Here is a 432,875-nt window from a genome sequence, read left to right on the forward strand (position 1 = left end):
GAGCAGCCGATGGGGCTCAGACCCAACATCTCCCTCCAGCCTCTCTCAGGTCACTGTGACCAGGTTCCTGAGGAGGTGACACCACCGGGGTCCTGAGGAGGTGACCACTGGATTCCCAAGGAGCTGACACCACTGGCTTCCCGAGGAGGTGACCACCAGGTTCCCAAGGAGGTGACACCACCAGGTTCCCAAGGAGATGACACCACTGGGTTCCCAAGGAGGTGAGCACTGGGTTCCCAAGGAGGTGACACCACCGGGTTCCCGAGGAGGTGACCCTGGGCTGGCTCAGGACGCTCATCAGGTGGCATCAGGTCCAGCTGCTTCTGCAGTGACACTGACTGGTTGGGGACAGCTTGAGCCTGGAACTTAATTACTTGGTCCGCTTGTTTTTATTAAGGCTCACATTAATGGAAAGAAAACACAATATACGTCTCTCCATCCAGGAATACCTGTGCCATAAAAGCCAGCCAAGTGCAGAAAGTCGATTTTTAACCTTTTTTCCCCGTTATTCTGTGGCCCAGTGATGCAGCTTTGGCTGCGCTGCGCGAATGCACGGGATGGGAGCTGCCCTGAGAATGAATCACTCACCAGAGACCAAGGTGCAGCCCCGCAAAGCTGCAAAAAACACTATCTGTGTTTAACTAAGGTTGATGAAGCTCAGCACGGGACGTGGGACTCCCATGTCACACGTGGTCACGGGGACCTGGGGTGGCCACAGCACAGTGAACACCACACAGTGGCCAAGGGGATATTTTTTTGCTCCTTTCTGGAAGAAAGAAAGTGAACCCAAGTACCTTTGCTGTTTTGTTCATTAAATCGCGCATCTCATCTTTGCCACCCGTCGTATTCCACCCTGGCCATTTGCAGCAATCCTGGGCTGCCCTGGTTACCTCTGCAGGGCCGACCCAGCCCCAAGAAATGCTGTTTATTTTTCTTCCTCTGCGCAGAATGAACAAGCACTTAGTTTTGCTAGTTTAATTAAGATTTTCTATTGAATAATCTCCCCCTAGTATGTTTGTTTTTTTCCAGCAGGCACAACCTTTCAGTTTATAAGAAATGAATCAGTTTTCAGATGCTGAACTGGAGCAGCGAGAAGTTCTCCTGCCCAAAAGGACAAGAAAAAAATGTAAAAACTTTTAAATTGATCTTTTTTTCCCCCAGGAGGGTGGGGAGCCATTGAAAAGCCATCAGCTACCAGATAACCTGATAAAATATCAGTGTGGCTGTTACTGGCAGGGGTCAGATCTTTGCAGCTCCAATTAGGATTTTAGTGTGAGAGCCCAATCGCATCAGTTGCCTTTCAGTAGTGAACCAAGCTCCGAAATAACAGTTGAGCTTAAGCACAGTTCTAATCCCATTAATCAGCACAGCAGCCCCCTCCCAGTTCCCAAATTGCCTTCAAACCACTGTGCTTTTAACATGAATTCTGCCGCAGCAGCTTTCAGCTGGAAGCCTCCAGGCAGCCTGAGAAGGAGGATGGTGTGATTTTTATTTCCCAGAAGGGGAAACTGAGGCACTAAGCCAGGACTGTGTCCGGAAGCAGCCAGGTAGGACTAGATGGGATTTCTCTGGTTCTGTCAAGTTGAGCAGAACGAAGAGATTTCCACAGGGGGCTGAGAGTAGTGTATTTATTTCTGCCAATTACACACTAATCATTCCTGTGGAGTGGCTGTTGTGGCCGATACAGGATGTCTCACTATCCCATATAAATATTTCCTTAATACCTTGAGCTCAGTAAAGTCTCTGGGTCTAACCTGGCTTTCCGTATGACAAGGATGAGAACATCGAGAGGTTATTGTCCCCTGACGTGCAAGGCTGGTTGGACTGCGCAACTTCAGCAAGGACAGCAAATCTGTCACCTTCCTGCCCTCACACACCTGCAGATTCGGAGAAACACAGAGCTCGATTAAATCTTTTACATCAATGAATCCGCAGCCCTGTTACTGCAGGGCTGTGTGTGACACAACCACAGAAATGTCATGGAGTCACAGGATGGTTTGGGTGGGAAGGGACCGTCAAAGCTCCCCCACTGCCCCCCCTGCCATGAGCAGGGACATCTGCACCAGCTCAGGTTGCTCAGAGCCCCGTCCAGCCTGGCCTGGGATGTCTCCAGGGATGGTTCAGCCACCACCTCTCTGGCCAACCTGGGCCAGGCTCTCACCACCCTCCTCATCCCCCACAAGCTCCACCGAGTCCTCCATGGCAGACACAGACCTAGATTTCTCAACAACCCCAGGACTGCCCAGGCTTGGCCAAGCACCAACGCACAGCTATGGGTCCGGCTTCTTAAAGCCACAAGTGAAGTCCCTTCTAACTATAAATGCAAATGAGTATATTCACAAAATGAAGGCTCTGGAGCACTGGGACTGGTGTAGGTAAGAAGGAGAAAGACACTGCCAAGGACTCATATTTTACACTCTTCTCTCTCCCTCTGCATCCTCAGCTCAGCTCCGTTTATCACACAACCTCCGTGTGTTAAGAGTAATCTTTTTGGAGATTTAATTACAAAGTGAAATATGTCCAATTCTTTTATTCCATTTTGGAGCGATGATAAAGAAGCTGAGCTACTGCAAATGTTGTAAACTCTTATGAGGATTAATGCTACCGCAACAGGTTTTTTATCACATTAATGATACCATTTCTCTCACGCCCATGACACAGACACAAAGCAAAGGGTATGGATGCTGGAGTCCGTACATCCAATCGAACAGGAATCCTTAATGCGCACGAAATGTGATGTGGAAACTGCAACAGCAAACAGTTTTTATTACAGAGCTGTTCCTCCACTGCCTTAATCTCCCCAAAGCTATAAACTGAAGGAGTAGTTATATTTTACAAATGTGTATATACACGCACAGGCGGATATGGAATAAGCATGCAGATGCTTTTATAAACCACAAAATGTGCTTCCTCCTTGGCAGGCTTGCTATGCTTTTTATTTTTAACACCAAATAAATACAAAACAACCCAATAAAAACCGAACAGCAGTAAATCTGAGAAACTGGTTGCTTTTAAAAGCAATTCTATTAACTAAGTGTAGGCCCCAAATATACGGTTTGGGGAGTGAAAATCCTGCCCAGGTCTCCAGTACAGATGGCTTTGTATAAATGGGTCAGTATTTCAATCAGGATTTGGGATAGTGGGAGGTGAGAAGGCAGGTTTTTGGAAGGTAGAAACAAGAGGCACTTAAATCCCAAAGGTTTTTCATGAGCACTAGGAGTTTACCTGCTTTATCCACTTTTGAAAGTACCTTCCTGAGATAATTCCTCCTCTGACTATGGAGGAACCCAGGAAAAAACAGTTAATTGTGTGTCTCAGTGAAGAGTCCAGAGCTGGGTGGACAAATCTGGTCATAACACGTGAGGGTGCAGCGTCAATAAACCCTTTGCATTGCTGAAGCGTATAAAATTCCTCTGCTTTTGCAAGGAATGGCCAGGCCCGTGCTGCTTCAAAGCCGTTCTGCATGTCCAGCATAGCCCTCTTCTTCTATTTTGATTTTTTATAATCTTTGCCTTACCAGCTTTCTCACTCCTCTTCGCGCCAGTGAAACACACACACATGTAAATGGAGGCCAGAGAGGAAATTTGGTCTAGTAACTGGGAAGAAAACCAATATCTTAATATCTGAGGCCATTGTTTCAATATTCTTGGAGTTTTCTCAGGGAAAGGATTGGGGGGTACAACACTGAGAGGGTCACGCAGAGAAACGTCTGCGTCTGCACACAGTTTCACCCTGACCTTGTAAATATACACTCTATTTATTTCCTCTGCAGTTCATATCTCCTCTAAGATTACAACTCCCAATTTTACAGAACGGGAATCCTCTCTAAAGTAGTCCAAAACCAGTTAAAACAAAAATTTAAAAATAGATACATATTAAAAATACTTCCTTGCTTCTCCATGAAGGGAAGGTGGTTTCTGGTCTCTTAGAATCAGGAAATTCTCTCTCCTTGGGGTGACTCTCTGGAAAACTTTTAGCTCTGGTGCTCTGGGGTGTCTCCTTGCAGAGTGGCACAATGTCCATGAGCTAAAATTTCTGCAGGAATTTGAGAACCAGGTCGCGCAGCTTCACCCTCAGGGGTTCGTCGTTGTCACAGATGATGTGTGTGGAGTCCTCCTCGATCTGAATGAGGGTTTCTGCTTCCTGGAGGAGGACGATGTGGCCCTTGGCTGTGTCCTCCACCTTCACGTCACTGAACCCATGCTAGAGGTAGAGTTGGGGAGGGAGTAAATGAGAGAGATGTTACTACAACTCAAGAAAATGGGTGGAGATGAGACCAGAAACACAGAATCATTTTGGTTGGAATAGACTCTGAAGATCATGGAGTCCAACTGTTCCCCCAGCCCTGGCACTGCCCCATGTCCCTGAGAACCTCATCTCCGTCTGTCCAACCCCTCCAGGGATGGTGACTCCACCACTGCCCTGGGCAGCCTGTTCCAATGCCCCACAGCCCTTTGGGGAAGAAATTGTTCTCCACATCCAACCTCAACCTCACCTGGCGCAACTTGAGGCCGTTTCCTCTGGTCCTGGCGCTTGTTCCTGGGGAGCAGAGCCCGACCCCCCCTGGCTCCAAGCTCCTTTCAGGCAGGTCAGAGATCAGAAGGTCTCCCCTCAGCTCCTGTTCTCCAGCTGAACCCCCAGCTCCCTCAGCCGTATAATTCGTCATTCGGTCACCTCATCTTCACAAAACTTGTAGGAACTCAAATACTTCCGAGACCTCCTCCCCACTGTTCAAATTCATTGGAAATCAGCTGATGAATCCAAAAGTTACGTGGGGGAAAGTCAACTACCCAGAGTGACCCCAAAATCTCTGCTTCCATTCCCACATTCCCCAAAGTGCTTTGCTAGCTCTTAGCCCCATTTCCAGCCACACTAAAATTATTTTCCCTCTCTCTGCTAGCAAAGCAGCGTGTTTCTGAGATGAGGAGAAATGGGCTTGAACCACCAAAGACTTATTACCTTCTCCAGCGTCTGCACAAACTGGTCCACAGGAATGGAGCCGCTCAGCAACGGCTTCAAGGGTTTGCACTCTGGCACATCATCACTCACTCGTTTTCTCTTCTTGCTGGCGGGAGGTTGTGGAGGTTTTGGAGGGAGCTAATGGATGAGAAGATGCACAGTAATGAAATGAATCACATCAGCTTATTGTAATTTAGTCGGAATAACAAGCACGTGAAATAGAAAAGCAATACTGATTTTGTTTTCAGTGACTAAAGGGAAATACTGCGATGTTGAAGGGGAGAGGAGAAACCCAGCCTTGTGCTCCATGGCACGTCTGCACGCACAGGCCACCACTTCTAGAAATAAATTAGTAGTTTTAGTTCAAATCTCCGTCATCCTAAAATTTCTGTAAATTCAGTTCTGTTCAAATTTGTCTGACTTAAGACCGAAGCTTTTTATTTTAGTATTCAAGTACTCTGCAATTTTTTCTATGAATCATGCTTTAAAGAAGTCGACGCCTTGGAAATCCTGCTCTAAAAGATGCAACAGGTTGGGAAACAGGCAAATTCAGGACAAGTAACTACTTGGGGAATGAAAAAAATGGGTAATTTATTCCTCACTGCCCTCAGAGAAGCGAGTCTTCAGGAAGAACCTGAATACAGACAATATGAGAGATGCTGCAGTGCCTGAAAAATCACCGGACTGTGATCTGGATATAATTTTGTGCTGCTTCAGAAAACTCTGTGCTTTAACTCGTCCCTGAGAGCAGCAGGGAGGGGGAGGCAGGGGCACCGCCAACCTGTGTGTTGCTGCACGTGCAGGCAAGGTCTGGGGATAACTGAGCGCTTCTGAAAGAGCATTTCATTTAATGGAGATGAAAATCAGATTCCTATAAAATAACAGTGAGGAAATTATCGTGTAAAACTAGTCCATGTGTCTTGTGCCAAGTTAATTAGGTTGGAGAAGCATCAGCACTCGTCTTTCCCAGTGAACAAGGAACTCAATCCCTGGGAAAAAGGCGTTGGAGGAAATTTCTCCAAACTTTTGGCAGGACCATTTGCCTTGGATGTGTCTGCACAACACACAGGGAATTCGCCTGGAGCAACCCCAGAGTCTTGTAGCACCCGTACCCAGCAGGTGACAGACTGGGCTCCTCTCTACTCTGTGTCTTTCCCACCATGTAGCATCACACCTGAACATGCTGCTGTGATGTCCCTGTGTTTTTTTCAACAGCAACAGGTGTTTTTGACACTTAGGAGAGAAATGCCGCCTGCTCAGGCTCCAGTTCCACAGCAGTGATGCACCTGAGTCACTTTACAAACCCCACAGTTTTCCCTGAAGTTGGTGGGCCTATGTGCATGTCTCACATTATTTGTGCATGAAAAACTGTCGTGGTGGGTCCCAGGCTCAGATAATTCTGACAGATACCAGCACACTGACTGAGCTCCACCCATTTGTGAGGGCTCTGGCATTTTAAGCCTAGGTCTGAGTTTATTTGGCATCAGGAATCAGAGGATAGAAGGCAGTAAATCAACAACACAGAGGAAAAAGCAGCCTCAGACCAACTGCATTTTAATATTTCGATTCGTTCAGTGTTGCCTAGTGTTCCTAGGGAATCGACTTGGAAAAAGTAAGACAGCGTGTCTGCTGTGCACTGATATAAATCCTTAATCAATCTTTATGTCCCTGCATTAAAGCCATTACCACACTAGGCCCTCTTCCCAAGTGCTACGCAGGTCCCCCAGACATCATCTCCCTCTGCAGAGCATTAATTGCAGTGTCAGCCTAAAGGAGGTACTAGGGAGAGAGCAGACACTGCCACTTTGCACAAGGATGTAGAATCTGCTTCTTGGGGGAAAGGACGAATTAAGGAGGACGGTCCCTTCACATGGCTAACATTGTAGGTCACCTCTCCCCTCTGACCCTCAGCTCCATAAGAGCCCGGTGGATGCTGATCCTGGTGTCTGGGTTATGGCAGAGAGCTGTGCGATTTGTAGCCTCTCTTCACGGATAATCTCACCTCCTCTTTTATCTTAGCCAGGCACACAGCCAACGACAAAAGGGGAGTGAGATTTATTTGCATCCCACTCTCTGCTCTAAGTGTAATTCCTCACTCCTACATTCCAGGACAAAGCATCTGACAAGGACTCTGCTCCGGTGGGGAAAGAGTGGTTGGAGAGGTTGCCTCATGAGAATAGCTGGGGTCCCAGATGGCAGGAGACGTGGTGTAAGGATATTTGTCTCCCTTTCCCATGATACCGTACCTGCAGCACATGCTTGTTGTCTTTAGTATGCAACATGGCAGAAACTGTTGCTAAGGAAATACCCGGCTTAATCTCCAAGGGCACAAGCGAATCTGCAAGCTAAAGCAAAAGAAGGATTTTGTTCAGCAAGAGATAATCTCAAAATTTGTATGAATCCAGCTGTGATTTAAATTGGCAGCGTGGTATTTTTAAGCATGGACTAATGAACTGTAAACTCAAACCCACTGATACAATGACAGAGCACTTCTCTTACCTGCTTAGCCCTCCTTCCGGCTCTTAGATACCGATTTTCACACCGCTATCAGAGCAGTGCAAGGTTTTCAGAAACTAAGACAAGTCACACAAAATATAACAACCTTGTTTAAAAAGACATCAACTACTTTGTTAATGTTTTGATTAGTAAAACTCATAAACTAATTCAGCTTTACTTATTATGTTTGTTATGTTGATGGACAATGAAAAATGCAAGCCAGTTTCAGTTCAGGCTGGAAGAAAAGGGTTTGTCCTTAAGAATCCAATGGCTCTGTTGACTGGTTTGAAATTTTTCCTTACAACACTGCGTAGAAAACCCGTACACTGCCTTTTATATCACTCTTTTCTGAAAGAAAATAACATTTAGACTTGGCTCCAGCTTTGAATTCAGTGGCAGCCTCCCAAGATGCTCAGCGTTGAGGGTGTTGGCAGTGAATGTGGGGTGGGCAGTGAGACTTGCAGAAGTTGGCCGGCCAGGAAGCAGCTCTTCCAGACGTGTTTCCAAGGGAATGCTGCAGAAAACATGGCTCGTGAGCACAGAAAATTATTCCTTTTTTACCTCCAAGGGAGTCCTAGATGATAATGCACTGGACACAGGGTGTTCTGGGGTCCTGTCTTGTCCTATCTCTTCCAACCAAAATGATTCTGTGATTCTATGAAGTCAAAGCATGCTCTGTGTCTGTGGGGAAACCCTGCAGGTATCTCACAAAATAAAAACAGGTAAGATTGCTCATGTGTTATACCACTGCATGGAAGAACTTTCCAGCTGTGAAGACCAGTAACACCTGATGGAACAGAATCTACTTGGCTGTTTTTCCCAACATTTGTACCATCCACCCACTCAGACCATCGCCCCATCTCATGTATTAATAGAAAAAGGCTCTACAAGAAGATCTTCATCTGAACTTCATTCCCTTTCATCCTCAAACACCTCCAGTCGGAGCCAGATATTAAGAAGAGCTTAACCTCCAGGTGAAGGAGCATTTTTGAAGGTTCAGCCATCACTGAAAGCAGCACTTCATGGAGCAGAGCTCTGGAGAACCAGCTATCATCATTGTCCCACCAGCAAGGCAACACCAGCTCTCTTTAGCTTCCCAGGTGCTCCCGTGGATGAGAAGTACAAAGAGAAATGGAACGGATTTCAGAAAAGCAGAATATATTTCTACTTTGGAGATAGTGCACCCGAGGCAAAAAAAGATGAAATTCCTCAGCAAAGGCCATTTAGTGAATTTTCAACAGGATCTAAACCAGGAGAGGGATGGAGCACAACTGGACCTTGTCACTTCTCCAGAAACATCAGGCACAAATACTTTACTGCCAAATACTCTGGTCTGCTGTAAATTAGGATTACAGAGGTGATCACTATTACTGGAAAGCTCTAATCCTCGTGAATACAGAAGCAACTGAAGTTGACTTCAGAAAGCAACTCACTACTGGCCTAATCCTTTTGCCATCAAAGCCCTGCGGTTTTTCTGTTGGTTTCAATGGCAGCAGAGTTCAGCTCCTTCTTCTGAAAACCTTACCTACCACTGTGAAAGTTGCAGGAACGTTTTGAGAGCACCTCCTTGAAATAAAACAGTTGGATAAATGATTGTGCTGCATTCGAATCCCCTAAATTTCGCACATATTCGGACTTGGTGAATCTTAGAAATCAAAATTTCATGAAGCAATCCACATTGCTCTCTCTCTCTGGGCCTCTGTTCAAGACCTTTAAAGCAGTCAATCTGAATACAGCCTTTACAGTTTGTTGTTGAAGGCTAAGAGAATGAAAATATAACGATAATCACTGCTTCAGATTTCCCCAGCACCTAAAAATCGTAACGCTGGCAGCACTTGGCAGTGGCCAAAACCACTTTCCATTCCCACCAACTTCCAGAGGAGGATCAACACAAAATGGGCTCTAATGAAGAATATACGGTGAAATGACAAACACTGGAAGGAGAAAGGTCCTTAAAAAACAGAGAGTCGCCTAGAATCAAAGTCCTCTTCTGCCACTGAAATACTTTGATATTAACATTTATGTGGGTTTTAACCACACAGTTGGTTAACAGCAACACTTTAATTACTAACGGTCAAAGAGACAGTAAGACAGATGTTCATTTTTATTTTTTCTAAGATCTTGCTTCATCTCACAGCCCTCTTCAAGTTGTGGCCAATGCTTTTATTATAGAAGTTCACTGACCCAAACCAAAAAGGTCATTTAATCACATCCAGTAATTCACCCACCAAGACCAGCCAGCACCGCTACATTCCTTTCCACTGACCTCCTGCACACACACATCACAGAACTCTTCCAAAATGTCGGATTAAAAAAACCCTTTTCAGAGAGATAGCAAATCTTGCCTGTACTCCAAGCAACGGCAACTCCAGCATTTCCCCTCAAAACTTTAATTTTCCTTGCAGCTAGGAAACCATGTCTTATTTCAAGGTTGAATTTGTCCAACTTTCAGCTGCTAGATCTCGTTATGGCTTTGTCTGCAAGACTGAAAAGCCCCCCACTATGCAAGAATAAATGTTTCTTCCTTCCAGTCATTATCACGAGTCTAATGCCACATGCTGGCACCAGGGAAGTCATGAAAGCAGAGCCGCACGGCACTGAGCACCAGCGTCGCATTAATCAGTCCCCATGAGCGCTTGGGCTGCCTTAAGACAAACCTGCATGTGTATGTGTTCTGTGTATCTCATTTTTTTTTTAATTCCTCCTGTTAAGAAAAGTTTAAAATAGAGACCACCAACAAAAGAAGTTATTTACTCTCAGTAGCCTGGGACTGCTGATGTGAACGTTGTCGTGGTTGAGGGAGAGGAGAGTCAGTGTTGCAGTTCTGCTCCCATGATCTGAGCTTCCACCTATGTTTTTAGGGAGTAAAGACAGTTTTATCACAAACTGCAGGTGAATCTGTCATGTAGGATTGCACTTCCCACAACAAAACGAGATTTGACACATACTATGTGAGCCCGAACGCTGTTGTTGGCCAAAGTATAGTTGTTTATAAAGAACAATGCACACAGGCTTGGTTATTCTGAAATCTCTACTAAGGCCTTCACCACAGACAACGCTCCTAGATTTAAGGTCAAGAGCAGTCACCAGCCAAAAATCCTCTTGTTGGCAATTTGAACAATGACTGAAGATGGGATCTGAAACTCCTATTATTAAAAGAAAAAAAAAACACCAAAACACTGAGGCTGAATGATCGGTGAATAAAATGGGGAAAGGACCAGAACTTTAGCACACATGGTCTTGGTCCTATGGGAGATTTTTCCAGTGAAAGAGATCGGGTCAGTAATTAAAATCCCCTTAACTTGTAAGATCTGAAATTCTCTGATGTGTACACTAGATTATAGCATGCATATCTAGAAAGGGAGACAGCTGGGCTTTTATATCAACATTAAGTGTCTTTTTTCCAGATTTGCAAACTGTGCATAAGGGGTAGGAGCCAGAGTTGCAACAATGGATCAAACCACAGAAATCAAAGATATGAAACAGAGCTGTGAAACCACTGGGAAGGACAGACCCATCATGAACTCAACACATTGCAAATCCTTGGAAAAAATAAAGAAATAACAAAGCTGTAATATGTTCCTTGGGGCAGGAGTCAGTTTTGTTCAGTGCTTGTGCAACACTCACAGCTCAGAAATCTTACTGAAGTGTCCATTACTCATGCTACCATACTGCAATAATAAAATAAACGGAAGGAAAATTAAAAAAAAAATCATCAGAAGTGGATCACCTGCAACTAACACAACAGCTTTCTCTGCTAAGCCAGCTGCTGAGGGAATTGGGGCAGCCACCGTCTGAGCCTCATGAAGGAAGCACGAGGAAGGTACCACATGGGAAATGACAAACTGTGGATTTCTACAGCAGTCCTGAGGTGGGGAAAAAGCTGGTTAAAGCAAAGATATCCTCAGACAACCACGGAGCTGGTGCTGCAACTCCTGAAGGGTCAGTCTTGAGCCTACACCCACGCGATTTTTATTAATGACCTCGGTGCAGAATGAAGAGTGTTCAGAAAGCCGCCCTGAAGTTTGTAGAGGCAGGTTTAATAGAAAGAAAACTCAGGTGAAGAACTAGATGACCTCCAGAACTGGAGGAAGAAAAACAAGATGAAATTCAACAGCATGAAATACAAGGCCAGGGACTGAGCTAATACTGAGAAATTCTGCTGTGAGCTGGCAGCCGCTGGAAATGACAGAGGTGAAGGGTTCAGGTTTATTAGTCCATCTCATGAGAACCGAGAGTCACGAATGTGACATGGCCATGAAAAAGCTAAATGCAACTCCAGGAAATATCAGGTAATTCTAGCAGAGCTATTGCTATTATATTTGCCCCAGCAAGATCTCATCTGAACTACTTGTAAACCACGGGTGACTTAAGTTCAACTAAGATATTGTGTGAGCTGACACAGGCAGGATGCAGGAACAACCACAAAACCATGGATGAAATGCGAAGAGTAAATGTATTTATTTGCTAGAGAGTCACCCAACCTGCTGCTTTCACCTGTATTTCAGAGATTTCAAAGATGCCCACAGACGTATCTTACCACCGTGCTTTGACCTTTCCCATTGCAGGGCTGGAATCTCAAGCATGTTCCATAGGATGCCTCTAAGTCCATCACAGACCTGTTATCGAGGCACAGATGTTCTACTTGTCCAACATACAAGGCTAAACAACAATTAGTATGACATATGTGTTTTTCTACACCTTAGCTGCAGGTCACTTGAGCATCTTTATAATTCTCCTTGCCAATATTCTGTTATTTTCCCACAGATACACTGATTAGGGCAGGAGAAGCTGTCTTGTAAGAGGAAGGTAAATAACTTGGCTTGTTTAGCCTGGCAAAAAGAAAGCTAAAAGGAGAATTCGATTATTCTACATCAACACCGCAGGGAAAATACCAACAAAAGGGAAAATCTATTTATGCTAAAACATGATGTTAAGAATAAGTATGTGCAGACCAGCCATGAAATGCATAGGCTAGAAATTAGGATTTTTCTCGCCATCAGAGACAGTGGGGGTTTGAACAGCATTCTAGTGGGAACAGCAGGGGCAAAAGGCTTCACAATGTGAAGCTAGTGCCTTACATTTTTTGAGGCACATTATAAACACTATTACTAACCGCAGCTGGGTTCTGGCCATGTAACCCATGAGGGCATTTCCATTTCTAGGTGGAAATGATCGCTTAGAGCCTTGGAGCTTGGCAGGTACGAAGAGATTCCCACCCAGATCCTATCCCCTAAAGAGGATGCAATTTGCATGTGACAGAAAAATATCCTCTCCCCATTATTAGAGAAACCCAAAGATTTTAAGATGCGTGTGCCTTCAGAGCTCCCTCATCAGGCCCCAGTGATCACCGTTTCACAGACGTTTTTACGATAACTAAAAGTCTGAACAGAGAACAACCTGCCTCATCCTCCCATCCCTCCACTCACCCTGCTCCTCACACACATCAAATCCAGTTTCCAGAAGCAGAAAAGCATCTTCCCAGTGCACCTTTAATAGGAAAAGAGCAGACACAGAAATGCATGAGAGATTATAGTGCAGGCAGAAGTCTCCAACAGACTCAGCCTTGGCTCGATACCATCTGCTAAAAGAGGCAGAGTCTGAGTGCAGGAAATCTGAAAGTACCAGATCCTGCAGAAGAAACAAAATACATGTGGTCAAACACATGTGCCGAAGGGGAAAGGTCTAAAGATGTAAATATGCCTGTGGAGAAAGCATTCATGACCAGCAAGCGTATGAAACGAGGCACAAGTGTGCTGCAGGTCACCGTGCAGTAGAATGGAAATTGGGGAACCTTTCCAATGAGACTTAAAGGAACCAAGTCATTTCTAACAGAGAAGAACAAACATCCTAGAACTAAGGGCATCTATGTAATCGTTAGTGGGTGATTTGAGTCATGTCTTGTTGGGGTTTCAGCCTCAGATTTTACAGAATCCAAGAGTTTTAAATGGGACGATGAAGTTGCTAAAGTAACCCTAACTTAACAGATCTTTCAGTCTCTGTGGGGCTGCTACAACTCTCTCTGGAGTGGATTTAAAGTCTCATTAACTGTAGTGGATGAAGAATCATAACTTAAGTATCTAAAGTTCTTTTTATTGCTTAAAAATGCCTCCATCTTAGCTTTACTCTTCCACAGAGCTAACCTCTAGTGGTGAAATAAAATAGGCTGAAGGTTTGGTCCTGCAGTTTGAAGCAATGAAACAAACCCCTTCTTCTCCACGTCCAACTAATGGACCAGGGCTCCAGATCAACATGATGAACCTTGTGTCCCCAAAGCCTGGAAATTGAACCAGAGAGACGTACTGACCAACCAACAGGAAATAATCCCGGCTGGGATTACAAACAGTAGTCTTAGTACAAAAGCTAACCACTGGCTTTTTGCCAGTCCTGTGCCAAGTTTTAAGGAGGTATTTAAGAAGAGTAATGAAGTGGATTTATGGCTGTTTAATGCAACTCTTCCCCAAGATGTTGCACAGACTGGGAGCAGGAAGGAAACAGTTGTTTGGGGAACTTAGAAGAAGACGGTGAAAGCCAAAGCCAGCAGAAGCAGAAACCAGCCTCAAACCTGAATGAAAAACACCACGTAGGGGAAAGATACGAAAATAAAAAAATCAAAATATTCAAAATATTCAAAATGTAGTAACCAGTTTGCGGGGCATAATGCCAAGTCAGAATGTGATGTTGTTGCAGCTGATTGGGAAAAAGAGAGGTGAGTGCCTGGCTAGAAAAGAGCGTTATCTTACAGCCAGCCATCGAAAATGATGGAGGGACAAACCACATATTAACGTGGGCAGGCAAAGGCAGGCTGGGGGCAGAAAAGCAGATCCAAGTATCATCAATCTAAATAGGACAACCTGTGGATGAGACCAACCAGAGAAAAGGTTCAGAAAAAAGATAAAATGTGAAGGGACTGAGGGATAACACATTCAAAGCCCAAAAAAGAGAGGAGGAGGAAGGAGAGTTCTCTGCAGAAGAATGGCCAGGAGAGAAACGGGAGTGAGGTGGGAGACACTTTTAAGAAGGAAAGAATGGCTGATGGCTTTGAATGCTAATGATGTAAATCAGGAAGACGGCAAGATGACAGTGGTTCTAGCTTTGTCTAAGAAAAGGTTGGTAAAAGCTGGGAGAAGAGTAGTTTTGGTGGAACGTCCAAAGGGTCAAGTCAAATTTGGAGGCCTGTGCTAGAACGAGGGAGGGACTCCAGGCAATTTTACAGCCAGTGGATTCAGTGAGCTTGGAGCTGATCGTAGCAGAAGCAAAGCAGGATGGTTTTATTTCATTTACTTTATGGTAAGTGAGGCTACGGCATCTTCATACAAGGGGGAACAGGCGGGAGAAAAAGGAATGGAGAGATCGGGAGATTGGATAATATGGGGTCAACAAAATAAATCAAGGGTTAGAAAAAAGACAGAAGTCAAACTGAAACATGGGAGGAAGTTGGAGAGGCAAGGTGAAAGCCATGGTTTTGCCTCCCTTTCTCTCAAAAAGGAGTTGGCAAGATCCTGTGTGGAAAGAGAAGTCAAGAAGGGGAGGGTGGATTGAAAGGTACAGAATTACAATGGGCCGCCACGTGGCTTTTTTCTTAATTCTTCTCTGCAAGACTTTCTTATAATTTCACCTCATGTCAGGCTGTGCATTGCACACTCACACTCTCCTATACTGGCCTGTGTCCTGAAGAACTTGCAGTCAGAGTATTTCAAAAACATGGAGCCCTCACTGAAGTCAGGCTGCTGCTGAAAGAAGTGAGCCGCACCATTGTTCAGCTGTAATTAAACTGGAGGCACATTATTTGCTCAAACACTAGTGTTTAATTTATCTGTTTGCTCCAGAAGGTGTTTTCCATTTTCCCGTTGTTCTCCTGTGAATAGACAATGCCTAACCAATTTCCAGGAAGCAGTCTTTCTCTTTATTACTTTTTAAAGCGAAAGGCAGATGCCGAGAAGAACAAATGAGTTAAAGTGTAAAGGTTTCCACAATACCTTGGAGAGTCATTCCAGCCTGGTGCTTTGGGACTGTTGAAATCTCTCTCTAAACAAAGGCTGCTCTGAGTGTAAATCTCATTAACATACAACAGTCCAGCTTGACCTGACTTTGCTCTTTGGTGAAGTGATTGAAATGTAGACAAGCTACAGCAGTATCACTAAATTTGCATTGGTCTGACAGGCCAGAATTTGAACCACCGAGACAGTTTTGGAAAGGAAATTTCACATTATCACATGGAAAGGAAATTTCACATTATCACACCGTCACTGCGTATTGACTGAAACCAGGCTCAGCCAACTGTTTGGTTTTCAAAAGCTTTAAGAATCCAGACAGAAGTTTGAGCATAGGGTCATTTCTGAGAAAGGGCTGTGGCTGTCAGGAGAAGGCCCTGATCAGGACTTCATTGAAGCAGATGCTCTTTTATGAAACTTTTAGCTACTTTAGACTCAAGTCTTAGCCCTGGAGCAGATCTAGCGATTACTTTTTCTTTTCCCAGGGTGGATTTCATCATTCCATTTTTGCCTAACAAGGTTTTGACAAATAACAAGCCTTTGCAAGGTTTGCTAGGACCTATAAAATACCCTTTCCAATTGCCTCTTGAGACTTAACCAAACCCCAGAGATGGTGGTAGCCCACATGCAATAAATGACCTTTCCTTGCAGTGCAGAAATTCCTATATATTCAGGCACCATTAAAGAGTCTTCCTGGATGAAACTACTGAAAAAGGGACATGAAGCAGCCAATACTCTCCACCAGGGAGCGTCCTCTGTTGTATTTGCGATCCTGTCTTGTACAACCCACCCAGCAGAAGGGGACGATCTTACTATTTTTTGCCACCACTGTGTAACCCCTGCGTGAAACCACCAGGTCGTCTGCAGCTGCCTCTCTGAACTGACATCCTGATGACCCCCCCGCACAACAGGACAATGATCCTTTGGGACTACCTGTTGTGAGCGGTTACACAGAGGAGGAGGGATCACATTTATCAGCTACGCTGCGAAGACTCAAAGACCAAAGTCAGAGAGGGTGGGAGACAACATACCATCCTTCCCGTGCCTTATCACCACTCTGCAGGTCAAGCTGGAAGCAAAAACCAGCCTCACACGGTGATGTGATGAACACACGTTTTTGCACCAAGTTGGTAAGTGCAGCTTTGGAAGCAGGGAGAACACCTGGACATGGAAAATCACAAGATGCTTCTACTCCCTGAGCACAGCTAGCTTTGAAATTAGGACTCCCATGTGAATATAATTTGATGTTATTTGTTAGAGGGAAAAAAAAAGGCTATTTCTGTCGGTATTCTTGTCTGTGCAGCTTTCTGCTCAAACTCTCCAAGTTAGAGTGAATGCAATAGAAACCATCCCTCCTTTTCCACATGCTTCTTTGATACTCATTCCCGGGTTGGTGAATAACACATTGTCTACAGCGCGTCCTCCCTCCAACACCTCAGCAGTTTTGGGAAGTGCTCTTATTTCTGTGCACTGTTTTTAGAAGTACAGGAAGAATCCATTCGCTTCAGTGACAGCACCTAAAAACCACTGGAGATGTGGGTTTGAGAAATAAAGAGCATTTTCACATTGGCGACAGACGATGAGGTTGAATCCACGTGGTTTCTTGAACAGGAACTTGGCAGGAACAAATGTATGAGGGCTGGTGAATATTCACCTGTAGCATCTGTGCTAATCTGCATTCTGTTTGCAGGGAAAGCTGGTATCCACCTTCTTCTCAGGCTGACACAAGGGACAGGGTCACTTACACCCTTTAGGGCAAAACCCAAAGCTTCAGTGGAATCTAAATAACAGGGAAGCCGTGTGCTGGTTCTCTGCACTCTGAACGCGAGATTTGTTTTAGTCATGCCGGTGAACAGAAGCCACATTTTACTAGTCTTAGGTTTAAAAGGATCCAATAAATATGCACATTTCCGAAACGATTAAATATACAGGCCATGATGGAGTTGTGTCCAAGTATATTTTCTAATTAAAAAACCCCTCCTTGTCTCTGGCAGTTCTCTAAGCAGTGGGCTGGGCAGGCTCCAAACAGAACCGACACACAAAGCGGACACACAAAAAATGGTAGGAATGGGTATTGCGGACTGGCTGAGGGATTTTGTTACATGGGTACCAGTTCTGTACTTCATGTTGGGCTTAACTAAGGGTAATTACTCCCTCTACCTTCTGATTAAACATACACTCACATATTCGATAGTTTCCAAAGTGCAGTAACACCTCCTTGTAAAAAGCCACTGTCACCTTTGATCCAAGGACACATTTGTGCTGATTGGATTGTCAAAAAAATATTTTAAGATCATGCCTGTAAGAATATTGGTCACGGTTCGTATTATGGGTACATTTATATTTGATTTATGGGGTTAATAAATTATTAATAGGTGTTGCAGGCATAAGTAGCCCACATTATAGATGGCTGGAAGCAACCCATTAACCTGTTGGACTTCAGCAGCCTGTATTAATTAGGAATTAACCATTTATTGAAACTGTTGTAGTACAAATGAGCCATTTCACTGCTATGCCTTTAACATATGACTGAATGCTGCTGCTCAGGGGAAAGGGTATTTTTGATAGCAGATACAGTTGGGGAAGGAGAGAGATGACTCCTGGCTACTAAATCCCAGATCCTCTGGATCCTTTTCGTGGCCCTGGGCCATTAATTCAAACTGCGGTGCCTCTACTTATATTTAAACTGGAGGTGACTGGCTTGTCTCACAGATGCCTAGCAGAGTTTGCCCTTTATTTTGTATTTTGAGATCCAGTTCAGGACATACTATGATTCTATGATCCGATATATCCCTGCAAAGGGCAATTATCTCTCTGGGTGAGAATTAAGGGGCAGGCTGGCAGGGGTGACACTGTTGTGGGAGTCTACTACAGGCCACCAGATCAGAGTGAGGATGTTGATGAGGCCTTCTATGGGCAGCTGAGCGTGGCCTCACAGTCACAGGCTCTGGTTGTTATGGGGGATTTTAACTACCCTGATGTTTGCTGGAAGGACTACTCAGCCAGCCAGCCTCAGTCTAGGAGGTTCCTCCAGTGCATTGACGATAACTTTCTGATGCAAATGGTGGAGGAGCCGACTAGGAGAGGTGCGCTGCTGGATCTCGTCCTCCCTAACAAGGAGGGTCTGGTTGAAGCAGTAAAGGTGGGGGGCTGCCTTGGTTGCAGTGACCATGAGATGGTGGAGTTCAGAATCTCCTGTGGTGGGAGCAGAATACCGAGCAGAATTGCAACCCTGGACTTCAGCAGGGCCGACTTTGGCCTTTTCAAACAATTGCTGGAGGAAATCCCGTGGGCAAGGCTGCTTGAAGGTAAAGGGGCCCAAGATAGTTGGTTAACATTCAGGGACTGCTTCTACCAAGCTCAAGATCAGAGCATCCCGACGCACAGGAAGTCAAGGAAGGGAGCCAGGAGACCTGCGTGGTTAAACAGGGAACTGCTGGGCAAACTCAAGTGGAAGAAGAGGGTTTACAAATCATGGAAGGAGGGGTTGGCCACTTGGGAAGAATATAAGGCTGTTGTCAGAGGATGTAGGGAGGCAACTAGGAAAGCTAAGGCCTCGTTAGAGTTAAACCTGGCAAGAGGGGTCAAGGACAACAGAAAGAGCTTCTTCAAATACATGGCAGATAAAACTAACACCAGAGGCAATGTAGGCCCACTGATGAATGGGGTGGGTGCCCTGGTGAAAGAAGATACAGAGAAGGCAGAATTACTGAATGCCTTCTTTATCTCTGTCTACTCTGCCGGAGGCTGTCCTGAGGAGCCCCGTACCCCTGAGGCCCCAGAGGAAGGCAGGGCAATGGAGGAGTTTGCCTCAGTTGATGAGGACTGGGTTAGGGACCAGTTAAGCAATCTGGACATCCATAAATCCATGGGTCCAGATGGGATGCACCCGCGGGTGCTGAGGGAGCTGGCTGAAGTCATTGCTGGACCACTCTCCATCATCTTTGCCAAGTCTTGGGAAACGGGAGAGGTGCCTGAGGACTGGAGGAAAGCAAATGTCACTCCAGTCTTCAAAAAGGGCAAGAAGGAGGACCTGGGCAACTGTAGACCGGTCAGCCTCACCTCCATCCCTGGGAAAGTGATGGAACACCTTATCCTTGGTGCCATCTTAAGACATATCAAGGATAAGAGGGTCATCAGGGACAGTCAACATGGCTTCACCAAGGGGAAGTCGTGTTTGACCAACCTCATAGCCTTTTATGAAGACGTAACAAGGTGGATTGACAATGGCAGAGCGGTGGATGTGGTCTACCTTGACTTCAGCAAAGCATCTGACACCATCTCCCACAGCATCCTCACGGCAAAACTGAGGAAGTGTGGACTGGATGATCGGGTAGTGAGGTGGACTGCAAACTGGCTGAAGGAGAGAAGCCAGAGAGTCGTGGTCAATGGGGCGGAGTCTGGTTGGAGGCCTGTATCTAGTGGAGTGCCTCAAGGGTCAGTTCTGGGACCAATACTATTCAATATATTCATCAATGACTTGGATGAGGGAATTGAGTGTACTATCAGCAAGTTTGCTGACGACACCAAGCTGGGAGGAGTGGCTGACATGCCAGAGGGCTGTGCTGCCATCCAGCGAGATCTGGACAGGCTGGAGAGTTGGGCGGGGAAAAATTTAATGAAATATAACAAGGGAAAATGTAGAGTGTTGCATCTGGGCAGGAACAACCCCAGGTTCCAGTACAGGTTGGGGAATGACCTATTAGAGAGCAGTGTAGGGGAAAGGGACCTGGGGGTCCTGGGGACAGCAGGATGACCATGAGCCAGCACTGGGCCCTTGTGGCCAAGAAGGCCAATGGCATCCTGGGGTGTATTAGAAGGGGAGTGGTTAGTAGGTCGAGAGAGGTTCTCCTTTCCCTCTACTCTGCCCTGGTGAGACCTCATCTGGAATATTGTGTCCAGTTCTGGGCCCCTCAGTTCAAGAAGGACAGGGAACTGCTGGAGAGAGTCCAGCGCAGCCACGAAGATGATTAAGGGAGTGGAGCATCTCCCGTGTGAGGAAAGGCTGAGGGAGCTGGGGCTCTTTAGCTTGGAGAAGAGGAGACTGAGGGGTGACCTCATCAATGTTTATAAATATATAAAGGGTGGGTGTCACGAGGATGGAGCCAGGCTCTTCTCGGTGACAACCAACAGTAAGACAAGGGGTAATGGGTTCAAGCTGGAACACAAGAGGTTCCACTTACATTTGAGAAGAAACTTCTTCTCAGTGAGGGTAACGGAACACTGGAACAGGCTGCCCAGGGAGGTTGTGGATTCTCCTTCTCTGGAGACACTCAAAGTCCGCCTGGACACCTTCCTGTGTAACCTCACCTAGGTGTTCCTGCCCTGGCAGGGGGATTGGACTAGATGATCTTTCGAGGTCCCTTCCAATCCCTAACATTCTGTGATTCTGTGATTCTGTGATTATCCTGACCATACTTTTTCCTTGCCCACAATTTTTTTTTTCAATTCCCATTAGTTTACACAGTGAAATTCTCTCTCAGAAATACTTCTTTCTTAACCCTCCATTTGATAGAAAGTGCTTTACATGATCATAGTCAACATTAAGTCACAGCCACAAGATATCTTCAGTCAAAGGGGCTACTAAGAGCAGTAGCTTGAATTTGGCTGCATGAACAAGAAGCCACCTCATTTTCCCCACTTTTTTTTACTCACTTCCGGCATGATTTCGATTTTCTCGTAGCGCCGCTTGTAGGGAAGCGTCAGGACCTCTGCTCGGCGGTAGGACATGGGCGGGGGCTGGCAGTCTATCATCAGGTCTGTGCGATGAGCCTGGGTGGGGGGTGGCTGCGTGTACTGCTCCGGGCAAACCACGTGGAGAGGCTGGAAAAGAAAATCGCGGTGACTTATAGAAACATCTGGCTGATTCTGTGCGTTGCCCTACAACAGTAGTCATTGCCGTAAGGAGGTTTGCAGATTGTTGTTGGCAAGTTCATTAATTTGCATGAAAACAACATCCCGAAGATGCAAAATCCAGAAGATCCAGTCGGTATTGGAACAAATTGTCCAAGGAGCAGGGATGCTCGGCTTTGTGTACAACAATGTCTAAATTTGTGGCTTTAATCACCATTTCGATATCAGCAGTCACGTTAGCTGCCATAAGGAGATGAAAAAAGAAAAATATTCAATAGCTTTTTCTTCCAAATCCTTGTTATTGGAGCAAGTAGTGGTGGAGACCATCACAAGATGGCACAGAGTGAGGCAGATATATCAACAGGCAAGGCTGCAAAAACATAAGCAAAACAAGCAACTCAGAGTTTTCACGGAGTTTTTAACATGGAAGAAAATGCTTGTCAGAAAAAACAGGCAATGGCAATTGCGATCAGGTGTGCAGTGACAAGCCAGGCCACAGAACAATGACATAAAATGATCCCATCATCGCTGAGAGGTTCGGAAGAACCTGTATTAAGATTTTTACATTCAACCAGCTGAAGACAGAGCAAAGGGAAAAGCTCAGCCAGGAAAAATACTGGGGATTATTTTAATTATGTCAGGAGTCAGAAAGCAAATTTCAGTAGAAACAAATTGGATGGATGAGGAGAGGCCACTAAAGCCAAAAAGAGTTGGGGGGGAAAGCAGAGACAATACGAATGCTCTGGTCTTCTTCCTAGACAGGAGAAGTCTGGATTTTTCAAATGGACTAAGGAAAGCAGTGGATTTGGAAGCGAGACGAGAGTGGAACTCCAGAACAGCAGAGCCAGGACCCAATCAATTATCAACTGCAGGTTAATGAGCAGAGGAGATGATTAAAGCTGAGGGTGCTGAGGATACTCAGCACTTGGTACCCTTTCCATTAAGACTGTGTTGGATACAGCCATGCTTACTCATACAAACCAGAAAAAGAATAAGAGAAAAAAGTGATTACGACTACATACACCTCAAAAGGAGGAAAGGAATGGACACAATGTTTGCTCAAAGCTTTTAGGGATCTTCCAGCCACCCTGTGCCGAGATCAGCGGTCGCTCCAGATTCATTTTGGAGCAAGAGAGCTCAAAGCTGTTGTCTTGGTTTGGCTATTGTTTAATGTAACTGTTGCTCACAATCGATCTATTTATTTTTGGTGTGTGAAGAAATGTAAGAAAAGGCAATAAAAATGCATTACCTGGACTTCTTTGAGTAATTTGGACACCTGAATGAAATTCAGTCTTGTGTCAATGGGACAGTAAACGCATTTCATCGCCAAAGGTTGGTAAGGAGCCAGGGCATCCAGATAACAGAAATCTGGTTCTGCAAAGAGAAATGTTGAAAACACTGAGTGCCCCTTAAGAACAAAGATGGTCCAATTCCTCTCTGATTCCACGTTCTAGTCTAGACATGCTGTTGTTCGGCAAAGTTAATTCTGTTACAAATTTCTCTTCCCTTCTTCCTTCCCCCACCTGTTATTTTCTGTTAATTTGATGAAAATTATGCCCACAATTAGTCTTACCTTAATCAAGCTACCGAGCAATACTATTTCATTTGAAGACATTCTTGCATGATTTTTATAACAAACTTAATCAAGACAAAAACATATCTCTTCTTTTTAATCAGATCCCGTAAAAGAAGGCGAGATGTGTGAATTTTCGCTATCATAAGGTAACCCAAATGTCAGCTTGTTTTTCACTGTGACAAAAATGCAGCAGCAAAGTTGTATCTTGATAAACCTGTACCCATGTCCTCTGCTGCAGACACATTACCTCCCAAATCCTCTTTTTTCCTTACAGTATGTATATATATATATATATCTGTACTCTTATTATCGACTTTTAAAAATCAGATTAGAGGTTTGCCAGAGAAAAGTCGTGCACTGAATGGGCTTTTGCTAACATAGAGAGTAATATAACATTGAGAATACGACAGAAAAATACAGCTTTTTTGGTGAATGAAGAATACAGGTCTCATAGGTGACACAGTGTAGGACACACGTGGCCACTTGATTCCGGGGGCCACCAGCTGTTGATGTCGAAAAGCTTATGCCATCGCTATCTACCCGATAATTGTGGCATAGATCACATAAAGGGGATGCTAGAAAAGGAAAAATCGGTATTAGTTTGGTAAGTACGAAGTGAGAAAAAGAGAAATAGATGCATAAAGACCTCAAAGCACAACCTGCAGAGTGAAGGGTAGTTGTGAAGCACCCAGCCTGGCTAGAAAATGGTATGAGGTATTTCCCTGGGATCTGCTCAGGCTGTGAAAAAAGATGAACTTAAAGGAAACTTAAATACAGAGAATTCAGCCGAGATTTCCACAGCCGTCCTCTATGTTCTTACAGCACCCTGAGGAGGGCACTAGCTGAATTTCTTGTGCAGACAGCAAGAAAAAAACGTTCTTCAAATTTACCACAGGATGCTCAGCACCCAGCACGGCATCCGACATTTAATATTAGGCCTCATTCTACTGATAAAGCCCAGTTAATTGCTGGCCTAAAAATCTGCTGCTGGCTAAGAATCGGCAATCACGATGTGGTTATATTTACCCTCTGAGAACAGAATGTGGCATCAGCCCATGATCCATATGTTTGGAATTGTCAAAGGGATAATTTTCCCAAGTTTAAAGCGATTGTCAGAATAACTGCCCGGGAACATCAAAGTGAGAAATATTAACAAAAAACGATGGTTGTACAAGAATATCTTACTAGATGCCCAAAAAGCCATGAATCCACAAACAAAATAAAAATGATACTGGGCAAAAAGCCATGCTAGTTAAAAGCAGATGTGTTAGTGGCAACGAAACAAAGACTAAAAATATCGATGTAAAAAATGGGAGTTAATGGCACTAAGTTTAATAGCAATGGATAGAAGTTTAAAAATAAGAATATCGAGAAGGCTGCCAGTTGAAGAATGATCAGCGGTCAATTAGAGTTAAATCAGAAGACATTTTAAAACTCATTGGGGAAAAATGGAAAACTTCAGTCAGGCACAGGCCCTCTGCTAGAGACGTACAATGAAATTGCAAATAGTAAGTTTAAAAATTACTAGAAGAGAGCTTTTCCATCCCATCTGGTGTTGCGGATGACATGAAGATTTGACTGCTTGTATCTGAGAATGCCATGACATGGCACCTATTCACATTATTTTTGACTCAGTAGGCTCAGATAATCTACAGACATGGATTTTTTTCCCTAAGAACCTAGAATAGCATCCAGTCTATGGTCTCTCTGAACAACGAAGAAGAACATAAGTAGCCTTGGAAATGTGAGAAATTCTAATGAAGGAATCCTAACAGAGGACTTTGAAGGTTTCAAACACGTGAAAAACATAACTTGAGCTGGTCTCATAGCAAACTCATGTGAAATAAAGGAATAACTGTTCTGAAACTACCAAAAACCCAGAAGTCACCTGCCTGATGGAAGACAGTGTCTGTCAAGGACACATACATTTTTTCTGACAGAATTACAGGTCTTGAGCTTTTCCCCCAAGACATCTGATTTACTACTGTGTGACACTGAGTTATAAAATCTTCCACTGCACAGCACTAATGTGGCACACATAAACTGCTTTTAAGATCTCTTAGGGAGCTGGTTTTTAAAGCATTATTGTTATCGGAGGGAGAGCAAGAAGCAGACTTTTTTCAGCCATGTTTTCTTCTACCGTTTCTTTGTGGCTTAGTGGTATTCAATATTTTTAATCAATAATCTATTCGATACTGCTTCAGTGGTAACATTTGCAGATGCCACAAGCAAGGAGAGCAGCGCCACAGCTCACTCACGGCGGGTGTCCTGTCTATGGGCTGCAGCCGCTGTTTTAGTCCATATTGCCTCGTAGTTGTTTTTTATGTTACAAATTGGGAAGGTGGAGACTACCTGGCTCCTGCGGGCTGAACAAGCAGTGTCATCATTAACAATACTGCATGGCCTGTAGTTTAAGGCCTTAATTGCTAGGAACTAGGACTCTGTAACGGGAAAAGCTAGAACATCATCTGCTATCACATACTGTTTCAATGGACCAAATTTATTTCATAACTACAGGAGATTTTAAACCTAAAACAGGAGGAGATAGATAATAGCCGGAGAACAGGAGACTGAGGGGAGACCTTCTTGCTCTCTGCAACTGCCTGAAAGGAGGTTGGAGCCAGAGGGGATCAACTCTCTTTCCCAAGTAACAAGCGATAGGATGAGAGGAAACTGCCTCAAGTTGGGCCAGGGGAGGTTTAGATTGGATATCAGGAAAGATTTCTTCCCAGAAAGGGCTGTGGGGCATTGGAACAGGCTGCCCAGGGCAGTGGTGGAGTCACCAGCACTGGAGGGGTTGAACAGATGGAGATGAGGTTCTCAGGGACATGGGGCAGTGCCAGGGGTGGGGGAATGGTTGGACTTGATGATCTTGAGGGTCTCTTCCAACCAAAATTATTCTATTATTCTAATTAAATAATAAAAATCCTGAGGATCAGTGGAGGTGCTTCAGATTTCCACTGGATTTATTAGGACCAGAAGAATTTAAACGGCTAGGAATTTCTGTAGACATAGATGTCTCTGTTCCAGCTGAGACGGTGAGAAGAAGTAGGAACATCCTGTCGAGCAACCTGCCTACAGAGTCCAAAAGCCACAGACAACCAGTTTAGGAAACAAACTAAATCTGGAATCACTGTGCTCTCCAAGGTCACCACAACCAAAGCAGATCTCAACTGGGAGTTTCATTTGAAGTATAAACTGCGAATGAATATCAAAGATGATGACCTAATGTATCCACAGGTTGTTATGACCATCATTCAGATGCCTTAACAACTTGCCAGGTCCGCGTTCCAATCGAAGTCTGCTCTATGTCCTCATTTCACGGAAGGATTACATTTTAATACAGAAAGGTCAATTACCTCTCCTTACAAGAAGGCACAGAAGAAAAGTTCTTGCCATTAAAGGCCAGCTCCTGACACCCTCACTGACAGTGGGTGGCACATTCTGAACATGATTAACGGCACTGATTTCCTAGGGATTAATGAAACACACACCCCAGTATGGAGCATACATGCTCATGCTCTGGTTTTAATTGAAGTCTCAACTGGAGGAGAATTCACTGTGTCCAAGACAATGCATACCTATATTGCAATTTTACCAATTACTGTAATTAGGGCATATCTCCTGAAACTACCTCAAAGGTCGAGAGTGACAGGTACGGCAGCAGTTATGACGTCTATGCTGTAGGACCAGATACCACCTCCCAGCACCATCACAATCTACGTTTAAGTGTCTCATCTGCTCAGCAGGAACCTCCATTAATCTTCCCTTCCCTTGCAGCAGGCCTAATTACACCCTTCTTTAAATCTTTCCAAATTGGTTTAACAGTATCATGATACTGTGACACTTTTTGGTACCAATATTGTGAAAGAGTCAAAGGGACTTGCTCATCAGTAGCCTCAAGTCTACAGTTAAGAAAACAAAGAAGGAAGGAAATAATAGTTTCTCAGTCCTCTTTGCTTTAGGAGGTTTTGTACTTTCCAGCAGAGCTATTCACTAAAAAGAAGAGGAAAACAAACCTTAACAGTGGGACTCCATCAGGCTCTTGCTGCCGGAGCAGGTTTGATCAGTTACCCGGTGTTCTCCTCCCCATTTCTAATTACTTTGTCCTAGTCCCAAATCCACATCTTCTGAATCTGGCTGAGTTTTATATAACACATCTCCCAATTATACCACAGCTCTTTATAGATAAAATCAGTAGCGATGGCCTAAAGGATTATTTCCCTTCTCAGATGCAAACAGTGCCCGCTGTAGGGTTCTGTTTGGATGACACGTTGAGTATAAAGAGGAGGAGGCGGTTTGAGGGAAGGCCTTGAAGTGTTTGGAAAGGAGATCAAACTCCGGAAGATACTCCCTTTGCTAGATTTCCCAAAAGCTTCATGTTCTCTCTTAAATCCTTTGTCTCACTGTTATTGATTGGCACGGTCCCAGGATGCAACTGCCCCGTGGATCGCAGACCAGAGCTTATTCTGAGGTAGACAGGGCTCGATTCATTAAATCCATTAAAAGTAGGGTCAGCACTAGAAGCAGACTGGGAGAAGCAGAGAAACTTCAAAAGACCTGTTGTGCTGCTGGCACAGCTCCCTGGGGGATGAGCTAGCGTTGAACCTTCAGCTTCAGATCCAAATGTGTCTGACAGCCAAAAAAAGTGTCTGAAAAAAGAAACCCCTCAGCCAAAAGGCACAGATCAGTACTGCCAGGTCTGTACGGGGCGCACGCCCCTGAAACAGCAGAGATGACAAAAACATCTTCAGAAACAGACCGGCCGGTTGCCTGAGGTTCCGATGAAAGGGCAGGAGAAGGGATGAGGAAAGAAAGGTTTGTGATTTCAATGGAACATGGAGAAATGTTTCTCCTTTCTGAACCACCAGCAATTAGGTCTTGCCTGGGTTCCACTTGCAGCCAGCTGCTTTTAATCCAAAAATTAATTTCCTGTAGGCGTTTTACTGCTGTGCGTAACAAAGATTTTGCTTCGAAATGGCAGGAATGGACTCTGCATGGCAAAGGTTGGCTCTGCAGGGCTAAAATGAATTGAATGGCACAATAATTACATTTGGCCCTACAGTCAATCCTGGTGTCTTAATTTAGGTTAGCTCCTACTGAAGTCAGAAACTTCTGCCCCAGAACAAACGAGTGAAGCCCCCAGGATGTGGCCACACTTAACCAGAGTGCAAAACCTATTGTTAATTTAGTAATGATATCTGCATTTTACTTACCTGTGAATATAACAGTGTTCAAGCTAGATTTTCCCCATAACTCCATGAAATGAACCACGTCCCCAAATCTAAGAGAGGGATGTCCAGTAAACACAACACACGGCTGCTTGAAGTCATTGCTGAAGTCTCCATGGATGCTGGGATAATGTTTCAATTTGTTTGTCTGTATGAGCTGAAATAAAAGCAAAAATCCAGATATTACAAACTTTTTGTGCCTCTGTGGTCTGTAGTTCAGTGTGCTTATTTACATGAGATTATAAATATTCTACACTTTATTTCTAATTCATCACAGAGCCCCTTCCTGCATATCCCTGAGATTTTCCAACAGATTTAGTCATGACTGTCCTAAATGTTACGAAAAGGCAGTCAGAATATGGGGCCAGGTGCCTCTGAGTCCTTGCTCCCATTTCTTTGGTACCAGCAGTACGGTCATTGAGAGGAAACTCTGCAAACAGCTGCCAAATTCAGAATTTTTCCTATTTGCTGTGTCTACAAAGAGTTTTGGGCACTGATGTTTAACCTGGTTTTCTTGCATCACAGTAGGACCAGGCAATTTTGCCCTCAGCAGTGTGTTGCTATGAGTTTCACTGGTATAATGGGTTTGCACAAAGTAGAGTCCTCTGAAAAAAACCATATGAAAGAACAGACTGACTTGCCCTTCCTTAACTATTGCTGAAACTAGTAGTAACAATGGAGTAGTAATAACAATAGCTAGTAATAATAAGAAAATTTAAAGAGTAAGAAAATTTAAAAATAAGAAAACAATACGAAGCCGTTGCCACTAGAGCTGGCAAACAGTGTAATCAACTATGTGGTAAACCAGATTTCTTTACTAAGATGAGGAGTTTTATTTCTCAAGGCGCTTTTTGAAAAAGTATTTTGCTTTATTTCTCCCGCCACTGTTTTCTAATTTGCAAAACAAGGTTCCCTTACAAAGCAATTTAATAGACTAGTCTACTAAACACTTCCATGCGATACTTTGCAAGTCTTTTCTTGGCAGGTATAAGCTTCCATCCTGAAAACAGCTGTAAATGCGGTTTTCTTTAAAAGTATGCAAATGAACACAATGGAATCACACACCAAACAAGTGAAAACATACATGGACATAAAAAGTATGAAAGAGGGGAATGGTACTTCCATTGGCAGACAGTTTTTAGAGGAGGTGGGACTGTTCAAAGGTCTCTCTGTACGTTGCTCTCTCCTGCCAGGCACTGCTCAAAATGCAGAATTCACATCTGCAGGGTTCAGCAACAGGTTTCTGCAGCTGCTGTGTCGAGGAACCCCAGACGATGCCACTAATTAGCAAACAGCATGTTCTTTGCTATATGTCATGACATGATGTGTGCATCGTGCCCTTCTAGCAGAAAACCCCCAAACGCTGGCTTTACTCTTCATCGTAACATATTTGATTTTCATAAGAGGAACTAAGAAAGACCATGATGATAAGCAGCTCTCTGGTCTCTCAAAGCTGTAATTCATCTTTCCAGATTCTCTTTTATTTGGTATATTTTACCACGGTAGATCTAACTCAAGATAGTGTGCCTACATGAAAAGAAAGTGGAGGATTCTGATGCTTCTTTAAGCCTCTTAGCAACTTATGCGCAACACAGCTCTTCTAAACGTAAAGTTATAACACAGTTAGGTTCTTAATTCAATTTAGCATCACTGACCAAAAGTATCAACCCTACTCAACTCGTAGCTGTCAACACTTAAAGATACACGTCGGTGCTCAAACAGGCCATGTACAAACTTATCCTCAATACCCTTTCAAGAACAGAAAGTTGGCTGCACGTAGGTACCAATATTTATCTTTCTCCTTTGCTTCCTTGAGTTTGGTCGCCTTTAAGTTCCCACCAGCAAATATTCTGCTGTGATTTGGCATTTGACTTCCCACCTGTCCTGTTTAAAACGGCTGTGCAACACCTGGATGGCTGGAATGGAACAGGATTGGGGTTTGATGTAAGATGGAAACTGTAGGTGGATGCAGTCCGGTATTTCCATGTGGATCCTTGGATCACGGAGGAAGGAGATGATACTTTCTGCAGCTTACTAGTAATATCAAATTCCTGTTCAATTTTCAAGAGGAAAAACTGAAAAAAAAATCCAGTAACGGCTCTGGCAGTTAATATGCACTGAATCTTGAAAACATTTTTGCAATTAAGACTAGTAAAGATTTCTGATTAACGCATCTGGAGTGCAATATTTAGAATCTAAACTTAGCTTCAGTAATAAAAACTGCAGTTTAGCAGACAATGCGCAAAACAAATTTGATCCCATATAATTCTGGCACTTAAAAGAATGGGTAGGAAATGGCCCTGCAAAGCTTTTTCCTTTTTTTTTTCTTTGAGGGAAGTCCAAAGCCTCAAAACTGAAGTTGCAAAAGCAATTTCAATTGGGTAAATTGGCAGAAGGGGCCAATTTCTGCTTCAAATATTAAATGGGATATGTGACGTTCCAGGGCAAAACTTTGTCAGGGACCAGCAGACACCGGAGCGAAAGACATTTCTAGAGCTCACAGTTCTGTAACACACTCCTAAGAATCACAAATTTCCTGCTTCACAGGATCCTTAGGATTAGATTTGTATTTGTCTACAGTAGCATTCAAACCTTTGCTAAGATGTGAGAGCAGTGCTCGATGAGCAAAATAATTCTCAACAGCCTCTTTCACTGCTCTACCTATACAAATGTTCATTGTTCATACACATAAAAGCCGTATTCTCTTCAAAACATCACGACAGTTTCAAATCCCTTCCTGTTACTTTGTAGAGAGACACAGGATCTCTCCTTCGGTTTCCAGGACCTTGGGTTTCGTGTGTGTCATTCCTTTTAGTTATTTTTATCATATTTTCAGCAACACAGCGTGACACGGGGGTGCACTGCTTGCAACTGGGGTGCTAACCCAGGAGGGAAAAGGGACACACGTTGAATCTTCAGAACCATGTCCTGAGGTGTGGTGATTTTTTTTTTTTCTTTTCTTTTTTAATCTTGGAAGATCTTTTATGATAAGTCTACTGAAGCTCCGTACCTTAGCTCACAATCTCTGATTCTCGGAGCTGGGGGAAGCAGGGGTGAAAGGCTACAAAAATACGTTTAGAGACATTCGACCAACTCCAGTGATAAAGCAGCTGGTAGATTTTAGCATCCAGAGCAAAGTCTTTTCTAATTACCCAGTCAAAAAGATACAGAGCTGAACTTGCAAAATAGGTCCAACAAAATTTCACAAATCATTAAGGGGATTAAATCTGTAATGATTTGGACAGGTCTTTTATATCTACAGATGAGAAGGGCTGTATAAGCACAACAGTGAATCTTGTACCAAAACCAACACCTGCCATTCAGCCAGACAATATTTTCAAAAGGGAACTGATTTCTGGAAACCAGAAACAACATTCAGTGTTTCTTTCTACAGAAAGAACCATTATTGACTGAAAGCTTAAGAGACAGAGGATGGTAAAGTACTGAACTGAGACTGAGGAGAGCTGTGGGTTTTTGAGCTCCCAAATGGTTATGCTTCCCTTTAAAGCGGTAAACTTGATTTACAGGGTCAGCAACTGCTGCTATAAACAGGATAAATCTCCAGAGCCTTTGTGTGCCCTCTGTTTTTGTGAGCCAAAATACACTGCTGTTTCCTCTGGGTGTTCTGGGTCCAGAATTTTGAACAGAAATGGTTCTTATCAATGAATAAGTGATGCATTTATTACTTCGCCTCACTCTCTTCACAAGACCAACGCTAACAGGGGCCTAATTCTATTTCATACTACAAGACAAAACATGATGCTATACAGTCACCTGGTTCCAGGTATTTATTACTTTGAATGTGTTACACAGGAACTGGTATATGGAGGAGGGAAGCAAAGATGAAGAAGACAAATGCCAGTATTTAAGACCACAGAATCAATATTACTCCCATCCCGGCGATTTTCAGTCAGATAGAGAAGCTTTTTGTAGCCATTTCTCTTAGATGTTCCTAACAGACGCCTTAATAAGAGGACAGTAAATCCAAATTCTTCCTCCATTAGCAAATACCCATCAGTGTAAATCACCTCCCAAATTTTTCCGTTGTGGACATTTAGCGAAGTATTGTCAACTCTGGATTCACGTATCTTAGAGTCTGAAATCAGCCAGGAAAGGGAGCAAAAGCTTCTCATTTTGCCTTGCTGGAGCAACTAAGCCACTCATTTATAAAGAACCTCAACAAAAGGGCAGACGCAGAGTGTACAATCCACGGTTCCTGGAGGAAAGGGCAGGGAGATGGTTAATTCCTCAGCAGTGGCTGCATTTAGGACGGGATGTTCCCACATGCTCAAGGAATTTGGTAAAACACCACGAGTTGGTTCTGGGATACCAGAATCATATTTCTAAACAAAAAAAAATTACTGATTTTTGCTCCACAGCATTTCAGCTAGGAATTGTGGAGCTTTAATCTAAGCCTATTTAGACAGTTGAGCCTAGAATAAAACTGCTACTGTGCCTTGGAAGTGAAAGCCACCACCTCCTGCTGCTGTATTCGCAAACCTTTGCAAACTCCAGTTTTTAACTTTGCAGAAGCTTCCAGCATTACTTCAGTTTGAGCTGCCTCTTCTCTTTTCCCCATCACAATAAGTGCTGGTGAAAAACTGAATTGCCGCTTTTGTCCATGCATAGGGGAAAGGCATCCACAGAGCCTTCCCTAACTGACTGTTTCTCCACTTCTCCAGTTTTCCTCCTGAAAAAGGACCGGTTGGAATGTTCATCAGTCTTGCTCCAGATCCTGACTCACTCCAGAGTCACAGCAACTCTTCCTCCAGCCACCACAGTGAAACAAACGCCTTTTCAAAGAAGCTCTTTTAGCCCGTGCACCAGCTAACAGGCTGCAGATGGAACTTCAAAAGCTTGTGTAAGAATCTGGACACCTCATTCATATTATCTTCAGTAGGAACTGATGTCCAAATCCATCCCCACGAGCCTGAAGCACTTTAGCCCACATTCTTTGCTCATAACAGAGGGAAAGAATATTCCCTATTTACTTGGACTGGATTTAGGAAACAAATTGCGACCCCAAGGCACGATAAATTGTACGGGAGGAGATATGATGAACATCTACTACTACATTAAAGTGGAAGCATCAAGGAGGGAGTAAAAATGTTCTGAGTTCTCTGCGGAGTTGAACAGTGTGTCTGGTTTTATTCAGCACGGCAGAACAAGGAATGAGTTCAGAACAGGTAATTATCATAAACCTGGAAAATTTTCGTCCAAAGAGAATGAAAAAGCTTCAAATGACTTAGTATAGAGAGAAGAGTAAGACTAAATAAAAGTAATAATTATAGAGATTATGAAGATACTTTTATTTATCCTCTTGTAACAATTATAAAGGGATAGTTAAGTGAAATGCAAAATACAATCCTAACTGATTAAAGGAAGTAAATGCTCTTTTATACTAGGCATCAGACCCCATTGGAACTCATTGCTGCATGAGACTGCATCAACAATTTGGGGCATTTTTGCCTTATTTGTTTTTAAACCCTGCTGTTTATACAGCTAACAGGAATGTCGAATTTCAGGACCAGACAGCATGCTGGGCTGGACTTGTTCTGCAGATAATTAGAAGCTTATTTCCTGGCCTGTCCCTTTCTGATGTATCATGCCAGGCATGTTATTAATGCTTGCAAATAACTAAGGGGCTTGTCTGAGTAATTCCCTATTTTCTTCCAACAACTGAGCAGCTAAGCACATCTTTTCACGACAGGCAATTTCCGTATAGTTTACACCGCACAAGCCTACCATTACTTTGAAAAAAAGTAAGGCAATTCTCCACTAACAACCTATCCAACAGAAATGATCATTCAGTGTCTGTTTCTGATACTCATTAAAAATTCCCTTAAGAGCCAGCAAGCAGAGCTCCTGATTGTGAGGCTGTGGAGTCACAGATTTAGAGAGAGAGTGTTTATTTAAGACATAAAGGCTGGCTGCTAAGGCTCTAACTCAGTAACTGGAAGTCTCAAGTTCAAGTCCTTGCTCTCTCCTAGACTGATGGTTTGGCCATGGACACGTTATTCAGGCCAGGTCTGTATTAAGACCATTTTGCTTGGTAAAATTACACCAAAATTTTATAGCATCTGAGCCTACTACGGCTACTCTTTGCAGAGGCATCACAGGGTTTCTGCAAGGGAATAATAATATATTTGTTAAAAATCATACTGAAAGAAGCTATATAGATGTTTCACATTATATGAGTTATAAATACAGTGTCAGCTGCAAGGTTTTGCCCCTTTCTGTTTACATGGGTTGTTCCAAGCCTGTATTTCGTAGAAGAAAAAGAAACCCCTCTCTTTAGAAACAGTATGACAGCATTAAACCATAACCAGCTGTAGGTACCACTAAAACTGGAATGCAGCCCAAGGCAGCTGAGATTTATAGGAATAAAAGGATGACGGTCGCTCTCCCTCAGAGGACAGAACAAGGAACCAAAGGCACGTGCTGAGCATGGGGTACGTGACATGGTCACCTTGGAGCTGTGTTGGTGAGTAGGGACCTTACGTGTCAGTCTTCTACATAAACCTCAATATTTTGGTTTGCTTAAAACCAAACTAATCCAAACCTGGCATCTTGCAGAACAGAAAGGAGCAGCCTGATCCCATGTTCTCAAGCACGTCTAAACTTCAGTGATTTATGATCTTCAGAAAAAGACTAAAAGAAATACTAGCCTCAGTCTTTCTTTGCCTGGCGATGACTTTGGTTTGGTTTTGCTGTTAAGCCAGGCTTTTGAGAGAGTCTTGCTACATGCCCAGGGCTTCTCCCTCTCACCACACCAACTCCTTTTGCAAAACAGCAAATAAGTGTCAGGAATTAGTGAGGAAGAGACCCATTTAGTCCATCAAGGGGTGGGCTAATACAGGTTACTCTACTTCCCAGTGTTTCCTCCACTTCCCAGTGTTGATCCAGGAGCTGTAAGTGAACATCCAGACACAATCTGAGTTTTGTTAGAGGACTTACCGTGAAACGTACAGAAATGCCTAAAGACTACGGCCATTTCATGGTTTGGGAGCCACAAGGATGTGGATGCATACTCTCTTGTGTCATTTAGCACATTTAAGGGAATCCTTAGGCAAAAATGTAAAAATGGCCTCCTAGCAATGATATCCATGGTTCTAGATAAAGCTGTTTGTGCATCTCATGATAAAACGTCCCCATCCTTGTGGGTCATAACCTGTAGGATCTGGCCTTGTCAACCAAAGCCTGTACCTGTAACAGGCGCATTATTCCCTCTATCCACTGCATTTTTTCATAAGGAAACCGATCTGTTATCCACCACTGGGAGCCCTTTCTTAAATAATTACCTTGATCTACACATGAAGCACAGAGGAATGTCTCAACAGCTAAACAATCATTTGGCAAAATTTCATTATCAGCAGGCCTCTGGCAAACAAAAAATGTCCTAAAAATCAGAGGACACGGTTATCACTCTATAAACACAATGACCCATCATATAAGACAGGTTAATTAATCCAGTCTTTGGCAACTGCATGGTTGGCTTCTCATTTTTGGAAGGGCTTTCACTTAAACCTGCCAGTTCCACTGTATATTGCACACTAAAATTTTGAAGGAATATCTTTTGTAGGATATAGGATGTCAGTGAAACAAAGACATTGTGGATCAAAAAGGAAAACAGAAATGCAGGGGAAATCAAAAAGTGTAGCCAGCAGCACAGGTACAAGAATTTCCTACTCGGAGATCAGGCTTTGGAATGGATCTGTGGGTGTGAACGAGTTTTTTGGAAAAAGAAGTGGTGAATAGGTGGCTTGGCCTGCAGTCTGCATTATTCTTGGTAACAGATTATACATCATTCACTGTGCATCCTGCTTGGAACGTATTCAAGAATCTGGAAAGAGTGAGGGCTTCTGGTCAGATCCTACTTCCAACAGCATCTTTGAAGCACCTACAGATGATACATATGATGGACAATGGCGATTTCCAGAACAAGTCCCTGGATGAGAAATTTCAAAGGAAGTAAAAAAGAAAACAAAGCCTGAAAAAGTATTTAATCTCTGGGCTCTTGAACCTGCAATGGCCACTCCGCACATCTCATCAAACAGTTTTGACCACAGGAACTAAAAGAACCAGTTTTTGGAGACTGCACGCCCCAATCGGCTCTCTGTCTCACAGAAGATTTAGCCAAAATCCTTTCCCAGTCCCATCTCTTCCTTTCCCAGACTACCTCTCATTTTTTTCAGTGGGAAATCTACCTGTTCCTAGTGGAGAAAGAGATTTCCTTTCTTGATATGTGAGATAACATTGAAGGGATGAGTTATAACACATTTATTTAACATCCAGTTGGCTAAAACTTCCCCTCAAATAATTATTTTGTTGCAGGGAAGATCCCATCAACATACGGTGCAGGGAGATCCCCCTCAAAGATAGGAACCTTATTCCTCTTTGCTTCACTAAGATGCTATCTCATGTAATTTCATTTAAAATCGCCAATGACAGCACTCAGTGCTGCAAGCTTTAACTTTTATATCAAATACCATTTCTCCTGCAGCAGACAATATGATGTCTGTTTCAGCTGGGGAGGTAAGAGCTGGAGTGACTAAGTTGTCTCTGATAACAAGCTCTTAGTTTTACAGACTTGGAAATAAACTGCTTGGACAAAGGGAATATTTGTGGTTGCAGCCTGATAAGAGCAAACATTTGATCATGTGTACGTCAGATAGCGGGGGAAGAAGTAACAGAGGTGAGCATATGTAAGTTCTATGCTGAAATAAACATCAGGATAATTTTTGAGTTGAAGGAACACCATCATTCATTCCTTCTCCACACTCCCAAATTAATCACAGGAAGCAAAGCAAAAAAAAAACCCACTAAACTTGTATGAACAATGACACAAAACTACTAAATAGCTGTAGAAGCGTTTATCAGAAAAAACAACAGCCACGCAGGACTGTGTTCCAGAAACCCACTTGCTCTCTGGTCTTGGCAAACAGCAAAACTATGGTTTACTTACCTCAGCATGGGGAAAAGGAGGTTCTGGAAGGTAAACCTTTGTTTGTTTGTTATGACACAACCTTTAAAAGAAAAGGAAAACAAGCCGGGTTAGAGAGCTGCAGGACATCCTGCGGTATCTGCTGCCACCTACTGTTCAACTTTTTCTGGAGAAAGTTTATTATCTGTGGCACCAGGTAGCAAAATCACCAATTTGTTGTGTTGCTTCCAATCTTTCTGTTCAGAGGACCAACACCTACAGGACACAACAACTCAGCCACAGGGAGATCACTTGGAGAAGGTGCAGGACAGCTGGAAGTCGTTTTGTACACACTTGCTGCTGAAGACAAATGTGTAAATCAACATCCCTGTCATTTCATAGTCCAGACCTCAGCAGTTTTTGCAAAGCCAAATCACCTGTCGACAGAAAAATTCCGCTTGGCTCATCCCGCTTCTCAGCAGTGATGTGGTCCTTTTGTTCATTATAATCTAACTCCCCCGTGTGTTTTATTATTGCAACTACAATGTTGGTAAACTGCCTCTCACTGTGGCATAACGCTCACTGTTACCTGCTATTTTACATCGATCATTTATTTTTAAAACATAAATATTGAAAGTTGTTGATTAGCTCTAGCCAGATTCTTGATTCATTCTACTACAGAAGTTAAATAAATAATGTTCTTGAGAGGCCTGTGTTATAATTGTCTGCAGTGACTCTGGCCTGGTGGCTTTTTCTGGGAAACACTACCTGTCTCACTCATATTTTCTTTATTATAAAGCAATAAGCCTCGGCCAAGCTAAATTTGATAAAAGTCTAAGAGATACTAAGAGCAGGACATTTCTTTAAACTGATTAAATAGTAAAATTGGAAGGCAGAAATCCCTGAATTTCAACTCCATTTCTGACCCCAAACCTCTGTTTCACAGATGTTCAACCTCTGCCTCCATCTCTACCCAAGTCAAACATTTACTTTACAGATAAATGTTTGGAGATTAGCTAATGTTGGTTTTGACTTTTTAATATAAGTCACTACAGCAAAGTAGAATTCAAAAATAGCGTGTATGCGTCTGAGTTGTGCCAGCCAGCCAGAGCAGCCAGAATCACACAACTGGCACATGTAACATTCCTGCTACTTTGCCAGCAATATCTAACCCAAAGGAATCTTATGAGAACTATGCAGCTCCCACTGCAGCTCCCACTGAAATGAAAACACAACGTAGCTACAAACCAGACAATTGTTTAACTATAAACCATATGAGTCAACACACCCTGGAGAGTACACCCAAGTTTGGCCAGGACACCAAGGCTTGATTTTCCTACTTTTGCTAAAAATAACGTGATTAAAATTAACCAGATTTAATTCCTCTTTCCAATTCTCCTGAAGGATCAATTCACCTAAGACTTCCAGGACCTCTCTTTTCTTTCCTGAACTCCAGACTTCAAAAATCGAGAAGAAAGGAAGCAAAAGCTAATTCAATCTTTTAGGCAGTGCTCTGCCTAATGCAGCCCAAGATACTGTTGGCCTTTTTTTTGTCACAAAAATACATCGCTGGCTCAGCAAAATTAAGCCTAAAAAAATCTCCTTAGTTATACAGGGAGATGATGGTTTAGTTTTGGGGGCACTGGGTAAGACATGCAAACAGGCACAGCTAAAATTCACTCAAGTCAGGTACATCATTTAATCATCAGATTATTTGAGTTTGTACGTTCTACAGGAAATGATGCTTCTCTAATTATAAAACATCTACTTACACACGCACGCACACCCTCGTGACTCCAGAAACGTGTTCACAATTCTAATCAAGTACATAACAGAATATGTCAGGTAGAGATAACCTGCGTATGTCTATTTACCATCTCCGGGTGTGTGAACTGAGCCCGATGAAGCAGCTGTTTAACACCTACCACTCAGCAAAGATCTGGGAGAACTCGAGGGAGCTGTTGGCAACAGGGGAGATGAAATAAAAAGGGACATTGGAGAGTCCGGCAGAGTCGATATACTGATACAGGCACTCCAGCAGGTCGTATATCACTCCAGAGGGATAACAGGGAACCAGCACATTTCCTCCATTCCGGACAGTCATAGCTAAGGGAGAGAGAGAGTAAAAATCAATTAACAGGGTTAATATTTAAGCTTTTTAGTAGAATTCCTTTAATCTAAACATTACATAAGGTATAAAAAGAAGCTATCGCATTAATTAGCAGAACACATTATGCGTATGAATTGGGAGGAACACTTCTGATCACGAAATATATTTATTTACTGCCTACTCCAGGCTTAGTGAACAATTATGCTCTACTAGCTGGGGGAGGGCACACAAAACTCTTGACACGAGAGGGCGATCTTGCACCAGCACATGAGGATAAATGAGGGACGCTAAACACCTTGCCATCAAACTAAACCAAATAAATCCTGCTCCATCTGTTAGCTCTCCACCAGAGAAGGACAGTTCACAGGTCTCAGCTGAAAGCACGACACATGGTAAACTGGTCTGGACTCAGTTTTCAGTACTCTGGATGAAAGGCTAAAGATGTGGTTATTTCAAACCTCCCTTGAAGCTAGAAGGGGTGGGGGAGTGTGTCTCCTTTTTAAAAGCTCTAAATATTTTGTCCTTTCAATATAATAGGAACAATTTAAAACCTCTGTGATTTGTAGACAGCATGGGACTAGAGAAAAATGAGAAAGAGAAGAATATGTTTACTCTGTAATCAACAGCAAAAGCAAGTACAGAGCAAGTATTTTGTTCTTTTGGCAGAACGAATTACAAAAATGTTATACCTTATGGGAAAGTGGAAACGCTTTGTCCAGCTCACCGAGCAATTGCGGCCTCACTAGGATTTCATCTGTGGTCGGAGGGTAAAACCATCTACTGATGTTAATTGCAGTGCAGCAGCACTAACATTATGCATGGAGGCATTACACAGAAAAACTGTGAAAGAGCCTGAAAATGCATATATTACATCCCGCCATAATCACTTCCTTGACTTCCATTTATTGACAAGCTTTGATGGGTACAGATTTAGCACATTACGCGTCCTTTTGCCCCACCTACATGTAGAAGGAAGATTTTTCTGGCTGAGTGTTTGAAGGTTTTACAGAGCCTAGGGAAATGCAGAGACCCTGTAGTAGGATTTTTCACATGCATTTAACTCCTTTTAGCAGTCAGTGCTTATTACATGCTGCTCACAATAACAACTGGTCAAAGACACCCTTTATATCAGAGAAGTGATATAACTTCAGTGTAGTGGATTTATTGCCAAGGTTTTCTCCAGGTCACATACAAACTACACCATGGAAATATTTGGGATATGAATAACAATACTTCATATTTGTCTAGAAGCTGAGATGTTACAAAACATCCCAGCAATGTGTTATATTATCCCTCTTAGATGGGTAAGTCTAAACTATCCCATCTGTAAACAGGATGCAAAGAGAGGAATGAGAAGATCAAGAGCGATATTTCCAAAACCATCTGGGGGGCTGAAAGTTAAGCCTCTGGCTCCAGGACCAGAATTTGCATTGCTTCGTTATGCACCCCAAAATTAGGAATTTGTCCAGGTCATGAAAAATGTGGGTTTCATTCCTAAGCCTTAGGGTTTGAATTCATAGCTCTCCCTTCCCTACAGCTGTAAGTTCACTATGCGAACCTCAAACCTCTTCTGTTGGAAACAGCCAGAAGATTCCCAGGGTCACGGAGAAAACAATGGAGGGTAAGGTCTTGGAGCAGACTACAACTGGAGTTTCTGCTCCTAGAAAAGCTACAGAGCTGGTTAGCAATAATTAATACAAAATTACAGTCCAGCGAGGGGAGCACTCTCCCAGCCAGCTGTCATACCTACTAAGCCATGGAGCCAGGGTTGCTGACCCTTATCTCACGTTCCTGGTGCCACAGTGATGCATCTTTGAAAGGACAGCAACATGGAATCACAGAGTCACAGCCTGGCTGGGGTTGAAGTGACCTCTGGAGATCCCCCAGTCCAACCCACCTGCTCACGCAGGGTCACCAGAGCAGATCACACAGGTCGGTCCAGGCGGGTTTGAATGTCTGCAGAGAAGGAGACTCCACAGCCGCTCTGGGCAGCCTGGGCCAGGCTCTGGCACCTCCCAGCAAAGAAGTTTCTCCTCATGTTCACATGGACCCTCCTGTGTTTCAGTCTGTGCCCGTTGCCCCTCACCCTGGCGTTGGGCACCACTGAACAGAGTCTGCTCCATCCTCTGACACCCACCCTGAGATATTGAGCCCATTGATCAGATCCCTCTCAGCTTCTCTTCTCCAGCTCAACAGCCCCAGCTCTCTCAGTGTCTCCTCATCACAAAGATGCTCCAGACCCCTCAGCATCTTTGTGTCCCTCCGCTGGACTCCCTCCAGTAATTCCTTGTCCTTCTTGAACTGGGGAGCCCAGAACTGGACACACAACTGCAGATGGGGCCTCCCCAGGGCAGAGCAGAGGGGGAGGAACAACCTCCCTCCACCTGCTGCTCACACTCTTCCTCATGCACCCCAGGTCCCATTGGCCTCTTGGCCACAGGGCACATTGCTGGCTCATGGTCACCCTGTTGTCCCCCAGAACTCCCAGGTCCTTCTCTGCAGAGCAGCTTTCCAGCAGCTCAGCCCCAACCTGTACTGGCGCCTGGGGTTGTTCCTCCCCAGCTGCAGGACCCTACACTTGCCTTTGTTGAATTTCATCAGGTTCTTCTCTGCCCAGCCTTCCAGCCTCTTGATATCCCACTGGACACGGCTATTCCACCACTGGCAAGGCTCTGTGTGATGACTTCTCCATTTAGAATATACTACCCAGTTCCTCGGTGCAAGTTTATTTGTATGTGCTGTGGTCAGCACAGCTGGGCACTACTTGCGGGTGCTCATAGAATCAATTTTAGTTGGAAAAGACCTTCAAGAGTCCAAGCGTTCCCCCAGCCCTGGCACTGCCCCACGTCCCTGAGAACCTCATCTCCATGTCTGTTCAACCCCTCCAGGGATGGTGACTCCACCACTGCCCTGGGCAGCCTGTTCCAATGCCTGACAGCCCTTTCCGGGAAGAAATCTTTCCTAACCACTCTTAAGTGGTTTGATAAAGGGATAAGAATCACCTCCCAGCTTCAGCAAAACAAGGGTGAAAACTTTTACCAGCTTTCCATGCAAGCACCAGGTCCAATCTGGCTCTCTGCACCACTACAGCAACTTTCTACAGTTGTCAGTAAGAGGACACGTATATTTGAAAGCTGTTTAAAGCCCAATTTATCTCTGTGACTGATGGATGCACTCTCTTGATTTAAGTTGTATAATAATCTTGGCATTTCAAATTTAGTCTCATTCAGTAGCTCCCTAACAAGTTGTTCAATTTACAGCTCACAATGAGATAACTTGCTTTTCGAGCAGCTGCCACACCAAGGTCAAGTTGGCATCTAAAAAGCAAACTGCGCTCTTTTCTGCTTTATATAAACACAGGCATGCACACACAGGGGCACGACCGCACACGAAATATCACAAACTGTCCCTACAGACAGCCTGGCGATTTTGCTGATGATGCCCAAGGCAATGTAAAAACATAACCGCTTTTCTGGAGCTGCAGAGCGCTGGTGCTGCAGCGCTGAGCACAGAAAAAAGGGGTTTGGGCTACGCCAAGAGGAACTTGGAGACGTGACAAAGCACGGATTCAGTGTTGCACACACAATGCGGAGAGGAAATCACGCGTGTGACTCGGTAATAATGGGAATCAGCATCTCCAACTCTACGCACAGGGATGAAAACGGAGAACAAGGTGAAATTTTCACACTTCCATTTCTGTGCTTTCACAGCACTTACAAACGTGCTGTTACCTCATGATACAGATTTTTGGTACATTTCCAGTGTCTGTTTTAGAGTTTTTACCTTGTGTATTCTGAGCACCTTGTGAAGTCCCCTGAACATTTGGAAATGGGAAAAACATGAAAACTGCTGTGCTTAGCTTGCCTACACTATTGCTTTTCACAGTAACCTGCTGCTTTTTGGACTTTTTTACACATTTGAAATTATACTGATTCGCTATTTTCTTCTCCTGATGTTGGTGTAGACACATAAATGCTGCTGGTGTCATGTAAAACACCACCCTACAGCTACATTATTCATAGAATTATTTAATTTCTTCAAGTCACTGTGGGTTTTTTTGGCAAGTAGCGCTCAAATTCCAGATTCTTACAATGGTATCATTTAAAGCATATATCTTCCTTTGGTCTTTAATAATTTTCTAATGAGTTTGTTCCATTCAAGATATAAGCTGCTTTTAAGACCTTCTGCAAAGCCCTCAGAATATTTCGGAATGTTTCTATAAACCAGAACAATCTGTGCAGACAAACCCCAATCTGTACCTATATATGTAACACATTTATTTATGCACATTCCTCTTTTGGATTTTGCTTTGGCTCAAGCTACATCTCAAAGACTTAGTTTAATTTTTAGAAGTGTTTTAATTAACATCAGGGGGATAGTAACCCCCCAAAAGGTCCAGAAAGGACAGAGAAAGGCAGCACATCTGGATCTAGCACAACAAGGTCACTAAATCTTATCTGCGACAGCTCGTAGGGTAATAAAATTAACAATGCTTAAAAACAATGAAAACATAGGCTGTAATATACACACACACACAAACAAACAGGCACCAGGTAGGAAAGGAAGTCACAGGTGTTAAGAATTAACACGGCTTCAACGGGGTTTGAACCATTTCCTGGAAGAGAAATCCACGGAACATTCCTAACTACACAAAAGACATGTCTGATTCAGGAAATTCCTGAAATCAAAATACTTGAAGGCTATGAGATTATAAGGGGAAAATATTCTATAGTCTCGTCCTGTTCTTCTACTGTCCTCTTGACATCTGCTCATGATCCCTGCTGGAGGCAGGATGCTGGGCAGAGAGGATCTTTGGTGTAATCCAATATTACGATTCTTATAAAATGCCCAAACATGCTCTATTAATAGGTATTTACACTACAAGGAATCATCTTGACCTTGTAACTTGTCTTTTCACATAAACAAAACCCACATAATTTTACCTTGTACATCCCACAACTCCTGTTTGAACTGAAAAGCTTCAGTCATAAACAGGAATATTTGATTTTGATTTAGAGATGGTGGTTGACAGAGGAATCTACTACATCCCTTGGATTCTTTGCCTTCCACTACCAGGACAATCTCATACTGGGACTGGGAGACAGTACGTAGATATCCAGTGTCTGTGAATATGCACAAGGATTTTAAAATGGGAAAAAACCCTAAAGTATTGTGGGTTTTTTCCTCTCCAAGGGTACATTGACTTGTAAAAAGACTAAGAATTGTTTGCACTTCAGTTCAGTTCAGTTCTCAGCCTTATTCTGCAGCCTTGGGTAAACCATGTAAATACTGCAGCTCAGATTTCTCTCCGGTGTGTAATGGGGACCAGAACACTTGCTTACAGTGAGGATTCCCCGATTTAGATTTCTAAAGTCTTTTGATAACCTTTGTATAACAACAATCCACCTATCATGAGCTTTTTTAAAAAGCTGTTTGTTTAAAATAAAGGGAAGATCTCTGATAAAAGAACAGGGAATATAGAGCAGGACAGACATGACAAAGTGGTTTGATGACAGAGGGTGAGAGCACAGACGAACTGGGGCAGGGGAAGGGGAGAAAAGGAGAGAACAGCCCTGGATGTGACATTCCAAACAGGCTGGAAAACGCTGCCATTCACACTGATATCACAGCTTTGCAATTATCAGCTTTTCCAGCTGTGAAAGCTTCTGATTAGGTTTTATATTTCTGGGGTCTCTAAATATATCTTGATATATTTTTTTTAAACAGAGATTGTGCTGTTTTGCTTTTGATATATTTAAAAATCAGGTGTGAGAAGGGAAGCAGATGTGCTTGTTTTCAAAACTGAAAGTCATAAAAAAGCATGTAACGATTTTACACTGGCTGATATACAGGAAGGAAATAGTAATATTTCAGTTGGGAACAATATCCAAAACCTCGGCAACACGTAGTCTGTTGGCAGCTAAGCGACGTACTTAGCAAACCAAGAGCAGCAGATGATTAAATCTCATTATACCTGTTCCATTCCAAAACATTTTAGGTACAACTTGTGTCTCTCCAAGCACTTACTGTATTAATGACATCAGGAGCACATCGTAAAATCTAAACAGCTAGTTTTATGCCAGAAGCTATAGCTGGACAACTTATTCAATTCCAGGAATCGCAGAATTATTTCCCATCCAAAGCAATGAATAAGATGATAAAATAGGCAAAAGACTCCTTTCAACGACCTACCCAAGTTGCTGCAGAACTCTCCTACCATGCCATCTGGGTTAGCGGTCGGGATTTGTGTCAGACCCGTCAGGATGAGAACATCGCTATTTTTAAGAGAAGCCTGGTCCATGGGCTGAAACAGAGCACAGCGAAATAAAAGGAGTGATACAAGAGTTATAGCACAGGGTTTTCCGTTTTGCACCAAGAGGACCGCAATACGTAATAGATACAGTGACCAAGGAGAACGCATGGAACACTTTAAACTCCACATCTGTGGAAACCTAACTGGATTTAATAAAAACACGTACAACTGTTTACCTGCATCCTACAGCCCAACGCAAGCAACGGAACTGTAATCGGATCCGTCTCCAAGTAGTCTCCATGGACTAATCATTTAATGGCCGTAGGAGCTGAACACTGAACAGACACTAATTTGCTGAGGATGTGGCAGGGCAGCCAGGAAAGGTTCAGCACTCGCGTTCCTCTCTCTGGCTGCACACGTTTCCAACTCTCTTCCCGTTGCAAATCGAGGTCATAGAATCATTCCAGTTGGAAGAGACCCTCAGGATCATCAAGTCCAACCATAACCTAACCAAGTCTAGCACTAAACCATGTCTCTAAGAACCTCATCTAAACATCTACTTGAAACATAATCTTCTTGTTTGCCCATCCTATTCATTAGGAGGCTTGCTTCCTACCTCCACCTGCGCCATGCGCAGCCCACAATAGACTTTCCTATCAGTTAGAGACTCTAAAAAGCACCTTTTTGCTTTTTCTCTTGTTCCTCCCTAACACAGGTAGGAATTCTCCCTTTAGTCTCTGCAAAACTACTTCACTGTTCTCAAATCTCTTCTGAAAACTCTACTTTGCTGTGATGCCTACAGGAAAAAATGGAAATGAGACTCCCCGTCTTGTCAGTACTCCCTCCTAAGGTTTGTTTCTTTGTGTTTCCAGTATATCTGCTCGTTACTATCATCTGGTTTTGCATAGCTTGGCTGCAGGGCACAAGACGTCTCTTTGTCCTTGGCCAAAGTCTCCCGATCCATATGTAGGATTTACTGTAATGCAAATATTAATACTAGTCTGGAGAGGTAGGTCTAATGCTAAATCCTGTGTGAAAATATGACACGTTCACTTGTGTGCTACAGTGAAATCCAACCACTTGTCTAGGAGACAGCAATTGCGGTAATCTTTCTCTTTCTTTCTTTCTCTCTCTTTCTCTCTCTTCCTTTCTTCCTTTCTCTTCCCTTCTTTCTTCCTTTCTCTTCCTTTCTTACTTCCTTTCTCTTCCTTTCTTCCTTCCTTTCCCTCCCTTCCTTTCTTTCCCTTCTTTCCTTCCTTTATTTCCCTTCCTTCCTTGCTTCCTTTCCCTTCCTTCCTTCCTTCCTTCCTTCCTTCCTTCCTTCCTTCCTTCCTTCCTTCCTTCCTTCCTTCCCCTTCTTTCCCTTCCTTTTCCATTTATTGTTCTACAGGCTATACTGTATTGTATACTTTGATACTTAGAATTTAACTTTTCAGGCAGAAAACTACCTATGAGGATTGCAACTTGTGAAAAATGTGGTCAGGGTTGTGGGTTTTTTTGTGATTCACGGGAATCCCATTTGATTTGTGTATCTTTTTTGGTGTATACATGTATCAGCTTTGATTTCCAGGGCTCACTGTCTACAGGGGGCAGGACCATTTTCTTCAACCACTCAGTGGATTCTCTTTGGAAGAGAGGAGACCAGCCAAAGACTTTGGGGTTGAAGCTCTCAACTTTGTGTATGAACCTGAATGCCACACACAGCATTCCCTGGAGCGTGAAATCCGCTCTTCTGCCCGCAGTATTACAACCACGACTTTCAAATACTCATTCCGGATTGTTTGGACAGGCTTTTTTAGAAGTCTCTTCTTGTGAAATGCTAAATGGCTACTGCTGGTAGAAAAGAGGAATCAGTTTAGATCCCTTAATATGTTTATTTATCTAAGAAATAATCACTTTATATATACATATATATACTCTTCTCCCAAGCAGCAAGTGACAGGACAAGAGGAAATGGCCTCAAGTTGCACCAGGGAAGGTTTAGGTTGGATATTAGGAAATATTTGTTCCCAGAAAGGGCTGTCAGGGATTGGAACAGGCTGCCCAGGGCAGTGGTGGAGTCACCAGCCCTGGAGGGGTTTAAAAGGCGTTTAGATGAGGTTCTTAGGGACATGGTTTACTGCTAGGGTTAGGTTAATGGTTGGACTCGATAATCTTAAGCGTCTCTTCCAACCAAAATGATTCTATGACACATTAATTTTTTAAATGTAGCTATAATACCAGGCCAAACAGACAAGTATTTCCTTAAAGGCCAATAGGTGAAAACAGGTGAAAAATCATACCTTCAACAGCACCAAAAAAAACCCCCAAACAAACAAACAAACCAACCAACGTACGAAAAGTAGTGCTCCTAATACAACACCAGAGCTAAAATAATAGAGAAAATATAATTTGGCTTATCAGTCTTCCCTAGTGAATCGGATTACTATTATGCCCTCCTCCAATACCTTTCTTTGAAGACAGTGCAAGAGGCTAAGCTATGCCAGGAAAATCGACGTTTTCACTGGGATATGACCTCTGATCTGCTGGCTCTGCAGTGTGTGTTGTACTGAGGACCTACAGGCACAGGTATAATCCTAGATGATGCAGTTTAAGTGCTGAAGGGAGCTGTCAAAAGCATCTGTCCATGCCACATCCACTTCCTGAGGGACTGATGATTAAATGGTCCAAGGATAAAGGCATAAAGGCTCCCACTTTTTTCACTGATGTCAATCACTTGGTATGTTTTATACTGGCATTTTATTACAGCAGAAGGAAAACGCACACCCGCATCTCTCCATGAGCAAACATAGAGTAGATATTCAGAAATTTTACTCAAGCGCGACCTGATATTAAATATCTATTCTTGATACTCAAAATTTAACATAATCCAATCTTGGAAAGGCAAAAGTCACTCCTCTCTCTGCAGATGCAGTAGAGCTGTGGTGAAAAATTAACTTTTAGCCTTGCTCTGGGCTGGGATGCACTTCCCACAGCTACTTTTCAAGCAAAGGTGGGCAAGTGCAGCCAGCTGTGTGGTATTTAATGTTATTTATTCTCAATAGACCCTCTGCAGTCTCACCAAGCAGGAAAGATTTCTACCAGAAGAGACCGATTAAGAGATTTCCTCTACTGAACCTAGAAGACCACTGTACGGTTAATTCCCTTGCTCACACTCAGTGCCATTTTAAAGTAGTTGAGAAAGACCTTGCTCTGTTAAATGTGCAGGGGAATTTCATATCGGCTTTGACAGAAGTTTACGCTGTGCACCACCTTGTAGGACCAGACCTGTTATGTGGGATTTATTGCAATCTTTGACTGTCTGTAGCATGTCTGTGAAAATGAAATGCCAATAATGCAATAAAAAATAATATCGAATCTGCCTGTGATAATGTACATAATGATTATTCCATATTAGATAAGCATAATTTCAGCTGCTATTGCACTGAGAGGGCTTGCATTGATTTTTGTGGGTTAATGTAAAGAATATGTCTGAAAAGGCTTTTAGTGACATGTTTGAACCTGTGCTGTCAACTCCTGTTCTCCACTTCAGTGGCAACAGTGTCAATTCTAAACTCAATAGAGGGTGAGGCCAAATTTTCAGTAGAAATCATCTGCCAGAAGGCAGAAGGAAAAGGAACAATTAATGGTGCCAGACCGAACTCTCAAACAAAACCTTGAAAGCTCTTCGGTGATTTTCAGTGGCAATGAATCCAGTCTCGCTGGACCCTCCACTTGCGTTTCTTGCTGAAGATTTCACAAGATGATTCCTGCTGCTGCACCCAGTCCCAGCTAATCTGTACATCCCAGGCCGTGTCTAAACTGCCAACTGTTCCACTTTCTATCTGTTATTAACAGAGAGGGACTGATAATTACAGACGTACCATAACTCTCTGCTGATTACAAATGTAACCTAGATGTAACTTAAAATGTCAAGAAAACTTTAAGCCATAATTTATACCAAAGGGCCTGAGATTAACCTTATCCTATTGGCACCCTGAGGGAAGGAAATGCTTTCAAGGCTATTACTGTGTGTATTAGACAAGACTGAAGAGAAAAAAGCATTTTTCATTTCTACACCCAAATAATCTGTGTCTTATCACTCTAAATAAGCAACTGGCTGATGAGAGCCTGGCCAAGTGATGCCCATTTTTAATAACAACAGAGGGAGCTCCAGAAGACTGGAAAAGTGCTAAGGTTTTACTATTACTCAGAAAGCTCTGGATATGTATTTACATAATCATATGTTGACTAACTGGATATAACTTTTAAAACAAAATGCAGTGACTGATTTCATACACTGTTTAAAGGCAGGAATTTCTTTATGACGGCTCATCATGATTCTATGGAGGAACAGGTCAGACAAAACATCTTTTCACTCCCCGATGAAAAAATGCTGATTTGTTGAGCACAATTTTGACTCCACGCCACTCAAAATATTGTTATCATTACATATTGTCTGTCAAACATCACACAGATGAAGAGCCGGCTGGCAGCTCACAAAAACCACTAGTCATTACAGAATCACTGTACTGCAGGAGCTCATCCTGGTGTTCACAGGGGTTAACACTAGGACAGAAACTATCCATTATTTTCAACAACCATCTGGAAGCCAATGTAAGATTATGATGATATCTGATGTGCAAATGATAGTTGGTAACATCAGTGGTAATTAACAAGGAAAGGGCAAACTGAACACGATTTCAACTATCTGGTGAGCTATTCCTTCAAACTATGTGTTAGTTTAAAATAACACAAAGTGCAATGGGCTGTACGCTGAAAAATGAGGCTCTCGGAGAGCATGTGGGCCAAGCTACGCTGTCAGCAGAGTGAACAGTCCCGGTTTCATTTCTTGTTAGCAAACAGAGTAGGTCCCTGGGGTTTCACTGAGGCTCATGGTATGTTTTCCTGCACTTGTTAAAGCTGTAACTGCCCTGTCTGCAGATCTGTGCTCTTGCCGGGCACTTCATACACACACCATTCCCTGCCACAGGGAGGTAATTTCCTTAAAATCAGGGACTTTACCAGAAGTTTCCAGAGAAATGTTCACCTTTGGAAAATGCTCAAGCGTGGTCAGTCTAACCTGATAAACTGAATCACTATTTAATGTAAATGAAAACACTCCCAGTTACCAAACTTCTTATAGCACAAAGTTTCTCCTCACAGAAATATACCATTCAAATATTGTCAAATACCGCTGCTGCTCCTTTGGTAGATGGTGACCAAAGGGCACAACCCAGGCCAGTATGAGGCTGATGAGAAAAAGGGATTTAGAAACTCCGATGCATCGCATGGGGCCAAGTACCGCCACGCTGTTAAGGATGGTTTATCTATTGTCGTTTTTCAGCTCCTGAGATCAAGCTTTTAAATGAAGGATGCTCAGAAGCAAAGCTCTTTAGAAGATACCCACCTTGGGGGAAATTACTTACTGATCATGAACCTGACACATTTTCTAAATTATTTTTAAATACCTCCTGCTAATATTGCTTTTAACTATTTTGACAACTTCTGAGGCACACAGTACTGCAAACTTCAAGCCATTCTTTGCACTAAGAATTTATGGATCTAGAGAGAATTAATTTACTGGAAATTACATCTACAGCACTATAAAGACTTTGCCCTTAGCAGAGCAGGGTGGAAAAGTTGGCAGCCAGTTAGCTATCATTTCTCCCAAGGAAGGATGTTTCAGAAGTGATATAGATGCCGTCTGTGAACTGTCTGTAAAGACTCTTCAGTGAAATATGGATTTAAAAAAAAAGTCACTAATGCTCTTTTGTTTAACTCTGTGAAAATTTCCCATTTAAGGTGAAAGAGAATTTCCCAGCTGGTAAGTTAACATCAAGTCATTGATAACAAAGAATTTTAGTTCTCTTTCCCTAGCAACTATTGATACCTGGGCACTTATCAGGGTAGTATCTCTTATCAATGCCAATTAAGTCAGCTAATTGCTAACTTAGTACAGCTTCTATACTATACTTGATCCCAGCTGGAATAAGCCCCTCTAGTTTTTTTGAGCAAAGACACTTCCCCCTATAGAAGACTCACAAAAGTCAGAAGCTGTACCTGAGGATGTGTTGTAAGTAGTGAAGATCCTGAAACATAGGAAACCTTTTCATAGTGCGACTGGATAATCCAATTGGAGCTTCCAAGAGCGTAGCCTGAGCTGAGAGGGGTGACCTGCACAGCACCAAACAGCTCCTGAAACACACAGCAAGAGGCATTCATTTGAGCAAGTCCCCAAGAAAAGTCAGAACAGGTCGTTTTATCATCAGTGATATCAATTTTAGAAGTAGTTCTGCTATACAAAAACTTTATGAAGCTAGTTTCCCAAGGTTTATGTCTGCTGCTTTTATTTACCCACATCTAACAAGACATGTGCTCTGAGAAAAGCTTTTCCTGAGGTAGGATCTTCATAAAGTCTCTCTTCCATGTGAGTTCTGCGGCATCTGAGTTCACACTGAACCATAACTCTAAATGGAGGAATCAACCGGGGTCTTCAGGCTGTACCTGCCTTGGCTGCACTGAAGAACTTTGTAGGCGTTTTGCATTTCTGAAGATTCTGTACTCCCTCCATCAAATTTTATTGATAATGGCAAGCAGGAGAGAAGGAAGGACAAGTATAAAACTCTGTTCGAGTTACACATTTTGCTGTGGAAAACATAAACTTAACTTCAGACTCACTCACTTTCTAACTTGATTTCTTTTTAAATGCTATCTACTGGTGATTTAGAAACAACACCCTGCAAACTCAACCCAAATTTCAGTTTCAGCTCTGAGCATAAGCAACCTGACAGTTGTCTCCTTTCCAGGTGTCATTAGAAAGTGTATTGCTTTATCTGTACACAGTAATGTGTTATACTTGTTCTCAGAAAGGAAAACAAGCCCCCATGTATACCTCGCTAATGTGATCTACTTTCTGGTTACTGAATAATAGAACAAGCATCTGATTCATGCAATACTGATGATTTCTCTAGTATCCCAACACATATTTGGATCCTTCACAGGACAAAACAGGGTCTCCATCCCTCAGAGTGCATAAATCAAAGCTCTAGATTCTGCTGATACACAGACGTGAAAAGTGGACAACAAACCATTCTTGATGCTGCCACGTTTTGGGTTAACTGATTATTTGCATCTGATTATTTTAAAAGTTTGCTTTGAGAAGAGATAAAATACGCTCTGGAAATGTCTCCTTTTCCCCAGTAACTACAAAACAATGATTTGCTCAGATGCACAGACCTAAAATTAGGTGAGATACATCCAAACTGTTCATATAGTCAAAAATTAACAGTAACCACCCATGGATACTGAGGAAGCCCAAATGCCTTCAACCTGCCTAGTTGCCAAAGCTGCAGCTGTTACTTGCACCAGCAACCATGTTACCGGTGGCTTGGTGTCTTTTTTCACCAGCTATAGTGCAGCGCCGCACGAACCCAAATCCACCAAATTTAGTACACAGCACCACTGTTTACTGTTTCAAACTGTTTTACTCATTAACAGTAGTCTCCAAACTTCAGCAGCCCATTGCTTAAGCAAAGGGAGCAAATAAGGAGCTTTGGGTACACAACTTTAATTCACCTTTTTATTTCTTACGGCCCTGAGCAACAACTGCAGGTCTCATGTCCCGCATGCTGCCTACAAGCCCTAAGGGAACAGTGTATCTGTAGACTAATGAATTCTTGGTTCTGTCCATTCTAGAATCTACACTGGATTATAATCAACGGCATTACAGATAAAAAATGTTAGCTGGGAACACTGGGAAAGGAGTGTTTGAAGCTCAGGTCGAACCATTAGGTTTTGTTTACAATTCCTAATTTGCTGTATAAAAAAAAAAGTAGAGGCTGAAGCACTCAAAAGATTCCCAGAAGTGAGATACGGTAACTCAGAAGGCGATGTGGCTTACGGACAGAGAGGATACACTCATTTGGTACATCCCCCCAGCTCTCAGCGGGCCAGCCATCAACTCCAAATTCGCAGGTACGCCGCCTTAAAATCGGCCTCCCCAAGGAAGAGGAGAAACAAATGGATACTCCCTGATCTCACCAAACAAGAACTTTCCCTGGGAGGTAGACTGAAGGACATTCCATATAATCTTATCTTGCTTTCCTAGGCCAGGGTAACTAGATCTTACACAGGATCTAGAGGGAAAATCGAAAAGGAAGGGCATTTCCAGAGAAAAGTTGGGAAACGACAAGTTATTACTGTTGACCTGAGGATAGTTTTACAGGTACTCACAATTTTCTGAGAATATCCCACCAGCTGGATCTTACTGAGCGCAGCGTTCACTTCTGGCATGGTGTAGCACTTCCTCCACATAGACACCTCCACCGCATCCTTGAGAGGGGCAGGCAGCAATCTGTAAAGATCACAGAATCCCAGCCTGGTTGGGGTTGAAGGGACCTCTGGAGATCCCCCAGTCCAACCCACCTGCTCACGCAGGGTCACCAGAGCAGATCACACAGGTCGGTCCAGGCGGGTTTGAATGTCTGCAGAGAAGGAGACTCAACAGCCGCTCTGGGCAGCCTGGGCCAGGCTCTGGCACCTCCCAGCAAAGAAGTTTCTCCTCATGTTCACATGGACCCTCCTGTGTTTCAGTCTGTGCCCCTCACCCTGGCGTTGGGCACCACTGAACAGTCTGGTCCATCCTCTGACACCCACCCTGAGATATTGAGCCCATTGATCAGATCCCTCTCAGCTTCTCTTCTCCAGCTCAACAGCCCCAGCTCTCTCAGTCTCTCCTCATCACAAAGATGCTCCAGACCTCTCAGCACCTTTGTGTCCCTCCGCTGGACTCCCTCCAGTAAATCCCTGTCCTTGTTAAACTGGGGAGCCCAGAACTGGACACACAACGGCAGATGGGGCCTCCCCAGGGCAGAGCAGAGGGGGAGGAACAACCTCCCTCCACCTGCTGCTCACACTCTTCCTCATGCACCCCAGGTCCCATTGGCCTCTTGGCCACAGGGCACATTGCTGGCTCATGGTCACCCTGTTGTCCCCCAGAACTCCCAGGTTCTTCTCTGCAGAGCTGCTTTCCAGCAGCTCAACCCCAACCTGCACTGGTGCCTGGGGTTGTTCCTCCAATGGGGTGTGGGCATTTTCAGAACCTCCTGATGGACCACCAGTTTTGATTCCCATTTATATTCTCCAGATCTTATATCTTCTCGTTTTTCTTTTTAATTCAAATATGCCTGGTGCTTCAAAATAAGGAGCAAGACTTTCTGGCTGTTGAGGAGCTGAAGAACACTGCCCACTTTGCCTCACCCCACAGACTGCTCTCCTTCAGCTCTTTGTTGTTGTTCGTGTTCAGCCCTTCCATCAAAGAAGCGGCTGTGATGAAGGTGTTATATAGCAACTCTTGTGGCATTTTGACCACTGATGGAAGACGTTGGCTGATCTGACACGTCAACACGAAATGCACCACTGGAATTGGTAAAGATGACTGCGATCTTGAATCAGTGTCTATTTTGCATATCCTAAGAATTTGAAAACAGAAGTAAGCCACAATCTTATGATTAAAATAAAGGTACCACGAACAAAGGCTGGCTCTGCTCTCGTTTTTGTCACCAGTGTCTTACAAGAGCACATGTCCCTGCAGCTCAGCTTCTTTGCTTTCAGCTCCAATACCCCACTCGCCTTCCGAGTGTGCTGGCACCGAGACATTAGCTGACACTGCAGAGCTCTCCGAAATCCCCTATGCGGAAGTATTTAAGATGTTTTACACCAAAGTAAAATCCATCCATTCTGCTCTTCACAGACACGGCAAGTTAACTGGACAGTGTTGTCAAGGGAGGAAGTGAAGTGTAATGTCACAGGCTGTAAGAGAGATTGCAAACTTCTGGGAAATAAATCTTCCTTAGCAACATGAACTGGAGCAGGAAGCAGCACAGCTGCCAAATGCATAAGAAGAATAGGATTTTTTTTTTTTTTTTGTATATTAAAACAACGCTAAATCAAAGGCTAATTCAAACTAGTTTCAAAAGATTTATGGAAATTGGTCGAGTTTCTTTGATCAATTTGTTTAAAGGAATTTAATTTATTGTTATATCTACTAGGTCTGTGAACTCCTCCATAATTTAAGATACTGAAGAAAGGATTAAGGGCAGCTATTGCCAAGACGGCTGTGCAGGTCTAGTGCGATAACTGTAATTCCAGCGCACGCTGGCTGAAAGCATGCTGCCCTTAAGGAAACAAACAAAGCGTTCAAGGTCTTTTTTGGGAAGTCATAAGCAACAAAAGGCCAAACAATGTGGATAGTTGTCCACCACTTCACTGAAGCAAATTGCCTGTAAAAGCCTTTAACCTACCAGAAGAAGCATTTAGAGTTGGATGCTTTCAGGAACTTCTCTTCTGGGAAGAAGAGAATATATCTCCAGGTAATGGAGAAAAGTGGGAAAATGTCCTTGGTGACTGAAGTAAGTTTCTATTAGCCTGGACTCTGTGGCTATGCTGTAAATATACTGTGATTCCTAACAGAGACCAGTGGCACCAGTTTCCAGCGGTTTCACTCTTTGCTGAGCGGCACACAGAAAATAAGGACTGCTGGTTCCTGAGATGTGCTCCTGCTGGCATTCAACCTGTCACCCACGCTTTGAAAATTTGTACAGAAAGATATTTTGAAGTCTGGAGAAGAGGAGACTAAGGGGAGAGCTCATCGTGGTCTACAGCTTCCTCACAAGGGGAAGAAGAGGGGTAGGAGCCGATCTCATCTCTTTGGCGACCAATGACAGAACCCGAGTGGCAGAAAGATGTCCCAGGGGAGGGTCATGTTGGACATGAGGAAAAGGTTCTTCACCCAGAGGTGCTGGACACTGGAACAGGCTCCCCAGGGACGTGTCACAGCCCCAAGCCTGACAGTGTTAAAGAAGAGGCTGGACAACATCCTCAGACACACGGTGTGAACTGTGGGGTTGTCCTGTGCAGGGACAGGAGCTGGACTCTGATCCTTGTGGGTCCCTTCCAGCTCAGGACATTCTGTGGTTCTATATTTTAAAGTCTGAAGTGAATCTACTAACACTACGGCAACATCCTATCATGGATCATGTCGTAACAACCAGATGTATGTGGGCAGATGCCTGGACACCCACAAACAGAAAGGTATCACGAAGCAGCAGGATCCAGTGGTTAGTAAACAAAATTTATGCTGAAGAAGCTCAGAGGGTTGTGTTCCTAACTGGACATCTGCACAGAGACAGTCCCTCCTGTTTAATGCAAAGGATAAAATTGAGTATATGACATAACAGGTTCTTGTTTGAAGGCAGTATCAAACTAGATCAGAGCGTTGGCCTCTCTTGTCCACTACTCCATCTCAGGAAACAGCCTGTTTCAGACACTTTACAGAAAGAGATGAGAAACCATCAAACAGGTAGTCAACAAAGTGTCTTTCATAAGGCAAACTTCTTTAGTCCCCTGAATCCTCACCAGTGTGAAAGACATCCTGGCTGAGCAGCTACTGAGCTTCCATGAGGCTGCACATTTAAAATAAAAACCAATGGTAATAAAACTTGCAAAGCAATTAGTTCAGACTAGATCTGATAATGGAAAAAAACGTAAACCACTATAATGAACTTATTATATTTTATGCAGTATTTGAATTTAAAATGCTTCAATGCTTTATCTAATGAAGATGATAATACTTTGTGTTTTATACTAACTATTCAGAGTAGAACTAGCTGAACTGTAAAGCAGTAATGGTGATTGATCAGCCTGAAAAATTAAAGCTAGACTCAGAAGTAATAAGTGTTCTTTTCTAGCAACAGCCAAGTATTAAAAAAAGCCCATCACTAAGGATCACATTTTCTTAAATAACGGATGTCAGTCCAACCCTGCATGTGCCATTAGCCAGGTGTTAATTTGCGGATCAGGAGATGTTTTTGCTCACATGCTATAATAATCAGTTCCATTCATGCTTGCATGACACTTGTCACTAGGAATCTCAAACCACTTCGCAAACATTAATTAAGTCCCCATATCCCCTCTGTGGTGGATAGAAGCTCCATTTTACAGAAGCAGAGGGAGCTGAAGGGGGAAACTCGGAGCACAGGTGGGGCACAGTTGGAAAGGGAATTCAGATTTGTCCCCCCGTTCCAGCTCGCACACAACACTGGTTTGTACCAGGCACAAGGCTGAGTTTATGACACGCAGACTTCTGTTACAAACAGCTGCAGGGCTGTGTCTGGCTGTCCCCACTAATACAGCATCACTTCGCTCTGCTTCTAGCTCAGATTTGGACAAGTTGTGCATTTCACGAAAGCCAGGGGACCTGCCATCTGATTGAGGTTCCCAACAACACATCACATTGTGGCAGTGCTTGGTGCTCTGCAGATTATCCTGTAAGGGGGACAGGACGCTGTCTGACCCCAAGGGGTGGTTCTTACATCTTCTCCTACCTCCCGGAACCCCATCACAACAGCTACTTGATGGTGCCAAGGAAGAACTGTTGATGTTTGGGTACCTCCCAAGCAATATGAGACAGGAAAATGTATCTTAAATACCACCGCAACAAAAAGACTACAGCCTTCTATAGCAGTTGAGAATGAACAAAGATACCTCTCTGTGTTCCCATCTGGAATAGTCAACAGCACACAAAGTGCTAGACAGCAGTTTTTCTATAAATACAACCAGGAAAGTGACATTAAATGAGCTCCAAGATATATGATCCTCCTTCAAACCATGCATACAAAACACATGCAGCGGTGTGATGAGAATAACGGGACCAGGTCCCTCTCTTCCCATCACTGTGAGCTTCAGGAGTGGTTCTGGTCAGGCCAGTGGACCCCAAAATTAAAAAAACAAAACCAAAACAAAATAAATTCTTCTGATCAGAATATGTATCATCCAGCACAAAATCCTGATCATCTTTATCGTCTTTAGTTTTGTTCTACATCTATATTTTACTGGCCTTCTTCAGAAGAGTGAGAGCTACGTGCTGAGATAAGCCTGCTCCTAAGCTCAGCGGGGGAGTACAATATATAGCTAAACATATTTTAATTTGGATTTTTGATTTTTTTTTTTGCATTGTGACATTGGAAAATATCAAAACTTCTTTTATAATGTATGTATGAAATAATTCAATTTTAGTAAACATAAATCAAGCCATGTTAAGAATTGGGAGTAGAAAACAGGAGATCAATTAAAAATGCACAAAGCAGCTTTTAAAAATAACTTTCTAATCAACCAGCCCCATCTTAAAAGGTGCAAAACTGAAACTGTCTCCTCCATAGAACATGTTGTGCACCTGAAGTTGTTTTTATTTCCAAGGAAAGCATTATCTGCAATTAGTAAACTGTATGGATAATTCTTGGATTACATAGGCTTTCAAAATTTTAGATGTAGCAGACTTCAATTTTGAGCACCTTGTTTTTACATACAGATGGAATAACGGACATGGAGTTTCCAACTAATCTTTTTTTATTGAGATTTCAATTTGCTTCTAAGCTTATAAAGCCAAAAAACCTGCCTCTGCTGTTCAAGCGTAAAAGAGGCTGCAGTCCTGGGAAGAGAGGCAGCCCTGCCCTGTGGTTGGCCACCAGCGTCTTAATTTTCTTAGCATTTCAGCAAACATGAATGTAAATATCATTTTAAATTAAAATTGTTCCAATACAATCTAATCAAATTTAAATATCTTGCTGATTTCAACAACTTTTTATGATGTTAATACAAAAATCTGCTGGTTTTATCTTCCATCCTGGAGCTTAACTATGTGAGGGGAGATCAGGGGAGACTTTCGTGTTACCAAGTCGCCCTCCAAGAATCAAACTTTATTTGGAAGATGAACAAGGTGCAAATCATTCAAGAAAGAACCAGCCCCAGGAGTGATAGCTGTAAACCTCCTAGGGTTTTTTTTTTTTTGCTTAATAGTTGTAGGAAATCTAATCTCAAATGGTGGTAGCTGACCCATGGTTACAGTAAATTCTAAACTTGGGTTAGTGTTTCAGGACAATCACCCTCTCCAGGTGGCTTTTCCTTACCTCTGTACCTCCTTGTTCTTCCACATGGAGGCAGACTGAGCCTTTGGCACGCGTTCAATGGAATTCACCAGCTCTTCCATGAGAAGCCTGAAAAGATATCATAACTAAATGAGCATTGCAGCCTTTCACACAGGAGAGAGCTTTGTCCCAAGTATTTCCAAAATATCACACCAACTGTAACACTATTAGGCAGTTTTAAAGAGGCATTGCTGCAATTACCCCTCCCCAAAACTATCCCTGTTTCTCCACTGAGTGTTTCAAACTCAAGCAAGTCCAATTCTGTCTGCCTGGTTGCGACAGCAGAGGATCTGGCCCACTGGGTTATGGGTTATTTGGGAAATGGCAAGAAAAGAGGAGCTCCCAAATCTCTCGCCTGCTGCACAAGATGATTTCTTCCTTACTGACTGTTTGTCATTTGGAATAAGACAAAACACACCAAGAAAACTCATTAGCTGATGCCTGTTTATCACTTAGAGAAGACAAGTACATTGTCAGAGTGAACTCTCCTCATCTACAAAGGCACAATACAGCATCTGAGACAGAAAAATATGTCAGGCATTAAAAATTGGCACTGCAGACTTCACTGTCCAAAACTAAACATCTGTAATTGTACGTATGCTCCCCCTCGAAGGTAGGAAGTCGCATTTAACTGCAGAAGAAGGGCATCTGGAATAACTTGGAGTGGGGAAAACCACACCAGTATATTCTCCAACACGACTACGCTTGTTATCTTCAGCCATGGGCCAGCACTACCCCACAGGTCTACTCCTAGTTCATATTTATACAATTCCTTTCGCCTACAAGGGCCTTTGGTTTCTGTTTGTTTTTACATAATGGGAGAATTACTTTGGAGAGGAAAGTTTGCATAGGACCTTTAACAGACAAGGATTCCTGTCCTAAAGTGCTTACAGAGTAATCCAGATACCATGGCCTAATCTGTTTTTTAATTATTGAACACGGCAGCTGCTCTGCACGGGAGATGCACACAGCACAAGCGCAGTTACACTTCATCGAGGGCCAAACCTGCAGCCTTTGATATTGACCCATCTAATCAACGGACAACTTTGTAAGAAAAGATTGCCAAATTTGATGACAGAGTATTATGTTTTTGACTGCACTGTCAGGTCTTACACTTTCTACTTCAGTGGAATTTCTGCTGTTTTTCTTAGCGATTCTCTTTGGAGTTCAGATCTTATGTATCTCAACTGTCATTCGAGATGAAGCCCGATTAAATTCCCTTCCATGTTGTAGAGGAAAGTATGATGATATGAATTTCGAACGCTGAAAAACTACAAGGCAATAATCCTAAAAGTCATTTATTGTTGAAAAGATTGGTGATTCCTCTTTTGCTTAAGGGGAGCAGCGAGGACTAGGTGAGATCTTTGATTCATGGTTTTTGAAGGTTTGAAGTTTGCTATACAGTAATTGCTGCTCAACGTGTCTCAGTCCACTCAGGATCTGCTACTCCACATCTATTGCTTGGACTCAACACAAAGCACCTGCTGTAAATGCTGAAGACAGAGGGTTCCAGAGGTTGGCAAACATGGAGTTAACACATTTGCAGCACTAAGGACTTGGCTGGCGTTCAGGTACTGCCTAAGAGCCTCTTCGGAACATTAGACACCACTCCTCTCCCCATATTGTCCTTTACACCTTTTTCTTAGCAGTGATGAAAGAGGAGAAGAGAATATTAAGGGGCTTTTTACCTGCCAATTTGGACAGTGGGCTCCGTGGCGTACACCGTTCCAGCAAACCCTGTGTACTCTGTGATATAGGGCAACGCCATCATGCAGTGATAGTTGGAGATCAAGATCACATCTACCGTGGAGAGGTCAAGCAGCTCAGTCTGAAAACAGAGGAAAGAGATAAGCAACATGTAACCCTTTCATGCAGTTTAAGCAATGGCAGAAAAACTTTCATTCTTTTTTAAAGTTTATATTGCGGGAATATTACTGGTTTATAAAAAAATTCAGGGGGTGAGGCATGTCTCAGCTGTGGCAAAGGTTAATGTTTCCTTTCAATTAACAAGATTGATTTTAAAAGCCCCCTAAAATTATTCCCTTCTCAGATCTGAAAAGGAAACCATGTCCTGGGTTTGTCTGTCTTTCATGTAATGAAATGGCTGCCATTAAGAGAGGCACGAGGATCACACTTTTATCAAAGAACTGATACGTGTGCTTCCTTAGGGAGAAACATTTCACCCATACTCCAAAACTTCTGCAGTAGTGATTTAGCGGGACATCTCATATTTTGATGTGGTACCTGGTACTGAACCCCAGGGGAGTGAGAGAGATGAATGTAGATTGCATTCATATGCCTAAAATAATGCTCATATTTTCCCAAACTAAATGCTTGGCACCTTTATCATTCACATTTTCTACAGCAGAAGATCAAGCTCATTCATAGGATACAACAAAACAGGCGGGTGGGTCCAATTTGTTTTGATGTGATGGTTAAGACAGCAGTTCAGAGAGTGAAAGAAGATTTCACACATTGTTAAAGGAATTTTAATTAGAAATATTTACTGGTAATGCTATAACACAAATGGTGTCAAGTCAGAAATTTACAAGATATATGACCTCTAACTCAGTTATTATAGAGCAGCTAATGGAATTCAACACTCATCAAGCACGTATTATCTGATTACAAGGCCTGGTCCAGCAATTTGAATAAAAAAGGCAAGAAAGTAGGTCACTCAGCTTTTCCGAGGGCTGACACAGTGCTCTGGTGACAGGCTGCTTAACTCATAGTGAAGCGTTCATGGTTTCAGTCCATGATCACAGCTAATGTTGGAGGCACGATCTCCAAGCTGAGCACAGGAGGTGAAATACCATCCTCAGATTCCTGACCGGGCACCCTTTTATCTTCCTAAGCTTTCGAGGCAGAAATATTCTCACTCCACGGTATCAAAGAGGCTGCTCACGCCTGCTCTGACCAAGCTGGCCCTTCGTGCCTTGGTTTTCAGCCATGTCCAGACCAGACAGAATCAAACTGAGCTGAATCCCAGCCCAACAAGCCATCGGGACAGAGACTCCCATTTTCAAAGCTTAAGCATCCTACGCCTCAGCATCCTAGAAGCATTTACTAATAGGATGCAAAGGGTGTCAAAACCAACACAAAGTAAAATCTTCCCTGGGACTTGCAGCAATCTCACTCTGAGTGCCTAAGAACTGAAGAGGTTTAAAAATGTTTCCTGAAGGTGAAGTGAGAGAGAGCAGAAGGTTGCCAAGCAAAGAGAGGGCTGCAGCCTGCACTCTGACACGTGGGAGCGCACTCTGCTGCTCAGACAGCCTTTTAGCACCTTGTGGCTTCTGGATCACATTCAGAACTTGGCTTTCTTTGGCAACGGTGTTCCTGGAAGTGATACTGTGATTCTCAAACTGTTTTTGCAGACGAGTTTCTTCAAAAGAAGTGGCGTGGAAGGAGACAAAGAAGACGACAAAGCCCCTTTCACACAAGTTCCTTTTTATACTGTGCTGCCAAACACCGGCAACATTTCTACTCTGCTGATGCACTCGGCTGGCAGTGACATCTGAACCATCCTCAACACAGGGAGCCTGTGAAGCTCAAGATGCAAGCTGTGTGTCACCAGCGAATCATAGAACCATTTTGGTTGGAAAAGTCCTTTAAGGTCATCAAGTCCAACTGTTCCCCCACCCCTGGCACTGCCCCATGTCCCTGAGAACTTCATCTCCGTCTGTTCAACCCCTCCAGGGATGGTGACTCCACCACTGCCCTGGGCAGCCTGTTCCAATGCCCCACAGACCTTTGGGGAAGAAATTGTTCCCCACATCCAACCTCAACCTCCCCTGGCGCAACCTGAGGCCGTTTCCTCTGGTCCTGGCGCTTGTTCCTGGGGAGCAGAGCCCGACCCCCCCTGGCTCCAAGCTCCTTTCAGGCAGGTCAGAGATCAGAAGGTCTCCCCTCAGCTCCTGTTCTCCAGCTGAACCCCCAGCTCCCTCAGCCGCTCCCATCACACTTGTGCTCCAGCCCCTTCCCAGCTCCGTTCCCTTCTCTCAACTCGCTCCAGCACCTCAAGGTATGTTCCAAGCCCTTGCAGAGAAGATTTGGCATCTGTTGGGAACTTTGGGAAACGAAACATTTGAAATGACTTTTGTAAAGTCCCTACCATGATGACACGTGCAGCTGGTTAGTGTCTTCTAGTTGTCACATGGACTGCTAGAAAACAGAGGTAGGTTCAGTGACAACACTAATATAATGAAGCAGCAACTCCTCATCATATTTAGAGCTACGCATGTGGGTGTTTGCAGCCCAACAGAGTAACCAGATAGCCCAGCTGAAGCATCCTGTACCCCAGCAGATCATCAACCCTGTACATGGCCTCAACTCCAAAGGGAATCCAGAAAGTTAACTCCATTCTTTCCAAGAGCTAGGACATAATGGTATTTTCTATGCATACAGGTGCTTCCCACATCCCTCTCTTCCACAGGACACTAAACAGAAAGCATCCAAGAACCCAGAATTATTAGGGTGTTGGTTGTGCGGGTTTTTTGTGATTGGATTATATCCATTCCTGTTGGGGAAAACAAGCAATTGCACACAGATATGTTGATATCACTTGCTGAAACTAGTACCAGAGCTGCCAACTTGCTTTGAAGAATCGAGATGACAAGAGGCAGAAGCTGCAAGTGGTGAGTTTCATGGGATCTACAGACAGAAACCCAGCAAGCTGACAACCACCTTTCAGAAGTGTTTTGTAATTCCTGTCAACAAGGTCAAGCAGAAAGGAAAAAAAACTTCCCTGCCCAGGAGCAACCATCTCGGTCTTTGAATGACAGAGAAAACATCCCCAAAATGAAACCAAAGGGCTGATGTTATCACAGTCCAAACACAGCTGAGGAATGTGGATACTGTTCCCTGACTATTCCTCATGGTTCACCTCCACCACTCTCTGCTCAGCTTTCTACTTCTTCAGCTCTCCTACATACATAGTTAATCTGATCAGTCAGGTGAGCCCAGTTAATTAAGACATTTTCAATAGTCCTTCTTTCTTTTTTATTTGTAAACACGGGTATTCTTGGAAAAAAACCAAAACAACTTCAGAAGCAGGTACTCGCAGTTAAGTCAGTGGATATGAGGGTACAATTCTTCCCTCAAAGAGGCAGCGATAAATAGCTAGGAAGGCGGCAAAACTTTTTCACCTCAATTTGCTGCCGGCAGAACAGCACGTCTGACTGCAGCCCAGCGGAATCCAATGGGGCTTAACCGCATGGTCAGATCCCCAGGGAGCTCCGCTGGACAAGTCAACATCTGTGCTTAGAGACAAGCAGCTTTCCCTGTCTTCATTCACCGCCCTTATCTAAATCAGCACATGTATCCTGTCATAACTGAGTCCAGCTCAGTCACATTGTCTTCGGAAAGCCCAGAAAAAGGGACAGTTAAACCTTATCTTTTGTGAGATATCGAGCTGGTCAAGGAGACCTTCCAGATCTCCCAAAACCATTGCTGAAAAGGGCCATTTCCATCTGTTTTCCAGTGTCATAGATACCAGAGGCACCTTAAAAACACACAAGTTTTAGTAGTATTATTTACTGAGTAGTAATAAATTAACATGAATCTGATAATAATTACTTAGCAAGTTTCTTCCACATGATTGGAGTCAGATTTTTCACTAATAATAATGAATAAACTCACCTCTGGTAAACAGAACTCAGGCACAGAGTCTACAAACACATGGCCAGAGCATTCCTTTAGTTCCTGTGAGAAAAGCACATCAACAGAGAAGACACAAAACCACAACACAATGTTACTCCAATATAGCAGATTTTGCACTTTCAAAACCTTTTCTCTATCACAGGTGATTTCCAGCCTGTTACTACATTATTTTTATGCCCTTTCTAGATACAATTTGCTGTAAGGAGATCTGCTGAAATTGCTTTTATATGAGATGAGGCTGCTTGATACTTCAAGGGATCAGATCCTTGTCTGGAGGTAGGAAAGGAAAGAGACCCTGGCTGGTTTTGCTGGGGCCATGAAGCAGATGTTGTCCTATGAAGCTGCTTTTTCTCTGCTTTTCCAAGTGCAGGTGTGTTGGCTGGGAAATCTGTAAGAATACAAGTTGACTTCGTCTATCAGAATCAGAAATATGAACTGAAAAGTGGGTCATGAAGACCACTCTTCTTGGAACTGCTGCTCCCCTGACCTGGAAGGCGTGCACAGCACCTTTATAGTGTCCTGGCTGTCTTACAAGTTTGGAATTTAGTTTTGATTCCAAATAACATCAAACCTTTTCTGTCTTATTAGAAGCAGAATACAATTTTTAGCTTTTGTCTCAGAGCATTTGATGAAACATCTTTTGGGGATCTAAGCTCCACGTGGTGCTTCTTGTTAGATTTATCTCTACTGGATCTCTAGTCCTCTATTTTCTTCTTTTTTTTGAGGCTGACATCAGAAACCTTTGTCACATGAAAAGTCACATTCTTAAGGATTATGTATGGAACAAAAATGTACCCAACTCTAGTCCTAACGCACCTCCCAGGTTACTGAACACCCACTCTGCCTTCTCTCGCAGATGCTTCTCTTGCTCGTCCCAAAGCAAGTGGTCTCAGCCAGCTTCAGACTGACAGAATTAAAGATTGAATCCAATTCTTAATAATTACAGTGCACCTGCCAACTAATAACGAATGAGCAATTACATCTAGTGGCAGAAGTCTCCTAACCTCATCTCAAGGGAGTTCAAAATGATTAAAACTAGATCGCAGCAAATTTCAATGCCTCTCCAGGACTTAAGTTTTATAACTGTCATCCAGAGAGTGCTGTAACAGGAATGTCCACGCGACATGATAAAACATCCCCCTTTGACTCCTTCCCTTGCCTTTTTCCAGCATGGGTCAAAGAATTTACCATTCCAAGCAGTTACAATGGTCAAGGTGAAGGTAAGAGATGCTGCCTTTGAATTTTTAACACATGATTTCCATTGATGCTGTGTGAGCTTGAAAAATTAATCCCGTACCTGCAGTACCACAGAAATGTAAATACATTAAGTATAAAAATATACTGACAGCCTGTCCATTTGCACCAAACAGAGCCCAAAGCTCTGAGACCAAAGCTGGCGTTCTGGAGAAACAAATTCCAGGGAATTCAAACTGGGTAGCACCATTCCTGCCACTGAGCTTCTGTAGCTCTGTGATTGCATGTGCTCTGAATAGAGCTGTTACTATTTTACTAACAGAAATGCTGCCTGTACAGTTTCTTTTGTCTCCAATGAGAAGAAAAACCAGGTCTTTAATCTGTGATCTTCAGCTCCCTCGTCTGTAAAAATCAGATCAATCCATTTTGTCCACCTCAAAGTCCCCTACAAAAGCAACTATTATTACAGTTTTCCTTTAATGTTCACATAGTCAGAGAACAGTCTATTAAAACAGTATTTTCTCTACCGATACCTATCACCGCTCACATTTGAAACCTATCTGCCTATTTTACTGACATCTGATATATTTTTGTGTTCATTGTTCCCCTATGGCAGATCAAGCTGGATGCTGCAGTGTATAGTTTTGGTTGAAGCCCCAGATAAATTCTGCCTACAAAACTAAGGTAATGAAAAGAGGGGAAAAAAAGAACAATTCTGTGTCTCTTATGTAGCTGAGTAAGTCCCGTGTCTTAGAATTAGGAAGCTGGAGATAATATCCTCCCTGCTATGTCCAGCAGCAGAACACAAGTTGATTTCAGAGGCCAAAGACACGCTTTTCCTCTGTACAAGACCTCCCATGGGCAAACCATTCACTTTCTCATAGTTCTCTTGCCTAAAAACCGGTATAATACCAACCTCATTTATAAGAATGTTATGAAGCCTTGGTGCCAGAAAAGTGAGACTGTTGGAAAAAAGGCACTTTAAGAAGGCAAAGCACTATTATTTATGGAGCTCCATGAAATAAGAAAATATTCATGCTGATGATTTCTGCATTTTAAGAGGATTTTTTAAAAAGCTAGGCTACCTCTCAAGACTGAAAGCCTCAGAGTTGCTTCTAGCATTTTGTTTCGAAACATTCTGCTCTACAAGGACATCATGGCTGGTAAGGGTACACACAGAAACCTTTGCGATGAGTCAGCAGTGAAGTCTCGTTCCTACAGCACAAGCTCCTAACCTGTCAGGTAGCTTTTTGCATGGCAAGAAAATTCTAACTATCAGCACAGTACCTTGTCCAGAAATGTGCTTCCATCTTTCAAAACCCAACCAGGAAGTTTGGACAGCCTGGGGCTGCAGAAAGAGAGAGAAAAATTATTGCAATATTAATTATATCATTATCAGTCGCTACACAAAGACCTCCTATTTGGTGTCACAAAGGAAGAGAACACCATTTCTGTCTCAGGGAACTAACAATCTCAATAAAACAGACAGACAGTTTCACTGTGTTTAAGTGTTCACTGAAATGACTTTTACAAATCATGATTATGACATTTATAAGTAAAAAGAATAAAAGGACGACGCATGCAGGGAGTTTGATTTTAGTCATTTACAGTGAGAATTTCAAACGGGCTCAGTGCTGCTTACGTTGCCCTGTGGTGAAACTGGCTGTGTAAAGAGAAGAAGGGTTAGGACAGCGACAAACTCTACGCCTGAAACAAAACAAAAGCACCGTAAAACTGTTCTGGGACAGAAGACGACAGACAAATATTCCCATTAGCAATGGCAGGGAAAGACGGATGCTCTGGACTAAGTCATTTATAGACACAGAGGTTGCAATTTTATATCCACATAAACCATGGTTTCATGCTGAGGTCTCACCCTGAAGACCCACACCAGCATTTACCTGTGCTGGAAGGACAAAGGGGCAAGGAGGTTTTGCTGTGAACTGCGTGTTTTAAGCTGGTACGTCTGGTACCAATCTCAGCAGGGTCCCTTTTTAAAAATTGTTTCAAATGGTAATAAAGAAATGCTAATAAAGGTAGACATTGTAATCCCGAGTTTATAGTAGTAATTGCCGCAGCATTTCTTGCTACCATAACTGAGAGACTTATCCATACTTCACAGTGATATCTGATTTTTGTGAGCCTACACCTTAGCTCTAAAACCACTGTCTGCCCAGATTCAAGCGTATCTACAGAAATCCAAAAAAGCTGAGGAAACAAGAACTGAATCCACCTGGAACCAAGCCCTGCAACAACCTGATTTGGAGACAGAACCTGAGAACCCAGTTGCAATGAAATCTGTAAGTGTGCACTAAGCTCTACAGCCAGGCATGCTTATATGCTCTAAGGGCTCTCAAATTTAAGATCTTGAAAGCAGGAGGTGATTCAAGAGCTCAGAGGAATGTTGTGTTCAGACTAACATCCGTAGAAAAGAACAAATCCTAACTGGCACTCAAGAAAGTCACAAGGAAGGAAAAAGGGGAAATCTAAGACTCAAGGAGTGAAGACAGAAGGTAAGAGAGCAGAAGGATCTGTCATCGAGAAGCTACGCCAGAGAAGTGCAGTCCCCTATTGAGGATAAAGAGCAAGTCTGAAGAAGTCTGATCACAGAAGAGACGAGGTGGTTACATGTACTCCCCACTGACACATTCAAAGGCACAATTTAAGAGCAGTATTATATTTTGGAGGCTGCAGGGGCTGAGTGGAATTGGTGCAGAGAGACTAGAAGAGCTATGGAAAAAGCAGGGAAAAAGCAAGAACAAACCACTCTGATATGCAACGACTTTGACAGCTAAGGGAGGAGAGGACAGAAACCTTGGCTGGAAGGGACATCTAGAGGTCTGTAGTCCAATGTCTCAAAGTCAGCACTAGACCATGTCACCCATGGCTTTGTCTACTTGTGTCTTGCAAACCCCTGGAATATGGGATTCTAGAGTTTCTCTGGGGATGGGTGAAAATGCTAAAAAAACTTCATCAATGAGAGACTAATGTCCCACCTGAGCCTCTCAAGAGATAATTTGTGGCCACTAGCCCCCTACAGTGCCTACTACCACCAAGAAAAGTTTGGCTCTGCTGCCTCTGTAACTTCCTTTCCAGCAGACGTAGGTGGCTGTTGCTCCCCGTCCAGCCTCTTCTCTGCCAGACTGAACAAGCCCAGCTCCCTCACCAAGCTGTGTCGTCGTGGGCTCTGGACCCTGACCATTGTTGGAATTGTTGGAGCCCCCTGGACACCCTCTCCATTTCCTCAGCATCCCTCTGCAACTGGGAATCCACACCTGGATCCATTTGTGGTTTCACCACCATGAGGCAGAGCAGAATAAACTTCCCTTGATACGCTTGCCCTACTCACCCTAATTTAGCCTAGTATGCAGTCTGCTTTGTTCATGATTAAAGAGCACTATTGACTTGTACTAAACCTGGCATCCAATGAAGAACATACAGTCTTGTCAAGAGAGGCAAAATTAGCAGATAGGTCTTCTGTGGGGATGAAAATGGAATAAGCAACACAGGACAGAAAGGACTCTTTACCTTGAAGAGAAGAAGTAACACAGTTCTTGCCGACATGGTTTTGACATTGTAATAGAGTGATTGATTAATCCAAAATAGCTAGAACTGTCCCATAAATAATGTGAACAAGCATGTCATGGCTAGACAGGAAAGGTTAAGAGCTTCCCACATGTTCGTTTTACCGTTTTGCATTTGACTTTGGTGCAGGGGAAAAAATTCCAGTTGACAAACCTCCTTTAAAGTACATGAACTGGCATAAAGTGTTTGGCAACTGCAAGTACTTTGCACCTGCTCCACGGGCTGGTGAGAACAAGGACTGTCATTTCCAGGACAAGGTGGAATCTAAATAAGTTTTGACAGGCGATTTTTTTTTTTTTTTTTTTTGAAGAGCAAAGAACTCAAAAAAAAAGTCCAGTCCTTTTAACGACACAAACACTACAGCACTTCCCTCTTCTACAGATTAAAGCAAAGGCTCTCAAAATGTTTGCTCAAGGAGGGTCCCATGCCAGGTACAACACAGGATTTAGCTGCATAGCAAAGCTCCTCTGTAACTTCACACATTTATGCTCCACACAGGTAAAAATTAGGGCACCTTTGCAGAGCACATACTGAGACTTGGAGAATGCAAGTAGTTCATGGACCATACTTTGGGGACCTCCAGTTTAAAAACAGCAGAGAGGAGCACAGCTCCTCGCTGGTTGACATTTCACATGGGTCAAGAAGAACATACAGCTGGTAATAACCTAAGATCTGACAGACCTACGTTCAAATTCTTGCACTGCTACATGCTTCATGCAAGACCTTAGTCCTTTGTGTAGTCTTTCACCTGCAAACTGATGATAATGTCAGCTCTCTGTCACCTGGTGGTGTTATGTTGATAGAACACATTTGAATTTCAGAGCTATTTAGACAACATGGTAAAGGAGATCTGATATATAACAGTAGAACTATGAAAACTATGGAGAGATAAGGACTTCTTAGTGGCAGCGACATTCCTCCTCAAGTTTCTAACTCATTTCCACAACTCCCTGCAGGACATCCGTTTTGTAGAGTGCTGAAGAGATCAATTACTTGCCCAAGTCCATGTGCTTAGGACAATCCTTGCTGCAGGGGGTGTTCAATCACCTTACCGACAAGATTGATTGGATTTAAATCCAACTGTTTGCTCCGATTCCACTGGGCCATCCGGGGTCAAATCCGACATCCTTTCTTATTGAGTTTGAGTCATTTCAGTGCAGACATTCTGGAGGTACTGGGGGAATTCCAGGTTGTGACCTGCAATTTGGCCGTTCACTCCCAGGGTCTGCTATCAGCAGACAAAGCTGCCGTATTCCCCTGGGAGCGCTGATGCCTGCAGTTCTAACGAACCTCTTAAGCCTTTGTTCAATCACCTAATTTTGCTTCTTGTTCCTCTCTCAATTTCCTTTTTCTTTGGGGGCTGGGAGAAAAGGAATGCGAGGCAATTCTGTCTGTACTTGGATTTCCCAGATTTTCTGGATCCTTTCAAAATCTACTACTGCCCCTAAATATTGTAGTTAGCAATTGCATTTTGGAATGGGACAAAATTCGAACATCACACCGATCCTTCTTAAGGCATCTGTTGCCTACTCTACAGCAGATCTTGAACTCCCTGTTCTTGCAGAACAATGCCTACATTGTCTATTCCTTTCCTCTCCAAAAAAATAACAAATCATAGGAAGTGCTGGACAAACAGCTTTAACCTCATCAGGTCCCTTAGGAAACTCCCTTTCCCAATTGTATTCTCCCCCTCTCAGTCAAGCCTCCTCAGAATCCAGAATGTTCCTCACTTGTTTCCTCGTGGATCAAAGTTACTAAATAGCTTTTGTGAAAACCTCTCCTGCTTCCCATCACCAAGAGTTACTTGTTCCCACCTTTCCAACCCTTCATTTTTGTAATTTGTTCCATTTATGCAAGACATAAGCCACCCTAACTGAATATCCAAATTCACCTAAAAACCTGGGAAAATGCAGCTGCATTTAGGGCTCAGAAGGGGCAGTCTTGCTCTCAGGATTCTCTTCTAGACTCTACTTTTGTTTCACTGCTGTTCCATTCCTGTGCTCAGCTGCGCTGCCCTTTTATTTATTTAATTTTTAAAAGGGAACAATTATGCCATCAAGTCAACTAACGAGGACTTTTAAGTGCTATTTTTCTTTGCATTAGTCCGTGCTCTGAAGAAAAGCCTGAGAAGACAGTGGTTAAACAGTACTTGCTGGGCTCCATGCGCTCCATCTCAGTTACCCATTTATCTCATCTTGCATGAAGAAGCCAGAAAGATGACAGATATGTGACCTCACTTGTGCTGAGCAGTTGCAGCAATACTTTACTGAAGCTTAGAATAAATTATCTAGAAAAACCAATCAATAAATCCATAAAATGTCTTCCGTCTACTGAGCCAAAGGACGTTATTTTGATAAAGAGAATTTTTAAGTGAACAAAGTCTATTTATGATATCAGATGATGCTGTTCATTTGTACTCAACCCCTTCCTCCTTCCAATACACCATTTCATGCAGAGCACGCCAACTGCAACCCAAGAAGACACAGACTAAGTGCTTACAGGCTGCAGAACATACCTCTGAACCAGCGGCAACGGGAGGAAATTGAGGGTAGATGTCATATCCAGCCCGCAATCCAACATGATGGTGGTGGATTTGAACTTGAGTACGTTGCATGGTAAGGTTGGATGTCCTGACAGGCAGTACTGAAAGAGAAAATGAGGGTGAGTTACTCATGACCTTGACCAACAGCGTGAAGTCCGCCTGAAAATTGCTTTTCGCCCGTATTTTTAAACACAGTTTCATACATACCAGAACAAAATCTGATTTCCTATGAATATCTGTTCTTTGAGGAGAAACTTCTTTACTTTGAGGGTGCCAGAGCCCTGGACCAGGCTGCCAAAAGATTGTGGAGTCTCCTTCTCTGGAGACATTCAAACCCGCCTGGACCGATCCTGTGTGATCTGCTCTGGTGACCCTGCGTTAGCAGGTGGGTTGGACTGGATGATCTCCAGAGGTCCCTTCAACCACAACCAGGCTGGGATTCTGTCTCACGTCCGTATGTGTTCATGGAGATTTCCCCATGTGAGGATAGCATAGCTCCTCTCTCTGATTTAGAACACATGCAGAATCTCTATTTTCTGACAACCACCCGTGTTCGCAAAAATCCCGGAAAAAGCAGTGTCTTCAAAACTCAGTCCTACCAGCAAAACTTGGCTGAAATTGGCTAGCAAATTTGAAAATTACTTGAGGTGGAAAGGGAAGGAGAGAATCTCTGCAGGAACACAAGTTTTATTTTCCTAAGAAACCTGCCTAAATGACCAAACAAGGCGCAGCCCACACGTTCTGTGGCTGCTTGGCACAGATGAGAGAGCTGTACATGTGCACTAGAGCAGCTCTGGGGCACATTCTCACCTGATTTTTGTCTTCTCACCTGCTTTTTGTCTCGCAAAACGCAAACAGGAAACACAAGGAAGGGACAACCACACCTGAATGGAATGGTTTGTGTACTGAGAAATCCCAAATGCTTTGCAAGCTTAATGAGGCAGTGAGCAGGTTATGTCCAGGGGCACTTCAGCATCATTGAGATGCAGCCACCTCTTGTATGGAGAGTAGGGAAACATTTAACAAGGCAGGGAGCAGCTGAAGCATTGAATAAGAAGAGAATAAAAATACCAGCTTTAAAATGTAGGATCAGAAACAGTAAATTTCTGAATAGAGCGTGGGCACCTCCACATGAGAGTTTCTCTGACGAGGGATTCAACGGTCCCTCAGGGATTGCAAGAATAGATTCTGCATCTCGAATACAAGTTTTGGCGTCTCCGAAGTCTGGGCATCTGGCAGCACAGCAACACTCAGGTGGTCAAACTTTAGCTTTTAAATGTGAGTTTGGGTCAATTAAGATGAAAAATATCAATTGGTTGGCCATGCACGGCACTAAACCCAACTCAGTCATTTTCTAAGTCATTTTCTTTATACCTTATGCTTGCTTTCTATACTTCACGCTAAGAAGTGGAAAAAAGGCAGATTAATAATTTCATTTCCTACCTCTGCTCACAATATGTTAACACAGGACTGCAACTGTCTGGATAAACAACTCCCAAGGAGACTGTTTACAACCATTCATCAAAAACACATTTAAAATTATATTTAAATATTAAAAAGTTGCTAAAAGCCTCAAATATTAAATAAAAAATATCACGAAGACTTTTGTTTCAAATTCACAAAGACTTCATTTTTAAGGAGCAACACTACATTTTGCCCGCTGTTAGCAAAGCCTAAAAAAAGGTGAAAACCCAAGCTGGTGAAGAAGTGAGTATACAAGTAAGGAATTAAGTTGTTTTATTTGCAAATATAAAATATACATGTGAAATTAAGTTCTCACCAGACCAGAACTTTGACAACTGGAGCTATAAATCTGAGTAAATAGAAAGAAATGAAGGGGAATAAAAAATTTAAACTATTTTTGTAGCTTTTAAACTATCTGTAATTAAAAAAGGCAATGACATATCACCACTTTTATCAGTAAAACACTTTCTTGTATTTTTAAAAAATCATGAATAGGATCATGACCCTGACATCTACGAGCTAACTGGAAAATCTTCTTTTTTTCTTCTTTAAAAGCATCAAAAATAATCTATATCTATGGCTGTCATGCTGTGGTAAATGGATTCCTGAGAGTCAATGGACTCTTTCTACCAGATTCAAGCAAAGTGACTGGGGAAAAAAAAAAAATAAATAAAAGGAAAAAAAAGGGGGGAAAAAGAGGGGAAAAAGGGGGGGGAAAGGGGGGGGAAAGGGGGGGAAAAGGGGGGGAAAGCAAAAGCAATTAATACATGCTATATAACTATTTGCACGGGTGACATTTCTGGGCCTGTACAATTTCAGATTAGGAATCCAGGAATCTGAATGTCTGCACTACATATATCTCTAGATACACTATAAAAGTGGTAATTTACACCCTGTTTATACTTGTTACTGTTTAAAACAGATCCAGAGATCCCAGTCACTAATATTCCTGAGCGGACGAAAATGCAAGTCCTTTTTGCTCCAAGATTTGTTTGCTTCCACTTTTTTTGTTTTCTTTATTTAGGGCTAAAGGCCGGTGCAGCTAACACACCAGGTGCCTCATCTCCCCATTAAAAAACAGCATGTGAAAAAAGTTAAAAATTTGACAAAAGGCACAAATATGCCTCAGCTCACAACTTTCTTGGCAGGCTTTGTAAATGGGATGAAAGTTTGACAGAGCGGGGCACAAAGCAATCAAGATGAGGGGGTAATTCTGGATCCAAGGACCTTTGCAGCGCCAGGTTCTCAGTAGATAACCTGGCTCGCATCGAGCGCTCGGCAGCTCCGAGTGTCTCAGGTGATCTCATGGATGGCAACGTGACAGAGAGAAGAGATGATGTCTCACGCTAGCGACTCCAAAACATTCCGAATTTCGCAGGTTAAAGCCAGTGCTTTGAATTCCAACTGAAGCCAACAAATACTGCAGTGCCTTCTTCTAGTATTAATATCACATGCTGCCTTAAAATCAAGGGGGAAAGTAGGAACTGGATTTGCCTGGACCAAAGCACGCTCACATTTGTGGAGTCTGACATTTTCACTGGATTCGGATTCAGGTCCGGAGGCTGTCACCTCTATCTTGTTCTTCCAAATTTGACCCAAATAAAAAAAGAGGATGAAATAGCATCCAACTCCTCCCCCTACAACCCCAAGATTCAGACAGACCTTCAGAAAAATATAAGATGAAGAATCTGGTTCTATGACGCCCAGTCCCCAAATTTATACACAGGTCTAAATGTGTCACAACACAGATTTCAGACAGCTTGTATCCCTCCCCCTTTCCCTTTCTCTACTCCTATAGAAGACTAGACATAAGAAAGAAATCTGCATTTCATCTACCGTTTGCATTCGAAGATTTCTCAGTTTGCTTTTCCCCCCCGCTGCATTTCATGAGCCTCTACAATCACATCCAGAAGTGCTGAGCTTTGCACAGTTTGTCCCGCTGGTTCTAGTCATCCACGCACAGAGATTTAATCGCATATATATGATTATGCAGGATTGAGCTCTTCGGGCACCTGCCTACCAACTGAATTTTACACAGTTACACCACGGATAGTGATTTATCAGAGGTCTCAAAACAAGGCCAGAATCTGAGTTCGCTTCTACGAAGCTTCCGGAAGACAAACTCAAAACTGAGAGACAATCTTATGTTTAACAACGCTGTAACTTCAGGTTAAACTAATCAAATGTTCTCCTCAGGTATTTTGAAAGGTTCTTTGGTTTTCATCTCCAGGCAAAGAATGTGAAACAGGGAAATTCTTCCTGGAAAATAAAGCAGCAGCTAAATTCAAGGTCTATGGGAAACTTAAAACAGTTGGAAACAGAGATCTAGAGAGGAGATCAATAATATGGGTAATGTATTTTCTCATAATCTTCCTTTTAGAAGACTGCAACATCAGAACCAAATTATTTGTCCAGAAGCAGAGCACACCCTCAGCAAAGCTATTCCAGGCTGATTTTCTTGTTAGTAATTATCTGCATTAACATCATCCTGCCGGTGGAAAACGATTTTATTACGAACCACGAGGATTTATTAACATTCTTACAGCAATCCGGGGGCAGCCACACGTGCGGGGGACTCGCTCCACGGAGATATTTCAAGGGTGGAAGGGTGTTTCAAGGGAGCAAGGCAGAAAAACACCCCCTCTCCTCCTCCCGAATCCCACCCCCGACCCCGGCAGCCCCCGGCCCGCCGGTGGGGTGGTGAGGAGGCCGGAGAACAGCCGCCTGCCCGGGCCTGAGGGCCCTCCCACCCCCCGGTGCTTAACCCGCCACCCGCCGCGGCCTCTCCCGCCTCCCTCCCCTCAGCTGCCGCTTCCCCGCCGACCGTTTAACGGCCGCTCGCGCGCCGGGCCGCTGAGGGGAGCGGAGTGCCGGGCCCGCCCCCCTCCCTCAGGGCCGCCCCCCTCGGTGCCTCAGTTTCCCCTCACGCCTGCGGGTGGGGCTGAAGCTGCCGCAGCCCAGGGATAATCACAAGAGAACCCCCCTCCCCGCGGCTTCCTCACAGCACCCCCGACCCCACACACTCACCAGCTTCATGCTTCACCCGGTTCTATTTACTGGGACAATCCTGCCCCCACCTTCCTGCCCGCCCGCCTCAGGGCATCATGGGACTTGCAGTCCCACCGTGCCCCCCCGCCCAGGAGGAAGTCATGGTTGAGCCCGCCCCTCCCTCCCGAGGCATGCCGGGAGTTGTAGTCCGCCCCGCGCTTCGCCCCGCGCTCCATTGGCGTGCGGCGCCGCTGAGGCATGCTGGGAGTTGTAGTCCCCGCGCGGCCGCTCGCCCCGTCGCCCTGGGGAGGGGGGAACTACAAGTCCCAGGGTCTCACAGCTGCAGCAGGTGGGAGCTTGGATGTTGATATCAACATGGCGCTTGTCAGACAGACAAAGACAGTCAGTCTGGTGTGATTGAGCCAAAAAAAAAAAAAAAAAAAAAAAAAAAAAGAGGGAGAGAGCGGGGAGGAGGGAGCGGCAGGAGGAGAGCGAGACGGGGAGGGGGGCTCGGCGGCCGAGGGATTTCCTTCCCCCCTATTGTTCTCCTCCCTCTGCGCCCCCGTTAATCTCCCCTCACGCTGGGGCGGGGGCAGGCGGGGGGACCCCCCCACTGCTGCCGTTCCATGGTGAGGTGGAGGCGCCGCCAGCACCCAGAGGTGAGTGGGGAGGAGCGGGGGGGGGGAGAGCGGCGCTTGTGAGGGGAGGGGGCGGGCGGGCGGGTGGGTGGGCTGGAGGGAGGAGGGGGGGGCCGGCGGGAAGGGGAGACCCCCCTGAGCCGGCACCGCGGCTGCCTGAGGGGAGTTGAGCCGCGGCGGAGAGCGGGTTTCCTCGCCTCGCAGCGCGGGATGTGCGTGAGGGGGGAAGCCGGGGCGGGGGGCGGCCGGGGGCGGGCAGGGGCAGCCCCTCAGCCCGGCCGGAGTTCGAGCCGCGGCTGCGGGTTATTCTGGGCGGCCCGGAGCGGGGGAGGAGGAAAAGTGTCCCCGGGTTGCTGCTGCGGGGGTCTGCGGGAGGGCAGGGCAGCCTTTGGGGTTTAAGGAAGAGCCTTCCATCGTTGTTCCTGCCGTTTATTTATTTAGCCTTTTTATTTTTTTCACCCTTCTCCCGGGTGCGGGGGTGACGGACTGGTGGTGGCGGAGTCCCCTCAACCTGGGTGGGTGCTTATTTTTCTTTATTTTCTTTTTTTTCTTTTTTTTTTTTTTTTTGTGGTGTTTCGGTTTTGTTCGCTGCAGAGTTTGAGGCTGGGCTGCTGCGGGGGCCGGCGGGTCCCCCCGTTCCGTGTCCCTGAGACCCCGTCGGGGGAGAAACTGCCCCGAGCCGGCGGTGGTTTGGCCGGGGGGGAGGCTCCGACCCCGCGGGGATGGAGCGCGGTGCTCTCTGAGGATCGAACCCCTTCCCCGGGGCTTTACCGGGGAGCTCTGCTCAGCCTGGGGGGCTGCGGGGCCGCCCTGGGTGTGCGACGGCTCCGGGGGCTCTTTTTTAGGGCAGCCCCGGTGCTTCGTGCCTGTGGAAGGGGGGGAAACGGGGTGAGCCCAACCCCGCTGGATCCCGGGGCTGGGAAGCGGCGCGATGAGGAGGGTGAGATCTGTTGCAGCTCCCGGGGCTTTGAGCGAGGGTTTTCGGGCAAGGGAAAGGCGTGAATGCGAAGGGTGTCTTGTTGCTGGAGAGTTTTAACATGGGAACGGGTGGGGGAGGAGGAGGACCCGGAGGGAAGTCATTCCCAAAATGTGCGAGGAGAGCTTGGGTGGGGTGTCAGAGGCTTGTTTATTTTGTACTTCTTGGGAAGAGATGGGGAGAGGGTGTAAATGTTTTTATACCCGTGCCGGGGATCATCTCTTTTTTTTTTTTTTTTTTTTTTTTTGAAGAACAGTGTGTTTGACCCCAGGACCGGTTGGAGGAAGTGGCAGGGAATGTCGCTGAACCGTTTTGCTTTGATTCGGGCTTAAAACGAAACAAGAAGCGACTGTTTTTAGGCGCAAAATACACATGCAAGACAGATCGAGCCGAGTTCTTCAACCTCAGTTTTGCACGATGGTTTGGTTTTTTTTTTTAGTTTTAAGAGTGTCTCTTGGTATGTTTGCACAGCACTTCTCCGGAAAGCATTTTTTTCTTTGCGATAGGTCTGAAAAAGCTTTGCTCATGTGTGCTGTTTTTCCCAGTCCTTTCGTGTTAGGGACGAAAAAATGCCTTTTTTGGGGGGGATGGGGAGGGAAGAAGGAAGAGGAAATGAAGATTGTAAGCATGTTTGCTGTTTTGTCTGTGGAGTCGGGTATATCTCAATTTATTCTCCTGCTGAAGTAACGCTAGGAGTACAGATAAGTGGCTTTTAAGTACAAAATGTACTGAAGCTGGGAAGATTTAAACTTTGTAGGGAGGAAAGCGTTAAAGCGATGGCCAGGACGCACGTTTGAGAGCAGTGTCGGAACAGATGTGACAGACGCCAGCTACGTGCCCCTGCTTCAAACTAACGGGGATGGGAGAAAAAAAGAAAAAAACCCCTACAATTTGCATGAATGGTACCGCGTACAATATATCGTATCGGAGAGAGAGATTGTGCTCTGCAGACGATTCGTGGGCTGGTGAAACTCCAAAGTGCCGGCTTGCGTCCCGTGATATGACTAGCTCATTTCTGCAGGGCTCATCAGGTACAGACTCTGCTTCCTTCCTGGGATGGTGCAGCTGGCATTTGATTTCCTCCATGGATGGGAGAGGAGGAGTCCTGTGCAGTTTTTTTCCCCGAGATGATTGCATTTTCTTTGGCCTTGCTGTACCCTGCCTCATTAGTAGGAACTGCATCTATATTTATTTACCATTATACCATGTCCCTTGGGATGTCGGGTGTAGTTTGGAGTAGGTATATATGGATTTATCACTCTTGACATTTTTTTTTTTTTCCCGTCATGCTAGGGCCAAATTTGTCAACAGCAGAGAACAAACTTAATTTATTTCTGTGTTTTGCATCTCCCTTTTTGCCATTTCTCTTCCAAATTGCAACGAAAACATCTCTGAGATGGGGATGGGGGAGGGAGGTAGGGGAGAAGTGAGAAAGGGATGGAATATGTTATCTGTGCAGGGATGCATTTGTTATCTGCACGTTCTAGGAGCATGGGGCTCTGTGAAAGAACAGCGTTTGATACTGCATCTGAAAACTGAGGTTTGGGAACGCTCTTTTTCCCTTATCTGAAGATTCTTTTTTAGCCCCGCGACAGCCACAACTTTTTCTGTACAGTTGACAGAATTGTCTGATGAGCCTGGGCATGAGACTGGGAACAAGGAACTCGTGTTTTACTCAGCAATGTCTTTTCTTCCTCCTCTGGTTCCTTTAGCACCAGCACAAGCACCAGAACAGGCATCAGCATTTTTACTCCTGTGTCATCCAGCTCTGTTCGGAGCAGGTCTAGACAACATTGTGGTATGCAGGCTGCCAGCTGGGTTACAGGAATGCTACCACAGGTGAAACTGCAGGATTTTTAGACAGTGGTAAGGAAATCTGCAAGAAAATCACGGGTGGATGAGGCCTGCTTATCTCGTATAACTACTTTACTGAGTGGTCTTGAGCAACTCCTTTCTGTTCGTTGACCTTTCTAGAAAATGTGCATCTCTTTAGCATTGCGATTCTGATAATTCCACAGAACTAGTAACCGATGTCGGGTGCAGAAAGCTTACCTGTAAGGCAGTTTCTGTGAGGGTCTTACTGGTCTCCTTCAGAAGGATATTAAAAGTTCACGGCTGGCCAGCCTTTTGAAAATTAAATTATTATGAAGTGCTTACTTTATAGTGATAATCCATACATTGATAGAAGGTTTGGTTTGTTTCTTCGTGAGTATCTGGAGGTGGGAAGACAGTGGGGTTCTGACATTTGTTTTTTAAACTGTTTTTTAAATTTTTAATAAGCATGAATGTCAATTGTTCTACTGTTAACTTTTGGGATGGTTCTTTTTTTGTTGGATGTTGGTGGGGGAGCGGTGAAATTTGGATCTTTAGGATATGATGTTTGGGTGGGGAGTTGGAAGAATTAATGAAATGGAAACATGAGAAAGGAAGAACGCTGTGCTGTCCCTTCCTTACAGGCATTTCCAAAGATGTTTGGTTGTGTATGTTAGAAAATAAACCAATTTGCATGAAATAACAGCATATTTTAATCTAAAGACAGCAACTTTACAGTGATTTCTGTGCAGAACTTTTAGGGACACTACAGAATGACACATTACAGCGTTGGAATCTGTGGAAAATGTTTTTCATATGCTGCAAAGTTTAGGATTTGAAATCAGACACTTTAAAGCATGCTGTCATCTTAAGAACCCTGCTGCAAAAAACCCCATGCCTTTGTTTCCTCTACCCATAGCTTTATGCAGCTTTGACACCACTTCTAAAGTCACTGAAGTTGATTTCACTTTTTACCCATTTTAATGGAGCAGGCACTGGGTCCGTATACACATCCTCATGGGATTGGGCTTGAACGATACTTATGCTGATAATATTACCTTGTGGGTTATCAATGAAGTAAGACCAGTGTCATGATTATAGTGGGATTTTTAGGACAGAATGAGGAGAATTCGAATTTTGGGGGGTCTGAGTTATATCCGTAAGGCTGGTTTTATATCTAAGATTATTAAGAAGTTGCATTTTGCATTCTAATATTCTGTACTGACTAAAAATCCCTTCTGACATGTATAAAATCAGGATGGCTGGGTAGTAAAGAATACGAAGAGTTCATATTTGAACACTCAGTCTTGCAAATGGGTGGTGTGTTAGCTATGGATGCAATTTTCAGTGTTAATGCTAAAGATAAGTGTTTTGACAAATGCTTTTCATTTGGGGAACGATACAAGCAAGAATAACAGGATATGAAAAGGAAGCGTTGTTTTTCATTTGGCAGGTGGCAAACCAAGGTGGAGAGGGATTAACTTGCCCAGGTTCATACACAAAGTCTGCACCAGAACTAGTGATGAGTTCGTGATCTCCAGGGTTTGTCAGGGCTTTAATCAGTTTTTCTCCCTCCCTCTTTAATTGCTTAACTTCCACATTTAACAAATAATGTAAAGAGTTTTTATTTTTCTTCCAGTTTCGAACTTTATAGCCCGAAGTTTGTTTTCTTTCATTTTTAGTCGAGCCTTGAAAACACAGGGTTGGAAAGCTGCGTCTGAGCAGCACCTCCCTGACATATGATACTATCTTGAAACAGCCTCTGACAAGTGAACCCTCTCATTGAAATCATGTGAGGAATTTTATTACTCAACTCTTGAAGATCTTCTGGGGGAAAGGAGGTTGCAAACTATTAACTATGTGGTCTTCATTTCAAGTTGGCACAGAAAATAGTCTTATGTATTGAGGCAGTCATGTGGTCCACAGAAAGAAGCAGAGAATTGGCTCTGTAGTCGCCAGCCAACTGAAAATTTCATCTTGTAACTGTGAGAAACACATTTATTTTTGTGTTGTGACTGCTAAAAAGAGGCACATTCGCTTGAAATCTGGTCTTTCTTTAAACATGGCATTGTTTGATTTCCTTCCCCTCTCCTCCTGCTCAACCGGGTGCTTATACAGGGTTAACCTGGGACCCTAAAAACATGTGGAGAAGCTTTTATGATAGATACCCTTAAGCAGCATCCCAAACACAATATACTTTTTTCTTTGCTGTTGCAGTCGGTTTTACCCAAAGCTCATCGTTTGAGCAGGTTTCCTGCATAATACGCGGCTGAGCAAAGTGCTCGTTTCACAGTTATGAAACCGCTGCTATCGCAATTATTGCATCGTAAAGCCCAACCTAATCAGAAGTGATCGATTTATGGCCATAGCTTCTGTGGGGTGCTAGTGGAGAATGGCTCTGATGTTTCACATTTGATTGGTTATGGCTGAGCCACTGTCTTCCTCCTGATAAAATAATACTTTGTACCTTTGTTGGTAAATCTTCAGGTGCTTTACAGAGGTATCAGTATTTTACAGATAGAGAAACTGAGGCGTAAGGGCCAAGTGACTCACTCAAGGTCACATGCTGAGTCAGTGGCACTTGAGTATGGCTTTGTTCTCCATCTATTACACTTTTATATCTGTGATATATTAATATATATTAACCATATAAGGAATTTATTGGCTGGTTGTCTAATGTGCTCAATAAGATTTTCTTACAGTGATGGGAGGATTTCCCATGTTCCATTGACTTCTGTGGTTTGACACTTGTCGTCCTTATTTGTTCAGTTAATTTTAATGCTTTTAAATCCGTTAGATTTTTTTCTGCAACCCTCTCTATCAGGCCAAAAGTGCTATGGGGTAAACTTTCTCACAAGACTGTAAGGGATGCCCCTTTTTCTTGCATAGCCTTTCTTCTGCTTCGTTTAATAGGAGTTTTTCAGTGTGGAACATCAAATCTTATCTCAGGAATGCACATGCATGTTTGTTATTGTTTTGATTCAGCACCATGTTAATGTAGACACCAAAAGGTTGAACAATTACTTGTTTGATGCACCTTTTTTTAAGAATTAAAAAAAGAATCCCTGACTGGTTACTCTACCCGCCTGTGTGCAGATTTCCTTTTCCCAGTTCTTGAGCAAAGCTCAAAGCAGAGTCTGAAGTTAAAGCCTACTCTTAAAACTGGGAGCTGCTGTAGTGCAGCGCTTCTGACCGAGTGTATTCTGCTTTATCTTTCCTGTGCAGCCAACCAGAAGGTATGGAAGGTCAGTTAACTCTTTCTCCTACAGAACTCCTCTGGGAATGGTTACTTCAGCATTTCTCGTGTGTTTCAGTGCAGCTACTCACCTGAAACTCATGACTAAGCATGGCCCTTGATCAGGTTATGTGTACACCAAAATTAATTGTGTTATGTGTTCGTTGTGTATATGCTCACGGCGTGTTGGCGAGTGCATCCTCCAGTCACTATTTGCCCAATGGGTGGAGTTTTGTTTCCAGATCTACTGAAGAGTTTCTTGCAGCCAGAGGAAACCATTTTTATTACCTGCTTCATGCATGGAGGTAGCATTCTTTTGTTCTTCATGCGTATAAGACATCTATCTAGGCTACATTAAATTTACATGAACCCTGTTCACTGCTGTGGTGGTAGATGAGGTCTTGATATTGGGCTGGGAAAGTCATTTACAAGCCAGGCATACAAAATATATTATGTTTGGCTCTACCTCCAGCTGAATCTCACTTGCCCTGTATTCCTGGCATCGGGTTTCTCCCTGCTTTTGAACTTAATATTTAGGAAGTCTTATTTTCTCTTCACTTTCTTAAAAAAAATATGTTGAATGTTAAGTTCAGCAGTAAAACAACTGTTACTGAAACAATACTGTAGGCTACTCTTGCAGGGAGCCTTGTGAACAGGCAGTTTGATTCTGATAAGCCCTATCAATCGGGAAGTGTAGCATATAGTCATTTCCTGCATTTCGAGCCGCCCGTTTCTTAGGAGCTCTGAAGCAAGCACTGAATCTGCTTTTTGTTCCTCCAGTGGTGCTGTAATACTAATGGAAGCAGAAAGCATTTAGTTAGTTCATAAAATACAAGCGCTGTTTCTGCTTGGATCTTTATTTTGACCTTTATTTTGGACAGTTTCTCTGCCATGAGCAGATTCTCCAATTACAATGTCAGCTTTCACTAGAAATCTCTTTGTGATTTAACTGGCAGGGTTTTGGAGTCGGAGCAACTGGGTTTGCAGCAGCTCTGGCGTGTAAGTCGTATTGAAATGTTGAAAAGGAAAGTTCTTCCTGGCAGTGAGGTTGTGTTGGGCTCTTGTGTGTAGGCTCTGCCGTAGATCTTACTTTATGACCCAGGGCAAACTTCTTGACTCGCCTGCGTTCCAGCGTGTAATATGAAAATAAGTCTTTCAGGGCTGTTGAGATGCTTTCACGTTCGTCAAGTATTTGAAGATTCTTGGCTGGGTGGAAGTGCATGCTGCTGCTCTCACTGGTACAAACATGAATGTCCTAAGTGTATTTACACAGAGTAAGAACCAGTTATTTAAGTTAATACCGATTTTTTTTCATGCTTCAGATGGGAGAGGTAAGCGGTTGATCACAGTTTTCTCAACTAAGTTGTATTACGCATGAGTTCCAGACATCATCATCGGTTGTTCTCTGTTTGCCTTTCACGGAGGCTCCATCTGTTTGGTGGGATGGTGCTGTTTAGTGAGCAGTACAGCAGTCTGAAAAAGATGGAACTTATTGAACTTGAAACTTGTCCCACCCTCTTTAATTTCCTCACCCATAAAAGTAGAATGATGTTAACATATTAGAGATTCATAAAATTTAAGGTGAGAACAGACAATTAAAATCTTGTCTGATACATTTTATGTGCTTTCTATCACAAGGCTTTAAATTTTAATCATTTACTCTGAAACTGATACCAATAACTGGTGTTTGGCTAAAAACTTTTTGAAAACTTTCCAGCCCTGAGAGTCCATCATTGGTAAGTTCAGACTCATCACTTCTCTTGGTAGTTGCTGCCATCTCACTGTTAAAAATAAGTGGCCGATTTCTCATTTGAATTTGTTTAAGTTCTGCCGCTGGTTCTTGTTATGACTTTCCTGACAAGATTAGAGCCCTTTAGTATCCAGGACTTTCTTGCCATGGAGGTACTTACACTCTGTAATCAAGTTACTCGATTGATAAGGAGACAGAGTTGAGCTTTTAAGTCTCACTCTGAGGCATTTTCTCCTGCACTCAGATCATCCGGTGATTCTTCGTAGTCTCAGGTTATTTTTAACATTGTGGAAACCAAAAATGGAGAATATTCCGGCCTGCATCTGATCCAGACTGAATACTGAGGTGCAACAGCATTTAAAAGGTTCACAGTAGCCCCTTTGCATTGGGAAATCCTGTTTGTGAGCCTTGCTGTGCTGGCACTGAGATTATTCTTAGTTAAGCCTGCCATTTAGTAGGTGCAGTCTGCATTTCTTAGATTATAAATTTGCCTTTGTATTCAGATGTGTTTTGCTTTCCTGAGCTACTTTAAGGTATTCAGACGTCTTTCTTTTTCTGTCCTTTCCTCATCATAATGTACTGTTCCTATAGTCTTGGTGTCAGTAACAGATGTTTATCTGCAGTGATAAAAATGTTGAACTGCATCAGACCTTAAATTTAGTGACAAAAAAATTAGCATGATGCAATCCCAGGAAGTAGATGAAGAACTGGCGAACTGACAGCCCTCAGAAAGCACCAGTCGATACGGAGCAGCTGATGTGCATTTCCACTAGAACCAACGTACGCCCAATGCGCATCTTTTCTGCTGTTCGACTACCTTTGTAATCTCAAAGAACAAATTTAGTTCTTTATCAAGATACTTGCTATTAAATCATGCTGACTGGCACTACTGAAGTCCCTGCTCTCTAATTCTTTACTGGGAATGTATACATATATTTTTCTCCTGTTGGTTTGCCTGGATTGATACCCAGCTGACTGCCTTAGAGCTCTCCAGACTTTCCCCTTTTGGAGTGTTAACACAATGTGAACATCTACCTGTCCTGGGGTCTTGCCCTTGTTTTCTAGAGAGTCCCTCATTTTAAAAAAAGAAACTAAACCAAACCACCCTGCAAGACTGCAAAAAGCCCTCTTCAGTGCATGTTTTGTAGGCTGATTTCAAATGTTTCACTCTTAATGGATCTGCTGAAAATATTCTTTTATTACTGATGAATTAGAAAGTACTTTGTGTGATGAAAGCATCTTGCCCCAGTGTAAGGGAGAAGTGTTCACTGTAATCCTGCTTCTCCCTTCCACTTGAAAGTTACTGTAAAAAAAAAAAAAAAAAAAAAAATTAGCTTTTTTTGTGCGTGTATGTTGAATCTTGCACTTTGGTTAGTTCAAGGAATGTCCCAAGACCTTTTTGTTCCTAAGTGGCTGCAAGTGTAAAACCGCGATGCTTTTGGGGTGGCCATGGTGCATGGGCTGGACGATTGCACGGCGTCCTGGAAGTGAACAAACACCTTTCTAACCTTTGCAAGTGGCTACTGAGGAAGACACTTTGGAATTGTACTTCAGTTTGTTTCACAGGCATAATTCTGATAAATATTGGTGTCATGCCTCTGTCACACTTAAGTAAATTCTGTTTTACTCACAGCAACGTACCTTTTTGTTACAAATGCAGCTGCCTTCACTTGCTGGCTGTTGCCCTGCGTTTCCCTTTTCCTGTCCCAAACCGATTTAGCTTTTACTCCTTCCATGTTACTGCTGTGATCAGCATTGCACAGGAATGTCTCTTTCTGGAGGACAGGCAGCATTTTTGTCCGTTGCTTTTTAGGATACAAGATAATACAGGATCTTGAAACCAAACCTCATTTAAATACTACTGCCGGGAAGAAGTGAATGAAGTGTGTTTATATTTTGGGTTTGGTGGTTTTTATGTGTGTTGGTTGGTTGTTTTGGTTGTATTTTTTTTTCTTTAGGTGTTTGAAAGGACTTGCTCCGTGAGGAAGTCCCTGTTTGGAAACCTGCAAATTCCAGGCAGATAAAATGCAAAGAGGTCGAGTGAGTATCTTGAAGTTTGGGACGTCTGTTTCCTTTCTGACTGTCGAGTGGGAAACCTGCTGTAGCGATAGGCTTTGGGGAAAGGCTTGGAAGGGGGAAGAAAAGGAACAGGGCTGAGGCCCAGGATCTGGGAAGGACACTGTAAAAGCAGGTACGGCATTTCTGCTGTTTGCAATCTGAGCTGTGGCACTGTGGAAGTCTAAGACAAGTAACAGAGACTCAAAAAAGTGTGCTGTTTTGTTGGATATGAATATTTCTTATAACACAAGCTTCTTAGCTTTTCCTGCCTCCTAGCTAACTCGGTATCTGATTTTTCTGTTCCTCTGCTGTCTTCTTGCAGGAGTTGTTTATTGACTGAAATTGTTTCCATATGGCTGCAATGTAGAGCTTGATTACATTAAATGTGGCGCTTTCCTGTGGCATTGCAGTGCTATGCAAAGCTCGTCCCTCTTTCTCTCCCTCCAACCTCCTCTTCCTCTGTAAAACTTTGTTTTTGAAATGTGTCGCTTGTTTAGGGATTATCATTGCCCTCTTGGAGGCTTGTAGAACTGAAAAACTGGGATCTAGATCTTTTTTGGGTCTTCGTATTTGATTGCTTTGGCAGGTTAAGTTTGCTTGTAAATTGCTGATAAAATCCTTATGAAGATTAGAGGGACATTGCTGGAGCTGGGGCCCCAATGTGTTAAACACTGAACAAGTATGCAGGCAAGAGATAGTCTGTACCTCCAAGGAGTTTACAGCCATCAAGACAGTCCATTTAGATTGTATTTGTTTACACTGATGATCAATTTAAATACTGCTCCAAGAAGGTGTTAAAATGGAAATTCCTCTACTTGGAGGCTTCAGGCCAGATTCACCACTTATCTGGAGCCTGGAAGCTATGTCTAGTTTGCAGAAAACAGATCTGTTTAATAGCAAATGGATGCATCTGTATCTTTGATAAGAATAAAAGCTGATTGTTGGCTAAGTTAGCTAATAAAAGCAGCAGTGGAGCATTTCCACCTGCTCTTTGCAGTTATGCTCTCTTTTATAAGCTTGAGTTTTATAACCTGGATTCAAAATTTAGGTTCTGTTAAAAATGTTTTCTGTTAACCAGGTTAAAATATATAAATACCTTTTTCTTAAGCCTAAGCCGTCTGATGTAATGCCTACATTTCTTGTACTTAAAGAGAACGTAGGCAGTGCATTTTTACTGCCGATATCTCAAATAAAGTCAAACCAGTGAACTGATGGTTGTCGCTCTTGGCCGAGCACATGGAACCAGAATCTGATGAAGCACTAAACCAGCTTTGGAGAAGTAGCCTCTTCTGCAAGTGCATAGAGAATATTTTCTTCATTTCTGTATATTCAGATAGTTCAGATCACAGAGTCTTTAATTCAAAACCGAGAAACCATTTGGGAGCTGTAAATGCAGAAATGCTTGTTTTCCTCACCTAACATAAGGTGGAAAAAAAAGAACAATGAGGAAAGAGATTCACAACACTGAAATCTTTCAGTGGAGGACACAGCAAGGTTCAATTCACTTAATAAAGATAATTCGTTTGTTTTCACTAAAGCATTTTAAAACGCGAACCATGTTTCTGTAACCCTCTTATGCGTCCAGCATGTATGATGTATCATTCGAGACTAATAAAACTGTAATAGATAAAAGCTGGCATTTAAAAATTGTTTTATAAACAGTCTGGCTAATAACCCAGGGTGGCAACTGAAGCGCAGGGATAATGTTCAGGCCTTTGCCTTGCTAGAGCCTGAAGCTCCCTCCAGTCTTTTTTAAAAAAATTCAATGTAAAATGAAAGCGTCAAGGGGAGAAATCCAGCTTTCCAAACCACAGGGGATCCAGCGCCGAGTGGGGTGGTGCGGGGCAATCGGAGGTGTTAGTTGTCTATGTGGCAGGTTCAAGCCGCAAGTTATTTAAATGTCCCTTGTAGTTTACAGGTGTTTTGAGTACTGAGCTGGCAGGTAAAAGACAGTGACCATGAAGCTGTCATAGCTGTCACCTCTGCTTGTCTTTTTCCTTCAAGGACTTGCTGCTGGTCTGAGCTCGGAGTAAAGGCTGTGGGCACCTTATCCCATTTGGGGCGTTGCAAGTCTTAGAATTGTGATCGGATGGAGCGGCCCACACCGAGGCACCTCGCTCCAACAGGAGGCTGGATTTAAAACCTTTCATTCTCCTTTCTGTTTCTGTCCAGCATGCAGGTCTTTGTGGATCCCTGGATAGACGGCTTGTGCACATTGTGAGGAGAGAACTTTTCAAGAAAGGCTGTGGGTCCTGCAGCGGGGTGCCTACAAATCCTGATTTAAGATCTTTCTACTCCCTATTTTACGAAATGCTGGGGGAAAGGCAGGCTGGGGAAGCCTTAGTTTTTTTCTGTGCCGCATGAAATGCTCTAACTATGTGGCAGCAGAAGCGAAGTTTAGAATAAATTTAGTTTTCAGTGTTGTCATCTTCACAGAAAAGGAGAAGAAGAGAGAAATTGTGACTATCTCAGACTTTGCCTGTTCTACTTCTTGCACGTCAGAGCTGCGTTCTGCTGCTTTCCCAGTGGATGACCAGCTAAAACAAATACTAAACTTCACCTCTTTAAACTCCTCCTTTTGTAACATTTGGTTAGTTTGCTGGGTACTTTTTTGTGATTTCCAGAACTATTGAAACAGTGTAAGTCGATGAAGACTCTCTTGTGTATTGTATGTGAGCTCAGATATTTGAATATGGAATAGAAATAGTACCGAATATCTGCAATTTCCATTGAATTTCAGTGCCTTTAAGGAATGAGTCCTTAAGATGTAACTAACTTAGAGGCAGTGGGAGTGCTCTCTGTTGGTTTTCACAAGAACTGAACTGGAACTATATTGAGGATATTTTCTTTTTTTTAATTAACAGGAGATCCCTGAGTCCTTTTATACTTAAGAATAATTAATTCTCTATTGTTTTTGCTTTTGACAGACTTCTACTGTCAATCTTTCAAAGGAAACATTGGCCCTTCCTCCAATTATTTGATGAAACAGTTTACTATGTGCAGCCTCTCCCCCACCCTTCATAGTAAAAATCTGCTTCTTGTGTCCTCCTGGGTGCTGCTTCCCAGCTCTGCTTTGCTCTTTCTGTCTCTTACAGATAAAAACCTGCACAGTGTTGGGACTGAAATGTTTTTATTCTCCTTGCACACTTTTCAAAAAGTCCATAGCACTGGCCTTCTAGGTAACAGCATGTGTTACATGTCCTGCAAATAAAGAGCATGATCTTTCAGTTTTCTTCTAATGGGAATTACTTTTGAGAAAAGACCGCAGGCTCAGGGCCGTCCTGCCTTTGCAGTATTATCAGTTTATTTTGGGTGCAAGTGTGATTCATTTTTTCTTAAATATTAAAGGGAGCGTTTATGCCTTTTTTGAGGTATAATTGTATGGAGACGTTACTTGGACAGACCTCCTAAAGTCTCCTGCATTAAATTGGATGTGCTGGGTATGAGCTCTGTGTGCTTACAGCTGCTGAGGAGAGTCCTGGACCGAACTGGTATTCCCAGAAACCAGAGAAATTGCAAATAATGTTTCTGCTTCTTACTGCATCTTGACTCTCCCTTACCTGTTTTCCTTGCTCCTGTTGATGGTTTTTTTCTTACCTCTTCATATGCTTTTTGCAGTCATAGTTTCCAATTATAAACTTAGCTTAAAACCTATTTTAACTGACTTTTCAGTTCTGGCCACATAGCAAAAGTGATTTAGTAATGTTCTCCCAGGTTACTGAAGCCACCGCGCAGAAAGGTGTAGGTGTCCGTCCCTTGCAGCTCTGAGATGGTTTGTGTTTGTAGGAGGAGGTGTCTGTAGTCCAGTCATTACCCCAGCACCAGCCTAAATCCAGGTGGATCATCGTGTGCCTGCACACTTATTTTTAGAGCAAGTTGCACAGGAAAATCCCATATGCAAGCTCGAGATGTGCTATCCAACCTCCACAATTCTGTGGTATGTGCAAATGGGGAAATTAAGAGTTTTCATATAGATACATCCTTGTGCTTTTCATCCTGTCTTCCAAACTTTCTCCTTATTTTTGAAAGGTGGACCTTTTAAAGCCTTTTATAATAGTTCTTAAAGACATCTCACTGGATTTAACACCGACTGGCTAAAGGGAGGGTTAGAAGCCAGCTGTTTAATTGGCGTTTTACATGGTAGACTTTCAAATTGTGAATTGGGTGAGGTTCCTGCTTTGCTGCTCTTTTTCTACAGAGCAGCAGTGGTACATGCACATGGTACTTCAAAAAATAAGGGCGTATGTTGTGACAATATTGCTTGAAGCTGGGCTCTGATCTGCAGGAACGCTACGCTGATTTGTACCTGTGAATATAGACAGCTATAAAATAAGATTTACTGAAGAGTTGCCAAACACAACATGGAGACTTATTTTAACTGAGCTTATTGAACTTACTGAACAAGTTCAGTTAAAATCAGGTTTAAAAAGTTGGCACAAGGCTCGATGAGTGGCAGCTGTGAATGCTGAGGGAAACCTATAAGGACAGGGCAAACATTTGATACCCCCCAGCATATACTTTCAAACACCCAGACTGTGTGCTTCAGGCATTCCCAATATCTTTTGTATCCCAGCTTTTCCACTTAAAGAGAGGTCTAGGCATGTTAAACCCTTAATGGCCCATTTGTCTAGACAAACTGCTGTCCTGAGCCGCGTCCATTGCACTTTTCCACCTGCTTAATGTCACATACCTGCAGGCTTGGTAGCCTTTGTGAAGTGAGATTGTTGTGTTTTGTTTTGTTTTGTTTTTAGTTCAGTTCCCGGTGAGCAAATGTCCTTATTTATCAATTAAGTCACCTTTTTGTTTATTTGTTTGATTTTTATTTTTTATTTTTTTAAATCTTTTTCTTTCTTTTCTTGGCATCCCTGGTCACTCCTGTTCTGTGCCACTTAATGCATGAGCAAATACCATCTTTTAAACTCAGTGTGCTGGATAGCAAACGATTATCCTTCCCCTCACAAGTTACCATCCTCACCGATCTGTTGACAGTGCCGCTTGTTTAATAACTCTTTTATTTGCTTCAGATGAAATTGGGTGGGATAATGTGCATTTCTGTGTAACTTCATGCTTGATCTAGCCCAATTAGTTTTGCCGAAAGAATTAATAATTTGGGGAGTGCTCCCAAAGGACTGTGCCAGCAGAACTCTGCAAGTGCTCACTCCAGGCAGGGAGGTCCAGAAAAACACATCTGTCTATGTCTGGAGTAGCATGGACATTGTAGAACGAGGGCAACGAATGATTTCTCTACGTTTTAGGTCATCCACAAACATCTATAGGACTCTCAGTTACTGTTTAACTCCAACTCTCTGTGCTCTTTATACAAAAGGATTAAGTCTGCTGTCATTTAGAAAATGAAGGTTTTTTTCTGACTTGTACCTTTTTGGTGTGCTGTGATTCCTATTTGACTGTCATTTCTCCAACTTGTAAAGCTGTCTCCAGTGTATGCAGTTCTATATCCCATCAGCTCGCTCTTTCCTGTGCTCATCATATTGCACTGCAATCATCTGTCCTCTTTTCTGCCCCCTAACACTGGTGGATCTCTCTTTTCATACTGCGTTTTCTAAAAACCGTCCTATAAAATGCCGCCGTGTGAGACTATTGTATTGGCTACAGTGATCTTTGTAAGTCTTGAACAAGGAAATTTTAATTTGAATATTTTTTTTCCCTAGATATGCATTTGATAGCCTCCTACTTTACCTTATTTGACTGCCTCCTAGTTTACCTAAAATGTTATTTTTTATAGGATACGTGGGAACATACTATTTCAAATGCTGTACAACAATGCTAATTCTTTAATCGAGGGGGGAAAGGAGCTGGAAACAGTGCTGCAAATGAAGTTCCCTCAAACCGCATCATCGCCAGCGCAAGGGTTAATATTTTTCTCCAGATGTTAATCTGTTTCCTGCTTTCATTTTAATGGGTGCGTATAGAAAGATTTTGGTTTCTTTGTCCCTTTGCACTTGAACTAGAAACTGTGTATTCTATTTGAGGTACACAGTAGAAAAGTATTTTTTTAGTGCTTTGGGTTTAACAGTTTTCTCTGTAGAGGAAGAAAAAATAACTCGAGACATCCGTCCAATGAAATGTAAAATGAGAGGACCGCAATATCTGAACTTGTGTTGTCTCCAGAATAAGATGACAAAATAGATTGAATAGTCCTTTACTCCTTCTGTTTTGGAAAGCAAGGGGGAGGGTTGGCTGAAGAGAATCATCTGCAAATAAATGACTGAGTGACATTTGCATTTCTCCTTGCAAGAATTTGGTAACAGTTCTAACAGCAATGGATTGGAAATGAGTTTTCTTAACCTGAAATGAAGCGTGTGCTTAAATTTCATCGCTGCCGCTGACTTCCATCCCAAGATTTCTGTTTTACAGCTGTTATTAAAAATTTATGGGGCAACTTCAGATCAAAGCAAATCTATATTCTCTTTATTATGTAAACTTGGGTTTTGTGGAACATATGCATTGCATCCATGCACTTTATGCAGGAATTTTTGTTCTAGCAAAGGCAGGTGTTGTGCAGTTAGACCTGAAACGTGCAAAGCCAGGGTTGTGCCAGTGATGAGTGGTGCTCTGGTTCTCTCTCTTCTTTCTTGATGTCCCAGGTAACTTCTTATGAAAAGGAAGATCTTTCCTGAAGTGCTTTACTTATCTGTTTCCTAGTTTAAATCTTCTGTACTGTGCTTCTTACTGAGGATTTGTCACACGACTTTGTGTTCCACATAACCCCGGTTTCCCACTGGTGTGCTGAATGACTACCTGCCACTACTTAGGGCCCAGACTTGAAAACATTTCTATAGATACTTAACCTCACAATTAGAGTTTTAGAGCAGTTCCCAGGAAGGCGATGACCTGTCCTTGGTGTGTTCATCACCGAGAACAAGGCAGCTCCTGCTCCAGGTAACAGGCTCCTGATAAACGTCTTCTGTTCATTCATATTCTCTGATCGGCTTCCTCTTGTCCTCCAGTCTCACCTTGCGGAATAAGTTGTCGATATTGGCATCTTTTATCCAATTTAAGGTGGTGGTTTTTTAACCTGTCAGCTTTGAGAATCTACATGTTATCTACCAATCTCAAGTTTTACCAGAACCTAAGATCCCACTTTTGCAGTGAAAAGCTTGCAGATGTGAACCCTGATGGTTTCAGTTTGAGAAGACAGCTTGAATAAACTATAATCGCGTGGTTTCTGAAGGACTGCGGTTGCTTGTGTTCGGCACCTCTTTGAGATTCATACGGGCCAGTTCTTTGGTTTTATTCCCCTTCTGACCTGTCCCGTGTCTCCAGGTAGCTGATGCCTTCTGAGCTCTTACCTGGGCTGTTGCTTTTGCATTTGATGGGATTTGTGTGCAATCCTGGGTACAACTTAATCCTTGCTCTGCTGTTGCTTTAAAGCACTGATAATAAGACTGGTAAAATGGTGGAAGGAAGGCAAAAATGGGAAAAGCTGCTAGATCTTAAAGATTAATCAGCCTGACTTAAATAGCAAGCAAAACTACAAGCATTCTTTTCTATACAACGTCTTTTCTTCCCTTCTGCTCTTGCAAAGCTGTTTCTCCAGGGGAAGATTTCAAGCTCCCTAAGACCGTGTTCTTATATTAGTGTGAGGACACAGACTAAGATTATTTGTGTGAATATGTATCAACAGTTACATTACCTGGGGTTACTTTCATGCTTTCTCACTTGGTGGAATTACGGCCTCGTATTGCACAGTTGCTTATGTATTGCTCTGTTTATACCTGTCTGTATTTACAAAGTCATAGCACGGAACTCTTGTGTCTGAGCTTCCATCCTAAGCGAAAGAGAAGTCAGTGTAAATGATGGGGACGTCCCTAGCCTGTGTAGATAATGAAACCGGTTCCGTTTATAAACATTATGAAGAATATACAGTAGTATTCTCACAAGAGGGGTACAGTCAAACCCAAGGTTGCTATAATTATTTAGTTGGTTAGCGGTTTGTTTGGTTTTTTTAATTTGAAGAGTATATTCCCTTATTCCTGTAAACAGCTTCCTGCACCCTTAGAACACAAAGGATTTTTTCAATTTTGCTGCAAGGAAAGAAGTGATATGAGCAACCTGAAAGGTGGAGGCACTTCCTAAGCCAGATCAACCCGTGACACTGTTTGTTCTTAGACCTGCGTTCTACCTGCGGCTGCTCAGCCCCTCTGCTGGGGGTTTTCACCTCCTCTGCTGCTTTACCTGCATAAATAAGCTCAAAGAAGGGTTGTAAAACTATAATGGAGGCAGGAGGAGCAAGGGAAATGGGTAGAAATGATAATTTATTCTTTTACATTTTCTCCTCTTTTCCAAATCGATTAGTCGTCGTGCTTATGAAGCACCTTTTACAACACAGATCAAAAACCGAGGAGGTCTTGTTTAAATGTGTATCAAACAGCACGTTTCCATATCAGTGTTAGTGACTTGCTGACTCTTGGTTGTCTATAAAGTATTAGAGGGGGGTCTTTGGAATAGCTGCAGCAAAATTAAATGTTCTGGACTCGAGTGCTGTTGGTGTTGCTGGTGTTGTCCCAGAAGTATAAGCTGAAGGGGTGCAGCTATTTTATCAATATCTTTAATTAAGAAAATGTTTTACTGACAAGGTTAGTGGGTTTATGACTCTGCCACTTCCACGTGTCTCAGTGTTGGTGGGATACAGGGTGGTCTGCGGTGTCGTTTCAAACAAGTTGGACTTGTTTAAGGTTAAGAAATGCTACGTTTGTAGCCTTAGGCGAAGGGAAGCAGTTGTGTCTAGCAGGCAGGTTGCACATCCTAGGTAGTTAACAGCCTCTTTGTGTGCATCCTACTGCATTGGCTATCTGTAAAATTGATGTGTTTTGCCACCATCTAGGGTTGTAATGAGAATTAATAGTTTTTCGGCGTACTCTGGTGATGGAAATATATGTGACTCCTAACTGAAAATGTGTATTCATGTGTTGAATAGCATTTGATACAAGATCAGAGTTTTCATTTCTGGGAACACCAGCAGCTTTTTTTATCTCACGCCATCACAAGCAGAGAGAGATGGGCAAGCGTGGATCGAGGAGAGCAGGTAGACACTGATCTGAGAAGGTGGAAACTGGACACTAACGTGAGTATACTGGGGGCACTGGTCATGGTCCGTCATCATCGTCGGCAGCGGGGCCCGGAGTAATAACGCTCCAGCTGCCTGAAACCACAGCAAAGTGAAACAGCAGAGGTGGTAAGCAGTGGATGGAGAGGTGTTTGGGGGTTTATTAGGCAGGATTTTGCCCCTGACAGTAGTTGAACTCCTGAGCTATCGAAGAGTGGTTATTAGATCCCCTGACAAACAAGAAAAAAATAAGGAAAAACAAGAAATCTTGTTTTCTAGCATCCACTGTCCTGGTGTTTCCCTAGTAATGATTTTTTGGGGACAATTTTGTTTCTTTTTGCTGAATAGTGGCCTCACAGATCCAGGCAGCTGAGGGAAAATAAGAATGTTGGTCTTATTTGGAACATCTTAGGAAGAAAACAGTCTTAACGGCAACAATAAATGTGCTGGTATAATGCAGACTAAACCATACTTAATACAAGTCTATATCCATCACTCTGATATACTGAAATCCCAGTCTGCTGATTTGATGTCAGGATGATGAATTATGACCTTTTTATTATTTATTTTAAGGTTTAGTTGCAGACTTTATAAAAACATAAAGTGTGTCTGGCTGTGCTTGTAAGGTTTATTGAATGGCTGGAAGAAGCTCTTAGATTTGGAACACAAATGGTGGTTTGTTTTCTTATATTTATATATACACAAATGCATTTGCAAGTACATACAATTTGTGTTTATTTCTGTATGTAATTTACAATGGGTAAAATTAGAGCCCGGTATAAATCACATTTAGTTACATGCATGGTCGTGGTTAGAAGTCAATTCATGGGTGTCGCCTTCCTGTGCTTTGGCGAGTTCCTACACGTGGAGAGACAAGTTTGAGCTGATAGGTAACCAATTTAACATGAAGCAGTATAAGCCACTCACGGAGGCACTTGGGTTGTGCAGATTTATTTAAATCACTCTGAGGTGTGGTTTAATCCTTCCAGTTTGCAAAGGCAAGGCCATGGGAGAACACCCCTGAAAACACCACGCACGGGCTCTTGCTGAGAAAAGTTGGATCGGATGATCCTTGTGGTCCCTTCCAACCTGGTATTCGATGATTTTATGATTCTGTGATATGGTTTCGTGTAGCAGACGCCGTGCTGCAGTGCTCATGGACCACCCTGAGCCCGATGCGATGACTTTATACAAACCCTGTTGACCGCATCATGTCCCAGCAAATGTGGCTCTTGCAACATGACGGTGCGATGTTTATCTGCGTAAGATTGTAGGATCTACTGCTTCATATTTAATCAAGTATGGGTGGAAAAGTTGCACATTACTAGTCCTTTGTTTTAAAATAAAATTCTGAAATGGCTGTTTGGCCAAAATTCAAGTTGTTTGTCCACTTTCTGTTCACCAGTGTGGTTGCTGGACAGATTTGGCACTCAGGGTGTCCATAGGCTTGTGATAGTGTTGACAGCTTATCTTGATGTCTTGAATAGATCTGATATGAAGTATCATCTTTCTCATTTGGACTAAAACCTTGTCTACTTCTTGTCAGTGAGTAAATCTTTCCCTAGAAGTTTTGACTTGGTGTTTGCTGCTTCCTAGCATGGGACTGACCAACTTCGCCTGCTCAAAGCAGTTTAGTAGTTCATAAACAATTTCTTATGCCTGTTTGAGCATTTTGTTTATATCTCTTGTGATACAAAACTGACAGCCCCAGTACCTCCAAGTTTGCATTTTTACAAGATGGAAGAAAAGGTGTTTTGTTTTTTCTTTCTATGCTTCTTCGTAAACAACGGGTGCATTTGTTTGCTTGAATGTTTAGCAGGTTTTCTGGTGCATTCGTACCATTGTAATGCGATTGTCAATCCAATACTGCTTTTTTTCCCCCGCCCGGTTAAGCCTAGAAATCTGACTGAAGAAAAGCTGAGACATACCCAGTGGTGCAGAATTGTTTCACTGGATGAGGCAGACAATGTCTTTAGGTCTGTGGAGAGTTAAATGTGGCTATACCTGTGCCATTGCCTGCGCCTCCAGATGTAAATATTCACAAGCTGTTGGTCTGAGACTTAAAATCCAGCCAGCTCAAACCACAGGCAGCACTGAATCACCTCTGAGCACAGGCAGGACCTTGCACTTGAGTGTTGCCCCTTGGCTTTTGCTCATCAAGTGCAAGGATGGTTGTGATTTCTAACTAGCTCGTCATAAAGTGTCCGTAAAGACGAGCTTTAGCCTCTTGGAGAGAAGGTGCTCCAGGGAGCAACTCACAGGATCTGCAATTAGGCTCCTGTTTTAAATCGTCTGTAGAACTTCTGTCTCCATTACCTGGAAGAGGAGCCTAAGGAAACTCTTCTCTTGTCGCTGCCCTTACTAACCCACCCAGAACCACCCAAACGCCTCTGGTATTCCCGTTGTCTTCTCCAGAATTTCCTTTGCTCCCCTTCCCTTAACTGCTTAGGGCAGAAATCAAACTCCCTCCTGGGTAGGAAAACGATCCATTAGATACATCCCATAAGTTCTCTTATCTCCAATAAATGCAGAATATAGATGCTGTATTAAGCTAACTACGGCTTTGGAGGGTGGGTGGTTTTATGTGTCGATCGTCAAAGTTAACGCTGCAGCATGTGGATCGATTTAAATCAAAGTGGTTTAATAGCAGGCAGGAAACTTTGGTTTGGATAATTGATCTTTAGTTTTGTTTTGCACATGTATTTCGTAAGTTCTGCTGATAACTTCATAGTTTTCTGGCAGGTGTCAAGATATAACCAAAGCAATTACATTACTTCCTATACATTTATTACATGCTGACTTACAAAATGGTTAATTCTCTGCATATTTCCCATATGATTCTTATTTACAAATCATGTCAAGCTACATTTGGATGGAAACTAGAATTCAATTGAAAGTGGAGTTTTAGTTATGTTAAGGCTGTGTTACCCTTATGTCAAAATACAGTTTTTCTTTTAAACTACACGTATTAAATACAGTGAGTCATGTCTGGATAAGGTAAATATCACGTAATTTCTGGTTACCTTGCCCTTCAAAAAACATAAAGCTGGCAGAGCTCATCAACCTACCTTATTTTTATTCCTCATTTAAAAGCGAGAAACTGTTTTTCCTGCCTTCTGAATTCCCACCTGATTTCTCGACTTTGAAAGCCGTAGTCATTGAACTGAGCTAAATAAGCAAAGTAAAAAGAAAATGTTTGTTCTTTTGTACTTGCAGACAAGGATACTGCTTGAAAGATGGGCTGGCACTTCATCAGACACTAGTTCCCAGTGCTTATTGAGTGACTTCCACTAGTTTGCTGCCTTGATATTCTTTTCCCCTTGGAAAATTTTTTTGCTAAATACGCATCTTCCTCATTTTGCTAATTTAAATTATTTTTAAATTGGAAAGTAATTTTAAAGCTTTTATTTTTAATCTGCATGACTCTGCAGTGATGCAGATGCACCTTTGCGTGCGAGTGTTGCAGCTGTGTTGGTGAAATCAAGGGCATGTGTGACGGCGGGCCTGGCCCTATCAAATATCCGTAGCTGAACACAAGATTGACAGGACGTGCTCCCACAGAATCACACAGAATCACAGAATGTCAGGGATCAGAAGGGACCTCGAAAGCTCATCCAGTGCAATCCCCCCGCCGGAGCAGGAACACCCAGATGAGGTTACACAGGAAGGTGTCCAGGCGGGTTGGAATGTCTGCAGAGGAGGAGACTCCACAACCTCCCTGGGCAGCCTGGGCCAGGCTCTGGCACCTCCCAGCAAAGAAGTTTCTCCTCATGTTCACATGGACCCTCCTGTGTTTCAGTCTGTGCCCGTTGCCCCTCACCCTGGCGTTGGGCACCACTGACCAGAGTCTGCTCCATCCTCTGACACCCACCCTGAGATATTGATCCCATTGATCAGATCCCTCTCAGCTTCTCTTCTCCAGCTGAACAGCCCCAGCTCTCTCAGACTCTCCTCATCACAAAGATGCTCCAGACCGCTCAGCATCTTTGTGTCCCTCCGCTGGACTCCCTCCAGTAATTCCTTGTCCTTCTTGAACTGGGGAGCCCAGAACTGGACACACAACTGCAGATGGGGCCTCCCCAGGGCAGAGCAGAGCGGGAGGAACAACCTCCCTCCACCTGCTGCTCACATTTTTCTTAATACACAAGGTATTGTCGAGCCTTGAGTCCAGTCTAGGAACATTTTTTGGGGGGAAAAACGGCTAAACCTGAGAGTGTGTGTTCACGACCTGCAAATCTAGACTCAGAAAGAAGTGACCACAAGTAACGTGCTTAAGAGTGAGCTCTTCTCCTGAGATAACGCCTACATGAAGTCCTTCAGCTGCTTAAGTGCTAGGCTTGGGTTTAGCTTTTTTGTTCATAGAGCAGAATCACAGAATGTCCTGAGTTGGAAGGGACCCACAAGGATAGTCGAGTCCAACTCCTGTCCCTGCACAGGGCAACCCCACAGTTCATACCGTGTGTCTGGGGACGTTGTCCAGTCTCTTCTTGGACACTGTCAGGTTTGTTGTTCCTGCTCCTGAGTTTTTAGGCTGAATCTCCAAAGAACATTGACAGGAACTACTTAAATTGCGTCTGTTGAAGGATATACCTTCACGGCAGGATGCTCCCTGTGTAACAGGGCTCTCCGCTGGCTATTTTGAGCTTGTTTATCTTTTTAGATAATGCTTGCCCTGGCATCTCTCATAGTACTCCTTTAACTTTTAAAAGCTTTAAATGCAAGTTAAACATAGACCGCCTGCTTCTACTAAATCCTCCTTGCAAGCTCATGTCAGATGTTAAAGACGGCAGCGGCACGGCCTTTTACTGACAAAGCGCTGGGTATTGGGCGGATGGCAGAGCCACAGACTAGAAATGCTCAAATTGGAATTAGCGCATAGAAAAATAAGGAATGGTTTGAACTCTGCAGAAGCCAAGAAAGGAAAATTACCCTGCAATTGCTAGAGCAGGAGCTCAGTGTGCAAAATGAGCGTTCTCAACAGACACAACTTCTGTGCAGTAGTTAAAAATAATTTGTGAGGTGGTAAAAAAAAAATAAAAGGAAAGTTGGGAAACAAATCTGGGCATCTGTTTGTGGCAATTCTTGTCTTCTGAGTGTATTGGGGAATGAATTTCTGAGATCTTGAGGCAGGAAATGTCTGTAGGCAGCCGTAATATAATAGTTTCTTTTGCTTTCCTTTTGGGATATTAGCTTTTTCTATTCCTTAGGTCTGGACTGTAAGCTCTCCTAAAATGAGCTGAACTCCATCTACTGATTAAAAATGAGAAAAATGGTGTTTTGCCACATACAGGGATTTGGGGTAGGATTTTTTGTTGATTTGTCTAGCTAGGGCATTTGAGGACTCAGCATAATAATTTCTTATTTATAAAGTTTGTCTTTTTTTATTCAGTCTTGGAACAAATAATGCCTTTAAGATCTGAGTTTTCTAATCTAAAAATGTCATCATCCTATTGCATATTTTATTTTATTTACTAATTAGTGTTAAATGCCTAGATTATAAATATATGGACTTAGAGAAAACTCTCTTTTAATAAAATATAGAGTATTTGTTTTCATTCCTTCCCTATTAGCACCAAGTCAAAAGCATAAAGCTACTTAGGATCCATAGACTCCTGATTTTTCTTAAGAACAGATTCCTTTTTCCTTCGCTTTTTTTTGTGTGTGTGTTGGAGATCCCATTTAAACTCTGATCCCGAAAATGCTAAAGGATGCTCGTAATCCTGCTAAATCCACTTTGAATCTCCCGAGTGGAAAAGCTCCCACAGCTGCGAGAACCGACAGCTTTTCAGAGCGGTATCTTTGTATGAGAAATTGTGGCGCTATTTAATTTTTAAAGTACTGTAATACTTTCAACTAAACTGTATTATAATTGGATCAACATGACCATGATACAGTTATTAGCTTTGTGCCACCACCTTAGAATCTTTGCATTTAACAAACCAAACCTACTCTGTACTCTTGCTTTTGTATATGCTGATAAAAAAGGTTAAAACACTCGTGTTTACTCTTTGTTTTTGAGGGTTGTAGTTTGTGTAAAATGTTGTCATGGAAAGCGTCGTCTGAATTCTTAGTAGGAGATTCCTGAGCTGTCCCAGTGTGCTTGAGAATTGTTTAATTTGTATGATCCCGACATCCTAAATTTCCTTAGTGCTCTTGCCTCCTTGCAGTTTCTCCATTCCTTTCCTCACTGTACCTGGAATTAGAGGCTGCGGGAATGCAAATAAAACCACGGAGAAGAGTTGGTATTCAAAGGGTGGCTTACAGAAGGAGTTGTAATCACCCAAAAGTTCAGGTGAAGGGTCTTGAGGCAAAAATTATGGTAAGTGGGAAAGATGTGAGCATATCACAAATAGTTTAGGTAGGAAACACAGAAGCAGGGCAGGGAGAACTGGAACAAAACTCCACATTTCACAACGATTGGTAGGGCCTAGCGAACATTTTTGTTGCCTTGAGAAAAGGCAGGTTTTCTTTAATGAAGGGAGAGCCCACCCGATGTTAATCCCTGCTTTGGGCCCATGATCAATGCAGGAAAACAGCACGCTGTGAAAATTTACCGCTGGAGATCAATAGCCCCTGGCTACCCAACTGTATTAAAGAGAATTGATGGGCTGAGGGGATCTTGTAAACACTGATTTGTCCCATCAGCATGTTTGCTGATTTGTTGATAGTAGGGAGATCTACAGAGCCGCTGTCAGCTGTAATATATTTCTGGTTTTTCGTGGGATTACTGCAGAACGTGCATTCGATTATCTTTTAAACCATTTCAGCGTCCCGAAGATGATTAGACATCAGTAATGGAAATGTATTAGGTGAGAGCGAATTGTATAAATTTTTAAATAAGAACACAAAAGCCTTATTTATGCTGGGTGAATTGAGATTTGCAGAAATATCCAACTAACTTTGGCCCCTAGATGACATTTTAAGGGATAAACGATCAAGGTTATGCAAATGAGTGAATTGATCAAAACCCGTGATTTAAATCACTTTGATTTACATCAGCAAGAGGGAAGCTTTGATTTAAATCATTGATTTTCATCTTGTTTTAGGATTGTACTTTCATTATTTTCCTAAAGACAAGCTGATTTTCATTGGCTGGTAACTATTTGAAGCATGTTTATTTGCAAGCAAGTACAGCTCTTAAGTTAATTTCTTAATTTCTTTGGGCAGGAGGATGAATGCTTAACTGGCAGGGTAAGCGGGGCAGGAATATGTCCTTAAGCAGGTACATAATTTAACAAATCCTCGTTTAAATTCTGTAACATTTACATTTTCTGGAAATGGCAAATGAGCTCTATATAGGTGGGGATTGAAATGGAATGTAAAACAACCTCACTGGTTCCAGATTTGTATTTAAATGTAGCTACTTTAAAAAGCTGGATTTAAAAAAAAAATAAAGATGACAAAACGTCTCATAAATGTTTTACATTTTAAAACTGATTCATTAAACAAAGAAAGCATTATCTGCAGTTAATGAGCTGAACTGTTTCTGGATACCGCGTCCTTCAAGGTTTGAGCACTGGCAGATCTTATTCTCTTACCTCTTATAATTCACAGATTAGAAGAGGAAAACAAGCTTTCCTGCCTTCTTTGGTTTTGTATTTTTCTGATTTTTAAACTCCCAATTGGTTATTCAGCTTTTGAATGAAGAAGTCATAGATTTGAATTAGATGAATAAACTAAAAACGAGCAAGATATTCCTTATAAGTGCAAAAGAGAGCAAAAGTGGTTTGGCACTTGAGACTCTCCAGGTGCTTGTGTTGTACCTTTCACCAGGTCAGGAATGGGATTTATTTCCCCTCCTTCCCAGCCTCCCCAAAACCCAGCAATAGATAATGCTGCTAAATAGTGTACATATAATTTTAAATAGTGTTACAGTAAGCTTATGCTTTGAAATAGGTGGTCAAAATTTTAACAGACCATTAAAAACGTAGTTCAAAAATCTCAGGTTTTAATCTTCCCTTATGAAATCCAATATGAATACAGATATTTTCCTGGCATATTTTAGATGGTGCATGCAATCTAGGTTTGGCAATCAAGGAGAAAGAAATAAATGTACTAAGCTAGTTTTCAGCATGGAATACATATTGATTTTTTTTTTTTCTCTCTGAAGGACTTTAAATTTTTTTTATTTTATTTTTAGCTTAGAGTGTGTCTGTCTCGCAGACAAGTTCAAGTGGTTTGGTCACTGTTTAAATTCACAAAGCTAACGAGGCAGGCAGGTGCAGTTCTGTTTTCCTGTGATTAAAACCAAAAGTCTTCAACAGTTTTACTTTTTTTGTTCCTGGACCACAAGACTTGTTGAAGCCGTAGAGCAGCTGTGATAAGAATAGACAAGACATACTGGTCTGGTCGGATTTTCTTATGACATTTATTTTATGAAAATCGTTGGGGTGATGACAGTTGAGTGTCAACTGTGAAGAGCACCTTAAATCATTTGGTAATTAACTATTTACTTATTGCTCTATGTTCTCAGGCACTGCGTAAATATTTACGGTTGGGAAAAAAGGCAACAGTTTGGGGTGAAGCTGCTGATATTTTCTCGTCTTCTTCAACAGTTTCAAACCCGCGATGCTTCTTATAGCTGAAAACGGTGTCTGTATTTGGTTAGAAGATGCTGCAGGGCCTCTCTTTTTCCCAGAAAATAAAAAATCAGAATGTACTCTTCTACTTTTGCACCACCTTAAAACAAATGTCTGCCCGTGTTGATTTACCAGAACTCTGTTGTTGAATGTGCTGTACTGTAAATCAGGGCAAAAAGTGAGGTCCCAACTTCTCGTCACTCTGTTTCACTTGAATTCTGTGTTAGCAGGTCGTTCATTTGCTGCTGGTTGTGTTCCTTGGTGATGCCGTGGTAAATAGATTTATCTTCCATCATTCAAGTGGCTGCTGCTGGAAATGACAAAGCGATCCCTTTACCAGGTTCTTTCCCATGTTAAGCTCTGTTTAATAAGTGAGAAAATACTTAATTTTTTCTCATGGGGGGGAAAAAGCCTTTCAATGAATGCAAAATACTGTTGCTGTAAAACTGAGATCTGTAAAACTGGAAGGAGGAAGTAGTGGAACAAATGACCTTACGATAAACTAGAAACATCTGTTGTTACATCCTTGGGTGCTTGTGTCCCACACACTCGATTAGATTTTTATTCTCTGTCTCAACCTCTGCACATACCTGAATACAAAGCATAAGTTGGTGACTGATGCAACCTACTGAGCCAGTTTATATGTATTGGGACGTACGTTTAGAAACAAAAACATTGTCAGACAGAATAGAAATATCAAATGGTAAAGAGAAATGAAGTGATAACCACTATTTACCCAGTCATAATACAGAGATGTAAAATGTAATGGAGAGAATATCCTTCAGGATATTGATAAAATACGAGGATTTCTTGCCCGTTGCTTTGAAACATATGATTCTTGATACTCTTATGTATCTGGTCCCTCAAAAATGTGGACTTGGGAGTAGGTGTACAGATTTGCAGCCTTTGATTACTGTTAATTAGTCAACATAGAGGCAATTCCTGACCGGGGTAGCACATACTTGCTCAGTTGGGCTGGCAAACAAAACTGGGATGGGGACATGGGGCAGGAACAGGACTGGAAACAAGATGTTGTGAAGTTAATGTAGAAGCTGAAAATAACGGCAGTAAAAGGTTGAAGAGGTGAGTTCCGAGAGGATTTCTGCAGTGGAAGGGCGTTTAAAGTGAAACCTTCAATGGTTCACTTGTCGAGTTGTTGAAACCCAACGTGAAGGTTTCTTGTAAGGAAATGAGGAATATGCTGTTTTCTGCCTCTGCTGTGGGGGGGTACGAGAAATGGTCGACCTAATTTTCAGCAAAAAGTGAATATTGGGAAAATAATTTCCATGTCAGACTTCTGGAATAGCTTGGAGAGTCTTAATATTCTGGTTGCTCTTCCCTGAGTTGCTGGACGTTTTTTCCTGCCAGTAACTTCATCTTGATGCAGCAACAGTTATCTGGGAAGTCGAAGCGATCCTGCAATAAAAGCGCCCTCTTAATCAAAGATGATCGAGTTGGAGACAGTCGGTGCTTTCAGTGCTGGCATCCTGTTCTGCTAAGGCCATCCCACGTAGGAGGAAGACGGACACAAAAAGTGATTTGGCTGTGATGCAGCAAAACAAATTCTGGCCAAATTGTGGCCCGGGAGTTAATGGGTACACGGTGTTACCGTGCGAGTCTCCATCACGCTGACTGGAAATCCTGGGGAGTTTTGTCGTCTGTTAACTGCTTCAGATGGTTTTGTTATTCCAAGTTTGGCTTCAACTGGTGAAAAATGGGGCACTTCTCGTGTCCTGTGTCTCAAAAATAAAAACATTTTAAGAATATTAAAGGTAAATCTTACTAGATTGCTTTAGAGCGACGGCGAGGCTGTGATCTAATCCATTTATATGCGTGTGTGTGTCATCCCCTTTTCTCCCCCAGCCAACTGGGTGTTGACTTATGGTGTCAGTTTTCTCCTTGTAGCCATAGAACGAGTCTTTTCTGATGTACTGTGGTTTACAATATATTCACGCGCTCTGGCTCGTGGAATGGCTGTACATAAATTGTCCCCAGGCTGTTTACAAACGTCATGTCCCTGCTGGGTCAGACTGACGGTCACACTCGCCCAGTAGCCAGGCTCTAATTGCAGTAAAAATACTACTTGTAGAAACTCGGCATTTCTCCTGCAGTTGAAGTGGCAGAAACACGCTCGGGACCTCAGCTTCATATCTGATGACTGATGAAGTTGGGGCCGTCAGACGTCCCTTCTCTGCCCCTGCCCAGATCTCTCGCTCTGTTACCAGTTTAAACCTACTTGACTCTATGCAGCTCTTCTCAACAAGGCCACTTGCTGGTTCTTGACTCATTAGTCCCAGTCACAGGTAAGACTGGATCCAAAGTCCCTTTTACAGGTTGAGTTTTTTAGGCCAGCCTTTTTTTTTTTTCTTTTGTTCCCCCACAAGAACTTTATATTCCCAAGTATTAGGCCTGAGCAGTCTTATAAAATTAACTGACGTTTGTTATTTACAGCATCAAATACACAAAAAAAATTATTACTAAATCAGAGTTTGGTAAGGTGAAGGGGTTGATTCTGTCTTAAGGGGTATAAGATGTATTTATTCACTTTACATTTTTCAGCTTTTGTTTTTCCACTTCTCTTTCTATCATTCGACACTGGGAGCTGGAGCTTAAAGAAGAGCAAATGTTTAACTGTGAATGTGAGGACAGTGGGAGAACAGCTGGGATGTTTTGCTTTCTGATTCAGATTCTAAAGAAAGTCCTAAAAAAAGAGACTGTCAAAGTTTTCCCACTTCTGTTTTTCTTTTTCAAATCCTTGAATGGTTCTGTTAGTGCAAATCCATGGTGAGAACTGCAGGGAATCGACCAGCACTCTCTAGTCATTAACCCTTTCCAATGATGCAGGTAGATTGCTGTTAATATATGCATCACGCTTTTGTTGTTGAGCTCTTTATGTCTATTCCAAGCACCTCAATGTCAGCAAGAGGGAACAAGGTAAAACCATCATCATCAGATCTTGGTGATCTGAAAGGTTCAGCTGTGTTGATGGAGGGGAAGGATGAAATAGTGATATCGCACAGAGGACAGTGTTGACATGGTGAGGGATTACTTACTGCAGTGTACTTGTTCCCCTCTTTCTCTAGGAGTAGCAATAAAAGCATCTCTGTGTTAAAGAGATGAGGGAGGAGATTATAGCACTTTAAGTAACATAATATTGTAATTTCCTAGAGCAGAGGTAATTAGGTACTACTGGGTCATAAGTTCTCCCACTCCATTTGCTTGCGAAGGCCCTGGAAGGGTTTTGGGAGCTTTCCGAATGAGCAGCATCGTATCGCTAGTCCTGCCCCAGCATGCACGGTCCGTCATGATATTGTCATGATATTCACCAAGCGCACCAAGATTTTACTGTTAAAATATCTATTTTAAGATCCCTTTCTGATTTGATAACTGGCATCTTCTTACAGGGACACGTTGTCCCTTCTACTGTCTCTAGCTAAAGAGAATCAGATTTCTTTTTTAATATAAAGTGAATCTAGGAAGATTTTGGCTTCTAGATGAGAGAGAACTCGTAAGTACAGTACAGTGAGCTTGCACTCATCCTGAAAAATAAAAATAGTTAGAGTAGTTGTTAAGAGAAGTGGGAATTGAGGGAGAGATGTAGTTCGTGGTCTCCATACGCCCTCAAACGCTGCTGTCCTGTTTTGTTCTCTAGAGGATATTGCAGCTGTCTTATTGCTGTAACTTTTGAATGTCTTCCAGGAGTTCTTTAAATTATATGACTAAGGTGAGTCATGGGAATTTAGCTGTGTTTTCAATGGTAAGTCAAATTTAAATAAGGGTTAAACTGGCTTAACAAATAGTATCCTTGTGTGGCTGGGGGCAGAGATTTGTGTAAGTGTGCCAATACCTTATCAACTGGATGTGAAGAATCATAAAGATCTAAGTAATAAATGAAGTTGAAGGTACGCCTTTATATAAGTCAGTATTTTGGATAATGTTCCAAGAACTAACTAAAGAAAAAAATTCATCCTCTGGTCTCCTGTGCTTGGCAGCAGAATTGTTAGTCAGCAAGAATGTGCAGAACTTTGTGAAAAATTGTTTTTTAGATAATTGCCTGTTGCAGACTGTCTAGAGAAACTCACTTTTTATTTTTGGCATATTGCATTAAACAGTAGCTTTTATGTTTTAGGACTGATATGTTGATTTATACATCCTCCAGTCCTCTGGTAGATGTCCAGTTTCCCAACTTGGATACTTGTGTTGAGTAACTAGAGTCAAAATTTTCAGTTCTCAGATGGGGAAATAAACTTTCTAAGATATTACCCATCCAGCTTAAAGGAAAGTGGTAAGATGATGAGCGTGACAGGTCTAAAAGTTCGGAGTCAAAGTGCAAATAATGTGTGAATTAAAAATACTTGTTTTTTCTTTCATTCCTCTTAGATTGGAAGCTTGTAGCATGGGCAATAGGGCTAAATTAAAACAACAGCTTCTCGCTGGCGTTGCCAGTCCTTAATGTCACTGCCACATAGGGAATATTTCACGGGTCTTTTTGAATTTTTATTGTCAGAAACCTGTGAGCGCTGTGTGTTGGAGCAGGAGGTACAGGGAAAGTGCAGGTCCCACCACAGAAACTCTTAGGACTTTTTATTTTTTTAATTGGCAACCTTCTTTAATTTATATCTGAATTGTTAAATAATTGCCAGGGTCCTGGGTTTTTCTCCAATAGCTCCTTCTCTTTTTTTGAGTGGTGGGGTTGAATGGGATGAGGTCCGTGGACTCTGATTATTTGGGCTTAAAATAAAGTGTGTGTGTGCATAAGAATATATAAAACCCCTTCTGGAAGTCTGTGGTTTTCAGAACTTTTTGTAGATAATATAGACTGAGGGAAAAAATGGGTTCAGACAAACTGTGGAGGTAGCACTGGTTTGTTTTGAGAACAAGGGAAAATAGCTCGACAGCCCATGGATGCTCTAGAAATCTCAGCGCTTTGGAAAATACGGACTGGCTGAATGTAAGGAATAAAAGCATGTTTTGCTAGCTGTCATTTTGGCCAATATCATTTTTGGCCCGCTGCTTCCCTTAGCACCACACTGGACCTTGTGTTAAACACAAATGTTCGCTTCAGAACCAGCTATAATAGATAATGCATTTTCTGCTTGTTTCTGGAGGTGCAAAAACTCCATGGTCAATCAGCTACGAGAATAAATCGATGGCAACTCTGCCTGTCTTCAGTACAGATGACGTGGTTTTAATTCTTCCCATCCTTTTGCCTCTGTGTCCCTCGCAAGTTTCCTGCAGAAATTGCCTGCGTTCAATTGCATTCTAGTTGAAAAAAAGAAAGTTTTCAGAGAAGGTAGCAAGTGCAAATGGAGAACGTAAGGGTAGCCATAACTGTAGCCTTTGCGGCCGGCGACGGCTGCAATTATATATGGGGCACGTACATTCTAGCAGATGTTTCCCATTTAAACCACACTGGTTTCAACATGGACCAAATTTAGGATCTAAGCATGGTGACCGTAGCACGCGCTCAATCTCTAATTCCATCTTCTGCCATTTACTGTCTTTCTCAAATGCTCAGTGAGACTTTTTTCCCCTAGTCGTTCTAGGGAACAGCTTTGATTTTTCTCACTTTGTGGTTATTTTAAGCTTCAGAAAACAATAAGAATGTACTTTTCTTTTTCCCCCACCCTTCTTTCCTCTGTGCTTTTATGAAAGCAGAATCTGTGTAGATAAAGCACAGTTGATCTGTTAGGGATTACTGTTTCTCGGTTATTCTTTTGCTCTTGCATATCATGCCTTTATGTAGAAGAATATTTAAAGGTGTCATGTAGAACAGCGAGATGAAAGATTCTTTGTGCATTGAAGAATTCTAGTGTCACAGGAGTCCACCTGTTCCCCTGTAACTTCTTTTTTTTTTTTTTAAACCAAAGTTTATTTAAAGTGATTTTTAGTGCTCATAAAAGCTGCTGGGTTTTGACAGCCTTAAAGATTGAAAGTCATCCCCACAGGTGGTGGCAGCGGCGCTGTGGCCTAGTATTCAGGGCACAGGAGCAGGAATCAGAAGATCCTCGTTCTGTTCTCATCTTTATCACAAGTGACCTTCAGCCAAGTAGCGTGTTGCTGAGGCTCAGTTCTCCGGGGAGGATTTTACCCCGACTCGTGAGGACGTCGTAAAGATTTGCTGCTCTCTTAAGGAAAGAAAAGACAAGGATGAAAACTTCTTGCGTCGTCATCAAGCAACAGACCTCGTTTCCAGTCTACCGGCGATGAGAATAATTGGCAGTTTTCGGGAGAGGACAAATTACCAACAGCCTGTTGAAAGTCTCAGGACAAGTGGACATACTTTTGTCTGTGCAACATAGTCTAAGAGGAGCCAACCAAACCAAACTGGTTTCCTGCAGGCCCAAAAAGACTGTTTCTGGTGGTGTGTCCTACATGAAATCTTAGTAATTTTGCTGGATCAATCTCGAGGTCCTTTGGATGGAGCTTTGTGTGTCAAGCCGTGGTCAGTACTGGCCAATTAATGCACCTCTCCAGCTTGCAAAGCTATTCCTCTGATGAAGTACAAGCGGAGTTTTCTTTTTGACCCTTTCAGGCTATCAGCTTAATTCCCAGAAGCTTCAGATTTAATTACCCATATCATTACCACAACATGCATAGCTGCAGATTTTATTAATGACCATAAAATTATCGAATCCTCTTTAAAATGAATGCTGCTTCCCAGCCAGAAGGTCCTTTCGCATGTCAGCTCTAGTTCAAGAGAATCCCCCAGGTTGGTGCAGCACCTTCCATGCCCTTTTGTCAAATGCCGAGCTTGGCTCATCCATCTTTCTGCACCTGATTTCTTGCTAATTTACCGATCACTAGTAATACTCTTGTGCAGGTCTGTCACCAAACTCGGGTATTCTTGCCTATAAAATAGCTGAGCTGAAGTTTTACCGTCCTCGGAGCCTGTTTTTATGCTTTTAGCAGCAGAGCGACCTTTGCACTGCTGTGTTTCAGCTCACTGCCCTGCTTTTGTTCCTATCCCTAAAATGTCCTTTAATCCGTTTCAATTCCTTTTCCCTGCGCGGTGTTTTATGACTTTGTAAATCAGTCTGAGTGGTACAAAATCAAATGCTTTCCTGAGATCTTGATAACTTATGTCCACTGCTTCACTCTTGTCTAACCTAACGATTTGGTCGTATAATAAAAAGGATTTCAGCAGATTTGTCAGGCATGACCTTCTTTTTATGAATCTGTACTGGATGTCCTCTACTAAATTATGCATTTCCAAATGTTCTGCAATTTTTGGCTTTTATCAACACTTCCAATACATTCCCACAGCTGAAGCTGGTTTTCCTCTCCTAAGAGAATTCAGCAGAACTCTGTCACAGCCCAACAAAATCCATCAGTTTTTCAGAATTCTCCGTAATAAAACTTACCTGTATTCTACTTTTTGTCCTCATCTTAGTGGATTCTTGACGTGGGCATTAGTATTGTGTTTTCTGTAGCTCTGAGAGGACTGTTCTCTCAGGAAATAACCCTCCCACCATTTGCAGTTCAGCAGGTTTTTGCGCCACATGTGAACTGAGTTGCTGAGTCTCGGTTTGGTCACTGGTGCGAGGATGGAGGTGGGGAGCTCAGTGTCTCCATTTGCTTCCTAAATAATTTCATTTGCGGCTGGAGCTCAGTTCACCTCTCAGTGCATCTGTTTATTTTTCTGGCCTGCTTCCTAAAGAATATTTTACATTGCAGCCTTACTTTGTGCTGTTGTCTCAATGTATATGTGTGACAGGGGGAAGGGAAACTCCAAATCCTTCAAGTGTTCTTGCTTAAAGCCCTGATGCTTGTGCTTATACCTACTTTGAACATACAGCTTGCCACTTGGGCTATGCTTCCAAATCTGGATTTCTCTTGGAGGTATGTTCTGACCCACCTACTTTGCATTGCGGATATATTTAGCAAAGTTTTGCCGTAATAATCCTACAGTGCTGTCCCAAAGCTTCCTGTGTCATCTGCTCTTCTGCCTCCCTCCTTCCCAGTTACCTTCTGTGTGTCAAAAACCACCTGCCAGAGTTCTGCATCTGTGCTCGACGTTTCCTGCACTGACATGGCTCTTTTTTCAGCGGTATGTAGAGCCCAGAGCCTTAACAGCTCTGTCCTCCCGGTGTGCTGCTGGCTGGACAACGCAGCTTGCCTAAGCTTGGCTTAATTCCTCCGTGTCTGCAGCAAAGATCATAGAATCACAGAACAGTTTGGGTGGGAATGGACCTTCCCAGCTCCCCCAGTGCCCCCCCTGCCATGAGCAGGGACATCTGCACCAGCTCAGGTTGCTCAGAGCCCCGTCCAGCCTGGCCTGGGATGTCTCCAGGGATGGTTCATCCACCACCTCTCTGGCCAACCTGGGCCAGGCTCTCACCACCCCCAGTGCAAACAATTCCTTCCTCACGTCTTGCCCGAATTTCCCCTCTTTTATCATGATCTTCAAGATGGTGAGTTCTGGGAGAAGCCCCCCAAGTTATGAATGAGACCAGCAGAACTGGAGACTTTAATAATTGAAGCTGCAAAATCCGGGGGATTGGGGATTTTTTTTAAGCAAAGTTAGTAAACAGGTACCTAGTCCTTGCCCCCAAGCCTGGCTTGGACAAGACAAAGGTGCCACTCAGCTTGGTGAGGTTGAGAGCAGCACAGGAGGCTCCTACAGTTGGATCCTGACTATGGGCTATGTCTTGAGACCATGGGAATGGCTCTTTTTTGGCCTGAATCCAACATAGAGCAAAAGTAGCACTAGAATACAGGTAGGGGATGTGTCTGCCCTGTGTCTGCTGTTTATTGCAGGAGGAAATTGCCGAGTTACAGAAGTACTTAAGTTGCAACCAAATGACGGAAGACGCTGCATTTAATGGGCTGGCTTTTCTTTTTCTTGTGCCTCCCTCCAGTCTTCCTGTTAGATGTCAGCCAACATGGATTCCAAGTGCAAAAAAAAAAGAAACAAACCTGCACTGAGTGAATCATTCCTACTAAATTTAAACCACTTATTGTGGGGTGGGGGGGGGGGTAAAAAAGAAAATAAAACTCGGATTACAGGTTTAGCAAGCATGGGCGCGTATTGCAGCATGTATTGCTGGCTTTGTAATTGCCAAACTACCGATTTCTTGGAACTCCACTATTAGCATTGTTAAGCAGTGTTCCAGACAGTCACTCCTATAAATCCCTGTTAATGTTAAGCAGGAGGAGTCCTTTGCAAGAATAATATTTAACCGGCGAGCGATCTCGTTTTGGGGCGTGCTGTCTGGGCTGAAGGGACAGGCGGGGACGTAACCACGCGGGCTGGGAGGATGTCCTGCTTGGGCATCCCGGTGATGTTTGTCTAATAGGTGCTTAGGAATATTTTATTTTTTAATGTATTTATTTGGACAGATGTGTAAGGGAGCTTATGGATTTCTGTACGGGGTTTAGCAGTAAAATTAATCTGGTTTTCTAATATCTTACTCTCCTTCATATGCTGTTCAGGCAAAAGCAACCACACAAAAACCACCTCAGACAAACAAAGAAATTACCTTTTCCTGGACAGATATTGTTGTGTTTTTTTTTTTTTTCCCAAGCATGCCATTCCAAATAAAGAGTTGCCTCAAACCCTGAAATCATGAAAGCATGTTGCTAAATGCCTCCTTTAAACAGTTTATTTTCATAACCGCGGTACAACCAGAACGTTTTCGTTACGGCGAGTCTGCTGACCAAAGTTATCTCTGCATCTTCTAAACTAGTCAGTGGGTAGAAATAACATGGAGTGTCTCGAGAATAAATCTGCCAGAGTATGGCTTAGTCTTGGACAAAAAAGATTGTCCTGTTTCACTTGCATCTGCTGAACTGGGTACCTCTGCAGGGATCAGAGAGCCCCACAGGCTTTCTGGAAAGCATGTGAAACAGAAAACTTGGGTTGGGCTGTTTGCTTGACATGGATAATATGTTCGGAGGTGGATCCATGGGAATTTGGGTCATCAGAGAGGAAGGAGAGGGGAAAACAGAAGAGAAGGGTCGAGCCACAGATCAGTATTTTAATCACAACCGGTTGACAAGGGCGTGGGATGGAGGGGACAGGGAGACGTGTGATCTGCTGCTGCTGTGAGGACACATCTGCAAGATCCCAGCCCCATTCCAGCATCACTGGTGGACGTGTGGATTCTCTGATAACTCGTGGCGTTCTGAAGGGAGCAACAGATGGGTGCCCTGTGACTGTCCATCAAACCAAGGGTGGGTGTCAGAGGATGGAGCAGACTCTGTTCAGTGGTGCCCAACGCCAGGGTGAGGGGCAACGGGCACAGACTGAAACACAGGAGGGTCCATCTGAACATGAGGAGAAACTTCTTTGCTGGGAGGTGCCAGAGCCTGGCCCAGGCTGCCCAGAGCGGCTGTGGAGTCTCCTTCTCTGGAGACATTCAAACCCGCCTGGACCGACCTGTGTGATCTGCTCTGGTGACCCCGCGTGAGCAGGGGGGTTGGACTGGGGGATCTCCAGAGGTCCCTTCAACCCCAGCCAGGCTGGGATTCTGTGACACCTGAAGGCACGGGGCAGACATTGGCGAGACTGCTGTGCTTATAGTCCCCTTTTATGGCACAATTTTATGCAAACTTGTTTGGGGATGGGAAAGGGTTGCATGCTTATTTTATTACAAGTCATTGAGGGCTCTCAGAGCTTTTCGGAACAACATTTAATGTTTTCAAAACACCATTTAATGTTTTGTAAAGTTCCTAGTTTATTGTTTGTATAGCCTGTTATCAGATTACTGTTTGGGAAAAGGGGATGATGATCTTAAATCCAAAACCTATTTTTAAAAAGATGATACTTCTCTTAATTTTTATGCAGTGTCTTTGCTATTGCCAAATGATACCACATTCCCCTTAATGCTTTTTTATACTATAGAGCAATGCAAAAATAAAGGATTGTAAGGCGTTAACTTATTTCTCTTCCGTGCTTGTTCTTGGTACTCGTGATGAAAAATACATTTCTGGTTTCTGTTCAGCAACTGGGTGTAGGTTCTTCAGCTGAATATGCGTCTTGCATTGTGCACCTGTGTATTCGCAGAGGATCATGTAGCAGCAGTTTTCTGTGCCTGCCAAGGGTTTGTGGCATCGCTGTCTCACAATTAATCTCTCTCTGTCAAGTGGCTTGATGGTAGGTACGACTTCTGGACTTCACTGAGTTTGGTGGCATCTGCTAAGGTGTGTAGGGGTCCCCTGGAGAGTCACAAAGGTCCGGTCACATGAACAGGCTGTTTTTTTGAGGTCTGTTGTCCGTTTTTGCAGTACGTCCCGTTTTCGTACTTTTAAACATGCCTGTCACTGGCCATGGTCTACGTGGCAACTGAGCGTTAGTTGTCATGGTTGACATGTGGAAGCTCTTGGGAAAGCTGCAGGTCTAAGTGGAACTGTCAGCAAAGAGGAAGGCCTGTCTTTACAAGACTATGCTTATTTTAACATCTAGGTTTTCTGGTCTTTGTATGTCCTGTTATAGTATGCCGAGGTTAGAGTATCAAAGCTTTATGTATGAGATGGATGTTCTGAAGGTACTGCTGGGTTCCTCTGGCCATGTGTGGTGTGCAGGGCAACCCTGGCAGGTTGCGCTCGCTCAAGGCCATGCTGGACGGGGCTCTGAGCAACCTGAGCTGGTGCAGATGTCCCTGCTCATGGCAGGGGGGGCACTGGGGGAGCTTTGAAGATCTCTTCAACCCAAACTGTTCTGTGATTCTATGAGAGGCAATGGGCACAGACTGAAACACACAGGAGGGTCCATGTGAACATGAGGAGAAACTTCTTTGCTGGGAGGTGCCAGAGCCTGGCCCAGGCTGCCCAGAGCGGCTGTGGAGTCTCCTTCTCTGGAGACATTCAAACCCGCCTGGACCGACCTGTGTGATCTGCTCTGGTGACCCTGCGTGAGCAGGTGGGTTGGACTGGATGATCTCTAGAGGTCCCTTCAATCCCAACCAAGCAGGGATTCTGCGATTCTGAGTGATCTCCCCGCTGGGACCTGGAAGCCACAATCGCAATAGCTTCTTTCTTGTTCCTGGTGTGCACTGTTGGGCATAGTGTGCTTGACCTGCATCACGTTGAACCCAAATTGCGGTCAAACAAGGTAATTGATTTCTCTGTGCCAACACTGATACTTGGTGCAGACTAGACTAAAGAGATGGCAAACTTATGGAACTTGAGGAGGTCAAGTTCTTCCCCAGCACACTGCGTAGAAATTCACTTGAGCAGTTCCAGCTGGTGAGAAGTTTAACTGCAGCATTATTACAGATATAACCACACAGGGAGGTTCAGGTTGGACATGAGGAAAAGGTTCTTCACCCAGAGGTGCTGGACACTGGAACAGGCTCCCCAGGGAGGTGTCCCGGCCCCAACCTGACAGTGTTCAAGCAGAGACTGGACAACGTCCTCAGACACATGGGGTGACCTGTGGGGTGTCCTGTGCTGGGACAGGAGTTGGACTCCATGATCCTGGTGGGTCCTTTACACCTCATGACACTATGATTTTGGGTATGGACGGTGCTGACGCTGCCTGGATACACTCCGCAAGCAGAGGTGCTCCCATCTAACAACATTCTGCAGTGGATTAATACCCGCAGTATGCAGACGTTACACTTGGCAATATAGAATCTCGTTTCACTTGGCATATCCAGCGCTACTATGTCACTATATTCCTAGCAGAAAAGGTAATTAGTGTTAATTGGGATATTTTTTGAATGAGCCTCACATTTATTGTATGTTTGGCCCAGATCTGGACTCCAGGACTTGGCGATCTCCCACCTGCAGTTTTGTCCAGATGAACGTATATGCTGTATGGTGTGCATATCCACACATTTCAAGGTATAATCCCTGCTCTTGGCATTTAAGTGTTTTAAATCTTCATTCTCCTTTAGGGAATGTCTTGCCCGTTGTGGCTCTGTAGGAATTAACTGGCGTGGGCCTGTTCCTTCAGCTCTCGGCTCTTGCCTGTTCTCTTCTGACATGCGGTTAGAATTTTGCAACAGTTTCTGCTCTCGTGCAGCATCAAACATTTTGAACCGAACCACTCAACTGAGTCACCATCTCCTTAAATTCTCTCTCACGTGCGAATGACCCTCTCGCTCTTCCTCATCCGTTCCAGTGCTCAGACTGATATAAGTGGGTTAAGATAGTGATCAAATACGTTAAGTGGTCTTTGTAGCAGCCGTTAGCTTTTGCTATTAGCCATGAGATTGTGTCCCTTGCTGTCAGTCGTCTGCTGTCGAGATTCACTTTGCTGTCAAGATTCACTTGTAATTTGAACCAGAAAAGCTAATTCATGTCTGGTCTTTGGTTCCAGGCGAGTTTTTAGACATGATTGGAGGGGACAATACACTGAAATACAGGAGATACAACAGTGTAGGTGCTTGGTATGTGAAGGCCTGAAGTTCACTGGTAAGCAATAATGAAAATATAACCTGGGGTTCTCTGCTGGAACGTGTCTGCAGATGTATCTCGACAGCATTTCATTTTCCAGCTGCCATTAAGGGCAAAGCAATACTAAATGATGTCCTTTTGCTGGGACTGCATTGCCTTTTATGTCTCTCTGGGACTTCTGGAGTAACGTGGGGTGGACCAGGCTGCCCAGAGCAGGTGTGGAGTCTCCTTCTCTGGAGACATTTAAACCCGCCTGGACCGACCTGTGTGATCTGCTCTGGTGACCCTGCGTGAGCAGGTGGGTTGGACTGGGGGATCTCCAGAGGTCCCTTTAACCCAACCAGCCTGGGATTCTGTCCTTTCCAGTGAAATACAGGTGAACGTCTCTGCCTTTCTGGAAGCCTGGGGTGAGTTTAGGAAACTCGGCGATTTTCTGACCTCAGTGTTTTTGTGCGGTGTATCAGTCACCGGTTTGCTTCAAAGTGGAGCCTGGTCTCCAGCTTGCGCTCGGGGCAGTTCCACTAAATTTGGCGAAGGAGATGTCTTTTGTGTGGGGTTGGAGGGGGACAAGGAAAGAGAAATGCTGCTGACCACAATCCTTCACTAATTGTTCTGCAGAGATCTACCGCAGGGCGTGTTGTAGAAACGAGAGTTTACTTGCTTGGTTTTTCAAGTGTACCAGCTGTGGCTTTATTGCAAGACTGAGGCAAGTGTTTTCTAAAGGGGAAAAGGCTTGTTTTGGTGGTTTCCATTCAGTTAGAAAGAGTTCTGAGGAGGAAGAGCATCCCATCAAAAGTTTTTGCTGTAAGCTTGCCAAGATGCTACTCTGTTCCCTCACCATAATCCCAAAATACGGCTTTGTCCTGGGTCATACTGTAAAGGGTTTGATAAACCAACACAGTCACGGTAAGGCTGAAAAACAGCTTCGGTTGAAAGCAACTTCTGAGCAGTTTCTTCAAGAATTTTTGTGTTTGTGAGAAGTACTCCCTTACTCCCTTTGGTCTCCTTTGAGTCGCTGGCACAAGTTTCCCAGAGAAGTGGTGGAGCCTCCAAGGTTGGAGATGCTCACAGGCCCTGTGGACATGGTCTAGTTCAACCGGCTCTGGGTGGCAGGAGGTTGGACAGAATGACCTCCAGAGGTCCCTTCCAACCTCAGACGTTCTTTGAATCTCTCATTAGAAGGTCACAACCTGTCCCTTAAGATAAGGTCTCTCTGCCATGACAATTCTTGTCACCTTGCAGCTGAGCCAACACGCTCCTTGCAAACAACAGTTCAAGGTAACCCAGAAGCTGCAGCAAATGCAGTGACTGTTTTGCTTGTTCAGCTTGACGAGATCTTGTTCTTCACCTTCTTGAGGCTCTGCACAAGGCCATGCTCAAGGTACAGATCTAACTAGTGATTACTTTTAGTGTTAATTAATTAACTTGGAGCCTGGAGACTTAAGAAACAACTCATCTCTTTGCATTGCGGTACAAAGACAGCGTGAAACTGGATACTTCAGGTCACCGAGCTGCACCGTGTGCTCAGGAGGTGGCAGCTCTCAGAGAAGGTTCTTAACCTTGCTTTTCAGGGCACAAATGTAACACATCCTCAAGTCATATGGCAGGAGTGTATTTTTATTTTTTTCTAATAGATCTATTTTGGGAAAATGGGCTAGAGAGTCCTAGATTAGTATTTTGGACGCTAGTCCTACTTTTGTGCATGCACCCAGATGAATTTATCTTTAAGTTTCGATACAAATACAGTAAGTGGAGTTTTAAAAGCACTGGGTAAACAGCCTGTCTGAACATCTCCCAAGAAGAAAGGATTTCAAGCTGGCAAAGGGAGGCTTAACAGGAGCTACTCGCTGGAATTGGAAGCCAGACACATTCAAAGTAGAAATCAAGTACAAATTTGTGATGGAGAAGAGTGATTGACCACTGGATTAACCACTTTATGCTGGTCTCATGTAGAGAAGGTGAAGCAGCTGAAATGTAAAAACCCACGTTTATAGACAGGTGCACACGCACAGTCCAGCCAGACGACCTGACAATTCCTGTAGACCTTAAGCTGTACATTAAGTGAAAGACTTAAAATTTGAAATTTTTCGTTACTTCTAGGCGAAGATTGATTTGTAATTATGCACAGGGTTGGGAATCTGCCTTTATTGTGAATTCAGCAGTGGCAGAACTTCATTCTCAGGGCAGAATTTGTTTGTTTTCTCCACCATCCAATGCACCAAGTTTCTCAGCAAGCTCAAATTTGGTTCTTCTGCGTTTCTGTAGCTGGTTTGGTAACAATCCTGTTGTAGTAGCAGGTCTGTGTCCTCAGGCAGGTACCATGTCCAGCCACTGATACTGTCCATGTGGCTTTAAGCCAAAAATCTGGCCCTTCTTTTTCATGTTTTACTTTTGACAAAATGGTGAAGTTTCTCTTCCAAAAGGACAAAAGCTTTTGATTTGTTATTTGTAAAGCCCTTTTTAAGGACTGACCAAGGAAGGTATTGGTGAAATACGAAGTGGTGGCATTATTTTTTACTATGCGACTCACTCAGGAATTAAAAGGGAAAAATGAATTTCTCTTCCAAATAAGTGATATCAGACTTATCTTTACCAAGTGACTTGCTCCTTGCCTCTGCAGGGTGTTTTGGATCAGGATGAACTATACTTCAAAACATTTAATTGCATACAGTGAGAAATGGAGAAAACTGAAGTGGATCCCAAGAATGTATTAAAAATCTGAACTAAAATGAGAATGATTTCATGTCAAGTGAGACAAATGCAGAGTTGATACTCCAGTGCTTCACTCTTCCACTTGTCCTTGGCACCGAGAAAATGAGATTTTTAATATCTGAAAAACAGATTGCCGTGAAGACTCATCCATTGTAAATTTAAGCTGCCTTTATAGCAACTTAAGCTGGGGACAGGATTGTTCATTCCATCTGATTCTACAACTGTGTCCATAATTTCCATATTAATACTGATTTTTTTTTTTTGTCTGTAACAGGAATAGGAAGGGGAGCTGGTAGTGTTTTCCCTGTGTTAGCAGATAATTTATTTAACTAATAAGGTGAAAAGGGCAAAGGTTTATGAGTTCTTGCTTGTGTATCAGCTGTAGATAGTGGTGACACCCGCCTGTGCTGCTGTGGTCAGGGCTGGTTTGGTCCTTGGGTTTGTGCTAAAAGGAGATTGAGGGCAAGAGGGAGATTGAGTGGTTTCAGAATCATGATTTGGTGGTGACGGAAGTTACGTCGTTTTGGGCCGAATTTTTTTTTGACTAAAATTGTAGGTTAGGGGTTGCTTGTCTCCCATCCGATGTGCCCTTAAATTACAAAACCACTTAAGCAACCTTTACATGTATGGTGGGCAGGGAAGGTGTTTCTGCGCCACTGAACTTTAGACCAGCGTGGACTCCAAGACTATTTGTGACCCTTTTCTATAGCAGCCGTTCTGTTCTGCCATCGGACGTAGGAATCGCTGGCTTCTCCTTCTGTGTGGACTTTCACAAGTCCAAGGCAGACCTGAGCATTCCCCCACCTGCCTGACCGCTCGGCTCTGTGCCAGTTTGCAGTCGCATTCAGGCCGTAAAACTGCCGCCTCAACCTTGAACGTAGCAAAAACGGGGAATTCCTCTTAGTTTCTCATGAACCCTCTTCTGTTTCTTTCTGCCGAAATGCCGTCGTTCTCCATCTGGAGTTTCTTGGAGAAGTTCCTTCTTCCTCTGTTCACATCCCACATTTGGTCTAGATCCTAATGGCTCTTCATTTATAACATCTGAGGTCTGTACCATTTTTTTTCTCTTCCATTAGTATCACTAATATCATTGTCCTGCCTTTGTCATCTCACACCTGAGTTATGCAGCCTTTTCTTTGGCTCTGTCTCATCTCCTCGTGTTCCAGTTCTAATACTGCGTTTCACGATGATGGAAGGTGATCTTGTCTTTCCTTTGTGGGTTTTGTTCTTTGCTTCTTCCACACTCCTCACCCTGGGAGCAAATCATCCTCTGAGGAACCCAGTTCTCTATCATGAGCCTGTCTGACCTTCAGAAAGTTTGTATATATTTAAGTCTAATTTGTTCCTCTTTGGAAAACAAAACAGCTCTCTGTATTAAACTCAAGATTTGGCAATAGGTCAACAGCATGATCTCATATTTTTTTGTGACTGCCTCGGGGAAAATGTTTTAAATGCAGTTGAGAGATTTAACAGAGAAGCGTTTGGGTGTAGAACTGTCTTTAAAAGGTTTGGGGTGGCCGACCACAAGGGACCTCTGTGTTTGCTCTTCCATCCGTCAGTCCGTCGGTGTCACAGTCCGTGACCTGTGACAATCCTCTGGCCCACTGGTCCTGTCGGTGACCTTGCTCTTGGCCACCTCCTTTCCTGGAGGGGAAGAAGGCAACTCGAGACTTAGATGTGGGCCAGAGGAATGGTTTGGAAATGGCAGCAGCCAGATGGCAGCAAGTCCCTTCTCCGAAAACACCCGGCGCTTTGCCACATGTGGGTGGGAGCAGCCGTGTGGGGACAGCCTTAAACCCGCTGGCCAGAAGCTGAGTCTTGCTGCTTTTGGAAAAGCTCATTCAGCCCATTTGCCCTGAGAGTTCCTAAGTTTTTTCACAAAGGAAATAAAAGAAAAAAGGAACATAAATGATGATGTAGTGGACTCCGTCTGGAAGAGGTGCAGTTGTTCCCAAAGCCCTGGGCAGGTGTGAATCCTGCTCTAGCGGCTGGACCACTCGGAGCCACCGAGAAGAGCCAAGATGCGTCTGTCCACAAGGCTTGGTTGGTAATATTACAGCTATCTCGTTACGGAGCAGAATAAATTATCCCTGTGCTGCTCTACCCACTTGTTTTCTATTCCAACTCGCATACACCCATAGCCTGAAGGAGAAAAATATCCTCTCTGGTTCTTTCTGTGTCTGCCTGGGTATAATATCCTGCCTTTCTCTTTCCTGTTGGTTAATAGTTTGACTTCTGAAGCGCTTTCAGTCCGTGCTAGTTTGTGGAGAAAGCCATCAGCAGTGATAGCTAAAGAAAATTCTATTAGGTCATTCCTTTTCAGAACGTAGCACCTGTCTTCTGAGCTCTTGGCTGATGTTAGCCAAATAATCCTTTTAATAGCTTTTCTGAGTTAAAAGGGTAGGTAACTGTCATAAGGCTAAATGATTGCATAGATTAATTTACTTGTGGCCAAAAGAAATCAATTGTAATTTAAATTTTTGCCTCTGGACTGATTACACTACCAGACATAACTTTCTCCTTAGGAACCCACCATGTGCATTGAAGTGTATGTCTGTGATTAGTTACAGATTATCCGGAATAATGCGAATTGAATATTTCCAGTTTTTAACCTGTGGCTGTACACGAGCTCAAAATACTCACTTGCTTGGCCTTGCTTAGTTCTGTGAAGTATCCATTAGTAACTTGAGTTGTTATAATTCATCGGGTGTTTGGATGCAAAAGAATATTTGCCAGGCTTTAAGAACATGGGTCTGTTGCAGACCATGTCAAAGCTCCCAAAGTGAAGAAAGAGGGTGAGGCTTTAATGGGCCATTGAAAAAAAGAATAAACTGAAAGATCATATAAGAAAATTCAGTGGTTCCAGGGAGCATTTTTCTTAACCATGGCTATATTTAGTGGTTGGTATATATATTCTTGTGCCTTTTAGCAGAGGGATGGATGGACCGGGTGATTGGGAAGGATCCTGAAGGTGCCTTTGTTTTTTTTAACACTACTGCCTGGTGAAACTGCCGTAAGGTTGCCCTGTGGCAGCCGGTTGTATAATTGTAAGTCAGATAACAAGAAATCAGAATGTATTTGCCTTTCGTAGAAATCTCTGACATTCTTATTTCTTTTCATCGTGTCTTACAGAATGGTGAATAACACTGAAGACCCTCAAGAGGCTTTATAACGTCCCATCCCCATGTAAAGTATGCTCAGAACTTTTCCAGTAGTGTAAGTACAAACTAAAAAAAAAACCCCACAGAAATCCATTGTTCAAGAGTTGGTTGGGGGGGGTTCCTGTTAATTTGTCTCAAAAGAGCAGGGAAATGGTTACTGTGATTATCAGCCATTTGCAGAGTTCTTTTGGTTTGGTATTTGCGAAGACGTTTAAACCAAGGAACAGTAGCATTTAATTCTTCACTTGGTCTGGCTGTTACGTTATTTCTGCTTTTCTGTTGGTGAAAGAGAAGGAAAATCATGCAGTTCTTGCTCAGAGAAAGGGTATTGTTAAAAGAGAGACCTCTGTACATCTACTGAACATACTAGGGCGATACTAGAGCTGTGCAAGAGAGTTTAGCACCACGACAGGCTTGGTGGAAGCGGATGAGTACACCACTGATAGAGTATTTTATAGCAAAAGGAGAGAACTAAGACACCTAATCTAACATTACAATTGGATATTTTGGTCCAAGCAACCACTGAATCCCAGTGCGAATTGAAGTTGTCTGAGTGTCATGCTTGGATTTGAGCCTGTTACTTTGTTCTTTTAAATGACATCTGTTGCGAATCTTAAATGTAATTGTTAAACATGCTGTTTCTTCACTAAATAAGCGAACTAATTCAAAGTTTTGAGCTTGTTGGGATGAAAGGAGAAGTTTGACCTGTCCTGGGCTGTCATCCATCTCCCTCACTGACCGGTCCTATGTCACTGTCCCCAGATCTCTTTTAGAGGCACGACCAAGTGCTTGTCCAGTGGCAATCAGATCCTTGAGGTACTTTGACCTCTTGACTTCTGATTGTACCTCCTGTCAGACTGAGCTGGAAAGAGAAATCCTGTCTACAGAGCAGGTAGCGAGAAACTGGGCTGCTGTGGATGCAGTCGGGTTTTCCCAGATGGATAATTTCAAGGATGAAGTTTTTTCATCGAGCACGCGGATGTTCGTAGTGCAAGTGACAGTGCAGTCACGTATTTCTATAGAGGGAGTCACAGCAAAAAGTGACAACTGCCAGGGGTTTTGTGTTGGAAATGAAACTACTGATGTATTTCAAAAAGGCTTCTTGATACAGCCATTAATTAGTTCCTTTCTGTTGCTGGTGGCTTAGTCTTCTATTCAAAACTAGTGATTTCCTACCTTGTTCCCGGTCCCCTGAGCCACCTCCTCTGCTGTCTTTTTAGCTGGAAATATGTTAGGTTGCAGTATTAAAATCATCCCCCGAAATTGTGAAGATCTAGTTCACAGCAGGAAAGAAGGCTGGAGGTAAAGCCACACTGCCCTGTGCCTCTTTATTTTACTGGTAATTCAGAGTTTGCAGTGTGATCGCAGACTCCTCTGTGCTTTCCATGAGCACAGGACACTCTGTCACCTTTAGCTTTGAATCAGACTTTTAACAGAAATTTCTGAGCTGTGCATTATGTAGTTTTAATTTCCTGTGCTTTAGCTGGATTTCAGTCGCGTTCTGCCCCTGTGCAGCTGGAGTTGGATATCGCGTCGTTCTGTTGCTTTCTGGAATATTTGTGGCACATCGATGTGCGTTGTTCATTGGCTGCCACCCTCCATCGGAGAAGTAGCAGCTTTTGGATTTATTCTAGTATATGGTCATCGAGAATGCAATATAAATATAGGTGAATAATTTTTGGCTGAGTGAAAGCTGAGTTGAACCTATTTGGAAGGGATTAGGGAGTATTAAATTAGAGGAAATGGGGTAAGATGACCCATTTAGGTATAAAGTTTCCAGATTCAACCAGAGATATCTTTTAAGAAGGATAAGTGGGCATCGTGGTTTCAGAAGGGGAAAGAAGAAAACAGAGTCATTTAAAAAAAAATAGCTTGAAGTACTGAACAAGATTATAATTGTACTGAACAAGATTAAAATTGAACAGTCTTAAAACTCCCATGGTTAGAGAGTAGTTTGGTTGTCCCTACCGTGCGGCAGTGTCCTCTGTCAGAAGAGCAAATTAAGCAGCTGGCTGCAATTTACATCTCACCTAATACCTAATTTTTATCTACAGTAGGATGAGAGTCAGTACTCGAGAGGAATTTGAGGCAGATTCTTGATTTTGGTCTCACAGATATTAGTTATTTGTCTGAAACTAAGTCCTTCTGTAGCCAGTGCAAGTGTCTCTCTTTTGGTTTCTCGATAAATATGATGGGAGTAATTGTACTTCCCAGGCTCACGGTAGTCTTGATTAATTAATACGTGTTAATAGTGAGATACGGCCAGCGGTATTTGTGTTGCATGTATGAAACCATCTCTCAGAATATGATTTCTGATAGAACTAGAGAGTTTCAACATAGTCACTTAAAGTTTACCTGAATTATCAGGCTGGTGCTTACGAACCTGCCAGCAGTGACAGAGCTGTTTTGGGAGTGAGTAAAAGCCTCCTGAGTGGAAAGAAAATCAGTGTGAGTAATACAGATGAAAAAGGACTAGATTGAAGCTTTGTCATCATTTAGGAAAAACGACAGAAAGAAAGGAGCAAGTGTGTGAACGATACTGAAGTCAGCACATGTTGAAGAACAGACAGTGGAGCTGCAGTGGCTTAGAAATCCACCGTCTGGCTGAGCGGCCTTAACCGTCCAGCTGCCTTGAAATGTGACACGAAACACGTTAATTAAATGTGAGTGAAAGAGGACTCAGCTAATTTGTTCCTTTTGTCTTCAGTGACAAGGTATCCTGTAAATAGTCAGTGGCTGTAGCAATGTTCAGTTGGCATTTTAAGCTTTTTTAACTGAAACAATGTCTTATCTGAGCCCTTAGTTTTACCTTAAGATAAACCAGATTAGTTAACTCAGGATTTCACAGGCAGCTCGGCCACTCTGAAAGGGACATAAAAGAAAGGACACAGAAAGATTCAAACTTGTCCTGAGAATACAGACTGGGTCTTCTCGATGTCACGCAAGAGGAAATTTCCCTACTTCAGTTCTGGGCTACACAAGAGATGCTGGTTGTATTAAGAGCATTAATCAGCATGTGTGTTTCCTTTTGAAATGGTTTTATATAAACCAAAACTCTAATATGGAAGCAACTGTTGCCAAAAGCCCGTGTTTTTGCCGTTATGATTTACATTCTTCGAGGAGCCACGGTTACCTGTTCCTGAGTTGTTCTCCAGGTATCACCTCTGTCTTCACTAAGACCGTGTGCCAGTAAAACTACACTTGCAAACTGTTTTCTAGTGGAAAAAAAAATTGCTTTGTAGTTAATCACAAAATTAGGGCTACGTAAGTTTCAGTTCTTTGCTGGGTTTGGATTTTAGTTTTCTGGACTAACAAATTTCTCTTTTAAGAAAGTGTGTTACTGCTGGCGATAGGTCCTGAGGCAGAAAGAAGGTGCCTGAAATACTTCAGAACGTCTCCTCTGTCTTTACGTGTGGAAGAGAGGTGGTGGGAATCCTGGTGATGGCATTCCTCGAAACTTGTCCTGCACCTTGTCACGTCTGATGCTATAGATGGACCCTGTAGGATGGCTGTATGTGTGGGGAGAAAAAGCCCAACGTTTGGGCAAGTTCTTGGTCTGCCTTCTTGCAGAATGCCTGCGTAACTTGGTCAAAGTCATTTTGACTTATCTGAAGGCCAGTCCCTTTCTGTGGGCTCTTGGTCTCAAAAGTTAATGTAGTTTTACTTTCCTGCCTCACAGGGATATTCAATAGAAAGATGCACTTCAAGTATTTAGATATTCCAACTAGCAGACCGAAAACAGAAAAATCCTGAGATTCTGTCTCATATTTTATAAAGAATTCGTCAAATTCTGGAGTGAACTGGAAGAGGCAGAAGGCAGGAATGTACCTACCCCTGGAGTCCTGACAGCTGAAAAGCCGGGACTTGCCAGTCTGGGATCTAGGTTAGGCCCATGTCTCAGTTTTATTGCCACGCTGACTCTGTTTCTTCCTGTGGGTTAAAGGCTTTTTTTCGGTGTTTTGGTGAGATTTGCGTAGCTGTGTAACTCAAGCCCACAAGTCCTGCCCTGATTCTGTTACAGAGCTTATATATCCAAAGTTTAGTCTTTGGCTCCCGAGTCCAATGGCTCCTCCTTTGCTCTTGGCACAGGTTTGGGCTTTGGGCCCCGGTTCAGCTCTCAGCTGCCACTACAGCTTTTCTCTCTGTTTGTTATTCCTCCTGGTCCCTCATTCTGCCCTTGAATCCAGCCTCAGAGTTTGAATTCCAGCCTCGTTGCTGTAGAATTGCAACAATAGTAGGAAACCCAGATTTTAGAAGAAGGGAAGGTTAGGGTTAGACAGATAAGGTGTCGGTGTGAATCAGTCTGTGCCTTGAGTAGAATTCAGAAGTATCTGGCTCCCAGCCCTGTGCTTAGTCAGAGGTCAGTCCCTTTTGTAAGACTTGGATTATGACAATAATTGGCATTTATATTATATTTTTGCCTTGTAAGATCGATCTCGAATTCTCTCTATCCCAAAGATGTAAAGCAGATACTATAAAGCAGAGTAAGTTACTCACCCAAGTGGAATCAGTGGCAGAACTGCCAGGATTTGCTCACTGCCAGTGTGCCAGCATCCAGTAAAAAATACCTGATCGGCAGTGAAGAATTTCAAAGACTGAGTGGAAGAACAGCTTGTGTAGAGGAAGAGATTCTGGGTTTGGGGCTCTTTAACTAGCTGAGAAACTTGAAGCCTCCTGAAGAAATGATGTGTTGATATTCTGCTCTCAGCTTGCCTTCCATAATTTGTGTAGCGGTGAGTATTTGATTACGTTGGATTTATTTTCAGAAGTTTCAGGCTGCTCTTATTAACTGTCACCATTTTGATCGAAAGCGTACGGCAGCGTTCTGCCTTCGTAAGGCAGCGTTTTGCATTCATAAACAGACCCGGTGACGCTTAACCTCGATAGATCAGCTTGTAGCCTGATTTCGCTCCCTGCTGCAAGGCGAGGCTCTCGTTTCCCCGGGATGAGAGCAGTCATTACCAGCCTTACATTCTGTTTGTGAATCAGGATGAATGGGAGTAGAGCCCTCTTTGAAAATCAGAACTGAGAGATGCAACTGCGGGAGATAATTATGCTAACGTATGGATGAGAGTGGCTCTGTGTTCCTTGACACGATGAGCACTTGAGGCCTGATTTTTTTCCTCTCTCTTGAAAACGGGTACAACTCTGCTGAAAATACTGGAGTTACAACTGATGAGCACAAGTGTTGGCTCAGATGAGTCAGATCCTTAATCCTCTGTTGCGCCCCAGAATTCACAGCATCAGCTACTGTTTTGAAAGCAGCTTTGCTTCATCGGCGAGGTGGATCGAGAACTGGCTGGATGGCAGAGCTCAGAGGGTTGTGATCAGTGTTGGAGGCCTGTGCTTAGTGGGGATCCCCAGGGGTCAGTACTGGGTCCAGTCCTGTTCAACCTGTTCATCAATGACCTGGATGGGGAGACCAGGTGCACCCTGAGCAAGTTTGCCGATGATCCCAAACTGGGAGGATGGGCTGACACACCGGAGGCCGTGCTGCCATCCAGAGACCTAGCCAGGCTGGAGGGCTGGGCAGAGAAGAACCTGATGAGGTTCAACGAGGGCAAGTGTAGGGTCCTGCAGCTGGGGAGGAACAACCCCAGGCACCAGTGCAGGTTGGGGCTGAGCTGCTGGAAAGCAGCTCTGCAGAGAAGGACCTGGGAGTTCTGGTGGACAACAGGGTGACCATGAGCCAGCAATGTGCCCTGTGGCCAAGAGGCCAATGGGACCTGGGGTGCATCAGGAAGAGTGTGAGCAGCAGGTGGAGGGAGGTTGTTCCTCCCCCTCTGCTCTGCCCTGGGGAGGCCCCATCTGCAGTTGTGTGTCCAGTTCTGGGCTCCCCAGTTGAAGAAGGACAAGGAATTACTGGAGGGAGTCCAGCGGAGGGACACAAAGATGCTGAGGGGTCTGGAGCATCTTTGTGATGAGGAGACACTGAGAGAGCTGGGGCTGTTGAGCTGGAGAAGAGAAGCTGAGAGGGATCTGATCAATGGGCTCAATATCTCAGGGTGGGTGTCAGAGGATGGAGCAGACTGTTCAGTGGTGCCCAACGGCAGGGTGAGGGGCAACGGGCACAGACTGAAACACAGGAGGGTCCATGTGAACATGGGGAGAAACTTCTTTGCTGGGAGGTGCCAGAGCCTGGCCCAGGCTGCCCAGAGCGGCTGTGGAGTCTCCTTCTCTGCAGACATTCAAACCCGCCTGGACCGACCTGTGTGATCTGCTCTGGTGACCCTGCGTGAGCAGGGGGGTTGGACTGGGGGATCTCCAGAGGTCCCTTCACCCGCAGTCCGTCCCTGAGTCTCTAATATGGTGCAAAGCTTTGGGCGTTTCCGAAACATCTAAATTGGCTTTGAGTAAAAGTTGATGCACTTGTTCAGTAAGAATGGAAAAGGCCAAATATGCCAGTTTTGCTCCAGCGGTGTCTTAGAGCTGCACTTGATGGGTCACAGTCTTTGCCTCTCACCACGTACATGTGTTTGCTCTGTGATACACATTAACTGCTCTGCTTGTGGAACAGCTGTAGCTCAGAATGAAAGTCCCTCTTTTGAGCGTCTTATAAGAACCAGCTGCATCCTTTGGGGTGGGTAGCCGTGGGTGAGATGTAGGAAAGGAAGGAGGAGTCAATGAAACTTTGGCTCTCGTCAAAATGTGTGGAGAGAGAAACAAGTTTGCATGATATAAAGCATGGTTTAAAAATTAACAGACTGGGCAACTGGAAGCGGAATTTCTTTGTAGTCACAGCTTCTGATAGAAAGCATCCAGAGCGATAGTTCACACGAATTAGGTTGTTGAATATCAGGTCGGTTGATAAGCAAATCCTATTGCCTTTGGAAAGAGCCGTGCCATCCTTAACATCCATTTTTGCTTGTTCTGTAAAACAAAGACCTCACGTAAGAAGGGAAACGTAACAGCCCGGTCGGACTGAACGAGGATCCTTGCACTGGTGCGTGCTCTGGGCATGCAAAGCCAACACAACCGCTCTCTCTGCTCTGTATTTTTAAGAGCTGGAAGACATCCATCTCCGCGGTCGTTCAGGTAGTTTCACTGGTAGCTAAATACAGGAGAAAACTGGCAGGCTGGGGAGTTCAAGCTGTGAGAAAGACTGTGATAGTTCAAACACTTGTTTAGGTAACTAGTTGTAGAAAGAAATAATTTTGCTAAATGCTTTGGGATAACCTTCTTCAGCTGAAAAGTAGGTTTACTTTGTGATTGTCTTCTTCTGTTTAAAGGGCAAGAATGTGTTCAATGACACCAAGAAAGTGCATGTTCAGTTGCAAAAAATGATGATGTTATAAAAAATAAGATACAACTTCTGGAGATACTGTTAAGAGGACAGTGTGTTGAAGTCCTGCCCTGGACCAGCACTATATGCTGTATGTCAACGATGGGCAGAACTTGGCATCTCTCCCCATCCTGTTCGCCATAGTTGATGCGACTTTATCAGAATCATTCTTAAACCAATTACCAGACCTAGGATCCTGTTCTGAACAGTTTGGCTCCAGCCCACATGCACATTATGCAGATTATATCAAATATGCATCTTATATCAAAAAGCACAACTGGTTTTGTAAAGTCTTGAGCTTTGCAGGGCTAATTAGATAAAGCAGTGAGTTTTAATGGAAATTTGGAGAAGCACCTCTGCAGAAGAGGATCTCTTCAGTGATGCTACAGTACTTCATACTCATATATTGTGAGTAGAAGAGTGGAAAAAATGATCTCTTGTGATCATGAAAGAGTCCAGAGCCATTTTCTCAAGTGTTAGAGGTGTTAAGGCTGGTGTCTGGCCTTATTCCCAAACGGGTAATTGAATTGCTTTGAACTTCTGCAAGTTCAATTGGACGTGGACTTAGCTGGTAGCTGTTTTTACGGGATTATTCCGCTGTGTTCCATCACCTAGAAAGTTGGTGTCGGGTAAATGATTCTTGCATCTGCCGTGGGCTTGGGCTAGGATAATAGGTGAGAAAACCTTTCTGCGTTTTTCCTTATATTCTCTATGAGATGCAGGAAGATAAGGGAAGAGCACACCTCTGTATCTGGCCACATACCCACATTCCAGGTCAGTACTTTCAAAATAAGGGTGAAATTCATACAAAAAAAAGAGGCTAAATAAGTCTTGGTGGTATAAGAAGGAAAAAAACAATGATATTGAGAGCAATTATGCCGCTAAAGAGCCTTCACTCCAGAAGGAGTTAGAACTGGAAACGAGTGATGCCACATCTGGCTGGTTGAGACCTGCTGGATATTTTATATCTGTGGATTTGGGAGTGAAAATAGTTCTTTTTTTTTTATTTAGCTCCTTATAGTTCCCCTTTCAATCTGATATTCAGATTCCTTTTGGATGAGCCAGGAAAGATAAGCCTGAAGTTTTAATGCTTTATAAAAACCAAGAGGCAGTAAGTGAAACTGGGCCGTCTTGGGGTGTGACTGCCAACTTAATGTAAGAAATGTAAATAAGTTTGATATTTTAAGCTACCCTTTTTTTCTGTCACGGTCCAGATAAACTCAATTCATTTTAAGGGCCAGATTCAGTTGTTAACAAATTGATTCATTTTAGCTTTGAGTTTAATTAGGACTTTGCAGAGGTCTCGCTTTCGAAATCTGGGGGAGAACAACACATGGCAGTTCCCTTGATTGGTGCTTTTTTTGAATATCACCCCCAGGAAATCTGACAGCCCATCCTAACTGGTGGGTTCGAAGATAACAGCCTGTGATTTTAAGCTCAGATCTGCTAGTCCTGAGGATATTTTGCTCCACCGGCAGCAGAGTTTGCCCAAGTTTGAGCACGGCAAAGCAGTCGGTCACAGGCTTCGTTCTCTGGAAAAGTATTTGCTATCTTTATTTTCTCCTGCACACCCCCAATCATTTTGCTGGTCTCTATTTTATTTTGCTTCTTGTAACTCTTGCAGTTGATTGTATTTCACAGGGAAAAAGAGGGGGGAAGCAAATTAAATTATAGCCAGGCAGAGGTGTTCGGGAGGATAAGAGGCTCTTACAGCAGTGTGGGAGACATGAAGTAGTAGAGAATATCCATTAATTAATGAGGTGAATGAAATTATCATGCTTCCAAAATGGCTGATTTACTTAACTTCTTGTAAATTGATCTTTAAACAGGGTAAGCTTATTAAAATATTTAAAAAAGGGAAAATAAGTGAAGCCCTGCTAGAGGAACAGTTCTAAATAACATTACTGTAGTTATTCATTAAAGAGCAGTAGATAGTTGGCAATGTTGGAACATGTTCAATAATGCCAAGTTTTGCAATATTTGGTTCGGGTTTTTAATAGAAAATTCCCAGTTTCCGCAGTTAGTTTCAATACATAAAACTCACTCAGAAACATTGTTTCTAGATCTCATGGTTGTGTAGAGAATCATTTGAAAATCTGAATAGGATTTTCAAAACAGACCCATAAGCAGTATGTCAGATGCAGTGTCTGCAGTGTATGTACATATAGGCAAGGCAGATTTTGCATCCATATGTGACATTAGTGAGACCAGCAATGAGATTCTGTATCTGATTTTGGTGTTCTGGATAATTTTTCGACGCTTAAAAGGATAAGAAGTTGTCTAAAAGGGTTGAGGGGATAGAATAATACTTTGTGTGGACAAGACATATAATTGATTTTGGTTTTAGAATTTTGTTGTTGTCGTGTTTTTGTTGTTTTGGTTTTTTTTTTCAAATGGCCAACATTTTTCCAGTGATCACGTTAAACAGAGTATAATGGATTTGACAGGTTTTCTACTCTTAGAATGCTTTCTCCAGGCCTTTTAGAAGCAGTCCACAGGTAAATGGGACTCTGTAGAACACACGTGGGAAATCGTTGAATATCTTATTTTTACGGCAGAGGGCGGCCTTGTCCAGCAGCCCTCGCATCCCTCTGCGACTGGAATCGCTGCACGTGCACAGCGGAAACCTCTGCGTCAAAGTGGGACGAAAGCTCAGGAAGCGCAGACCGGATGAATGGACGGTGAGATGGATCCAGAGCTGGCTGGATGGCAGAGCTCAGAGGGTTGTGATCAGTGTTGGAGGCCTGTGCTTAGTGGGGATCCCCAGGGGTCAGTACTGGGTCCAGTCCTGTTCAACCTGTTCATCAATGACCTGGATGGGGAGACCGGGTGCACCCTGAGCAAGTTTGCCGATGATCCCAAACTGGGAGGACGGGCTGACACACCGGAGGCCGTGCTGCCATCCAGAGACCTGGCCAGGCTGGAGGGCTGGGCAGAGAAGAACCTGATGAAGTTCAACAAGGGCAAGTGCAGGGTCCTGCAGCTGTGGAGGAACAACCCCAGGCACCAGTGCAGGTTGGGGCTGAGCTGCTGGAAAGCTGCTCTGCAGAGAAGGACCTGGGAGTTCTGGGGGACAACAGGGTGACCATGAGCCAACAATGTGCCCTGTGGCCAAGAGGCCAATGGGACCTGGGGTGCATGAGGAAGAGTGTGAGCAGCAGGTGGAGGGAGGTTGTTCCTCCCCCTCTGCTCTGCCCTGGGGAGGCCCCATCTGCAGTTGTGTGTCCAGTTCTGGGCTCCCCAGTTGAAGAAGGACAAGGAATTACTGGAGGGAGTCCAGCGGAGGGACACGAAGATGCTGAGGGGTCTGGAGCATCTTTGTGATGAGGAGAGACTGAGAGAGCTGGGGCTGTTGAGCTGGAGAAGAGAAGCTGAGAGGGATCTGATCAATGGGATCGATATCTCAGGGTGGGTGTCAGAGGATGGAGCAGACTCTGGTCAGTGGTGCCCAACGCCAGGGTGAGGGGCAACGGGCACAGACTGAAACACAGGAGGGTCCATGTGAACATGAGGAGAAACTTCTTTGCTGGGAGGTGCCAGAGCCTGGCCCAGGCTGCCCAGAGCGGCTGTGGAGTCTCCTTCTCTGGAGACATTCAAACCCGCCTGGACCGACCTGTGTGATCTGCTCTGGTGACCCTGCGTGAGCAGGGGGGTTGGACTGGGGGATCTCCAGAGGTCCCTTTAACCCCAACCAGGCTGGGATCCTGTGAAACTAAAGACCAGGTCCCTTTCCCTCGTACAGCTGCATAAGACAAAAGGTCAACCCTTTCTCTTGTATTTAAGAACACTGCAGTTCATTATGTGTAACTCACTAGTAATTCACTAAAGGATAATTAGAATTCACTAAAGGATAATTAGGATTCACTAAAGGATTCTGTGTTATTCACTAAAGGATATTAATTTGGCCTGAGAACCCACATCTAGAAGCTGAGCCCTGACCTATTAGACAAATTAGGGATAACGCCCAAATTTTAAAAGAGAAGGACTGACTGTGGCAACAAACTGGAGGGAATGGTAAGTTCTGTGTTGCTCAATGTTTTTGAAGCCATCTGGAAAGTTTTGTTTTTGTCAGATGTGAGTTTTTTGGGTCGCGGGGCTAGAAGGGCAAAACTTTTGGGTTTCTAGGTCTGTGACAAACTGGAGATTAAACTAGATAATCTAAAGTATGTTTTGGTATTAAGCATCAAAGAGTCAAGTAAGAATTTAGAGTAGAGGTAAGTCTGGTTGGAGGTTCTGGTTCATTAGATTTCTCCAGTTTGACAACATACTTGAGCACGTGAAACTTGGTGTTGACAGAAAAATAACCCAGGAAATGGTGACATTAGAAATACAGGTAAGAAATGACAGAAAAGGGTTTATCTCCAAGAAACGGCAAGCTCGCTTATCTGGTGAAAAGCATCTCAAGGCCAGGTGTTTAAGAAGAGATTTTCTCTTTCAAAACCAGCACTGATTTGGGGGGTTTCAGGCTGTGTGGGAGTCTGTGATATGAGTCAGTAAGTCAGTGTGACACTTTCTTCTCACAAAGCTCGGAGAAAAGGATCTGCCAGCCCCACCGCAGAGGCCAAACCTAGAACACGGCGTCTCCTTTCCAAATGCTCCTTGACAAGCTCGGAACGTCTCTGTCTGAGATGCGACTTCCAAATTTGAGTCGTTACAATTCCAGTCAGTTGCTCGTCTACTGTTGCCTTGGCTGCTGCGCCCTCCTTTTAGTAGAATAATCTAGGTGCTTGTCTTTTAAAATTTAAAATGCCTTGTACGTTTTCGGTAATCAATTGTCCCAAGGACAGCACATTCCTGTTGGACCGAAGCACTTGTATGGCTGTAGTTAGTCTGTCTTCTCATATAGTCATTTTCTTGGATGGGAATCATCCCCTTGCATTGTCCTCCTGCTTCCTTCTCCCACATACTAAAACAATGAAAGGGTCTCAATATTTGCCTGATAACGCCAGAGACAGGAGCTCCATCTCATTTCTGTATTTTCCAGGCTGCAAATGCCATTTTTGTAGGTTCATGCATCCTGGCTTTGTGGCACCACATCTGTATGGCTACTCTCTGGCTACAGCTCCACCAAGCAAACCCGTTCTCGGTACTGTTCTTCAGCCCCAGGGCCCCTCAGCCACATCCCCTACTGACACCTTTAGGCTTGAGACCAAGGGGCTGCATCCAAACAGAGCGTTTGTGGTTTCTGCTCCGTGTAAAATCTTGAAAAAAGCCTTTGAATCGGTCAGGAGTGCACTGGGTGACCAGAACTGTTACAGCTGGTTAATGATGCTGCAGATGACTGTGTGTAGATGCTACGGTGCCTCTTCTGGGCACGGTTTAATTTACCAATGCTGATGTGGCCGTACCTCTCTTCTCCCAAGTAACAAGTGATAGGACAGGCGGAATGGCCTCAAGTTGCACCAGGGAAGGTTCAGATTGGATATTATGAAAAAATTCTTCATGGAAGGGGTTGGGAAGCATTGGAACAGGCTGCCTAGGGCAGTGGTGGAGTCACCATCCCCGGAGGTGTTTAAAAGGCATATATGCAAGGTTCTTAGGGACGTGGTTTAGTGCTAGAGTTAGGTTGTGCTTGGACTCGATGATCTTGAGGGTCTCTTCCAACTGAAATGATTCTGTGATTCAAGGATACACCTGTTCCCATTGCCTAGTGAGGTCCGTGCTGGGACATGTCACTCACCTGAAGAGATTCCTTCGCTACACCCCCAGAACCTATGAGCTTGATTTACTTTACTGTGATTCATGTAGCTGAAAAAAAAAAGGCTAAAGTACAACAATTCAAAAAGTTCTGTGGCTCCTGTTGGGGACTTTGCTGTGCCAGGGCAGAAATGGAAATGAGGAGTGATCTTCAAAATTTGCAGAGAGAAATAAGCAGCCCTGTCCCTGGAAGGTCTGGCACAATCCTGGGAGCCACCGTCCCTCTTTGGGTTCTCACAAGGTCCTTGGAATTCTTCCTTGGCTTTCCCGAGGCTGCTCTTTGTCTGTTCTCACTTGCAGGGGTTGTATATGAGCTCTGTCATGTCTCCTGGAGTTTGAGTGATCTCTTCACCCTGCTCTCCTGCAGAAATTGTAATAAAACCTCGACTCGTAAGAGGATTCGCAGGAAGGATGGAAAATGCCTTGATCTCTTTGCCAAGTTCTGTCTGCCCTCCATCTGCCATCCCTTCTTCTCAAGATCTTGAGTTCTGAAGGAGGTGATCTTGTCGTTTTTATGCCATTTGCATCTGTAGTGAGGAGACTTAGGAAAGAAAAGAGATCAAGAGAGCATGTTGTGATTTTTTTCTATTTTTTTTTCCCGTTTCCATTTCTGGGCTTTGCAGTGAATACATAGGATGTTTGTTTTTCTGGTACCATGGGAAGTTTAGGAGTTAAGAATGCTTTTGATGAGCCACCATGATGAGTTACACGGGAAGCCTGTCTTTGGAGGGGAAAAGGCTGTAGACTTATTTCTTTAAATGAAAGCTCAGTAGTAATTGGATGTGCTGCACGTTCCTTGTTAGGGCAGGTGATCTGTGACAACATTTAGGTTCAAAAGTTACTGACTTCAGAAATGGAACTTCAGAAATGGGACTTCAGTCAAATCAACTTTGGTCCTACAGGCCACTAGAGTTTCCGCTCGGTGTGTTTTTATCTTCTTTTTTTTTTCAGGTAGCAACAAAAAGTTAGGGCGACGTGAACTCTTCATACTTCAGATTCGAAAGAGTTGCAATTCATAAATCTCGTGTCATAACTGCTTAAAACTTTTCCAGAAAAGCTCAGCACCTGGCCTTGACCTAACAGGTTTGGCATCTGGGATTTCTGTCTGCTGGGTACTTAGTGATGCGCAAAATTTTGTCTAAAATAAAGTTGTAGCCTTTGAGCAACCACTGTCTGCCTGTGGCAGCAGTTTATCAAAAGGGGAGTAACTGCAGGTTTGTTGTAGAAGGTGTAGGGAATGCTGGTAGAAGAGAGAAATGCTATTTGGGCATTTCAAAGAAAATAAGCTTTTTGGCGCATAATTAGACTGGCATTCATGGCAGGTTGTTTGGAGGTGGACTTTGGGCTGACATCTGTTGTGTGTGACTTCAAGTGTTGGAGCAGAATTGATCTTACCCGCCTGTGAGGTACTTTCCGTGTACCACAGAGAACTCTTGAACTGAACGATTTGCTTTTACATTTTACCTTGTTTTTAGCCTGCTGGAAACCATGTCTCACTACACAGACGAACCAAGATTTACCATCGAGCAGATAGACCTGCTTCAGCGCCTGAGACGGACGGGAATGACCAGACATGAGATCCTCCACGCGCTGGAAACCTTGGATCGTCTTGATCAAGAGCATAGTGACAAATTTGGAAGAAGGTCCAGCTACGGAGGTGGTTCCTACAGCAACAGCACCAACAACGTCCCAGCGTCATCTTCTACAGCCACAGCTTCAACACAGACCCAGCATTCTGGGATGTCCCCATCGCCGAGCAACAGTTACGACACCTCCCCACAGCCTTGCACTACTAATCAGAACGGGAGGGAGAGTAACGAGCGGTTGTCTGCGTTCAACGGGAAGATGTCACCCACCCGCTACCCACTTGCCAACAGCTTGGCTCAAAGGTCGTACAGTTTTGAAGCTTCTGAAGAGGACTTGGACATTGATGACAAAGTGGAGGAACTGATGAGGTTAGTAGAAGTCTTTGTAAAATGTTTGGAAAGTCAGAGTGAGAAGTCCCGCAGAAGAAATCTGCGTCCTGGAGGACTTCTGGAGTAGTGATAGGTGTTACTGAGAAGGTGGGAACCTGCCAGATCCTGAGTGGTCACGATCTCACCTGCCTCTCAGTCTTGTGTAGACAACCCTGGCCTCGCATGGCCATCCCACAGGCTGTGGTACTCTTGAAACATTTTTTTTCTTGTGCTGTACAAAAAAATTGATGTTAGCGCACTAAATTTCTGCCCTACTCTTATTCAAAAGACTTCTGGGTGTCAGTTAATGACTCCTCCTCCACTTCATACCAGTTGTATTTCATTCCATATACAGGGGGAGCAGGGAATCTACTCGGTTAATGCTTTCCTGTGGGATCTGCTCAGAGTTTGCGGCAGGGACAGACCCTCTGGGATGTGCACAGTCTGCCGGTTGGCATAGGAAAATACAAATAATAACGAAGCAGCGCAAATCTTCAGTGAGAGCCACTTGGGTTGGGTTTTTTTTTCCAGACTGACCTTCCTTTACTTGTAGCGGCTTCATTTTCAGCATTACGGCAAAGATGAAAGGAGGGGATTACGCCACGGAGGATGAAAGTCAGAGTCAGTGGGCTTGATAAGAAAAATAAGAAGAAAGGCCAAATGTCTCAAAACAATTTTGGTCATAATGTTGGAATGTCTCTTTTTCCCCCAAATCGCAACATTTATGAAATACCTGTGAGAGAACTAGAGTCCATAAGCTCTGGGGTGAAAATATGTTTGAAGTAGTTTGGAGATGTGGGGTAAAGGTGTGACTTTTGGGGGAGAGGATTAGAGATGAGTAACAAAAGCCGATAAAGCTCATTTACTGCCAGCTGCAGGATAATGGAATAATGCAGGGAGATGGTGAGTATAGCAGAGTGCAGGAGTTCCCATCGCTGAAGTTTAATCGTTCCTTTGAGTTTTGGGTTCCTGTGCAATAAGTCTCAGGTAACGCTTTTAGCGCTTATTTAAACTGAAACCACTTTGGTTTGCAGACATATGGAGGATGAGCGTTAGGTAGGGAAATAAAAACGAGCCCACAATGTAGCATTTATTTTACATTTACATTTGCAAGGTTGAATCTGCCTTGAGTGCTGCTGGGGCAGGAGGAGAGAAGGGGAGGGGAAATCACCAAATAATAAAGCCTAATAAAGTCTGATTTTAATTGTCTGCCCTTCTCTGGAAGGGAGGGAGGAAGAGCAGGGACAAGTATGCGGTTACTGCAACTAAAATTTGCTGCATATCACACAGTCCCTGTGCAACCTCCAAATCATTTACTTTTTAGCAGTTTTAGTCTCTTCTGAACTATCTTTGCACACCTTGTAAAAGTCATACAAAGGCTTCAAATAACTGGCACTTGTTCATTCCGCTCAAGCTGGGGACTCAGCAGGTAGGAGTGGGGGACAGGGGCTGCAAAATCCTTTCTCCTTTGGGTCTTTTCCTTGAGCGCTTGGAGGAGATTTGTGTGTGTATATTCATTTGTGTAGCTAACCATGCAGACCCTGCTATCCTTTATTTTTTATTTTTGCGCCTCGTTTTTATGACCGAGGTTTTTTATGCTGGTACGAGAGATTTATTCATCCCCATGTAATGAAACTTTGTACATTCCATATGGCAGCGCTGCACCTAATATGAATTATATAGGACATGAGTCATCCATTCTGCTGCTGGGGTACTTTGATCAAACGTGACACTTGTTAAAAGAAGTGTCCACTGCTGAGGCACTTGGACAATTTTAATGCCTGCCTTTCCCACTCCTCGTCCCCTAAATACAGGAAATAAAGCTATTCTGCATCTTCAAAGTGCACTTTGGTCTGTCCGTCTTTTTGTGTGTTCTTTTTTTTTTTGTTTTGGTAGGAGGGACAGCAGTGTGATCAAGGAGGAAATCAAAGCCTTCCTGGCCAATCGGAGAATTTCCCAAGCAGTCGTTGCACAGGTAACAGGTAAGAGCTTGGGGAGCCCTTTCTTCATCTGGGGAAAAACTGTGTCTAACTGTCAATGGGCGCGCGGTGCAGATGTTGGAATATTGCTTGGCTTTCTGCATTGCAGTGCAGATCTGTCAGCTTAGTCATGATAATGTATGCCTTTGATTTAAGACCCATTGTCCCGCACATCATGGAACTTCCCCAGTGAATCACTTTTTCTTTTTTCCTTTTTTTTTTTTCTTGTGGCTTGTGCTAGCAGATTTTATTTTACAGCATTATAATCAGCCCGAAGTTCTTATCTTAAAATGAAAATGCTTTTCCTTAATTCTTAGACCGTTTGTTGAGTGCAGCAAATAGATGTGTATCTGCACCTCTGTGTATGGAGAGATATGTAGTTATATTATAAAATGTATGTGAAGAGTCAGGAGACTCAGCTATAGCTGGTATTGTTACATCCAGGAGTCAGATTATGACATTTTGAAGTTTTTCAGTCACTTGCCTTTGAGTCACAATTAATGAAAATCAGATGTGAGGTTGAGGGTATCACCAGATTAGCTCAGATTTTACCTAGAAGGAGCAGTAGTTATTTTTTTGCCCTGTACCTTCTCTCTTTGACATTCAGGACAAGTGACCACATTGCAGAGATTTTATTCCTTGGGTGTGTTTCTAGAGCTCTCCACACACAGTAACAAAGTCTTTCTGCTCCTCCATAGAGTTGGGTGCTGTTATTTCTCCTTTCAGGCTCACACTGCTTGTCCGAACAGCATAACTGGTTGCAAATTTAGGATGAAGATTGATGATAATATACAGAGTGCTCAATCCCATGTTATACCTACAACATTTATTCATTTTTAAACCCAAGCTTGAATGAAGATCTTGAAATAGATTGTTTTTAAGGCTCCTTGATGACTAGGAATGCCGAAGCAGCAGGAGGGAAGTTGTTCTTTTATGATATTTTCAGTTTTTGAAATGTCATAAGAACCCATCTGGCTGGGAGATGCAGGTTTGCAGACACACGAGCAGTTGGGGTAGGCAGGAGTGGGTATCTGAGCCACAGAGCCGGGAATTACAGAATCACAGAATCCCAGCCTGGTTGGGGTTGAAGGGACCTCTGGAGATCCCCCAGTCCAACCCCCCTGCTCACGCAGGGTCACCAGAGCAGATCACACAGGTCGGTCCAGGCGGGTTTGAATGTCTGCAGAGAAGGAGACTCCACAGCCGCTCTGGGCAGCCTGGGCCAGGCTCTGGCACCTCCCAGCAAAGAAGTTTCTCCTCATGTTCACACGGACCCTCCTGTGTTTCAGTCTGTGCCCGTTGCCCCTCACCCTGGTGTTGGGCACCACTGACCAGAGTCTGCTCCATCCTCTGACACCCACCCTGAGATATCGATCCCATTGATCAGACCCCTCTCAGTCTTCCACGTCTCCAGCTCTTCTCTATGATCTTGGGCAAAATTAGTTGTCCTTCTCTGCTTTCACTTTCTTCTGTAAAATAATGAGACAAACATTTTGTATAACTCTAGGGATGTCATTATCCTTATCAGATTTTAGTATTAGTACTCAAAAAATTAAATGCTGTCCTCAGTTGCTAACCTCAGTTGCTTAAATTGTAACCGAACTGTGAAGTTTTGATAGTTAGTGGGAGATTCACCTATTTTGGTGTAATCCTTGCCCGAGTATAGTCCTGGAGTAGCCCACCTCTGAATTAACGTCTGTATAGCTTTTTATGAGGGCAAACAACAGAAAAGCTTCTGATTCTGAGACTGAGCCTGAAGGTTCCAGCACCCTTCACGTCTACCAGCAAGTCATACAAGCTTCCCTTCAGGAGGAGAGCGATGCAGACAGAAAAAATTGCAGGAGGAGAGCATTTCCAAAACAGGCCAGCATTTTGACTTTGGTCAGTGGGACCTACTGCATGCAGGGCTAGTGGATCAGAATCACCACCCCGAATCTAAGACAGAGTCTGTATTGGTAAAAGTAATTGATTTAATTAGCCAGGTGTCTCAGTGCACGTCTTGATACCCCATGCAGACTGTAGCAAGGGCAAGACCGGTCTTTTCACTCCTGATCATTCTTTTTCCTTCAATTTTCAATCTGCTCTCTTGGATTTCAGTTGTTGAAGTCATTAAGTCGGTGTTCAGGCTTTGGGAGCTTTCCCAGACTATTCTTCCTGGGAGTAAATGGCACCATCCACCTCGTATGTAGTAGATTGAAGTTTCACACCCATCCCACTCAAGCCTGCTGTGGAACATGGGGGGAAATCCAGAATGCACATGCACAGTGAGCAGAGAAAATACTGCTCGATGTCTCTTTCTAGCCTCTCGGTGAGGCAGACTGAAGACTAATGGTATTATTATTATCTTGTTTTTAAGCCAAATCAATGGGAAACAAGGGAGATCTAAAGGTTAAATGGCTGTGTCCTTTTGCAGCTGACCCAGTAGTGTTTCCATGGACCTTTCAAATAAGAAAAGAAAGTGGTATTTTGCACGAGGCAGCTTCTCAAGCAGAGAAGTGCTGCACCGATCTCTTCCTCCCACTGCCCTTTGCATCTGAACCATGTCATCCTCCATACGCTTGGTGGGAAGGTCTACAAGAGCTGATTCATTTAAAATATATAAATACATAAGTAAGCAGATGTGTAGTACTTTTGTACCACTAGTAAGTACATAGTTATGGCTTATCTGAAAGGATGTTTGAGGACCAGATTAAAGAGTGTGCTCAGCACTACCAGAGAGGAACATCCGCTCCCTTTCAAAAGCACGGGATGGTGAAGAGTGACTGAAAACAGCTGGCGACAGAGACCTGGAACAGAAAACGTGTCCCAGGTCTCTCACTTCCAGAGTTCTTAGGCCTGATGAGTGCTGCTTGACTTGTGTGTTCTTCAGATGTATCCAACATCCCCTTCAGCTGTGAGACACGCTCCCAAGGAAGGCCTGGAAACCACTTTTGGTTCATTAAGCAAGTGGTTTTTATAGATAGAGGTAATGCTTTGCAGAATACATGATCCCAAACAGTGTCATCTCGGTATTTACAGACTTAAGTCTTGTTGGTAAAGCTGTTTGGAAATCATTCAGTGAACAAGATGAAAAATAGATAAATAAAATTCAAAGAGGGGTCAGTAGCAGATGGTGTAGGGGAGGACCATAAGGTGAAATGATGCTTTTCCAGCCTCCAGTGATCCATATTCAGGATCCTCTTTATTATATTGCGCACGGAGCTGGGACCCTGTTCTTGCTGGGAAAGGGGACAATTCTGCAAGAACAGACCAGCACCCAGAGAGACTGGTGTGCTTGCGGCTTCCACCACTGTTTGCTGTGATACAAACATATAATAATAAATGAAGATAATAATAATAAATAAATATATATAATAGGTATTATATATAAAAATATATAATAATAAAAAAATGCAGAATAGAGTGGCCTCGGCTTTTAGCATTCATCTCTTCTGCCCTGGGAAGAGAGGCAAGAAAGAAATGAAATGAAATGAAAAAATTATGGCTGGCTCTGCCCAGAAGGAGAGTTGTTTGGCTTGGCTACCCATGCTGTGAACTTTCTCCTTTCAATCTCTACCGATTTCTTTACACACACACAATTTTTTAGAGTAGCGATGGGAGGGGAGAATGGCATGGAGAGGGGAAAGGACTGATAATGCATCTGAACAGAGGGTTATTAGACCTTTAGCAGGAACCGAAAACTTTGCTTCCTTACCTACAGCTGGGTTTGAAGTTGGCCACGCTAGACACCCAAGTGATGAACTTTACTATTTGCATGTCTTCAAATTGCAGGTCATGGATTAGCTCATCCAAGTGCAATGTTTCCCCAGCGCTTATAACTATTTGTCACCGTTCTGTGTCTTGTCACATTCTGTTCTTGGTGCAGAAAACCTCCATTGCAACTTCTGTGCCTCGAAACTTCTATTTTACCTTATTTCGCTAATTCTTCAAGCCGCTTAAGATTTCATTCGGAAATACCTTTCTCCTTTTTCTCATCTTAATTCTAATATTGCGATGCACTTATAAAATACACCTTCCTACATCAGCTTCAGCCCTACAGAGCACACTGAGCAGGCTCAAATTTACAAACAGCAACAATAAATGGCTTTTCCTTTTGGTTTTTTCCTGTGATGGAGAGGGATGGAACTGAAAGTCAAAACCAGCCGTTGCAGTAGAACAATTTTTGAGGGTCTTTTAGTCTTTATAAAATTACCAGAAACTTTACAGGTCATTTAGATAATGAATCTGACAGGGAAAATTAAACCTGGAAGACCTTCTATGGGGCTGCCTTGTGTACTGAGAGGAGGGGCAGGTTGGAAAATAGTGAGAGTATTAAATGGTGACTTGAAAACAGAGGAATGATTGATAAGGAGCAAAAACTACCACACCTATTAGTGCTGGTCCTAAATACGGGAGCTGCTTTTTATAGAAACTTTTTAAATGGTGTCTGTAATAAGATAAACAAGAAGCACTTGGGTTGGGCTCTGTATAAATAATCTCCCACTGATAAGAAAAATGACAGTATAAACAGGAGCTAATAATAGTTCCTGCTGAATTTCCTATCTTGTTATTTGAAGCTCCTTTTAACATAACTGCAGCCTGCTTGGGGGTAGGTATTTAGCCCTACATGTCGCAGGTGAGATGCCAAATTTTTATCCACAAGAATTTGAAGTCCTGTGCTGCGATTTGCTTGAATTGCCACCAGAATTGCGTCTGGATACCAAGTAAGTTCTGGTCAGAAGGCAAAGGATAAAGTGACAAATGTAAACTTATTAGGAGATGCTGTCTCTTAGCTTGCAAATCTAGATGGAGGGTGAGGGAAATGTTTTCAGAAATTACCATTTTTCTGAGCCCTTTGTCATGCTAAGTGCGTGGAGGGATGATGCCTCTGCGAGGTTGGGAAATCTTACCTTTTCCAGAGTGAAGGAACAGAAAAAATGTTACTTTCCAGAGGTCACAGTGGACACAGTCTGTGGCAGAGCAGTGTCGTGGTTTGATCGCGGGGTGACAATCAAACCGTGGCAGATGTATTGTTAACCTCCTCTCCTCCACCCTTTCCCCTTCAGCCCCTCCCTCTCCCCCCTTCCCACCAAGGACAGGCGATTGGGAGGGAAAGAAGGACAGAGAGAAGAGGGTTGGAAAAAAATTAAAAATGTTTTACTAATGCTACTAATAAAAATAGAGAAAATAATACAAAATATACAAAACCAATCTTGAAAGTCCCGGCAACTGCTCCGGCAGATGTGGGGCTGGCACCCGAAGTCCTGGACTGGACTCTGCAGCCAAGCGGAGCGGGATTCAGTCTGTCACTGGGCCTCAGTTCGCAGGGACAACTCGCAAGGTCCTCTCCCAATGTCGGCCATAAGGAAAAAGGGACGAGATCCTCGTGGTCCCCCACTTTTATATGAAGTATGACGTGAATGGGATGGAATACTTTAGTTGGTCAATTTTCAGTCCACCTCCTGCTTGCACAGCTCGCGGGATGCATCATTATCAATGACCTTGCATTCCATTGCTATGTCTACCAAAACATGTACCTAACTGAGGAAAACTGCAGTTAGTAAGAAGACTTTAGCTGACAGGGAAATTCATTAAAAGAGAAACTTGTTTTTAACAAAACCAGGACAGCAGGAATTTGAGTTCAGATTTTTTCAATTCTTAGACTAATACCATAAAAACCAAACCACCATTAAAAAAAAAAAGGCAGCAATAAAATGCAAAGGTCATTTTTGGTTTAAAAAAACACATTAAAAATAGAGCTTTGCAGTGTGCAGTTGTGCTACCATTCCCGATTATTCTACTTGTATAATTCAGCCCTGTCCTACTGTCTCTGTCTTAATGGATCTTCAGGACTTAGCTTTATATTATGCTAAACACACACAGTGTATAACATGGTGGAGGGCAGCCCTAAAGCACTGCCGGAGGTAACAGAAATCAAATTCCGTAAGGTTTCAAACCTACGCACAGGGATGCTGCCCACGTGCCAAATTAACTAGTTCCACTGTGATGAGAATTCAGAAAATTACTGAATTACAGATGATCTGAAATGGCAAGAACCCGGGGTTTGAAAATAATTTTCCTTCCTTTTTTTTTTTTTTTTTAGTACTCATGACAACGCAGGGAAAGATTTGTTTTTCTATGATTTTGATCTTCGCAGGTTGTCTGTAAACGAGCTTTGCTAATCTCCTCAATTGATAGCTGTCCTTTGCAAGCGTGTCGTATCTCAAACTAGGGCTTTGCTTACAAACTGAAGAATTAAAACCGTCAGTTACTTTCTTCTCCAAATCTGACGTATTCCAGGTGCTTCTAAAATCGCTCCTGAAGGAAACATTAAAGAAATGCAAAGTAGAGTCGCTGAACGAATCTGTGAAGGTGAAACCCAGTTACCAAAGACGTGATGAGCGGCAGTTTTGAGGGCTGTGAGCAGATTTGCGCTGCAGATAGCAGTTGCCTTCTCTCGATGCTGCATTTTGCTGTTTCCTTTTATGTATTTGAAAAGGAAACTTTTTCCCCAAATAATTTCTGTAGGAGAGAGTGGGGCTGGCCAGAAGAAGAACGTGCCGTCATCTCCGTTGTGTTTAGAATTACGAAGCGTAACCTGCTATGGGAAGGAGTGACGTGTGCCACAAGAAGTCAACGTTTGAATTGCCGTAATCCTTTGTGATCAGTTTTTCTTCACTATTTTCTGTGAGAAAACCACTTGTACTCGGTATGACGTGTTCGTGTCCCTGCTGATGTTGAGCCTTCCTTGAGGTCCGCGATTCGGTTTGAGAGTGAATTTCCTCAAGACAGCTGGATTTTTCAGTACCCCAGAGAACTTATTAATCTGCTTCTGGCAGCAGGATGATTTCTTTCCTTTTTTTTTTTCCTGCCAGTGCAATTTCCTAAAGTAGCGTGATTACCGACAATGTGACAGGATGGGACTGGTACTAGTCACTCTGACTCAATGATATAAAACCCACTGGAGATGCAAAAAATTCTGACGTGACAATTTGGGGGTTTTTTTGATTGAAGGGAGTGAAGTTTGTGATTTAAGACGCTGTACCGGGATTTGGGAGATCCTGGAGCAGTTCTTCTGCTGCTGTGACCTTGAATCGATACACAGTTTGGAACCTACAGTTTTGGGGGCTCTGGATGGAGTTGACACATAGATGAAAAATATTTTCTATCTTAAAAACAAAAAGAGGAGGAGAAGTACAGGTAGAGGAAACCTTTAAGAAGCTCGGCTCTTACCACAGATCTCTGAAATGAGGAGAGAAGATAAAAAAACCAGAAAAAGATGGTAGGAAATGGGATGTAAAGGGTCTTTTGTAAAGGAGCCTTTTGGCTCCTGCTCCTTTGCTTTGTCTCAAGCGCATTGTCTGGAGTGGGGAACATCTGCACCGCTGGGCACCACATCAGGCACCATTTGGTTTTTCCACTCTACCGATCTTATGGAAGATACTTTATCTCTATTTATAGTGTTTTATCTAATAATGCTTTGCGTTTATATCTTACGTTGTTATCCAAACACTCGAGAAACACTAATTCGCTGCAGCAAGTGGACAGGACTAAGTAAATTAATGATGCTGTTGCCCATTGATTAATAGGAGTGAGAAACAAACATTTGTGTTCCACAGAATCACAGAATGTTAGGGATTGGAAGGGACCTCGAAAGATCATCTAGTCCAATCCCCCCGCCGGAGCAGGAACACCCAGATGAGGTTACACAGGAAGGCGTCCAGGCGGGTTGGAATGTCTGCAGAGAAGGAGACTCCACAACCTCCCTGGGCAGCCTGGTCCAGTGTTCTGTCACCCTCACTGAGAAGAAGTTTCTTCTCATATTTAAGTGGAACCTCTTGTGTTCCAGCTTGAACCCATGGAGTGTTTTCCACAGGAGTGTAAAAAAAATTGGCTTTTATAAATAATAATAGTAGGTGAAGAGCTGCAAATTTTCGAAACTTGCTCATTTCACTGACAATCAGGCATCTAGATTGCATGATTTCAACAGACTGAAGCCATGTTTTGGGCTGGAGAGTTTTATCAACTTCGACTGACTTCTTTCAGTATCAACTTGTACGCTTCCACAGTTACTTGATGTAAACTTGGCAGGATCTAAGGTTTGTGTTTGGTTGAATAATTCCACTTCCCTAGTAGTATAAACTCAATTATGTTTCCCAATTTGAGCCCTGGGGATAGTCAAGTCTCGCCTGCCCCAGCTGTTCCTGAATTCTTGCAGCTGTGGGGCAAACCCAGTTACTGGGAATGGGTGTTAAGAAGATAATTAAATGTATGAGGAACAAAACCAAACCAGGATATATTTTGTGGGCAGAGCTCTGCTGAATAGCAGTAAACTTCTGTTCTCGAAACAAAACACACTTCTCACTTTTCTCCAGGACAATTAGAACTTCATAAGCTCTGGAATTCTGTATAAGGAAGAGCAGTTGAGAGCATGATCCATGTGATTTAGAAAAATCTTTTTGGGATAAACCCACCTGAATATGATGCCTGAGAGTCAAGTTTAATCATTCTCAAGTTAAGTACCTACAGTGTTCAATGTGCAAAAAAAAAGGCATAGTAAAACCTCTGTATTAGAAGTGGTAAAACTACAGGGAGTTGTTTTTCATGAGTCAATATGACCATGAGATCTTCCAGAACCTTGATGCATCTCAGGAGGGGAGAGGTAGTTGGGTTTTGGGGTGAAAACCAGCGTTTTAGCTGCCTGGGGCTGATCCCCAAGCAGGTGGTGGTACAGGTGGTGCTGAGCAGTATGTTGGGACTGCAGCACCTCCTAAAACTGGAGCTTCAATGTGGTTAACCCCTTCTGGTAGCTGAGGAACCTCGTGGAAAACACAGGGAGTCCTGCCCGCAGTACTGCTCCAGTTAGTCATCAAACGATGTATCTGTTGATCATTTCAAATGAACCTACAGTTCACCTCTTAATGCACTTTTAAACCTCTTGCTTCGTTTTTTCTCCTTCTAATCACTTTTTTTCCCTTTCTGCATTGATCCTTCTTTCAACGTCATGCTTTGGAAATAACTGGATTAACTTCTAGGGGGTTTTTCTCCCTTTTACTGTTTTCTTAGAAGTCTTGTTTTAAAAAATCCGGAACTCTTGTCCCTAATCTTGCCTGGATACCTAGAGCTTGAATCCTTCCTCGCTGACAGTTGCCTTTTCTGTTTCATTAATATTTCTGGCTGTTATAGCTGCCAATAGTTGACTTGCTCCGTTCCTGGGCCGATTTGATCTATATCACATAAACTATTTCTGTGTTTATCTCCCTCCTTATTCAAACATTGAATGATAATGATCTCCTAACTATCATTATTTATATATCATAGTGGGTAAGGGACTTGTTCCCTTTTCACAGGCGAAGAAATTTTACAACCAGGGAAGTTGTGGACAATTCAGGTCAGCAGCAGATTTATTTGGCTTCCCAGTTTGTGCCCAGTTTGCTTGTAGATTGATCACGCTGGTTCCAGGAGATACCTTGAATAAAGCTGAAAATAACAACAGGGAGAAATTAAAGAAGTTAATGATGGGGGGTGAGCTTGAACTCTCTGCTTTTTCTGTGATTGAAACAGTATGAGTTCCTAGGCTTTGCAAGTCAACACCTTTTATCACTATATAAACCACTTTAAAATGTTTTTAAAAGAGTGAATTTTCTCTTTTCCTCTTTCTCTCTCTTTATTTTATTTTTTTTTGCAGGTATCAGCCAGAGCCGGATCTCCCATTGGCTGTTGCAGCAGGGGTCGGACCTGAGCGAACAAAAGAAAAGGGCATTTTACAGATGGTACCAGCTTGAGAAGACAAATCCCGGTAAACAAATACAGCCTAAACATCTCCTGCTGTGTTATTTATGGAGAAGAAGCCTTTTGTCACTGTTTATTATCACTGGTTGTTCCGTTCTTGGGCTGATGTACTGAAGAGGTGTTCCCTCTGACCAGTTGACTTTTTAGGGAGGGTAGGAACAAATCTGCGCTTTGCTTTGCAGCAAATAATGCAGAGCTGAGTGATCCATCGCTGCCTGTCCAGCTCCATGGTCACGGTCACTTGTCCTTTCCTCTCCCCGCTTGACAACTCTGCGAATCAGAAACAGTCCGTAAAGTTGTAGCCAGCTGACATGAAATATATGCCGAAGCTCTTAAGAATGAACAGATAGAAATCATTAATAGTGGCTGCATGATATAAAGCAGTGGCAAAAAAATGCACATTTGGGCAGAGAGGAACTTTGGGATAACTTCAGGGGGTTTGGGGTTGGATCTTGAGCTCAGGGATGGGATGTCGATAGGTACAATGATAAGTTGGAGATGTGTCTCTCAAATCCCACCTGCTTCTCCAAATCTCAAAATAGATCTTAAATATAAAAAGAGAAGTAAAGCTCCTCATTATCTTTAACTAACCAGCAATCTTCAAAATCACAGTTGAATTAATTTCCTTGCATTATGCTTCTCCGTAGATTGGGTTTGACCGCAGTTCTTTTTTTTTCCCTTTAGCGGTTTTATTGTAAAGATAAAAATATTTATGTTTAATTTCCTTTAAACAATGGCATGATTAAATTAGCTGTGTAATTGTTTTAAGGAATTTAAGACTCATGCTCTCTAATGTGAACTCGGCTTTAATATCCAGAATTTTATTAAGAAAAATTCCACTGGAAACAGATCCTTGAAACTCCTGCTTTGTGTGTAAGCTGAAAATCGAGCGGCTCCAGCTGCCCGTTGGCCTGAGAACACTTGAGCTTCAAGCCGGGTGGGTTCAAAGTGACGACCGAGCCTGTCCTTTCTGTTAAGCATCTAGAAAAGCGTTTAAAGAATGAAAGTGCCAGAGTTGTGAGGACCTGCCGAGCTGCGGGGATCACCGAGAAGCCTCGATTTTTGCGGTGGCTGGAATTGTGACACCGAGGATCAGCAAAGCTACAGCCGTTTGGTGTCGGCTGCTTTGAAAGCCATGTGTGTTGCACCCTACGAAGTAACTCTCGGCCGTTTCCTTTTGGTGGAAGGTGTTGCCTCCAAAAGAGGGAAGAGAGGTTATTTGGAAGGTGTATTTTGCCAAAAAAAAAAGCCCCAAAGCCCTCTCCTGACAATGAAAACTCCATCTTTTCTTGCCAATGTTGTTTGGAGTTGTTTAAGAAATAGTATTCTGGGCTAAGAGAAGCCTTGTCAAACCTAGCACTAAACTCTTGGCTTCTTCCTCTTAACCTTTCCCCGTATCCGCAAGCTCACATCGTGTTTGTCCTTTTGCTCTTGAGAAGTGTCTAAGGAGGGAAGAACTTGCCCGCTGAAGGTTACGGCTTACCTGGAAATGAACCGACGTTAACCTCTGCTTTTCTGACATCTTCTCTTGCTGAGCTCTTGTTCACTTCTGTTAATACACAGATGGAAAAATGTCTTTAAAAGTGGTTGTTGCAGAATAACCTTTTTCCAAATAAGAGATCTTGTGCGGTATTTCCAAGATGTATAAAAGGCAAAATGGCTCCTCTGCCTATACCAAGCAACTATTTGGAAACACTTGAATTCCCTTTAGAACCAAATAATATTCAGTTTCTTTTTGGAGACTGAGGCAAGGAGGAGAACCCTCTGTTTTCCTGTAGCTGTTGGAAAAACCTACTTGAGGAAAATGTGGTTGTATTTATTTATTTATTGTAGGATGATCCACTACTTTGAGTTATTGCCATCTACTGTATTGCAGGTCAGGCTGGCCAGCCGAGAGATAGTTAACATGCACATGTGCAAGTGCATATGGTGTTTTAAAGAAGGCATAAACCAAAGAATCCTGGGTTTAAATTACGGTTATAAAATCAATTTGGAGCCAAAGGTTTGGATACTGCTTACAGTATCCTGTGATGAGTGGAATAGACTGGCTGCTCTGTTGCCTTCTTGGATTCGGAAAATGAAGAAATTAGTAAAGCCTCCTGCCGTGTTCACAAAGAAGATTGTTCTCCTTCAAATTTAAGACATTAAATGACTGGCATGTGTTTTTTCTAGTCACTTCCTAGGAAGTGACATTTGGCTTTCTATTCTTTAATGCCCCATCTTTTCCAATTCCAGCTTCTGGGAATAAAATCTCAGTCGTTCTCCTTTGGGTGATGGCGTCAGGTCCCTCTGTGCGGCAGCACCTGCACGTTGGAGTTACCCATGGGCAAAGTGAGGCCTTTGGGGACTTTTAGTTCCCCCATTTCTTCAAATTCCTTATTTTGGGAAAGTGGATCTTCAGACTAAGTCCATTTTCTGGCTGCATTTGTTCCATAATGGGAAGAAAACTTAAAATGAAAACAATCTGAAGGACAAGGGCACCAGATATAATCAGTTTATGACCTGTAAATGAGGAATAGTTGTTTAGTGAGGCGAGGACTGGAGATCCCTTGGCAGACCTGGAGTCTTTCCCTGGCTCTGCCGGTTTTGCTGGATGACTCTTAGGGAATTATTTCCCATTTGCACCTACCTTTCCCATCTCCTACTTAAAGACGAGACCATTTCCCCATGCGGGACTTGCCTGTTGGGTCCTCGCAGCAGGGAATGGCTTTTGCTATTTTATATATTGCACCCAGCCAGGAGTTTCTAATAATATAAGGGACATAAGATGACTTACAAATACATCAAGAGATTTTCTTTTCCTTTTTTTTCAAAAGTATAATGCTGCTATATAATGCTTTAAGTCATCCCCAGGCAGCCCTACATCTGATAACCAAAGAACTTCACGTCGTGGAGCCTTACGGCAGTTTTGAGGCATCGCCGCTGTTGAGACGTTGCGAGATGTTGCTCCTGTACAGAAGGGACTCAGCAATTGCATCACGTTTCTTATTTGCCGGCGTGTTTTGACCGCTCGAATACACTGGTATTTGCTTGGGTTTGATTGCTGGTTTGCAGGGGCAGTTTTCTCCTGTCTTTGGCGGTGGGTGTCCAGCAAACTGGAATATTGCGGAAGAGACTCAAGTCTCATGGATCAGGAGAAATAAAAACCCACGCTTTTTCTACTGTATGCAATAATCTTGCTCAAATTTTCTTGATCAACGTTTTCCTGGTAGGAGTGATGTTGGATTAATAGCAATTCTGCGAATTCCAGTGTACTAGCAATTGTAATTTTTTCTGGAAACTGTTGCCAATTAGAGTGAAAGGCAGTTTTTTATTGAAGGGAAGAAGTCAGTGCTAAATGCTAGTGTGTTAAAGGTCTTTAATCCAATTAATAGGGATGCTTTTCATTTAGATCGGCCTTTTTTTGGACAGGCATCGCATCTCTTGTGTTTTGCGGAGGACTGAGAGCATTTTGGCAGTTAGATAAACAGTGTATGTTTCAGAAGCCAGAATATGAGTGCACAGAGTCCTAGAATGTTCTGATTTCTTTTTTCGGAGCCAGTAGTTTTCAATAAATTATTGTATATTTCATTTTACATTGGTGGTTGTTAGCCTGATTAGTTTGGCAGGCACCGGGTCTTGGGCAACGTGGAAAGTTTGTTATGGAATAACTTTAGCGTGTCTTTTGCCTCTATGTGCTGCAAACTGAAGCTGGCACCTAAAAATGATGTGTTGAAGCTACAGATGGACACAGACTGATTCCATTTAGGCTGGATATTTATTTCTGCCAGTCTTCTGTAATAGAAAGGCAGCTGTGGTCACCTTGGAGAAAACCGTGTGCTCTTCTTCCTTGAACAAAAGGGAAAAAGAAAGATAGTTATTATCAAGATGTAGCATCTCTTGCGTTATTCCCATAGCAGCTCTTGTTTAGCTATAAAAGAAAAGCCTACAAAGAAAAGAAGAAAAAATCAGGGGCTGGATCTCCTGTGAGAGTTGCCCTGGAAATGGATTGTTGGTGATTTACTGTTTTACAGAGAAAATAGTCCCAGCTCTGATCCTTCCCATCCGAGCAGTGAGCTCTGGAGGGAACCGGCTGCTGATTCAAACCTGGCCCAGCTCTGTACTGACTGAAAGGTGTTTATTACGTGATCTCGGGTCAGGCTGGCTAAAAATACAGTGTGACATCTGTTCTTATCAGTATCATATCGGTACTTGCTGCAAAGTTTTGATGGTGAATGGTTTCTCGGAGCGGGGAGGTGGCCTGAGGCTCCTCTGACCGTTCTGTGCACCTCCCTGTACGCAGGGCTGCTCCGAGACCCGTGACGTGGAGCAGCAATCGCATGTGACGCTTTTTGGAGCAACGCTCTTTCTTCAGGATGGTGTTTGGGGTGTGCTGAGAGCCAGCAGGCTCTTGCCGCGGGGAATTTTGAGTTTGGAGCTGCATTCCAGCAGCCTCCGCTCCCCAAAACCCACCTGCAGCATCCCCAAAGTCAGACCCCGCATTTGAGAAAACGCTGCCTTGCACAAAGAAAATACTGTTGCAAAAGATCCTCAGCGCTGGCAGGTAGGGAGAGATCTCACTTTTCATTTTTCTCCGCAAAAGGAGTTCTTCCCACAGGGTTCACCTCTACACCCCTTACAGATGTCTTGCTTTTTGATGCATATTCCAAGATGAAAATCTCATACTGCATTTGCTCCGCTCATTCTGCTCAAGAAAGAAGTTTCACTTTGTAAAGGCCGTTTGAGGGGTTTGTAAAAGGAATCTGACCTGGTAACTTGGGATGTAAATTATTACGTTGGAAAGCAGAGGAGCTGGGTGAATATTGCAATGAAGCTTTGGAACGGCAGAATAAACAGGACCCCAAAGCGCTCACTTAATTGAGGGGGATGAAGAAAATCTCCATAGTTGCCTTATCGAATGTGACGCTAGTGTATATTCCACCACTTTTGCCAGTGACCGATAAATCCGAGCACATTTTGTGCCTCTCTGTGCGTTCGCATGTTTCCATCTTTATGTGTGAGCAAAACCAGAGGTGGGCACTTGCTTGTAATTCTCAGCATACTTCTCTCTTATCTGCTGCTGATATTGATGTTACTCCGTAGAAAAGAGAAATATTTTCGATTCAGTAGATGAACGTATCAGTAGCAGGAGAAAATTGATGCTTTAAATGCCCTTTTTTTTCCCAGCCTTTGTCTGAAGAGTCTTGGGCGACTTTAATAGAAGTATTCTGCATCTCTCACCTTGATGTTGGGCATCACTGATATTCCTATATTCTCCCTGTGAAAAGAAATCCTCAGATAGAGGAAATATATTGCTTAGACCATGCAGGGAAAGCTAATTTCTTGTCCTATTCTCCCCTGCCCCTTTTAAAAATTATTTTTAAAACTTTTTTTAGGTTTTGTATATATGTAAAGCCTAGCGACCCGACGCTGACCCAAACCCCCAACCTGTGCAAATACTAGAAAGAGTAGATAAGGAATTTTCCTCGAAATGCCCTCCCAATAAATTGGCAGTATAGGAAATAGTTCATGTGTCAATAAAATTTAGGAATCTGTGTAGGCTCGGTAGCTGGGGATTAGTGAGAGTCGCCACCCATTGTACATGCAAGGCGGAGATTGTGGCCTTGAGTTCCTCCAGACTTCTCCTGGGTCAAGTTTTTAAGTAGTTCTGGGCTCTGCTGCCTGACACAGAAACAAACCCCTGGCAGGAGGGAAATACTCATCGTGCATTTCTGGAGAGGAACGGAGCCAAATGCATAAATAGCCAATTTCTTGCTTTTTAACTCTAGGAATTCGTTTAGTGGTTAAACTCTAAGTTCCCCTAACCCTGTTACTCTGTTTTAAATTAAACAAGCGGTGTTGTTTCGCTAACGCAGTATGTTTTTGTGATTAAATCCTAACCATTTGGAGCAAGTCTGTGTACTCGGAGGGATTTACTGTCTCAGCCCTGCTTTTACATGTTCCTCCCATGCACACAGCTGCCTGTGGCTCTTCCGTCTCTCCAGGCTGGTTCAGGGCATGAATTGCAGTTGAGCTCACAATGCATATGGGACGTAGGTGGTGATTTATCTTTTCATCCACCTGTTTGCATTTGGTTTTAGTTTGGTTTGGGTTTTTTAAATTTTTTTGCACACAAGAACTGCTATTTCTTCCCTCTAGAGAAAGTCACTGATCACAAAGTTGCCCTTCAGAACATACCCTGTTTTACCTACTAATGTCCTATGCCAGGTTCCCATCCTCAGCCAAGCGATATAGGAAAGATCGGTCTCCCAGTGGGTCTTGATTTATGTTCATTTATTAACTGAGGAGCTATTGTGGAAAGAATCAGGGGTAAGTTTCAAAGGGCTTTGCGCCAAGTGCTATCTCTTGCTTGATGTTTTCCAGCTCAGGCTTCATGAAAGGAGAAATATATCCATAGAAGGGGGACAGAAGAGGAAAGGTGTGGTGTTAATCTGCTTTCAGTGACTTTTTCAGGCAACCTGGCACTCAGGAGCCCGTGTTTGCAGAGGTCACAGGGTGTGTTTCTATCGGTGGAGCTATTTCAAAGTGTTTACTCAGCTCTTCGGACACATCAAAATCCCTTTGGTACAAATTTACATTTTGCCTCCTCAGACCGTTGCACAAAGAAATAGAAACCTGCTGTTTCCCTTTTTGTGGCAGAAGAGGTAAAAGCACAACCTAAATAAATCCTGGAGCATAGATCACCTGTTCTGTACGACCCTTTTCCCCTTGACCAAGACAGGAACAGCTTTTCTTATCAGCTCTGTTATGTTTCCCTTAGATTTCACCTCTACCTGGGAGATTGGGGATGGGAACTCCAGCTGACTTTGTATGTCTTTAAGGTGTCTTTGTTTGATAACGCTTTACTTTTTTCAGTTTGAATGGTTTCCTCATCTGTCTTGTCTTTTTTTTCACGAGCAGGAGAGAGAAAATGGGCATGACTTTTAATCCACTAGGAAACACAGTATTTATTATTCTTAGGGGCTACGTTAAGCATGAGACCCGCTCCTATCCCGATAGAAGAGCCAGAATGGAGACAGACGCCTCCCCCAGTCACAGCTACCTCTGGGACCTTCAGACTACGGCGAGGCAGTCGGTTCACGTGGAGGAAGGAGTGCCTGGCTGTGATGGAAAGGTACGTCACTTCGGGGTTACAGACATGGGCATTTTAAAGCCAATACAAATATCCTTTTCCCTGCGCCGGTGAACACCAGCTTCATTTTGCTTTGATGTTGTGCGGGTTAATAACAGTGTAATCGTTTGATTCTCAATGGGAGAGTGGGAGGAGCTATTTCACCCGTTTTCTTGTTTAAAAAGATGTTATACTTCTCTAGACAGTATCTCATTTTTTTGTAGCCCCTAAGACATCTTGTTCTCGCTTCAGTATTGGTGTCCAGCTCTTCCTTTGCTTTTGCAGAAACCTTTCCATCCAGCCCCACGCAGGCTCTGTCGCTGTGGGGCTCTGCACGCTCTTTACATTACACATTTCTCCTTTCCCAACTTACTGATTTATCCTCATGATGTACCATGTTATTTTATGGCTTATACTGGCATTTCAGCAGCCCTATGGATTGTTCAGGATGCAGAGCTTTGCCTAATAAGCAGTAGATTCCTTGTCCAAAAAGGCTCTTAGAGCCCTTTTATATGGGAACAGCACAGAGCAAAGTGGATCTTTCAAATACACATGCAGAGTGGCAGGTGATCATTAGAGCTCCCAGCTCCTCGGTCCTGCGGAGACAGAGCGCTCGCTGAGCCCGGGTGCCTGAGCGCTTTGCCTTCCCCTCTGCTTGCAGTAATGTCTCTTTTGTGGATAATATCGTATAATAGAAAAGGGCCAGGGAACTCAAATGGAGTTTAGGGATGAATGCTTGTTTCTGTTAAGGGCTAAATGGCTGGGAGGAGTTTCCTTCTCTCTGAGGAACCTCCTTGCTGTGAAAGCACCAGATGACTGCGTGTGCTACGCTCCTCTCTGGTTTGCAACTCCATTAAGTCCTTGGCCAGCAGATTTTTGGGATGTGCTTTTGCTTTCTGTAATGCTCCTCTTGCTCGCACAAGGGTCTTTGGAACGGATTAGGAGCAGAGAGCATCCCCTTTTCCCTAAGCTAAGACCAAAATACCGAGTTCTCTCAGGGACCCAAGACATTTTACACACAAGATGGACATATTCGTTCTCCTGTGTGGCCACAGGCCATCACGGGGCCTTTGCAGGGCTGAGACCAGGATCTGAGTGTTTATTTCCATAATCTGTCCTGGCACAGCACTGATGTTTTCAGGTTTGGCTGAATGTATCTCCAAAGGAAATAATGTAAACATTTGAAATCTGTTTTGCTAATGCAAAGTCCTGAAATCTGATAGCACATAGACTGTGTTTTTCCAGCGTCCCACTCCGCACAGGCAGCACAACATGCAGTGTAGGATCTTTAGCACTTTCAAATGCTTGCGTGACTGTCATGATTGCAGTGTGTAGGATGACAAAAATGTTTCAGCTCTGTGAACCTTCAGGGCAGGACCATCTCCTTATCAACCCCTGGTGAGTGAAATATTTAGTTACTCCAAAGTAGAATTAGAACTCTGGGTATGGATGTGTTTCCTTCTTGGTTTCTGTCTAGCCTAAAGCGTGATAACTGCTCTTATTTGCTGTTGGAATCATGATAGTGGAGACACAAAGCAGAAAGAGAAAGCTAAGCCAGCCAGGTCCTTCAGCTCCCTCCTAAAGCCAGGCTTTGCTGAGACACTCAAGGAGTCAGACAACCTGTAACGGTTTGGTATCTGTTAGAAAGATGTGAGGTTTAGTTTTGTGTTTTGACACTGGAAATCGTCCAGTTGTGCATGCAGATCTATAATCACGTGACCTAATTTGTCGTTACAGTCTTTCTTATTTGTCGTTCTCGGGTTTGTTTGCTGTGTCTTGTGCTCTGTAAGGTCTTTGCTGCTGGGGTTTTCTTCCTATTCTGCTGATAAATGAAGACTTCTGCCACATTACCTTAATCCTGGCTTTAATATCAGTTTGCAAAGCTCTTGCTGGGTCACCGCTAGCACTGAATTTCGCAGCCCTGTGTGTGGGTGCTGGAAAGTGTGGCCAAGGGCTTTGACTTGAGGCAAGAACACAGTAACCTCGAGCTGTGGTAAGAGCTTTGTCTGACAATAAAACTACACCATAAAGCAAGTTGGAAATGCGGTTGTTTAACTGTTATGCTTTTAATAGGCCTAGCTGAACTGTGAGGATGGAGCTGGTTTATGTGACAAGTTTTGAAAGAGTGGGAGGAAAATACCCCTTTGGGAGCCGTAGGAAGAAGGGAGCTAATGTCACTTACAAGTCACCAGAGTCTTCCAGGCTTGTCCGTGATGTGACTCGTATCACCAGCCTGCGTGGAGGTGACCAGACCCCTGCACATCAGGTTCACTTGGTGCCATAGGGTGAGGAATAAACATTTGCCCCCCTGAAATGCTGGTTTACATTGCAAGTGTTGTGGTGCCATTTATCCACTCGTTTGCTTTTTCCTTTTGACAGTGAGTGAAGCCATCTTACTCAGTTTAATCCAGTATTTTCCTTAATTAAACACAAGTTGCATTGCGTTTGTATGTTCTGCAGCATCTTGTGCTGTTGGTGCGGGGACTTAGGCACCTGCTTTTGAGCTGCTGATTTGGGAACATCCGTAAAATGCTTGTTCATCCAGGCTTCTAGCTATTCGGCAATGAGAAACAGAGATCCAGGAGACAATTCCATCCCACTAATGCAACTATAAGCACCTTTCTGGCTGCAAAAGAGGAGCCTTCTGCTATTAGATGTAACTCTGGCGATTTTGTTCAATGCCTGAAGATAAGAGGGTTGATTCTAGACCTTAATGGCAACTCCTGGGTTGGGAATGCAGAGCTACTTCTTCCTATAAACTTCTGAAACGTTGCTGTGAAGCTGTATAAACATTTTTTGGGGCGAGGATCAAAGTCTTGGGCTGCTCTATCAGTTAATTGTGGTACGTATTTTTGACTTGGTAAGAAATGTGGTCGCTAAAAGTCAATGTGGCAAACCAGCTGAGAGCCCTTCAAGGAAAAAAAAACCAGAATTTGATTGCAAAAATTAGAGAGGTTTGCTTGTAAGAGCAGGCTCTTAAAGTGCACAGCACCGGTCAGGATTTGGCCTGTGAAATGAGAGGGCGAGGGTCGAAGGACTAGTTTCTCTTTTTTAAAAGATTTAAACCAACAAAAATTCCAGTGCAATTAATTATTAGATTGCTGCCAAGCTGATATAATTAAGACTAGAGTTAGGGCCAGCACGTATACTTAAATGTCTAATGTACATAAGTGTCTGCATACTGTATATGTGTATTAAAGAAACTAATTGGTTTATACTGGGTTTCCAGAATGCTGCTTGTGGTTTCTGTAATTCAATTCTCCAGCCTTTACTGCTTTTTTGGAAACCCTCCCAGAGTGGTTTGCTAGTCGCTAGGCTTAGATTTCGGACAATAGATTCAGGTCTCTTTCTCCCTCTCTTTCTCTCTCTCTTTTTTTTTTAAATATCTCTCGGAATATTTATGCTCTGAAGGTTAAGAGGAGCAGTAGTTGCAGAAAGTAAAGTTCTATATTTAACTGCAGACTAGGTGTGGTTCAGCCGACTGCAGCACGAGCTCCTTCTCGCCGCCGCACTCCCGAGATCAACCTTGACCCGCTCCCTTCTCCTGCCTCCTGCTCCTGCAGTCTGCTGAGTTTTGCGTGCGGGGATGTCGGCGTGTGGCTTTACCCTCCTTTGGGAACTACAGTAGTCCTTTCTGGGAAAAGCCGAGGTTAAACTTGAAAGTCTGTTTCTGGTTCAGTTCTTCTGCGTTTCGTCTTGTCCAACAGACAATTTTTTTTTTTTCTTTTCTCTGCTTTACTACTTCTTTTCAACCCCTCTCATTAGAACTACGAAACTGAAAATTCCCTTAGGGTTTTTTCTGGTTTAGTGAAGCTGTGTTGTCTTGTCTATCTCTCTTTTTTAAAATCAAATGTGCTTCTCCTCTAATCATCTGTTAGAGTTGAGGTTTATCTTCTTTTTCAGACAAAAATACCACCCACGATTGGCAGCAGAATCAATGACAATATACCCGTTTTAAGGCACTTCTGTTGAGTGTCACTGAAGCTGGAGGGGTGGGGGATTGCGTGTTGTTTTTTAAGTATATGCTTTATCCAAAGATTAAAATAACTGTAAGTTCTGCTCTAAACAAAATGAATAATTCATCAGTTGAAAGTATTTCACTTTGTCTAGGCAACAGGGACTTTGCTTTCAGGTTGAGGGTTATTTGGTTTGATTTTATGGCTCTGTTTTTTTATTTTAACACTTTTCTGTGCTTTTGAACCATCATTTTGTAAAGATGTATTTAGATTAAATAAGAGTGGATGATATAGATACCTACTATTCCCGTTTCATAGATGGAAAAACAAGAGTCAGGTGTTTCATTTGGCCTTGCGATCCAAGGCAACTTTATTCATAAGAGAAATTGGTTTAGATTTCTCACGATACCAAGGGTATGGTTTCGTGATACAGCTCAGCTGAATTAACGGTTTGTCACCATCTCATCCTTAGGTGTTATCCTGTCTCATCGCTCTTCTCGATTCCTCCTCCATTTCCCTGCTCCTGCCACCCTGCCTTGCGCCAGATGTGCTGCCTGCCTGATTGAAATACCAGCCAATTCAGAAAAAAACCAAATCCTTTTTATCTCCCCCCTGCATTTGATTGAATTGGTTCAGCTTGCCGTGCGATGAGGGGGTGCCAGACCTGGAATGTACAACAGGGAAGGGGAAGCTGAACAAAAAGATGCACAAATTTTCCATGGTGTTTTTTGTCATCTGCGTGGTTTTCTTGTGATTTTTGCTTGGTTTGAATTGGATGCCCCATCCTTGGAGACATCCCAGGCCAGGCTGGACGGGGCTCTGAGCAACCTGAGCTGGTGCAGATGTCCCTGCTCATGGCAGGGGGTGCACTGGGGGAGCTTTAATGGTCCCTTCAACCCAAACCATCCTGTGATACGATGGTTCTACGCTGACAGTTGCGCTTTGTCCTTTGATTTTTGCCAAAGAGCAGGAACATCTCGCTGTAGCACCCCTGCCAAACTCTTTGTCTAATTTGACCCGGTCGTATTCTTGTTCCCCCTTTAAATCAGACCCAAATTGACGAGGAAAGTCATCTCCCGTCCCTGCTGCGTTTCCTTCACACCATAGAAGATTGAGCATCGTGCACCCTCCTGAAAGAAGCACCTTCTGCCGTGGTCAGGCCGGCAGAGCACTGCGCTTGGTTCTGGCCCTGAGCGATATCAGCCCTGACATGCGTTATTAGAAATTCTTCCGATTGTGAAAGCGCTATTACTGCAGCTCTCCTGAGCGCCGGGGTTTCCACGGCTTCCCTGGGGAAAATGAGAGCTCTATTAGCTCCTGAAATTCAGTTAGGAAATTTTCTTAGTTAATTTAATCCCATTACTCTTAGTTATGTCTTCTAGCAGAACCTTAATACCGGCCCCATAGGGGATCTAAGTTTCCTGTGCAAGGCTTTGGAGGAGATTTAAGTTTTGGATTCATTGCGTTTCTCCCTTTTCAAGCTGACAACAGAGCAGGAAGTAATGTCTTTCGGTCTCTTCCATTAGGCTTGTACATTGTTAGAAACAGAACATCAGTTTCTCATCAATATAACGATGTCCACCGCTTGGCTCGGGGATGCTGCTCGTCTTCCTCGGGTTTGTTTTGCAGACTGCAAAAGAGGTGAGGAGTGTTGAGAGTTTGGCTGGGCCGTCCCTGTGACCCTCAGATGTCATCGAACCTTTTGGTGACTCACTGTTCTTACCCGTAAAATATCTACAACCTGCTGGGGAGACTGAGCCAAAGCAAAGAAAGGATGAGCAAGATGCTAAAAACCTGCAGCTCTTGGGTTACCGAAAAAGATTGGTGTCGGGCATTAGGGAAAACTTTCCAAATTAGGAATGGTTGAGCACTAAGGTTATCTACAGAAATTATGCAACGTTTCTCAGGAGCAAATGAGCTAAAATCTGCCAGGATGGTTCTGTTATATTTGATCTTAACGCAGAGGGAAACATCAGGTGACGTCTTTACATGATTTTCCAGCTTTTTCTATTCTGTCATAAGGTGTTGATTAGTCAGCAACTTGCAGTGGGAGGTTTAACTTCATCAAATCCCTTGAGATGGTAGGAAGGGAGTGTTTTTTCAGGATCTTTGCTGTTCACTTTGCACTTTGCAAAGGCATTCAGGAAAGTTCACTTGACAATTTAGACACAGGCAGGATGGTTTTATTGTCTGGAAGTTCAAATGCTTTGGCTCAGGGTCATTGCTGTAAGTCTTCATAAAATGCAAGAGCAGCCATTTTATGCTTGCTACACAGTATCTTTCTTCTTTTGCATTAGATCAAGCAATGTTCCCTCTTAGACATGCATAATATTCGAGCTTCCTATTCTAATCAGCCATAAGCAAATCTCAGTTGTTTGGCAGCTTGCATGCGGTAAAATACAGCACTGGGATGTCTGTCCAGGGTGCTCGCCAGACTCTGGTTTCCTGAAGGATCCAGCACCTAATAGGTTATTTTTCTTTTTCAGCGAGCTCAGGTGCTTTTTGTATCTTTGTGTTCTCTTTTTTTTTCTTTTTTTAATAACAAAAAGAGCGATCTGTGGGAGGGGCGACTCCTTGCAGCAGACTCCAGATAGAATTTTTGTACCTGCCAAGGTCAAAATAATTGAAATCAACATTTGCAAAAGGAGCCTTGTCAATCTGACTGGCTGCTGCAATACACCTACGTTTTAAGAATGGGAATTCTTCTATAGTCCAGATACTCTCCTGCATTTCTCCAGGACCGGTTACCTCTGTGTTCTGTCTCCCTGCTCGTGAAGGTGAGAAGCGAGATCTCACCGAGTTACAACGTTGTCTTCTCGCAGCATCAAAGCACTTGTCATACAAATGGGATTGAAAGTCTCTCTCTAAGTGCCCAGATGCTTTCAGCGCAGATGTAAAAACTCGCAGTTGCTGTTTACTGTGCAGGCAAATGTCATTTTTACTGGCTCCAGTAGCACCAGTGTGTGGGAGGATCTTTAAGACCCAATTTACCTCTTAACCTCCCATTTGCTTTTAAGAACATCTGCTGGCTCCTGCTCACAGACCCCATATTTCAGAGTGTACCCCTAAATATTACATGTGTGACATCCAGCTGTCCTGCTTGCCCGTGTGGTGATTTCATTTGACTGTACCCAGCATGTGAAGTGATGTTGGGACATTGCATAAGGAGAGGAGGCACAGAAACAACCTCAAATCAACCCAAGTTCCTATTAGCAAAACATAAGTGTGACATGGCAGGTCTGAGGAGCACCGTGAACAGAGTCACAGCCTGGTTGGGGTTGAAGGGACCTCTGGAGATCATCAGTCCAACCCCCCTGCTCACGCAGGGTCACCAGAGCAGATCACACAGGTCGGTCCAGGCGGGTTTGAATGTCTCAGAGAAGGAGACTCCACAGCCGCTCTGGGCAGCCTGGGCCAGGCTCTGGCACCTCCCAGCAAAGAAGTTTCTCCTCATGTTCACATGGACCCTCCTGTGTTTCAGTCTGTGCCCGTTGCCCCTCACCCTGGCGCTGGGCACCACTGAACAGAGTCTGCTCCATCCTCTGACACCCACCCTGAGATATTGATCCCATTGATCAGATCCCTCTCAGCTTCTCTTCTCCAGCTCAACAGCCCCAGCTCTCTCAGTGTCTCCTCATCACAAAGATGCTCCAGACCCCTCAGCATCTTTGTGTCCCTCCGCTGGACTCCCTCCAGTAATTCCTTGTCGTCCTTCAACTGGGGAGCCCAGAACTGGACACACAACTGCAGATGGGGCCTCCCCAGGGCAGAGCAGTTCGGGAGGAACAACCTCCCTCCCCCTGCTGCTCACACTCTATTGCAGCCATGGGCGTTCTTATTATTCACATAAATATGTAATTCCTTCTAAATCTTGCTAAGGTCTTCAGGGTACTTGGGAGAACTAATTATATACCTAGTTTCATTTTATATGCTAAACTGTGTTTAAAAAGTTGGAGGTCCCTTTTTCCTGAGTCTCATGAAAAATAATTACAAAGAACATTCTGTTTACCTTCCCGTCATTACTCCTTGTACATACTGCTATCAATATGCTGCTTATTTATCTTCTCTCTGAACTAAACAGTCATTCTCTTATCTCTTTTTGGATGGCGAGTCTTCCCTTGCCTCTAATGATATTCGTTGTCACTCCTCTCTGGACCTTTTCTATTTCTGCATTCAATTTTTAGTGACCCGGGGTAGCTGAGCAGGGACAGGGGCAGAACCGATTACCATATTTCCTGGGTGAATATTCCGGTTTATACAGGCGGCTGAATCTGATTCCTCTTGTTTTCTGACCTCCAGCCTAACGTCTGGGTTTTGCCGATCACTTTTGTGTATCGATTGCGAATATGTTTGCTTTGGGTGGTCCACAGGGATGTTTGTGTCTTTCTCCTGAACAGTTACAACTAATTTAGAACCAGTCACATAAGTCAGGAGTTTGAATTTGTTCTTCTCCGTCTGCATTACCCTGTTTTTTGTGAAGATAGCGAATGAAGTTCAATCGTGGGAGTGTTTAGATTTGAAATTCGCACCAATTCTCTGCTGCATTTGTATCCAATATAAATAATTCACTTTTCCAGAACATTAGTCAATGTAACTGTTAAAGCAAATCAGTTTCGGTCACAACTCTTCTGTTCGTACACCGAGGCGGTTGCAATGGGCTCTCCGTGATCATGTTGAGACCTCTAGATGCTGCTCGCTGTAAGGACAGCACAAAAGTCTAAGTTTAGTGCTGTGGCTTATCTCTCTTTGAGCTTTCTTCTATGCCAGCACTAGGCTTTCTGTAATCTTTCATGGTATTCTTCTTCCTATGACTGTTCCGTTTAATGTACGCAGAATGGAATAGTAACAACAAGCTCATATTAATTAGTTACGGTGTTATTTTCTTAGCCATGATTTCAGGAGGCAGGGAAAGTCCTGGCATATTTGTCACAGAAACTGCGCGAACATTCCGTCTACATTTTATATGCTGTAGAACGACTGTTCATTATAGACTGGAACAAAATTTCTTGATCGTATTACAACCCTTGTAAGGGTGACGTGTCTTTGGATGTGCTCTGGGACAGGGTATAACAGTTATAATCCACTGTCCCTCCATCCTGAAGGAGTTGAGACACTGCTGGGGAATGCACTTGCTCTTCGTGAGCAGAATCTGGGGACGTGTCGCAGGTAAGGCAGCGGCAATGACAAGCACAAGTGACCATAAAGCTGCAATCATTCCCCCTTTGGCTCTTTTTCAGAGTTTTGGGAAAGATCTGGACAGCCCTGGCCTGCCAGGGAGGATCATTCCAGGTCTAAGGAATAGTCATCTCTCACAGTGAGATTTCCCTGACTGGGGTGTAATACTACCCATGGAATAAACCCACTTCAGTGAATTACAAAAATTAACTTCTTGAGCGACCTGGAAAGCGTTGGGAAGGAATTAGCGATGAGGTTGGCACCTGGTCGCCTCTGGCTTCGGTGCGGGCGGCCGTCGGCGTGAGCAGCTCCGAGCACTCCTGGATTTGCCCATTTCTGGTTTTTAGATGCAAAGTGTTCTGCTGACTCTCACTGCAGCGCCTCTCTGAACAGAGTCCAAACCTACCTCAGCGAAAGGAAATTCTCCGCCATCTAGTAACAGATGGGAGGTCTTTATACAAGTAATAAACAGAGTCATTACGAGGAGAAGTGAGGGAGCAAAATTCCAAAGTACAACTCCTAAGTATGTTGCATCATGTATTTATGGGCTCTTGGTCAGGCTGTGGAGCACTTTAAACAGACTAAAAAGAACGCTTTGTCAGGCAAGCATATGGGCTTTAACCACAAAAGTCACTACCACATCCTAAATTCTTCTTTATCCTTTTTTTTTTTGTAGTCTGGGATGGCACAATTGACCTTTTTTTGTTTCATTTTCCTTTGGAACATGCGTAACTTTGAATTTGTTTTGATTTCTCTACTGTTTGCGAGGAACTCTGTCAACAGAATAAAAGACATGGATGCGTTCCAAAGAGCTTTTTTAATACGATTTACTTATAAAGAAAAAAAAAGATAAAATAAGCTACACAAGTACAAAACATATAGAAAGAGTCATCTGATTTGGTGCTGATTACGTCCATCGGCTGGTGCTCCTTCAGTTTTTAAGTGCTCCCTGATATTCTCTTAATCACAGGAGTGTTGGACTGGGGCTTCCAGTTTCATGTTCAGCTTCTCTTTTCCGTCAAACATTATTATATCTTTCTCAGAAAGTGATTAAATTCTCTATCTTAGAAGCAGGTATAGCCAAGGGTACAAAATCCCGCTGGGAGACCCGTGCCCAGCAGACTCTTACTATTTTAGCGGTTAGAAATCTACGTTCCCATGGCTGTTTGTGACCAGTATGTACCCATCCATATTGAATCAATATTATCATTTAACTAAAATAAATCCTTCCATCTCCCGTCTCCCGTGTTGGTCCCCTCCATGTATTTATGCTAAACCGTATCCTGATCTCAGCCTCGAGGTTTGCTCAGCTAAAACTTGCTCCATCTCTTGCAAAACGGGCTTTTCGTTCCTCTGGCATCCTACGATGGCTCCCTGAGATGTTCGGTTTGAAATTCATCTTTCTTGGAGGTGGAAGACCAGGATTGTATAATACTTAGTCCAGGTGAGGTTATTACCATGTTCAAGATCATCGAGTGTTTTTGTTCTTAAGATACTCCGGAGATGGTACCTGAGGAATAGCACTGATAACCACCTTTCAAGCCATTATTTTAAAGTTTCAGCCCTGTTCTTCGTTTCTTTTCTACCGTATCTCATAATTATGCTAATCTTTGTCTTTTCCAAAATTATGAATAATTTCCCATATGCTTTACTGAAGTCTAAAAATGATAAGAATTTGTTTTTTGAGACATAGAATATATAGTCAACAATTCTTCAGTTGTTTTTAGAGCATTACTACCAGTACTGTTCTAGCTGCGCTTCCCGATGAGATGAGACTGTCCTCAGGGAATTTGACTTTTCTGAGGTGGAGTGGCAATACTTTTGAGTCCTTGGAGCTTATTATTTCCAAGGTAATTATTTACAATCCTATTGGGGGGGGGGGGGGAAAATACATATATATATATAAAGTGGATAATAAACTCAACTATTTCCCCATGGATGGTGAATGGTCATTGAATAATCCACAAAAAATAAATAAAAAGATGTTGCTCCTGCCAGACTTGAGAAGTAGCACTCTCAAGGATCCATGAAGCGACCTCATTGCTTAAAACTTCCCTTAAAACTTCTTTGCTGTGACATCTACAAAAAGCCTCATGAAACTGGCCTTGGCACCATAGTAGCTTAATCAACTTGCGTGCTGGCCTATGCTAATTAATAATTTCTTGTTCTCGTTTGCTGATATCCATCTCGTTGCGTTGCATTTCGGTTGCAAGGCAGGGAGTAGATTGATGTTTAAAAACCAGCTTATTCTGCTTTGCGTCTGTACATTATTTATTAGAGTAACAGTTCTGGTCTAGATCTTGTAGATAACCGGGCGTTAGGAAAAATATAAGTACTGAGCCCAAAGTCAGAAGCTTTGATCCTGAACCTTTTGACTTCGGGCACTCGTTACCCTGCAAGAATTGGCCTTATTGTGTCTTCTGAATCCTGTAGGATCCTTTCGTTAGTTTAATCAGGTTTTTTTTTTTCTGAAAAAGCAGCAGCAGCAATGGTGGCGTCTAGGAGGTTCTAAGCTGAGCAGACCTGAGTCTGGTCCAATACTGGAAATTGAAAATAAAGACTTGTGGATCTTTGAGGAGAAGTGCTAGTGATGATGTTGGAGGTTGGCAGCTCATACAAAGCTTTATCACAAATCTCATGTTTGGTAATTTTCCTCTCCTGGAGGCTTAGGACAAAGTGGGACTACAAGCTTCACAGCCAGAAGGACTATAAAATTTTGAAAAACACGACCTTACCGATGCCAAACTGCGAACAACTTGAGGGACCTTACTGCTTACACTTGACATTCTGCACATACTTTTTTTTTTTTTTTGTGATTCAGTGCTGAACTTCCCATTAAAGCACAATTTTGAGGCAAGGATAGGCTGTTCTTCCAGAAATACCTTACTTTCGATGAGCAGAAAACGGAGAAAACTGAATCTGATGCATTTAATGGTTTTTTTTCGAGAGAGCAGAGAATAATATTTTGGATTGAGTCACGTGAAATCCAGATAAGACAATTTGCTGTTTATTTGTGTTGCCAGATAAAGCCTTGGAATCCTCTGTTGTCTTACACGTAGTATCTCTAATAACCATGGTGTCGATTAGAGGAACATCTCGTTGGAAAGGTGGGTCACGAGTGGGTGGGCTGATTTCTGCAGAGTCCCATCACTTCTTGGAGATGGTTCATCCATGGACTGATCTTGGTTTATTTTTGATTTCTGAGATCTGGCTAATCCAGAGGGTGGAACTTTGATAACTCGTCCCCTGTAGAAAGTTAAAAAAAATGTAGATGAGATGTTTGTTTCACGGTTGTCTTCATAAAGATCTTTTTTATCAAGCAGTTGAGTCCAGAGGATTTAATTCACATCAATTTCCCTGTAGTGCATAGGTCTCAATTTAAATATTGCAAGTAAATAAAGGAGAATAAGAGATACTATTATTCAGGCTTAGATGCCTTGTTAGGAAGAGCTTTGAAGGTGCTGTATGTTCACACCAACCTGTTGTTGAAATATTACTGAACAATTCTCACTTTATCATGTCTTGAAGCATTAGCTGCTTTCTGGTTTCAAAAATTTTTCCATCCTTTTTTTTTTCTTCCTTTTATTTTGTGAACAGTTTAGGTAACTACCTTGGTTTTGGGAGCCTGCGATACCATTAAGCTTAAGGATAGTCATAAAATTTTACCTGTTTTCTGCTGTCAGCGGCTTCAAGTCACCTTAAGCAGAAGGTGTGTTTCGAAATGCTAAAAACTGCAAATCTTTCTACTCAGAAGAGCTGTTGTGTCATTTCAAAAATATTCTTATCACCAAATCCAATTACAAGGAAGAGTAAATCGCCACCTCCGATGTCTTAACTATTCTTTTTTAAATTGTTAATTATCTTGCCAGTAGGGTGCTGTAGATTAGGAGACATAGATTATCTTTTGCAAGTATGAGGCTTTCAGAGCTATTATCAATTAATTCTGGTCTTAAACAAATTTTAGGATAATATTATTCATAATAGCTTGATAGGATTGTGTTGGTGCTCGAGACCACGGTCAAAACACTGAGAAAATTATTTTAGAAAAATTGGAAACTTGATGATGTTATAGTAGCTTTGAAGGTCATACAGTTTTACGCACTTCAGTGCAAGGTGTATTTTTGGCATTTTAATCTACATTGCAGAGTAGATTCCTGCTAGGAAACATCAGTTAAACGACTGTCTCGGAGTTTAGGCACTGATTTGTAAAACCAGAATAGAGTCAACTCAGTTGTACGAGGTTTTTATAACATGTAGTGAAATGACTGTGCAATTTATGTACACAAACACATACTGACAAGAGAAATAATTACAATTTATACAAGTCTGGTGCTCTAAGTGATCTAGTCCTGTTGAGATCTCATCTCCAGGTTTGCACTTTCCATGAAAAGAAGTAGAAGAATGAAGCATCTCTTCCAGTAAAAGACTTAAAAGCTGTTTTCTCTCTAGACGGAGCATGGCCATGCCCTGGGGTGAGCGCTCAAGCTAGGAATGAGATGGAGATTTTTGAAGAACGAGCATTTTTACAGTTTGGTTCCAAAGCTTATTTAAAGTTGGGGTAGATTCTGCGTTGGATAAAATCCTAAATTCTGATGTTGGGACTGGATATCTCTGTAGGTTGAACCTGGACTTAATGCCAGGATTGCGGAGAAACCTCTGGTGAGATAAAGAGTCCTGCAGCATTTTGTTCAGTCCTTAAATTCCACCGCCCTACGAGAGCCCCTGGATAAATGATAGTGCTGTAGGGAAAACAGGAGAGAGCCGTAGCGATCGCCTTCATCAGTGTGTTTTGGGGGCTTGGGATTTTTATTTAAATTCATCTTTTGCCTGGATGGAAGGTCTAGTTGAGCTGGTGCTGTAGGAACGTCTAGACTGGAGTTCATCTGCTCGCACCCCGAGAGCTGCGGTTCCATCCCCGGCCGATCTCAAGTGGAAAAGGACCTCGCCAGATGTTTCCTGTAGCGACTAAACTGGTGGTTACATTTTGCAGAGCTGGGAGGAGAAGATGGTGTTGTCAGTGTAATTCTCAGCTCCATCAGAGTTTATCTGCAGAGACGATATCTTTGAGCTTTAATTTTGCTGTCTAGAATAGAAATAACTTTACTATATATTGCAGTGCACACCGTTTATTTGACACACATGCCATTATTATAGAATCTGTAGAAATATCAGTAGATAAAATGGATGGTGTCATCTGCTGACCTCGCTGACAATGGCATTAGTGACATTCTTGGCCAGTATTTACTGGGAAATAAACCAGTCATTACACTTCCCGATGAGATTATGCTTTGAATGTCACTTCTCTGTCTCATGCCACGCAGCGATAAGATCTCGGGCACAGATGACAGTCGGACTTCAGAAATATTTCCATTGATTTGACAGCCTGAATAATAGTTCTGTGAAAAGCCACAGCAACCGAAACAATGACCTCTTGCTACTGGGTCATACTGCGTTGATAAATATACTAATGAGTGATAAAGTAGGTAATGACATTCGAGTGTTTCATGTAACTCGTCAGTGGAAAGCGGAGGTGCTGTTCGAAGAGAAGAGAGCAGCTCGTGCTCTTGTGGGTTTTGAGACAGCAGAAGGTTTGGCAGGGAGCTCAGTCCCTGGTGGCAGCAAGATCTTCTGTTCCTCACCAGGGGTCAGATGGGAACCGGAGAAATGGGCAGTTCTTGTTTTTTCCATCCGTCCCTGGGCCGGTCGCCGAGCCCGTCGCTCAGGCTTTGCTTTCGGCGTGGCTTGAAGAGAGCTGCTCTTGGAGGAACCGGTCCCAGCTCTGTGCTCCCCACAAAAAGGGAATCAAGGGGAGAGGATAGAGCTATTCCTTTGTGCTTAAATTGTGTTAAGCTGGACTGCAGCCTGAGCCTTGTGAAAGATGGTCTTGGATGGAGGAGATGCTGGTGGATGAAAGATTGGCCACGACCCGGCCATGTGCGCTGGCAGCCCAGAAACCACCCGTGTCCTGGGCTGCGTCCCCAGCAGCGTGGGCAGCAGGTTTGGGGGGATCCTGCCCCTCTGCTCCGCTCTGGTGAGACCCCCCTGCAGTGCTGGTCCAGCTCTGGGTCCTCAGCACAGGACACACATGGAGCTGCTGGAGAGGGGCCAGAGGAGCCCCAGAAATGACCCGAGGCTGGAACAGCTCTGCTGGGAGGACAGGCTGAGAGAGCTGGGGGGTTCAGCTGGGGAAGAGGAGCTCCCAGGAGACGTGATTGTGGCCTTTCTGTACTTGAAAGGGGCCGATGAGAAAGATGGGGACAGACTTATAAGCAGGGCCTGTTGCGACAGGATAGGGGGTGGTGGTTTTAAACTAAAGGAGAGAGATTCAGGCCAGACATGAGGAAGAAATTGTTTGTGCTGAGGGTGGTGAGAGCCTGTCCCAGGTTGGCCAGAGAGGTGGTGGCTGAACCATCCCTGGAGACATCCCAGGCCAGGCTGGACGGGGCTCTGAGCAACCTGAGCTGGTGCAGATGTCCCTGCTCATGGCAGGGGGGGCACTGGGGGAGCTGGGAAGGTCCCTTCAACACAAACCGTCCTGTGATTCTATGAAGCGCACTGGGACATTTCACTCGCTTTGATGGAAATGGAAACTCAGAGGTGCAAACACACAAAGTTCAGTAAGGGAATGAACTTACAGCATGTCCACTTTTCTTCAATAAATATCCATCCGTGTATTCTGCTCTCCTTTTAATTGCAAGGTAAATTATTCTTCTTTCAGCGCCATTGCCCTGGTGTCCACGTACCTGAATTACCTCACCTGGAGTGTCTGTAATTCTGCTGTAACAGCTGACCCGCAGTGAATTGTTACCCTGCAACACATTTCACCCTATATACTCTGAATCATTTCCACACTTTGAAGCTTTAACCAATACGTGATACTCTAAACTAAGCCTTTGCCCACCCACAGTCTTTTGAGCAGTTCTGGGTGGTTTTATCGGTGAAAAAGCACCGAACCCGTCCGTCCTTCCGCTGCTCCATAGCTTGGCTCCTTTCAAACACTTCCCTGGCAGCTGCAAAGCTGATACAAAGCAGCAAAACTTCCACTGTGGATTATCAGGAGCGCTACTGAGGCATTGCTTAATGCATCTGATATCTAAGCCTGGATAACAGAAGCTCTACAGCCAAGCAAAAAAAAAAGAGAGAGAGATTGGCAGCTGTTGCAGGAATTCAGATGGGGCACCTTGGTAAAGAGTTGGGGGGATGCGTTTACTCCCCTTACAGAGCCCGCGGCTGAGATGGATTCTCTTTCCGTCATTGTCCTAAGCACATTATCCCTGAAAGAAAGAGGGTTTCTCTGAACCTGCAATTTTTCTAGGCTTCAGTGTTATTGAAATGAAACCGCTTCAAGGATATCTACATTCTTTACCATCGTATGGATTCTCGATCTCATGTAAATGATTTGGCCACTTTTCATTTTAATCCTCCACTGTCATTTTGCACAAAAGAGATCATTTGGTTTCTTCGTTGAAGGTATTCAGCTGACAGCTACCCTTTGTCTAGAAAGCAGTGTGCCATTGCAGGATTTACTTGTGCCTGCTCTTTTTCTTTTTTTCTTTTTCTTATAATTTCATATTGCTTTACATTTTTCATCTGGAGTTTTCAGGAACTGTGAACAGGCTGCGGTTTGTAGCTGCGAAGAGAAACTCAGACGTGCCTCATTCTTTCCCTGGCCCTTAGCACGAGTATACCTGACAGATAAGTAACAAAACTGGAGAGAGATTAATTAATTTCCTGCTTGCAAGAAGAACCATAGTCCAAAAATTCACAGTGTGTTGACAGCTTCTACATGAGCAAACCAAACCAGTCAATGATGAAGTATTGAATTTTTTGCCGTGGTTTCCCTATCTTGAAAACCCAGTTACTCTCAGCTACTTTCCAGAAATGTTGGGAAGTTTTAAATGTGTTTTATGTCATGATATGTCACCCGCAAGTCCCGTTAGAACATCGAGATAAGTGATGGGGATGAAATGTGAGTGTGTATATGGAGAATTTGGAGGTTGAGGATGAAAATCAGTTCTTATGCTTGAAGTTCTATATTTTTGGTTACTTGTAGCTATGAGACCTTTTTCCTTTAAGACTTGAAACTCCTGAGCACGATCTCTTCTGTGATAAAACCAGCTGACAGTCTCTGCCAAAGGTTAAAAGCACAACGTGGTGATGGAGAAAAGAATATTATCAGGAGAAGTCGAGAAGAAAGTCCAGTTTGGGGAGCATGAGTTGAGCGATGGACAAGTTCATAGTCAGCCTGAATATATGGGAAAAGGAGGAGGCACATCATTAATGTGGGTGAGGAACAAACCAGGAGATGGAAGGAGAGGCAGGTACTAAAATTACTACAGAAATCAAATTTAATTACTTAGTTTCCTTCCAGCTCCCCTCTCATACCCACTTCACTTCATGATTTCCATGAAAATGTCTTATCTACCAGGAGAGCTGCCTCAAAACTGCTCAATTTTTTTTTATTCAGTTGTAAAACCTTGTAAGATAAGAATTACTGTTTCAGTAGCGAGTTTTTTAAATCGCAAAAGTGATTGGACTAAATGGTTGGCTCTTGTGTTGTCTTTTCTTCATTAATTGGTATCTCAGTTTCTTGTGTCAATGGGCAGTTCAAGTACACACCATTTCTTAATCTTTTGTAATTTCTTCCATATTGTCCAGCAGTTTGTGATCGCAGATGATCTAAATCCATAATATCGCAAGATATCAGGGTTTCACCTCCTGGTTTTATTATATCACCTTGTAGATCCATCAGGTTTTCTAATTTTATGGGGTTTCTTTTGTGGTGTCTGTTCCTGACTTTTGACAAATATTAGAAACAGGATAATGTTCAGCAAAGGGAGGCCCTAAAAGAGCTATTATGGCTACCAAAATTTGTGGGGTTAATTTTTGTACACAGCAGTGATGACCTGGATTCCTGATCAGGATTTCAGTTCATACGAAAACTTCGTGTAAGTAATAGCACAGCAATTTCCAGCTGTGATGTCTCGATGTTCCTGTATCTCATGGCACTTAAAAAAGAAATAGTTCTTGTAGGTGGGAGAGCAGCTGGACTGGGGTCTCGAGCTTCTGCTTCCATCACTAACTACTAGGAAAAACATTTTCTGGTCTGTTTTCCAAGCTCTCCATTCTCCAGAAAAACCACTTTTGTACAGAACGTCACCCCTTTGGACAGAAATTTGCATGTTAATATAGACGCATATATCACTTAAAATGACATAATAATAAAAAGGGTGATATGTGTGGAAGAGGAAAGAATATATTTTAAAAAAATTCCTAGAGACTGGGAGTAGTGCTGGAAGTGGGGGGGATGAAAATCAAGTGGAAGGACATTAACAGTGCAATTAACTGTGCTAATTGCAATTTCTTGTAGTCAATGAGTAGTAAGTTTGGAACAGGACCGTGTTTGGGGTAGCTGTAAATAACGCTGTGAACAATGGGGTGAAGAAATAGCGGCTAAAATTCAAAGTGAATGTTCAAAATGTGTATTTACAGTGAACTGATCGAAACTGGAAGTGAAATAGTGAGATCTGCATTAATAGCGCTTACTCAGAATAAAGCTGGACAAGGAAAAGGTGCCGTATGGAGCAGAATTCAGGTTTCCATAGAACGTAACTGTGCTGGGGAGGAGAAATATGGCCATGGAAAATAATAATTGCCTAAATATGCCTGACTCTCCTGCTACCAAATGATCTACAATGAAAGGAAATCTCTTTATTTTCCAATTCAGAGCAGCTGTGCAACAGCTGAACCTGCTGCTGATCAAAGTTGATCAAAGAATTCGTAGGATTATATATTACGGACAATCTACAGTAGAAAAATTGTAGTAGTCGCTGCTTATGGCACGCTTATCAGAGTCCATTGAAGTAAACAGGACTTTTTGTTGTTTGTAATGCAAATCTGATAAGCTCTGTCGAATGGAAATCGGTTCATTAAAATTTGTAAAGCACTTAAATGAAGTGAAAGAGAAAACAGTTTAACTCTTAGAGGGTGTTTACTGCATATAAAGTGCAAGAAAATCACAATTATTCAGAAAAAAATAGTGTTAAGATATGCTGTACTCGGTTCTGCAGAAAATTTAGAATTTTTGTATTGTGATTTAAAAAGAAAACTAGTCTAACTCTAGAAATCTTGCTATATCACTGTGTAATTTTGTCTGTACAGTCTTCATACCTTACGTAAAGCACACAATGTGTGCAATATATATCCAAGTATTTATGTACATGTGTATATATTAACCCAGGGATCAAAGTAAATATTGAACAGCTCCTTCATTTGTACGATGCCGCCTAAGTTGGGGGTGTATGTCAGGAAAAAAAAAGAAATAAATGATAATAACCAAAAGCAGAGGCATGGCCTGTGGTGTCTTCTGATATGATGCTTCACCTGATATTTGTGGCATTACCTGCTTCATTCTATGTCCTACTACAATATTCCGAATACCAAGTTAACCCCTTTTAGTGAAGCTGCTTTGGAGGCTTCATGCTCTGATTTCTGAAAAAAACCTTTTTTTTATTTTCCCTCCTTGCAGTTACTTCAATGAGAATCAATATCCAGACGAGGCAAAGAGAGAAGAAATTGCCAACGCCTGTAACGCAGTTATACAAAAGCCAGGTGAGGAGCTGATCACCGTGTCCTTTCCAAAGGCAAATGCAATTAGATTTCTATCTCCTGCTAAATTCAGCACATCTCATTTTATGGCTTTTCCTAACAAACATAGTGCTCTCAACTAGTAGCAGGTTTCTTCTTGAATATTCTATGACTCTTGTTGTTTGGAGCTGCCGTACTTGGATAAACATGATGGTCAATGCAATTTTCAAACCTAAATGCTGATGTCTGCAGCTGAAATTCCCACCAGTTGAGATATGAAGTGCAAGTTGTGCATCTGAACATTTCATTTATACAGCTTTGTAAATGGTATTGCTGAGAAAATAAATATGTCTGAAAGATTTTCATTCTTTACATTAAGTTATTTCAAAGTACTCACACTCAGTAGCGATCTGAGAATTTTATTACACTCCGTGAAAGTGGATTTTGCTGTTTTCTTTTTACAAGTAGGAAATTTTAGGTTCACAGACTGAGGCTTGCTGGAGAATATACAGCAGGCCCTTGGAAGAATAAGAAGCACAACTTTCCTGTCTGTTGGTTTTCTTTACCACTTCTAGACAGTGGATTTCCTACTAGAATCTGTGTATTAATGGAAGAGCTTGTATTTGGGTCAACAATTTGCATTTTCCCTGTTCCTGGAGAAGTTTTACTTGTAGAGGAATATGAATATTCAGTGTACTATTAGTGGATGCACCTGCCTGTGCTTAGTTTTGCTAACCAAACATTTACATAGTTTTCAGAACTGGTAAAATCTAAATAGATCCAAACTACATAACCAGAATAAAAATGAATGCAAAAGCAAGCTAAGGCACGACTCCCGAACGTTGGGACAGTTACAGGACAACACAGAATCAGAACAATTTAGGCTGGAAGTGACTCTGGAGAACATCTGGTCACGCAGAACCAGCTGAATATGGTTGCTCGGGGTTTTATTCATTCAATTTTGAATATCTCCAAAACCAGAGGTTTTCCCACCTCTGGGCCCTTGTTCCACGACGTCGAGCACTCTCATGGTAAAATACTTTTTCCGAATACCTGGTCAAAATTTCTGGTGTTGCCTCTTTTCATCATGGAAGCAGAAAGATCTCTTGGGTAGAGCACCAAAGAGGTTCAGGATTTTATTCCTTCTGGTTGGTTTAGCACTTTTGAACAAACCTCTTAAACACTATCTCAGGTTGGTAAAAAATTGCAAGTGGCACTGATGTAAAGCATTAAGAAACAGCTTAGCTATAATATCTATTTCCAGATTTTTCTTTTTCACTTCTCTCTCCTTACTTATTTAAGTTTGCATTCAATTACATGAATGTTTTGTATGCTGAATAAATAAACTCTGAGAAACAGTCTGAAGCAGGGGAGTCTCATCGCCATGCAGCCTGCAAACGACTGATGATGCAGCCACATTGAATATTTTATATTATATAGGGTCAAGGCCAACGGACGAGGTTTCCATGATGTCCTTGCAATGCTGAAACCCTCCAGTCTTCCCTCTTCTGTGGTGATGAGAAACAAGAATTGTTTTCCTATAGCTGGCTGGTGATTGTTGGAATTTTTTTTTTTTTTTTGCTAGTTTAAGTGTAAAACTCCAGCGATCTGGTTTCCAACATCCACCCCCATCTCCTAAAAGATCACAAATGTCCTGGCACGACTGGAAGGGTGCGATTAGTGCTGCGGCAGCGCGAGAGCAGCTGGTGGCGGAGAGGAAGAAAAGCAGATTATGGGGGGGGGATACAACATTTATTCATTCATTTTGCTGCTGAAGAAAACACGTTATTGAACTACATCCTCGCGGCACATAGAAGAGCGCTCGCTCAAGGGGATGCGATTTGCAGCAGGGCTGCGAATTGAATTTGAGGTTTTTTCGAATCTCAGTTTTGTGCTTGAACTAGCAAAGCAGCCCTCTCTTCTCCCACGGCTCTGGATTTCCTCGATTGAAGCTGCAAAGAAATTCCTGTATTTCAGATTTTTTTTTTTTTAAAAAAAAGAAGAAAGGCTACTTTTTTTTTTTAGAGGAATATTTGGCATTTATTGCCATAGCATCTGCGCACAGTACTCTGATTCATAGAAAATTCACTTTATTCTCAGTAGCTTTTCAGGGACCTACCTCTAGAACCTAGTGAGTAACAGTGCTGTATTTGATTTTTTTTTTTCCCCCCGTTACTTCCATAGGAAAAAAGTTATCGGATTTGGAGCGAGTTACCTCCCTGAAAGTGTACAATTGGTTTGCCAACAGAAGAAAGGAAATCAAGAGGCGAGCCAATATCGGTAATGTATCAGAGCACCTGCTTTCAAGGTTTAGTACATAGGCTTGCTCATGAGAGATGGAAATTACGTAAGATTATATTAATGAAAGCACTAGAGGTTCTGACATTCATAGTAGAAATGTGGAGGAATTATTGAAATGAGTCTCTTGCTGCTCCAGATTTTTTTCTAAAATATGGGTAGAGGATTTAATTTATAGAATTCCATCGTCGATACAGGAAAAACGGTGCAGTCACCAAGTTTTACTGGAAGATCAGTTTTAAAAACCAAAGTGCGAGTTCTGTTGGTGGAAGGAGCATCATATTTCACCATGCTTGGATTCCTTGAGTATCCAAAGTAAAATCTAAAATAAATATCTGCATTGGAAATGAGGGAAATTGAGCTGATTGCAGCTTCACAACCTTAGCACGCTGTTGAAATGAGAAGTGGCTGTCGTGAAGAGGTTTTATCTGGTGTTAAGTTTCCCTGCGTGTGTGTCCCACTGAATTGCGCTTGTTCCTTCAGCCAGAACCTGGGGGTGTTTTTCTTACCGCCATTCCTGAGACCCGCCCAGGGATCTAAGAGTCCAGATGAGTTGTTTTACAACTCAGATACAACCAGGAGGACCAAAGGTTCTGTAGACCAAGTGTTTATTCTGGTTACACCTGTGCTCCTTATTGCTTTCCAAGGGGTTGCACAGTGGCAAGCGGCTGGAACAAAATAATAATTTTTCTTGATGATCAGGGTAAAATAAAAACCACCTCCGAGTTAGTCCTGTGGGTTCTCCGAGTGAGTAGCTCATCATAAGAAATTTAGAAGCAACTCTAAACTTGTAGACCTTCTAATAAGAATAAACAGAAGACATTTTAATGAGAAAAAACGCACATTAGTGGCCAGGACTCAAGGAACTTCTGCAGTGCCTGCAAAATTTACTTACTTTTAGGTACTATGCAGGATTGCGTTCGCAATACATAGATGAACAGAGATCCACACCTGATTGTTCACCAGTATTTTTGCGAAAGTCAAATGCCCTTTTGCTGCCCGCTGCTTTTTGCCATATTTGTGAATAAGAAAAATGTCTTTTTGTATCATGTAATGTGTTACTTGAAATGTAACCTGAATTTATTTTTTCTCAAAATGAAACCTACCTGTCGAAGGGCAGGGGGGGAACACAGCAAAGTTGGTCCAAGGTGGCTGGAGTTAAAGCTGGAGATTAAGAACCAAAGGGAGCTTTAGCTGCATGGATCCTACTGGAAGATGAACATACGTGTGTTTGTACATCCCTTAAGTGCTTTGAAAAAATTGTCCATCTGTTTTCAGACACTCCCCTCCCGCCCTCAAGTCCTACCAGTCCAAACTATGTGGGAAGATCTCCAGGGAATGCCTTTGCCACTCCAGTGCATTAGAAATTAAGCGAATTTCTAGTAGAAATTAAGCTAGTTTCTCATAGGACTGGCTGGAAAACAAGGATTCTTACTCGCAAATAAATCTGTTAGTTGGCAGGGAAGGATTTCAGGCAAACCAGCATCTGTACACGTGTTACCTTCCCCAGTACTAGAGAGTGAAGAAGAGGCTGAGAACTAACTCTGTTCTTTTCAGTTATTCTAATTTCTTGGGAAAAAAAAAGTAGTCGCTTTTAATTACTCTAATGCATCAGATAAATTAGGGATCCATTTGCTTTTTTCGAAGAAGCAGCAATCCTGGAGAGCCATGGAATAGATGTACAGAGTCCGGGAGGTCATTCCAACAGTGACGACGTGGATGGCAATGACTACTCGGAGCAGGTGAGCCCAAAGAGGGGGAGTTCTCGCGTGAAGAGGCCTCTCGCAAGTCAGATATCTCGCATTTTAATTTTGCTTTCATGTAATTGTAATGGGGAAAGTGGAAGAGCACAGCTCCCCTGTTTGAATGTCTTGAGCAACCAGTATTCACCCACATGGATTTATTGTCATACAACAGGACACTTGGCAAGTACGCAATGGGGAGGAGGAGGGAAGATGTTCAGAGGGAGGCAGAGAAGCAGAGAAGGTAGAAGAAGACAGGAGGATCTGCTCCAAACAAGCAAGTTACACCATTCACACCACACGCAATGTATGAAAAACGTTAGGAGAGCGTTAACTCGCCCAGCGCACCACGAATAACTTGCGCTCTCCTTAACCCTGGCACTGTGTTCTAGTTATCCGTACTTGAGAAAGGTTGTACAGATTTTAACCGTTCCTCCTAAAAATCAGGCACCAACGTGCTTCCCTGCAAAACCGTGCGTTCCTCTCGCACCTGCTATTTCTTTCTGCAAGAAATGTCTCCGTTACAGCCTGTGCCGCAGCCTCTGTGAGTTGTTGATCTGGCACCAGGCGAGCGCAGCAGCGAGCCCCTGCCCCACACACTTTATACATATATTTCTATATACACAGGCCCCTGCCCTGTACCCTTTCTAGTCCCTTTTGTCACCCTTGCCCAGCGAGATCCCGAGCACCCTCCTGCAAGGTGCTGAGCACCCTGTTTGTCTGTGGCAGCACCTTATGGGAGCGGCTCAGGATCCGTCCCTAAGACACTGACAGACAAAGGGTGAAGGGTGGGGGGAATTAAATTGATTAAATAAAGTTTGACGTTTATTTGGCCCCGTACCTGTTCCATGTTGTTCTGCTACAATGTGCCACTATTTGGATTGTTTACCTATTTGTCTTTTTTTTTTTTTCTTTCTTTTTGCATTTTAACTCTTGCCTATTCTCTTATTTTTCTTGGTTATTTTTAACCCTTGACAGCGGCTTCTTTTTTAAATTCTCTAGCAAAAGAATACCCCTTCCCGCACTCTGAGCCCTCACCTACCCTAAAGTTGGTGACCCTTCCTTCACACACCTTCCTGACAGGTATTGCACCCCCTTCCCAATTTTCCTTCAGGTGTCAGTGTTGGCCAAACCCCCCCAGGGCTGTGGGTGAACTTATCGGTTCACTTATTAGTTCTGGTTTTTGACAGGAGCCGTGTTCTGTGCTACACCCAACGGCTGGGGTGGGCAGATCGCTTTTAATTACCTCATTTGGGAGAAATCGGTAGGTCTCGCTTTATTAAAAGCGGAGGGAGTGGAAGAGCATCGGAGTGGCCTGGAATGAGTCCCTGGCACACGTGGCGCTGGCCCCGTACGGCAGATTGGTCTGGCAGGGGTATCCTCAGCCCCTCTGGTTCTGGTGGCCATTAAATCCCTTTTTACAGGTCATCGCCAGCAGATTTGGTGGAACCAACTTTGCCAGAGAGGCCGCTCTCTGACCGATATAAAATATTTCAAAATTGCTGCCGAGCACAGATTAACTGTCAGTCAGATACAGGGCCTGAATCCTGAGGTGAAGCGTTACATAGACTCCCACACTATGTTTTTCTTCCGTTTGTTACCCAAAATACTTCGAAAAGTGAAATAAATTGGTTATTAAAATTTAAAGATCTTTGTTTAGAGTCCTTAAGAATTACATTTCTCAGTAATCTCTATGAAGTTTAATTAGGTGTTAGCAGTGAAGCAGATTAAATGGCAAACTCTCCTGATGACCATTTAACATCCCTTAGCTGTTAAAACCATAAATTCTGTTTTCCACAGTGACTCTTCTTAGTAAAGTTTAAAATCAGACTTCATCCAAATACTAATGAAGTGACTAAACCTCCAGAAGTCAGGGCTTTGTAAATCTTGCCATGGTAAAGAATACTGAGGGGACCTTAGAGCGCGTGCACGTGACACTATTTGCCATGCATTTGTTGTAAATGAGCATATTCCTTTAAATAACCTCAGAATTTTACCAAATCCTGGCTTTCCTGTCCCTCTCAGCGTTTGCCACCTGTCATCTTAATTTAAAAACACGTAACACGCATTTTAAATCTCACAAGTTCGTCACTTAAAGGCTGTTGGAAGACTGATAAATGTTTATCATTTCCTTTCTGCAAATTTAAAAAAAAAAAAAAAAAAAAGGTGAGATCGTGCTTTGTTAACTATTAGTGCCCCCTTTTAAAGAGAGGGAAACACTGTGATTTTACCCAATGTCCCGGAAGAATTAATTTGACAGATGGGATTAGAGATTAGATATTGCTGGTTCTCCTTCCTGTTGTTCAAAACCAGGCCCTGTTTCTGATGTAGGCTGAGAAGGATGCGCAGCTCACTATAAAATTTATGTTAGAATTGTCGGAGTTTTAGGTCTGCTATTATACGGCTGTTGCACACCTGTACAAGGCAGCCCTTGGTCATTGATTTTGAAAGTTTTGCTGCAGTCCTGTAGCACCAATTTCTCTGTATTGCTTCCCAAGCCATCAACACAGTGCTCCTCTTACAGCTGAGAGACTTTGCTCTTTAGAAAATAGATGAAGAAGTATATATATAAAAATATATATATACTAAAAAATATATATATATCTGGCACGTAGTTCAGTGGACTGGAGAACCTGGCAATATCTTCACCTGGATATTTGAATTATTCCAGTCCCCAGAAATCATTGCACTGTTGTTCTTAGCAGTCTAGGAGTTTTTCAGCATCTTTTTCCCTATATATTCTTTTTTTTTTTTTTTTATAGTAGCTTCCAGCCTCTGGAAATCAGTAGTTTGAGAGGCTTCCTGAGCCAGGCAATGTATCTCCTTTTGATAGTTTCTAGTGGACTAATTTTCCCTGAGCTTGTCCATCCCCCACCTTTTAAAGCCATTTGTACTTCCCATAGCTGCTTTGGAATATATTGTCATTCCAGCGAGTTCCCCTGCTCATTAGATCATGAAAAGTCCCAAACGATTGTTCTTTATTTACTAATTATTTGTAATAAACATTTAGCATATCAACCATCAGCCATTTCTTTTCCAAACCGAAAAACCTGAGTCTGTTTGGCCTCCCCTCCTAAGGAATCCACCCCACACCTCTTCCCCTGGGCCGTTCTCTCTACCTTTTCGATTCTATTGTGTCCTCTTTAAATGGGATGAGCAGAACTGTATATTCAAAACCTAAGCATAGCATGAATCTGTGCGGTGCGTAATAATTCCTGTCTTAGTTTGGTTTCCCGACACACCGTGTGTCTCACTCCTATCTTTAATATTTTCCTCAGAATATCCCCTCCCCACTCAAATTCCTCTTGAAAATTTGGTACGCCACTCCTTGGCCCGTTGACCTTTGTCTGCACAGTGAGGGAAATCAGTCCTATATCCATTTTGTCAATTCCTATCGATTTTTCACTTTCTCCCCCTGTAACGAATGCGCAATTTGCTGCCCCATGTCCATTACTTCACACAGTAGTTTTACCGGCCGGTTTTGTGCTCCCGGAGTAACGATGCTTCTCTCTTCTCCTTTCTGCGTGCACAGGATGACAGCACTAGCCATAGTGACCACCAAGACCCCATTTCACTAGCCGTGGAAATGGCAGCAGTAAACCACACCATCCTGGCACTGGCCCGGCAAGGAGCCAACGAGATCAAGACAGAGGCTCTAGACGACGACTGATACAAAGAAAGGGGAGGGTCGAAGCGAGAAGTAACTTAGTTTTAGACGTAGCACCTTAGCAGACTTTCCTCGGTCCTTAATATGTGTTCTTACAGTATAACTTTGCAGTTTCTTGTACGTCAGTTAGCTGTTAGGGTCTTGTTCTGTGAAGATGGCATGGTGCCCTCAGCCTTTGCATATACTCTCTCAGTATTAATTCCCAATCAATAATCAATCAACCAACCAACCAACCTCCCTCTCCCGGCCCCAGTGGCTAGAAAAATCTTGCTGCTCTGTCTTAGCATTCAAAGTGCTTCCAGGTATTTTAGACAGTCCTTAATTACGAGTCTTAGGCTACACTTAAAATCTTGGATACCCTTAGAGATTGTGTTAAAAACAAACAAAAAATTAGTCTGTACGCTTTTCCTTCTCTGAGACTGAAAGGATGCAAGCTGAGGTAGTGGCACAGGGTCGATGGACACCAGATCGGGAGTATCAACAGAGAGTAAAAAGAACACTAGAAACCCCACTTCAGCATGGGAATAAATGATTTCCAGCTGCAATAAGCTGTGCCTCACTGCTCATACAGTGACTTGATCTACTTTTGGGTGCTGTGCTGGGAATGCCCGTTGGAAACACGTTCACATAGTTGGCTTGATGGTCACATATTCAACACAAACATCCTCTGCGTGGCTTAGTGGATAAGTAACCGCCTTCTGCCTCTGGGACCGGGATTGAAACCCAGCCTGGGACCGTGTGAAAAATGAGCTGAATGTCTAATGGACAACAGTCCACTTCTCAAAGCCGGTGTTTGTGGTTCAGCACGGCTGGCAGAGCCTGCTCCGAAGAGGTCTAGACTCTTCGCGATCTGTCATTCACAATTTCACCTTTTGAATTCTTCCTCTTGCCTTTTCTGTCCCCACCCTGCTCCCCTCTCCACTTTGCCGCTTTTCAAAAGCAGTGTTTTCCAGGAAGGTTGTCGAGGTCGTGAAATGGGTGAGTGGATTTTTACACATCTGTGTAACTAATGCTTACGTCCTGACTAGCCTGAAACGTTCTCGGAGAACTTCTGCGTCTGGCCTGTGCTAGATAACCATCATAGCGTAAATATTCTCCTATATATGAACTTTTTTCTTTGTTCAAAGGCAGGAGGATCTCTTACCTGAGAAACGGGGTGTGAATGGTTTGTGTTCTCTTTACTCTGTCCTTGTTAAGATGTGAGAAAGCTATACTGCTACGAGCAATTTAATTAATAATTGGAAGCCATACTGATAATGGATGTGGTAATATTTGTAAAGCGAACCTACTTTAAGTAGCAGAAACTAATGGAATTGTTTTCCTTGATCATATGTAGCACTTTTGTTACTTTTTTCGTAAAGATATTTATATTTGATAAGTCTTTTTTTTATCATTTGAGAATTCAGAATACCAAACAGCAAACTTGCATTACAGAGTCACCCTGCGATCACCTTGTCATCTAGTATCTAAATGATGAACTGTGTGTGCATCTAAGAAAATTACATCTGCTGGCATTGTGTGGAAATGATCTCCTGGCATCCTGATAAAATGATATGTTGCTGCCGGTAAGAGGAAACATTTCGATGGAAACAGCATGGGAGGCATAGGAGACGGGCAGGACTGTGTTAAGTTAAAAAATAAAAATTAAAAACCTATGTAAATTTTTTGTGTATGTAGCTACATAAAAATTTGCATAGTGTTTTCACAACATTCCATTTTTATCTTCCTAGTTTATGTGGGAATAGCTTGAAAAGAGGAAAACGACTTAGTGCAAAGGGTGGATTTCCTTTTCTCCCCTCCACTTTTAAGGTGGAGGGAACGAAGCAAAGTTGCTCTTACTTGTCTTGTTCTCATCCCTTCCTCACGCTTCGCTATCACGTAGCATTGCGAACTCCTGAAATGTAGCTCCTCAGCAGGTTTTTAGCCAGCCGAAACTCCTTCGAGGCACGGGCTTAACCAGATCATCTTTACATCTGTTAATCTTGTGAAAATTGCTTAGGTAAGTGCGGAGATTTTGCGCTTTAGGAGGGCACAGAGGTGGCATCTCTCTGTAACTCTGAAGATACAGAGGTAGGGCTTGGCCTCGTCTTTCATTTATGGATTTCATTGGAAAATTTAGGTGCTTTCCTCAGATATAGATCACTGAGGCAGAATGGAGCCGTCTTTTTTTCAGTTTTATTGCGTTGCTTGAGTAGGCAAGTTCACCAGTAGCATCAGGGCAGACTCAGGAAAGAAAGGAATTGGATCAGCAACCATTGCACCACTGCAGGTTTTGTCTTAATGTGTGTATGAATGTTTTGGTACTAAGGACTGAAAGGACGGGGAGAGCTTTTATTTCTATTTTTGCACAGCAGAATGATCGAGCAAACTATAGCCTTAGTGGAATTTTACCTATTTATTCATTCCACGGTCACACACCAAGCTGACAAGCAACATCCACGATTTATAGTAAGGAGATTTTAATAATCGATGGCCTCTTTACGTTGGGATTGCCACCACCATTTGTTCTGGCGGTTTCATTTTAAAAAGAACAGACTCAAACTGTTGGACAGCTGCAATTTTAGAAGAAATATTGCTTACTATACCATCTTTAAAAAAAAAAAGCCATTGTTTCAAGCATCGCCTTTTTAATGCAATAGGAGAGAATAAAAATAGTACTGGAACTTGTGTATCCTGATTATAGGTTCATGTGATGCAGGATCAAAGTAACACCGTTAAAATTGTGTGTCTGTACCATCTAATGTAGAATAATCTGATCTTAATTTTGTTCGTCGCCGTCGGGTGGCTGCCGGACTCATCCTGCATCAATATCCCAGCTGAAGGTTAAACAGTTCAAAGCCCTCGTGAACAACTGGAGATGGGCAGATCCTCCTTGTCTGTAGCTTCCTGGTAAATACCAGTTTTCTGCTTTCCCACATCATCATCTCACTGGAGAAAATAACAAATAACTGGGGAATCAGACGCTTAGTTCCCTGGTGTCAGTTTTTGGGTTGCCCCTGTCTATTTTCTTTGACCGTCAAGGGGTACGAGGAAAAGAGTTAAGACTTCAGCTGTTATCAGGATGCTCATGCCGTCTTATTTCCTTTATTCTGAAAGTTCATAATGAACAATTCGCAGTTGGCTAATAACTTTTTGGTTTGATGTGAAGTAGCTAAAAGGGAGCAGACGCTGGTGTGATGATATCAGGAGAAGCGTACGTGATCTGGAGTAAGTGCAAGAACTGGTGGAGAGTGTGTCGTGGAATTTAGGCTTTGTTCTAGGGGCTTTTTCTGCAATATTGAAGTCGCCTTTGTCTTTCTGTCTCTGGATTTTCTTGAAAATTAAGCCTCATTTTTGTAGCGTTGCAGTTCAATTTGCAATTTGTTGTAGCCAGTCTGGAATTACTGCAGTTTGTTCTCATGTGGGTTCCCTTGAAGTGGGTCTGGTGGTCGACTAGATCTACCTTTTTGTTCTGTGAACAGAGAAGAAATTATTTAAGGTGCTCCTCTTCTGTGATGGGCACAGATTGCTTTTAACTTTGTAGAGTGAGTTCTGGCTGTTACTTTGTCGCTCATAAAGTCCTTATACTTGAGTTGTTGTCTCTTACTGTCTTCTTAAAACAACAATTTCTACCTCCACTTATGTTTTGGGGTTTGTTTTTTGATTTAACTTTTTCATTCCCTTGCCTTTTTCCTGAAGTATGAGATCCCAGACGTTTGTGAAAGCGTTAGGAACTGATGGAAATAAGTCGATGTTGCAGTGAGCAGACGTGTTATCTGTTGATGCCCTACTCTTACAGAAAAATCTTCTTAATACTCTATAAACATCCTTATTGTTACAGACTGATCCCATTGTTGGATGCGAACAAATTGGTCAGCCGTGCACCCTTGCAGCAATTAAAGAAGAGCCTTCAGCAGGTCAAGGAAAGCAATTAGTCCCTTCTGTTGATCACTTTTGGGACCACGTCTGGGGTACAGTGTGAAGCGTTGGGTCCATGGCAGGGCCGCTGGGATGAGAGGGTTGGAGCACACGTCATGTCGCGAGAGTTCGTGGGAGCTGGGATTGTTCCGACTGGCTCTGGAGGCAGCTTATATTTTGATTTTCGTCTCTCTTAATGGGTGGGTTTAGAGAAGACGGAGGCAGGCTCTTCTCAGAGGTGCGTAGCAAAATGGTGAGGAGCAGCGGGCTCAAGTTGCATTAAAGAAAATCCCAGATTAATGTAAAGAGAAATATTTTCCTACTCGGTGGTAGAACAGGGACCAGGAAGGCAGTGGCAACCCCATCCTTGGGGATATTCCAGACTCAACTGGACAAGGTGGGAGGTTGGCTTAGAGACCTCCAGAGGTCACTTCTGACATAAATTATTCTGTACAAACCTGCTCAGGTCGAGATGTTTCCTGGTTCTGGTCTATACATGTTGACTTGTTTAAAAAAATTGTCTTTTGGGTTTTTTTTTTTCCTATTCCTAAAAAGTTATCTTTCCTATTCTCTTAACAGAGGGGAGCTTTATTTGCAGGGTCTGGCTCCAGGCTCCGATCAAGCCATAAGTAATAAATTCCATTAGTTATTTGTTCTGTTTACACGGTTCTTTCAGGGATATTGGAGTTATTCTGTTTGTTTCCTTGCCTAACATCACACTGGTAAGTTTGCCGTGTTTTCATAACGTTTGTGCTGTTAGATCAGTTTTCACCTTCATTTGTGAGGATTTATTGTCTTGCTGCTCTGGGTGCAGGTGAAAAATTTCATGTAGGTGAGCGTATTAGAGGAAAAATTGTAGTGAACTTAAGCCCACTGGTGACTACTACGATAAACTGGAAATTTTGGGTTCGGTACATCATTAATTGGTGATTCTCAGAATCTGAAAGGGTATGACTGGGAAAAAATCACATTATACTTGCTTGGATCCTCCTTTGCTTTCCTTAAGTGTTTTCTTTCGGCCACTGCTAGGAAAAAACAAAAAAATACTTTCTGTTAGGTCTGATTTGGATGTTATTTTGAAGAGACATCGCAATGGTATTTGTCAATATGGACTGGACGGGGTCAGGTAACACTCCTAAGTATTAATTTCTGCCTTTAAGGTGCGTAAGAGCATGGAGGTGATTTCACGAACATTTTGAGTTCCGCTGTGTGGTGGTATAAAAATTTTCCTTCCCAATGAGATGCCGCTCGCAAAGAAGTAAAATAAAACCACCAGAGTAGCTGGGTCACTGAGACGTGTGCTGGTTGTAACTGGTTTTCTTAAGGAAACATTTTGGTTTTCATATAGATAAAACCAGCAGAATTAGAAGAAGGGTTTTCAAAACTCAAAACCGCTGCCCCTAAAGCACTTAATGCGGGATGTTGTTTCTCTGTGTGGAATCTTAACTAAGGTGCAAAGCTGAATTGACACCTCGCTGAATTACTAAGATTTAGTGTGAGATTTTGCCCATAGTACTGAGAGCTGTGGATGTTTATTAGAATATTTTTTCCCCATTTATCCCTGGAATTCTGCTTATTTTAGATAATTTTCTTACCAGAAGGTTTATGTTCCTCCTCCCACCCCAGCTCCATCACTGCGCCACCCTCATTCCCCAGTGTTCATCAGCTGCTTTCAACTTCATTGGAATAATTACCAGCTAATTCTAGGGGTATTTTTGTCAAAATAAACTTTGCTTTTATTTTAGACAAGGCTTCCCATCCAAGTAGCTCTTGCACTCTTTGAAGTTATTTAACTTGATAATATTATTTTGATCAAAGTCTTAAGCTTGTAGGCAATAATCTTGAGTTTGGTGTAGCTTTTATCACTTGGCAGGAATCTTTGTTGGCAGGATTGGTCTTGAAAACTGTGTTCTATATCTGTGACCTAATATGTTCAGTTTGATTAGACAGCCGAAGATTTTGTGTGTGTGTTAGTAGCCGTAGTCAGGGTTATATCGTGATCCCGGCTAATTTAACGGAGTTTTGTGGAGTCAGGTGTTTTCACTGTGATTTCTTGGAAGGGAAGGTTGATGGCCTGACCAAAAAGAACTTTGCAGTTCCCAAGAAGAGTTGCAGAGACATTTCAAAAGAAAACATTCCCCTTTGGGCTTTTTTTGCAGCTGGGATGTTTACTCAGGATATTGAATCAGTTGTTGGCCAACAGGCACTTGGCAAGCTGAAAAGCGTAGCCCTAAAACTTTCATTTTAGCCTCTGTTACTGTTGTCTGATTTATGGGGTTTAAACTGTCTGACTAAAGATGATGCACATTAATGAAAAACGAGGCATTCTAGAGATGGCAGCTATAAATGCAAATTTAAGATACAGAAAAAATATTTTTCTCCTTTGTGGGAAATGTGTTAGAACTAGAAAAGCGGACTTGGTCGTTTTGAGGACTGTCAGTAAAGTGACAGCATCTTGATGTTGGTTTTTGCTCACCAAATATAAATGAAATCAAACAAATGAAAGTAATCTCAGTGGCACCAGGGAAACAGAGATGTGGTGAGAAAAATTCAAGCATCGCTCACCTTGGACTTAGGTTTTGTCACTTAAAAATAACCTAGAATTGTTTGCTCATGCTTGTTTTCACATCCGTGATCACAGAATCACAGAATGTCCCGAGTTGGAAGGGACCCACCAGGATCATCGAGTCCAACTCCTGTCCCTGCACAGGACACCCCACAGGTCACACCGTGTGTCTGAGGACGTTGTCCAGTCTCTGCTTGAACACTGTCAGGTTGGGGCCGTGACACCTCCCTGGGGAGCCTGTTCCAGTGTCCAGCACCTCCGGGTGAAGAACCTTTTCCTCATGTCCAACTGACCCTCCCCTGGCACATCTTCCTGCCATTCCCTCAGGTTCTGTCATTGATCACCAGAGATAAGAGCTCAGCCCTGACCCTTCTGCTCCCCTTGTGAGGAGCTGAAGCTGCCATGAGCTCTGCCCTCCGTCTCCTCTTCTACAGGCTGAAAAAAGCAAGTGACCATATATTCCAGGGATGTCCTTGGTGCTTTGGTTCTCTGAAGCGTTTTGGCATGAGGGTGCTGAAGGCCATGAACTTGCCGTCGACCAGAACCCCCAAATCCCTGTCCGCGGAGCTGCTCTCCGGCATCTCTTTCCTCAGTCTGTATGCACAGCCAGGATTGCCGTGTCCCAGCTGCAAAATCTGGCACAAAAACCCTGTAATCATAATGTACAGAGCATGTTGGCCCATCCAGGCACTGCACTGCACTGGGTTTACTCAGCAGTAAACCAGAACTGGATTCGGGGATGCACAGTCTGGAACCAGGCCTGGGATCAAAGGCAGAACAGGCAGGGTCTTCTTCACATGCTGGCCATGGTCGAAGAGTGAGAGACCTCATCATCTCCCACTTTTATACAGTGTATGACATGGATGGGATGGAATGCTTAGCTGGTCAGTTTTGGTCACCTGTTCTGTCCGCCCCCCCTTGCAAGGTCGCCCCTCTCACTTACGGGACACGCAAAATTTATCAGCAACCTCGGCTGCCACAGCAATAAGTCTAAACCTGGGCCTCTTCTGCACATCCTTGCTGCCGTTATCAGCACCGGAGCAAACGGTGTATGAAAAACGTGCAGCCAACTTCAGAAAGGTGCGGTTGCTTAAAAGAACTCGGCTGAAAGGAAAATACACTGGAAGAGAACTGGTCTTGTTTTAAACAAAACCAGGGCGGGTTCTTCTGTCTCGCTCCCTTTATGAAAATTCGGATCATACTTCAGCTTGAGCTTGCTGGAAGAAGTAAACAATTGCATTTTGCTCTTTCAAGATACCAAAATACGCTCTGTGACGTGCTTATCAGTGCAGTCGCCAGGCGATAACATTGACAGCTTATGCCACAGAGATAAAAAAAGGATTTGCCATTTTGAGTGCAGGGGAAAAAATTCACTAAACATTTTTCAAAATGCCTCTTTTAATCAGGCCCGTTGAAGAAAACTTAAGGAATGGGTTTGATTGCCGCAGTGTTGTGCTTTTTCCCCAGTCTTTCCAGGAAGCTTTGGAGCGCTCTGGCCAACAGCTTAAGCAGGAGTTGAACTGAAACCATTGAACTGGAGCGAACTGGGTGACGGGCCTTGGATATTTCGGTATGTTCAGCGCATCGTCGCACTCTCAGCTGCTTTGGCAGAAGCCTCGCTCTGCCATTTATTCCCTCCGCCGTTAAATGGAAGCGGGTGTATTCTGATCAAAACACCCAGCGCGCTTCTGCTGAATCCTTTCAAACTGCAGCCGGGGTAATTGGGATGGGTACGATAAATGTATAAGAGTACGGCAGTAGAAGTGATGGCAGCTCTTTGGAATGACTGGGTGTCCTCCTGACATATAATTAGCCGCTTTAGAAAGATGCAGATTGGCATGGTCATAATTAAAAGGATTTCTGTCTTTTCTGTGATTGAAAACAGAAGATCTTCCGCCCCCTAATTCTCTTTAATACCAGTGTTAATAGTGACACTTGGAATACAGCTACTTCGGGTACTTAAATAATGACCTGTTCCTAATGCTAACTTACAACAGCAGGGACTGAAACCAAGTTTAGTTTTCTATGCAAAGCTGATTATCTTCCTTTTCTGTTTCCCCCTGCCCCGCTCATGTACATGTTGCTTCTCAGTGAGTTTTAGAGACAAAACAGGCGCTTATTTCCGTGCGACAACGTGATTACAGGTTACCCAGGGTTCTTGTTTAGCTCTTCATGATTTATTTTAGAGTTGTAGTGTTGAGAAGGACGCGCCGTGGTCCAGGACTCTGCTGAATCACTCATGCTGTGGGTTTTTTACCCATCCCACAGGTAGAGGGGACCGATGGCGCTGGTGTCCTCCCGTTCCTGAGGCAGGGAATGTCATTTGGCTCTTCTGCGCCGTTCCAAGTTGTCCTTCATCATAGCTCGGTCTGAAAGCCTTATCAGCGGTTGTTGCCAAGTATAATATATAACCGGATTGTCCTTGACTGTGTGCTGTCTCCTGTTGCCGTTAGCGTGGCATAGGGTTACAAGCTAATTCACCTTTTTCTTAAAAAAATCTCAAAATAGCCCACAATTGGATGGTTGACTGGATGGTACGACGGGAGAGGGATATATGGTGGTGACCTAAAATAACATCGTAATCTTTCTCTGATATGTTGCTAGATTCTGAAAAAGCATCTATCATAGGGCCTTGTGTGCCTTTTTATTCTGTGTTTTTGTGAGAGATGTTGCCTGTTGACCACTCTCGAGCATTTTTGCCCTTAAGCTTCTTGATGATATTTTTCCCTAGTGCTGTTCTCCTGCTGTAGTTACTCATCAGACAGGTTTCCGGAGTTTTTTTGTATGCAAAGATGCATATAGAGACTCTTAAATCAAATTTAGAAAAATTATCAGGTTCCTAACAACAGATTTGTGAGAGAAGTTAGGAACTTATCTTCTTTAGGCTTTTATTTAAATCCTCGGGTTACTTTTCAGCTTCTTTGTACTGAAATACTTGTGCAAATCTTATCCAACGTCACTGTGGTTCGAAACAGGCCTGTGGGTCTTGGGTACTTGAGTTCTTCCAGCGCGGTTACCGCCGGTGGTACTACACTCACAGTAGCTATTTCTTTTCTAAAATGTACATTTTAAGACATTAACTTGCTGCTGTTGCTGGCCTCAATTCAGCTTCCTACCCTCCTCTCCCCATCCCTTCTCCTTAACTAATTAAAGTCTTCCATGTTACAGCAAGGTGGCATATGTAGCTTCAATAACCCACCTCTCTAATTAAGAGGTTGACTTTAGCCTTCTGAGATATATTTTACATCATTTGAGATTTAAAAATACATTTCACTTGCAAAGTTTATCTGTCAAATCGCTCAAGGGCAGCAAAGAGAGAATGAAAGTAAATTATTAATTAATATTTCTCACCCAGTATAGTCCATTAAGAATACTAAGCATATATTCCATTCCTCAAAGCACATTTGACTTGGGATATATATATTTTTTTTGAAGTCTGCCTGCTGATAAAGTTGCTGCTATCTCTCTTTGACAGGACTGTAGTGACAGTACTGAAAATATCCTTCAGGAACTAACCTGAGCCAGGAACTCAGAATATCTAATTCACTGAGCAGGTTTTCCAATACCAGGGTGCAAAACCATTCATTGATGCACGATGGCAAGTGAGTAGATCTTTTCAAGACCAAAATGACGTAGTGTCTCCCTCGCCACGTTCAAGCTGTTCTTCTGTTCCACAGGTTCGATGTGATTTTGGAGTGGAAAGCAGCAGCAGGAGCATCTCACCGTTCTGTGTAGTGGATAGATTGAGTTTAGGTGGAGCTACGTTGGATGCAGAATGGCAAAGTGGAAATTCAATGTATTGCTGGGGAAGACCAGGTGTATTGCGCAAAATACGTAATTACTACTTGAGAAGGTTAAACATCTTGGATGCTTTATTGATGAGACAGTTGAAGCAGTTTATGAAATGCTCTGAAATCTCCAGTGTATGTTTCTTTGTGCCAGCGTGTGTTCATGGCACGCCATATCACGTTATAAAGTTCGTTGTTACTGGAATTTGAGATGTGCTTTCGTTCCGTAGTTGCCCATCAGTTTAACTTAACATTTACATCTTGGCACGTGGCTGCTCTTTGGTTTAATTCTACGACTCTTCCTTCCTTTAGAGCAATTTCAAATCGCAATCCTCTTTCTGCAGGTGCTTGGAGAAAATAAACACTATTGAGATGTGGGAATAGATCCCCTCATTTGCAGAGCTGTCAGAGTCAACATCAGTGGAGAATTTGTCCCAAGATTTCAACAATACTCACTTATTGATGCTGGGGTTTGTAGCAGAGCAAGAACAAAACAGTCCTGGAGTTGCATTGCCAGTAATTCAGTTTGATGACGTAGGCTTGAAAATTAGGTGTCTGGTTAGGAGTTAAGAGTCAAGAAAGTATCCGTGGACATAAAGAAGGTATTTGTAAATGTGTTGAGAAGAAAAAATTATTCCATCTATGTTTATAAATCCATTGGATACAAATGGTAGAAGTTGTAAAGAGTTACATGGAAAGGGCAGACACTTTCAATTAGGGGATTTTAATTTTTTTTTGCATTTGGAAGGGCAAGATGGTTCGCTCATCCCGTTGGATGAAGTAGGTAGAACGGAGAGTTTGCATCAAAACTGGGAGACCATTTAATATTCAGGGTCTCATTGTAGGTGATAGACTGGTCCCTTCTGGCCTTAATTGCAAAACTCTGATTCCAAAGAGGTAGACTTGTCTTTTACCCTTAGAACCTGTTTGTAGTATTTAATAATTTACAGAGATTTGAGTACGAGAGGGGTTCTCTGCAGGAAGAACTTCTTTAGAAAGTCTGACTTTCCATCTGAGAACATATTGTGCCTTATGTCTCTAAACCACATGAAGTTCCAGTTAGGTATGATAAATATCTTTTTACACTTTGTACTTCTGCCATATCAAACAAATGTAGTTTTAATACCAGGTGGTTTCTGTACGCTGCCGTATTACTTATTTTTGCTCCAGTATCTCACAGATTCAGTCTGTTCTGCTCACGCAGCGGTTCGGACTTTCATACCGGTCAGTGTTGTACCTCTGGAACAGCATTATATTCTGTTCAACTGTTATTTTTACTTCTTACTTTAAAATAAACAGCAACAAAAAAACCCCTAACCAAAAGCCCAGGTCAGTCTGAATTTCTAATCCGAAATTCTTCGTTGCTTTTCATAACATTAGACATTCAGGCGCATGAATTCCTGTTGTTAAGGGTACCTTGCAATATTTTTTACTGCCACCCAAGAACATTCAACGCAAAAATCGCTCGATGTGGGTAAAATTTGATCAGTTGTGACCGTTCCCTCTAGCTGCAGTGCCTCAAGCAACTGGTTTGGGGTTCGTTTGGCTGGGGGTTTTTTTTAAATACTTCCATCAATTGCCAGAGTGCTTAAAAAAAATCACAGCCAGCAGAAGTCCCCTTGCTTAAATTCATGTCTCCTCTTATTTCCCACACTGAACCCTTATTTCCTTGAAGGAATTCCAGACGAGTTTTGGGCTGAACCTCGTCCAGCCGCGCTGAGCCGTTCGCTTTCCTCTCAGCTGGATTCTTCTCAGTACCCAATTTGTCACAGGTTATTTTCCCAAACTTCAGTTCTTCTCATCGAGGTAATTTCTCTTTCCTCCAAGCTCCTTCACCCCTTGCTAATCCTGTTTTCTCATTCTGAAGTGCTCTGACCTGAACCCGTTCTTCTTATAGTCTCCAAATAAGGACTGTATTTTATTTCCATCCTAATGAAAAGCGATCCAGTGTCATACTGGAGCTTGGATTTGGTTCAGCCTTAGGAAATCTTCTGCCGGCCAAAAGACCTTGGGTTTTTCCAGCGTGGTTTGTTAGCAGCTCCTCCCTCCCCTCATTTCAGTTTTGACGCTTAGATTAGCAAATCAGGGAAATAGTAACTTCGAAGTATAATCTTATTTTGTTTTATTAATACTTGGGCTGCCTTTTGAACTGGGAAGACTGGTACTGGGCTGTGCGGTTCTGCAGATACTCAGCAACGTTCGAAGAAATCACTTGCAAAAATACAGCTATATCTCCGAAGCGGCAGTGCTTCTAAACAGACTGGTTGGAGGTTTCTTGCACACAATTATAGTGCTCAGGTTTATCTTTTCTCCTTAGTTCCTTTGTTGATTTTTGCCTCTCCCGCTCCTGGTAAGACTCAATCGTTGTTCTCCATGCCCTTTCGGTGACTTGCGCCGTTTGAATTTTCTTCCCTCTTCTTTCTCTTTATTGTCTTTTTCCTGTACAGGCACTTTATTCCCTTCACACCTCCAAGCGGCGTCTTTACGGTTAGATGTTTTTTAATTCCTTTAATCCAAGTCCAGAGTCGTTCACCTTTCCTCTATGCCTGTTAGATGGTGCTGTATCAATTGCTTACTTGAAGTCCAAATAGGTATTGTCCGCAGTGTCATGTAAATATGAAAAATGTTGTCTGCTCCCACAATTAGCTCATCAATTCAGCCGATTTACAGCAGGTTCTTTACTTGCACCCTCCGGTGTGAGATCAGGTAGTTCCAAGGTGTTGGACCACAGTTAACAGAGAGGGACGAGGCAGGAGGGTATTTTTCTTTAATTTGATTTTGTCTTGCTTGCACTTAGTGTTGGAAGCTGTCTTCCTTGATGCCGTTGGTTTTTTAGTTAGTGTGCTGTTGTCTGCTTTTTTATTGTGAGGGTTTGGGACAAGAAACTTGCATTCGTGTGGCTTTTCCGAAGGATGTTTCCCGTGTCACTTACAGAATGGTTTGGGTTGGAAGGGACCTTTAAAGATCATCTAGTCCAACGCCCGACTTCATTCACCCAGGGCTTGAGATCACCTTTTGCAGCCAGAAAAGGGGGTTTTTATTATTTTTTTAAGTTGTTTTAGATTTGAAGGTCATTAGGAAAACTTGAAGTTACTTTTCCAAATGACAAATTACAATGAAAACAGCGTTTGGATTCGGGGCTTCCCATCTTTCCGTAATTTTTACTGGATTTTCTCTTTCGGCTTCTGCGTAAATTTAAGTGTCATCATGAGACAAGTGCCGAACTGAAGCTTGCGACTTGTTTTCAGTTGGGTCAGAGCCCCGTTTGTTCTTTTGGGAGGGACAGATTTTCCATTTCATCACCCATCGCAACACAAACTCAAAACCAAAAAAGCCCTTTTGGCTCTGGCCGTAGCGTTAGGAACGTCTTTCCGAATCTTGTCAGCTCCTCAATTTGCTGCCAAGGTTGTTCTGGAGGGTTACGGGCCGCGCTTCTCACCCCAGTACAAACCCTGTGCGCTACTGGTTCGAACTGGGAGAGCACCGTGTCGCTCTGGGAGTCAGGTGTCAGATCCCATACGGCAAAGCGATCTCATCGCGCCACAGAACCGCCGTCGGACGGGCTTGTACCTTAAAAGATAATCCAGGAATAACAAATTTAAGCGGGATTTAGTTCAACAGCGGTTCTATCAAAGGGTGACAAATAAAAGTCAGCCGTGTCCACGGGGAGCACTATTTTCGTGACAAATCGCCTTGGCTTGTCTCCCTCTTGGTCTTTATGATCTTCCCAAGGCTGACGAAAGCCTGGGAAGTGTGAAATATGTGCAGTACTTTTTTAATTTTATATATATGTATTATTATTTCTTTTTCTTTGAGTCAATTTTAAAAGTGCCTAAGTGAGTAACAGGACTCCAGAGCGAGCTGGAGGAATAGGATTCGACCTCATTTTTAAGAACAGAGCCCTCCCTCCGCACGTACGACTCCGACCGAGTCCGGAGCTTTGCAGAACCCGGCTGGAAAATAATAAATCTCCGCTCCTCCCTCTCGCCGCCCACCTCGGTGTTCGGGATCTTCTTATCGAACCGCATTTCCCAGCCAAACCTTCGCGATCTCCCATTTGGGCTGGACAGTAAAGAGTGGGGGAAGCTCTGAGCAGAACTGGGTAGGAAACAGCCTCTTGGGTCGCAAATACAAACAGCTTTGTGCATCTGGGTAAGGGCACGGCTGCGACTCGGGAGGGAAAAAGCAAATATACATATTTAATCATCCCTTTTTGGAATCACAGAGGCAGTTTCTTCCTCTATTCTTAATTATTTCTAGGCTTATAATAGTGGCACCTGCTCAACATTCTGTCAGAATAATTGTAACTGTCGGCAGGTGGTTATAATTTTGTAAACGTACGTGAGAATTTTATGTGGTTTAAAAAAAATATATTGATGCTAGTTTAAAAAATTACATTAAAGGAGGATTTCTTCTGGCTGTAGTAAAAGGAAATAACAGAACACTATTAAGATGTATTAGTACCACTTAAAGATTCAGAAAATGAGAGCAATCCATATGTAGATGGTTTATTTTTCATTAATAACAAAATGTTTTCACTCTGACAACTTAATAGCGTCTGAGTTGGGAAAGCCGAGGAAATGACTATTGGCAGGAAAAGCTGTGAGGACATCTGAGAGAACAGAAAATGAGCTTGTGGGATGCTGATGGGCGTTGATACAAGCGATGATCGAATGGGAATGTATTGCTGGGGTACTAATGAAAATCAAGTCTTTATGGAGCCGGTAACACACGCGGACCGTTGGTTGCGCCGTCGTCCTGCTCTAGAGATGCCTTTTTTAACAGTGAGTTCTTTTTCTTTTTTTTTAATTTTCTTTCCTAAACCAAGGGATTGTCAGTAACAGTGGCTGTAAGTGAAAAAAAGGATTCATGTAGTAGCGAGTGTTGCAAACCTCAGACAGCGGAACGGTGTCAGAGGCACAAAAAACGAAGCGAACCACCCCCCCCTCAAAAAAAAAAACTTTTAGCAAAGCGCGGGGGACTCGTGGTTTTAATTTTAAAACTTTGTGCGTCTTGATTTTGTTCCACTGTTGCGTCGCCTTGGGGACGGGGGGGGCGGGTGACAGTCACCTATGGTCACTTTGTCACCCGTCCCACCGGTCACCGCAGCCCCCGGCGGGTCCTTCCCCGTCCGCTCCTCCCCTCTCAGCATCTCCCGGCTCTGTCTGTCCTTCCGTGTGTCCCCGATGGAGGTGACACCCGTGTCTCATCTGCTGTAGGTGTCTCACCTACCTCAGGAGCCCATCGTGGTTTCCAGGGTCGTACGTTCGCCGTCCGCTCCTCTTGTCCCCACGAGCACTCGCGCACACACACACACACTGGAATGTAGATTCTCCTCTTCTCCTCCCCCCCAGATCGCCTCTGGACCCGATCCTTGCTGTAGCCACCACCAACTCCTCTTGCAAATTGGATGCTGCTTTAAATGTGAAAACAAATGTTTCAAGAAGCTATAAAACCTGAATGAAAGCTAAAGCTGAATTTATAAAGCCTTGTTGCATATGAGCCAAAAGTGCAAAAAGCTCTATATAATGAACTAACCTGCCACTCATATAAATATAAATATATATAAATATATTAAAATCAGACTGTTCTACAAAATTGTGTATTTGTATTTTTGTGTACGTACAATTTTCTGCTAAGCAGAAGGAGGATGTAGTATAGGATGATGTGAGAAGAGATTTTGTTTAATCATATTTCTTTGTTACTTATTTTTGTTAACATCCAGCTGCCTGTCTTTGTCTTCTGTGTATGACACTGTTCCAAGGTGCAGTATCTCTCTCCTGCCCGCCCGTCAAACCCCTTCCACCCCAAAGAGCCGGGGAACGCCGCCCGTCATCATCAAACCAGGTCTCCACCTTCATTAACAAGGGCTGTTCGTTCAGCTTAAAGACTATATTATAATTTTATATTGGCGCATCGTGTCGTTGCTCCTCGTAGTCGTGTCAAATATTCACAAACTGGTTGATCGCTCTTCACGCGGGTGTTCTCCAAGCACCGTCCATGGTCTGTAGGATCGTTGCTGCTGTTCCTCAGCCTGGAATTTCAGGGGAAAAAAAAATGAATTAACGTAGAGGATGATCAGATCTTTGTGTTGGGAAACTGCTTATGGAAAAAAAAGCCTGCAGGGAAGCGTCGCGGTGAATGACGGGGGAGAATCTTGGGTACCACCACCACGGAGGATGGAGGGAGCTGGTGTTCCCCGGGGCTGTCTGTGCCACCAAGGTGGGTTTTGGCTTTGGGTCCGAGGTTGTCACGTCTCCTGTGCCACCTCAGACACGTCCTTCCATCCCAGGCACCCTGCGCACCTCTGGTGGCTTTGTGACCGCTTGGTCCCCTGTAAGAACACTTGTCGCAGCCGCATTCGATGGGGTCCATCTTCTCCTGGCTTGCAGTAAAGATACTGATTTTTCAGAAGAATATTCTAAAATCTTCTCCAAATCAGTGCATTTATCTGCAAGACGCCGAGTGGGTCTGCTCCGTGACTTGCTGAGAGGAGAGTTTTTCCCCCTCGGTGCACTCGGGAAGCGTTAATTACTCATTATAGAGCGGAGAACTACCCAGGGACAGAGGGGGTGGTCAGAGGAGAGCGAGATACACCAGGACGTCGTGGAAAAACAACGCAAAGCTTTGCGTACAAGGTGACGGACGTTCTCCTTCCCTTGGGGCGAATCGCTCCTCGGTGTCCCGTCTCCAGAATGCAGGTGAGCGTTTCCATCGGCCGCATCTTCCTCCTACTGCCAAAGCGCCAACTACCAACTTCTTCCCTCGTGTCCTTCGATTTTTTTTTTTTTTTTTTTTTTTCCATTTGATTTCTAACACTGTTTGAATTTTGGCCCAGGGAGAGCGATACTGCATCTTTACATGTAGGGCTCATATTTATAACAATGTGTAATGACTGTAGCAAAAGTCCTTGTTTCTATATGTGAATGGACAGAGAAACAAGTGCTCTATTGTATTGATTAAAATAGTTAAAATGAGTCCTGTATCATTGTATCTCCTATTCTGGATTAGTGCCTTTTGGACAGTAGACTGTTCTGTAATTAAAATGTAGTATAACTGCTTTTTTGTACAGTTTTGTTTTAATAAAACTTTTTTTTAATTTGTGTTTATTTTAGTATTGTACCTATTAGAAAATAAAAACGTATAACTCCACCACGCCGCGTTTCTTCCGTGGTCCTTTTCGAGCGGAGCTGTCGGGGCGTGAAGGCCCGAGAGAGGCCTCGGGCCTAAAACGAATCTTGAGAACTTACTAAGCGTAGAAAAATGAATTTTGTGAGGAAGATTTAAATCTTTGTGCCTTCCCTTTTTGTAGGGAGGGTCTGGGTTAGGGACGAAGGCGGCGGACGCTGCCGGTGGCGTCGCTGGAGTTTGACCCAATGGGCTGAGAACTTTGAGGGCTCTTCCCACTAGAAAAAACATCTTAAAAGTAGCGTTTTATCTACTTCTATCTGCTTATTTGAGAGCGGTTGTGTTTGCCACAAGCGCGGGAGCTGCTCGATGTAGGACGGACGGCCAAGGAGATGGCGCAATAAACCACAAAAGTGCTTTTTTTTCCTCAGAAACCTCCTCCCAGCAGCCCCGCGAAGGGCCCGCGAGTCCCGTCCCCGCTCAGAGGGGCCGCGGGGAGTGGAATTTTGGGCCGTTTGGTAATAAAACTGAAAAGATGTTCAGGTAACGAGGTGTAATTTTGAGGAGGCGCTGCCTGCCCCGTCATCCTGGTCGAGCTCGGCAGCTTCGGGGGCTCCAAACGGGGCCTGGGGAAGATTTTTGTAAAAACAGGGAAAAGAGTTTCTGGAGCTGGTGGCGCTGAATTCGCCGGTAGCAGAAACAGAGTCTTGACGACACAGAAATTGATGGATTTATTGACATGGTGTCTGGGCTCTGCAATATCGATTAAAAATCAGTTTGTGCAGCGGCGCTTTGGGAGCGATTTGGGGGGGTTGCTCAAGGTCAACACCCCAAGACCAGGGGCGGGCGACTCTCATTGCGCTGGAGCTGCGGATGGTGAGTAACGGAGCGGGGGGGGCACGGCCACAGCTCAGATTTATTTATTGGGGGGGAAGGGGGGCGTTCGAGGACCGGGGGACACGGGAGCTTTCCCAGCGCGGCTGGTGCAAACACGGAGCCCCGTGTTCAGAGAGTGGGGGTTGGTTTTGGTTTGATTTGGGGTTTTTTTTTGGTTGGTTGGTTGGTTTTCGTTCTGTTATGGTTTTTTTTAAAGAAACAACCATTGGAGACGTGAGGTTTGCTAAAAGCTCCACTTCCAGCCCATTTCATTTGGTTGCTTTGGTGGTTTGGTTTTGGTTTTTGGTTTTTTTTCTTGGTTGGTTGGCGATTGTTTGAGGGGTTTGGTTGGTTGGTTTTGGGTTTGTTATTTTTTTGGGGGGGTGGTTGGTTTGTTTTGGTTTTGGTTGGGTTTGGGATTTCGTGCGGGTTTTTTGTTTGTTTAGTTTGGGTCATTTTGGTTTTGGTTGGCTGGTGTTTGGTTTGGTGGTTTGTTTTGTTGGGGGTTTTTTTGAGGGGAATTTGTTTGTTTTGATTTGTTTTGGTTTTGGTTGGTTTGGGGTTTTTTTGTGGTTTGGTTGGTTGGTTTGGTTTTGGTGTTTGTTGGGCTTTTTGTGTGGTGGTTTTTATTTTCTTTGTTTAGTTTGGTTTTGTTTCATGGTTTTTTTTTTTTTGGTCGATTGGTATTTGGTTTGGGGTTTTTTTTTTGAGGGGGGGTTATTTGTTTTGATTTGGTTTTCTTTTGGTTTTGGTTGGTTGGTTTTGCTTTTTTGTGTGTTGTGGGTTTTTTTCTTTGTTTAGTTGGGTTTGGTTGGTTGGTTTTTTGGTGCACTTTATGTTCTTTTTTTTTTTTTCTTTTCTTCTTCCCCCCTCCCAGGGAATTAGATGATCAAGGTGCATCTTCAAAAAAAAAAAAAAAACACCCAAACCAACATAAATAAACCAAACCACCCACCATAGGTCAGTGTCCCAAGATGAGCAAAATTCTCCTTTAAGAACGCGCCCACGTCAGGGCAGAGCAGCCCCTTGGGTAGCGAGAATCCCACGGCTGAGACCCCCCAAAAACCCACCTCTGCCCTTGGCAGATCTGTCGCCGTCACCGCTCTGTTGCGGCCGAGGGCTTGAGGACAGCGACCGCGGTATTAATTTGAAGGAAAGCAGGGGGAAAAAAAAAAAAAAACCTCCACAAAAATATGTTCTTTCTTTGTGGGTTTTATTTTTCCTGCTCGTTTTGATCGGCGCCTTTTCAAACCAGCTTTGGATGAAGAACAGAAGGGCGAGCGCGGTGCCGGGGAAGGTGTTGCGACCACCTTCCGGGAAGAGCGAGGCTTGAACAAAGTGACGGCGCTTCAAAAGGCGCCCGTTCCAGCCAAAGAGTTTTCTTGGTTTTTTTCTTTTTTTTTCAGAAGGTAAAACATTAAAGGAGAAAAAAAAAAAGCAGCTGTATTTTCATGCACTGATTGCGAGACAACACCGATAAAAATATCCTTTGCTAAATGACTTTCAGTGGGAATTGTGGAATCAACACAGTGTTTGTTGCTTAAAAAAAAAAAAAAACAAAAACATCATCACAAACCCACAAATAAAACCACTCAATAAAAATCCACGGCAAACCCTGCCAGTGTTTTCAACGTGAAGCTTTATTTTGGAGAAAAATGTTGCCCAAAAGAAAGGAAATATTGTGACCTTGGGAGGGAGTTTCAAAGCTGTGTTGCTGCCCTGAAGCATCGGTCGGTGCGTTGGGTCTCTCATCGCCCCGAGGCCTTTTTGGCCTTTGGGGGGTGGGTGTACAGAGTCCCCACGGCACCCACGGAATCGCCCCCGAGCCCTCAGCAAGGCAGAAAATTCCTCGGGAGCCCCCGGCCCTGCAGCAGGTGGGGACACGATGGGACATTTTTGTGCCGGGTCTGGGACAGGAGTTGGACTCGATGATCCTGGTGGGTCCAACTCAGGACATTGTGTGATTCTCCGATGGATGACGCACTTGCAGCAGGTCCTGCTGTGCCACCGCGGCCCCTCCTCGGCCACCAGCGAGTTCTTTGAGCACAAAGGGACAACCCGCAGCGTGTCCCAAGCGCTTCGACCCGCGGTGAAGCAGCCGGGCGGGCAGGCGGTGACACGGGGCAGCTTCACTGAGCGACAGGCATTTCCTCGGCGTTGCAGCGCCCTGGAGGATGCTGCAGCGTGAGCAATTTGTAATTTGGCTTTTTTTTTTTTTTAAATTTTAATTTATCAGATTTTTTTTTTTTTGTTTAGTTTGCTCATGCGCTTCCATTACGTTAATTAAAGCCATTGATAATCTGTAAGAGGCGCCTGCCCGGCCTCTCGCTGCTCTGCCCGAACCCCCAACCTGTGACACAACCCAACCCCGGACGCCTCCAGCATCATCAGTGTTTGGGGACCCCCGGGGCTGCGGTGGGACAACCGGGATGGGGAGACCTTTATTTGTTATTTGGTTTTGCCTTTCAAAAACAGCCCCAGCTTCTCCACCCCAGCCCTGTGCCCCGTGTCCCGAAGGTACCGCAGGCACCAGGGCCAGGTTTTCGGGCTGTAGGACACACGTTACCCTGATCACAAAGAAAATCAATCTGCAGTTTGAATTCCTCTCTGCTGCACCTCACACCAACGGGGTAACCCCGGCGCTGCTGGGATCTCCTGCCTGGGCAGCGATGGCTCCAGGAAACGCGCGGCTGCTCCGAGAATGTTTCCCATTTTTCAGACGGTGGTTGGACATCCCCAGGAGCAACTCGTGGTTCTTAATCTGGACACCTGGTTAGAAAATAAATAATTTCTTCAGCCTTGTATTTAAATTCTTGTTGCAAAGTCATAACCAGGCCGTGCCAGCTCGGGCAGCAGTCGCTGTCCCTTTCCCCTCGGGCACGGGCAATACAAACCAACGCTGCGTTCGCTGGGGCAGCCCCGCTTCTCATCCCCCCGTTTTGGGGAGATCAGGTAACACGGGGCTGTAAACACATTAAAGTGTCAGCACTCACTTCATTCTCACCCACTTTTCCACAAAGAGCCAACCCCATTCCAGCTCCCTCCCCACTAACTGGGTCATGGATTTTTTTAAGCAGTTTCTCTGCAAAACTGCCCCATCCCATCCCGCATCCCCCTTCCCTGTCCCCAAAGCATTTGCCCAGTTTGGGTTGGTTTTTATGGCCCAAAAGAGGAACAGGAGGAAAGAAAAATCACTGCAGTGACCGAGGGCAGGGCCGGCAGCAACAACCCCTTGTCCAAGCTGGAGAGCAGAGGGGGGCACGACCAGAACCCACCTGCTTTTATTTGGTGTAACGACAGGGAATGCGAGCGTTAAATCAAGCTGAGTATTATTAAATCAAGCTTTTCCGTGGCTCGGCACCCGCTGAGGATTCCCGCACCTGAAGGTAAAGCCCTGGGCTTCTGCTCAGCGCTGGGAAGGTCCCTAAATTGCAGGCGACGAGGCAAAAGTCGCATTTGAAACGGATCTCAGCACCCGCGAGCGATGCTGCTCCACTTCTTCACCTAAACTGAACCGATTAACAAAGCGCAGACTCCCCAGCTCTAAAGATGATGTTTATTTAAGTACAGCAGGCTGCGCTGGATGTATAATACAATATTACAGTAATAATTAAAAACTTTACAGCTCATTACAAAGTCATCTTTGGATTTTAGCTCGTTTAAAGTACACCGACGGACACGTAACACCACAGGGCAAGGAGCCGCTCGTTATATACAGACCCACCACATTTACAGAAATCAACAGAAAGACGAGCTGGAAAAGGCTCAGGACACGGCGGAGAAAAAGGGGAGGAACGGAGCTGAGGCTGAGGATGTTTGAAGGGATTGGGGAAAGATTTTCCCCCCGCTGGTTATTGCTCAGAGGGTGGAGGGAGCAGAAAGCAAAGATGGGTAAAGCAGATGGAGGAACGAGACACTTATCTGTGACCCCAGCTCAAGCGGGTTTCGTAGCGTGACCAATCTGCACCTTCACGGCTGACCTTTCTTTCCCAAACGCCGGCGGACGGTGCCAAACGCGGCCCCGCGGCGCAGCAGCTGCTGCCCTAAGGCACTGTGAACATGGGTCTTGTGCAAAGAACTGGCAGAACGACACGAGCATCAGCGCGGAGGAGACTCCTCGCCAGCACAAACAGGGCCGTACCTCACCCCAACTCGTCTCGTACAGGTTTTTGCGCCCACCAGGCAGGAACAAGGCGGGTTTCTTGGTCCGTAGGAGGGCAAAGAGGCGCTAGATGTTGGGATTCCATCTCAACCACTGAGCAGACTCACTTCTTAAGGACTTGGGCAGTTTTACCCGAACTAAGGTTTTCCTCAACTAAACCACATCATTAAACAGCAAAGAGCCAAGTCCCTTGAACCAAAAAGGTTAATATTTTGGACACAAAACACCTTGAGAACTGAACATGACGCAGGAAAAAGTCTTGGCTTGGTTGAAGAAAACCCCAAAGAGTCCCTCTGAAAAGCATCGTCCTCCTGCAGCCCAGAGCTCGGGACCCGTGGAGCCACCAACACGTCCCCAGCGTCACGTTTCCAACCCACCACCACCGTTTTCTGCACCCAGAACCCGAGGCCCGTCCCCGGTGCAGAACACAGAAAGCAAAGCTTGCACCACCGAGCGGCCACAGGAGATGAGACGCTTGCTACCAATGACAGTTCCTGCGTTAAATATTCTTCTTCTCTTGTATAAAGTGCATGAAAATCTTGGAAAATATGCATAGCTATTAACACACCAGCCTCAGCTGCTGGGCAGTTCCAGTTAAGAGCACCTCCTCCTTTATGCTGAGTGTAGAGTCTTTCTAACGTTAGTTATCAATAATAATAATTAAAAAGACATCTATGTAACCTACACTACGGTTTTAAACTGTTTTCTGGTTAGCTGGCTTAGCTGGTGCGAAGTAACGATGGCTTTTAGTAGCGGGATGCGCACTCACCGTGCCAAAATCTTGGAAAATACCTTTAGAAGAAACCTCAGGGGCCCAGGAAAGCTGGGGGGAGCGGGAGAGACTCCGAAAAGAACGTCCTCAAATTTCATTTGTTTGGCTTTCTGGAGCTCGTGTCACATCGGGGTGACGCGTTTTGGGCAGCTACATTTTTTTGGGTGGAATCTGAGGAGAGGTTTAGTTTCGAAAGTCAAACGAGATGGTAAAACCCAAGAGAGCTCTGAGTAAAACCCTCCGGCGAAGCCAAGCAGGCGCTCTGGTGACAGCGCCGCTTCGTCACGCTCATCGAACCACACCGGCCGGATTTAGGACATTTGCTCCCAGGATAACTCACCCTGGAGGAGGCAGCGAGAATGTTCTGTTCCAGCCGCTCAATACGCGGTTTTGCACCGCGGTCGCAAGAAGAAATCCAACCGGGTCGGCCATCGGAGCCTCCGACCACGCGCCCCAGATGTGCGAACGCTGAAATTCGTCCCTAAGCGGTCAGATGTAGTAAAAATACGGCCAGAGGAATTTCTAGTGGGTGGCGCTACTAGTGAACTATTAACCCAACAGCATCTGCTCGACCCCTTCGCTCCTGCACCTTCGATACCTTCACGTCGGTCCCGGAGAACTCCAGAAAAGAGGCTTCGAAAGGTCTCTGCAGGATCTTCCCTTCATGTCTCCCCCGAAGGGGCCACCCAGCAAACAGCAAGAAATTCTAAAGATATCCCTAAATCCAGTACATGAAATGCTGAGACTAAAAAAAAAAAAACCCACAACTCGGGCAGGGGGCTGTTTCACATTAACGAACTTTCTGCAGCACGTCAGAACAAAGTGCAATTAGAAAAATGGTAAAGATGGGATTGAGAAGATTTACAAGGCAGTTTAAGAGGCATCGTGTTAATTAGCGACCGGTCTTTCATCAGCAAGACTCGTCGTTTCCCAAAACAAAGCGTCGTTTTTCTAGTCGTATCTATAAAAACAGTCGCAATTTTAAAAAACCAGGGTTTTAGCGTCTGAATTCTTTACTACTAAATTCCTCCCGTCGCCTTGGCTTGAACAGACAGGAGCTTCGTGCAAGGGAGAAGGAGGAAAAAACTGTCTGTACACTAAAAATGTCTCTTAAAAGCTGGTCTGTACATTTTATATTAAGATTTCTTTAGGAAAATTTAGGAAACACTGAAACTAGTTACAGAAAGCTGCAAGGATACCCAAATCCCTGGCAGTACTATGCATGCCGCATTGTAACCCATCCCACTTATTTCTGCTACAGATTAGTTTCTATTTTAATTTTATTCCTTCTGCGTAAATGATATTAATTACAGTAAATCAGCATAATTATCTCCTTTGCTAAGCATCTCTATCTCCTCTGATGACAATATATCTTTCTCTTGGACCCTTGAACCAGATGGCTAAGGCACTTGGATACCCACGGGCAGCGATTAGGTACATATTCAAGTTTAATCATTAATTTAGCATCCTAAATATTCCCCACGTAGCTAAAACGTCTATTGCTCAAGCTGTCCAACGTGGCGACTAAACAAGACATAAACAGCTCAGGATATGAAAGTCTGCGGCCTTGATTTGTTAGAAAATGTGGGTACGCTGATACGCGCACGTTTATACGTATCGACGCACAGTAATAGAGAATTTGTGCCAGAGTTAAAAAACCAGCACGGGTTACCCAAAAATAAAACCAAGTTTAATAAAAGCCAGCCCAATCCTCCCGCTTTTAAGGGCAGGATTAGTTGTGGGGACCAGGTTTGGGCCGGAGGATCGTCCTCTTTGGACGGACGCTCGGGACGGCGGCAGCAGAGCTCCCGGCTGCGGCGCCAGGCGGTGGGTGATTGTAAAGCGCAAACATTTCGTGTTTTAAAACAATAAATAAAAATAAATAGGCCGGGTTAATCCCGTTACGAGGACAGTGACCCTCTGCTTTGTGTGACTCCTAAAAATCCAAGTGTCTCCAGAAGCCGGGTGGGAACACGGCAGCGCGTAAGTGCCGATGGCTCCGCAAAAATCCTCTTGGCAGAACCAACGAGAAGGTCCCGGCGCTTTGGGGCAAGTGAGAGAGGGGATCCCGTTACGGTGAGAGCGCACGTTAAATAGATTAGACAGCAAATTCGCTCAAGTCTCCTCTTTCCTAAAAAGAAGGGGTCAAAAATACAAATCTCTCCAATTCCCAATAAATCAGCGAGAAAGATTCTGCTGATTTCCACAGGAGGAGAGAGGGGACAACAGGACTGGGCCCAGGTCACACAACCAAAGAGCTGTTGCTTTTTTAAAATAAAATGGGGTTTGGGTGTTCTTTATTTCCAAATAAAGTTTTCTGTCTGCTTCTCTGCCTGTCTGGAATCATTATAAACTTGCCCTTTCACCATGAGGACTTACAAAATTAGAAAAGGACTGTTATTTTGAGGCTTCTTTTTTTTAGAGATTGCAGCCACACATGGAGAAGCGTGGTGCATCGTAGCTACGGGAAAGCCACGCCATAATTTCAACAATTTACATGTCTCTTCCTTCTCTGAAAGGTGGAAGAGAGCAGAGCTCGCACCCACCCACCGCCACCGGTCCTACCCTGCAGCGTCACGATTCGTGACAGGAACCGACGGACGTAGATCCAGCAGCACGACGAGGCAAAGAACTAACGTGTCGGTCACCCAAAGCAGAGGGGGGAAAAAAAAAAAAAATAACCTTCATTAGCGTTTGCCACAAATCAGAAGCTCGCGTGGTTGGTTTATCACCCTGAAGGCAGAGGACCTGCTCCGCGCGGCTGCCTCGCGCGGCGTTTGCCGTCTCAGTTTGCCCAAGATTTCCTGTTCTCCGCGTTCTTCTGGCTTTTCTCGGGTCGCGGCGTGGATCCTCCGTCCGATTTCGCCAGGGCGGTGAGCGAAGCCAGGCTGGAGGCCGAGCCGGAGAAGCTGCCGCTCTTCCTGTTCTCGGCGGCGGCTCCTCCTTGTAACCTCAACCCGGCGCTTCGGCGTCTCGCCGCTCCCGCGGCCTTTTTCACTCTGCCGGGTTTCACGAGCAATCCGTAGCCCGGGTTGCATCTGAAATATTGCTTCCCTCCGATCGAGCCGTCGTTCTTACCTGAGACGAGAAGAGAAAGGAACACGATAGGAAAAACCGGCTGTTATTCTGTGCGTATGGCGTGCTACTAGGGGGACAAGAAGATGAAAGCGAGAAGAAGATGCTGAGAGGAAAAATGTTCTTTATAAATACACCGTGAAGGGAAAAACACCCAGGAGGAGAGAGCACTATTGGCACGAGAGGACAAAGCTGGTAGGAGAGCAAACAAATCCCAAGATTGATTCGCTTATTGATTTAAAGACAAGTCTTCCAGCTACCAGAGAGGTGGGAGTCGCCTTCTCGCGGGAGCGAAGGTTAAAAAAAACAACAGTCGCTTTTGTATCTGAACTTGATAAAATTAAAAGATTAGAGGAAGCAGCTGCTTTGTGCTCCAGTGACACCAGTATAGCTCGCTGCCGAACACCAGTAAAGCCTTTATATGGAGACGGTTACTCCACATGGGACGTTCCATCTTATTCTCCCTCCCCACTTGCTATTCAGGGGAATCCTTTAATTTCACCAAAAGTGTTAAGTGATCAGTTCAGCAAGAGATGCATTAACAAACCATCAGGAAGGAAGGAAAAAAGACAAAAAGACGATTAAAAGAGATTCTGGGTTTCTGAGTTGATGAGAATCTGAGGTTGAGCAGAGTTACTGTTGCCATATCCTAAAACCTCCACAGAACAGAAAGAATAAATTTCTTTATGCTGATGCTGTTCAGATCGTTCTATTTGTCCCTTTAGATCATTCAAAATTCGCAGAGTCATTGTTCTGGGTACCGGGACAGAGACCGCTCCCATCTTTAAAGGGAACACGAAAAGACATTTTAAAGGACCTAAGGGCACCCCTTTTGTTTTACGGGTGTTTCCTTCTCTTTACAACCATCACCGCGTTGGGTCCAAGGTACCCACACGTGGCTGAGGACTTGGACTCCTACTCCAAAGACTCAAGTTTGTGACCGTCTTTCCCAAGTGAAGATCCAGATATAACAGAAGCCAGTTCTGCTCCAACAAACTAGGGACTTAATCCTTGTGGAAACAGAAGGGGGGAAAATACAAATATCCAGTAACACTGGCAGTTGAGTCCTCAACAGACCAAAAACCTCGTAGCCATTCGACTCCTTGATGGATGGAGATGCTGATGCTCTTAAAATAAGGGAAGGTGGCTTTCCAAAATTTAAATGAATCTGTAAATATATATATGTATGTTGGGTTTGTTTTGTTTTTTTTTTTAATAGGGCATGAATTCAGGACTGAGAATCAGGTCTACAGCTTTCAAAGGGATCAGAGCTACAGTTTGCTTTCCAGGATGGCCAACTCCAGAGAGTTTTCTGAAACCAGTTGAAAAGACACCGTCCAGTTTAGCTGTTACGAGCATACCCATGTGCAGGGAAGATAACTGCACATTTCATGGGAGCTCTGGATCCTTGACGTGGTATTTATCTGGGCGAATGGCTCCAGCCCCAGGGAAACGTGCGGCAGACACAAGTGTTGGCAACTCCCTGGGATGCCCTGATTCACCAGAGCTCGCGCTGCAGACCTGGAGTGCTGGAGCTTGGTTAAAAGGATTTAAATAAAGAGCTTTACGTGTCCTTGGTAAACCAAACCCTCTTACTATCAAAGGCAGCAGTATCTACTGCTTGTGTCTGGAATTTTCCACCAGTCTTCCCGCAGTCCTGCCTGCTCTTGGAGAAAATGAGCCCCATGAGAGTGGACGTGGTTTAGTGGTGGACTTGACAGTGTGAGGTTAATGGTTGGACTTGATGATCTTAAAGGTATTTTCCAACCTAAACAATTCCATGATTCTATATAAACATAAACAAATAGTCTTTTGCAATTTTACAGCTTATTTTAAAATAGCTTGTGAGAGACGAGGTAATCTGTTAAGAGACTTTGCATTTATTCAGCCTAATGTCCCTAAATGTTTTTAGTGGGATCTGTTGCGATAGGACAAGGGGTGATGGTTTTAAACTAAAAGAGGGGTGTTTCGGGCCAGACATCAGGAGGAAATTTTTTACAATGATGGTGGTAAAATACTGGCCCAGGTTGGCCAGAGAGGAGGTGGCTGAACCATCCCTGGAGACATCCCAGGCCAGGCTGGACGGGGCTCTGAGCAACCTGAGCTGGTGCAGATGTCCCTGCTCATGGCAGGGGGGGCACTGGAGGAGCTTTGAAGGTCCTTTCAAACTCAAACCATTCTGTGATTCTATGATTCTTTTGTTCATTTGATTCCCACAACTCTTGTGCTTTGGACACCCTTATCAGAAGCCCAGAACTCTTTGGACACCAGGTCTGTCTCCTGCATGCATGTACTTACCCAACTGCACTGCAAAAACAACCCTGGTTCCTACCTCCATGCTAAGAATCCAATGAAATAACTGAGAAGGGACACAGTTCAGTCAGAGCTCAGTGAGACCAGGCTTACAAAGGCAGACTGGAAAAAAGATTACAGCAGGGCAAGACCTTTCATATTTCCCTTCTCAAAATGCACCCAGTAATGGTTAATGAAATTCCCTCATCAAAAGGCAGCGTTAAAATGAAGGCTGTAAACTTCAACACGCTGTCTGCTTTACACTCGGTCTAAATCGTAGTTTACCTGAAGGTAAATCCAGTTCGACACCAACCCACGTTCCCTCTTGAAAGTCTGTGGGCCCAATATATCTAACTGTGCCCGTCTTATTTGCGCCAACGGTGACGTATTCTCCCTCTTTCAGCCATTCGGGAATTTCGTTGGCGTCTTCGGAGTCAGAATTCACCTCCAGTTTGTCTTCTGCCGTCTCTGATCCGTTGTGGTTCAGTCCACGGGCAGCGGATCTGCTCTCTTCTCCTTCTTGTTGTTCTTCTGTGTTTAGCGAACATGGGGAATCTGTCCCCAGCATGCTGGTAAAGGACTTCAGCTCTGATGTCTTGACTTTCTGGATTTTGAAGGGGGAGGCTGCGATGCCAGGCTGGGACAATTGGTCAGGATGAACCTGTGGTTTGGGAAACCCCAGTTCCGAAGCCACAGACGACGTTTCTTTTTTCCTAGCCTGTCCTGCTGACTCCGTTGATTGTTTGGATAACAACTCCTTCTTTGGAGCGGAGGTAGAAATGGAGGTTTTTGCATCAGTGGCCACAGGGGCGTCATTTGCCAGCTCACTTGGAGTCACAGGAGATGTGCAAGACTTTGATTTCAAAGCATCATTTCCGTTCACTTCAGTGCTGTCTTTAGGTCTTGCATGAGCACTCTGAAGGCTGAAGGCGGGTAGGCTCTCTCTTTTAGTACCAAGAAAGCTTTCTGAAGAACTGTCCGAGTGCCCTGGCGTGTCAGAAGAAGAGGCTTGAGCCACGCCAGGAGACGAGAAGTCACTCACCGTGGGCGTTTGACCTCCTGGTTGAGCCACAGCATCGCTTCCTGCTGCAAGGGCTTCGGAGAGGGTGGCTGTCGAGACGCTATGAGAAAAGTACCCACTGGAGGCTTCACTCAGAGGACTTGGAGGACCTTCCTGGGAGTCCTGCGCTTGGGCATCTCCTGTGGGCTGCTGCAAAGGCACTTTGGGTGGCTTTTCCAGACTCTTGTCCATCTCAGACGTCTGTGCTGCAGTTTCCAATGGCTGTTTCCCTGCTTGCTCTTGGATAATCTGAAACAGAAGAGAATATGGACCGTGGTGCCTTGTTATCCAAAATATCTGGGCTAAAAGGATAGACGCAAGGCCTCGGGGAAGTACTAAGGCCTTCGGCTTATCTAAATCCCCGTCTAGCTGCAATCTCCAGAAGATGCGAGCTGATATGAAGTCAGCTTTACAAACCTGGTAGGATTGTCAGCTCATTTCTTCCATTAATAAGGAAAGTGTCGGCAAAAAAGAAATACGTTCCCCAATATTTACTGAAAAATTATTTATATTACAGGAATGGTCATTTGCTGTTTGAATAGCAGGATTTATATGAAATGTGGAACAGCCATGATCTATAAGTCTCTCACAGTTATTTGGCTTAACTCGCAGGATTGATAAATCACGTCTCTCCAACTAAACTGTCATTTATGTCCCTGTTTCCAAATGCCATTCCCACCTCAATACCGCCAGCACCACGCACGTTCAGAGGACAAAATTAACTGCACCTCATGAGATTAACAGCCCATTTTAGTGATGTATTTCTTGGCTGTAAAGTTTACTAAATCTGATAGATCAATATCTTTTGCCAGCACATGTACTCTAAAAGATTAGGATGTCTCTAAATCTCTTGGGGAGGGAGGAGGTTGCTAATATGAAGAGGGGACAAAAAAAAGTGGTTGGAGGACAGCAGATTTGTACATGTCCTGTTTTAACTCTTGGGTGTACATTTTGTTCACTGTTCAAAATGTTGTGGTTTATCCCATCTAGTGGTTAGAGTGTCCCAAACTACAGGATTTTCACCTCATTTTGATGCGCCTTTTCCACTGGAAACAGAAGTGGCACTTGAAGAAAGAGGGATTCGATTGAATTACAGGAATTTCAGAACCAAAGGCTAGCTTGCTATTGCTAAGTGAAATGTAATACAGAAAGGGTTTTTTTTTTCATATTCTTGTGGATTAAAGACATATTTTTAGCTTTTCTACGGGGAGAAGGGTGTACATGTGGACCCTGGAGCTCTGCTCTTTCTTTGGGTTTTCCCTTTAAAGCGTTCAGATAACAGACATTTTGCTAAGACAATAAAAGCACAGTGGGAGAAAGCTGCTTTGCTATTCATCAGACTGAAGTTGTGCTGAACTGTGGGAGATCACAGGGTCTATTTTCTCTCCAGCTTAGCAAGAGCCTGTTTTTCACGCCGATATCATGAATTGGCCTGAAATGTAAAATTGAGAATTAAGCTCAACGCTCAGAATCACAGACACGTTCTGTTTATAGAAAGCCTCAGAGCCTAGCAATTTGCCTTTGAACGCAGCAAAACAGCTAAATTTTAGCTAGTTAACTGCTAATGCAATCATACGATTAACGAGGCTTTCAAACAGGAAAGTGTAACCAGCGATATAAGGGGAGATTTTACTGGGATCTAAGAAAACACAGCGACACACATCGAATTTAATTGCCTCACCGTGAAGCAACAGTAGAAGCGCAACAGGTATTAAGTAGCCAACCCAGCAGCTGCTTTTGCCACCTCTGTTTTCCAGGCACATGAATATGAAAATTGTATCATCGCAACTGTGATGCACTCACCTGTTTTATTCTTGCGGCGCTGGCATCACTACTGGCAGACTGAACCATAATTCGTGGGACAGCCTGCAGGAATGAAAAAAAAACCCCAGAGCATTAAATATAAAGCATATAAATAAAAACTGGAGGATTAAATATTGTCAAGCTGGTAAACATCGAACCTTGTATTTGAAATTTTGGAATCACAAACAAACCTTTGTCATGAAGAGATGGCGCATTGTTATTTTATTGCGTTCTTATATAGTGAAGGTGTAAAAACCTTAACCAAGGCATCCCTGAATTTGAACACACGAGCAGCTACAGGTACAAATCCACAGCATACAAAGTTTTCTTTTATGCAGTTGGTCAAAGACAGACTAAGGAGCAACCAGATGAAGCAGATCTGAGGTGGCGCTGGTCTCACCAGTGAAATCCTCGGCTTCGGTCCATCTCCAAAACACTTTCTCCACCTCCGGTATCTTAATTCAGTTTAGATTTTAGCATTGCCTGCTTTGACTCCAAAAGGAAGCCAAAACCAAGACCTGTGCGTCCTCTTTTCAAAGGTGGCATCACCACTGTGAAGATGACACGTGCCATTTGCTAATCACAATATACTGGTCCTGTGCCAGAAGAACCACTTCTGCCAGAAGTCCATCAATTGCTCCGTATTTGGGTTTTCATGTTAAAGATTTGAAACGATCACTTTCCTAAGGCTGTAACAGCAAACTGTGATGCTTGACTATAAATCTCAGGCCAAGCTGCCGACTTGGGCCGTCATGTCCTGTTGACACAGGAGGAGAAGGGGCCACCAGGTCAGGGGAGAACCATGGGAAAGGGGAGCATGAAGTAAAGGAGAGAGAAGAAAAAGGCAGAAACATCTCTCTTTAGCACTGTTAAATAACGTACAAGTTCATACTTTCAGAGAAAGAGCTCTTTAAGGGCAAAATATTAAACAATTTGAGAACACTCTGCTTTTTTTCTTTTATTCTCCAAGGGACCTGAGAATTCCTTCTGTAGAAACACACAGGCAACGCTCATCTCGGACACGGCGATTTCCAGAATTCGACAATCTATTTAAAGAACTAAAACTTTCCAGCTGAAGGGTAAGGTACCCCTCTCTTGCCTCCCTTTTAAGTACAGTAAAGCAGGAATATGACTAATCCTGTCCCCAAAAGACATATACCCGGGAGAAAAGAACAGCTATTATCTATACAGAGATTGCCAGGCACTAAATAAAACCCACGGTTGTTCAAGGGAACAAATAGAAAAGACAAAAGATGGAGAAAAACCCCAACGGGTTCACAAGGGATCGAAATAATTTTTTTTACAGGCATTAAAACTTCACTTTAATAAAAGTAGGAGAGGAGGGGTTTGCTTGTCATTAAACCTGCTAATTGAAAGCACAACACTGAAGTGGGGTTCAGAGGGAATTTATTTTGGGCGCACAAGGTATCAGCATTTTGAGATCCTCCAGGTGACCCAAATCCGAATAAATCAGTGAAGCCTAAAAATAAATACAACTTCATGGCTCGCGATCCAGAGGTTTGCAGACGCCTCGCACTCCAGAACTTCAGCTTCCTTTGGAATAAAGTGGGAATCTTCTCGGAGAAAAGTATTAACCTGGAACCAAGTGCAGTACTGACTTGAGACCGAGTCCAGCGGTGGCTTAGAGCGATGAGCTGTGTGAGTATCCAGACTTGTCCTAAGTATCATTAATATTAACTCAGACATGCAAGGACAATTTGATCATCATAACATCCAAGTGCTTCACTTTAACAAAGACTAGAGAGGAGATGGATTAACTTTCTTACGAGAAAGCTTGGCAAATTTTAGGTTTAACAGACGCTTATGACAGAGTATTTGGCAGAACACTTATTCTCTCCTCAACCGTCTTTGAACCATGGGTTGGTCCATGTTAGGAGTGCAAAGCCAAGCTATTAAATATCACCTTTTAATGAAAAAAATTATCTGTGGTCACAAGGCGTTAGGACTAATCCCTCGGCAGGCACCCAGCACTTCAAACTTTTTTTGCGGAGGTGCGGCTGAACCTCAGGGAGAAGCCAAGGCTCTTAAATTCAAATTATCCCAGTTAAATACCTCCGTGCTCCGATGCTAAAAGCACAGCATTTTGGAATCTCAGAAAGGTTGTGTGATGGAAAAACTCTGTCCTTGTCGCTTCAACGCTACTGTTTGTGATCTGACAGACATAGCGGGGAAAACAGCTTTTCTTTTTTTCCAGCAGACCATGTATCAGGAGGTAACCAGCTCCAGGCACTGTAACAAAACTTGGTCTTTTTGCCCCATTTTCTCCAAGTAATTGTGTCATCTCTGGGACGTGCTCTGAGGTTTAGCATTATTATCCAGAGATAAGCACTCAAAATTGGAATAAAAGTATTTAAAATTATTCCTCAGTTCCTTTGATTTCCTTTTCTCTCTTTAAAACAAATAAACGGAGAAAAGTGTTTGGTTGGGTTTTTAATCTCTCAAAAACCCTTCAGTCTTACAGCCTGCAAATCCATGAAATCTAAAAAATCCTGTTGATATCGAACAGCAAAAGAGAGGAAACCATTACTCTTCGATCGCTCCTCGTCGAGCTCCCCTCCTGAAATCTCAAAACTGCAATAACTTTGCCAAGCAACACGTAGAAAAACACGGAGGAAAAAAAGCAATGATGAGAAGTGGCACTTGCCCAAGTTTGGTGTTGACAAGAACCAGATGGGCAGAAACACCCTCACTGGGGTACGAGGGAACTAAACCAAACCTTTGTTAAGAAATTAAATCAAGTTACTTGGGGGTGATACTGAAAACAATGTGTTTGACTATCTGGGAAGACATTTACCGCATGAAAAAATGATTCTGAATCGAGAGCCAAGTTCTGTTATTAAACATTTGTAGATAGCGACTGCTAAATCAGACATATATATTTACCCCATGGCAAAACGTGACCCTTTCACAGCGATAATTTTTGGCACAATTTCTTCAACCAAGCTGACAAGAAAATACAGAGTAAGAGAGAACATGAAAGCAATTCACTTTAAAGTGTCTTTGAAGCTTTGTAGAACAAAAATTGTCTTTTTCCTCTGTGCAGCGAATTTCTAAGGATTTCGAAGTATTTTCTGGTCAGATGAGGGTCAGTTTGCACATACTTTGAGGTGACCAAAAGCCACATAGTCACTAGTGATTAGTGCAATTTGGAGACCAACCCGGTATGTTGGTGAGCTTGAAAATGAAAAGCAGATGTGTATCTCATCCCACTTACAGAGGCACCAATATTAGTCCTAAATGAGCTCTCTTTCATGCCATTTATTACATATATAATGGCAACCTCTTCAATGAGCTCAGAAAAACACATTTGGTGTTTCTATGTCATTAAACCTTTTGTAAAATGCTTCTGACAACGGTGACTGATGACTTCGGTGCAAAGCTTTTTGACTTGGTGTCACTGGATGAAAATCCTTCAACGTTACCACCTGATACACAGAAAATTCAATAGCCGTTAACACACCAGACTGGGCCAGCGCGGACAAGAATCATCCTCGGAGCTCCAGCAACGGTCCAGCCAAGGTTAGAGCTGGTGCAACCAGAAAGGGAATTATCGGAAAACTTCTGCTCTTGTCTCCGCTTTCTCAAGGACCGTCACACCGACAGGACGATGTGCCCATCCCCATTTAAAAGCAGCTATGGGAAACTTCTGCAGCAAGGCATAACATTTGCTTAATGAAATGGAGATTTAAAGCAGTTTTGAGCACTCGGGATAAAACACTTTCACGAGACATCACAGCAATGCTGTAAACATTCGGAATCCCCTAATACGTCGCCAAAAAAGTTGAATTCATTTTAAAAAGGTCCCCCATTTTTAAAAGGTCCCCCTCAGCAATATTGCTGCCTGCCCTCAATTTGAAAATCATTTTAAAAGTCATTAATCATTTAAATATAACATCTTCTCCATTATAAAATTACATCTGAAACCTAGTTCAATTTTTTTCATTTGTTTGGTTGGGTTTTTTGTTTGTGCTTTTTCTCCTCTTCTCTTCTCTCTCCTCTCCTCTCCTCTCCTCTTCTCTTCTCCCCTCTCCTCTTCTCTTCTCTTCTCTTCTCTTCTCTTCTCTTCTCTTCTCTTCTCTTCTCTTTCCTCTTCTTCTCTTCGACACTGTGCATTTAAATATTAACCCAAACAAAACCCTCTTATTCCGCCTTCCATATGTGGAACATTTCAGCCTGTAATAATACTTCTGACTTCCACACTTCTAATATACTTTATGAAAATTAGCCATACCGTTTTCTAGGCAGTTAAATGACTTCATTCCTAGGTCCGGGCAGATTAGAAGGGGAATTCAGAACCATTTTCAAGTTAGTTCATCAAGAAGTTCCAGCGGTTTGCTCTAAGAACTTTAAAAGCCAGTTTTCCATACTCGTTCTTATTAAAAACTGCTTGTATGAGGGTGATAGAGGAAACAGAACTCAGAAAGAAATCAAAACACCAACAATGCAGTCACAAGAACTAGACCCATATGAGCTCAGCCGGCCATGGAGGATCTGTTGAGCTGCGCTGACTAGAGCATCCAAACGATTCTTTATTTGAAACTCTGAAAAAAGCCTTCGAGATTTTCAAGAAGGTTCTTCCGAGGCCACATTATTTACATTTGATTAAAGAACGGCCGTTCTAGCAATTATACCACGCGCCAAGTGCATCCGTGAAACTGCTGGTTTTTCATGCACCGTCAGAAAAAGGCTTTTGTCTGTTTAGATAGCTTTTCATTAATGGCGTTTCATTATTTTTTAAGATTAATTACTGCGTCTGCACCAGGAGGTGAAAGAGAAAAAACTGAGAGCTGCCCTCTCCATGTGTCACATGTCTGTATTTCTACACCACAAAACAAAACTGAATTTCATTCAAATAGTTTATAATTTTTTTAACATAGCTGTGACCCAAAATCTCTCATTTAAGCCACGTGCTGATGAAGATTTGAGCATCCAACAAGGTTCTTCAGTAGGAAGGTGAAAAAAATCCACTTACCAAACGCACATTGGTCTGAGGAAAGCGTTTCTGCCACAGCAATGTCAAAAAAACCAGAAACTGAAATTTAATATGTACATTTTTTTAATGTCAGCACCCAGTGATGCCCTAAAATGTAATTACACGGGCAGTTCCTGGAGATCACCAGGGTTGTAAGGTAAAGAACAGGAATTCTGCTCAGTGCACACCATGAAAGCCTCATGTTAATAGAAAAGACGAGCCTCAAGAGCAGGTACATAATATAATTAAGCACAGATAGATGAAACTCCGATTCTCCAACCACCTGCATATTTTACACAAGTATTTTAAACTTTTCCCCATCAGCAATAAGGTTGGGTAAGGCTTTAAATCTTGCACGCTGCGGTACTAAGCTTTTTAACGAATAGTGTAGGAAAATCAAAAGCAATTCCAGCGATCCAAAAAGGTTTAAATTTTGGCTTATTTTACTTACAGACTACTGGCAATTAATTTAAAGGCATCAGATAATGGAGAAAACAGGCACTTTCTAACTTAAAAGTACATAAACAGCTTCATCAGAAACCAATCTTTTAGGGACATAAACAGCTTCATCGGAAGCCGTTCTGCTAGTTACATAAAGAATCCTATTATGCCAAATTAATTCAATCTAACTAATTAGAGAGCAGGAAGTTCTTTCAATTATTTTATGTGCTGTCTGAGAAACGCACTTGAATACGAGAGCAGATTTCATTAATTGCGGTTCATTATTCTCCAGATTAGTTACTAAACTTGCATCAGAAGGTCAAAGACGGCAATTTTGTCGGCTGCCACCACCTTGGCTGGGATGGTTTTGCATTTTTGAAACTTGGGCAACCACTGACTACAAACAAAACCAGCATTGGGAAAGACTGTGTTGTTAAGATAATTTCTGTGTGTGCTCGCTGACTTTAAAGTTGATGCCAGGCTAACAACGGCGTGTGATGGAAATAAAAAGCTGCCAAGATTTAAAAAAAAGGTATTTTCAGAATGAGGGATCAGAACTCCATCTTCTGTTTACTCACAGGGAATCAGAAATGCGGTAACGCCTCCACTCAGAGCTGCTCGGTCACAATGAACTTCAGTTATAAATGAGTGAAAAGGTTAAGTACTGCCTTGGAAGTGATGCTCAAAAGCACTAAAATCAACTCCGCCGTAAGACGCTGCTTACAAGGCACAACAAAACGAATCTGATGCTTTTTCTGCAAAGATGTACAGCCATTAACTATAATTTAACTATAACATATTGGCGATTTAATACAACAGCTGGGCCGGCCATCTAGTTCAAGACAGTTCACCAGCATTTTTCCAGGAGAGGTTTTAATGACATTAGATAATTAGGTACTCTCAAATAATGGAACAGATATGCACTGAAAAGGGAGCTTCACAAGAACTTTGGAAATTCTCCTTCACTTAAGTTGTTTGATGAACCAGGAGAAAATAATAAACTGATCCACTTAGCTTTTTGATATTTACGGTCCGAAACTTGTTATTACATATCCACTCATTTGCTTTCAGCCAGGAAAGGATGATTTAGATATTTCCATTTTCTTTGTAAAGCATTCCTGTAGTCATTCTATTCCTCCCAATTTGTTGTTTACGGTAACAGAAGTCTATCAATTCCCAGTTAGGGGTCAAATTCCTTTGCAACTACAGCTGAAAAATCCTTTTGGCTTCGCCTCGCCCTTGTAATTTTTGCAGTTGGTGACCTACTCTCAACTTGCACATTCATTTATGTCCCCTGCCGCTGCATATCGAGGTTTTATTCTTCCACAGAACTCAGATGCATTGTTCTGTAGTTTCTGAGCCTCAGAAATATCAATTTTTGTGTCCTCTCCACTGCACAGTTTCCTAGAGTTGTGCAAGAATTACAAGCTGGCTGCCTCGCTGTGGCAGAGAAGGTGTAAAAGCGGGTGTAAAAGGTGTAAAAAGCTGGTGTAAAAGCTGGTTGTCAAACACTGACCCCCCCCAGCAGCCCCATCATCCACCCAGTATATAAACAGACAAATATAAATAAGCAGCAAGAAGGATTAGGAGACATGATATTTATGATCTCAAAGCCAGTCTCGCAACAAAAGTGTCTATTTATTTTCTGTGCTGTAGCTAATTCTGTAGCAATTCCTTCAATTTTTGCTCTTCTGTGCATTGTAATCACTTAACAGGAGTGAAGAATCCAAATTTCTCTACTGATAGAGCTGTGAAGATTATCTATAAACCTCTCCAACTCCTGAGGTGCATTTGTAATCCAATTAACTAGTTCTATTACAAAACTAAAAGTAGTAAATAATTTTAAGCTTTCATTTTATTATACAGATCCAGTGGTGACGGAAGAACTTAGGCTGCTCTCCAATGCAACTAGCATTGAATCTTGACATACTCCTGTTCATATATTAGCTTTTATTTTTCAAAACCAAAGCAGAAATAGCATCCCATCCTATTAAAAACGGTTGCATTCATTACCTGATTGCTTGAGTTTCCTAAGTAACCCACAACAGAAATTGAAATCTCTTAAAATAGATGTCTTTGTAGTTTAAAAACTGACTTCAAGACCAGTAATACAAGGCTGATCTTGAGCAGCCTTGGAGGAAGGAGTGGGAACAGGTGGTTAAACTAGAGGCAGGAAATTAGGCCTTGTTTGTAAGCTCAGCTCTCATCGGTTCAGTACCGAGTCAAGAAGTTGTGAAAGGCTCTCACTGAATTGTAAAGAGCACCTATTTGCATCTTTTGATACCTTTAAAGAAAGCCGCTGTCTTAATTTTAATTCTCTGACTTTCGTAGATGAGTAAGTTTATAGGATTCCAGTCTCAACACCGAGGCTGTTGTAAGCAAAAGGGAACACGAAAAAGTAAAGCATTATTAAATTAGATAAAAGATTTGAGATTAAAATTTGCTCATTTTGCAGAGAACAAAACCACAATGAAACTAAAAATATTTTAAATCTGCCTTATTTTTATTTGTGCCAGGTCTAAGTTACTTTTAAAAATATTTAATTGTTAGTTTATTTATTTTGGATCTATTTATTTACCTAATATTTCACTGTACTTCTACAGTGACAAAAGAACTTCCTTTAGCCCTGGGGCATTCTTATAGCAGCAAGTTTAGTTGGAGCAAACAACCGAACAGAATGTCTGGATCCAACCACAAAACGATAGTTGCTTGGGGATTTTAAGGGTTTGTTTTGAGAAAGATATCATTTAAAACATTTGTCTGCATGTTAAGAGGTGAGGAAAGGTCTAAGTGAACAGGTGATGTGACTCCAGAACGCCAGACAAACGAACAAGACGATGGCAGATAAGCTGGATGGTTAACAAAGCACAGACGGAACAGACTGCCACAAACTTTAACAAGCGAGATCTGGTCTAGATTTATAGAATCATAGAATCATTTTGGTTGAAGGAGACCCTCAAGATCATCGAGTCCAACCATAACTTAACTCCGGCACTAACCTATGTCCCTAAGAACCTCATCTATGTGTCTTTTAAACACCTCCAGGGATGGTGATCTTCCAGACTTACACTATAGAGGTCTATTCCTTTATTTATAAAGTCTCAAATAAAGGAGATTATTATTTAAAATGAGATTCTGTATTTCATCTGTTTTCTTCAAAAGACAGTAGCTTCTTCTAGTCTGCTTGACCAAGCATTAGATCCTGCTCAGAGCACAGAAGACACATCTGGAGCAGGTGGAGTTTTGCAGCACAGTATCCAAAAAAAAAAAAAAGAAAATCAAAAGCTCGTCTGACGTGGAATAGAGAAGAGAATGAAGAAAAGCAACTGTCCAAAGTACAGAGCAGAAGATGGTAAAAGGTGACATGAGCTGGGACGAAAGGTGGGGGAGAACGGCGTATGAAATAACAAATTAAAAATAGAATTACATTTTCCACTTGGCAATACACAAACAACACTAAGTGCACTTCATAAATTTTACTATTGTTGCTGCAAGTGGTATTACCATCAATCACGCCAGGAGCACACTTGGCACTTCTAAAAAGCCAAGTGGGCTGAGAGTATCAATAAGTTTAAACAGCTCCACTATCTCTGGACGGAACGGAGGGGAAATGCATCACGAGGCTTTACTCTGACTAAAATCTCGGTTTGCTCTGCAACGACATATAAAATAGCACTCACCAATATTACTGCATAGCCTGTTGGATTTAATTTTTTACCTGCTGTGCAAGGGGAGAGGTCTGCCTGCCCTTCTTCTCATCTCGGACAGGAAAAAGAGACTTGAGCAGCTTTGGCATCTGAGGTACGAAGGACTTTACAGGGTTCAAGTAGGAAGCAGCAAGGCTACCAATACCTGTTGGAAAAATTGAAAAAACAAGGACAGTTATGCTTTGGAAAAAACCCAACCCGAACAAAAAAACTCCGACAAACAAAAGCAAACAAAAAACAACCACCCCCCTCCAAACCAAACGAAAAACCCAAACCAAACAAAAAACCAAACCAAAAAACCCCACCAAAACCAAACCAAAACCCCCATAAAACCAAAACCAAAAAACAACCCAACTCCTCCCCTAAAAAAATATTACACAACTACTAGCACTTTAGTCTAAGATGACATCTTGCGGTGGTCAAAGCATTAGCCAAGGAAAAGCACTGAATGTTTGCTCCTCCCTTGAAAGGGACACATGAATTTGGGTGGATCTTAATCTGTGGCCCCAGTATATGGAAACATTTTTCATTGCATGGTGTGAAAAAGCTTGTTGTTTGCAATGGGAAACATAAAATGCTTTATAACTCGCAGAAGCAGGAAAAAACCAGCAGCAAAACTGAGAAAGGATATCCATACAGTACACATTTTTAACAACAATTACAAAACTTACTAGAAATAAAAGATGAGGAGATCCAAGTAAAGAAAAAGAAGAAAGTTAGGGGCATTCAACTCTCCTTACTCATCCTGGCATTTTTTCTATATTCCCTCCCCCTTGGGAAAACCTAGTTAGACGTACAAAACATCACTACGATATATCTCCACATTCACAGTTACACATTAGGCAAATCAGCTGCAAAATCATCCATCCAATTCAAGAGCTGCCTATTTTCTGTCACATTAGCAGCTTTACTGTCTTTGCTGGTTTTACTTACAGAACAAATAGCACGTTCTGAGCCCAGCTAACTTCAGAAATTGAGATAATCCTGAGATAAGACTGCATCTTCGGACAACTTTAACCACGCGGCATTAACGGAACCAGTAATGGAGATAAATAAAAGGCGAGTTGGAATATTCTAGAGTCTGAGTAGCTTTGCCACGACTGCTAAATATTCATATAGAGGGAACTGCATGAACATTACTCTGGAGAATAAATTTCTCTGCATCTCCGAAAGCAGCTCAGCTTTATCTGACATGCAGGAGCTGGGGTAACCACTCCATTTTTAGGAAAGTTGTTTCAGCTTTAGGAAAGCCCTTACCTGGATCAGGGGAGTGGTTTTGCTGCCCAGAGCCCGGCAGAGAGGTACGAGATGGGCTGATGCCTCTGCTGGAATTTGTGGCACCTTGGGATACATCTTGCTGACTCTCCCATCGGCCCTGGGGGAATAAAAAAAGTTGTATTTTTTCAAAGTTGGCACATCAGCAGGAGTACAGCAATACTTACATACCCTGCCAGCCGGCACAGCCCCTCTGCAAAGTTCAGAATGGACAGAGCTGAGGAAAGACCCTTCCCCAGACACACATTTAGTTGAAACACCCAGTCCTGCAAAGATAAGCACCCTCAGCTCCCATCAGCATCAAGGCACAGAAAAAAATCTACATATAGCTATTAAAACTCTAATAGTCCACTCAATTGTGCAGCCGTGTTGCGGGAGCACATTACAACCAGGTGAAAATAAAAATAGTGCCGTCTACCCCAAATTTCTAAATATTTTGTGTATCTACTCCAGAAGAGTCGTGAGTAAAGTCTGGATGTAGTGTCAGAGAGAAGCAGGGAGGACAGACAGAGCTCTGAACAAGAAAAGAAATACAATCCTAAAGGTTGGACATCAGTACCTGGGGTCAGAGAACAAGACAATGGATGAGCTGGTCAGATTGAGAAGAAACAACTGTGGCAATGCAGTTTTTTAACAGCCTGGAAAAGAGGCAGATGGAATAAAGACAACAAGCTGCAGATACCAGCAGCTGAGAACAAGACTAAGTAAAAACAGTTTGGAGTTGTGATGCTGTTAGGAAAGACCTTTTACAAAGGTCCACTGTGGTTTCACATCTTTCATCCCAACCTTATGGGTCAGAAAGTGGCTCCGTGACAAAGTCTCTTGGCTAACGGAGAGAATCTCCCAGCTAATGCTTCACATCAGTGCACGAGCGTCAAGAATCTATGTGGCCAAACCGTTTTTTCCTAACTTGATCATCTTGAAATGTAAAATCTTTTACAGATTTGCCTGCAATGATTACGCTAAGTGTCCAATGCTACAAGGAAGTCTCAATATCTTGTGGAAAAGTGTTGGCCTGCCCAGCACGACAAACTTGCAAAGTTTCACCTTTCCAGAAACAGAGGTTGCAAAGGGAGGATGGGGCAGCCAAACCGATGGAAATTGGAAGTCTGATCCCACTTCGGGTAAAGAGTTACGCTGTCGTTGGTACAATATCTTTAGTTGTCTGGATTGTATTGTATCTGAATCTTGCTTGTTCTTTTAAAAGACATAAGAGAAATACTTTAACAATGAGATGGTACAGCAAACATACTAGAAAGGAGTCACGAGGGATGGATAGACCTGCTGCATCCCAGAGCACAAGTTTTATATACATTTTCCTGGGGGAAGAAGGGGAAATGTGCCTTTTCAAGAAGCTTCACGCTGTTGGATGCAAGGAAATAATCCGACCTTGAACAGAAAATGACAGGCAGCTTAACTAATCTTAACTGTAGCTTGAAGTCATGAATGTTTCACAAATAAAAAATAAGCCAGGATAGAAAGAATAGATTTCTCCAATGGGTTGAAGGTCACACTGAGCAGCCCAGAGCAAAAATCGTTTCCACGTGGATCTATAAGTTAGTCCCATTGAAGCTCTCCTGCTTTGAATAGCAAGTAACTCGCGCTTTTGCAGAGCAGCACCCGCCTTCAGACCTCTCCTAGCTAACATCTATATTATTAGATGTAAAGACAACAGGCACCGTTTCTGGGAAGCAACGTTTGGGACACCTAAAGACTAAAGATGTCTGAGTTGAGCGGGGGCCGTCAGCCTGAACGTCAAAACTGATGTAACCCATGCTGGGACTAGCAGTACTACCCAGGGTTTGTTTAGTCTTGTATTTTTGAGGACTTTGGTGTTTGAGCCCTTCTAGAAAGCTTCTGCTCTCAGTGTAGATGATCAAGCTGTTCTACCCACACCTTAAGCCCCCAAATTAAGCATTATCTTTGACCTGAAACTTATTTGTTTCTTACACGCACCCAAAAGTCACGCCTGTGTCTGGAAAATTCCTGCCACAAAATGCTTCTCTTTCCCATCCTGCTCTCCAGAAACTCTTGTGCAGGCTTTTGCCGTCTTGTGTTTCAACTACTGCGGGTTTCTTCCAGGTGGCCTTACCCCATGCGGTCCTGTCCCACTTATATTCATTTAAAATACCGCTTCACGGACTGCTTTCTTATCCTGCCGTTTGGATTATTTCATGTTCTGCAGCAGGCACTGAAAGCCAGAATGGAAACAGCCAACGACTTCAGAATACGCTCAAACCGTCTTTGGGATGTAAAACGTTTCCTGAAGTCTCCTCTGGCTCCCACTGATGGACTAGTTTGCAGGGAAAGAGTCAAACGTGAGAAGAGACTTTATCCAGATGGGGAAAATATCTCAAGGTAATTCAGTATTTTTTTGGACGCACCACTGTTTGGTGGGAAGTAGCCACAAGACTCAAAACGATCTTGAAATACTGTTTGGTTTTGGTGCCTTCTGGTCTGCAACCAGCCCGGTAGTTGTTGGCATTAGGTTAAGAAAACGAACCATGGAAGAGCGCAAAGCATCTGAAGGCTTTTTTTTAGAAATGAAGTTTGATGAGTCTTACTTTTGGATTGCAGGATAATGATCCGCTTACTAATGCCAAGTGGACAAAGGTGATGCCTTAATCATTTTCTATCTATAGGCCGAGTCTAAGTGCTTCTGGAGACCGAGAGACAGAAGGAACAAAAAGACTTACAGGAAAGTTTTCCAGCTTACTAGAACACTGACTCAAGGCAGGTAAGGAGCAACTGAATCATTTTCTGAAACACCCTTTGTTGGGTCAGAACTGCCCTTCATTGACTGCTCCAACAGAAACCACTTCAGCCAGGTGTCTTACTTTCTAGATCTGTTTGGAGAATAATTCAAAAATCAGAGGAGGTAAGAAATAGCAAAACGCTTTCAGGGTACTCATCCTGTACGGACAGAACGGTGAGATTTAGTGCCTTTTTCCTTAGGAAAATGTTTTTATCTTAGGATCTTTAGGAGATTTTGCTTCAGCCTTAATATTATGGATGACTACATTTTCCAAATAATTTTAATTTAATGTTCTACGTTTTGTGAGGTTAAATAAAATGCAGGTCCCAAGAACAGGAATATGCACTTGAGAATAGGATTTGTCTGGCCATATACTTAAAGCATCTTGGGTTTTTAAGTAACACTCGCTTTGGAGGGAGTGGAAAGATCATCATTTTAGACTGAGATGACAGCAAACCATTAAAAAGTAGGTAATTCAGGGCAACAGGTGGAGAAACATTTGCAAAATAAAATACTGAAGGCAACTGAAAGGGTCAACCCTCACGCGAAGAACCTGCAGAGACAAAAGGCAGTTCACAAATGATTGATTTTACTAAACTGAAAGGTAACCCATCTCAATCTCACAAAAATAATAATAATAAAAAGAATTATTAACTATATTAACTTGACGAAGTTCCCAAGTTTCACATACGCACGTTATATAGCCCTCTCACATGATTGCTTTGTGCATTCGCTAACTGAAACGCTTAAACTTCAAGTCTAAGCAACTGGTATTATTTAAGTGCTGTGAATCTTTCTTCTGTCAAGAAGGGTGGCGAGAGAAAGGAAGGAAGCTTGTAAATCATTTGCCCAGAGGAGCCATCATTTCATGAATATATTTGGTCTCTGCCAAGTGACCAAACAGAGGTCAAGTGACTTAATTTAACAAATCAAAAATAGCCACTGGAAGAACGCATGTCCCTTGATGTATTTTAACAGAGCTGTTTAGAACGTGTTTTATTTTTATAATACCTTCTTCTTCTCCTCTGCCTTCCCTTCTTTCACACATCCACCACGAAAAACACCAGGGAATTTATTTCCAGTCAGCACCGACATGCACAAAAGCTTTGGAGCAAATATGGGTGATCACTACCTAAGTCATCTATAGGCTTTACCTGACAACAATTCTTTTCCTGGAGTTGACAGACCATTAAAATGCTGCCACTGGGTAAGAGAAATGAATAGTTCTTGTGTTTTATTATTTTCGCAGTTCAGAAAAGGCTTAGGAAAAGGTGACCATGTAGCACTTAAATATAAGCATACGGCTGGGACAAAAGGCACTTGTTCTCATGAACGGCGAGATTATTCAAATCGATCTACCGGTACCAATTTGGTGAAAAAAATCTCTGGTTCCCAGTAAAACCTGAAGGTTCAATGGCACAATCTCATCTCACTTGGCTTTTGGATACACGGTTTTTGAGCTACGAGGTACTGGGATTTTGGGAAAGGAAGCATGACTGTCAAAGACAGAATGGCTGTTTGTAGAACAGTATTTTAAGAACAACTCATGAACTTTTTCCTCAAGACATGATTATAGTCTGAAGAAGACCCATAAAACAAGTCAGAGGTGCCTTCCATTCTTTGTCCATCTCATTCATCCAATTTAAGTCAACTCAATTTTTAAGCTTCCAATGCAAACACCCCGGATTGTAAAAATTCAGCTCCGAATCTTCTGCCACCACTAAGAGACTCTATACTCCGCATCACCTGCCACGTGCTGATGTGCAAGATGAAATAACATCCATCTCGCTCTCCTATAATCACATCTGGAGTGATAATAGGAGCAAAATTGGGCTTTTCCTCATTTAAACAAGCAGATATAACTTAGAGGTGAGACCAAGAGCAGATTTGTTAACCTAATATGAAAGATATGTAAGACTGTATTCTGAAGGAAATTTAGAAGGCATCTCCTTGTCAGTTAGACATCTTAATCTTATGAGTTATTATTTAAAAGATCCCAATGGTGACTTAAATATTTCACATGAATGCATATCTCAGTGTGAGAGTCACCCTGCTCTTTGGAAGCTGTGTGGTGTCATTACACAGAGAATATTTTCTTTAATGTTTTTTCAAAATGTGCCCACCCCCTACTCCAGCCTGGAGAAAGGCTCTTCTAGCTCTTCATGGTGAGGTGACCCCCCATCCACATTTTTAGTAATAAAAATTCAATTATGGCTGCAAGATGAATCTGAGTCCAAATACTGGAAACTCCTGATCTTAGTTGCACCAACACAATCTTCACTTATTTTTCTAACTTGTTTAATATTCTTGTTTACAGGGGAGTGAGTCCTGGCTTTTCATAGTGCTGACGGATGAAGCAGAGTCTGCGTTCATAATTTTACCAGTACAAATGGTGCTTTACAGACAGGAATGAAACCCAAGAGCCCTTTCCACAAAGCTAAAAATCCACACTAAATACAGCAAGAATGCAAGGAATAATGATGACAAATTAGAGAGAAATATGAATTAATGGAATAAAAGTAGAGCAATATTCTGAAATGTGTCGAGGGCTTCCAATAATATTAAAGTACACAGGCTTGCCAGATTAGTTCTCCACCCAACTCAGGGTGCTGTTACTATCTTGTGACTGATGTTTCTTACGATATAATAAACCACTTGCTTGAGATTAGCTTATTATAGTCACTTGTAAATAAAACCAAATTCCTGGTTAAAAAAAACCTATTTATGACTTCTTTTTCGTTAAGTTTCTCTGCAAGTGACAAAGACATCTAGCTTAGCTGAAACTCCACATATCAAGCCATTCTCAGGTCCTTTATGCTAAACCAGACAGGACTGATATCACCAGTGTGCCTTATGTTGCCTGTGTGCTATAGGATCATCCGATATCTGCCCCTCTGCCCCGCTCTGGTGAGACCCCCCTGCAGTGCTGGTCCAGCTCTGGGTCCTCAGCACAGGACACACATGGAGCTGCTGGAGAGGGGCCAGAGGAGCCCCAGAAATGATCCGAGGCTGGAACAGCTCTGCTGGGAGGACAGGCTGAGAGAGCTGGGGGGTTCAGCTGGAGAAGAGAAGCTCCGGGGAGACCTTAGTGCGGCCTTTCTGGACTTAAAAGGGCCGAGAAGAAAGATGGGGACAGACCTTTGAGCAGGGCCTGTTGTGATAGGACAAGGGGTGATGGTTTTAAACTAAAGGAGAGAGATTCAGGCCAGACATGAGGAAGAAATTGTTTGCGCTGAGGGTGGTGAGAGCCTGGCCCAGGTTGGCCAGAGAGGTGGTGGATGAACCATCCCTGGAGACATCCCAGGCCAGGCTGGACGGGGCTCTGAGCAACCTGAGCTGGTGCAGATGTCTCTGCTCATGGCAGGGGGGGCACTGGGGGAGCTTTGAAGGTCCCTTCCAACCCCAAACTATTCTGTGATTCTAAGAATTCGTGTAACATTTCATTGCGATCACAAAAGCTTTCATTTATCTTCCCAAGGAAACTGCACCAGAGACCCATTTGAAACCGGAAATTTCTACCGGGGGGGGTTGCATCCCCCATGTCCTGAGTAACAAGTGCCTTGAGATGAAGCTCGCTGCGAGGGAGGGGGGCCGCTACGCGATCTCAGCTCCGTGGTACAGCCAGCCAGCCTGTTTGTCGGCGGCTACATCAAGCATGGCGAAGAGCTGCAAAAGTCCATGCAAACCACACTGCCAATTAACTCTGGTTAACCAAAGCTTGGTACAACGAAGTCATTCCTCCAAGAGCGTTAAAATGATACATTTTCCGTTGGCCCAGTGTTAATATAAAGCCATTCTTTCATAGAAATTAAGAGTTGTTAACACTGAACTATCCAAAGCAATAAAGCCTGAGCAAAAATTTGGAAGAAACTCCCAATGTTTCTCTCATCTCCAGGCTAATGTCCACATGACTGGCACATATTTGCTTGTTTTCATATGCATCATTTTTTTTTTTTTGCTAAGATGGGGTCATTTCTGAAATAACTTCACCCTGTCCAAAGAACTGCAGGAAATGGCATTAAAGAGCTATAAGATGCACCCAAGAAGGAGAAACTTCTCTCATTTGTACCGGGTTCATGCTGCATTAATGACAGGCTTTTCAACAGAAAAACTCATTTGCTATGCGCTATGCAAATAAGACACCACCAGCAGCATCTTCAAAGCAGGAAGGAAAAGCATTTAAGTGAGCAAAATGAACTTTATAGTGAGATAAAATTATTATCCCACTCATTAGGTGGACCTAATGCATTTACCTCTGCTGGGACCTTTGGACTCTGAAACATGCAATGGGAGCGATCATTGAGGGGAAGGGAGGAGAAAAACAGAAATCATTAACAACTCTGGTCTTTAATTTTTGCTTCAAAAACCTACAATATTGAAGCATTCCACAATTCTCTCCAAACAGAAGTTGTTATAAGCACTTTATCACCTGCACATATTGTAGCATTCTTTACATGGATCAGATGTAGCAGATTTAGCAACCAATGCTAGAGCACTACATCAAAATTCTATTATTCCACGCAACCACGTTATGCATTAAAATGCCTTGTCACCACTAGATTCTCCCTTTTAAAATGACTACATGCTCACGGGGTGGAATATCCATCAGAAGGCCCTTCGGTTTATCAGATTTCAAAAATAAGGTTAAATTTAATCTTTTGCTTTTGGAATAAATATTTTTTATCTATACTGGCATTTTTAAGGAGTGTAATGGGCTGAATTATCACCTGCCACAAGCTTAAGACCAGTGGTTTCCCTCTGAACATCAGGGACTGTCTTCACAGGTCTCTGTTCTGTCCTAGAGGTGGATCTGAACTTACATACGAATCCCAACCCACGCCTCTGTAACCGCTATTGTGTAGTCACCATAACTACATTTTTCTACAGAAGATTTCCCAGGAGACCTTTAGATACTTACCCGATTAAAGCTCAGGTTATAGGGGGGTGCTAAATCTTGGCGGCTTCCAGAAAGCTGAAACAGTTAAGACAAGCAGAATTAATTTATTAACAAAAACAACTGATAAGTATGCCTCTTGACAAACACGAGGAAATGTGAAAAGAAATAATTTTGCCGTTAAAGCAGAACCGAAATCCAAGAGATGAAAGGTGAAATCCTGATTATTGACCTGGAAGGAGCCAGAATTTGAGAAGTTTGGCCACCAGTTCTACCAAAGCACTTCATTCCAAATTTTGGACAATAGAAGTCTCGTCTTTCTTATACACAACACTGTTACAAAGTTTAAGCTCAGTAAATCCTTGTAATTTGCTTTCAAATCTGCTAAAGAAAAAAAAAAATCTTGAGCTTGATACCTCAGTGAAAAAGCCTCCAGCGTTCAGAAAAAAAAGGCAGAAGTTCTTTTTACATTGCTCTTTCAGACAGTCTGGATTTATGGGGGTGCTTCCAAGCACACTCGCCTGTATGATGAAAGCATTAATGTGTGCAAATTGTGTCTCCACTTCGCGATTTACATGCTCACAAATAGTACAGACAAACAGAAGGGTCAAACAGAAGGGAATTTATTGCTCTGCTCCATGACTCCAGCATCACAGGGACCTGTAATCAAAAAACTGGACCCGCTGCCCTCAATCCGCTGCAGATGCCACCATGGGATACTCACCCGATTCACGTTGGGAGAGCTCAGGCTCCTGCGGCAGAGTTTTCCTTTTCCCATTAGCTGCTCTTTTACGGCAACTTCCTGCCAAAGAGAAACAAAACAAATTAAAAAATGCATCTAAGCTCCAATCATCCCGAGATAGCTTTGTCTATATAAGAATGTTCCTAAAGAGCCTTATTGCACTGTAAAAACTTGTAATCTAAATCTTGCACGTAACGTGGCTACAAGTGTAAGAGTGGATAAACTTTAACATTTAGTATTTTGCTGATTGGCACACGTAAGATTTTACAGCTAGTTCTCATTCTAGGAGACGACAGTTACAGATGCAATGACTAAGACTCCCTTTCCCAGCTAAGATCCTATTTTAATCCTTTAAACTAATTACATATGACAGGAAACTTGCTTTAAATACTTAGAGTGCATCACACTTCAGCATTAATTTATAGTGGGCAGGCACATATTCTAGCTTGTTTTGCATAACTTTCTTTTGTGCTTGCATAATTTATATTCAGAAGAACAATTTTCAATAAGTGTTTTTCTCTCCTGTATTTTTCCTGGTAAACAGATCCAGTTACAGTACTTAAGATTAACCAAATCAATGTATTATTTATTGACAGAATGGGTTTGGTTACTTCAAGGTAGAACATGGGCAAAACAGCAAGAATTCTACCAGCAACTTTGGAAACTATTACTAAATGCCAAGCTTCCGAAAGCAAAAGCTAATGCCACGCAACTAGTTTTTCTAAGCCAAAATTAGCAATGCACGGTCTTAAAAACAAACCAAGGATCCTATAATAGCGCATTTAATGTAAAGCTCTCGGTCTCTTCCATCCATATGGGAGGTAGTCGAGTGAGGACATCGCTCAAGTGAGCTACATTTGCTGCTTTGGATGTTTGCCACATGCGCACTTTGTCGGGTGGAGGTTTGTGAGCCATTGTGTGCACTTAGGAGAACATTTGCATTGCCATATGCTGTTCTCGGTAAGTAGATTCTCTGCTGTCTGCTGCAGCCTTAAAAACAGACCTGGCGCAAACGATCCAAGGTGAGAATGTTCTCCACGGCCAGCACGCTCCGCAGGTACTTCTCGATATAGGCTTCAGAGTCGGCTGAGGCTGCGTCTTCAACGTTTGCTGCCATTCGGGCCAGTGCCTCCCGCTCTTCAGCTCCTTGAGCATCCTTGGAAGACAAACAGAAATTACATCCTTTTGAAACAAAATTAAAATCTCTCACATCAGCCCTGAAGAAAATACATTTTTTAAACATGCAGGACAGATTCAACATTGTTTTCCCTTAATCTCAGAAGCAGATTCAGACATCTGCTTGAATATTTCTAAACATAAGCCTTATTACATTGAAGGAACTTCGCAGAATCACAGAATGTCAGGGATTGGAAGGGACCTCAAAAGATCACCCAGTCCAATCCCCCCGCCGGAGCAGGAACACCCAGATGAGGTTACACAGGAAGGTGTCCAGGTGGGTTTGAATGTCTGCAGAGGAGACTCCTCACTGAGAAGAAGTTTCTTCTCAATTTTAAGTGGAACCTCTTGTGTTCCAGTTTGAACCCATTACCCCTTGTCTTACAGTTGTCACCGAGAAGAGCCTGGCTCCATCCTCCTGACACTCACCCTTTATATATTTATAAACATTAATGAGGTCACCTCTCAGTCTCCTCTTCTCCAAGATAAAGAGACCCAGCTCCTCAGCCTTTCCTCACACGGGAGATGCTCCACTCCCTTCAGCATCTTCGTGGCTGCGCTGGACTCTCTCCAGCAGTTCCCTGTCCTGCTGGAACTGAGGGGCCCAGAACCGGACACAATATTCCAGATGAGGTCTCACCAGGGCAGAGCAGAGGGGCAGGAGAACCTCTCTGACCTACTGACCACCCCCCTTCTAATCCCCCCCAGGTCCCATTGCCCTTCCTGGCCACAAGGGCCCAGTGCTGGCTCATGGTCATCCTGCTGTCCCCAGGACCCCCAGCTCCATTTCCCCTCCACTGCTCTCCAACAGGTCGTTCCCCAACCTATACTGGAACCTGGGGTTGTTCCTGCCCAGATGTAAGACTCTACACTTTCTCTTGTTGTATTTCATTAAATTTCTCCCCGCTCAACTCTCCAGCCTGTCCAGGTCTCTGGATGGCAGCACAGCCTCCCACCGTCAGCCACTCCTCCCAGTTTGGTGTCATCAGCAAACTTGCTGACAGTGCACTCAATTCCCTCATCCAAGTCGTTGATGAATATATTGAATAGTACTGGTCCCAGTACCGACCCTTGAAGCACTCCACTAGATACAGGCCTCCAACTGGACTCTGCCCCATTGACCACGACTCTCTGGCTTCTTTCCTTCAGCCAGTTCGCGGTCCACCTCACTACCTGATCATCCAGTCCACACTTCCTCAGTTTAGCAGCGAGGATGCTGTGGGAGACTGTCAAATGCTTTACTGAAATCAAGATAGATCACATCCACTGCTTTGCCATCATCTGTCCACCTGGCTATGTCCTCATAAAAGGCTGTGAGGTTGGTTAAACACGTTATATGTGGTTATTGTTCCTTTTTTGTTTGTTTCTGAGAATCTGTAGTGAGATGTTGCCATTGATTAGCAAAAGGGCTGCATTCAGATATTTTGTAATTAGAAAGTGCTCAAACACATTCGGAGCGTTACCTATCCTGTGAGGAAAACAAAATTCCAAGTGACTTGCAAGAAAAAAATAAAACGTTGCTTGAGAAACATTTCGGAGAGTGCTAAATACAGCAGAACATAAAAGACAGAGTCAGGCAGCAATCAGACTTTGGGCTCTTCATGTGCTAATGTTTTTACAAGTGCTCTGATAGAGCATCTGTTAGGAAGGAGAGGATTAGCATCTAACTATGAACACGTTCAGGAATCAAGAGTTGCATGAAGACGTTACTTAGAGAAAGCCACTTTGTTATTTTCTTACATATTCTCATGCTCCCTACATCGGGCACTTCACCTACCCATCTTTACTCCCCCTTTTTCTCTCTCTTTAAAAGGTGTCTTCAAGGACCTGAGCAAAGAGATGCTCACTCAACAAAATACATAAGTGACGCGGATAAGACATAGGTTGCTGCTCAGTCACAGCATGTAAAGGAATATGCTTAATCTTTTATAAGAACCATAGTTTATGCTTGCAGCAGCAAGAAATAGCACCCTCAAAATAAGGGAAAAATCAGAAAGTTAGAGGCTCTTAGCCAATTTCAGACACTCTGACTTCTTATTCACCTCTGGAATATTTGAGACTATCTCAAAAGTGACACCACAGCCAGGAATGGAACTTCGGTGAGACATTCTTCGGAGGAAACTCTGTGCAAAACCCTGTGGGGAGGCAAAAAAAAATAAAGGAAAATATTTATTGCCTTAAGGAAAACATGGCTTAACATATTCCATCTGAATATATTATAGTTTACCATGAAAGAAGTCCAAAAGACTAGCCAATAAATACACGAGAGTCAAAGATTCGGAAACAAATAATTTGTCTGTATTTTAGATACAGAGAAAAGATTAAATTCCTTCATGGCAAGGTGACTGATTCACCAGCACGCAAAGCATTTGCTAGTTCTAGAGGTGTTTTTTTTTTTTAAAGAGCCCTAGGTGACTTGTCTTGAATATTGACAAGTACAGGCATTAAATTCTTGACCAAAGAGATCGTTATGAAGAATGATTTAAGGGGGCATGGTCATTGTTTATGCTGACTTGGCGCCTTGCAGGGTTAAGAACTGGACTGTTGAATTAATGCAGAGATGAGTCATTCAAAGATGCTGCCGAGACGAACACCCGGGAAAGGTTACTGATGCGGATTTTTAGAAACCGAGCGAGAAAGCCAAAGATTCTGTGTAGAATAAAATTAAAATCATGATTGACTAAATCTGTAGAAAACAGAATTGATGAAGACTTAACACAATTGTAATTATTGGCATGCTCAATTTATCTATTGAATACACTCTTCCATTTTAGATGACAAAAAAATCACTGTTCCCTTCCTGAGAAAAAGCTTTTGCCTGATCAAAGCACCAAGAACTGCAGTTCTCCTATTCCTTGCACTAAAAGCAGTTCAGAGTTGTCTCCAGGGTTTCTGGTTGTGACCGCACCTCTTCTGCTCTTCCTTCAGATTTTACCTACAGATGTGCAAACAGAATAACAATTTGGGCTTTCTGCTTTGTCATGATCGCTGCCAGGGGAAGCTGGATCCTGAGACGATGCTTAACAAACCCTTCCCCACTGTCTTTCTCAAGAATTAAATATTTTTCAGGGCGTGATGCTGCAAATGGAATAACAACCTTCTGCTTTCCATTTAAACATCCTGCTCTCACCTACACATTATTGTAAGAGCACAAGCCAACTGGACAACATTAAAGACCAGGAGTGATTAACTTCGACAAATTGCACAAGGGGACTTGTGCTCCAACTATTGCTAGTTTATCTCTAAATATCTGGATGCATAAATAGAAATGGTTAACAGTGATGTGTGAACATAATAAAGGAGCAGAGAAACACACAAGTTTCATCTGATGCCCGGTTTTTGCAAAACATGAACTACTACATTCTACTTTTTCAGTGATTGGGAATAAAGTGCTTAGTAATGAATACAAATAATACTGAATCTCTCATACTCAGACGCCATTGAGCCTTTAAAAAGAAGCTGCGTTATCATCCACAATATGAAAGATACTATGAAAACTACTTGGCAGTTTAAATTCTCTATGCCATCGACATGGTGCTCCCATTCAGGCAGAGATGAAGGAAGATACAAAAAAATAAGAGTCATACCTTGTTTCCCCAAAAATATGACCTACCCCAAAAATAAGCCCTAGCATGATTTTTCAGGATTTTTGAGGATGCTCGAAATATAAGCCCTACGCCAAAAATAAGCCCTAGTTACAGCTCATAAAAAAAGGCAATTTAAATAGTGTCCAGGTGGCTATACATGTAAAAAAGTAAGCACCTTTTGGAGCAAAAATTAAGTAAGACTCTGTCTTATTTTCGGGGAAACAGAAGCAGTCTATTGCCCAAATCACAGCACTCCCCTCTTCAAGCAGTGATAAACATAAGGCAGAGTGAAAGCGTGAAGGATTATAAAAGATATACCTGTCTGCCGTACACATTAACACAAATGCGCTTGCGTAACACTAATTGCATTTCTGCGGGATGGCTGAGCTGGACGGTGGCTCTCACAATGAGATAAACTCTTTCATCTGCTGCTGTTCCTTTACTGAGCTGGATACAGTCATGGACTGTGGAATCCCATGAGGCTTCTGCTTTCACCTGCAAAGGAAAAAAAAAATGTATCCTCTAATAAGCATAATTAGGTGTATAATTAACTGTAATTAATTAAGCATAATTAACAAAAATACATAATACATAAATTTTGAGAGTCAGCGTCTCCGTTTCACTCCCTATGAAGAAAAATCCCTGCAATTTAGAAGAGGCCATTTAAAAATCAAGATTAGTTTGCCAAATGAAAACGATGGGATTAAAAATGCCAACTTGCTCAAACTCTGGAACATTTCCGCTTGAAAAAAAGATCTTTGAATACCCAGGATCATTGCACATAAATTACAGAATATGCAGAACTATAGGAACATTTGGCCTAATTTATTAAGATAAACCAGGGAGCAACAGAGATTGCAGTGAAAATCTTCCTCAACACCACACAGACCCTCCTCTCTGTATATGAGAAAAAACTTTGCTGAAACATTTCTAGCAATACAGCAAAAGCTGGGATTTCTCTTTTTGAATGCTAAAACACAAGCATTACTAAAGATCTAAATGGCTTATGTCCAAGCCATTAGAAAATTGGCCTGGTAGCCATCTTGACAGGTTTTAAAAACAAAACAGAACATAAAATCTACCCAAAGCTCCTCTACGAATATAAAAAGAAGCAGATGTTAGATGAGGTTCTTAGGGACACGGTTTAGTGCCAGTGTGAGGTTATGGTTGGACCTGATGATCTTGAGGGTCTCTTCCAACCAAAATGATTCTATGATTCTAAGTAAGTTTCAGAGTAAGGAGCAAATTTTTAAGGTAAAAAAAAAAAAACCCTAAATCAGAGAATATTCTAAAACTAGGAGCAAAAATTATAGATTAACAATTGTAAAGTTATAAAACTATGATCTTTGTGGCAAAATGGAGTATAATGAATGTAACAATGCAGGGGCAAATATGTTACCTGTAGCAAGAGTTAATATTATTTGGCTTTTCAGCTGGAGGCTTCCATACTCTAATTTGCTCAGGAGTATTGTTTTGGTTTTTAAACACCAAGTCAGAATCTCAAGCTTTTGTAACATCTGGATTTAGAGGAAGGAAGGTCCTTGAGTTTTATTATTTTTTGAATCATGGTTATATTCCTAGCAAATATCCCTTGAAAACACAAAGTCAGTTATATAAGAAAGCAGCGTTGTATCCTTCTTGTGCCGTCTTTGGTGCATTATTTTCACACTTTGATATATTAAGAGAACAATTAAAATATTCCTAAGATAAATCCACTGAGCTGTATCTCTGCTTACCTCACTATCATGATGTTTCACAATCTGCAGTTCAAAGAACTCCTCCTCCTCTTCTGCAACCAGGGTCGCATCCCACCCACCGGCTTCTGGGTCATCAAGGTTATCTTGGGAGCTGAAGTCATCGGCTAGAAACAAAAGTGAATGCAGAAGGTGAGGAGACACAAAGCAATTATCCCTTTTAAAAAACATCCGGCAAGTCACGAATTCCCACTTTCGTAACTCCCAGCGTAGCTACTTGCACTCTACCTACAAAAGAAAAGCTCCTCACGTTGCTCCACTTCCAAAAGGATCCCATTTCTGTAGAGAAAATGTGCACTAAAATTTGGGGACGCAGACTCAAGCGTGCCTTGTAAAGTCCTCTGTTGTGTGGGAACCTCCCCCGGCTGTAAACATCCCTCCTTCCCCACAGGTACATTTTCAGCACTGCCGCTCAACCATAGTAAGTACATCACTCATTTGGCATTAGTTAGGTGTTGTTTATTTCATTTTATTTTTCTTTTTAACAAAGATAAGCTGCTGGTTGAGTAAGTAAAAATACGGTCCTTTCAGGTCATGATTAAACAAATCCTCAGCCTGGTTTTTGAGAAGAAGCTCAGCTTGCCCTGGCTCGAGTCCTTCACCATGAATGAATTATTAAGCAGCTCCTCTCTGAAGCCATTTGACGTATTGATGCACTTTTTGAGGTGAACAAATATTAAATGTAAACAGCATCGCAGCAAGAACCTCCTCACAACAGGCAGAACGCCACCTCCCCACCTCAACTGAAGCTTCCAATCCAAGTGTTAACCCTCTTTTCAACATCATCACAAGGATTTGTTCAATTGATTCTGCACTTTTGGCTCCCCGGACTACTCAGGGGTTGCTGCTTCCTTGGCTACAATTTCCCATCTTCGGTAGAAGTATCTGCCAAACATGTTGTTTGAATTGGATCTTGTATCTGGATGTATTGAAACATCCGTTGTTTAAAGAAACACAATCACACTCTGTAAAACTAACGTGACCTTATCATGCCGTATTTTTGTGATATGAAGACGTTAGTACCAGTGACATCACATTGCCAGTGACATCACATTTTCTTCTAAGTCATCAGTAAAGAAATTATAGGATATAGCATCAGTGCTATATCCTTATGAGAGACCCCAGAAAGGACATTCTGAACAATTTGTTATTTACACTGCCTTTTGCTGTTCACTCCCTTAGGTGTACTCATTTCACTATTTCTATTTTACTTACGAAATATCTGCAAAATATTGAGATTATTAAAACCTATGGTTCCTTCCATATATAATGCCGTGTATTTAGAAACATTAAACAAATATGTTTCAGTGTAAATTATCCACTCTCTAATCTACCTGGTATTCCAGGCATTTCTTCATTTTCTTAGCTTGCTTAAATTCTATAATGTCATTTGTTGTACAAAGTTTGTTTCAAAGTGCTTTGCCATTTTAAGAACCACTTACCATTTAGGTCAAGGAAAATAACAGGAATGTGAGTTTCCATACCAGGCACAGGAGTCCTAAAAATGTAAGACAGGGACAACGGCGGCATTTAAACTAACGCAGATTTACCCAGCTCACGTACCTTATGATACAAGCCCACAGTATATTACATTCAGTACAACTGCAATTCTAAGCCAGACCATTGATAATCTTGGCAAACAGCTTTATTTTAATTTACTGTTGCAGATTCAGAGAGATTCAACTAAATTGGTATTTCTTTTATACCAGCTCTCTTACAATTATTATATTCTTTGACCTCTGCTTTCAGAAATGTTTTCTCCCTCTAAAATGCTAATAGCAAAATCAAGTTTATTTACTCTGACACGCACATTTATTAAATACAAACCCCTCTGCAACAGTGATAGCAGTGAAGAGGCAGAAAATCCAGGTTTCTACCCTAACATTGATGTTGCCACAATACACTTGTTACTCTTTCTTGTAAAATATAGGTATTTAAGCATCGAAGCTGCCATATAAGGCATCTCTTTCAGATAATGAAAGAAAGAGTAATAGAGGTGGCCTTTTAAGTTATGCAACATTAATGAGGTACTAAAAATGTAACATGAAGCGCAAAAGACATTAAGACTCCTTGTTGCAATCTTAGCTGCAAGAAAGGCTGTACCCATCTCATGACAAACTTGGACTTGATGAACTTTACGGTGAACAAGAGCAGGCTGGACTTTTATGTCATCTAGAGAGTGCTTGAATCATACTGAACGTTTCCTCTGGTGCAAATGTGTCCAAACCTGATTCTTTCTCAAGTACGTTTCCTGCAGCTCCACTGTTTTCAAACCTGGCCAAACACTCTCATGTTAAAGCTGATGTGTTTCCAACAAGCGCTGGCCATTTTTTTGTTTCAGAAGTACCAGCTTTAACAAACTTCAGCTTAAAACTCAATATTTCATCAATAAACAGAGGTTTGCTCAGAAAAAAAATTCAGAAAGTTGAAAGCAGCTGAAGACAAGAGGTTTGAAGTGAAACAACCTTACTTTACCTGCAGTTGTTACAGCTGCTACAGTATGGCAATCTCAGGCCAGCCTAGTTTACTATTTTTAATATTTAGAAACTTACATGGAACATTTGCTGACTAAACAGACTTTGTCCTCAAACCAGGAGTGCAACAAAATGCTCCTGTAGGTGCAGTTTTATTATGATGGAGCAGCCTTTTAAGTGAATGAACCAGGTAATTAACATATTAGATCATCTTTTTAAATGGTGAGTGCAGTGGTAATAAATATTGATTGTTTTTTCAGAAGGTCATAATTACACTCTGATCAATAATTGTATCGTTTACTAAATAGAATTCCTGGATTTCAGATCCACAGCCTAATCAAATAATGTAAGCAAGAGGCCTAATTTTAACAACTTTGCTCATCCAGTGTACGGAGGCCAGATTAAAGAAAGCAAAAAATGGCAACAATCCAAGGCAGGAACAGGCCATGCATCATTTTTACATTCTCTTGCATATGGCAATGTATGTTCATACCACTCGGCTGGAGCTCCGGGGATCCCGCTGCCAGCAGAAGGAACCATTACAGCATTCCTTTCTTCGGTGAGCGTCAGCCTCATCTCTAGAAGCTGTGCCTCCCGGTCTGCATCATCTTCTGTTTTATCTGGAGAGGCAGGAGGGCAGTCAGAACAAGAAAGCAATTCTTACGCAGTGCTTTTACTGGGTGTCGATGAACTTATACCGTCTCCCACAGCATCCTCACGGCAAAACTGAGGAAGTGTGGACTGGATGATCGGGTAGTGAGGTGGACTGCAAACTGGCTGAAGGAGAGAAGCCAGAGAGTTGTGATCAATGGGGCGGAGTCTGGTTGGAGGCCTGTATCTAGTGGAGTGCCTCAAGGGTCAGTTCTGGGACCAATACTGTTCAATATATTCATCAATGACTTGGATGAGGGAATTGAGTGCACTATCAGCAAGTTTGCTGATGACACCAAGCTGGGAGGAGTGGCTGACACGCCAGAGGGCTGTGCTGCCATCCAGCGAGATCTGGACAGGCTAGAGAGTTGGGCGGGGAAAAATTTAATGAAATATAACAAGGGGAAATGTAGAGTCTTGCATCTGGGCAGGAACAACCCCAGGTTCCAGTACAGGTTGGGGAATGACCTATTAGAGAGCAGTGTAGGGGAAAGAGACCTGGGGGTCCTGGGGACAGCAGGATGACCATGAGCCAGCACTGTGCCCTTGTGGCCAAGAAGGCCAATGGCATCCTGGGGTGTATTAGAAGGGGGGTGGTTAGTAGGTCCAGAGAGGTTCTCCTTCCCCTCTACTCTGCCCTGGTGAGACCTCATCTGGAATATTGTGTCCAGTTCTGGGCCCCTCAGTTCAAGAAGGACAGGGAACTGCTGGAGAGAGTCCAGCACAGGGCCACAAAGATGATTAAGGGAGTGGAGCATCTCCCTTATGAGGAAAGGCTGAGGGAGCTGGGTCTCTTTAGCTTGGAGAAGAGGAGACTGAGGGGTGACCTCATTAATGTTTATAAATATATAAAGGGTGGGTGTCACGAGGATGGAGCTAGGCTCTTCTCAGTGACAACCAACAGTAAGACAAGGGGTAATGGGTTCAAGCTGGAACACAAGAGGTTCCACTTAAATGTGAGAAGAAACTTCTTCTCAGTGAGGGTGACAGAACACTGGAACAGGCTGCCCAGGGGGGTTGTGGATTCTCCTTCTCTGGAGACATTCAAAACCCGCCTGGACGCCTTCCTGTGTAACCTCACCTAAGTTTTCCTGCTCTGGCAGGGGGATTGGACTAGATGATCTTTTGAGGTCCCTTCCAATCCCTAACATTCTGTGATTCTGTGATAATAGCATAAAACCCACTCTGCTCAGAAAGTCAGCATCCAAAGAAGCAACTCAGTATACAAAAACAAGGAACGATGATATATGGGTTTCTCTAACTTTAGTTGCCCTTAAAGCAAATTGCTGGTGAGTTCAGAGATTCAAATCTCCATCAATTTAAAAGAGAATAGAATCATAGAACAGTTTGGTTTGAAATGACCTTCTAAGCTCATCCAGTGCCCCCCCTGCCATGAGCAGGGACATCTGCACCAGCTCAGGTTGCTCAGAGCCCCGTCCAGCCTGGCCTGGGATGTCTCCAGGGATGGTTCAGCCACCACCTCTCTGGCCAACCTGGGACAGGCTCTCATCACCCTCAGTGGAAAACATTTCTCCCTTATATCTAGTCTGAATCTCCCGTCCTTTAGTTTAAAACCATCACCCCTTGCCCTATCGCAACAGGCCCTGCTCAAAAGTCTGTCCCCATCTTTCTTATCAGCCCCTCTTAAATATGGAAATGCCACACTAAGGTCTCCCCGGAGCTTCTCTTCTCCAGCTGAACCCCCCAGCTCTCTCAGCCTGTCCTCCCAGCAGAGCTGTTCCAGCCTCGGATCATTTCTGGGGCTCCTCTGGCCCCTCTCCAGCAGGTCCATGTGTGTCCTGTGCTGAGGACCCCAGAGCTGGACCAGCACTGCAGGGGGGTCTCACCAGAGCGGAGCAGAGGGGCAGAATCCCCCCCAAACCTGCTGCTCATGCAGCAGTTTTCTAAACTTTACAATATCTTAAAACAAATAACGTGTGTGCATATCTCTCTCAACCTATCGCTACTGTTACCTCTAACAGTATCTTGCTTACCAGGCTTTCCATCGAGTTTTTGCAACTGCTGATCAAGATACTCCTGCCGCTTGGTTAAGGCGCACAGCCACTTCCGACGGAGCCTCTCCAAATCCCTGTCCTGTAAAGAGGAAAGCACTCATGTTAAGTATTGAAAAGCACTCATGTTAAGTATTGACCAGGGAAGTCAATGTTTCCTATTTGCGGCTCACACATTTCCTCAACCCTTCTACTCATCCTGTACCCAAGAAGCACATAAGAAACACAGAGTAGACCTCCAAGAAGTCACTCGGCTCTTCTCTATTATTTTCTTTTGCACAGGATAACAGAAGCACTGAATAGCTGAGGTCAGAAGTGACCTCAGGAGATCGTCTAGTCCAACCTCGCTCCGTGCCCATAGCGAGGCCAACTACAGCACCTTGCTCAGGGCTGTGTCCAGTTGGGATTTTAATATCTCCAAGGATGGAAAGTCCACAACCTCTCTGGGTGACCTGTTCTTCCATCATGGTTAAAAAAAATAAAAAGTTTTTTATGTTGAAGCAGAAAATTGTTGCCTCTTGTCCTTTTGCTGAGAAGAGCCTGGCTGTGTCTTCTTCACTCCTTCCCATTTATATACACTGACAGGATCCAGACCGAGCCTTTTCCTCTTCTTGAGGTTAAACAACTCCAGTTCTCTTCGCCTTTCTTCACAGATTTAAACCCTTAACTTGCCACCTCTTATTTGAAGTATTTTTGCTTGCCAGCCTAAGGCACCTCTTTTTCTGTTATTCTGTACTACCCAGCTGAACAAGCTCCAGTTTATACCTCTTCTTGGCCCCCAAACTAGTCTAAAACTCACTAACCACTATCTTGTGGCAAAGCTGGAAACCCCAGCCCTTATCCAGGAATCATCATTCCCATTCACCATTTAGCAGCCTCATATTAGGAATCCGTCCTTGTCCCACGTCACGCCACTGTCCCTAGTTACGGCATTTGCAACTGAGCCTTTTAAAAATTGTTTTCTTAAGTGCCCATGTCCTTCAAAAAACCCCACAACACCTCGGTATCCTTAAGAACATTCAGTTCATTTGTCTCAGGTGTAGAAATGCTCCAGAAACGATGAATGATTCTCTCCATGCGGCATGTTGGGTGCCACGAAGATCAGCTCTGGGATGCCTTCAGGCAAGCCGCTTTTATGGCAACAGCAGTTCAGATCCGTTCCATATCGAACTAGAACAAATACTTTGCCAAGAAAAACGGGTGGATGTAAGACTAGAAACCAGAGTTGTATTACTCAGACTCTTCCAAGTATGCTGGGATCTGTCAGATAGCATTAAACTTAAATCTCTGGTTGTTCGCACTACACAAAGTTGAGATATATAAAGATGTTAATGTGCTTTTGTTAAAGTTATTCACAAGAAGACGAAAAATATATCACAGATATTGTACCTCATCAGTTCCCCTTTAAAGCTCACGTCACTGTGACATTATATATAAAAAACCAGTGTGCTGATTCCAGCAGTTTCATCACTGCTGTCTTAGCGGCCCAGGAACAGAATCTCCCTTGCTTGCCCTATATTTGATTACTGTGCAGTACAGTCCAGCTCTCATACACAGAACACATTCATAATATGAAAAAGCATGAAGAATTTTGACTGCATCTTTCAACACTGCCAGGCCTACTCTTGTTCTTAATGAGGCCAATCTCAATTTAACCGTAGTTTGTCAAGAAAGATGACTCCTTCCCCCAAAACACCAAAACCAAAAAGCAATTCGATCTTGTTTTGAAAATACACATTAAGGCACCTTGTTCTTTCCCTTTCACTTCTATAATCTCTATATGACTTCGCAGAGTAACAATCTACGCGATTCTTCAGCTTTCAGCCTCTTCAGCAGACAGGCTCTCTGCATATCCAACCAGTACAGCAAAGATCAAATTCTGATCTTCCTCTAACATGTTTTAATCTGAAAAGCTCTGAGTTCATGAAAAAAGAGAATTCAAAAGTTTTACCTGATAACTGTCCATCTCATCCTCTTCTTCCTAGGCCAAAACATGCAAAACCATGCAGTTAATTTTTTTTTGGCAGCAGGAAACGCATTGAATGCAAAAGGTGTAACTATTTTAAGCAATATTAACAGTCTTACAAAAAAGTCTGAGCTTAGCAATGGTATGATCGTAGAATTAAAACATGTTGATGTCCCAAAGATTTGCTGCTATCAGCTCATCGAAACACAAACTAGAACAATCCAACAATCATAATGGAAAAAAAAAAATCACAGAAATACAGCTATTAGAAGTCTTCATAATTGGAAGCAAGTGGGATACGTAAGTTGCCCTAAGAAAGAAAAACGTGTTATAGTGAAACAACTTGAAACCTGTTGATCCTGGATGGCAAAGATCAATGTGCTGTTTTATCTGTAGGACTTAAGTATGAATGTTACAGCAAGAACTGAAACATGGAAGTCTAAGCCAACTCTAGGGAGTCAAAGTAACTCTGTCTGCCACACGAGGACTCACAATATAGACCTTCGATATTTTGATTTCCATTATTTTCTGATGGGAGACATTCCATTCAATCATCCTCAACATTCATTACAAGCAACTAGCATTAAGCACAACTGCCACTCCTGCAAAGTGAATGGAAAAGCAACGAGGACTCCAATCCTTGCCGAGTTATTACTCATCTATTTAAGTGATAACAAGCCACTGGAGTCTACTTTTGTATCTCCATAATGAAAGCAAAAACTTAGCTAACCTAAAATTCAAAAGCCATACAGAAGAGGCATCTTCTTAGTTCAAGGTCTTTAGAAAATCTTTCACATTCCGTAGATACTGATTTACTTGAGATAGAGAAACGCTAATAAAGGGACTAAAAATCCAGGTGCTCAACTCAGAAAGCTGTTGTAAGCAACAGGACTAATAAAACCTGGTTTTCAAGAACCCTTTCCCATGTGGTTTATCAGTGTCAGACACAACTTACTAGTCTCTTAAGTGGAGCCTAAGTCGTTATCTCTTGAAAGAATGTACTATTTTGTGGATTGCCAGCTCTGCTGGATATAGTTGAAACTGGTCAACAGATCAGAAATTCACTGGGAAAGAAACAGAGTGAGACAAAAAGGGAATAAAAGTAATAATCTGCCCAGGATGCTGTTCTGTCGCACCAGTTTTTTTGCGGGTTGCTAACTCAGAGGAGTGACTAAATTTGAATTTAGCTCTTGGGGGGGAAGGTCAAACTGCGCTAGAAACTGATAGGAGCACTGCAAGGAGATAATCCCTAAAACCAGCTCAATAACTTGCAGTTTAAGATGAGATGCAGGGCTTCTGAGGTTGTCAAACAATTGGCCAACATAAACTATGGGCCAACAACTGGCTCATATAATTCTAACATTTGTAACTCAACATTATTTGAATATATGTTCCATTCATTTATTTTCATTTGACAACTTACTTAAAATTGCTGCCATATCTAATATTTGAAGTCAAATCTACTGGGCAAACACCTAATGAATTTTAGAAACTTTGGCATTTTCTTTTCTTCTTTGAATGGCATGTTAAGGCTCTCCTGCCTTTAAGGATAGAAAAAAAAAACCAAAACCAAAAACCACCACCAAAAAACCCAACGAAAAAACAAACAAAAACCAACCAAAAAACCCTGCAACACAAAACCAGAAGAGACACAGAAAGTAGTTTTACAAATATGATTTTTGCCATGGAAAACCATTTTTGACTAAGAGAAAGATCTTCCACACCGCTTTCTGAAAGACAGAGTTTTAGATATAAATGAAGCTGAACAATCCCTAAAACCACCACCAAAGAAAGAAATTGGGACAATTCTTCTTGATGTTGCTTTATATGATTAAGAAGTAGGTTCAAAAAATATCCTCCAAAACCAAATTAAAACTTGAAATGAATGGAGTTGCCTTTAACTGCAAACTTAGGAGATCACTTGAGGCTTTTACATGACTTGGAAATAGCGACAGGAAATATTCAGGCTCTTACCTGATAATTTTCAGGTGCTTTTTGTGACTTGACATGTTTTATTTGAACGCAGCCAATGCCAACAGATAATATCGATTCCTCCATCAGTGGCAAGGTCCCGGATTCCTGCACAGATTTCACTTCAACCTGAATTCGTCGAGATTGTCCCTGCCCAAAAGAACAATTTGAAACGTTTGGAAAAAAAGAATATAAAATGCTGAAAGCTTAATGACAGAGAGACCTCTACTGGCAGTCAACTGCAATGGTATATTTTTATTCTGTGAAAAACAAAGGTGGTGAGTACTTGAATCTCAATGGCCCAGTGTTCAAGTGATACCCCTTCTGTTGCAAGGATTTATGTTTAATGGATTTATGTATTTACAGGGAAAAAAAAAAAGTTCAACATTCAGCAACTCCCCTTTACTTTTCTAGAGGGTTTTCAAAACATACACTTAGAGGATTTTATTTTTAATATTTCTGAAAGTAGAAAATAGGGTCTCTTCCCCACCTACAAAAAAGGAGAGAAAATAGTCAAATTTGGTGAGGTATTGAGCTTTTCCTGACTCTAGTCTCCTTGACTGAAAGTTCTTACCAACTGATGTTATCAGTGCAGCAAAGTAACTATTCTTTAGTAAAAATCATAGGGAAAAAAAAATAAAATCAAAGGAGTTGTACAGTTCAGAGGTGCAGCCCATATTTAACTTTTACTAATTCCTAGTGTTCTCTGGGCAATAGTTTATCACTTAAAAATGTTAACTTCTCAGTTAAGCATTAATAACTTAATGTGTGTAGAATTCAAAGAACAAAGGAATGGCTGGGTGGAAGGAAGAAATAAAGGGGAACTCTGAAACTCAAAAAAAATAACTGAGTTTGGTGGAGACTGATGTCCTTTCTACCAGGTGCTATCACAGAATAGGGAAGAGAACATGGCAAAAAAGCTTACAGGTAAGTCTTTGATCACCTTTACATCTGAGCTGACTTTCACAAAACACAGAGGGATTCCACCTTCTTCCACTTTCTGTTTTACACAAGCTCGTATTTTGTGTCTAAGCTTGACAGTTCCTTGGGCACCGTCCCTTCACCGTACAAAACAGAAGCTCCTTAGCTCTCCGCAGGCTCTTTTCACAGCTGAAATCCTGCCCGTGCCACCTCACCTGTCTGAGCTGGAAGATGCCTCCTGTGCACACGTCCTTGGCAGGAGTCACCTCCACTGGGCAGTATTCCCCGTTCTCATTCAGCTCGAGAATTTGAACCCAGAGCTCTACTTTTCGAGTTACTTCACTCCACCTGCAAAACACATCAAATACATCCTTTTTTTTTTTTCTTTCCCCCCTCCAAAAGCATTAATTTAGGCATCAGATTGAAGAAGTAAAGGAACACTTCAATAGGTGTGTCATTCATGACTATATAGGCTTACTATTTTAGAATCACAGAATCATTTTGGTTGGAAAAGACCCTCAAGATCATCGAGTCCAACCATAACCCAGCCCTGGCACTGCCCCATGTCCCTGAGAACCTCATCTCCGTCTGTCCAACCCCTCCAGGGATGGTGACTCCAGCACTGCCCTGGGCAGCCTGTTCCAATGCCCCACAGCCCTTTGGGGAAGAAATTGTTCCCAAGATCCAACCTCAACCTCCCCTGGCGCAACTTGAGGCCGTTTCCTCTGGTCCTGGCGCTTGTTCCTGGGGAGCAGAGCCCGACCCCCCCTGGCTCCAAGCTCCTTTCAGGCAGGTCAGAGATCAGAAGGTCTCCCCTCAGCTCCTGTTCTCCAGCTGAACCCCCAGCTCCCTCAGCCGCTCCCATCACACTTGTGCTCCAGCCCCTTCCCCAGCTCCGTTCCCTTCTCTCAACTCGCTCCAGCACCTCAAGGCCTTTCTTGGCATGAGGGGCCCAAAACTGACCCCAGGATTGGAGGTTTGGCCCCCCCGGTGCCCAGCACAGGGACGGTCACTGCCCTGGGCCTGCTGGCCACATTGTTTCTGATACAAAAACATCTTCAGTTTGCCTAAATAAAAGGGACTTCCAAGTCCTTCCGGTTTTATCACTTTTAATTTGAAACAGAGGTGGGGCATTTCTCTTCTTTCATGTTTTTAAAATGTACTAACACATCACATGGTGTTTTTCCAGTAGCCAGATACTATTTATAATAGTCTAAGAGATACAGGCTCAAACACACGTTCAGTTGTCTTCAGTTCAGAACTTGACTACTTATCCCAAACCTTTTTCAACACTGGGCACCTCAGACAGCGATTTTCCAAAATTCTAAACTGAGGATCCATTTTCCATATTTACCTGTCACGAAGGCTGCGTGTTTTGGCTTGAATTATTCCCAGATCCCACAGGGCTGGGTTTTTGCGGTCACCACTCTGCTTGTGCCCATACACTTCAATCGCCAAAGCACCATCGTAAAGATGTTCCATAAAGTCTTCGGAAATATTGACAGAAACTTCCTGTATGTAGATGACAAATGGGTTGATGACTGTGACTACACAACAACTTAGGCTTAGAAATGTACTGTCTTGACTTTAATATAAGCTTGTGTCCTGGTTTTACTTGTATGCTATAATTATATATATAACATTATATATAATATATTAGTAAAGTCACCCTGGTCCCCAAGACACAACCTAGAGGAAAGGAAGAACTGTCAGCTCAGTTTGTAAAATCAGGAGGCAAAGCAAAGACAGATGATTTGCTGAAGATTAAAGTCTATAAAGAGCTGAAAAATGATCGCGTGTTCTTCCAAGTGCTGATCCAAAGGGTCAAAAAAGTTCTAATGTCCAGAATCAGAAAAATCAACACTCATCAGAAGTTATTATATTTATTTTACAAACGGTGAAGTGGAGTAAATTGCTGAGTGTAATGACAAATGATAGAAAGAACAAGATAAGAACTCAGGTGATTTGGCTGGGATTCATCTAACTAAAACTGTTGTGCAATAATAAACCTGCCTACAGTTTCATTAATAAGATAGCAAAAAAATTGTACATTGCAGTGATCGAAGACAACCATGCACCGTGGCTCCTTGCTGATGGAAGATAAGGAAGGATCCACCTCGGGTGTAACAATAACTGGCTCCGGTTGATCCCAGAACGTGTATTTGCAGAACACAAAGTTGGAGAGGTGCTGTGGCAAACCTGTGGCCTGAAGGATTTTAATCTAGAAAAGAAACAGGAAATAAAGGAAAAATACTTATTCCTTAGGCAGAGAATTAAAAACATCTTAGGTTAGAACAATGTTATTCTGTTGCATGGCAAAGGGTAACAAAAAAAGAAGCAAACCAAAAAACTGTACGAAATACAAATTTCTGCACTGATATACACTGGAGACAGTGTTTTGAGTGCATCAGCTGAATGTCACCACTGGATGTCACCAGGCGCGTATTTGTGGGGAGTAAAAGCTAAAAGGCTTAATTTTACAAACATACCATAACATGTTGTTAATTTTTAATGCTGAGATGCACCAAACCCATTATAACTGAAGAGCACCACAATAAAAATCTCATACTTCTACCAAAATTGGCTCCTTTATTCTGCAAAATACTTGTTTTAAGATGTTACTTGTCCTTATTCTTTCATTCTAGAAACAACACAAAAGTAACCCAAACATTACAAAACTCACCTTTTTCAAAATCAAGGCCAAATATAAACAAAATATCTTGAATAAACCTTCTGATCTAAACAAAGCCATCATATTAACCACACTATTTAATACATGTCTATTTTCCATTTCTGAAATTAAGATCCAATTAGTCAGACTTCTATGGCCAAGACGTTTCCTGCAACAATGACCTGTACTGCTTGCAAGCTCTAACTTTCTTTTTATTATTAACAAGAATAAACACACCTGTATATATTTCACAAAATATTGAATATTTAAGGAGAGAAATACTAAGAGAGAATGATGCACAGATCAGTGGGAGTTTATCAGATTCTGTGACTCCTTTTGAATTAGATATTGTAGCTCCAGACCTAGTGCCCAGATCTTCCATGTCTTCCAAGACTAAAATAAACTTTCTGGGGTAAGACTGTACACATATAAATATAGTTTAATGAATACCTTGCAGATTTAAAAAAAAATAATAATGGAGACTGAAAGGAACAAACCCCATCTAGTTCTCTTGTATTATTTCAGCCACTCAAGAAAAAAAATACTGTGAGAAAAGACCAGGCAGCAGCACTTCAGGAGAAACACTGGGCACCAGGACATTACACGAGGCCATGAAAACAAATACAGCAGAAGTATTAAACTCTCTACATACAACTGAATGCTTAGGTGCAGCTGAATTATTTGCCTTTTTTTTTTTTTTTTTTTTTTAATAATCCTGAAACATCAACACAGTTTCATATAATCAGTCAACGAGTTTAAAGACAGGACTCTGTCTGTGTAATTGGATACTGGAAGCAAACATGGTGCAGGGGGTTACAAAGAGAGATTTAACACCTAGAAGATGATGCACCAGGGACTTCCCGATTTACGACTTGGGATGAAAGAGAGCGGGTTGCTCAAAGCTTGGGATGTATCTTGAACTCACCCTGCAGACCAGTTTTCTCTCCTGAATGTCATTTTCATTTGAATAGTCTGGACTATCCTCCCCTCCAACCAACCTGTCGTCTATCTCTCCACTCACTCGAACGACTTCGACATGGAGACGACCCGATACCTGAGAAGAAAGGAGTAAGAATTAACTTGTGTGCCAGAAAACAGCGACGGGTTCACCCCTTTTCAAGTAGCTACAACTACCACTGTTTCCACTCTGTGAGCAGACAACGTGTTATTCCTTTCCATTCTTTTGCACTGTGCATTTGTTGCACCAGATGCAGAATGCTTTGGAGGCAGAATCAAAGAACCTTTGCTGTAAAAATAAAGGGCATCAGCCACTAGAGTGACTTTGGGAGCAGCAAACTGCCATCTCACCTTCACACCAGTCTCTAGAGAGTCTGCAAAGAGCACAAGTGATGCAGAGCATAGAGAATGTTGCCTGGGATGCTCCAGCTGCCTTTGAAGTTGTTCTTATAGTGCATATATATATATATATATATATATATAAAAGAGCCTGTTCTATAGCCCATATTCCTTCTACAGAGTATTTATTTTGGGCTGCTTTGTTCAGAAAGGTGCTCACAAAGCTTTCTCCTTTCACAACCGCTACGCTGGAATTCAGAGCTGCCCAAACAACTCCGGTAAGGTATTATGGGATTTGCATAATTAATTCCGAATTGTTAGCAAAGAGCTTGTGCACATGAAACTCGAACTTATCTACTATATACTGATAATAAGATCCATGGGATATAATTAAACAATTGAGTAAGGATAGATTATAGAATGACAAACCTCTCCCTTCTGATTGATGATTGGAACAGCGTATTGTAGTTTCACATCATAGAACAGGCACTCAAGAAAGACATTGGCTACTCCGATAAGGCTGTGGTTTTCCTGCTCATCGTAGAATGGATCAGCTCGCCTGAAGTAAGCTCTCATCACCTTCAATCAAATTCAGAATAAGGTGAGGAAAACAAACTTTTCATGAAACAGTTTTCAAAGCGTCGCACAACCAGCCTAAGGAAGGAAAAACGGACTCAAGCAAGAGCCTCGATTAGATCACAAGAAGAATGGAAACCTGAATTTTATTTTGGACCAAGTGTAAGGCCTGTCCTCAGCAAGTTGTCTTTTATGTTGTCAGATTCAAAGAAGTCAGCCTGAACATCAGCTCCTGTTGTGTTTACTTAGTGCTTATTTTATGCTCAGTTTGGTCACCAAATATGCATGCGAACAAGCATCAAAATGACAAGATAAGGGTTAATGACATGCTGAGGATCTGCTTCAGTACTGGGAAAAGCAAAGGTTCAGGAAAATTTAACTCTTCGCATATCCGCCCTCCAAAGATTTTCTCACATCTGCTTAAAAAGAAAAAACAATAGGAATGTAATTCTATCAGCAGAATACTGGAGTAATTTTTACTTACTGGGTTGTCTTCCTCACAATCTTTCCACTCCTGGTAAAGATCCCTCATGTCTACCAGTCGATTCTCCAGCTTTTCCAGTGACCAAATCTGTTTGCCTTTCCCTTTCCTTCTCACCTGAATAGCAGGTTCACTGAGAATTGCACCTCTCTGCAAAACAATTGCAGAGATAACAACAAGGAATTTGTGTCATAATAATGAAAGAATAATTTAAAACAATAAAATACTGATAATATATTTGGGAAAAGTCTGGATTTTGTTCTTTTTTTTCTATTATTCTAGCTTGAGCAACCAAATTCAAGCATGAGTTGGGCTGTCATAGCACATTCGTGTGCAATTTCACTGCAAAGTCTAATCAGAGCTACGGGTACTAGTTTCTGTGGATTTTCACCTTACGTAAGTGTTGCAAACAGGAACATTTAAGCATTTCATAAATATCAGAAGGCCTGCAGTTCCAGCTAAGGTTGCTGCTGTCTGCAACTTTCAACTAGTGCAGACACTTAACCCTCTTTACTATCCTCTTTCTAGATGTGCCAGAAGACTGCAAGAAAAACAAGCAACCAAGAGAAACTTCTAAAGCATTCGATAAAAATTCTAATCCTGGAATAAAATACATCTCCTGTACTAACGACAGCCTGGCTATCCTCAAAATATTGAGCTGACATCAAGAACAGAAATAATAAGCCAGCTTAGGTAGCCAGACTAAGACATGAAAGTCTGGGTTCAGCTCCCTCCTTCCAAAATTTCTAAGATGTCTGGAATGAATCATCCAAATCCTCTCTGCTCCTGTTCCTCCCTGCACAATGGGGCTGACAGCATTATCTCAGCTCACCGGGGTGATGTAAAGCCAAATGCCCACAAGGTGACCGTAAATACTTGAAACAGAGGTTCCCTAACCTGCACAGACTTTATCACTGCAACAGAAGCAGAAGTGAACTTCGACACCAGTGGAAAGGTCTTGCATCATAACATCTATCAGTAAGCTAGCTTGTTAAAAGACATGGTAACAAATCAATGAATCACAGGATGGTTTGGGTTGGAAGGGACCTTCCCAGCTCCCCCAGTGCCCCCCTGCCATGAGCAGGGACATCTGCACCAGCTCAGGTTGCTCAGAGCCCCGTCCAGCCTGGCCTGGGATGTCTCCAGGGATGGTTCAGCCACCACCTCTCTGGCCAACCTGGGCCAGGCTCTCACCACCCTCAGCACAAACAATTTCTTCCTCATGTCTGGCCTGAATCTCCCTTCTTTTAGTTTAAAACCATCACCTCTTGTCCTATCACAACAGACCCTGCTTTTATTCTGTCCCCATCTTTCTTATCGTCCCCTTTGAAGCACTGAAAGGCTGCAATAAGGTCTCCCCAGAGCCTTCTCTTCTCCAAAAAATAAGATAAGGATGTAGCACGCACTAACAGAGACACGTTTAATGCACATGAATAAACCAACAAACTTCTCTAGAGCATTAACGTCAGAATCTTACAAATATCATTGCTAAGGGGCAAACTTACTGAACAATTATTTCCTTCCATTAGGGCCACCTTACCTTACTGTTCGCATTAAGGCTTGAAGCTGGGATCTGGAGGGTAACTTTATACTCTGTCCTCTTGTCCAATTCCTCTCCGATAAAATTGGCTTCTCTCACATACAAATTGGCTTTAACAATCTGCTCTCGCAGCTTTCTCAGGCTGTGGGTCAACATTTCTTCTCTGGAAGAAGATTTGGAGAGGGAGAAAGGCAAAGTCATGGAATTTGAGTGCTGAAACTGAGTGTGAAACAAATAATCATTTGTCAGGAAGGAGTCTTAACATTCAGCTTTTTTAACACAAAAATCAGCTGAATGAAATGCCATTTCTTCTGGGAAAATAAATAAGCTTATCTGTGTCAATTTAGCAGTATGAGCATGAGCATACTTTGGAGACTTCTCTGTGTATCTGCTGAACAGTCAGCTCTTGTGTGGCTTATTCCAGAGTTTCCCCATCGTAGATGTGGATGTTCCATCTCACAGAGAAAGATTTATTCAGATATCACGACCCACTTGCCCACTGGCCTTCCTGGCACATGTGAGAGAGCACCAACTGTGCAGCACAAGAAGCTGGTACAATAAAACATTCCAGACACGCAGCTAGCACCTTGTCAGACTGTCGCGAATATTTCCTATTTCAAAAGTTGCTTCTTTAGCCATATAAATTCGATTTTTATTTTCTCATTACAATGTCTTTACCACACTCATTACTTTAGGGTATGTTTCATCTTCCTCCTGCAGATGCCCTTTTGACAGTAATACTGGAAGTGATCATCTAGAGCCTGAAGTAAATAACCTCAGTGCAAATTCCTGGGAAGAGGCGAAGAGAACAGCGGCTCCTCTGTCATTATTAAACAGCTTTTGCAATGCTCTAGATCAACATTCTTTGTATCATCCTCTTACTCCCTTTTCTTTCTGCACTCTTCTGGTTGCCAGGACCTGCCCAGGTCAGACAGATGGATGTGAATCAAGAGGAAAAACAATCTTCCAGCAGCTGAGAAGAACAAACTCGTATAGAGGAGTCTCAAAATTTCTTTTAATCATCTCATCTTCAGCCAAATTTGTTGCTGATCAGGATAGAGTTTCTCCTTAGCAACAAAGCAAGCACTCATTCTTATGCATCTTTTCTAGCATTATAGGTCTGGTTGTTCTTAGACTAATATTTTCACCGTGTCCTCCCCGCCCCTTCACAGGAATCCCCTCAGAAATTTGGCAGAGGTGTCCAACGCAATTCAAACCTTGCAAAATTCACTAGCACTGAAGAACTCGACCTGAACGCTCCTGACGGACGGATCGGGTTACCCACCTCTCCTCGGCCCACTGCCGTAAGCGCTGCTGAGCGCTGGGGGAATGAAAGGAGAAGCGGTCCATGCTGCGGAAATGCTGCTTCTCCGGCGACAACCGTCTCCGCAGTTGCTCCAGTTCGTGTTCGTACATCAGCCTCTGCCGTTCGAGCGCAGATCTCTTCTCCTCTTCGTGTTGCTGCTCCAGGCTTTGCAAGATTGACTGCATCGGATCTAAGCAGATGTTGAAAAGAAAGAAGCTAGTACATCTGAGGGTCCAATACCTGGGAACCATCAAATTAAATGGAAGCAATTGTGTAATTAATTTGGGGCGGACTCAGAAATACGAGATTTTTCCCACATTCTGTTACAGATATGCTGTATGACCCTGAGCAAGGCACAAACTACTGTGATTTGGTACCTCCCTTCCCCATTCTATATCTGCAGTAGCCACTGAAATCCACGGTGAAGAACATCCTAGAGAGTAAACATCATTAGCATATAAAAGGAGGAAGACACTACATTTTTGCTGTAATGCATATTCAAAAAATGCTGCTGAACTGCGGAGTAAAATAAACATCTACAGAACAGACTGGATGGATGATTTAAGAGAATTAAGGGAAAGACCAAACTGAAAAAAACCTTCCTGTTTCCCAAAAACATGCCAATCTGGGACAGCTACATAACACTATAAAAACTAAGGAACATAGTTTCAGAGACAGAAATCACTACAGTTAATGCCCAAGTGAGACATGACACAAGGAAAATAAACAACAAAGTGAAAACATTTTGATTTGAGGCTGCAGTTCCACCACTATTCCAGTTTTGGCTTTTTCCTCAACAAGAACTGCCAAACAAAAGAGCCTGTGATGGCTTTTTGCAAAGGCTACGATGAGTCATTTACAAGAAAAATTCTCCAGTAGGAAGTTATACGGGAAGAAGTCTGTGCTTTAGACTCCCTTAAGATATAGTCTCATATTCTGTACCTATTTCCAATAATTTCTGTTGCTTCTTACCATTACTGCCAAGTGCCTTCATAGTGACTTCCATCTGGGCATATTCGTAGCTGAAGTTGATCTCACTGGACACTTCGCTGGAATTGTCCCCATCTATGTCCAGCTGCTCCACACTATTACTGCACTTGATGGAGTTGTCTCGCTCTTCGTCCTCATTCTCCGCCTTCTTTTTCTTCTTTGGCAAATTCAGCCTTTAAATAAGGGGAAAATTTTTAAAGAACTACGAATCGCTCAATTTTGAAACCAAGGGTTGCTGTCAAAGGTTATTAAAATTACGTAGATTTGTATCCAAATCGGTAGACTTTTCCCTTTCAAAATTTGTTGACCTCCCATGAGTGTAGTTTTTCTGATGGTAAACAGGGGAATTCAAGGCAAACTAACTAATCCGTTCTACACTCTAATAATAGAGAGTACCTGATATTACTAATCATACAGTTTAGATAACCATCAACTTCTTTAGTCGTCCCATATCCAAATAATGTAGAGGCAATAATGAAATTATATCCCACTTTTAATGCAAATTCTTCTTTCAAGCATAAAAAAAACCAATTATTCTTTAGGTTGTCATTTAAATCCACTGATCTTTAAGGTACTTCAGACCAGACATGGAGGATTTAAAGAATAAAGTCTTTCACAGAAAACTTTTGCCTGTGATCCTGTCTGATACAGGAAGGTCTGAGGTATGGCAGGAGCTGAAATTCCAGGGAACAGAGAACACAGAGTCCCTGGAAGACCCAGATCACCATATAACATCAGCCAAAAATCTAACACCTTACGAGCAAAAGCCGAAAGGCAACCTATCCAAGTCAAAGCTTGGGTGTCCTGCTTTCATTGTGGAAGAGAAATTACTTAATATTACTGTGGTACTCAAAAATTAAATCTCTTCTGCAAGATAACAGTACTGATAACTACAGCAAGGGCTTCATCAGCAAGTCCCTTGAAGATGAAATTCACCGTATTGCTCTGAAGAGAAAAACATGCACAGTTGTTACGACATCGAGCATTCAAGAACAGCCCAACATCAGCATTTCCTTTATAATCCCAATGAAAAAGAAATCACCTCCTCCTGCAGCCTGAATGCTCCACCATCATCTTTCCTTATACTTTATCTTAAAGCAAAGTTAGTGCAAACTTACAAATTCTTTAATATCTTTTGTACCTGAAGAAGTGGTTGTTTCCCCACAGTATCCTGTCTCCATGATGTAGCTGGATGGGACACATGACAGCAGAACCATTTACGAATGTCCTGTGAAAAGGCAAAAAATCTAAAGCAAATGCATCTATTTAAGGCTTATTTTTTTTTCCCCAGTACTGCTTTCTGTATTGTAACTAGTTAAGGCAGGAGAACGTGTTTACAGATTACAAACAGCAAAATATCCCCAGAAACTTCATTCATCTACCCTGTGCTGTTTCATACACTCCTCCAACCCAGCTTCTCCTGATTGCTCAAGCTTATCGAGTTCAGTACTTTTAGACAGATATTTTGACAGCTACGTCTGGGGAGCATAATTAGAGCTTAAAAATGAAGGGCCTGAAAAAAGATGTCACTGGAAAGAAACGCTTTTCACACTACTTTGCAATACAGAAAAAATAGAAACATTTGAATAAGACATCAGAGAACTTTGCTACATAAATAGCTTAAGACAATAAACTAATTGTAACAATCAGAAACTACTTTTATTTCAGAGTCAGGTTAAGTTTGAAAATAGGATCGTAGGATAACTCAAACTTGAAGGGAAACTCAGGATGTCATCCAGGCCAATCTCCTCCTCAAAGAAGGATCAAGTACGAATCAGGGTAAACGTGAAATTCTTGAATTTTGTGTACCTAACAATAAATTACTGGAGATGCTGATGGTGCATGTCATTTTGTGATCAATCTGAATGTATCATCTGCTTTTCAAGTACTGCTGCTTAATCAAATAAAGCGACAAATGCTTCAGCAGTTCTTTGCATATCAACAGATTTCCTAGAAAATGAATTCAAATTTTGATAGAGTTCCATCTACGCAGCTGCAAATCAGCGAGTCTCTACTTTCTGAAAGCGTTTGCAATTTACCCATCTTCTTTTTGAAAACTTCAGCTACGAACGCCATCACGGGGAGAGATCGCTTTAGAATGAAAGACACGAGTTGACAGAGGGGTAGATGACAATTAAAGCAAAACGTAAAAGCAGAACACAAGAAGTAGAATTTTCTTACTTCAGACCACATGGAAAAGTTCATTTTTTAATTATCTTTTTGCACCACTAATAGTAAATTACTAGAAAACTACAATTCTTACACAACTGGAGCTGTATTTTATTCCCTTACCTAGTATTTTTTTGGGGTGTTAACATAACCTGTCCTTCTGGGGTGATGTCTATGATGCAGTGTTCAGGAAGAATTCCCATTCCACACAGCTGGATATCTTGAGAGTTGTCCGAGCCTATTAACGTGTGCTCCTGGGGAAAATCAATTCAGATGTTAGCAATGGATTCCAGAAGTTCACTAGTTCTAACTCAACTATTCTCCTTCTGGATGTATCTTGTCATTTAGTTCCAAAATCTGAAAGCTGTTCAGTACTTCCCTCAGAGGGGAAAAAGGAGAATGAAACATGGCAAGCAAATCCTTGCTTTGTTTCACAGTAACATGCAGGGAGCACTCAGGAAAGATTACAGGCAAGTTAAGCCTGAAGATGAAGAGGTTTCTATAATTTAATTGTGGAATTCAGTGCCTCAGGATGCTCTAGAAGGCAAAAATACAAAGGAGTTCAAAGATGAATTAAGTCAGGTTCAGAGTGGTCAGAGCCATGGCTATTACACTGGCTCCATCAGGAAATTCCTGAAGCATCACAGAGTCCCAGGCTGGTTGGGGGTGAAGGGACCTCTGGAGATCCCCCAGTCCAACCCCCCTGCTCACGCAGGGTCACCAGAGCAGATCACACAGGTCGGTCCAGGCGGGTTTGAATGTCTCAGAGAAGGAGACTCCACAGCCGCTCTGGGCAGCCTGGGCCAGGCTCTGGCACCTCCCAGCAAAGAAGTTTCTCCTCATGTTCACATGGACCCTCCTGTGTTTCAGTCTGTGCCCGTTGCCCCTCACCCTGGCGTTGGGCACCACTGAACAGAGTCTGCTCCATCCTCTGACACCCACCCTGAGATATTGAGCCCATTGATCAGATCCCTCTCAGCTTCTCTTCTCCAGCTCAACAGCCCCAGCTCTCTCAGTGTCTCCTCATCACAAAGATGCTCCAGACCCCTCAGCATCTTTGTGTCCCTCCGCTGGACTCCCTCCAGTAATTCCTTGTGCTTCTTCAACTGGGGAGCCCAGAACTGGACACACAACTGCAGATGGGGCCTCCCCAGGGCAGAGCAGAGGGGGAGGAACAACCTCCCTCCCCCTGCTGCTCACACTCTTCCTCATGCACCCCTCTGAACACGAGGGATTTGGCAGAGAAAGGATCACTCCACACATGCCCCAGTTCATCCGCTTCTTTTTTAAGCATCTCTGAGCAATTTTTGAGGAACAGATACAAGTTTAGGTAAGTCGGATCAAGTTGTTCTTTGGTGCTTACAAGAATTAGTAAATATGCAGCTCAGCATTAAAGACACCATGAGCAATTTACTCTGAGAAGCAAGACAGTTCAATCTCAGGATTTTAGGTAATGCAGGTGTGAGTCATTTTAATCGAAAGAATTTCAAAGCACGGGGATTTCTACACCAGAATTCTCAACCAACAAAACGAATTTGCATGATAAAAAAAGCTAAAAAATAAAGCCTAACTGAAAAAGACAAAACCTACCCCACGGAAAGGGGTTTTCTCTAGAAAACGAAAATAGCACAGCACCACCTGAGACTTTCCTGCCGGTACCGATGGGCCAAGGCCCATTTTCCGAGCAGGTTTTGTCCTCAGTGTCCCCTTGGATGTGTCACCGTGAACACCAAGAGGCTGGCGCTGCCTCAACAGCTGTCAGTGCTGAGGCTGATTTAGCAGCTTCAGTCACACTCCGGACACCCACGTGCAAGGCGCCCAGAAAGGATTCAATTCTTCTCCCCAAACCCTCAGCTCGGATCTTTTGTCTTTTTTCAATATTTTTTAGCAGATACAACATTGAGAAAGTTCTGGGATATCACAGAGCAGCTATGACTGATACAACAGAGGATCACGTATTCCCTAAGATCGACTAAACCAAAGCCATTTTTCAGTCCCATCGCTAATTCTGTGGCTGTTTTGAGAGGCGCCACAGACCACTTCAAAGAGAAGAGAATGATTTAATGTGAAGCTCAAACTGCCAACGTTCTTACACTGCTAAATTTTTACATCTTGCGTTCTCAAGTGTGAATTTAAAATGTTGTATCTCATTTCTGATCACGTCTACAGCTCGTTAAACTAGAATAAACTGCTCAGATTTTTCAGCGCAGAGTCTGAAAGTCACGTTACGCGTTTTCTGTTTAACATCAGTAGCGGGGACAACACATGAGCACAAATGCTAAGGCAGAACAGAACTCGATTTTCACTCCTGGCAAATTGCATGAAGAGGAATAAAAATGCTTTTCTTAAAGTGAACTCGGTACTACACATGTAGAAGTGAGATGATTACTGATATGCCCAGATAAAATGCTTTTCTGGGTAAAACCTTCAGAAGGCGGGCATAAAAAAAACCCCAGAAGACAGTTTATAAAAGAAAATATCTCTTTCTTTTAAAAAAATAAAATGAAAACATAAAACCCCAAACATTCCTCTGCTACAAAGAAGTAAATTTGAAATTAAAAGGTTGTACTCGTATTATTTCTAATGAGGCAGTGAGTGTCAGAGAATACTTTAGAGATGCAGTTTTTATAACATTCTCCAAGTACCCCTCTGCCAACGGCATCAGGAGTCCACTTCTATTAAAAAAATTATATCTATATATATCAATATTTATTTTTACCTTCAAATAGTACACCAGAAGTTCATTGAGAGCTGGATCTGCATTCAAATTAACCAGGAAACACTTATTATCTCCAACTTTTATTCCAGAAGACTGAAGAGATATGCCAAGGCTTTCCAACTGTTTCTGACGCTCCTGCAAGAGAGTAGCCATCAAAAAATTAAGCTGATTGATGTCCAGCCCTTCGGAAATGCATTCCTATCTGCCAAAGTGCAAGACAAAATGATGGACTGTGAATTCTGAAGAAAGGAACTTTTTCTCCTGCAATCGATTAGACGCTAGAGCCTTAGTTCTAACAAGCTTTCACGAGGGTATCTGTAATTTCTCTCGTCCTTCCACCAACGGTTTCACAGGGTTACGTGCTCTCGTCTCATACGGTCGCATCTTCCATGTGGAAAACGAACACTGCGGTACTGTAGGAGCTTCTCCATGACCTCACTGCAACAGCAAAATGCTACCACAGAGACATCTCCAGAGCCTTTTCTCTTTTGATTTAAAAAGCAACAAGTTCAGTCAGATCCCTGCCAAGTCGAGCCCTGTGTCTATCTTTTATTCCGGAGCGATCAAAATGACAAAAAACTGGCAACCTGCTATTTAAGTAATGCAAATAACACTTCCTGCTGAACGAGAAGAGTGGTGTTTTGGATGGCGTTTTGTTCTTGTCAATAGACTTCATAGAATTCAACAACAAAGCGTTACTGTGCAAAAATGTACATCTCTCCAAGGGAAGTGTTTGGGTGAAGACCAGTGCAGTGAAAGGGGAACATTAAACATTTCTGACTTCAGAACAGAAAAGGGATTCTTCTACAAAAGACACTGAGATAGAAACGTTGAGGATTGTTCCCAGGATCGTACAGAAACTGGAAAGTGAGTCACTGTCCACAACAAAATTTAAAAAATTAACATGGGAGGCCTCTCATAGAATTACTAGGGGGAGCAGAAACAGAGGAGGGTAAAACAAGTAAGTAAAAAAATACAAGAGACCTGCACGGCCGTTCCTGTGATGCTGAGACTTAAATTACATATATATATATATATACACATATTTAGCGGATATCATAGAGGAATAATCCTGGGATGTTTATTAAGGTTCTGACCTTTACTTACCGCTCTGCTTCATACTTAAAAACTGAGCATGTCATACTATTCAGTATAATTCTCTGTTCGACACTGGAGGTGTACCAGGTCTAATCAAGATGAAAATTGCAAAGAACAGCAAGTACAACTCCCTCTTGGTTTTCACTTGCGAATCCAACAGAATGGCCTTGTAAGGAAAAGTCGTGTGTGTGTGCGAGAGAGAGAGAAAAACAAAGAACAGAGGAAGAAAAATGCAGTGTAATGTCAGAGATCTCTCTTCCGATCATCACTGCCAGGCTCTGAAGTTCACACAATTCCTCCTTATCTACAGGCAGAGATAAAGAAAGTGTCGACCAAAGCAAGACTTGGCCCCACAGTCGAAATCTCATAGGATCAACTTACAGAAAATGAGCCAGTTCCTGTGAATTTTTGCTCAAGACCTCAGGTTAATTGACTTAAACATTCAAAATACATTAGAAGTATGTCAAATAACTCACTGAAAATGTGAAAAATTGCCCATTCGCATAGTCTTTAAGGCTTTGAACCCTTATTTTTGCTCCATTTCTACAAACTGCCTTTCGATGGCCCTCATTCTTTAGGAGAAATGATCCTTTCCTCAAAGATTTACAATCATCTCCCCATCCTACCCACCTGCCCTGCTACAATTTGACAGACAGATGTTGGTGGACGCTGGCTAAAAATAAAATCACTTGAAAAGCTGTGATATAAAAGTCTTTAACCTTGGGCCTCCATAAACCTACTGAAGATGAGAGAATGTTCTTTCCACTGGCTTCTTTTCCACTGGTCCTGAAACTGCCTGAAGCTGCACAAACATTATTCCTTATCCCTCCTCTAAAAAAACCCATATATATAAAAAGAAATCACTATTTCTACAGCTGGAAGGGTCTTAAAACTCCCAGCTCCAAAACATCATAACACGCTGAGAATTTAGAAACAACGGAAGCTAAAACAAGCAGCTATATGCAAACATCAAGGCAGATTTAGTCTGTGGCGTTGAGCTCATGACTCCAGTTTTTCAACCTCCTCGCGCACTCGGGGTTTCTACACCTAGAAACGATTGTGTAGGATGAGAGTAGAAATTTATTATTATTCTTCATCCTTATACACAGGGGGAAAAATCCACGGCATGAATCTGCAATGGAAGCCAGGGAGCTCTCGTAGTCACAAGTGGCATTTCTGACAATGGATCTTTAAAACGAAAGTCAACAGAGTCTGTTCTGATTGTGTCATCTACAAGAGGCCTTTGTATCGGAGGCTCCGTTTTCTCCTTATTTATCACACGCTATTCATCACCTTTCAATAGTTCTCCCCCTCAAAAGCTCCCTACTGCAAATATATCCATGGGCATCTGTGGTAAGAATTGAAGTGTCGTGCAATAATTGTGGTGACGCGCGCAATTTTTCAACGTAACCATCATATTCAATTACGGTTTGAGGCCCTAAATATCAGCATAAGAGGTATTAAAACACACCAAGATCATGAACAGTTCTATTTTTTGTTATTCTGAATGGCCTTTGCCTTGCGTATTGAGGCGCTCTGCACCTTGCATTCAACGCTCTCGATGCTCCGTCTTCCCTCACAAACAACAATTTTACTGTCTGAAGAACAGAAAATCCCCGTAATCCTCTCATCCATGGATTATTATTTTTTTAAATAATTTGCACACAGTGACAATTCATTATTGTCATTGGAATAGTAATTTGGGAGGCACGCAGCCATCACAGGAATTAAGTGAAGCTTTTCAAAAGGACAGTAAGCTTGACCTACTTACCCAGAAATGTGGGGAGAGATTCAGACAATCTCTATGAACTGACAGACAAAGGAAACAAACCTATTTTTCATAAAAAGGGGCAGGGAGAAAGAAAGCAGCAAACCTGTGCGATTTCCTCTGTTTTTCTTAATTTTTCTTCCCAGGTTACAGTCATTTCCTGAATCAACTTTTCTGATTCTTCCAAGCGTTCTTTTAACTCTGGCGATTTCATAGCCTGCAGAAATTAAAGGAAATAAAACAAGACAGCTTGTTGTGCTTTGTGTTTTTCTCACATCGCTCTCACACGGGGAAAAAGAAAACACACCATTCCTCATTTTCCAAGGCGTACTTATCAGTAAGTAAAGGCTTTTTTAAAATACATATCGCATATAAATGCAGAAGCCATCAAAAAGAGAGTTTAATTAGTTTCGAGTACAGATGCTAAAGGGGAGTTTCTGTACTTCCATGCAAACCAATTACATGACACTGGCAGATTTGCCCAAAGATATTCAAAAGCAAACTTCTCTAGTTTCTACACCAATACGAGGATCCCAAATGACTCATATCTTGTTTATCAGATGCTGCTGATCTGGTTCGGCTGTTCACATCTCAGTCACTTCAACTGCCATGCCACCAAAATATTTGTATTTTTCATTTTGATACGGTCTGATAAGTGTGATTTTTTTTCTATAGCAAATATCAAGGCATCTGAGGTGTCCTGGCTACCCACCTCTACATATGCATTTTACAAAGCAGGTATCAAAAGAAGCCTTACGATGTGCTTCTGGATACCGGAATTCAACTTATTGCTAGTCCATCACAGCTCTGATTTTGTTTTATGAAACAGTCAAAGGCCCATGTTCCATCCTTTACTTGCGAATAAGAAGATATCCCCACCATCACCCATCATACACTCCAAAAATGGAAAAGACATCAACACTTTTATATTACATGTATTTATTTCCTCTGTTCTCAGTACTGGCATATTCCTCCTCTGCTACCTTGAACCCAAAGCCTGTGGACTTCCCTACGTCGTTATTTCATTACTGCTAACAAGAAGAAGATAGTTTTGGCTGGGAGGTATTTATGCAATGCCAATTAAACAATGCAAACATCGTTCTCCATCAGATACTCCCTTACCACAAAACCAAAACTCCTCAGAGGAATTCAAATCAAATCAAATCGAGGGGCCTCATTATGTGCAGTTTGTTCCAGAAAAGGAGCAAGTGCCAGGAGTGGAAAACCCTGTTTCAAGACAGGAGTTGCCTCAGCCTCGAGACACTACAGTCCCTGTCGGATGATGAGTCCTGTGTAGTATTTTTCTGGTTGAATATCTCAAATACCTACATACAGGGTAAAAGGGAACATGAATTCCAGCCAGGAAGGAAAGTGAAGCCAAGGCAATCTCCAGAAAAAAAAAAAAGATTTATTGTAACTGATAAAACATGATCCATGCAAAGGTGCTGGAGGCTACGGAGCAGGACAAAATGATGATGCCCATTTACTCTCAAGGTCTAAGCCTTGTTTGTCCATTTATTTAGACCTGGAGAAAATTACTCAACATTTTCGCATGCTTCATCTGTAAAATGAGCTAGATAATTCTCCTCATGCCCTACAGAGCTGATATAAACAGCAGATATGTGGACCCAGACTCAGACCAGACCAGCAGGTGTAGTTCTCTGAAAGCAGTTAGTTTAAATCCCCAGCTTAGGGAGGACAAGCTGGTGGTCTTGGCCCAGACAAATGAAAACATGTGATACTAATTTTGACAAGAAAAGATCAAAATGTATTAAAAAAGGGGGAAAGAGGATAATACCTTACGCTTCTGGGAGTAAAAGTAAAGCAGTAAAGTAAACTGTCAAATTCTATTCTGCCTCAGCTGTTCAGGAGAGAAAAAGACACTGACACCAAAATTAAAAAAAAAAAAAAAAACAAACAAATAAAACCAGAAACAAAACCACAACTTGGTAACCTCTATATTTGGAAATGAGCTTTCAAAATGAACCTGACTGTCAGAATGAGTCAATGTTTTGGTTCATTTAAAAAAAAGTTATTTCTGCATATTTCTGTAAGAACAATTAGATGGGCTACAAATGTAATAAACTGAAAGGAGTACAAACAAGGAATTTGGTTTTTGACCTTTACTGTGTAGCCTTTTACTAGCAAACTCCACCATTTTTTCCATGCTCTTCGTCAATGCCACTGAGATGACAACTAGGGTGGGATTCTAATACTTGGATACAGAAATATTTATTACTTCATATTAAGGAAACACTACTTCATTACTCTGGAAAGCTGCCATTATTTTGGCATTAAACTGATAGACACTTATCAGATGCTTAGCGTATTAGGCAACTCAAATGAGATCAAAATTCACTAGTCATTTCTAATATCACAGCCAGCATTCCCTGCATACCTCATGAGGGAAATGCGGTAATCAGAATCCTTCTGAACTGCAAAACTGACGGATTATATCACCGTTGCTTTGCTACACTTGAGAACAGAGCTCGGAATTACGCTCTCTCTTGGCCTCCATCTAACAGCCACAACATGCTCCTTGCACAATTTCACTGAGGTAGCTATGCAGATATTCATAATATTGTCTAGCAGCTCTAAGGGATTCAATTTAGAACAGTTAAAGCTTGTAAGCAAGCGTTATTTAACTGAATTCACATCTCACAGGTTGTAGCCAGACTGAATTCTTAAAATACGCAGGCAAAGCTCGGCCTATAACCTGCACAATCTTAAGACTCCACCCCTATTCCTGTTGCTTTTGATCTGTGTCTTGCAATAAAAGTGAGATCGCTCAACAAGGTGCTTAAACAGAACCTGGTATCTCATGTTATCACGCATGTTTCAAGACTGATGTACAGAAAAATGGAAAGAAATTATATAAATGGAGATTTCTCATTGATACCGTGTAGTAATTCTTTGTAGCGTTCATTTTTGAGAGCCAGGTAAGGAAGTTCTGACAATGGGGTTTACAGGATTACAGAATCCCAGCCTGGCTGGGGTTGAAGGGACCTCTGGAGATCATCCAGTCCAACCCACCTGCTCACGCAGGGTCACCAGAGCAGATCACACAGGTCAGTCCAGGCGGGTTTGAATGTCTGCAGAGAAGGAGACTCCACAGCCGCTCTGGGCAGCCTGGGCCAGGCTCTGGCACCTCCCAGCAAAGAAGCTTCTCCTCATATTCAGATGGAACCTCCTGTGCTTCAGCCTGTGCCAGGACCTACTGGCTAATCAAGACTAAAATTTGTACCTCTGCTTTTGTGAGCTGTTCCCGCAGCTTCTCCACCTCCTCCCGGAGCTCTCGAATGATGCGAGCGTTGGGATCTTCGTTCACCACGGCGTGGTTGACGATGTTCTTGGCCCGGTCTGCGTACCTCAGCGTTGACAGGGTCTCATCATAGTTGTCTGCTGCTGGGCTCACCGTTGCTACCATGGCAGTCTTGCTGTTACCGCCAAGGCTGTCCTGGAAAGGTATAATATTAAAACAGGAGGTTTCTTTTGTTTTACCCAGTCAATGAACGCAGGCAGAGAATAATGACCTAGGGCTGGGAGTAGATGGTGGCGACTAAGAAACACTTTTATCAGAGCTCCTCCATTCAAAATTAAATTTTAAGCTGTGTAAATCAAGAAAAGTTGTTATTTTCAATACATACATATACATATATTAAGCACATTCAAGAAATGTCATTCTTGGCTTTCCAAATCAGTTCTAGTATAAACGGGAATAAACACAGTCCCTTTTCTACACTTTATAGTGCCTAGTAAGGGCTTCTAAGGTTCGATTCTACGTTTTCTGCTTAGTTTTATAAACCAGAAATACAAGCACTTCAGCATTAGGCTTCTCAGATACTACTGACAGAGCTCAGGAAAGATCATGATGAATTCAGAATATCTTATTTTAAAGACTGGAAGTGAAATGTCTCCAATAAGTAATAAATTTAAATTACTTAAAGGCCTCCTCATAAGCAAGGTAGTTGATTTTATTTGTATAGACAAATAAAATCAGAATGGGGCCCTTCCCTTATCCCCCCTTTCACAGCTCACAGACCTAAATTGAGTTATGTAAGAAATTACCCTTTTGGAATGTGGTTGACAGACGAGAAGGGCGTGAAACCACATTCCTGCAAACCAAAGTGTCGGGGTAGCAGGGGAAGGAAACGTTCGATCTTTTTATTGATCGCAAAATTGCGTTTCACAGTTTCGGCCAGTCTAAATGACAAAATATCCTGCTTAAGATTTTGCAGCAATTTCTTTGTTTTGTTTTGGTTGGGCTTTTGTTTGTTTGTTTTGTTTGGGTTTTTTACCCAATATCCCTTTCTGAGCTGAACATGCTCTTCACTTCCATCTTCAATAACCCATGAAATCTAAGTCCGGCATTACCATTAGAACAATCTGCCCACATTAGCTGCTTGTCTAACCATTTCAATTACAAAGCCCACACGTAGCTTTCCCCAGCAATCATTAAAACGCCCCTTAAAGTATTTCCTTAAGACTCTTTTTTTTTTTTTTCTGCATGATGCTTAAAATAGACAAGCGCTGACCACACAGACCGATGTTGCTTTGCTGCCACATCTGATGTCCCTGGTCACACAAAAGGGCTGGCAGCTCTTTGGGGAGAGAATATAATTTCTTTGGTATGGCGTTGAGCACAGTGAGGTACACAGCACGGTTAGCACTCGCAGGTAAGAGTATTTATAAAGAAGTCAATTGAGAAGAACAGCCTTCTGATGGATACCAGAGTGGTTTTGTTGGGTTTTTTCGCTCATCTGAGAAACAGCCAATGTTTACTGCAATAAATACAGGGCTTGGGAGGAGCCACTCTATAACACACAAATGTTTTTCCAAAGCAGCTACTGAAAACTTTAAAAAGACTAAACAAGAACACGTGGCTCATGCAATGGGATTTCTGGCTCTACAGAAGCCAGGGCTTTTCCTCAGTCTGCCAACCATTTTCAAAAATTAGGAATCATAGAACAGTTTGTGTTGAAGGGACCTTCCCAGTTCCCCCAGTGCCCCCCCTGCCATGAGCAGGGACATCTGCACCAGCTCAGGTTGCTCAGAGCCCCGTCCAGCCTGGCCTGGGATGTCTCCAGGGATGGTTCAGCCACCACCTCTCTGGCCAACCTGGGACAGGCTCTCATCACCCTCAGCAGAAACAATTTCTTCCTCATGTCTGGCCTGAATCTCCCCTCCTTTAGTTTAAAACCATCACCCCTTGTCCTGCCATAACAGGCCCTGCTCAAAAGTCTGTCCCCATCTTTCTTCTCGGCCCCTTTTAAGTACAGAAAGGCCACAATAAGGTCTCCCAGGAGCTTCTCTTCTCCAGCTGAACCCCCCAGCTCTCTCAGCCTGTCCTCCCAGCAGAGCTGCTCCAGCCTCGGATCATTTCTGGGGCTCCTCTGGCCCCTCTCCAGCAGGTCCATGTGTGTCCTGAGCTGAGGACCCAGAGCTGGACCAGCACTGCAGGGGGGTCTCACCAGAGCAGAGCAGAGGGGCAGGATCCCCCCCAAACCTGCTGGTCATGCTCCTTTTGATGCAACCCAAGATACTGTTGGCTTTCTGGGCTGCAAGCACACGTTGTTCATTGATGTTGAGCTTCTCATCAACCAACACCCCTAAGTCCTTCTCCTCAGGGCTGCTCTCAATCCATTCTCCATCCAGCCTGTGTTTGTGCTTGGGGTTGCCCTGACCCCGGTGCAGGACCTTGCACTTGGCCTTGTTGAACCTCAGGAGGTTCACATGGCCCCACTTCTCCAGCTTGTCCAGCTCCAGAACGACACTCTGCAACTGCAATCTCTGTTCTGCAGAATAAGATGCAGCTTGTCAGGGTGACAGCCAGGTATTCTGCTTCCAAATCAAACCTTCACAGTTTGCACTTTGGGAACCTCCTTCACCGCACTAATTAGCGTCAAACCAGAATTAATTCATTATTTGAATTGCAACTCTGCTGTACAGGCAGCTGAGAACGCTGTTCCAGCGATACTCTGTAATTCACAAAAGAGCCATTATAAATTGGGTAAAGTTCCTCTTGTATTGTAACTATTTAAGCCCAATGCCAAACTGTCCGATAAAGTTTTACGTATAAAACCGTTGTGCTGATTTCAGTGGTTTCTTTAATGTTAAGCAAGAAAGGTAGACAAATAGTAAGTCAGCCTCTCATTAGCAAAGACAGCGTCTGCAAATTACCCTGGAAAAGCCGGGCTTGCATGTGATCGACATAGAGTGCAAATAAATACCTTTTGTTATTTTTAAGACTAAACTAGAGCAGTCTTCTCTTGCATCAACATTACCGTGAAAACCACTTAAAATGCAGAGATCAGAAACTGTATTTTTAACAGCAGCCATCACTAAAACATGCAAGGCTTCTGAATAAAATGGGAATACAAGATGTTTTGTGCTCATAGGATTTGATAAAACCAAGAAGTTTAAGCATTAACAAGCTACTACACGCAACCTGGCACCACTCCTCAAGCCTCCTCTTGCAATAATATTTTTCACCTGGTGCTTTTGTCTAAAGATGCTCAACAAAATTAAGCATGAAGTGTTAGATCTTGAGGTCTCCTGAAGTCTACTGGTTTCTCAGATTTGCAGATAGACCCTATATGACAGATATGCCTGGTGTTAGAACACATTTACTCCGCTTCAGCATGATAATTAAAAGTTGAAAGCTAGAAAGAAAGATAGCTCACCATCTCATGGCTCCTACAAATGAATTCTTTAAATGAATAAATCCCTCCTTTGATCTTTAATCAAAACAACGCTTAAATTTTCCCCTTCCCAAATAAAGCTTCTCTTGAATGCGCTTGTTTGTTAAAAAAATTCAAAAGCCCTAAACCTTTTGTTTGCGCTTAACATAGTTGGATGGATGTTAAAGACACAAAGGTTTGCTCGAAAGAGGCAGAACAAAAGTGCGCGTCTGTTTGGGAGGTAAAGCAAGTGCGGTGCGTGGCCATCGCCGTCGGAGCCACAATGCAGCAGATAGGTGCTAAACAGGAATTCCAGCCTGCTCGCTGGATTCGTTTAGAAACGGAGCAGCATAACTAATTCTAACGACGACACTGGAAATTCGTTAGGGAAGTTTCTACCCTGCTTGCTCAGGCCGTTCCAGCCACTTCAGGAACCGAGCACACAAACCATGGGAGCAAACCGAAGGAAACTGAATGCTGGGTTTGTTCCCATCTGTTTAATTAAAAACACAGTGTAAATATGTAGAGACAAAAATATATTTAAACACTAAGAAAGTCTTTGGGCAAGGAACACTGTGGAATGAGGATTTCTTTTACTTTAGAAAAGTACGGACACTATTTCTGTTATACCATTCTGATTTTTATGTAGCCCTCATGATGGTACTTTTTGACGTCCAGTGTCTGTGATGTTTGCACTGGGGAGAAGAGCAAAATCATTTCACAGTAGTCATGCTATTAAGAAAAGCTTCATTACAAGACCGCACTGAGAAAAACGAGCACTTGTGGTGTGTCAAGGAATTACCTGAGATTTTATTTTACTTAAGCACCGAACTTTGTTTTCAAATCCCTTTAAGGAAAATGTCTTTTTTTACTATCCATACCTCTCTATAACCTGCAAGTAACTTTTTCTTTCCATGCGTGCAGTTAAATCGTAGGGATGTCAAATTCGAACATTTAAAAACATTGCTAAGAATGAGAGGGGAAGTGAAGCAGAGTATTCAAGACAACAAAATCCAGCCAGAGCACCTACGAAAGAAGCCAAAAAAAGGCTGGTGGGGACAAAAATCAGTTCCTTCCCAGATTATATCTGTAACGAACATCTTAGCTGCTCCTTGGTAACAATAAAACAGAGCGCAAGGTAAAAAAGGAAACTTGGTAAGTTGGTATTTCTATGAGACATGGTTATGAAACATCCTGGCAATGAAATGATGAAAGAGAAAAATTTGAAAAAAACGGCAGGTTACGAAAAATAAAACCGAACATACGACACCTAATTCAATAATCCTTCAAAATCCAAGTCAACCAAGACCACTCAGGCTGTATCAGGCAAGATAAAGAAATCCAGATGACGACTATACCTAAAATGAAACTTGCACTGCCAAGATTTTTTTGTCATCAGGCTACCAAGCTTTACAGCCACTGTATCTAGGAAGTGGGAAGAACAACACAAACATAAGCTCGACTTTTAATTTGACACACACAAAACTGATATGTAGCAACCTGGTTTTTAATTTAGACTTTCATCCAAGTGCCACCATGATATACAAAATAATACCAAATAGTGTCTTATGCAACACAGAAAATGATTTAACTGCTTATTTCACATGAACATGATATGCCAAGTCTTCTGACCTGTTCCTCAGACTGTAACTAGGATAATTCTCTGCAATATACTCTGCTGACAGAAGTAGAGCATATTAACAAATAAATTAGACAATTAGGAAAAGGCAACAGCCTTAATCAAACTTTTCAAAGCCAACCATGCCAGTATGTAAAATTCAGTTGCATGTGGCAAGAGCCCAAATTAAACTAGAGCCAAGGTTTTATGTGAAGCTGTGTGTAAACTGACCCAGAAAAAATCATGCCTTATTTTTTAATTTATTTTTTTTTAAAGTTCCTTATTCTTTAGGCCACTGCAGGTCAGCAGAAGACAGGGAACATATTCAGTCTGTAGAGACACTAATGGCTTACATCCAGCTAATTTATAAAGACAATTATTGTTAACACCAAACCCAGAAAATGAGGCAAAAGAACAGTGTTTTATTTCATTGAATGGGACTCTTCTCCCTTTTTCCTCTCTTTTATTTCTCTTTAAAAGAAACATGATCAGAGTACTTACTTTAAGTAACCAAGTGAGCACAGAATCACGATAAGGAACAAATTTGTTCTTGTTCTTGCCAGCAGCCTGATCTGCCAGGGCAGAAATAACCAGCCCAAGAGTTGTGAGGGACCTGCAGAGAAAACACAAGCAGTCATTAAAAAGTGTAAATATCCATAAGTCAAATAAATATTTAAACAGTCACTCTCTCTCCAAAAATGAGTTCAGAAGAAAAAGTTCCCAGAATGGTTTTGATCATTCTTCTCTCACAGAAGCTCTGCTCCTTGTTTTCAGTATATGTTTTCAGCCTTAATCATGTCTTCACAATGCAATTACGTGGTTGTTGGAAGAACACAAGTACAGAATGAAAAATGCCAATCGTTTTAAGAAGGCAGAGATCTCATTCAAACATTGTACATCAGAGAAGCACAGAGAAGGGAAGAAGAAAACTGGCTACAACAGCTTATTATATTGACTTTATCCTATTTTACAAGTATGCTGTACGTAGCAGTCATGATAAAAAAAGGAAAAGAAATAATCAGAGTCGTACTTGTTAATGTTGCTTCCTTCTTTCAGCCTGTCTCCTGCAGCCCCGGTTTTAGTCGCCCTTTCACTCCCTGCTAAGTCCACCAGGCTCAGCTTGCCCACCTTCTCACCCGATGTCTGCACAAGGAACCAGAGAACAGTTAAAATCAGCTCGCTCAAATTAAGTTACGTAGTTTGATGTATTTTCAAACAAGAATCAAGCTTCATTGCTCAGTGTAGACTCTCTGCGGCTGCTCCAACACCTTCGAACGCCACCGGACTTGAGCAGTTTTCTGTGTTAACTTAGTAGCTCCAGCTTCAGAAACAACAGGAGGATTTGAAGTGAAATCAGATATATTAATATCTTCAAGACATCTCTGAAATCTCCAGAGGAGAAGAACACGGGGCACATCAGTGCAATGTTAAACCAAGACAAATGCAGAGGTAGGACAGGCCAAGGAGTCACAAGCAAAGACACGGGGTCTACAATCCCATCTTGAAAAGAGTATCCTAAAAATCTCAGATATTACACCAAGTTTATTCTCTGAGTTTGAGAGAATGATGTGACATGAAGCAGGTTATAATATACAAAAATTATTACAATTGTTAAGTCTCCTGCATCCTTAACTGCCTCCTAGAAAGCAATCCAAGCTATGTTACTATTTAAACCTGTAACACAGATTTTGTTACGAATCCTTTTATCTCATTTGACCCAAAATGACATTCTGAAACACTCGATGAATTTCCTATGTCAATGTGAAGCTGAAGAACCAACTGTGTTTGAGAACAGTTTGCTCACATCATGCTCTTCTCAAGCATCTATGACTTGAGCATCTCGGTACCACAATGCTACCCTAAATGAACAAGATAACTGGAATCAATGTGCTTTCAAAAATGTTACTCTAAGCCTCTAAAAACGTAGTGTGATCATCAGGCCATACTGAAACGTGGCATTTCCAGGACTGAAAGGACCAACAGATGGGAAAAATGGAGAAATCTGTTCCAGAAACTCACACAGTGGGCACTGGACCATGCAAAAAAGACAAGCAGAACCACCACCCTGCATCCAGGCTGGCCATGACCACACAAAAATTATGTGTAAAAAAGAATAGCAAATCAAGGATTTTAGTGTAGTACGACTGCTGATTTCAAGTGCAAAGGGAAAAAAACCCCATATATATAAGAAAAAAGAAAAAGGAAACAAACAAAAAACCAACCAAACAAAAAAAAGCACCACAACACAAATAAAGAACAAGAAAAATTGTTTGGATAACAAGATTGGTGGAGACTGAGAAATGCAGAGGAAAAAAATCCAAATGTTCCTTATGCTTTACATTGTTTTCAATATTTAGGCACATACATGCCTCAGATTTGCTCCATGGACACTCCAAATTTCTCTAAGGCTTTGAAGACATTTAAAAATTGCCCAAGCACAGAATCTATCAACAAAGTTTAAACAGGTTTGGTATAGGAGATCTAATTTTAGTTTATCATCATTTTCTGTGAGGGATTAAATAATATTAACATAAATGTATTTCACACACCCTCCAAGGAATATTTACATATAAGGAAATGCAAAGAAAAATACTTTTCCATTTAAATGTCTTAGATATTTAATATAGATATTTAAAAATATTAATGTTGTACAATGCAAATGTTTTTAAATTAGTATGTCTTTCCGTTTATAAAGTTGATCATTTTTATACATATTTGCATAAAATAACCCCTTGAAGGAGACGACCAGATATATAATCAGGTGTTCTTCTGTTTTTCATCTATGCATTATATCTTTAGTTTGTGCTCCAAGTCTGTACTACAGACTTGCTGCTTAAGAAGAACGGTTTCTTTAGTCTGGGCTTAACATTTGCAGCTTGGACCTTGTTTTACTTACCCCTGATTGCACATCGTAGAGCGTGTGGGTGAGGATGATCTTGAAGACGGCGTGAGACCGGCTGCTCTCCTCGTTCATGTTGGTGGCGGCCACCGTGCGGGACTTATTGCCCTCGGACATCAAGGACTCGATGTCCTAGACAGAATTTTCATAAGCATATCTGCGTTAACATCCTTTTCAATTATCTGCCCAAACAATCTCATTTTGGTAAAACACAGCGAGTATTTTCCCGCTAAGTTCTCCACTGTTCATTCACAAAAAAATATCGTGATGTCCCCTTTAAAGACTAGAAATGACACAATGTTTGACATGCGTATTCACCCTTTACCTCTACCTAGATATTAAATTATCAACAAAAACAATACACTTGGCTGCACACAGCGGTACTCAAAAGCAAAGAAAAAAAATGAGGAAACAGCAATTCCTGTTTGAACAACGTAATATTTTAGCCTCAGTTGTCAAACACGTGTTCTTGAAATCTGTAAGATGGACATAAAGCTCAAAGTTTTATAAAACAGAACCACGCTGAACGGGTCATTATATGCCTCCTACAGACAAGAGCTTATAAAGTCCTCCGATATGTTAGATTGTGGTACTTGAGAAATAAACAGCTCCCTCGCTTAGGTGTTTTACAGCAATCCTGTAAAATAGTGAAAACTTTTAGAGTCTTGGGCTTAACTTCTATTAAGCATCTCTAGCTGGATTATGTTAAAAAAACCCCAAAACAATCAAACAAAAGACCACCACAGACGGCTTTGACGCTGTATTACACAAAGCTGCTGGGCAACACGTAAAGGAAAAGCATTCGAAGTGTCTTATCTCAACAAAAACCACCAAAGAGAGGTAGATAAATACGTGGAGAAACCGCAATAGGAAGGACTGCGCCATTTCCATCCCATATTAACTCATTTCTCCCACGGTACCTTAATGGTTCTTAAAAATTAGGGCATTTTTTGAACGCATGTATAAACATTTACCATCCAGCAAGCAAGTTTCATGCAATATTCTCTACTATTTGCCTTGCAAACAACCATGAGTTTCAATTTCTAGCATTCCTGGGTGCTGCGGGTAAATGAGATTTCCCAACAACAGTGCGACAGGCAAAAAATGACCAGGTGTGATACTGGAATTTCGTCTCTGCTAAATCCTGGTCCTGTAATTAATCATGGAACATTTTCTCATCGATACAGTATAAACTCATCTTAAGTTTGGGAGGAAAAGCTGTCTCATTAAATAGTTGAATTTCTTTCAGAATTATTAAATAGTACAGGATGAAGATGAGTTTCTGCTCTTATTTCTCCCTGGCGATTACAATACCACAAATCCTACAGCCTTCTTGCTCTAAAATCCATGTTACTGCCACGGCAATCAGGAGTAGCTTAATTTTTTTGCCCTGCTTAAGTGACAGTACCCTCGTGTTTAGGATGTCAACACAAGCCTTTGATAAAATTGCTCCTTACCTTGTAGCTAGCAACAGCTAGTTTGGATAGGCCATCTACGTAAGGACCATAAACACTGTGTTCTCTAACTTTTAAAGACTGACGGCTTCTGGTTGGGAGAAAAAAGTTATTTATAAGCACACAACTCACTTAAGACAGCATTAAGAGAAAGACAATTCCCCACTGACAGATCTCAAACATGATGGTCTCACAAATACCGTGACAAAGCGCAGAACAAGGACTATAATGCAAACAAAAAAGCCTTAAGTCTACACGCGAAATGCTGACACAGACATTTTTGTCGCTCCATAAAAGGTACAATTAGGGTGAGTTTACTCCAAGCTTTTAGTCTTACCACTTTCTTTTGATTTAAAATGAAAGGACACTGAGATTAGGAAGAAGCGAAAGCCACCCTACCCAAATTCCTTAGATGGGGTCCATTAAGGGAAACTGGTTATGGAAAGGAAGCGTGTACGATATCACCTTACAGTGCTGCTGACATAAAACTTACTTACCCTTTTGGGTCGAGCAGATCTCTGACTTTCTCGTTGTATATCTCCATGTAGGATACTTCCACTTTGAAGCTCTGCTCTTCGTTCTCCTCTTTCTGAGCTCTTTCAAAGAGCCCACTGCAAAGTCTGGGGATTAATCCAGGTTGGTCGGCGGTTCCCATCATCGTGTAGGATTTTCCAGACCCTGTGGGAGTGAATCTACCATTAGCGGACAGGCAACAAAGTTTCTGCACAGAACATGGAAAGGAAATCGAGAGAAAGGAAAAAAGAAAAATTGCGTTTCAGTGAAAGATATTTGTGTGGTTTTCTACCTTCAAGTAGCCAAAACACCATTTAGCCAAAGGATATTTAATCGAAAGGAAAACAAGAAATTTAGTTCAAACAGTCAGAAAATATTTTTTCAGGTATATACAGTCTGACCGTAGAAGACAGCTCAACACTCACATGTGCCACAATGAGAAACATCAGTGGCACAAGCACACTAATTTTTGCACATTACATTTAAAATGATGATTAAAGATTATTCTAACTACAGATGTGGAAAATCTGAGTGACGCGTTGACCTCAAGGACAATCACGACCCAAAGATTCCAATCTAAGGTGTGAGAAATAAGGGCAGCCAGCAGCGATAGACAAAATCCTGTTTCTCCTCCGGAGAAAAACATTTCTTATCTACATTTCAAGACATTTCTCCTGAAAGAATGTCACAACAGCCGTGGAAAGAATCTCCAGTCAGAATGTAACAGCTTTGGCGTCAAGAATGTTTTTTGCTTGTGTCTGGCAGGGACTTACCAGTTTGCCCGTAGGCGAAGATGCAAGCGTTATAGCCCTCGAAGGCATTCTGAAGAATATTCTCTCCAAGGCACTTGAAAACAACATCTTGACCTAAGACATAAAACATTGCAAGAAAGCGAGAGGTATTTTTTGCCTTGATTTGGATTCTTCAATAATTACGTACAAGCAGTTAGCGTTTTCCTCTTGTTATTGGCTAAATATCCAGTATTTGCTCCCTCTGCAAGACCAGCAGACGTGCTCCAGATTTATGCTACTGTAGAAATCAGAAGCCACGACAACCACACATGTACCCGGATCTACCTACAACAACATCCTACCCACGTTCGTACTCGAAAGTCTTATCGGCAGAAAATCGGCTACCAATGGCAGAATTTAATCCACCGGTGAATGACACCACCTCAAAATACACTCAACTTGTACATTTTAACAACTGTCAGTTGATTTTAATCTAGGGCAGTCAGTACAGCACTAGATAATTTTACTGTATATATGTAAGATAGTAAATACTATAAGAGATGCATTAATAAAATATAGGATATATCACTTGTTTTGTTATTGAACTATGGTCCAACTTACGGTTGGACTCGATGATCCTGAGGGTCTCTTCCAACCTAAATGATTCTATGATTCTAACTAAATCCGTAGGAACAGCTTTTTGGCTCCTTTTCCAAATGGAGGAAGAAATACTTAATATATTTGGGTATTATCTATTCAAACAAAACCTCGATTTTCAGAATTTCTTTTACAAGGAAAGGGACTAAAGTCTGAACAAAATATGGCAGAACTTTATGGACTGAAAAGTCAAATATGTTAATGTTCCTGAAAGCTTTTCTTTTCCCTCCTTGATGGAAGTCTGGATCTTTACACCCAAGTCCACTTAGAATTTAATGCGTGCAAAATTACCCATCCAAATTACTAATAGCAGTAGAATGGTTTTGGACCAGACACTTCCAACGTATAACAGACCGTAAGAGGAGTGACACAGGCAGCTCCACTCGTTTGAGAAACAAAAAATTTACCTTCCCATGTAATTTATATGGCTGCAAGTGTCCTGTTTTTCTCAGTTCTTCAATAAGTTATTATTTATTTGTTAGAGAAATTAACATCTAGAAGCATAAGCATCTTTTATTTTTCTTGTGATTTTTTTTAAATAGATGTAAACAAGCTGAATTGATTCCAAATTTTTAAACATAACAAGTATGAAAGGAATAGAACACAAGAGTGCCAAGTCCAAATATATTTCATATTTTATCATAACTATTTGCCAAAATGTGTCACGTTACATAGAAAATTTTTAGTTAAATACATTACCCATTCTCAGACCAGATGAATTCACATACCCCTATATTAAATTAGGCTTTTTTATACTCCATTATTAAGTTCTAATGTGATGCCAACCTCCCATCAGGGCTGCAAAACATGAAATTACACGTGCCTCAAATGCTGAAAAGAAATGGATTTGATGCTTTTAAAATGATGGTCTTGAAACAGTATTTTAAGTGAAGATATAAATCTGAGTAACCCAGCACTGTGACAGCTTTCTCCATTTCCTACACTGCCAACAGGTAGCAACACCTTTTGGCATTATCATCTTCAGAGAAGAGAAACAGGAATGATTAAAATTCTCCTTTTTCTTTTGACAACAAGCAGGCATAGAGGGGAAGGCACTTCATGTCATATGGTCTGTGCCCTTTAGCAAATATCGGCCTTTAATTATATCATTCGCACTCGGAGATGACGAGCACAAAGCTACAGTCAATATTACCTGCATATTTTTCTTTGACAGACTCATCCATAGACCAAAAGCAGTGATCGTAGGCAAACACCTGCAGGAAAACAACCAGGACACCTTGTCAAATCTCTTGCCAAATCAAACACGTTACCCACATGCTGACGGCACTGTGTTATATTATATCATGCTCCTCGGGGCCATTCTGAACCTAATACACACTCCCACAGAATTGTCTATTTTCTAGCAGTTTGAAGCCTAAAAAACCCTGCATCTTCCCATAGGCAAGCTTGTTAATTGGTTCGATTTCTTCCTTGATTTTATTTCTTCCTTTCTACTGTGTGAATCCTATTCCACGCTCTCCACGGGGCAACCGAGGGGACGTCAAGCCGCTCTCCTGCTCTTCCTTCAAACCCATCCTTGCAATTCCTTTTTTCACAAGACTTTCTCTTTTGCAAACTGACAGATGTCCCCTAAGCTGTTTCTGCCTTCCATCTCCCCGCATCTCTCGTCTGCATAAATTAAAAACATGCCTGAGGGTAGGAACCTCTTTCCACACAAGAGGAGTATATATTTATTAATAATCACACATAAAATAGCATATATATATTTATTAATAGTCATATATACTGCCGACAAACAGAAGCAGTCGTCTCCGAAGTCTAATACTAGTAAAGAATAACATAGAGCAAATTAGTTTTATCACGAGTAGCGCTATAATCTTTTTAAACAGAAAAATTTCAATTTTGTGGTAAAATTTTGTGGTCCACGGGTACCTTTCAGCACAAAACCTGACCTCTAATAAGACAGTGCTTATTTTGGGACAAACGTTTGCAAAAACAAGTCTCCTGGGTCTGTATTTGCGAGGAGACAAAAAAAAAAATCAGGGTAATATCTGACCTACATTCACACGGGCAAAATTTACTCTGTAGTATACAGGAAAAGGGAATGCAGCTGTTTATTTCTCCGCCGAGCTTAACAAATGGTGTTTTTTCCCCTCTAGATGTTCTGCATCATTTCAGACCAGGCTGGCAGAGCAAGTGTACGATACCAGCATCTCCCGCCCACCTCCAGAACCCCCATTCCATTATTCCTGAATATTTCATATTATCGGCTAACGCATTTGCATGTTCTGTTTCAGTGAAGTGGCAATAAAGCAAATTGTCCGCAAGTATTTAAATTAAAATAACTAGCAAAATGATACAAGAGGTGAAAATCCATCCTGCCAACACATTCAAACTTACTACCTACATTTATGAAAATGCTTGATATAGCAAAATCCTTACAATTTAAGGAACTTACCTTCAAAAATATATTGCTTTTTTTTTCCTATACTACATTAATGTCCCAGCATTGAGAGAGAAAAGTGGTTATTTTACGCCCTCTAACTGAGGAAACAAAGGCTTGTTTATTCAAAATTAAGGTTTTTGGGTTCTTTGAATTTATTATACAATTAAACATATTATTGTAAGATCCCACACCTTTAGAGCATTTAATAAAACACCGCCGGCTACATGACTGCATCAAGAAAGCCGAACCCTGATACGCTGTGGAAGAGACAAAAGTCTTCACCCCAAATGTAGAGTCATGGGATCATAAGCCGTAATAAAACAACGAGTTTGCTTTAACACAGATACCAGAAAACGCGTTTAAACACCCACAAATACCAAGTAGTCTTCCACTCACAGCCTGTAATGCTGAGTATGTGTGTTCTCATTTGTTCCCGTGACTCATTTTTTGGCACGGGCTACAGAGCGAGGAGATGCTTTGAGTTTCTTACTCAACAGCTGATCGCTTCCAGAGCTGGTTTGCAAAATGCTTTTAATATTTGGATAACCCAAGACTGAATAAGCGAGATGACAATTTTCACACATTGATTTAACGTGTGATAAAAGCCCTTACCTTTGGTTGGGTCCTACTGTTCTCCAAGCATCACAGGCAGAAAGGATTTGGTACGGGGTCAGGGGAAGAAAAAAAAAGACAAAAGAGAAACACAGACTGTTAGTTGTAGTGATTTTAGCTTAATTACTCTATCATTAATAGTTCACAATTGGAACACGGTATTTCAAAAGTTCGTTTCTCTCCTCAGATCTCCCCTTGCTTACAGATCCCAAGTCATTTCATAAACCAACGCTTATCTCTTTGCAGGAGGAAGATTTGAGATGCTGTTCTGAATAAGCTGATTTTAAATTCAAAGCCACTGCTCTTCCTCGTGCTGCCACCATCTCTTCCTCATCCTCTTGCATTTTTTCTCCTCTGACACCTCTTCTTCTCTCTAGTTTCGTGAGTGTTGCTGTCTTTTAAAAACAAAGTACCCCAACAATGTAAAAATTTCCAAAACCATTTGAACGGGAACTTCAGGAGAGTTATTCAAGGAGAAGTTTCAAAGTCCAACTCTTGGACTTGCCCAACTTGGTCTCTCACAGTTGCTGGGACAGCAGAGCAAACATTTGTTTCCCTAAAAGAATGAGCAGAGAACAGCGATTCCTTCATTCTGTTATGTGCATAATTTACGAGTCTGTTTGGGGGCTTTTGGGGTTATTATTATTTTATTTTTTTATAACAACAAGTACGAAACTACCGGAGTGACCTTTAAAATGCCAGCACAGCTTCAGGCAGTGCCTGACAGGAGGTTACGCAGCTGTCCCACATACCGAAAATGGGAGAAATGCAGCAAACACACAACAACGAGGAACCAATATTCGCCTAGTCCTGGACCTCTCAAATGAGATTAGGAAGCTCTCGACATCAGTAACAAGTCAAGTCTTGTGACGAGCATCACTGACTTCTTTTGAGCAGAGCAGGAGAAAGACGTGGGAGCCACGCAAGGTCACTCTGAGTTCTTGCCGCTCATATGGGTTGAGAAGCGAGTTTAAAAATAGTAACTTTTCAGCATCGTGCCTCAAAAATAATTATTTATTCAGCAAGTCCATCATCTCTTTTTACTCAGACTTAGATCTAATATGCATTATCTTTTTGACATAACAGGAGCGACAGTGACTGCAGATAGGAGTCGGCGTGACCTGCCGTACAGGATGACTATTTAATTCCTACAGGAAGATCATTCTCTCGTTGTAAAATAAAAGACAACAGCAAGCCTGGATTCTGAGTTTAACACCCAGAAATGTGACTTTGGTCTTAATTCAGCAAGCAGTTATGCTCATATTCCCCCAGCCCAGTTCCAAAGCAGGATTATATCAAAACACAGGCGATCTTTCCAGCCCTCACTACAGGACAAATTATTGAATATCTCGATTAAAGCCCCAATAAAGATATCATCTCAGAAGTCCCATCACAATTTCAAGAGGATGGATTGTCCTTAGCTATGTAAATCGCCAAGCTGAGTTCAGGCTAGAGGTCTTAAATTCAGTCTCTAGCTTTCTAAAGAGCTGCGCAGACACATAAAACCACATCAGAAACCCCACATCTAAGAAACCCAACGTGCAGCACTTAGGATACAGCGCAGCTATCTGGAGCTGTAGCTCATTCTGTGAAGTATCTCCTACAACAAAACATGGATGACAGCAACGTATGCAAACAACATTTGCTATGGTTAAGGCTGAGTGTTCGCAAAAACCCACCAGAGGATCCCAATATTGACAACTCGTAATGGTAATGAGCTGTAAAGAATCATAAGCATCGTAAGAATCAACCTGTTCATCAATGACCTGGACGAAGAGACTGAGGGCACCCTCAGCAAATTTGCCAATGAAACCAAACTGGGAGGACAGGCTGACACACCAGAGGCCGTGCTGCCATCCAGAGACCTGGCCAGGCTGGAGGGCTGGGCAGAGAAGAACCTGATGAGGTTCAACAAGGGCAAGTGCAGGGTCCTGCAGCTGGGGAGGAACAACCCCAGGCACCAGTGCAGGTTGGGGCTGAGCTGCTGGAAAGCAGCTCTGCAGAGAAGGACCTGGGAGTTCTGGGGGACAACAGGGTGACCATGAGCCAACAATGTGCCCTGTGGCCAAGAGGCCAATGGGACCTGGGGTGCATGAGGAAGAGTGTGAGCAGCAGGGGGAGGGAGGTTGTTCCTCCCCCTCTGCTCTGCCCTGGGGAGGCCCCATCTGCAGTTGTGTGTCCAGTTCTGGGCTCCCCAGTTGAAGAAGGACAAGGAATTACTGGAGGGAGTCCAGCGGAGGGACACAAAGATGCTGAGGGGTCTGGAGCATCTTTGTGATGAGGAGACACTGAGAGAGCTGGGGCTGTTGAGCTGGAGAAGAGAAGCTGAGAGGGATCTGATCAATGGGCTCAATATCTCAGGGTGGGTGTCAGAGGATGGAGCAGACTCTGTTCAGTGGTGCCCAACGCCAGGGTGAGGGGCAACGGGCACAGACTGAAACACAGGAGGGTCCATCTGAACATGAGGAGAAACTTCTTTGCTGGGAGGTGCCAGAGCCTGGCCCAGGCTGCCCAGAGCGGCTGTGGAGTCTCCTTCTCTGCAGACATTCAAACCCGCCTGGACCGACCTGTGTGATCTGCTCTGGTGACCCTGCGTGAGCAGGGGGGTTGGACTGGGGGATCTCCAGAGGTCCCTTCACCCCCAGCCAGGCTGTGACTCTGCGATACGCAGCTCTAAAGCAGAAAAGATCATGTACAGTTGTGTCACCTGCAAACTGCTCACATCAAAACCCACCTCCTAACCGGCGTGTGCAAGTGGAACGAAGCACACAGCGAAAGGATGGTTGCAGGACCAGTCAAAAGGAGGACACAGCAAAATGATGGTTGCAGGATGGGTAAAGACCATCCAGAGGTTATCCAGCAGTTTCCTGCAAGGACCATTCCAGGACTCGCTCTCGCTCCTCGGCTGCCAGCCAGTAACTCCCATCTATCTCAAACGCAGCAGAAAGGGCCAGGACAGGAAGGGAAAACGTATCTTTCAGCTACGGCAGGATGTCACCAAGATGTTTGCAGCTACATATTTTCACTTGAATCCAGACTGACAGGACCTTCCTTCACCAACTCCCCTCTTTTATCTTTTTTCAACTCAATGTCAAACAAAAGCAGAAGGAATCTAGTGTATCTAGGGCATCTATAATTAAAACAAAGGGAGAAAGGGAATATTCTAAAACAACTGTCTGCATTTAATACCATTTTATTTGTTGCAGCCAAGTGACTACATGTGCTGTTTGAAGAGTGAATGAAGACATGCAGCCCTGAATAATCATTTCTTTTTAGGCTAGCCCTTACACGGTGTAAGCTTCTTGAACAAGACACATTTGCTTTCCTATCAAAACGCTCACGGTTTCGTAGATCACAATTTAAACACTGGAGAAAAAGAGAGCAGTTCCCAATTACACCCATCAGCATATGTTCAACACCATTATTGCTTCTTTTTCGTGTGTGTGTGTGTTCTGTTGTTTGGTTTTTTTAAACAATAAAATCTTCAATAATTAAATGATATATTCGAGCACAACAAACCACTCTGTCCAGCCATAGCTACGAGTACTATTTTAATAATACCTCAGCTCAGTTTTTACTCTGGCTTTCCAGCTTCTAAAGGAGAGGGAAGGTAGAGTGACCTTAAGGATATTTGAGATTTTGCAAATCTCGTGGGGAAAACACCACAGCAAATGACTAAAGGTGAAACATGACTGGGAAGAGGCACGGAGAGCTCAGACCTTATCTGTTCTGTCTGACCCAAGAGCTCAGCGGTAGCAGCCAGCTGGCAAATCAGCACGTGCTCTACATCAGTCACAGCACATCCTAATTCTTTCCTAAATCAGAAACGGGCAGATGGAGCAAATGAGAGGAAAAAGGTGGGAGGCGGCAAGTCAGAGAGCAGGGAAATGAGGTACAGAAGCTGTAGGACACGCTGTGCTGGATTTACAGAATGGAAATGTAACACTTCACCATTTTCTGAATCTTCTGGAAAAGCAAAATATAATAGGAATTTGCAGGTTTAAAAAAATGAAAAGGAGAGAAGGAACAATTTTCACAGTAACTATGAATGAGGGAGGTCCTAGCAAACCCCCAGAAATTTTTATTGCTTTCCACTTTCCATTTTCCATAACATCGCAAAACCAAGCGTATCAGATTCCAACGTAATTAGTTCTATTTTATGCCCTTCAGCAGGAACTGCTCAGTGCAAACTCTAAAAATGCAACTAGAAAAACATACTGATGGGGAAAAACTACACTGGGCTGAAGAGCAGAAAGGCATCAGTGTCTCCAGTGACGGCTCTGCAAGGCCACATCTTTTTGTTTCCAGCTGAGTTAGTTTGCCTCAAATCAATTTGTATTCATGCACATCTTATTAAAAGTAAAGTTGGCATCATGTGTCATAGTAATTTACCCTTCAGATGCAGGAACAACTCTGCTTCGGAGCGATTTTATTCTTTTTAAAGATTGTACGGATATAGTCCAAACGACTGTGCTTCTGATGCTTCTTAAACCTAGTTTGAGGTAACCTGTTCATACCCCACATTCGCAGACCTTGTTGTAACATAGAATCATGGAATAGTTTGGGTTGGAAGGGACCTTCAAAGCTCCCCCAGTGCCCCCCCTGCCATGAGCAGGGACATCTGCACCAGCTCAGGTTGCTCAGAGCCCCGTCCAGCCTGGCCTGGGATGTCTCCAGGGATGCTTCATCCACCACCTCTCTGGCCAACCTGGGACAGGCTCTCACCACCCTCAGCACAAACAATTTCTGATGTCCACGATGCCAACTCCACGCTCCCAAGCAAACCTGGATGAGAAATGCTAGAATATGTTGTAACTGCGTCCTCATTCTCACTTGGCACACGTGGGAGTATCAGCGCTACAGGACAAGAAGCCCCAGAGCAGCTCTTGGTATCACGTCAAAGGGAAGAAACTGTAGCATAGCATCTAAAGGACAAATATCCGATGATCTCCAGACGTCCCTTCCAACCTCAGCCATTCTGTGATTTTATTAATAATTTGTTGCAGTTAAAAGCAGTACAAAAACTACTCTCCATTCTGACACAAACGCACAATTGCATCATATTTCAGCAATATCCTGGAACCAAGTAACTAATGCTACACTGGGCAGAATCAGTTGTCCCCACAGATCTTCCTTTCCCTGGTTAAGTGTGCCCTGTGTGTATGAAAAAAAATCTTGCATTATCAGGTTCGATTTCTTTTGTGGCTGTACAGTGTTTTCCCTTCCTCCTTCTCACTCACCCACCCAAACACGGCAGGGTAAGGATGCTTGGGAACAGCCCAGAAAAATCAAATATCCCACTCACCGAACCTTAGCGCTGAGCTTTACTAAGCAAATGTTTGAAGAGTGACAGGTTAAAAGGTGACAGCTTTCGCGGACCAAAGGGTTTTTTCAAGAAAACTCATCCTTCAAACAAGACTTTTGAGTTTGACCCCTAGTTATATCTCGGAGGGTAAATACTGGGTGTAGATGGAGCAGCTCACGCTGCCTCACCACTCGATACCCACCTGTAACAGGAGGCAGGATTTAACAAACAACTTCGCTGCCTTTTATTTTGGAATAACGGGCTTATTATTTTCAAATCTCCACCGGGAAAAAGCAAATATATCCTTCGCTGTACTACAGGAGCTTCCAAGCATGGAGAAGCTGATAAGTGGGGTAAGAACTACTGAAGCACCATCACGTCTCGATGTAGACGTCAGATACACAGATAAGGATGTAAGCACAAAAATATATATCTATCTCAGGATGTTTGAAGTTCGGGAGTCGAGCTATCTTTCTGAAGCAGATCGTTTAACTGGTAGCATTTTTCTTCCCGTTTGAATAAAGGATTCGGAATGAAGTTTATGAAGAGTCGGCAGTTAGAAAAGACACGGCAATGTTCAGGGTTTCACTGTTTAAATTGAAGCTGCAGGATTTCTTTCCTGGCATACAAACCAGCCAATGGTGAAATAAATTTAGACTATAAATTTAATTATTTTACATACATAGACATATTTCTAAGGCAGCAGTATAAGAAATAGCAGAATTCACTGAGAAGCTGTTTCCTCTCTTTCCGCATATCACACAAATTTTGCTGCTGGGCCCACAATGGGAGGAAATGTCAACTAAATCAAGTTGGATCACTTGAGGCTTCTTTATCTTACAATACTTAGAAATCTTTTTTCCCAGAATATTTCGGAAGATCAAGCGCTTATGGTTGTTGGGTTTAACGCTTTATAAATATTGTTTCTCCATTTTTACACGTAGACCAAGTGGTATCAAAACACCGAGTCTAATCCCTGGATGATTTCCTGCAATATTAGATGATCCTGAGGGTCTCCTCCAACCAAAATGATTCTATGATTCTTTAATTAATACCATTCTTATGGAGTCTTGATTTTACCTCCACAGCTACACTGGGAGAAAACCACGTTGACCTGCTTGAGCAAAATATTTTTTTGCAAGCAAGAACAGTCTCTTTAAAACAAAATCCCCAAATGCGGCAAAGAAAATGTGAAAGAGCATCCACAGTTCAAAGCCAAAACTTGTGTAGCCAAAAGGAACAAAAGTAATCGCTGTTACTTGGAAAATTCCTCCAGCGCTCCGAGGCATTCCAGGCATAGTTGGCGGTTACTTAGTTTCTACTGACAAAACTGATTTTTGCCAGCTCACTCAAAAGAAAAGAAAGGAAAAAAAAAAGGAGGAAAAAAATATTTTAAAAATATATAAAAAAGAGAAAAGAAAGGGAAAAAAACGGGAAAAAAAGGGAAAAAAAGAGAGTGAGAAAAGAAGGGAAAAAAAGAGAGTGAGAAAAGAAGGGAAAAAAAGAGAGTGAGAGAAAAAGGGGAAAAAAAGAGAGAGAAAAAGGGGAAAAAGGGAAATGGAGAAGGAAGGAAGGAAGGAAGGAAGGAAGGAAGGAAGGAAGGAAGGAAGGAAGGAAGGAAGGAAGGAAGGAAGGAAGGAAGGAAGGAAGGAAGGAAGGAAGGAAGGAAGGAAGGAAGGAAGGAAGGAAGGAAGGAAGGAAGGAAGGAAGGAAGGAAGGAAGGAAGGAAGGAAGGAAGGTCAAGGGGAAAGAAAAAGAAAGAAAAAAGGAAAGGAAAACAAAGAAAAGAAAAATAAAAAAAAAATTAAAAAGCAAGCCCTGAAAAACAAGGACTTGAGCAGAACAGCAGCTTTTTGGGTGTTGATTGTGGTTTTTTGGTTGGTTGGTTTGGGGTTTGTTGTTGTTTTGTTTTTTTGTTTTGCTTACTTGTTTTGGTTGGTTGGTTGGTTCATTCGGGGTTTTTTTTAAGTTGCAGTTGAATTTTCTGCACTGTGAGTCTCGGTGCAACGACAGTACTGTCAAACAGTGCAATAACCTGCCTCGTCCTGGCCACCCTCCGGTGGTCCCTGCGTCCCGTAATGCTGCTGTTACGACAAAGAGATCACAACTTCATCCTTTGGGGTGTAAACACTTGGATGTCCTGATCCTATTGTGCTCTACAGAATGTCTGGTGAACAGCCAGTACCCAAACTTGCAATTACTATTGTGAATTCCAATATTTTTTAATAGAGCCTGATGTAGCTACCATCTTATAACCATGGGAGTGAGGCAAAAAATACCTCCTGATGATTCGGCAGCCTGTCCTTTCCAGTGATAGATGCGTGGATGGAAACACAATGGTTCTTGCCCTGGGATTCAGCAGAAAACCTGTTCGGCTTCTGGGATAAAAAACGCACAACCTGGTTCAGTCAAACCTGATCTCCAGCCAGTCCAGGATCTGTGTGTGTCCATATAGGTGTACAAAAAATATACGATAATCTTGTTCTACAGCACCAACTAATACAAGTGTCTACACACAGAATATTCTTAAACAGTATAACCTTTAATTTAAGGCAAGGGCTAAAAAGCCAAGTCACTGTTCTACAGGATTAATCCCAGAATAATCTATGGTATACTCAGGAAAGTATTTTCTTGTGGCAAGTCTATTCACAGCCTGTTTTGGATCCAACTCTGGGACTCGAGCAGTATTTAAAACTACACATACACTAGAAACACAAATGATGTTGACCTAGTTGCGTACGGGGGGGAAGATAAGAGCTGTAGGCAAGAAGAGTTGGTTATTAGCATAGAATTTATTTTTCTTGCCTCCACGGTTCAGTAACCACCTGAATTTCTTTGCTTCAGCACATACACGTTTGGTGATCCCGGTGATACGCCAGAGGTTGTTGCGCAATCTCTGTGTACGCTCGGCTCCGACCTCCCATCCATGCTTGGCAGGTGGAAGAACAGCACGACCTGTACGAACCGCTCCAGCAAAAAAGGAACCCGAGGACGGCAGCTTGGCACCTCAAAAAGAGCACTTCCAAAAAATCTTGACGTACGTTAGAAGCCTCAAATGTTCAGCTGTGGTAAAATTAGCGTTCGGTGCCTCTCAAAAAAAATAAAATGTGTCGTACCGTCTTTCACTCTTCCCAAGAGCACGGATTACACACCTTCCCCCTCCGATCGCCTCTGTCCATCTGTCCATATTCCTCCAACCCATTTCAGCGAAGTCAACTGATAACACGAAGATAAGAGAGCAGGCAGCAATCAATACCCACTTTGATATTTGCCGTGTGCTGCATGTCAACAGAAATGTGAAGCATTTTGGCACACACCGATACACTACTTTTTCCTCAGGAAGATTTCAAGCCTTTTTACCCAGCTCTCTCTTTCTGCAAACTCGAACAGTTCAGCGGTTGCACAGTTAGAATTCCACCATGAAGGATGGTGAAGAAGCAATTGCTCTTCTCACCTGTCTACAGAAAGCAGGAGTCACCTTCTGTCGCAATTTTTCCAAACTACAATATGCTCTCAGGACGGAAATCTTACTCCTAGAGTACCCGGCATGAGGAAACAAAATCTTTGTCCCAAAGAAACCAAGAGTAGAAAGAACCATCAAGACAAGGAGCCCCGATGCCTCCATAGCCCTTCCAACTGTTGCTTTTCAGAGTAATGTTTTTGCACCAAGCTGCTCTTCTGCCTGACCTAGAAAAGAAACCCTTATCCTCAGTGTATCATTTAAATCAGCTGCTCTTCTCCCGGCATGAGGATGGGAAATGAGCTATAATTGACCTGTTTGCTGAGAGGCAAAGGGAAAATACAGCATATTATGAAAATTACAGGCGAGCCTTCACCATGACAGCTCGGCTCCCGTGTCCTAAATATGCCCTGCTAATGGCTCCGGACTGCTGAGAAAATGTCATAGAGCTCTGGGCAGAATTAAAGATTTGCTTAAATCTAGAATTGCATGAAAGTGTACGCATCTGCATCAGGAACTTGTTCTGAAGACAAAAAAAACCCCAACATCTTTGGGTTGAAAAGGAAAGGCCTGTGGGCACACAATTCATACTCTAAAGCCAAGGTGCAACTCCACGTACAGCTCTGGGGTACAGGCCTGAAGGTGCAGTTGTCCTTAGCTACAGGACTGAAACATTGGATATTCAGCATTTCCACTTCTTTCTCTTGGCAAAATCCTGATTTCTTCAGCATTCGGGGGGAGGGAAAGCCCCAACTCTTGCTGCCTGAATAAGAGCTACTGCTTCACTGCAGCATTCCTCCTGAAGTTTCCTAAATTCAGCTTTTGTCCAGGCGATGAACTTACACTCTGTTTATTCTTCTCCCTCCCACCTCAGCAAATCACTACGGTCGTTTTTAAGTGTAGGAAATATTTTGTGACCTATTCTTGAGTCAACACACCACAGAAGTATTTCAAAGCGCTGCAGTTCTTCCATGCCCATTGTGTTCCAACTGAAAGCTCCTACTTGGGGAACCTGATAATCCTGAAGTATTCAATGGGGAAGGTCATTTTGAACAAGCTTTTACTCCCTGCTTCTTATTCCAATGATCTTTATTTATTCTTGCGTACAAAAAAATTCTTTTGTTAAACACTTGTATCAACACCCATCACCTCCAAAGCAAATCTGGCAGTTGCTTAAGGTTTTGTACATGGCTGTTCGTAATTTATTTAGGCTGGGAAAAAAAAAAGAAAATAATCAGTACCAGGCCATTAGCAGAGACATATTACTGGTGGTGCCAACTGCAGAAGGTTCAATGTAGATCATTTAAAAGCATCTGGCCACAAATTAATTTAGAAGTTGTAACTGGGGTTGGTAAAGCTCTCTATATATGTATATATGTATTGGCTGACAAGGTATTCTTCTAGAGACTATGGCCTGCAGCGCTGTACGAAGCAATCACAGATTAAGTTATCATTTCACAGCTCTGGCAAGAGAATTCAGGTATTTAGCAAGGTGAAACACGCTCCGTACGCCATCGGTTACCCCTTTTATCCAAATAAATTGTGTCACACACAATCCCGCCATGTACTTTCCTGCCAACCCATCTCCTGGGCTCTGGCCTCCGGCCAACGACTCGCTCTTGCCAAGTCTCACATAGTCCCACGTCGAGGACAAGAAACAAGGAGGATACAATTCCCATCTCACGGCAGATTGACAGGAGACTGCTCCTTGTATTCTTATTCCTCTTAAAAGTGCAAACGTGAGTTCTCCAATCTATCACCAACGTGTATCACATATATTAAATGACGCCTAAATAGGGATGCGGGGCTTTCAGACAGTTTTTCAGCAGATTTCTCTGAGTCTTTCGAATGGAATTCAGGTAAATCCAGCGGCTCTGGCACTAAACCTTTCCCCGGCAGCTTCGAAGCGCCTAGGGGCCAAGGTCAAAGACGCTGCTGAATGCGCAGCAGCTGACAACCAGATTTCCTCCTTCCTCACCCTTATCACTAATTATTTCTAAGAGCTCCCCGCAAGCGACACCATCTCTTCACTTCCTGCACTGCTCTTAAACACAGAGCTCTTTATCTCCCCTGCGTGCCTTTTTTTTTTTTTTTTCTTCTGAAATCCCTTTCATCACCTCTCCCTCCAACCCCAACAGGAGCCTTAAAGCCTTTTACAACACTGTTTCTGGAGTAAAAACTGTTTGTATCTGTAGATATTTTTTAAAAGTCCTTTTCATGCCATTACGCGTGTGCTGTGTGACGTGCAGTTCAGGCCAATTTAAAGTTCATTGTATGTTCAAGTGTCCTGTGCTGCACTAATGGAACTATTGGGCTATTTAAGTACCTACCCCCTCACTTATACAATGGAAAGAATCACAAAATAGGGGAAAAGGATGGAGAACAGGGAACCACAGAGCCAGCAACCAAGAAATCCAGCACTGAGGGATTTGTATGAGCAAATCTTCATGTAACCACAGTGAATAAACACATTAACAACCGCAGGACAGATCCAACATCAATTGTGAATTCAAAGCTCAGAACCTTTTTCTGGACTGAAGCATCTACAGCTTCTCTCCTGGATGATGACAACACTTGTTTGGATTCTCTGTTAACTTAGCCATAATAAACTGGTTTTTTATTATAGAAAGTCCCAGCGAATGGAGCAATTGATGGCCCAGAAACCGAGACCTGTGCGCCGGTTGCCACTGGCAGGAATGATTAATATAAAATGCAGCATCACAGAAAATGTACAGATAGCTCGGTTCTCGTCACCGACCATGTGCTATAGCCTTGTAAAATATTAATTTGTTAAAGCTGAGCCATTACTTTAGAAGAATTTGCTCTTCGAATAACTTGTGGCACAGGCATAGTTTTCACCTTCATAAAAATTACAGAGCAAATGTTTCTGTGAAGTGTCATCAGTCAATGCCACCATAAAGCACTGTAATTAAGGAGGGGAAAACCCTAATAACCCAGAAGAGCAATCCCATTTCCTTGTTGTAGTCTGATGAAATTTCTTGCTCATACTTCTAAGTTCTTTACCTAAATATGCAATTTTTAAAAATAATTCTACCATCACCAGAAAACCCCAGTCAAAAGCAAATGCTGTGTCATTTTCTTTATGAAGCGAATGCAGGTGTAGCCTGTATTCAGTGTGGGTTCTGCTACATTTTGGGCGCAACACTCTCTACAAAAAGTTGAAAGTCTGGAAGTATAAAAACCTAAAACGAGAGAAAGAAAAAAAAAAGTCAACTCCAAGCTAAAATCTGAACCAACATTTACCTCCTCCCACTGTTCTTTTGCTCCTTGCTAGCAGCAGGCAGCTGGTTTCACTTAAAACTTCTCTTTTCATTTTCCAGCTATCTATTTGGGAGACAAAACGCGGTACGTGCCGCGCGGAAAAGCGTTTAATATTTTGTGGTCTCGGTGATCATTTCCGTGATAGTCTCACATACACAGCGGAGGAGCCGTTCCCTTTCCTGAAAAAACACACATCAAGGTGGTATCAAATAAACACGTCAGCTCCCGGTGCCAAGTTCGCATCGCAAAAAAGCTATTTTAAGTCTGCAAGCGTGGGCTACACGGCTCGTTGCTGGTATTCATAAACAGTAAGGAGATGTAAAGCTTTCATGTGTACTGAAAGGAGCCAAATGATGGTTTCTGCTGAATTCTAACTTTGAACTTCCAGATTGCCAGCGGGTCGTCTCTATCTGAACTTCTCACTCTTCTGACGTCTTGTTTTGAGATGCAACTTGTCGCCTGTTTGACTGCGATTCATCCCGGACAGCACATGCAAAAGCGCTTTATATGACACAGTCGTGATTGAGCACTGTGCACAGCAGTGCCCCTGCAAACTATACTAAAAGCAGATGTTTCTATACACATCTCGAGAAGCCCTTTTAATTATTTTAAACGTAGACGTCACCAAGAAAAGCATTATTTTTGCTAATGCTAAATGAAATTTAGAAACATGCTGAACGATGCCTGCAGTTAATCCTGAATTACAAAAAGCAGTTCTGAGTACTTATGTTGAGGAAGAGGAGGATGTTGGAATTTTAACAGACGAACAGGGCTGACTCTCAGTTTGAGATGAAGAAAAGTAGTTCCATGAAAATGTCCGAGTGCTCCTGTTAAAAATAAACTACAATGTAGTTGTGGATTAGCTGTTCTACAGAGCTCACACTTCGTCCACCACTATAAACCATCACATATTCATAAAAGCAACAACCGAGGGGGAAAAAAAGATCCCAAAACACTGATTAGTTTAGAGACAAAGAAGTTTGCTGTACGCCACGAGCCAGCGGGGATTCAAAGAGACAAACTGAAAATCGGCAGCAAAAGAGAAAAGACCAACATGTAGCTAATATTTCCTATCTGAACGAGGCGGGAGGAAGAATCACCAGCCCAAATTATTCCTCAGAGTTCCCACATTGGAGCACAGGGCTGAGATCAGAGAGAGGTGTAGACACCATGGCAAAAATCATTTTAAGTGGCCTCACATATATAATCCTTTCCTTTTTCAGATTCCCCGCTCTTGCTGGCAACAGTATCATGCAAGCCCCGGTGGTAATGGTCGGAGCTACATTTTTTATATTATTATTATGATATTATTTTATTATTATATATTATTTTATGCTATTTCTTCTGCAGACCCTTTCGCGACAGCACCTGACGTTCACACCCACCCATCCGCAGTCAATGCTAAAAACATAGTTTGAAGGCAACTCCTTTGCATGTGCCAAGAGCAAACAAGAAATAAAAAGGTGTCAGTTCGCAGGCAGGTTGGGAGATGATCTAAGGTCGGCTGCTCCAGGGTATGCAAAAGAAACAATTTGTTACCAGTTGTTTTCCCCAAAACACAGCCCTGAAAGTGGTGGGGAAAAGTCTTCCTCCCCAAGCAAAGGGAAAAGACCTAGTAGCTCACTTTGATAAAAACCCCTTAACGCATGTGGAATTAATAACAGACTTTCAGATAAAAGCCTGTGGACATCTTAAGAACTAAATATAACAGTACATAAGAGGGAAGAGAAGCACAGGGATATTCATTAAAGATCAGATGACATGTTCCAGCTGAGTAAGTTCCTTGAAAATCAGGTTTCAGCATCCTGGCTCCTTGTCCTCAGCTACTGCTATGAGTTCTTTTCCAATACAGGCTTGATTTTAACATATAATCTAATTTATCCAATTCAGTGTTATTCAACCAGTTTCGATTTATCTTTTTTTTTCCCAGCATCTTTAATTATAAGCATCAAATTCTCAGCCATGTAAACGCAATAATTTTTCTTTACAGGAAACTGGTCTTATGACAGTTGTGCACACAATTAGCAAAGCACATTTATAAAAGACAATAGCATTCACAAGGAGCAATACCCTTCAAAATTTACCCGTTTGTCTACTGCATTCAGTCGCCTGTGATATTAGATATATGTTTGCCATACATACAGAATAGAGAGGTGATGCGTTTCTAGCACCATTACAGGTGACCCATTGTATAAAATGAACATCAGTCACGTTGACAGCACTTACAAGAGAAATAAACTCTGAAAAAATAAGAGAAATAAGCTCGTATGGCTTCCACGCCACACATTTGCCCCATTCTGCCTGCCTCTAAACGTCACAAAACTAAATACACACAGAAAGAACATCCTAAAATCAAAGTATTCAGATATATACAGCGGAAAAATGAAAATCTTAAGTATGGCAATTTGGTACCTTCATCAACTTGTCAGGATTCCTTTAACCTCATTAGTGTTGTGCAGTCAGTACAAAAAATAGACGAGATGTCTAATTACCATAATTTGGCCACTTCGGCTTATGAAATCCCTCAGTGCTCATTCATGCAGCTGATTGAATAAGCCTGTCCAAGCATAACCACAAACACAGCAAAGATGCTGGATATTCAATTTCGTCATTTAATGCTACAAAACCAGGGCACACCGACAAAATTCCTCTCTACGAGTGCTGGAGCAACAGTTACCACCAGGTTAGTATTGTCCACGCTCTTGGAATATGTAATCCATGATTTCATAACTAGTTCCCATAAAAATAAAGTGATACAGAAATTCAGGGTGCTATTTTAAGCACAGGGTGAAGAAAGGATGGTTAAAGATCGAGCGTCACTGCGAAGTCATCACACCCAATTTCTTTTGCTTAAGTAAAAACCAATCCCAGGGTCTTACCGCGCTCTACTAGCAGCACAAAGCGGAGTTTGCCGCCCTGATCTGCAAGATTTGTGCTACCGACATGAGTTATCGCTGCTAAAACACGTATAGAATGAGCAGACGGTATTTTCCTTGCTGGCAACCTGGCTCTAGTTACCGTAGCGTTGGATCGAGGGGGAGCCAGAAACGCACGGTGCCTGTCGTGCTGGTTACATTGGCTGGGGAGAAAAAAAAAAAAAAAAAAAAAAAAAAAAAAAAAAAAAAAAAAAAAAAAAAAATCGGTCTCCGCTGAATAAAGCGCTTTATATAAGTCGTACAATTATTAATCAAAGGAACTGTATAGTTCTGTCCTTCCACAACCAGCATACAATCCATAAATTAGCATTTATGGCAGACTGGAGCAGCAAGTATGAACACAGCTTCACCTTCTCAGCTGAAATAACTCCCCAGGTACGTCGTGCCGTACGGTTTTGGGTAGAACCACGACACCAAAAGGAGACGGGATTTTGAAACTCAAGAGATGGAGCTGGAAAGAATTCAAAGAGACACTTGGGCCACACAGAAAAGCTTCGAAACAGTCTGTGTTTGGCTGTATATTAAAAGCAAGTACCTGCAGAATGTCCCTTGCTTATCTCTCCCTCCCTCCACCTCTATTTTTGTCCCTTGAACTTTGATTTTCCCATCAGCGATTTAAGGACCAAACGCTCCCAGAGGAAGAGTCGGGTTGTGCAATTCCAAACACGCAAGTTTCCATTTATTGTTCCACAGAATGAGAGGAAAATCTCTCCTCTCCAAGTACAACACGGCGCTTCAAACATTACAGTTGCCTTCCAGAGTTGAAAGGGAAATAAATCTGGTTAAAACATGACTTGCAAAAAGAAAGGAAGAGAAAATGTTGCAGGCATCAAGCTGTATTGTAAGAGATTGCTTGAAAAGCTGCCAACGCTGCAATTCCCCACAGCTTCCTTGTGATAAATACACACCATAAACTCAAGGAATAACTAATACAATTTTTCTTTTAGCTGCCACGCAGTTCCAAGTCGGGTTCTGACATCAAAGGAGACATTTTTAAACTCTTCAGCTCTTTTTTAAGACTTCCGAAGGTCTTGTATCAAGCCCAACGCTCCTTTCCAAAATCAGGCAATTTACTTCGCCTGCCTAAAAATCACTGAGCAAACCCAATAGAAATTAGCAGAAAAAAAAAAAAAAAAAAAAATCAGATCTCTTAGTATCCTCCCCAAGCTATTTTTTCTTCTCCAATGGAACATTTTTTAAGTTCAGCTGCTAAATGTATTTTTTCCAATGACGTCTGAGCGCTTAAAAGAAAGATTCAATACTATAAACTTCTAACGAAATACAACCCTTCATAGCACGAGTTCATTAGAAAGGAACCAGGGACAAGTACGCATCAAAACATTCCTGTACTTGATGTGAAGAAAACCTTCATTAAAAGCAACCCTGTTTGGTTTAATTAAGGAGCCTAGAGATTGTTTTTATCAATTAGCAATATTCAATGACTTTCAAGCCCAGCGAGCTCACTTGCGTAATGCTTTATATTCTTAAATATATCTATTGAACTATGACAGTCTATAGATGCGATTCACAAGATATTAAGATATTATGATAGAAATACCATCAAGATATTATAAACCTTAGATGATGCACAGTTTGGGTTTGTGAGTGCATTTGTCACCTGGTTCGATGGCATTAACTCAACTACTTGGGCTATCAACAAAATCCACAGATTTGAAACCACATCACTTAAAAGCGAAGCTTTTCTTGTTTTCTTTTTAAATAACAGAAAAGCATTGAGAGTTCCTTGAAGCCTCTTGCCTGGTTCCCGGTGTATGGATTTGATAAAGGGGAACAGTAATTTATCCAGGGCAGAGCTCAGACTCTTCTTTATCCCCCTCCCCAATGTGTTTTATTGCCTGTCACGCCAACCTAAGGAAGGGGTTTTCACAACACAACTCATTTTTCTGGCATCAAAGGGCTTTAGAAAGATGGCAACTTAGAATATATGAAAACTGAATAAATACATCATTACATCTGTACTACAACCACGCGCCACACTTATTCTTACTCTTGCAAACAGGAGCCTGCTGCTACCTGTCCCAGTTTGCTCCAATAGTTCATAACCTTTGCTGGTAATAATGTTACACATAAATTTGTATTTCTCTAAGTTTTAGGCTTTCATTCACTTTGTATTTGTGATACCCACCCCTTCTTACAGGGCACTTTCTATCATGCATGGAAGTAGCTCCAGCACATGAAACACCTCACACGATTTACGATCATTCAGTCTCTACAGTCTATGGTGTGAAGACGTACTTGAGCAAAACAAAGTAATTTAAGTAATGAGACAAATGCCTGCTGTCAGCAGGTATCCTGGGTACAAAATATCACATTTTATACTCAGTCCTACGCTAAAGTGTCTTCCAAACCTTTCCATGAGCTCCCCACATCAACAAGCAAATCAAAAGGATGAAGAAACGAAGGCTAAGAATCTAAAGCCATTTCATACTACTGACCTAAAACTATGTGACAAAGACTGTTTTCTATCACGGGAACAAATATTTTACTGAGTGATTCTAATAAAATCCCAGAATGAAAAATGCCTTCGCAAAGAGCAGGTACCCAAGGCAACAGCACGGAAAATGGGCTTGCTTTTGCAGAATGATGACTGCGGAAGAAACCAAATCCCCCTCATTTTCAAATACCGAAGGACAGAAGTCAAAATTCTGCCTAGTTTTATGGTTTCAGCTAAATAGAAAGCATTAGTCTAACAACCTGCACTTCACGTTTCCATCAAGGAAACTGCAACACGGACATTCCATTTAAACAGGGAACAGCAATTAATCCAAAACCTCTATGGTTATGGAAACGGTTTCAAGCGCCAGCAGACAAATCAGTAAACAAGCAGGATAAGTTAGAACAGAGAATATAATTAACCAACATCACTTAGACTGCTAGAAAAGTATCCTTGTTGTTGCAAACAACTCAATTGTCTCCTATTTATCTTTCAGCTTGCAGGATTCACAGTTAAACTAGCATCACTCTGTTGCTGATACCACAGTAGTTATCGGCAGTAAATCTTTCACTGTGATAAAGAGTCTTAGACAATCAAAAATAAGGTTTCTGTCAGCATCAAATCCTCAACCACTGCTAATTAAAAAACGGATAAAACAAAGCAAGCTATTCTGAAGCAGTGATGAGATAAACATACATACGTTGTTGGTTCTGTGTGTAAAGCCTATAATTAATTACCAGGAATAAGAAGTTATAAAATGCAGGGATATTAAAAAAGAAAAATGAACGTAAAAACAATTCAATGCAGCCTATCCAACTTTCTAAGCATGCGGAAAGATTAGTTCGGCTTCTCCACAGCACAACATACCCACTGTCAAACTCCTGGACAAACCACTAATAGGTGATTCTTAATAAAGATGCTTTTAAATATGAAGAATTTGAGCTACGAAAGTGAGTGTTTACAGGAAGGAACCTGCTCTGCCTGGATCTCACTGCTGTTGAAGCAAAGTCACTTTGAAGTTCTCCGAGGCTGCAATTGTTTCAAGCATTAAATGGCAAAATAAACCTTCCAGGGGGGTTAAAATACAACTCCAGGACTTGCAGCTACTTTAGAGCTTCAGGGAGAAATGTCAGCCAGCAGACAAAACTGTCACGTACCTGCCTTCCTCCGCTGATTCCATGAAATAATCCAAGTTATTGGTGAAAGAACTCATAGCTGTGTGATACTTCAAATTTACTAAAATGTTAATAGCATCTGTGGTCACCTAAGGCAGGCACATCAGGCCAGAGAAACTGTGCTCTCCAAAAAGGGAGATTCACCCAAGAAGAGAGAAAGCACGGTTTTCTGATTGCTCCCACAAGTGCTCAAGGTGGGGTTGGTCTTCTGGAACTTGTACTCTGCATTCAGTAGTTCATGGGTGGAAAAGTGTTACTCGGAGTCAATACAGAATGAAAAGAAGGTGACAGTGTTCAAGAAGAGACTGGACAACGTCCTCAGACACACGGTGGGAACTGTGGGGTTGTCATATGCAGGGACAAGAGTTGGACTCGATGACCCTGGTGGGTCCGTTCCAGCTCAGGACATTCTGTGATTCTGTGGTCCCTGGGGTTGTTCCTCCCCAGGTGCAGGACCTTCCACCTGCCCTTGTGGAACTTCATCAGGTTCTTCTCTGCCCAGCCCTCCAGCCTGGTCAGGTCTCGCTGAATCTTTCCATCCCTCAAACATCCTCCCCAGCATCATTATGAAAAACTTCAGAGATTATCTGCTTTCATTAAAATTCAGACGATGTACAAACCTCCCAAACACAGCCTCGCACACCAGCTTGGTGGTACAACTACTCTACAGCATTCAGCTGACTGTAACCCATAAAATTAATGATTTGTCTAACTCAGCTTCTTTTGCAGCAAACTGATAGAATCATAGAATTGTTTTGGTTGGAAAAGAATTTTAAGACCATCAGGTCCAACTGTTAGGCTCACACTGCTAAGGCCACCACTACCCCATGTCCCTGAGAACCTCATCTCCACGTCTGTCCAGGGATGGTGACTCCAGCACTGCCCTGGGCAGCCTGTTCCAATGCCCCACAGCCCTTGGGGGAAGAAATTGTTCCGCAGATCCAACCTCAAGCTCCCCTGGCGCAACTTGAGGCCGTTTCCTCTGGTCCTGGCGCTTGTTCCTGGGGAGCAGAGCCCGACCCCCCCTGGCTCCAAGCTCCTTTCAGGCAGGTCAGAGATCAGAAGGTCTCCCCTCAGCTCCTGTTCTCCAGCTGAACCCCCAGCTCCCTCAGCCGCTCCCATCACCCTTGTGCTCCAGCCCCTTCCCCAGCTCCGTTCCCTTCTCTCAACTCGCTCCAGCACTTCAAGGCCTTTCTTGTTGTTTCAGCAGGAATGAGGACAGTGCTCCCCAAAATACTCCCCCAATTCCCGCATCTCCGCAAGTCCAAATAACTTGGATTTATGCACAGACCCAATGAACAGCAATACATATTCCACTCTGATCAAGCCATCAGTTTCCTTTCCCATGTTTGCACATTGCGTCACCTGGATGAAAGGGGAAGGACAAGACTGAAGAGAAAGAGGCACCTCCTCAACAAGCCCCCGGATTGCAAATAAACACTTACAGTGGATGACTCTTTATCCTTTGCGATGACTACAGGCCCTCTATCTCTACAGAACATGTAGCAACAGATAATTACCCACTTGGACAAGTTGGCTTTGTGTGGAGAGCGTGTCCCGGTCACCGTGCTCTCCTTGGGCAAGGACAACACCACGGCAACAGGACAAGGTCACTCCAAAGTGAATTTTCAAGGCCATTTTGGGGTCCCTTTCTGTCCACCTCTCAAATACCTTAAGCAGGAGGGTTTGAGACAGGGAGGAAATCCTCCCTCCCCCAAATTTCACATGCCCCGTCATATATTTTTCTTACAATATTTAGCATGAAGTAATAGAAAAGGCTGCAAAGGAGCCTTACAGGAGAAGCTATAATTGAGATATATTAAATTGCTTCATCAATGAAAAAGATTCCCTACAAAGCATCAATGGCTCACATAGGAATAGGCTGCAGTGGCTTGGAATTCAAATAATAAAAGAGAGATCTCCTTCTAAGGAAGGACAAAACACTCACTGTACTGCTATTATTGTTACTCATTTTATTATACATACTGCCTTTGTTACTGTATTTTAAAAGGATCTGAAGTTTAAAACAGGATTTAAAAGGTCTTCAAACGGCATTCTTCAAATCACAACTAAAAATCCCTTTAGTAATTGTGTCAGCCTAAGATTTTTCCTCCTTTTCGAGTTCGCAGAAATAGGCTTTTGAGTCTGAATGTAAACTCATATTTCATTAAAAACAGATTAAAAACTTGCTCCAAAATTTAATTATAATCCAAATCATAATCATTTTCAAAACAGCAAAGATATTTAAGTTATAGGCATTTCATTCATTTTTATAATATTTTATAAACCACTGTATCCAGACACAGAAGACAGCAGGAGAAAACCACAATTACCCTGGAATTAGTTTCTAGTTGGCCTGGAGATGCCAGAACAGATGAAGTCGTCAAGTGAGTTTCTTTTGTGATAAAAATTAACTTCATTTTTCTGCAAGGATGCATTTCTTCAATACTTTTCCCTAAAGAACCAAGCTCTTTCTAAGCATTAACCCTGACAACAAACCAGGATTAGTGACTTTTATGCAACTTGGCAACAGTTTTAAAACTTGTTAGTGCCAATGAAGCCTTGAGAATTCTATCTGCCAAAATTCACAGCAAATATAAGGCACAAACAGAACCCACGAGCTCCTAAATGCTCATTTTCTCCCTAACCTGAGCCAACTGAATATATCCAAATTATAGCTTCTTTTTTTCCAACACTCTTTTTATAGTCTTTTTTTTTGTACAACAAGCTTTTGCAGGTATGGGTTTCACCTTCGCAAGCATCTGTACAACGCTCAGCATAAAAATCTAAGCACTTATATCTCTGGATACTGTAAGAGGCAACTGCTATGGAGCAGACTGCCTTTTTTTTTTAGTCCAGTAAACACCATGGTACATTAGGAAGTGTAAAATGCTGTATAAATCACCTCTGGATTGGCTGTTCATACAGAGGAAGCTGTTTTAATCTGTTGTGTTACGCATTTGTTACCCATGCAGGATCCACCCGAGTGATGATATCACTTAAAAAATACCTTGCCAACATTTACCATTGTCAAGGTTCAAGGATCCAAGCGGTAGTTAATGTTCGAAATGCAGAGAAAAATGTTAATATTTCAAAATCGATGGTAACCTGGAACGTCTGGGAAATTTTGCTAAGGGTTGTAATCACTAATGTGCTGAAGATGCTCCTAGAATCACCCCAAAAAGTCAGGCAAGATCTTCGCTGAAAGAAAGAAAATAAATTTTAAAAAAATTCCTTGATTATTTTGGACAAAGGACCATGGGAAGTACCCCAGACACATAATGGCAAGGGTAAAATCCCACATGAGAAGGCAGCAGGGCCGTGCAGCTTTGCAGATGAGACATCCACCTGAAAGGCAAACTCGGCCACCTGTTGTTAATGCCCAACCCAGACAGCACCGCCATGAAACCATCATTACAAACACAAACATTTTCAGGTGGCTCACGAGCAGAATTTCAGATCCCTGTGCTATTTCCCAGTGAGCGATTTTTACTAGAACAGCCCATGTGCTGTTTACACTGAGCTCTTGACGACACCAAGCTGGGAGGAGTGGCTGACACTGGGAGGCTGTGCTGCCATCCAGAGACCTGGACAGGCGGGAGAGTTGGGCGGGGAAAAATTTAATGAAATATAACAAGGGCAAGTGTAGAGTGTTGCATCTGGGCAGGAACAACCCCAGGTTCCAGTATAGGCTGGTGAATGACCTGTTAGAGAGCAGTGTAGGGGAAAGGGACCTGGGGGTCCTGGGGACAGCAGGGTGACCATGAGCCAGCACTGGGCCCTTGTGGCCAGGAAGGCCAATGGGACCTGGGGGGATTAGAAGGGGGTGGTCAGTAGGTCAGAGAGGTTCTCCTGCCCCTCTGCTCTGCCCTGGTGAGACCACATCTGGAATATTGTGTCCAGTTCTGGGCCCCTCAGCTCCAGCAGGACAGGGAACTGCTGGAGAGAGTCCAGCGCAGCCACGAAGACGCTGAAGGGAGTGGAGCATCTGCCGTGTGAGGAAAGGCTGAGGAGCTGGGGCTCTGGAGCTGGAGAAGAGGAGACGGAGGGGTGACCTCATTCATGGGGATCAATATGGAAAGGGGGAGTGTCAGGAGGATGGAGCCAGGCTCTTCTGGGTGACAACCAGTGATAGGACATGGGGCAATGGGCGCAAACTGGAACACAGGAGGTTCCACTTAAATTTGAGAAAAAACATCTTCTCAGTGAGGGTGACGGAACACTGGCCCAGGCTGCCCAGGGGGGTTGTGGAGTCTCCTTCTCTGCAGACATTCCAACCCGCCTGGACACCTTCCTGTGTAACCTCAGCTGGGTGTTCCTGCTCCGGCGGGGGATTGCGCTGGATGAGCTTTCCAGGTCCCTTCCAATCCCTGACATTCTGTGATTCTACGGAAGGTGATTCACGTTTAATGGTGGGACAGGTTCACTGAATTCAAGAATTGATACAGTGAAGAAACAGAAAACTTGATTTTTACCCCGCAGAAATCGAAGGTATGTCCGCACTTAGTGACGAAGGAGAAAAAAAAAAAAACAAAGCTCCGCCTACTCCCCAGATGAAATCTTGACCTTTTCTGAATATTGGGGTTACCTCACGTTATCCAGGATACTGAGTTTTGCCCAATGTCTATTTAAGAACCTGCAGGTTTCATGATATTTCCATGGCCAAATCTGCAGAATACCAAAATGCTGGCTCGTTGCCACAGGTGTTGGTCATATGAGACGTGATTCAGACATCAAAGGACCAATGTCCTATCTCCAATGCTTCAGGAGGCCAAAACCTCTGACGTCCTTCAAAGCTTGTTCGGACAGAAAAGCCAAAGCTAAACCAGCTAAAACACAAGCATGAGCACTCAGCTCAAGCTGGAATTCCTTGGGGTCCTATTCCAGCATGAGGTATTAAGTTTTCATTTAAAAAACAACTATTCAAGATGAACATTCGATAATCGTGACTCATTTTTTTTGAAGTTTCTGGATGGATGTTCTGCTAAATTTAATTTACCAAAAGGTAAAGCCTCGTATCCTGCCAATAACCTCTCACAAATTAAGTTACAATTAACCACTGACATCACTGCTGCCTTGAAAATGAACCTGTCTCTCACTTTCAAACATATTAATTATGGATACAATTACACAGTGACAGGTAGTTATTTATACCGAGTACTGTCAGCTTCATTACCACATCTCAGGAAGGTGTCTTCCAAATTCTACCACTGTGAGTAAGCCACTACTCAACAATATACAAACAACTTCTGATTTTATTCATGTACAGAGCTACATGAATATTCTTGAAGATGTTAAAGAAACCCCAAACATCTGGACCCAGTCCTGGGCGACCAGCTCTAGGAGACCATGCTTAAAAGGTGTGAGGAAACGTTGGATTAAAGTATACAATATTTTTAGTTCAGGCGGCTAACAGCATTTCATAAGATGCTGGATATTTATCGCATGATATTTGTGAGCTCTATCGGTTCCACCTTGTGTCACCTTCCCAAGTAAAATGCCTCATCACATAACCACAAAACTGTTTAGTGTCACCAGAGATGGAGTCACGAAGGACTAATCCTTTGCCTAATTAAAAACCTACAGCAAAATGCTGCAGTAATAATTCAGTGTGCTTAGTCCGTATCACTCGCATTCCTGTATCACAGTGTGAACCCGTCACGGTTCTACTAATCTGGAATAATTCCTGTATTGAGTATGGGGCAAAAAACTTTCCTACAATTCGATTAAACTCTCAGCAGCAGCAAAGATAATTTTAGTGGTGGCAGGAAGAGATAATTACTACATGCAGAAACTTTGCAGAGAGCAGCTGCATGGGCTGGAGCGAAGCAAGGACATGAGGTTTGAGCATGAAGTTACCGCAGGACTTATTTGCTGTTGCGGGCAGTGTAAGCACGAAGAAAGATAGTTTGTAGGCGGCAGAGATGCTTGTAAGTCTCAGCTGGTACATATGTGGTTTCAGCAGGTGAGTAAAGCAACCAGATAATTGTTTCCTCCCAGAACCATCTCTATTTCTCTCTTCTCCACCACAAAATTTGCATATGCTTTTTCTTAGTCTTTTTTTTTTTTCATTCTCACCTCTGAAGTGTTTATTCTTCTGCTCAGCAAGCCGTAATTCTCCCTTCCCGTGGTAACACGGCTGCAAACTCTGCAAAGTCATTGGCTCTAGCTGCATTTTTAGGAAGAAACCAGAACTCCGTGGGCTATCAGCTGAAAGCTGGCTGGTGACAAACACCAGGCAAAGCGCTCAGAACAGCTTTCCCGTCGTACCACGGAATGCCTGAAGAATAAAACACTTGATAATGTCACTTCTGATCGGAGTTATTCACACTAGGTAACATTTTTGTAAGTAACTGCATTTGTTACCAAACATAAATAAAATTCAGGTCGTAAACATAAGCAAATAACGCTTAAAAAAAACCCCCAGCGAGCTGAAGTGCTCAGCATGGAAGGGCTATTCAGATAAAAGGGGGGTGGAAATCCTGTTTCTTCATTTATCTGATCAGCACAGCAGAACTACAACTGCTGAAGAAGAGAACAAAACGCTGGCACAAGACCCTGAGGAGAAAGCAAGAAAGTGGTATTGTGCTTTCTAAAAATGAAAGTGGACTGGCCTAAGAACCTCAGACAATACACATTAAGATATAGGGTTTCTTTACGTCATTACCACAATATAGAGGCCTCGAGTTCTGGTCCCGCTGAGTTATGTGACCTAATTAATTATATACCAGCACAGGAAGCTTCCTGCTTTAAAAAAAAAAAAAAAAACAACCAAACAATTAAACAAAAAAAACCCAACCAAACAAAAAACCCCAAGACGACAACAAAACGACCCAAACCAAAACCCACTCTCCTCAAACAACATAAAAAACAGCCTCTACAAACAATAAAAACCATCTTGCACTACAGAACAACCCAAAACAACAGAAAAAAATGCTAGATTTGTGTTGGGAGCTGGAAAGGGAGGAAAAGAATCAGATCTGACTGTCCTACGGGCAGAGAAATGTAACACAGGGTTGAGGCAAAATCTAAATCCCTAATGCAGCCACTGCTCTTACCTGAAGCGCATCCTTGCTCTCCCAAGATATCTTTAAAACTCCATCCCTCTTCCTTTACACTCATTTAGAAAATTAAAAAAAAAAAAAAAAAAAAAATCACTACTTCACCTGATTGCATCTCTCTGCGCTGATGAGCCAATTGGGCTTTACATGTTTCATAAGACGGTATATGCTTAGCAAAGCTTCTGTGAACTTTAAAGCGCTGTTATTTTATTTCATGTTGAAATGAAGAAATAAACTGAACAGCAGAGTCAATTGTACTGTTAAGCGGCATTCTTTATTTTATCAACACTGGGGATCATCCTCTATCAGTGCTCCAAAGACTGGATGCTGTTGTGTTGCTTATATTCACATAATTATGACATATGCATTACAATTTTTGAAAAACTTGACACACATCTATACTGGGAAATAATTGATGATGTTAGTTATAATTGTTTCGTTGCTTACTTACAATACATCTATTAATTATTACTTAACTATAAACTAAGCACTCGGCTTCTAAACAATGTATCACTTCATCTTCTGTCTCCTCTCGTCATGCAGAGGGATCTAAAACTTGAAAAACATCCCCTCGTTTTGCTGATTGTTGAGTTCTCCTCAGAGAAAGAGGAGAGAGAAAAAAAAAAAAGGAGAAAAATAAAACCCACACAACAAGTCCTTGTATCTCTTTCCCATCTACTGAAATTCAAATAGGTAAAATAATATGAAATATTGAAGCAAATATTGAGGTGTTGCAACAATTGCAATTTTCCCTTTCTTACTGTAAGAGCTTGAAAACAAACATATGTAGAAACAATTTCCTCCGCATTCAGCAGTGTTATTTCTAACTAAGACGGTGCCAGAATCAGAAGAACCCCCTGAAGTGCAATGGAGCGCCAAGTGTAACATTATCAGCTTTTGAACTTCTAATTCTAAAATTACCACCACCACCACAAAAAATAGACAAGTTACCTCAAACTGATGCACACAAATACACCCAAAACTTGTCCAAAGTTCCTCAGGACAGTGAATACGAGCCACTAAGAAGTACAAGGTTTCTCCTTGTCTTCACTTTTCATAATATGCCCATAAGTAATTTAGGAAACAAGCCCTGACAGTTTTAATATTCCATTAATTTTCCAAATTTTCCAAAATCTAAGGAATTCAGAAGACTATATGGGATATTATCTACCTATATATTCTAGTTGACCATAAAAATACATGCACTACAATCACTTCTAATATCTTTAGGCATTTAACCACCTCCTCATCAAAGCATGTCCTGCCCCAGATATTCAGATTATTTTATTTCAAATTATCTTGAGGGCCACCTCTATACAATCTAAAATGACTGCGGCAAAGAGCATTAGAGCTGTTCAGCACAAAGTTATTCTGGCTGTTACTACTCAATCATGTTGGATGGCAACAAATTTCCTCTCTTGCGCGTTTTTTGATCTTATAATCATATTAATCTGAGATCCAGATTTTGGGGTTTGATCTCAAATATCCTCCAAACAAAATTGGTGGGAATAAAACCTGTTTAAGGCAGTTAAGAAGTGTAATAGACTCATTTTATATCTACTTTTAAGTTCTGTTCTTAAAATTGGTATGAACTTACTTGATGAACCCTCACTGAAGGTGTCAGGCATTGGCTGCCACTCCAAATACCTCCCAATGCCGAGGGTTTCAAACCTCCTGAACTGCATCTCTCACCTTCCACAGAATCCAGCAGCTCCAGCCACTGAAATCATCCTGCAGGAGTATTATTCAACATCATTCTGACCGCTAAACCCATTTCATAGTCTTATATCATGAGAATTATTCAAGAGTTGAAAATTAAGATGGAATAATTTCCCATAACAGCTGCAACACTTACTCAGAATACTGAAGGCAGATCTCAAGATCGACCCTTATTTAATTCTCTCCCAGTTTGTGGCCACTGGGTCAGTTCCCTGCCTTTCTTAATTTGATTTGATAACAGAAAATATACTTTATAGCCTTTAAGTCTTCACTTAACATATTAGATCAATATAAGAAACAAATGTTTCAAACTTAAAGACCAGCTTTCATTAACCAACCCATGTTTTGTCCGGTTCGTGTTGTCAGAATAGCACGGGGTAATTTGTTAGTGTCATTTCTTTATTTTCATACATTCAAACAGAGTTTTGACTTGATTTCTACAATTTCAAAGAATTACTGCAGTCAGATCAAATGTTACACTCTTTTAAATTATTTTCATAAGAGATAAACCTACGTTGCGGCAAAGTTAAAAAAAGCCATCGGGCTAAACTGGAAAACACTGGGTCAAATCCTAATTCAATTGAAACCGAAGTCCAGAAGAAGATCGACACTGAGCCAAACTCCAGACTCTTCTTAAAGCAAAGCGATTTGTCTGTTTTAACTCGAGGATTTAACAAGTCAAGACAACAATTAACACATCACAGCCTCCTTGAAGCTTAAATGGCCTGATATTCTGGGCTGCAGATACAGGCTGGCTTTAAACACAAAACTGCCGACAGTTCTCTCAAGATTGCTCTAGAGATTTAAATTAAAGCTGCATTCCCCTCAAATATTTAATGTGTTCATATGGCACAAAGAGGGAGGTTTGGGGGTGGGGTTTTTTTTTTTCTTTTTTTGGAACTGGCCCTTCTTGCCGATACCGCTTTGCAATGGGAAGGGACTACAAATGACTTTCTATTTGCAGATAACTCACCATCGCAAGCCTTTGCCAACTCCGGAGAAGTTTGTGTGAAGGACAAGCTGCTTAGCAACTATCACCACCAACTTCCAAACACCCTCTGCAAGCAGGTCAACGACCTTAAGGGTGCTCCAAAACGTGCTGCTAGATTATATAGCCTACTAAAAGCCTTCAATTCAGTGAAGGATGAAGGCTGCAGGTACTTTACAAATGCACTAGGTTTTAAGATGACGTACCAGAGGTTAGGAATCCACAAACCACAAGTTGCAGGTTACGCTTGAGATCTCATGACATGTGAACCCAATTAATTCTTCATCTATTATCTTTCCCTCAGGTTATTAATGTCTTGGCCACATCAGCAACAAGATCAAAAAAGGTTTATTTCATGTTCAGCTAAGGAATATAAGGTGGCCAGGGATGATTCCTGGTGGTAGTCTGGCCGCTCAGTTTTCATTTCAAGAGGATATGGCTCAGGTTAAAAGTAGTTTACACCTACGATATGGGCACAGAGTTTTTAAATAGCAGATAACCCTAATTTGCTATGGTTATGTTAGCCACAAAAAAGGTAGCAGTAAATAGGTGTGACCCAACTGGTGGGAGGGGAATTGTCTATAAAAGAAATTATTAAACACTCTCACTGTTTTATTTTCTTAAGCAATACTTAATAGGATACAGGTCTTTCCTTAAGCACACTGACACACACAAGCACAGTTCAAAGTTCTGTTAACTTTTCTGTCCACGACAAGAATTGGTGGAGGGTTTCCCTCTCGCATTTTCACTTTTACTCGAGTCAAAGCACGTGAGTTGTAGCAAATACGCTTCCCCTAAAGCACAACTTGTACTGCAGCAACCCCCTTCTCTCCTGCTTCTCCATTTTGCACAATATAAGTATTTTATACAGCAAGTGTTCACCTCCTTGTGCTCACGAAAGACTCTGGAGGTGCACAGGGACAGAGCCTTGCGTGCCAGCCCTGCCGTCCTCAAAACATCGTCTCCATCCTTTGTCCCGACTGCTCTCCGATTTCAGATCTTTCCGAGGGAAACAAACAGATGACCTTTAAACTTTTAAGAAAGAAAATTATTTCTAGGTACTGCAGCAATGCAGAATTATTCAGACACAAAATTGTTCTGTCAGAAGACATTTTTCAGTAAAACACAGATGACTGGCAGCCGGATGCAGTCCAGCTTTAATAGAATCACAGAATCATTTCAGCTGGAAGAGACCCTCAGGATCATCGAGTCCAACCATAACCCAGCCCAACTCCAGCACTAAACCATGTTCCTAAGAACCTCGTCTAAACGCCTTTTAAACACTTCCAGGGATGGTGACTCCACCACTGCCCTCGGCAGCCTGTTCCAATGCCTCACAATGCACACCTATGGAGTGCATGATCTAGGTTAATTATGGCTTCCTATAAAATAAACTCTAACAATAGACTGAAAAAGCAGTGCTTTTGCCACAATTTCATTCAAACATTTAAATGACTTTGTTTCACGTGAGGCTTATTTTTCCCCCTCTTCTAACTTATTTAGGCTGTTCGGTAACCTGATCAATAAAACACAGGGAGGTGATTCTGCCCCTCTGCTCTGCTCTGGTGAGACCCCCCTGCAGTGCTGGTCCAGCTCTGGGTCCTCAGCACAGGACACACATGGACCTGCTAGAGAGGGGCCAGAGGAGCCCCAGAAATGATCCAAGGCTGGAACAGCTCTGCTGGGAGGACAGGCTGAGAGAGCTGGGGGGTTCAGCTGGAGAACAGAAGCTCCGGGGAGACCTCAGTGCGGCCTTTCCGGACTTAAAAGGGGCCCATAAGAAAGATGGGGACAGACTTTTGAGCAGGGCCTGTTGTGATAGGACAAGGGGTGATGGGTTTAAACTAAACGAGAGGAGATTCAGGCCAGACATGAGGAAGAAATTGTTTGCACAATGGTGAGAGCCTGGCCCAGGCTGGCCAGAGAGGTGGTGGATGAACCATCCCTGGAGACATCCCAGGCCAGGCTGGACGGGGCTCTGAGCAACCTGAGCTGGTGCAGATGTCCCTGCTCATGGCAGGGGTGGGACCGAATGAGCTTTGAAGGTCCCTTTCAACCCAAACTGTTCTGTGATTCTATGATACCTGAGGGAGCTCATCAGAAACAATCATCGTTTTACAGAACAAGGTCGTGCTTGAAGTGAGAGTTGCATACAGAGATGCAACGGAACTGTACAGGCAAAGTCAGCAATACAGGAAAATCTCATAGCGCTATTTTCACAAACACGAATTCCCTGCGAGCTGTTTTGTGCCCACAAAACACCGGTACGGATGAGAGATCCAGGTTTTCCTTTCTGCTGGCTGCTCTCAGTCTGGGCAACACAACCGCCCTCCCTCCCCCCACAGCTTCCTGCAACATTTCTGCATTATGAAACGCTGCAGAAATCTGTTCCCTGGTAAGACAAAACTGAACTAACATCTAACCCAGAAATTTCATCCTCACTTAGAGCTTTATGCATCAATACGAACCCTTACACGGCCAACTGCTCGGTCAGTGGCGTTTCCACACACTCGAATCCTCATCTGAATTGTTCCTATCCCAAGCGGTTTCACGCAGCAAGAATTAATACAATGCCAGGAAAGATACAGAGAAGCAAAGGCATGTGCAGTGCGACTAATTTTCACCCAAAGACAATAATATTTCTTCCCTTAAATTGCTTTGCTGTTAACAGTGACTGTACCACATCATGCAAATGGTCCATCAAGCTCAATATTCAATTTCTTGCTGCGTCCAACAGCTGATACCTCTAAGAAAAATGTGTGAACTGGGGACACACACATAAAACACCGCTTAAGATGAGGCAGCTCTTCCAGCAGTTCTTATCTAACATCAGGCAGGAGCCTGGTGTATTTTCAAGAAAATGTCTGTGTTTTTCCATGACTATACACCAATAATTGTCCCAAGAAGACAGTGAGAGACAAGGAGTTCTGTAGATTAATTCCATCTATAGCATTGTCTTTATTCCCTTTCCCCATTTTCTGATGATGCACATTCTTTCCTAAGGCAGAAAAAGTGAAGTGTGCAGCCCTACGTGCTCCTGCTATCATATGTTATTTTTAAAAGTCGCCGTCTTCTTGGTTACTCCTACCAGGCAGCTTTTCCAGTTCATAATTACACACACATACAAAACCACCTATATAATCCAATCAGAGTTTCCTCTCTAGGAATCTTGACTGTCTGCATGCTGTTCTGGAAGATATGAGGAGAATTGATTAATTATGCAAACATTATAAGATACTATCACCTAGATAAACAGAATCATCGTATTTTCCATTTTTGCTAAACCTTCCTTTAACCGCGATTTTTGCCAAGCATTCCACATATGTCACATCCTTTAGTGAATTGTAAAAGTAATATATATGCTTCACATCACAAATTATTTACTTATAACTGGTTAGGACAAAATTTTCACTGCTTAATGTATATTTTCCAACCGACACACTCCCTATTTTGCAAAAGAAACCAATTTCTGTGCAAGTTTTACCACCTCACTATTCAGGCATTTCCCATGCAGTCGGCTACGCTAAGATCAGCATTTTCCATTTTTACCGCGAGAGCGCAGGATCTATAATACCCTACACAGCAAGAGCTGATAAGTTGTGACTTATTTTCAGCTTTTCGTCGGTTTTAAGGAAAATTCTCGAGCCACATTAGAGAGTCACACACAGTTTTAATTCCCATGACCATAGCAATACTGTTTTAAAATGTGTTTGCCCTTCCAATCCTTCTATTTTTATTTAGATGTTGCATGTGTTTGTTACCATTCATCCACTTCACATTTAACCCTTCAAAATGAGAGAACTAACGTCACTTAGTCCATGAGACTCCAAGAACTGTTTTCCAATACCATTTTTTTCAACAGCTAAATCTTTGACAGTATTCAGTTTGTCTTGATCCTAATCTTCATTTCTTCTTCCAAAGGATTAAAAGGTTCTCCAGCTTTACAAGAAGAAAAAAAACTTCAGCCTGAAGACGAACTACGGAAAGTTTTAACACACTGGAATATTTCATACCAACCATTGCCTGAAGTCCATCACTCCTCTGAGATCAGCAATTTCTACTTACTGCATAAGTCAGATTTCTTTTATTGTCCTTTTTCAGAAAATTCTGTGAGTATTGGTTTTATTCTCTCAACAATTTTTAATTCATCCTGGAAGAAATTTCTCTTTGGCAGTATTATTAGTAGTAGCCACGACAAGGTAAGTATCACTCACCGACAGCTCTGAAAGGCGACCCTGTTTTAATTATAAGGAAAGCAGTCCAAAAGTATTTCTCCCCACGACCTTTTCCAGGGCTGTCTCAGAAAGAAAATGGGAATTGGAATGGTAGAAGAACCTTATGAAAGTGTCCCTTTACAAGTAAAATACACTTGGGCTTCATCCAGTTCCTCAAAGCAGAAATCATCAAGCTCAGACGTTGCAAGGCTACAAAAATCCTCAAGTCTAAGATAACAGTATGGCCCTTCCGTTTTGTAAGGAGTTCTGGGAACTCAATCAAATTAAGTATCACAACTTCATGAGCAAAACCAGTCTGTGTGGACATACAAAAGTAAATTTGTTTACATGCATGGATCCCTTAAAAGCAAACCGCTTTTAAAAAATACTCATAAAGGTACTCAATTATTGAAATATCTATTACAAAGCATTAATTATAAAGATATTACAATAGCTGAAAAGGAAAAAGCCAGCCTGGTTTAACACACTTGTCAGCTTCAGTTATCTGCACTCATTCCTGGGGACAGCCTCTAGAATCTCTGTTCTGCAAAGCGAGAGTGGAAAGCACCTATAAACCACAAATTGCAACAGTCCTCCTTCATTTTTAAGCAAATTCTCTTAATAAAAAGGCTCAAAGGTGGTTTGTTGGGCAGATTTAATAAATGCTTTGTTTTAAAAATAGTGTAGACTAAACAGAATTGATTTCTGAGATTGTATCAGTTACACATCAGTTACAGTTACGTCTGTGGTATATAATAAAACTCCTTTGACCAAGCTGTCAAAAATAATAATTTTTAAAGTCTTTTCAATAGGCCTTGTTTGGGAAATGCAAAATGACAACGCGAGCAAGTTGATAGGAACAACAACAACAAAAAAATAAAGGGGCTATAAAGGAACCTAGAGTAATTAGAGTCTATTTGGAGGTTTTCCAAAAAATTAATTCCTATAAACATTCCAATTGTTGCCTAGGGCTTAATCTATTCACTTCAACCAAAAGGAGTTCACACCCTCTTTCAAGCCCAAGCCACCAAGTCGTAATGCTGTGAGTAATCTCGGCAGCATGCAGTAAATCCCATGTCGATAACGAAACTTTGCCCTTGACCTTTGCAACAGAGAGAACAGACAAGTACACGAGGCAAACAAAAATGTCGACAGGTCGTGCTAATGATATTATTTATTTCCAGCGAATCCCCGGAGGTCCCCACATCCTTGAGAGGGCAGGTTTTAATTCCAAGAGGTCATTTGGGGAAATTCGGGACAAAACTCAAGGGTCTGTAGCAAATGATTTTGGGAAAGCAACTAAAGACTGACCGTTTCCACACAATGTAATTTTTATTTTAATATGAGAAACCGCCACTCGACCAAACCCACCCCATAATAGCCCAAGGTTAGTAACAAGGCCTACCCAGGCTGGAGGCCACCCAATAGATTTAAAAATCGATCTTTTGGACATGATCAGATTACTGAAACCTGCACTGCACTATTAAGGATTGCTCAATAAAATAGCTGCTGCGTTTATCTCAGGAAAGGTACTTTTTGGTACAGGAGGATGCTAGATTTTTGAAGTTGTATGAAAAGAGACTTTCTTTTTCAGAGCAAGTGTTTTGCACACATTTATTAATCCTCAAGCCTCCAGAGAAACGTGTAAATAACATATTCAGTTTGTAGACACAAGAGAAACAGAGGTCAATCAGTTTTCACCTGAATTTTCCAAACATTCCTTAATTCTTAATGCAAAACCTGAAGCAGCCAGAGATGCTCTTTTCCTGAAGACCTGAAAATGTTGCAGTGGCAGTTCTGTCAACACAACCCACTGTCTCCAAAAGTCCCACACAACTCCGAGGTTGGGCGTCTGTCCAAATATGACATTCACAGAGTGGCCATTTCTGACTTTTTCTGTGCACATTCATTCCCAGATCCCCTTGGGAAATCAGAAGGAGAGGTGGGGGTAACGCTTGGGAACTCCACAGCCTGTTTCTCCTCTTTAACTCAGAGACAACTGAAAACAATAACTCGGGTTTTGCCATTTTAACTGATCCGAGATTTTTGGCAGAGATTTTTGCAGACGGACAGACACATTATGTCGATCTCTGGCCTGCAAGGACCACCTTGGGAAAACGGGACAAATACGTGTAACTGTGACACAGGGTAATTCACCCATTAAACTATTTATTTACGCCTACTCACCTCCCAGACTTGGTTGGTTTCTACCAAAGAGGGTGTAAATGGGAAAATATGCCTATTTTTCAAGTCATTGGTTGTTCTTCCAAATGTCACTCCCTGCCAGAGCACAGCTGAGTCACGACAAGTGGGCATGTGACAGCACAGATTTCTGTTTCTCATTTTTTTTAATCCCAGTTCCTAAATTGACCTTGGCATCTTAATGCGACATGCAGCAAAGCTCTTATGCTTTTCAAACTTACTCTGCTTTGCAAGCGTCTAAAGAGTTTATTTACAATATTATTTGCTTTTGTTTATTTAAGTAAGACCACTCTAGGTTTGCCAGAATTCCTTCAGCTCACTTCAGACACTAAAGAAGTCTGAAATCAAAATGAATTATTCCAGAGCACAACACCAAGTTGTTGATGGTGGATTTGGAAACAGAAGCTGAGCATAAATCAACCCCTAAACTTCGAAAAAATGACACTAAACCCAACCTTCTCCTTGAGCTGATATTTAAGATTCCTCCGATGGAGCCTGCAGGAGCCAAAACAATTTAGTGGCAGCTCCTCTCAAGGGTGTTGCATGTTAGATAGGACACTGTTCCAAATCCTCACTACTCCAACTCTGGTTTTGAGATGCGTTGTCTCACTGTTTGCAGCCAAACCTTCAGTGCCATTAATGAGCCTCCGCTTTTCCCTCTTCTATTAAATCCCCCCAGATAAATTTACGATGCTTCCTGCTTAGATTAGCACATGGGTATTTGTGAGGATGCAAATGAAGCATTCTTTGGACTGGCCTGCGGTTTCTCACGCTGGGCTCACCACCTTGGCTGGGACGTCAGCGCAATTGCCAAATGTCAACGCAATTGCCAACCGATTCCTCCCTTGCCAGGGGGCACAATTTGCGTGATTTATTCTCTCCTGGCTGCAGTATGAACATTTGTTTTTAACATATATTAGGGAGTATAAACTAGGCAGCATTTGATTGGTTGCCACGTTTTGGAAAAACTACAAATAACATTTTTAGTCCAGCTCTGACTAAGTACGAAACTCAATTTCCTGCCATTTTTAGCAGTTTTAAAGGCTCGAATCAACACAGGTATTTGGCAGCTGAACAACACACATGTCTCTGGAGGAGGCAGATACTGATCCAAACAAAACCACCTCACCACACACAGTCTGTTTGATTTTAAGTAACTTATTAAAGCTCTAGTCCCACTGCCTTTAACAAGGCTTTCAGCTGATGACAATAGAAAGTACCTATTGTATCTGATGATCTCTTCGCTTTTCCATTTACTGCCACTCGGGTTTAAAAAACTTAAATTATAAGAGATCAGGTAAAGATTACTTCTACTGGCCACTGACACACAGTTCACCTTTACATGAAAAAGCAATGATATGTTGCGTTTAAACAACGCTCTTCTATGTGTTTAACTGAATTTCTCATTTCTGTCACTGTTAAAACCAGTTCTTTTTTTTTTTCCCCCAGAAAACAGATCATGATTGACTATAGATGTCCAGCAACGCATTTTGCCTTTTCCTGCACCCCTTTATTGTGTTTCATGCACACATTTTTCATTTCCTCCCCTTGCAAATAAACAATAAATTAGTCACAACCATAACCCTATCAAGTATTACAGGACTTTTCAGTTTCACAGTAGTTTAACAAATTGATGCCAGTTCTGACATAAACTGGTCCCTACTCCCAGCCACCTTTCCAAGTATTTTCGATGCACATAATGCCCCATTGTCAAAACACTCCTCGAGCTCCACCTCTCCAGCATGTTCCCATTCCCCTTCTTACATAATGAATATAAGCCCATTATGAGAAAATAATTGTGAAAATTAATTTCATTCCAAAACGACAAACTGTGCCCTGCTCAATTATTTTGCAGATTTAAATTTCTCCTGTTCCATAATAGGATATGAGAAGAAACTAAACAGTTCACAGACCCATTAATCGCTGACACATTGTTTAGAGCAGGAAGCAAATGCAGGAAGCACCAGGTTTTTGAAGCATCTTCCCAACATGGTAAAATCAGCTATATTTTATAGATGATGGCAATTACATTGCAGAAATAACATTTATTATTTTTTAAACTGAAAGCCCTCTACCAAGGCTTACATTTCCTAATTGTTAGCCGCATTTAATTTACAAAACCTGACGTTCCTAATTCAAAAATCTTACCTGGCATCTCCTTTTGAAAGGTTGGTGTTTACAGGATGAAGAATAACCTTGTTTGCATCCACATCCACCACACACTTTGTATGCAGATCAAGCTCTACGAAGAAATGAGAAAGTGTCAAGTACCGCTCCTAAAGCGCGAGGATTATACACACCATTACTTCCTCTAGCCACCAAATTTATTCATGCAGCCTGACAGCCACCCGTCAGCTAGAGAATAGAAACAGGACTATTGCCAAATTCCACTTCTAGAGATACTCTGACGGGATGGATCCCGTCCAGCTTTAAAGCATGCGCTCTTTTCAAAGCAAGAAAGAGCACTTTTGCTTTTACTGAAGGACAATCAGCATCTACAAGGCAGTACGAAATTTCTGCTGGGGAAAAGAACCATTAGGCGCGGTACCACTTTGACAGCTCTTCTTATTGCTGTCTCAATGCCTTGCGCGCTCGGAGGGAAAGCTGCCCCTACCATCTGCGGCACATTTTCCCTGGCCGCTCTTGTGATGCAGCAATGCCAGCTGTCAGTCCTGGGGCACCTGCTCCGAGAAATTCAAGTCACAGCAAAAATAACTGAGGTGCGAGCGTGTAGAAAAGGGCTTGTCCTTCCCCAGTGGGAAAGCCCAGCTCTTCCGAATGACTCTAAGCAACGGGATGTATACTATGAGTAATAAGAATATTTGGAATGTGTGAGAATTCTTAGCCGCAGAGGCGGGGAAAACAAAATAAAAGCTTCAGATAATACTGACAACCATCCAAGGTATCCACCCAATGACAAATGGAGTTAGATATGAAAACAAAAAAAAGCAGAGAGGCACTTGCAATCAAAGTCACTGCCTACAGACATAGGGGCCTGGACATAGGTCCGGTCCTACGTTCTTAACAGTGATGCCGACCCTGGAAAGTGCAGCCAAGCACCGATACCCGTAAACATGACACCCTCGTCACACCCAGACGGGACTCTGCAACGCCCCAGGATGACGAGGGACTACGCTGCGTAACCTCCATACGGGGCGCAACACCTCCGCTGAATCACCCAAATGTCTAATCATGTTAATTGTAATCCTCATCCTCCTTCATCTCTGCTTTTTCCTTCTTTGTCACCTGGACTTGCTCTTTCACCTTACAGCACCTTATAAACTCAGACTGCAAATCTCTCAGGCAAAGACTGCAGATCTTAACTATTGCACGGCACCTTGCAGACTTCTTGCTACTCTTAACATAATAAGAGGAAGTTTCTTTCATTGATGTGTTTTGAAAGAAATGCTATAGCCTTTTGCTGTTTGCAGGCTGCCACACAAAACTGAAATCCTTCTGAACAAAACCACTCCTCTGGTGTTAAACTGAGCTTTTGCAGAGGAAGAGGCAGACAAGGTTCAGAAGCTAGTGTTTATTTTCATTTCTCTCCACACCCTGAAAGCAAATTCATTCATATGCAATACATGCTTGCTTAGATGAAATTATATTCTTCCTACATCCCATATCCGACAAGCCACTTTATCTCGGTCTGGCTGGTTAGTGATTAACATTCTGTATTGCAGTGACCTGCTTTTCCTCAACTACTGAAGAAGTTTTTTGCATGCCACCTCCCTTGTGCAAAGCATAAGGTACATGCACTCTGTATATAAGCAGTATGGTCTCACATGTTTTAATCCATCTCTTGAGAGAGAATACTGATGGCAGGTTTTGCATCTGTGACTGCCCAGCGAACTCAAGGTCTTGCTGGTGTTCATTAAAGCTCTCTTTGTGAAATAGCTTTAAGAAAGCACACAGACAAGATACAGAAGGTCCTTAAAGCCACGTGTCCTCACAGGAAAAGCAAGACTCAAAGCCAATTAATCACATCCAACACACCTTGTCTGACGATCATCATCACAAAGGTAACGTTAAAATCCCTCACCCAGGCATCCTGCAGGGAGGGGACAGCACAGTTTCGGAAGATGTGGTGAGCCAACCCGACAGCTATTGCCAATCGGGGAAGTCTCATCCTTTCTTCTGGTTGCCTGTGCCTGTCGCTCACCTTCCACCACCACTCTGCTCACCAGACTCCTCTGTAAGTCACTTTAAGTTACTTCAATGGCAGAAAACTACCCAACATGAAAAATGCATGTATTCAGACACATAAAAATTTACAACAGCCCAGTGAAAGGTCTGAAGAACACCAAAGGCCGCACGAACAAGCCAGCAGAGCTGTACAGGGGAGAGAGGAGGCAGAAGAGCGAGACCTTCTCCCAGCAGAGACGAATTGTTACATCAGCTCCTGGTGTCCCATGAAATAAATCCCTAAGAAACACCTGTATTCAGCCTCTCAGCTGGGTTATGTATCTACATAGCCTTCAGGCTACTTATCCCAGCTACCTTGGCAAAAGACTCACATGGCAGATCTCCTTTTAGCTGAAAAAAAGAGTTTAAATTCTGGTTTAATAGCATATCATATACTTTCTACAAATTCCATTACAAAGCATGTTCTTCGACTGCTTTCTGATTTCTTCAATGCGTCCGGTAAGTTGAGAGATGAAACTTAAAATCCTATCATCATAATTTCCACCTCGTTAAGTTTTTAATATTACTAAAGCAGGTTAGTCTTAGAGACAAATTACCCTCCTGCCCTTTGGGGTATGATCACACATAGACTCCACCCTTACCTCTACTAGTTATCTCCTCGGTAATCAGAGCCCTTGCTGCCCCTGAACAACAAGCAAAATTAGGATGCTTCAAGACAATATGATCACCGTGCCAATCTAAAAACACCGAGTGGCTCATCTTGTAGTAAGGACTCCTTGGTTGAGGCTTGGTATTATTATTTCTTTCCACTGTACACACATTGGGTTTGTGTGTTTGTTTTTTTCCCAGGCATCACAAAAATCAAGAGCAGTGAAAAGATGGCAGAAGTTGCCCACTGTCAAACTTTGGAGATTTATCACAAATCTTGTACCTCAACAAGGCTTCAAATCTCACCTATTACTATCGCCAACTCGCTTCTACTCTCAGTCATTACCAAGCAAACACACTCAACTACTCATTTGCTTCATCCAATCCAGAAACTAATCAGCTAACTGCTTTTTGAAAAATTAAAACTCCAACTTATCATCTCAAGAAACATTTATTGCAGGGAATTAAAGCCTCTTGCACAGCTTTGGAGTCAGAGAGCTGTGATGTCCATAATAAAAGGGTAACACTTACGTTAGCCACTATTCCACATTTAAATTTCACAGCTGCAGATGTGTTAAGCAAAGCTGGGCTGAGTGTAAGAGTAATTGTTAAGTCAGGTGCACCCAAGCTACTCACAGGGAGTCTCTCGGAGGACTTTTTAATTTGATTCGTGAAACTGGAAGGTGGGGCTTGAAGGAGGTCTTTCTCCTTCCCATTTCCCTTGATTTTTCAACTCCCCACAAAAGTTTCCTAAGACAAAAAAGACTGGGATAGAAGCAACACAGATCCTAGCTCAAACCACACATTCATGTGTAAATCCTAATAGACTATGCCTTTGATAAGCCTTATGGGTGTTGTAAAAAGAATTTGCATCACCAATACGCTGTGGGCTTTTTCACTAGCCTAAGAAATTTGGTGTGTTTCAAATCGAGAGCAATGGAGAGCAGGAAAAGCAAAACCAGGAGCAGTGCACACAGTCGTGGATTCAGCAGGCACTGGTATATTCCCAACAACAGGTATTATAGTTTACATTCCCTTTGTCTTAGCTCAGCATAGCAAGCTTTCCACAACAGTGTTAGGAAACACCAGCAGAGGTATAAATTAAAAATGTACTGAAGTTTGGAGCACAGACAGAGAGTATTTGTGAATCCTGGAGGGAGGAGAGAGGAGTATTTTGGAAAATACTGGACATTTTCAACTCGAGTGATATTGGAGCTTTTGCAGCCACTACCCTAAAAAGTCATCCCAACTTAAGGTTATTGTATTTCAGAACCAAACAAAATTATTCTAATCAATAGCTTTTACAGAGCAGTTTGAAATAATCTTAAATTTAATGTATCATCTTTCATTTTATCTGCAACTTATTAAATTGGGCCTATGCATCGTAACACCTTTAGTACAACAGCCACAGTAGCTGAAAAGTCTGTTACAACTTACTTGACCTTCCTTTTTTTCCTCTTTATATACTCTTTTTTTTCACATGGTATAACATGAATTAAGGGAAAGCATTTCCAATTCATCAAGAGCCTCTATTTCCACATAAATTTTTCCATCAGATTTCAATTTAAGAAAGTAGTTTCTGATGGTTCGCAGTTTTTCAGCCCTTTCACAGAATCCCAGACTGGTTTGGGTCGGAAGAGACCTTTGCAGTTCATCTAGTCCAACCCACCTGCTAAAGCAGGGTCACCTAGACATACCAAATAATTCAAATAAGAATTAAAATACCATTTGATCCTAAACCACACTGAAATAAAGGTGTGAACCTGGTGTTACAACACAGGTTGAATAAAATTTGTGACGGATTCGTCCTGGTCCCACTACACACTTAGGGCAGCTGCACCTGTGCTGACACCAAAGGTCCTCTTGGAGACAGGACAGTGGGTTCAATAGAGTATAAAAAGTCATAGAATGGTTTGGGTTGGATGGAACGTTAAAGAACATTTAGTTGAACCCCCCTGCCATTGGCAGGAACATCTTCACCAGCTCAGGTTGCTCAGAGCCCCGTCCAGCCTGGCCTGGGATGTCTCCAGGGATGGGGCATCTACCACCTCTCTGGGCAGCCTGTTCCAGTGCTTCAGCACCCTCACAGGGAAGAATTTCTTCCTTATATCTCATCTAATTCTCCCCTCTTTCAGTTTAAAGTCATCAGCCCTTGTCCTATCACTACATGCCTTTGTAAAAAGTCCCTCTCCAGCTTTCTTGTAGGCTCCTTTAAAGTCCAGAAAGGCCACAATAAGGTCTCCCCGGAGCTTCTCTTCTCCAGCTGAACCCCCCAACTCTCTCAGCCTGTCCTCCCAGCAGAGCTGTTCCAGCCTTGGATCATTTCTGGGGCTCCTCTGGGAATCAGCACAGCTGCTCTTGGAGAGTTTCAGGAAAGCTAAGTGAAGTATAAAAAATAAAATGTGAAAGGTTTAAAGTGCACGCACTAAGCTCATAAGCCAAAATTGGCCCCAAATACAAAAGCTCGAAATAATCTCCTGTAAAGACTGAGACAACAGAAATTTTATATTTTAAATTGCCAGTAGACTTTTCAGGAGATTAACATTCCCTTGAAGGTTAGAACTGGAATGTTGTGGCCTGAGCCTTCAATTGCATTGAGTAAGAAATTACAGTTGTTTTTTTGTACCTTTCTTTCTGGTCTAAAAAAACCAAATGGCAATAACACAGAGAAATGTTTAAACAGCAACAAAAATAGTTAAAAGTGTATTCATCACACAGATAAAACAAATGCCACCTAATAAAGAAGCTGTTATTTGTTTTTTCATTTTTGTTTTAAAAAGAAATCTGAAAGCAAGTTCAAAGACAACAGGTCCTCAAGTCTCTGTGCCAACGTTTGTTGCCTTAGAGTGACTTTTCTCTTTGCCCTTTGCTACGTAGAAGCCACCACAAGTAAAGGAAAAACTAACTGACTACATGAGAGAGTGAAAATACATCTAAATGTCAAGGCTAAGAACCTAAATGAAAAAAAATGTCATAACACTCTTAGGCCATTAATTATAAGACATAGTAACAGATACGTTCTTGAAAAAAATACAGTAATTTGACTTGTCCCTTAAGCCTACCAACTTGAAGTCTACATGGGCATCTTTCAAGCTTCTCTGCTATATATATATATGAACTACACAAATAAAACTCATGAAATTTTCAGTTTGCGGCAATTAAAGTTCATTAAATATGTATGAGTGCATCTGGAGGGGCGCACAACACTATCTAATCTTGATGACAAACTGCAAGTCAACTCAAATTCATGAGCATGTTGAACGCAAACCAGTCTCTCCTCCCATGTTAACACCACCTTGTCCGAATGGTAAAAAAAACCCAAACGATTATTCTACCTTTTGCTGTTTCACTTTCTGCCAAATGGGTTTAGTAAAGACACTGTGTACCTGGACATTAACCTCCCGGTCGGTTCTGCGGCTGTGTGCACCGCTCAGCTCATGGAGACCAAGTAAATAAATGAATCTGGCGACTTTCTGATGCAGCAAAGAGCTCCAAGCAAGTTCCACACACCACCCGGTGCTGCCGCTTTGTTACGGCCTTCAGAGTTAACAGGAACGAAATGCAACAGCGTTTGCTCTGCCACCAACCCCCAAGAGCCAAGATATTATAGAACTATTCACGGTGTGTGTATCTGATCTTCTGTTGAGTTCAGGAGGAGCAAGCAAACGCGAAACCAGAGCAGCGAGGTAATCTCATACTGCGCTTTAGGCTAAGTCTAAAGATGTAATTAGCACAAGAATTGTTTGCCTTTGTGGCATCCACATTGGACTGATGAGTAGTCTCGCTGGTTCTTTGGCAGTGGGGAGTGAGCCTGTAACACCTTAGGAGCTCTTCAAATACAATTGTCCCACTAAGAAACTCAAGATGAAACACTAAACCTACATGCCTTACCCATTTGTCACTCTATCTCTGGGTTAATCCTGCTCATACTACAAACACTGCTTAAAGGCTCTCAACAATCACCAGGAAAATTAAAAACTTTAGGCACTCGCTTATGACATGGATAATGGTGATGAAAAGTCCTGCATTTTGCATATTGCCATCAGGATACGACAGGTGCCATTTCATCCATTCTAATACCATCATTAATCTTGTAAGACCGCTTGCACAAACTCTAATTTATAGATAAGTTGTTGCTGTTGTAATCTCCAGTGGGGAAAAAAACAAACAAACAAAACCACAGGAACAACTCCCGCCTCCTCCCTCAAAACCAAAAACATTTCAAGTGACTGGAAATGCAACCTCCTCCAAAGAGTAGGAGGACGTAAAATTACCACCTAACACCGCAGTCAGAAGCCTGCGCAGATCCAGAAGCAAATCCCTTCCTTACAAACACTGGAGACAGAATCTTTATCATCAAAGCACAAAAAGATGCGTGTTTGAACATAGACACTAGTCTGGATGAATTTACACATAAACATAATAAATATCTGAAAGTATATTTACAGGGTATATGAGCTGTGGTCCCACACAACTTAAATCTACCTGGCAAACCCACCAGCCTCGGTGCTTCTATTGCTCCTCAATAAATCCATCCAAAGCCTAAACACATTTTTTTGCAGTTAGTTGCCTGCCTTTCTTGTTCAAACAGAAAAGCATTACCCCAAGTGAGATGTAACAACACAACAGCGGCAGTTTCGACTGGCTTAAGGTCATCAGCTGTACCCTTGAGCATAAGTCATACTCTTTTAGTACTGATAAAAGATGTTATGTTTTAATTAACACTACAGCAAATTCATCCAAAGGCACAGAGAAACACAAGGGCTTAAACGTACTTAAGGGAGGCTTGTACACCAACATCACCTGAAACCAAAACACTCAGACAAATCTTAATGAAAGGCCTCCAGCTGTCTTTTGCTTTGCTTTACGGTATGAGCATTGCACGGCATCTACCTGACATAGAATGAATTTCTGCTAAATGGAGTCAAACACTGGCAACATTTGTAAAAGTAAATCCACTGCAACTCTAAGATATAACAGCAAAAGAGCTTTACAGATTGTTATCAAACCCCCACCTGAAAAAGGAGTGCACTAGGAAATATTTTTGCGAATGACAAAACCAAGAAAACAGAAGACTGTGTCTTATCTAACAAAAGAGCGCTCGATTATTGAATTTGTACTAGCATGCTAATCGAGACTCTGGTTTGCAAAGCAGAAAGCATGCAAAAAATGAAGTCACTGTTGCCTCCTGGCAGAGCCCACAACTTTAGACATGATGCTGCGTGTTGACATACTCACAGTTTTACCAAAAGCACAGCTCGCACACACAGTTTGTAAGACTGGGGTCTAATTCGAAGAACGAGGCTAAAAAAGCAACCTAGATGAAAACAAAAACCAACCAAACAAAACCACAAAAACCAACCAAACAACAACAAAACCCAAACCAAAACAAGAAACCTAAGTACAATTCTGAATGCTTCCCCTCACTGCTAAAAATTAGTACCATAAACTTATAGATCACCACTTTGCATGAGAATGAAGCTGGACCCTCAATATTATCACCTTGAAATGAGAGTACTTTGAGTAACCAATATTTGGTATAGAAATCCCTTCAACATGCATGCGAGGAACCTATTGCATTTTTATGAGCTGTATAAATTAGTAACAGTTTAACACACCGCTTTTATTAACCTAATAAACCCTCGCCTTAAGAAATTCATAATTCAAACACTAAAGACAACCACCACCACCACAAGTAAACACTGAGAATATTTTAAAGCTTAAATTCCAACAGTTGTAATCATCTGAGAGGTTTGCAGCTTTAAGCCCTTCGGTGCAGAGGGAAGGAAAGAACATTACTCGTGATCTTGAAGAAAACAAATACTTGCGTCAGGTCCAAAGCCCCAGAACTTCATACAAACACAACTTAGAACAAAGTGCATATTAGAGACCTTCCAAGAAAGCCGCCTCTTGCCTCAAAGCCTATTAAAAAAGCAAAGCCACCAAAGTCTTACAACTGGATGACTCTTCAGAAAATTGGTTACACAGATTCTTAAATTTAACATTTAGTAGGTAAGAAAAATACACTCTCCCCTTCCCTCAGATTTGTGCAGCTCAGTGTTAGGATATTCCCCAACAAGGCAGAAGCTTCAAGTAGATTTACTGCTCTAAATCTATATTCTTCCATCATTTTTTGTTCCTCCTTTACTTTCAGTACTTCTTCCCCACATACATTTTCTGCAGAACTCAGTCTCTAGCTGGAAACAACTTGAAGATCACTCACATGTCCACAAACTGGGGTGGAACATATGTAGAATATACACCAGGAGGGAGAGGTGAAATATTCATCCTTTGAGATCCAAAACTTGACCGAATGAGGCTTGGTGCAACCTTATCTAATTCGACCTGCTCTGAGCAGTGAGTTGGACTAGAAACCTCCAGAGGTCCTTTCCAACCTGAATTATTGTATAACCCCGGGGGTAACAAGCACGGCACAGAAGATGTCGGGGTCACAGCCAAGGAAATGACCTATGACAGGAAAGGGACACGAGCCAGAGGAAAGGCCACGTCTGTCACTGAAACCAGGCACCACCTCGCAGCTCCTTTCCATCCCAGCTCCTCTACACTGTCGCTCAATCTCCTCCCAGCAATTCTCCCCAAGAATGGGTCCCTCTTCATTTTTGAGAGCCTTAACAAAATGCAGATTTTGGTCAAAAACCCCTCGATTGCCCCAACCCACCCGGCTGTAAGGACATCAATTCTGTCTCCTCTGGTTTGGATGTGGGACTTGAGAGCTCTTGTGAACCCAGTTTGACATTCCCCTGCTTTTATTTTAAAAGCTATGGAAATACTGTATTTGATACTTTAACCTTTTTTTTTTTTTTACTTATTTATTGAAAGGAATTCAAGAGTTACTCTGTTTCAGATCACATAAAAGATAAAGAGCTTTCCCCTGTCTTCCCTTTTTGCTTCAGCTATTAAACTGACTTCACTTGATTCCCTTTCCCCAAAAGGAATTATTGGCAACCTCCTGTGAGAATCTGGAGGAAAAAGCCACCCTACACATTTCTTGGACTTTTGCCTTCTTCACCTCCTCATTCCTTGGCTGAAGTTGCTTTTTCATACTTGCTTCCTCATAGTCTAGAACAAGTTTTTTCTAATTAAGACACGTAATAAACATTTAAACAGATGCCTACACCACGGTCTGATTAACATAACCCTTAGGCAAGTTTCGCTGAGGGGGAAAAATATAAACAACCCAACAAAACAAAAAAAATCTTTCCTTGTCAATTCATGCTTCCTCTTCCATGTTTTCTTGTTTGTTTTTGTTCCTTTTGTACTTATAGTGCCTCTGTCACCTGGTTAACTCTGTCCCACTCAGTCACCGAGGGGTAAGAAGAGGGGCTGGAGAGCCGAGGGCTGAATTAGCACAGGGAAAAATACAGAAAAAGAGGGATTTGTCCCCCAAAACTGCAGAAAGCAGGAAGAAGGAAGAGCAGGGAACAGGGCTGTAAAAAGCAGGTGTAAGAGGTGTGGAGAGGGGTGTACCCCGCAGGGGGGGAGGCAAAAAAATTATATATATTTAAAAGAAAGCCATAAAACGGGGCGAGTTGAGGAAAAAGATGTCAGGAGTGAAGGCAGCTCGGCTTCACCCCCCAATCTCCCTGTACCTACACACAGGAGCATAATAAGTAAATAAATACACATATACCGACATATATAAAGGCTCCCCCGCGCCAGGACACGCCGATACACCCCCAGGCAAGCACACCTGCCCCTATAGACACCTATGGGGAGGGTACCCCCGGCCGGCCGCCCCCGCAGCCGCTCAGGCCCGATCCCCTCACACACACCCCGCGGGGGTCGCTGCGGGAGGAGGGTCTCACCTCGCCGGTTCATGGGGCGGACGCGCACCGCCACCTTCACTTTGGAGTCCCCCATCGCGCCGCTCCGACCTTCCCCGGCTCCCTCGTCCCTCCTCGGCTTCCGTCTACGGAGGGACACCCGGCGGCGCGGGGAGGAGCGCGGAGCGGGGCGGGCGGGGGGTGAGGCCGGGGGCGGTGGGAGGGAGGCACCGTGCGTGACCAACGTCCGGCCGGACTACAGCTCCCAGCGTGCAGCGCGCCACGCCGACCCCTCCCGCTCCCGGCGAGCCGCCGCGCTGCACGCTGGGAGTTGTAGTCCTGCCCGCGGCCCCCCGCCCGGAGGGGAAGCGTTGCATGCTGGGATATGTAGTCCTAGAGATTAGAGGGGTGTGAGGGGGGCGCCCCAAATGGCGTTTGTGGGTTGTGTTCTACAACGCGGGGGGGCTCAGGGTCACCCCAGGTCCTGCCACTCCTCTCCTGGGTGGCTGCAGATGAACCTTCCCACACTTCAGTTGTCACCAGCACCTCAGGCCCTTCTTGGGGAAAACACAGAATCACAGAATGTCAGGGATCGGAAGGGACCTCGAAAGCTCATCCAGTGCAATCCCCCCGCCGGAGCAGGAACACCCAGATGAGGTTACACAGGAAGGTGTCCAGGCGGGTTGGAATGTCTGCAGAGAAGGAGACTCCACAACCTCCCTGGGCAGCCTGGGCCAGGCTCTGGCACCCTCACCGGGAAGAAGTTTCTTCTCATATTTAAGTGGAACCTCCTGTGTTCCAGTTTAAACCCATTACCCCTTGTCTTATCATTGGTTGTCACCCAGAAGAGCCTGGCTCCATCCTGTGACACTCACCCTTTATATATTTATAAACATTAATGAGGTCACCCCTCAGTCTCCTCTTCTCCAGCTCCAGAGCCCCAGCTCCTCAGCCTTTCCTCACACGGGAGATGCTCCACTCCCTTCAGCGTCTTCGTGGCTGCGCTGGACTCTCTCCAGCAGTTCCCTGTCCTGCTGGAGCTGAGGGGCCCAGAACTGGACACAATATTCCAGATGCGGCCTCCCCAGGGCAGAGCAGAGGGGCAGGAGAACCTCTCTGACCTACTGACCACCCCCCTTCTAATCCCCCCAGGTCCCATTGCCCTTCCTGGCCACAAGGGCCCAGTGCTGGCTCATGGTCAAAAACAGGTGGTATTTTGTGCTGAGCACACAGCAGTACCGCTGCTGAGACTAAAAACCCCACCACAACGTTTAGTCTGGGAGTAACAAAGCCAGACAGCATTGCTTCGCTGGTCTGTGGGGTTTCAGTCCGTTAGAAATCACTTGAATGATCACTTCTCATTGAATATCATGAACCGTAACCCAACGTATAGACCGGGGCTTTAAATGGCGACTGGGTCTGGTTTCACAGAGCAACCTCTGATATTCCACCAACACAGTTATTAATGGGCTCGTTAGCAAAGGCAGCTTGCTAAAAGAGCTCAACGGTAATAATCAGAGATGGTTTGAACAATATTACAATTTATCCCCGTTAGACGGCTCAACCACAGCTACTGATTGCAAAAACCGCAAACGAAACTATAACGCGAGGATGCAAAAAGAAAACAACCAAAAATATCTCATTTAAATGGTCACAGTTGAAAACGCTTGCAGCTGCTATTTCAGTTCAAAACATGGATTCTCTCTGTGCTATTTTGAAAGGCCAGATTTCAGCAAGGGCAGGGAAAAAACCAAATTCAGAATTGTAATCCTTTGGCCCTTCGAGGTTGTATGACAGAAATAAATAAATAACACATTTCCAAGTTGTTTTGAGATAAGATTTTGGAAGGTAGCCCTTGTCGCCCAGAAGAATTGCATTCAATATCTATCATTTCATGGCTGTCTGACTTGAAGGATATCTTGTCAAGGCAGAGAGAAAACAAATATTAAGTTGGCAATTAAGTGACACTGGGATTAATGTCCATGTTCTTAGGAGGAGCATCAGAGCATCCCAAGTGAGCGCGAGGGTTAGGAAGATGCCTTGAAGTTAAAAAACAAAAAATAAATAAAATAACCGCAGGTCAGACCAAACATGGTGGCAAAACCTTAAAAATAAACGGAGTTTTTGTCCATAGCAGCAGGAAACATCAGCTCCTCGGTTCAGCCCTGTGAGGCCGAGGGTTTCTCATCAGGAGAGGGATCGTCCTGCGTTTGGGCTGCACAGTTGGTTCTTGCACTTGTGAACTTGAGGATCCGATTACAGGATGAAACTGGGCTTTGAACTTCTTGTGGTATTTTCCAGCTGGGGCCTCAGCAAACCGCACTCAACGTTTTCTGAAACCGAGTACTTCGCGATGGAGATAAATATAATCCCCGCTTTGCAGCTGGGCACGATGAGCAGCAAGCGGAGGGTGGTTGGTTTTTTTTTTTACGTCAGGTCAAGTCACCTGGAATCTGATTTAAATAAATGGGATGAAACCTGCCAGATGCGTGTAGTGCTGGGGATAGTGGGTGTCACCCAAATTGTCTTTCCTCCTCCATCTTCTCCTCTGGTATTAGTTATCATTGGTCTCTCTGTTATATGTAAAATTAAACAGCAATTCTTTTGGGGAAAGGATCTCGTACCACCTTTTTATTTGCTAGAAAGAGGTGCTGGTGTCTTTGAAGTACGTGGACAATAATGAATGCAAACATACAGTTCTTGCAAGCTTTCCTGCTCAGAATATAGAATTTATTTTAAAATCTGCAAAATCGCCCTTTTAGCGTTCCTTCAGCTCTAACTGCCAAAGGGAAAACAGATTCACGTATAATTGGTTCTGCATATTTCTTCAAATACGGAGATGTCCTCAGAGCCCAAAGAACTGTCTTCGGCTTGGATGTTGGGTTTCATGGGGGCTGCGGGAAGGCGGAGGGGAGCGATAACTTCTCACGGCTCCCTCCAGCCCTACCTCTGGAATTTTTCTTCATGCAAACCCTGCCATGAGCCACAGCGACGCAACTTCTGCACCAGCACAAGGCACCTCAGCATCATCACCCCAGGGCGAATTCCTCCACAAGGCCTTTCCCTGGCTGGGGGTTTCACCATCTGTGAGAAGCATCTCCCTGGAGGGGCACAGCTCGGAGGGAGGATATTGTTTCCATTCACAGCACTGGGACGTGCTAATTATACTGGGAGGAAAGAGGAGGGGGGGTGCAGCTTTCACTTGGGAGGGACAGGCTGGGCAAATAGTTTGTGAAACGCCGACTTAACCCCATCTTGTAGGGAATTATCTCCAGCTCTTTTCCCCTTTCCTAGTTACTGTAATGAGGGGCTGACTTCCCAGATTAGCTCTGGCTATTTAAATGCTAATTTAATTAACAAAACATCCTTGAGGGAGAGGCATTACTTGTCCCTCCCATTCATTTATGGGGTTTCTGAATGTAACACTGTTTTCATCAGTTATTTCTATACCCACCTGGTCGTAGCAGGGATTAAAGCAGTGATGTGAAAGAGACAAAATCAGGTTCTTTGTCTCTCCCCCCCCCCTTTTTTTTTTTTTTAATAAGCAACTAAATACAATTTGTTGTTTAGAAGTAACCAAGTCAGAAGGATTTTATGTGTCCCACATAACTGCAGTGCCTGGGCTGTGTGTATCACCACGCTGCCATGCAAGAAGTTGGCTTTTGTTTTTAGCTAGATGAAGGTATGAATGGTTTAGATCTCAGGTCGAGATACGATCGTATCTCAGGGCAGGGCAGAAAACGCAACAGTCTTTTGCATGTCTCCTTCCAAACCATAACAGTCAACAGATCAAGTGTATTTTAAATCCGTTTTTTCATTTGTTAGACTGCCGATCAAAAGACACCATCAATTATGAATTTGCTGTAGACCCAGTTCCTGCCCATAAATCATTCAGGGGTTGGAAAACTAAAGCAGAGGATCTTATCAGTGTTTAATTAGTTGCAAGCAAACTCTTAAGTGTCGCTGGGATCCACTTTTGCAAGAAGCTGAGCACCACTGGGACGGTCCCAGTCAGAGACTGGGAGAGATTTGGGGCATCCAGCAGCTCTTCAGCATCTCCAGTGGTCATGTCCTCAGCACAAAAGTGTGTGGTGAAACACTTAGAAAATAAGACCTGTTGCTATGGTACATTTTTCATAGATTTTTGTTTCGTCCAGTCCCTGGAGTAACAAGTTTTGTTCCGATAGGTTTATCTTGCTTTTCAGTCTGGAGATATGAATATATACATGCAGTAGAAATTTGTAGGTACTTATAAGTAAAAACAGAAGACAAGTTTGTTATAAATTCCTTTTGACTATAATAGAGAAAGAAATCACTAAGAGAAATCAGTAATAAGAACAGGTTGAGAAATCTGGATAAAGCAGAAAATCAATTTCTTCAAATCAGTTGTGTCAAAATTCTGTTTGTTATCATTTTTTTTTTTTTTTTTAAAGGAATTGCTGAAATTTCTCATGCAACCTTCTGTACAAATGTACAGGTTCAGGGGACTCTCATTAATTTTGGCAAAGCACTTTCTGTTCTGTGTTATTTTAACAGGAGCTTTGTAAAATCAAAGGATTAATCATTTCCAGGGTCACTCATAACTGTGAATTTTACTGATCCTGGGACACACTCTTAAAGGTATTTGAGTGTGGCCTCCTGCCCTCCCTGTGAACAGTATCCTCAGGCAAATAAATGAACTTCAAAGTCTTCTTGCAATGCTAGATTACAACAGAGTAAAGCCTGAAACAAAATTTTGTAGATAGCCCCCACTTTTCAGAAGTTATTCCAAAGTTCAAAGTCCTGGTGATAAGTTTTATGGTGTTATAGGACATAATACTCTTTCCTGTATTACCCAGAGGGAATCACAAATCGATAGCCAGACTCTGATCACCCCATAAACGTATTTATAGCAATGAGATTTTCTGTAGTTGTGCTTTGACTGGGATGCTTCTCCTGTACAGAGGGATTTTAACACAAATTCACACCTCCAGCAGCAACACAGGACCAGGTAATATTAGCAATTTATATGCTGGTAGGTTGAGGCTCCTGATGAGGATTTTCCCATCTTATTGACTAAAAATTTTTATTATTCTTATCAGCTGTTCAGTTTGTTGATACAGCATGTTTCAAAGCAACTGGTTTTACCAGGCGCGTTGCATTGTATTTGGGTGGTTCTTTCCTCAGATAAAGATTCGACGCTGGATTTCATTTGTTTGAAAGTGCAACAGGTATTCAGTCTTTGGAGAAAATGGAGAAACTCTAGAGAACTTGAAAAACACAAAGTTAGCTGGAGAGTATGTTAAGTGGTTGCAAGACAAGCTTGTAGTCCTAGAAAAGTGAAAAAACCCAGCGCAATGGTAAATGCTGGTACTCTGAAGAGCACATAGTTAGGGAGTGGTGAAATGTTTGCAGCATTTATCTCCTGGTACTTCTGAGATGCGTGATCAGCAAGAGTTGAACTGCCTTGACTTCAAAGGCTGGAATATATTACAGCTTCGTCTGCTGAATCATGTCGTTCTTGCTCCAGTTCTGCAGAGGAGATGCCTGCAAAAGCTGCTTTTTTTTTTTTTTTTGCTTTTCTGCCCATCTGAACTTTCTGTCTTCTTCACCTTCCCCCTCTACAGCAACTGCAAAGCTTCAAAGCACGTCCTAATGATCCAGACACTGCCAGACACTGTCCAAGCTCCTAATCCAAACCCAGATCTAAATTTTCCAGCTGCATTTACACTAATAATAATAAAAATATATAATGCGTTTTGCCTGTGTTTAGCAAATAGCACCGCAGGCTAAAATGCCGGCTCCAGATACCTCCAGATTTAATGAGTTGGTGATTTGATGTTGAAACCTGGGAAACTGTGATAAATGGGGATGCTGCTGTCACCGCTGGGAGCTGCAGAATTTATTGACAAAATAGGATTTGAACAGCGAACAAAAATTCCTTCCTGACTCTATAGACAAGAGTGACACCCGGTGGCTAAGGAGCAAAATAAAATCAAGTCTAATTTAATGTTCATAGAATCACAGAGTCACAGCCTGGTTGGGGTGAAGGGACCTCTGGAGATCATCCCGTCCAACCCCCCTGCTCACGCAGGGTCACCAGAGCAGATCACACAGGTCGGTCCAGGCGGGTTTGAATGTCTGCAGAGAAGGAGACTCCACAGCCGCTCTGGGCAGCCTGGGCCAGGCTCTGGCACCTCCCAGCAAAGAAGTTTCTCCTCATGTTCACATGGACCCTCCTGTGTTTCAGTCTGTGCCCGTTGCCCCTCACCCTGGCGTTGGGCACCACTGAACAGAGTCTGCTCCATCCTCTGACACCCACCCTGAGATATTGAGCCCATTGATCAGATCCCTCTCAGCTTCTCTTCTCCAGCTCAACAGCCCCAGCTCTCTCAGTGTCTCCTCATCACAAAGATGCTCCAGACCCCTCAGCATCTTTGTGTCCCTCCGCTGGACTCCCTCCAGTAATTCCTTGTCCTTCTTGAACTGGGGAGCCCAGAACTGGACACACAACTGCAGATGGGGCCTCCCCAGGGCAGAGTAGAGGGAGAAGATAACCTTTCCTGTCTTTATTCCCATTTCCTGTCCTTATTTACTAGTTTTCTCCTGCTACTTCTACAGAAGTACTTCTACCCCTTTGGAGCATCAGCACCCATCCCCTGGTGACACCAGTTCCCCTGGACCAGCTCCTCTGGGGTGAAGCTGGGAGAATGAAGGGATGGTGGCAGCCCTTCCATGGCTCCTAAAACACTGCAGCCAAACACAGAGTCATGACTACGGTCCTGGTGCCCTGAATCTAGGCGGAGGGATCATATTTATCATAGAATCATAGAATAGTTTGGCTGGGAAGGGACCTTCAAAGCTCCCCCAGTGCCCCCCTGCCATGAGCAGGGACATCTGCACCAGCTCAGGTTGCTCAGAGCCCCGTCCAGCCTGGCCTGGGATGTCTCCAGGGATGGTTCAGCCACCACCTCTCTGGCCAACCTGGGACAGGCTCTCACCACCCTCTTTGTAAAAAATTTTCCATAGGCCCTTACGTGGCCCTTCCCAGACCTTTCTGCCCCTTAAGACACAAAATGGAACATTTTAAAATTTTATCTCAGCTAAAATGGCAGCAAACTCATTATCACAGAGAGGTAAATATTGAGGTGGGGCTCCTTTTTGCATTGTGGTTACTAGGTACTGCTTATCATGCACTAAAGAATACCTTGTAAATTGAATAAAACACCATTTTTGACTACTAGTGTGGATGAAACCCTAACAATACCTTCAGCTAGGTGATTATTGACAGATATCATGAATGGTTAACTGCCTCAAGTGAAGTGTTTAAAAAAATAAAGCAGTAATTTTTCCGCGAAGGGCTAAAAATGTACTTTATTTGGACTTTAATTTGGGTTTACTACAAATGAAAATGGAAATGCCCAGGTAATTACATCACTCAGTGAGCTGTGGCTTTAATAACATGTCAAGTGTTGGCAGCGTTCTGCTAAAAGCTGGTGTCATGAGCCTCTGCTGGAAATGTGCCCATTGAACAAACAAACCAGCTTGGCTCCTTAATCAAAAGTACCCCTGGTATTTCTGTGTGGGTGATCCTTGATTAAGGTATCTATCCGTATCTCAATGTGTTATACAGAAGAAGCTCTGGCTGAGGTCTGGGTCTAAGCATTTCAGCTCAGCTTGCCGGGAAAATAAAGCCTAGTTCTGGTACTTGGACCTTGCGCTTCACTGGTGCTGGTGGTACCGGGGTTTGGGAGCTCCCTAGTGCTGTTTCTAATTGAAAATGTGGAGCAGAGGAGGATGGTTGGAGGGACAGGTCAATGTGCTCTGATCCCTCCCTCGTGGATGGCTGCAAAACTAAGAAAGCATAAAAATATTTTCTCTTAAAATTTAGGAACTTCTCCCCTGAATGACAGTAGCTGGGATGGGAAGGAGCACAATTTTTGTGCCAGTAAGCTTTCAGAGTTTTCAAAAAGGCAAAGAACCACGTTATTATGAGCAAAAAGCATGAACGAGAGGCTGTGGTACAGCACAAAGCCGTTGCAATCAGAAAACCAAGGAGCAGTGGGGCTGTCAGAAGGACCAAGCCCCTATTCCACCACTCCTCAACTCAAAGAATCACAGAATGGTTTGGGTTGAAGGTACCTCCAAAGCTCCCCCAGTGCCCCCCCTGCCATGAGCAGGGACATCTGCACCAGCTCAGGTTGCTCAGAGCCCCGTCCAGCCTGGCCTGGGATGTCTCCAGGGATGGTTCATCCACCACGTCTCTGGGCAACCTGAGACAGGCTCTCATCACCCTCAGGGGCAACAATTTCTTTCTTATGTCCGGCCTGAATCTCCCTCCTTTAGTTTAAAACCATCACCCGTTGTCCTACTGCAACAGGCCCTGCTTAAAAGACTGTCCCCATCCTTCTTACAGGCTCCTTTTAAGTACAGAAAGGTCGCAATAAGGTCTCCCCGGAGAGAGCCCATCTCTTTGCACAGACATCCTTCTTGCACAGAATTGCCTCGTAAAGAATATGGCATATTGTTTGCCCAGGTTTGTAGTATATATTGTCTCTTAAGTGGTTCTTCCACAGTCAAACATCTTCACAGCTACGGTGTTGCTCTTAATATTCAGGAAATATTGGATCAAAAAATTGCATCTGGAGAAAGTGACTCCAGAATAAAAATGTCCCCCAGGTTCTTCTGTGCCAGGCTGCCCTCTGGCTTTTTCTTCTAAACCATTCCCTTCTCTGCCTCCGTCTCTCTTTTCCCTTCGCGAAGTGTGGAACTGGTGAAGATGTAGCCAAATGTGAGTTTTCAGAATCTTCATCTCAGAAATCAGAATCATTTTGGCTGGAAAATACCCTGAAGATGATTGAGTCCAACTGTTAACTTCACACTGTCAAGTCCACCACTACCCCATGTCCCTGAGAACCTCATCTCCGTCTGTCCAACCCCTCCAGGGATGGTGACTCCAGCACTGCCCTGGGCAGCCTGTTCCAATGCCCCACAGCCCTTTGGGGAAGAAATTGGTCCCCAGATCCAACCTCAACCTCCCCTGGCGCAACTTGAGGCCGTTTCCTCTGGTCCTGGCGCTTGTTCCTGGGGAGCAGAGCCCGACCCCCCCTGGCTCCAAGCTCCTTTCAGGCAGGTCAGAGATCAGAAGGTCTCCCCTCAGCTCTAAGTTCATGCAGAAATCCTTGCTCAGACACTATACAGAATATTGGTTCTCTGAGATTTTCTCTTTCTTTCTCTCCCTTGTGGAACTAAAATATTGAAAAGCCAAATAGAGGCATCAAAATGTAAAGCACCAGGAAGAATCGACCAGTTAACAAGTCCTAAAGCTGATACGGATGTTTCTTGATGGTCGTGTTTGGGGAATCTCATGGAAATGATGTGCTCAAGGCTTTGCCCAACACAGCCAACCTTCACTGCCTCGAATGATTTGAGACATCTCATGTAGCGTTCAATATTTCACTGTATGTGCTCCAGGTGCTAAACCACTGCTAGGCCTTGGTCAAATAATGAACTGTCAGTATTAAAAAAAATGAGAGAAAGCCATCATACTAACGAAGAGGTTAGTATACCTTCCATGGGAGCTTTGCACATAATTTTCTTGACCAGTTTCCAACAGTTTTGCTGTGTGGGAGATGGCCATCCCTTGCTCTTACCCCCCACAAGTCATCTGAGTTCACGGGTGATGCTGCATGTGCACTCGAGGGCAGTACTTGGATTAAAATAGACACGTACAAATTGAATATTCATACGAATTAGCTTAACAAATTACCCCGCACAAGGAATACGCTTTCATTAATTCACAGCAGAACCAGAAATACTGGAGTGGTTGCTTCTAGATTTGCCAGGGCACACCTGGATTTATCCCATATAAGAATTTGTCTTTAATGATGTGTCCTACGATCAATCAGGAGAGACCCCTGAGGTCTCTGGCCCCTCTACACTGCATAAAACAGGAATTTGCACACTGATTCTTTCCCTACATCTTCAGTTCTTCCCATAATTTGAGCTGCTGGTGCTTTATCTCCAGTTTGAGTCAGTTTTGGTTTTAGTTCCAGTCTTCAGATCATTCTGCCTTCATAATCTAAATTCTGTTTTAAATAGGTGAGATCAATTGCTTCCCAATCCATGCTCTTTTTCTCCAGGGATGCTCTGAAACTTGCTGAAGCCTTGGATAGGGATGAGAGAGCACCTTCCTCACTTCAGCTCCTAAAAATATAGCATCCAATTGAGATTAGTTATCTACTTGTCTCTGCAGTTGGGAGAGAGAAGGAGAGAGGTACCTGGAAGAAAATTTCATTTCCCTAAAATGGGTGTCAGAGACACATGGGATAAATCACCCTTTTGCTGCTGCTAGTCTTTCTCCAGGGGGAACAGGGAGAATTGAGCTGCCTAGCAAAGACTTACAGGACCTAACTTCTAGTTTGGTGAAGTAAAGGGAAAAAAAGGGAGACAAATCCCACCTCAAATATCCTGTTGGCCCTTTTCCCTTTGTAGTTTGCAGATCTGCCATGTTCTCCATTGCCATCTTTCTAAGCGTTGCAGAAATCAGTGCAGCTGCTTTTCCCCCACCCTGCCAGCGCCGATGTGATTAATAAATAGATGTGCGGCTCTGGGAACAGGCTGGTTCTGCTTCCCACCGATGCTCAACACATTTCCCAGCGTATTTTACAGGAGCTGTCAGTACTTGGCACTTCAGAGAATCATCCTGGCCCTTCTTTATCGTGCACTCATGTTCTCAGGCAGAAGGGGGAGCCCAGATATTATTTTTTGTGTGTAATCATCTCAAAATAGTGATACCAAGACATCAAATCAGTAGGTTTTTTCCGAACACGAGTGCTTCTGCTTAGCTGATGTTACAGACACACGCAACTAGGGGAAGGCAGGCTTGTAGAGCCCAGATGACTGTTATCTATTCCTTTGCAACAATGAGAAATCAAGGAAGATTTGAATTCTAAACAACTTTATCATGTGTCATCATGTTAGTTCAAACGCTAGAAAACAGGATTTAATTAAGAACGCGTTAAACAAACAAAAATACAGAGGGAAAACAGACCCTTTAGAAACAGAATAAGTCATAGCCGTGTGACATTTATTTTTGCTAATTTACTTACGCACCCACTGGGAAACCAGATAAATCATCTGTGCGGTACTGCTATGGTTATTTATACAGAACCAGTATGTCAGATCTTGCCTAAGGATGCACATGAACATTAGACTGTTAAACTTTGGGCTTTTGTAGAGTACTTCTATCAGGATGAGCAAGTAGATCAAGGCACGTTGCAGCCTTTTTTATCACTGCCCAAACCCCCTTCAAATCCTTTCTCAGTGCAGGAGCTCCCAGGGACGTCACTGTCATGTCCTCCAGTCACAGCTCCTCCAACCTAGAACCAACATTTTGGTCGCAACATCTGCATCCAGGGACACCGGTAAGTCCACTTTAGCTCTGCAGTCCATCCCCTGGGATGGGTTCCTTGTTACTTTTCCTCCAAGAAAGGGTTTGATTGCTCTTTCTGATGGGTTTCAGAGCAAGTAGACAGTTTTGACTCATGGCTTTAACACCATCCAGGATCTCCTTTAGCGGCATTACCCCCCTGCTGGCTGCCATTAATGCTTTTGAGAATGACACAAGCAGAAATTTTGGCCCTGAGACTTTTGACTGCATGAAGTTACACTAGTATACGGCCAGGTTAGATTTAGCCCACATCATATGTACAGGTGTTATTTTTTTCCACCTGGTTAACTGGTGCTGTGCTGGATTTCATATACGCCATGGAGTTTTACTAGCTCAGATAGATTTATTAGTCAGAAATGTGGTTTTATTGCATTCTCCTGGCTGTGCAAATAAAACTGCATAGAGGCACTTACACCATGAAAGCGGTTCTTCTCCTCATGCAGGTCCTTGTGTCCAAGGAACTGGCTAATGAACACCTAATATGTGTTAAGGTAACCTGGACAGAAAGTACTCACACAATGTTTCATATTTCTGAATTTCTAGGAGCTCTGAAGGAGGTGAACTTCTTTACCAGCTTCACTTTGTGCAGGCTTTCATTTTCAGAACGTAATGTCTTCTGATCCTGCCCCTCTGCTCCGCTCTGGTGAGACCCCCCTGCAGGGCTGGTCCAGCTCTGGGTCCTCAGCACAGGACACACATGGAGCTGCTGGAGAGGGGCCAGAGGAGCCCCAGAAATGATCCGAGGCTGGAACAGCTCTGCTGGGAGGACAGGCTGAGAGAGCTGGGGGGTTCAGCTGGAGGAGAGAAGCTCCGGGGAGACCTTATTGCCACCTTTCTGTACTTAAAAGGGGCCTATAAGAAAGATAGGGATAGACTTTTGAGCAGGGCCTGTTGCAGTAGGACAACGGGTGATGGGTTTAAACTAAAGGAGGGAGATTCAGGCCAGACATGAGGAAGAAATTGTTTGTGCTGAGGGTGATGAGAGCCTGTCCCAGGTTGGCCAGAGAGGTGGTGGATGAACCATCCCTGGAGACATCCCAGGCCAGGCTGGACGGGGCTCTGAGCAACCTGAGCTGGTGCAGATGTCCCTGCTCATGGCAGGGCTGGGACCGAATGAGCTTTGAAGGTCCCTTTCAACACAAACTATTATATGATTCTATGATTCTTTTGCCCTTGGCCAAGGCAACATCAGAGACCTTCTAAGCGGACCACACGGTCCTTGTAAAGAAGGAGCCTGGGTTATATTTTCTGTTTGATGTCCTCAGAGGAAGGAAGGAACCAACAGAGAAACACCAGGACCGTGCCCATGGGCTGCTCTGAACCCCTTGTGCAGCTCAGAGGGCCCTGCGTGATTTCTCTACCCTTTTCGATGGACAAGACAAACAGGAGTCAAGAGCAGCACAGACACAGCCAAAATCCTCAGAGGATCAAGAGCCTGTGGGGAAATGTCCAAGCAAGAATCTTGGATTTTCCAGGGGGAAAATGGTGCTGCTGGCATGGGAGGTGAGCAAAAACGTTGCCACTAAAAAAAATGAGGAATTAAATTCTCAGGAATTAAATTGTTTTCATAGCTTGGTTTTAAATGAAGATGAGCAAGTTGTGCTGCAGGAATGCAATAACAACGTACTTCTGGAAGGAGTGAAACTACTAAGAGGTATCAATTCTATGTCGGAAATTTGGTTGACAATAAGGGTTTCGAGACTGTGGAGTTAATATGCAGGTTTGGAGGGTTAAAGGGATCGCAGGTCATAGTGGAAATCTGAGCTAAAGGCTGGTTAGAGATCCCTTAAAACTAGAAGGAATGAGAATTTGGAGAAAGAATATACTCTGCCCAAGAATACAAACTGAATTCTTATTACATGTGTCTTGGATGCTGGGGTATAAATTTACTTTTATTTGAAACTGCAGCACAAGCCTTGCCAAGAAAAACCTCATCCTGTTGAAGAGGGACAGGTTTGAGATGACACGGTGAAGAAATCCTTCCTTGCGTTGGTGTTTCTGCACCTGATGTAAAGACAAACTCAAAAAGATAAACTGCAAATTGTTTCAGGGGATGGTGTGTCTGTTCAAAGGCTGAAAATATGTCAAGAGTCTGTTGCACTGATAGGGGTTATATGCAGGGAAACCGGAATTCAGGGAAACAGAAAGCAACAAAATATAAATAAGAGGCAACCCTACAAGTAAGTATAGAAATAACAAAGGAAAGGAAAAATTTTTGAAAGAAAAATACCACAAATAGAAATTTAGATAGAGAACTTTAGTACAGAGGAGTCCATTGGACAGAGAGACTGTGGTCTTGAAAAGTATGTCAGTTAGTAGTTTGATGGAAAGGAAAACAAATTTCCCCATAAGAATTTATGTAATAGAGCAGTTGAAATGCACAGGGACATTATCCTGCAGCTTAAAATAATTCCCATCCAAAATCCATCCCTAAACAAAGCTGCAAGATGATAATGTTGGTCTGGTACTTAAATAACATAATATTTAATTACTTGAAATGTTGTACTGCAGACAGCTGTACTTTTGTAGGTATATTGATGCAAACGAATATAATACTAGAAAAAAAAATGTATTCACCAAAATAATTTGGTGGCAGGAGTGTGAAGGACAGAAGAGTAGTCTAATGACAGCAGTTATCAGAGCAGGGTATCAAATAATTGAGAGTGAATCTGAAAACCATTGAGTAGGTAAGTGATGGAAAGTAAAGCAAGGGTGATGGGAGCGGCTGAGGGAGCTGGGGGTTCAGCTGGAGAACAGGAGCTGAGGGGAGACCTTCTGATCTCTGACCTGCCTGAAAGGAGCTTGGAGCCAGGGGGGGTCGGGCTCTGCTCCCCAGGAACAAGCGCCAGGAGCAGAGGAAACGGCCTCAAGTTGCGCCAGGGGAGGTTGAGGTTGGATGTGGGGAACAATTCCTTCCCCAAAGGGCTGTGGGGCATTGGAACAGGCTGCCCAGGGCAGTGCTGGAGTCACCATCCCTGGAGGGGTTGGACAGACGGACATGAGGTTCTCAGGGACATGGGGCAGTGCCGGGGTGGGGGAATGGTTGGACTCATTGATCTTGAGTGTCTCTTCCAGCCAAAATGATTCTATGATTTGGGCATGGAGTGGATTTTCATCAGCAAGAGCAACATGATATATTTGTAGGTGCAGCTCACTGTTGGCACCCAGGGGTTGGGTGATGACACATGCAGCGATGGGGAGATCAGTCAGGGACAGGGTGGGTGCTGGAGAGGGGACAGCCTTGTTCATCTCCCTGCAAACCCTCCAGCATATGCTGTTCTCGTAGGCAGATGCACCTCACCTGCCTTAGCTCAGATGTTAGTTGTGTCCATCCAGGCTTTTCAGCTTTAGCACCCTAAACATGTGGCTGACCTGGAAAGTCTTCATTGCTGAGACTTTTTTTTTCATAGAAAGTAAAAAGCTTGACTAAAGGGATGTAGTAATGGATATTTATGGCAGCTTTCTTTAAAACTAGCAAATTGTTGCTGTGTTTCTCTGTTTGGAAAAAATTGCTCATTTTTTTTTCTTCTACTGCCTCCTCCCAGCAGTGCAGCTTCGTGGTGTTGTTAGAGGGGCATCGCTTTCTGCAAAGGTATGCATGAATATTTAACAAATGGACAGGTTGCTCAGAGACTGCACGATTGTTAACCATGTAGGCATTTTGGGGGGGGTTCTTTTGTGCATTGGTTACATGGGTCCTTCTTCGCAAGCCTCCTGCTTTCCTTCACGCAGAGTTTTGAGTGGCTCCTTCTTCCAAAAAGGCTGCAGGGGTTTTCCAACTCCCACTCTCGGACCGAGCTTGTGGCTGTACAGCCCTGAACCCTCCCTCTAGTGGTCGCCGCACCAAAATGTTGAGAGATACTCTGCACATTTCGGCTCGTCTCTGCTCAGGAATGGACGGCGATGCCAAAATCAGACCGTCTGCCAGAGGTCCGTGGTTCCTGCAGGCTGGGCAGCCAGACCCATAGGACATGCTCCACTTGTGCCGTGCCCTGGCTGCGTTGCATGGGGTTTGGCCACATTGATGCGATTCCTGCTGTTCCTTGATTTAGATGAGCTATTTGCAATGCAGGATTTGTCCTCTTGCATCGGCAGAGAGGGATATGAGCAGCAAGAGCTGCGTCAGGCTTCCCGTCTGGGTCTCGCTGCACATCTAGCCAAGAGCACTTCTCCTTCTCATGGATTTTGTACCACTAACATTTTGAATTCATCCAGACCAGACATGCCAGGGTAAAAACTGGCTTTATTTTAAATCTCATTATAGTTCCTCTGTGTTTCATCATCCTGCAGACACGCTATTTGCTGCAGCATCACGCCTCGCAGCAGGAGGAACTGCAGTGAAAGCCTCCACGGCTGGTGGGAAGGGAAAAGTGCCGTCATCCAGCGCACAGGACCTCCATCGATATCTCTACTTCTCCATCACTGTGGAGCTCAGCCAACATAACTGTGTGTGCAGTCGTTCTTGGGGTTAAATAACCAAATCTGGTACCGACAGCGTATAGTAGGGTTTTTCTGGCCGACTGAGAGATACTACATAGATGTTGGGAAGACAGGACTTAATGCAAGAGTCCAAGGTTTTCTGGCCAACTGGGAGATGCTACATAGATGTTGGGAAGACAAGGGTCCAAGGTAGCATCTCCTTCTGGCTCAGGTACAACCAGCACAGCACATGTGGCACTACCTAGCATGAATAGACCTGCTGGGGTCTGTTGGTGCCTGAACAGTCCCTGAGAGGTGTGTGCAGTGCTGCTCATCTCTGAGTCATAGATCCAGAGCCCTTGGAGGCTTCAAAAACCCAGGGTGACTATTTAAATATAAACACGGCTAAACCTGCTGTTGATGGTTTTAACAAAACCCATCCAGACTGAATGAAGCAATCGGTCTTGGTATCAACCATTGAACTGCTCTCCCAACAAGCTGCACATGTCACCATGCTGATAAATTCCAAGAATTATTTCTGAGTACTGAAAACTTTAATTATAGAATTTTTTATGATCATGGACTTTTCTGGGTTGTTTTGGTTCTAATCTCGGTCTGAGGGCCATTCCTCTGGCTAATTAAAGGACAACCATTTGTAGCTACTAACCAAATTTTTCAGCAGTCATCAAGTTGTTTTGCATTTCACTAAGACCGACTATTAAAATAAACTGGACAGTTTTGCTTATTGGTGATTCTCAGGCACTGGCACAAAGACGTCCTTCATTGTTTGTTGCTGCAGGGAACACACATGTTTTTTTAAAAAAAGTCTCCCCGTTATTTCTTATGAGACATTTCTCTGCTTAGCATCGAGCGAAAAATTAGGCCCAAAATGAGCCAAACTTCTGTGCTCTAGGTTACATCTGCATTGCACAGGAGCAGGTAGGGCAAAGCCCCTGTGCCAGTTCCCCTAAAGCTACTAGTACTAGTTAGTTATTAACTAATAAACTAACCAGTGCCAGGATGAGGTTGTTAAACTCTCTCTCTTCCTGACAAGGTGGCTGCACCCAAATTATCAATTGGGACAGTCCTATGCCCATGATAGCCCTGTCCCTGCATGGGGACAGCTCTTCACTATCTGTACAAACTGGAGTTTCTTTTGATTTCCCTTCCGCTGCTGTCTGTGAAACCTTCATTTCGTGTTCCAGCCTTTCCCTGATGTGATGGTGACTGGAAATTTTAAAAAAACCAAACCGAAACAAACCAAAATAGAGAAGTAGAGATTATCCCTTGAATCCGGGAGCTGGGCTCTGAGGTCACATGCATGGCACAACCCTGTCCTTGCAGACCCTTTGGAGATGTCTCTGTTTGACACTGCAGGAAAAACGCCTTGGCTTCTGCACATCGCATAATCACAGAATGGTTTGGGTTGAAAGGGATCTTCAAAGATCATCTAGTCCAACCCCTGCCATGAGCAGGGACACCTTCACCCAGACCAGGTTGCTCAAAGCCCCATCCAACCTGGCTTTGATCACTTCCAGGGATGGGGCATCCACAGCTTCTCTGGGCAGCCTGTTCCTCACCACCATGGCACAGGATAAGAGAAGAATGAAAGCCATGATTTCTTTCTGGCTCTACTAATATTTCGTTATGTGCTGGTGCATGAATTGGTACTATATTGTATATCTATAACTATCTATACAACTGTGAGTGTACATTATAGCAGGTGTTATCTGCTCCAGGCTGGGATGAGCTGAAGCACAGGGTGTTTGGGATGTGAAACAAAACATAAGTATAAAAAATTCACATAAACTCTGAAAATCTCTCTCCTAACAGTGAAATATATTAATAACAGCACATTTGCACACAGAGGAACCCCACTGCCTTCCTTCATGCTCTCCATCGCCAGGGATGTTGGTACCTCCCAACGCTTGCTGCATCAACAGCTGGGTTACTTCGCTATGTTGCGGTCAGGTATTTATAGGCAGCAGATCTAGGCAGTAATTAGACCATAGAATAATTTCAACTTGCACTGGGACTGCCAAGCACTGCTGGAGGGGAGCAGGGGATCCTCCTCTGAAGGGAACCAAATCTACTTCTAGATGTGTTGCTCCTCAGACGGAGCAGAAGATCCCAGCTCGGTGTGTCCGGTGACAATCTCTACCCGCTTGCCCCTCTCGAAGGTCATCAGGGGCATGGAACACGTAGAGAATAGCTCTTTTTATGCCATGGGAGATATTTATAAAGATAAGGGCTGCTGCTTGCTGGGAAGCTGCCCAAGACTTCAATGGTTTAATTGCTGTTTCCTGTATGTTCCAACCTCTGTTGTTCATCACAGATGACAACTGTGGTTTCACGTCCATGAGGCTGGGCTGGTTCTCCCCAGGAATCTTGGCTTCCCATGCAATTACTGCTCCTGGATATCTCTGCCGGTGTGAGTACGTCCTTGAAGTCTCCTCCTAGTTATATTCATCCATATGGGTCTTATCTCCCGGTGGGAACTCCTACAAGATGATGTTGGTCCCTTTTTTACCCTGAGGTATGAGTGAGGGATGGAGCACAGATTTGAGCATAAAACCCATAAACCACTCTATACACGACGGAGTGAGACCAGGATGGATACAATGCACGACAAAAAACAGGGGAGGACTGGAAAACAAGCACATTTTGGGTACCCTGATACTCATGGGTGGTGCCACAGATCTGCATTAGTGTAGAGCAGGGCACAATTAGACCTTTCGAGACTTGTGTGTGCTAGCAGATAAATACACCATTCACTCCACCCTGATATTGATCCTGAAATAAAACCATGCCGCCCTCCGCTCCCAGTTCCATTATCTCCAACCCCAAATGCCCAGAAATCACAGCCAGAAACCCCCAGATCACAAAATTGGCTCAAAGTTCTTGATCATGTTTTTAGTGCTCTTCCTAATGTGCTTTGAATTTGCCTTCTGTTTTTTTTAGCTGCTAGAGTAAACTCAGCGCATCCCTCAAATCTTTTGAAAATCGAGGGGTTTTTTTTTTTTAAATCAGTTGGCTCCAGGGCCTTGGGCTTTAAGAAAAACACCATGTGTGTATATCTATTCCTACATATATTTATACTTTCATAAAATGAGATGCATGGTAAAATTACACAAGCTGGCAACAAAACCACCCTGTCACAAGAATCTCTTTGAAAGTGTGACAAACCACCTATGCCCAACGTGCCGTGCTTTGTCTGCCCAGGACCGAGATGAAAGCACAAACGCTGGTTCGGCTGAATTGAGCCCTGTCATCCTTGATCCTTCATGTCACCCGTCAGTGGGTTTCACATGTGCATCCCCTTCCCTTATCCTGAAAAATTAAGAGATATCTCTGAATTTGGACTGAGCTATGGCCAAGGACTGGATGTTTTTGCTTTAAATCACAGAGGTCTTCTCTGCCATCCTTTAAAAGCTGATCCTGGGCTGAAGTCCTACCAGGATGAGTTTTATCAGTGATAGGAGGGAGAATCTGACAGAAAAATATTATAAATCTCTTAGAGCTTAAAAAAAAAAAGGTTTTTTTTCTCGTGGGCATTTTAACAAAGTGAGTTGCCCTGGGATTGAGTTGGTGCCCACTGCACACCCTTCTGGTTAATTCATCTCCCGGCATTTCTTCCTCCAAAGTTGCCATCGGCACCATCGCTCGGTAAATCTGCTGGAAAAAGCTGCTGGGAAAGCGTGTGCGGGTGTTTGTGTGTGTGGGGACGGTGCCACCTCTGCCGTGGGCACTGCTGACGCCGTGGGGAGCTGCTCAACAGGCTGGTCTTTGAGGAAAGGTTGCAGCACCAAGACCACCACCAGCTAATCCCAGCCCAGAGACCAGCTCTCCTGCCTGCCGTAGTATCTCAGGAAGGCTCTGAGCCAGCACCTTTAATGCACAAGGAGTACCAGGATGACCTTTTTATAGGTAGTGCTCCCAGGCTTCATTTTTTAAAATTCGTTGGGTAATAAAGGCATTGAAATGAGAGGTTGGGTCCCCAAGTTGGTGGGAGAGGTCTATAGGACCAACATCTGGAGATAGGGCTTTGCTGGAGCTTATTTCTCATCCTGGGGATCAGGGGCACATCTGCGAGAGGAAATGGCCTCAAGTTGGGCCAAGGGATGTTTAAACTGAATATTAGGAAAAATTCCTTCATGGAAAGGGCTGTGGGGCATTGGAACAGGCTGCCCAGGGCAGTGGTGGAGTCACCATCCCTGGAGGGGTTGGACAGACGGAGATGAGGTTCTCAGGGACATGGGTTAGTGACAGTGTGAGGTTATGGTTGGACTTCGATGCCCTTGAGGGCCTCTTCCAACCAAAATGATTCTATGATTCTATGCTCAGCCAGGCAGGGAACAATGATGGAGGGGTGGCCTCAAGCTCATTTTTTTAGCAGAGTACACCTCCAGCTTCACTTTCCCTAAAACTAAGGAAAATCTATTTTTTATTAAACTCTGGTTTTACACCATTAGGTTTTGTTCTAGAAGAATGGGATTCCTGAGATTTGGCCTATATGCTCTGCTTTGCCAGTGATTTGAAGGGTGAGAAGATTTTCCTGTGTTAAACACATCTGTAATCCTCCTTGTACCTTGCTGGATTTGGCCACCATCTTGGAGGTCTACTTACACCACCTGACTTCGGTGGATTAAAACCAGGGACCGTCCCTTTTTCATCTCTGGAGACCATATTGCCCTTTCTTCTCTGCTGGTTTTGGTCTTGCTAATTTTAAAAGGAACCCTTCAATAAAATACAGCACATCTGGATCTGTGGGTTTTAACCCTTGGCCCGTGGATGGCTTCTGGTCTGGACTACACCACAAGCCAGCTCTTGTTATATAGGTATTTTCTACACCGTGCAAACAAGGTGAGAAAGCAAGAGAGAGGCATTAAGAGTTAATTTTTTGGGCATTTCAGATGTAGCCTGTCTTTTCTGTTGGCTGCAAGTGATGGCAATGGTAGACAAAAAGCGCTCAGGATTTTAATCCTAATTTACAGGCTATCTAGACCCGTGGACCAGTATAGGTTGGAAGAGGACCTTTGGATGTCACTTGATCCATCCCCAGAAGCCTTCCTGGTCCTTCATCATTTTTTATAGTCATTTAGTGGGGTTTTTTTCCAAGAAGGGTGGGAAACACTGGGCTCTAACCCACCCCTTGTCCCAAGCCAGGATCAAGTATTTTCTTCTGTCGTTCCTGACACACATTTTTCTAACCTGGTATTAAAACCCCCCAGGAGAGTCCATCCTAGCTGCAGGCAACGCATCCTCACACTAAACCAACCTCATGAGAGCAAACTTTCCTGGTAGCAAGATAAGAGAAACTCAGAGTATCAACTGAATCAAACAACATTTATTTCACTGGCTGTCTTGGTAACTGAATCCTGGTTTTGTCTGGACTATAGGGATCGTTAACTCTGTGCTAACGAGGGCAGCGTTAAGAGGATGCTACAGTGGGCAGTGTATATGGAAAGAGGATGGACAGATAAATTCAGGTCCCTCGTAGGTATATATGATAATCTGACCACTGCTGTATGGCCCCAGATATCCCATCATATCCCACATATCGCATCCCATCACATCACCCCATGTTAAGCAACCCAAGGCATTTGCCTTCCCTCCAGGAAAATATGACCAGCTAAATTTCTCTCTATACAGCTGAATTCAAAGGAGTAGGAAAAAGGAGAAGAAAACGCAATATAATAGGCCACGATATAGTGCTATCGATATATATTTTACCAGGAAAGGTATGCGACTGGTATTTTGAACAAATCCCCAGCCACAGTTTTAATAAAGTGCCTTTAGCTTGCCACTCTACCGTGTTTAAATCTAATTCCAGTTGTCAGTCAAATCACTGTATGTTATTAACCTATGGGTATAATTGCCTATTCCAAGTCTGCAGCTTTAAGAGGCTTTATGTACGATTGTAATAAATGAAATAACTTTTATGATTCCAACTCACAGTTGAACACATTGACATTGAAAATTACACATGCATACGCATTACTTTTGTCTTTTGCAATATAAGATATTATCGGTGTGGCTGCGACTGCAGAGGGAGACCCGTGTTAGCAGGGAAATGACTGAGCTTTGCATTAGCTCATCTCTGCAGCTGGTGCCGCATGGAAACACTTCAGCTCGTCTCGGTTTAAAAGAAAGTCTTTATCCAAATAAGCAAATGTTCATAAAATTGCTACTGTGCGTATCTACAATGGAGAAATCATAGAATCATAGAATCATTTTGGCTGGAAGAGACACTCAAGATCAATGAGTCCAACCATTAACCAACCCCTGGCACTGCCCCATGTCCCTGAGAACCTCATGTCCGTCTGTCCAACCCCTCCAGGGATGGTGACTCCAGCACTGCCCTGGGCAGCCTGTTCCAATGCCCCACAGCCCTTTGGGGAAGAAATTGTTCCCCACATCCAACCTCAACCTCCCCTGGCGCAACTTGAGGCCGTTTCCTCTGGTCCTGGCGCTTGTTCCTGGGGAGCAGAGCCCGACCCCCCCTGGCTCCAAGCTCCTTTCAGGCAGGTCAGAGATCAGAAGGTCTCCCCTCAGCTCCTGTTCTCCAGCTGAACCCCCAGCTCCCTCAGCCGCTCCCATCACACTTGTGCTCCAGCCCCTTCCCCAGCTCCGTTCCCTTCTCTCAACTCCCTCCAGCACCTCAAGGGGTGTCATGAGGGCCCAGAACTGCCCCAGGATTGGAAGTTTGGCCTCCCCATTCCCAGCACAGGCCGGTCACTGCCCTGGGCCTGCTGGCCACACCAGTGCTGGTCCCAGCCAGGATGCTGGTGGCCTCTTGGCCACCTGGGCACACTCTGGCTCATGTTCAGCCGCTGCCACCAACACCCCCAGGTCCTTTTCCACCGGACACTTTCCAGCCGATCTTCCCTGAGCCTGGAGCGTTCATGGGGTTGTTGTGACCCAAGTGCAGGACCCGGCACTTGGAATCCTCCTAGGCTGCCATGGCCAAGATGATTTATATCAGATTAGGCATTGATGACTGCTGTCTCTCCACCCTCATCCTCCTCCCTCTTTCCCACCGTGTGGTGTTTTGTGCCTGTGAAGTGATGCCAAAGGGATGATTGGTTTGTTGGTGTATTTTGCATTTGTCACCAGTGGGGAAATGTGAACATGAAACACCAAGGCCAAAGGCAGCATTTTGCAGCTTTTCTGTGCTGACAAAAACCACGGTGCAAGTGGAAGGGCAGTGAAGAGTCACTGAGCACCGAAGAATGTCAGTTCTGTGGGGGGCAGGTCCTGAAAAGCGTAATCTCAGCCTGTCTTGGATGTCACCGGCCTTTACAAGAGGTTATGCCCCTCCCAGCCATAATCTGTGCTGGGAGCATCTCACTTGGCTGTGCTGGGCCCCTTGGCCTCTATCACTTGCCCAAACCTTTTTCATGTTCATACACTGGGAAACATCTTTCTTCACTTCAGCCATCTGAAAGGCACATGGAGAGTCTCTGCTTGCCTGCCGGACTGTCTCCTGGCTGGATAGAGAGATGGGCATCTCCAAAGGGTGGTTTCTCTTGGAGACAAGGGATGTCTGTTTGTCAGCGATGGACATTCACAAGGTGGTTCACAGGCACAAGAAGACTTCTGGGCAGCTGAGATGTGGTAGGGTGAATCCCATCTCTGCAACTCCTCTACCTCCCTGACCTAAAGGCTGCTGGAGAGAGGTTGGTTTGCTTGGAAAACACTTGCTGAGGACCAGATCCTGCTTAAAATACCACAATGGACAGGAGCCATGTGCTCCACTGATCTGTCCCCAGCTCACTAAATACCCTTGGGAGACAAACTGCAAGAAGAGGATAAATCTTCTAGCTAAAATGTGGTCGCCTCCAGTGACTCATAGAAGAGTTTGGGTTGAAGGGACCTTCAAAGCCCCCCCAGTGCCCCCCCTGCCATGAGCAGGGACATCTCCACCAGCTCAGGTTGCTCAGAGCCCCGTCCAGCCTGGCCTGGGATGTCTCCAGGGATGGTTCATCCACCACCTCTCTGGCCAACCTGGGCCAGGCTCTCACCACCCTCAGCGTAAGACTAACCACTGGGGCGTTTTATCCCCTTGCTATTCTGCATTTGGGCTGAAATGGCCCCAAAACACCCTAAGAGAGACCCCATTGCAACCTCTTCCCTGGAAAACACCATGTCCTCTCTGCAGGACAGGAAGGGTCTGTGCTCCTGCTAATGTCGCTTTTAGCGCTGGGATAGGCTCATGTCATAAAATCAGGATGTTTCCACCGAACTATATGGTGGACATTTTAGGGACCAGGGTTTTTGGAGCCAGTATAGGTGTGTATCGTGATGTGTAGGTTCACGTGAGCAAGTGATACCACTCACAACTTTCCTGGCATTGTTAGCGATTAAAGAACTGTGATTTCACTGGGTAACATGTCACCACTAAACCTTTGGATGAGGGTCCGGGTAGTTTCTGAGCGCCCTGTGCCTCTTGAGCTACTCTTACCAAACTCTTGCCCCTCAACCCTTGTTGAGGAGGTCAGGATCCGCCCCTCCAATGAGAGGACCTATGGGAATCCCTCTTCTTTACTCATCCTCTGGTGTATGGGACATCTTGCTTCAACCCCATTCCCACCTTGGGACTCAGCCCTGGATCCCTTTCCCGTGTGCAGCGTTTTTTGTCTCTGACCCTTGGCTGCAGAGCAAAGCATTCTGACAGGGCTATAGGTACCGAGATACCATAGTAGCATCACCTCCTCGTAATCGCAGCACGACTTGGGGACCATATACACTCACAACTGTGCAAGTGCCATGGTAACGGCATATCCTCCATCATCACCAGCCGCAGAGCAAAGGCTGGACCTACCTTCCAGCTTCCGGGCAGCAGGAGATGTGCCAGGCAAAGCTCATTTGCTCTGCTCCTTTGGTTGCTCATCACCCACAGGCTTGGAGAAAACCTGGTCACACTGAGCATCTCAGCAGTGCTGATGTGTTGGGCCCACATGGTCTCTAAGCATGGCTCCTGATTGGAATGAATCTAATTACCCGTTCGATTCTGGGCATTCTGAGTGATGGGAAAAATATATTTTGAGGGGTTGCTTTGAGATGTCTTAATAGGAGAAACGAGATGGCCTCGGTGTGTGAAGCAGCATCATTAAAGAACCGTCCCGGTGCCTCGGGGCGCCGTGTTTGGCTTCCCTATTTGACCCCTTAATTTCCAGCAGTGATGTCACTGAAATCCCTGTTTGTGGTCTCGCTGTATGGTCTAAATTTAGAGTGTTTGAGATGACTTGTGACTCTGTTGCTGGGGGGAGGTGGGGAAGGAGGAGGTCGGGGAATGACATGTGAGTCCCATGTCACTGAGGCTTGTTTGAGCTTTGAAGCCGGTGGAGTGGTGTGCGGAGATGACGGTGCTGTCCAGGAAGAGCAGAGAGGAAAAAAAATATGGGATTCTCAGTCCTTTTTATAGTCTAAGCAATTTAACATAATTTGTTGCTTAGCCAAGACATTAAGAAAGGATTTTCCCCTTGAATCTTGATTAGATTTCTCAATAAAATGCCCATTTTGACTGCTGCTGCTAGGAGATATGTTGGTTTGCGGTTCAAGGAGGCATATGGCGTAAAAACAAACAAAAAAAGGAGCTAGATGCTGTGGGAATGTGGAGGAAAAGACCTTTCTGCATGGAGACCATCATCCTTCATGGGGCTGTGTGAATAGCAGAGCTGGATGGGGCTGGGATGCGATGGAAAGCTGGAAAATGAGCGAAATAGAGGAATTTCCCACATCTTCCTTTCTACCTCCCCGCCAGAGCATCTCGAATCAAACCAGTGCTGCAGTGGTGAGCGATTCGGTCAGGGGGTGGGCGTGGAGATATAAAAATGGCATGAAATTGCAGATGGAAGGACCTGCGCGCCCCGCTTCTCCGCTCCATCCATCCCTTTCCTCTCCCCGCATCTTTGGTACCTGAGGGTCCCTCTCCCCGACCTTGCCGTCCCCTTCCAGCGCGCAACCTTGAGGCCAGACGCCTGAAGGTTACTCGGGGGCATCGGCGTGTTAGTCAAATGTTCGCACAAGCTGCTTAATTCCCCCCTATAATCCAGGCGGGGATGGAGCCTGGTGGTTTCTAGCCGCTATGTTTACATCGGACTGCGGGTGGAGGGAGGAAGGAGGGGACGGACAGTGGGGGAGCGCTGACGTGCTTGGAATAAAATTGTGCCACCTCCTCCTCCATCCCTCAGCGAAAAAAAAATCAAGCGCATCTGTCCACCCGCCCCGCACCATTTCCCTACCTCAAAGTGTCCACCCAGAAGAGGAGGGGCTGCACTGCGGCTCATCTCAAGGGGCCAAAGGTCTTTGAGAAACCCCCGGCCTGATTTATGCAGGGCATCGCAATATTTCTTGGGATTAATATTAATAAGAGCCTCCTGCCCCATCCTCTCCATCCCCCTGAGCCGAGCCCAGGGGAGGCAGCCGGGCCCCGGCTGGGTACCAGGCCTCTCGCCTTTGGGTGTGAGGTGATGGCGTCTCTTCCTCCCAGCCGTTTCGCAAGCAATAAACGGGTTGTTTATTTATTTGGGGGTCATTTAGATCTTGTTTCTCTCTCCTGTGCTGCAGCTCGTTAATGGAAAAGCCATTTCGCCAGCTCTCCTGGTGAGGGCCGTGTGCTGCTGAGGCCGGCGGTGCTGCAGAGGGATGCTCGGCGCATAGTGCGGCAGCGCAGGGATCTGCCTGCAGGGATGGAGGCAATCCCAAATAGAAGGCATCCCAAATCTCTATTTTTTCCCCCCTTTTATTCATTAAACAGAAGCCCTCTGGCAGTTCAGACTCTCCTGGATGTCCGGGATGCGGAGGCACCCACCCAGGGTTGAGTAGGCAACTGCGGGTTGTCAAATGGAAAGGCTGAGGTTTTTATTTCGGGGTGGATTTTCCTATTCACCCCCCACCTGGTGCTGGGTGCGGGTCCTTCGGAGGGGTCCTGCCTCCACTGCCATAAAGAGACAGGCGAGAAACCTCCGCGAACAAAGGAGAGGATGCGGGAACCCGCAGCGAAAGAGCTTTATTGGCAACGGCATGACCCGACGGGCTCCTTGCGGCATCCGCACCAGCCGGGATGCGAGCCCAAGGGAGGGCTGCCCCGAAATACCTGCAGCACCCTGGGGAAGGGGTGCAAAGAGGTGTCCCAGGGACCCCGAGCCGCTGTCGATGCTCCCGCAGGCACCGTCCCGGAGGCGAGGGTCTGCGCACAGAGCTGCAAAAAGAGATGGACCCCCCCACACCATCATCAAAGGGTTGGAGACCATCTCCTCCAGTAAGGCCCTTCCTTGCCCAGTGCAAAGCACCTGCTGGGAGCACTGGGCCGACCGCGGGGATGGAGGGATGCGGGCAGGTTGGCCTCCAGCTGCAAAGAGAAGGGAAGGGAGGAGAAAAGGATGGGAGAAGGGCAGGGAGGCGAAGGGCCGCAGCGGGGAGCGGGGGGGTGGTGATGGGCTCCCAGGCACCTCTCTGGCTAAAAAGGTGGGGAGAAAAAAAAAAACAAAATAGAAATAAAAGCGTGAAGAAAGAAGGGGGAAATAAACCAGCGGGGTGAGGGCTGAGCAGCCCCTGCGCTGCAGGCGGCTCTGCGAGGGCACCCGCTCGGCGTTAGGCCGCGGGGTCTCAGCATCCCTCCATCACCCTCCCCTCCCGCCGCCTCGGGCTTCCAGTTTCTCGAATTTTATTTTATTTTCTGAATTATTCAGGTGCTGTTCCCCCCCCCGCCCCTTTCCCCCCCTCCCTCCCCTCAGCTCCTCGCACACACGCCTCTCGCCGGGGCTGTGTTAGGGGTATAATGAGGCAGCCGATGGGTAATTGGGATCTTTTGTAGGGAGGATGTATGGCCGGGGCAGCTGCTGGGGGGGCAGCCGGGGGGGGACACACACACACACAGAGCATTACCATACAAAGGGAACAAATGACATGTTTATCCCTCCAAGAGATTTACGCCCGGCCTCGCCCTGCAGACACAGCGCTCCCCCCACCCGCTTCTCCCCGGCATTTTTGATTTAAATTATAAGGATTAAAGGAGGGGGGGGAGGTGGGTGGAGGGGAAAAGACACACAAACAGCCACCGGGAAAAATAATAATAATGCTTTAAAAAAATAAAGGAAAAAAAAAGCGGCTTTGCCTCAGCCTCCTCGTCCCGCCGGGGGAGCAGAGTGAGCCCCGGTGACCCCAAGACCTGCCCTTGCTTTTAAGCGGGGGAAAAACCCTTCGCTCTGCGGGGAAAAGGAGAGGAAAAGAAAAAAAAATAAAGGCAAAGCACAAAGCGGCGGCACCGGAGCAGCTCCGGGGGCAGCAGCCGCGGCCCCCCCGGGGCCCACCCGCGGGTCACCCCCGAGTGACAGCTCCAGATTTCATTCCGCGCGTGTCTATGCGCGCAGGGACCCCCCCCTTCCCTTTTCCCAGGGACCCCCTCAAAAGATGCTGCCCTCCCCAAAATGTGCTGCTCCCCCCATCCTTCTCCCTCCCTCCTTCATCCTTGCGCTGCGGGTGCCACCTGCGCCGGTGCGCAGCGCTGCCTGCGCGCCCCGCGGCCGGGCTTGGGGAGGGGATGGGGGGGGGTTCCGCGGGTGCGGAGAGCCGCGGAGCCGCCTCCGGCCTCGATGCTGGTCAGCCTCGTTCTTGGCATTCACCGCGTGCCTTAATTGTATGGACATTTAAATCAAGGTCCGCTGTGAACACGGAGAGAGGGGCCTTTCCTCGGGAGGAAAAAAAAAAATGTATATAAATAAGAAGGGGAAATTATTTAAAAAAAAGAAAAAAAGGAGGGGAGGAAAGAGGGGAGGTGGGAGAGGGGGCCGCGCTGCCCACCGCCCCCGCGGAGCCCTGCCTTTGTTCTCCGCGCCCCGCGGAGGGCTCGGCGCGCCCTTCCCGATGGAGGGGAGGGGGGGATAAAATCCAACCTACCACCCCCCCGAAAAAAAAAAAAAATATATATAATAAAAGCAATGAAAGGCTGTGAGGTGGTCCCCGGGCGTGGGCCGGGGCGGCGGGGGGGGCCCCGTTACCTGCCCTCCGTCTCCGCCGCCGCTGCCCGTTCTCTGCCGCCTTCCCCGAGCCCCGCCGCGCTGCTATAAACGGGGGGGGGGTCTGGAGGAAACGCAATAAACCTTCCCCCGTTCGCCTGCTGCAGTCAATCCTTTCGCTCAGATCCCAAGTGGTGCAAAAAAAAAAAAAAAAAAAAAAAGAGGGAAAAAAAAAAAAAAAAAAGAGGAGAGGGGCCCATCTGGCTTCTCATCAGCTTTGTCAAGTCTTGCATACGCTAAAATGCTAATGACCTAGATAGCTCATGCAAAATGCAGCAGAGAGGGAGAGGGAGGGAGCAGCGAGGGAGGAGGGAGGGAGGGAGGGAGGGGGAAAGGCAGAGGGAGGGGGGAGAGCCCGGGTGCATCACCCCCCTTCCCCATCATCCCCCCCCCATCCCAGCCCCTGCTGCCCAATGCACCTCGGTAGGTACGAGCCGGGCTTGGATTTGAAAGGTCACCCGGGTACGGCGCGGGGCGGGCGGGGGGGACACAGGCAGAGCCCAGGGATAAACCACCCTGGCTTCATCCCCCCCCCCGCCCCAACCCACCGAGGGGGGAAGAAAGCAGCCCCCATTCCATCCCCCCCTACCATGAGGGGTGCTATGTCAGGCCCCCCCCCCCCAATTCCCGGCCCGACCCCAACCCCAAACCGCCCCCCCCCAATAAGAGGAGCGAAGGAAATACCCCCTGCAGCAGCCCCGCCGTGGTCCCTCCGTCCGGCAGCCGGTGCAGCAGCGCGGCGAGGCGCGTAATCCCGCGGAAGATGCTCGTGGGGGGAAAGCGCCCCCCCACCCCGCCCACCGCGCTATGCGGAGGAGAGGTGAAAATCATATCTATCTATATATATAGATATGAAAAAAATATATATAAAGGAAAAGGGAGGATAAAGTCAGGCGGAGCGAGGCGCGGAGGGAGCGCGCAGCGCGCATCAGCCGGGCGGGCGCTGCGCGGAGAGAGAGGAGCTGTCAGCGGCGTCTTCTCATTTATCATTAGCCAGCCCTAATCTTGCTCGCTGTCCTCCTTCGCTGATGTTGATCCACTTTCCCTCCCTCCTCCCCCAGCCTCCCCCCCCCCTTTCCCCTCACACCCCCCTCCCCGTAAAGGATTATTCAGCCAAAAAAAAAAAAAAAAAATCACAGCTGCTGACTCCGTGCGCCGAAAACAAGGCGGCTGCAGCCCTCGCCCCCCAGCCCCTCTCCCGCAGAGATGCTCCGGGTGTTGTCCGCAGAAATGCTGCCTTTTAAAACAAGGAGCGACCCGCGGGGAAAGAGCCTCCAGCCCTGCCCAGCTCCCCCCCGCAGCCCCCCGCACCCTCCACCCGCTGGGAAGTGGGGAAGGGTGGGGGGAGTTGAAGGAAAACCCCTGCCCTGGCCCCCCCACGATACCCCCAGCCCCGCTGCGGATGCTGCAGAGCTGGGCGCAGCTTTGCAAAAAAAAAAAAAAAAAGAAAAAAATTAAAAAAATAAATTAAAGGACCAATTTTGGAGGAGGCTTTACTTTCACCCCCCACCCCCCAGCCCCACTGTTGGTTTCATGGCTACGCTACTGTAATTATGAATTATTCTTCTTGCGACTTGTGTGTGTGGATGTGTGCGAGGGGCTGGGGGGCAGCGGCTGTTTTGCGGCTGACATCACTGCAGTGGCGTGGAGCTGACAGCTCCCCGGGCTGCGCTCAGCCTGCAGTGGCTCCTCAGCTCTTTTTTTTATTTCTTTTTTTTTTTTTTTTTTTTTTTTTTTGCAGCCTTTCTGCTGACAATTGTCAGGGAAAGGAGAGGGGGGGAATAATAATATAATAATAATAATAAAACCCCAACGAACCCACTGTGTCTCACTGCGTTCAAGGTGAATTTCAAGGAGAAGAGCGGGCTTTTTATGGGAAGGTCCTGATGCATGCTGGTGATAGGAAACGCACACTATGGCTATCCATACACCTATATCCAGCGATATTTGTATATTCCCAGCATCACCGGTCCTCACTGAGCGCCCTGTAATCTTATGCAGTGTAACCCAGGCAGGAAATCCTTTTTTACCTGCCGGGTGATTTCGTACCAAGGGCATGTGCCCGCTCCCGGGATCCCTCTGCACAAGCCGCGGCTACCGCGCCGTTGGGATCATTTCAGCGACGTACCGCATCGCACGTATATTCCTTCCCATCGCATGGAGACAAATGCATGCTTCGCTGCTTTTTTTTTTTGCCTCTCCCTTTTTTTTTTTTTTATTTCTCAGTCAAGGCCTAGAAGTTGCTGAGATAAAAGCGCGTGAAACACAAGCACAGTTCATACCCAAGCACAGACCGTGTGTGTAAGGATGGGCGGAAGCATCCGGCTCCGAATAAGCACAAGAGCCCTGTGCACACTGGGCCCCCCCCAGCTCGAAATCTTCGTTCTGAGGCGACTGAGAGGAACCGCGGCCCTTTCTTCTTAGTGCTGTTTAACTGTAGTACCATTTTGTTTCCATTACGTTAATGACATTTCATCTGAGGCACCAAACCAGAGGAGTTTTCAAGGAAATAGTGGAAATCAGATGTTGGAAATTGTTTGGGAGAGTCACCAGCCCAGGCACAAAAATCTCCCTGCCTGCCCTTTATAATGCCACCCCTCAAAAAAACAAACAACCCCAAACCATGACACAATATTATTTGATTTAAAAAAAAAAAAAGCAAACCCTATTTACCCTGAACGAGCAACTTCTCGTCTACCTCCTTTAAACTGTTTGCAATTCAAATAAGAAACCGTGCAGCACAGATTTTAAAGGTCTCGCTGACAGAAGCCAACAGCCAGAGCATCCCTCTGAGACCCCCGCGCTCCAAACCGCAGCTGGAGCCGCGAGCACCAGCCCCGGCCCCGCAAGCAGCTGCGCGCCGGGGAGCGCGCCGGGGTCGCGGCGTCACGTTATTTATCTCCTCCTCGGTTTTTGGCCTCGGAGGTTTATTGAGAGCTGTTTTACCTAAAAATAAATATATGTGTTCCAAGCCGGTTGGAGGTGCAAAGTTGTAATTTTCAGTTTCCGTCCAAAATTCCTGCTATGTATGTTTTTTTTTTTTTTTTTAATAAGCAGCAGTGCTTTATCTCTCTATATCACCTTCCTTTGGTGGATCGCAAAGCGCTTTGGGAATCTGCATGAGCAGACCAATGCCAAGTGGCAATTTGAAGGAACTGAACGCAATTCCCCATTTTCATGAGTGGGGAAACTGAGGAGCAGGGGCCTCGGGGACATTTTGCTGCCCATCCCACATGGCTTAGGATGGAAGTGAGATGCCCACAGAGCCAAACCGAGGAGATCGAGCCACTGCTGAAAACCATGGGGACGACTGGAGATGCAAACCCAGGCCTGGGCTGGCATCACCCACAGCCCTTGGTGCCGGGAAAAATGTCTTTGCAAAATGGACACGGGGATTTTCAGCCTGAATTACAAACCTGTGCTGGATTAATTCTCAAAGGGATCTTTTAGGGTCTTTTGCAGTTCACGTTCTTGCCCGCTCCCCTCTCATGACGTTTACCAGGGGTATTTAAAACCCACTCCAACCCGCTTGGAAATACATTACGCTCCCTTCAAAACATAAATCCTCGGACTTAACCGATGATCCATTCCCTCCCTCTGCACTATTAGCACATTAAGAAATTAAACGATAAAACTCCTAAAGATCCGATTGACCAGCATCGCGCCGCTCCATATGGCACGGCATATGTGTCCGGCCCTCCCGCGCGCCCCGTTCGGGATGCGCGCTCAGGGATGGGAAAAGGGTTTCAAGGCAAATTCAGATGAATTTAGAGTTGCTTTCCTTTTTTTCTTTTTTCCTTTTTTTTTTTTTTTCCCCCATGACATTTCACTTCTCTGCTCCACCTCCAGCGCCAGAGGAAAAACTGTAGAGGTGATGTATGACCCTAAATAAAGATGCAGAGCTTTGCTTTGCTGGGGGAGGTCAGGTGAGGCTATTTAACGCTTTGCAGGACGGCTCCTGAAAGATGATGGGCTTAAGAAAACTACCCCAAACCCCAAAGCTACATCCCTACAATCAGCTTAATGACAGCAGAGGTGACTTTGGGGAAATGGGTCCCTGCGGGTGGGTGCTGAGCACCCGGCCGGGGTGGAGAAAAGTCCCTTTTTCCGCCCTACCCTCTCCACAATAAATCACATTGCAGCAAACAATAGGCTCTGGGCCTCGCTGGGAGCTTTCCCTGGGCGATGATGGGTTTATGAAAGACTTTTTCATCGCTTTGATGAAATTTAAACCTCCTTTTTTATTTTTTTTTTCTGGGTCTCACCTGAATTTCTGGGTGCTGGGAGGTGCGAGGGGGTGAAGATAATGGAGCCGGCAGCACCTCGCTGGGTTCAGCCCCATGTCCGGCGGGCAGAGCCTGTACCAAGAAACTTTAAACACGGCCTAAACCAGCTTAAAGGGGATATAAATGAAGGAAGGGATTAACCCCCATCGCCCCCCAACCAGGAGCAACAAATCCCATTAACTGCCCATCCCTGGGAGGCGAAACTCCGCATACGCGGGTCCCCAAAATAGCGGCCTGCCGCATTTATCTAGTTATTTATTTTACATAAAAATGCCAGCCCGTGGCAATGTCTCCTGCGGAAGCTCTGTACTGAGAATTCACGATTTTTCTTTTTTTTTTTTTTTTGTGGAAAGCGTCGGCATCGCTGCGAACCAGCCTGCCCGCGTTGCTCTGGTGCGACGCCTGCGTCGGCTGCTCGCCTCCTAAATAGTTAATTCCTGGAGACTGCGAGAAGGTTAAATATGTATCGGGATCAGGTGCAGTCACCTATAGCTCCCCTTCCTGCAGCATTTCCTGGGGTTACGTAGAGAATCTGGAGCAAAATCCAGCAAGAGAGGGATGAAAAATCTCTCTCTGCCCGAAAAGCCCGGCTTGCTCCCAAGTTGTAATTTGCTCTAAACCAGGTGAATTACTCACCGAGGCGATAGGTCGGAATTGCACAAAATATAGTGGGGGGGGGAAAAGAAGCTGTTAGAGACAACGGCAGAAGAAAAACTCTGTTATCTATGGTAACAGTCTGGAGACTGATTTATACAGCGTATAAATAGAGCGGGAGAAGCTTTCTCGATGGCGAAGCGAGAGTTTATTTTACCATCCCTTGCAGGTTCAGCTTAATACGAATGTTTCCCGTCAAGGTAGCGGCTCCTGCTCCACGTCGCACTGATTTCTATAGGAAATGGGCCCAAAATTTCTCCCCTTGACACCACGCCGGGCGCAGGCACAGGATGCGATCCCAGCGGTCCCCCCTTCCCCACATAGACAGTTCATCTTAATTAACCCCCCCAGGTCTCTCCAGAGCAGCCCCCAAATATTATTGCTTTGTTTCCTACGGGGTTTTGTGGAGGATGGAAGCCGATGGACCAGATCCCTATCCCAAGTACTTATTCCCTTTCAGAGTTTTAATGATATTATTTCATCTACCGGCTGCAGAGGGAAAAACAAACAAACAAACCAACCTCATCCCGAATCTCTTGTGCTCTGTGATTTATTTCTGAATTTTCCCCGAGGGGGGAAAAAATCATCTGAAGGTCTCCAAGCCAAGGGTTTAAAATAATGCATCACATTTAAGTAAATTATGTCAGAGTAAGCACAGAGAAAAAAGGAAAGATGCAATGCCGGGCTGGAGCCTTGTTAAGCATTTCGAGTACTGTAACGCATATTACAGAGAATAAAATGTGAGGTAGCGTGAGATTTCCGGGCTCGTCTCTAATATACCTGGGCTGTTTGTGTTTGGGAGCCGCGAACCCCATCGCCTCATTCGTCCCCTCAGCATTTTGTGCCTCTGTCATTTTCTGAGCATTCACAAAGCCGATTAAAACCGAAAACTCGCCTCCCCTTGCTGGAATTCGCTATTTCTTTTCCAAGCCGCTCTGCTGCGGCGGCCTTGAAATCCCGCAGCTCCAGCTTGACGGTGACATCTCCCCGCGTATACATTATCTTGGCTCCCATTGTTCTATAGGTCAGCCTGAGAGCCCCTGAATCAGGTAAAAAGCACTTTCCGAGTCCCTTTTGTGCCGTATGCCACAATATAAACGTCTGCCTAGTGCGCGTTTCCCATACGCAGATTCCGCTGGCGTTGAGGAGCAGATGGTTCAGGTAGCGGATTTAAAAGCTGTCCTAGCCAAGCCCCAGTCCTGACCTATATCGCAGGATGAATGCCAGGCATACCTTTGCTTTCCCTTATGTCGATCGTATATCTTTGGATTTTTTTTTTTTTTTGAGCCTGCATCAGCTGTCAAAAAAAAAAAAGAGAGAAAGGAGGAAAAAAAAAAAAGCGATACCTTCATGACTGATATTTACACAAGTAAATATTTTTTATGTATATACAGCCAGTATGAAATGATTTTTAATGAATTATCTGTGAGTGAAAACAGTTCTGTAAATCAGCAGGGCTGCAGGCAATTTTTACCATATGTCGGCTTGCATTTGTATCACAGAATTTGTTTTTGCGAGGACGAGATATCTGCTTTCCTTTCATTGCTTATGTGCTAGAATTAGGATCTACATAACTCAGTGCATTTAAGCAAGAATATTGTCTGCTTTTATTGGACTATTATTAATGCAAAGGCAAATGTTTCCTATACTGCACTGCACACCCGGAGACCAAGGCAGGCAGTGAGAGCAGCACGTTCGCAGGTAGAAGCCAAACGATATTAAAAATCCCTTTTTTTCTCTCATTAAGCTTCCTTCAAACCTTTCTCCAGGAGGTTTCTTAGGGTAAATCAGCAATTTGCACAGCAAAAAAAAATCTGCAAAATATAAGCTGTGCTCTGCACACATCCGTCCCTTCCCCCTCTGTAAAATAACATCTGAATTCCTAATGGCAATAGGGATGAATTACTTAACGTATGGAGGGGGTGCTCAGGGTAAAAACACACTCCATAATAACACTAAGCTTTATTATCACTGCATTTACCCACAGAAGAGTAAAAGCTCGTCATGCACAACAGAAGCCAGAACCTGAAATGAGAAATTGCCACCGTAATACCCTGCAAAACACAGGTTAAAACTTTGGAATGATCCAGGTTAGGAATAAATTGCTTTCCTAAATTCAAGATGAAAAGTAACTGATGGGAGAGAGGGGGAGAAAACCACAAAACCGACCCAAAATTGCTATGGAAATCTCTTACTCCTGCTTTATTCCTGAACTCAGGGGATTTTATTCCTGAGCCGAGGAAATGTTTCGGTTATCTTTTGAAAACGTCGCCACCGTAAAAATCTGAAAGAGCCAGATTCTCCATCTTTTCGGCTAAATGAGCGGGCGGGGGGACTTCCCTGGGGTTGCAGGGATGCTGGGAGGGAGGAGAAGGCCTCTGCTAGCAGTGGTCCTGGCTCCGTCGCACCCCGAACAAAGAGACTTTGCCCCTATTTATATACGGGTCCTGTATATTGAGCGATTTGCCGCTGACTTCAATGGGAACAGGACGCTTTCCATTTGCCCACGGGAATATTTCTGGCGATGCTGCTGCAGGCAAGGGGAAGGGAGAAAGGTTGAAAATGTATATATATTTTTTGGTGAGAAAATAAAAATAATAAAAATAGTTTAAAAATCGCAATTCTTTCTCCTCTATCCTCATTTTCGTCCCCTCCCCTCTCCCTCTCTCATGGATGCAGCCATGAGACAGAAGACGACGGTTATATAATAACGTAATGCTTAGACGAAAAATGTCATAACCATTTGTCACCGAATGCCCTGTGTACCCAGATGAAGCAAACAGTATGAGACTGACAGGGCTGATGAAAAACAGCACTTAAGCTAATTTTTTTTTCTGCTAAACTCTGTTGTGCACTATGCAAATATGATTGCGAAAGTGGGACGTTATCAACACTGTAACGCTAGTTAACTTTCGGAGATGATACTCAGAGCAATCAACATAAACTTAGCATACAGTAACTTAAATAACAAAAACGTTTCGCCGCTCGGCGCTGACGTTTGGCTCCAGCCGGTGTAACGCCGTGTGATGGATTGCGCCGTGCCTGCGAACGAATTAAAAATACATCGCTTCAGATCACTTGTGGCAGTAGTGAAGAGGAACTGGTTTTAAACCGGAATAACAATAATAGCAATTATGTGCCAATCTAGCCTGAATCATCTCACCCTGCCAGCCATTATCGATTATTAAAAGGATAATATTTGCACGAGCCCGCCTTAGACCGCATCCCTCATCCCGATGGCTCCTGCGCCAGCGCACGGCAAGAACCAACCGGCTCTTGATGGATTCGTGGTCCGGTGGCGGGTGCTTCCCAGCTCTTAAATTTATCAACAGCTTATTTTTTTCCCTAAATATCCAGTTCCTAACTCCATGTGGTCACGTGAGAATCGCAGCGTTCCTTTCCTTTCTTTTTTGATTTTTCCCCTGGAAAATAAAATTTCTCGTTATCCATCAGAGCTGCGCGTTGCAAACCCTAAAGGTCATCCTGCCAAGGAAAAGAAGAACAACCCGCAATTTGTTATTTTGGAAAGCTCACGGCCCTGGGAGAGGTGGCCTATGAAAAGCTGAACTGATTTACAAGGGAGGACAGGGTGCCCATCTCCCTCATTAGCATCCATCCCATCCCCTGTAGCAACGGGGAAGAATAATAATACCTTAATACCTCCCAGGGGGGCTCGAAGGGGCTGGAAAAATAAGATTTAGGGTGCGAGCTGGGGAAAGAAAAAAAAAAAAAAGGAAAAAAACCCAAACCAAAACAAACAAACCCCAACCCTGTGCTGCAGCTGAGCCCAAGGAGAAAAGTTGAAGCTGAATTTTATGTGGCGGTGTTATTGATTGGGATGATAGCAAACCCGGAGCGTGGGGTGCGGAGGGAGGCTGGAGGGCGGCCAGCTGCCGGGCCACGCCTGGAAGGATGCCTGCTCAGATACGGCAAAAACCGCTCCCCGGCTTACGTCTTCCCAGGGCTTCTTCAAAAACGTTAATTAAGACTCGCACGCTGAGTAAAGTGTGGAGAATTAGCTCTATTTTGCATATGCAGAATTGAGGCGTGGAGAGAGAAGCACTTTAATGAGGGTGGCCCAGGGAGCCCACCAAGAATTGAATCTCACCTCCATGGTCTGAGTCCTCCTCGTTGACCGTGCCTCGTCTGGTCTTCTCTTTAGTCACTTCACCAGTGATCCTATCTAGTTCGTTAATGGAATGCAACGATTCATAGCGAATATTGTAGCTTGGAGGAACAAATGGCACCTTTTCCAAAATTCAGGAGACACTCCAACAGGTGCAGTTGGTGCAAGGACCGGAGAGACGAGCAGAACATCAGGATATCATGGGAGGTCTGGCAAAGGAAACACTTGTATCCAAGGAGGAGTCTTCCTTCTTGTCTTGAGGGATGGCTGGCTACAGAGATGATCCAAAGTGCAGGGTTTTTCCCCTTTTTCAGACTAGGGCTGGCATTTTATGGGTGGAGAAACCAAGAAAGGCTCTACTAGATTTGGTGGATGAGCTCTGAGTTTACACCAGCCCTGTGGAGCATGGGCTAGGTGACAGCATCACACCAGAGAGCAGAGAAATCCCTAGCTAGACCCTTCTGCATGACTTAATTTATTAAAAAAATAATAAAATGTGCTTCAACTCTTTGATAGAGGGGAAGAGCAAGGCTTACACATCACCCGGGTCTCTCTGCTCGTGGTGGGTTGGGATTCACTTCTTCCAAACTTCAACTATTTTGCAGCTCAGTGCCATGATCTGCTCTGAGGTGTCTCTGAAGCCAACAGCAATCTGAGAGCACCAAGGAAAGTCTGAGATTGCACATGCACCCCATGGTCACAGCTACCGCTCTCCAAAGACATGGCCTCATGGTCAAGGTAAGAGGCTCCAGCATGGGTTTGTTTATTTGTAAATGAATAGATAATTCTACAGTTAATCCCAAAAGGTCTCCATATCTGCTCTGGTCCTGTCCAGGGTGAATCAGAATCGTAGAATCACAGAAGAGTTTGGGTTGAAGGGACCTTCCCAGCTCCCCCAGTGCCCCCCCTGCCATGAGCAGGGACATCTGCACCAGCTCAGGTTGCTCAGAGCCCCGTCCAGCCTGGCCTGGGATGTCTCCAGGGATGGTTCAGCCACCACCTCTCTGGCCAGCCTGGGCCGGGCTCTCACCACCCTCAGCGCAAACAATTTCTTCCTCATCTCTACAGATGGGAAACAGAGTGGTCCAGCTTTTTTGGGGTTGGGGATGGAGCACTTTTGGTTCATTAGCCTCTGCTTCTTGATCAGCTCAGCTTGATGCTTCAGTCTGTCTCAGCTCCTGTGCTCTTCTGCAAGGACATCACCAACGTGTTCACCGAAGCCATGATCTCGCAACCTCCAAGGTACCCCCAAGGCAGCTCTTTCCACCTCTTCCTGTGTCCAGGGTCTCCCTGGACTTCACCCACCTGCAGATTCACACACCCAAAGGGATGTTTGACCATGGGAAGTAACTGGAGATCACCTCACCATGGCAGAAAACCTTCTGTAGCCGTGGAGGGGAGCTGAGGTCAACCAGCACGTTGCTGTTTGATGAGAGCGCTCTCCTTGTTCTCACCCAATGCAAAGACACTTCACCGCTGAATTTCTGAAGCCGCAACAAGCCCAGTCCTAGTCCAAGGCTGCCTCCCACAGCCATCAGCATGTCCTGGAGTGAGAGCATCGATGCACTTGTTCTGCCTTCCTGAGTGCAAGCAAACCGTCTCAGCAAAGAAGATGAAATATTTCTCGTGGCTTTCCGTAAATGAAGGGAGAGAAAGCAGGGAAGACGGCAGCTACTCCAACCACTCCACCCGGCGATTTGTAGCCCACAAGAGCTTTGCGGGACCGCTGGGATGAGGCTTTTTCTGCCGTGGATGAACCTGCTTCTTTATCATCTCTGCCCAGATTCCCTTTTCTGCTCTTCCAGCTCCTGGTTTTGTAATAAATAGGGGTCAGGTCTTTGACGGGTGAGCAAGAACAGCCCCTCAGGACCTCTTGCTCTGCTCTCTGTTGTACCCTCAAAATCCATGTCCCTCTCTGTGATGGATTTTTGTGTTGCTGGCAGCAGTGGGATGCAGGGGACCACCACCGCTAACCTCAAATATCAGGAGATGTGTTATTGGGGTTGTCTTGGACCTCATTTTCAATAAGGCAGAGATTTGGGCATGATGGAACTGTCCTCCACCAAGCTGACACCCACCTTGAAGAACCTATCTCAGAGTGTCTTTCTGCACTTGAAATGGAGGCCAAGAAAATGTCCCAATTGCCATCACACAATCTCAAATCACTGCTATTTTTTTTTCCACTTCAAGTGACCAGTATCAGCTCTTGTCCTACGTTTTATACATGGTCAGCAAGAGACAATCTCTTTCATAATAGAGCAGGAGCACATCCAATTAAACTGGCAAACAATATTATGTTTTCCTGTTACTTCGCAGAGAACATCCTTTCTGGTAAAGAGAAGCCCAGAGGTTATAGAAATTTTAAGGATTTCTCTTTCAAACTCTTACATGGCTGAATCTCTGATCTCAATTTGAATTAGCTGGTACCTGCTGTTTGGGCTGTTTGTTGTTAGATGTCACCAGTGACAGTGATACCAGAAAGGCTGTAACACAATAAACTCAAAAGGATCTGAGGTCAAGGGCAATAAAAAGTTTAAAATATAATCTCTGGTTGCTTGGAGATATTTTTGCACATATGTATCCTGAAAAGAAAACTCAGAAGAATAATGCTTTCGAATGCAATGTGAAGAAAGTCACGGGGAAAAAAAAGCAATATATTTTGTAATGAATTCATTGAAGTAACTCAGGTGATATTGTTGATTTGCTGCTCCCTGGATCATAATTTATTAGAAATTGCTTCTGATGTTTACAGGATGCATAAAGAGTAGTTCAATGTAAATAAGGTGCTGCTGTAAAAGTGTCCCTTCTGGTGAATTAAAAAACTTTGTGAAAAGACTTCTTTCATATATTTATTCCACTACCTCCTTCAATGTCATCTTGTCTCAGTTAACAGCAGGAGAAAAACCAGATCACACGTGAATATTTCCCCATTCTTGATGGCCCTTCACCTCAATATGGTTTGGAAAACCCCAAATCACCTGGTGTGCTCTGCAGCCCTACTCATGCCCTTGACCGTGAGGTGGTGAGAGCCTGGCCCAGGTACCCAGAGAGGTGGTGGATGAACCATCCCTGGAGACATCCCAGGCCAGGCTGGACGGGGCTCTGAGCAACCTGAGCTGGTGCAGATGTCCCTGCTCATGGCAGGGGGGCACTGGGGGAGCTTTGAAGGTCCCTTCCAACACAAACTATTCTGTGATTCTATGACCTTATCATCCCAGGGACTTGGGTGCTGCTTTTTTCTGGGGTGAGATGCCACCACGTGCAGCAGAAATGGTCCTTCCCGTCCCTGGACCACTGCACCAGTGCGGAAGTGCTGAGCCCAGCAGATGACAAGATTCTGCTGCCCAACAGGAGGGGACCGTGGCACGTAGCCTCCTCAGACAGAGCACGCAGTATCATTCAAGAGTCACCTTTCCAGCGGCGTGATTTGCTTCATATGAGGCTTGCTTTCAATGTAGAAATAAATCTGAAAATCTATATACAACTGTCTCAAATTGATCAGACAAATCTTGCATAGCCAAGGCTAATCAGAAGGAGTTGTAATGCACAGATTCCTTAAAGCATCTTAAAATTAATGGCAAGACCTATGACAGAGCTATAATTTTTTTTTTCATAGTGCTTAAAGGGGGGTTATTCAGACATAATTCATCTGCATCAAACAGTCTAATCTGAGATTTGCATGACTGGTAATGCTTACGTCTCTGGTAACCAGTTCTTGCAGTGCAAGAAGGAGCTCTGAAATGTGCAACCTTGGTGTGAAGTGCATCAATTCTTTCTAACAGATTTATTCCTCCACCATTGGTTTGTTGAGCATCCCTCAACATCCTTTCATGTTACATCCCTCACAGACAAAGCCAACAAAGCAGGTCTGTTTATTTAAGCGATTTACAGCCAAACTTAGAATACCAGCACTTGCTTCTACTATTAACCGTGCCCTCCTGTTAATGCAGAACCACATTGCAAGCCCCCGCCAGCTTTTGTAGGACAACATGCTGCATTTTCTCCCAGCAATGCTGCCAGCTTCCTCAAGCAAGCCCCTTGGTCTGATCTGCTGTATATGGTAATAGAATCATGAACCACAGAACAGTTTGGGTGGGAAGGGACCTTCAAAGCTCCCCCAGTGCCCCCCCTGCCATGAGCAGGGACATCTGCACCAGCTCAGGTTGCTCAGAGCCCCGTCCAGCCTGGCCTGGGATGTCTCCAGGGATGGTTCATCCACCACCTCTCTGGCCAACCTGGGCCAGGCTCTCACCACCCTCAACATAAAAAATGTCTTCCTCATGTCTGACCTGAATTTTCCCTCTTTTAGTTTAAAACCATCACCCCTTGTCCTGTCACAACAGGCCCTGCTCAAAAGTCTGTCTCCATCTTTCTTATCAGCCCCTTTGAAGCACTGAAAGGCCACAATAAGGTCTCCCTGGAACTACTCTTCTTCAAGCTGAACATCCCAACTCTCTCAGCCTTTCCTAATAGGAGAGATGCTCCTGCCCTCTGGTCATTTTTGTGGTTCTGTGATCACTCTCCTCTCGGCACTGAGGCTCAGCACAAGCTCTATATCCCTTATGGTCTTCAAAACATAAAACCCTTCTTCCTAACACCAGGTATGGTCAGGAGGTTTTACTCCATTCTGGTAGTCTGTGGGGCTGTAGGAGTGCTGACACTGGGCCCACATGGGACAAGGAGATGGAAACACCTTTCTTACTCTGATGCTGGACCATGGTCACCAGCTCATGGGAAATGTTCTTTATATTCTGTATTTTAATGAGTACATTCATGGAACCACAGAGTCACAGAATGGTTTGAGTTGGAAGAGACCTTCAAAGCTTGTCTAGTCCAACCCCTGCCATGAGCAGGGACATCTGCACCAGCTCAGGTTGCTCAGAGCCCCGTCCAGCCTGGCCTGGGATGTCTCCAGGGATGGTTCATCCACCACCTCTCTGGCCAACCTGGGCCAGTGTTTCATTGCCCTCATTGCAAAAAAAGTCATCCTTATATCTACATTCTTTAAGTTTTCATTGCTATCCCCATCTTTTGCTATTTTTTATTGTTGCCAGTGGCTCCATCTTCCATGCCTCTGGGCTCTGTGAGCTTTGTCTCAAGACCTGCATTTTCTTTTGATGTCACAGCTTTTTGTCTTCCCTTGGTAGGATAGTTCCTTCTGAGGGTGGTGATGGTGAGAGAGAGGCTGATCGAAGAGGAGCATCATGTGCAGAGCACTCTGCAACAAGGCAAATGCTCTTTTGCTCAGGCTTTTGAGTGTGATGCAAGAGAGAAAAAAACCCCAATATTTCCTCCCTGATAGCAGATGCAGCCAAAGCTGGTTTTGTTCTGATCTGTCCAAATTCTGGTATTACAGAGGTTCTGCTGCATGGATATGACAGGGGTCAGTTCAGGCTTGAGGGTCTGAATGCAAATCAGACTCTCTACTCGGTGGTCAGGACATACCTTCGTTTAAAAGAATGATATAAAATGGTAAAATTCAGATGACAAGCTCAAAAATCTCACCCTGCTTATGCAGTTAAAATCTTTTTTGGTATTTTGATTTCCTGGCTGGAATTTCCATCCCCAGGAGGTGTTTCAGGAGCAGTCCCATGGCATGGCTTGCAAGCTGGACTAGAAGTAGCCATGTCGTCCAAGAGAAGTGCGTCCGGGGAGGCTGTAAAACAGAAAGAGAAATTGCAAGGTGGCATTTGGGGAAACCCTGAAAATATGAAAAATGGGAAAGGTGTTTCTAAACTAGAAGAAGACGTAGAGTCATCAGGTTATGGTCTGGCATATCGTCTTCTGCTGGGCCAGCCAGAATGGCAACCTGGCCATGTGTGCTCTGCACAGGGGTGGGCATGTTTGGTTGGGGCAATGTCTCAAGGGCTTTGGGTTTGCTTTGGGTTCACGATGGGTTAAGAGCAGGTGGATGAGCAGCTCCCCCCGTTCCACTGATCCAAGGGAATTCATTATTCCTGGGAAGCTTGATAACGTCGGAATTTGAAATGATGCTAAAAAGACATCATGGGGTTTCCTGGTGATTGTCCCCCATAGTTCCAGATGAGCTGAATTCAAAGAGGCCCCTTTATAGCTACAAGGCTTTAAGCTCTGCTTCAGGTCATGTGGAAATCAAAATCCCTTTCTGCCTCTTCCATCCTCTGTGGCCGTATGCTGAGTTTGGCTGTCAAAATTCAATCACCAGTGCTGCTTCCTGAAGCAGAAGAGACTCTAAATTATTCTTCCATCTGTATCTAGGCAAAGAGATGTTTGTCACACAAGCTGAGTTCGAATTAGACTTATTCATATTTTCATTTTTCTGAGCAGAAGCCTGAAGTTCCTTAGGTTTGGTCTTGCAAAATGCTGGTTGCTTTGGCCTTGATCTGTGAGCAGAAATTACGCACGGCAACTCGCAGCATGCCTGGAAAACATTTTCTATGTGCATGTAAATTCTAGAAAATACATGATGTGTTGTTAACATGAAGCAGTTTGTTCTAGTGCCTGTGCCAGGTCAAAACATGAGCAGAAGCTGTGTCCAACCAAGGAAGGACCCTGCCCATGAACAGTGTTGTGCTTGTGGAAGAGGGAACACCAAAGTCAATCATGTGAGCCATGAAGAAAGAAGAAAGATGTCGTTTGCCACTGGTGATGCTAGTGATCTTCCAGAACCACATTTATCTGATATTAGTGCTCTTTCATAACTTTGTAAGTGATTTCTAGTGACACAGAAAGGAAAAGTGGTGCCAGCCCAACAGGATGGGGAGAGGCATTTGGACCATTTTTTCTCTCCAGATCCCCACGTTTTGTGTGCGGCACTTCTGCTAGTGAAGCCACATTTAATGGCAATAGATATCATCTTTTTGCAGCTCAAATGCTCACAGGACCTCTCGAATTTGCCTTTTCTGGATTCTCTGGTGAGACAGGAGAGGAGATTAGAGGTACAAGGAGCCCATTAGTGGACAGAGTGCTCCTGCTCTCTCCTTTCTTCTGAAGCCTGTTGAATGCCACAAATAGGAGAAGAAGCTCAGAAATCAGCTCTGGGAGAGCTGTTAATACCTCAGAGTTAGGCCGGGACCCTAACCATAAATGATCACAGCTCAGCTCCAACTAGGGTATAAATGGAGCCACTGGAGACCCCCATTGAGTTGGTCTTCCTCAGAGTAGCATGTCCGCAGTGGAAGACTCGCTTCCTTAGACTGGCCATCTAAGGAACGTTCCTCTAGGATTGAGACATCTTGCCAACTTGGTGAATGATCTTCTGGGTACCCTTGAAAGTCTTTATTTTGTAAGACTAGGAAGATAGGCATTTTGAATCACAACTCTAGAGTTTTGGGGTCTGATCCCTTGAGTTTGAATTGGCTGTGTAGTAATTGAACCGAATCTGTGTTTTATAATGTGTTTGAGTGCTGAATAATTTTGGATAAACCCTGTTTCTAGTTGGTTTTCTACTAAACAGTTCTGGTTAGAATAAAGTCTGTTTGGAGATGCTTGCCTGCCTAAGCTGACTTTTGAGGTTCCTCCATGACAGGGACATCTCATGTCTTTGAGCTCCGTGGAAAGCTTCCAGCCTCTGGAGGCATCTGGAAGAGCTATCCAGCTGGTGTCTACACTTGAAGGAGAAGGTTTCCAGCCTTGCTTTGGTTTTCCAGCAGGTGGGACGACACCCAGGGTGGGGGAGATGATATTGCATGATTTATGGGGTGGAAGAGGACACAGCGTTGGGTTATGGATATGGGGTGTCTGGGAACGGTATGGGCTCTGCCAGAGTGGGATCAACTGCAATTGCATCGGGTGTATGCTCCTAAGTTTGCTTTGGTTTAGGTTATCTGGTTTAGGTTGTAGATGAAGTTCTTAGGGACGTGAGTTAGTGACAGTGTTGAGTTGGACTTGATGACCTTTAGGGTCTCTGCCAACCAAATTGATTCTATGATTCTATGATCTTGGAAAATGCTTTTGATGTTTCTTCAGGAGGAAATTCTCAACCAGCAGTTCTCAACCACAGGTCAGTTTATTTACATGAAGAAGGATTTGGATAATGAGAAAACACCGTTGTGAGCGCAAATGAGTATTAAATCAAGTTTTTAAAGCAGGAAATCATTTTCCAGCAAACAAACTAGTTAGAATTCAGGTTCTAATGAGAGTCCAGAAGGAAAATCTGTAGTAACAGGAGATGAGAGCTGTCTTGTTTGGATTATGTGATTAGAAGTTTTACTATTTTCAGTATCACTAATCTGAAAAAGTAAGCAATGTCAGCAGAAGATTAGCCAATGTGGGAGGAAAATTTGGTGAGTATTTTGGGTTTTATTTCTGCATTGGAAATCATTTGTTAGCTGAAAAAACACACAGGGAAATTCAAGCAGTTGATGTTTCACGTCTTCTGTTGCATCCAGAGTCGGGAGAAATCAGTGGCTTTTGGGAAGGGAATTTGCATGGGACATGACAGCAGTTCCTTTCACATGACTCCTAATATGTCCAAATACAGATATTCTTTTAAATTGAAATTTTGGAGGCTTGAGAATTGTTCATAACTAAGTATGTGAAAGAGAAGTGGCTGGTAATGAGGAGGTTTTTTTACTTCGTGTCTCCAAACAAGCTTCACCTAGACGACATTTGTGCCTACACAGGTCTTTACAAGTGCCCATGCATTATTTGAAATGTAAATAAAATATCCCCAACTACTCAGACAGTGAACAGGGGGGTGAAAGTAGTCTGTGAGGTGCTCAAATTCAGGGTTAAGCCGGAAGATGTGAGTGCAGATCTCCTGGCTTTCTGTCTCATGACATCCTATACAAGACACAGGAAAGGGCAAGAGATTTGGAGGTTTGTTTTCAAACGAAAAGTCACCCCATTTTCACCTCCATGTAACTGCACAGCAGCTGATGTGACTGAGCTGAACCCAGGCCCCCTCCAATTTTGAGGAAAGCCAATGCAATGGGAACTGGCCCAACCCCAAATGCAATAATACGTTAGGATGGGGTTTGAGGTCAGAGATCCCGATTCATATTTATACTTAATTCCTTCCCATCCCAGTAACAACGTAAACCAGCTTTAAAATGCCTGTGAAGTATCAAATTCTTTCCTTATTTCCCAGCAGTGCAGAGGTCTCTAAGGACAAGCCCCCTGAGTGGCTGTGCTGAGTAAAACCTAAAGAAGAGTTGGGGGATTTAGGCTTTATCTCCAAAACAGGCTTTCAATGCATCGCCCTGAATGAACTGCTGCTGGAGCTGCCGGTGGGTCAGTGATTTCCTCAGCAAACCTCCGAAACAGGTGGAACCCTGGGCAGGGCCTGGAGCATCATTCAGCCGAACTTTTAAAACAGCAGTCCCGGTAATAGGATTAAACGGGGCCAACCAATAGGGGCAGAAGCTTGAAGAGATTATGCCAGACATGCGAGAGGAAGGATTAGCGGGAGATACAACAAAAACAGAAGCCAGGAGAGCGCACTTTGCGCTAAGGGCAATTGGAGCCACGTGCTGTGCACGCGTGGGGCTCGTTAACCTCTCCAGCTCCGCTCCAGGACAGCCTGGGCTCACCCTCTCCATCCATGAGAGTGGTCCCTGCAATGTGCCTCGGATGTCCCATCGTCACTTGGACATCAGCCTGTGCCCCACACCAGTACCAACGTGGTCCAGGGCTCCTGGGGCTGATGGTTGCTGGGAGTGTGGACAACTGCAGGTACCAAAAATATCTTGTATTTAAAGCCACTTCTCTCCTTTGCAGTCTGGTAGGCATGGAGTGAGTGTTGTCTCAACTATGCTTAGCTTTCTCATCCCAAAATGCCCTGACAGGTGTGACAGCAAATTCAGGCACCAAAAATAGTCATCCGTGTGCGGTCCCAGATTAAATTTTTGCTTCCCTTTGGTTTTCTGAAAAATGGATCTGTTAATGTATTTGTTTCCCACACAATACTCTTAAATAAACTGGGTGAAAAATAAATGTTCCCAGCCACCCTCGTGAGACAGAGGTATCCACAGTGGAATAATCTCAGACCTGTGAATTTACCTTCTCTTGTGGTTTATGTTTTAGCCACGGACACTGAACTCCAGTAAGAAATGTGAGTGTGTCCTACATACCGTATAGGCTGTGGTTTAGTATCACTGTCTGGGTGTCACTTCACTGATTTAAGTTGAGTGAAATCTGAGCTATTGACAGTCTACACTCTCATCCCTCATCAGACTTTTCACCATACAAACACGAGACTGTGCTACGTAACCTCAAATATTGTTATTTTTTGCCTGCAGAAGGTGGAGGTTTCATAGAATCATTGAGTTGTAGAATGGTTTGGGTTGGAAGGGACTTTTGAAAATCATCTAGTCCAACCTTCATGCCACAGGCAGGGACACCTTCCACCAGACCAGGTTGCTCCAAGCCCCATCCAGCCTGGTCTTGAACACTTCCAGGGAGGGGGCATCCACAGCTTCTCTGGGGAACCTATTTTAGTGCCTCACCACTCACATGCTAAAAAACTTATTCTTTGTGTCCAGTCTAAACCTACCCACTTTCATCTCAAAACTGTTGCTTCTTGTTCTGTTACCACAGGCCTTGGTGAAAAGTCTCTCTCTGTTGTCCCCGAAGCCTTTTGTTCTGCAGGCTGAACAATGCTTTTTTTTTTTTCCCCAAGAGTTTCCAAGACGGTGAATTCTTGGAAACCACATGGAAGGAGCCAAGGGCCTCTTTCAAACTTTAAGGACTTTTTGGGGTTTCCAATAAGCAGAAATCCCACTATTTTAAACTTACAGAGCAGCTCAGCTGCCCATCCTTCCCACTAAGTGGGGAAAGTGTGCTCCTCTCCCACATCTTTGAAGACCCTTCTCCAGCACCTCTGAAGATGTCTCTCCAGCATCCCCAGGGCTGTCAGGGCAGCCTGACTGCACCCAACCTCCATCAGAACCATCTGATCCTTTCAAAATAGTATTTCCCTTTGTTGATCTAAGTGTATCCTCTATACATTTGTCCCCCTGACTGGGACCTTATGGGTGACATGGCTATCATGATGATGGCTGCCTCTTGACGTGCAAATAGTGAGCGGATATTTTGAAATGTCTTTTTTAAGAGCAACATAGCAAATTTTAACGATGGATGGACGAATGCTATGGAGCGCTGTGGTTGTTACCGATCTATATTCACTAAAGAGATCCTGAGCAGAGACACATGCATTTGTGTGTGCAAAATACTTCAAAGTGGTGCATGACCCTGCACATGTCAAGGTACTGATGCTGCCAGCGCTGGCTCCTGCTATTACTACTTTTATCATCCGTAGCATCACATAAAAATTTGCTGCCTCTTCACCTCTTTTCTTCCCAGGAGAATGTACTTGAGACACCTCCTTACTGCTGAGAGGTCACAGCTCTCCAAAAATTGTTGGTTACCAAGACCTGCTCTGTCTTTTGGTGTTCTGGCAGGTGATTGATAGCTGCTCCAGCACTGGACTGCACATTTGGGGTGTCACTGATAATACAGTGCGAAACATTTTTTATTTATCTATTTCATCTCTGGGCCTCTGCTTAGTTTACCCTTAGATATTTTGCCAATATAGCTGTTTCCAATGGAAAACGAAATTATTATATTTACAAGGAACCTCAGCGTGGATGCAAACATAATGGCAATTTTTATGGAATAGTTCCTCCTTTTTTTTGTGTGTGCTGTGTGCCATCAGCCTAAAGCCCATTTATAGAACAGAATCATACCTGTTACTGAAAGATGCAGTTTTCTGCGTATAGTGTGCAGTAAGCACACTGTGTACAGAGATCCAACGGTTATCTATTTATTATCAACATATGCAACTGGCTTTTAGGTCATGTGGTAGCTGGACTTTTACTTCGAACTAGGAGTTCAGTTCTCCACTGGAGAGAAAGATTCACTTCCAGAAGGCAAATTTTCTTAACCTACCACAGAATGTGATGTGCTGGTTTCTGGCAGTGCCTGTCTTCTGTACAAGAGAGCTTCCTTCTGTGGGACGACCTTTTCATAGAATCATAGAATTGTTTCGGTTGGAAGAGACCCTCAGGATCATCGAGCCCAACCATAACCTAACTCTAGCACTAAATCATGTCCCTAAGAACCTCGTCTAAATGCCTTTTAAACAGCTTCAGAGATGGTGACTCCACCACTGCCCTGGGCAGCCTGTTCCAATGCCTGGCAACCCTTTCCGTGAAGAATTTTTTCCTAATAACCAATCTAAACCTCCCCTGGCACAACTTGAGGCCATTTCCTCTTTCATAGCTACCACCTTCTTAGGTCATGAGGCTTTTCAGCCACCTAAAAGAAAACGCAGAACAAGCCCATGAGGCCACTTGGTACTTTGGAGAAACCCTAGAAAAGCCCTTACTGACCATGTGTTGTAGAGCTGTGATGGGCATGGAGCAAACACCCAGGGCATCCTGCAGGCCATCAGTCACCCATGTTGTGCTTGAGCAGATGGGCTGCGAGCATGAAGGACACGAGGAAGAAAATTTTTACAATGAGGGTGGTGAAACACCAGGTTGGCCAGAGAAGTGGTGGATGAACCATCCCTGGAGACATCCCAGGCCAGGCTGGACGGGGCTCTGAGCAACCTGAGCTGGTGCAGATGTCCCTGCTCATGGCAGGGGGGGCACTGGGGGAACTTTGAAGGTCCCTTCCAACCCAAACTATTCTATGATTCTATGATTCTTTGAAGGGAGCTGCTTCTTTAGCTCCGTTGAGTAAATCCATGATCTCTCGTGCACTGAACAATCCCTGTGTCATTGTCCTGGGCAGCCTGCCTGCAGCAGCTTTGCGGGTCTGCTGAGGTCATATCCGAATATTCTGAGTAATCTTCAGGAGTGATGGTGAAGTGCTCATGTGTCTTGGTAAACAGCTGCAAGGGGCAGTTACCACAGTTTAAGACGTGCATCTTATTTCTAACCTCACCTTATCATGAAAATTGTGGGCCAGACTGAATCAGCCAAAGTGTTGTCACTAAGATTGCATTTATTATGTATGTAAGATTAATGACCTAGAGGTAAATTTCCATGGGAAATATTTATTTTGGTAAAAAAAGTCAACCACCCTATTCTTCAATGAAGAGACTGGGGAAAAAGAGAAAGGAAAACTTCATGTAAAAACACAAACAAAATTCCTTTTTGTTTTGTAAATGGAACCTTGAATACCCATTGAAAAAATGGTGTAGAATTATGCATTTTTTTGTCTGTCTCCTTTTAAAATGTCTTTCAAAGTATGTCTTTGAGCATTTCTGACAAGCTCTGAAAAGAAACTTAGCCAAAGCTCAACTCAGACATGCGATATGGTAGGATTCATGTCTAGACCCAAATTTTTCATTTTTTTCAGCTAATCCCATTTAGATTCCTATGCTGACCCACTAATATAATATGTGAGCTTCAGTCTGCTGCTGAATATGAGCTGAGTATCACTGCAAGAAGCAGAGACTACCCTCCAATAGCAGTCACAACAACTCATCTTCCTCCTAACACATTTTTAAGATCTCCTGAAAAGTCACTTATTCAAACCGTTTTCTGCCCACCCACTCCTCCCTCTTGAATCCTGACAGGAGTCACAAGATGAGGTATCCAAACCTCTGTTAAACACGTCATGATGATGAGTTGTAGGAGGTGAAGATGAAGTCGAGAGTCATACCCACATGAGGTGCTCTGCGGAGATGGGTGCTGGATCTGCTGCTCCTCAGAGCCTCAGCCGCTCCATCGCTTTGGGCCACAAAAGGATCTCCTGAAGGAAAAAGGTGAACGTTGATATCCTTCAAGATGTCAGATTGAGGGAAGAGAGCTCCGAGAGAAGAACACCAGCTTTTGGAAGCTCCTGATCTGCTGACTCCCACCTCTGGGAGCAGGGGATTTCTTCCTGCCCCAGAGGACATCACAGCCCATACATTCTATCCTGGACCTGCTCATGGCAAGAGAAAAAGAGGTTCTGCACCCTGTGGGTCTCCAGCTGCTGGGTGGGGTTGAGGATCACTGAGAGCCCCCACAGCCCATGGCTGTGCCGAATTTCAGAGGGTAATTTCCACAAGCACTTGTCATCCGTGGCTGTGTCATCCGTGGCTGTATTTTCCTTGCAGGCTATTAGATAGGGAGGGTCTGTAACATATAACAAGAGCTTGAGGAAGGCTGAAGGGCAGTCAGTCACAGTTTTACTGCCTCCCATTTAAACTAAATTCAAATTTAATTTAAGCATTACTGCATGCCCCATAAGCCAACAGCTTCAATTGATGCTGCTTCTTGTTTCACCTGAGGTTGAGTTTTAGCCAGAGAGGCGGCACGTGGCCCTGGATGACTGGTGGATTGGCTAATTCTGGTGAAGATTTCCCAGACCAAGAGCGTCCCATTGCTGCTGACACGTGAGCGATCACATGCGGCTGTGCTGAGATGCTTATCGGTCCCATTAAAGCCGGCTATAGCATAATCTTCTTGGCGACTCTCGGCCAGGGACACGAGATGTCACGCAACCCTTCGCTGCTCAAGGAGCTGCGTCTACGAGTTGGCTGAATGTGGATGCAGCTGGCGAGCCCTCGTGGTATGCTGTGGGTTATTTTTGGAGGCAGAGCCATGGAAAAATGCTGAGGACTCTTGTTTTGATCGCTGCTGCTGTCCTTTGTTGGCCTCGCCGAGTCCTGCTTGGCATCCACAAACACTGCCCCATACTCAGAAAGCAGAACGACGTTTTCCACTGTGTCTGTCTTGCTTAAGAGCCCACAGAGGTGGCTTATCCCACTCCATACTAGGTTCAGGCTCCTCATCCATATCTTAGAGGCTTGTTAACCATTATCTTATAGATTTATCAGTGTACTCACCCAACATCAGACCTCTCCCACTGCTGTTAAATCATAGAATCGTTTCAGTTGGAAGAGACCCTCAGGATCATTGAGTCCAATGATAACCTAGCTCTAGCACTAAACCATGTCCCTAAGAACCTCATCTAAACGCCTTTTAAACCCCTCCAGGGATGGCGACTCCACCACTGCCCTGGGCGACCTGTTCCAATGCCCAACAACCCTCTCTGTGAAGAATTTTTTCCTAATATCCAATCTAAACCTCCCCTGGTGCAACTTGAGGCCATTCCCTCTTGTCCTGTCACTTGCTACTTGGGAAAAGAGACCAACACCCCCCTGGCTCCAAGCTCCTTTCAGGCAGGTCAGAGATCAGAAGGTCTCCCCTCAGCTCCTGTTCTCCAGGCTGAACCCCCAGGTCCTTCAGCCGCTCCTCATCAGATTTGTGCTCCAGCCCCTCATCAGCTCCATTCCCTCCTCTGCACTCTCTCTAGTATTTCAATGTCCTTCTTATGACGAGGGGCCCAAAACTGACCCCAGGATTCAAGGTGCGGCCTCACCAATGCCGAGTACAGTGGCACAATCACTTCTCTAGTCCTGCTGGCCGCACTATTCCTGATACAAGCCAGGATGCTGGTGGCTTCTTGGCCACCTGGGCACACTACTGGCTCATATTCAGCAATGCAATACAGTTGATGTGGCTAGGAGCCTCCCTTGAAATCAGAGCTTCACGTGCTAATGCTTCATTCCCCCTCTCGAATAATCCTGAAGCACCTCAAACCCATAAAATGGCACAACCTAAGTGGACCACAGAGTGGTAGAAGAGACGACTTGAATTACATAGTGTAGATGCACCCTGGATTTTTGGCTACCCCCTTACTAGTAAGTTGATGTCGAAACCCAGGAGCCAACTCTCAGTCATGCCGTGCTCATATTATCAGAGCCTCCACAACCAGGTGGACACATCCCAGCTGCCTTTTGGGACTGGCCCTTGTCCTGCTGTGCTGAGCAAGCCCGTGTTCTGCCACTCTCAGATTTACCAGTGCGGAGGTGGGTTTTGAGTTTTCCACCTACATCCTGCAGGTACCGATCCTGAATTCCTGCACTGGCCCCTACGGCTGGGATTTCTGACTCAAAGATCTCTTCAATACACTTTTCATTTCATTGCGGCCTCTGTATATGGTTATCCTTCAGACACATCCCCGAACATCAATATGGAAAAAAAAAAAAAAAAAAGAAGAAAAAAAGAGCTGAGAAGTTACACATCTCTTAATGACTTTAAAAGCCTTTTTAAAGGACTGCAGCTGGATTTTTTTTTGGCATAGAGCCACTCCTTTGGGGCCAACTCTTGATATAAACTTGTGCTGATACAATCTAACATCTGAAATAAATCTAAAGTTGAGCTAATAGTTTCGAGCTCCATCTCTGAGCACAATCCCCACCTGGAACGACTGTGTTTCTTTATTCCATCTCTGGGTGCAACGGAGGATCTTACAGACCTTTCTTACAGGGCTGAACACTGTGTTCCCATCTTCATGTTGCTCCTGATGTGAACCTTGAAGGTGGCTCTGACACTTCACTTTTCTCTCATGAGAAACACAGGCTACAAGATCTTCCTGAACAGTCTCTTCTTATAAATAAATACATTTTTTTCACAAATTTCCCTTGAAACACGGCAAGTAAAGTACTTTCACCTGTTTACTGAAGTGCGTATCATATTATCCGTACCAACACGAATGTATAACTTATATACAGTAAAAGCCTCTCAACATATATCAAGGGTTTTCTCGGTGCTTTCCGTAACAGTCAAATGAGCCCTGTCGCATTTTCAAGTGGAAAGGCCCAATCAGCCTTAAATGTTAATGCCTGTGTTTCTCCACACCACAGCCTGGTTGACTTCAGTGCCACTTGGCTCCGCTCTTCCATTGCCCACAGGCTCGTGTGGGTACGTGACCTCCATCTCCATCGTCTTCTGCCTTGGGCGGTTACTTCGAAATTGGATGTAAGGCCTGAACGCCACGTCTTCGGGACCAATGTTCAACTCACAGTAGGCTGTGTCAGGAATAGTGAATTTAATGGATGTTGGAACCCCATGGTTGTTGGCAATGTGCCCCTGGCATGGTTTTGACCTGGGGCAAGTAGCACCGAGCTAAGGGGCTCTGAGCAACCTGATCTGGGTGAAGATGTCTCTGCTCATGGCAGGGGATTTGGAGTAGAGCTTTAGTGGTTCCTCCCCACCCAAACCATTCTGTAATTCTATGATTCTATGAAATAATCCCCAAATGTAGATTAGCACAGGTTAGAGATTGTTCTTAATAGCTTGTCTGGGTGCAAACACCCTATTTAGGGGAACAAGGCGCTTGGCAGTATGGATGAGGCCACACCACCCCAGCCATGATGGGGCCAGAGGACGGACCCCAGAACTCTTTATTTTATGAGGACAAATGCAGCCTTAATGTCACTGTTCCATGTGCTGGCAGCCCAGGCTGTTCTTAGACTAGTCATCTTCCAGGTCTACTGTGCATTTGTTTTATCCTGGGCTTCGACTGTGTTTTCTGAAGCTGCACTGTGAGAAAGTTGTAATTGGACTCTTGAAATTTAATTTAGTGGTTGCCTGGTTGTCGGGCAGTTTTTCTGCCTATCGTTCAACGGATGTAATCATATTCTCATATTCCATCAGAGGCAGAATAAGCCAGTATGTCCTGCATTACTAAGTGTAGCACAAGTTTATTGCCTGCTGGGTTTCCTTTTTTATTTTTTTCCATGACAGATGTACATATTTGGTTTTGTGACTCTTGTCAGTGGACCTGGATGTGTTGAGTTATGATGGTATACGGGGAAATCAAGAAAGGATGGTGAAAAATGTCAAGATGGGAAGGGCAAGCAATGGTTTAGACAAGACAAAATAATAATGTCAGCCCTGTGATTTTCATATTGTTAATATAATACTCCTGAGATAAGATCACCTCCAGGGGACATGGCAACCCTGATCGAAGGGGGACATGGTCACCTCCCCTGTCCCCACTGGCTTGCCCATAGCCAAGCTCCCTATCCCACTCAAACCAGCTCGGAGCAGCAATGAATCCACATTTGGCTGCACCTGTTTCTGTTGAAACACCCATAGAAACCTCAAGGAGCCATATAGTGAAGTTAACTGGGCTAAGGTGCATCTTCCAAACCTGCATGGAGAGCTTGAAGCACACGGAAAACCCACATATTTAGGCTGTTCCTGCTTTTATTATGTACCTGTGAGCCAAAATAGATCAAACCGAAGGACTGGAAGGAACCACCACACAACCCGATGTACTCAATGCAAATGCCTTTAAGAAAAAGCCATCTAAAATTAAAAGTATATTCATGGCTATTCCTATTAAACCTTAAATTTATTAATAACCACTGAAATTACAAAGTGAGAACCAGCAGCATCATTTAAACTGCAATTATTTGTTAGCTGCCGCTGAAGACCCTGACCCAGGCTTGGAGGAAGCGCTGGTTCAGGTTTTGACAAAAGCCTCTTTTTCGTGGGTGCAAAGAGCATATTTTCTGCGGTCACTGATGTCAGCACCATAACACCACATGGAGATGCTCTCATCTGGAGGGCTGCCGTGGAGTTGGTGGAAGATGCCCAGATCCCTTGGAGAAACCCAGCTGCGGTCTCCTGGCAACAGCGTGAAGTCCTCAGTTGACATTATCTCCTGGCTTTGTCTCTGAAGGCTCCTCTGTCCTCTTGTGCTCCACACTGGAAGCCGTTTCCCTCTGGCAGATTGATGGTGTTACGGGGGTTGTCCCCAGTGGCCGCGCTGCCATCTGTCCCCCCTCCCGCTGCCACAACCCAGAGGCACCACCACTTTGGGATGGGTTTCTTGAGTGCTCCCAAGGGTCCAGTTTTCCCTCTAACAACTGCTGAGTGGAGCAAACATCTCTCTTGGTGGGATACAAGCACCTTAAAACCATGCCCAGCCATGGGACAGCCAAGCGTCCTGCCTAGTTAAGACACAGTGGATAGAGCGGGGCTGGAGGATTTCCTCCAATCTGTTATAAAAATAACTTATTCCAAGACGAGCTGGTCCCAGGAGGGAGCAGAAGACCAAATCTCCTGGTTCCTCTTCTGGCTTCATCTTTTATCCATCCCTGTGGCTTTTCCATCCCATGCCTGCTGCTAATCAGCATTCCTTGCAAAGAGCAGCTGCTAATTTGCCGGTGGTCGTTAGTGCGTGTGGAGGGTGAGGAGGTGGTCGGGGGGGATGAGGAGAGACCCTCCTGGCAGCTCCTGCCACCGGCATCACCAAAACGCCCCTTTCCCAAGCTCAAAGCCACCCTGGTAAAAAAGCAAATTCAACCTGGCGCACTGCGTCCCACCCGTAAAAGAAAAATTGTTCAGTAGCACTTGCATTTTAGGTAGAAAAAAATGTATTTGTCTATGTGTGTGTTTGTGTGTGCGTGTGTGTGTATATATAAATACATATAAATACATATATATATTTTCCCCTCAGAAAGAACTCGCTTCCCTTTGGGAATAAAGGCGATCTTTAAAAATGCAAAAATTCCTTCCAGACAGTTTGTCATGTCTTACTAGAAACAGCCGATGCTATTAGCAATTTAAATGATGCCTCCTATTAGCATAATTTTTAATGAAGCGGAGCACGTGTTTCACATTTGTGTTTCCGATGCGGTGGGGAGGAGGCACTCGGACACTCAATGAATGTAGTAAAAATTGCCTTTGAGAAGATAAGGAGTGATGCCACAACCTGATGATGGTGACCCAAGCTGGTGCCATGAAATTCAGTCCTGGGGAGGTGCTTGTGTGTGTTAATGGTCCCCTGCTAAGGCAGGCAGTGGTGTCCACGTGGGCATCATAAAGGACCTGCCTATAGACAATATACCCTACTTCTGTGTGACACCATGTAAATTATATTTATATATATGTATACCAGGGTTAAAATTGCACGCTCTTGACCTGTGTGCATGATTTCTGACTCCTGGCCAGCACTTTATTTTACATAGTTCACTGCAAGTGTGTTTGCAGTGCAATAATTTTCTCCAAATTTTATGTTTAATTTGGCAGAAAACCGTCACTGACAAAAAGGGCCGTGGGAATAAACCACTGTTGTTGGTCAGTTTGCCAGATTTTTACATGCAGGTGGAGCGAACAGAGTTAGAGGCGTATGTGGGATCTGTGTGTGTGTTTTTGCTTCTAGAGCAGTGGTTGTGATTTGTGGGATGTGCCTCCTGAAGGGCTGTGAATTATTTCTGCTGGGGCTACTGCTGGTGAATAGACAAGCAAAGTCATCTCCATTGTGCAGCCAGCTTCACTGATGAAAGCACAAAAAAGGTCCGCTGGAATATTTTTAGGATTCAGAAAAGGTTGCAAATTGCCCACTATTGGAAATGCACAGAGAAATTGTGGGTTTATTTTTTTTTTTTTTTTTTCCAAAATCTTGGGAATATCAGGATTTTTTTTCCTGTGCTGCCATTCGTACACTCTTCGGTAGCTTTTAAACATGATCCAGAAACTTTCTCAGGCTGTTGCCCTACAAGCCAGGCTCTGATTGCAACCCCAAGTCCTCCTTACCCACTTGGGAATCCAAAAGGGGTTAGCACACCCAGAATGACTGACGGCAATAAACGCTAAAGAAAATCACTTGCCACCCCAGATCTGTTACTACTACTTCAAATTCTAATTTGCTTTACAGTACCCTCGTGGCACTGTGCAGGAAGGGAATGCCGATGGGTTTTCAACTTGATCGAACATCAGATAAACCAGGGCTTGTTTTTTACTTTCGCTAAAAACGTACGCAATTTCTTGAAGATGAAATAGTAACTGAAATTTGCCTGTCTTTTCCTCTGTTTTCTCCGTTTTCCCCACCTCTCCCTGCCTGCAGTGCTGATCCGTTCCACGACGCCAGGTCCTCACACACGAGCCATTTGCAACATTCGAAGTGAAATTGTGCGTGGGTGTGAAGTCTTGTGTGCACACATGTTCCACATTTTGTTTGCTTAAAAGCCCGTGCAAAGCTTTTTTTTTTTTTTTTTTTTTTTTTTCTTTTCTTAATGGGAAGATCCTCCTGGGAACTGAAGTTACACAGGCAATAACACACAACACAAACCAGTAAGTGATCCCCTCATGGGGAGGACAGAACCGCCCTTGAGCTGGGCCACCCTTTGGGGCAGCAGAAGGTCACTTGGACCAACCTTTCCCCCTCGCCAGCCTCTCCAGCTCGTGTGCGAACAGTCTGCCACGACACGGAAACATCCTCATTAGGGTAATAGGCAGATTTCCAGGATCCACTTCTGATTCCCTCGTCCTGGAACGATCCCAAATACCGCAGATGTTTTGACGGCTCTCCCAGAGGGCGGCAGCAGCTCATCCTCCACTTTCGGCACGTCGAGTCCTGGCACGCTGCGAGCGGCGGGATGCTGATGCCTCGCTCCGTGCCAGGGACACCAGCCGCCCCGGTGCTCCTGGTGAACCCAACACCTCCACCCCAGCAAAGAGAGGTCCTGATGTGGGGCAGTGCCCAGCTGGGTTTTCCAAAGCCACATGGCATCCTAGAGAAGCAATCTCCAGCCTGTGCATGCTGCAGCAGCTCCTGGGCAAAAAAATATGGTTTTTTAGGACATCCTGCAAGCAAACGCTGCTTCTTGAGAAGGACCTTGCTCTTAAGAAAGATGCAGAGGCAGTGAGAAGGATGAATGCAGGTTGATGCCTCCTTTTCACAGGCCAGGAAATTATGAATAGAGAGCAAAGCGCTGAATTGCAGTAAGGAGAATATGAACATTAGGGCAAAAAGCAGGGAATAAACCTTCAGCACCAAGGTGTTCTTCAGCATCAGGGTGACCTTCTTCAGTCTACCCCAGCAGCGAGTAAACACAACCACAATTTCCACGCTGGGTCCCGTCCTGATGGCTAGAGGATGGAACAGTGGGTCGAGAGAGAGATGAAACCACGTCTTGATTTGTTGGGTATTCTCAGGAAATTATTTCCTTTCCACCTTCCCTCCTGCCCTCCCACCTGCCTCAGAAGAGGGTGAGAAGCTTATTTCACTCAGGATTGCAAAGTACTTGGGAAAGTTCAAGTGAAAGACAGCACGGAGCTGCTATTGTTGCTGATGTTTTATTTTTCTCTGCCAGTCAATTAAGGGGGAAAACCTGACAATCAGAAGTTATTCATTGCACTATGTAACAGCCTCTCGTAGGGTTTAACTTCCTTGGGAAGGAAACAAGAGCTGCCTGTTTATGAGAAGAATGGAAATATCAGACAATAAAAGAGAAGCATCTCTGCACGTTGCCAACCTGGCCCATCTCCCACCTGGTGTCCTCATTTATATCTGCTCGAAGCAATTGCAAAGTGGGTGCAAAGTGCTGTTCTGGCAGGGGAGTGTTGCTGGCTAGCACAGCACCGATGTCAATGCAATGAGGAGTCAGACCCCAAATCAGAAACCGTGGGGCTCGTCTGTGCTTGCAACTGAGCTGAGGTGGGACAAGGTGGGTTCTAAAGGGCTTTAAAGTCCAGCCTGAAAAACCTGGTGATGGGGAAAGGCAGGAATGTAGCTTGCACTGCTGTGGTGATACAGGATTTCCACAGGTCAAGTCCTTAGTAGCAGGGGCAGAGATTTTGTTCATCGTCTTACTTCTATCTATCAGAAAGAAATTCAAAAAAATCTGGGGCTGCTCAGCATTGCTGCACTTCGTCGACCTGTCCTACTCTATGAAATGCCTGTGGATTTTGTGGTATGGCAACAAATTCAAGGTTCAAGATACAAATAACAGATAACCCGGAGAATAACCATCCTTAGTGCTGCACATCTCATACCCTTGCTGTGCCTTTATTCAAAACCCTTCACAAATATTAATGAAATAAAGTGCACTGAAGTACCCTGTGAATTAAGTCAGGGAGAGGAGGGTTGCATCTCTGACGCTGTGCAGAGCACTCCCAGCCTGTTTGTCCCTACAGGACGATCCATCCCTTCTGGTGTTCCTGGGGAGACATCATACTTGGTCTTCAGGTTGTGCTCTCACCTACACTCTCATAGATCCTGGACCTCGAGCTAGTCCTGCATTTATGGAGTGAGCAAGTGACTTGGAAAGCACTGTGTGATACAGCATGGACACAGACATAAAGACTCATTGCTACCTTAGAGCTAAAATATGGCTCTTTCCCTACCTTCTCTACATAGTTTTTTCCTTTGGAAGAAAGCCTGTGGTCATTCATGGTGGGAAGGCATCCATGAACAGCCCTGAGATGGGATCCCACATGCTTATGATGAAGAATCGTTTCCTTAGAGCACTAAACTGGATCCAAGGGTCACAGAGAAATTCCAAGACCGACCATAATTATTCAAGTTAGATCTTGGCAAGAGCACTGGAATAAATTCTGTTAACCAAAATAGGTGTACTGGCACCATAAATGATCACAAATGGTTAAAAGCCAGGCTTCATATCTCCTCTGGAGGATGTTGCCATCAGCAGCACAGACCTACCTAGAACCATTCAAGCACAGAAGAAAAAAGTAATCTGTGATGTTTGGTGTCAACTGGAGGCTGCAAATCCCAAGGTTGCGCAGCCAGGACTTGTGACTATAGAAGAAGACGCGTTCACCCATTACAGCCCAATGAAATGTCTGAGCTACCTCTTGCTTCTCAGAAGGCCACTTGTCCTCAAAGGATGTGGCTCTGGCCAACACAGGAATCACCATATGTACCCACAGAGCATAAGGAATTTAAAAAGTATATTCTGCCCCAAATGGATCTTTAAACTGGAAAGCATCTTTGGTATTCACAGAGCTACCTCAGTAATGGTACTGCTTAATGACTGTGGTGGTACAAACAGGAATTATCTAACAATTGAAGATGGGTAATCACAGAATGGTTAGGGTTGGAAGGGACCTCTGGAGATCATCTAGTCCAACCCAGGACTTTCTTCACTGGAGTTTGAAACCGTTCCCACTGAAACCAATGATAAAAGTTTTCCTTTCCCCTCCAGAAAGACCAAATCAAGTCTGTCATGAAGATCTGATTTATATATCCCATTGCCAATGCTAAGGATTGAAGTCCAGGGAGCCAAGAGGGAAAATGTGGGGCTGTGCCTTGTCTCTGAGGGATCCCCACGAGAACATGGGTTTAGCTTCATTAATAAACACATCTGTGGCAGACACATGTCTGCTTCGTGTCGTCAGTCCTGCAAACTCTGCACTACCAGCTTGCTGCTTGTGCCAGGCGGGATGACATGGTCTCACAAATCTCAGCAAGCCACTGGGAACACACAGCAGGATCAGCATCCTGCTCTGCCATCAACCCCCAGGAGGCCCCAGGTGCTGAGTTCAGTTTTGAGGCCCTCACGCCAAGAAAGGCCTTGAGGTGCTGGAGCGAGCTGGGAGAAGGGAACGGAGCTGGGGAAGGGGCTGGAGCACAAGGGTGATGGGAGCGGCTGAGGGAGCTGGGGGTTCAGCTGGAGAACAGGAGCTGAGGGGAGACCTTCTGATCTCTGACCTGCCTGAAAGGAGCTTGGAGCCAGGGGGGGTCGGGCTCTGCTCCCCAGGAACAAGCGCCAGGAGCAGAGGAAACGGCCTCAAGTTGCACCAGGGGAGGTTGAGGTTGGATCTTGGAACAATTTCTTCCCCAAAGAGCTGTGGGGCATTGGAACAGGCTGCCCAGGGCAGTGCTGGAGTCACCATCCCTGGAGGGGTTGGACAGACGGAGATGAGGTTCTCAGGGACATGAGGTAGTATCAGGGGTGAAGGAATGGTTGGACTCGATGATCTTGAGTGTCTCTTCCAATGAAAATAATTGTATGATTCTACGGGCTTGGAAACAGCAGAGAAGTAGCTGTGGTGATGGTATTCACACTGTCCAATGTGAGTTTTAGCTCAGGACCATAACACTTCACAAGACCTCAACAGCAGATGAGGACCCATCATGTCACCTGCATCTTCTGGTCCTGTATCCAGGATCCTGTTGACTCTCCTGCAAGGTCTGGCACAGAGAAAAGCCCTGACTTTACTCCCACAGAAGTTGGACTGGTTTATTATCCCTGTTAGACTCTCTGTTTCCCCACATGACTTACACAGACTTTTGGGGATATAAGTGTTTTGAGAGCTAGAGTGAATTTGATTTATTCTATTGTCCTCATTTTATCTGCTGGGTGAAGGTCAAGAGGAAATATTCTATTTCATTTTGGATATTAACTTAGGAATATCTGAGTTACCTTATCTGATCGAAGCTGACCCCTGCAATACTGCCTGCTAAGTATTTCAGAGAAAGGTGCAAGGTGTCTATCAGTAGGTGATGATGAAATTTCTTGCTTGTCAGTAAAGTTTTTGTAAACCTTTCATCAGAATTAATCTTACAGCTGAATAATTACATAGGTGGGGGCTGTAACCAGCACTAGTGATCCTAGAATATATTTATCCAGCTGTTACAATCCCCTGGTTGGTCTCCACTTTCTCCCAGTGTTTGCTTGCTCCTGCTGTACTATGCTGTCATCTGGAACACAAACTGATGGCAGTTGGTCTTTTAATAACATCAGCACATTGTCCAGCATGACCAAATGCCAGGTCTGATCTGGGCCCCCACCACTTTATTATCATGCAGTCCTCCAGAAAATTAATTGCCATCTCAGCTAGCAATAACCCAGACACCTAATAATAAGTATCTCCTCCTGGTTTAAATAGTGAACTTACTGGAAGAAGTGTTGCCTTTTGCTTTTTTTGCTTAAATGAGTTTTAACTTGCACTAAGAAAGATTAGTGTAAATGAGAGTTTAACTTCAGAGGCTGAAACCTGGGTTTTGACATGAGTGTTCCTTCCTTCCCTCCATCCTTGCTTCCTTCCTTCCTTTCCTCCTTCCTTTCCACCTACGAAAGACGAGGTTCACAGTGAAGAATGAACTCCAAGGAGCAAACAGAAGTGACGACTCCAACTTCTGCCATATTTTTGGCCAACGTCGATCCCGTCTGGTTTCAGAGGATTTCCTGCACAGCAGGTGCCTCTTGCGTGTAGGTTTTGCACTGGGCAGTTTGTTAAATGCATATGAAATGCCTTTTCAAATGTGCTCCAGAGTAAATGTTTTTTTCCTGCCCATTTGTTGCTAGGCTAATGTTGTGAAACAGCAGAATAGGCCATTTGCAAATGTAATGCTGAGCAGTCAAGCACAAGCACGTTAGCATCTAATGCCGGCTGCAGTGCCCGCAGATTGACAGCTGGCACTTTAGGTATAGCTCTTAAAGCTTATTAAATCAATCGATCTTTGGAGTTTTAAATCTTACAGCATCGTATTTATGGGCACTCGTGCCTACCAGTTGCTCGGCTGAGATGAATTGGCATGTCTTCTTGTCTTCTGTGGGACCTTAAAGTTTCATCTAAGTCAGATGCAATAGTGGCATCTTCACAAAGTCTTCTGAAAGGAGCTTCGTAATAAATAAACTAATTTTCTTACAAATTTCTATTGTGGACCTCTCTTGTGCAGCCATCAAAAAAGGGAGGGACTGGCTTGGGACATTTCCATTGACTGTGGATCCAAAACTTTAATCCTCCAAACCAAAGCTTCAAATTCGGAGCCACAGAATCACAGGATCACAGACTGGTTGTGGTTGAAGGAACCTCTGGAGATCCCCCAGTCCAACCCACCTGCTCACGCAGGGTCACCAGAGCAGATCACACAGGTCGGTCCAGGCGGGTTTGAATGTCTCAGAGAAGGAGACTCCACAGCCGCTCTGGGCAGCCTGGGCCAGGCTCTGGCACCTCCCAGCAAAGAAGTTTCTCCTCATGTTCACATGGACCCTCCTGTGTTTCAGTCTGTGCCCGTTGCCCCTCACCCTGGCGTTGGGCACCACTGAACAGAGTCTGGTCCATCCTCTTGACATCCGCCCTTCAGATATTTATTAGCATCGATAAGATCCCTCTCAGCCTTTTTCAGGCTGAACAGATCCAGCTCTCATAGCGTCTCCTCATAAGAAAGATGTGCCAGGCCCCTCATCATCTTTGTAGCCCACAGCCATGTTGATGGGAATTAAAATTTGTACTGAGAAATCCTAACTGAACAAAACGTGAGAAAAAAAAAGATGGTGAAAAAGTAATTTCTTCACAGATAAGTGCCCACAGCACCAGGCTGCCAGAAGAAAAGTGCTGTGCCAATAACCCCTTTTCCAGAAGGCTTTCCTAATTTTAAACGAATCCCAGTTGGAAATCCATCCGAACCCGACAGCTTCATGGGATGTGGCGTGTTGTTGTCTCTCCTCGGACGAAGCAGGTATGCAGCTGGCCGTGAGCCTCCACGATGGTGGTGTTCCAGAACACATATTGTCTTGCCATGAGAGGACCACAAGTCTTAAAGTTTGACTTAGATTTATTTTTCTCGCTGATGCAATATATTAAAACCCTTAAAAGACCCTCTCTGCATTCTCTGCACTTCCAGTCCTTATGTTTTGGGAGTTTGTTTTTCAAGAACCACAGCTGCATATTTTCATAGAATCATAGAATCATTCTGGTTGGAAGAGACCCTCAAGATCATCAAGTCCAACCATAATGTAAATCTAAACCACGTCCATAAGAACCTCATCTATAGACATTTTAAACACCTCCAGGGATGGTGACTCGACCACTTTCCTGAGCAGCCTGTTCCAGCCTGTTTTCTCCTTCCTCAGCAAAGGGAAGATATTTCTCTTTATTTTTCTTGTTCCATGTTGCTGAGACCCAGGAAGAAGAAACTCAGTAGGCTCTTAGAAAGTTTACAAAGTGTTACCCTGGCATGTTGGTTTGGAGAAGTGACAGGAGGTTTCAGCAGCCCCATCTGAAGCTCTTATGCTGTTCATGGAGGGGACAGAACTTGGATTTATTGTCCTGTGCAAACTGCTTGGCAGGAGCACTACTTGTCCTCCGCAAGGATAGTGGGAGGCGCGTCGTCTTCCCTCTCCGCATAGTCGCTGGCGAAGCCGTGAAATTAATGTGACCATATGGAAGTAGGCTGTGGATCTTGACTGTCTAACATGCTCCAGTTTCCAAAATCATGCTCCTGACACAACGCAACCACAGGCTGCTCCAAACCCAAGCCTTGTGGCAAAAAGATAATTTTACTCTTCTACATCAGCCAAGGTACTCTTAAGTGTGAAAGATAAAGGTCTCTAGCAATTTATAACTGCTAATGTTCTGGCCCTGAAATGATCGTGGAAGACATTTTATTTTCTGTTTATTCATCCTGATTTGAAGTGAATCAACTTCTGAGCTCACACCATGTGACGGTGGCACTGGCGCATGTGTTTTCTGTGCCAGCAGAGAGTATCCAGGCAACTAGACCAGATATCAAAATCTTGTCAGATTTTTCCCACTCTGTATTTGTCTGTCTTATGGCCCTTATTACCATTGCATTTAGGACCCTGTGATGTCTAAGGAATCTCACGTCTGCCTTTTGCAGACTGAGCAACGCCTCCATTCTGCAGATGGAAATGGGAGACACACAGAGCTCTGTAGGAATCCTGGCTGAGGTAGGGATGAAAGTGAGATGTCCCAGGTCATCAGCTTGTTTAAAGGTGGGAACAGTTCTGAGCATGAGAGGTTCAAGCCAAGAAAAGGTGTTGTCTTACTGGATCATGGGAGAATTTGGGCTGGAAGGGGCCTTAGAAAGTCTATAGGATCGTAAAATCGTAGAATAGTTTGGGTGGGAATGGACCTTCAAAGCTCCCCCAGTGCCCCCCCTGCCATGAGCAGGGACATCTGCACCAGCTCAGGTTGCTCAGAGCCCCGTCCAGCCTGGCCTGGGATGTCTCCAGGGATGGTTCAGCCACCACCTCTCTGGCCAACCTGGGCCAGGCTCTCACCACCCTCAGTGCAAACAATTTCTTCCTCATGTCTGGCCTGAATCTCCCTCCTTTAGTTTAAAACCATCACTCCTTGTCCTATCACAACAGGCCCTGCTCAAAAGTCTGTCCCCATCTTTCTTATCGGCCCCTTTTAACTATGGAAAGGTCACAGTGAGGTCTCCCCGGAGCCTTCTCTTCTCCAGGCTGAACTACATCAACTATAGTCCAACCTCCTCCTCAAAGCAGCCCTGGGTTTAGACCAATTTTCTCATCCCGTTGGGTCTTGAAAACATCCAAGGACAGAGACTACACAACTGCAACTCGCTCCACTCTTTGTGCCCTTTGCCCGCAGTCTGACGTCTTTCAGCATCCTTCTGCCAAGCACCAGCCCAGTAAGTCTCCACAAGCGTAACCCAAGGGAGGGACCCAACTCACTGGACGGAGGCTTCTGATTTTTTCTGCTGAAATCAATGAATTCTAGTCCCAGTCACAAAATACAGATCCCTGCGTGTAAGGTAGAAGCAGGATCTAATGTTTAAAGGATGTGTAGATGAGGTTCTTAGGGATATGGTTTAGTAACAGTGTGAGGTTAAGAGTTGGATTCAATGATCTTAAAGGCCTTTTCCAACCAAAACGATTCTATGATTCTAATCTACCTAATACAGGCACCCAATCTACACCTAATTTTTGCTCCTGTCCTGATACACACATGTACCTGTTACCCGCTCAGGGCAGAGAGGCAGGTACCCTGAAGACCTTCACAAGAGGATCCTCAGACCTTCCATAGCTTCTCTACACTTGTCACCCATCCCTTGGCTGCAAAACCAGATCAATTCACCTTTCACAGTAATTCCTCCCTCGTGAGTGAGCAGCAAAATCCGAATCCTACGGAGTTAACTTTTCGTGCCTACCCTTTTTGTTCCTGCCTTTTTTTTTCAGCATTTCATTGTCAGGAGGAGAAATTGAGAAAGACAGGCATCATTTCTTATATCACCAAACAGCCAGAATGAAAATGGAATACCTGACTTTTTTTTCCCTAGTAGTTAGGAACGTGGAAGTCAGTCATGGACATTGCCATGGTGGGACGGTGGCTGGATGCTGAACTAAATTAGACTTTACGTAAGTGTGGAATTTTGAGACCCAAGAATTGTTTATTATGTTGCAGAGATTCATCTCCCTTTCCAGCCCTAACAGTGAAAGAATAAATTTCTCCTAATCTAAGTGAAAAATAAAAAGTGTTGTTGATGACCCAACAGTCTCAAATGATTCCTTGGGGGTGGCAATCAGGAAAATCATATGCATTTTTAATTCCTTGTCATTTTAGTTTATTGTCCTAAGGTTTTATTTCTTTAGCAATTCTTCTTAAATGTGCTTATTCCAAAGCCTATATCCTAATTAAAAACCACCGTGCCCTGAAATAAGAGATGGCATGCACAAATGTCCTAAATAAAGAAAAGTAAATAAATAAAGGCCCTGTTAAATTTTCTACATAATGTCCGTGAACAAGGAAGCATCCCTCTCTTCCTTTTTGACCTATGGATATCATTAATATGGACTGTTCCAGCACAATGAACTGGAAAGAATGGTAATATTTTTAATTTCCTCTCTTCGACAGAAATAGTTGCTTTACCATATTAACGTCCACACGGGTAATACAGCGACTTCTGGCTGACATGAAACGTCCCGTTTATCTTGGATTTTGTGGCTATGTCAGAACAGAGTCTGATTACTTCGGGAAACAATATTCATGCTGCAAATTCTAATGAGTCTTCCAAAGAGGACTTAAGGAGGCTCTTCCCAAGTGACCCAGAGCGAACAACGGCTCAAAATTCCCATGGGCAGCTTGGCCACACTTGGTTCTATAGTCCAGCACTTGGCTGACAAATTCACAGTTGCCTCTGGTAGAAAAAATATGATTTTGCAGTAAGCGACAGTTATAATTCAACATTTGTGAGCTGGACCATGAGCCCTACTTTCCCCAGGTTTGCTGTTGTTTTTCCCAATAATAGTTTACAGAGAACTGAAAGAGATGTTATTGAGTTAGAAATTAGATATTAGAACAACTTTAATCGACTAGTGACTCTGCAGCCAGGGAGAATCTGAAGGTGTGAAGCAAAACAGACTGAGAAGTTTGCAAGGGAACCTGCTCATTCCCTTAGTGCAGCTCTCAGCCCTCCTGCTTAAAATTGTTTTGCTAATAATCTTACCAAAGAAATGCAAGAATAACAACAAAATCAATAATCCTCATATCTTTTCTACCTTCAGAAGAGTTTGCTGCTTCATAGACTATGTGGTCGCATCTGATGCATGTGCTGTTTTTTATGGGACTAAAAGGAGCTGGTGTAACCCTTGTCTCTGCACTTTGTCTTTTCAAAGCAAAGGAGAAAAACAGATTGGAGTTTAGTTTATATGCAGAAAGTCACACTGCAAGTAACACACTGCAATTTTCTAGCCCCCTGTGGACGCATTAGGTTTGATCTTTCTGTGTTATATTTAAAGATAATACAAAGATTTATCCAAGGAATTACTTCAGTTGAAAAAAAGGCTTTTACTGCCCCAAAATGTTTCAGCGGAGGAGAAAAAATGAAAGACCAAGCATGCTGTTTCCACACAAGCCAGGACGAGGGATTTGTGGCAGTGTCCTGGACAAAAAGTTGCCCATCCCCATGTCTGAGCTGGACACCATGGTCCTGTGATGGCTTCATGTAAAGAAATGGATGTGGCAAAGACAGGGGTGCGTGGGGTGAAACCCAAACCCTCAACTGAAGTCGCCTCAAAGAGGCAGGACAAATTGCAAACATGATCCAGGGTGGAGAGCTTGGGCTGATTATTATTCCGATGTGTCTCGTGTGATTTCTGCTGCTGCAGGAGTAAAGACCAGGGGAGGGGAGAAGAAAGCTTGATTTAGGATTTTTTTGCTACTGAAGACAAAATGTGATGACGGGACACCAGAAAAGCGTGCACTTGTGAAAGGCTGTTCTGGAGCAAATGTAGGTTGCTCCCCAGGAAGAGGACTGGAAGAAATGGGTTTTATTTGGGGGAGGAAGATTTAGACTAAATATTGGGAAAGCCGCTCCACTCTAAGGGTGGAAGAAGATCTTTTCCAAGAAGGTGTTGAAAAAAAAAAGCATCAATATGACTGTGACCTCTTCAACAAGAGCGGTTTTGGCTTGAATGGGGAGCTTCACATATCTGACATGACTCACATCATGTTTCATAGAGGTCCTAGCTGTAGGTGATCGATCTCCCATGTTTTTGTGTTGGTGTGTGGCCTGGGGAAGGTGCCTGAGACCCTTCGTCGGGTTGAAGGGATGAGTCGAACATCTGCCAGGAGCCAGCTGAGCCTACTTCATCCTGCCTCGGTGCAAGGGGAGGCTAGGAGAGCCTCTGGAGGTCCGTCCATCCATCCATCCATCCATCCATCCATCCATCCATCCATCCATCCATCCATCCATCCCTCTGACTCCCAACCCTCGGAGCAGCACCAACCATTTCCCTTTGCACAAAGCTCGGGAGATCTAACACGAGCAGGCGGGAGGGGGCACGGCTGTGAGCATAAATGATCAAAGGGCAGAGCAGGCTGATGTGCATAAAGATGCTCTGATACAGCAGAAGAGATCCCCTCTAGCCCTCGCTGATGCTAATGCATATATTTACCTCCTGATTGACTTCATAATTAATTGACTACGTGGGATAGATCCTTCTCTCACCTCCTTTGCTCTAAAGAGGGCTGCAGAAGCCTGCTGAGTGACAGGGGTGTAAAATGGAGCCACGCAAGGGATGAATGAGGCCTTTTGTCTTTATTTTCTCTGGAAGTACATAAAAGCCATAAGGAGCCTGTAAGGATATACAGGAGGGCAAAAATGTATTTATTTCAATCCCCAAACTGCAGCAGGAGACAGTCAGCATACAGAAGGGCTTAAGCAGTAGTTAAAATGAAGAGGGGTTCGTATTTTTGACTCTAAGGTGGATATTTTAAAAAATAATATGGTAGAAAGGTAAGGGAAATTAATACTTCCATCCCAAGCAGAACAAGGAGAAGAAGCATTTGTTATGCAAATCTTTTCATTATTGCAAATCCCGAGTGCTGATAAGAGATAAGCGTTGTTCTAGCTTTATTTCAAGTAGCTCCCGCACAGACGCGGGTACGTGATTGTATTGCTGCGAAAGAAAGAAACAAACACACACATTTTTCCCTGTACATTTATTTCTGTTACTGGAACATGAATTCTGGAGCCTGCCTGAAAAGGCATTTGGTCCATTGAGGCTTGTTCATTTTACGGCTTTGTTTTCCGCTAAGGTGACATCTGCTCCTGAATGACCTTAGCATCTTTTCTCTCCGCAGCCTGGCCCGGGTGGCCGTTCCTTTTATGCGCATACATTAATGTTCGGGTGAATCGCAGCTTCATGAGGTCTGTTCTTTATCCTTTTCATTTCCACTAATCCCGGAGTCTGCGGGGAACAAAGGGCTGGATCCTCACAGTGTAAACGGCCAGACCCGACCGGAGGGATTTGCATCCGCGGCGGCGCGACACCGGTTATCTCCAAAACCCATTCCCTGCTTTGCCATCTCCACCATCAAATTCCTTGTCCGTGGTGATAACGTATTGCTTTTTCCCTTTTTTTTTTTTTTTTTGTCTGCTTAGGAGGCAGCTGTAAAATTTGCTTGCAGCGGTGGGTGCATGGACCAGCGGCAGCTCCCGTCCCGGGTGTCCCCATCCCTGGTCCAACACGTCCCCACAGCCCATTGCAGCACAAAGGAGGTTGTTGGTGTGCTGAAGGGTTGATGCCACCCGAATGGCACTAGATGCCGCTTCCTCCCCATCACTACACCAAGGTGCTCCATATTTTTGTGACCCTGGTGCGGGATCTGCCCCCAACTGCTGCTGCCGCCTTCCATGGAGATCAATGAGATTTGCTCAGCCCCGCATTTAGCCGACACACAGCTCTTTGTCTGCCTGGCTATTAAATTACTGTTCCACGTGACAACAGAGCTTCCAAAGTTTGCAGTATAATTTCAGTCTTCATATGCAGCTCTTTGAGACATTTTTTTCCCCTCTCCCATTGTTTCACCACTCTCTCCCCATTTAGAAGCTCACTGTTGCAACAGGAATATTATGTTTGCCCCATCTCCCTTTGTCTGGCACCTTTGTTTTTTGCATCACCACCAAATGAAATCAATTTTATAACTGATTTCTCTGACCTGGCACCAGAATGACATGCCTACGGTTTCTACTACAAATTCTCCTTGCTGTCTGTAATAAGTTACTTAACCATTCCATTATTTCATACCAGCTCCCGGTGGGTTTTATCTGCACAAGACGTCTTTCTGATGAAATTGGCAACGGCTTTTAAAAAATCCAAATCAATTATATCTCCTGGGCCCCGCTCAAGACTTTAAAAGAGGTTAGTTAGGCAGAATCTTTATTTTACACATCTGGGCAGAAAATGCACTGGCATTTTTTTCCCCGCCCGCACATACAAATGGCTCACATTGTCTCTTCGATAAAATTGTTTATCGTTGGGAGAGTCGGGAGCTCACTCGGGGAGGAAATTTGGCTGATATATATGGCAAGACTCCAATGGCTTTAATGAATGCAATGTTGATCACTTAAACAACAGGATCAGCAATATGGCAGGGATGCGATAGCCCTTTTTTCCAACCCTGGTTATAAAATACCAGATAACACTGTTGTGTCAGAGGGCAACTCCCGTTAGAGGGGACGAATTATGATCTGGGTGTTAGATCTGGTTTCTTCTCCCATCTTCTCCCTAGCAAGACTTTATCCCTGGAGCTGGTCCAATTCCTTTTTTCCGTTCAAAGTGATATCAAAATCCAATATTAAATCTCCTGGCAAGCTTTCTGGTAAGGAAACAATCCCAATGAACTTTTTAAACAACAGTTTCCCTAGATTTCCCAGTCTTCTCAACCAAGTCTTACTCGAACTAATTTCTAAATGAATGCTGAAGTGTTCATTTATGGAAAGGAAAAAAAATCAACTCCCGCATTTCTTCGAGGTCATATCGTTATGCTAAATCCCACATGTGCACAACTTCCCACCTTTTTAAAAAATCAAACCTAAATTTGACTTGTTCTAAGTACCTAATGGGAGCTGCAATTTCTCGCTAATTATATAATTACTCCAGATTGTTATGTAGCGCTGGCAATTAAACACTCAAAATACTTTTAGCTTGAAGAAAGTAATTACGTAATTCCAGCGGATCTGTGCAGGCGAAACTACGTTGGTTGCTGGTCCCTTTCCCCCATGACTTCACGTCCACAGCCGCTCGCGCAGAGATGCGACGGTGAATTCCTGAACGAACCGGCAGAGCTCGGCCAACCTTGGCACGTCGCTTCACGGCATGTGAAGGCCAAGCCGGGTATGATGTAACGGCTTAACGCGAAAAAAATACCTTATTTATACAAACAAATAGAGTGACACGGGGGTGGGTGTGTGTATTGATATGTATTATATTCTGGGTTTAGAAGGCTTTTTCTTTATCCCCTGGCAGACACATGTCCAAGGGTCATCCCAGCATCACAGCTCTCCAGGAGACATCCCTGTCACGCTGCCCGATGTGATCCCAGTTCTGGGAATTCCCAGTGGGTATTTTCACGGCAAATGTTTACCTAGACCGAAAAAGGAGTTTATTTCATGGTTGCAGTAACAGCTCAAGAGCAGCCCAATTGCTATTCACCACCTCTTTCTACATGCCTGGACAAGGGCCCCATGGTTATACGCGTCTGACCAACATGGAAAGAAAAACGTCCTTGTCCCCAATATCTTCAGTGTCCCTTGACACCTAATGCTTTGAATTCAGGTGACAGTTCTGTCTCTGAAGTCTCCACAGTCGCTATTCTCTATGCCAAGACACTCAGAAGATTCATTAGTCTTCAATCCTATACTTTAACTCCTCCCTTCATAACATCAGGAATAATAATAATAAAGAAATCTGGATAGTCTTTTAGGTCTGGTCCCAGACTAGTGGGGACCAGTGAGTAGTGACACTGGCAACAATTGCCAAATACTGTGACTTGTCACTGCATCCTCAGTGGAGAATGAAGCCGAACACATAGATATAAGAGCTGCGCGAGATTTCTACATTGCGTTAACTTCTCGGTTCAGAATTTAAGTAGGTTTTGAAGGCAATTGATAGGCTTCTCACGGGGAAAAGGAAACACAGGCTAAAAATAAGAAATAAGAATAAACATAGTTAAATAACACTTCAGTTGAGGAGAATTCGTTGATGTCCATTGATTTCAACAACAAGAACCTCTCTACTGTATTGTTTATATAGACGCTATCGTAGTTCAAAGACCAGGATTTTTCATGGATTTTGGTTCTTTGTCCCATGGTCCCAATGACTTTTCCTCCTTGCTTAATTTGTACTTTTTTTTCTTTGAAATAAGGGATGAGAGCAGAACCCCTAAAACCTCTCCCATGTACAATGTAGGGACCATGAGAAGGTTTTGAGCAGGTAACTGGAGATCTTCATCCCAAGCTCATTGCATTGATGGAAACATTTGGATTGGATTGGCTCCAGCAGAATTTCGTTAGTCCCTAGATTATACCTATGTGTACATAAATATATATATATATATATACTGCTATATAGTATATATACATCCCTATACCAATGGACATTTCAGGGCTCTGTCTTGCTGGCCTGATGCAAATAAAACCCTCATTGAAGTAGACACAGCTTTTACTTGCATGAGAACCAATAAATTTAGCCCTCACTTTGCTAGAAAGCATTTCCATCCAAACCCAGCTAGTGCAAACCGACCTGGAAAAAATACCCCTGTCACCGAGATGATCAGAGATGAACTGGTTTGACTTGACAGCAAAAAAAAAAAAATCCAACCTCTTCCATTTTCCTTGCCCCTCCTACGCCAGGGGCAGTCCTCGGTTTAGTCATTCCTGGGGCTGAAACCAGCATGGAATGCTAAATGGATTAATTAGTACTACATCACTCTAAATTTAGACAGCTTCCTTTCAGAATTAGATTTCTTCAGGTTTATGCCATTACATTTCTTAAATGTACATTCTCAATCACATTAGCAATTATGAATACATTACATTTATTTTCTTTTTGAAATATTTTACTGTTGTACCTTAGGATATAAAATACACACTCTGTCCTAGCCAGGCAGATATGTGAGGTCACTACCAATCATGATTTCACTGCAAATCTCACGATTTTAAAAATAATCCTGAGAACCCTTTCCAAAGGAACTATCAAGTATCTCTTCATATGATAAAACCAGCTTCCATATTCCACGCAAGATTTTATCTCCTGGAGTTGCAGAGATATTCTTGAAAAAAATGTAGCACCTGCAAAAACCAGGAGGTGAATGAAAACATTTGTTTGCCATTCAAACTAAAACTCCCTTTCCCTAAAGTAATCACATAATTCTGGGGATTAATCTCATGACTTCTCCCCATAGGAAGTCTACATTGCTGAAAATGACATAAATTGATATCACAACCAATCGATCAAACAAAAACTCCCACACAGAAAGATCCTGGAGCAAGGACATCGTCCTAGAAGCAACGTTAGGGCAATTTCTGGGCTTACAACATAGACTTTTCAGTTCTGGTCTTGTCCTGCAGAGTTTTTAATCTGCTCTCCATTACATGTGAAGACAACTGTGGACAACAAGAACAGATGAGTTATGCTACACCAAGGTAAAAGGCACATTAGGTCTGCATGGTAAATTGTTCAAGAGAGTTTGAGAATTTTGCATACAAAACTAACTTTTTCAGAAGTGTTAAGCAACTGGCTCCTCACAAGGAATCAGATTTTCAAACCAGGCAGGGGTGTATCAAATATATGTTATGCACACTTGAACGTCTGAACTTGTTGAGCTCTCCTGACAGTTCTGGTCATAGCAATTCAGTTGATGTAGATTGGATATTCTGTAGAAAATTGGGTGATAAATAGAGACAGAAATACACTGAAAAATCTGTGAAAATATTGCAGAAAGTGAAAGGCAGCAACATATTAAAAACAAAAATGAGAGAATTTCATATTCCCCAGTGTTCTGAGAAGTGCAAAAACGAAACAAGAGCTATTAGATTGGCACGTTGGAAAAGACCAACTACGAAGTGTTTACTTAGAGATGTTGTAGGAGATATCACAGATTCATAGAAGAGTTTGGGTTTGCAGGGACCTCCAAAGCTCCCCCAGTGCCCCCCCTGCCATGAGCAGGGACATCTGCACCAGCTCAGGTTGCTCAGAGCCCCGTCCAGCCTGGCCTGGGATGTCTCCAGGGATGGTTCAGCCACCACCTCTCTGGCCAACCTGGGCCAGGCTCTCACCACCCTCAGTATAAAAAATTTCTTCCTCATGTCTGGCCTGAATCTCCCCTCCTTTAGTTTAAAACCATCACCCCTTGTCCTATCACAACAGGCCCTGCTCAAAAGTCTGTCCCCATCTTTCTTATGGGCCCCTTTTAAGTCCTGAAAGGCCGCCCTAAGGTCTCCCCAGAGCTTCTCTTCTCCAGCTGAACCCCCCAGCTCTCTCAGCCTGTTTTTAGGAACAGTAGCAACAGTGACAGAAGCAACAGTGAAGAATTTACAAGATGTGCACAAATCGCAGGAGAACAAAACCTGATTCAAATAAAACGCCAAGGCAGTTTACTGAGAAGGATGTTTCTACTTTAGAGAGCTCGTTTTTACCAGTTTGTAAATTAATAGTGACTGAGAGTCCACAAATGCTGCGTAACTGGTGACTCTGAATCTAGAGAATGGGAAGACAACAGCTCAGAGCTCCTGTAGAGAAGCCAGCACATCTTCACCGAGGGAAATCACGCCTGACTAGTCTGGTGGCCTTCCATGATGGAGTGACTGCTTCAGTGGACCAGGGAAGATCTACAGATGTTTTCCACCTGCAGCTCTGTGAGGCCTTTGACACAGTGCCTGTCATGGATGCACCCCAAAAGTCAGTTCAGGGAGGCAACAAGCTCTGAACAGACTTTATTCTAAGCAGAGCTGTCGAACAGAAACCAGCTACAAATGGGGTTTATCTAAAATTGTTCAGCACTCCGATGACACTGTGTAACGCAGGTTCATATACTGGTTAGCAGTTCAATTACTACAGAACTGATTCAAATCTCAAGGGGATTAGATCCCCAAACTCTAGAGTAATGATTCAAAATATGCATCTCCCCACTCCGTGTCAAAGTGAGGGCTCTCAAGGGTACCAAGATTGGTTACCAGGTCGGTAAACCATCTCAGTGCCCAGGGCATGCTCCCTAGATGGCTGGTCTTCGACTGCAGACCCCCCACTCCGAGGAAGACCAACTCAAAGGGGGTTTCCGCCTGGCTCCGTTTTTACCCTAAGTTGAAGCTGAGCTGTTTCACTTAGGGCACTTGTCCAGAAACTTCTCTCAAACGAGGTGTCTCCTTGGTCAAAGGCCCTGTCTGTTGACCAGTGGGCACATGCATGACCATGGCTGTCCGTCAGCCTAGAAGTTTCTGTTGGTCTGGGGCGGGAAAGGTGCATCTGCCACAGCGCCCACAGCATTCTCACCTCCACTTTCTGGCAAGGAGACCCAGGGCTTGTTGGCCCTGTTCAATACAGCCCCAGGGCAGCCTGGAGGAGCCATCTCTGTGGTGGCAGTGGGACACATGGGGACATGGTTGGGAGCAGGCACAGCACCCTGCTAAAGCCCCAGGGTGGGCAGATGATGCCCAGGGTTGCAGATGTCAGTGCTGCTTCACGTGTGGGGCCATCTCTGTGTGTCCTGCATGGACCCATCTGTCCTGGTTCCCCTGCCAAAGGGCTCCTTCTCCTGGGGAAGGGGACAGGGGAGTCATTCCCCACGACTGCCTGAGGTGACACTGCCCTGACGATGGCTTGGTGTCCTTCAGGGCTGGGTGGATTTGATCTGGGGCTCAGAGGTGCTTTGGCACCTCTGGTGCCATTTCCTGGTGCCCCCTGCGCTCCCTCCCCTCCCCATGCAGGCACGGATAGGTTCTGGAGGAATGTTTTTAATGGAAAAACTGACAACAAAACAGTCATTGAAATGTGAGAAAAGAACTACCTCATCAACACACATCGCCCCCTCCCTGCTCCCTGAAACCACCTGATCCCTGATCCCCCCAACAGGCCCAAACCCACTCTCCACGGAGACGTTCTGGAGAAAAGGGGTTTAATTGAAAAGCTGAGAACAAAACAGCCATCAAAACATGAGGACAAGACTACATAATCAACACACACTGCTCCCTCCTCCCTCCCCAAACCAGTCTGGTCCCTGATGCACGGGGCGCAATGCCACCCTCCCGCCCCAGCACTGGCTGTGGGAGCCTTGCGCTTGGCGCCATGTTTTGGCAACGAGCCATTCTGCCGCTTCTTCACCCTCTTTACCAGCCCGATGTTGTTCTGGGCCTCGCCGCGCTGTGGCGGTGGCCGGTCCGTCCCCTGATCCCGCCGTGGATCTTCAGGCTTCATCCTGACAGTGTTGAGTCTCTTGGGGACCCTGTAGTCAGCAGATAAGATCTTCTCCAGTGGCCACAGTGAGCCAATCTTGTTATAGGGGATGGATATTGGGACAGATGTAGAAGCTCTTGCTCAGCTTTTTCTCACCTAACATTAGGCCTTAACAACATGCTATGGGTGGAATTACCTCCTCCTACGAGACACTGCAGAAGTAAGTTATACCGAACAGCCAGCAACTTAATAATGTTCGTCAGCGGGCAGTCAGTGCCAAAAATGAATGCTGCTTTTTGAGTAAACACACTGTCCTTGGACTTCTGTAAAGCATTTAAATTAGCATCATATAACACTACAATGTCAATGAAATCTCCTTTTAATGGATTCAGTACAGGAAGATCTCACAAAGCAGTCCGCAGAGGAGAATCGCTGTCAAAAGGAGGGATGTTTATGAAAGTTTCACGTAGATCAAAACAAGGTCTGACACCGTTCCACATTTTTATTAGTCACTGAGAAACAAATATAGCAGCACTGCTGATGAATGGCCCAGGTATCCCTTAGATTTACTGCAGAACGATAAATCACACGGAGGAAGGGACAGCTGTTTTTATTGCACCCTAATCCAAAGCTAAATGTGTTAGGAACGAAAAAACCACAAGATGAACCTACAAAAAGGCGAATTGCTCTTGGAAAGCGGTGGCGCTGGAGAGGCGTTAGAGGTTTAATAGCTGCTGAGTGAACAGGGGCTATCACGGGATATATGGCTGTGATAAATCGCAAATGTGATGCTTGGAGGCACGCAGAAAGAAGGTGTGAAGGGATCAGCTTCTCCCAGGCCCTCTGTGCGCAGGAACCCCGGACATTTGGGAGAACCAGAGATTCTCCTTGTTGCGGTCACAGCAATGCTCAGTTTTGAGTGCAAGCAATAACCATGATCTTTTTTTTTTTTTTGTGGTACCATTTTAAAGGCATAAGGCAGATGGATTGCAAATTTGGGATTATGTGGGATTTCCAGGAAATTAATGTCTTAACTTTTTAAAGAAAACACTGCATGTTAATGATCTTAGCGCGTATTTTCAATGCAAAGAAGTGTCTCCACGGCACATCCCAGTCGTGTCAGTGCAACATCCCCATGCCACAATCTCAGTCCCCCCAGGTTTCCTGTGTTCTCTGCCTTGATATCAAGAAGCAGAAACTCTCCCAGCTGAACAGGGGGTCAGGAGTCCCTCACTGAGCTGGTCTTCACTTGCAACGCCTTGAAGAGAGTGAAGAAAGAGGTACTTTGCTGCAGGGAGACAACGTGGGTTTTGGAAACAGAAGAGAACCAGAGAAGGCTACTTCTACAGCACCCAGCAATCCCACGTCTTTATTTTCACAACACTCTTATGAGGGTGGGGACGGGGGAGATGTGAGCCTCCTTCTGTAGGCAGGAAAATGATGCAGAGAGATACTGAAAGCAAGACTCACAAAGGGATTTGGATAGATCTCATGGATCCACTGGCTGCGTTTATGTGCCATTTCTGAATCCGGTTCACCTGTGTCCCAGCCAGGTTGCTGTATAACCTAGGAGGTAGCATCAGCTCATTTAGAGATGCTCCAGTTAGTAATATTTGCATTCCCAAGCATGAGTGTGTCCTCTGTACCAAACAGTGCCATGGGATGCTATGAGGCACGGAACTTGGCATGATTAATATTTTAGGTTTCTTCCACCAGTCCTATTTCAGAGGTTCAAACTGGTAGGAAGGTTTTAGCGAGTCAGGACCAGCACAAAACAAAGAAATGGAAGGCTGGTTTTTCTTTCTTAATTCTGGGAATGGGGCTCTCTGGCAGTCTGATGAATACCGGGGTTTTATGCCTTCCTTTTTCTGAAGAGTTTGCGTCCCCATCTCTCTGCAAATCTCTTAGGCTGTGATTCCAGGACGGGGTGTGCCTAACGATAGGATGAGGGGCAACGAGCACAGACTGAAGCACAGGAGGGTCCACCTGAACATGCGGAGAAACTTCTTTGCTGGGAGGTGCCAGAGCCTGGCCCAGGCTGCCCAGAGCGGCTGTGGAGTCTCCTTCTCTGAGACATTCAAACCCGCCTGGACCGACCTGTGTGATCTGCTCTGGTGACCCTGCGTGAGCAGGGGGGTTGGACTGGGGGATCTCCAGAGGTCCCTTCAACCCCAACCAGGCTGCGATTCTGTAACCATTCTGTGTAGGTGCATTATCTTCCTTCAGTGGAAGCTTTCCAGCTCTACTTGGCATTTAAATATGAATTGCACCAGAGAGAGGAAGAAGAAACACAACCCTTTAACCTGACTCTGTAAGGGGGAGGCTCAGGTCATGCCTGTGGTGTTGGGCTGTAAGTGTGCAAGGGCAGTGTTAAATTATCAGCATGTTTCCCAGTGCAGTTTTGGTCTGTGCCAACTAACACTGACCCAAACAATCCCCAGGCACAGCAAAGGGTTTCTTATGAACCAGGGATCATTCCCAATGAGTGGTGTGGACATGGCCACCCTTGTTTTGGGACAGTGAATGTGTCTGTACCGCTTGGCCTCAGGGCAAAGGGCCATTCTCTTGCCTACGCTAAACCCCATTTAGTTTGTTAGCATGAATGAAAGTGAGGGATTAATTTATGGAGCAAGGTCTGGGTCACAGGTCTCTCCCAGCAGTTCAATGAACATATGGCACATTAGAGACTCATCTCAACAGCTTCAGCAGAAGAAGGTAAAAGCATCCCCTCCCCGAGAGGGGTCGGGAGTGGGGTCAGAGAGAAGGAAACAGGAGGACAAGCCTGCTCTGGGCAGTAAAGGTCTTGCTTGTCCATCCCACGTGCCGTGAATGCTCTGGCGAGCAGATGCATTGCCATAGCACTTACTTGCTGAGTTTGTAAAGAAAGACCCCCCCCTTTTTTTTGGGTCCCTAAGTACAGGAAAGGCCTTGAGGTGCTGGAGCGAGTTGAGAGAAGGGAACGGAGCTGGGGAAGGGGCTGGAGCACAAGGGTGATGGGAGCGGCTGAGGGAGCTGGGGGTTCAGCTGGAGAACAGGAGCTGAGGGGAGACCTTCTGATCTCTGACCTGCCTGAAAGGAGCTTGGAGCCAGGGGGGGTCGGGCTCTGCTCCCCAGGAACAAGCGCCAGGACCAGAGGAAACGGCCTCAAGTTGCGCCAGGGGAGGTTGAGGTTGGATGTGGGGAACAATTTCTTCCCCAAAGGGCTGTGGGGCATTGGAACAGGCTGCCCAGGGCAGTGCTGGAGTCACCATCCCTGGAGGGGTTGGACAGACGGAGATATGAGGTTCTCAGGGACATGGGGCAGTGCCAGGGGTGGCGGAACGGTTGGACTCGATGATCTTGAGGGTCTTTTCTAACCAAAACTATTCTATGATTCAGGAAACCAAAGTCTCGAGTACCTTGAGGAGGTGCAGGACCGTGAAACCTGTAAGGGGGAAGGCCCTTTTATATATTATATTCAGTAACAAGTGCTGTTTTGCCACGGACAAGGCTGTAGAGGCTGGTGCTGCCTGTCCCAGCTCTATCCCAGTGCAGGGGTTTAAGGCATCTCGGCTCTCAGATGACACAACACATTGAGGTGCTGAAACAATCCTTGCTCATGGCTTTATGGTATTGACCCACGCCAAGCCTCCTTTGAAAATTTAGTCCTGGTCCTAGAGAATTTAGTCACAGGTCTGTGGTCAAAGTGGGTCGTGGTCTGTCAGGGGATGAGTTCAATGTGTATGTTCCAGCCATAAGTTTCAGATCTCTTTTGTGATAAAGCTGTATATAGAAGCATATATGGACGCGAGTGCCTGTATATATTTATACAAATATTTACACATGGGTTTACATGATTGTATGTAAACACATCTATATAAACTCATTTTCACCCCCCGCAAAATCATTGAAGCTTTAAAGTAATTCCACAATAAAGATTAAATGGGGAACGACATCTTTTTCAAATTATTTATTATCGAATAAAACTTCAGGATGCAGCAACTTCACCCCGGCTTCACCAGGCTCGTACCCGCCTTGTGACTAGAGGTGGCTATGGAGCCCAACACCTTTCCAGAATCATCTTTGTCACGTGTTAAATGCACCCACAACACCCTATTTTTTTCCGGTCTTGCATTTGCTGTTTTATATCTCAAATTTAGGGCTAGTCTTTCTGGTCCACCTTAGCAAGGGTCAAAACCTTGTTTGCCACTTGAGATTTGATTTTCTGTCTCTTTCTTAAGCGACTCTTTGATGTTCTCTCTGCCAGTCATTGTGCCTCTCCACAGCTTTATATTTGGCTTGATTGTACTATCTTTTGAACATGACTGTCTTGAATCAGAATAGCATTGATGCACAGACTGTCAGTCAGAGAGAAGTCAATCGCGTTCTTCTTTTAATTATGTGGGCTTTCCCCTTTCCAATTCTTGGTGACTTTCCTCCTCCAGGAAACGAGTAGGATCTTCTGGCTCTATTATAACATTTTACCACGTTTTCTCTTTTGTTCCTAATTCCTCTTTAAAGGTGACTGCCTGGGTCGCTTTTCCCATGTTAACATCGGTGAAAAAAATAGATTTTTATTTGTCCTTCAGCAGCTTGCGACTGATCTTGGAATCTGCACTCGTTGTGCAGTTAACCACTGTAGTATTTATCTTTACTGTTTCAAGCACTAATTAATTTTATTTATCCTCTCAATGTCCCTTGCCTTTGCAAGAGAAAGAACATTGTGTGCTTGTCCCCGCTTCATCGATGTGAATTTTAGGCAAGGAAAGTTGCGACTTGGACCCAAGAAAGCACCGGAGAGACATCCCGATGCCAGCGAACACACACATGGCTCCATCACCCTCCTTGGAGGTGTCACCCCAAGATCTTCCCCCCTCACCGGTGCCTCCATGGCAATAACTAGAAAGCCACCCCAAACGAGGGCACGCCGCATTATCCGAAATGCTTTCCACAGTTGTGTGGTTTTAGCAGCTCATCATCTTGCAGCCGCCGGTAAGTGCACACATCAGAGTGATAATCAAGGTAGAAATCTGCTTTTAATTATACCCTTTGCGGCAGGTTGAAATCAGCAGCATCGCACAGCCACATCTGAACGCTCACATAAGAAAACCGGAAAAATTGGAGTGAAGGGAATTTGGTAAAACTTTCCTGTTCTGATGGAGGTTCAGAAATTGAGTCTGGTTTCATGTAACTCTTGCTGAAGGCAAAATTCAGTCTTTTTGCTCTCTTTTCTTGCCTTTTCTAATTAATTTTTTATCTTTTTGTTCCATAGGACATGCTGGTTTAAAAAAAAAGAAAAAAGACTGAATGTCAAAACTACTAAAAGCTAACTTTGAAAACCAAGTAATAATTCATTTAAAATCAGCATCAAACTAATGTCTCTCCCTAGTGTTCTCCACAAATTCCTCAAAAAATTAGATGTTTCAACAAGAGCAGTTAATTATATGGACAGAATGTGGAGCAAGACATTTATAAAATCCCCTAACGGCTGATCGAATGATCAGAGAATGACACAGCATTTGCAATTAAACCTAGAAATATTCTGGATTTCTGGTTGTGAGTTGCACTGTTGGTGGTAATCGTATATAATAGATATATAATAGAACAGTCGTAAAAGCAGAGAAGCCCCCCTAGAAGATCAGGTGATGAAAAAACACATTGTGATCCTGGGATAATAGAAATCTACACTGATTCTTCATCAGTATCAGCTGAATTAACTAGTTCCTTTCTTCTGCACTTTCTTAATTTTCTCAATGAGACCACTACATATTGTCAACCAAGTTTTCATCTTAATCAAAGATTTAAAAAAATCCAGTAATTATTTTATCCACAAGAAATTTGGATTAAAGGCATAAAATAAGAGAGTTGTCCCACTTCAAAAGAATTTTTTTTTTTCAAGCAGAAATATCTCTTTTCCTTTGAAAAACATGTGGTGTAGGGAATATCTGAGAAAATATTCATGCCCCTTTCTTGTTTGTTTGGTAGATGATCCCACATATTCGCCACGCTTGGTCCATGACTCCTATGTTAAAGTCAACACAGATTAAAAAGTGACTATGAAATTTTGAGGAAAATTTCTTTTGTGAGCTCTGGGAGCCAACAACCTTCCCTGTTTCTACGGGTTTGCGAAGAAGTTGGAAAGCTCTCACAATATCCCACGGAGACATACAATTTGTATTCAGAGCAGGCTTCAGAAGTGACAGCAAGATTTTCCATCTGAGATTTCCTCAATTAACCCCAAGACATGCAAATTGGCATTTTTACTAATATTCTCCAAGGTCTCAGGCTTGTGATGAGCAGAGTGCTGTCTCTTATTAGCACACCTGTAAGAGCTTTGCAACAAACACACGCACCTCCCAGCATCTGAGTATTTTCCAACTCGGTTTCCAAATCAGCAGCTCCACTCTCGTGGGAGGGAGAGGATGATGCCCAGACCCCACCAGAGCATTATGCTGGTCAAGAATGTGCAGAGTGACAATGCCATTGGGTTTTGGTGGCAGTCATCTCCAAAGACTTTTAGAAGTAGGAGTAAGAAAAGATTTAATCTCCTAAAATATGAGCAAATGTATATATATGTTTAAAAAAAACAAAAAAAACAAAAAAAACAAAAACAAATATATATCTTTATATTTGCTGAGTTGATTTTATTCCAGATCAGTTTTGTGGTCTGGCTCAACCCATGGCCATCCAAATGTTTGGTGTGGTATAACGAGAAGAATGATGCCTGCAAAGAACAGCCAGGGAAGGTGGGACAGCTTTGGTGATTTAAAGTGTCCTTTGCAGGGTTGATCTACTCAATACCTTCCTTGCATCTGAATCTCACAAGGACTGGGGAAAAAAAAGGGGTTTTGAGTTGTCCCAGTGGGCCCTGTTTGGGAGGAAGGTTTCAAGGCTTCACTGCAATCTCAAGTCCTCTGAAAATGTAGTGAATGTGGGTCTACCATAAGCTGGCTGACGTCTCTACCCCCTCAACTACTAAAGAAAAGCAGCGACCCCATCGTTTCTCCTTGTGCTTTCAAGGGGTGTCTTTCCTCAGTGTTCAGAAGAAATCACATTGCATCTACGTGTGATGGAGCTTCAAGCCTGTGAATCGCGAGGCTATGGAAAAGTCCTGCAGCATTGTATGAGACGTCTGTGCTCCAGAGATGAACGTGGCTCAAGACACATTTTCCATGGGAAAGGCCTGGATGATGTGTTGACCAGGACTATGGGGCATGGTGGAGAAGTTATGTCATTTACAGGGGTGTCATTGGACAAGGCAGACACCTAAAAGGTGAGTGCTGCCAGGTGGGAGAGGAGTCCTCTGCCTACCCATTTTAAGGGTCATTAAGTGAAGTGCACATATAGCATTAGAAAAAGGAGCTCCCACCCTCAAGGCAATGTCGTTTCCTCACCATGAGTCCAAACTCAAACTCCCAGCTGTGAATTTGCTCACTTGACCTTCAGCTTGTCCCTCCTGGCCATAGAGTGTCCTGGTGGGAATGCAAAGGTTGGTGGGGGTCTGGAAACTGAATCCTGGCCAAGAATTTTGTGTTCTGGAGTTAAAGGTATGACTGAAGGTGAGAAAGATACAGTCGGAAGCGGTGAAGGTCATTTTGGATCATTCAGGTCATACTTCAGTGGGCACATAAAAGAGGCAGTTGGTGCATATGTTGATGCAGTTCTCATATCAATACAACTGGTATAAAAGATAAGATGGATCAACTGGATGGTCTGCTTTTGAGTGCAGATATGAACATAATAGGCACTGCAGCAAGTTACTGGGGAGAAGATAATGGAGTCCTCAGCACAGGACACACATGGACCTGCTGGAGAGGGGCCAGAGGAGCCCCAGCAATGATCCGAGGCTGGAACAGCTCTGCTGGGAGGACAGGCTGGGAGAGCTGGGGGGTTCAGCTGGAGAAGAGAAGCTCCGGGGAGACCTGATTGCAGCCTTTCTGGACTTAAAAGGGGCCAATGAGAAAGATGGGGACAGACTTTTTAGAAGGGCCTGTTGTGATAGGACAAGGGGTGATGGTTTTAAGCTAAAACAGGGGGGTTTAGTTTGGACATAAGACATTTTTTACACCGAGGGTGGTGAGAGCCTGTCCCAGGTTGGCCAGAGAGGTGGTGGATGAAGCATCCCTGGAGACATCCCAGGCCAGGCTGGACGGGGCTCTGAGCAACCTGAGCTGGTGCAGATGTCCCTGCTCATGGCAGGGGGGGCACTGGGGGAGCTGGGAAGGTCCCTTCAACCCAAACTATTCTGTGATGCTATCAGAACAAACTATGAATTATACCAGAGGGGCAGTTACTTGCATTGTGGAAAAGTAGTGCCCCAGTTAAAGAAAACAGAAGAGTCACATCAGATAAGTAAGTTAACTGTGTCAACAATTAATATTGATGCCAACAGATTGAAATACCACACCGAAGAGGAGGACAGAGCTTGGCCAAGGTAGTGACACTGCCCAAGATGTCCTAAAGGAGACCAGAGATGCTGTGAGTGTACAAGATGCAATAAAAAGGGGAAAAGTCATGTACACTGGATAAATATAATGTCCAAACACGATGCTGAAGGTAAATTTTTGGATACCTGAGAAGAAATATTTCTTGGAGGTGTAGTCAGTGGGGAAGGAGTCCTGGTGCAGCTCAGATTTGCTATAGTGTTATCAAAGAGACACTCTGTACGAGAAGCTGTAATGTCCTGAGATTCAGTATTGTTGTAGGAACAAGAAAGCCTGAAATATTACCAGCGCACTCTTGGATTTAAAAAGGAGTCCTATGGAAAATGAGGCAACTTGTTAAAAGGAAATTAGTATGAGCCATGACTGGGTGAAATATTTGCAAGCAGCAGAGATATTGTTTAAAGACACCATATTAAAGGTTCAGAGAAGATACACAGAGTGTATCAAAAAAGACTTTAAAAAGACCAGAAGAAAGCTACTGTAATTAAAGATCAGAGTGAAGTAGACTCTTACAAGTAAGAAGACTTTGTGTTCAAACAAGGAAAAAATAGAGAGCACACATTCTGTTACAAAGGTAGACTAAAAGATTGGAAGAACAACTTTCTAAATGCATGAACAAATTATCAATCCTTTTCCAAACACGACTGGATTAAGAAGCCTGCCAGGCAGTACGAAGGGCCAAGAGAGGACCGGGGTGTAAAATGAATAATTTCAGGCCACAGTGTATATGTCAAAGAATGCCAAAGGACCTCGAATCTGAACTGTTTGCACAGAGGAAATTGCTGGTAATTATAACACAGAACAGAAAGGTTAAGTGCATGAAGTTGGGGAAGAGTCCGCATGGGTTTTGCAGGCTGATGTCTTGCTTAGCAAAACTGCAAGAGCTCTTCACCAGCACCAAGGAGGACGTTAATCCGGCCGTGTTGTGTATGTGACCTTTCAAAGGCCCTTACCAAATGCTGTGAAGAAAAGCGAGCTGCCATGGGCATGAGATGGTATAAGATATATCTGGTTTGTCACTGACTACGGGACAAGCAACAAAGTGTTTTGCAAGAGAGGTGGATCGTTAACAGGACTCTAGTGCTGGGAGGGGACTGCTGAACAAATCTGATGATATGGATAACATATTTGTTGATATTGGATTATTTGAGGTTGTGCAAATGAAAACCAGTTGCAGGAACCTCGTAGCACTGAGGGGCTGAATGATGAAACGGGAGCTGAGATTCAAAGCGGAAGGGGAAAAGCAGCTCTCAAATGCTGGTAAGTACTGAAGCTGAGTGAGGTGGTGGTGGTGGAGATGTGATCTTAGAGCTATGGCAGACAGGGCCACAAAAATATCAGAAAACCCACTGTCCAGTAGGAAATATATTCAATATATTCATCAATGACTTGGATGAGGGAATTGAGTATCTATCAGCAAGTTTGCTGATGACACCAAGCTGGGAGGAGTGGCTGACACTGGGAGGCTGTGCTGCCATCCAGAGACCTGGACAGGCTGGAGAGTTGGGCGGGGAAAAATTTAATGAAATATAACAAGGGAAAATGTAGAGTGTTGCATCTGGGCAGGAACAACCCCAGGTTCCAGTACAGGTTGGGGAATGACCTATTAGAGAGCAGTGGAGGGGAAAGGGACCTGGGGGTCCTGGTGGACAGCAGGATGACCATGAGCCAGCACTGGGCCCTTGTGGCCAGGAAGGGCAATGGGACCTGGGGGGGATTAGAAGGGGGGTGGTCAGTAGGTCAGAGAGGTTCTCCTGCCCCTCTGCTCTGCCCTGGTGAGACCTCATCTGGAATATTGTGTCCAGTTCTGGGCCCCTCAGTTCCAGCAGGACAGGGAACTGCTGGAGAGAGTCCAGCGCAGCCACAAAGATGCTGAAGGGAGTGGAGCATCTCCCGTGTGAGGAAAGCTGAGGAGCTGCGGCTCTGGAGCTGGAGAAGAGGAGACTGAGGGGTGACCTCATTCATGGGGATCAATATGGAAAGGGTGAGTGTCCCGAGGATGGAGCCAGGCTCTTCTCAGTGACAACCAACACTAAGACAAGGGGTAATGGGTTCAAACTGGAACACAAGAGGTTCCACTTACATATGAGAAGAAACTTCTTCCCAGTGAGGGTGCCAGAGCCTGGCCCAGGCTGCCCAGGGAGGTTGTGGATTCTCCTTCTCTGCAGACATTCCAACCCGCCTGGACACCTTCCTGTGTAACCTCACCCGGGTGTTCCTGCTCCGGCAGGGGGATTGCACTGGATGAGCTTTCGAGGTCCCTTCCAACCCCTGACATTCTGTGATCCTGTGATTCTGTGAATGGAGCTGGGGAAGGGGCTGGAGCACAAGGGTGATGGGAGCGGCTGAGGGAGCTGGGGGTTCAGCTGGAGAACAGGAGCTGAGGGGAGACCTTCTGATCTCTGACCTGCCTGAAAGGAGCTTGGAGCCAGGGGGGGTCGGGCTCTGCTCCCCAGGAACAAGCGCCAGGACCAGAGGAAACGGCCTCAAGTTGCGCCAGGGGAGGTTGAGGTTGGATGTGGAGAACAATTTCTTCCCCAAAGGGCTGTGGGGCATTGGAACAGGCTGCCCAGGGCAGTGCTGGAGTCACCATCCCTGGACAGACGTGGAGATGAGGTTCTCAGGGACATGGGGTAGTGGTGGACTTGGCGGTGTGAGGTTAACGGTTGGACTCGACGATCTTGAGGGTCTTTACCAACCAAAATGATTCTATGATTCTATATGGGAAACAGAGAGCTCAATCCTTTCTGTGGCCTCAAACGCTGCTTGCATGTGTTAGCACGTATCCCGCCTGCCGACACGTTCCTGTAGGTGAAATCAAGATTAGTAAAAGTGTTCAAGATGGAAACTCACGGTGGATAAAGCTGCTGCCAGGAGCCCTGTGCCTCGTAGCTCTGAAACCTTCTCCCTTCTCCATCTGCTTTTTTAACCAGCAGAGCGCTCTGCAATGTCTGTATTTTCATCCAGCAGGTTGTGAAGGGCGGAGGGAGGAGGAGGAGGAATGGTGGGTGTTGCAGTGGTTGTTATTCTCTCCAGTGGCAAGCGGTATTTGCCTTTGGGGAAGGGTGACTATTGCACACTTTCCTGACATCGAGTGAGATCTTGGGACGTGTAAAATAATAGGAAAAATGCATTTCCCATTGACTCCTTTGGGAGCAGCTTGCACATTTCTGCAAGCAGATGGTATGATGTATGTTAAATTATCACTTATGTTGGGGGGCTTATTTTAAGGATGGAAGTGTCGTCTCTTGGTAATTGTGCCAGGACTGCTCATCCCTAAACTGTGATTTTTGCCTCCTTCCAGCTATCCTGGAAAATATTGGAAAGAACATGCCCTCCCCAAAGACAGGTAAAAACTGTATCATTTTGCTCTTCTTTTGCGTCTTTTAATGAAAAGGGAAAGCAATTTTTAAAAAAACCTTTATAAAAGAAGGGTCTAAATTGGCATTAATTGAACTAAAGGCAAATGTCCCCCAGACTTCATTATAAATCTCCTCCACTTGGATGAAGGTTCACATTGACGAACAGTGACAACACGAATAAGTAGTGCAAACATGACTAGTAAAGACCAAGAAGTCTAAAGCAAATGCTGACTCATCAACAATATTTATAACCTCCCACACTCAGAATAGAAGATACCAAGAGACTGCAATTACAGAGATACGACAAATGTTGCATTTTTTATGATTCCAGCTGTAGGACCCGTCATCGTCCAAGAACGGTGCTGCTGAAAGTCATGACCTTTGTTTAATCCATGTACATTGGCTGTAAGTTTTGTTCTGTCCAGTTTGTCCATAAAAAGTTCTGCTATCGGCTCCCTAAAAAGTTATCCCCAGGTTTGCAGTTACACATACCCCATTTTTCCCTGTTCTACTCCTCTCCACAATCTGGTTTTATAATAGACTTCTCTTCTGTGTCGCTTGCAACCCTCTTAAACTCATTTTGACGCCTTATGCCACACAATTTTCGAAACACAATCTTCTGTGAATCACCTGTACTTTAATCCTCTTCACACCGCTGTTTCTAAACTAGCCTAGTAATTCTACCCCATCACCATGAAAAACTATATTTAAAACCCAGCACCTGCACAGTGCTCATTATGGCTTTGGGATATTCTGTCTCATGTGGAATGTAAGTTCCTGGGGGCAGAAGAGGTGACAAAGTCCCACGGATTCCTTTGGGACTGAAATATCTCGATACCAGCAGAATTTCAATATTTAAGTATCTTTGGTGATATGGACCTGTGCCTTCCGGTATGCACTGCATAGCAATATACTGTGTGGCAATTCCAATAAAGAATGGAATCAAAAGTCAGTACATTCAGTGGATGATAAAGAAGATAATTTAATAGGCAGTCAGATATATTTTACATATGCTGCTAATTTATTTTCTTCCAAATAGAATATCACCTGGCATTTAATTTCCCTCTAGAATCCAGATGCTGTCAGGAAATGTCCTGCTATTTTTGTTTAAAACCAAGAAGCATTTCAGGTGTTTCTTAATCCGTTTTATTATGATTTCTCCAGTGAAACTCTCTCAAACATACAACCTTTCCATTTACATCAGCACCTGAGTGCATTTTGCTAAGCAATGACAGGCTGTGCTGCACATCTATTCCCAGAGGAGCTTTCTGTGTTGCAATTCAATAATCACTGTTATTGTTGGATGCCAGAGCAAAAATAAGATATCCATGGTCAAAGCCGTAAAAATTCCTCATTGCCTTTAATGAAATACCAGGATTTTATTTTAACATGCTTCTCTTATGCATGGAGTTGAAGAAATGGCTCATGTTACGTAAAGATCATCATCTCGGAGCCCACTAATTGCCTGCTGCAGTGGAGGAAGGAGCCCACGAGAGGGCTCAGGGAAGCAGCCTGCATCCCTGGACCTGCATCCCTGGACCAGCATCCCTGGTCCTGCATCCCTAGACCTGTATCCCTGCTCCAGCATCCCTGGTCCAGCAATCCTGGACCAGCACCTCTGGTCTTTCATCCCCGGACCTGCAGCCCTGGACCAGCATCCCTGGACCAGCATCCCTGGACCAGCATCCCTGGTCCTGCATCCCTAGACCTGTATCCCTGCTCCAGCATCCCTGGTCCAGCAATCCTGGACCAGCATCTCTGGTCTTTCATCCCCAGACCTGCAGCCCTGGACCAGCATCCCTGGACCAGCATCCCTGGTCCAGCATCCCTGAACCAGCATCCCTAGACCTGCATCCCTGGACCAGCATCCCTGGTCCTGCATCCCTAGACCTGTATCCCCGCTCCAGCATCCCTGATCCAGCAATCCTGGACCAGCACCTCTGGTCTTTCATCCCCGGACCTGCAGCCCTGGACCAGCATCCCTGGACCAGCATCCCTGGACCAGCATCCCTGGTCCTGCATCCCTAGACCTGTATCCCTGCTCCAGCATCCCTGGTCCAGCAATCCTGGACCAGCACCTCTGGTCTTTCATCCCCAGACCTGCAGCCCTGGACCAGCATCCCTGGACCAGCATCCCTGGTCCAGCATTCCTGGACCAGCATCCCTAGACCTGCATCCCTGGACCAGCAACCCTGGTCCTGCATCCCTAGACCTGTATCCCTGCTCCAGCATCCCTGGTCCAGCAATCCTGGACCAGCACCTCTGGTCTTTCATCCCCGGACCTGCAGCCCTGGACCAGCATCCCTGGTCCAGCATCCCTGGGAAGATGCTGGGCAAGGCGAAGCAGGGCCCAGAGGGAAAGCTCATCCGTTCAATCATATTCACAGTACTCCTTAAAACATCTGGTTTAGGGCAAGCAAATAAACAAGCAGTCCAGACAACTTCAGCTTTTATTACCAAGGATCGTATCGTACATGTATTTTAAATCTTTTGCCTGTGTATTTCTTACAAAGTTTATTAGTAACAGGGAATGTTGCTGGATGATAATACGTGATAGCACTTAAAGCTTATGAAGCTCCCTTTCAGTTTTATAGCATCAGCACAGCAGGCTCTGCTGAACACCGCATGAGCACATTTATAAAAAGCTTATTACAGCATATAGCACAAGAGTTGGGGTTTTTTTTAGCCCTGTATGGGAAACCAGCACTATTAAATATGATTATTTCCTTTAGTAGAGCAGTGTAAACAACTCTGTCATTTGCTTTTATAAAGTCATCAGTGCCCCTGCGTACAAACCAGCACTGACTGACAAAGCCAAGGAATCTACTAGACACCGTGTGACGCATTTCAAACCACCAGCGGAGCATGTTTACATTGCATAATTTTCCACCAAAAAACTTAATTGATTCCATTAGCTGTTGTTTTTTTTTTTTTTTCCCCCTTTTTATTGTGTGGTTTTGCTGTCAGATGCAAACAGAATCGCAAAGAAAGCCACAATATTTTGACCAAGCGCTTATCTATGCATATAAGCAAAACAGGTTGCCAAAAATACACGTCAGGTGACATGAAATACTCTTTTGCCGCTATCTAATCTACCACAAGTCAGCCTGCTAGGAAAAAATACCCTTGCTTTATTTACAGAAGTGATATTTTTATAGATTTTGAAGATACTCTGTATTGTCTGCAGAATTTATTATGGGAGATTATAAAGGAAATCCAGTTATACACCATTTATTTGTATTTTTAAGCTAGATCACATCAGTACCTCCAGCAGAGCAATGCGCTGTGCTGTTGGCTTAGTGAAATATTACTCCAAATTATAGAGACAGTTTATGTGTTATCTCTGCTAATTTCTTCACTATTGACAGTTTAAATAAATGAAAGTCCTTAATATACTTTAGTCATTTGTATGGATTTATGTGGACACACTTAAGACCTTGAATGACTTGGAAGAACTTGACAAATATTTTAGCAAATATGAAGTTGGGGTTCAGGAAGAAAAAAGATCTTAGTAAAGGAGGGAACAAATCTCAAGGACTATGAGATGAGTAAGGAAAATCTGGAGTGGGAACATAAAATACTCCTTAAAATAGGGAATGTGAAGGATATTGTGATAAATAGTCGATTTATTTTGGAATGGCAATGCCAACGTGTCATATGAGTAACATTTTATGGGGTTGAAATTTGCTTTAAAACTCTGCGGTTTTTCCTAGGTAAATAAAGGAATCAATTTCCACCTAATTTCAGTTATCAAAAATCAAGCTATCTACTCTGAGTTACTCACCGGGGCACTTGATGTGAGTTGCATGAAATAAACCTCTCTGGAGAACAGCCCATCCTATCGGGTCCACTCTCCTGTTTTAAGACGGGATGAATTATGTTTTAAGGTTCTATTCTTCCTCTGTTTGCTACACAAAATGATGCCTAGTGTGGATGGAATTCCCGGCTTCTAAATAGCTAAATTTAGGTGATATCGGTCCCCTCCAAAACTATTTTTCTCTGCCCATACCTGTGGTGATTTATTTCTATTCATAAAGTCCATCCTGCAAAATGAGAGTTCAGGGTGATAAAAACACAAAAATCCCAAAGTGAATGGTACAGAAAACATTTATTGAGAAATTTATTAGCGAAGTTAACAGTTTTACCAAGAAAAAGGCTGTGTCACGATACTTCCAGGTAGTGAAATTTGTGTTAAAAATTCAGATTTTAGGCAGGAAAAGATGCTAATGATGATCTAACCTGATGTGTGCAGCACCAGCCACTGAGTATACTCAGTAATTTGCCCTCTCATTAACTGGAACTTGACCTACAGAATATTTTGTACCACAGTGGGAAACCTTGATTTAAAAACCAGCTGCAGTTGCTGGTAACTTCCTTTAAACCCAGGAATTTATGGGGCTAGGAGAAGCCAGGCCATGGAAGGAGACCTCTAACGAACTAACTAGCTAACTAACTAACTAGTTAACTAACTAGCTAACTCTTGGGCTACAAAGCTGCAAAGTGTTAATTCAGTTCTAGCAGATGTTCGCATCTCTGCTGGGGGCAAACTCAGCGGTGACAGAGAACCCTGCACGAAGCTCTTTGACAACTAAGACCTTTGACTTTTTTTGTCTTGATTTGGGTCAAAATTTGGAGATGTTTTAGGTGTCTACAGGTGCTTGGGGCACCTGAACTCCGAACACAGGCAGTGGTTTTCTGTTTGATAGCTGCTCCCATATGGAAGCTGAAAGCCCTTTGAAATGCTCTACGTCATCAGAGACAGCTGTGTGGAGCTTGTAGAGATGACACAAGATGCTTGAGAGATCAGCGTGAACCTGGAGGAGAACCTGAAGTGCAGGTGATGCTCCCCAGAGCATCATGAATGGTGCTAAATGCTTATGTGCAGCAATGAAACCAAGTCTTGGATTGACCAGCGCTTCAGTGACCGTCCCAAGAGCTCAAAACCTGTTTCACAGGCAGAAACACTGGTAGATGCTCCATCCTTGGAGACATCCCAGGCCAGGCTGGACGGGGCTCTGAGCAACCTGAGCTGGTGCAGATGTCCCTGCTCATGGCAGGAGTGGCACTGGGGGAGCTTTGAAGGTCCCTCCCAACCCAAATGATTCTATGACACCAAAATGCAGGTGTCTGCATCACCTTGGCTTGCGTGAACACGTGGGGACTTGTTATAAAGATGCACCTCGAAGCTCCAGTGAAGACAGAACCAAGGGTTGTACATGCCAAAATTTGCAGATGCTTGCTTGTTGCATTAGCATTTTTTTTTCCATAATTGCTACAGCGCGACACAAAAAATAACCTGTAGGAAGAGGCGCCTTGTATCCTGCATTTTCACCTTCTCCCCAGCGCGTACAGCAGACTCTGTTCTATTAAATTGCCCCTTGTTTTTGACATCCCTCTGTAAATCCCAAATCTCTGCATTATTCTGAAGCACAGTGCTGAGGGTTCTTCTACGTCAGCTCCATTTTTAGTGTAATTTATGAAGCTTAATCCGTATCTAAATGCTCATCTAGATCCCAAATGGAAGTGGGATGAATGACTGATTAATCTTCACATCTCTCTCTAGAAACTGTCTGGTGTAGATTTCTTTACTGTATTATCATCTTCACTGTCCTTCTGGGGCAACACAGCTGTTGATACAGAAATTCGGGTCTCTTGTTTCCAAAAGGAATTGTGGCACTTCAAAGTCTCCAGTTCCCTTGATTGGAAAACCCTTGGAACCAGTTCATGTCTTTTTTTTTTTGCTAAAACCGGAGCAGTGGGTTTGTTCTGATGAAAAGATGTGCTTTTTCAGCGATCTCGTTACCCAACCAGTCACAAAATGTGATTAAAATGAGGCAATCATCACAGGGTCGGTGTGTTTGCAGTGATGTCATGTCAGCATCAGTCCTAAGCTCCGTTCTTTTTTATCTTATTCTTATTTTTTATCAATTTTTATCAATTACGGAGAACAACATAGAAAATTATTTTCAACTGCTGGCTGCTGACCCAAAAACCGCAGGAGTGGTAGTGACAGAGACAGGGGATTGGTACAAGTCTCTACTAGCAATTTAATTTTCTAGATATCTGCCATAATCATCTATATATTTTTATACATTGGTAATGAATTCCTGAAAAGCCCTTGGAAATCAGCTCTGAGGCAGGAAGGTTCAACATTGCCCTTGGGCAGATGAATGCAAACCCAAGCACGAATGAAGAAACCACCAGAATGTCGTATTTATTATTCACATCTTCATCAAAGTGAAAAAACAGATCAGGAAACGTCATTTGGAAACCTGGAGAGGGCACAGAGGAGTGCAATGATGATACTTAAAGAATTAGAAAATGGTTCATGGTGATGAACTCCCGGAGTTCTGTTTATCTTGAGGAGTGACCACAATTAAGTCTGGATAACTAAGACTGGATAAAATAAATCTCTTCATTCTAGGAAAGATAAGCTAAGATTTAACGGGTGGGAGCTGAAGCTAACCTAAAAATAACGTGCATTTTTTTAACAGTAATCGAGCACTGAATAATCCACTAAAGCCTATGGAGGATCTTTCACTGCATGTTTTCAAATTTAAAAAAAAATAGAGATTCTTTTTCCAGCAGCCCAAACCTGGCTTTATGATCAGTGTCACCAGGGAGAAGGTTACACGGGGCTTTACTGGTTTCAAGATACAAAAAATTTCGCTATATGAGAAAAATGCATCTATCCTAAACTACAAAAGCCAGTAAATCCTTTCCTTTGGAGTTAAGTTATGTTCAGTAAATGTCAGGTCCTTGAGAAAACTGTGTAAGTTTTGAGCAAGTTCCTAGGACTGGGTGACCAATATACACAATTTTTCCTTCTTCATGCTGGTTTCCTGAAGAATTTTAGCACATGCTGTAACATTGGTGTGCTGGGGATACCGTGATTATTACATGGGAATGAAAGCACTGTGTAGGTGCCTTAAGCCAGGCTTATTCCTGATATACTCCTTAATTCAATTTATGTGTTGGTATATAGAAAGTCTACGTTTAAGTGTGAAGCACGGTACATTATAAGTAAAAAGATAATCAGGTTCCGCTGCTTGCTTGGACAGGCAAATCTGTCTTAAGAAAACTTCTGCAAGTTAGAATTTAATTTTCAAACTACCCACACCTCGACCCACTGAATGAGAGGACAGTCCACACTTCGCTGAAACATAAGCGGGATTTATCTAATTTTAAAAGTATTCTGTTTCCACAGAGCCAAGAAGCACTTCTGAAAATCAGCAGTTTTTATTTGTTTATTTTGCGCATCAGGGCTCCAAATGATCTCGGCTACTTCATCCGCGAGGCTGAAAAGCCAAACCTGAGTCTGTTTTTCTGCCCTTCACCTCTGCCCGACCTCGATTCGCGCAAGGAAGATGGCAATGAAAATGGAATGGTGCACAAAGCGGCAGCGACGATGCTCACGGGAAAAGATTCAGGCTCACAGATAGATTAACTCTTACGGGAAAATTGCTTTGCCATCCATCCTGATATTAACTGGTGCATTTTTTAAAAAAGATATTCATGGCAGAGAGTGGTGTGTGCAGATATATATGTTGAAACATAAAAAACGCTCAGTATAAAACCAGTGGATGTCATCACCTTTAGTGGCTTCTTGCAAAGCCAGGAAATGGCAGCGTGACTCTTAAGTGAGAGAACAGCTAATTAGGTGAACATGTTTTAAATTAAATTCACACTTTGTGACTGAGCATTTCTGATCCTTACTAACTTGTACTGTCAAAACATCAGTTAGTTACCATATGCATCTCTACTCACTCATTATTTAGTGGATTTTCTTCAGGTTTTTGCAAGACTCTCTTGGAGGTCACCAGAGGTCCTCTCCAGTCCTGATCTCTCTGATTCTAAATGTATCAAAATTTAACAAAACCTGAAAAATGGGCTGCAATCTGGTTCTAAATGTATCAAAATTTATCAAAACTTGAAAAATGGACTGCAACCTTGGGGCTACTTGTGCTCAAAGAGGATGTTGTTCACCTTCCACAGGAACAGTGAAGCTAAAACCAGAGTTGGGACAGCTTCCCTCTCAGGTTCCCATATGAATTCTGAAGAAAGCCTGACTCCTAAAACATGAATTTCCTGCTTCTCTAGAATCTTTTAGGAGCATCTGGGAATTCTCAGTATTGCCATATCCAGCTTCTTTATAAATATGAATTAAATTCTATGTCTCAAGAGTATCATGTCCATGTAAAATCCAGCTTGATTATGAGCTGAATGGAACTGCGTTCCTTTGTCACAGACCATTTTTTGAGAGAGTTATCTGGCCCTCCTCTCACAGACTGGGCATTAGTCTGTCATTTTATCATCTTTTCTCCCACTCAGCAGCAATCCAACTTTTTCAAAACCCTCCAGATGAATTTTGCACTTAATTACTATCATGTTCTATAAGTTTATAGTCTATAAGATTACTGTCATGTATCTATAAGTTCTTTGCTTCTTCTGACTTGTGCATTGCTTTTTCCCATAGTCTGAAATTCTCAGAGCAAGACCCCTGCCTAGTTCACCAACTCCCTTTGCAAGGTTTTGTACAAATTTCCCTTCTACTGACCATATGCATAGAACGAGCTTAAATTGTTTGAAAACCAAAACATTGCTCTAGTTTCTGTAAGCGTTTTCCTTTAGAAACCTGACGGTGTTATATGTTCAATATGCACTGAGGCAGTGTCCATGGAAAAAACAAACTGGGTATAAGTGTGCAGGGGGCTCCAGAGCAAGGAGCACAACATACAGCTGCTTACAGAGAGTAACCCAGGGACAAGGTCCAGCAGGCAGAGCTCAAGGAAAGAATCACAGAATGTCCTGAGTTGGAAGGGACCCACCAGGATCGAGTCCAACTCCTATCCCTGCACAGAACAACCCCACAGTTCACACCGTGTGTCTGAGGACATTGTCCAGTCTCTTCTTGAACACTGTCAGGCTTAAAAAGGGATGTTTTTGGGTGGGTGCATGCAAACCATGGCACAAATCCCCCCGAGCAGGGGGGCCAGTGTGACCTGAGGGGTGATGTCCCCTCCAGAGCACACGCCGGCTGGGGACACACACCCGGGAATCACAGAATGTCAGGGATTGGAAGGGGCCTCAAAAGCTCATCCAGTGCAATCCCCCCGCTGGAGCAGGAACACCCAGATGAGGTTACACAGGAAGGTGTCCAGGCGGGTTGGAATGTCTGCAGAGGAGGAGACTCCACAACCTCCCTGGGCAGCCTGGGCCAGGCTCTGGCACCCTCACCGGGAAGAAGTTTCTTCTCAAATTTAAGTGGAACCTCCTGTGTTCCGGTTTGCACCCATTGCCCCTTGTCCTGTCACTGGCTGTCACCCAGAAGAGCCTGGCTCCATCCTCCTGACACTCCCCCTTTCCATATTGATCCCCATGAATGAGGTCACCCCTCAGTCTCCTCTTCTCCAAGCTCCAGAGCCCCAGCTCCCTCAGCCTTAATCACAGAGTAGAATCATAGAATAGAATCATTTCAGTCAGAAGAGCCCCTCAGGATCATCGAGTCCAATCATAACCTGACTCTGGCACTAAACCATGTCACT

At 43.6% G+C, this 432,875-nt stretch overlaps 3 protein-coding genes across 21 annotated transcripts; 1 reads left to right on the forward strand and 2 right to left on the reverse strand.

The window, feature by feature from the left end:
- Positions 1-2,786: 2,786 nt before the first annotated feature.
- On the reverse strand, positions 2,787-76,907 carry INTS9 (integrator complex subunit 9). Of its 2 annotated transcripts, none has more exons than XM_065631151.1 (17): positions 76,830-76,907; positions 72,312-72,439; positions 67,499-67,559; positions 64,997-65,059; positions 61,048-61,187; positions 59,342-59,428; positions 53,610-53,730; positions 51,438-51,572; positions 45,335-45,446; positions 38,958-39,138; positions 37,075-37,135; positions 28,095-28,266; positions 22,552-22,676; positions 21,105-21,272; positions 7,206-7,304; positions 4,960-5,097; positions 2,787-4,203 (listed from the first exon to the last, which is right to left on the reverse strand). In XM_065631151.1, exons 1-17 carry the CDS (start codon positions 76,836-76,838, stop codon positions 4,027-4,029), a joined length of 1,977 nt encoding a protein of 658 aa, XP_065487223.1. In that variant the 5' UTR covers positions 76,839-76,907; the 3' UTR covers positions 2,787-4,026. The 2 variants fall into 2 exon arrangements, with proteins under 2 accessions (XP_065487223.1, XP_065487224.1); XM_065631152.1 differs by lacking the exon at positions 76,830-76,907 and adding an exon at positions 76,346-76,422.
- Positions 76,908-77,259: 352 nt separating this feature from the next.
- On the forward strand, positions 77,260-202,623 carry HMBOX1 (homeobox containing 1). Of its 14 annotated transcripts, none has more exons than XR_010605894.1 (12): positions 77,260-77,449; positions 124,094-124,177; positions 138,577-139,056; positions 140,953-141,038; positions 150,703-150,813; positions 157,767-157,920; positions 177,577-177,659; positions 179,820-179,915; positions 181,581-181,675; positions 181,851-181,952; positions 185,208-193,375; positions 201,358-202,623. XR_010605894.1 is itself a non-coding variant. In XM_065630415.1 (12 exons), the coding sequence occupies exons 3-12, from the start codon at positions 124,155-124,157 to the stop codon at positions 185,343-185,345; spliced, it is 1,368 nt and encodes a 455-aa protein (XP_065486487.1). In that variant the 5' UTR covers positions 77,260-77,449; positions 77,870-77,943; positions 124,094-124,154; the 3' UTR covers positions 185,346-202,623. The 14 variants fall into 14 exon arrangements, 13 of the variants coding, with proteins under 13 accessions (XP_065486487.1, XP_065486493.1, XP_065486499.1 ...); XM_065630415.1 differs by adding an exon at positions 77,870-77,943 and having other exon boundaries at positions 185,208-202,623; XM_065630421.1 differs by adding an exon at positions 77,870-77,943 and having other exon boundaries at positions 124,094-124,152; positions 185,208-202,623.
- A 4,546-nt stretch (positions 202,624-207,169) lies between these two features.
- Positions 207,170-333,801, reverse strand: KIF13B (kinesin family member 13B). 5 transcript variants are annotated; one of them, XM_065630768.1, is made up of 41 exons: positions 333,683-333,801; positions 323,211-323,304; positions 286,266-286,278; positions 284,400-284,460; positions 282,632-282,724; positions 281,843-282,023; positions 281,349-281,436; positions 279,889-280,023; positions 278,023-278,135; positions 277,494-277,605; positions 271,939-272,151; positions 268,801-268,911; positions 265,829-265,963; positions 263,233-263,363; positions 262,082-262,168; positions 260,923-261,113; positions 259,930-260,140; positions 258,645-258,807; positions 257,108-257,254; positions 256,477-256,626; positions 255,677-255,805; positions 254,131-254,301; positions 253,435-253,592; positions 252,296-252,428; positions 251,163-251,309; positions 249,174-249,203; positions 247,205-247,304; positions 245,053-245,179; positions 243,528-243,583; positions 242,068-242,192; positions 240,650-240,826; positions 238,787-238,879; positions 236,572-236,724; positions 235,551-235,628; positions 234,851-234,904; positions 234,186-234,206; positions 227,160-227,277; positions 225,914-226,047; positions 216,762-216,824; positions 214,184-215,207; positions 207,170-211,609 (listed from the first exon to the last, which is right to left on the reverse strand). In XM_065630768.1, the coding sequence occupies exons 1-41, from the start codon at positions 333,735-333,737 to the stop codon at positions 211,317-211,319; spliced, it is 5,868 nt and encodes a 1,955-aa protein (XP_065486840.1). In that variant the 5' UTR covers positions 333,738-333,801; the 3' UTR covers positions 207,170-211,316. The 5 variants fall into 5 exon arrangements, with proteins under 5 accessions (XP_065486840.1, XP_065486839.1, XP_065486843.1 ...); XM_065630767.1 differs by having other exon boundaries at positions 286,266-286,281; XM_065630771.1 differs by lacking the exon at positions 333,683-333,801 and adding an exon at positions 329,243-329,323 and having other exon boundaries at positions 286,266-286,281.
- Positions 333,802-432,875: the final 99,074 nt, after the last annotated feature.

The sequence above is a fragment of the Caloenas nicobarica genome, chromosome 3 (assembly GCF_036013445.1).
Source record: "Caloenas nicobarica isolate bCalNic1 chromosome 3, bCalNic1.hap1, whole genome shotgun sequence".
In the NCBI taxonomy this organism is placed as follows: Eukaryota; Metazoa; Chordata; class Aves; order Columbiformes; family Columbidae; genus Caloenas; species Caloenas nicobarica.

Bases quoted from the DNA above. Each gene is read 5' to 3' on its own strand.
- INTS9 (XM_065631151.1), bottom strand. The intron at 61,188-64,996 runs GTGAGTTTATTC...CTCTGTTTTCAG, and splicing joins CTGAGTTCTGTTTACCAGAG to ACTGAGCTGCTTGACCTCTC. The intron at 22,677-28,094 runs GTAAGTAAAATG...TTCTCTTTGCAG, and splicing joins GAACACTGTTATATTCACAG to AACCAGATTTCTGTTATCTG.
- KIF13B (XM_065630767.1), bottom strand. From the start codon at position 333,737: ATGGGGGACTCCAAAGTGAAGGTGGCGGTGCGCGTCCGCCCCATGAAC. The intron at 278,136-279,888 runs GTAAGTAAAACA...TTCCTTGTGCAG, and splicing joins TCTACGATGTGCAATCAGGG to ACATCGGGTGAGAAGGTGGG. The intron at 227,278-234,185 runs GTAAATGCATTA...TTATTCCCCCAG, and splicing joins GTCCAAAGGTCCCAGCAGAG to GGCCGATGGGAGAGTCAGCA.
- HMBOX1 (XM_065630427.1), top strand. From the start codon at position 124,155: ATGCTCAGAACTTTTCCAGTAGT. The intron at 139,057-140,952 runs GTTAGTAGAAGT...TTGTTTTGGTAG, and splicing joins AAAGTGGAGGAACTGATGAG to GAGGGACAGCAGTGTGATCA. The intron at 181,676-181,850 runs GTGAGCCCAAAG...GTCATACAACAG, and splicing joins GCAATGACTACTCGGAGCAG to GACACTTGGCAAGTACGCAA.